The sequence below is a fragment of the Podarcis cretensis genome (genome assembly GCF_951804945.1).
Source record: "Podarcis cretensis genome assembly, chromosome: 3".
NCBI lineage: Eukaryota > Metazoa > Chordata > Lepidosauria > Squamata > Lacertidae > Podarcis > Podarcis cretensis.
The window spans coordinates 60,819,199-61,264,626 of NC_137172.1; the positions used below are offsets into that span (position 1 = coordinate 60,819,199).

General features: G+C 40.9%; 1 protein-coding gene and 1 long non-coding RNA gene across 5 annotated transcripts; one reads left to right on the top strand and one right to left on the bottom strand.

Annotated features, from left to right (window-relative positions):
• Positions 1 to 102,141: 102,141 nt before the first annotated feature.
• UTRN (utrophin) lies at positions 102,142 to 430,638 on the bottom strand (the record flags this gene model as incomplete). Of its 4 annotated transcripts, none has more annotated exons than XM_079970879.1 (76): positions 430,367 to 430,634; positions 427,183 to 427,348; positions 383,800 to 383,861; positions 377,083 to 377,175; positions 376,260 to 376,337; positions 375,286 to 375,378; positions 374,430 to 374,602; positions 372,779 to 372,894; positions 371,962 to 372,119; positions 369,225 to 369,428; positions 367,535 to 367,716; positions 366,859 to 367,009; positions 366,005 to 366,124; positions 365,451 to 365,552; positions 361,686 to 361,793; positions 359,644 to 359,823; positions 358,473 to 358,648; positions 357,656 to 357,779; positions 356,101 to 356,188; positions 354,169 to 354,410; positions 353,860 to 354,040; positions 350,505 to 350,650; positions 348,916 to 349,128; positions 344,648 to 344,761; positions 342,682 to 342,828; positions 340,829 to 340,999; positions 339,399 to 339,578; positions 338,280 to 338,414; positions 336,025 to 336,174; positions 333,125 to 333,286; positions 332,697 to 332,825; positions 331,192 to 331,365; positions 330,470 to 330,625; positions 329,117 to 329,287; positions 325,661 to 325,840; positions 322,950 to 323,078; positions 322,608 to 322,778; positions 321,112 to 321,267; positions 320,526 to 320,663; positions 319,266 to 319,418; positions 314,931 to 315,116; positions 312,187 to 312,359; positions 308,326 to 308,476; positions 306,872 to 307,047; positions 305,795 to 305,930; positions 304,254 to 304,403; positions 301,060 to 301,144; positions 300,059 to 300,273; positions 298,224 to 298,341; positions 297,247 to 297,452; positions 294,281 to 294,435; positions 288,055 to 288,244; positions 211,968 to 212,140; positions 201,124 to 201,280; positions 182,264 to 182,393; positions 176,082 to 176,350; positions 173,952 to 174,098; positions 172,030 to 172,108; positions 170,836 to 170,896; positions 156,586 to 156,647; positions 155,933 to 156,007; positions 148,976 to 149,177; positions 141,700 to 141,785; positions 139,136 to 139,293; positions 138,477 to 138,643; positions 134,186 to 134,297; positions 127,674 to 127,810; positions 125,361 to 125,399; positions 124,973 to 125,038; positions 123,737 to 123,802; positions 115,783 to 115,941; positions 114,489 to 114,732; positions 112,934 to 113,042; positions 109,714 to 109,806; positions 105,179 to 105,201; positions 102,142 to 104,336 (listed from the first exon to the last, which is right to left on the bottom strand). In XM_079970879.1, the coding sequence occupies exons 2-76, from the start codon at positions 427,253 to 427,255 to the stop codon at positions 104,328 to 104,330; spliced, it is 10,443 nt and encodes a 3,480-aa protein (XP_079827005.1). In that variant the 5' UTR covers positions 427,256 to 427,348; positions 430,367 to 430,634. The 4 variants fall into 4 exon arrangements, with proteins under 4 accessions (XP_079827005.1, XP_079827006.1, XP_079827008.1 ...); XM_079970880.1 differs by lacking the exon at positions 430,367 to 430,634 and adding an exon at positions 430,100 to 430,271; XM_079970881.1 differs by lacking the exons at positions 102,142 to 104,336; positions 105,179 to 105,201; positions 109,714 to 109,806; ... (4 more) ...; positions 124,973 to 125,038; positions 125,361 to 125,399 and having other exon boundaries at positions 127,670 to 127,810; positions 430,367 to 430,638.
• Positions 141,792 to 155,926, top strand: LOC307213160. The gene is made up of 3 exons (XR_013837422.1): positions 141,792 to 143,132; positions 147,023 to 147,130; positions 155,814 to 155,926. It is a non-coding gene; the product is annotated as an uncharacterized lncRNA (long non-coding RNA).
• Positions 430,639 to 445,428: the final 14,790 nt, after the last annotated feature.

Consider the following 445,428-nt stretch of genomic DNA (forward strand, 5'->3'; position numbering starts at 1 on the left):
CTGAAATGTTCTGTGATTGGATATCATGTATCGAATCAAAACACAGGGGCTCAGAATCCTTTATCCAGACACAAGCTCAGGCAAACACAGACCACTGAATACTTAACACCATAACAATTTCAAGGCTTGGTCCTTAAATATGTCCCCATCCCCCATCCCCGGCATGCATTTATCTGTCACATTCAGGGCCAATGAGTGTTGTCTGTTGGTCGCTATCATAATATTCCAAGACCATTGAGCTAACCTCCACCAAGTGCCTTTTTATTATTTTGAGGGTGCAAAAGCACACATAAATTATATAATTTGGCATCACAGCAACAAGTACATATTGCATTGTTTCATGCGCTGCAGACATATTATACAATCCTCCTTTGTCCAGACTTTTGAAAGCTCATGGAACACACTGCCATAAATGACACAGGGAAGGCAATGGTGCCAAAATCTGTAAGCAGCACACAGAGGTGATCTTACAGTGCTATGTAAAGTGAATGGAGGCACCCTTTGCATAGCATTCATGCATAACTCACAACACAATTCTATGCCTATCTGCTCAGAAGTAAGCCTCCTCGAGTTCACTGGACTTACTCCAAGTCGTGTATAAGATTGCAGCCTTAGTCAAGAGAAGTTAAGTGGCTTTCAGGTTGGACATTACGTATCTGGTGTGAAAGGAGGACTTCTGCTTTTGATTGTACAAAAACATTTGAAATTCTCATTGTGAATCCTCACTGCTAATGTCTGTCTCTGCTGTTATTCTGTATGTTTACTCTTTTTCTTTTTTGAGTAAGTAAGAGTCTTACAAAGCTCCCTATGGGGTAACATTTTAAATGGTGGACTTGTGTTGTAGTTTTCCTTATGAATCCTCAGCAGGATACTAAGAACTTGAGAGGAACAGAAGAGGGAGGGGAGAATATCTTTTATTTCAAGAACTGTATTCTGCCTGCCTCTGGAAACAAATATAGGATTATAGAGCTTTTGTATCTGGTTCTCGAAGAATTATTAATCTATTGGTAAGCTGTTCTTGTGCAGTGGTGGAGGCACAATCTTAGGACATTGGCCAGGGTCACTGAGGTCATATTGAGGTCTCCCTGCAAACTCCATAACAAAAAAGTGTAGATTTACTTTTTTAAAAAATCAATACAAAAATCAAATGAGACTGTGGCTGGAACAATGAATTCAAGAGAAAGCACACACGATGAATAAACAAACAAATTATACTCTTTTTGTTTTTTTCTTTCTTTATAGCAAGCTGAACAACAAGAAAAAAGAATAAAAACAAGAAAAGAGAGAAAACCATGGGCTCACATTAATAGTACAGTGACCCTCAATACCTCCATCTCTGTTTAAACACGTAAGTTGATATATACCACCTAACTCTCCTGATAGGTATCCAAACAAAGTTGACATTTATAAGAAATATGCTCTAATGTAGCCAGGGCAGTAAGGTGCTCAGACCATTGAAAAACAGATGGCTAAGTTTGTCATTCCAGGCTCCAAGTATAAAGCTATAATATACTATGCTATATTCTGCCTTTCTAGTCCCTCTGCGGCAGGCAGAGAGTTAGAGTACAATCCTATGCATGTTTACTCAAAGGGAAGTCTAAGCTATGCTCAATGGAACTTATTCCCAAATAGATGCATAGGGTTGCAGTTCTGAACACATGTTCAATTTCCCCACTGAAAGCAATGGAAATGACAGTATAATTCATCTCCTTAAAAGTAAGTCCCATTGAGATTAATAAGGCTTATTCACAGGTAAGTGGGTATCAAAAGTGCTAAGTTTTGGCAGGATTGTGCCCTCAGTGCTGTGCACTTTTACAGATGGGGATTCTGAAACATGAAGGATACCAATCAGCAACAGCCAGGTATGTTTGAATTCCATCAAATACAATGGAAGAGACTTGTGTACATGCCAAACTTCACAACTAAAAGCAATAACACAAAAAGAGCTTTATTTTGGATCATGGATATGATCCATGATTTCTTTGCCTGCCAAAGAATTTGTGTGCAAAATCCTCAATACCCTGATGTGCATTTTCATGCATCAACCATTAGATAACACTGCACAGGACAATGTGAAAGATGAAATGTGCTCCGAATGTGCACACTGGCTGATCTTTGCAAACATTCTTTCTAAATTACCTACTTTAGAAAAACTAATAAAGCATCAAAACCATCAGTCATCATCATCTTTATTAAAGGACATATATCTAAGACAGATTTCCTCAGGACAAGCACAATTTATCACACAGCGACATGCCCATTATCACAGAACATCATAATTTCATAGACCATCCTAGATGCCACTTAGTTCAGAATACGTCTGTGCTTTGTCACCAGCAGGCATCACCATATATTTTGATTCAATGCTCATATGCCTTTAATGGATAAATTATAAGTAAGCATTGGGGAAAATGAGCAGCTTCCTCTCCAGAGCCTATTTCTGATAAGCAGCAATTGAAGGTACCTGTCAAGGCCACGAACTGATAACCATCTTTGGTTTCTTCAAATTTATTAATTTACTTTGTAAGCTTGATCTTCAGAACACAGCAGAATATCCAGTCATGATTATTTCTCACTGATTTCAATGGAAGCAGTTAACACTGCAGTCCTATGCATGTCTGCTCAGCAGTAAGCCTGAGTTCCAGTAAGCATTTATGAGACGCAAAATTAAGGATGCACTCAGCTGTCCTACTGAAACCAGTGGTATTGAAGAGAGCTTAATTTTGACAATAGCCCCACAGACATTTCTCGCCCTCTCCCTTTCACCAGTGTCAGGTTGAGTATCTGCGAGGGCTGATATGAGGACAAAAATGGAGTGGGGGAGAATGTAAAGCAATTTACTCAACAATATTTTTTGCATAAATGTTCAGTAACTGCTGTTGAGCATGCTGCTTTATGGAAGTGAGTTGTGGGCAACTTACAACCATCAGGAGCAACACCTCAATGCTTTCCACATGTGCCACATCAGGAAGATTTTTAGTATCACAGGGCAGAGTGTCAAACAAGGATGTGCTCTCCCCAGCCTACATTCCCAGCATGTTTGCACTCCTCTCTCAGCAACATCTATGCTGGTTTGGTCATGTCCACAGAATGGAAGATGGCAGGATCCCTAAGGATGTGCTCTATGAGGAAATGATTTCAAGTGCCAGACCCATTGGCAGACCAACTCTGTGCTACAAAGATGTCTGTAGATGTGACATGAAGGCTGGCAACATCAACCTCACCGTGTGGGAATCCCTTGGAGATGACCGCAGTGTCTGAAGACAGTAAGGTCAAGGCAATGACCAGAGGAGGTCAAGGCAATGACAAGAGGAGGAATGACCTGTGGAAGTGTGCAGAGAGAAATGTCATGGTGCATCTGAAGCAGGACAACCAGACTCCTTCATCTGCCCCAGCTGCAACAAAACATGTGTCTTCCATGTGTTGGTGCTTCTGGGTGGGAGATGGCCTTCTCCTGGCACCAGTCCAGAATGCATAGCACAGCATAGCACAGCATTCACTCCTCCAGATGTTCAAGCAAGCAGCAGAGCAGAGCAGAAGCTGAGGCTAAGGATACGTAGCATCTGGGTTTAGTGATTTATTTACAGGATCAAAATAAAGAACAGAGCAATCATGGTGTGTCTCTTCTCCTCCGAGAGAACACAACAACAGAACAGAAAACAAAGAAGACGGAAGTGGCGTACAGTTCCTTCCATTCCCACGCTTCCACAGAATGGAATGTCAACACACAGAGCATTTGATCTAGTAGTCACACATTCTGCAGCACGAGAGAGAATGAAACTCCTGACACTCTACAACCACAGAAGGTGTTGTGACCTTCTAACAGTTTGACTTCACATCCAAATGTGCACTCCTCCATTGTCTCCTGAGACAGACAGATGCCAGCAACAGTATGGTCTGGTGGACAGAGGACTGGGTTCAGATGCATTAAAGAGGCCCTTGGCAATGCACACAGTGACCCCATCACTCCACTGTCTGTAGTTGACTAAGAAGTGAAGGGGCACTAAACATTTACCAATGTGCATGCCTGGAGCTTGTCCATACAAGGAGCACCCTGATTCTTTCATTGCAAGAGGTGGACATCTGAAGTCCCCAACAGTCTTGTGGGTTATAGCATCTGCTTCTGTTGCTGCTTGGACACAGCAGGAAATGGAGCATGCAGAGTTAATGTGGTACGATTCTATGCATGTACAGAAAGATCCCACACACAACCATTCCCATACTTATAGGCTAAAGTGAGCACTGGGGTTCAACCAATATTCAGTTCAAATATCAAGAAGGACAGGTAAAGATGCTCCCTTAGGAAAGCCATAATTTACAGTGATCGCTGCTTCCCACCCAAGCCCTATTGATCCTCATCTTTAAGGAAACTGGTTCTTTGGGTGGGGGGGGGGATGCTGAGCTGTCAGATTACTATCATCCAAATGAAATTTTCTAGAAAGAGTGCCTGAGCTTCCTGCTACTCAGGGAATATTACGGAAGGAATGGCAGTAAGAAAAAATCATGCAAGAATTAAGCAGCAACAAGCCCAAACACCAGAAAGCACAAAATAGCTCACAATAAAAATGAAAGCAGCGAGTCAATGAATCATGTATTGCAGCAGATACTGTCAGTAGGTGAGGATGGAAAATACAATGCTCAGTGAAGCAAGGCAGGACCTTTATAATCAGAATGGATAATCCAAAATATATCAGGCAAATGGTCAGAGGAGATGCGAGTAGGGGAGCTGCACATAAACGTGAAAGCTGTACATTCCAGGCTACAAAAGGCAATTAAGAAGGGAAGAGCATAAAGGCTGATGCATGAATTCAAAAGGCATCCCTTTGCAACCACTTTTTGAAGGGGAGGGCACAATTTAACTGAGCTAACACAATTTATACAAACCTGAAGGACAAAGTGGTTGGGCTCCGTAAGTACTTTCTGAGAGTTCTAAGTACATTAACAAATGAATAAAAAGTGTCTATTTTTCACACAGAAACATACAGCAGTGTTTCTCCCTGTTTATGGTAAGTAGGTTCCCAGAGCGAGGCTTGTCTCGCCTAGGAATGGGAAAATATGTCAATTTTGGTTTCTCTCAGTTTCTCGTTTTTCCAATCATAAGATCAGTTCTCCACATTTTCACATCAGTTTGTGAGGTGTGTGTGTGTGTATGTACGCATACACACACACACACACAGAGAGAGAGAGAGAGTAGTTCTCATGAACATACCCCTGAACTTCATTGCAAAATTCAGAGAACTTTGAATTTCAAATGATAGATGTTTTAGTTTACATATCGTTTTGGAAAGTGTTTTTCTTTAAATGTGAGCTGAAACAAATTTCTCCCTCAGCTCTAGTGTCTGCACATGCTCACTGCTAAACATTCCCAGTAGCCTGCAGTGACATGGATGCAAACCAGCAGTGAGGGGCTGGCAATCCATGTAGTGAGTCAGTAACACAAAATGGCTCACTGCATGGAGCCGCCTCCATAGAACAACTGGGCTTACAGGTATCTTCACTTGCTCTTTTGTTCATCACTGGAAGCATCTTTGATGTGGGGTGAATGGTGCCGAGTATGTTTGCAGCACTGCTGGCTCCCCATGAGCACAAACTAGGAGAAGCAGCAGCTGCCTCAAACAGACTAACTGTGTGGTTCAGCCCTTGGTGCGTCTCTCACAGAGAGAGAGAGGCCAAAAGACAAATGAGCTGCTCTTCAGCCAAGATCTAAACCTCTTTCTTCTCACCATTTGTTAATTAGGTGGATCCTTTTCTTATGTTGTTCCCTCGGTTCACTTTATACACTCTTTAAATAAGATGTGCTTGAAACAAGCATAAGACTTAATGACACTGGTGCTGCCTACATGGAAGCTACAGGCTTTCAGCCAGACAATTCTTGTTGTGACACACAATGAAAGGACAACATCAGTGGCTCCTATTCAATTTCCTACTACGTCAATACATCAGAGCTGGCTCCAAACATTTCAGAATCTGATAAACAAAAATCAAATGGCAGACAACTCCCATTTGTCTCTCAGTCTCCCAGACTAGTGCACATTTAATTCCAACTGCCCAATTTGCATATGTTCATTCGCAATTCTGCCCATCACTCAGGTCTGCATAAGTTCTGCATCAATCTGGTATTTTTTAGATAAACGTGAAAATTAATGAATACTATTATATCACAAAATATGTATTTAATATGTATTTTATCTCAGTCTGTGTGTTTTCAGATATATTTTATCCTCTTATCCTATGCATTTTCTCTACAGCTCAAACAGAGGTCGGACAACTAGGCAGATGTCTGCAAAGGTTTTTTTTTGTTTGTTTTACAAAAATTCCATCTCCCTCACCAGGAAGAATGTGCTTCTGGGTGCCAAACTGGAAGGTTTGTTACTTGGTGTTGGGTCACTGTGACTGAATAGGGATCCAGTTAGTGTATCTGAGGTATTCTCAAAGGTGGTGCTGGAAAACCTCCCAATCTTGGAGGATTTCAGTGTCCCCAAGTGAGACTGCATTGGGAGAACTGGCTTGAGACTTCATGGCCGCCAGGACCATGGCTGAGTCCATCAGACTTCCAACACATGTTATAGGTCCCACACTCAAGATGATTTTTAAATATGGAATGGGCTGGTTTTGGTTGCGTGCTTCACGGCTTTAAAATGACATCGTTCTTGTTGACAGCAGGTGTCAGGAGCGAAACAAAGGAAGTGTCGCCCTGTTGATTCTCATCCATCTCTCAGAGGCCATGGTATCCCCTTGGAGCTAGGCATTGGTTTTGCTCCTTCCTGGAGAGTTGTTTCCAGAGAGTAGTACTGAGCGACTTTTTCTTGGTCCCATGGGAATTGTGCTGTGGTGCCTTGCAGAGGAGCATACGGTGCTTTTAAGGGGATTTGGACACTGAACTCCAAATACACATTTCTAGCACATAATACCAGGGGTGGAAAACCCCTAGCCTGCAAGCTTAATAAGACACCCTAATTTGGCCTGCAAGGCCATTCTCCCAACCAATACTGACATGTCCCCATCAGATATGGAGCAGTTAAAGGTGTGGCTGCCATATGCCCTTTACCATCTAAGCCAGATGAAGTTGTATTGGTGTGAGCTGGTGCCTAAAGTCAGTAATAGCTTGGATGAGGGCCAGTTAACTGAAGCAAAGTCCTGATAAAATAGAGGCACTGCTTGCATCTGGTCATTCTTGCATTTGGGAACTGGAAATTCAGCCTGTCCTGGATGGAACTGCAAGTCCATAGTCTGGGGCTGCTCTTTGTCTAACGCCGTGACTGGAAGCCTAGGTGGCCTAAGTAGCAAGGGATACCTCTTTCCAGATATGACTGGTTCACCAGCTATGGTCATTCCTGTACCAAGATAGTCTGGCCACAATCCTGCATATTCTAGTAACCTCCCATTTAGACTACTGCCATATCCTGCACGTAAGGTTTCCATTGAATACAGTCAACAAACTACAGCTAGTGCAAAATGTGGCTGCTAGAGTGTTGGCTGGCATTTTGGTGTGCCTTTGTTACACCTATTCTGTGGGATCTGTACTGGCTTCCTCCACATTAAAGGTAAAGGGACCTCTGACAATTACTTCCAGTCGTGAATGACTCTGGGGTCATCTTGCTTTACAGGTCAAGGGAGCCAACATTTGTCCACAGACAGTTTTTCCGGGTCATGTGGCCAGCATGACTAAGCCGCTTCTGGCAAAACCAGAGCAGCACACGGAAATGCCATTTACCTTCCCGCCGGAGTGGTACCTATTTATCTACTTGCATCACGTGCTTTTGAACTGCTAGGTTGGCAGGAGCTGGGACCGAACAATGGGAGCTCACCCCGTCATGGGGATTTGAACCGCCAACCTTTCGATTGGCAAGCCCAATCGGCACAGTGGTTTAACCCACAGCGCCACCCGCACCCCTATTACCAGACCCTCTTTAAGATAGCTCAGTTGGTTAGAGTGTGGCACTGATAATGCCAAGGTTACAGGTTCAATCCACACAAGGGACAGCTGCATATTCCTGCATTGCAGGAAATTGGACTAAATGATCATCAGGGGCCCTTCTAACTTTATGATTCTATGAAGGTGTTAATATGAACATACAAATAATTGTGTTCCAATCCATGCACTAGTCTGAGATATGCTCACATCAGAATTCACAGAAATCAAATTCCCCAACCATCCTTAGTTGCAGCTCCTATTGTGGGTTCTTTTGTGAGAAGGAGTCACTTTTTGCTGTTGTTTGAGTAACTGGTTCTAGAATAGCCCTAAAGTTCCTCTAAACCAAGAGATTACAATAAAAATGTACAATAACATTTCAAGCAGGCTCCCTGAGGCATTAACACCCTCCTCACTCTGCCATAACACTAAGCATTCTTATGTAAATCACCCTTATAAAACAGAAGCTTGAAGTAAATTCCACATATCTTACTGCACAATATGAGCACTTAAAGCTGTCCTCATCAGAGTCCTATTTCTTCTGTTGTGTAACTTATTAAGCCACAAGTGGTACAGTCTAAACTGCATGAAAGAAAAAGAATTCTAAGTTGATTTACATTTATCTCTGATTAATTATTAGCAATTATCCTTCAAATTTGATTGCATTAGTAATGCAGCCTGATGGTGGATGGGGTGGGTGAGGTATTCCAGATTTTTTAAAAGGTCGCAGAATGAGCTCATGTTGGACACATTCAGGCAAAAATTTGACTATCTTAAAAGAGATACAGAAAAGTAGTGAATCCCAACCTTTTCTACAGAGAAGGGTACATCTACATGAGGTCAATACAGAAATTAGTAGGTAGGGGATTCCTCTCTGTCTTTTTGTTGTTGTTGTTGTTGTTGTTTAGTCGTGTCCAACTCTTTGTGACCCCATGGACCAGAGCACGCCAGGCACTCCTGTCTTCCACCACCTCCCGCAGTTTGGTCAGGCACATGTTTGTAGCTTCGAGAACACTGTCCAACCATCTCGTCCTCTGTCGTCCCCTTCTCCTTGTGCCCTCCATCTTTCCCAACATCAGGGTCTTTTCCAGGGAGTCTTCTCTTCTCATGAGGTGACCAAAGTATTGGAGCCTCAGCTTCAGGATCTGTCCTTCCAGTGAGCACTCAGGGCTGATTTCCTTAAGAATGGATACGTTTGATCTTCTTGCAGTCCATGGGACTCTCAAGAGTCTCCTCCAGCACCATAATTCAAAAGCATCAATTTTTCGGCGATCAGCCTTCTTTATGGTCCAGCTCTCACTTCCATACATCACTACTGGGAAAACCATAGCTTTAACTATATGGACCTTTGTTGGCAAGGTGATGTCTCTGCTTTTTAAGATGCTGTCTAGGTTTGCCATCGCCTTTCTCCCAAGGAGCAGGCGTCTTTTAATTTCGTGACTGCTGTCACCATCTGCAGTGATCATGGAGCCCAAAAAAGTAAAATCTCTCACTGCCTCCATTTCTTCCCCTTCTATTTGCCAGGAGGTGATGGGACCAGCAGCCATGATCTTCGTTTTTTTGATGTTGAGCTTCAGACCATATTTTGCGCTCTCCTCTTTCACCCTCATTAAAAGGTTCTTTAATTCCTCCTCACTTTCTGCCATCAAGGTTGTGTCATCTGCATATCTGAGGTTGTTGATATTTCTTCCGGCAATCTTAATTCCGGCTTGGAATTCATCTAGTCCAGCCTTTCTCATGATGAATTCTGCATATAAGTTAAATAAGCAGGGAGACAATATACAGCCTTGTCGTACTCCTTTCCCAATTTTGAACCAATCAGTTGTTCCATATCCAGTTCTAACTGTAGCTTCTTGTCCCACATAGAGATTTCTCAGGAGACAGATGAGGTGATCAGGCACTCCCATTTCTTTAAGAACTTGCCATAGTTTGCTGTGGTCGACACAGTCAAAGGCTTTTGCATCGTCAATGAAGCAGAAGTAGATGTCTTTCTGGAACTCTCTAGCTTTCTCCATAATCCAGCGCATGTTTGCAATTTGGTCTCTGGTTCCTCTGCCTCTTCTAAATCCAGCTTGCACTTCTGGGAGTTCTTGGTCCACATACTGCTTAAGCCTGCCTTGTAGAATTTTAAGCGTAACCTTGCTAGCGTGTGAAATGAGTGCAATTGTGCGGTAGTTGGAGCATTCTTTGGCACTGCCCTTCTTTGGGATTGGGATGTAGACTGATCTTCTCCAATCCTCTGACCACTGCTGAGTTTTCCAAATTTGCTGGCATATTGAGTGTAGCACCTTGACAGCATCATCGTTTAAAATTTAAAATAGTTCAGCTGGAATATCATCACTTCCACTGGCCTTGTTATTAGCAGTGCTTTCTAAGGCCCATTTGACTTCACTCTCCAGGATGTCTGGCTCAAGGTCAGCAACCACACTACCTGGGGTATACGAGACATCCATTTCTTTCTGGTATAGTTCCTCTGTGTATTCTTGCCACCTCTTCTTGATGTCTTCTGCTTCTGTTAGGTCCTTTCCACTTTTGTCTTTTATTATGGTAATCTTTGTACGAAATGTTCCTTTCATAACTCCAATTTTCTTGAACAGATCTCTGGTTTTTCCCATTCTATTGTTTTCCTCTATTTCTTTGCATTGCTCGTTTAAGAAGGCCTTCTTGTCTCTCCTTGCTATTTTTTGGAAATCTGCATTCAATTTTCTGTATCTTTCACTATCTCCCTCGCATTTTGCTTGCCTTCTCTCCCCTGCTATTTGTAAGGCCTCGTTGGACAGCCACTTTGCTTTCTTGTATTTCCTTTTCATTGGGATGGTTTTAGTTGCTGCCTCCTGTATAATGTTACGAGCCTCCATCCATAGTTCTTCAGGCACTCTGTCCACCAAATCTAAATCCTTAAACCTGTTCCTCACTTCCACTGTGTATTCATAAGGGATTTGACTTAGATTGTATCTTACTGGCCCAGTGGTTTTTCCTACTTTCTTCAGTTTAAGCTTGAATTTTGCTATAAGAAGCTGATGATCTGAGCCACAGTCAGCTCCAGGTCTTGTTTTTGCTGACTGTATAGAGCTTCTCCATCTTTGGCTGCAGAGAATATAATCAATCTGATTTCGATGCTGCCCATCTGGTGATGTCCATGTGTAGAGTCGTCTCTTGTGTTGTTGGAAAAGAGTGTTTGTGATGACCAGCTTGTTCTCTTGGCAGAACTCTATTAGCCTTTGCCCTGCTTCGTTTTGAACTCCAAGGCCAAACTTGCCAGTTGTTCCTTTTATCTCTCGACTCCCTACTTTAGCATTCCAATCCCCTATAATGAGAAGAACATCCTTCTTTGGTGTCATTTCTATAAGGTGTTGTAAGTCTTCATAGAATCGGTCAATTTCAGTTTCTTCAGCACCAGTGGTTGGTGCATAAACTTGGATTACTGTGATGTTAAAAGGTCTGCCTTGGATTCATATCGAGATCATTCTATCATTTTTGAGATTGCATCCCAGTACAGCTTTCGCCACTCTTTTGTTGACTATGAAGGCCACTCCATTTCTTTTATGGGATTCTTGCCCACAGTAGTAGATATGATGGTCATACGAACTGAATTCGCCCATTCCCGTCCATTTTAGTTCACTGACGCCCAGGATGTCAATATTTATTCTTGCCATCTCATTTTTGACCACATCCAACTTACCAAGGTTCATGGTTCTTACATTCCAGGTTCCTATGCAATATTTTTCTTTACAGCATTGGACTTTCCTTTCGCTTCCAGGCATATCCGCAACTGAGCGTCCTTTCGGCTTTGGCCCAGCCGCTTCATCAGCTCTGGATCTACTTGTACTTGTCCTCTGCTCTTCCTCAGTAGCATGTTGGACGCCTTCCAACCTGAGGGGCTCATCTTCCAGCGTCAAAACTTTTATATGCCTGTTGCCTTTGTCCATGGAGTTTTCTTGGCAGGGATACTGGAGTGGCTTGCCGGTTCCTGCTCCAGGTGGATCACGTTTGGTCAAAACTCTCCTCTATGACCTGTCCATCTTGGGTGGCCCTGCACGGCATAGCTCATAGCTTCTCTGAGTTATTCAAGCCCCTTCGCCACTGCAAGGCAGTGATCCATGAAGGGGCTCTGTCTTTTAGGATGAGGAAAAACAGTTGTGTCAAGGAGACAGTATGGAGAGGACACATTAGTGTCTGGCCCCTCTCCAGACACGAGTGCTCAAAGCAGCTCATTACACAGATTAGTGTGAATTGTAATGTCAAGAGTCAGTCCTACCATTAAACAGAGTGAGGTGGCCAACTCAGGCAGTCGATCTGGGGTATCATAAAAAGATCAACAGTTAGCTATTTAATTTACTCTTATCAGAGACAGAGAAAGGGGCTTGAGGGGCTTTCTGCTTCTGGTGCCCAAATCAACTTGATGGACATTGGGCAACATGACCTGAGGGACAGGTGCCATTTCCTGCCCTGATTCAGACCACAAACAGGCACCATCCATCCTGGTTCGGTGTACAGTTGAGAGTGAGTCAAAAACAGAATCTAGGTTGAAAACCCAGGCACCAGCCACCTCTGACTAAATGTGCAGAGCGTCTTACACCAAGGGCAACAAGAATAATATCGTCTTTCAAAATGCAGAGACTGGCACAGCTGTTGCCAACCAGCATGTCAAGGGGACAAGCATAAACTGTCAAATGCTCCAAATAAATTGGTATATGTCCCCCATTAAGCTGAACACCTACGAACAGAAGATGGAACATTTTACCCTTGATATTTCTCCATGCCGTTCTCAGAGTTCCTTGCTTTGCCTCACTGCCTTAGTCTCTGCTGATTTAGTGAAAATTTAGAGATAACATGAATCTGTCACTGGCATCAAAATGATTCCCCCTCCCTACAAAGCTCAATACAATTATTCTGGAAGAACAGAGTGCCACCAAGTTGCAGAGGAATCTTGTGACTGTGCCATGCTGAGAGTTCTAACCATCTCTGAATGGCCCGTGCTGAGCCAGCTACTGTCAGAACATATTCTAATCAATTCAGAAACTAACCTTCAGCTTGTCGGTATCATACAAACACACCAACTCACTTATAGAAGTATGTATAGATTTTTCTTCCTGGAGTGCTAGGGAATCCATCGCACAAAGCAAACTCACCAAACAGAGGTTGCTCATGCTGGAAAAGCATTTAGTTTCTTTATATTTCAGTTTATTTAAAATTAAGGTTCATAATAATAATAATAATAAAATGTCCAGTAGCACCTTAGAGACCAACTAAGTTTGTTCTGGGTATAAGCTTTCGTGTGCATCTACTGGACAATTTTTTAATTCTTTTATTTATTTTGACTGCGTCAGACCAACACGACTACCAACCGGAATCTAAAATTTGGGTTCATTAGTTATGCTATAAAAGTGCAGTCCTGGTTCATTAAAGTCAATGGAAGCAATTTCCATAGGCTTCCATGCCATGTGAGTGCTAATTAACCAACCACTCCTAAAGACCTTATGGAGAAATAAGTCCCAGTTATTAGGAAGGATTGCAGTACAAGATTCCTCTTAATCCACACCTATGATCATACGCTTGCAGTCCTTGCTAACAAAATTGGCATCACAAGAATCCTGCAGATAAAAGGCTCTAGTTCACAAAGAAGTATGTATTGAAAGAGTGGAGGGCTTTTTGTTGTGTGTGTGGGATGAAGCTCTGTGTAGCTCTGTAAGTTCTATACACATCGTCTGTCTTATCAAAAGGCTGAAATTTTGCCTTCCCTGGGAACAGGGAAGGCTAACCTTATTTGACCCAAGGCCCAAGCAGTACATTCCCCTTTGTCCAGCCTTCCTTGGGGCCACATGCCAGAATAGATGTGGCCAATAGTTTACATGTTTTTGCGCGCGCGCGCGCGTGCGCACACACACATTCAAGCAGGCAGCCCTTCCTCAGCTTAGCCATGCAGATCAGCTGAAGAGGTAGAGGAAAGTGATCACTCCTTCTTTGCTCCTAATTTGATCACCTGATGACCAGAAAGAGCAATCATGGTGTTGGGCTCTACATAACACAGCACTGTTTCTGCTGCTGAAATTGGTCAGGTGGAGGGCATATAAATCTGTAAGGCAGATGTAAAGCAGAAAGTAGACCTGCATGTCATCAGCAAGTTGCTGAGAACATAGAACTCCAGATGATCCCACTCAGTGGTTTCATGTAGATGTTGAAGAGCAAAATTCAACCCTGCTGAACCCCACACTGAAGGCTCTATGGGGCCTAACAGTATTCCCCAAGCATCACTCTCTGAGAACAACTGTCTAAGAAGGACTGGAACCACAGCAGAGCAGTGTCACCCACTCCCAATTTTGAAAGCCACTCCAGAAGAATGCTGCAGCTGATGGTATCACAATCTGCTAAGAGATCAAGGAAAATTAACAGGGATACACTCCCCATGTCACTCTCTCAACAAAGGCCATCATACAGGGTAATCAAGGCAGTTTTCATGCCAAACCAGGCTATTTTAATTGAAAGGTATAAAATTTTGTTGCCTTTCTCCAATCCTAATTATTTTTGGATTCTTTCTTAACTTAAGGGAGCAGCTAAAGAGTTCCACTACTTTTTCCAATTCCATTCTTGGAGCTTCTGATACATTTTTCATTAATCCCATACATCTTTTGCTAGCAGCTTCACCTAACTGCTGTTCTTTTTCAGTGGTAACTACAGCTCACATAGAATAAATAAATAAATAAATCCTGGCTTGAGCTGTTTTACTGCTCCTCAGAAAGTCTTGGAAATTATATGACCAGCAATATGACCTTCCATCTGTTAATAATGGCATGAAGAAAGGTGGCTTTAAAACAGGGGGAGTACAAAGCAAGCGCCACAAGTTCATGAAACGAAAGGCTTCAAGGACATATTATATGAAAAAGTGTGACATACTTTCTCTGCCCTACCACAAGCCCATCACTTATCGCCCTAATCGAGTAAGCGAATTATTCTTTAAGACCAAAGTGCACTTTGGCATTCCTAGGAGGCTACGATTCACAGCAAAGGAAGACAAGTGAGACTGTGTTACCTGTAATGCTATGTCAGGGTAATTTATGGCAGGCCTTACTCCAACATTTACCATGCCTGTTTGGTGCAAGATAAATATGTCACCTCCCTGCACCTTGCCAGGTGTGCTTATCTGTAGGTTATCTCCTCCTTCCACATTTTCAGCTGCCGTAAGCTGTCATTTCTCTAAACTGCAGTGAAGCTACAGTAAGTTACATTATTAAGTGAAGAGCTGGTCATTGCACTGTTCCATTACTTTGTTCTTCACTGTGTAATATTTATGCACCATTTCTGTGGTTAAGCCTGCTCGTTTCTGCTCTTAATTGCTCTCCTATTCCCATTTGGGTGATGCCTTTGTACTGCCTACTTTGCTTGCCTCCAGACTGTCATTATTTTGCAGGAGGGATTCAAGCACATACTGTAAATTTAGGCTTGCGCAAGTAAAGGGGATTAAAGCGTTCTGCTGCCCTAGCACAACAAATTCACTTTCTTTCTTTCTTTGTGGTTAGGAAAGTGATAGGAAACTGTGCTGAAAAGTGTGGAACGGAAGATCAACAATAAGATGCATAAACAGTGAATTAGCAAATCATTACAGGGGCAGGCTCAGGGGTCCCAAATTTCAGCGGCACCCTGTGCAATGCCAAAATACAGCTGCCATGCACCTCGCGTGCCCCATTCTAAATCATAGTTGTGGCATCTCCAGCAGCACCCCTGAGACTCTGTACCCAGTGCAACTGAATCAGTTGCGCTCCCTAAATCTGCCTCTGTTCATTATTGTATAACCTCCACGCAAACAAATGAGAATGAATGCTCAGTAAAGATTGGACATAGTCCACATAACTTTTGTGTATGCCAGTCAGGATAAATGTTCAATAATCAGGTTTTCCAGAGGGCCAATTCATTTCTGTACTTTCCATATGCAAATTTCTATTGCAGTTTATCTATTCCTGTTAAAGCAAGGGCATATAGTACACTCCCCTTTTGCCAGTCCTGGGACCCTGCATCAGATCCCATGCTGCATTGCATAGCAGAGTGTCATTTCAAATGAAGTTACTCTTAGTATGTTATTGAAAGCATCAAAGTGATCAAAATACTTCCATCATACAGGGGAACAGAGTTGTTCATCCACAAAGGAACATCTGGTGAAAATTAGCATGCTGTATGTAATCACTGTAACATTTTTCCACCTAAGGGAAGCACTCTTCCTCTGTATTTTACTTCTTGAATAATATTGCAATCAGAAAACAAACCAAATCAGCCCTGAGTATGTGAGAGGAAAGTATAATTCCAGGAGGACCACATTTAAAATAAAACCAGCATCATAAAGCCAAACGATCATAAGCACAGCACTGGAATTGAAAAATCATGTGCTTAAGAGAAACAAAGTAACAGACATAGATTAGTGAGCAAGAATAGTTTACAATCAACAGACGGGGGGAACATGAACAGAGGACCGCTAGTCAAAAGCCTTGCATGGATTTTGCCTAATGTACTCATATTTTATTTTTCCATATCAGCAAACTCACACCTAGGAAAAATGAATAAAAGTCAGAAGCAATACAGAAAAGATAACAATGAGAAAAGAACAGATTCCACCTGCCATCCACAGTTAACGAAGAACTCTTTTAAACAGTGATATTAACAATAAAACCATACAAAGCTAATAATGCCAAAATTTAAAAAGCTCTCTGCCAAAATTTACAAGCTGTCTTCAAAGCTTGAGTCCACATAAGCAGACTGTCAGGCCTGGAAATAAGTATTTACCCAAGGCATTACTGATAGCAATGGTAAGACATTTCCCACAGTTCCAAGATTTCAAAAATGATTAATTTTCTGTCAGCCATTTTAATCAGATCTCCATATTATCCTTATTACACACAACCCAACACACATACATGCACATAGAAAGCAAGGCAATCACTCACTTTTATCGTGACATACTGTAATTAACCCACTTAAAACAAAGTTGTTTGTTTTGTGGTAATTAATAATGTTAGCTGATCTTCCTTTGGCTGAGTAAACCACTACATAATACCATCATCATTAGTTTGTGTGGCAAATTTTGATAAGAGACAGAAAGATGCATTTAGAATCAAGTACCAACCACCTACCTATCTATTTAGTTACTTTAAATAAAATGACAGGAAAAATCCATTTTGTGTAAGAATTGGAAATTAGAATGAAACCACTTTCCCAATTGATCAGTTCTTGTTGACAGTCTAATTAGCCCCTTTTGCACCTAAAAGGATGGACAGAGATGTGAATGGTAAGAAACCATAACATATTAGCAGAGTGAATGACAAAGACAAATGAAGAGGACAGTAAAGAGGTGTCTGTTTTCTCTACTATGGATCACAATGTTGTTTCCAGATTCTGGTGTTTTAATTTATATAATTAGCCAGAGAATGGGGGAAGAGGGCTGTTTTGCTCTCATGGGTATAATTTCATTTTAGAGTACAAGTGATTATAAGTTGTCCATACAATCTCAAAAATGTGTCACAACTCTGATCTGTCAAGACAAATAAGGACGGTCAAAGAGAAACGATCACACCAAAGTAACACCCAGTATTCAATCCATCCTCAGATGGGCAGAGCCCCATTTGTTACAATGATATGCAATTAATATCGGACATAATGTCCACAACTTGGAGCCCAAAGTCAAAGTGGTCATGGTCACCAAAGAAAAGTGTATAACCTTTGCAAAAGAAAGGCCATTATGAATGTAAAAACACATAGTGAGTTGATGTTACTCAGCTGGTCAAAGAGAAAATGAATGCAGTGAAACGAAGAGAACCAAAAACAAAGATTTATTCTAGTGATTTATGCCACAACCAATGGGCAGGAAAAAAGCTCTATGAATTATGTGTCAACTACATGACTGGTGATATGATTGGACACAGCAAAAAAGAAGCCCAAGCCCCAAAATTACTTGGGAGGCTAGATGCAGCCCACAGACTATCTTAATACAGCCCACAGTTACCCACTCCTGCTGTAAACCTGGAGCTGATATGTTCTTTGAGGAATGCTTTTACTGTTTATTCTTCCTTTTCTCATCTAAGCACAAGCATTCAACTACCACACAGTTGAAAAAAGGAAAGTGATTGCAGGATGACCCTCTTTTCCCCTGTCCAACAACAGTGAAACTCAAGAAGTGTAACAGGTAAACTATGCTTAGAATAATGTAACAGAAGCCCAGACCCACCTATTACAATTTTCTAATCTTCATCTCTGTTAGAAGTCGAAATTAAAGCCTGTGTCATTCCCCCCACCCCAAAATGTATATATGTGTATATGTGAAATCAATTCTGTGAAAAACAATTCCAAACTAGAAACTTAGGACTAGCGATAAAGAATGGAAATGATTTTTATTGTTCTCCTGCTTTCTTGTCCAGTTTTGCTCCATCTTTTGCAGTCTCCTTCCCATGTTTCCAAATGTGCTTGTTCGTTTTGTGAATAATAATCTCTCTAGAATATCCCAACAGACACAAGACAGTAATAATGAACAATGCAACTGGAGGGAAACATGGCCATATTTTCTCTGAAGGAGTTGTGTATTATCCTCCTGACTCCCTTCCCTCCGAATGTAATTATTACATGAACTGACTAATATTTAACTGGACCAACTAAAATGTTTGAACTAATTAGATGCTCACTGTACCAGATACTCAAACTATGAACATTGTTATTATAATTAGTCATGGTTGACTGGCTAACCAAAATTCCCTTAACAATTAAACCTTTTAATTTTTTTGTTTGTATTGCTAAACTATTGTTTTGGAATCCATGTACATCTAAGATGGCACAAATATAGCAACTTTCTAGCCACTAAAATAAGTTTACTTATAATTTTATTAATTTGTACAGTGGTACCTCTAGATATAAACGGGATCCGTTCCGGAGCCCCGTTCGCATCTAGAGGTAAACGTAACTAGCAATGGCATGTCTGCGCACGCACGCGTCGCTTTTTTCCGCATGTGCGTGACGTCATTTTGAGCGTCTGCACAAGCGCAAGCAGCGAAACCCGGAAATAACGCACTCCGTTACTTCCGGGTTGCCACGGAGCGCAACTCGAACGCACTCAACTCAAAGCGTCTTCAACCCAAGGTACGACTGTATATGTTACATCTCCTATTTACATCTCTTTTTTAACTAGTTTTTCCAACACACTGGCTCAGATATGGAGAGTCCAACATAATATACAGATCAGGAGGCAGAGCTATACCCACTAGCTGTGTTTTCTGATTAACTTACCTAAAGTTTCTACGATGACCTTAAGGTAGGGCCAAACAGTGGCAGCATTCGCATGTTCCCGTAAAACATTGCATTTGCTTTTCCTTTCTATACTTAGCACCTGATCTTTCCTTATTATTATTTGTATCTGAGTAGTTTTTAAAAAGTTCTTTTAGTTTCTTTTTTATTGTTGCAAGTAATTTCTTGGTTTTTCTTAATTTGTGTGTAGCCATCATCTGAGTGGATGTAGAGGAACATAATCTTTATTTGTCAGTGGCTGCCAGAGAAGTTCATGTAGCGCTTCCTTCTTCTTCTGTAATGTCATTCTTCTCTGAACAGTAGCAATCACAATTTGATATTTCCCAATAGGAGCATAGGTCTCTGTTTTAATTATTAAGCGACACACCTCTTTAAGTATGAGACCTGATTTTTCTAAAGACATCCACACATATTACAATAATTAATCAAACTGGGACACTCTTTTCAGAATGCTCACCAAATTGCATAAGGGGAAGAGTTTTATTATCCCACCCCCAAGGTGTTTGTGCTGGTGTGATAAAGCACCCTTTTGGAAATTCCCTTGCTAAAATCATGTGAGTGAAGCATTGCTCTAATAAGAAATATTTAAAATCTGTCAAATAACCCAGCATGTTTAATTACAGCCATATATGTTTCCCAGAACAATAATTGGAAAGTCCATTATCTGTCTAGCATAATTGAAAACCACGCTTCTTGGAAATCAATTAAAATTTCATCTTGCTCCAAACAAACATAGGTAGCCATAGTAGCCTAAGGGCCTATGATCGTGACAATGAAACCCACAGAAACCTTTCCCATCAGGTACTGTTTCACTCCCATTCATGGATCACTGACTTGCCGTGGTGAAGGGGCTTGAAGAACTCAGAGAAGCTATGAACTATGCCGAGCAGGGCACCCAAGATGAACAGGTCATAGTGGAGAGTTTTGACCAAACGTGATCCACCTGGAGGAGGAACCGGCAAGCCACTCCAGTATCCCTGCCAAGAAAACTCCATGGACAAAGACAACAGGCATATAAAAGTTATGACGCTGGAAGATGAGCCCCTCAGGTCGGAAGGCGTCCAACATGCTACTGGGGAAGAGCGGAGGGCAAGTACAAGTAGATCCAGAGCTGATGAAGCGGCTGGGCCAAAGCCGAAAGGACGCTCAGTTGCGGATATGCCTGGAAGCGAAAGGAAAGTCCAATGCTGTAAAGGAAAATATTGCATAGGAACCTGGAATGTAAGAACCATGAACATGGGTAAGTTGGAGGTGGTCAAAAATGAGATGGCAAGAATAAATATTGACATCCTGGGCATCAGTGAACTAAAATGGACGGGAATGGGTGAATTCAGTTCGGATGACCATCATATCTACTACTGTGGGCAAGAAACCCGTAAAAGAAATGGAGTGGCCCTCATAGTCAACAAAAGAGTGGCAAAAGCTGTACTGGGATGCAATCTCAAAAATGATAGAATGATCTCGATACGAATCCAAGGCAGACCTTTTAACATCACAGTAATCCAAGTTTATGCACCAACTACTGGTGCTGAAGAAACTGAAATTGACCAATTCTATGAAGACTTACAACACCTTATAGAAGTGACACCAAAGAAGGATGTTCTTCTCATTATAGGGGATTGGAATGCTAAAGTAGGGAGTCAAGAGATAAAAGGAACAACTGGCAAGTTTGGCCTTGGAGATCAAAACGAAGCAGGGCAAAGGCTAATAGAGTTCTGTCAAGAGAACAAGCTGGTCATCACAAACACGCTTTTCCAACAACACAAGAGACGACTCTACACATGGACATCACCAGATGGGCAGCATCGAAATCAGATTGATTATATTCTCTGCAGCCAAAGATGGAGAAGCTCTATACAGTCAGCAAAAACAAGACCTGGAGCTGACTGTGGCTCAGATCATCAGCTTCTTATAGCAAAATTCAAGCTTAAACTGAAGAAAGTAGGAAAAACCACTGGGCCGGTAAGATACAATCTAAGTCAAATCCCTTATGAATACACAGTGGAAGTGAGGAACAGGTTTAAGGATTTAGATTTGGTGAACAGAGTGCCTGAAGAACTATGGATGGAGGCTTGTAACATTATACAGGAGGCAGCAACGAAAACCATCCCAATGAAAAGGAAATGCAAGAAAGCAAAGTGGCTGTCCAATGAGGCCTTACAAATAGCGGGGGAGAGAAGGCAAGCAAAATGCAAGGGAGATCGTGAAACATACAGGAAATTGAATGCCGATTTCCAAAGAATAGCAAGGAGAGACAAGAAGACCTTCTTAAACAAGCAATGCAAAGAAATAGAGGAAAGCAATAGAATGGGAAGAACCAGAGATCTGTTCAAGAAAATTGGAGATATGAAAGGAACATTTCGTACAAAGATTTCCATAATAAAAGACAAAAGTGGAAAGGACCTAACAGAAGCAGAAGACATCAAGAAGAGGTGGCAAGAATACACAGAGGAATTATACCAGAAAGAAACGGATGTCTCATATACCCCAGGTAGTGTGGTTGCTGACCTTGAGCCAGACATCCTGGAGAGTGAAGTCAAATGGGCCTTAGAAAGCACGGCAAATAACAAGGCCAGTGGAAGTGATGGTATTCCAGCTGAACTATTTAAAATTTTAAAAGATGATGCTGTTAAGGTGCTACACTCAATATGCCAGCAAGTTTGGAAAACTCAGCAGTGGCCAGAAGATTGGAGAAGATCAGTCTACATCCCAATCCCAAAGAAGGGCAGTGCCAAAGAATGCTCCAACTATCACACAATTGCACTAATTTCTCACGCTAGCAAGGTTATGCTTAAAATTCTACAAGGAAGGCTCAAGCAGTATGTGGACCGAGAACTCCCAGAAGTGCAAGCTGGATTTAGAAGAGGCAGAGGAACCAGAGACCAAATTGCAAACATGCGCTGGATTATGGAGAAAGCTAGAGAGTTCCAGAAAGACATTTACTTCTGCTTCATTGACTATGCAAAAGCCTTTGACTGTGTCGACCATGGCAAACTATGGCAAGTTCTTAAAGAAATGGGAGTGCCTGATCACCTCATCTGTCTCCTGAGAAATCTCTATGTGGGACAAGAAGCTACAGTTAGAACTGGATATGGAACAACTGACTGGTTCAAAATTGGGAAAGGAGTACGACAAGGCTGCATTTTGTCTCCCTGCTTATTTAACTTATATGCAGAATTCATCATGCGAAAGGCTGGGCTGGATGAATCCCTAGCCAGAATTAAGATTGCCGGAAGAAATATCAACAACCTCAGATATGCAGATGACACAACCTTGATGGCAGAAAGTGAGGAGGAATTAAAGAACCTTTTATTGAGGGTGAAAGAGGAGAGTGCAAAATATGGTCTGAAGCTCAACATCAAAAAAACGAAGATCATGGCTACTGGTCCCATCACCTCCTGGCAAATAGAAGGGGAAGAAATGGAGGCAGTGAGAGATTTTACTTTCTTGGGCTCCATGATCACTGCAGATGGTGACAGCAGCCACGAAATTAAAAGACGCCTGCTTCTTGGGAGAAGGGCAATGACAGGCCTAGACAGCATCTTGAGAAGTAGAGACATCACCTTGCCAACAAAGGTCCGTATAGTTAAAGCTATGGTTTTTCCAGTAGTGATGTATGGAAGTGAGAGCTGGACCATAAAGAAGGCTGATCGCCGAAGAATTGATGCTTTTGAATTATGGTGCTGGAGGAGACTCTTGAGACAACCATGGACTGCAAGAAGATCAAACCTCTCCATTCTGAAGGAAATCAGCCCTGAGTGCTCACTGGAAGGACAGATTGTGAAGCTGAGGCTCCAGTACTTTGGCCACCTCATGAGAAGAGAAGACTCCCTGGAGAAGACCCTGATGTTGGGAAAGATGGAGGGCACAAGGAGAAGGGGGCGACAGAGGACAAGATGGTTGGATAGTGTTTTCGAGGTTACCAGCATGAGTCTGACCAAGCTGCGGGGGGCAGTGGAGGACAGGAGTGCCTGGCGTTCTCTGGTCCATGGGGTCACGAAGAGTCGGACACGACTAAACGACTAAACAACAACAACAACTGTTTCACTGATGGTGACATGTCCAAGGGTCAGCCAAATGTGTAAAGTGGAAATAACTATGCACACAAACTACAGGTCACTTCTCTATTGGACTTGGGATCAGGCTCAGATATCACATTACAAAACAAATGAGAACCACAACTGTTGTGAAGGGTGCACTGGTGTATATACAGCTACCCTCTCCTTTCAAATACTAGTTTTTCCTGTCTCCACTTCCATGTGTTGTAATGTTAAGAGGGATGATTATTCCATGGCACACTGTCTACAACTGATTTAGCAGCATGCCTGATGCCAGAGATGGGGCCCTGCTCCCAAGTAAATGTGTGATGCCCCTTTCATGTGGTGCCTGTGTGAGGGGGGCTACACTATTTGGCGTTTTGACCTTTGCAAAAGGTCAAGGCCCCAAGACACGCCCCTCCATAAATAACTTCACACAGACACATATTTTAGTTTAAGTTATTGGGCAAATTTTAGACCACAACTTTATTGATTACAGGAAAAGTGAGCGGTATTGGCTTAGGCATTGGCAACAGACTATAACTGACTTCCCGCCTCTCTGGCTGGTAGTCTGAAAGGGTAAACACCAAACGAGGGAACAACATCAATGAAGACCGGCCAAAGCTCACCCTGGGGTTCCTGTGGTCCTGATGGGCAGGTGATGGCTGCACCTCCCCTCCCCCACATTCCAATAAGCCAATGCCTAACCGCCAAACCTTACAAGTTGTGATGATTGCTGAGGGGTAGGCAAAAACCAGGTGGCTAAAGCCAATCTAAACCCAGCCCCTGTTCCGAAACAGGTGACCCAATCCAAAGCAAAGACAAAGCAACACTGCCTAACATCAGGGAGGGTGTCCGGCAGTGCAAGGCAAGTACCCCAAATTACGTTGCGCTGCCGCATTTACAGACCCCAGGAATCACGCCGCCTCACGCAATTGGCCCAAACAGCCTGGTGTGATCCCTGAGCAGGGAGCTAAGGCTTAGCTATGCCCCAACAAATTTAACCCTGCGGAGGTGTCCTAGGGGCCCGCGCGCAACCAGGATCCTCAATAAGGAGGATCCCATTTGCAAGATAGAGCTTACAATTCACAATACTGAAATCACTAGCAAGTCTCCAGTATTCTGAAGTGCAGTATGAGAATAGCCTCAAATGATTCTGCCCACCAATGAATTGAATGGATGGTGTTTCCTAGAATTGTGATTTTTACAAACATAAAGAAAACAACAGGAATGCTGGGGAACAGACAGGCCCAAATTGGTTTATAATGATATTTGACACTTAAAAAAAAAAGTTTTATTTCTAAATAAACACTTATATCCCCAGCAGATCAGTCTCTCAAGTCGAGCACTATAACCTATCCAATTTTTCCTATTTGTTGACCCAGCATGCTTTTAAAGATTGGGAGGAAAATGTTTTTCAGAGAAAGAAAGGGAGAATTGCATAGGAACAGCAGGTACAATGGCAAAATGATTAGAGGCTCAAATCACTTTAAATTAATTGGTCATTGGAGACTTTTATAATGTTATGGATTTGAAAAATGGAACAAACATGTTGCAAAATATGGATGATAAAAGCACATCTAGAAATACAGAGACCCTTTGACACATCCACACCATTTAAATCACATTTGAAGCACATGGCTCCCCCCCCCCCAAGAACCCTGGGAACTGTGGTTTACCCCTCACAGAGCACAATTCCCAGCACACTTAAACTAGAGCTCTCAGAATTCCTTGAGGGAAATGATGTGCATTAAATGTGCTTTAAATATATGGTATGTGGATGTGAGATCCCTGATTATTTCTGCTAGGACAGAGCCAAGTTAACTTTCGTTTTTGTGGAAGTGGGGATGGAAGGAAAATCTTCACCAACCACTGAAACTGTAGCTGTACAGTGTACACTGAACAGCGCTTCTGCAATGTGCATACATCACATTAAAAAGGGGTGGTGACAGTGGTCAGTGTGATGGGACAGAGCCAAAGAGTCATCCTTCCAACACTTATGTCATTCCAGCATAACCTGGATGTTAGGGCACTGACGTTGGAGCAGGAGAAAACAAGCTTGCTCCACCTTGTGACAGCACTTTAGATCTTTGAAGATAGCTGTCATTTCTCCTCTCAATTGCCTCTTAAAGGTAAAGGACCCCTGACAATAAAGTCCAGTCACAGATGACTCTGGGGTTGTGGCGCTCATCTCGCTTTATAGGCCAAGGGGGCCGGCATTTGTCCATAGACAGTTTTTCCAGGTCATGTGGCCAGCATGACTAAGCCACTTCTGGTGAACCAGAGCAGCACATGGAAACACCGTTTACCTTCCCGCCGGAGCAGTACCTATTTATCTACTTGCAGCGGCGTGCTTTCGAACTGCTAGGTTAGCAGGAGCTGGGACCGAGCAATGGAAGCTCACCCTGTCACAGGGATTCGAACTGCCGACCTTCTGATCAGCAAGCCCAAGAGGCTCAGTGGTTTAGATCACAGTGCCACCAAGTCCCAATCTCCTCTTATCCAGGCCGAATGTGGCTAACTCCCTCAACCACTCCTCATGATGCTTGGTTTCTGTACCCTTGATCATCTTGGTCACATTAGGCTACTAGTTTGGGTACACTTCTCCCATCTGTTAAGGTCATCTTGAATCCCAATGCATTTGAGATGTCTCCCAGCTTGCTTCCTCACCCTAAGCTCTGGAATATACCAAGGACCCAAATGGACTCCACAAAATGGGAGAGGGCACTCAGAGGCAATCATGTCAATGGCTGAGCCATTCAGATATATGACTTTCAAGTCCATATAAATGTAAAAGTAAAACAGATAAAACAAATATGCTCCTTGCCTGTATGTTGCAATTATCATTAGCAGCTGAGCCAGCTGACTTTAAAAACTATTCAGAATTAAAACAAATTAAAAGAGAGCATGGAGTTCAGCATTCTTTGTCACCATCTTCAACCAGAAGGGAGATGGGTGTGGCCTTGGGAATGTCCTGTGATATTGGTAGAGAAGTCTGGAGCACCTTGTTTGACTTCCAGGCCTGAGAGTCCCCATCCATGACACAAGAGCAAACCAGAACTGCCAGGTGGTCATGAGGCAGATAGCAGAAGGGAGAGGAAGCAGTTGCTGGATTGAATCTGTGTGATCCATTTCCCAGTTCCAGTCCCCCTCATATGATTGATGATACCAGCTCTTCTGACAGTGATGGTTATGTGTCCGCGTGTGTTCCATAGTGCAGGCTGTGCTGAAAGTTCAGTGGATCAAGGCTTCAGAGGAGAGCTTTGACATACCCGCCTTACTAATGCAGTAGAGCTCCTAATTAAAAGGATACCAATGTCAGAGTCTACTAATTATTTCAACAGCCAATTAGGGAAACCAGTAATTTCAGAAAGAGATTTAAAAATCAATGACAGGGGAGTAGAGCAGATTCTGATTTAAAGTGGTTCTAAAGTTAATCATTAAGGGCATATCTGTCATTCATCATAGAATATAGAACAAAACTCTCTCTTTTTCTTTCTGTTTCCCTCCCTCCCTCCCTCTTTCCCTCTCTTGTCCCAGCAGTCACAGACAAGGGATAAAGCAATGAGGAATGCCCATTTTCATCAGGCCTATCATATTTTTACCAAAAATGATTGCTCTGCATTTAAATGCTCAGCACCACATCTGTGGTATTTTCTTCTTATATTAAACAACAACAACAACAACAAACAGCAGCAGCAGCAGCAGCAACAACAACAACAACAACAACAACAGGGTAGACCTGGAAACATGTGCCAGGGCTGTAGCCTTTGAAAGCAAAATTCTTAATTAGTAAGGATTGCAAGATTATCTTCACAGCCAGCACTCTTTCTTTTCAATCTTTCTGGTCCATATTGGTGTGAATATTCCTTATTAAACCTTTATATGCCACTTTATAACTTGTATAGTATACAATGCCAACACAACACCATTTCACTCATATCATTATTTGATGTGTGCTCCTGTCTCCAAACTACATACAATATATCCAATAAATCTGTCTCTTTAAACTTTTGTAAATAGCAACCATAAGGAACATGGGTGGCACTCCAGATCAGGATCACACCAAATGAGGGGAGACAGTTTAACCTTTTCTTCTCCTTTTTTTTTGTTTGTTTGTTTAATTCTATACACAAGCATGATTTTGTTTCCAGGGCAAATAGCACCTTGCAGGGTAGTAGTGATGGAGCAAGTATGATTTTCATTATAGCAATCACAAGACAGAAAGAGTAAACCCATCTGTCTTCCTCATGGTCCCAATTTCCATTGCCTTCTCTGCTGAAGCAGGTATTTACAAAAAGTGTAGAGGTGTCACTGGTGTCTAGGTGACCTTAGACACACACAATTTTTTCAAACTTAATGCTTCCATTGTGTGAGTGGAGGGTTACTAGCTGAAGCCATTTTACCCAATCTGGTGCCCACTAGATATTTTGGTCTACCAATGGTAGGGTTGATGGGAGTTGTAGCCCAAAACATCTGAAGGGCATCAGATGCAAACAATGAGGGAACACACTTGAAGCTTGGGGTGTGTGTGTGTGTGTGTGGAGTAGCATGTTGAGAGAGCAATCCACACTTCCGCTTGTCCTTGTGTCTTCAAAGCACAGGTCCAAGTGGTTTTCTGCTTGTCCCACACTTTCTAGGCATGGTTGAAGAGGTTTTACCTGTGCTTTGCCACTTTCCCTGAGAAAAAGCTGTTCTTTAGCAATAAATAAGAGCAAACATCAATCCAGGGGGAAAAACAACCAAATTGACATTTTACTCAGCAGTAAAGATTGGGTTTCTGCAGGGAGAATGTGGTAGGACAAAGGCAAGTTTGGATGAGCCCTTAATTAGCTCCCTACAACCACCCTCTCAAACTTCCTTATAGTAGCAACCTGAGCTCAGCCTTCTACACACACACACACACACACACACACACACACACCAAGCTTCAAGTGTGTTCCCTCATTGCTTGTATCCACCAAGGACTCTGTGAACCTGCACACCACCACCTCGAACAGGTCTTCTGAGTGTTCATCAATGTCAACTTGATGTTGAACAATGCTACATTCCTTTGGCGTTGATCCATCTTGCGCGATTATGAAAAGTACATGCGGTGGCTGAGATTTCCTTCTTTCCTCCTTAAAGACTGTTTGAAATAGCTTACTTTGTACTTGTAGGGATCGGCTTTCTGACATCCCTTTAATGTTGGCACAAAGAAGATTTCAAACAAAGCATTCACAGTAAATATTCATGCAGCGATAGAAATTGTATCTCCTTTATTGTCTGGGATGCAGAAAACTGCATGTGAAGGAAGACCTGGTGAACACAGCATTAAGCAGCCTCTGAGAACAACACAGCCAGAACTGTCAGAATGCAGATAAAAGACAATGTGCCTTGCCTAGCTTCTCTTCAGTTTAATCAGGCATCTCCAACCTGATGCAGAAGCTACAGGGTTTTGCACTCCACATTTGCGATGTGTGCAAAGATGCTAAAAGTTCTCAGTGGCACAGCAAAATGATAGATGTGCCCTTTAAGATGATTAATGTTTGAAGTGCCCATTTAAATCAAGGAGATTACGTCTCCCATGAGTCATTTTTACCTTTCCCAACTGCCACTGTACATTCCCTTAATTACCTAACTAATTGTTGGCGCCTTCCCTATAAGGCTCTCCTCTCTTCTGGGCAACTCAGTCCCTGAGTGACAGCATTCGGCACAGCTTTAAACTGCTGTGTTTCTTCTTTGTAGAAAGAATAATCTAAGGATCGCATTCAAGAGCTTCGTGTATAAACCAATAAAAACTAATATTTGCATGGGGATTATTAGGTTTAAAATAAAGGCCAGAAGGGAAAGCAGACAAAAGAAATCATTCGATAGGAGAGTTAATGTCTCTTGAAGTTGCTTTTGCAGCAGTACTTTGGGGCAAAACAAATATATATCTGATCAGTCCTCCCTTCTCTTCTAAACATAAAAGCAGCCACAGGGGGTCCTGAATTAGATCAGGGAAAGGATTCAGGGAAAGGGCAGTGGCCTCTTACTTTCTGTATTTTCCCAATCAAAATGGCCCCATCCAAGCAGACAGTAAGCCCACTGGATAAAAATAAAGGGTTGTGCCTGTGTGATCTGTTTTCCCCTCTCCCTATCCCAGCAGGATTGCACAGCACCCCAAGCACCCCAAATTTCTGAATGTTGTGAGGTTTCTGGGGTTCCAGGTGCTTACTTTGTACTTGTACGGATCGGGTTTGTGTTTCCTTTTTGGAAATGAGGCACAGTGGAGACTGTGATGTCTTTTTGAAATATGGTTTATTTACACATGTATACAACCTGAGCGTCCGATGGAGATTCGCAGCATTAACACTCCAAAATGATCCTGTTTCTCCCATAGCCACAGCCTTGGATTCAAGCATTGCCTCTGGCTTTTCTGCTTGATACTTTTTCTAGTTCACATGAGGAAGCTAGCCTGACGTGATAAGCTCTCATTCACATGCATTAATTTTCATGTGGATTTTTAAAAAGTTGCAAACTGATGTGGAAATATGATGAATTGAATGTAAGATTTGAAAAATGAGCACCGGGGAGAAACAAAAATTGACAGAGTCAGCCATTCCTACTGTCAAGTCCAAAGTCAGTAGGATAGGGTAGAAGTTAGGCAGTAGGGTAGAATGTGGAGAGCACGGGTTTGTTCATTTTTTCATCTCCTTCTGTTGAGTTTTTTTTTTTAAAAAAAAAGGTTTCCCCCCTCCATTGATCTCAATGGGAGGCGAAAAATCTATGTTACTCAAAGCTGGCGTACTTCTCTCCATCTGGAAAGTACTGCTGCCATTGCCTTTCTGTTGTAGATGCAGCATTTAGGGGTGTATGGGACAGATGCACTAGATCCAAAGTCCTCCCACTCTGGGGAATATATTACAGGAATGGAAAGGCTTTGAATCAAGTGGATCTGCCCAACTCACCCCAAAATGCTGCACCAACAACAGAGGGACTATGGCAGTGGTGCTTCCCATGCTTCCCAGGAGACGGGCTTCCCAGGGAGAAATTCTGTCTCTGAGTACAGACTTTGCTCTCTGTGCATAGAGATGGAGATCCGCAAAGCCCTATGGCTCTTGGGAATCTTCCAGTTGCCCTCTGCAACTGTAGAAGATAAACTATTCTAACAAATCCAGAGGTTGTTCTAAAGCCAACATAATTTTATTTGCATTCATGGATATATTCACTTACTGTATTTCTGTCATGTCCCTATTCCTCTGACGTATTATCTCTGTAGAATGATATTTTTACCTCAGGCAACTGGCAAACTGGGCTCTTGTCCATGAAATGTTATGCTACAGTAAACCTGTTAGTCTTTAACGTGCCCCCAAACTTTTTTCCTAGGATTTTCTGATCATTTTAGAGTCCATCATATTCACAGCAGAGTCAGGAGGTGGGGGCACAACATTAATCCAAGTCTCAGCAAAAACACTGATGAGGCATCTTCAAAAGATAATGAAAGACTAGGTAATGGGGTCTGTTTCTCCCTCCAGAAAACTTATCAGTGCACAGAGGTAAATGAATTGTTGAGTGTCAATTAAGAAACCTTTAAAGACAACACATGAGACCAATCACCTACGTGCTATGGGGGGGGGGCGAAATTCAGTGACACCATAAAGACCACACAATATATGGTAATAAAAGGTAATGAATAGTGCAACGGGGAGGGAACTGAGGTAAAAAGGCAGTAAGTGAAAACTAACAAAGAAGCTGAAAGGCATAACTCTTAGGTCCTCATGAAGATGACTCCTCTTGGGGCTATTACTATGCATCCAAAAGAAATGGATATGGGTTTCTTAATTTCCTCCTATGAACAGCCATTTTTGCCTGCATTATTTCAGGTGTCACTGCAGGAGAGATAAAAAAATATGTGGAGTATGTCCCATTAGTACATTGTGCATTATTGGAAACAACATACTAAGAAGTTGGTTAATAGAAGAAGAATGGAGAATGCAATTTAAAAGTCACTGAAAAGGAAAACTGCAGGAGACTGGCTGATTATTGAACTTTTAAAATACCCTAGTAAGATATTGTACATTTTTTCACCTAATGTAAGTGGAGTGCTTTCTTTCAGATGACCTCTTTGATATGATAAGGAATGCTCTAATAACTTGTGCATTAAAATAAGGCCAATAAATACCCCCTAGTGTACCCTGAGACTAGCTAATGGATGTCCCTGGTAGAGACTGATGTAAAAAATCTTGCTGAAGGGAAAGAAGACAAGACAAGACTGAGGTAAGAAAAAAAAGTGAGGGATGGATGACTTGGATGTTGAAATAAGGCCAAGAAATGGCTTCAAGTGTAGCCTGAGACTAGTTACTTTTTGTCACTGGTAGAAACTATTGTAGAAAAAGAAATCTTTGCAAAGGGAAAGAAGACCAGATTGAGATAAGTGGGGCTGGTGAGAGACAGAGAGACCTAACCTCCAAGAACTGTAGCAGGAATTGTTGATTTAATTAAAAAGTAATCATTTACTGCCTGTTTGAGAGGGGAAAATCAAAATTCAGTGGTACTTAACCCACAAGCACATAAACTGTGTTTACTTTCATTTCAGTATGCATAAATGTATTTGTGAGAACAGACCTGTATGACCAGTATTTACCAATACTGAAGTGTTTCTGAAGAATAAGGAAACAGAAGGAGTAAGGCACTGCCATTCTGAAGGAAGGTAAATCACACACTGATAAAATAATTATTTACCAAGAACACAAATTTATGCTACCCTCAGAGATTATTCTGAAATGATTTTATTCAGATACTCAATACAATCTTTTCCAAACATATTGTAAACTTTCCTGTGAATCTTTTTGGATCAAGGAGCAGTATATAAAAGTTATCCTAGTAAATAAATAAATTTATTTCCATTGTCATATAATCCAGTGATTATAGTGACCAAAATTTTAGGCTTTTGGTTGGTACATAGGTTGATTTCTATGTTGAACAAGTTAGTATTTCAATAGCAGTAAAGGGGAATGCAAGGTGGACTAGACAGGTACGTTCTTATTTTACTGCTGTGCTAATGGAAGATGGCACTTAAATCAAATATATTGATTGAATGCTGCACATAGCCTGGTTAAATTCTTATGAAGTCAATGGGATTTAAGCAACCTAATAATGTTCAAGATTGCAACCATTGGCCTCAATCCGGCAAGGGGCATAATATTCGTAATAGTAGTAGCAGCAAGCAACAGCAGCGGTTTACAATACTGTATAAAAAGAGGTTTTGTGTAACCCTGCAGATATTGCTAGACTACATCTCCCATAATCCTGGCTGGGTTGATGCTGGCTGGGGAAGATGGGAGCTTTGGCCCAGTGTATTTTAGGGATGTACATAGATGGCCTCACTACAATAAAGTTGCTGCTGCCTGCAGATTAGGAATAGGTGGAGCTATCATAGAATCTTAGAGTTGGAAGGGACTCAAGGGTCATCTAGTCCAACCCCTGCAATGCAGGAATCTCAGCTCAAGCATCCATGACAGATCAATTTTGGGTCTTTCAGTTTCTCATTTTCCCAAACTTAAATCCTGTTCTCCACATTTCTGAAAGAATTTGTAAACCTTCTTTCTTTTTAATCCTTAAATTCTCCATCATTTTAGTGCTGATTTCTTCTAAGGAACACATTTTTGTATGCAGTTATTTTGTGTGACTGGTGTGTTCCTGACTTTCCTGCAGCAGACCTGCATGATCTCTGTTCCAAGACATTTGCCTTGGTAAATAATACATAGTTCTTAGCTTTGACGTTGTTACTGATTTATTGATTTTGGCTTGGTACCCTGGGTCAGTGACTAGTCTTTTGGCTTGTGTGTTCCTTCCTTGACCAAAGCCCAGCTTTGGGCTGCTTTGGCAGATCCCCAACACTTCCCAATTTTCAGTTTCTTGGCTCCAATCCAGTTAATACTTTAAAAGTGTGAATGTATTTAGCAGTTCTCCCCCGCCCCACATTTTTAAAAACAACAGCAGCTATTCACCCCAGGAAGAGGAGGGCCATTTCCACCCAGATCATGGTGTAAGTATCAACCCACTTCCAGTCCTGATCCTGTTTCCCTCTGCTTTTAAAAGGTAAAGGTAAAGGTACCCCTGCCCGTACGGGCCAGTCTTGACAGACTCTGGGGTTGTGCGCCCATCTCACTTAAGAGGCCAGGGGCCAGCGCTGTCCGGAGACACTTCCGGGTCACGTGGCCAGCGTGACATCGCTGCTCTGGCGAGCCAGAGCCGCACACGGAAACGCCGTTTACCTTCCCGCTGGTAAGCGGTCCCTATTTATCTACTTGCACCCGGAGGTGCTTTCGAACTGCTAGGTTGGCAGGCGCTGGGACCGAGCAGCGGGAGCGCACCCCGCCGCAGGGATTCGAACCGCCGACCTTTCGATCGGCAAGTCCTAGGCGCTGAGGCTTTAACCCACAGCGCCACCTGCGTCCCGTCTGCGTCCCCTCTGCTGTTACTTTTCAATAAAAAACAACAACAGCCCTGCAGTGTGTTAATATTTGAGTGCATTTATTGTATTGTTATGGGTTTGGGGCAGGGGAAGTGGGCTGCATGCCAAGACCCTTCTAACGCCTTGATCAAGCATGTGTTAAAAAATTAGTAGCTGGGTTATATTCCAGGTGAGGTAATCGCCTGGGAGATGGGCCATTAAAGGGAAGAAAGGAAGTGGATCTGTGCAAGACAGAAAATGGGTGGGGGGGCCCCAAACTCGAGGTTAATAGGAAAAAGCCGAGAACAGAGAGTTTCAGTGGTGTGAGCTAAAAGCAAAGAAGCAAACTGGAAAGTGAGAGAGAAAGAGCGATGATTGATTTCTGTTTGAATAAAAGGCTGTGGCTATGAAGGAGGCAATGCCTTCTTCAGGTGTTAATGCCATGAATGCCATCATGGGCTCAGGTTGTATATATGAATAAATGAACCATATATCACAGTCTCTGCTGTGCTTCATTTGACATTGGGGTGGTGTGCAACAATATCATCTAGTTCGTTCCTCAGACTCCCAGTTTCTCCTATAGTTGAATTGCTACACCGGAAACTGACTCAGTTTTAAGCATACTTGTAAATCATCTCATACTGGAAATGGATGCCAGATGAACTTTACTGACCCAAGCTGCTGCTGGTCTCTGGCCCATATCCAGTTGGGCTATTGGCCATCTCTTGACATCCCGTAACTAATACAAAAATTTGCTGTATCACAGTTCTCGAAAACACTGCACTTGATTCTTAATTTGTACAAAATGTTTTTTTTGTGCTGACGTATTCCTGATTTCTTCCTACTGCCATGCCAGTGCTTTGAAGCTTTCTGTCAATGCTATCTCCAGTGCAGATTTCCTAGTCTCAGGTAGGTGCAAACGTTGCAAGCTGTAAAACAAGAATAAATCTGAAACTGTAATGAATATTCAATGAACATGTGCAGGATACTAAGAAAGATACAAATCTGGTGTGTGAATGGGGGCATGGGTTGGTATATGAAAAGCAGGCGGCATAAATATATGGTTCAGGCATTTTAAATATGAACTAAAGGGAAATTGGTCTTTGTTCATTATTTTTCTTCATTAAATAGCAAATCAAGCACATTTTAAGCAGGCATATATTTTCCAAGAAAGTAAAATTGCCTATTCCCTTAGAACATGATCCAGATGTTGAGATTCCAGATGACGCTTTGAAAACATCCTTGAGATCAGTCTCTTTGAAGAATCTGAACATAGTGAGAATTTTACCTCTCCATATAGGTCAGTGAGAATCATAGTGAGAAATCTTAAGAATCCAAATTCTCAATTATCAGTTTCTAAGCAATTGTAAGAGATATACCAAATGGGTAGTTGTTGTGCTGTGGTAGGGTGGAATTTAAACACTTAGAGTTCCATTGAAGTTGAAGTGCCAATTTGCTACTAGATCACAGTGAGGATAATGGTTTCTACTCCTCTTATTCTCCTTACAAAAAAAACCAGTGACATCTTTTTCCCCTTGCATGGCACAATAAAATGTATGAGGAAAATCACTTGTTAAGCCTGCCTAGGAAAGTAATGAGGACTTCACGTTGAGCTAATTTGTCAGCAGCTTAGTCCAACAAACCTGCACTGTGGTATATGCAGCTTATTAAATAGGTATTTCCCAGCAGAAAAAAGGAAATGTAGAAAGATTCTTTGTGTGAGGTGAGGAGTCATTTCACAACAAAGTCTGCTGGAACTTCAGAAGATGATTTTGTCAGGAAGATTTAACGGAACAAAATAAGGATTAACATAAATCACTAGCATGGTTTTAGCATAAAGCCTTGTTCCAGCAAGATTTTATCAATATTACACTATTGGCACAATTGCTTCGGGGACGTTTTCATGTTGGATTGATCATTTGATAACCCTTATGCAACAGGTGATGTTAAAACTTTCATCCATAAAAGAGGAACCAGATAGCTATGTAGAAGAAAAAATAGACTATATTTGGTTTTGAATAGAGGTGGCCAATTTCACTATCCAGAAACTTTATAAACATGCACTGATTCTGGCTGAATGAGGTATTCCTTTAGGTAAAGATTCTCTTCTGCTATACTTTTGGTTTGGTGGAACTGTGGTAGCATTTAATTAATGGGCATTTTGCTGCTGCTACTTTTGTTATGAATTATATGGAAATAATGGGTATATTTTAAATCTTCTGGTTGTAAACCACCCTGTAAACCACCAGTGTGGTGTAGTGGTTAAGAGCAATAGACTCATAATCTGGGGAACCGGGTTTGCTTCCCCGCTCTTCCACATGCAGCTGCTGGGTGACCTTGAGCCAGTCACACTTCTCTGAAGTCTCTTAGCCCCACTCACCTCACAGAGTGTTTGTTGTGGGGAAGGAAGGGAAAGGAGAATGTTAGCCACTTTTAGACTCCTTCAGGTAGTGATAAAGCGGGATATCAAATCCAAACTCTTCTTCTTCTTCTGAAGGCTTTTGACAAAGGACATTATATATGCATTTATATATAAATCAGTCAATCAATATTAAGCTGAAAACAAAGTTGCCCCATCAAACCATTCAAATGCACCTTCTTTATTATTCCTTGGGATTCATGTCGGATGAGGTCTTGAACCATGAAGGACCATTCCCTGGTCACCTGCCATGTTCTCACTTCTTTTATTGCTCACAATTCACTATTCCAAGAGTGGAAAACAGCTGTTCCCCCTCCCAGTTTAATGACCTCATCTTTCGAACTTTTGGAAACCAAAATGGCACCCTGAGAAAGACTGTTTGTTTTTAATCTCTATGTTTGGAAAAGTCTCAGAAAAAGGCAGCCGAAATAACCAAGGGGATGGAGCAATTCCCCTATGAGAAAAGGCCGCAGCATTTGGGACTTTTTAGTTCAGAAAAAAAGGCAAGTAAAGAAGAGACATGATAGTTTTTTGGGTTTTTTGCTTGGCATAGAGAAAGTACATAAGGGAAACATCTTTCTCCCTCTCCTATAACTCTAGAACTCAAGAACATCCAATGTAGCTGAATGTTGGTACGCAGAGGAAGAAGTGATGGCCACCAACTTTGACTTAAAATGGAGTAATTTATGAAAGGTAAGGCTATCAATGTCTACTAGCTAGGATGGTTCTGCTCTGTTTCCATGGTTGCAGCTGGTATGCATCTGAACACCAGTTTCTGGAAAGCACAGGAACGGAGGGTGATCTTGTGTTTGGTTCCTGCTTGTGTGTTTTCCACAGGCATCTGGTTGGCCGCTGTGAGAACCGGATGCTGGACAAGATGGGCCACTGCCCTGATACAGCAAGCTCTTCTTATGTTCTTATGTGCCTGCTCCCCACCCTCCAGTTAACACCTTCACCTGTTTCTTTGAATGTCTGAAGAGGGCTATTCTGTAATTTGATTTTAGTTTTAGTGCTGCATTATTCAAAGTATGCGAAGGAATGAGTTGGTTGTTCCTGTGTGAATAGGGAAAACCTATATTAGCACCAATGTATAGCCTGTTTCAAACACAAAAAAGAAATATTAGAATAAAATAAACTGAGGTTTGTTTGTTTAGAAAAGAAACCCATTTGACCACATGCACATTTAGACTTTTCACTATCCAGTGTGACATCTATTGGCCTTATTGTGGGAGCTTAAACCCCACCTTCTGTGATATTTTAAAGGGTTGTCACAATCTTGGCAGGTGTGAACCATTACTCTTAGCTACGTTTTAAAGATTATTTACCTGATAAATGGCATCCATCAACTCCCAGCAGTGCAGTCAACTATTCAAATAATTGCATGAGTTCAGAGGAGAAAATGTAATCCTTCCCTGCATAGAGCTACATCCACTTCAATGGATAAATTCAATCATTAAGAAGGCATAAGGCAGAACTTCAGAAATGTTGCCTGATGCTAAATGTTTGCAAATGAGATCTCTTCTGAGCACCATGATATGATTTTATGCTCAGATTGCAAATATACTTAATGCAGCCTATAAATCGTTTTGGTAAATTGATTGTGATAGTTTGCTATTTTTCTCCAGTTTGCAAAGTAAAGTGGGCAGGAGAAGTGACTTTTTTTAAAAAAAACACATCTCTGCCAACAGCTTTCAGGTATTCGCCTGCAATTCAAAGGGGTCTTGTGTTCAGAAGAAAATAGATGCATTTCTTTCGTTGTTATTTGATAGAGTCAGCAAATGAGTTGGCACTAGAAATGCTGTATTGTATTGGAATTCAATCCACTAGAAGCGGTGGGGTGAAAGTTCTGCTCTCAAATCTTACATAACGAATTCTTGAACTGATATCTTGAAAGAGCTTAACTACAACTGAGAACCTATAGTCAGTTCAAGAACAGTTTTATGGGAACCTGGGGAAAAGATCACTGGGGTGTCTGCCCTTGCCACCCACATATCTGACTAACAGATGAAGCCCAGCATTATGAATCTCTATAGAAACTTATATATTGTATTTTAATGCTAGATTTACAAGACAAGAGCTACACAATTAGTTGTATGTTTCTGTCCTTAAAAAGCCTGGGGCCAGATGAAGAAAGCACAAAGAACAAGGACAATTGTACTGGGTGGGGAGGCAGGAAGGGACTTTACAAAATTCCGAAATATGCTCTTCAACAATATAGTTGGACAAATTTAATTTCTGAGCCTGGCAAATGCAGTCTATTTTGTGTCAGAAAATATACACATGACCTCACTCTGTTATGATTTTTCAGATTGTGATGGAAAATATTCTGAGAACCTTATGGCCTCTGTGAAGCTTTCATCTAGACATCTAAACACCTTGCAGTGCCTCTCACAGTGCTCTTCCTTAAAAAGTGAGACGGAAAAGTTCTAATTTCCCCTTTAATTAAAATGTACTAAACAAAGCCAGTTCTGCATCCTACCAGGCATCACTCTGATGATTTGTGCTAGCAATTTATAATCTGAGTCACTTGCTTCCAGGGACAAGAGTGCCTAAGACTGACTTCACTCTTCCCCACCCAGATTTCACGCTGTTGCCTTTTCCCTGCGATCTAAAACTTACCTTTTAAAAACAGTAGGTGCAGCTGCAAATGGGTTAGATAAATCTATAAGACCTCTTTGAGAATGCCTACTGGATGCATGGTTCTGTATAGTCAATGTACTTCAGCATCAAGCTAAAGTTTTAATAAGCTCCCAGCAGTCTAGGATTTCCATTTGTTACATCCCCAAAGCATTTAGAATGTTGTCACCTACAGATAAAAATAATTGCTGTTATTAGCTGATATGTAGCCCTCTCCCTCTCCTGATAAAAAGGAACTTAATAGCTCAATTTACGATGAAATACAGTGTTCGGGGGGGGGGACTTATTTGGTAGATTAATTGGTTGTTCTTTAGGTAACACCACTACCTACATAAAAATGCAAAAAGCCCAGTGGCAGGAAAAATAGAAGAACATGGCAAAAGTTTTGTAAAGTTGATTTATACTGGCGTGATTTGAAATGGTTGATATTGGGAAATCTGCCAAATTTTGTATATTTACGAACATTTGTTTCAGCACTCAATCAAAGCTTTATGATGCGGTACAGCTTGGAATGAAGAATCCTCCTGAAGAATCAAGTGAGCAGTTTGTTGGTGCTCCTGGATTTAGCATTATCCCTGCCTAGGTGTCTTAGTATAGCTAGGTGCATTTTCTACCAGCTTTGACAAGCTTTCAAGCTGTGGCCTTACTTGGAGTTTTGGAGCCCTTCCAGCACAATCACCTACTAGGCAATTCTAGCTGCGATGTTGTCTCTTCCCCTTTTATTTTCCCTCTTGTCAGCAGCCATACTGAAGCCTGACCCAATGATTGAGAGAAGCTTAAATGTGTTGCAGAATTCTCTCTGCTTGTCTTACACACTGAACTCTCACATCAAGAACAATACTCCCCGTCTCCCTGGGTTTACTTGGAACCCTGCTGTGCCCAAATGAAAAATGCTAATTGCATTTTCTTTTTCATTTTTAGTAGAACTTTGTTTCATTGCAGGGGTGCTCTATCCTTCTCCTCACATCCTGAAATCAAAGATGTGACAATCTGGACCACTCTGGTGTGGCTGTTGTGCATATCTGGAACCTATAAGCACCTGCACTTCCCACATGGAATAAGTTAAGAGGAGACAGAGTGTGATGTGCATAAATTACTGCACCATCATTTCATTTAAAGTTAATTTAAAAGTTTGGCCTGACAATGATACTGAACACACATGGGGAAGGAAAGCTACCAAAAAAATGTATATTGACTTCTTTATTAACAACTATGAAATCAGCAACACAGAATTTGTTTGGATTAACCAGTTTAGGAGAGAATAATTTCAATTGGAAACAAAACCAACATTTTCTTTGTGCATCTCCAGCAACAATGGCACCCCAGAAACAATGTTATTTATTTATTTAAATTATTTATATATTGTGTACATAAAATAACAACAAACAAACAAATATAAGAATAAACATTCCCCATAAAGCCAAACACAACATTAAAATGAAAATCTTAAAGTTCTTGAAGTCTTGGCTTCTATTGTAAGATTTTTTAAAAAATAATAATGGGTGGCTTTTTAATATTAGTGTAAACCACTGAGAGATTGTCCTTGAAAACAAAATATAAATGATTGAAAATAATAAATGAAATAAGAAAAATATTGACACATTGGTGTAATCCCGTTTACTGGTGGCTACAAGATTGGAGGTGTTTTTGTTAATGGATAGGCCCAACTTTCTTTCCTGTACTCTTATGACTGCAGATATCCTACTAGGCACATATAATGTGATGAGCAGGGACAGCAATTGTGAAGAATGTAATTTTCTTCTGATTACTAAAGTGTGCCCCCATGAATGACTGTACTTCCATCATGGCACACAATTCTGTTTCAACAGTAGGCTGACTCTGACGTCTTGCCTAAGACTCCTTTACAAAGGAAATGAAATATGAAAATGAAGGTGGACTTCTATTTTCATGCAATTATCTGCTTACTAGGTAGTGCTTACAAATTCGAAGTGCACATGAAAAAGAGAGGGAAAATTGAAGAGGAGACAGAATTGGTCAATTTATCTTTGTAAAGGTACAATTTACAATATCATTTAAAAATATGAAATTAAATCATGTGGGATTCCGGTTGCTAATGTTCAGTGGGCTTTGAATGTAGTGTAATTCACCGATGCCTTGAATCAGACCAGAAAAAATGCTGTCTAGAATCACAGTTATTTAATACACCTTCTACCTTATTCCGCCATGTTTGTATTAAATGAGTCTGTAAGAATTTTTTTTCTTTATTATTGCTATGCACTATCAACAATGCGGGGACGCAGGTGGCGCTGTGGGTTAAAGCCTCAGCGCCTAGGGCTTGCCGATCGAAAGGTCGGCGGTTTGAATCCCTGCAGCGGGGTACGCTCCCGCTGCTCGGTCCCAGCGCCTGCCAACCTAGCAGTTCGAAAGCACCTCCGGGTGCAAGTAGATAAATAGGGACCGCTTACCAGCGGGAAGGTAAACGGCGTTTCCGTGTGCGGCTCTGGCTCTGGCTCTGGCCAGAGCAGCGATGTCACGCTGGCCACGTGACCCGGAAGTGTCTCCGGACAGCGCTGGCCCCTAGCCTCTTAAGTGAGATGGGCGCACAACCCCAGAGTCTGTCAAGACTGGCCCGTACGGGCAGGGGTACCTTTACCTTTACCTTTATCAACAATGCAGCTTGGTAAAAAGTTTTCCAGGATTCAGTGGACTAAGACCAATTTATGCCACAATCATAGAGCAAAATCTAGATCAGTGAATTTTCAGAAGAAAAAAAGAGATGCTTCTGAGGCTATTAACCTTTTGAGGATGTTAAAATTGATGAGCTGCTGGAATGTGTCAGGTTGGTTCCTTGAAGATTAATACTGAGTGAAGGTCACGGCAGGCAAAGCTGGCAAAACATTAAAAGATAATAATTCAGGTAACTCTCTTAAGATTAAAACAATCTTCGGTTTAAAAGCTTTCTAAAAGCTGGGGTGACTTACTCTGGCTCAATGGAACCATTTGAAATGGAACTGCATGGGCAATTTGAAAACTCACTACCAATCAAGGGGAATAAATCCTACTAGGTTCCTGAAAAGACAGACCACCAAAGTACACAGGGTCTGTTGCTGTGCTGCCAACTCTGTGACACTAAGATCTGCTGGAGACTTTTATTTAATCTGGTTTAAGAAACAAAAATGGAAGACTGGGAGGAAACCCAGCTGCTGCCATGATCACCCCCTGAGGCAGACTTTGGTACTACGGCATCCTGAGCTAGGCCAAAAATTGGCACCTACTCCCACCCCTCGTGCAGTGCCAGGCTTTGGGAAGGAGGCATGAGGGCTTTGGCAGGGTCATAGAGCCCTATTACCTCCTTCCCAAAGCTGAAGAAGCACTAACTAGGATTCAGGAAGGAGGAGGGGGTCTCTAGGACCCTGTCAGAGGCTTCATGCTTCCTTCCTGTAGTTGGGCAAGTGGGTCCTCTGCTCAGCGCCCAGTACAGGGGTACTGGTTGTGCTGCCCTAAAATTACCTCTACAATACAACAAAACCAAAACACCAAACCGGCTTGCAAATATAAAGGACAATTTTACTTAGTTAAGCAAATTAAAGTGCAACGTGCATATCATACTGTACTCTTGTACTCCGGATGTTAAGCAGGCTTTGCAACAGCTTCATCAGTCCATAAAACTATACACTCAACATGATACACCAAGAATATAATAACATCACAGGCACTTGCTGTACAGGTCTTCTGATCTATTGTATTACTTTCGCCGTGGGACGGTGAAGAGGTGCCCGTCTGCAACTACTACTTACGTATGACCCCTCCCTCTACATATGGCCATGCGGAGAACCCTTTTTTGCAACCGTTCCCACTTACAGGACTTTGCACTTCCAGTAGATAACTAACTGTAGAACGATTTGCTTGTTTCAACTGTGCTATGACACTATTACTATATGCATTATTGGCAGAGTTGTTCCACTAGTTGACTGTATGTCTATAAGTATCTCCAGGCTTTGATATGCACGTTGCACTTTAATTTGCTGATAATTTGCTGAACTAAGTAAAATTGTCCTTTATATTTGCAAGCCGGATTGGTGTTCTGGTTTTGTTGTATTGCAATTGTTATAACACCTGATACTTTTTTGGTATACCTAAAATTACCTCTATCACCCCTACTGCTAAAACAGTGTAAACTATTTCTCTTTGGGCTCCATTAGCGCATTTCATGTTCCCCCTTCCTCAAACTGGCCAATAATGACATGGGGCAAGATGAACCAACCCTTATAATAATGCTGTTTGTCTTGGGCTTGTGGTGATCATACAGGCCTGTCCATTGAACCTGGTTCCTGTTATTATCCTAGAGTTTAGACCAATGGTTCTCAATTAGCTAAGTACTGCAGACCTGTTTTTCAAAAGCCAAACAATAAATCCCCTACTTTCGAAAACTATGATAGCTCTATGGTAGTTTTTGTTATGAGAATAGTGTCATGCATGGACCCCTGGGGTCTGCAGACCACCAATTGGGAACCACTGCCCTGAACTTTTGGTTAGTTCTCCTGCCTCCCAGAGTGTCCATAGGCTCTTCTGCCCCAGAACAAGACATGAGGACCCAGACTACCTAACAAAATGGCTGAAAACCTCTGTATGTGCAGAATATGTCAGGTCTCTGCACATGCTCAGATCTTTGACATATGCATTGAGTAAAATGCACCCACACATTCCTCATTTGTTATAGTTTAGTGTTGATCTATAGCAGGCATAGGCAAACTTGGCTCTCCTGATGTTTTGGGTATACAACTCCCATCATCCCTAGCTAACAGGACCAGTGGTCAGGGATGATGGGAGTTGTAGTCCCAAAACATCTGGAGGGCTGAGTTTGCCTATGCCTGGTCTATAGCGTACACACAGAGAGACTGCAACTGCTCTCTGTTCCTTCCTTATCAAATGACTGCTGTGAAAAACCAGCCTGTGTATACACACACACACACACACACACACACTTCCACCATTTGACTGTACAATTCTGACAAATCATGAATGATATCCCAAGCATTTCATTTCAATGTTTAGCTTAAGATGTGTGAGGGGTGAATTCATAAGCAGTTATGGGAGGCGTTGTGTTTGATGTGGAATTTATCATTCCAGTCTCACTGGGCTTTGATCCTACATTCTGCTGGCTGGTTCAGGGGAAATCATTTTGCCTGTCTCCACGTAAAATGTACATGTGCTTCCTACACTGTAGCTACAAGCAATCACATCTTCTTATTAACTTTGGGTGATGTAAGCAAAGGGTTTCATTAAGATCCTATCATGTCTCCCCCTAGTTTCTTTTCCCACTAAAGCTGTGATGTTTCCACATCACAAAGCAAGTGCTCCAACCACTTCATTATTTTGCTTGAAAAGCAAAACTATGCATTCACCAAAATCATGTAGTAGAATTATTTCCTTACTGTATAACATCAAATATATGGGAGGTGTGTTTTAAAGATGGTATATTTATTTTAAAAATAATATATTCTGCATATACAAAATAACATATAAGGGTAGAATCTATCCCTCAGCTGCCTAATGTTTATTATCTATTAATTTAAATGTTGGGGTTCTTTAAAAATAAATAAATAAATAAATAAATAAATACCACTTACCTGTAGTATAAAGTGGGAAATTGCAGAAAGATGCTGTCACATGATTTTGCTAAAGAGCTGCATTCGACCATAGTCTCTTAGACATCAGGTAACGCTGCATAAAACAAAATACTTGTAATGGTTATAAAGGGTTACTTGTGCGTAAGTTGCCGTTACTTTTGGCTAGATCGCCTGGCTAACCATGCCTTGGCTGACAGCCCTCACTCCGTGGCCGTTCAGTCGCTTGCAGAATCCGTCAGTGGGCGTTTCTTGAACCGCTTCCAGCATAGAAGCTGTTTGACGCCAAGTCTCCGCCTACTCTCCCTGCGTAGGACTCTTCTGCGCAAGGAAGGAGTGGGCAGAGGCGTGCCCATGCTCTCTCCACTGGTCTCGGGTGAAGAGTCTTGGAGACCTCTCTCCGAATCCTCCATCTCCCTCCCTTCTCTACTGGTGTTACGCTGAATTCCTTTCCCCCCTGCTGGTCCCCTCTCCTGCATCGCTTTGGAGCCTAGCCTCCACCTCTCGCTCCGATGTCAGTTCCCTGACAATACTGTATTACTTACACACACACACACAAACACACAAACACACAAACACACAAACATTATTCTATCGCAAGAAACATGAGGAAAAGGGTAAACAGCAGCTATTTGTATTTTGGCTAATTGTGGCATAATTTCCCTGTAACACACTTCATCATTTTTATGGCTACATTTAATCAATATTATTTAAATTAATAATATCTCTTTTACATAAGAAAGATAAAACCAGTTCTGTGAGGCAAGGAGGCTTTTCAAACTTATGGGCTGTCATAGGACAATGGGGGAGGGAGCAGAGGGTGTGGAACCAATTGTAGAATGGGCAGGCATTGTGTAAACTCCTTTACTGTGGAAGTACATATAGCTCTTCAGATCCTACCCAATGTCTTGTTGGACAGAAATGCACTGATTATGTGTGTGCGCGCGCACGCGTGTGTGTGTGTGTGTGTGTATAAAATCTAAGAGAAAAAAAGGGAAATCTCAAGTAACTGAAGGGTACCTATTTTAATTGCATGTCATTTGTTATATTTCCTTCAGGTGGTTTTAGTAATAAAAGGATTAGTGCGGCTAAGTCCCCCCCCCCATTAAAGTCTCTGGTTAATTAATATATTATCTTAGTATTAATGATCTGGCAATTTTTGACAAGTGAAAGGCATGATGGTTACTAACCATTACCTTTTATGATAATCTTTAATAGTAATGTGTTCATGCATCCATAAGTGACACAGCAATCACCTGCCGAAGGAGGTGGAATTAGAATAATAGAATCAGAGTTGTAGAGTTGGAAGGCACCTTGAGGGTCCTCTAGTCCAATCACCTTCAATGCAGGAATCTCAATTACAGCATCCATTAGAAAAAGAGATTTAGAGAAGAAAACAGACAATTTGGTGTTCTAAATTTAGAAGGGTGGCAAAGTCAGGTATATCGGAAAGGGTCCATACCTGCCTCTAGGTAACATTCTCCAGCAGGATGGGTGTTTAGTGTTACTGCTTTCTCACCATAATGTGCCCAGCCATTCCTTTTACAGATTGCGGACAGGCACAGATGTGTATGTAGACCCACACAAAATAGTAAACCAAGAAGCTTGGCTTAATAATCTATACTGTGCAGGCAGTCCAATCACTTCTACTTCACTCCTTCCTTTTGCATGAGTGAGTATATGAGCCAGGAAGAAGAGAGCTTAGTATGATATCCAAATACAGGATCATGGATTATTTCGCCTTTACAAGCCAAGGTATGTAAACCAACATCAAAACTTGGTTATAGGCTGGCTAGTAGTCCTGGTATGTTAGGTAGAAGCAAACAACAATCCTGGTCTCAGAAGGAATACTAAACTCTCTGTTTCCTGACTTGCCTACCTGAGTGAAGCTGGAGGGATGGGCTGTGTGCACCAGCATACAGCTTGCGCACAGTATGATTTATTAACTCAAGGTCTTTAGCTTATTATTACGTGCAAATGCAGCAGTGGTGTACTGCAGTCAGAGGCACACCAAAAAAAAAAAAAATCTTAAATAGAATGTACACTATGTTAATATGCTCTTTAATTTACAGCCTACAGGGCAACAATTTTATTTAAATAATTATCATGGAACATTGACTCATTTCCCTGCACTCTTGCACTCCTGTTCTTTCCCTTTCCAGCTAGCTCATTATAATTTCATAGATGCCCTTTGATGTATGAGCTAGAATTAAAGGGAGTAGATACGGAAAACTTCAAAGAGGAAGAGCATACCCTGCCCCATAACCCAAAGTGCCCTGTCTGCTGATCCTCGGCCGCTAGTCTTGTCATCTTGGATGTTCCATGGAGAAAAACACATGGGGATTCACAATAATACTAAATCAGAAGCGTACAAAACCTACAGGCAGTATAGCTTGAAGCAGGTCTCATTTCGGAAGCCGATGGTAGATATCTGAAATCAGGAGCCCAGCAGCAAAAACAGCAACGTGTGAGTTGGAGAGAACAGTCAACTGAAATGAAGGCTAACAGTGCTAGCCTGCTTGTGGGGCAAATGGAGATCAGGTAGAGAATATAGTGGAAATAAATTATGGTAGGGTCTGATGCAGGGTTAATAGAAATGCAGAGGAGGGGATTAAGTGGCTGACAAAAAAGGACAAGTGGGATTAACCTGCAACAAAATGCTGCAAGGTGGACCACTCATTCATTGTTTCATGATACCACATTCTATCACACCACCATCTAATGTTCTGTAGTCCCTGAGCAAATGCAGTCCTCACTGAGTTGTTTTAGTGGTTTACCTGAGCATGCTGATACTTCCAATTTATTTCTCAGTAACCCATTTTTTGCTATATAGCCATGATAGCCCAACATTTGTGTTCAATATTAGCCTAGATCAGGGACAAAGAATAATAATAATAATAATAATAATAATAATAATAATAATAAATTTTATTTGTATCCCGCCCTCCCCAGCCGAAGCCGGGCTCAGGGCGGCTAACAACATTAAAACAGTGTGACATTATAAAACATTATAAAAATGAATTAAAATCAAAATTGATGGCAACCATAAACTAAAGCTTTGTAAAGATTGCCAGAGGAGGGGGTCAGGCTGCGCCCTGACCAAATGCCAGGTGGAACAGCTCTGTCTTGCAGGCCCTGCGGAAAGATGTCAAGTCCTGCAGGGCCCTTGTCTCTTGTGACAGAGCGTTCCACCAGGTTGGAGCCGCAGCCGAAAAAGCCCTGGCTCTAGTTGAGGCCAGCCTAACCTCTCTGAGGCCTGGGACCCTCAAGGTGTTTTTATTTGAAGATCGTAAGTTCCTCTGTGGGGCATACCAGGAGAGGCGGTCCCGTAGGTACGAGGGCCCTAGGCCGTATAGGGCTTTGAAGGTTAAAACCAGCACCTTAAACCTGATCCTGTACTCCACCGGGAGCCAGTGCAGCTGGTATAGCACCGGATGAATGTGATCTCTAAGCGAGGACCCCGTAAGGAGTCTCGCTGCGGCATTCTGCACCCGCTGGAGTTTCTGGGTCAGTCTCAAGGGCAGCCCCACGTAGAGCGAGTTACAATAATCCAGTCTGGAGGTGACCGTCGCATGGATCACAGTGGCTAGGTCAGGGCGAGAGAGGTAAGGAGCCAACTGCTTAGCTTGGCGGAGATGAAAAAATGCCGCCTTTGTTGTAGCTGCAATCTGTGCCTCCATGGAGAGGGAGGTATCGAAGATTACACCCAAACTCTTAACGGACGGTGCTGGCACTAATTGCACCCCCGCAAGAGATGGGAGTTGCCCCCTCAGTCCCATGTCGTCCCGTCCCAGCCAGAGGACCTCTGTCTTCGAAGGATTTAACTTCAGCCGGCTCCCACGTAACCATCCAGCCACAGCCTCCAAGCATCTGATCAGTGTGTCTGGGGCCGAGTCCGGGTGGCCGTCCATCAACAAATAGAGTTGGGTGTCATCAGCATACTGATGGCAGCCCAGCCCAAAACTCCGGACAAGCTGGGCGAGGGGGCGCATAAAGATGTTAAAAAGCATCGGGGAGAGTATTGCACCCTGAGGCACACCACACACCAAGGAGTGGCGGGATGACAATTCCCCCCCAAGCGCCACCCTCTGTCCCCGACCAGAGAGAAACGAGCGCAGCCATTGAAGGACTGTGCCCTGGATCCCCACGTCGGCAAGGCGGTGGTCCAGGAGTTCGTGATCGACCATGTCGAAGGCTGCTGACAGGTCTAGAAGAATCAGCAGCCCCGACCCGCCTCGATCCAGCTGCCTGCGGAGATCATCTGTTAGGGCGACCAGAGCCGTCTCGGTCCCATGACCAGCGCGGAAGCCGGACTGGAATGGATCCAGAGCTGATGTTTCATCCAGAAACCTACCAAGCTGTTCAGCAACCGCTCTCTCAATCACCTTACCCAGGAATGGAAGATTCGAAACCGGGCGGTAATTGGATAGATCTAAGGGATCTAATGATGTTTTCTTTAAGAGCGGGCGCACCACTGCCTCCTTCAGTTCCCCTGGGAATGTCCCGGTGCCAAGGGACAGATTGATGATATCCCCCAGAACATGTGATCCTCTAGATATTGCTAGACTACAAGTTCCATCATTCCTGGCCATTGGTCAAGCTGATGCTGGCTGAGGCTAATCAGAATTAAGAGTCCCGTTTGGAGGCCACAGGTTCCCCCATCCCTGGGATAGATGAAGGGGGTTGCTACAGACCTGTGATTAAAAAATAGTTCCAGAGAGAAACAAAGATTTGTTGGAGAATTTTATAAAGCATCCAAGGCTTCTAAGCTCTTTCTGTCTAAGATCTCAGCTGTACAAATCAGATGCCAATCAATGAAATTAATGAAATATTTAAACCCTTTTTGAGAGCTGAAAAGCACAACTTAAAATCATAACAATGGAGGAAAAAGAGGAGGTGCAACACTGAAGGATTGTTGGCAGAAGACCTGCCAGGGATAGAATGCAAGTTAGCAGATGAAAGGTTGTGGTATAACCAAGGCATGATTGTTAACTCATCATCCAGCATCTGCTGGATGCTAGCAGTGCCAACAGCATCATTTATATCATGGTGGTGACATGCACCAGTGCTCAACAATGAACAAATGTATGAACTGCCATTTGGTAGAAGATTTGCGGCTGAGAGAGGTTTCTGCTTGCATGCTTGGAGATGTTGATATTTCCACAACAGAAGCATTTCAGGGAAGACACCTGGATTCAATGGAAGAAATTAGAGCTATCTACACTACAGAAACTGGTTTAATTTTCTCTCTCTTTAGGTACCCTTGGAAAATATAGAATCATAGAATTGCAGAGTTGGAAGGGTCCCTGAGGGTCATCTTGTCCAACCTCCTGCAATGCAGGAATCTCAATTAAACATCCTTGACAGGTGGCCATCCAATCTCTGCTTTAAAAAATCCAATGAAGCAGAACCCACAACCTCCCAAGGGAGTCTGTTCCACTGTCAAATATCTCTTACTGTCAGAAAGTTCTTCCTGATGTCTAGTTGGAATCCCCTTTCTTGTAACTTGAAGCCATTTGTTCGAGTCCTACCATCCAGAGCAGGAGAAAAAAAGCTTGCTCTTATTCTCTTGTTTCCCCTTATTCTCAACATCTTCCCAAAATACACTTTCCATAATTCTTTGCGGGGAGCTATAACATTTCTGGTATTTAAGTTGATAGTTAGCTAAGTATACTTCCAGACTTCTTGAGGGAAGATGTATCACAAGTTTTCTGCTTGAGAAAAGGGAAAGACTCGTTCGTTTTCCTTCATCAGGAAGTTGTTCATTTTTTGTTCTTTGTGCAGAAGATTCTTTTGAATCTGCTGAGCGAAGCTTTGCTGCTTGTTCAATTGTCCTTACTCATTTGAATAGGACTGGCCGAAAGATGAAAGTACTGCTATTTTGAGATCCATGATCAAGAAAGAAAGAAAGAAAGAAGTTCCCCCACCACTTGTTACCCTGCTGTTTTTGTGTATGGCCCCTATAGGGAGCTTGGCATAAGTGAACCCCCCACACCAACTAGGACTGAGGTGCATGCTAGTAAATCCTCTTGCATTTGTCACATATAAGCAGGGAACACTTTTCACTATGGGGCCATGATCCTAACTGGCATTGCCAGTGAACTAAATAATCATTCATCCATGTCTCTGGCTGTTCCTTTGTTTCTCTCATTAAATGTAGGGGCCTGTCTCCTCCTGCTGCTATTGTCCCCGTTTAATTAACTGTCATCCAACTGCACAAAAGGATCTGTCATAATAAAGCTACATTTAAAATTTGCAGGTACTGTTTTAAACATGACAGAGATACAAATGCTAAATTTCATAAATGTAGCAAATTTAAGCAAGATAGTAATCGGAAAGATCAGAATATGCACAAAGGAAGCATCCATGCTTGTAATGAGGCCACAGAATGAAAGAGCCCAGTTGTCAATCCAAATATATATTTTTAAAGAAATCCCAATTATAATTAAATGTGGGAGAAAATAATAGACTTTGAAATAATGGGAAATCATGCCATTAAAAAAGGATGCTGCAGAGAATTAGTGTGGTATAATGTTGGACTATGGCTGAAGAGGCCAATCCCAACCCAACCATGATGAAGCTCGCTGGAAGACCATGGACTGATCACTCTCTCTCAGTGTGAACTGCCTCACAGGTTTGTTGTTGTGGGGATGACCATGTATGCAGTCACGAGCTGCTTGGAGGAAATGTGATAACGAAACGAAAATAAAGTCCTAGCGACAAAGCACTGTAAACAGACACCAGACAAATACATACAATCAACATTACTTTTTTCTCCAGTGCCAGCCAAACTGTATTAAACCTTTGAAAATTAGAGAAAAGATATGGTAAAGGAAACTAATCATTGGGTTACAGTCAATGGTGGCTTTAGCTGATTCCCCTTAACCACAAACCCCTCTGTGGCACATTCTGTTCCGTTCCATCACAACCCTTGAGTCTTAGAATCTTAAGCAGGTAGGGAGATTGGCTAAAATTGGGTATCTAGACAGAGGTGGAGCTAGCTGCTCTGGCACCCAGAGCAGCACACATGCTGTGCACCCGGGGGCGGGGCTAGCTGCCTGTGGGGGCAGGGCTAGCCACCAACGGAGAGTGGAGAGTGTCCCGGGTGTGTGCCGGGAGCCCAAGGGGGTAACACAAGCAGCGAGCGGCCCAGGGGGGCGGCACAGCAATGTCACCCCCCCTCAGGGATGACACCCAGGGCAAACAGCACCTACCGCACCCCCCTGGGACTTTCCTCTGCCAGTGTATCTAGATTTACAGAAGTATAAGTGCTTTCCACTATGTTTAGCATAAACTATGATTGGCTACAATCCGTTGCATGAACAAACCTGGAAGTACACTTAGAGAGTACATTCAATAAATAAATTCCAGCCGTTTGACAACACCCTTTCCAGTTGTGAGCAGAAACTGCCTGTTGAGTCCCTTATGTGCTCAGCTCAGGTGACAGTGGAGCTGTGAGTAGACACCTATTAATTGCCCCCACGTATCTGCCATGATTGCTGATGTGCTGACCTTACACTGATATGGGCTTCGTGAAATGTGAGCAAACTTGAGAGAAATACTGCTTGTTAAGTCCTGTCAATTGCCACATGTACTTGGGGGTCAATGCCCCAGAGAACCCAGGCTTGGAGGTACTGTAATCTAAATGCCACATTGACCATAGCAATAGTGAACCAATGTCCACATACTGTCCCGTTGAAATGCAATTTATTTCCTTTATTTTTCTTGGTCATTTCCCCCCTACATCAGAAGTTGTTCTATAAAAGTTAATTTACAATCTAGTGTAATTCCAAGGTCCACTGGATTTTCACAGCATTCAGGTATTGCATGATCTCTGGAGACCCACTTTCTGCTTGGTCTGATGATTTTTCCAATGAAAACCTCACAATTGGTCCTTACTAGAACTAATGTCCAAGGACCATGCACAACCAAATAGTCTCCACTACAAATTACTATGTCCAAAAATATTGCTCATTGAGTTGTGCTACAAAAATAATCCCTCTTGGCAGGCATTCCGGCCGATCATTTCTGTACATGTGAAGTATATGTGACAGCACAAAGCCCTCTGGAAAGCAATTCTATTAGCAACACTAGCACTTCAGACCATGCATCTCAGCAGAGAATAGAAGTTCTGGAGCAATTATCTGTTCCTCACACTTCTTGCCAATTTCATTAAGCATCCCCGGCACTTCAGCATATGATAGGCAGATGACAGATCAAGAAATATTTATCCTGTGATTATGAAGGTTTCAAAGACTCACCCATGATGTAATCAGCTAAATGGTGTTTTGACTAAGGAACTAGTTAGCGGCCATTAATCCACAAAATTCCCACCTCTTACCTTTCTCTACCATTTATCCTCTACTTAATTATAGTGTTCTTTATAACAAATCACTTTTATTGTATGAAGAGCCACTTAAGCTTGTCTTCATTCTTCACATCCTACATGTCTGCAGATAATCTAAAAATGTGCTGTATGAAAAGGTAATTTATTTTTTAAATAAAATATCAAAATGAAAAGAATTTTTGTCATATGTATATAAAAACAGTATTAATTTGGAGTCAACAAGATCAGAGGAACTTCTCTGTGCTCATGTACTTCTGAATCACCCAGGAGTTTATTCATGATACCATGGATAGAACAAGCAAGCTCACAACAAATCACATGAAAGAAATTGCCAAGTCACCAAGCATTAGTAATCACACAAGTTGCATTGAAGTAATGAAACAATAATATGGTATTCAATGGAAAAATTGTTAAAGAACTTTAAAAGGGACCCCTGACCATTAGGTCCAGTCGTGACCGACTCTGGGGTTGCGGCGCTCATCTCGCTTTACTGGCCGAGGGAGCTGGTGTGCAGCTTCCGGGTCATGTGGCCAGCATGACTAAGCCGCTTCTGGCGAGCCAGAGCAGCACACGGAAACGCCGTTTACCTTCCCGCCAGAGCGGTACCTATTTATCTACTTGCACTTTGATGTGCTTTTAAACTGCTAGGTTGGCAGGAGCAGGGACCGAGCAACGGGAGCTCACCCACAGGGATTTGAACCGCCAACCTTCTGATCAGCAAGTCCTGGGCTAATAAATCAAGAAAATACAAGCCAATCTCTGAGAAATGCCAGCGTTTGGTTTCCTCGGAATGAGGGATAGCAGAGATTGTGGTGTATTTATTATAGATGGTTTATTTACACATATACACAACCTAAGCCTACTGCAGAAGGGCTCATAGCATTAACATCCCAATAAGGTATTGCCTCTCCCATAGCCACAGCCTTAGATCCCAGCAGAAATCAGGCATGGCTCCGTGTCTCAGCTGCCCAACCTGCTTCTTGCTTCTACTTCTCTCACACAACTCCACTCTGGCTTTTGTTTTTCCAAGGAACAGACAGCAGAGGGAGGGAGACCCACCCATTTGTCCTCTGGCACAGAGCCGCTTCCTATGTTATCTTAACGGCCCATAATTAGTGGGCCATTACCAGGAAACTTGCCTGGCTATTGCAGCAATTGAATCCTGTTGGATGCAGGAATTAGAAGGGACTCAAGCATACAGTTTATCTACCTACCCCCACAACCCATAACACTATTCTTCTTGTATACAAATCAGCAGTGCTTTTTTTTCTGGGGGGGATGCAGGGGTACACATACCCCTAAAAATTTTGTGAATCTTTTACTTTTGTCCATTTACTGTATTTATTTTTCCCAATTTGAACTATAAAATGGTGGTTTTCTTGAGTCAAAATGAGAGTAACCCTAAACATTTTTAAAGGAAAAAAGCACTGCAAATCAAAGATTTTAATAATATCCCAAAGCCCACTCCTTTTATGCAGCAGTGTCTCCACTCCAAGACTACAAAACCTGTTTTTCACTCTCATCCCTTTAAAAATCAGATATACATAAAACACACCATAAAATGTAAAGGTTTAGAAAGTGAATGAAATAAGATGCATGTGGCAGTGTGTTTATTGGACATAAATAGAATCTGATTCCCACCCCCACCCCCCACCTTTTAACTTAATATCCCTTGATGGATTAGTGTTATAAAAGCAAACACTAGGAGGTAAATTTTCTGTTATAGATTATGGACAGTGTAAGTGTACACACCACATAGGTATACGAATCAACAGCTTAAGAAAGAATGAATCAGTAAATAAGTGAGAGATTGTGTGGTTCTTCTTATAACCCAAAAATAAATGAGAAGAATAATGAAGAATTTGTTATAAAGTTTGAATCCTAAGATAAGTAAACCAAAGAAAGTACACGAAGAAGGAAAGCTCACTTGCTGTCTCCTGTGCCCTCTGAAAGGTCTCTATGGCAGGGCAGGGGGCCTCCTAAAGTATATGAGATAAGGGATGGAAGCTAGACACATCAAAGAAGCGTTTCAGTTAAATGTGTTGTAAATTTAAACAGAGAAAACAGGTACAGAAAAATGGGACTCCACAGTAGCATCTGGTGACACAATGTTATATTACACATACAACACATAAATTGCTTTTTCTTTACCAGTCTAGCTGAGTCCAAGGTGTGGGGAAGCCTCCTGGGGGAGGGGAGGATTGCCCAAAGTTGTGCTATCTGATCCCATGACCACTAGCTTGCGGGGTATTACTGGGTTCCATCTGGTCTTCCGTGCATTTTAACATCTACATGAAAACTACTAGGAAGAAGAAGAAGAGTTTGGATTTGATATCCCACTTTATCACTACCCGAAGGAGTCTCAAAGTGGCTAACATTCTCCTTTCCCTTCCTCCCCCACAACAAACACTCTGTGAGGTGAGTGGGGCTGAGAGACTTTAGAGAAGTGTGACTGGCCCAAGGTCACCCAGCAGCTGCATGTGGAGGAGCGGAGACGCGAACCCAGTTCCCCAGATAACGAGACTACCGCTCTTAACCACTACACCACACTGGCTCTCCAGAGGTCATCTGGAGGGTTTGGCTAATGTGTCATCTACAGGCATATAACTCTACATACCCTTCCCATCTACTAAATCCAGAGAGACAGTGGAGATGACAAACTAGTGCCTTAAGGCAGTTCGGGAATGGATCAGCGCAAATAAAATTAATTCAGATAACCCTGAGGTACAGTTGATTGCTACTTTCAAAAAGGACGTAGGGAAAATTTTGACATGCATGTGCACACCTTACATTTAGTGTAAAGAGAAATTTGGTACACCTGTAGATGTAATAAATAAATAAATAAATATGTATTAATAAGGATTACTTTACTAAAGGTAAAGGTACCCCTGCCCGTACGGGCCAGTCTTGACAGACTCTGGGGTTGTGCGCCCATCTCACTTAAGAGGCCAGGGGCCAGCGCTGTCCGGAGACACTTCCGGGTCACGTGGCCAGCGTGACATCGCTGCTCTGGCCAGAGCCAGAGCCGCACACGGAAACGCCGTTTACCTTCCCGCTGGTAAGCGGTCCCTATTTATCTACTTGCACCCGGAGGTGCTTTCGAACTGCTAGGTTGGCAGGCGCTGGGACCGAGCAGCGGGAGCGCACCCCGCCGCAGGGATTCAAACCGCCGACCTTTCGATCGGCAAGTCCTAGGCGCTGAGGCTTTAACCCACAGCGCCACCTGCGTCCCCCTTATAATCTGGCAATCAGAGGTATTCACTATCTTTGGAATATAATGTCAGTAACCATTAAGAGACCTATTCTCCTACATGATGGAATCCATTTTGAAATGTATTGAGGCTTTTAAAAAGCCTTTTAGGCTAGTGGCTTTCAGAAGTGAACTCCATAAGTTAATTATGTGCCATCTGAAGAAAAGCATCCTTTTGCCTGTACTGAACCTGCTAATTACCTCCCAAAAAACATTACGAGAATTTTTCACATATAAAACACTAAATGTGTGCATCAACGTCTGATGTGCCATTCATTTACCATGTGTGATCATGGTGCAAATGAAAAGCAGGAGACAGATATCTAACAATATCTATCTATCTATCTATCTATCTATCTATCTATCTATCTATCTATCTATCTATCTATACAAACAAACAAACAAACAAACAAACAAACAAACAAACACATAGTGCTGAAGATTTGTTTTACCATTTTCATGACAAAAATTTGAAAAGCAAAAAAAGACCACACTCCCATCCTTTGGAGATGGCTTCTCTGAGCTTCAGCTTTTCTGTTGTAGCCTTGACCTACTCCACTAGCTTGCTGTGAGAATAAAAATTCTGCACATTTAATGAGCTACACAAACAATAAATAGAGTAATCAAGGGATTCAGATTTAGACTGACTGGGCATTTTCCCAGTAATCTCCTCAGAAGACAAAGGAACTGACTGACAGTTTTTAAATATATAGGAATTTGTTCTTTTAGGAGGAGCATGATGGAACTTCTGAATAATCATAATTTATTTTAAGTTTTAATCTGTCATTTTTCAGCTTCACAGTCTTCGGCAACTGGATCAGCATAGCACAAGGAGAAATGCCAACAAACAATTTCAGTTGCTTGCCTATTCTCCAGCCCACCCTCTTCTTGACTACTCTACTTTCCTTAAAGCTATTAACAATCCATAAAAACAAATTGTGTTGCCTTTGGAGTGCTCGAAAAGAATAATTCTTATTAACATCTGCAAGATAATGGGTGCTTTCCCTTCCTTTTCCCAGTTCATGCGTGACAGCTTAGGAAGGCTTGATTGTTTAGCTCTTAATAAATTGCTCTAAATGTCTCTGGAAATAGCTTAACATTTCAAAACATAACAGAAATATCATGTAGCAACATAGTGTATATGAAGATAGATGAACATGAATGAAATGGGGAAACAGAGCAAAATATGGCGTACTGGTTTTTACAAAGGATCAACTATTCATTTAAGAGTTGCTCGTGTAGGAATCAAGATGCAGCCAACAGTCCTCTTCCAAAAGACCCAGGATAGTGTGGTAAATTTGGACCAGAGAGGCTATTCTTCAAATCCTTTGTCTCCCGTGAAGGTCCCCAGTTGGTCTTGGGCCAGTTACACTATTGATGTAAACTATCTTCACAACTTTGTGGTGAGTAGAAAATATGACAAACTCTTTTTGGCACCTACTGAAAATATCTTTAGGCAAGCCTATGGAGACGTGTAGAAGCTGTCGTATGTTTTAATCTGGTTTTAGCTTATTATTGGTTTTAATTTTTTTAATGTTTTAAATACTTGTTTCTAAGTGGTTTGTTCACTGATAATTGTATTGTTTTTATACTTTTCATAAATCGCTTTAAGGTTTTATTGCAATCAAGTGGCAATCCTTGTAATATGCAAGTAGAGAATCAGTGGAGGTAAAAAGCAGGCACTCACTCCTATAATATTATTGCATTCATATCCCACCTTTTTCTCCATAAAGCTCAAGGTGACTTACACAGTTCTCCCCTTCTTCATTTAATCCCCACAATAACCCTGTGAGGTAGATTAGGATGAGAGTGACTAGCCCAAGGTCACCTAGTGAGCTTCATGGCCAAGTGCAAATTTGAACCCGGGTCTCCCAGGTCCTAGTCCAACACTCTGGCCACTACTCCATGCTGGTTCTCTCTTCTTACAAGGCAGACCCCCATTGTTTCACATCAGATCTCTACAGAGGGGGCCTGTACATCCAACACTACTTCAGCCAACTTCACAGCTTTCTCTGTTTGCAAATTCGAAACTACTGTGCCTCATTTGCCATCTGCCAATAGGCCCTGCAGGTGAAATATCCATAGTCATTAAAGAACACAAAGGTTCTTTTCTGTCAAATTCCCATCTGAAGTTATTTTAGGCAAAGGCAAAGCTATCATGGTACACATGGTAATCGAACAGCAAACGCACAACAATTTGTGTAACTCATTTCCCTGCTGGTCTGAAAGCTCGTCCTCTTTTGCTAGCATGAAGAGATCAGCAACACTATTAAATTGTGTTTTTTCCTCCAACAGAGTTAAATATCCATTCTATTTAATTTTCTCTTTCATTACACATGCCACGTTATCCATTTAATACCAACACAAAAACAAACAGACAAGTGAAAGATTTGCTGATAACTTTCATTGGACAGAATTTTAGAATTTCTTCCTTGTGCTGCAGAAACTCACCTATTACAAATTATGGGATAAGCGGGGTGAGGGAACTTGAAGCCCTCCAGATGTTGTTGGAATACAACTCCCAGCATCCCTGACCACTGGCTGGGGCTGATAGGAATGAGTTCAACAGCCATGTGTTCCCCATCCCTGGGGATAAGCCACTGGTAGCCCAGTATTTAGGTTTTCAGAGAACACAAAGAATGTAAAATGGCAAAGAAACACAAAAGCACACTGTTCTGACCTAGAGCATGTATTGAGCTAGGCATGTGTGAGGCACCTTTGGTCCTTCAGATGTTGCTAAACTACAACTCCCCTCAGCCCCAGCAAGCATGGGCAATGGCCGGGGATGATGGGAGATGCAGTTCAGCAATATATGGAGAATCAAAGGTTCCCCACACCTGCTCTAGGTAAGAGAATAGACAGGTCATTAACAGCTTGCTTCACAATAGGCCATCCATAAGAGTGAGGAAACAGTGTGAGAGTAAACGGTCAGCTTTCACCATCTCCGTGACTGAACCAAAAGGACATTGCTATATTGGCTATCTACTTCTGGCAAGACTTACCTGAAAACCAACTTCAGGCTCAAAATATGAGCCAAGATCGAAGAACAATAGGGCAGGCAATATAGTTTTAGGTGTTTTGATACTGCCTGAAGGCAACTGTGTTCCCTGACCCATTCAAAATGGAGGCAATTTTGGCCAATGCAGGTGCATGCTCAGATGATTAAATGCAACTCATACAACACTATACTGTATATTCTCAACACCAGGTGACTCTTTTGTTACAGATGTACAAACCTCATTCAATCTCTTCAGAAAAATCCTTGCTGGAGTTCATCTGGACAGATAACTCAAACTCATTCACAGTATTTACTACAGTTTAGCTGCCACCCATTCATCAAAAGCCCTTTAAAACATCAACAAACAGCAAACAGATTTTACAAACAGCATAGGTGATAGGACTCCATGGACTGATACATACAGAATCCGTAGCTAGAGCCAGAAATGCAGCACTAATGAGAAAAGCCAAAGAGCATGATAGATTTTCTCTGGATGTTTTCTTCTGAGCCAGCAAAACAGGCTTCGAAGTGGGATTGTTTTTGCCAATTTCTAGTTGCAGTAGGGAAAAATGGTCATTTAGAGCACCAGTGAAAGAATGCTATGGACTCAAAGCTTATAGCTTTGTTTTCTTTAAGTAATATCTCTGATCTCTTTTGTTCTTCTCCAAAAAGAAAAACTGATACGGCATCATTAAAAGCTGTGCCTGAGGTTTACAATTCTCACATGTTAAATACAAAGAAGCATAGTTTCAGCACAGGCCTCCCATTTGTAATCAAGTGAATAATTTGTGATCAAAAGAGGGGTTTTCACACATTCCTCCATGTACAATGAATTATGGCTGGCTCGAAAACTTCTCATGCATTTTCTTCACCCACTCTCCACCAATTACTGAGAAACTGCATTTGGAAATTTTATCAAATGGAACAATAAAATGGGGACCTATGGATGGGGCACAGAGTTTTTGTTACCCTTTCCTTAATTTTGAGGTGGCTGATGGGTGGCTGCAAGTGCCCTTTCTTTCACTGTACAAATAATCTCTCCAGTGATCTGAACTCAACCTTTCCAGATGCCCAGGGGAAAATATCATGAGGCAAATCCTCCCATGGGCATTTTTCATATCAGGAAGTGTGGGCAGTCAATATTAGGATATAGTTCCATTCCATCTTAAAAGGGTCAGGCATGACTGTTGTGTATCACATGCCTGTTTACTCCCAGCACTGTCTGCTGGGAACTTCCTTTGTATATAGCTTTTGTATTCTGGCTGTTTTCCTGAACACGGAGGCAAGCAGTCATGTTTTTCCTTTGTTCTGAACTACGTTGAATAAATATGCTCTCTCTCTGTCTGCATCTTTCGTTGTGGAGACACTCTGCTGAAAGGGTGTGCACGGGTCTTGGATCATCTCTGAGGCTCGTGTCGCTAATTGACTGATGCTGTTCCACGGGAGACCGGTGATTGTCCAGAGAAAACTAGGGGGCCTGATGCCTCCATCCCCCTTGCAGTATCCCAACAGTCGGAGAGATTTAAGGGTGTTGGAAAATGTTTATGGGAAAGAAAAACACACACACCCTACTCTTGGCCACTTCAAAGATAAAATAACCTCAAAAGTCCACATTAGGGATATCAGAGAAAGCAGGTGGAAATAACTTGACCCTCATTAAGTAATGGACATTTGCTATTAATGCTTTCCCCCTTAGTTCTCTACAACAGATTTTTTTTTCTTCTAAAAAGGACATTGTTAGCATCCATCTGTTTCAAGAGACAATGGAAGAGTATGCCATCAGGGGTAAAATCAAACTGTTGGAGTGTTATAGTGCTTGCTGTGGCTGTAGAGACTGAAATGGGAGAGAGACATCTTTTGTTGCAGCTGGGGCAGATGAAAGCATCCGGTTGTGCTAATGCAAATGTACCGTGGCATTTCTTCTCTCTGTGCGCCTCCCAGTGGTCATTCCTCCTCTGGTCACTGCTATGGAAACACAACTCAACTGTCTCCAGGCACTGCAGTCGTCTGCAAGGGATTCCCACACAGAAGGTTAACGTTGCCAGCCTTGATGTCACGTTTGTAGACATGTTTAAAAACACACACTACATCGGAATAGGGTTGCCATATGTCCGCAATTTTCCAGACATAGCAGGGATTCAGCTGTTGTAAACTGCGTCCGGTGCTTGGTTGCTTTTCTCCTTTGTGTTTTTTGTTAATTTTGAGTAAGTTGTTCATTACTAGAAGTATCCTATATTTACCAAGGCTGCAATCCTAACTATGTCTACTCAGAAATAAGTTTGATTGAGTTCAATGGGGGTTACTTCCAGGTAAGTGAGGTTAGGATTGCAGCCTTAATCTGCTTCCTACTGTGTTTTTTAAAAATAAATACAATAGAATGCATCATTTATTATTGTTCTTTTCACATGGAAAGAAGTCATCACTTTTATTACCTTTGAGCCTCTTCATCAGAATGAGAACCCTATAGATTTGACTTCTCAGTTCTAACCATCCATCTCCAAAGTAATTTAACCACCCATCTCCAAAGTAATTTAGACATGAATTTTCTTGAGCATTATGTTTCAGCAAACACACATATACAGTGGTACCTTGGGTTAAGTACTTAATTCATTCCAGAGGTCTGTTCTTAACCTGAAACTGTTCTTAACCTGAAGCACCACTTTAGCTAATGGGGGCTCCTGGTGCCGCCACGCCGTTGGAGCACGATTTCTGTTCTCATCCTGAAGCAAAGTTCATAACCTGAGGTACTATTTCTGGGTTAGCGGAGTCTGTAACCTGAAGTGGATGTAACCCTGTATAAGCCTGTATATACAGGTACCACTGTATAACCATTTTATTTATAAAATATGTATTTATTTATTATTAAATTTGTATACCGCCCTTCATCCGAATTTAATTTCTGAGCTCAGCGCGCCCAGGCTTTGCGCAGCTCTCCGCAAGGCACGGGAGCCTGGCACTGGGCTCCTGTGGCTTGCGGAGAGTTGCCTGTTCTGGGGGCTGGGGTCGGGGGAAGCTTGGGCTTCCCCCGCCCCAGCCCCGCACCTGGGGAAAAAATAATTTCCCCCCCTTTATTTCTCCCCCAAAAAACTAGGTGCGCCTTATGGGACGGTGCGTCCTATAGGGCAAAAAATACGGTAAGTCAATACCGAACTGCAGAATCAAAATAGTGAGGTTTCAATCTCAAATTGAATACAGTGGGACTTACTTCTCAGTAGACATGGTTAGAATTGCAGCTACAGATGACTTTGTGATGGGTCGCTAGCCACTTCATTAATTTTGTCTTTTCTTTAAGTAGTCACAAGACTCTTTTTTGGTTTTGCTGCAAAAGACTAAGCAAGCTTCTCCTCTGGAAATTCATTACCTTTGAAAGAGAATGCACAAGGAAGATAACTGATTTGTAAATATCTGCTGATAGCAGATTATATGCGCATATATATATATATATATATATATATATATATTTGCATTAGCAGAAAACAAAATGTAAAAAGCACTTGCGTAAAATAAAATAATTGCAGTGGAATGAAAAATGCCAGAAAAAAGTGCAAATGAATGTTAGTATGGATTGCAGCTCATTTGTACATCCCCACCAAAATTCTGGAAAAACCTCTTTTGCAGAGAGCAGAAAACTTGCAAAAATTAGAGGGCAGATTTTGGCATCAACACACACAATGAGAAGAGGAAAGTTGGGCAGAGGCAATTGTAATCTCCTATAATATTGTTTATTTACAGCATCTGGTTTATCATATATTATTGCAGACAATAAGTATGCACAGGTATCCACGTTTCCTGCCAGAAACATCCTGTGAGGCTGTTATTAATACTTGTATTGGACCTGGTCCTGTCTGCAACACTGGGATGTGGGAAGAAAAAATATATTGAACTGCTAATTTATTTTGTTTCTTTACCACATTTCCATACTGCTCTGTAACAACATTGGCTGGAAAAATAGATTTCTGATTAATTAAATATTGCTTATTCTTAAGAAATAATAAAAATCAATCTCAACAAATATTGAGCACATCAGAAAGGGAGGGAGGGCGAAAGAACACACAGATAATTCTTTGAAGAAAGGTACAAGAGGTCATTGATAGGTGCAGAGAATAAAAATCAGCAATTTATATGGAAAAACACTTTCTAGAGAATTCAAATACTTTGTGCTTCACTAGCATTTCTTTTCATTTCAACATAATCTTATAGCCCAGCACTTTCAATAAAAAAGAACAAAGAAGTCAAAAGACTGAAAGACTAAGTAAAGAAAAGAAAGAGAACATTAAGATCAAGGGACAATCAATGAAAGAAATGTGATCATTAATTTATCTAATTGGACTGCAAGGGGGGGGGGGAGAGACATGGTTGTCCCAAAATGGCGATTCCTTTGATTCAAGCATGTGGCTTTAACTTCCTTTAACTTTTTTCGATTTATTTTTGGATGATCTTATTAAATAGGCTTTGCAGTATTAATCCAGGCAATCAGCACAACAAATCCAGCATCGTCTTCAGAGATTGGGGTGGGGGTTAGAAGAGAAGGGAGATTAGATGGCAGGAAAAATGAAGAATAAAATTTTACCATGTAATAACATGTATTCCTCAAATAGGCATATATAAGGTATCATTTTGTATCACACACACACACACACACACACACACACAAACATAAATAAAATAAAACATAAATAAAAATACGGATAAAAACCCATGTTTCAGTGTTCCACAAGAAAACATAACTGTATTATGCCTCAGAAAGTCTCCATGTGTAGAGGGGTCAATGGGCAATAGGATTGTTGTCAGATATATTTCTGGACTGTTCATTTTTTGGAGCTTTGTCTCATACACATACACACACAGCAGACTTTGTCCATATTTTATGTGAAGTTACAAACTGCTTATCAAGTAAAACTTCACTCAAACCCACTTTAATTTCTAAGAGAGATGTCTAAAGGGTAAAGGGGCTTCTTAAGGCACAGCAAATGCAACAACTATACTTTCAAAATAAGGGACGGCTAGTCATTATTTTGTAAAAATGTTAACACACAACAGTGTTAGTTTTGCCTCCCTGAAAACTGAATTTGCTATGTAGATTATTACAGGGTGGTAAGGAGCACTGGAAATCTGATTCCGCTCTTGTCAACCATCCAAATTTAACAATGAAAATATTTAAAACAAAAGGTACCCAATGATTATCCTGTAGTCTCAACAAGCTCTCTTCACTTGTTATGACTCTTACGACTCTTGTGCTTATTAATTCATTCCCCTGCATCACACATCCTTGCTGATCCCACTCCCAACATCCACGTATGGCTGCAAGCTGCAGAAGGAAGATCTACACATTCTGGGTTCTGAATCACTAGGAATCACTGAATCACTACTTGGTTGATTTAGCTAAATGCTTTTAAATGCCTCCCCATGATTGGTTAGTCTGCATTATCAGAGTTCCTGGTCTCAATGTGTCTTCTAAGTGTGTTCTAGGATGTCCTCCTCCTCCCACTTAGCATAGGAAGGGTGGCGGTAGAGTGGATACACTTGGGCCATTGGAGACAAGGATGTCATGTTTCAGGGTGAATATCTGAAGAGGATACCTACACCATAGATATGTGTGCGTGTGATGTGAAAGGGCCTTGTGTATTTGACTTACTGTGTGCGTCACACACATAGATATGAAGGAGTTGCTTTAGATGTATATATAATGTGGAAAAACATTACGTTTTGATAGATTTATGATGAAGACTAGAGAACATAATCTCTTAATGCATCCACCTGCCACACATAAACATTCATTCTGCAGATGTTGACATGACTGCATAGGTGGTGTTGGGCATTATATCAGGTGCATGGCTAGCTAGTGTAGTCCCACCCCCATGTTCAGGGAACATGTGACCCCCAATGAGTGCAAGGGGCTATGACATATGGCTTGCTATGCGAAAAGGTGGCAATTCTAGACAATGATTGCATAAAGTAGCAGGCATAACAATTTTTTAAGACCACCAAAGTTTTGTCAGCCTCCACCAAAGTCATATCGCCCTTTTAATTAAGAAACAAGCTGACTGGTTTTTTCTTCTTCATAATTTCAGTGTAAAGAGACACTCAGTTAAACTAACAAGCACTATACATTTTTAAATAACCAAAATATTGGTTTTGGCTTTAGGAAAGAGAGTCTGCTAAAGCCGATTTATGATTCTCATGTGGGTTTTCATAAATCAGGGTCAGATTTTGTTCAAACTCCAAAGTCACTTATTTATTCATATGCTACGGCTTTTTAATTATTGTATCCTAAATATATACCTGCTGCTAAACTGTTGGCATGGCTCCTTATCAAAGAACATGGCTGCAATCCTAATTGATTTCAATGGGACTGAGAATGTGGTTTCGGGACTGAGGTCTGTTTCATTTATTGAGTAAAATGCTTCCCTCAAACTTCAAAAGCAAAGAGTTCATTTCCCTGTAAGAATTAACTGTTTTTAATTAAAAATACATCAAACATTGTGGAAGTTAACTAAATCACAACATTTTAAAACCTCCATTAGTTTAATCTTTCAAAAATATCTGCCACCTAAAACAGTTTGTTTTCAGTATATAACCCTTAGGGATTAAAAAACAAACTGGCATCCTTAGGGATTTATAAAAAAAAATCTAGGAAGCTTCCTTTTAAATGCCCTTAAAAAAACTTTTCATATATGGACTTGTTACATTAGATAGTAAATAAATGTAAGAACAATACGTTCCTTTAGCAAAGTTGTTAAATATCTAATATCCTCAAAAACAAAACTTTTTTAAAATGCCAATTCTACTCCCCAGGAGAACAAAGGCCTAAAGCTGGAGTTCAAACAGGCCACAGACTTATTGCAAAAAAGCAATTTCCAACTGTTTGGCCTAGGAGGGCAAAGACACATTATGTTGGCGGCACAGGAGCTGCAATACCACAAATTCTTATGCCGGACGGATTGACATGCGAAAGGCCTGTGCTGCAGCTCCTTCCCACGCCAACTCTGTTGCACTTTCAGAAACAACAACACTGATGTTGGCAGGAAGAGCACTGTGGGCTTGGCATGAGGCCTCTCACATGACCCTGGCAATGCAGAGTGAAATGATGCTCATGTTACTCCTACACTGGATGTCTAAGGTTAGAAGATCACTAATGTTTCATAGGTCTCCTGTTTACCCCTTCTTTCTTTTCCAAAAACTGCCCATCAAATACAAGTAAGTGCAATGATGACCCCAACTTTAATGATCCCAATGGTGACAACCTACGTTGTTAACATGATCTCAGGAGAATGAAATTTTGACTGGAGGAACAGCAAGGCAAAGGGGGTCAAACTCTTCAACTGCTAGTCGTTTCCTTCTAAATTATCACCCTGGCTCATCTCTGACGCCTGCCTACTTATTTAAGGGTTTATAAACCGCGTCACAAGAAAATGTTTCCAAAGTGTTGTGCAAGCAGAGCCGATGGCTTAGCGCTAACATTTGTGTGCTTTAACTGACGCCACAGACAGGAATGTTACCTAGAACAGCACATGCTTCCTGCTCCAACTTGGAAACTTGAAATGGTGAGGAATTTATTCAGTCATGAGACTAAATCTTCAAAAGGAGGCATTAGACAATCATTGTCTTGTGGTAAAATGTTCCTTTCTAGTTGTTGGTTGTTTTTTTTAAGTGCACTTGTGATGAAATAGATATTTAACCACCTTCAGGAAAATGATTTGTAAGGCAAGATGAGTGAGTTTTACTGCTGATTGCTTCTGATTTACTGCTAAGACTCCCCATTACATAGAATTGTATAGTTGGAAGGGACCATGAGGGTCAATGAAATACTTGTGAAACCTTCGAGCATTGTGCACTCTGATCCTACACGAATTACAAGGAAGTTCCACTGAAGACAGTACCATATAATTCCACAACAGCTACAATTCAGTGATAAGGCTACTTTTCACTTGCTGGCATTCTCCTGACAAATAAAACCTGCTGGGATGTGCCAGTTGGCAAGAACCTGCTGTGTCAAAAGAGTAGGTAGCATGTTGCCTGGACCATAAGCACATGCTATTGTCCACCTGGTTGACTTTTGGATAAGTATAATGTAAAACAAAGTAAAAAGGTAAACACTAAAATGTTTCGGACAGCACCCTTTCTCTTCCAGAAGTTACATTTAATATTACTTTTCAGACCCAGAAAAAGTTGTATTAACTCATCTCCACTCTTGCAATTCCAATCGTATGAGTGAGGGGACAACTGGGGTTTACTCATTTACCCCACACTCCCTGTTGCATTCTCAGTGATCTCTCTCTCTCGCCTTCATGTTTGGGATAAACTTTCAGAGCAAAGAGTTTGATGTACTCATGTAGGTGCCCCCCACAATTTAGAACCCGACATGGTCACAAGTACAGAAGTCTATCCCAAACACATAGAAGACTGTAGAGATGGGCTATTGGTAATGTGACAGAGAGGGCAGGGGCAACAAGCCCACCCCAGCTGTCTCCCCACTCATATGAATTATGTGACAGGAGCAAGTGAATTACATTAAGGTCTCTATGATAAGCTTGTCAAGTCTCCACATCTAATCACTGACCACTGGAAGCAGCCCACCTGTAAAACAAGTGATGGTCCCAGCATAGCACATCACTGAATAGGCATACTATAACCTGTAGGCCAGTTTAATGCCACTGCAGCTTGAAATAGCAAAATTATAGCATCACAAGCCACAGATCTGAGTGGTGAGTAGCTAGCTATATATTGAAATATTCATGGTGAGTACTGGCACCTCTTTTTCTAGAAAATAGACAGAAAGACCTTGTTGGATGGGTTTTGTTTGTAGCTGTTTTTAAATCTCTGTGCCAGTGTTGTGTGTACAAGTCAGAAGTCTGTCCTGACTGCTGAAATTTCTTGAGTGAAGGCACACACAGAAATACAGTTGTGTCCCTTTGTTTACAATTGAGGCAATGTTTTCCTCAGGACATTTGTAGCTCAAATTTGCCACTACTGTATACTGCACAGTTCATATATGGATAAATGTTGTACTGAAAATTATGTACAGTACTGTGGAAATCCAAAGCCATCACTACAGTGACTTTCAGGCTCCAGCTAGCATTCTTTAAGGCTTGTAATGATGTTTAATATTGAGTACAATTTCATTTTCAGATGCTGAAAGCTTAACTCACCACCTCACATTGCTATTTTTAAAAACCACACACTGTTATTCAGCTAAATTTGCATCAGTAGAGAAAAAATGGCACTTTGTAACGCAGGTGGCGCAGGTGGCGCAGGGACGCAGGTGGCGCTGTGGGTTAAAGCCTCAGCGCCTAGGGCTTGCCGATCGAAAGGTCGGCGGTTCGAATCCCTGCGGCGGGGTGCGCTCCCGCTGCTCGGTCCCAGCGCCTGCCAACCTAGCAGTTCGAAAGCACCTCCGGGTGCAAGTAGATAAATAGGGACCGCTTACCAGCGGGAAGGTAAACGGCGTTTCCGTGTGCGGCTCTGGCTCTGGCTCTGGCTCTGGCTCTGGCCAGAGCAGCGATGTCACGCTGGCCACGTGACCCGGAAGTGTCTCTGGACAGCGCTGGCCCCTGGCCTCTTAAGTGAGATGGGCGCACAACCCCAGAGTCTGTCAAGACTGGCCCGTACGGGCAGGGGTACCTTTACCTTTACCTTTTACCTAAGAACTCAGGGCCAAGTTTATGAAATTATTTTGGAGGGGGAAAACTGCTTCAGAAAATAAAAGGAAGATTAATAACATTGCCCTTCTTTAACCTTTCTTGCCAGCAGGATTATACAGACTTAAGCTGTAACTGACCATAATCATCTTAAGCCACACATACCTATATTAGGTGCACTGCTTGGTGCTAATGCTTTTTCTTCTTTCCTGTCCTTTGATTGCCTAACCCATGTTCTGACCACTGCAGCTAGTTTCTGATCTAGGATTAATCAGAAATCCTGGTTAGCTGTAACTGTGGTTGTGTATCAGTGCCAGTGTAATGGTTAACCCTGGTTAAGCTCAGCCAGGGAAGGGTGGAAACTTGTGCTCCAGAAAAGCTATGGAGGGAAAAGGAATGTATGTCATAGCTTACTTCTGATTGCTTAACCATGGTTAACCAGGTGGGTTAAGAAAGCAACACCATTACACCTGTATTTCTCTGTTCCTCTCTCTCCAGTTATAGGCCACTACCATATGAAGACCAGTTTGTTAATCAGTGACGTAGACTTTGAAAAGCAGCTGAAGGAGGAATCTGTTAGGAAACTTTGCACAGGGTTTTTTGCAACAAAAGAGACAAAATACTGGGAACATATTGGGCATCTTATCAGTCTTTGGATAAGTAATTTATTAGGGATGGCTTTTCAAAGTTAATCAGGACCCTTTAAATAGGTGTGCATTTCAAACACACCCTTATGGGTGCAATATGTATGATGCCAGGTCCTCCCATTTCCCCTAACTTCTTCAAAATATGCATTATGCTTAATGTCACCTACTGGTGTACTTGCTGAAACCATTATACCACTGGTTTGAAAGCAACACTTTGAAAGCAACACAGAGTTTCATGGTTTCCATACAGCAAGAGGGCATGTATTACTTTCACAATGTGAAAACATGTCATGTTCTGGAAAAGCAGTACTATCCTGATGAAACTAAGGCGTGAAAATCAACAACAGTGTGTTTAACAAATAGAGCACCTTCATTAAAGGCAATATTGAATATGCTATTAGCATTAGTGGGGAAGAAAGTCACTGATGCAGCCAGATTGTACTCCCTATGGTGGCAAGTCCCCTAATACAACATTTTCTGAAGCAACTACTTGGACAATGGATTCTCCACATTTCCACATCAATTTGAGTTTGTTTTTTAAGCCCTCATGAAAATTTATCAACATTTTATGGGGAATATATCCTAATATACTCATTTGTATGCACTTTTTTGCATCACAATTTCCCCTAATTCATTTTTGTATGTTATTTTCAGTAGCATATGCATCGATATGCATACTGTACCGTAGTATATACCTTTTTGTACACATTAATTGGCTGGAGAACTGCATTGCAAAATTCAGAGATTTTGAAGAACGGCTGCTTTTCAGTTCAGAAACTGCAAATTAGGCAGAATCATCTTTAAATGTGAACTGGATTGAATTTCTCTTCCTTGGAACAAACAGGGATGAGTGGCTTTTTCTATTGTATGCAGCTCCCCAAATTGAAAATAACAATAGCCATACAGTGCTACCTTGGGTTAAGAACTTAATTCATTCTGGCGGTCAGGTCTTAACCTAAAACTGTTCTTAATCTGAAGCACCATTTTAGCTAATGGGGCCTCCTGCTGCCGCCATAGCACGATTTCTGTTCTCATCCTGAAGCAAAGTTCTTAACCCGAGGTACTATTTCTGGGTTACCGGAGTCTGTAACCTGAAGCGTCTGTAACCCGAGGTACCACTGTAGTCTAATATGAAAGACAGATTAAACCAGATAATTTAGCTTCAACAAGAGCACATATGCAGCATTCTTCTTGATCAGGCCCAAGGCCCATCTGGTCCAACAGTAGCCAACCAGTTGAATGTCTGCACAAAACCCAGAAGCGGGAGCTGAGCATAACAGCCCTCTCCCCACTCTCCAATACCAGCAACTGGTATTGAGAGGTATTTTGTAAGGTGCTTTCTCTTTCAGGGAGAAGTGAGAGGTAGAAGAGAAGAACACCCAGTAATAAAACCAATACATTTGGCTGACCAGAATAATAATGGGATTCCACATGACGCCTCTATCTCCTCAATCACATATGTATTTTTAAGTAATCTGCCTTTTATTATTTCCCATATTTTTCTACAGGGTTCTATGAGGAGTTAAGCAGGTGCTATGTATTAATGATGCACCACCTTTTATGTGGAATAGAGATCTGAATCTTGCTCTCACGTGTCCATGCCCAGCACTCCACTGAGTTTCTATGCAGAGCTACTCAAAGAGGACCACTTAGTATTGTTGACAGTACCTTCAGAGTAGAGGGTTCATGAACTGCATTCCTACTGCTACTTTTACAACTGAGATACTCAGAAGTAAGTCTAAGGAGGTTTTCTTTCTAGTAATCATGCTTAAGGAGCACAGCTAATACTTCACTTTATGGCTGGCAAACAAAATGGTGGATAGGCTGGCCAGCTGAAAAGTGGGAGGGAGCTTTTGTTGGGCAAGCAACACCTGATGAAATTCCTTCTTCTACACAACTATTCAACATGTGGGAGCTCCTGCCTTCCTCCCAGTTTTCAAAATGTGCAAATTTCAGAGATGTAAAGTTTCCCACTGTACTTTCAGAAAGCTATGCATAATTAATAATATACTGCCAGGAAAGTGATTGCAGAGGAAAATGTAGGGTGCAATTTGCGGATGAATAACTATTACACAGCAAATTCTTCAGGACTAGCACCGGCTTCTAATGAATGTGAAATGCCTAGAAAAATTGTCCTTAATAAACAGATGTAAGTGGCAATCCAGTGCAAAATCAAGGGATGCCATAGCAATCTGCCAGGTTCAATTTCCAGTGAGGGTATTGTTTTTTCCACTAGGAGAAGACAATTATCCTGAACCTCCCTTATGTCCAATTCCATCCAATTTACTTTCCATCAAGGAGGGGGGGGGGGGGAATCTTTACCTTACACTGGTTTGGTTGGTACAAAGGAAAAAGGGGGCTGAATAAATATATAGGCTTCAAGACAGATTTTCCTTTCTGAAATATAAAAGTAGTCTGGGAGAAAGTCCATGATGGTTCTATTATGTTTCTCCACAGAAATGTAATCATCCCTAACAAAGATTTTATACCAGACTACAGCAATACATAGTCTTTAGGGGTTTTGGGGTTATTGTTTTTTGGTGCATGTGTGTATGGGAAAATATTTCAGTGCAGATTTTTTTTAAAAGTCTTACTTTACTACCACCTGTGACTGAGATCAGAAAATTAGCTATTGAAAGAGAAAATGTGGTCTTTAATGGTATTTGTTGTGCATTCAGCAATGATATTAGCTTCAACATCATGTTCCTGGTATGACATGATTATCCAATTGTTTTAAAAGCATCTTTCAAATTCAGTTTCTAAAAGCCAAGCATTTTATGGGTCAGAAGCAGACCTCTTTTTAAAAACAAACCACTTTGCTGAACCAAGGATTGATTAGGTTCATAAATTAGGCTGTGCAGCAGAGGAAGCTGCACAATTCATCTTTAAAAACCAACATCCTATTTAAATGCATTTCCATCTCTGAACCTGACACAGCTCTTATTTCTCTTGGTAGCCCTTGTTATGGACAGACCAGAGAAGAGACAAACTAAGAAATCCTAAGCGTGTTTATTCAGAAGTTTAACTGGGTTCAATGGAGTCCTTACACCCAAGGACCTACACCTACATCTTGCTCCTGATTCGTTTTCAACAACTGGTGAGCATTACCATTGATTATCTGTGGTAGGTCCTATGTGCACAGAGCCTAGGCTTCTACATAGAACCAGGCAGTTCTCGGGGGGGGGGGGATTGCACACCCCTAAACATTTTGTGAATAAAGTTTGGCCTCATTGAGCGGCAGTATTTCAATATGAGTAGGAAAATGAGAGTACCCCTAAACATCATTTTTTTAAAGAAAAAAAAGCACTGGAACCAGGACTTGTGTTCAGCGCAGAGGGGCAGATGTCAACAGCAGAGGGCTCTTGCACTTTATTAATGCTGTGCTGAAACTTGCCCTCCAGTTTATTGGAAGTTGCATTTACCTGCAAAAGAAGCTTCCATTTACCTACTTCGTTCACAAAGCCCTTTGGAATTTCAATGAGTTCAGGGCTGAGATGGCCTTATCGTTATGAGATAGATGGCCAAAAGCTGGTACACATTGCTTTCTTTGCAGTAAACACTGTCCCTGGCAGCCAAGTTCTTAATTAGGCTCTCTGATCTCTAGAATATAAAAACACCCCCCTCCTCCCTACATTTTCACTTGTTTATAAGTCTGAAAAATTTTCTGTCATTGGCCACCACAGGAGATGCAGAAACATTCTACTGTCTTTACATCACAGCCAGTTACAAATCACTTTGCAGAGCAGTTCCTACCCCCATCATTTGGGGGGGCTGTTTTAAAAAGCAAAGTAACAATGCTGGCTTATAAAGCTAGGAAAGGGTTAAGCAGAATGTTATCAGCTGCACCTGGCAATCAGAAGAGTCCCTCAAGGCCTGTTAAGAAACTTCAGAGCATAGGCTGCAGTTCTCAATATCTGTTTACCAACCCAGTACTGTATATGTATTTTCATGTGGGCCAATCGCATGCATACATTTGCAATACCTTGCTCTTCTGAATCGGTATCGATCAGTTTGTTCCCTCGCTTTTAGAGCAAGCAGGCTACCAGCAACAGTGAGTCTATTTATTTTCTTATATATATATATTATATGTAGGTTTTATTTTCTACAGTGGAGTGGAGAAGGAAAGAGACTGAAAGGTTAGGAAAGCCTGAGGCAAGGATATTCCCTTTGTTCTCCATGCGTGCAACCTTAGAAGAAGATGCAAACAGTAATTATTTGTAAAAGGGTCTGGGAATGGTTTGCTAGTTTTCTGCAGAAAGAATATGTCTCTTTGTGTGTAAGTAACTGGAGCATGGTCAATCTTTCCAGCATGGAGCTGTGTAATCAATAGTAATGTTTCTCAGACTGTAGGCCAAGACCACAGGCCCCTTTCAGGTAGGCCACAGTGCCTTTCCCAACCCTTACCTGGGCCTCGGATTTTTGATGCTCCACTATCAACACCAGCAAGTCTTAGCTGAGCAAAGGTGGCCAGAAAACGGAGAAGTTTCAGTAGGGATGTTGGAAAGAAAGGTCTCCCTCCTCTGAAGCAAAAGGGCCACTGGAAAGGTTGAAGGAAAGTAGAAATCGAAATTTAATGAGCTATTTTGTTGTTTAAACTCGGAATAAACTAAGAATAAGAGAAATAATGTGTTGTAGGAGGAAGAAGTGAATGTGAATGTTGCAAGGTGACTGTGAAAAGAGAACAGGAGAAGAATGCTTTTTGATACATGCAGGATTGGGAAGAGAACAAGGGAAAGCAAATTTCAAGTTAGTGGATCAGCTGTGCAGAAGGGGGAGGCTGACTTATATTGCCTCCCCTGTAGTTGAACTATGGAGCACCTTGCTGGAAGGAAAAGGCTTTGGCCGTCTGCAACAATGGATTGAATAACGGTAGAAAGTTATATTAGTAATCATATGTTGATTATGTGGAATGCTTGTCTGCATCTGCCACCATTTTGTGGCTTTTAGTCCTCAGTAATTTTCAGCTCTCTTAAATGGGCCCTGTGGGTAGAAAGTTTGAGACCCATAACAGTTTGTATGCATAGGGACTGCATTTCTTCGGGTGATGTGAGCTTTATACCTTTCTAATTTGTTTCTCTGATATGTGAAAAACAACCACCACCACCAGCTAATGAAGGCTGCATTTCAGTGTTTTGAATTTAATCCCATGCATATTTACTTTGAACAAAGCTCAGTGTATTCAATAGCCCTCACTCCAAAAAGTGGTGTGTGCGTGTTTTATACGCAGACCACACTAAGGATTCGGCTACATTGGCAAAGAAAAAAGCACTTTATATGCATTGTATATGCATTATAATACTGTGACGCCAGATGACGTTGTGGAATTGTTTTGGCCAACCCAATTTCTCATACAAAGTTTACAACTCGTTTAACTGATGTGTCTACATCCAACCTAAGCAACTGATGTGTCTTTGATGTGTCTACATCCAACCTAAGCACAAGTTTCTGCCTAGCCTACTTCAGAGTTGGACCAAAGATGGTAATGGATGTTATTAATAACCATTTTTATAACTTAGAGACAAGCAGTACAGTGGTACCTTGGGTTACAAACGCTTCTGGTTACAGACACTTCAGGTTACAGACTCCGCTAACCCGGAAGTAGTACCTCGGGTTAAGAACTTCAGGATGAGAACAGAAATCGTGCAGCGGGAGGCCCCATTAGCTAAAGTGGTCCCTCAGGTTAAGAACAGTTTCAGGTTAAGAACAGACCTCCGGAACGAATTAAGTACTTAACCCGAGGTACCACTGTATATTTCAGTAGTAAGTGGCAGAAGTCTGCAGTGGGGCAAAGATCTCCAGCCCTGGCAAGATGAAAGTATGCTCATTTTCTCCTGTTGTACCTGCTTTTCTTACCTCTTCAGACTACTCTAAAGGAAGTCATTCAAAAACAAGGCCAAGACCCATATTTGGTATGCCTTTACACTTAGAAAATGTAGTTGCTTATAACAGGGCAGGGCAGAAGAAAAGCAAGCTGTGAGTATGGGGTGGGCCCACTTTTTATTTCTCTGGTGAGGCCCCTATGTGCAGCTGTGTAACAGATGGAACAGTTATAGCCTTTCACAGTATAAAGATGTGATGGCAGGGATACTATTCTTCTTGGTTCCAACACTGTTGGCCTGCTGTTAGTCCTATTGTGGGAAAAGAATGTAAATGCTGTAGTCTAGTTGCTTGGGATTTTAAACGGAATATATTACGATGCATTCACCAGCAGTTGCTTTACCTCTACATGTGAAATTTGAGAAAATATTTTTTTTAAAAAAAAATCTTAAGAGTAGTTGTGCAATTTTCTGCTGCCAAATACAATATTAAAAAACAGGCAAAGCCTAACCTGCCCATGATTTCTTACTAGCCTGGGATACACACACATTAGGTTGCTAACTGGCTCTTCCAAGCTGGATTGGGTAGCTTATTTCCAAACTAAGACTGCCTACTTTGCTTGGATAGTCAGCCAGGAACCAACACAAGACATTGCTGCCACTAGCAGAGATGCTGTTTTGAAAACTTTTCAGTAATGGTTTACTGTACTACCATCTTCTTTCTGCCAGCAATCCCCATGATAAGTTGCACCTGGAAAAATAGTTTATTCTATTATTTATGAAAATAATAGAAGAATGAGAGAATGTGAGAAAATATTAACAACAAATCCGAAAGATGAACAAAACATACAAATTATAAAAATGCTACAAACACGGTATTCAATGTTAACAAGTCAAGAAATTAAATGGAAAATTAAGTTAATGAAACAAAAATATTTTGAGTCAGCTAATAAAACAGGTAAATTATTAGCTTGGCAATTGTGAAGAAGGCAAAAACAAAACGTGATAAACAAGATAAAAATAGAGGAGCAATTGATAGAAGATCCAAAAGAAATAAAGGAAAATTTCCTCAAATTTTATGAGAAGTTGTATAAAAAGGAAGACGAAGAGATAACCCGAATAGAAAAATATTTAGAAGATTACAGTGGGAAGACTATAACAGAGGAAGAAAGAATTCAATTAAATAACCCCATAAAAGCAGAAGAGATCCAAGAAGCGATAAGGAAGATGAAACCAGGGAAAGCCCCAGGACTGGACGGATTGTCAGCTAAATATTATAAAGTATTAGAAAACCAACTAATGCCAGTGCTATGTGATATCATGAACAACATATTAAGAAGAGGAAGGCACCAGAGACATGGAAAGAGGCTCACATTACGATGATCCCTAAACCGGATACGGATAAATTAAATATTAAAAACTACAGACCCATATCACTATTAAATAACGATTATAAAATCTTCGCGGAGGTGATGGCAAGCAGGCTTAAAAAATGTCTAGTAAATCTAATACAGAAGGATCAAGCAGGATTCCTTCCAAATAGGTTACTTAAAGATAATGTAAGGCATACCATAAACATCATTGACTATTTGGAATGTAAGAACGAAGTACCTGCGGCGCTGATTTTCATCGATGCCGAGAAGGCATTCGACAATGTTTCATGGCAGTTCCTATTAAAAAGTATGGAGAAAGCAGGGCTAGAGGGCGAGTTTATGGAAGGAATAAAAGCAATTTATTTGAACCAATCTGCTAAACTGATTATAAACAATAATCTAACAAATTCATTTAAAATTGAAAAAGGAACAAGACAGGGATGCCCTCTATCCCCGCTTTTATTCATTATGGTACTAGAGGTAATCACGTATAAAATAAGAGTAACACCAGAGATTCGAGGGATTAAAATAGGAACGAAAGAAAACAAACTAAAAGCATACGCAGACGATCTGATGTTATCCCTAGAAAATCAACAAGAAAGTGTTAGTAAGGCCTTGGAGATGTTAGAAGAATTTGGCAAGCTATCCGGTTTTAAATTAAATAAACTAAAGACAAAAATGTTGACTAAAAATTTGGGAAAAGATGAAAGAGAAAAATTGGAGATACAGAATGGAATCAAGGTGGCAAAAAAAATAAAGTATTTGGGAATTTGGCTAACTACAAAAAACATAAATTTAATTCAGGATAGCTATCTTACAACATGGAAGGAGATTAAAAAAGATCTAGATACGTGGAATAGAGTGAAACTTTCGTGGACGGGAAGGATGGTGGCAATAAAAATGAACGTACTCCTAAGAATGTTATTTTTGTTCCAAAATATCCCAATGATTAGAGGCTCCAAAATGTTTACAGATTGGCAAAAACTCTTTCGAAATTTATATGGCAAGGGAAAAGACCGAGAATTAGATTTAAATTACTTACAGATCGGAAAGAAAGAGGGGGATTCTCGGTAACTAATCTGAAATTATACTTCGAGGCCTCCTGCCTCTGTTGGATCAAAGATTGGATTAATTTGGAAAACACTGACCTGCTAGACCTAGAAGGCTTCAACAACAGATTTGGTTGGCATGCCTATTTGTGGCTAAATAAAGAAAAGGTACACAAAGGTTTTTCATATTATTAGAGGGCCACTATATGAAGTTTGAGAGAAAAACAAAAAACTTTTAGAATGGAAAACACCCTGTGGTTATCGCCAATCAACATTTTAACTACTAAAAAAGCAAATATGGAAGGAGAAAGATTGACCTATGAAGACCTACTGATAAGATCAGAAAGTGGATGGAAGATGAGAACATATGAGGAGTTGAAAGACAAATTAACAGGCTGGCTGCAATTCCATCAAATAAATGCAGCATGGAAGGAAGATAAAAAAGTAGGGATAAATGAGAAAAAATCTAAATTTCAGATAGAAATAATTGAAGGTAAATCCAAGTTATTCTTCAAAATGTATAACATACTATTAGAATGGGACACCAAAGATGAAGAAATAAAGGAGGTCATGACAAAATGGACAATGGATTTGGGACACAATATAGAATATGATAAGTGGTTGAAATTATGGACTAGTGGAATGAAATTTACGGCATGTGTCACACTCAGAGAAAATTTGGAAAAGATGATGTATAGGTGGTACATCACACCGGCAAAATTAGGGAAAATGTATAAAACAGGAAATAAGGCCTGCTGGAAGTGTAAAATCAAATAAGGCAATTTCTACCATATGTGGTGGACATGCGAAGAAATGAAGAAATTCTGGGAACTTATTTATAATGAGTTAAAAAAAAAATATTTAAATACACTTTCCCCAAAAGACCAGAGGCCTTCCTATTAGGAATAATTGGGGATGAAATTAAAAAAGATATGACATTATTCCAGTATGCTACAGTTGCGGCTAGAATATTAATTGCACAAAATTGGAAAAGTCCAAACACCCCAGTGATCAGAGATTGGCAAATAAAATTATTTGAATTTGTTGAATTAGCAAAAATGACACAAAAAATCAGAAACCAAAAAAATACAAAGTTTATTAGTGACTGGAATAAATTGATGGTATACATTGAAGGGAATTATAGCAACTTAAAAACTATAGCAGGTTTGATATAGATCTTACGATGTGTAAACCATTAACAATTAACAGCTGCAGGAAAAAGAAAGTATTTTTATTAAGAAGCCCGAAATCGGGAGGGAAGGAGGTCAATAGGTGTGTAGAGGAAAGATTTAAATATTTAAAGATATAAAGATTTAAGTAAGAAGACAAAGAACTGTAACGGAAACTGATGTTACTTCTGTGTTATGTTTGGATATCTCTTCTGAAATTGTTGATTTGTTTTTTTCTTTTGGTTATTTAAGTGAAACTCAATAAAAAGAAATGGAAAAAAAATGAAAATGTATTTACCCTGAAACATCCACTTCTATGAGATGTGTAGGGCAACTAAAAAATTAGGTACAAAGTGATCAATCCATTAAAACAGTTAAAACACCATCGATCACTACCAGCAGCAGAAACAAAAACAAAAAAGCCAGCCAGATCAACAAACTGGGGCAGTCATATTAGTGTTTCCATATAATGTATGTCTCCACAAAAATGGCCTGCTACTGAAAGGCACCTAAAATTGTAGTATGCAGGATCTCCCAGAGCAGAGCATCTGGACACCATGGTTGTGTAGGTTTTGTTCCACACCCTCACTCTCCACAATCTGGGTAGCACTGATATGAAGGCCTTATTCAAAATCCTTACCCTCCACACCCAACAGGGTAGCAGACTGTGGAACAAGCTTCCCTGCAATTGCCATGGGGTGGAGTGGGGCAGATTCTTGTGGAAGCACATGGTATTTTTACACAGCTGCTGTGGCTAGGAAGCCTATGTGAAAAGAGGACAGGACTCATGCACTTTGAATAGTTCTGTAGAGGACAGGATTTCAGCAGATGGCAAGCTGCACCTGGTGAAATTCCCTTTTCCGCTCAACTATTTAATGCTCTTGAGTCCTGCCCTTCTTTCACATAGCCACCCTAATCAAAGCCCAGTTGTCTGACCACATCTGGTCAATTAGCATTCTTGTGACCTAAGAAAAATGGAGAAGCATGTATCTATCACTCCCCAAAGAAGCAGAACCACCGCAGACACAGAAATAGGACAGACTTTGAAAAGCACTAATCATGTTCTTCAATCAATGCTTTAATTGCTCTTTATTTGTATTTGACTTCTCCTGCCTAACAGGCAGCATTCGCTTCAGCCTAACAAAAGGGCTGTGCTCTAGGGAATGTCTGAAGCCATCATTCAAAAATCAGTGAAGAACATTGAGTTTTGGGATTAGAAGGATCGGAGTGAAAAATGATTGATCCCTTGCAGCTCTCCTGGGAGTGTCCATGTTGCCGTAAACAAGATAAAAGAAAGTTTATCCCTGCAGAATCACATTTAAGGAAAAAATTGATTTCTGAACAAACTAGATTAACAGGAAAATCATTATCAGTAACTTAGATAAGTTGCAAACACCATTAACTTGAATGTTTTTTTTTAAAAGCTCACCTGAACTTTCACCACTTCCTGCCACACCCTTAATTAATCTCTCCTGTAAGCATTGCTGGAAATTTAATTTGGAGAGGGATATGATGAAGCTTATGCAGCATTTGCACTCTACACATTTTTTTTCCTCTTGGACAGATTTTATGGCAAACCAGTTCTGCTTTGCTGACTGGTTCATTGTCATAATGAAAGTGATAGGATGGTGGGGGAGATAAGGGAGCTTCATTACCCTCTGCCAATCCCGGCTGCACTGTTACACCAATCTTACAGAGGTTGTAGAAAAGTGGCATGGCTTTACTGAATACCTGTGCATTAGAATTTAAAACAAAATTAAAAAAAATTCCTTCCAGTAGCACCTTAAAGACCAACTAAGTTAGTTCTTGGTATGAGCTTTCGTGTGCATGCACACTTCTTCAGATACGTAATTAGAATTTAAGTAAAAGATCCTGGATAGTCAATTTGTGCCTTGCAAATGTTGTTGGACTCTCATTAGCACCAATCAACCAGCATGGCCAGTAGGAACACAGGAAGCCACCTTAGACTGAATCAGACCTTTTGTCTCTCCAGTTTCCCTTCACACACCCCTGACCAGCCTGCCTGCATTGCTTCTTACTATATTATTTATATTTTAATCTGGTGACTGTTGTTTTGGCCTCTTGTTTCAGTGCCACTTTCCCTTGCTAAAAGGGCCCTCCCCCCACCTTCATCTCCCTCAATTTACCGGTATTTCTCTCACCCAGGGATAGCTTATCCTATAAGCATTAACAAGGCTGTTGTTTTCTGTGGCACTGTATTGTATCCCTCCTCATTTCTCCATAGAAACTGCCTTCAAATTCACCTAAGGTACCTTGCTGTGCAACAACTCTACATGTTTATTTGGAACAGTTATCCATGCTGTGTTCAGTGGGACTTACTCCCTGGTAAAGGTGTCCAAGGCTATAGCCTACATCTTTGCATGAGATTATTTATATTTTCCCATAGATGGCTAAACTACTGCCAGCTACTCGAACATGCCCTGAATGTTAGTGAAGAATCTGTCTTAAACAGCTGTGCAGGTGCACCTGAAATTTACAAGCGACTCATCATTTTGATACATAACCATAACTAGATTTTATGGGGTGTGACTTGCTACATTAGCTTTCGTGTATTTAACAGTCATCATCTGCAGCTGCAGGAAGTTATGGGCATCCAAGTACGAGTTTATGGCCAATTACTTTTATTGGAAGGGACCTCCCCCTCCAACCAACTTTCTGTGTTTCCTTTATGTGGCCAGATGCAACTATATTGATAATTCATTGCTTGTTGACCAGGCAGGTTGCAAATCTAACCCAGCGAAGAAGGACAGAAGTTTGCAACTGGGAAAAGGTTAGAAAATGAGAACCGCAGCTAGACATTTTCTCTAGTTCACTTTGCTGTGAGACTGGTTTGTGTAGTCTTCACTGTTGATAAGTTCGTAGCTTATGCAGCAATCCTAACCCCACTTACCTGGAAGTAAGCACCATTGAATAAACTGGTACATACTTTGGACATGGGTTGCAACCTTAATTAATGTTTAAAAATAGGACAGAAAGAACATCATCACCAGATTCACATACATGAACGGGAAAGTATCAGAGCAGTAGTATTATGAGTGACTAGTATGACTGAAACCAGTGTGATGTAATGGTTAGATTGTTAGACTTAGACCAGAGACCCAAGCTCAAATCTTGCCTCAGCCATGAAGCTCACTAGGTGACTGGGCCGGTCACCATCTCCCAATGTAACCTCCTTTACAGTGTTGTTGTGAGGCTCACGTAGAGAGGAGGGAAATAATGTACACTGCACTGAGCACCCTGGATTAAGTGCTTACTAATGAAGTGCATTTTTTATGGTGCATTTATTATGCAACTGTCTTGAATGGTCTTTTATAGGGAGATACTGTGAGGGACAATATATTGATGTCTTTCTGTTTCTCCTGTTTTGTCATTATTTATTGTGAACCACTTTGAGTATATAGAAAAGATGTATTAAAGCTGCTAAACGCCTATATCCACACCCACGCACAGTGATGTGCTAAACAAAACATTTACTGTATTCCATAGGAGTAAAGTGAGGACAGTCTGCTAAATCTTGCAGCCACTTAAAAGGCATGAAGATGATGCTATGGGCAAGTCTGGGAGGAAATACTGTTATACAGAGCTTACATATTCATAACTTACGATGGAGAATTGAAATATTTGCACACGTTTCCACACAAACCTGTGACAATAGCCCAGATGTTATGCAGTAGCAGACTCTTCCTATTACCAAGTCCAGGTACCAGAGCTTTTGGTAAAAGTTAATGAAAGCTTATGGACCCCCTTCATGGAAGAAGCACACACTTTCTGGTTAAGGCTTAAATTTTGGTTCAGGAATATGGTGCTGGTTTGCAGCATTTATGCAACACTTTCAACAGTTGAATACATTTGACTTCCCTTTGCCCCCAAAAGGATGGTTGCCAACATCACTAGCTGTGCTAGACAAAGTCCACGCAACGGCTTTCCCCAACAATCTGTTTCTAACAAACACTACACCTCCAATTGGCATTACATGAGTGGTATGCAAAAGTCACTGTTAAGAGAAACTGTGTATGTAAAAGCCTTTGGACTCCAGTCAGTGCGGGTTCAACCAAACAGGCAGAAAAGGGAGAGAGGGTGTAGCACATTAGAATTTAAGGGAAATAACTTATTCCCAAATCTTGCTTTTGGAAGAATAATAAAATATCTAATTAAAGATAGCTTATTTGGCATGATAACAACATCAGAAAAGCAAAATGTATGCTCTGGCTCACACAAAGAAAAGCAAGGACAAATATAAAATGACCTAGAGCTTTTTGAAATTATGATTGGCTACACTGTAGTGTGGAAATACTAAATCAGGCATCTGTAAAACTGGATTAAATAGCATGTAAGATGCTTTCTTTGGTATCTGTTACATGCACTGACATGACTTCTTAATAATAATAACAACTATTTTCCAGGTCCAAATACAGGGCACCACAATACAACAAATCTTTGATTTGATAATGAAAGTGATCCTAAAAAGTATTATGTCCTGAAAATGAGCCAATAGGACCTTACACTGTCAAGGTGAAAATATTGCAGAATTACTCCCTGCTGCTGAAATAGATGAGATAGTATTGTTAAGACAAATGGAAAAATGCTACTGCCATGAAGGAAATTATTCCTCCTAATGCATACCTAGACCAAGAAAGCCCTTTATTTTTTAGCGAATCTTTCACCAGAACCTATAAAGCAAATTAGGTTTTATATACCTCTGACAGCTTTGCTTTTTAACATAAAATATTTGTTCCTTGGTGGTTTATTTTTACATTTTTCAAGGTTACAAAGGGCAGAACTATATGATTTCGGATGTTCATGGACACACTTTAAGTCTGAATAATACTGTACACATATAAACAAGGTGTGCCTGTCTGGGAGGGTAAGACTTCTTTTAGAGTTGGGCATGAAGGAACAATCAGAAATAGATTAGGACAAGTGTCCTTTTTGTTGATTGACCTTTTCAGTTTCTTCTGTCCCGCTCCCTCTCTCCAGCTGGCCACATTGCTTCACTCCTAAAGTATAATAAAATGTTTGCTTTTCCCATACAATAGTTTCCATCCTTGCTTCACAATTCAAGAAACAATACCTCTCCCCACATGTTCTGCCTAAATACACAAGGCCAGAAAATATGTAGGGGACCAAGCACATGTGCACTGACCCCACCCTCATGTGACCCCCTCATGCACTGCCTCTGCCACTCCCCAATCTCAAACGTTTAGTGCAACAGGACCAAACTTGGCCTGTTTTGGGACTACAATTCCCATCATCCCTGACCACTGATCCTAGGGATGATGGGAGTTGTAGTCCCAAAACAGCTGGAGGGCCAAGTTTGGCCATGCCTGGTCTAAAGGGAGCTACTTGGTTGATTTGGCTAAATGCTTTTAAATGCCTCCCCATGACTGGTTAGTCTGCATTATCAGAGTTCCTGGTGTCAATGTGTCTTCTAAGTGTGTTCTAGGATGTCCTCCTCCACCTCCCACTTAGCATAGGAAGGGTGGCAGTAGAGTGGATACACTTGGGCCGTTGGAGACAAGGATGTCATGTTTCAGGGTGAATATCTGAAGAGGATACCTACACCTTAGATATGTATGTGTGTGATATGAAAGGGCCTTGTGTATTTGACTTACTGTGCGTGTCACACACATAGTTATGAAGGAGTTGCTTTAAATGTATATATAATGTGGGAAAACATTACATTTTGATAGATTTATGATGAAGGCTAGAGAACATAATCTCCTACAGCTTATTAATTGTGCCTAATGCATTCCTCCTTTTGAAGAAATACTTGATCATTATCAAATGCAATTTCCAGTGGTTTCCTTGCCTACCCATGCAGGTGCAAAGTGACACAAATGCTCCAGGTCTGGTTTTCGGCTCTGCAGAAATTGCCAGCCCTGTGTGGTGGTGCACTTATTAGCCTGTCATTTCTGCTGAGGTTGATGCTGTGCGATACTGGCGGATTGTTGAAGTTGCCTATTAATATGCTTGCTGCAGGTTGCTAATGCAATTTAATCTCTATTAGAATATTAAACCAATAAAAATGTCATTTAAATACCTTTATAAACTCTCATTTTTAATTTCCTGGAGTCAGAGCTTAAGTTAACAGCTTAACTTTCTAATTCTGGTTTCTGGGTCACTATGGTTTCCCCATTACCAGCACTGAAGAAACAAATTTTAGAGAATGAGCAAATTCCATTACAGTGGTACCTCGCAAGACGAAATTAATTCGTTCTGCGAGTTTTTTCGTCTTGCGATTTTTTTCGTCTTGCGAAGCACGGATTTTGGAAAAGCTTCAAAAATCACCAAAGTCTTCAAAAAGGGCTACCACACCACGTGCTATGAGTTGCTCCTCGAAGTCATGTCGCAACTGCACCCCCTGAATGCACGGTTTCAAGAAAAAGGAAACAAACTTGCAAGACAAAGGAAACAAACTTGCAAGACGTTTCCGTCTTGCGAAGCAAGCCCATAGGGAAATCCGTCTTGCGAAGCAACTCAAAAAACGAAAAACTCTTTCGTCTTGCGAGTTTTTTGTCTTACGAGGCATTCGTCTTGCGAGGTACCACTGTATAGTTAATGGGAGGTCTTGCAAATCCATGTTGAATCAATATACAGTGGTGCCTCGCAAGACGAAAAGAATCCGTTCCGTGAGTCTCTTCGTCTTGCGGTTTTTTCGTCTTGCGAAACAAGCCCATTGACGGCTTAGTGCTATTAGCGGCTTAGCGGCTATTAGCGGCAAAGCGGCTAAGCGGCTATTAGCGGCTTAGCAGCTTAGAAAAAGGGGGGGAGCAAAAAAAATCGCAAGACTCGTAAGACGTCTTCGTCTTGCGAAGCAAGCCCATAGGGAAATTCGTCTTGTGAAGCGCCTCGAAAAACGGAAAACCCTTTCGTCTAGTGGGTTTTTCGTCTTGCAAGGCATTCGTCTTGCGGGGCACCACTGTATGCAACTACAGGCAATTCCTGATTTGTGTGGGGCTTGCATTCCAGCTCATTGTGCATTTGTGTGAAACTGTGTGCAATTGAAACACCCCATTCTGCCCCCACCCTGCCCCTGTTCCGCCCTTTTTATGACATTTCCAGGTCACTTCCAGGTTTAACACTGTGTGTGCCCAATTGCGCACATATTGTTTGTGCCTAAAACAGGGGATGCCTTGAACCTCATTGGTCAAGCAAATGTCTCAGGGGCTGCCTCATCAGTTTCACTAAGGAAGACAGGTCTCTGCCTTATACCAATCAAATCATCGGTCCATATAGCTCAGTATTTTTGACACTGAATGCCAGTGACTCTCTCTAGAGTTTCCGACAGGAGCTGCTTCCAGCCCCAAAGTTCTTGGAGATGCCAGGGGTTGAACATCTTTTGCATGCAAAGCATGCATTTTAGCTACTCGGTTATAGCTAGTGCATGGAAAGTTCATTTTAAAAAGCAATTAGTACAAGTTACACCCTCCATAAAGGAATTAGTTCCAGTTCACCTCTCCAAAAAAGGAACTGATTCTGTTACAGTTCTGTTTACTGTTCAATTCATAATTCATTTGTGTGCTCCTTGGCTCCCGCTCCCCCCCCCCCCCCCAGGATTCAGAGTTTTACAAGCTGCTTTGCTGAAATATACAAATATACAATATACTTTTTAGAAAACCAACAAAAAAATGAAATTTAAATTCGGATATTAAGCGGGGGGGGAATTAAAGGTTTCAGGAATTGTACAACACCCATAATTCCAACTGCAGGAAACAATCACTGTCCAGAGGTTTAGCTTCATTTAAAATAGCTAGGTGTTCCCTTATCACCTATTTTCTTAGCTTGGGCTGCAGCTGCCTCCATGCACTGTTTATTCTGTTATCACCAGGATGGGCAAAGAGGCAAAGAAGGTGTTGAGCAGTTCCACCTTCTCTCTGTCACCCAACACTCTGCCCCATCCATGCAGAGGACCTACTCCATGCAGAGGACCTACTACTTTGTTGTTCTTCTTGCTTCAAACATAGCCAAAGAAACATTTATTATTATTATTTTAACCTCTCTAGCAAGCCTGAGCTCATTCTGAGCTTTGGCCTGCCTGACCTCCTTCCTGCAACTGTTGGCTACTTGAAACACACTCCTCCTTCATGATTCCTCCATTCTTCCATTTCTTATGCATGCCATTCTTACATCTCTGCTCATATGTAAGCTCCAACCTCCATTTCAAACTGGTGTGCAATCCCTTTACCTATACCGTTTCCTCATTGCATTTGCAGTGGAGTCTCATCACAGAAGCCATCAAAGTGAATGAATTTGGCGTGGTGTGTACACTGCTTACATGAATCACAGTGCAATATACAGCACTGACTAAGCAATCTGCACAAACAGCTTTGCATTACCAAGAGGGTAAAGGACTTATTAAAGCAGATGTGCCTTTACAACGGAGCATAATGGCGAGGGGGATTTTAAAGATTTGCATAAATCAACCAGTGGCACCTTTAGGTAAAGGCAATGCATATAAATAAGAATACATTATATAATCCATAATACCACAATGAAACATTTGGCAACAATGCATCCATCAGGAATATGCAGCAATAAAATGTTAACAGCTAGTCAACCCTCACTCGACTTGTGAACCTGTTAAATATAAGAAATATCTTCTTTAACCCAAAGATCTGCATCTGGTAATAAAGCCAGTTAGGGTGATGGCTGGCCATAGAGGCCGTCCTTGGTTTGTTCAAGGGTATGGGTTCCACGACAGATAAGGCACTGCTCCATAGTCTAGATAACTTCACCTGGGTGCAAAATGTATTGCAACCTGAACATGGCCTCATCAGCAGTTCTCAAAGAATGGGAGATGGGATAATGTTGTTCAAGGTTTTAATCACCGATACTTTAAGGTGGCCTTGAAAACATTCAGGCAGCCAGTTTAGCTGAGTCAAAACTAGTGTTATGTTCCCCAAATCTTGACCCCCTAATCAGGTGACAAACACAGCATTCTGGATGTGCTACAGTTAATAGGAAGTTTTCAAATGTCCCTTCGAGATAGAGCACATGTTAGTAATCTGTTAGGCTGATCTTCTGGGTTGGGGAAAAATTCAACGGCCTTCTTTAGACGAGGCATTTTCCTCAGGATTACTGTAGGGAAGAAAACAGTTAAATTCCCCTTCTTGCCAGCTTTGATCCCCTCGGTTATCAACCCCAGCACCTGATGCAATTTGTATATATATATTTAAAAATAACCCCTCTGAAGAGGTATTTAATGTCATGTGAAAGCAACATACATCTTTCCATAGGCAAAATGGGAGAGGGGTCATATCCAGAGCAGTTCATATACAACATCTGGGTGGATTCAAGACTCATGATGCAACATTAGTGCACTATGCAGGGACACGGTTCTACAATTACTGCTTCATCAGTGTAGCTGTTTATGGATAACTGGTTGTTGTTCAGCTGCAACAATGGCCATCAGGATATGCACAGAGTTTTGTAATGAAATAGATTTTTTTTTTTAAATGCAGCCCTAACACCTCCAGCAGGCTTACTTTTGTGCATTATATGTAACTCAGGTTATGTACCGTCCTCCTTACAAATGCTTCAGGTAATGAGCTCCACTAACCCGGAAGTAGATGCCCCTAGTTGCGAACTTTGCCCCAGGATGAGAACGGAAATCGCGCACCAGCGGCACGGCAGCAGCAGGAGGTCCCATTAGCGAAAGCGTGCCTCATGTTAAGAACGGTTTTGGCTTAAGAACTGACCTCTGGAACAAATTAAGTTTGTAACTGGAGGTACCACTGTATCTGTAAAGGTTTATGCTTTAAATCTATGTTATGTAAAATAAAATAAAACAAACCATTAAAATAGGTGATTTAAATACTGTTCAAACAAGATATTCTCCTGGGAACATTTACTAATGTAAAGGGTTTGTTGCTTGCATGCGCTTCGGAGAAGTAAGGGGGAAATAACCATTTTATTCAGCCACTAAATATTTGAAGTCAGACAAGCTGCAGAAAGGAAGTCATAAAGAGACCGAAACATTTATAGAAATGGAAAGGAGATTTTCATAACAACCTGATGAACCATAGAAACTTAAAAATAAAATCAGGGTAGTCACCTAAAGTGAACTAAAATCCAGAATACAGTATTAATATTTAGAGGCAGTTCTGATATGAGTTTGAAGGAATTGTAAAGAAATTTTATTTGATTATCTGTGAACCCTTAAATATGTCACCCGTTTAAGGAGCAGGCAGTGGGACTTTATTACAGGTACCAAGGCTGCTGTGCTGTCCATCAGGAGGAGGAATTAATCAGTGTTGCATTTCCTTTGATTACCAGCAAAGGATCCTTTGGTGCCCCCCTGGCTTTTGAGGTCAGGAGTGTGTTTTCAGCTGGCCCAGATGTATTTGAGTAGCTGGCCACCTGCAGACAAAGATATTGGGAGATTTCTGCAGGCATTAACGTCACTCAAGGCTTCACTACCACATTTTGAACAATGATAAAGACTGCATTTCATTCCCCAGCATCGTTTTGAAATGCAGATCCCCAGGAGAATGAGTCAGGTAAAGGAGTTCACGTTTCAGAGGGTTAGCTCTCCAATTCCTCCGCAGCTTCTCTAAAGAGTAAAATATGGCAAAAAAGAAAACATTTTCTTTTACTTCAGCAACTTGCTGCTGCCTATGTTCAGTGGAGGAAGCCACATAGGCCTCACCACTTGCTTCTGGTGCTTTTCCATTCAAGAAAGCAATTCACAACTCTGCTGTTTCTCCCACACTAAACAACACTTCTTACTGTTGTTTTAAAGTGTAACAGGAATGATTGTGGAATAAGCCCTGAATGCAGATCCTGTGTTTTGAAAAATGATGCCTAAACTTATTCTAGTGACTTTTCCTTTTAATGATGATCATATTTATTTACCAGCAGGGTGGCGCTGTGGGTTAAACCACAGAGCCTAGGACTTGCCGATCAGAAGGTCGGCGGTTTGAATCCCCACAACGGGGTGAGCTCCCGTTGCTCAGTCCCTGCTCCTGCCAGCCTAGTAGTTCGAAAGCACGTCAAAGTGCAAGTAGATAAATAAATACCGCTCCAGCGGGAAGGTAAACGGCATTTCCTTTCGCTGCTCTGGTTCGCCAGAAGTGGCTTAGTCATGCTGGCCACATGACCCGGAAGCTGTACGCCGGCTCCCTTGGCCAATAAAGCGAGATGAGCGCCGCAAACCCAGAGTCGGTCACGACTGGACCTAATGGTCAGGGGTCCCTTTACCTTTATCTTTTACTGCCAGCTCCTTCCAGCTGCCAACCTCCCTCTCTTCATATCTGGCTAACCTCCCTCTCCCCCTCTCTTTACAGCTTGTCCCAAACCTCCTTAAAGCTGACCCCAGCCACCAACCGCCATTTCAAAATGGTTACACAAATGTCACTGATTTATATAAAAATGTAGCATCATGAAAAGGGCTGGGGTCCCTGCACTCTTCTGTCACTGCTGCCACCACCACTGGAGGTGCCACCTCAGCCAAGAAAAGGAAGCCTTTAAATACAGGTTCTTTTTTCAGGGGTGGGCGTGGTGGGGTGTGAATGAAGGAGAATGCAGAGCCAACCCAGGATGTTTTCCTGCTTAAGGCAAAACAGAAAATGCCTCCTGCCCATGGTGACTGCCACTGAATCCTCCGCCACAGACTCTTCTTTCCCCGGCTGCCGCCGCTTCCATTGGGCCCTGAAGGCCACAGGAATCGGTGGCAGTGGAAAAGGAGTCGAAGGAGTTAGCAGTGGAGAGTAGTGGTAGTGCTGGCAGGGGGTGACAAGAACAGGAGGGTAGCAAACAGTGATTTATCCAGAGCCTGCCGCCTGAGTCTGCTGCCTCACCAAGCCTCGTGGAAGGCTTTGTCTCACCAGTCCTGGGAGAAAGACTTGCCTTACCTATCAAAGCCCTTTTTTCATCGTTTTATAATTATAAGAAACTTTGTTACAAGGCAGAAACGTGGTTGCCTAGCCAGGGTTGCATGATGTGATTTGAGCCCTGATTGGGTGGAAACCACTCCAGGGCCATGTTTTCATTGTTATCTCAAAGCATGTGCACTTGACTATACTAGAGACTGATGGCTAGTCATCTATGACATGGATTTATGGTAGCATTGAATTTGGTATTACCAAAACATGTCCCTCGTCTGATCATATCATGCATCTATTGCCCAGTCCAGTAAGGGGACTACGAAGGTATGTTTCATTCTTCCCATGGCTAGGTTGATGAAGGACATGTAAACTGGTACTGCTTATATCATGTTGTTCCTAGTCTGAAAACCAGAAATTAACTCCAATCACCTATTTGAAAGGAGAAAGGGGTGTTTGTGTGATGTAGTCCTCTCCCACCTTACACTAGGATTTGGGCATATGCTTATAGACCTAGGACTATCAACACAGTTGTATTACCATAAGTACTTGCATACTTCAGAACAGCTGTGCATCTTCTGCAGGGCAAATTAATTTTCTTCTAATCTTTTCGCCTTTATTAATTTTGAATTTTGCTTTTAAAAAAATCTGTAGGTGGATTTTTAATCTGCAGTTGACACTGTCATTGACTGACTAATGCTTTTATCCTTAACACCATAACACTAATGAGATTAAATATACAGTGGTACCTCGGGTTACAGACGCTTCAGGTTACAGACTCTGCTAACCCAGAAATAGTACCTTGGGTTAAGAACTTTGCTTCAGGATGAGAACAGAAATTGCGCGGCGGCGGTGTGGCAGCAGCAGGAGGCCCCATTAGCTAAAGTGGTGCTTCAGGTTAAGAACAGTTTCAGGTTAAGAACGGACCTCCAGAACGAATTAAGTTCTTAACTCGAGGTACCACTGTATATATTTAAACAATACGGCTTGTGTCTGGGAATGTTTTTAATTAACATTAACTATTTGGTAATGCCTTCAAAACCAATTAGCCAAGCCTCATCAGAATTCAGTTCAGCTACCCTAAATCCAAGTTGCTGGCTTTGTAGTTTCAAATGCAAAAGTCACTCTACTTCTTAAAAATAGTTTTTGGAACATGTTTGTTTCATTCTGAAAAAGCACAGTCAACCACTGGGAGTTCAGTCCCGATCTCAAAAGAGAGACTATGTAACAGTAATTGTTTATGTGAAAGATTTCTGGCTGAAAGCTTCATGTTTGTGTCTGTTTGTTGTGTTTGTCGTGTTTATTCTTAGCTTTTGCACCTAGCATATGAGATAGAAACTTTAGAAGACATTAGAACAGACTTTTCAAATCCCACATGACAGAAAACAAGATGGCACAAACAAAAATCTAATTTTAAACTTGGAAAACACATCATGCATGCATGGCAGGTCATCTGTTTGAGCCTATGAACTCATAAGCAAATAACCATGCTGACATTATTGCAGCCTGTTAACCATTGCGAGTAACTGTGTGAACAGTTCACTTGTGTGTCTGAATATTTGCAATGCCAGCTACTGTTAATATGTATTTTAAATATTTTATAATCATAACTGTAAAGTATAAAACCAGCAGCAGATACTTACAAATGATCCATTTAAAAGTAGTCAGGGAGGAAGCCTGTTGTTGCTTCAACAGAAGGGCATTCCATAAGGATGGGGGCACCAGCCTGATAGATGTTATTGGTGGACATATGAGCAGGGCCTCCATGGTCAATCTCAGGGCCTAAGCAGGTTCTTACAGGTAGCTTGGTCTGAAGCCATTTTAAACTGTAAAGGAAGTCAACCCTTTAAATAAGGCCCAGAAATTAGCTTGTAGGAAAATCACAAGATGGTATTTTTCTCACCATGGAAGTAGCTGCTGTGATTTTCTAGGATGCTTCAGTTTAGATGTTCAGTGAATCACAAAAAGGGAAATTGAAAGTCTATAAAAATGGAGCAGCTGCACTCCAGCTTTTCACTTTACAGACTGCACCATAGTCCCTTTTGTTTTGGATAGCAAACCAGCATAGGATATTATGCCAATGTACAGGTGAAACTCAGAAAATTAGAATATTGTGGAAAAGTTCATTTATTTCAGTAATGCAACTTAAAAGGTGAAACTAATATATGAGATAGACTCATGACATGCAAAGCGAGATATGTCAAGCCTTTATTTGTTATAATTGTGATGTTTATGGCGTACAGCTGATGTAAACCCCAAATTAACAATCTCAGAAAATTAGAATATTAAATGAAATCAGCAAAACAAGGAATGCAAATAGAGCAATATTGGACCTCTGAGAAGTAGAAGCATGCACATGTACTCAGTACTTGGTTTGGGCCCCTTTTGCATCAATTACTGCCTCAATGCATGGATGCTATCAGCCTGTGGCACTGCTGAGGTGTTATGGAAGACCAGGAAGCTTCAATAGCAGCCTTCAGCTCTTCTACATTGCTTGGTCTCATGTCTCTCATCTTTCTCTTGGCAATGCCCCATAGATTCTCTATGGGGTTCAGGTCAGGCAGGTTTGCTGGCCAATCAAGCACAGTAATCCCATGGGCATTGAACCAGGTTTTCATACTTTTGGCACTGTGGGCAGGTGACAAAGTCCTGCTGGAAAATGAAATCAGCATCCCCATAAAGCTCGTCTGCGGAAGGAAGCATGAAGTGCTCCAAAATCTCTTGGTAGAAGGCTGCGTTGACCCTGGACTTAATGAAGCACAGTGGACCAACACCTTCTGATGACATGGCTCCCCAAATCAACACAGACTGTGGAAACTTCACATTGGACTTCAAGTATCTGGCATTGTGTGCCTCCCCATTCTTCCTCCAGACTCTGGGTCCTTCGTTTCCAAGTGAGATGCAAAAGCTGCTCTCATCAGAAAAGAGATTTGGGGAGCCCAAACCAAGTACTGAGCACATGTGCATGCTTCTACTTCTCAGAGGTCCAATATTGCTCTATTTGATTTAAGTTGAATTACTGAAATAAATGAACTTTTCCACAATATTCTAATTTTTCGAGTTTCACCTGTAATACATGGAGCAATGTCGAAATCCTCTGCTGAAACCAACAGCCATCATACCCAGAGGTAGAACAGTACAAAGCTATTCCACATTCCAGAGCTCAACTGGAAGGTGACTGACAGGTGAGACTGAAGAAGAGGCTCTGCAAGCCCTTTAATGTCAGCACAGTTTGCACCTCTATTGTTTGGCATTAGCTGCTATTTCATTATTATGTTATAAGGTGTTATTATTATGTTATAAGGCCAAGCAGAAGGTGCACAGTCACTGATAGCATTAATTGTGTGTCACTGGCATATCTAGAATTGTGTTGCAGAAAGTTTCAGAGCCATAAAGGGTAGTTCTACAAAATTTATTTGAAATATGCCTGGCCAAAACTAGTACTAACAGTTGTATCAATGTATCCTGTTCGAACTAAATACATGTGTTTGGAGACACTTAAAGGAGATTCACAGCTCCTTCTCCTATCCCTTTTCTTCTTCTCTGCCATTCCCCAGACACTCTTTGAACTGGCTACTGATCAGATCTCTGACAGATGGTATATATATTCCCATTTTCCTCAAACATCTGGCAAGGCTGATCTTAACTTGTAACTTATTCAGCAAGTGGTGCTTTGAGGCCTAGCCATGAAATCGTCCTTCCAGTGATTTGCACTTAAAGGGGAGACATCAGAGATTGTCCTACTTAATGCTAACATTCCATGACTATTAATCTGGTATTAGTGTCTTCCCATTTAAGTGCCTATGCGGTCTGTCCTATTTGAGAATGATTCTGAAGTGCCATTTTCAGTGGGGCTAACACACCCACTTTGATTTGTAAGCCTCAATTTTGCAGTTTGGTTTAGTGCAAGGAAACAGTAGCAGGGTTCTGTTGAATCCAAGTACAGTGGTACCTCGGGTTACAGACGCTTCAGGTTACAGACTCGGCTAACCCAGAAGTAGTACCTTGGGTTAAGAACTTTACTTCAGGATGAGAACAGAAATCGTGCAGCGGTGGTGCGGCGGCAGTGGGAGGCCCCATTAGCGAAAATGGTACCTCAGGTTAAGAACAGTTTCAGGATTAGAATGGACCTCCAGAACGAATTAAGTTCTTAACCCGTGGTACCACTGTATCGGGTCTTTGCACACTTTGTGGAAGAGTCCCATCTGAAATTTCATGAAAGCATTATTAGTTCAGTGCCAGTGGTAGCATCCACACAGATGTCCTCCTCCTGGGCAGTAGGGCAGGATGCGTAGTCTCAATCTAAGCAATGGCTGGTCCTGGTAGTCACAAGGCTTAAGCAGGGCAAAGTCTAGAAAAGTTATTGGGCAACTTGGCTCTCACCTTGCTTCAAATGCCCACTGCAAGAGAGGATTTCATCCATGGGCACTCAGGGAAACTGGGATATGGCTGCAGTGAAACCAGGGCTTTTCCCCCAGAACTTGCCAGAACACGGTTCTGGCACCTCTCAGGTGGGCGCCATTGTTATTATAAAAGAACAAGGAAGGTATTAATGGTGAGTCCCAGCACCTCTTTTTTTAGAAAAACAGCACTGGGTGAAACTCATCTTCTTACTTGGAAATACGTGTAGTTTGCATGCTAGCTGCTGTTTCTAACTTTAAAGTAGGAAGCATGGGGAGAGGGTAGGATACTGACAGGCTGACAAGCATAGGCTCCCTTGCTTTTTCTGAGCTAGCTTCTGTTAAACATTGTGCTGTTTTGATTTATTCCACTTTTATAGTGGACAATGATTACTTTCAATAATTTCTTAACAGATGATGAATTTTCAGAACCTGATAGAATTTTATACAAGCACATAGTAGCTTGGGGGTACATTTTTAAGCAGACTGGATTTTCTTGTTTGTTTGTTTGTTTGTTTGTTTGTTTGTTTGATGTATGACAAATAATTACACTCTATATTTCCCAGAGCAATGTTTAACTGCTGTTGTATGTGCTTCTTTAGTGAAACAGAAAAAATGTGCAAGAAATGGCATCCCATCTTGTTGCATTATTGAGAACACTCTGGAAGGGTGATTGATCACTTCTCGGTACTGTAGGAGACACAGCGGCCTAGTGAAATTTGTCAAAGAGAGTTAGGGCTGCAGGCAGAGCAGGTGCTTTGTCTTCCCTGTTACCTGAATCTCTGGCTTGTATTGTTATTACTGCCTAGAAAGAACAGCTAAAAAGATATTCCAGTTCAGAGCGCCATCCTGTTATTGGGCCTGGTTGAACCACTGCTACATGCGCTAGAAACATCTAACACTGTGTGATCCTGTCAGAGGCAAGCCTCCCACTCAACCCCTTATTTCCAAGGAATCCATACTCTCTGGTTGGTTCAGTGAACAGGGTTATTACTGAAGCCCGGTGGAGCAGAAGCAGTTATTCTTCACCTTAAGTTTTGTGGCTCCCTTCAAGTCCACAGTCCCAGCTTCTTAAAGCGCAGATGGAAACTTGTCATTATTCTCTTATGGGAAGCAGCGTTGACGAATTCTCTAGCATTCCTTCCAGGGATCTCATCCAGCTTCAGTACCTGATCCTTGCAGCGTTTTCCACCTTGTGTTTTTTGTTGATAAGGGCTAGTCCGGATACATTAGACTCCCCTAGCAGTAACAGCAGCATTCCTTCATGTCTGTTTCAGGAGCAAAGGCACTTCATTTGAGTGCAGGAGTGGGTCGCTGGTACTCTCTGACTCAGACAACACTATGAATCTGGAGAAGTTGAGCACCCTTCCTAGGTGTCATCTTCCCTTCTTTTCACATGATCAGCCTAGCTAATCATGCATTTGGGTGAGGTTTTCTTTCACTTTTGTCCCTCCTCTATAGATCTTCCTGGATCACCCCAGGCCAATCAGCTTCTGCTCTCTCTCCCCCCCCCCCAACCTGTGCTGTTTCAGACAAGTCAGTGGCTGGTTTGCCAGCCTCCCATAAGCTTCTTGGGGCTGCTGCCAGCAGGCCCTGCCCAATTGTATGGCCTTCAGCTCAGGAGGGGAATGGCTGGATCACAGCTATTCCTGTAGTTTCCCCACACATGGATAGTGCTGAAAATTTTGCATTTCTCTGGTTCAGACTTGCTGGGCTAATAGCTAATGAACCATAAAAGTTGTTATAGGAAGTGCGACAGTCTCCCTTTGATGAAAAAGTGTGCACCCATGTGAAGGCAATCACTATACTAATCATTCTTAACAGCATTCACTACCAAAGAGCAGGGGTGTGAAACTGCAACTTTAGGCCGTGTCTTTTGAATTGTTCCCTGAAAGGACTACATGCCAGTCTCTGCTGTGCCTTCCATAACCTGCCCAGTATAATTAATCCCAAAAGAGTATGATTAAATCCTGAGATGCAGTTTCAGAGGGGCAGAAACAAGGAAGTAAACTGCTAAGGCACAATCAGCATACCAGTATAAACATTTTTAGGACAGGCAGAAAAATAACCACTCCCATTTCTCTTTCCAAGCTGCTTGGATTCTATAAATCTCCTTTCTTCTCCCCACCAACCCATCCATAGCTACTTGTGCTGTACTGGAATCAGGTCGGCCAGTTCCACATGTCCTTTCTGTGCTGTGCCCCTGTGTGCAGTCATAATCAGAACATGTCTGTTAAGTATACTGTGTAAGCTTACCCAAGAGGGTAAAGGTAAAGGAACCCCTGACCATTAGGTCCAGTCGTGACCGACTCTGGGGTTGCGGTGCTCATCTCGCTTTATTGGCCGAGGGAGCCGGCGTACAGCTTCTGGGTCATGTGGCCAGCATGACTAAGCCGCTTCTGGCGAACCAGAGCAGCGCACGGAAATGCCGTTTACCTTCCTGCAGGAGCAGTACCTATTTATCTACTTGCACTTTGATGTGCTTTCGAACTGCTAGGTTGGCAGGAGCAGGGACTGAGCAACGGGAGCTCACCCCGTCACGGGGATTTGAACCGCCAACCTTCTGATCGGCAGGTCCTAGGCTCTGTGGTTTAACCCACAGCGCCACCCATGTCCCCTACCCAAGAGGTTAAGACATCCCAAATACTGGAAGTTTGAAAAAAAAAATAGTTGAGATAAACAATGATAGTTTGGCAAAAGAAAAAGAAACCATCCAGCACCATCCACTCTGCTTAAACAAGATTACATCTGTTTTAAGATTACCTTCTTTATGTAAAACATCATCATATTGTAGTAGGAAACAAGTTCATCAGCGCCAGTCAGAATCTAGGCCACATGAACTAATTCTCTGAGACCTGGTGGGTGCAGTGGAGAATTTTCTAGTGCAGAAATACAGCTAATGTTTTTCATGACCTTTTTCATTCAAGTGAAACACTTCATTTGGGGAAAAGTAATATGTTTAAAACCTCAGAAGACAAATTGGTTGTTAGTATAACCAAATAACTTCAGATGAATTGTCCAGGAAAAAGAGGAAATTAACATGTTAGAACAGAGCTTTCCAAACTGTGTGTCACAATATCTTAGTGTATCGGCTGCAGTGTGTAGGTGTGTCCTGTGAATGTTTCCCGTGCTGGGGAAACTGGGGAAACAGTTAACCTGCTAGTGTAACTGAATTACTGTACAGTGGTGCCTCGCAAGACGAAAAGAATCCGTTCCGCGATTCTCTTCGTCTAGCGGTTTTTTCGTCTTGCGAAGCAACCCTATCAGCGGATTAGCGCTATTAGCGGCTTAGCGGCTTAGAAAAAGGGAGAAAAAAGCGAAAAAAATTGCAGGACTCGCAAGACGTTTTCGTCTTGCGAAGCAAGCCTATAGGGAAATTCGTCTTGCGAAGCGCCTCGAAAAACGGAAAACCCTTTCGTCTAGCGGGTTTTTCATCTTGCGAGGCATTCGTCTTGCGGGGCACCACTGTATCGCTAAAAGCATGTCTAAAAACTGTGTCACCAACATGAAAAGTTTGGAAAGCTCTGTGTTGGAATATGATAGGGGTGCAGTGAAGCCATTTTGGAAATTGAACTTTATTGCATTATTTGTGTATAGTATTCACATGGTTTTAATCTCCCCATGCACAGTATTCTATGTATTTTATGATACACTAGGTATTGAAAATCTTACTAAATATTGCTGAGAAGACAGCAATGTGATTTTTTTATATAGAAAGGGGGGGGGAGAGAATCCTATTCTTTGGTAATACTTCCACAAGAATGGAGTGCTAAAGAGTGTGTTCATTATATAAATCTCGGAACAGCTCAGCTCCAAGACTTATCGTACCTGCAAGTAAGGCACAGCTGTGACAGCAGCACAATATTACAAAACATTCCAAAATCTGTCACTCTTGACAGCTCTGCAATGACAGACAAATCAGCTCAAATCTTTTACACTGGAGTGCTAGTCCTATATGCAATGCCACACATCAATATGATGCCAAGCAGCCATTCTAAGTGCAGCAAAAGGGCAAAATACGTATGACATATTTATTATTATTTTTTAAAAGGCTTGGATTCTGAAGTTTTGAAATTTAAAGCTTTCCATCGCATGCTGAAGCTTTAAAGAAGCATGGCTAAATACTCTTTCCAAAATCAGAAATGTTGTTAAGCTGCCAGCATCCATTGCAAATGCATCTGTTATCCCTACAGATATTTGTTCTGCAATCTTTCAAAGCCTAGGAACATTTCAACATTCTAATGTGTGTCTGAGATTGGATAAAACCATCAAGCGCACACCTGTCCTTTGTTATCCTGGCCTTTCCCTCGTCGTCTCCTCTATGGTCAACATTTAGGCTGCAAGCACTTCAAAGACATTGGCTTCTTACTCAGATTTACTTACCTGGCCTCTTGTGTTGGGTAACAATCTGAAGTGCTTATGTTGGGCTCTCATGACAGATCAGCAGTTCACTTGGTATACTGCCCCCCACAACTCTCAGGAAGTTTTCCCCTGCTTTGCCTGGGGAGACTGAGAAATTCATGGTGCTCTCCCAACATACCATGGCCCCAAACATGTATCAGGACACACTTGGATTTGGTTTTCTCAGCTATCCAGGAGGATGGTGATCTAAAAGTGGAGGAGTCATTTCCTACTGAGGTTTAGTCTTTCAGTGGCTTTACATTTACAGGGTTGGGGAACCTATTAGAATGGCCCATCCCTGGAGGCTAATGGGTTTTGATGGATTCCTAAGAGCTCTTGGGGATTTTCCAGCTGGTATGGCTGAAACTCCTGTCCTGGGTGCAGTAATGGACTAAGATGAGGGTTTAAAAAATCAAGACTCAAGCAAGATGAAATGGAGGTACTACTGGCAAGTGCTATAAACCTGTTCTGAAAGGAATGCAGTCCTCTTAAAGCGTTGGGTATTCAATCTGGACAAGCTTGCTTTATCAAGCATCTTCACTAGAGTCTCAGGTGGCCTATGTGGGTTGAGGTGTTCTATTTGTTAGCCTGTCTTGGAAAATGATCTGGAAACTGTAGCTGGTCCAAAATAGGAGTGCATTTTTATTAAGTGGCACAGGACATTTCACTCACATTATGCCAGTGGTTTGTCAGCTGCAATGGCTCTCTGTGCACCTCTGCCCAGTTCAAGAGCTGGTCACCTTAACTATCACTTTCTCCCACATGTATCTTCCTGAACCTTACAATCCTCTTCAGAGGCCCTCCTCCAAGTGGCACCAACTCCCAGTGAAGTGAGGTAGATGGCTGCTAGGGAGAGAGCATTACTGGAGTTCAACTGGTACTTTCTTCGTGGCATTTTTTAAAAAAATGATCCAGGCCTTTAAAAACTAGGCTTGTGGTGTGTGACTTGTTTCTTTCTTTTTCTCAGTAAGACTGTAGCTGCTCTTCCTACTACACAGCCGTGATTTCACTCCAGTATGAAGGTTATGTTTGCGGCTTGTCGGTTTAGAAAAAAAAGGAGATTAAAGGGAAATATGACATGCAGAAGTGGGGAGAGGTTTTTATTCTAATATAAGAACCCCAGGGTCACCCAGTGATGTTGAATGTTGGAAGATTGATGTCATACCAGGTCCCAGCCAGATTCCAGATAGCTCATTCTCCAGCAAAGATGCAGACTACCCCAGTCAGGAGATAATAGGGAACAGACAGAAACCCTGAGCTCCAGCACTGATCCAGAAGATCACAGCATATAGGGAGAGATGGGATTAGGTGGGCCTCTGGAATTTTCTTACATTCTTATTTTAACTTGATCTAGCAGTCACAGTGCTTTTGAGATTTACAGAGAATATCGGACGTTATTCTTTTTATATCCTGCCTTTCCTAAGAACAGTGGAATTGTTGGTAGATGTGTTTTGCTTTTGCATAATCCCATCTCTTGCATCATAATTCTTCTCCAGCTGTTGTTGGTTTGTTTCTGTGTTGAGTGTTTGATAGTTATTTGTATGTTACTTCCCCCACCAACACCACACATAGTCTGGTCCTGATTTAACTTGTGTCCAATACAGTATTTGTAGGTTGTGTATAGTAAGTATACTATAGTATAGTATCGTATCTACCTTGCTGTGTCCGTGTTCTTCGTTGTGTGTATTGCGGGTGCCTATGTTATGCACATTCACACACACGCCTCGCATACACATCCAGGAAATATTATAGTAAGCACAATCCACTACATTAGTGTACTCTTACAGATTTCTATAAAATGTCATTCTCTCCATAAAAGATGAAGCAGGAGGGTGGCAAAGGTCATGGTGCCCCCAAGGCTGTTTCTGGGAGGGGAAACAGGCAACAGGATCCATTCCAACCCAATCTGCCATAAAGCTACCTATCGCACACCCCTTATCTTTGTAAATTTGGAAGGCTTCACCTGCCCCCCAGAAGTGCCTAGTAGGCCTGCAAACATAATCTGTAGTTAATTTTCTCATTATAATCAATGTGGAGACATCCTAAACTTCAGAAGACTGCAGGACGACTCTGCCTCAGATATGAAGTGAAGTCCTGGGAATTCTGAAGTGAATCTGCCCATGGTGCATCTCCTCTAAATTATAGGGTCAGTTGCTATCCATAGCATGGTGTGGGCTCTGTACTATCACTCTGCATTGCTTCATTTTTCATGTGGGGGATCCAGTTTTTCCAGTTATGAACATGCTGGGCAGCATCCTCTTGGTGACGACACTGTGCTCCAGCCTTGTGGTCTCTGGCACCAGATGCATGCTTCCTCCATAGAAGGAACAAATTTTAAATCAGTGCCACAGCCTCTAAAAACTGATTAAGCCTAATGTCTAGTATGTTTAACATCGTTATAAAATCCCACTGGTTATAAATTACGTTTCCTGCCAGAATACAGAACATTATATTAGACATGAAAGACCTGCTGAGCACAAGTCAGTGGAATTTAAAAATCGTTCTGCCAATGAACAGGGCAACACATATTGATATTTTCAATATTAATAGTATACTTCAAACCAAGTTCACTGATTGGTGGTTAGAATTTAAAATCTGTCACCAGCAAAGAGTGATTGCTGGCAAATATGCATTGCTGAAGATGGAAAATGGCAGAAAAATATCCACTGATTTACTGAGCTATATTTTTCAGCTACATAGTTTATTTTCATAAAGGCACCTTGAAGTCTGAAATGTTCTCACACAGGGAACAAGCTTCTAAATGTTGTTTACTTCTAAGACGAAGAATATCAAACAGCCTTCACTTAAAAATTAATTTTATTCAGAGTGAAAGTCATACCATGTAACCAGATTAGAAAAGGGAAGTGTGATAGTTTAATACCACAAAATTCAAAAGAACTACATACTTTGTTTTGAGATGTTACTGCAATGTATTCCTTTTATTTATCAGTGTCTCGGAGGAAGAATATTACAATGTAAGGTTTTAAGTAGCTTTTACTTGACAGCAGAGGACAGAATTTACATACAAACACAGGCAGAAAAACAATTCATACATAACCTTTCAGTCTTACCAAAAAGCCCATCATATCCATTACTGGGATTTTTTTCAGCTAAAATGTTTTAAAAGGGGGCTAATTTTTTTGTTGCTGCTTTTGCTTCGATGTGACCTGGTAAAATAAAATACCTTGCAAAAATCAGAACATCGAGTGGTTTCCAAAAGTAAATACTTAAAAAAAATGGATTTGAGGTAGAAAGGTGGTCATGGCTTTCCTTTTCTGCAAAACATTTTTCCTTCTCAAAATATCTATACCAAAATATATTTCTTTCTAGATGAAAAATCCACATATTAACCTGCTTTTCTGTATCTTGCTTTTGGCAGCACTCTCCCCCCCCCCCCACGCTAAAAAAAATAATACTTTTCATTTAGATAGCACTTTGAGTCACGAGTATGTAACATATATTACCTAATTTGAGCCTCATAATACCTCTGAGCATAGCTGTTAGTATTAACAGCACCGCTTAAGAGATGGGAGAAGCGAGTGGTTACAGTGATGTTTTATTAGGAGAAGTAAACACCATGCCAGGAGTATTACTGCTCCTACTATGGGATCATTATGGAGTCATTATTCTGTTATGCGTCCCCTTGCAGAAGACAAGCAAACATTAGAGGCAGGATTCAACTGAGTCCCATCAGTGAAAGCTGCCCTGTAAAAGGCCTTCTGCTCCTCTCAGGAAATTGGCTTGCGGGGGGATCAGCAGAACCCCCAGAACAGTGCATGGGGGTAGGGGTTGTGGGGTTCATTCCGTCTGGCAGACCAAAACACTTGCCCTCACTGAATGGTCACTTTTTCGCAATGCTGAATTCCTCCCTGCTTTTCTCCATCCCAAAAAAATCAGAGTTGAATTTCTCCAGCACTATTTGGATGCTCCAGAGATGTTCACTGCACATCTTACTGAGCAAATGATTTTTATTTTTGGTAATGAAAGCAGATACCCATGCAAATCCGAAAATGCACTAGTGAAGGAAAATGCCCAGCTACTTACTTGAAGTATGGCTGAACTTCCCCAGAGTTTTCTCTGCCTTTAACATGATGTTAAGGGAGCCATTGAAAATGTGTAGAAGTTGATACTGATTGAAGTTATCCAGGGCAAACAACCTTTCTAATATAAAGGCAGAACACTTTACCATTAAACTAGTCAGAGCTCCTTCATTTATTAACACTACCAAAAAGGAGAATAAAATAATTTCAAGTCGATCTGAGCCATTGCACTGGGTGATTTACACAATAGGACTTCACAAAATTTGGCACATTTAGACCATAATGTCCCGTTCCCCCCATAATAGAAACAATGTATATTCAGAATTATTTTATTAAGTCAAAATGCAGCTTAGCTCACATTTTAAAGTAAAAACAAAGCCTGGATGGAAAAGATCAGTCTGCATTCAGTTGGGAGAAAGAATCCATTAAAATGCCATTCTAGTGCCAACAGCTACTGCAGTTGAATGAGGTTAGCTGGGGCAAAATAGAGTCTCATGTGCTCATACACAGCCAGAAATGCTATTTGTCAAATACTAGGGGCTGTGAGGATTATAGAAGCTGATATTTTGTCCATGTTTTGAAACTATTAGGCTAAGTATAAATAACCTGTGCAGAATGGTATGTGTTGGAAGAGAAGTTACTTGAAACAGTAAATGCAACAAGCCAAAAGGAATGTAAAAATGTAACTCTTTGCTCCAAACTCAGTACAGTATGCAGTTCACTTCAGCAATATCAAAAGAGAATGGATATAAACCCCCACCCCTTTTCCTGATGCTGCATATTATATAAATCAGTGACATTTGTGTAACCATTTTGAAATACTCCACGGTTTGTTAATTTACAGTTGCATAGAGAGGGAAAGAGGAGGGGGAAACACACACAATATTATATAAAACCACAACATCCTCATCTTTGGGTAGTTCAAGTGTTTTCCTATTTGAAGTAAGAATACACAGAGCTAACAGTATGTTACAAGGTCCCATGCAGCCGTATGATTATTGGCATCTGTAGAAAAGGAGTTGCATTTAATGTCAGGAAGAGTGGGCAGTCTTCAAAACAGAAAACTTCACATTGCCTGAAGTCAAAGGGGGAAAAGAGCAAGAAGAAATTATTATCTTACATACTGTTCTTAGGTAGCAACATCATTCAACATAAATATTTTGAATCAAGTTCTGAAAGAATGGCCATTTCTGCAACAGCAGAAGGTGCAGATGCACAGCTTAAAGAACTTGATGGGCCCAATGGAAACAACACCTAACCATGGTTTGTTTTCCTTACCTCTATATGCAATGCTCTTTAGCAGTATCTAAAAGGGTGGATTTACAACCTCCAGCTTATGGGCTTCACAAGTATATCATGCCTCCCACAGACAAGACTTAGCTTGGCAAGTTAAACCAGGTTCACTGTATGTTTGTGGCCTTTTCCAGATTTAACAAACCATAGGTATCGGTAATGTCTGCAGTGAACAATGGTGATCAACCCTAGAGGGTCCTGTGAGCTCCTCATATTGCAGAACAGCGTGAAAGGGTTCAAACAAAATATTGTTAATACTAAAAAAAACACACACAGGAACAAACCATGATTGTGCAGTGAATTATGGCACACTTGCCATGGGATCCCAACAAAAAACTACAACTTCCTGTAGTAAGCAAGTCCTGCCGTGGTTGTAACAGTTAGAAGCATATTACCATCAATCACCAGACTGAATTTTGCAAACAAGTAAATGTGCACATTTGTTTTAAACTGTGTTCATAGTGAGGAATGAATTGTAAATGTGCGAGTTTACTTTTCTAAACCATGAAACAAATACTGCTGAAAAATGCACAGTTTGTAATTAACAGTTTGTAATTAAGTCGCGTGTAAGTTTATACTTCAGTTGTGGACACACAACTTTAAAAGTACTGAAATACATCATACCTGTGGTCTGCCGGCAAGATTTGCTGTAAATAAGAAAATAAAACGATTAGCTGCAATAGATGAAAAGTCAAGGATTAAGATGAAACTTTCACAAAAAATAGCCAGCTAAATAGCAATATATATTCTTCCCGCCCCTTTGATTCTGAGCATAACTACTATTTTATCATAACTTGTTTGTATTAAATCTGCTGGCACATACCTTTCTGGTTTTGCATAGTTCTGTTAATTTAAATTCAAACTGTTCTAAATTATGGGTGATCTCCAGTGTTAGCACTATTCTGAGTTGTGCAGTCCAGCCACTTCTGCTAAGAACAGCCTAGCCCTAGCATACTTGGCACCAAAAAGGAGCCTCCGGTTTCTTAGGCAGTTCAGCCACACCACTTGCTCCCCTTTCTTTGTTTGGGGTTGTGATAGAGGGAGATGCTGCATATACAGAGTGGTTTTTCTTTTCTTTTCAGGGTGTCATGCGTGTAGCCTCTGTGAAAAAAGATGGGGAAGTGCTATATGTATGAATGGTGTTTTGTGTCCTGTTGTATGATACTATACATGCATACTGTGAGTAAGGGGTGTGGGGTGTGGGTGTGGGTGGTCCATTGTAAAAAAGAGATTCGCAGTTCAGGAAGGTGTGTTTATGCTTATGCTGTATGTAGAAAGTTATCCATTTTACAGAAGAGAAAAACTCTGCCTTTATGTTCCCCGTCTGCAAAATGGACAGCTCATTTTTGTATACCAGCTTTCTGGGAATTGTCTGGGAATGTGACATACTTGCTTGAATTATTTGACCTGTGTGTGGTTTATTTTCTGCCTTCTCGTTGTGGCACAGTTAGGGTGGATTGTGATGTGATCTAGGGGGACCTAACAGCATGCAAAGAAGTAATACCTGTATCTGTATATTAGTCATATGAGGGGTATGAGTGGAAAGTTTGAATTTGCCAAGGATAACAAAATATCTTGAGCAGGCCCTGGAACAAAATATTAGTTTTTGAAGGTTTTTACACTTTATAATACAAGAGAAAATAGTCAAATGCATACCATATGCTGAACATAATGGGCCTTTGCCTCAGTGCTATGGACCAGTTAACATCATATAGCACAACACATTGCCAGCCCATTATATTTTTGATTGTAAGATTCAACTACATAAGGTCTTCTCTGAGGGACACTGCTTCCATTAAGATTTTTTTGTGTGTGTGTTTTCGAAGCCACAGTTATCACAAGCTTTCTCCCAGGAACTGCAAGTCATTAATTTGAGAAACAGAAATTATATATTAAAAATAGCTGTCTGTTGTTAACTCTAATGTTTATCAGAAGGGAGGATCTGTCCTAAAGTCACCCTGCAAGAGTTTCTCACGGCACGTGGCACACATGCTGCAGTAGGAGAAACAGTATGCTGTTAAGCTAATTAGCAATACAATCAAGGTTTTTCTTCTTCGGCAGTATTTCAGAATGGAATTGCAATGCAGGGGGTTTAACAACCTCTCTCCACCAGCTGCCCGTGTCGCTGCTCAGTGGAGCCTCTGTCAATATTCCCTGCCTATCCTCATTCAAACAGTTACCCCTTGCTTGAGTAATCCACAGACCGAAGTCCTAATGGGCTCACACTTTTGTGCCTGACCCAGTAGACTGTGGGGATATGTGCATTACAAACATTTACACAGTACATGGTTCCCACAAGAATCCTGGTTTGATTAGGGTACTTAGAAATAGAGATTCTGAGCCCCAGAGAACCAGTTCCCAGAGTCCCCCCATAGCAAGAAGAACTCTTTAACCGTTTTAGACCAGCCTAGCTATATATTTTTACTTTCCTGTTGGATAACATCCATATGTATTTATGACTATTTACAACCCTAGGTTATTTGTTTAATTTTGAAAAAGAATAGCAAACAATAAGAAACCAGGAAGTGTTGTCTGCAACTACTGAGCATGCATAGTCTTGATTTTTCGGGTTGTGTGTGTCAGGGATGGGGTGCCCCTTTAGGGTTTTTGCTGTACTTCTGAAAACTGTGGGGTTCCTCTAAGCATCCAACACGTCTCTTATTAGAAACTGCTTCTGCCCACCCTATTTAGAGTCAATCTAGGCTGGGAAAAGACAGATGCATTGGGCAACTGGACATTTTTGGAAATTGCCTCAAGGGCTGGTGGTGACATGTCCGTAATATGAGACAGAAATAGCTGCCAACACCACCTCTCATTCTTAACATCCCAGTGCCCTAAATGAGGGACAGAAACCCATGCAGAGGGAGGCTGAGGCATCATCTGTGGGGAAATAGTTGTTATGGGTGCAGATGTCAGATAGCTCAGTCAGTAGAGCATGAGACTCTCAGGGTTGTGGGTTTGAGCCCCACATTGGGTAAAAGATTCCTGCATTTCAGGGGATTGTACTAGATGACATTTATGGTCCTTTCCAACTCTACAATTCCATGACTTTATGAAGACATATATGGTCTTTTCTCACACACAAATTCTGAGACTACAAAGTCCAAATTCTCTGCCATCTGTGTCCGGGTGTTCCTTGTTGTCTATATCAAAACACACTTTTGTTTTCAATCTATCCATCTTGGGAACATCTCTTGAGAAGCTGGATAAAGGGCATGCATGTGAGCCTTTCCTAACTAGTTTGCTCTAAAGACCATCGCAAAGAAAGCACAATAACATTGCATGAATTTGACCCTTACCACAGTGGATAAAAGAATTGTTTAATTGTTCACAATCCGCACATCCGCCTAATGACGTCAAATGGCTGTGCTTGTTTAGAAATAGATTCTGAATTAAGCGTTGAGGTCTGGGCAATTATCTTGAACTAACCCCAGACTCTAGAGATCAGTTCAAACTAGCTGGATTTTAATTTGCTTTCTATTTATGTGTGAAGTGTATCTTCCCAGACGTAGTTTCTCAAAAAGGAGGAAACTGTGCATGAGAGATAAAGGGAATATTTAATAGAGTTCAGTGGTGTCTGGACAACACAATATAATTTGATTTTATCTGAGTATTTTGCATGGGATTATGCACCATATAAGCCTTAGTTTTCATAGAACTCAACTGTGTTTACTTTTATGGTCATTTCAAAGGAAGCAATACAAAGTTGTTACTAAACTACAGAGCTGAATTTAGCTTCCAGTCCTAACAGGCAATCAAGATTGAAAATGATCATAACAAAAGTTAGCCAGCACTATACCATGTGAAGGACCAGAATAAATACAAGCAAAACTGCATGGGTATTATCTCTGATTTTCCAGTGAAAGGAGGCCTATAAATAAAGAGCATTATTATCTGTCTTTGTAGAGAGAGAATGAAAAATTAATAGGAAATGTAATCTCTCATTCCTAATAAGATATTTCTATGCTTCCATTTCTATGAAGTCTGGGACTGGTATATATAGCCCCATGGTCTCACAGCTTATATTGTCCCATGTGCATGATGGAACTACTCCGTTGCTACTTGTCCATGTGGTTAAGTGTGTGTGGTGCTAAGAGTCAAGCCTAGCACCACTGTCACCCATCAGAAATATAGTCCAAATTAAAGTCACTCCCCAGCTTTGGGTTCATATGTTAATTAAAGCTCTGCATGGCTGCAGCAGCATGGCAAGGATATCTCCCTCCTCTTCTGTTGGAGAGAAATTGTGGAAACTGGCATCATAATTTATGTCATTTCTGCAATGGAGGGAGAAGCATGCCATTCCTCCACCACATGAGGGCTCGACATAATGTATGAATCAGGGCAATGGATTATTCTGAATGCACTTAGCTACACAGGCAGCAATGACTGATCCAAGTGGATACTGCATATTTATCAAGACACCTTGTTTCCTTACAGCATCCTGCTATGGACATACTTTGTACCAGAGGACAGTCCTGGCCCAGTTCATCATCTCCCAGATGCCTTGGACACTCGTCTCCTAGGTTAGTATTCCCCTCATCATGGACTCATAGTTTTTGACAAGGTTTTTTACTGTCAATTACTACTTTTATTTTATTTTCATTTATTACATTTATATATCACCCTTCAAGGTGGTGTTATGTGTTCTTTGCCTCCTCATTTCATCCTCACAACAACCCTGTGAAGTAGGTCAGACTGAGAGATAGTGACTGGCCCAGTGTCACTCAGTAAGCTTCATGGGAATTTGAACTGTGGTCTCCCGGGTCATAGTCACTACACCTTACTGGCTCTGTTCTGACTTGTTTACATCCGGTTTTTGTCAGCAGAAGGATATTGCAGTGCTGCCTGTTGCATTGTGTCATCCCATTTTATCACTTCTTATTGGCTGTTCAAACAGCTACTTTGCTAGAAAGGTAATGAAAGTAAGGATTCTTTTGGAAGCAATAGGGTTTGAAGTTTAAACAGCGAAACGGGTCACCATGTAATTATTTCTGAAGCATACTGCTAACTGTTCAAGTCTATGCTCACTTTAGATCCTGTTCAATCCATTTGCTGAACAGCTCTATAGAGTGTTACAAAGGCTTTGAATCTCCGTAAATGACTGCATCATTGCTCAGCTTCAACCTCCCTTTCCTTGGCTCAATATACTTAACACTTACTGCGGCAAGCTGGAAATGTGCTGTTGATTTGTTCCATGACTTCTGTTAGGTCTGTGCTAGTGTCATGAGGTGGGACTAACAAGTCGTCTACACCTAATGAAAACAAAAGGTGCAATCAGTTTAGTAATAGAGAAGCAGCATTTAAGAGCCCAAAAGCCACTTCCACCCATCCTTCCCACCTTAATGTATTTAGAGAAAGAAGAAGAAATCCCCTGTTTGAAATCTCTCTCATTTGATATGCAAGAATTGCTCATTGATAATGGCCAGGCAAGAGAGGCATAGATACCAAATTATACATTTATAGCTGAACTCATTTCTGCATTATAAAGCTTAGCCACTGTGCATGAGATAAACCAGGTTGAATTGCGCAGAAGCAACTAGATGTAAAAAATTGCTATTAAGGTTTATATTATTAAGCACTAAAAAGGGTGCTCGGTGGCAGTATATTCCAAAGTAATTTAGGCAGCCTCAGTGCCCAAAAGGTCACTAAGTATTGCTATGTGGAAGGTAGGAGAGGGCCTCTCTGTCAGGAGTGCATGCAGGAGCCAGGCCCTGTGACTGGTAGGGCCTCCCAGGACTGGGGCCTTCCTGAGTTTGGCCTGAAAGGGCAAGGCGCGGCCGCACAGGTGAGGCTTGACAGAGGACTCGTAGCACCTGGTGGAATATAAGACCAGCATTTCCCTCCTGCCCTTTGCTACAGCAACACGCCACCCACCTAGCTGTGCTTCGGCTTCCTGACTCCTGGTTTCCTGATTCATGGACTCTTGGCTTCCTGACCCCTGGACTGCTGACCCTGAACTGCTGATTCCTGCTTCCCGACCTCTACCCCGGTCCAGACGTACCAAGCCGGAACTCTGACTGCCTGTAACCTGGAGCGTGACACTCTCCCAGTGCAGACTTCCCATGGTTGGGGGAGAGGAGTAGAGGTCAGGATGAGCTCCTCTTGCACACTAATGCCTCTTCCAAAACTGGCGTGGACAAATATCCGAGGACAAATATCCGAGCAGAGGCTTGACAACCATATGTCAGGAGTGCTCTGATGGTGTTTCCTGCTTGGCAGGGGGTTGGACTCGATGGCCCTTGTGGTCTCTTCCAACTCTATGATTCTATGTGTATTTTCCTCATGCCAATAAGGGATATTGCTGGCAGCAGAGAGTGCTAGAATCTAGTTCATTAATACTGTTCCAAAACCTGTTCTCCTTTTTATCTAATATTTGCTTCCCGTGCCAAACAGGTTTCCATTTTGGGGGAAATTTTGTGGCTTTTGAGCTAGCCTTATTTTTGCAAGGTGGGTGGCTAAGGGTGGTGGTGGGTTTAATTCCAAGTAAGCATTTATCCAGCACTCTGGATAATTTCCCTGGCAGCGAACACTCCTTGTTCTGAAAAAGCCCCATGGGAAATTACCTCATGTTGTCTTCACCTGTGCTTTAAGTGAAACATGGGAAGCTGGGGAGGCTGCAGGCAATTTGTAGAATGAGAAGAAAGGACATTCACAACCACCCCTTTAACTGCCTCAGAAACAAGGTAACTGCATCAAAAACCCTGCTACCCAATTTGTGAGAATTTCAACATTTCCTTTCATTTTGATAATTTTCAAATTTTATTGTTCCCATTAATTGATGGTGAATGGCCAGGAAAAAACCACAGGTGAAAGTTTTGGTAGAACGCTACAGATAACTGGGCCTAGCAACTTGCCTTTCTGAAGAGAATGGTACCTGCACCTGATTCTCTGTGTCTAGCACAAGCCCCCATAATGGCTTCTGGGCTGAAGAGGAGCACACTCTCTCCCTCAATTTGGCCTCTGCAGTGGCTCAGAGTTGCAAGTTAATTTCCCTTGATCCCAAAACCAGGATGGAGAGGCACTGGCGGAGGAAGAAGGGGGTGGGGGGAGCACACCTTCCCAGGCAGCGTGATTCCAGTGATGTTCCATCACGGCTGCCCCCTGCAGGCGGCGCGCCTTGCCCCCAGAACGTGCGCCCCACCCCTTCGGGCAGCGCACCCAGCCCCTGGGATGCACACCAGCCATGCCCTCGCCTGCTGTCCACCCCTGGTGCCGGAGCATGAAGCTCCGCCACTGTGAAGACAGGAACCAGAATTAAACTATATCACCTCAAAGGTACCATATACTTTTTAAATACCAATATTGTGTATAGAATAGAAAGATCAAAGAAAGAATGAAAGACCTAAATGTATTTTGTAGTGATTCCCACTACAACAGAACCAAACTTTTCCAGTAATAATTTACAACATTGTTTTACTTTGACAAGCATCTGGGCTGAGTTTTATTATTGGCTGTTGCTGAAAATTGAGCAACAATGTATTGGCCATGTTTGCATGTAATAAGCTGCTAACAGTTGTGTGCTGGTGCATGCAGCCTGATCACTCCTTTCATTCTCTTTCTGTGTAAGTGATTAAACAACATCAGAAAGGGGACAGGCTTTGTGCTTTGTTCCTCCCAACAAGCCATTTCTAAATAACAACAAACTTTGGTTGAAGCCCTGCTGGTACAGAGGGAGGAGTGATCAGGCCCCTTGTACCAGTATGTGCACAGTACGGTTTATTAAGCCAAGGTTCTTGGCTTATTGTTACATACAAATGTGGCCACTTTATTGCTGGTTTTAGATCATTTCACCTACTTGTTTTATGAGGTGCATTTTATTGTTTTGTATTAAACTTTGTTAAGCTGTCCTGAGGGGCTCTATGCAGCCATGTGGCAGGCTAACACTGATAAATGAATAATTAAATTTCCATACACTGGTTCATTTAAAGTGTTATGAATCTTTCAGCTAAAAGTTCTGCTGCCTTGATACAAGCAGGAAAGATGATGAAAGACTACATATATTAATTACGTCCTTCAGAACAAATCCAATACCTGCTTTAGAGAAGTGCCAAATTTCTATAATAAGCAGTTTTTTTAAATATTTATTAATAGGGAATTTATATTCCAATTTTCCAATTCTAGAAGGAAGTAGTCAAGGCAGCTGAGGAAGTCTGTGTGCATGCTCTCTCTGTTAATGCTTTAGTTCTGGATAAATATGTACGTAAAACTATTATAGTGGACAGAGTTGAAATCGTATAAGCAAAGAGCTAGAAAAACATACTTCAACCCTCATGTCTTGCATTTTGCAAGGCGTCAGCTCTTTGATTTAATACTATAAAGTATCTGGAAACCAAATCATGGCAAATAGATCTCTGCCACTGCAGTGACCAGGCGACTTACCTGTCTGATTAAACTGTGAAGTGGCCTCCTCATCAGGTGAATAGCTGAGGCCCGAATGCTGAGGTGAAGTGCAGGAGGAGCCCCCATTAACTCTGGAATCTGTTTCAGGCTAAATTAGATTTTAAAATAATTTGAGTCTAGAAGTCCACTTCAGAATAGCAAAGCATACTTTATATCATATGATATAATCTATTGGTAAGGTTTTGATATCCAGGTTGGAGATGATGCTGATACAAATTTAATAAGATTAAATGAATAAAAGCATGGGTTACAGAGTTTGGTAAGGAATCTGTGGAACTAAAGTATTGCTTTGATTTGCTTTAGAATCGCCACACAGATTACTTAAATAGGTCTTTGGTGTATCTGGAAGAAACTAAAGAAGCCTGAATAAAATGGGCTGAATTATTTCATTATTTCCCCTTCTTTTTAATTAACATGTCTTTTGTCAAGGTGCCACATGCCAGCTCTGCTTCACCTCCGAGTGTGACATTGTAATCAATCTTTCGGACAAAAATGACAGCATTTCACAAGGAGCACCAATCCTTTGGGTTTACTAAAATAAAAATAGCCAGCACACCTCCCAATGGCAACCTGCAAGTTCCAGTGTAAAGACGTGCATCATTTTCTTCTTAACGACACACTCCAGTGTTCTACGCTACTACACTGTATTCACCGGGCTCAATAAGTTTTCCTTCCCACAAGCTTTGAGATAATGCATCCACCTTGACAGGTTATTACTCTAATCAACACGATTCAACCAACATATCACTATAATAAAGCCGACTTTAAAGAAGAGTGAGCGGCTAGTGGGCAAGTGATATATTGGAAGAACAAACAAACAACAGCTCACGCCACAAGGTAACAAACTAGCTGTCAACGCATAACCCATTTTCAAACTAATAACAACATTACATAATCATATATTTCTGTCTTTTAAGAAGAAATCTCTGAAGCTGTCAAATTAAGAGAAATATAATTGAGCTAGATTTTAAATTCATTCTCTCTCTCTCTCTACACACACCCAAACACTGAAAATTTCCAGAACTTCTCAAACAAGCTAAGGAAAAGTGGAATGAAAGCTTGGTTGAGTGTATAAGCTAAATAATTTGAATAATCTGTTGTGAAAACCATCAAAACAAGTGGCACTATTTTTAAGAATGATTTTAGAAGGTTTGTAATTTCCAGGTGCCTCTATAACTATGCAACACTGGCTTTTAAGTACAGTCATTTCAGCATTAAATACCTTAAAATATTCCCTTCAAATGTGTCTTTCCATTTTCCTGGCTGTGGCTATGGGAATAGCATTTGGAAACATTTGTAGCTAGACATTTGTGAACAACATGGCTTTAATTTCAGCATATGTCTTATAAAAACTTGAAAAGAGGGGCATTTTTGAAGCTGTAGACAGACACTTAGCCTTGTATGACACAGCATGCCTGAAATTTACATGAAAGTGTAATGGAATGAATTGAATTCAGAAGGAATCTAGTTTGGAAGGACACAGTGTCCCTAAATAACCTTTGTTGCCAAGGCAGAGCAAATCTGACTACTGTACCTGCTCAAGCAACTGCCGTAGTCGGTGAAGTTGAGATTCCAGCTGCTTGTTGTGATCTTCCAAAATCTGCATTCTGGCCTCCAGTCGGCCTTTGTGTTGCCTTAAAAGTTTGGCCTCTGCAATGAGCTCAGCGTCTTCAGATGTGTGCTGTGGTGAAACAGCCGAGTCTGGCGGTGAGCTAGGTGCACTAATTCCTCTCCGAAGATGCTGTTCCTTTAGTTGCTCATATTCGATTTGCAGCATCCTAAACCCAGTTTCAAAAGAATAATAACCAGCAGATTTCATGGCAGCCTAGACACAGAACAAATGCACTGGAAACATCTTCCCTTAAAAGAACATGTCTGCCATCATTATTCTACAGTTATGGAACTTATGTAGCAGCTGCCAAGTTACAATAGACTGTAACATATGCTTAGGCATGGCACATTGGAAACACATCACTAGACTAATGGGTGTCACTAGATACACTGAATGTTTTTTTTGGCCAGATGTGGAAGTACAGTTTAAAGCAGGCTTTCTCAACCTGGTTTCCAAAACATCTGGAAGGCACCAGGTTGGGGAAGGCTAAGTCTTCACTGTCAAACCCACCTCCGCTCTTGATTTCTCACCACCTGATTAGTCTACACCAGATGCCACGCTACAAATGCATTAGCTGCTTTCACTGCAAAGCACTCTTTTTGTATGGATGATGAAGAAAATTCTATCTGGGTTGATGCCATACAAGTCACCTTTTGATGCTTAAACCAAGTGGTGAACATGTGTGGTGTGACTCAACATCCAGTTTTTGGGGAAGCCAGGGACTGAACCCTTTGGCATGCAAAACATGCAGTCTACCACTGAGTTATGAACTGCATTCTTAAGAGGAACAGTATGGCTTTGGCTCACTTCAAATCAAGTTTAAAGAAGAAAATAGAATGATTAAATAACTGCCTTGAATTTAAACGAGAGGGGAGGCCCAAGCTAACCAGTGGAGGGTTCCAGGCATCAGGACTGGGTTGAACAATGATTTATATTGGAGAGTTGATTTATGGGGTGAATAAGGAAAGAGAGTAGAAGAAGAGAGGGGATAGTAGTGGCAAATAAAGGAAAAAGGCAATTCCCACCATTAAATTATTGGAGGATGATTTGGTTCCTCTGTTCCTCCTGTTTCATGGGCAGATGGTGCATGTGTTCTACTTGTAATTATTTTTTTTAAGTAATCTCTAGTGCTAGTGCCCTTTTAACAACCAAGCCTGAAATATATGAGCACATATATCAAGATATGTTAATAATGCACAAGGGAAGATCACAGCACCTTTGTTCCTCCTCAAGGTCAGCAATGATGCGCTCAAGCTCTCCTCGTTCTTCCTTCTCCACCGATTTCAAGATCTGTGCTGGGCTCTGTGGCTGGCTCACTGGTGACTCCCCTCCCAGAGTCTGGCAGTACTGCTGGATAAGGGCATGCTCGTCTTCCCTAGGGAAAAAGAAACCTAGCATAAATATTTATGCCTTAGTCATGTAAAAGATAAGAATTGCTATAAATTCTTTACAGAAAGCATCAAGAGTGAAGCCATGGTGCATTTACAAATTCAATATCTTATGGGATAGCTGCAAATCTTGTAAGATTGCTTGTAAGATGCAAAACTGCTGTGATGGATTGGCTTAAAGGAAGACAAACTCTGATTTCAGTATCTATCTTATTAAATGCTGCTTGAAACAATTATAAGGATTGTCCTCTGTTTTCTAAGATGTTCTTATGCACAGTTAGGTCTAGTTCACACCCATATACCCAACAAAGCAGGGAGGGTTAAAGTGATGTAGAGGTTCACACACAGCTGGAACTCAGTTTCAGCTGGAACGCAGTTCTGGCACCTCTCAGGTGGGCACCATTGTCATTACAAGAGAACAAGGAAGGTGTTCCTGGTGAGTTTAGGCACTTCATTCTTGAGAAAAATAGCACTGTTCACATACATACACACTGTCACATCTAGGAGGTCATGCGGGATAGGTGGGCACCTCACAGATTTGAATAATCCACCCCTTTTTCAGCAGACAGATACAAGTATATTCTCAAGGTGAAATGGCACAAATGAACTCAAAGCCTACTTCCTTGTCCCACTGCGAGACAAGGAGATTACCATGCCAGAGCAAAGTGTGAACTGGCCCTTACACGTACACCAAACTCATATTTTAGCAGGACATGTACATACAGGATGACAACCAAAAGCTATATGTATGCATGACCTCATTGCACTGTGTACATATCAGAGTTTCCAAAAGGTTGGGATTGCATTATTATTTAGCAAGAATCTGGAGTTGTTCTGACCCTGAATAAGGAATGTATTTATTTGCAAGAGAAACAGAAGCAGATGCATCTTTTGAAAACCAGCAACAGCTCTCCCAACATTTTGTGCTTTGGACATCTGTTTTCCCAGCTAAATGTGTTGCATTCTGCATAACAACTTTCATTATAACTCTTGAAAAGTTAGATAATGAGCAAAACCAGGAAAAATATGCTCCCTGTATAAAACCGGAGAGAGCAGACATTTTTAGATTGCACTTTCAAAAGAAACAGGCTGATGAAGAGAAGAGGAAAAAGAATTCCAGGTGGTAGACTACTGCAGGTAAGATAATATTTTAAATTGGACATGCCAAAAATAGTTGGAAGGGCCTAGAGGTTATCAAGTGCAAAACTCTGCTGCACACAGACCAAGATAATGTGCACGTGAGATGCTTTCTCCACAGAGATCAAACCACAAGGTCTAGATGACAGTATGCATTTTCATAAAGCATCCTATGGATCAGATAGCTCCAGATGACTTAAGTAAGTAACAGATTGCTAGTTATAGAGATTGGAATGAGAGAGAAAAAACTGAAATTTAGAAGCTACCAACCTCACTTTACAATGTATTTGTAAGAAATCAAGCAAATTTTGTGACAGCTGGAAAGGTAACCTTGAAATAAAATGGGTGATGCACTCCCAGACCAACTTTGATTCACCAGACCATTCCTGGCATACTGCAATCACCTCTCGCACACCTGAAGTCATTCTTATGTCAGGTATGAGGATGGTATGGGAGTAGCTTCAAAGGAAAACATGAGAGATTAAAGTGTGGTTCCTTTGCTGGAGCAAGGCACCCTCTGTCTACCCAGCACCTGATGGGCGGCAGGACTGTGCCTTGCTCCGGTATCACAAAGTGCTTTATATTGAAACTACACATGTTCAATATGTGCATGACTGTGTATACACACATCAAAGTGTCATAAAGATGTCACTAAAAGAGCGGAATAGGAGCAGAGCAGGGTGTTTGCAGGCTTTTTCAATGGATTTCAATTATATGTGATTTCACCAAGGCGTGCGGTGCCTTGGAACGTATCCCCGCGTAAACGAGGGGCTGCCTGTGCTGCTAAAATGGAGGAAGAAACTTAGGAGGAAGGGATGCAATACAAGCCCCTTTGTGATCCTGGAGCCAGCCTCTCTGAAGGCAAACTGAGTGCACACCTTCAAAGAGGCCCCTCATCATTGGGACATCAGGCCTCACCCACCTGTGGGTCATTGAGTCAAAAATATTGTCCCTCACCAAGCCACTTTCTTATGTGGAGGTTGGGGAAACTTTCCCACAATGGGCCAGTGGCAAGCCAGCAGGTGTGGGTATTAACAAACTTATTTTAATATTTTTTGTATGTAGATGCCTTAATGGAAGCCCCAGGATATATTATCCCATTATGTTTTGCAGACAAATTCTACATTGCTGTTAACTAAAAGGTGGTGCATGGAAAACATCCTATATCAATGCATTTTTGAGGGTTTTTTTTTTTGTAAAAAAGCTCATTTTCAATGGAAAATAAATGTACATAGCTACATTACATTAAAAGGTTATTCTGCAAGAACTAATTTATTGTGTGATTTTATTAAAATGTGAGCTATATCCATTATTCATTTCCTTTTAATTCAGAGGTTTCTATGTTAGTTCAAAACATGCAGCTTTGCTGTTATCTTCCTTTAGTTAGCTTACAGAAATCTAACTGCGATACTGCGATTGTCCTCGGCTGAAATTTCACTGCTGTGGAAGCTTCAATGTAATTTTCGGTTTTTACAGCACTATGCAGAATAAGAATTATTCCTCTTGAAATATGTAATGCTCAGCTGCCAGGTGAATCAGAAGTGAAGGAAAATAATTTTGAACAAAATTGAAGAATCTGATTACAGTCATCATGTTTGCTAAAAATAAATGTATTCTAAATCTCCTTAAATTATAGAGTACAACTATTGCTTTTGAGCAGTCATGTTCAAAAACATGAGGAGTTGGAGGCACCTCAATGCTATCACAATATGCTAATAGGAAATTCAGGGGAATACATAGGATTGGGCCTTAATGGTTATCTTAATTTTTTTGTTTTTAAGCTGATATCAGAAATCATTATCTTCATTACAATATAAAGGACCCTGACCATTAGGTCCAGTCGTGACCGACTCTGGGGTTGTGGCGCTCATCTCGCTTTATTGGCCGAGGGAGCTGGCGTACAGCTTCCAGGTCATGTGGCCAGCATGACTAAGCCGCTTCTGGTGAACCAGAGCAGCGCACGGAAACACTGTTTACCTTCCCGCTGGAGCGGTACCTATTTATCTACTTGCACTTTGACGTGCTTTCAAACTGCTAGGTTGGCAGGAGCAGGGACCGAGCAACGGGAGCTCACCCAGTTGCGGGGATTCGAACCACGACCTTCTGATCGGCAAGTCCTAGGCTCAGTGGTTTAACCCACAGCGCCACCCTTTCATTGCAACATAGCAGAGTTCAAATTTCAATTTCAAATATAAAGTGACCGTCAAAACATACTTTTTTATTTTACTTCTTTTTTTATTTAAAAAACCAAGATTGTTTTTCAAGCCGGGACCTGATCACACATGCAGAAAAATATTCCATGACTTCAGAGTCACTGCAAATCTCTAAAGTACGAAGTGTTCAAATATGAACTTAGGTCAAGCCCTTAATTATTCTGACACCAGCCTCAATGACAGGGAAAGGATTGAGATAAGTAAGCTATGCCACCGCGCACCACAATAAGTCCCATAGTTCAGAGTGCATCTACCCCCCACTTTCTACTGTTTCAATCTCAGATGTTTTGCAGAGGACAAAGAGTGGGCGTATTGATTTGTCTATTATAAGCAGTATGCTCTGCAACTGATAACACTGTACTTCACCGAAGTAACACCTGACAAAGAAGCACCATCTATTTATGGAAGAGAGATAGCCTTGTTACAGATGCCACTCCCCCCCCCCCCCAAAAAAAATCTGCTTTTCTAACTGATTGGATTGAAAGGCGGAGTATTGTGCTAGCCTGAACAGCTCACAGTTTAAGACAGATCTATCAGCTGCACAGTGACCCCAGTTGAATTCTTCCATACTGACAACCCATGCTAGAAGAAACAACAAGAAGCCAGCAGAAAACCCTCTGACACGGAGTCATAATGATACTGGAAATCCAGCTCCTCAGAAGAAAGGGAGAGAGCAACTATAGATCATGGACCTGGAGGCCGCTTTCATGGACCTGGAGGCCGCCTTTGATTCCATTCCTAGGCAGAGATTATGGTCCAAACTTGCCCATCTGGGAATTGATCCGCACCTCCTCTCCCTAATTATTTCCCTTTATTCAAACACCACAGCTCGCGTTCAAATTGGTCCCAACGGCTCCCTTACCACTCCATTCCCAACGGCCAGGGGCGTCCGACAAGGTTGTCTCTTGGCCCCTTTACTGTTTAATCTTTATCTTCATGATGCCCTTTCCCCTTTGAAGCTAGCAACTAAGTATCCTCCTCACTTAGCAGGCCACCCCGTTGCTTCCCTTTTCTATGCGGATGATGCCGTCATCTTATCCAGAACAGCTGCGGACCTAGCAAATGCAGTTAATGCATTTATCGCCTATTGTAAGGCGGAAGCTCTTAATATTAATTATAAAAAATCGAAAGTTCTCCACTTCACTCGTTCCTGCAAACTCAAGCTGGAGCCGCTTAAGATCACAGGTGGCTACTTAGAAAAGGCAAAAGCCTTTAAATATCTAGGCTTAATATTTACTTATAATCTCTCCTGGACCACCCATCTACAATCTGCCTCTCTTGCTGCAACCACGACCTCTAATGCCATTGTCCGATTTTATCACCAGAAGGGCGGCAAATACCTTCCAGCAGCAATTCAAATATTTAATGCCAAAGTTGTCCCTAAATTATTATATGGCTGCGAAGTATGGACTACAGCAATATCAGGTAACTTGGATCGCCCACTTCACATGTTTCTGAGATCTCTTTCCGGCGTCCCGAGATGTGTCTCAGGTGCAGCCCTACGACTTGAGTTCGCCCAGCCCTCAATTGTAAAATGAGCATGGAGTCGAGCCATTTCCTATAGCTCCAACCTACTAGCATCGGATGCTCGAATTAGAGGTGGTTTCTCCAATTTGATCCTAAGAGATATTCATAATTCACCTTGGAAAACTACAATTAATCTCAAATTCCGCTCTCTTCTCAATTTGAACCGTAAAACTGTTTTTAACTTAGAGTGTATTAGCCTGGCGGCCCTACCTCTAATCAAAAAGAAGCTACAGCAACTTGACTTCTCTAACACAGCTTCCCATGCAAGAGGGCCGTGTTCAGGCTTAGCCCTAGCTATTCCACCCCCTGAAGGGATCCCTCTATACTGCTTCACAATTCCTTCGGAGGCTAAGCGAAGGGCTTTTACCTGTGCCCGTCTCAACTGCTTTCCTACAGCAGTTCTGTCGGGTCGTTACTCCAGAGTTCCCATCGCAAATAGAACATGCTCCTGCAATGACATGGCTCTGGAGACTATGGAACATGTAATGCTCTTCTGTCCCAACTGGACAGATGAAAGATCTCGGTTTCTAACTCCTCTCGTGAACAAGTTTCATCTCCCAATCCAGCCCTGGATAGTGTCCCTTCTTCTGCAGGATTCTGACTGTTGGATTACCGAGATGACAGCTAATTTCCTGCTTAGTGTGATGAAGAGGAAAGCGGCACCAACTCCTTCTTTAACACCACAGATGTAGTCGATATGCCGCACAATCGAACGTGTTTTTGTATTCTCTGTCACTCGATGTTTTAAATCCCCCGTTACTTTTGTTATCCTCATTTTCTCAAAGTATTCCCCCAGGACGACATCCACTTTTATCTCCCCACCCCCATTTTATGTTGTTATTTCTATGTATATTATGCTATGGCCGTATGGCTAATGCAATAAAATCGATTGATTGATCAAAATTAGTGTGCTCACACAAATAGTTATTACTTGCCCCAAAACTTTAAGTTCACTTAAGGCAACCAGCACAGTCTTCCATTGTGGAGGAAGGTCATTGCAAACTGGTTGTAAACTGGTGATGCAAACTGGTGATATAAAATGCAATGGAAGCTATTTTTCACTGCCACTTCTTAAAAGATGCATCTGTAAATGAGTAATCTCATTTACAGGTGCCAATGAAAATCTGTATTATGTCACCATGTGCCCTCATCTACACACACACACACACACACACACACATATATATACACCCACACCCACACCCCGCCCTTCCTGGTTCAGAACCGGGCTCAGGGTGGCTAACAACAAATTTAAAACACTTAATTGTAATATAACATAAAAGCAGCATAAAATTCTATAAAAGCATGAATAACAATAAAATTTAAAGTTCAAAAATCAATTTGGGGGAAATCCATCCAATAAACATTAGATAGTCACCAGGGCTAGCTGGCTGAATTAGTCCTACTTGGGCCAGCGAGGAGGCCAGGGGAGAATTAGCTGTGGGGGTCTCAGAGCGGGTAATCTTCATAAAAGGGGAGGGGGAGAGAAGAGAAGGGAAATAAAAGATTAGGCTGAATTCAAATTAAAGGCCAGGCAGAATAGCTCTGTCTTATAGGCCCGGCAGAAGGAGGTTAAATCCTGAAGGGCCCTAGTCTCATGGGACAGAGCATTCCACCAGGTTGGAGTAATCACTGAAAAGGCTCTGTCTCTGGTGGAGGATAGTCTGACTTCCTTAGGGTCCGGGACCTCTAAACTATGGTTATTCATGGACCTTGAGGTCTTCTGCGGGGCATACCAGGAGAGGCGGGCCTGTACATAAGAGGGCCCTAAGCCACAAAAGGCTTTAAAGGTCAAAACCAGCACCTTGAACCTACCCCTGTACTCCACCGGGAGCCAGTGCAACTGGTAAAACACTGGGTGAATATGCTCCCATGGCAGGGACCCCGTGAGGAGTCTCACTGCAGCATTCTGCACCCGCTGGAGTTTCTGGGAAAGTTTCAAGGGCAGCCCAGCGTAGAGCAAATTACAGTAGTCAAGCCTAGAGGTGACCGTCACATGGATCACTGTGGCCAGATCGGGGCGGGAAAGGTAATGCGGCGAACATGGAAAAATGTCGCCTTGGCTGTTGCTGTAACCTGCGCCTCCATGGAAAGGGAGGCATCAGGGATTACACCCAAACTCTTAACGGAAGGCACTAGCACTAACTGGGCTCCCGCAAGAGAAGGGAGTTGGTCCCTCATCCCCATACCATCCCGACCCAGCCAGAGGACCTCTGTCTTCGAAGGATTTAGTTTCAATCGGCTCCCACGAAACCATCCAGCCACAGCTTACAAACATCTGGTCAGTGTGTCCGGGATCGAGTCGGTGTGGCCACCCATCAGCAGATAGAGCTGAGTGTCATCAGCATATTGGTGACAACCCAGCCCAAAGCTCCGGACAATCTGACTAGTAATGTACAAGCAGACCACAATGACATACTGGAATCTTTATCCTAGAGCGAAATACAGCAAACATTGGGCCATAGCTAACAAAGTAGCTCATTGGTAGAACTTCTCCAAACAGCTTCTTCCTTTTGTCTCCCCATGCACCCCCTAAGTATGCAGACTGGAAGAAAATATAAAACAAAAATGGGTTTTGCTCAAAAATTAGCTATGAGAACTGTTGGTAGGAACCTTTCTTGTAAACTACAGTATATTTTTGTGAGGAAAGACATGCTGCTTCACACACAAAAATAAACCTCTCCTCTGTACTAAATTACTCTCTTTGGCTTATTGAACACTGCAAGTTTATGCTACCAGCTTACATACTACCAGTTTATACTATTACGGCAGTGTGACATTAACGCAGATCACGGAGAAGTTCTAATTGTTACTTGCTGGAAGCTAAATTCCACTGTAATTGGTGAAGAATTATACACAAAGGAGTTGACCTTTTTTAGCAATTATACTTGTTTAATTTACTTACACACTTCCTGTGGTGGAGCTACCATCTGTGAACAGAGAACCATTGGTCCGTTCCATCTGGGCCAGTCTAAAAGAGAACAAGAACTCAGGCAAAAAAACCCAAATAAGACCACACTTCATTCTGCTTTGAGCCTACTTTAGGTATGTTAGTTATAGTGTTAGACAATCAATGGAACTGAATGTGAGGATGACACACCAATTCGTAATTGATTCCACTGAATGTTTTCATGCTTAAAATCTATACCCCATCATGTCATCCTTTCTGTATAAACTGCTATTAGATCACTACTTCAATTTTTGTTGCTTCTTCATCAAGATTCATCTTCTTTCATCCTATCTTTTCTATCAAAACGTTTGTGCCTTTCAGTGGATCGAGGAGGAGATAGCTAAATTGCAAGCCATGTTCGGCTGACCTTCTAAGTGAAATCTACAAACAATTTGTCTTACTCATATCATTTAGGCCAGGCTGTAGGAGGATGCTTTTGAAATCAATGACAAAGCCATTGTACTATGTGTATTTCACTGAATCAAGGCAACATGAAAATAAGCCCTATTGGAGGGTGTTAAATATATTTGTGAAAAACATAGAATTATATTGAAAATGGACAAATTGAAGAGAAGACTGGAGCACTACCACCTGCATGGAACCTATTGGAAAACTTGCAATATATGGAGACCCTGTTCTGTTTGCTTCCTGCATCACAGATGCAGATGCTGGTGATGAAGAACAGGGCCTTCTCATTTGTGGCACCAAAGATATGGAACTCAACCTTAACAAATCTTGCCTTCTTTATTAGTTTTAAGAAGTCAAGTGAAAACAGTTTTCTTTCATGCGGTACTTGGGATCAATTGAGTAATGAATCTGTGATTCATAATATTTCTGTTGGAGTTCTCAGTTTTTCTTATTTTAAATGCTTTAATCTGTTTTACTATTGTTTTTTGTGTGCCACTTCATGGAACCATTCAAGTAAAAGAAGTGCTTAAAAAATTCTATAGCCAGTCTACAATATTGGCCATCCTATAGCAGCTCTCTCAAGGGGGCCCAATAGCATCCTATAGCAGCTCTCCAGATGTGCCAATTTAATTAAATATTAAACTTTATCACCTTACTTTAACTTTCAGTGATTTCCTATACAATTTTATGTACAGGTTTGTACAACAGACTTTTAAAAGCATATTCTATTTTGTCCACATCATGTTCTGCAATGTAAATAAACGTACTTTTCCCTGTGCTTACCTATTGGCATACTGCTCTATCCTGGAGTGTGTGTCGTCGTGAAATAGTTGGGGAGACTGGGATGGACTGTCAAACCAAAGAGTAAAGGAAAATAAATGAAGACCAAATTGTAAAAAAAAAAAAAAAGTTTAGGCAAACATAATGTTGTTCATACGAGTATTCATTAGCTGGGGAGTTAATGCAAATATATTACTAACTACACAACATTCATTTACTTGGTTACAATCTGAATTTCTCCAGTGCCTATCCAACAGGAATGAATGAGAGATGCAGAAGAGCATGGTTGTGCACAGGAAGAAGCCTCATTAAATTTCATAGAACGCGCATAAGGAATTCTTAGTGGATTTAACCCAGCACCTCTTCAGGTGCGAGTATAGCAATTACTCACTCATATTGCTCTGGCCACATACTGATGAGTGTAATAGGACTGCAAGAAAAAAACACACACAGACAGAGAAAGGGGAGAAAAACAGAGGACAGTAAAAGTTAATGCAATTCAAGCAGGTAAAAAGCATGATCTGTTTATCCATTGGCCCGCCCACATACTTTGGTTTAGCTATGACTGAGACATTAAAAAGTGAACCACAACAGAGACTTTAGCACAACCTGCTCAAGACATTCAGACAAGCCTACCCAGATGTGCAGAATGCTTTCCCGTGTTTTAATCTGCTTTTAGCGTATTGTTGATTTTGATTTGTATTTGAATGTTTAAAATACTTGTCGATAATTGTTTTTACTGATGTTACTGTTTTATTCTTTTGTAAACTGTGTTGAGCGTGTTATTAGTTTGTACAGCAAACAGCCCCAAACCAACTTAACTTCACTATCCCATGGCCAGAAGTGGAACTCACTTAAAACCTCAGGTCCTGAGGTTTCTGACATGAATGAGGATCACAGAACCAGAGTCAAAATGTGGAGGAAAAAATCACGATAAGGAATTATGAAAAACATTGATGATGATGAGAGGCAGGACTATGATGTTGAAAGCGCTTCGGAATTCAGACCGTGGGAAGCCAAAACAAAAATTATTACAATTTGGAAGACAATTGAACTTCTTTTATTTTAGTTTTTTATTTTTATTGGATTTGATTTGATATGTTAATTAGATGTTCTTATTGGAAAATTAATAAATGCTTTTTTAAAAAAACAAACCTCATGTCCTTAACCACTAGGAATTTGTTTAAATCTTCCTAAAACCAACAGAACCAACTGCTTTCATTGGGAAAAATTCACTCCGATTATGCTGCACAGTTGTATTTGATTCCAGCATTTAGGTGTACTATCCAGTTTAAAAACTTCGGCATGGTTATTGTTGTACAAAAGGGGAAGCAGAAGGCAAGGGTATTCCAGAAGCGTGAATACTACATAGTAGTAATGCTGACTGTACTTTCATCTTATTAATGATGCAGTTGAGGTGCCTACATACCTAGAAAAATACAGTTTAAGATGAAAAAATCCTTAAGAATGAAAATATTTGTTGAGGACATCTTAGGTAGTAGCTGCATTTTCTCCTCTTTTCTCATGTTTGGAAAAGCATCTTCTCCTTCATGGAGAGCACGTGTTGTGGTGGGGGCTGCCAGGACACTCCAAAGTTGGGAGCGGGCTAATTGTTCGTTGGCCACTGATGCGATTGGGGCTTCCCTTGTTGTTGGGAAGAAGTTAATGTTGCCATTTGTTGATTGACAGCCAGAAATGCTAAAACTCCTTGCACGAGGCTAGGGCTTCCTTCCTCTTTTCGCCCGTGCATCGGATTGCCCGTCCCCCCCTCCCTAGAATTAGGGTTGTTCGCTTTGACCTTGCTATGCCTGTCATGGGGTCGTCTGCTCTTGGGGCAGGGGCCCGGTAGGAATTTTGTCCATCTGGATGATTGGCTGGGGCCATTTGGTTTTTGCCTACTGCGTAGCAAATCGTCACAACTTGTAAGGTTCGCGGTTAGGCATTGGTTTATGGTTTGGTTGGTTGTGGGGTATGGATTGGCTGTGCCTGCCCCTCTAATGCTGCTGCTGCAAGAGATTCCGTTAAAGGAATCAGGGGCTAACTATTGCTTGTCCACTCTGTCAAGGGGGCTCGGGCCATAGCAATGAGCTCCTGGTTGCATTTGGGGAGGGCTGAGGGCAGGTTCCCTGCTCTGTCACTACCCCCAAGTGTATTCCCCTTTTCTGACTTTTGCATCATGCGGAATGTCAGTCTGTCCCCCATGGTGGGGGCAGATAGTCGCAACCAATGCCTAAGCAACCACTCACATTTTTGTACTTTAATAACGTTGTGGCCAAAATTATGCCAAAAACCTTAAACAAAAAATTCTGTGTGATGTGTGAGTTATTGGGGTGGCCCTGGTGACCTCGACACGCAACATGCCTTCCCTCTTTTTCAATGAATGCACTTTTGTTGTTGTTAAGGAACAGATTTTCTGGGCACAATCCAGCACAATTTAAGCACTTTTAATATTAATCATTCAGATCAACAGAACTGAAAAGTGCTTAGCTTTAGCTGCACTGGGTCATTTCATCAAAACATTTCATATTGCTTCCTTAATCAGTCATTGTAGCTGCATCTAAGTTTTAATGCACAATTCTTGCCTTAATCCATAATTCACTCTAATGTTCTTGGAATTACTGTGGCTTTTAACAAAAAAATATGTATTAACGGGAGAAAATTGTATATAAAAACCCATTGGTCTGTCTGTGTATTCAAAACTTACGTCTCCAAATTGTCACCTTCTAGAACAGTTTGCACTGGTAGGTAGCCAAGCCGTGGGTGTTTAGCAAAATATTTCTTTGAGCGGAACTTGTTCTTTAGCACTTTGGTGAAATCTCGTACATCTTCTCCTGATGTTGTCTAGAAAAAAGAAAAATACAGAGAGTGCCAGTAAATATTTTCGATTCCGCTGTCAATGACTAATACAGCCAACTGAAATAGTAGGAAAGTGTAAATAGCAATGATTTTAAGAGTTGGGGCATTAAAGATGAACTTAAGTTGAACACAAAAGAATAAGAATAAATAAGTCTGGGACTAAAAAGCAATTTCTTCATTTGTTACTAGCTTTACAAGCCAGCAGTTCTTAAATTATACAGCAACTTATATACATTTTTCAATTTAATAAAGTGACTTGCAACAAATGCTAGAACTGGCAAAATGCTAAAAGCTATCCAATTATGTTCAAAAGGAAAGGTAATTTAATCACAAACATTAGAGACTATTTTAATCCTCCAAAGTACTTTACTTTTTTGTAAACCTGAGGATTTTTAGCTTGAGATTCTGTTGCTACCTCTTCTCCAGAGGTATCCAAACTAAGAAAAAAAATAAACACTGCTTGCCAATCCTCATAAGAACACAGCAGAGTAGCACAGTAAGTGGTTGTCTGTCCACATCTCTACAGTCAGAGGCTCCCAATTCAAGCCCCCCTTAGGTTTCAGTCTTAATGGCAACAAACATACAGAGCTTCTGGGAAAGAAGCTTGGTTAGAAGCTGGTCAGAAGTATCAAAGGGTTTATATTGAGATGACATTGCTGTAGACGAAGATGCAAAATGTATAATAATAATAATTATTATTATTATTATTATTATTATTATTATTATTATTATTATTTATACCCCACCCATCTGGCTGGGTTTCCCCAGCCACTCTGGGCAGCTTTCAACAGAATATTAAAATACAATAATCTATTAAACATTAAAAGCTTCCCTAAACAGGGCTGCCTTCAGATGTCTTCTAAAAGTCTGGTAGTTGTTGTTCTCTTTGGCATCTGGTGGGAGGGCGTTCCACTGGGCGGGTGCCACTACCAAGAAGGCCCTCTGCCTGGTTCCCTGTAACTTGGCTTCTCGCAGTGAGGGAAACGGCAGAAGGCCCTCGGCACTGGACCTCAGTGTCTGGGCAGAATGATGGGGGTGGAGAGGCTCCTTCAGGTATACTGGACTAAGGCCATTTAGGGCTTTAAAGGTCAGCACCAACACTTTGAATTGTGCTCGGAAACGTGCTGGGAGCCAGTGTAGGTCTTTCAGGACCGGTGTTATGTGGTCTCGGCGGCCGCTCCCAGTCACCAGTCTAGCAGCTGCATTCTGGATTAGTTGTAGTTTCCGGGTCACCTTCAAAGGTAGCCCCACATAGAGCACATTGTAGTAGTCCAAGCGAGAGATAACCAGAGCATGCACCACTCCGGCGAGACAGTTCGTGGGCAGATAGGGTCTCAGCCTGCGTACCAAATGGAGCTGATAAACAGCTGCCCTGGACACAAAATTGACCTGTGCCTCCATGGACAGCTGTGAGTCCAGAATGACTCCCAGGCTGCGCACCTGGTCCTTCAGGGGCACAGTTACCCCATTCAAGACCAGGGATTTCCAAAATGTTCATTAAGTACTGATTCAAAACATCTTTAACCATAAGTTAGATCATATTTATATTGATTATGTATATATTATAAATTTAATATATAATAATGTATAATATAATGTATAATTATAACAATAAATGCAAGGGTGCTCTTGGATCCAGCATTTTAACTGGATGGACATGTGGCCTCTGTAACTCAGAAAACCTTTTATTAGTTTAGGCTAATATACCAATCACGGCTCTTTTGGGACAGATTAGCCTTAGTTATCCATGCTCTGGTAAACTCTTACTTTTTGACTGCAAAGTGTTGCATGTGGGGCTGCCGTTATAAGCAGCCCAAAACTTCCGCTGGTGAAAAACAGGATAGCAAGATTGTTAAGCTGGGTAGGATAATAATATCATGCCAGTGCTTTGTCATCCGTTTCTAGACTACTTCTGGATCCAATTCACAGTGCTTATATTGACCTTTAAATAGCTTCAGATCAGATTAGCTGAAGAACCACCTTTCTCCCAAATATATCTGCCCAGAGCCTAAGAACTTCATCTTGAGGCCCTTCTCAATGTGCCCCCATCTAAGGAGGTGTGGTGGGTATCTGCCAAAGAGAGGGCCTTTTCAGTGGTGGCACTCATCCAGTGCCCTCTCCAGGGGGACTGCCCTATTGCCTATGTTATCTTCTTTTTGGTGCCAGATGAATACCTTTTAAATCTATTCAGATTGGATTTTTTTTTAATGCTGTTGTGAGCTTGTTATATTGATGTTTGTATCTGCTTGTTTTATGGTTTTAGACATTTCCATTTTATGGTTTTATTTGTGTGTTTGTTTGATTTTAATTTCTGCTGCAAGCAAGAGAGTTGTGAAATAAATAACGAATGACTAATATGTGGGTGGCATTTCAGTCAATTGAACTTGTAGAGATAAATCCCTACGCTAATAATAGAGACCACATTGGTTTGCATTATAGAAAACAAAATCATCACGATGCCAATAATCACAGGACAACAAACAATTTCTTTGTCCGTTGCTAAGGCTATTTGTGAGATATTTAGATACCTTAATTGCAGATTGCGTTTTTTAGCTGGTGGTGAAATAGCCCCCAATGAAGTTTCATCCAGTATGCAGTTCCAAAACTATATAGGAAACACCTGTTCCTCAGTAGCTGGGTGTTTGTTGGCCTTGTGTGGTTTTAAAATAATTCAAGATGGTTTTAAGATTGGTTGATTGGTTTTTCAGATGTTGCATGGACAAAATCCATTTCACTTTGCTTGACTTATTGCTCCATTTGTTCCTTGCCATAGTGTGAGAAGTGCTGAAGCTGACCTTTTTCCAATTCCATAATTTCCCTTTGAGGCTTAAAACTAGAGGAGAGCTTTTTAATGCATCCCTGCCAGGGAGCACAGTCACTTCTATTGAACTTCATCATGTTGGGACAACGGAAGATTTTAATGTATGTGAGACCTTATTTAACCTAGCTTTCCCCAATGCTTGAAACTTTAACAGTATACAAACCTTTAAATAACTGTTCACACTTGTTTGTGCTGATTTCTTTAAAGGAAATGGCAAGCCACACAAGCCACCAACTTGGATGGCTTTAAAAGAGGATTAGGCAGTCTCATGGAGGATACAGCTGTCAATGGCTACTAGTCACAAGGGCTCTGTACTACTTCCGCTCTAAGAGGCAGTATGCTTCTGAATGCCAGTTGCTGCGAACCACAAGTGGGAAGAGGGCTGCCACAGTAAGGGCCTGCTTGCAGGCTTCTCACTGACATCTGGTTGGCAATGTCTCAACATGATGATGGTCTTTGGCAGGATAACTTTCTGTGGAGCAACCCACAGCTTTTTAAGTACTTCACTCGTAATACCATATTATTCCGAAAGCAGATTGATTCTTCAGAGCTCCTCTGCAGAGTTCCTCCTGCCATTTTCATTTCCTCAATAAAGATTGTCTGTCAGAGCTATTCACTAAGGAAATCTCATTTATTCACATCAAGATACAAACTGTTGATTCTGTCTGTATTATAACAATAGCTACAATTGCCGTATGGAAAAATAACCCTGTGGTGGAGTTAAATGTTGCGGAACTCCTGAGTGAAGCACTTACTGGACTATAGGAGCAGCTGCATACTAGCCTATCCAATTTAAGTGTCTCAGTTATATGTAGTTTCCATTCTGTTTTTCTGCTCTAATTCTTGCAGCCCACAACACATAATTAGATTACCTTTATGCGGTAAGTCTGAATACAAGAAAAATATATTGCTATTTGAACAATTGTACCAAATTCCTAGAAACTGTCATTTCAGTGAGTTGTTTGTAATATATTTAGGCTGAGAAGTATCAGATCTTACAAACTTGTGTTGCAATTTGAGGCTTTCTTGAATAATTATGTACTTAAGATAATCCAAGGATCTTTTTACCAGGCCGTACAGATAATAGTACTTGAATGCATCTCAAAATTGATGCTTTTATCCAGCTCTTAATTCACCAGTAGAACTTTCATAATTCTTCCTAGCTGTCATGAGAAATTAAAGATATGCCCTCTATATATTTACTGCAGTAACTGATGATCTGCTGGTAGTGGTTAGAGATGGAGAGGTTTATAGAGGCATTTTCAAACTGTCCCATACAAAGATTGGCAACTTCTTAAGTCATGTTGAATCTATGGCAATACTCTTGCTTGCCAGTACAATTTTTCATTAGAATGGAAAAATATGTTGGTCCAAATAAATTTAAGCCAGTGAAAAAATAAAATGAGGAGGGTAGTAGTGATGTTGGGACATCATCTTTCAAATTCATTCTGTTAGGACCTCCTGTTGTGTGATGCTGATATCCTGTAATTTACTGATAAAAAAGAAGTATTTAATGTGGGATTTGAGCTTGGCAACCCCTGGTCTTGGGGGTGGGGGTGGGGACCCTACATATTTAGAGAATGACTCATATGTGGAATTGCAGCCTGCCTGGTGGAAAAAATACCTCTCTGTGGATTTTAGTCAATATATAACATTTGATGTTTTGATTAAGTAAATATCCATAATCACTTTATGGAATAGAGGAAGGCATTGCTCAGATGTAAGGTAGCATTGATGCTGGGTCCCATTTCTGGAACAGAATCACAATCGTATGAAAAATAGAAATACATACCCTATAATTGTGTATAAATCTTTCACAATCATGTTTGCTCCAGATAACAATACTACATTCCCTTATCAGCTGGTACAGTAATAACATTTTCATCGCTGAAAGTGTTATCATTTTATTCTGCTGACACTGGTCTGAAGTCTATTGTGTTTGCTTTTAAATATCAAGCAGAGCAATCCAAGCGGTTCTTCAGTATTTGATAAGGTTTTTTCCCTAGTAAGTGTGCTTAGGTACTGCAGCCTGGCTCTTTCAGAACCAGTTTGCAAGAAACCTGGACAAGTGGCTTGGACAAGGGGAATGAAAGTAGAAGTAGGCTAAAATAGCCTGTTCATTGCAGAGATGGGGAATCTGTGCTCCTATACATGTTGATGGGTTACCACTCACACCATCCATGACCGCTGACCATAGTGGCTAGAACTGATGAAGGTCAAAAAACATTCGGAGGGCCACAGATATCCCATCCCTGGTATACTACACAACATGGTAGGGTTCAGCTCTTTCTGAAATAACCTGAATCTATGACTCCTACTACATTTGAATAATTCTTATTCTTACTTTTAGTAAGGTAAAGGTAAAGGACCCCTGGATGGCTAAGTCCAGTTGAATTTGACTATGGGGTGCTGCACTCATCTCTGCTTTCAGGCTGAGGGAGTTGACATTGTCTGCAGACAGCTTTTCTGGGTCATGTGGCTCACATGACTAAACCACTTCTGGTGCACAGAACACCGTGACGAGTGCCAGAAAGCATGAAAATGCCTTTTAAAAAATTTTAGTAGAGCATGCTGGGCAGGTACCTCCTCTAGGTAGCATGTCACAATCTACATCCTCTGCATGTCACTTAGTTTGCTTATATAATCCACAAAGGAGAGCTATTTTTATGATGTCTAGGTTTTTCTCAAACTCTGTTTTATTTTTGTAACTGCTTTTATCTTCAGCTTCCATTGGAAACACCCACACAATTGGCCCTGTTGACGTGGTTGAAAACCTTTAAATATCACAACTGTGACTCCATGAAAAAAGCAGTTTTCACAGTGTGATTTTAATTAGTGCTGCACTGAATTTTCATATGGCTTGATTTTTCTTTTAAAACGTGGCATTTAGGATGGGGGACAAAGCTTTCATCAAAAGACAAGTCACTACTTGCAAAGAATCCAGAAAACTATTTTATGAGCCCCATAAGTAATCTCAAGCATTGCAAAAGGAATATACTCAAGAATAGGTATCAGCATCATCTAGCACATATTCAAGGACATTTCATATTTCTTATTAGCATTTCTTATTTTCCGTGAAAACTAATTAGTATAATTTATCAGAATAGTAACAATATTAAATTATTTTTAAAAATTCTACTAATAAGAATTTTACTTTTTAAAAATGTAAGATCATATAGAGTCTATTTACAAAACATTTTTCTCCTTCATTTTCAGTTAAGAATGTACAGGGCAGCTAACAGCAAACATTGGGTTGGATACTGTTCAGCACAGTCCTAACTGGTATCTACTCAAAAGCTGATAGGTTGAATTCATGGAATTATCAAATTGGTGATGTTGTCTTGGGGGGGCATATTGAGTATTTTTATTGTGAGCTACTTTGAAAGAACCTTAGTCCTGAAACTAGTATTTTTTTAAAAAGCCACATTGCTTAAACAAAATAAATGAATAAATAGGTTCCCAAAGAATGGGAGAGACAGGGAAAGTATGGTATAATCTAAGAACAATCTATTAGAAAGAGTCAGTAAATGACTACTCACTGGTATGCAGTACTCCACCATCGGGTAATGTAATTTATGACCCTTTGCTGTACGACCAGAAAAGAAACAACTCTGACAGACATCGTAGTTGAAATGTTTCAGGCTCCGATATCTGTGAATGTAATGGAAAAATAATGAAGGCTCCATTTTAAGGAAATCTTAACCACTTTGTAGCCCATCTCCATAGGCTCTGAAGCTTGAAGTAGATCTCCACACAATCTTACTGTTTGGGCTCACCATCCTAAACCTTTACCCCACTGTGTTACCATTTGCCCATCATCCTATTGTAATTACTACACACTGTAGTGTTAGCAGTATATTGTGATATGTTAAGGAACCCAAATGAATGGGAGCAAGCACAGTGAACTGCATCCAGATTTTGCTCATGCCACTCCTACTGGTGGAAAGGTGGGAAGTGATTCTCCCTATTTTCCTCTTCCCTCTGCAGTCCCCAGCAGAATGGGGTGGGGATTATAGGGAAAACCACCTTCCAATTCCACTCCACATTCCATTAGTAAGATTACTCTGCTAGGTCAGAAGTTTTCTGCAGACAGAAGGAGCGCTTTTCATTGCTGGGAAACAAAGTCTGGACCCAGTCTTATCAAATCTATTTATTTATTTATTTATTTATTTATCAAACATGCTTTTATGCTGCTTTTCAATAACTTAATTTTCAGAGCAGTTCAGAACAATAACAACAAGTACAATCCATTAAAAGCAATAAAATGCATAAAATAAAACACAATTTAACAACCAAAAGTTTAACGGTAGCAGGATAAATCCTCAATACCTATAAGCAAGCAAAGGTATTCTTTTTCAAAGTTTTTATGTGGGTCTAAGAGGAAACAAATGTAAGACTTTGGATTAAAATTTCCTCAAATCTTTGGAACTGACTGTTGTTATGGTTGTCCCCTCCCTGACATAAATAGTAGGTACAGGGATCCATATTTGTCTTGGGATCGTGGCAGGGGTGGGTGAGTAAGGATGCCGTAGTCATTTGCCCCTCACTGGAATCCTGATCCCCTACCCAATTATTCATTCTTTTTATTATTATTTCTAAAAAACCCCACTCCTGGAATTGCTACACATCTGAAACTGCCACAACTAGTGTAATTTTTAGGAACAGGATATTGATCTGAGTAGAATCTTGATCAAAATCAGAGAAACAGTTTTAATGAAATCTAAGTGGATGCACTGTTTGGTGTGGCCCGTGTTTCATTATTTATTGGCTGGCACAACAAGACACAATCATATTTAAAATATTGTTACTGTTATTATTTAGATTTATTACCTATGCACCCTTCACTTTAAGGTTACAGGGCAGGTTAAAATGGTTTAAAGCAGTTCAAAAACACAGTGGCGTAGCGTGGGTTGTCAGCACCCGGGGCAAGGCAAGTAATTTGCGCCCCCTAACCCGTGCATTTGCGCTCCCTACCCCTACCCCTAACCCCCAGATGTTGCGCCCGGTGCGGCCGGCCCCCCCTGCACCCCCACGCTACGCCACTGCAAAAACATACAACTTGCCCAAGAAGAAACATGGCCCTCTGGATTCCTTATCCCTGCTCTACATAAACAACAACTTTAACTAGACCACAGCATACTAATAACTCCTACTAATTATACTAATAAATGTGAAGAATCTCATTTTCGCTGTACCTTTCAGATATTAGGAAATACATAATCTTTATCTGCTGTAAAGTTTATCTGGCCTTTAGTCTCATTTCTGTAAACAATTCTCAGTGCAGCTCACAGCATCTTAAACCAATGATTCAAAGTAAAATAAATGAAAAACAATGGGTGATAATCCAGTGTTAGTCAAACTCAGAGTAGCCAAAGAGATGTGAAGACCCATTTGTGAATAACAATTTATGCCTTGCTTTTTCCTTCTTCTCATGCACATAAAGGCATATAGCCACATTATATTTCCATAACTATGTTTACCATGTTACTGATTCTAATGTAGGTTAAAAAAGGGAAAGAAGCACTCTTATTCTAGTTTCCAAGTGCTTAAGGCGCAATCCCAATGGTCATACTCCAAGCTCTGCCAATTAACCACTTATTTAAACAATGTATATGCCCCTATTTAAAATATATATAAAGTATTTGGAAACTATGTGATTTAATATTTTAATGTACATTCTTAAGGCAAGGAGTGATCAACTGTAGGTGATTCAGGCTGTGGATGAACCACTTTATGTGATGCTGTCATCTATTGAGTAAAAATCTTTCAGCTTTTATTTTGGGGGGCCCAAAGTTTTTTTCTGAACCTCTGAAGTCCAAAAATACAATATGGGAACAAGTGTACAGGGTTGTGCCATCAAGAGGCAGGGAGGAGTATAAGGACTCAATGAAAGGCAACACATTTATAAAGACTAACAACAAGTGACAACATATAGAAAGCTGATCTACCCGTGCTATACATCTGTTCACTGAATTTCAAAATGACTGTCAGAGACATCCAGCAATATGCAAATTTAACGTCAGAAAGTGTCAAGTGACTAAGACGAACACCTGAGAAGGAAGCATTCATTAATTGTAGCATTAATTGTAACCTGCCTTGTGAAAACTGTTTTGATAGGCAGCATATAAATGCCTATATAAATAAATAAAGTGATTGACAGCTAAAACAATTAGTTCTTGACCCTTACATGTGTTTGGGTGACAAGCCTAGTACGAGATCTCATTATGGCTCGGAAATTTCCTACTGGGTTGTAACAATTACACAGTCGTGAAATCAGTGGAGAACATGTGAAGGTAAGACCTCTGGTTTCCTATTGCCACGATCAATTGAAGAATCATTTTACATATAGATGACAGAATTAGAGAAGCAAAATATACTCTTTCTCTCTAATAAATTCTGTGGAGCAGAAGATAGAACTGGTGATACGCATTGCTATATATCTACATTCGTTCAACATTAAAATGGCATTTAAAGAACCTGAGGCTTTGCTTTCTTAAAAACAAACTTAGAAAGGGCTTTTTATACTTTAGCTTAGTGTTCAGTGGCAATCTCTAATGATGCAGGTAGATGATAATAATTATAATGAGCTACAGATATCAGAAATACTAGATTGCTCTTCTTGTAGAAGGCAGATTATATTCTTTTGTGTAACAAACATGTTAAGGCAGTCCATGCTACAGTAGATAGATTGCCATCTAGGTTTGAGAGTGATTGCTTTAGTCAATTCTATCTAGTTTTGGAACTTTTTATAGCTAGATTTAATGCAGATGTCTGCTATTTTTGTTTTCTGATGCATGAATATATGTTTATAATTTAGAGAATTACATTTAGAGATGCTGAACCAGCTGTTTCAACATTTTATGTGGAGCCCTGTTTTTCATGACCTCCACTGTAATATCACATTGGCCATATAATTCACCTTTATGAGTAGATGCAGTAAAATTCAGCTCACTGCAGTACAAAAATTGCCACATTACTTTCTGTGCTCTCAGTGTTAGTGTTCTTTCAACTTCTCTTTAGTTCAAGAGTGGGACACCAGTGGCCCTCCAATTATTGCAGGACTCCACCCATCACCCCTGAAAATTGACCACATTAGCTGAGACCAAGGGGAGGTTGTAGTCACAGGTTGCCAAGCCTGCTTTAGCCCAGTCTGTTTTGCTATACCTTGCCTTCTCAAAACAGAAAAAGCAATAACACATGCAACTCGGGTTCCTGCCTTAAAATGGCGGAATAATTTTTTTAAAGCAATCTGAAGATGTCTTGTACAATACAAAAGAATGAAACAGAGAAAATATGCATTCTACCAGATCTTATGTGAGAAGGTTATTGGTTTTGTAGCAGCAGGTATGTAAGTAGGCTATGTGGTAGTTCAGGGCTCAGCAGCATTTATTTAACTAGGCCACATGTGCCATTTGGGGGTCATATGTGGAGAGCAGCATGACCAGACCCATGTTTGGTGTAGTGGTTAGAGTGTTAAGACTAGCACCTTGGAGCTAAATGTTTGAATTCCCACTTGTCCATGAAGGTCAACTGGGTGACCTTGGGCCATTTACAGCCTCTTGGCCTGACCTACCTCACAGGGTTGTTGTGGATTGAATGATGAAGGGGAGAATCTTGTATGCCATCTGGAGAAAAAGAGCGGTTACAAAATAGACAGACAGACAGATTATATGGACATGGCCCAATCAAAAGAGGGTGAGGCCAGTTTAAAAGCACCCCTCTCCTCACAATCAGGAACCAAAGAAATTTTAGATTTCAACAGTTTTTAAGTACAAGCCACCCACTTCTCTTCCTTCTCCTCTTAACATGTAAATGATTTATTCTGCTTACCTAAAGCCGACAATTGGGCACTCCTTGCAGATATTGCACTTTGCCTGATGCTTTGCTGTTTCTGCAGCTGCCACTCTGTGTAGAACAGGCAGCCACACCATGGACTGCGGCTCGAGATGCATCCAGTCTATGAACTGCTTTACATCAATTTCTGGCTTGTTGTTATTCTAATAAATGAAAAGCAGATTAGAAAATATTTGAATGTTCTTTTTAAAACTTATCTACCTTCACATTTTTCTTCTTATTAAAGAAACTTGGATCTTTCCCAACTGGGGGTCCCCACAGCAATGATACTGTGAGTAACACTGAAGTCATCAGAGCACTCCTGCTACCAATATTCAATTAAGTAAAGATGACCATAATCAGCTTTCTGCTGCTGGTGGCACACTGGGTACGCCATCATGATTTATTTGGGACAGAGTGACAAAACTGATTGGTTTTTTTTTACTCCAGTTCATAGAAAAATTCCTTTAATATAATTATCTGCATGAAGCTTTAGTGGTTGTATTTAGTATTATAGATCTATGACATCATCCCTCCCCATTTTTTCTTTTTAAAAAGGTGGTTTCTGTAAATTCCAGAGCTGGCCCAAACAGAAGAGTCTGAGTAAGTCAAGAGACACATTTAAATCTGCTAAAGGAAAGCTAAAAAGTTACTACCTGCTGAAAACAACTGCGGACGCTGGGTTCTATATTACTGCCTCCGAAAGCAGCTACTTCACCAAGTTGTCGTGGAATTTGGATGGCATCATGAAGCAATAACCCAAGCTGCCTCTGATCACACATTTCTGTAGGCCCTGCCACTTCCTTAAAGAGATCTGGAATGCAGGCAAAGAAGGGAGGCTTTGTTTGCTTTTACATTAGCAATTTTTAGAAGTAGCAATTACCATTTCTGCATATGTTCAAAATTCCTCTTGTTTTCCCCTGGTTTATTTTTGTCAATCAGTGAAGTTGGCATAACCTATATAAGATATACCCCTCAATAAACTATTGATCCTGGTACAGGTCCTTATCTTAAATGTAATCTGGAAGGCATGAGTTAATATTTTGACCTCCTAATATTTAATGTAAAGATCAGCACGCTGATCTTGTGTTTCCAGCAAAGTCTAAGCATCACCTCATGTAGGAGAGAATGAAGTTTTGTACAGATACTGGTATTTTTCCTCCAAAAGTAAAGTCATGATTCAGGAAACACATAAGATAACTAGTTAGTCATTTAACATTAGGATAATGCCCTTTCAACTACAAACTGGGTGTGGTACACAAAACCCATCTCAAAATATCCCTCCCTTCTCCAAAAGGATACCTTGGTTCAAAATAATACTTAATCTCCCAGATGTTCAGTGGTTGGGTAGGTAGCTCAAAGTTCCACTGTGAACCTCCTCTTTGCTCCTCAATGCTCATCCCTTTGCCTCACTGGACTATGGACCAAGGAATGGGTGAGAGAAACGCTGTCTTGGCTGGCTATTATTGATGGCGAGAGCGTAACTCTCAAACAAAAGGCACAGACCTTGAGCCGCTAATATTGTAACTGCTGTCTGAAAGCAGCAACTACACCTTCATTTCAGGTAATAAACCAATCTTTCTTTTTTGCTGTTGTGTGAACTTGGGGCATAAGATTAAAGGTAAGCACGTTTTATAGTGAGTGCACGTTTACAACAAAATAAGCCAAACCTCTTGGGAGTGTGAATAGGAATATATGTAAGTACTAAACATACAGGTGGGTTCATATGCACACCTCTTAACACAACCAGGATGATCTAGGAGACAAAATTTCACCTGGAGGAGCAAAGTCAATGTCAATCACACATTTTGTCTGCCTGAGAAGGTCATCTAAAATTTGTGAACCAGAAAGAGGTTTTGTTTTAAAGTCTTTACCTTCTAAAAGCACTACAGTAGTGGAATTTATTGATGCATAGTACTTAGAAGACAGACACATACACAGGACTCAGAATGATTGATTTTTGTTAAGAAACCTGAAGTAAGACACAGTCAAGTTGATAGCTTGTAAGCAAAGAACAAAACCCAGCTTGTTTAAATAATCATTTACAATAATATTAGCTTTTATTCAATTCTATGGATCTCAGATCCACATCATCGGTATGAATACAACAGCATTAAACATCTGTAATAGTTACACAGAAGACTGCATGTTCATCTTTAGAATAATTTTTAAACAATAGATGCTATCTCCACAATTTAAAAAGCTAATCCTAGTGTGAACAGCAAGCATAAAAACTAGCTTGTAAAAAGGACTGTAGAGTTACAAGCTCATGTTCTTGGGAGACCATTCAGGCATGCTTTCTGCAGGATTTTCCATTAACATCAGACTTTCACTTAAGTCATTCTCAAGAATTCAACTGTAACAGCTAAATTGTACACAGTTGAAATATATGTGAAAACTACTGTGATTTCTTGAGTCACCCGGGGAAGAAATAATGGTTTTAAGTTTTGACCCTTTTACATGCTAGTTAAGACATTTGCTTTTTGACAGTATGGTTCTGGAAAGTCGCTATGGAAGAAAGTAATACAATTGGCAACTAGGAACGGCATGGATGGAAAACCATTACCTGTGTTCCTCTAGATGTTGGACTGCCAGTTCCCATATGTACAATCAACTGCCAAGGATGATGGGTGCTAGACAACATCTGGAGGACCACAAGATCTCTCATCACTGCATTTAAGTAAGTCCTAAAACACTTTGACCTTGACACTGATGGGCATTACGGTACATTTTCAATGCACATTTCATTTGAAAGCTGGCTTGGTTGAGAATGAAGCTGAAATATTCCCCAAGATCAAATATCAGAGCAAAAAGCAACTGTAAAGTCACCACATTTAGCACAGTGGCGCTATACCGGCATGTTCTTTTGCAGTGGTGTTATCACACAACTGCACCTGCTCCAATCAACTCTGGTTCACTCCTCACTGCTTGCTGCTTCCATAAATTAAATATATGCATGTTCAGTTTGTGCTGTTTATCACAACAAAGAGCTAATCATTCTAAACTATGCAGAACAATTAACGTTTCTAGTCCCTCTGCCCAAACGTGACATAATTGACAGCTCTTGCTGGAACTGAGTGCCTGAACCTCACTCTGCAGACATGTTCCTGTAATATAATGGTCACTGACTTTTGGCAACATTATTGCTAAGCATTTTGGCGTGATAAAACCATATTACGATATTGCTTGAAGAAAATGGGGGCGTTCCCATAATACTCACATCTATACTTCTCCTCAAGAAGGCCCTTAGAAAGAGACATCAAGCCAATCTTCAGGGACTGCACTCTGATTTTTCCAGTTCGGCCACTGTTATGAAAGCAACATTAAAATACTTAGCAGGTGGTGGTGTAGTTTCATTCCAGCACTAAAACAACTGACAAGCACACCTGGTGTATTTCAATTCTTAGACATTAGCTGCTAATCGTGTCAATGAATCTCCTTTGCAAATATTCCACAGTACAGGCACTAAATATTTACATTCTGTATAAACATTTCATATTAATTATAATATATTGACGTTTAGGAGTGTAGCGTCACAGCATGCTCTAATAATGGGATATACACAGTTGCACGCAGTTGGGAGCCACATTACACAGTATGTAGCAGACAGAAGTTATATTATCTAGAGATACATTAATATTTTTCAGAACATTGTTTGCCTAGTCTGTGTTAAAAACACTTTGATGTATAGGTACAATTGAGCATAAAAGCTAGACATATGCAGCAATTAGATAACACAGAATGTCTCTTTTATCTGAGCAGTGTGACTTCAGGCTCATGCAGTCCAATTTTTATAAAAAACATAATGGCAGCATAATGGGCTACAAAGGATGTATTTTTAAAGCTGCAAGGAAAATACTCCTCAAGCACCTAAGAAACAGAGAGGACAATTGCTCTTGAAAGTTAACATAGCACATGGGATTAACAGAAGATTTGCTTGGGGCAACCTCCTCTGGGACAAAAATCTACAAGCACAAGACTTAGTCCAGACTTTGCTTCAGTGAGGAGATGGTACATATTTCTAAACCTTCTGAATATTTCACAATTACATAATTAACTATCTACACTAGTGGGTCCTAAACTCTCCCACCTCACTGCCCCATGGACCACCTGAAAATTGCTGATGGTCTTGGTGGACCACTTAATGATTTTGCGAACTGTATTACAGTAAAATACAGTATTGGAAATAAAAACAACAAACATATAATTAAAAGTCAATATAAAAAAAATTTCAATGGGTGCTCTGTCTCCCATCTTAAGCCACAAATCCACAGACATGCTGTAGACCAGCAGTTCTCAACCTGTGGGTCCCCAGATGTTGTTGGACTACAGCTCCCATCATCCCTGACCACCGGTCATACTGGCTAGGAATGAAGGGAGTTGTAGTCCAACAACATCTGGGGACCCACAGGTTGAGAAACACTGCTGCAGACCATCTGAATCAAACTGGAGGACTTCCAGTGGTTCACAGGCCACAGTTTCGGACCCTGTGACCTACATAATTTAACTGTTGAACAGCCATGACTCAGTGGCAGAACATTTGCTTTGCACGCAGAGGGTTCCAGGTTCAACCCCTGGTGTCTCCAGGCAGAGGTCACTCTTTGAAACCTTGGAGAGCCACTGCCAGTTAGTACAGGCCTTGAGGGATCAATGGTGCGCCTATGTTCCATTCTTATATTTAGAAGGCTTATCCAACCTGAAGGGTTCGTGTACTCCTGGCACTCCTGTGTAGATCTTGTTCCCCCCCCCCTTGTAATAAAGAGTTAACTGCACTTACTTCATGTAATTTACTGCTGCCTCCCTCCTGTCAGTTGGGAAAGCAGTTTGACATTTTTAGTTCGAATGCTTTTAAGTTCAGTCCAAATCTTCACTGGACATTATAAAAAAGTTGGAGGAGGGGGAGATTCAGATGGCAGGGACGGAGGCCACAGAACTGAAAAAACTCCCCAACAGATAAGTGCCAGACATGAGGAATCTGTGGGCCTACAGATGTTCTAACTTTCAATTGGAGTCCAATTTCCATCAGCCCCATGCAGCAACATCAATAGGGAGGAGGGGAGTTGGAGCCTCACTTCTAGTCTAAGCACAAATTCATCACAAAGTATTTTCTTTAAAAAAATAATAACTAATTCTGGAGGTAGTTAATGTTTTACAAACTGGAACCTAGGAACATTATACAAGCAGTAAAACACCATGACAAAAATAATTACTTGGTTATGAATGCATCTTTTAGCTTGGTGAAGTTGTCATACTTCCAGACAGCACAGATGAATTAAAAATAAAAGCCTACTGATGTGTTATATCAGTATTTAAATCCATACCACCACCACACTATTGCTTTGTTTTAAATGACACAAGACACACTGTTCCATGGAATTATCCTGGCATCTCGTAAGCAAGATTTACTGTGCACTCTTACTCAGGTTTATTGATTTCTTTGTTTCTTCCTGCTTTAAAGAAAAAGCAGCCAGGATTGTGAAGTCTTTATGTTATCCTGATCCATACTCACAAGGTCCCTATAGTTATTATTTTTCTTCCACATACATATGTAATTATTACTTTTAAAAGTAAATAAAAGTGTACTTTTAAAAATGCCATAACTCAATATTTGTAGGTCACAATCCATAGGAAATAATTGCAAATTCAAGTGTCTAGGATCATCATAAATAGTAGCCTTTTCTTCATAAGAAGACTATTCCACAAATGTTGATAAAGATCTTCAAAAAAACAGTTTTGATGCATGTTGCCAAAACAAAAACAAATTGCAATCTCTGCATCTAAAACCCCCCAAAAACACAACTAATAATACTGAGCTAGATTCAGAATTTTATTCACAAAATAAGGTGCTTTGGGTCACAGCTTTTGGCTGCAGGGTAGATTGGCAAAAATTGTCTTCCACTTCTATTTCCTCAAGTTTCTGCTAGACCCAAGCTCATTCCATGAACAGAATGACTCCTTCAGCAGCCACTATATGTTCCCAATTGTCATTACTTGTTCCACATATGATGTCAGGTGTGGGTCAGGGATAATGGCCTCACAGCTCTAATTAAGCCCACAGGACAAAATTTCCACCTCACTAATATATTTGGTAAATCACATGGACTTTTCTGTAAAATACTGTATTACAGTCTTTTAATATTTTTTGGGAAGCCGTCCAGAGTGTCTGGGGAAGCCCAGCCAGATGGGCGGGATATAAATAATAAATTAGTAGTAGTAGTAGTATTAACAAGCAGTGGATTCTAGTCTGAGTTAACACTAAAATGTTTAGTGTCTTCACAAAAAGCAGACTACCAACATCAAAATATTTTTTAAAAAATATGAGAGCCAGCTACTCATTAGAATGTCACGTTTTCATCTTGCACAGATGTTCAGTGCTATATATAGCTGAGCCAGTCCCTGCTATAGGAATCATTAGGAAAGGAACTGAAATAAAAGTGCCAATATCACAATGCCTTTATACAGATCTATGATGTGACCACAGTGGGAATCAGAGGTGAATTTATGGCAGTGCAACCACTTCCACCACACCGGGCGCTGAGCCTAGGGGCGCAACAGGGCATCACAACTATGATGTAGTGAATTGAGCAGAATGGAGGTCGAGAATTGGGCTAGCACTGGGCGCTGCTGAAATCTGAAATACCAAAGTCCGTCCTGCATCTCAAAAAAAGGATATTGTAAAGCTGGGAAATGTACAGAAAAAAGACAACTAAAATAATGAAGCAATTTGAGCAACTCTGATCAAGGCTACAGTGTATTAGACTTTTTAGTTTTGAAAAAAGATGAGGAAGGGAAGGCATGACAGAGGTGCATAAAATTAGGCCTGGTGCAGAGAAACACACAGGTGGGCTGTACATCACAGCTGGCTATCTGCAACAGCTTAATAAATTTAATAATTAGCTTTTAGAAAGCAGTCTGCTTGCAATATCTAAAAAAAAAAAATCTTTCTCAGAGCTCAAAATTTATCAAAATGGCAAAACATAGTAACTCTGTCAAATAGGTCCATATGTTCCCTCTCATTCGTAAAGGTCATGCTTTGCCTATATATTGAATTTTCAGAACTAGAGACTTAAAAGATATTTGAAATAAACTATTGATAGGCTTATGTTTAATGCTGAAAATTATTTAGAGTGCAGATGTTAATCAATTATTTAACCTTTGAGTTCCTGAAAAAATAAAGTTCAAAGATATTAGATTTCATCTCTGTTCTGCTTGTTGACCTAATGTGAGGGATAAACAGTTCTTGATGTGCCAGAAATAGAAAGGATAATAGGTGTTCCTGTCAATTGTTTTCATTTAACATCTTATAAAGGCCATAAACATCTGTAAGCATGCTTAACAGCAAATGTTTCTTCAGTCTGTGAAGCTAATTAAATTCTAGATTAACAATAGCATGAGAGAAGCAGATGGTTTTTGTAGGTGCGTTAATTACTTCAAAAATTGTATACAACAATGACACAAACAATAAAAATGTTAAGTAATGAATTTGTGGCAACCTAAGGCCATTTGCAAGATTGTAAAGTTGCACAAGCTGAATATCTGAATATCAGCTGATGAGGAACATGAGTGGGAGAGCACTGTGGTGCTCAGATCCTGTCTATATGCTTCTCTCATGGGCATCTGACAGGGCACTGTGGGAAAAGGATGCTGGAATAGATGGGCCTTTGGTCTGATCTAGCAGGCCTCTTGGGATGTTAACTTCTTATGTTTTTGAGCTAGAGCAATGCCAAGATTCAAATTTCACACATACAGTGTCACCATGGAAATCAGGAATGACAGCACTGTCAAGATGGATTTGTCAATCAAGTCCTGTGAGGGCATTTTCCTCTACTCTCTTCCCTTCTTGCTCTCTTCTAATTTATTTTATTGAGTTTTAAATCTTACAATTTCTACATCAAAATAATTTATATCATGCCATAAGCTCTGATGGTGCGACATAGGAACCTGAATTTCAGATTTCTCAGCCTTCTAAGAATATAAGAAAAGGCCAGTGGCCCATCCATTCCTGTATCCTGTTCTCACTGTGGCCAACCTGATGCTTGGGAGAAGCTCACACCTGGAGATGGTACATCATGATGACAACAGTAATCCTTAAAATGCATTAAGGCAACAATGTGAAACTAGAAAATGTTGTTTCTTACATTTAAACAGCATATGTGTGGGTTTCATTTAAAATCAGTGAGAGGATGACATGCAGAAGAAAACTATGAGAATACTCTAAAACCTACAAGAGGACAATATCTTTACTGGAAGCAATCACAAAGTGTGGCAGGCTTTCAAGTTTTCCAAAATTCTTCATCTGACGAGTTTTGGAGAACTTGGGAAATGTGCATTTATTTATTTTTGTTAGTCCTTATAAAATAATTGCCCAACTGGATTTTGGAGGGAATTTTATGAACTAACATGGTTATCTTTGCTTTTTTATTATGAAAATAGTTTCCCTTTTAAACCCAATGCTTCCTCTGCTCTAAGAATTCAAGCTTTTCCATTAGAAAGCAGCACTGGAGTTCTTTTCTTCATACCTCTCTATGACACATATATTTCAGCACATTGCTTCTGAATTCACACATTCGGAGCCCTAGCTTAGATGTCTATACCTGACAGATGTAGCACAACCAAATGAGAAATGTGCAATGCAATTATCTAGCTACTGAGTGAGTACCTTTCAAAAACTGTTCATTTAACCTGTTTACACAAACTGTAATTGCTTTCTTTCTCCCTGCCCACTTTCTTCGTTAATGAACCATAAATCCTCTGATTGCCCATGTTAAAAATTATAATAATAATAATATTCATTCTTTATACAGATTCTGGGCATCAGTTAAAGTATGATTTCATATAGGATTCCTTCCAAACACTTCTGAATAAATGCAACAAGAGACCAATGATTTCAAGTAATTATGCAGTCATTGACATTTGAAGGATTTGCAATTCTGAATTCTATTGCTTAGAAGCAGGATATATGACTTTAGAGGCCACATCAATAGATGCACTGTAAGTCACATGACAATTAAGCTACCCCGTAGCTTACACAGATGTTGCTAGATCTTATAAAGGCATTTACAACTGAGAGCATAAGTCATATAGCATGCTCTACAAAATGCAAATGACTGTAGCAGTGTGTGTCACACAATGCAAGCTGTCATGCACATTTCTTGAATATCACTCTTGCTTTCCTGTTGAGTGTCGCAATGCTCAGCTACATTCACACTGATATGGATTTCAGTAAACACAGAACCATGTATGTTTAGTCTTCTACCACACTGCACCCTCTGAAATGCTAAGGTGAAATATCTATGTTGCTCATTAAAATGTGGATTAGTCATTCATATTACACAACAGAGTATGAACCACAGAGGCAAACACAATAAAGGGCATGTTGGAAGTGTTACATAGAACATAACTAAGGTCTGAAGTCAAAAGCTTTTCAGCTTTTCAGTTAAGTACTAGTTTGCTATTGTTAGCAATGGGAAGGAAAGATCAGTAAATGAAGGGGTTTCATACCTTTCCCAACAGAAATGCATTTTTCCGCACTAAGCCCAGACTGGCCAGTGTGGATCAGGGCCTCAAGGGCCAGTAAGCCTAACTTGATAGAAGAAAAGTTGTAGAGGCTGGTGGGTGTTTTATGTACATGCATAGTCTTTGGGATTTGTTTATTGCATTTTAAAAGGTTTTATTTGTCTGGTCTTTTGGCAAATAGTGGGAGAAGAAGAGAGACTCTCTTACCCATCAGTCAAATGGATTAGAAATAGTAATATTCAGTGGATTTAATACTAACTTATTTGATGGAGGCAGGGGGAGTTTCCTTTGCTGTAGATTCCAGAATAAGAATGCATCACTCAAGTCTTACAAAGAGAGGGGCAGATGTACTCCACAAAGCCCAACAGAATATTGATTTCCAATTAAATAGAAGCACTTACATTTAACAGACAATCATAACCACAACTGATTCTGATGGAAGCTCTGTAGACCTTTCCTCCAGAATAATGTCTTTAGGATTACAACCTTCCTGCTTTTCAGTCTAAATGGTTCAACTTCACCAAGGTCTGCTGGGAGATTAAGTTCCTTTATTGCCTTTTATTCTGCTTTGGTTGGAGGCAGAAAAGGAACTTTGCTGTGTGAACACACATGCAAGGCAAGTTACCTCTCCCTCTTCTGTTTTGCTTCTAGAAAAAAATTGATTTGCAAATAACACAGCAGGGAGCACCAAACCTGTGCGATGTTCCAATCTATTTACAGAAGTGGCTTTTACATCATGTGAAAGTTCAAATACAATCCGAAAATTAACAGTTAGTGAAACATCAAGAAAATGGTATAAACTGCCATGCAAATGCAGCCTAAAATAAGATGTGCTTCCTCAGTATCCTCAGCACAGAGCCTTAAGCCTGAACTAATACCAGGTCTGAGTTTTAGTCTCAGTGAGTCACTGTTGTACATGCAGATGTAGCAGTGCAGCATTATGAGCAATGTTTATTTAGTGCCTGACATCTCATACTTACGTGTCATAAACGTTCAACAGCCAGTTGAGACACATATCTACACACACTGGAACATTCACCAACTCCTTGTGCTTCTCTTCCATTCCACTGTAAATCGTAGTGAGGCAGCTGACTACATCCTGAACACCAAGGAGCTGGTCATTTTGAGTCAACTTGTGCTGCTTGAAAGCTTCATTTGTTGTATTTAAGTCCAACAAGTCCACTGGCAAAATAGTCAAGCAGAGAAGATTTAATGAATGACGTTATATATATTTTCTTGTATGTAATAGATTTCTGGCCAATTTTTCATGGTAAAATCCCTCATGAAGCAGATTGCAACATATTTTAAAATACAGATTAAATAATGAAACCATAAAAATAACAAATAACATTCAATACATGATCCTTAAAATTACAAATAAGTTAGTAGCTAAAATGTCAGTTGAAAGCAGAGTGTGTTAAGTTAATCAAACACACAGTGGAGGACCCAAGTCTTTAAAATTATCATAAAGGTCTGCAAAGAGTGGGCAATTTGTGCTTCTGTCAGAGAAATTATTGAAATTATAGATTGAAATTGAAATGTGTGCAAGAAGGGCTGACCAAGTGAAGGCTGAAATGTGAAGGTTGTGCTTGCAAGAGAGCCGTGAGAAGGATGAAGTTGCACGTGAGGAGGAGTTTGTTATTAGAAACTACTGTACGGGAAGAGATAAGGAAGTTAGAAGAAAGTTGCTGTGATTAAACAAGTAGAAGCTAGTAGAAGGAAGTCTTGCCATATATAAACTTAATGGCCCCTTTGCTTGGAAGTGCATAAAGATAGTGCTATTTTCATATTTGGTGTGTCACCCACCACTACTTGCTGGTTGAAGTTGTGTTGCACCCAGGGCTGTCTTTAGCATATGCGCCGCCAGAGTGCAAAGATCTGCCCAGCGCCCCCAAATTTGGTTTAGCCCCCAAATTAACTTTTATTATGTTTATGTCACTATTAGCATTTGATAAATAGCGATCACGCCTGCGCGGCTCCAAAAGGAGACTTTTGGGGGTTTATTTTTGTTTAAAACCAGCTTTTCTAAAACAAGTGCAAGATCAGTCGTGTCAAAGGTGCCGCTGACCCTGTTGTTGCATAGCAGCTCAATACAATACACAGGCGGCTTCAGCGGTGGGCACCTGGTGCCCCCCCCCCGAATTAAGCGCCTGGGTGCCCCGCACCCCTTGCACCCCCAGATAAAGACAGCCCTGGTAATGCCTAAATAAACGTCCCGTTTTGCTGATCTCTGGAGTCTGGATTTTACTGGCTGTCCAGGCTTAACCCACAGGTTATTGCGTATTGAACCCTGATATTTCCTCAACACTTCCCTGGGGAGGTTATTCCAGAGATGTGGAAACTGCCCCCCTTAAAAAAAAATGCCCTGGCCCTTTTACTCACTAATACAGTGGTACCTCGGGTTACATACACTTCAGGTTACATACGCTTCAGGTTACAGACTCCGCTAACCCAGAAATAGTGCTTCAGGCTAAGAACTTTGCTTCAGGATGAGAACAGAAATCGGGCTTCGGCGGCGGCGCAGCAGCAGGAGGCCCCATTAGCTAAAGTGGTGCTTCAGGTTAAGAACAGTTTCAGGTTAAGTATGGACCTCCGGAACGAATTAAGTTCTTAACCCGAGGTACCACTGTATTTGAGTTTTCATATTGGACCAGAAAGCAGATGCTGATCTTACAGGTCAGGTAGACTCTTATGGGTGTAGACTGTTAACAAGCATTTCCTAAGAATTTCTTCTGCAGCACGGTATGTTAAATGAGACTCTGTACATGAACAGTCAGCATTTAACTGTTCAAAGGCATTTGCTTTGTAAGTACAGAAATCCTTTGTTTGCGATAGGGAACACTTGAGTCATGATGTTGTGCCATCCATATCCTCCCAACTTCAGTCATGCATGCCATTGTGCTTTTACACACATACCACCTTCCAGATAAGCTATTCTCAGAGTGGTTATGCATGTAATACCAAACTAAACTACAGTCATTCTCAGGGGGTAGCGCTGAATGTATCCACCAACTTTTAAAGCCTTCTGATCGCTGAAGAACCTTGTAACATTAAGCCACTCTGAGAGGCTATTGCTTGAAGAGTGGAATAAAAAATTCTAATCTACATACATACATACATACATACATTCAGTGACTGCATGCATACTCTTCTATCTTTAACCATAATGCTGGTACCAGATGAAAAGCCTGAGTATTCAGGCAATATTTACGGTTTTGCAGTTGGAACCAAGAATTCTGTTAGGGTAGAGATGAGAATTTCCCAGTACATGCAAGCATTATATCAAGATGATTTAAAGTGCCCTGACTAGGAATCATCTTACTACATTCTATTTGCACTTAACAATTCTGGGCAGAACATGCAGATTAAGGTATCATTTAAAATCCCTTCACGATCTACAAAGAGCAATAATGGAAACATGCCCATATGCACTGACAGGCATCCCTCATGGAAGATCACATTTCTGCTATGAATTCCTGTCTTGAATGATGACAAGAATATGTGCCAGTTCCAAAAAGCACACTCAGTTACAACAGTGATTATGGGAAACTAATTATCATCTAGACAATGAGATAGAAGGAAAATAGCTGATCGTGAATTTTTCCCCAAGTAGTCTTAAGTTATGGAGACAGACATTTCATGGGCATAAAAAGAGTTTAAGCTGAAAGCCAAATGGAAGCATAATCTTTAGAGACATCTTTCACTAGAAATGGTTGAAAATCTAGCAAACCGCGGCAGTTTCTTGGCATTCTTTTCACTGTATATGTACAATGAGCAAGTTAAAATTTCATTTCCTGCAAATTATTTTTTTGCAGGCAGAATCAGAAGTGAATTAACACTGTCAGCTATCATTCTGAAGGAAAGGAAGACTGACAATTCTAGAGTGAATTATAAATTATTGTCTGTCTGGGGGCGCGGCAATAACAGGGCAGAGTAATTTGTAATACATAGGAAACAGGATATGGAAGGCTGGGGAATAACAGATACCACAAACAATATGGCTGTGGTAACAGCTAGAATGCCACTGCTTGTATTTCCTTATCTATGAAAAATGCAGATGAGTCCCTTTCTGTTGAGCTATGTAAGTCTCAGGAGACAGGTTTCGATTCCTCTTCCTCCAATCCCCAGTATGCACACATGCCATAATAATACAAAAATACTCAGTAACACAATAAAAGTTGTCCTTGATGCTCCTCGTCTTCTCCCCATTAGCAAATAAATTCTCACTGAATTGCTCCTGGGCAAGAGTCAGAAATGGTCTGGGGACCACCTGGGACTTCATGCTAAATAAGGTACTGACCAGCTGTCATCTCAGATACAAAATTAGCAGTAACTCTCTCCTGTTTTTTTAAGGTTTGTTTCCTTTCCCTTTCAGTGTATGGCTTGGTCTGTTTGCCGAGTCATTGTCAAGCTATTCTCCTTGTAGGCGCCTTCCACTGACCTTGTAAATGCTTAGAAGTCCGTCACTGTCTAGTCACGCTAAATATAGCCATTAAGTTTGATCTGGACCTAGAAAGCTGGATATCACTGAAGGTCTCTGAGCTCAGGCTTCGAAATTAACTTTAGAGGCTCATAAAAGGAAGGGCAAGTCTACAAACTTCAAAATTTGTCTCTGATTTGAATTAAAACAATTCCCAGCCTCATCCTGCCCAACCTGCTAGACACAAGAGCTGGAAAAGGTTCAAAAAAGGAAGTCTTTCTTCACAAAGAACATAGTTAAATTTTGGAATTCATTTCCACAAGATGTAGCAATAGCCATAACTTGGATGGCTTTAAAAGAACTTTAGACAAATTCGTGGAGGTTAAGGCTGTCAATGCCTACAAGCCATAATATTTGATTTCTACATCATTTTGTTAATGTTAATATATAGAGTTTTCTGTACCCTTCCCCCAGAAAAATAAAAATATCTGCAACTAAATTCTTTTCTTTTCCTGCTAAATAGTCTCTTTTGGAAAATCTAAATGGATGGGCAGTAATTAATGGTTTCCACATTTACAATTTGAAAAGCATTCTACTGGAGCACCTTACATTGGCAAAGGCCCTAAGACACAAACTTCAGACATGTCCTTGTGGTTTCCCCCCAAAAGGCCTTTACAGTTTGCCACTGTTAAGCTGTGACAGCAATTTGTCACATCTAACAGTCAGATGATGGCCCTCTATTTCAAGTGATTCAATCTGGCACTCTCTTTGCCTTAGTGCAATAGCCCTGCTGAAGTGTTATATAGCCTGACATCTTTAGAGACGATCTGCATTTAAATTATGGGAAATGATTTCCAATTTTAAATGGAAGCTGCATGACAGCTTGGCTTGGATGGTACATAAGGACAAGGCATAGAAATTTTGACTATCTGCTTGTCCAAATTTAAGGATAGAGAAACCTCTAGAGGTTCTTAACTTTCTTTCGTTCCCCTCTGATGATAGAAAGCAAAAAAACAAAAAAAAACAAAAAACTTGTTCCTTTCTACATGAGAGGCCACCAAGGCAACACTTTGCAAAGCAAGGGCAGAAAATTGCTATTTGTCAGGTGTTTTGCTAAAGGCTGAACAAAGTAGTATTTTCTCAAGGCTCATACACTGTTGAATTTCGAATTAAGTAAATGCAGGATCTTATTACACAGGAAGCTGCATATTTCTGAATAGAGACTGTAGGGTATTTTACTTTCAAAGCTGTTTAATAGTAAAAAGGAATACAAACTCACAGGTTAGCATTTCAGTTGCAGGTGGATTAGCTTAAGAGACAAAATTGTGTTTGGACTTGGCAAGGCAGACTGCAAACTAGGATTTTTCAGCTGAGTCATTTGTAGTCATTCTGCACCTCATCAGCACTAGAGAGATTTCCAGTAACATGTCAGCTGAATTGTGCAAACATTGAGGTTTTTGGGAGAGGACTAAAAATAAAAGTGCTACTACTAACCCACTGAACAGTGCCTGAGTTATCTCTCCACTGTCTTCGCTTCAATTTTTTTCCTTCTTCAGACACTTGCCTTTCAGCTGGCTTCAGTGCTCTTCTACTTCACAAAAGAATGCTTGAGTGAAGCAATCACAACATGAAGAGCAGCTCTCCTGTATGAACCTGCTTACTAGAGGTGCAGAAGCTGATCAGCCAGACTCAACCACTAGGCTGCTTTTGCTTTCCCCTCATCTTACATACAAAGAGGGGTTGAGGAGAAATCTGTTTTAAGTGGTTTTAGGCAGAGAATTTGATGGTTCCAACCCAATTGAGCTTTGCCCACATCAGACTGCCACTTGCATTGAGCACTCACTTATGCCCAAGCCACTGCTACATTGGTGGTTTTTGTTTTTTTAAAAAAGGACCAGCTAGTTATACATAATATTATGTACAAAGAAGATGTATATATTATGCATACATACATATGCATAATACCTACCTACATAAAGAATAAAGCCCCTTGTACTATATTTCTGCACCATAATTTTATAAGTATTAATATGTAAGTATTTTATGTGGTTGTATACATAGTAGGTATCTGTTTATGTGCTCACAACTATAGAAAACTTGGAGATATGTGTATAATATTACATTATAGGGATTCTTATAATAATGCATATAATATGCAAGAATTGTTCATCTTTTTAGCTAAGTCGGGGAAAATAACTCACTTTTCATCAAGATCAAGGAATTAAGACAGTAAGGGGGGGGGATCTGTGTTGATAAATTTGACATCCAAGTTTCTCAGAAAATTCCATCCCTCCTTACATTGTAGGACAAAACTACGCACAGATTTCCATAATTTTTAAACGTTTAAAGAGTCTCATGCCTGAATTCCCATTAGCCAATGCATAAAATCACAGACAATACACATACAGCAGTGGTACCTCTGGTTACGAACTTAATTCGTTCCGGAGGTCCGTTATTAACCTAAAACCGTTCTTAACCTGAGGTACCACTTTACCTAATGGGGCTTCCTGCCACTGGCGCGCGATATCTGTTCTCACCCTGAGGCAAGGTTCTTAACCCAAGGTACTACTTATGGGTTAGCGGAGTCTGTAACCCAAAGTGTTTGTAACCCGACGTACCACTATATTATCTATTGTTTAAGGCTTAGCTGAATATTCTCTCATAAGAACTTTAGGGTTGAATCTGGTGGGCAGACTGAAAAGGAGATGAAAGTGACAAACACTATTAGCCTTTTGCCACGACTTCACAGTGATAACTAGGGGTGGTGTGTCCCATTTTGCTGAAACAGGAACATGCCATGCTGCACTGCCCCAGACACAACTGGACGGGTTCAGAAAGATCCCCCCTTTCCCAGCTTCATCCCAAATGCACTGACAGTTTGTAAAGTTTAAAAATAATTTAGTTCAACTGGTATCCTTTTTAAAAAAATATATAAAAAAATCAACCCCAGAGAGTAAAAAAATACACTGAAACGTCTCTTGGGGGAAAACAAACTATAGCTGAAGTTTACCATTAAATAGTTTTTCATGGCTCAGTTCTCCTGGGCTGGCTAAGGATCCAAGCAGCTGAGAACTTTAAATTGTGCCAGAACTGGTAAATATTTCTGGTGTCACATCATTGTCAGGACATGGAAGAATAAGTTTTATACATTCAGGGATTTAAAAAATAATAATACCTAAAAGCATTTAAAGCCCACATCTGCAGCTCTACTATGAGTACTGCAATCATTTATTGGTCTGGATCTTTCACTGTTCTTTACTGCTTTTTACAAATACTAGTTCATTCAGCTCATATAATTTTGTTTCCCAACGAGAATGTTAATTCTGAAAAGATAAGAGAGATGTCATTGTGCTAACTTGTCCATTAACTATACTGATTTTCAACAACCCATACTACAGTTGACCACAATCAGCAAACTGGAAGTATGAATCTGTCTTTGGTTATCAGTTCCTTTGAGGAGGAGGATCCGCTAAACCTCTTTGCTGAAAAAATAATGAGCTTTGAGAAGTAAACTTACAGCACAATGCCTTCTGTAGCCTCCGGATTTTGATGGCTGTGCGATAAGCAGAAAAGCGCACGTTGTTCAAATCAGCTGAAAAAATGGCAAAGGGCAGAAATGTAAGAGTATTATATGGAACCATTTTGTTCAATGTCATGTCGTCATGAATTTGTTGTCAGTTAAAACACTTGCACACATGCATGAACACACACACACTCGAGACAAAAAAAGGGGGGAAGGGAAGCAGTACTTTATATCAAGCTAAATTGATATTAATGTCTGTTTCCAGTCAAAATAGTGGAAGAGATGACAACACCTGTGAAACATTTTTAAAAGTTCTACCAAAACTTTCAGGATAGAAATGTACAAGTAAAATCTGTCTGTGCCTGGAACCTATAGCTTTCATGTAGCAAAATACAAAGATGCCCTAACACAAGTGTGCCTGCCAGCTAAGACCTTTCATGGGCATTGTATGAGGCCTTAGTAAATAAACAATATGCCATGCCCCCACAACATGCATTTTGTAACCGGCACCAATAACATGTTTATGTACTGTGGATTACCCCCTATCTGCACATTCAGTGAAATCCTACGTTTAGCAATAAACACTTTGACCAGCTATCAGATAGACTCTTTGTGACTTAGTTTTACCAAAAGAGAAGTGCACTTACCTAATGACTGGAACAGTTCGGTCATTTTAGGGTGATCCCAGCAGGTTGTCTGCGTCTGATGACTGTTAAAAGAAAGAATCATATTTTCAGCCACCAAGAAGCAAAAATTAAATATTTCATTTCAAGAATGTGCAGGACTTTCACAGCACAACCTTCCAGTTCATATGCGGCTTGTGTTGTGTTGGAATGCTAACTTGTTATGACATACAGTTCACGACCTTATAATTTTTAAGTGCAAATATGTACAGTTTCAGTCTTATCTATTAATTAGGGTCTCTTCAACAATGTGTGCCAAATTTACGCCTTTTCAGGGAAATACAGTACCTCACCAATGTTGGAGTGCACTTCTAGCTATCTTTTTTGAGATAAAATTTCCAAGAAGTTTTCATTTCAGATTTTGGAAGTGATCAAAGCACCTTGGGATGTGTGTGTCAAATTACAATTTCATAGCTCGCACGCAAGTAATCATTCTGGCTGCCAATCTGAGTTCTCTATTTTGAAGAATGTACAAGCATCCTCCTTTCGGAGTTTTCTACTCATCACGGTATCTTGGACTTAACGTATGTCAAATACCACGAGTAACCGGAAATAGTTTAGCTATTGTGAACACACTGAGTCTTGTATTAATTTTAAGATCCCAGCCATTTGGGAAGTATCACAATATCGGCAAGGCACAAGTATCTGTCTTCCTCTCTAGTTTGTTTAAAGAAAAGAAGCTAAATGTTACTTTGGTTTAAAAATATATAGAGAACCTTTTCCTCAATAGTCAAAAGTATCAGTATACATATTAACCTTAATAGTTAATAATGTACTTGGAGTACAAAAATGACCTTTAACTCACTCGTGCTAAAGATTATGGAGTAATTACTTTAATGCATTGCTACATTTACCCTCTAAGAGCATTCCAATGCAATGAATATTACAATTTTATCCACCATTTAACCCATCAAGATCTTGTGTATCCAGCCATACATATAAGATTAAATTTAGCCTTCTCACAAAACTTTCAGATCTATCGCTGTCGATTTGTCATTTTCTGTTTCCATAAATTATTAGTCTGTAAGAATACTAATTCCAGCCACACTCTGGTGTATAAATTTTCATCAGTAACTGGAAAATTAATTTCAGTGGATTTGTCATAGAACAACCCCCGCCCCCATCAAATGTACAATGTGATTTAATATTAAATGAACCCTATATATTAGCAAATTAAGCAGTACTTAATGAAGCAGTACACTATATTCTCTCACTTTATTTAATCTTAAACTTGCTCTAACAAGAAACCACACTGACTTGAAAGTAATTTATAATGCCGGTGTGCAAAATCTATCAAGAAGTTTCCTTGTATGAGCCACACTGAAAAGTACAGCTGAGTAAGAACATATCCATTGCATTTTAAAACTTTAGCCAATTTTAATAGGGTCTGTACTGGAAAATCCCAGTGAATTTTGCCCTAGCTAGCTACATATTCTACTTTCCTTTATACAGTGGTGCCTCGCAAGACGAAATTAATCCGTTCCGTGAGGCTCTTCGTATAGCGGTTTTTTCGTCTTGCAAAGCAAGCCCATTGACAGCTTAGCGGATTAGCGCTATTAGCGGTTTAGCGGCTTTTAACGGATCAGCTGATAAGCGGCTGATAAGCGGATCAGCTGATAAGCAGTTTAGCGGCTTAGGAAAAGGGGGAAAAGGGGGGGGGACCCGCAGGAACTCGCAAGACATTTCGTCTTGCGAAGCAAGCCCATAGGGAAATTCATTTTCCAAAACGGAAAACCCTTTTGTCTAGCGAGTTTTCCATCTTGCGAGGCGTTCGTCTTGTGGGGCACCACTGTACTGCCAAACCAGAACCAAGGGCAGGAAAAAGGGTGGTACCTATGCGGCATAGAACATGCATCTAGTTTAGAGTAAGCAAGTCCCGGTCTCTAGTGAAACTAGACCACTATGATGCCATACTGAGGCGACTTGAGCAGACTTTACCGCATGGGTAAAGAACAATACAGAAAAGAGACAATGCAAAAGTGTGCATCTTATGGCTTCTGGACACATACAACATATCAGCAAGCACATCTGCACCACACTTTACTAGCACGTCTTTTAAACAGGTCCGTTTGAAGTGCAGTTATCATAAAAAGGTGGAGCAATAGGTCAGTGTGTCTGGCTGTTAATCAGAAGGTTGGTAGTTTGAACCAACCCAAGGACAGCTGCGGGCAGGATCCCTGCATTGGAGGAGGTTGAAAGAGATGACCCTTGGTTGACACTTATGATTCTAAGTGATGTTGCTAAGAATTTTACAATAGGTAAAAAGGTAAAATATCCCTGTACAGTTAAGTCCAGTCAAAGGCAACTATGGGGTTGTGGCGCTCATCCCGCTTTCAGGCCGAGGCGTTTGTCCACAATCAGTTTTCTGGGTGTTGTGGCCAGCATGACTAAACCGCTACTGGTGCACGGAGGACTGTAAATAAATAAATAAATAGTAGATAAATAGGTACCACTGTGGCGGGAAGGTAAATGGTGTTTTCATGCGCTCTGGTTTCCGTCACGGTGTTCCACTGTGCCAGAAGCGGTTTAGTCATGCTGTCCACATGACCTGGAAAGCTGTCTGTGGACAAACGCCTGCTCCCTCGGCCTGAAAGCGAGATGAGCGTTGCAATCCTATAGTCACCTTTGACTGGACTTAACCATCCAGGGGTCCTTTACCTTTACCTTTATTTTACAATAATCAGGGACTTCACTACATTAGTAAAAAAAACCCCAATGTTTTGAATTTGTTATAACACCAGATGGCACCAGAGAGCAAAATGATATTCTATGTGATTTTTACATAGCTCCCCTTTGTTATAACCATTTAATTTGTGACATATTTTTAGCGGTTTCCCCCCCATTTGTAGATCCACCCCAGGATGGAAATGTTGGTGAGGCCCTGGCAAAGACCAAAATGGACACGATCCCTTGGGAGCATACCATACCTCTGGCAGCAAGCTAGGTCTTCGTGAGCTTCTGTTTGGATGGAGCCTGCAGGTGGGCAGCCCACCCAGATGAATAAAGCTGCAGCCCTCCTCTCATTTCTAGATGCATGGAAGCTTTATTAGGTGGCAGGTGTCCTTTATTCTCAGAGCTTATATTGAAATTATGGGGCTGAAATGCAATTGTACTCTCTTGATCCAATGGGCACCTCTGCTAAGAGAAGAGGAGGAGAGGATTTTTTTTTTTATTTTTTTTTGCCAATTCCTCCTTTCTCCTTGCAACCTCTACACCACCTTCCATACTGCTCTGTAGGCAGGGTCCCTGAGCTCTCTGAAGAAGATTTTTAGGCAGCACTGGGGACTTGTCATCCTCTTTTCCATTAGTGAAGGCACCTGCTGGATCAAAAGCAACTCCACAAGTAGGAGGGCACAATTTGATTCAACCCTATGTAACTCTGCATATAGAGAGAGCTAGTTTTCATAAGTAAAATGGTTTAATTCAGGATTTAACTACTAGATGGTATGGATTTTTATTTTCAAAGCCTCAGAAGTGGTGGGAGGTGTTCAATTGTACTATAGAATTTTTATTATTATTTACTAAAGGCAAATCTATATCAATCATAATGGGTTGAAAAGAGTTATTAAACTCAGCAAGCTAACTATAAAATAAAAGGTTTTCTTTTATCAAGGACAGGGACTAATAAATAACTACCTTATGAGTGAGTTCTGTGACACATTTTTTTTCCATAAACCAGAGAACAATACGGTTGTTCAGTCACAGAACAAATAAAAAAGGCTACTAGCACTTTAATGTTTCAGAACAGAAAACCTGCTTATATTATACCCAGTTTCAGTTATAAAGATCTTCCAAAGTACGGTTGAATCACTTTTATTAGGTCATAATTCTTGAAAAATATAGAACAGGTGATTCCGTGACTGCCTTCAGAAGAACAGTGCCGTTGAAGTAAGCTGTTGCCTTAGAATGCATTCATATATAGCAGCTTGGAAATACTGATTCATTGAACTTTACTTTTCTTTATCTGAATTGCAGCTTAAATGCTCCCTCACTTATAAAAAGCATTTTATAATTCTAGTGTCAAATCCTGTAACTCTAGGATCAAATGCACCATGGACTTAGTTACAAAAAAGCAAGGCACAATGTATCAGCATATCCTATAAAATCTTATTGTAAACCATTAGACTTATCTGTAAATTACTCTAATTACAGTGGTACCTCGGTTTAAGAACAGCCCTGTTTACGAACTACTCAGTTTACGAACTCTGCAAAACCAGAAATAGTGTCCTGGTTTGCGAACTTTACCTCAGTCTACAAACGGAAGCCAAATGGTGGAAGGGCACTGGTGACGGGAGGCCTCATTAGGGAAAGCACGCCATGGTTTAAGAACAGTTTCAGTTTAAGAACGGACTTCCGGAATGGATTAAGTTCGTAAACCGAGGTACCACTGTACTCTAAAACACTTTAAGGATTATAACAATTTTCATTGATTATTCCTTCATAGTATCAGATCAATTATCTTCCCCTTCATCTGCACTGCTATATCAATATAAATAATTCTAGTGTTAAGTGAGAATTTTTACTATGTTGGGTAAACTTATGCTTGCTAGTATAGCTTATGTTTTGGATTGTAACATATCACTGAATGCCAAGAGTCAATTCCACCCTCTTAATAAATCTAATTTATTAACAATGCAATCCTACATATGTCAGTTCAATGCGACTTACTCCTAGGTAACTGTACAGAATTGCGATCTAATACACTTAAATGTTTGCCATGTTTTGCACAATACTTTATACTCTCCATAGCCTAATCAAAATCCCCATTACACAGCCTTTTGCAAAAAGTAATTGGCAAAGCAAGCTTAAAAAAATAACAACTGGCAAGCATGAGTTAAATGGCAAAACATCTGATTTCTGGAGGTGCATTATCAACAGTTCTGACACTGCAGTTGGAGAAATTTTAAGAGCACAATGTGCTCGCTTCCTTGTGGCAGGCCTGCATTATAGAGCTGCTATAAGGCTTAAATGAAATATATATCTGCCATTATTATCTAATGATGTCGGGTCTTAATGCAACAGAAGAAAAAGGCTGGTGCTACCAAGTGTCTCCAAAGGGGAAGTGGATCTGCAATGTGTGTGTCCCTGATTTAAAAAGCCTGAGGCAATACAGCCACAAATGGTCATTTTAACGTATCTAAACCATGCAAATTAAATGAAATCTAGACGGCTCACATGCTAACCATTGGAATAAAAATAGATATCAGGGCTATGCTACACTACAATTTTCATAATGACATTTTAAAGGAGAGAGGGTAAGAACGCTGCTAATCTGACACTATTTCCAAGATATAAACTCATCTGATCTTCTTTGACATGGGAATTCCAAAGCTAAAATTACTTGCAGATTGTTTTATTTACCAAATTACTGAATGATGTCTTCTGCCTTTCCTGCAATATGGCAATAATGTGTTTTGAATATTCCAGTATTGGATTTTCAAAATCACCATCTGCCTTGTCTCACACTAATTAGATTTTATCTTAAGCACCAGCTTACATATTAGAACCATTTATGCAGGCCGCATTATATTGGGTAGATCCACAAATCTTGGCAGCAAATACAGACTTTGGAGCTGTGAGTTTTTTCAGGGCAGCTCTCTCATGAAGGTCAAAAAGGTGAGCTAAGAAGCACTTCCAGTTGTCAGTGGGTGGTGTTTTGCTGCTTTGCATTGCTGACTATCCCTGCGGTCAAAGTTACTCCTCCCCTATTTGTCACATATCCCCAGTCTTCATATCCTTGCCCTCAGTTTTCCTCCTCGCCCTCTACCACTGAGGCCGAACATAAAGCTTTTTGGGAACCAATTGTTAAAGCACAATTTAAAATCGAAAGGAAATACATACTTTTTTAAAAAAAGATTTGATATGTGCCAAATGCTTCATCGCTAGATGACTACTATTAACTGTGAGTGAATCTGCTTTGGTCCTTTGCAGCAACAAACCCTAGTGGAGGGGTGGGGAAAGGAGTTTAAAGGAGAAGTAGCTGCAGTCCATGGGACTCTCAAGAGTCTCCTCAGCACCATAATTCAACTGGGATGTATGGAAGTGAAAGCTGGACCATAAAGAAGCCTGATTGTTGAAGAATTGATGCTTTTGAATTATGGTACTGGAGGAGACTCTTGAGAGTCCCATGGACTGCAAGAAGATCAAACGTATCCATTCTTAAGGAAATCAGCCCTGAGTGCTCACTGGAAGGACAGATCGTGAAGCTGAGGCTCCAGTTCTTTGGCCACCTCATGAGAAGAGAAGACTCCCTGGAAAAGACCCTGATGTTGGGAAAGATGGAGGGCACAAGGAGAAGGGGACGACAGAGGATGAGATGGTTGGACCGTGTTCTCGAAACTACCAGCATGAGTTTGACCAAACTGCGGGAGGCAGTGGAAGACAGGAGTGCCTGGCGTGCTCTGGTCCATGGGGTCACGAAGAGTCGGAAATGACTAAACGACTAAACAACAACAACAACAAAATGCAGAAAGGAAAGGCATCTGTTCACATCCATCACTCTGATGAGGCTTTCAGATGTTGCTGAACTACAACTCCCATCGACCCTAGCAAGGATGGCCAATGGGATGACCACAGTTGTAGTTCAGCAACATCTGGAGTGCCAAAGGTTCCCCACACCAGTTTTAGACACTTCCCATCCCCATAGCTCCATGAATATATACTTATATCTCACAGGGACCACTTCTAATAAAGGAAGGAATATAGCAAAGTTGTGGGAAAAGAGGGATTTGGTATTGTTAATATGGGACGAAGTGTTAAAAAGGAGCAAGGGGAAGGATTAAAAAAGGCATGTGACATGTGACTTAGTTTTATGGATAGTTCTATGGAAGAATATCGGAAGGTGGGTGTTGAGAAGAGTGTTGACTAGGGAAATATCTGGCAGCTTTGTTAGGAACTGTTGAAGTACAATAGGTGGGTGAAATCAGGATTCAACACCATTTATCAGGACAAACAGAAACCAAGTAAACATGGCATTGGCATACAATGCCCCGAGGCACTGTCACTGGGATACAGAGCTCTGAACTAGGTAGCAGAATCAAAAGCCAAGTCCTCTTCAAAGGGTTGTCAAATGGTATTAACTAGAGTGAACACCAAAGCAAGACAGGAAGCAAGTCGGAAGCAGGTAGAAGCCCTGTTTGTTATGAAAGCTGCTTTGCAAACCGATAGAGACTCCACTTGGAATACTGGGGACAGATCTGCTTGCTACTGGAGGATATTATATTGCAAAGCTGGAAAAAAAGTTTAGAAAAGGGCAACCAAAACGATCAAGAGGCTGGAGCCAACCCACCTATAAGGAGAGCTGATAGCGTTTGGAGCCTTTGGCTGCTAACTGGCCATTGCAGCAGGTTCTTTCAAGTGGTGGGGTTGTACTTTTTCTCCTCATCGAGTTTTTTAAATGGTTTTAAGTTGTTTTGATTCAGTGTTGTTTTTAACATGGTAACTTTTTTTTTTATATTTATAACTGACTGGTGTGTTTTTTACCTGCCTGTTTTAAATTCATGTTGTGAATGGCCATGGTAAAAGCAGGATATAAATAAACAAATCGTTTAGGGGAAAGGCAGGTAAGGAGAGGACACAATCAGAGGTGCCTTAAATTCTGCATGGTGTGTATAAGGCGATCCCTCTTACGCCATAGTCCCCTATCTTGCAGAAACCTATAAAAGCAAACTATCCCAGGAAATTAAATAGCAGCCATAACGACCCTGGATCTGGCAAATGCCAAGACGTTATGAACCTTCCTTGGAGGTTTTTAAACACAGGTTGGGTGGATGCTTTAGCTGGGATTCCGGCATTGCAGGGGGGTTGGACTAGATGATCCTTGGGGTCCCTTCCAACACTTTTGATTCTATGAATGCTTCTTGAATTTGGGCATTTAAAAATCATTCTACAATTTGATTGTCTTAGCTTTATTAAATGTCAGGATTTATTTTTCCCAATTTCTGTGATCCCAATATTTTACCTATACACAGAATGATTAAACAACAGGATTCTAATGACATTATATTCCACATTTGTTTGCAATACAACCAGTGAAAAATACACTCAAATTAATACTTCCTCAAAAAACATATATCATTTTTTCATTCAGGCAACCATTTGTCCAGATGGATCATGTCTATTACACACAGCAATAGATCAGTGAATTCTTTGTGGCTCTGCACACACAAATGTTTCCATTTCTCCTTATTAGTCTGAACAACCTGTGGGTCTATTTTTCATCAAAAACTTTTCAACTTTCCTTAAAAGCCTTTATATTTGGCAGATGAAAAACTAGCTTTTTCTTCTCAGCCTCCACCTCCTTACACTGCCCACTGATGTCTACAGCAATAAATGAAGCACTCAAATGACAGAAGCAAAAACCATTGTGGAACATGAGGGAAAGATTAAAAAATGGGGCTGGGAGAAAACATATAAAGGCAAGTCACAACAGCCAGCTCTGAAGAGGATGGCTCAGTTTGCCTTGTGGAAATAAATGGCATTTAGTTGTAGAAAGGATTCTAGGCCTTTTACTCTTCTACACACCCAATAATGTACCTGCAATGAATTATGTAAAGCTAATCAGAATCAGTACATGGCTGTACTGCATAACTTAAGATACTGATTCATGTTTTCAACACATTTGGATGTTTTTGGCAAGTACTGAGAGACAGAGGCAGTGTTTGAAATGTGAGCAAACGAAGATGCCCGGGTGCTGAAATGGCACCTGAAGTCTCCACCATCTGGAGGTGCTTGTTTGGGGTTCCTTGGATCTTGACTGTTTCCGCACACTAGCAACACACCCATAGGATTCTATCCATTATATTTTATCTGCACAATCAGAGTGAATTTCAGGAACCAAAAAGTTCTATTGAAAAATATAACTTTTGAGCCGTCTGGCCCCAAAATGGAACATAGGCATTCCATTTTGCCAACTGCAACCCTGGTTTAAGGAGCCATTTGGTGCCTAGCTTATATATCTGAGTTTCTAACACTGGCCAGAGGTGGAGCTGGAAAGAGAAGACATACAGCCCTGGGTATGTCCTGCAATATCAAGCATCAAGTGAGGCTAATACAAATACAATATTTTATTAATATTATTAATTATTTTACAACCACCGCTACTACTTATTAGATTTGTTAGTTGCTTGCTACCCAAAGGTCTCCAAACAATTTAGAACACATTTAAAATGTAAACATAGATACATTATATTATTAACAGATTCCTGCAAAACACCTGCAGTGTATGTATACATACATCTTCCCATAACAACAGCAGCAAAATATATATATATATATATATATATATATATATATATATATATATATATATATATATATATATCTCCAGCCTAATGAAGAACAGAATTCAATATGACTGTGTGACATTTTAGTTGAGCCTAATAAAGGTGTAACTATAATGCGGCTTTTGGATATTTTCAGTTAGTAAATATTGTAGAACTTGGGTTTATGTACAAAAGAAACCTGTAAGAACTTAAGATGACAAAGCATAGCACACAGTTCACAGAGGGATTTGCACTGGCTGCCAATATATATTTGAGCTAATTATAAGTTTTAAAGTACGTGGTAGGTGAACACATTATGGAAGGAAGATGTTCTTTTGACACAGCAAATATTCTGTTGTCTGTACACGTAAATGCCTGATGACCACTGGCAGTGGGGAAGAGCCAGAGTAAGCACAGTTTCCCTTGTAAAATAGATGGCTTTAAATCATTTTGACACTTTCCTCTCTTAAAAATCCATTGCAGACTTTAACACACAGAGAGACCAAAATAAATACATCAAGCTAGTTAAGATTGCACGAGGTACTTTTTTATAATTTTACCACAGTGTAGTGAGCAGCATTCAGAAAAATAAAGCAGTTGTGCTAGATACTGTGCAATTGATCTATCTGTTGAATTGCTTGCAATAAGCAAGTAATTCCACATTGACCAGTGCTAAATTGCCAGAAAGGTTCTTTCCCCAGAACCTCACCGTTCAGCTGACTTCATTGGTGACCTCAACTGCTGGGAGGAGTTTAATCCTGTTGCCCCAATGAGCAAGAACTGTCTTCAAGCCCTTTGAAAAGCACTCTCTGAATCAGCTCTGCACTTCTCCTTTTAGAAGGTGGGCAGTGGTGCTGAAGAAAGAAGAAAGAAGCCTCCTGCCCCATGTAACCCACCCACGTAGAGGGGAAGTGTGGTGCTGTGTCAAATAGTGCTTCTGCAAAGTGCTTCAAGACAACCCTACACTCCCGTTTGAGCACCTGGAGGCTGAAAAGGAGAATGGAAGCTGTTTGCAAAAGCACTCTTTGAAACAGCTATTCCCACCTCTGCTGTAAACATTGAGAAGGAAGAAAATGCAGCTTCCTATACCATCACAGGTGGCCCAAAGGCTATTCATGCTACCTCATGCCTGCAATTTACATAACAAAGAGAGCATACACTGATTGTATCCATGCAATTACAGTGGTGCCCCGCAAGACGAACGCCTCGCAAGACGGAAAACCCACTAGACGAAAGGGTTTTCCGTTTTGGAGGCACTTCGCAAAACGAATTTCCCTATGGGCTTGCTTCGCAAGACGAAAATGTCTTGTGAGTTCCTGCGGGTTTCCCCCCCTTTTTCCCAAGCCGTTAAGCCGCTTATCAGCTGATCCGCTGATAAGCCGCTTAACAGCTGATCGCTAAAAGCTGCTAAACCGCTAATAGCGCTAATCCGCTAAGCTGTCAATGGGCTTGCTTCGCAAGACGAAAAAACTGCTATACGAAGAGCCTCACAGAACGGATTAATTTCGTCTTGCGAGGCACCACTGTAATGTCATGTCCAGATTGACCTTAAAACCTTTTTCTATGGGACAGTTAATAAGAAAAAAAGGAAGAGCGGGGAAATGATAAACTATTGGCATTTCACTAGCTCTTGAAAATGCAAGCATTCCTCTGTTCTTCTGACTTGAACCTCTGATCTAATTGTTTTAATTGCTATTTTAATGGGCTTGCTTTATTGTACATTTTAATTGTGGGTTTTTTAATGTTTAATGAAATTGTTTTATTGAACATTTTAATTATGCATGGATATCTTTTGATAGTTGGTTTTATACTTAGAAGCCATTTGGGCAAGTAAACAGTAAATAAATCAATAGTAACAACAAGAAGAGGACTGGGAAGGAAGTACCTGAGGGAACCGAGTGTAATGAAGAACTGGGACAGAATAAAGGAAGAGCCAAGGAAGGATAGGGGGAGAGCCAGAAAGTGACTGGAAGAAATGGGAGCCATGAGGCCTTAAGTTGCCATGCCTAGACTCTTATTGGGAAATTCAGCCAAGAATAGCTTCTGCTATAGTACTGTGAACTGGCAAATGAAGCCCAAGAAACAGTAGGTAGTGACAGTGAGTCTGAATTTCACATACAGTATTTATTCGAACTAACCTCCCATTTTTGGCTGCAAGGTTTTAGTCCTATGGATTTGTGTGACAACAGAGTTGTTAATAGTATATATATAGCATAATTGTTTCTTAAAATACCTCCTAGTCACCCTAAAACAATTTTTTAAAATGTTTTAGGTTGAGGTGAAAACAAGATAGCACAGACTGTCCTCCAGGGCAGCCACATTTATCGTCTAGCTGAAGTTATACTTAGATCACCTCTAAGCTGCCCTCTAGAGATCAGCCCAAGGTGCACTTTGGAAAAATCATTCAGATAATTGAGTAACAAACTAATCTGTACATCATCCCCAGAGCTAACATTGCAGATATCCACTGCTCCTGCTATTAAGCATGGGCTCGTTTCTGCCCAGGCCGCATGGTAAAGCGAGTTGTGTATTGGTTATGAAAAATGGACAATGGCTTGGCCTCTCCATAGTCTGCACAGCTAATACAGCCCACTCTGCATCAATATTGCAGCACGAAGGGGTGGAAGCAGGCTAAGCAAGACCTGAGGAATCACCACCTCAGTGGTGCAAGTCATAAATATGAGAGTGTGGGCTCACAATTCCTGTCAAAAAATAATCTGACACTCTTGCCCTTTATCTGAACATTGTTTGCTCACTCATGAATTTACAGAACACATTGAGTGCTAAGCTGTATCCACATGATGGAGCTGGGAACAAATTTGCATTTGTTTCCTTCATTGACCTTTGGCCATTTTTTTCATCTTTATCACAACACTTCCACAGGTTCTCTTTCAACTGGCCTGTTCTCTGTTTACCAGTGGTTTGCCTTGGAAGTGGATATGCATAGTGTCAACAACTGTCAACACTCTGGTTAATGGGCAGGGCTCACCTGCAAACTTCAAGGTTCTTCTGCACCAGGGACTTTTTGAGCCTGGAATTATTTGACAACTGAAGGATGAAAACAATACCCCCAAGTGGAAGTTTAAGGCTAGAGAAGTCTTATAAAATTCTCCTTACTCAAGTCTCTCCCCCCCCCCCAATTTAGAGTTTTGAATTACCTGTTTTTGCAGTGGGATCAAATGGAATCAATTTATTAGCAGTCTGCCATTCTTTGTGTTATAATTACTGAACTCAAGATTGCTATGCTAGAGCACATGGTTCAAAAACATCCAAGATAAGCCTGAAATTACAGGTGGAGAAAGCCAGGAGGGCGGAATGCAGCCTGGGGTATCTTGTACATACAAGATACATGTATGTCTGCCTGGAGCCACTTTGCTTTGTACAATCCTGTTGTTTAGGCTGTAGCAGCCCTGACCCTAAAGGGATGCTTTCCTGGATACTGATATATGTTTAATAAAGTAGTGGCTAATTTTCAACCCAGCTCTGCCCTGCAAGCAAAAAAGATAATCACTGCACCCTTGCTGAATCGGGCTTGTAATAAAGACTAATCCGTTTGATTAAATATATTATTGATGGCATTGTTATTTCTCCTCTGCCCTCTAGGCTAGCTCAGAAAAAAAGGATACAGGCACAATATAAAAACTAAACTTTCTAGCTTCCTAGGAGAAGAAAGGGTAAATGAAAACACTTTCATGGTTTGTCAACTCTCCCTGTTGTATATAAAGGATCTGACAAACATGAGCAACAAACATAGCAAGGGATGATGGTACTTTCATTTGCAAATCAATCTAGAAGTGGTCTTGCACTTTGGGGCATAAGTAAGTTGCAAACTGGCAACCAGGTGGTATATGGGGGAAATGATATTTCAAAAGCAACTTCATCTATTAAATTGCATTGATTAACTACAAATGCACTGAGGTCTGGCACTCATGGGGACTGGTAAGGCAGAACTGTAGGTGCAGCAAGAGCCAATGGCAAGCAGAGCCAACTAATTCTGGTTTTGTCCCTATCCTCCTCCTTGCTGCACTCCCACTGAGACTAAGTGGGAAGCTGACAATCAGTGGCTGTTGTAAGGTGTGGACTGGCAGAATGCAGACTGAGATTGGTAGGGAAATGTTCCATTTGTCCTAACATGCCAGTCTCCACTGAAAACTCAAGGAGAATCAATGGGCTCACACTCCCCCAATTATTTCCAAAAAAATCATCTTTCATATCAATCAAGACTGATGTAGTCCCATGACTAGGCATGAACCAAGACTGGAAAGGACCCGGATATATTCCTTCTGATGCCTTCAGAAACAACAAAAGCATGGAATGTAGCGGTTTATGATATGGTAGTATAACAGCTTCTTTGGAATAGTATGTAACAGACTTCATACTATTTTAAACTGAGTAACTCTACATAAAATGTGTGGGAGTGTATATATTTTAATTGCCAAAGGGATGGAAATCCACACATAGGATGGTAAGGGTTCATTCAGTATTCGCAGCTTGACAGGAAATACAAATGACATATCTCAAAGTTTAATTAAAAGGAGACTTTCAAATATCCTTAAATAGACAGCTTACCCTGGAAATTTGATTTTATAATTTAAACCCTGAATTCAGGCACAGCAAATTTCAAAAACACATTTCTAATATCATGCACTGATGGTACCCTTTACGTAATGGCACTTCTGATGTGACCAAGTAAGTGTATAATATAAATATCCATGGAACAAAGTAAGTAAGACTGCAGTATTGTTTTCTATTCATGTTAAGCACTGATACTGAAAAGGAAGACAAAGCCTGTCAAAACACATATACAAATTCAGCTAGTGAGACTAATCATGGCAGCATTTCTACATGATCCCCCCAGCTTGAGGAAAGGCAGCTGAGGATTAATGGAGCTTTCAAAGATCCTGTGAATTTTCCTCTAAGACAATTATAGCAGGAGCAAAGGCCAACTTACTTGATGTAGTATGGAACTTTGTTATGTGAAACTGATCTCTGCCATGGTAGCTGAACAGAGGCTGTAGAAAAGAAAAGAAATGGGGCAATTATGACAAAAATAAATAATTTATAGTTAAGTTTTACAATTAAGCTCAGTCATAAGAAAGCACTGAATATGAATTCCAGGACCTGGGAGTGAAGATCCACCTCTACCTTCTAGACAGAGTTCTGGGAATACCACACCTAGAACGAAGCTCTACTTTCTATTCCACCCATCCAAAGCTACAACAGCTTTTTCAGTGGTCAGCACGGACAGTTGCAGCAGCAACTCAGAGGCATACCACCTCTGATACTCAAGGTGATACATAGCCATCAGCAGCAGCAGCCATTGATGGCTTTATCCTTTATAGATTTGTCTAACCACCTTTGAAAGCCATTCAAGTTGGTGGTCATTACTACTATTTGGTGGTAGCAAATATCATAGGTTAACTATGTACTGTGTGAAGAAGTACTTTGTTCAGTATGTTCTGAATCTTACAACATTCAGTCTCTCTGGATGACTCTGGATTCTAGTATTATGGGAGAGGGAGAAGCACTTTTCTCTAACAGTGTTTTCCCGTGTATAATTTTATACACTACTATCATGCCCCCACTCTCCTTACTTGATTTTTTTTCTAAACTAATACTAAGCTAGAATGTCCTTTTCCTCGTAAGGGAGTTTCTGCAGACCATCAACCACTTTGGTTTCCCTTGTCTATCTCTACATTATCCTTATTAAAATGAGGCAATCAGAGCTGCTGTTCTCTAATATCTTTGCCCCAGAGAATGCTCAATGGCAAGCCATCTATTTGTTCTGTATTTTTCTCTTGTCAAGTTATTAGAAATGCTGGATTCCAGATGCTGTAGATAGGTTTAATTGCTGAAAAATGATGAAAGCTACTTCCTCCACCCCTTCCAAATATCTAAATTTGTGTGTAAACTTGCATTGTACCTATCTAGGAATCCAATCCTGCTTAGACACTACTTTTTGAACTTTGTATGAATAGCAGCCTTGAGGTCATATACACAAATGACTTCACTGTTCAGGTGAAAATAAGAGATCTTTGAACTGCCAAGTACCACATTTATATACTCCTGGAATGTCCCTCAATCTCCTTTTACATCCTCCAGTATAAGAACACACTATCAAGCAGCTTCTTTTACTAACACTTACTGGACAGAAAATTTTGAGATGTGGGTCCACAGTTCCAGTGTGCTTCCTGTAGCAGTTTAAGGCGATCCTCTACAGATATCTGCATGTACAAACATATACAAGGAAAACCATTAATTTCAAGTGATCATACATTCTTAACAGCCAGCATTGCAAACAATGGTTTACAAACAGTTTTAGCAAATAGACTTTAATGTACTGCAGATGTGTTTACTCTGCCCATTTGCATCTGTTCTCTTGTTTTTAATGTTTAAATACAAATGAATAATGATCTTTCTGTAAGCAATGCAAATCAATAAATAAGATTTTCACAGTGACTAATACTGTCTCCACTGAAATTTTTTGCTTCTCTCTCCTCTTCTCTTGTCTAAATATCTGTAGTCAGCAGGCCTAATTTTGATTCTATTGATCTTACAGCTGCCTTTACAAGGAACCACTTTGGAGCATGCTGTTTTGCTGGTTGACAGGATGGGCAGATATCCTCCTGGTTTACTAATTAAACTGCACTTGCACATCCAGCAGGAATCTGACTGCTTAGTCAAATCTCCGTAAGGCATAAAAAGCATTCCAAACACAAATTACATTGCAAGAAACAGAGATGCATCAGAAATGTTAATAATTTCATCTCACAGGACACACTGTTTCTCAGCAGACTACATCTAAACTCAGCAGGTCGCAGATGTCAAAGATAGGGGGGCATTTTTCTCCACTTTCAAACATTTCACACTTCCAACTTTTTCTTCTTCTCAGGTTGAAATAGGGTCTCGATGCAGAAAAGGAAGCAAATAGAAATACACAAAACTCTTGCTACAAGTTTGAATGAAGTACAGAAGACTAATTTTCTTTTAATATGAAATTCCCACTAGATGTTCTTCCACAACAGTTTCAGACAATTAAGGCAATAGGAATTTATTGGAAGCTTTTTGGTTTTCTGGAACATTCAAAGGCAGAAATGAATCCATTCGAAGTCTGAAATCAATAGTGCAATGTGGAATGACTGCCCCCCAGGCCAATCGAGACCTTGCTAAGCCATCTAGCATTGCAAAAGGAGAAAAAAACAACACTTCTTTACTAGGCTAGATAGAACACATTGCACACTGCCTCATATGTTCCTAGGTCTCCAGGGTAGCATGGGAATGGTGACATCATTGCCCTCTGGGAGATATATGAGCATGTGAAATATGTTTAGCATGATCTGTAAATGTCCTCAGGTTGTACTATACCCACCTTATGCTGCTTCCAGAATATGCCTAGAACCTGCCCCAAATTTGAGGTCCATTTTCCCGACTGCTTCACTACAAGTTCTGTAGCTATAAAATACCAACTTTAGGATGCCACACCCTTCTTTTCCTTGCCTGCTGCTGAACCTGGAGAATAGCAGCCTGTTGAGGAACTGAAGGGTAGAGCCAGTTAGCTCTGCCCATGAAGAGCAACCATAAGAATGATAGCTGTTTATAAGGGGAAGCCTATTGTTTGGGCAAAGGGTTGTGGTGACAGCTACATTTGTGGTGAGACCACAAATGCAACTCACAAATGTATAAAGTGAAATTGATAGGAACTGACGTTTGTCCAAACAGCTTTCCGGGTCATGTGGCCAGCAGGACTAAACTGATTCTGGTACAACGGAAGAATTACTTATATACACACAAACTTTCAAAAGTTGTTAATAGCCATGATTAATGGATATACAAGCCCAAAATATGTACACGTGTCTTTGGATATTAATTCCATCCCCTCCCTGCACTGAACTGCTGATATCAGCAGAACAGAGAAGCTATCACTCATGAGAGAAAAGAAGAGACTCTTTCATTGCAATTTGTTACTAAAGCAGTCAAGATTAATGATAAATTGTACTGCAATAGAGAATAAGAATAATAAAGGGACACCCTCTCACTCTTAATCCATTGAAGAGAAGAACAGAATACCTGTAAAAGTTTCCAGCGCATATTGAGATCATCCAGCTGTCGCGATATCTTTAAGGATGGATGAAGGTCAAGTGGAGAGAATTGACTGGATAAATCATTAACTGCTTTAACTTTCAAGTTGATTGGTGCAATTTCTTCTCTGAAGGCCTAGAACAGGAAACATGTATGTACTCTCAACAAAACATGCTAAAAGACCAGAGTCAGACAGCACATGAAGCACCCTCAAGCACGTACTATTTATTCAAATTCAGCAATAAGCATCAGATTTCACTGCATTTCAGTTCATATGGGGCCCTTGCTGGCTTGGTGAACTGCACATTACCTCAGTAAATCATGAAAATTAAGCAATATGCTCATCAGCCAGGGCCTTTAATATTTCCAACTAATCAGCAAAAGTTTCTGACTTCTCACTGCTACTAGTCAGTCAATTATATCATTCATTTTTGTTTGGGTTTGCTAATAGGCTGACATAATGAAAACACAATAAGCTTATCCTTACCTTCCTTTATACAAATGCAGTTAAGAAGAAACTAATTACCTCTTAAAGGCAGAAAGTGGTATTCACAAAACGAAGCTTTTGCAAACTGATTGGTTTCTATTAAAATGGGAATGGGGAAAGGGTGGGCATATTATGCTTAAAACAACAGAACAGAAAATATAAATCAAGTTTGATTATGTTCTGTGGGGATATAAATAAAGTTCCAGTGAATTTTGCTTAATCATTATTTGAAAGAAACACGAAGAGGGTGTTGTGTGTGTGATGCTAGGATACGTAGTGCGATTTATCTTTTTTTTTTAGATCATCCATGAATTGACAGACAATAAGCCTCTAAGTCCAGTACTAAAATACCCACTGACTTCAGAACCATTTCCTTAGATTTTGTGCCTTAGGCTTTTTATAGCCTAGGATTTGTAGAGTTGCTGCAGTATGATTTATGAACACCTAAGCTTGCATCGTGGAACATATTGGGAGTTCAAAAAACATTAACAGGAGCAGATTTATTTTGTTTCATGGCAGGCTAGCCATAAGGATTTTCCAGTTTGGGAAAATTATTACTGCACTTTTATACCACATTTTCCCTTCAAAATGAGAGTTTAAAAATATAAACATGTAGGATTTTTGCTCTTCATAAGTTATTTGTGCCTCCCTCTGATCATGTTAATCTTCCCAGCCACCCAATCTATACCATCTTCCCACCACAGTGCTGCTACTTCACTAAAATGAAATGAAATGAAATGTGTTGGGGGTGTACTTCTGCAGCCATCTTTGTAACTGGATGTTCAAGTGGCCTCAGTGGTTAGGAGTGCCTATTTTTACTATGGCTAATTCACCAGGTACGATCATTCCTGAATTGAGGTAGCCTTCCTAGACTGATCTACAACCTGGTAACCTTATGTCTGGATTACTACAATGCACTCTGTTTTGTACCTTTGAACCTTGAAAATGGTTTGCTAGTTGCAACAGCTGCAGAATGTATGATTCCCCATGATCTGCACTCACTCTCTCTTTGCTTCCAAGCCCAATTCAAGGTCCTGTCATTGACTTTTAAAGCCGTAAATCCTCAAGGCCAAAATACTTGGTAGGGTTCAGTGTGCCAGTCTGACCCCTGAGATCACTGGAGGGACCTTTTGAGATTCGTGGTGCTGGGAGTAGTGGCCCAAGGAGTAGTGACCTGGTTGAGGGTCTTCTTGGTTGTGGCCCTCAACTCCAATTTTATCAGCCACAGAAGACATGCCTTTTTGCTCTAGTCTTTGGGACTTTCTGGATTTGTTGCCAATTAGGCTCATGAAAATTTGATTAGTAGAACAATCTATGGAATTGTTTACTTGCTGTTGTTTTTAGGTTCAAGATGATTTCATGGTTTTATTTTGCTTTGTGATTTGAAAATGTGATTTATGAACTTCTCTAGGATTTTTGAATTTAGAACATTATATAACTGGAGTCAATAAGCAAATAAAGCATGTGTTCCCTGATAAAGTACACAAAAGAGATATTTGTACATATTTTGCTATCTTGGAACATTCATTCAGAGCATAGCAATAGCTGGATGCATTGTTAGAGACTAAATTTCATTCACACATAGGCATTTGTTCAAAATGCATTACACTGAAGAATACATTTGTGCTTACTGTTGTTTTATCAATGTGATCCTGTAATGAATCCATCAGTATATCTCCAACGGGTTTCCAACCATTTAGCACATTTTCTGCCTCTCTCAGGTCAGCATCTAGGTCATCCATAGAACACTGCAAGTCCTTCAGTTTCTCCAGCGCTTTGTCCACTTGCTTCTGCCAACTGCTGGCACAGGTATTTAGGCTTTCCCACTTCTCTTTCACTTCTGCAGACTGCTTACGCATAGCTTTGGCAATCTTCTGTGCTTTCTCTTCGGGGGTCAGCTCTGTAACAGAAGGCATTTCAAAGAATCAGAATGACATGGAATTGAAAGGATCTACTGTTCTACACAAATGCACAGTATGCTTTTAACAAGGTGCCTATTAATGCTGATTATTACGCTTTGGTTTGCCACTCGCATCCTCTGTTCTGTGAGACCCAGTGTGTTTGCAGGTGGTCCTCAAGACAAGATCCAATTAAGTAGTAAAAATGTGCCGTATGTCTCTGAATTTCAGGCTTCCCACAGCATCAGATTGGCCACTGTAAGAACAGGATGCTGGAATAGATGGGTCACTGGCCTGATCCAGAAGACTGTTCTTCTGTAAGGTATTTTTTAGAAACAAGCAATGTTCAAATGCCAGACAAATACAGAATCAAAACTCAACTACATTTGCAGTCCAGGGAAGCTGAACAGGTAACAAGAGAAAAGCAAGTATATGGGGACCTAAGAGTAGTGTGTAATGTCTTGTGACAGTGTTAATATAATACTTAATGAAGTACAGTAAGTTGCTTATATGTCACCAGTAAGAAAAGAATGGCTTTAATGATGCAGGCAGATCCCTCCAACAGGACATACCATCTGTGATATTAACACAGCCCAGTAATTTACAAAAATACCCACGTGTGATTGCAACTAAACACCAGAAAACTATAGCTGAGGCAGTACACCCCTAAATTCCACTTGCTAGAAAGCAACCATGTTTGTTTGTGGCTTCCCAGAAGTATCTGATTGGCCACTGGACTAGAGAGGCCTTCATTGGTCTCATCCAGCAGGGTATTTTCTATGTTGTTGTTGTAAATATTAATGTCTTCTTGTTTATCGACATATTAAACTGTTGCTTTGGATATCGGTTGAGGACATGGGGCTGGGGGAACAGTCTGAAAGGAAGAACCAAACAAGAATCACAAGCGGCAGTGTGGAAAAGGAAGACTGGCACCAGATGTGGAACCAGAAATTAAGTTTCTTATCCACTGTTAGTTTCCACTGCACGTTAATTAAAAACAAGATTCTACAGATTGTTAGGGCACTTGAAGGGCAATTTTAATTCAGAGTTGCTGTGTAATGGCAAGTGCACTTTCATATTGGATAAATTCAGGTCCCGAATGTATTACATTCATGCCTTCCTTTTCATTTTAGAAGAGAGCCTTAGAATTGCTTGTAAACTTGATTTTTAAAAAGACATTTACTGCAGAGCTGAAGGCTGACAAATGTACTTTTATGAGCTATAAAGATGCATGCAATCTATTCACTCAAGATATGACTGTATCTTACACATAAATATGCTTGGCATTCTGCTATACCAACATGTTTTAATGAGCAACCTACCAATTCCAGGAAAGCTGAAGCCACATTCATAGTTACATTGACTGCACAAAGTAAAAGTACTAATGAGAAGTTTGTTAGTAGTGACAGCTTTCTTTGCACCAACTTTTTGTCAGCCTGCCATGTAAGAAGCTGGTGTGATAACACACAACACCTTTGGCAAAAACCACTGCACACTGATTGCTGCCATTTTCTACTTATTTATCTAATGCATTTATTTACTGTAGTTTATCCTGCTTTTCAGACAATAATTGCCTTTCCAGTCACATCAGTTAAACAATAAAAATGAGAGACGGGCCCTTCCATCAGGCTTACAAATTAAAAAGGCATGACACAAGGAGGGAAGAGGTGTGAAGTTTGGCTTCAAAGTATTATACTACCTCTACTTCAGCAGATACTCGGGGAGTATGAAAGCTCCCTGAATTATTCTACTAGCTTAAAGGAAAGGAAAACAAGTTAAACTTTCTGCTCCAGTTGCAACAACATTATTTAAAGTTAACATAGTTATAAAAGGTTTATTAAGCCTCTGGTCAACATGAGTTACAGTGGGGCTTCCAAAATGACAAGTCTAGTTTTAGGGAAAGTAATTTTAATGGCAGCCATTAAAAAAGAAAAAGAATGGCTGAGAGAAAGGGGGGTGGGTTAGACAACAGGCAAGCATGGATACAGTTTCAAGGTTGGGCTTAACGAGTTTGGTTTGTCTATAGCAGACCTCACTAGATAGACACCCTAAAATAAACATTGTTACATAAACTAGGCTACTCTGTGCTGACTCAGTTGCTTTACACACTATCCTTTCCCACAAACGTGTGGCATTAAAATCCTTGTCCCTTTTACCTGCACTTACTTGTGCTTAATGGCCATGGCAGAAGGTATCAGACATAGCTGCAATGCTAAGCCAACCCCTAGCAAAATGTGAATGTGGGTGTGTGACAGTAAAAAATGGAGTCACTTTGCTTGTCCCCTTGTTCTCCTGCTGCCATGCAGGAGTGTTGCATCCAAACCATGACTACTGGGTTTGTCTTGCTCCAAGCAAACCATAAGTGGTAACCCAATAGCAACTCTTAATTGTTACTCTAGTTGTATAATACTTTGGCTTTATTTCCTTTGAAGGCAGTAAAGTTATTTCCACGCTAACTTTTCTACAGAAAATGAAATGTCACAAGTAAATAGGACTTGCATTCTCTGTGTTTTTTCTTAACCAATTCATCAGACCAAAAAATATTTACCTGGGCATGTTCAGAGTATCATACAGAGTTTAAGGGGGACTGTTAAAATCATAATTGGCTGAAACCGTTTGTGTGCCTTTGTCATCACCACAATAAACTTTGCCTTTGCAGATCACATGCGCAGTATCAACACCTGGCTAATGATGGCTTCCACCTCTGTTCTTTAAGCCTGCAATATGTAGCCATGTCATGTTGCCTAATAAATAAAGTGCATTCGTGTAAATCACTTGCAACAAGTATTTCTTTTATAACTATGATTTATTGCACTTTTTGCCTTTGCAATTAAAAGGCAGAACAGATGGTGAATGCTTAATTTAGAATGACAGATCTATCAAAGTAACATTTGCAACTGCATAATTACTTGATATTACCAAGGGATCTCACCAGTATTCACCAGTTTGCTTCTAAAATCTCTCTCTTTTTCACTTCATTAAAGTTTTTGGTTTGTTCAAAGCTCTTGCCAAATCAAGCTTTGGACTTTTGTGGCATCCTGCCATTATTAGGTAAAACAAAAAGGTGACAGGAAATATGCTTTCAAAGTCACCTCCATGTAGCAAGAAAGATATATGCATTACAAGACCATGCCAGCTAGGCATTGAATATGTGCAGATACCCCAAGATACCTAGAAATATGCCTACATGTCTGGATGTAAAAAAAAAAAAAAGCAGCGGTGAGAGGGGGTGGGACTAGTGATCAGACTCCAAGGATTAGGGAGGTCAATGAATGTGCCTGGTCTATGACATCCCTTCTGAATTAAAAACCTTGTACTTTATAATGAACCAGTAGTTCTGAAGGAGTCAATGCTAATAGTTCATGAGTATGAGACTCTATTAGGGACACGGGTGGCACTGTGGGTTAAACCACAGAACCTAGGACTTGCCGATCAGAAGGTCGGCGGTTCGAATCTCCACTCCTGTTGCTTGGTCCCTGCTCCTAACAACCTAGCAGTTTGAAAGCACGTCAAAGTGCAAGTAGATAAATAGGTACCGCTCCGGCAGGAAGGTAAACGGCGTTTCCATGCACTGCTCTGGTTCTCCAGAAGCAGCTTAGTCATGCTGGCCACATGACCTGGAAGCTGTCTGCAGACAAACGCCAGCTCCCTCAGCCAATAAAGCAAGATGAGCGCCACAACCCCAGAGTCGGCCACAACTGGACCTAATGGTCAGGGGTCCCTTTACCTATGAGACTCTATTAGTAACTACATTTCATCTACATGTAAAATTAATTCCAATATTTGCCATGTTCTTTTGCACAACTGTTTACAGGACAGCTCCACTGCCAGAATTTCTGGCTAGAACATCTCTGGGTACAACTCACTGTTTGCAGTCCTTTCCCTTCTTACTTTATACTGGTGATTCTGGAATAGTCTGACAAGCTTTGGGTCAAGTAAGAGGAACCTATACTGTGGACCATAGCCCTGCCAGTAGTGCCCCAGTTTCCATGACGGAAAGGGGGAGCACTGGCACTGTGTTAGAATGATAGCACAGAAATGATCCAAACTGCTGTGGTTCCTATACCACCAAAGAGCCAAATGTTCACCCAAAGGCTATCAATAGTTGGCCCAGGGATAAAAGAATGGCTGAGCCGCTACTTCTTCAACCATCCCTTCCTCCTGAATTCAAATATGCATGGTAGATCTGGCCCTAGTGTTCCCAGCCTCTTGCAGTGGGGTCAACCACTAGCATCACTGCACAGCTCACATTTATCTAAGGGCCAAACATGGCCAAACATGGCCAAACATGGCCAACAGTATGACTTGAGCATGTCTAATGTTTACTCTCTCTAATTAATGGGAAGTTGGAAATCGGGATCAGAAATATGGCACACATGGATCAAGGGGTCATCCTCTCCCAATAAAGACTGTCCCAGAGGAGAATGTTGCACTGGCATCAAAGGGATTTCCCCTCCCAAATCCAAAACAAAGGAAATGGGAAATGCCCAAGGGTAGGATGGGGGGGGTGTTATGTGGTTTCTTAATGATGTGCACAACTGAAAGCTCTGAAGCTTTCGGAATTGGTGCTTGTATCATTTGTTTGGTGTGTTTTTTTATAAATATGATTAAGTTGAAAGAAGCCAGGTGTTAATTAGCTACTAAAAACCCAGCTAGTCTTTAAATGAGGCAATTTACCACAGCAGTGCTCGCCAGCCTAATATACTCAACTACTGAATGAATATTACTGATTACCATCTTCTCATAATGCAGTGGTCTGAACAAATTTGAACTTGGAAAATATTTTTCATAATAATTCTCCCAATTTAGATCAGCTATATTATACATCTCATCAAAGCTACCTAATGTAGCATAGTATCCATCTGACTGTTCAAAACAGCTGGGGGACAGGATCCAGTAAAGAAGGCTGGCAAAGAACTAGCCTGGGGAAAATGTTCATTTGTTTTAATCAGCAAGCATTCATAATGGAAACCCAAAGTCAAAGAGGAAGAAACTAGGAAAGGCGAAGTTGTGCACACAGTACAATTGCATAAAATTAAAATGTGTTTATGCAACAGATAGTTTCTTACAACACCAGTTGTTCCCAATTAATAGAACAATAGAAAAGCAGGCCAGGAAAAGCCAACAAAGCTGTCATGAAATAAGATTATTATTTTTTTACGTTCTGGCAAATAAATCTCTTGTAAGTGTGTTTAGGATTGCAGACTTCATGAACTAAAAGCAGTGTACCATAGTATGCATTTTGTTCCTGTTAATGTGCTCTAAAAACAGACCGAATTTATTATGTATTTTGAAAGTATAATATGCAATGTGAGCGAGTATCTGAATCTCCACTCTGGTTCTGTGTTTGATATGCATAGTTGTACTGCTATAAAACAAGGATGGGAATCTGGATAGATAGCAACTCCCATCATCCTTGACCACTGGCTGAAGCTGATGGGAATTGTGTCTCAGACATCTGAAGGGCCACATCCCCCCATCCCTGATATGCACAGAACATATTCGTAAGGCTAGTAAAACTTAAAACAGAAAACAGTGCTCAAGGTAACATAATCATACCTGATCAGGAACCTTCTGGGCAAAACATTTTGCAACTGTCATGACAATCAGAAAACTATTTCTTATATATCATGTTTCTACAGCAGTGTTACACCAAACTGCATTGCACCAGTAACAGCAATATACACAGTAACAGACAGTATCACTTGTAAAACTGCCCAATCTCTTGTCTTTGACAATTCACCAGCTATAATAATGTTCTCCAACTGTCAGGATTTATTTATTTATTTTATTTAAATGGTACTATTGTGGCGTTCCCTAGACCACACACAATTCATTTAAAGTTCTTTGGAGAACAATGAATATTCACCAGGGGAATCACATATTCAACAAAGAAGCTGGGTTTAAAAACTGACCTGACTTTGAGTGTACATTTTTTCTTGGTTCTTCGGGGCCTTCGATTGGTTGATCAGCGAGGAACACTCGTGCTTGGTCTACAGCATTCAAAATGGCTTGCTCTTTATCCTTCAACTCACGCCTAAGTGCCTTTCCAAAAGAAAAACAGTGGAGTCAATTTTGATCTAAGGCTGCAGTCAATGTACAGTACTGCAGCTCTCCATTTTCATCTCTTTGACCTAACTTGGAGCTATGGTTAGAGGTTTTATTACAATCAAGCGGTATATAAATTTTCTTAATTAAAATAAATGGTTTGTTGCATTTATAATCTCTGTAAAATAACATTTATCCACCATGGATCCAGTCTTGTCATCATCATTGGGCGGGGGGGGGGGGGAGAGGCTGCTTTTCAATGCACACCTGCAGAGTTCTGCTTAATTAGAAAGCTCTGATCCCCAAACCTTGCCTTTTGTTTCATGGTTGGGGGAGGGGGAAATGTGATTTTCATTTTCCCTCTCCTCCTCTTTTTTTTTGGGGGGGGGGGGGTGTTCCTTTTCAATGTGCCCTCTACAGTTTTCTGTATTCAGAAGTCACAAATGGAAAACACTGTCAGTATTTCAGATATGCGAGCAGTGAGCATTTATTAATGTGCATTCATTAATACACAAGGTTTGAGGCAGGACCGTAAACAGACAGGTCAGAAAGAAATGAAAACACAGGCAATGATTCTGTAATTAAGTTATAACACTACTGTGTTAGCAACAGCTGTTTTGAAAATTAACATAGTTAATTAGGTAATTATCACTGTGTTGTGTTTTTCTTAATTTCATGTCTGATAGGAAGAGCAATTCAACAGTGGAGCAGATTCCGAGAGGTGGTGGACCCTCCTTTCTTGGAGGCTTCTAAGCAGAGGTTGTATGGTTATCTGTCATGTATGATCTTCTGCTTCTTTGGCGATCACTTGTTGCCAAATAAGATTGTCTCCCATGAACATGGTCTTAACACTGAGTCCGTAAGTGACTGTGGAGGCCAATTCTAGATCCACACGTCCTTCCACAGTGGGGACACAGGTTTTTGAGTGGGAACTGATCAAAGTAAGGGTTTTCTAAACGTGCCTTCCTCTTAACATGTTTTGTCCTGAGTTCGAGCGTCTTCAAAGTCCATGACACCTTTGGTAAAGGATGTTCTTCAATTGGGGTGCTTGCAGGCCAGTGTTCCCCAATTGTCAGTGTTTATACTACTTTTTTTTTTAGATTTGCCTTGAGAGAGTCTTTAAACCTCTTTCATTGTCCACCGGTATTTTGCTTTCCATTCTTGAGTTGGGAATAGAGTAGTTGGTTTGGAAGACAATAATCAGGCATCCGAACAACATGACCAGTCCAACGGAGTTGATGTTGAAGAATCATTGCTTCAACACTGGTGATCTTTGCTTCTTCCAGTACACTGGCATTAGTCTTCCCAAGTGATATGTATAATTTTTTGGAGCTGCCTACCTGGGCCAACAAGGGCCAACATTGATGCCACAATCCAGCATTGCCTGAGCTCTGTGAATGCAACTTTATCCCGATTGAAATGCAGAGTGTTTGAGGACCGGGACATTCACAGGGGAACCAAAATGCTTGTTTACAAAGCTTTTGTACTACCAACCTTACTATATGCTTGTGAAACATGGACCATTTATAAACACCATCTCCTCAAAAGATTCCATCAATGTATGATCTAGCTTGCAAGGGATTGGGCTAGATGACCTTCATGGTGCCTTCCACCTCTATAATTCTAGGATTCTATGATTTCCCTATGACTTAACTGCTTACAAGTCCTCCCCACAAGGCTGTGTGTATATAACGCAGGATAACACTGCATGTATCTGATAAAACCAAAACTTTGGTCTGATAAAGACCAAAGTCCACAAAAGCATTCATTAGTCTTTACAACACCACAAGACTCACAGTAACTTGCTCCTTTTACTAAACTGGAGTAAGTTGAAAAGTATGCAGTGCAGCAATAACTAGAATGCAGTAATATTCCACACAGAAAAATACATCTTTAATGTGTATGAAAATACATCTGATTTAAGCATCCTCTAACATGCCACTTTTATCATATTCAGAAGACAGTACTTGAATGAAAATCAAGACTTTAAAGGAAGATAAAAATAGGGCACAAAAATTCAAGAGCATGAAGAGGGTTGTAATAGTAATTTTTTATTATTTCATTAAAAATTTGATAACGCGCTTCAGAAGTACATCTTATTTTCCATAAGGGCAAATTGTAAGAGATAGAACTTTATGAGCAGGGACCTATCACGTATTTATTTAAAAGTTATATATGAATATATATGTGCAGCATGGCCTCAAGCCCTCCTTAGTAGCTTGCCATGTCCTTTGATCTCTGGTTCAATGTTGCCAGGGCCAAGAACCGTATTTTTTGCACCATAACACTCACTTTTTTCCTCCTAAAAAGTAAGGGGAAATGTCTGTGCGTGTTATGGAGGGAATGCCTACGGGTGGCATGCCTACGGATTTTCCTCCTCTAAAAACTACGTGCGTGTTATGGTCGAGTGCATGTTATAGAGCGAAAAATACGGTAAATCCCTGTGGAGAACTGTCCCCAGATCTAGACTGGGGGATGAATTCTCCTGCTCAGTTTAGGCAGGGATGTATTTCGGGTTTCCTCAATTACTCATTTTTCCGATCTTTAATTCAGTTTCCCATATTTCTGCATTAGCTTAGGTTTTTTTTAAGTCCTCATGAACACTTATCAATGTTTAATCACAGACTTCTAATACACACATTTTTGTATGCAATCTTGCCTGATATATACATTTTTGCAAGCAATTTCCCTAATGTAATGCATTTTTAATGATTTTTTTTACTAACGTGGGCATTATAATGCACATTTGCCCCTAATATCTGCAGTTCTGACACATCTCTAGGATGGACAACTGCATCACAACATTTGGAGAAGTGAGGTTTTTGAAAGAAAACTAACTGTTTCAGTTCCTCTATTGTTTCAGGAGGTGCAAATTAGGCAAGTTTGCATAAAACAGGTCTCAATTTCTTCCCATCCCTAGCTCAGTGTCCGTTAGGGCAGCTGCTGGACTGGATGTAATAAGCAGAAAATTCTGCCCTCTTCATCATACTGCATTTTTCTTCTCATTGGGTAAACAGCAACCCCGGTTCTAGAACAGTAGCTCTCCATTGCCACATGATTTACTGTTTCCTGGAAGCAGTCTGCAACATGGAACAGAGGCCTATTTAAACAAAAATCCGAAATCCCACTAGGAATGCCTATTGTTGAACAGTCAAATCCTAACATTTGACATTGTATTCCATTGCTCTTTTTTCTTCTAAATGTCAGAAAATGTCTGGTGAACAGTAGTATCTATTCTGTTGAATAAAAGGCATTCTTACCAGTTAGAAACACTTTGTTTTGTGAAATAAATGCATGCAATTATTTTACTTTATTTCTTTGCCCTGTAAGCTGTGGTACAAACTAAAATCAGGGAACAGAACTATAAACATTTATCCACAATTATCTGCTATTTACTTTGGTCTGTTCTGTTCTCTCCCTAAACTGAAACTGAGAAAGACATCACTTGCTTATTTTAATTGGAAAGATCATTAACGACACAGAGGTTCCCCATTCCTTCACTATACCAAGAAAACCCATGAAGGTGTTGCCTTCTCTCTGGAATATGTTGGTGGAAATGTGGAATATCTTTTCCCCAAAGCTATTATTTCCTCAAAATGAGCTCCAACAAAATTCACTTTAGGACTGGGCTTGCATAATCTTTATGATGAACGCCTGTAGTATAGATTTTTTACTTTTTAAGTCAGAAATCACATTGTAACAACTCCCCCCCCCCCCGAAAAAAATACATCCCCAAAGATGTATTGCACAGCACTATCAACCCAAAAAACATCACATGTATTTTAAAAGAACTATCTCATTTGTAGCTTTATCAAACAATTTACACAGGCTTATGCTGAACAGGTAAGTCTGCTAAAGTTTTTTGATGGGGAAGGCGAGGCCATTTTCAATTAGAAAACATGAGGATTTCTTAAAAACAGAACACATAATCTAAATCACTTTTATTAGGCACCAGTGAAGTAAAGGCACTTTTTATTTGAGCCTGAATCTGTTGGGTCTTTCACAGGTTTATGTCCCAATACCATCCACTGGTATTGAATTACCTTCTAATTATACTGAGACAGGTGTTGGAGAAATTTGTTTCTTTTATAGTTATGGGTGGAAATGGAAAGCTCTTGAGGTTGAAGCGACTGAGGAAAAACAGTTTTTATATGGCTTACAAGAAAGCAAGAGACTTTATTTTAATACAGATTCTGTGTTGTAACAAAAGAAACTTTATCTGGTAATACCAAGGCATTATATCAACTTGTGAACAGGAATCTGCCCTTTTTCTGGGGCAGATCATAAAATCACCTTGCAACTCTCCACAGGTCCTGCAAGACTGAGCTGTTCCACCCGGCCTTCGGCTTAGACTCACTCTGACCCCTTATATGGGATTTAATATATAAATTTTCCCTTGGCTTTTTTGCTGGCCCATGGCTTGGGTGAATATCTGATGTTTCCCTCCCTTTATGGTCTTGATTTATGGGCTACTACTAAAGCGAGGCTGCATTTTAAGCTGTATTTTAAGCCGTATTTTAATTAACTGTTTGTTTGTTTGTTTGTTTGTTGTTTTTTCTATTACGTTTTATTGTAATTTATATTTGGTGTTAGCCGCCCTCAGCCCGGCCCTGGCCGGGGAGGGTGGGCTATAAATAAAATGTTGTTGTTGTTATAAAACAAAGGTGAATTTCAGCAACTGATCCACTTCAAAATAGTCTCAAGTATGAGCTCATGTATGTTGTGAGGATAAAAACTATGCACACAAATTTAAAACTTTGTCCCATGCATCCTCTGAGTGTTGCACCTCAAGCCAATTTTACTTTATTCATAAAATGCTGATTTTAGTAAATACTAGTTGGGCTACAGAAGGCATCAGAAGCCTTTTGGGAGCAATAGAAACTTTGAGAAAGTGCTGTGGGTACCAATCACAAAATGGCTACCAGGTACGCATGGCACGACAAAAAAATTATAGAGAGAATAAGGTCATTGCTGTTACCTCCTGGGCGATCTTATACTTCATGTAGGAAGTCAGCTGTGGCCTGCTTGTCCAGATTGTGGAGATCACACAATACTGATTACACACACAAAAAAACCCTACAATGCTGTTGCTGTTTAGTAACAGGAAGTATTGACCAGTACCAGAGAAAACATACAAGATAACCACATCATGCTCACTCCCTCTTTTGCACAATGAGACCAAAGACACATGCATCTCTCTCGCATACACTTTTACACTTCCACAGCCACACGCCCTCTTTCTCTGCCCAAATGTATCTGTCCTCTCTCTCTTGCAAACCACCCATACAGACCACCCACCACTTTCTCTTGCGCTCTCTCTGTCTCTCTCACACACAAACATATCCCCTTCTCCTCTTACAGACTTCACATGTATAAGCTCTCTCCCCTCCCTCCCTCTCTCATACACCCAGTGCTTTTTTCTGGGGGGACACAGGGATACGCATACGCCTAACCATTTTGTGAATCTTTGTGCTTTTGACCATTTGCTGTATTTATTTTTCCCAATTTGAACTATAAAATGGTGATTTTCTGGAGTCAAAACAAGAGTACAGTGGTACCTCGGGTTACATACACTTCAGGTTACAGACTCCACTAACCCAGAAATAGTACCTCAGGTTAAGAACTTTGCTTCAGGATGAGAACAGAAATTGTGCAGCGGTGGGGCAGCAGCAGCAAGAGGCCCCATTAGCTAAAGTGGTGCTTAAGGTTAAGAACGGACCTCCGGAACGAATTAAGTACTTAACCCGAGGTACCACTGTACCCCTAAACATTTTTTCAGAAAAAAGCACTGCATATACCACATAAGCATTTCTGCCACTCACCCTACTCAACTGCATCTATGTCAAACACACACACACACACAGGGGGAGAGAGAGAGAGAGAGAGAGAGAGAGAGAGAGAGAGAGAGAGAGAGAGAGAAGCCCCTACAGGTGAAGGAAGTCCCTGTCATCTTTCTTTAAAATCAGAAACAATAAAGAAATTCAAAAAATGCACTAGGGTCACCTACCTAGTGCCTACAAGCAACCCCCAGGATACAGCTTTATGAATCAATGCATTGCAAGTAACAAAGGAATAGAGTCCTTTCCTAGTCAGAAGCTTATTTCCATTTTAAGAGAAGAAAAGACAACCCCTGTTGAGTATATTATAGGTTCACGGCAATGTCCTCAGAAGTGCTAGGAGATATCTTAATTCTTTAAAAAGAAGAAAAAAGAATGTGGAATATTTGTATTAGTGACTGAACACAAATCAGTTCTGAAGGAAGGTTTTTTTTAAAAAAAAATACATCTAGATAGTAAAATTAATGCACATTTATATTTGATTAAAAGGGTTAAGACTAAGTTCAACTCCTGAGAGAAAAATAACTTGATTAAAGCAGAGCTTTAACCAGTGCAACTTCACACGAATGTGACGGGATTCAACTAAGGCCAGGAATGCAGAAAAACATTGCTTAATTGAGAAAAGATTACAAAAGCCTGAAGAATAATTATTTTAATTAAAGTCTGCCAGTACCATTTTGCATAACTATATGAATTTGTGGTTACAAATTTAGACTTTGGTTTCCCAGAGCAATTACTGGTTCAGTTCAAGGAAGGCTAAAAATATATATACACCAAAGGTTATGGAATACACAAAAAATACGGGAAAGCAGTCTTATATACCATTCAGAGGTCTTTAGTTCTACTAAGTAGTAGATACATTTTATTAAATAAAAGAAGTAAATAAGAAACAGACATCGGTGATAGCTATTTGTCCTTTTATGTTGTGAAACGCCCTGTGATCTACGGATGAAGGGTGGTATACAAATTTAATATAAATAAATTTTAAAAGAAACATTATTTCAGCGCTTTAAGAATATCCATAAGTAATACTGAATATTGTTTAAGAATACTTTTTTCCAGGGTGGGGGGGAACAAGGGCAAAATAGGGATTGAACTGTTCTGCCTTCTCTTTGTCATTAATTAACATGCCAGCATCCTGACTGAGCAGATGGCCTGTCATTTCCTTCCTTCTCTTTCAAACATTCCTGAAAAACACATTTTTACAGCTCTGAGCATCCCTCACTAGTCTCAGCTAATTCTCAGCTTTGGCTTTCCTGTCATTGTGCCTATAAGTCTGGCCCACACGTCTATGTGCATTCTTGGGTAACCTGTCCACCTTTCCATTTCTTCTTTATTTTCAGCAAAGGACTAAGCATTTTCAGATGTCTCTCAGATTTATCTCTTGGAATTATTTTGGAGATTATCTTGGAGATTGCACTTTTAGCAATTCCTTCCTCAGGAACTTTCATCCATGTTGGGTTCTTTTTTTCTGTTAGTTTGGCCAGTGAATTTGGCGTGGAGACTTAACGCTTGAAGTGTGTTGTAAAATTGTCACAGCAGGCAACCTAAGGCCTCCAAACCAGTTGCATTCCAAACATATGAGTTATCCCACTTCATCTTAGTTATGCTTAACACTTAAACTTTTTCATGAATTCAGATAACTCAGAAATAGCAGATATGTGCTACCATAGTTCAGAATACTCTAAAAACAGAAATACATTTGCGTATTGATAGGGTTTACTTTTGTAGTTTTGTAACACATTTCCTGGACAATTTGCTACATGTCTCAAAAATAATATTTGTTTCTGCAATTGCTTGCATTCACTTATCACATGGGACTTCAAAGTTTCAACTATGATCCCAAAATTTTACATTTGTCAATAGTCTCATGGTAAACAATTAGGTGAATGTATTTTGAGGTACATATTCTTTTACCCTTAACCATACCATATAGCGTCATTGAATCCAGAGTCAAAACTAATTAATTAAGTTGTTGTTTCAGACTGTGAAGTATGCAATTAGTACCAGCTAAGCTAATGATATGAAAATCAGCATTAAACGCACCTTGCAAACAGATCTCACAATATGCTCACCACAGAAAGCTGTAGCAAAATCTGTTTTGCGTATATATGCATAAAAACCAAAGTAAACTGTTGTCAACAGGATTCCTGAAATTGGCGTGTGGAGTGCAACATAATAGGAAAACACAAAAGTTCATAATAGGAATAAACAAAATATAGTACAGAGGATAAAACTGTCAGATTCCATCCCTGCAGTGGTAAAGCTGCATGCTCCGCTACCGGGGGGCAGAGAGCAGGCAGGGGCATGGCTGGTCCCCCGGGGTGCCTGGCATGTGTCCGGGGGGGGGGGGCGGGATGGCACCCTTCCAGAATAGTGGTGTGGGGGGCGGTCCGCTCCCTCTGCACCCCCGTTCCTCCGCCAGTGCATCCCTGTCTGTTCTGAACAGAACAGTATTGACAATGACAAGCAAGATGCTTTTTGCTTGATGTTTCAGTACACGACAGATTCTTTAGTGACCATGAAATCCCAGAAGGCTGGTGAGCGATGGATCTTGGGTGTTTTTATAGAAAGAAGAAGAAATCAACACTAAATCCTGTGCTTTAAAACCCAGGACCCTTAACTCGTCTCCTGAGTAGTCCTTACGAGGTTAAGGCTCTGCTAGATTTATACACTCACAGTAAGCTCTACCATCTGTTGTTTAATCTCTGTGTCATTTTATTTCTGAGTCTTTATCAGACACTATCATTTTTAAAGTAGCCTCTAGTTTCTCTTACTAAAACCTTGAGAAAACCATTACTAATAAAAAAATTTAAAAATGCAATGCAAATTTACATAAGTTTGTTTGCAATATTTCCAGTCTTTTAATTTTAGTTATTTTAGAAGTAGGTGGGATGTTTTTAATGTATTTATTTTTCCCCTTGGTTTTAATGTATCTATGTGGGTTTTTTGTTTGGTTGGTTGGTTAGTTGTAAATCATTTTGGGTTTCCAAAATTTGGGTTGGGCAAGATAAACTGACTAACAAATTTAACAAATGATCATCATCCCAATTCTGATATGCTGGTTGCATAAACCAGATACTCCTGTCTGCCACAGCCAACATGGTCAGGGATGATGGGAGTTGTATTTCAACAATCTGGAGGGAAGAGGCTCTGAATCATGGACACATATGAAAAGCCTTTCAGATTTTCCCCTGGAACACTTCTAAGATAGGCAGGAGGTCATTTCTCTAGAAGCTTATAGATTCTTAAATGTACCACACTGATTTTGGAAACCCAAAACGATTTACAAACAAACAAACAAACAAAAAACAAACAAACAAACACCCCACATAGATACATTAAAATCAAGTGAAAAAAATAAATACATTAAAAACAACCCACCCACTTCTAAAAGGCTACTTATAGTTAAAGGCAATCCACAAACAGATAGAAATGGCCCATTATTGTGTTGCCACCCTCCAGATCTCTCATGGAGGGGCCACATGAAGAAGGGCCTCAGATGATGGTCACAGGTTGGTTCATATGGGGAGAGGCAGACCTTAGTACTGCAGCCCTGAGCCGTTGAAGCTTTATCAGTCAAAACCAGCACTTTGAATTGGGCCGGAACCTAAGTGGATCAATACGAGGAACATTTAATGCCCTCTTCCCCTTCCCTAATTTATCTCCTAAAAACTATGAAATGTTTTAAAGATTTGATTAAATCAAATTGAAAATGCCTCAACAATTGAAGGAAAGTATTTGGTACATACATGCTAAGAGAAAAAAAGTTATTCCTTAGCCCTTTCTTCAGAAACGTTCAGCACAATATTTACAGCACAATTTCCAGTGGGATAGTTATGTTAGCCTGTTGCAGGAAAATCAACAGAGTCTTGTGGCACATTAAAGGCTAACACACTTACTGTGGCATAAACTTTCACTGACTAGAGACCAGATGAAGCATAATCCTCGGCTGCCAGGGTACATGATATACACATGAGTGCAAAGCAAGGGGGTGGAACCTGTGGCCCTCCAGATATTGTGGACTCCAGTTCCCATTAGCCCCCACCAACATTGTGAATGGTCAGGGACAATAGGAGCTGTAATCCAGCACCATCTAGAGGGTCACAGGTTCCGCAGGAAGAAGAATATAGAAGTTGAGAATGAAATGGAATGGGAATGAAAAATTGCTGTCCGTGACAATTCATTTAAGATCGTGAATGTATGTAAAATTACTGTGACCCTTCATAACACCAGTATTTGGTGATAACACAATCATTTAGCAGCAGTGAGTAAATTAACATTTGTAGTGGAATTAAATCTGAATAATTTGTAGATACGCAGGATATACCATATTTTTCGCTCTATAAGACACACTTTTCCCCACCTAAAAAGTAAGGGGAAATGTGTGTGCGTCTTATGGAGCGAATGCAGGCTGCACAGCTATCGCTGAAGCCAGAACAGCAGGAGGGATTGCTGCGCAATCTTGCTGTTCTGGCTTCAGCGAAAGCAACATGAAGCCTCTTCAGCGCAGCAGGAGGAACGCTCCCACTGCGCTGAAGAGGCTTCGCGCGGCTATCCCTGAAGCCAGAACAGCAAGAGGGATTGCCGTGCGAAGCCTCTTCAACAACATTTGATTCAGAATATTTTTTTTCTTGTCTTCCTCCTCTAAAAACTAAGAGCATCTTATGGTCGGGTGTGTCTTATAGAGCAAAAAATACAGTAATCACATAAAGCTTGTGGCATACAGCTTATACACAAAGGCTCTGTCAAGAAGACCTAATCAATGTGTGGAGTTTAGGGGTGGGATCACACTTCTCCCTCTTCACATAGAATGGTACTAGTCCTACTTAGAGCAGAGCCATTAAAGCTAATGACAATGACTAACTAGGTTCATGAATTTTAATGGTTTACGTTGAGTAGGGTTTAGGTGAATACAGCCCCTATCAATCCTGTTGTGCCCAGTTTTTCGAACAAGGCTTCTCTACAGTAGATAAGCACAGAGAAAATGTGTGATATGTATAAATTAACCAATCTTGATTGTGTGAGATTTAAATATTTTGCCCTCCCCTTTTTTTTTTTACTCTGACAGTATACTGATCTGCATATTGCAGAGTTGTACAAACAGAAAGAGATTGTCATGGGGCATCACAGAATACAGATCTCCCTTCCACCATTAGCACTGATTCTGCTACATGACAACACATCTAACTGTTGCCTGCAATAGGAGCCTCCCACAGGAAAATCCAGACTGACTGCATTCGTTTCGAGGGCAACACTGGCTGGCACTACCCACAAGCTCTGTGTAGAGCTCTACACACGTAAAGGTTTAGGTCTGGGCCAGCAGATGCAATCTCTCCCATCCTTCCATGTTCTGACCAAATACTTGGACGAGATGGTGAGAAAAGGGCATGGTGGAGAACCACCTCCAGATGCTTTGAATTCCAAGTCCCAGCCAGCATGGCCAGTGGTCAGGGATTATGGGAGCTTTAGTCAACATCAGGAAGGTTACAGGTTTCCCAACCTCTGGCGGAGAGTTTCAGCCTTATTCTCCATACATATTAGCTCCATGTTGCTTGTCAAAGCAACTAAGGAACATTTTATGAAAATAAAGCTCTAAATTATCAGGTGCTTTGCTATGCCATCTTCTAATCTTCACAACTTGCAACATTATTTTATATGGAATTTTTCTAGCAGCAGTTTGTTAGAATAAAAGCAAGGGGAAAGGCCAAACAGTCAAAAGCATCAGCAATTGCTTGCTATGTTTGATAGCCATTTTTTGCTTTCTTTTTCCCCGGAAGGCATATAAGTAGATCAATGTATACAAATTAGCTTAGTGAGGATTTGAAGAAAGGTCTCTATTTGTGCTAGTACTCAGTAATTAACATTAACTGTTGCTTTCAGCATAACACAATGGTTTTCAATTGACAATATATGGGAAAGCATTTAATAATAGCAACGGATACGATAATGGCTCAATTGCATTGAATGAATGCAAATTAGATGACTGCTTAGAAAACTAACTTCCATTAAGTGAGTTGATAACCAGCAGATCTGACTATACAGGTGTATGTTTCCCAAAGAACTATAGGGAGGAATTCAACATAGTGCTAAATAGATCACTCTGACAGTGCAAGTGGAAGAGAAACCAGTTATTCCCCCCAAAATGGAAGAGGGTCTGCAGAAGGGAAGAGTACACAAGGCACTGCAACTCTGCCTCCCACAATGACCCGCCTATCAAGAAATGCATTGCTAAACTGTATTGGTGATTGTTTTATAATTATATTGGATTTTAGTTTATGGTTTTGTTTTCAGTGTCAGGTTTTCAATGTTGCTAGCTACCCTGGGAAAGGGAAGAATACAGTACAGGTAATAAAACAATAATTTGTTCCACAGCTGCCCTCCCTTCTCTTTCCCTCAGTGCCTGTGCTTTCACTCATTCAGCATGTTTCATTTTTCTCCTCACCTTCCATAATTAAACCCATCCACGTTCAATCCCTTTACCTACCCTGCTAATACTGTAATTTCCATTTTCTTCCCCCCACCTGCCCCGCTTTAGGCTTTTGCAGCATTTAATTATTATCCTCTGGGCCTTGGCTCTCAGTCTCACAGTTTTCCTTCTCAAATAGAACTGCTTTCCTCCAAGCTTAAAAACAATCCCAGTCATTTCATTCTGTCCTAGCAGCTTAGCCACAAGTACCTAACCTAGCACTTCAACACGTTTCCTCAACCCACATTCTGAGATCTCACTCTCTCACCAACCTTCCTCTATGCTCTATAAATCAACCAAATGCTTGCATTCTTGGCGTCTTCCCCACCACCGCCTCCCTCTGCAGAAAAGATGCAGATAAATCATTTTGAAGAAGGAATAGAATAAAAAATATGGATCCCTTTCTGAAATCCATTCTTTTAGATTTTTTGCTCAAGTGATTCTGCAAGAGCTGCATCTTTGCAAAAATATGCAATTAGTAAAATGTTTTTTCTCCCTCCCTACGCTTTACGTTTCTTTAGAAAGGGGAGCCTTCTAGAGTACAATAGGAGGTCCATCAATACTTCATTCCCAGCAGAGAAGTAAGCAATTTTGATTCTACGGCTCTAGGAATAAATTTTCAGTCTCTGAGCCTGTGCACTCTCTGGACAGCTGAGTCAGAATAAGAATATTGCCAAGCTGACACCTCCTGTGAAACCTGCAGCTACAACTGCTGTCTATCTCTTGGCTTACACCAGGAATTTAGGTTCCTGTGATTCAAAGAAACCCTGCAAGTTTCTAGTCCTGATGGCTAAGAAGATAGAATTAGGTGTGAGTGGGAAATTCCTACTGGAATCTCAGAACTCAGGGGATCAGTTTGAGTAAGATGTCTAGTGATGGAGGCTTCATTGGCCTGCATAGTTAATTGCTCCTTCTCAAATCTGTCACTCCCAGATTATTCAGTACAGTTAAAATGTAGGTCGATTGTACAAAATAAGAAAAAGTATGCAAATGTTCTTAATTTGCATAAATTACAAAGGAAAAAGAACTCAGTGTTTCTTAGTGTATAAATCAGATTGCCTTGATGCAGGGTTTTGTTTGTTTGTTTTGAGCTTGAATTTCACAAGGCACTGGCGTTGAGGAAGAGCTTTTAAAGAGAAGAAATCAATGAAACTCTACAATGGTGTTCTGACAGGAAGAACCATGATGGTGGAAATACAGGGCTGATACCTTATATGGAACTTGGGGTTTTTTTCATTGAATGCAGGTGCTATTGCATGATGGGGAGGCCTTCTTGCCAATCTCATTTAGAGATTTAGAGAATGAACTGCCCCTTTCCAATGGGGAAAGTGAGAAATGTACAATGACAGGGTCAGTTAAATCTCTATGAAAGTTAGAACCACCCTACCCAGCAATCCTCCATTAGAACTAAGAAAATAAAGCATGATGTCCAGTCAACGCTGCCTGACTACAAAACTGCTGGAGGCAAAAGGAAAATGGCAGCCTGTTCTCTGGCCCAGCAGTTCCCAGACTTCTCCCTGCCCTATTGGACCACTTGACAAATGATGAGGGTCTTGATGGACCACTTAATTTTTAAGCCTGTTGTGGCAATTTTAATGCATTACAATTTATACTGCATGGTTTTTAATTGTGCTTTACTGACACACCACGGACCACTTGACTAAAGCTCATGGATCAGTTTGGAAACTTTTGCTCTAGCTAGATTATTTGGGGGGGGGGGGAATCAGTGTCAGCACAGGGAAATTACTCATCATGAGAAATGGAGCAAGCTTTTAGAGAACTAAATCTCCTCTGGAGATACCTAGCCTGTCCCTTTTAAATTCCTCATTGTGTTCTGCATTGTTTCTAATTCTGGGAGCCATCTTCCACATTTTATGAGTCAGAGGTTAAGTAGTATGGCAAATTGCTTCATGCTGTCTGTTAATGTTATGGATAGGTAAGAACATTATTTTTATTTACCTGCAGAGCTCATGTATTTGTGCAGATGCATAAGAACAGGCATAGGCAAACTCAGCCCACCAGGTGTTTTGGGACTACAATTCCCATCATCCCTAGATAACAGGACCAGTGGTCAGGGATGATGGGAGTTGTGGTCCCAAAACATCTGGCGGGCCGAGTTTGCCTATGCCTGCATAAGAACATTTACAGATGCGACTTTATTTTTTTTTTACTTTGCATACAGTCATAGTCCTCCTTGTGCTTTATTTATACCAGCGCATGCATTTGTTGCCAAAAACCAACTCTAATAACAGGGAACAGAAGAATGGCTTATTACTAAAATTGTGCATTGCAATCACAGGCTCAGGACTGTGCTCATTATGGAATAAATCTGTTATCAACTAAGTACAGAAAAGTGATAAAACACCAGGAGGTCAGAACAATTTGGAAGTACATGCATTTATTAATGGCTACTATTTGTTTCAGTGTCACTATCTCTTTATAGCCCTTGTGTCTATTAGACCCTCTCTGTATAAACTTCTTTACCCAAAACATAACTGCTGATAATACAACCTCAAGCAAATTAAGAAAATGAATATATATATATATATATATATATATATATATATATATATATTCTAGCACTCAAGCACATTCTGGTAGCACACAAATGAATCAGGCAAACAAATTTTAAAATTACATTACACCATACTTATTTGCATAGTGTTTTTGAAGCAATGCACTAGGGAAAGTGAACAGAAGGAGAGAGCCATTAAATGAGCAACATTAAACAAAAAAGTGTCATAATTTATTTTGAACTGAGAACAGCGCATTAAAACTATAAGAAGTTAGCATAGAGATAACATGAAGCAATGGAACTAAATAAGAAGAGACTGGACTAAGGGGAGTATGAATGAGAGTTTATAAAGTACTGAGAATGGACAGAGATTGGAGTTTAATTGTCATCGAGTGGATGAAATAAAGCAAAACTGATTTCCATCAGTGCCACTATGTAGGAGGCTACGTGATCATGCAATATTGCAGAAAGTCCCTTTTTGGAAACTCACAACAGGGTTGAAATAGTGTTCTGGTGACAGACAACTGTTCTGATTATCCCTCTTTTCCTGCATCCCTGTACCTTTATCTCTCTCTTTGCACAGCATGACCGTAAACAGAAGAGAATATTTGTTTTTCTAAGAATTTGTTGGATTGATTCATTTTCCACCTGCATTAATAATGCTTGCTTGGACAGTGAACATTTCCATAGCAGTAGCATTCTAAGCAAATAAACAAAGCTTCTCATTTTAGTGATAAAGATAGGAGGTTGCTCTTTGAACGTTAACACTTGTTGCACAAACCATTATGGCCATGACAAAAGCAACACAATGCACAGAAGCAGAGGTGGCTTGTCTGTGGTCCTTAGATGATGCTGGACTCCAACTGACATAATGCTTAGGGATAATGGAAGGGATCGGAAAAGGGGAGGGAGGCAAGGGGACACAGAGAGCCTCCGAGGTCTCTGAGGAGCAGCTCCTCGTCCAGCGGTGGGGAAAGCCACACCTCCAGTGAAGCAGAGGGGGGAAGGGGGCAGCCAAGCAAGGGAAGGGCTCGAAGATGCTACTGAGAGCCCAAGCGCCTCACCTAGCCCGGCTGGCCAGGAGGCAGACATGCAGTTTCCGTTGCCCAACTTGTGCAGAGGGGTGAAACGTAAGGAGGGGAGGCAGAGATTTGGGGTGTCTAAGTTCTTATGTTGGGGGAGAAACTGGAAGGGGCCATTCCCGTAATCTGCAAGTGACTAAGACGGACATGAACTTTTTGGTTCTGCACTGTAAATAGTTTGAACCAATAAAACCTGTAAAAGACAGGTCAGAGTCCTGCCTGGTAACTCACGAGCAATCACCACCAGCACCTGACAAGATAAGAACATCTGAAGAGCCACAGGTTAGTTAACCCTTCAAAATAGCCTACTTACAAAAAAAAACCTAATTTAAAAATTACTAAATAAAAAAAAGCAACAGCTCAATGGATCACCAATAAAAAATAATCCTGCATACACAGGATTATATTGATTACCAATCTCTCTCTCTCTCTCGTAAAATAAGTAGTTGGTGGATTTCTCTCTCTCTCTCTCTCTCTCGTAAAATAAGTAGTTGGTGGATTTCAACTCTATACAGCTATTTGTTTAAAGTCTTTCATAAAAAGGAAGTTTGTAAAAAGAATAAGCAGATAAGAGGAATACTCTTTGAACAGATTATTTCCCCATGATAACTTTTAAGTTGCCCTCATTTGATCTTAGCAACCTTTTAAACTTGTAAGCTATTGCCTATGTTATAGCATTCCTCCCTAAACCGAGAGCTGACCAAGAAAGAAAAACATCCCTTCCATGAAGCCCACAGACAAAAATTAACACTTTTCTGGTATTGTGCAGGACCAGCACACGGTCCTGGTCCTCTCCATACAAAATTGTGTAAGGCTGCAGCAATTTGCTTTTATTGTGAAATTCTGGGAAATTGTTATTTACTCAGATGGTAGTGTTTTTGTTTTCTTTACAACCTTCCTTTGTATAGACAGGTGCATTAACTAGAGGGAACACAGATGACTGATGATGCAGAGCATCATTTAACAATGTCAGTCAATAATAATCATAGAAAGAGCAATCAACATGCTCCTACACAGCTCCCATTCATTTTTATGAAGTTTACATAAGGCAATGTCTTCCTGGCAGGTTGCATCAACAGACTAGATTCTTTTCTTGCTCTCCCTTTTTAATGTTTATATATTGATTTTCAAGAATTTCATTTATATAAAGAAACAAGAATTAACCTGGATAAGCAGACATTATAAAAGTTTCTTTAAGAATCCCACGTTTATCCTATTCAGTCAAAACTCCAGAACACTATTTACCTGCTTAAATTTGTTTCCACAGTGGCTAACAAAGAAGTAAAAAAATAATAGCAACAATACAACCAAAAAACATAGAGCGTACAAACTAACACAACAATCTGAAATAAGTCAACCACATTAGTGGTTTTTAAAAGCCTAGAAAAACAAACTTTTTTGCCTGGCACCTAAATGATAGTAAGAAGGGGGGGCTGGGAGGGATCTCTGTAGAAGACATCCCAAGCTTAGGACGCTATCACTGAAAATGTTTCCTCTCCCATCAAATCTGCTTTCTGGACAATGCACAGATCAGAAACTATCATGGTAGACAAAGATCAGTGTTTGTTTTTTAATTTAAAACTTTTTATTTCATACTATTGCATTTTAAAACCTTTGTTATCATGAATAAGGTAAAGGTAAAGGTACCCCTGCCCGTACGGGCCAGTCTTGACAGACTCTGGGGTTCTGCGCCCATCTCACTTAAGAGGCCAGGGGCCAGCGCTGTCCGGAGACACTTCCGGGTCACGTGGCCAGCGTGACATCGCTGCTCTGGCGAGCCAGAGCCGCACACGGAAACGCCGTTTACCTTCCCGCTGGTAAGCGGTCCCTATTTATCTACTTGCACCCGGAGGTGCTTTCGAACTGCTAGGTTGGCAGGCGCTGGGACCGAGCAGCGGGAGCGCACCCCGCCGCAGGGATTCGAACCGCCGACCTTTCGATCGGCAAGTCCTAGGCGCTGAGGCTTTAACCCACAGCGCCACCTGATACCAACATCTTAAATCCTAAAAATTCACAACTCTCTATCAAGCACACACACACTGAATGAAAGCCTGCTTTCCTATGTTTAATAAGGTGTTGCTTGGTTCAGCTGTATGTTAGAAGCACTGTACATGTGGAGTGGCAGCCAGGACCTTCCAGAGGGATTTCTTGGATTATTCTCTCAGTCTGTTTTTATCTTTGTTCAAGTGCATGCAGTCAGTTATTGATAGCCACAGTTCTACACAGACACAGTGTTTCCAGCTTCATCAGTGTGGCAATCCAATGGAACTGTGGTGCCCTGCTGTTGATGGACGCTGCAGGGGAGCTAAAAGGTCATCCTTGCTGTGCTGTTGGTCAAGAAGGGCACAAGGGCGCTTGGCCCTGAGGTCATCTAAAGAGGAAATTGCCTACCAGAGTCAAAAGGAGGTGCCATCCAAAGCCTGGAATGCCCTCCAGGAACCACTAAAGGAAAACACTGTTTTGCCCAACACTTGCCACTCTTGGTTTGGGGAAGTTTTTGTCACTTTGACTAAGATGATCCAGTGCACTTTAATCCAAGTGTGGATGCAGACAGATGTATGTAAGTAAAAGAGACTATTGTGTCTCTGTGTGCCTGGCTGAACGAAATAATTCCCCATCCATAATTGAGCACAAGGTAAACTGTCGGTTTTGTACCAGAATTAGCTATGCCTTGCACTGTGGTTAGTAGTTAGCTATGCAGAAGACCAAATGGCGGGTAGAGATAATTATTTCCCCACACTTAGTTCAGTTTTACAAAGGCAATGCAAATGATCTGTGCATTTTAAAAAGTGTTGAATGGGCAGCAGAAAGATAAGCAACTCACTTTGCAGTGGTCATGCTGCAACTGTAATGCTGGAACATCCCCACCAATAGGCATCTGCTTCTTTATCTCTTCATCTTTCAGGTTCAGCCATTTGATAAGCTCTTCCAGTGATGACAGCAACTTATTCCACTTCTCTGCACTTGCCTCTAAGTGAGCCCTGCAATGAGACACAGCAAACATTTTAACCTTTAGGCTACATTAAAATATTATAAGATATTTTCCTTAATGCAATTCAAATAACTGTTCAAATGATCTATTAGATATAACCATTTCAAAATGGCTTATACAAGAAAAGCAAAGGAATCTAGTCTGAAATGTGCGGCCCACAGATGTTGTAAAATACTCAAATGGTACCTAAATCATACATAATGATACCAAATGAGTATCCAAATGGGATAAAGGGAAATCCTCATTTTGTCTCAGACATTGTGCAAATTCGGATTAGAATGAATTCCCTGCTTGTGATACTGTCAATATACAGTGACATGTTTGCAAATTATATTATACAAACAAATCACTGCGTTGTTGCTAGCTGCAGCACACATGAAGATTTCAAGACACTAGAAGATAGGGAATTTCACAGTTCAGGAACTGAGAGATAGGATATGGCAAAAAATGCTTGCTGAGAAACTGACATGTTCTAAATGGATTAGAAGTTGTGCTAAACAAGATAATTAAACCAAATATAGTAACCTTTCTTATCATACATGGCATAACCCAGAAGACACCTGTATCTTACAACTCCCTGTGAAGAGAGGCGTTAACAAACTCTTTATTAAAATGACTAATAAAGGGTTATTGTGTGGGATTGTTTGACAAGACTATGGAAGGAAGACCATTTATGCACTTCCGGTCTGAAGTTCAGTTTATGTCATGAGCCCCACAGCACTGTGGGGATCAGGCTTGGATTGGAAGGGAGAAGAAACAGAGGGTAGGACTAAATTCTGGCAACCTGGGTTGGGGGAGGGGTTTTTTAGAAGGGGGAGCAGAGATGCTGGCTCTCCCTCTGACCTTCTTGTGCAGCAGAGAATGTCAGTGGAGGCTGGAGCAGGCTTTGATCAGCTGAGGCAGGAAGCTAAGCAGGAGCCAGCAGTGATGGAACAGGAGCCCAGGCAGGAGGTTGCAGTGCTGTCACCTAGAACCAGCTGTGACCTGGTCCCACAAGGTGACAGAGTCTCATGAGTGAGGATGCCACACTTGGTTTTGAAAAGCTTGGCAAAAGGAGTAGGGAAACCTCTGTTGGCTAGCAAGGCCGATCTCACACCTTAATAACTGTTGATGTATACTATTGTTGTACTGTGTGTTTTGGGTCTATGGACCGCCATAAAGCTGTGTGTGTGTTTCTGTTCAGTTCTGAACTTCTTGCTCTGTTCCTGGACTTCTAAATCATGACTCCTGAGCACTGAGCCTGTACCATTAGATGCTGGAATAAAGAAAGTGCCTCTGTGTGTTTTGGGTGGGAGCCAGGCCAGTTTCATTTTAATGGTTCCACTGGAAAACATTACTAAAAATACATTTTGAAAGGAAAATCCCCATTCTCTATTTTAAAACTACAAATTATGCAATCTAGTAAAAGTTCCAGAATATTATGCTTCAGTTTTAGCACCAAGTGCAGTGTACCAAGCTGTAGTCCTCAAACATACCAGTTTAAAAATAGCTACATGTAAAACCCTATCAGACTTCTTAGGGGCAGAAGTCCAGATTTCCATAAGACCTGTCTATGACAGGTTCATACCCAGAATGAAAGGGGCAGTAAGGGGTTAATGTTAACTTGCTGAGCATTGCTGGTACAGATTACTTACTGCATTTTTGCTGAATCAATGAACTGCTGCAGCATTGTGCTGTAATTCAGTTAATATGACATACCATTAGTGTAACTACTCTTGATAATGTCAGAACCTTTTATTTTTCTGAGTCCCTTGTCTACTTTAACCTATGGTAAGCAGAGAGTGTCCCAATACTCACAAGGAAATGGTTGTAATCTTCTCCTGTCACTTACACTCTATCATCCTATCAGTGCACCTAATGCATTTTAGATTCTTAATAGCTTATCTGTGTTTTCTAGAATGATGGTAAAGTAGGACAGACCTCCACTTTAATTCTGTCCATTCAATGATCTTGACGAATCTTGAGACCATATAATTGCCTTACACTGATAAACAGTATGCCAGCTGAGCTATAGGATGGAACTAATAGTTCACAGTTTAATTTTCTGCTAGCTCAATATGCAATTCTTGTAGCAGAACACCAGCTTTTTTAAAAGAAAAAAGAAAAAATGAAAAAGATTAAATCTCTCCCTCCAAAAAATACCACATGCTTTATTCGCTGATTCCAGTGATTAGTCATCCCTTATCTCATTCACTATTTCTTTCAAAGAGCTCTGAACACACATTTCCCTCTCTATGGCCTTACAGGAACTGCAATTATTCATTAATCACAACCACCCCCATAGGAAAAGGTTGATCAGCTGACTACCAAGCCCTGACCACAGAAATATTGGGGGGAGGGGATGGGTACCGCACTTGCGTTTCAGATTCTAAATTGAAACACTGGGATTGGTTCTCTGCGGAATTGCATCACTCTATCCCTTTGCACTTCTGTGGAATAAATTCTATATAATCATTGGAAAATAAGAGTGAAAAACGTATGTGTCATAAGATGCAACAATGACCATATTGTGTGGGCATGGTCCATATCAAGGATTAGTCTAGCTAATCCTTTCTATTAGCCTCAAAAATCAAATTCTTTGCAGCAAGCTTCCAGCCTTCCAGAATGCTGACTGACACAGGCTGTCAGCATTTGTGGGTACCTCAAAGCCCTTTGCATTTATTCTACACCTCATTTGTTTAGTAATCCCCTAGCTTATTCTCTTGACTTTTGAACCCAGTTTTGACTGCCGCTGTGGTACAGTGACTAGCGTGTCAGACTAAGGAGGTCTGGGTTCCAATCCTCACTCCGTCCTGAGGATCACTGGGTGACCTTCAGCTAGTCAGTATCTCTGAGTCGATAACTCACCACACAGGGATGATGTGGAATGAGCAGTGTATAATGCTTTGAGTGCTTGGGGGGGGGGCAGTGGAGTATATGTGGGGAAAAAATATGTACTGGTGGTCTCCATTGCATAGCTACATGTCTTGTATGTACTACAAACTGTGCATTCAGTGAGGAATCTCATCCCAACTGAGATTAGAAAAAAAAGAACTACTTGCACCTGATACAGCCTTTCTTATTTCAGCAGGCATTTTAAGGTAGCGTTTGATTTTATGAATTTTTTTATTGCTCTTCTTCTTTCTGTGGTTTTTATTTAATTGTCATTTTGATTTAATAATTAAGTGGTATATCTATATTAAATAATAATAAAGGCTAAGTTGCTATCTTTTCTCTGATTTGGCAGTTCCTGAGCCTTGACTGGGAAGCTATTTATTCTCCAGAGGAGTACAGTGGTACCTTGGTTTAAGAACAGCTTAGTTTATGAACAACTTGGATTAAGAACGCTGCAAACCCGGAAGTAGGTGTTTTGGTTTGTGAACTTTGCCTTGGAATAAGAACATGTTTTGCTTCCTGTTGAGTGTGTTCCATTTGTAAATTGAGTCCCCCGCTGCTGTGGGAAAGAATGTATTGGTTTAAGAACGGATTTCTGGAATGGATTAGGTTCATAAACCAAGGTACCACTGTACTGTAATTGGATCACTCACTGTACCAGTCCTGTTTGGAATCAGTCTTAGGAAACTTCCTGGACCCAAAGGATGGGCTTACAATACTAGCTACTATTTTATTTATTTTACTGTGTTATCAACTTGATGTGAAATATGCTCTTATACATGAGCATAGTGGCCTTTGGCAAGCCATATCTCTTGGGCTTTTCCCCCTCTCTCTTCTTTTTGTTTAATTCAGAAAGGGTACATAAAACATACGAACTGGAAAGTAATCCATGATAGGATTAGATAGGAAATTGGTAAATCTAGCAGAACATGTGTTTCTAAGCAAGCAAGCATATGTTTCTGAATGAGGGAAAATGTTATACAAGTTCCTCCTAATCCCAGTTTAGGTTTCAAACACTTGTTAAACATAAAAGTATAAACACATTTGAATGCTTATTGGAATTGTGGTTCCAGACCCTCCCATCCTTATTTTCTACTTTTACTCAAAACGGTTCTAAAATTAGGGCCAGATGTAGCTGTACTGATTGTGAAAACACACCAGAAGGCTTCTTTGTTCAAAATAATTGAGGACTGAAGTGCTGTCACTGTTTGTAAAGCTTTGAACTACTTGCCTAAAAAATAGATGGATATTTGTTGAAGTTGATGGCAACTTTGTAATAATAAAACCAACATCAATAAAGATCAGTAAAACACAATGCTATCAAATCGAAAAACAAACATCCATTTGGCAGGGGTCCATATAAGACCTAACAAAATCTTTCCTAAATTTGTCTGAGAGCTTTTCTGACCTGAATTAAAATGAGTTATGCTCCCACACTGTGCTTCCAAACTCCACAGTGGCCTTTTGTCCAGACTTTCTAAATTTTGTCATATTTTCTAGCTACGATGTATTTTATAATTATTATGTCATCTATTTATCCTCCTACAAGTCTTGAGGCTGAGACAGGAACTCCCTCAAGCTACCTAGTGGTTACATACTTCTACATGTACAGCTGCATATATACCGTATTTTTCGCCCTATAGGACACACTTTTTCCCCTCCAAAAATGAAGGGGAAATGTGTGTGCGTCCTATGGAGCGAATGCAGGCTTTCGCTGAAGCCTGGAGAGTGAGGGGGTCGGTGCGCACCGACCCCTCTCGCTCTCCAGGCTTCAGGAGAGCCGCAGCGCCAGCCCCGCAAGCTCCGGGGACAGCGGGGAGGCGCAGCACGTCTTCCCGCTGTCCCAGGACCTGGTCTGCAGGTGGGCGGTGGGGAGAAGAGCGCTTCTCCCTGCTGCCTGCCCCGCAAGCTCCGGGGACAGCTGGGAGGCGCAGTGCGTCTTCCCGCTGTCCCCGGACCTGGTCTGCAGGCGGGTGGCGGGGAGAAGAGCGCTTCTCCCCGCTGCCGGCCCCACAAGCGCCTGGGGGGGGGAATAATTTTTTTCCCTTTATTTTCCCCCAAAAAAACTTGGTGCTTCCTATGGGCCGGTGCGTCCTATGGGGCGAAAAATACGGTACATAAATATTGCCATAAGCACCATCTTAGGGGGGAGGGGCCCCAAAAAAATTCAAACAGGGGGCTGCCCCCCCAAAATCTGCAGCAGTTGTGCATGTGCACCATGCAACATGCTCACCTTAATCTTGCTGCCTGCATCACTCACACACATTGCCAGCCCCCTCAATTGTGGGGGGAGGGTGGCGCACTTGAATATCACATGTGTGTACAAACAGTGCACTTTTGTATTGTGCCTACCTTTCTCTATTGTATGTTTCAGCAGCACTGATTAAAGGAGAGTATGTGTGGCCCACACACTCTCACTCTCTTAAGAACAGTACCATAGGTTGCCAAGGTAAAATATCACTTTAAGCAGTTACAGAAGAAAATATAAAGCTGTGGATCATAAGTTAATTTAACTTAAGGAAAGAAATTTCAGATCTCCTCCTTCTTCCCTACAGCCTCCTTATTTTTGGATTTGGATTTGCTGTGTTGGCTCTTCAGAGGGTCAGATAGTCCTCCTGAACATGGGAATGGGAGGGTACACTGGGGGGTGAAGAAGAGATGAGTTTATTTTCTTCTGTCAGCTTATTTTAGAATCCAAGTCTGTCTGGAGCAATCCCCCCTTTCCCCACCAGGCAATGTTTCATAACTCTGTCATTACTCAGCACATCCATAGAAGCAGAACCATCTGTATAGGGTGATAAATAAATGAACTGAATTTATCCTTAGAGAGAGAGTCTTGTCAACCTGTTTTCTCCACAATAGCCAGACTCTTATTAGGTTTGGCTCACAGAAGGAGCACCACTTCTTCTAAAACAGCTGAACCTTAAAAAACATAACTAATTAGCACTTTTCAGGAATTTTGCTCTGAACATGTGAAGCTGTCCAGAATGTGCCATTTGGAAAGTTGTACTCCCTAGACATTGACATACATTTATCAACATATCTATATATGCTCTTTTACTTATGGGTCTTAGTGCTGCAGCACCAAACCTAGTCATTCACATGGTCTACATAGATGGACTTTTTAAGGAGTGGCTGGGGTCTGTTCAACCTGGCATGTCTCCACGCCAAGACAAAAGTGTGGTGGGTTGTTATCTGAGAGTTGTTGCTTGCAGATGACGCAGCCTTGACAGCGCAGCCTGAGGAAACTCTACAGAGCATCATCCACTGTTTTGCTCAAGCCTGCAAGGAGATCTGCCTTACCATTAGGCTGATGAAGACCAACATCCTGAGTCAGGGCATTGCCAGCAGTCTACACATCAGCATTGCTGACCACACACTTGAGGAAGTAGATGATTTTGGCTACTTGAGTTCCACCATAACCAGCAACCTTGCCATCGATGCTGAGCTGAACAAGTGTATTGGCAAGGCAGCCACAGCAATGGTTTGCCTCTCTAAAAGGGTACAGGAGAATGTGATGCTAATGTCCAAGGTCAAGATGAAGGCTGAGCACTCTGCTTTATGGAAGTGAGTTGTGAGCAACATACAACTGCCAGGAGTGATGCCTTAATGCCTTCCACATGCATTGCATCAGGAATACTTTTGGCAGGAGAAAGTCTCAAACAAAGCTGTACTTTCCGAAGCTCACATTCCCAATACACTCACACTCCTGTCTCAATGATGTCTACACTGGCTTGGTCATGTACAAAGAGTGTAAGACAGCAGGATCTCCAAGGATGTGTTCTACAAGGAGCTGGCTTCAACTGCCAGGTCCATTGGCAGACCAACTCTGCATTGCAAATATGTCTGCGTACGAGGCATGAAGACTGGCAACATCAACACCACCATGTGGGAATCCCTCGCAGATGACCGCAGTGCCTGGATTCAGAGAATCTGGTTGTGTATCCACAACAGTGACCAGAGAAGGAATGACCACTTGCAGAAGCAAAACTGGATACCTTCATCTGCCCCAGCTGCAACAAAATATGTCTCTCCCACATTGGTCTCTACAGCCACAGTAGGTGCTACAACTCTCCAACAGTTTGACTTTGCCCCCAAAGGCACACTCCTCTGTTGTCTTCCAAGACATAGAGATGCCCACAACAATATAGCAGGATGACAAAGTATTTCAACAACAAAAACTTGTATTCTGCAGATTTCTGCCTTGTAAAAAAGACACAGGGAAGAAAATCATTCATGACACTAGACTGGATCCAGTAGAAGGTTGTTCTCCACTGCAACCTCTTATGCCCCAATGGATTGGGGAAACCAGAAGGTTTGTCCCTTGGAATGGAGGTTTGTGATTAGAGGGGGAAATCTCCCCAAATCAGGAAGAGTACTTGCATGAGCTGGTAAATCAGAAATACCTGGACACTGATAAAAATCTATAAATCAGTTCCTTTGTGCGCCATTGGTGCAACAGCTCCTAGGCGGGGTGACAGTGACATGGCTAAGTTTGTAACAAGAACTTTAACTCATTAAAAAATATGGTTAAAATAAGTTGTTAATTCCCCTGCCAAGAGACTGACAAAAGCAGTGTTTTGATTTATTTGAACTTTCTTCAAAAGGAGAACAAAAGCTAGTAATAGTTTTTTCTTTGTTTGGAAAGTGATGCACCTGTTCCTTTTGTTGTTTTTATTCTGATGGCAAGCCAAATACTGCAGTAAGAATCATATCCCCAGATTCAAATAAAGTACATTCCAATTTTCCTACAAGAGTTACCAGAGCACCCCTTTGGTCAGGCACACTTAGCCACATGCGAAAGCTTTCTGTCCCTACCCACTTTAGTCGATGATTTAACAGGGATTCAAAAGCAAACGTTATTCTCACACCAACAGTCCCCTGCTTAGAAGTAGTGTCCAGATCAGCCCTAAATTGCAGCTCTGCTTGAATAGGCAAATAGCAGAGAGTCTGCAGATGAAAGAGATGCAACTTGTTCTCTGAGCCTCAGAGACCAGCTTTAGCCAGCTGCAATAGGTATTTGCAATATAAGAACTGCCGGCTCAATGCCTCTTGCTGGGAAAGCATTCTTGATCCTTGGAAATATATTTTTCAGCACTCTTCTGGGACCTGTCTAGCAACACTTATCTGTGGCTAGTTCTGCCTTTTAAATCTACAGCACTTTTAGTGTTCAGCAGAAAGGGAGAAAACTGCCAAGAATGAACTTCAATCCTGTGCAAAATGCAACACTCTTATTTGAGTCCACTTCAGCTCTGCGCTGAGGGTTTAAGTGGCTCATGAAGCCTTCTGCTAGCATGCCATGGAGGGTGAAATTACAACTCAGTGGCTCCTTTTCAATCAGGACTGAAGAAGCTGTACACGACCAGAAATTTAATTTTATCAAACATGGAGTGGCAGCCTGAACTGTCACCAAAAAGGCACAAAAATCAGAACAGGAACTGTAATCTCCATTTGCGTGTGATTTGCTATGGGCCTATGCTATATTTTAGTAGCAACTCATATTCAGAACCTATGAGGGTTCTGAATGAGGGGGGAAATGTATCACGAAACGAAAAGAAAAGAAATGACAAGAAAAGACAGGTTGAGAGGGGCATAAGCAGGGTAAACGGCTATTCAGAAGAAGAGAACGGAAGAACCACCATTCAAATATCTTCATAACAAAACAAAATGGAAGAAACAAAAAAACAAATCAATCCTAACAACTGACCACAAAATAGATAGTACAAAAACTTTAAAGAATCATATTAAATATTGCATAGCCACAAAAAGACACCACTGATATATTAGTGGGTTGTTGCTGTTTGTTTTGTTTTTGTTTTGTTTTTTTGTTAATTTGGCAAACTGGGTTGAAGGACAAGCATTGTTTTAAATGTATTATATAAGCACTGTGTTCACTTTAACCTGGAATGGATTGTGGGGTTATTGCTTGGTTTGTTTATATGTTATGCGTTTTGTGTTTTTATATTGTAGACTGCCCTGTGTTCCTTGGATGAATGGTGGTATAGCTCAACCCCCACATTGCAGACCACATACTACAGAAGCAAGCAGTTACATTGCAGGAGGTAGTTACATCCAACTCTGAACAAGTTTTGAAATACAAAGTAAAATCTACCTAGATCTGATTATTACAACAGAGTAAATGGTTACTTATGTATTGTATTTGATGATTTAGTGTTTGCAGTTAACCCCCTCTGATTATGCTTCTAGATTTCTCCCTTAGAGCTGATATATGTCATCTAAACATCATGTTCCATGCATATACACAAATTAAATTAATTGTAAAACTGTTTTAAGTATGATTGTTACACACCATTCATAATAACAACCACTACTCATCCTTAGACTCTCACCCTGGAATTAATGACTGGCTGAAGTAAATGACTTGAGGGCAGCTTGGGCCATTAATTTCCCCCAAATGATCATTAATCCCCAAGAAATACCATGCTGCTCAATTGTTACTGCTGGAACACTGCAGCTGTTGATTAAAGTATTAACATAAATGTCTTCTCATCTCTTTCTTGATGATTTGTGAGGGACGCTTATAAGAGTCAAGACATTAAGGGTACTTGTTCCAACTATCGGCAGTGCAAGCTGACAGACACTGACCTCCCAAGCTTCCCTGAAAACGTAAAACTGAATGGAATTTTGATGTGAAGTAATCTAAGGTAGGATTCAACCAAGTTGCCATGTGTACAGAATGAGGCTTTCCTCTCCTTCCCCTGTCACTATGTCCCTTAAAACTGCTTTGGATAATTGGGGAAATCCCAAGAACATGTTTAGGGAGTGTTCCAATTTACAAACTGGCAGGGCACGACGGTGAGCAGCTCAGACGCAATGTTATGTGGTTTTTTATCCCCAATCCCATGTCCTCAACATAGCAATGCTATATCTGGGCCACTGGCAAGGGAATAAAAAGTGGGTTGCCTGGCATGTCTCTCAACATCAGGCTGCCTGCACAGGGGGGCCCTTGCTACCTAGTGGTGAAAAGTGCAGAAGGAAACTTCAACAAATTAGCAAACCACCATTTTAATCTATTCCACCCATGCTCACAACATGTCAGGGGTACTCGAGATATGGCTAGCACACTATTCCCTGCCAAGCAGCCAGGATTTCCTCACCCACATATTCTAGTTCTCCGGAAGGTGTAAACAGCACCTGCTGGTTCCCCGGGGCCATGGCATTTGCCTGAGGGTTTTTTTTTTTTTTTTAGTTTAGAGAAAAGGCAAGTAAGAGGTGACATGATAGAGATGTATGGTGTGCAGAAAGCATACAGAGAAAAGTTTTCCTCCCTTTCTCACAGCACTAGGGGACGTCCAATGAAGCTGAATGTTGGAAGATTAAGGATACAGAAATGAAAGTACTTCAAGTTAAAGTGTGGAATTTGTACCCACAAGAGGTAGAGATGAGCACCAATTTGGAAGGCTTTAAAAGAGAATTACACAATTTCATCAAGGATGAGGCAATCAATGACAACTAACCCTAACAGCTATAGTCTGCCTCCGCTGTTGGGAACCAAAATGCTTCTGTGCTAGGAATCACAGGTGAGGACCATGGTGTTGCACACAAGCCCTGCTTGTGGGCTTCCCATGGGCATCTGGTAGGCCACTGTGAGAGGAAAATGTTGGACAAGATGGCCCTGGACCTGATCCAGTAGGGCTCTTATGTTTATTTGGACATGCCTGCGCATGATAGGATGGCGCTAACATGAAATTGGTGCATTTTTAAGCTGTGTCCATACTTGTACAAAAGTGAATCACAGGAAGCAGCCCTGATTCAGATGTAACTTTCAAATCATATTTTACCTGATACTAGCAGACTTTGCTTTCAGGTCATTCCAGCGCTGGTTCATGTCATCAATGCGGTGTTGGAGCAACGCAGCCTCATCAGTGTTTCCCAAGGCTTTTACCATCTTCTGCCTGTTTCCATCGATGCTTTTGAAGATGTCATTGTGGGCATCAATTTCAGCCTGGATATCCTAGGAAACAAAAACAAAACAAAAAAGAAAGAAAGAAAAGAAAGCCCACTTGTGTTAATACTGTACTCAGAAAGTGATAATGAACTATTCAGAATTCCCCTATCTCCCTATCAAAAACCAAGGTTACCACATAGGAATAATTTTTTTTAATGCTACTATTCAGATATTCATAAAAGAGATCTCTGTTTAGCCTAACAGTATATGCTCTTGAAAAAAATGAAAGGAATAGAAGAAATATGCTACTTCAAGAACAAACTGTTCAGATGAGTATCATAAGGCCGCATTGTTGTCAATCTCCCTAGCATGCACCACAATTTTCCTATACACAATGAAGTACATAATTATGCCAGTATCGCTGTCAACATTTACCGCAAGGAATACTAAAGATTTCAAAATAAATTACTTACTTCATGTTAACACAAGCCATTTAAGACAGATCCAGATGGCAATGATTTCTTGTACAGTGTAGGTTGCTTTTAGGAGCACTTGAAGAGTCCCAAGGAGAAAGCAATTTCTCCCCTACAACTCCCCCAGCCCTGTATCACCAGTAAACTAAAGCCAGAGAGCTAAACTCATTCCCATATGGAATAAGCAACTGAGAAGGGTTGAAATAACACATCCAGTATCCAAAGCATTAAGCCAACTAATCATGGTCAAGAGTATAAAGTGCTAAGTAGAGTCCATCTTGAATTGAATAACTAATGAAGATAGAATTTTATAGCTGTATGGAGAAGGGCTTTCTGTGCTTCTGCCTACATTTTGGAATGATTTCCCTGTTGAGAGCAGGTGGGCAGTGAGATCTGGATGCTTCTCCTGAAAGCTAAAATCCTGCCTCTTTACATGAGCTTTTCTTGACGGCTAATACCAGTTCCTAGCTGCTGTAATTGATACTGAAGTTTTATTGCTGCTTTTTAAATATGATATTGTTTTGTTATGTTTTGCTATATGTTACTTGTTTTATTGTTTTTGAAATCACATTGGTATTTCTTTAAAATGATGATAATGATTCTTGATACAAGTCTTCAGAAGATTCCAAGACTCAGAAACTTACATTTCTGAAATTGCCGAATGCAAGGAGCAACATGAAGTTATGTCAGTGTGTTATGCCTTGTAGCAAGGAAGGGGAACCTATGGCCCTCTGTATGTTGTTGGACTGCAACTCCCATCAGCCATGGTTAGGGATGATAAGAGTTGTAGTCCAACCATACAAGGTGGGCCGCAAGTTTCTCCATCCCTACTGTAGACTTAATAAATATTTATAAGGAAGTCTAGAGATCTAGACAGGGATGTCCAATTGGCAGGCTGGAGGCAGAACACAAAGAAGTCTAGTGGTTCTTTCCCCAAAACATTTTAAATTTCCCACAAGTTAATGTGCCTTCTCAGCTTTTACATGTCATATATTATATTCTATATAAAAACATGCATACAAATATGTGTGTGTGTGATGCCCCAGAATGTATTATTTATTAAAGAACTAAGAAGATGTACAGCCTGCCCTTCATTGGTGCCAGTACAGGGTGGGGTACAACATAAAACAAATTATAAAAACTTCAGTAAAACAGAACAAAAAAACTCCAAGAAATCAAGAAAAGAGGAGCTTCTATTTTTCAAAAGTAAAGCAAAAAGCACTGTGAAATGAACACCAACATGACTGCTTACTAACATCTGGGCAAGAATGTTTAAACATAGGGGGAAAGCCATGGGGCATACAGTATATCTCCATGGGATTAATCAGTGAAGATTATTACAGGAACCTTGTGATGCTACAAACATGATTTTCCTTTTGAGAGAATCAAATTCAACAATCCTGGAATGCCATAAAGAACTGATTCTTTCATATTCATTTCAGCATGTTCCATTCTCTCCCGAGTGAGCTTTTACACAGGTGCCCACGAGGGTAGCACAGCATCTAAAAATGGCCGTTATTCATACGACAGGCATTTAAGAATTCATTGACTGCTCCTGTTCATTTAGGGTATTGTGGAATGCATAATTATCCTCACTGGGAAAAGAAAACAGATGTATGGATGAAAATATGAAATCTCAGGGACACATTTGACGCTTCAACAAAGTTAGTGAAATAAAACTTGGAATTGTTTGTTTCTTCAGAGAGAGAAATGTTTTAGACACTCAGCAAGTACTTCCTTGTTTACAGGGCTCTCAACACATACATCTGTAGGAGTGTGGGACTCTTTCAGAGGAAGGATGGAGGTGGTAAGTGGGGCTCACCTGCATGGTCTCTGTGCGTTCTTACAATGACTAGAGGGTGCTGCAAGTGAACTATGTGACGTTTAATAGAACACTCTTGCAGTGGTTTTTGTGTTTTCTCCATAACCACATGTAGCTTCTTTGTATTTATTTCCTTTTCAACCCCTTTCATCTCCTTAACATCTTGTGATATTTGAGAGTGATTTCTTCACATATATTCAGACTCACAGATTGACTCCTCAAGTATCAGTAATATAAGTGCAGCTGACAGAAATGTTAATCACCTTGTCCCCACCAATTTGACCCTTTAAAACTGAGGTAGCAGAAGCAAGCACTCCTCACGGCTGAACTTTTAAAACGTTCCACAGTGGAAATGAAATCACATAGGGTTTTTCATTCTTCCAAGTTGCACTTCCTTTCATCACCCCTTGCCCACGGTCTCTCTCCATTTACACAGTTATGATGTAGTTTTGCTTCTCAATTGGTTGGTTATCTGGGGTAGATTCTGTTTATACATGTACTGTCTCTGAACTCAAATGCAGGGAACCAAATTGAAGAAAAACCCATTGTAATGCTATGAAAAGGTGTCGCTATAGCATTCTTTACATGGTTAGCACCACTATAATAGTATCTAACAGAAAAATACAAAAAGCTTGATACTGAAAACAGCAATGAGGGGAAAGGCTCTACATCACTGCTGAATCATCATTTAAGAAGAATTTTCATTTTTTTCCCCTTGAAAAAAGTTCCAAATTTTAAATGAAAGCTTGTGAAGATTATGCCTGTGCAGCCCTGACCATTTGATCAGGAAAGGATACAGTATATGCAGCTTACACACACACACACACACACACACACACACACACACACACACCAAACTATGGTGGAGGTAGGGAGTGTATTTTGGTTTGAGGGTTGGCACTGTCTCTTGGCCAACCCTTTGGGGCCACATGCTAGTGGTGGGGAATGCTAAAACCAAGTGTATGGGGCCAATCCACACTTACACACACACACACACACACACACAGTCACACAACATTAACATGGGCACCTAGAATCTCTGTCTCCCTTTTCTCTTTTGTTTCACTCAGTCCATCTATTGCTCTACCTTCCCTTCCATCTCCTCCTCTTCACTTTCTCCCTATTGGACCAGCAGGATTGTCAATGGGGCCAAATGTTGTCAGGTGAAGAGAAAAGGAGAACACTCATGACAAGAATTCCTGGGAGGCTGGAAGCAGGAAGTGTGGTGCACCATCATTCTTATGGATGAAGCAGTCGGCCAGGGGCAGGTGTACCACTAACGAAGGTGCCCCATGGCCCTGCAGTGTTGTGTTAGCACTGCCAATGCCAATATCAAAATTGTCATTGCCAGTAAATTAATTGTGGGCAGTGGCAGGCCACAGGGCATGGCTTGGGCCAGATTGGGTCCATGGGTTGGCTGTTCCCCAGTCACAAGATATACAGGTAGAAACCAACGGAGCCGGAAAACTACCATAACATCAGCCTCCTTTCGATTATAGGGAAAATTTATGCCAGCTTCTTGCTGACTAAACTATTGCGATGGGTAGATGAGACTAATCAGATTGGCCACGAACAAGCAGGGTTCAGAACTAAACGCTCTACAACCAATCATGCGATAGTTCTTTATCATCTCGCACGGAAGTACTCCTCTCCTCCCCGGGGCTACCTTTGTGCTGCCTTCTTAGACCTAAAGGCAGCCTTTGACAGTGTTCCTAGAAATATCCTATGGGAGAAACTTGCGAAACAGGGCATTGATAGAAGACTCTTATGGCTTATAAGTCAGCTCCACGAAGATACCCTTGCCAGAGTGAGACTTACTCCTGCGGGCGACCTCACAAATTCGATACCAATAAACAAGGGAGTGCGCCAAGGATGTATATTGGCTCCCTGTCTATTCAACCTATTTATCAGCGACATGCGAGCACCCCTAGTTAACTCTTCATTAAGTATACACGCGCCTAGACTAGCGGACTACCGCTGCCCACTCCTTTTATATGCGGACGACGCGGTAATTCTATCTTATACACGTGTTGGACTAATCAGAGCTCTGAAGATCTTTGCCACGTATTGTCAACTCAACCAATTAACCATCAACCATGTTAAATCCAAGATTCTGATTTTCTCCAGAAGCCGGAGATTATACGAATGGAAGCTTGGTGGAGCAAAAATAGAGCAAGTTCTAAAATTTCAATACCTAGGAGTTATTTTTCAATACAATTTGGGGTGGAAAGCTCAAATTCAACACCTACTTAACAAGGCCAAAACTCTGTCATATGCGCTCCTCCGATTCTTTTTTTCGGATGGAGCTTTGCACGTTCCCTCGGCCCTAAAGGTGTTCAAGGCAAAAGTGGTTGCCGTGCTTGCTTATGCTGCCCCGCTTTGGGCTGTGATGACAGATCTTGCTCCTCTCGAGACACTGCAAAATCAATTTCTACGTCGGCTCCTAATGCTCCCTCTGTGCGTAAGCAACGCAGCCATGCGACTAGAATTGAAGATCGCATCCTTAGAAACTTGCCTGTGGAAGCAAGTCTTCAATTATTGGTTATCATTGTGGCATAGACTACCAAACCATCACCTTGTCCAATGCTTATGGCGAGATGAATTCTCTAGCCCTTGGACTAGTAGAATTCATGCCAAACTCCTGAGTTATGGAATCTCTCCTTCAGATTCCCTAAAACTAGACCAAATTACTGCTCAAAGACTGATCCGCCAAAGACTGGATGACATCGATTTACAGCGAAATTATATGCTGGGGGGAGGTGTTTGTTCACCTCAGAACATTGGTATCACATTAACTTACTGTGTTCCATCATACCTCTCCTCCCTTTCAACTGTTGCCCATAGACTGGCCTTCACCAAAGCGAGGTTCAACGTTTTTCCCTCCAACGTCCTGAGACATAGATTCTCAAAGGGCCAAGCCCCCGCCATGTGCGAATGTGATAAGGAGACACCGGAGTCGCTCCAGCAGATTATGTTCACTTGCCCCCTGTTTAATGTGCCACGGGCAAATTTGTTGGGATCAATCATACAGAAACTAGAGGGCACCCCATCAAAATTCCACCTTGCCCAAATCTTGCAGGATAAGGATACTCATACGACCCTGAAAGTGGCAAGGTTCCTGGTCACTGTCCTTACCCAAAAGCGACGCCAAGGGGCACTACAAGCTAACTAAGGCGTAGTATGCCATTCTATTCTATAGTATTTTATTGTTATAGTGGTGCTTTAGTGGCTGTTTTCCCCACATGCACAAGTTGTTATTTATGTGTCGTTTTTACCTGTATGGGCCTATGGCCGTAAATAAAATTACAAGTACAATTACAGGTAGAATTGTAATTAAATTAATATGGAACCCTTTGGTGGGCACTAAAAAGCAAACAAACTAGAGATGTCAACAACAACAAATATTACGTAATTTAGACTATACATCTTCCCACTCAAATGTATTATGAACTGAATGTCATTTCACCATCTCAGAAAGTTAAACAAGATTTTGTTCGTGCACAGGCAAAATTCAGGCTGACCGGTTCTATAAATTCACATGCAAAAGTTCTTTAACGTTAACTCTTTGCTATCAGTGAAATTCTCATTTGAATCCTCATTCCCTCTGAAAGTCTGGACTACAAAGCTGGCTACTGTATGGTGCAGGCACAGAAATTCTTTAATGCTAACCTTTACTCTTGATGGAACGCTTTTTGACTGCCGTGAACTATGTGACTAGAGACCACCCAGCCAGGCTTGTCATTTGTTTGGCAAGTCATCTTTTCTCTCTGGGTCAGTTCTTTGATTGTTTCTTGCAAATGTTTTCGTTAGTTGCTTTCCCCCTGCCCAGATTCTGATCTAAAACCCTCTCTTACTCCTGAAGTTGTTTGTTTTGGCAGGAGGAGACAGCAACTGAATTTCCAGAGAACTCTCAATCATGCTTGGTGAACTAGGAACTAGCATTCCTAGATCGCAATATGACAAGGACCAGAACTCTCAGAAACAGGCTAGCTTTTTTCCTGAATGTACCTGAGGAAAACAAACTCAAACAGATTGTTGAACAGGTAAATGCTGCAAAGGGTGAACATGTCAAGGTGAAGAGCCATGGCTCAGTGCTAAAGCATCTGCTTTGCATGCAGAAGATCCCAAGTTCAATCCTCAGCATCTCCTGGTAGGGCTGGGAATGTCCTCTGCCTGAAATCCTAAATAGCTTCTGCCTGTCACTGTAGACAATACTAAGCTCCAGTAGACCAACAGTATGACTCAGTATAAGGCAGCTCCCTGTGTAAACTACTCCACCTGCTTCATTCACCTTCATTTGCTTTCACCACCATTGCCTTCATTTTGTACCCAGTTGTGTAGACTGCGATACTTTTTGCTGGCATGTGTTTTTCTAAGCATAGTGCTTAGGATATTTTAATATGGGTAATGTACTGGGATGTGGGGTTGCTTGTGCGTAAGCCACAAACTGCTCCAAGCTGAGTAGTTTGGTCAAACCTTTCCCCGGCTGGACAGCCCTTCCTCCGTGGCTGTCTCAATCACTGGCAGAATCCGTCAGTGGGCGTTTCCTGAACTTTTTCCAACATAAAAGCTCTTTGACACCAAGTCTCCGCCTAGCCTCCCTGCGCGGAAGCTTTCTGCGCAGAGTGGGCGTCCCAAGCGAAGGCTCTGTGCTCTCCCCGCTGGTCTCGCTGGAACAGTCTCGGAGCCCTCCCTCCGAAGCTCCCTCAACCTCCCCTTTCTTCCTAGCGTAACGCCTATCTCCTTCCCCAGCGAAAGTGAGCTCTCTCTCCCTACTGTGTCCTTCTCCCGCATCGCTGCTGCGCCTTACCTCCTCTCCTGTCTCCGATGGCAGTTCCCTGACAGGTAAACACATAAATAAATTGCCGCTGCTTTCACAAAGCTGAGTGGGCTACCAATACAATATGACTCACACCCTAATCTTTAGGGAGAATCCTTTCATAGGAAAATAAGGAGAGCTCTGTTGGATCAGGTCAATGGCCCATCTAGCCCAACGTCCGGTTCTCACAGCAGGACCTAAGCACAAGAGCACCCTACCCTCCGACATTTTTCAACAACCTTCACACCCTATGTGCACTCCATACTGGTCCATCCACCCTCTGATATGTGCAAGTCTCCTCAGACATGTACAATTGTACAGACACATACAAATAAAGACACAAAATAGTTAATGCTGCTACATTTTGACAGGCAACATGGCAAACAAGGCATCCAATGCTTGAAATTTAAATTTCATAAAATTAAGGAGGGCTACAAAATTCCCCCCATATGTTCATTTCCCAATTATCTTGTCTACAGACTGGTACAAATGCGTTGCCAACCTGCCAGTCTTCTAATTTTGTTCTCTTTTAATTTCAGGCTCCTGATAAAGTTTTTAAACTCAAACTTTTTTCCTCCTTACAGGTTACCAATGTGCACCAGCCAAAAAAAAGAGGGGGGGGGATCTAATCACCACACGTATAAAAACATCAAGATAGCTACAAGTCTATACATACAAGTAGGCAAAACCCCAAAGCACTAGTGTGACTAACCACCAGCTGCACCCAAGGAAACTACTTGAAGCTGTGGTTAGGGTTCAGTCTATCTGAAATTAACATGAAGCAAACCCCTTTGAGAATAAACCTTTTCCAGGTAGCTCACCAAAAGTATTTTAGCTGCTGATCGTTTTGTTTGCAAGTGAAAATGTAAAACCTGTGGCATGATCTCTCAGGGGAAGCTGAAGCCTCAATCCATACACAACAAGCACAACCCAGTGGGACTGCTTCCTTCCATACAGATGTAATCAGGAGCATCTCTGTTTGGTCACTGCTAACAGGGACTTGCTGTCATTGATAAAGCACCCTTGGCTCTGTAGGGCAGACAAAGCCGCTTGCAGCATTTTGAATCCAACGCTTTAGGTATCCCTTCCTACAATAAATCAGCTCCTATTTCTCCTGCTTCCAGCATAGCAGGGTAAAGAGCATGTTAAATATCTGTTCTTCTGCATCAAATGATGGAGGGAGGGGGACCTACCACAGAAAATTACAAACAATACAGGTCCAGTTTCCATGTTTCAGAACATAGGTGTAACTTTGTCTTTATTTACAGACACCTATAACTGTAGACAAATGAATGTACAGTGGGACCTCGGGTTACATACGCTTCAGGTTACATACGCTTCAGGTTACAGACTCCGCTAACCCAGAAATAGTACCTCGGGTTAAGAACTTTGCTTCAGGATGAGAACAGAAATCGTGCTCCAGCAGCACGGCAGCAGCAGGAGGCCCCATTAGCTAAAGTGGTGCTTCAGGTTAAGAACAGTTTCAGGTTAAGAACAGACCTCCAGAACGAATTAAGTTCTTAACCCGAGGTACCACTGTAAATTTAGAAAGGAAGAACCACACAGTAAAAGAAAGCTTTGCATGCTAACCCTTGCACAGAACTACTATTGTACTCAAGCAGCTTGTAGACATGGATGTAAACAAAGCTATTAAATCCTTATAAAACTGTCACTAAAAGATACACTGCCTAGAATAATATCAATTGTGAATAAAGTATAGGTAAATCAAAGTGTAACTGTTGGGCCATTGGTTATGCTTGTTTTTTTAAAAGCATAATGAAATTACTTAAGAGCTCAAGTTGTTTTAATATCATATCTGGTGTTTTTTTTTTTTTTAAAAAAAGAATCTTCTATGTTCCCATTTAAGCAAGGTCATTAAATAATACCCAAAACCTTATCAGGAACCTCCCAATACAGTCTGCATCACCTTCAGAATAGTGATATGCAGCTTGAGACATAGACACTCATGTTGAGCAAAGGGTCTCCAATAGCTAATACCTGGTGAATTTTCATCCTTTTAATAGCAGCATTTTGGAGTGTGGGAATGTTTATTTCTGAAGTCTCCAGAACATATACATACACATACATGAGCCTTGGTAACACAAAGAATGACTCTGACAACAAGCCAGAACTATAGAATTACTTTCTGATTTTTCCCATTTTAGTCTTTTAACTGCTATGAGCCAACAGTCCCATATAAGTGCTAGGAGAAAAAAATAAGGCAGACAAAAACAAATCACACTCCTGCTCTAAGTGAAGACATGACCATTCACCTTCACACGTGCATGGTGTGTGTGCGCGCGCACGCACGCACACACACACACCCCTGCCCCCAAGTGCTCAGAATAATTAAAGGGTTACCAACCAAAGCTCAAGGAAGGCATTCCATACCACTGAGGCCACCTGATCCTCAACTAACAGCAATGGATCTGGAAGGTATCCCAAGCTGTGTGCCTGCTCCTTTGGAGGGAGTGTAACCCCATCAAGACTAGGCAACCTCTCATCCATCTGGTCTAGACTCTAAGGAACTACCCACTCACAGTGCCTCAGTCTTATCTGGGGTTGTACTGGTCTGCCCTCAGAGGCTGCCCATTTAGGCCTTAGGGAGTTCCTTACTAACATGGTCACACCTCTGTCAAAATCCTGGTCAATCTCTAGAAAACCAATGGGGAACCTATAGCCCTCTGGCTGTTGTTGGACTACAACACCCAGCATGGCCACTAGTAAGTGGTGATGGGAGTTGTAGTTCATCACCTGGAGGGCCACATGTTCCCCATCCCTGATCTAGAATAAAGTAATGGCCCAGGAAATTGGACACAATTCCCCACTACCTAGGCATACTCTCTTGCTGACTGAAGACCATTGTGCTTCCTGGTATCCCAGGGAAGTCGAGGAAGTGGAAATAATGGACAGGATTTTGTATTTTGTTGTATTACAATATGAGCTCTTTGGAATTCAAATTGTAATACAATGCAATATGTAAGAAATAAAAGAAACGACGAAAATACAATTAAAAATCATAGAGTGCCCTACAATTGCTACAACAGGTAGAAAACTCATTAAGTGGTCCATCAAGACCCTCAGCATTTTTCAAGTGGTCCGGCAGGGTGTGTGTTGGAAACTACTGTCCTAGACAGCCAAGTAACTTGTGTTCCCAACAATCAACCAACGTGATAACTGCTTTGTCATTAGGAAAATGTGTAGGAATCCAATTAAAGGCTCACATTCAAATTTCTGACTACTATAGCCAACTAAAATGGCCAGGATTCTGCTGCAGCAACATCACATATATATAAGCATATAAGCAAGCAACAAGTAATGTATTTTTACAAAATAAGTTATCCTTACGTGAATACAATAGTAACACTAATTTGCATCTTTTATAATGATTTACAACTTTCCCCCTTGTTCAAAATCTGTGACATCAATTTCCTAGGTGCTGAACTTGTTACTATTAGAGTAAAAATGCAGTGGGAGGTTTGGGGATGGGCATTAGCAGCTGGAAACTGAAACTTGCAAGCACCAGATCTCCTTTGAAAGAAGCAGACAGAACTGCCCACACAGGAGCTGCTTTCTAAACACATCACTAAATTAATTGAAAGCTGGTACATTAAAGTTGCCACTACAGCTTGCTAACCTTCAGTATCTGATCTAAACTTTTACAATTAATAGCTGCAATTACAACACACGGTCCAGCTATTGGTAATAATTACCAGCTCTCAAATCAAGTGAAACACAGCAATTAATTAAGACTACACATGTTATGCTAAGGGTGTTTAAACAAACAAGCAAACAAACAAACAGAACCATTATTGCCACATACTTTCTAATATGTTTCCGAATGCCACTCAAAACATCTCTTTCTAATGCCAACAACTGGTATGATATCCAATTTGTGTTTGATTTCAGTTAGCTAGCTAGTAGGATTCACAAAAGTTATATAAATGGTAACTCCAAAAGAGCAGCATTCAATATATTTGCTCGCCTCTTACTTTGAAACTTATCCCTTCCACTGAGCAAAACCCAATGGTGTCAACAAGCATTATAGTAGTACTATTGCACAGCATGTGTACATTAGTGATACTCTAAGTATTAATTTGAAGCCTGAAAAAGATGCAGGTTAGGAAAAAAAATTCACTCCTTTTGCTTATATGTCAACTTTTGATGTGCCATTCTAATTGAAAGAAGCAAAGTCAAGGTTTAGAATTTGCTGCATCAATGCATTTTTCAGATACCAAACACATCTCTGGTACTTAGGAGAAAAGGAAACATTTTAAGAACAACCAATGAACGACCAAAGTACCATATTCCCCCAGCATTACTCTTATTAGGCTGCTTGATACAATCTGAAGGGAGTAAAAGAGAGAAAAGAAAGGTGAGAAAAACACTGTTCACATTTGATGGAGCCACTGAACTACTTGCAAACTTAAAACAAAAAGAAAAAGCTACCGTCATTTCTTTCAGCAAGAAGTTATGAAATGCTTTCTGTTGAATAGCAAGTGTTCAATTGCATCACTCCATGAAAAGGCCCCTTATTCACATAACTGGGCACTGCTGGATAGTTCTGTTACTTATTAAGAAAGCATATGGAGGAGTTTGAATTAATGCTACAGGCAGTACAAGAAAAAATGCCATTGCAGAATACTTTTTTTAAAAAAAACAACCTATGAGGCACTGGGTATTCTCCCAGAAAAAAAAGAATAGTGAGAATTTTCTTCTTCTTTTTAAAGAAAAGTAAAGAGTTTAAACTCGCCTTCTTCATACCTTTTCAAATGTTGTCAGTAATTCCCGTAAGCTGAAGTTCAGGCCAATCATTCTTCGCTCTCCCTTTGGCACCTACATCTTCCTAACGAAGGTTTTCAAATCATCAGGTCTGTTGCCTTCAAAAGGTGTGCATACATATATTTTTCCAACTATACCTCTTCAAAGTTCTTTGGAAAATCCTGATCAGTGGCAGCTTAGGCCGCAACATCATTCTGCTGCCCCACTGTGCCCAATTGTTTTCAGGCTGGATAGTTCAGAGTAAGTAAGCTTAATTCTACTTGTTCTATTAACCAGGTTCCATGAGGCTGGCATGTTTTCCTCGTAGACCGCCCAGGATTCCCTTTTGCTCACCTCACTAATGATCTGCAGGCCCAAAATATTTTCTCTCCTGGGCCCCAAGCTCAACCCGTTTGGTCTCAATTACACTCCGCAAACGATGCTATATCCTCATGGCACATAAAAGAAAGAAAGGAAAATACTCTGCCAGTGTTTCTCCATTCATTTACAAACGACTTTGCTTAAAAATAAAAAAAATTGTGCTGTAAAACAACAGCCAACTTGTGAAGAAAGTTAAAGTAGGACAAATTGCACTTCAGTCTGAAGGAAAAAGGCATCACCAAATGCTGGAAAACAGGCTACCTCTTTTCTCCTGTTCTCTCTCTCACACACGCTGTCCTGGTGGCCAGCAGACTTGTGTTGCTATGGAAATAACCAAGCCAGTTTCACTCCATTTCCCTCTGCCTGACTAGCCTAGGGGATGCTGCTCTGCTTTCCAATAGGAGGGGAAAAAACACCAGGAAAAAACCGTTATTCACTTTGTTTCAGTAAAACTCCCAAGCAAAATCTCACAAGATATATAATCTTCCCAACCTTCGCAGGGATCCTGTCCTTTAGATCCCCCACTAGCTCTGGCAACAGTGTGGCAATCCATCCCTAGGATATGTTTATTATTTTAATCTGCACCCTCCTTTCCACCACCCTTTGCTCTCCTCTGAAGCTAAGCCCACTCCCACTTCCTGGAGGCCTCCCCTCCCTTACTGAAAAAAACTTTAGTACCTATAGAGCAATGGAAAATCCTGGGCCATCAGCTCCTGCTATTTTACAACTTCTCTCATTCTCTTCTTCCAAAAGAAACCCAAACATTCATTCTTCCCGACTACGGCTTTGGAAAAAAATAACATTAAAACAAAACAAAAACGGTTAAAGTAACAGTAAATCTTGCGCCAAAGCCTGCTGCTGCTCTGCTTCCATTACCTCAGTCTCAACACACACAGATCGTTTTCATATGAGGCCTTTTGCTCTCATTTCAGCAGGAAACCTGACACCTGGAGTTTTGCTACTAGGCAATCACTTCCGATTTGCTAACAGAAAGAAAAGAAAAGAAAAGAAAAAGAAATTCCATTCGAAAAGTGAAGAGAGTGCACATTTCAATTTTTGCCAATGTTTCCTTTACATCTTATGGAGGAGACGTACAAGCAAAACGCTTCGCTATATTTCCCAGCAAGCAAGCAATTTCTGAAAACTGAACAGTGACAAAGCCTCTCAGCACTGCAACTCTTACTCATATCAGTTCCATCTAAACCCGCCAATGGCTTCGCTTGACATCAGTGTGTCCATCACAGTGCTGCTCAGGGTGCAGTTGCCCAAACCCTGTGAAACAGGTAGCGATCAGAGGAATACTACTCTGAAAGTGCTGCTGCAGACTTAGTAAAATGAATAAGAACGTTTGAAGATTTTTATTTCACTTGTGTGGGAAAGGTTGCTTTTGCTGTTAAAAAAAAGTTTGTGAAATGTTAGCCATAGTATAGGAACACAGAGGTGGTGTTTGCATGTCATGCTACACCATAGTTTAGCACTATGCATGAACTGGACCAAAGAGTCCCTCCTCCCTCACAGCTGAGACTTCAGGAGCTCCCCTTGCATCCTTAAATTTATATACAGTGGTACCTCGGGTTAAGTACTTAATTCGTTCCGGAGGTCCGTTCTTAACCTGAAACTGTTCTTAACTTGAAGCACCACTTTAGCTAATGGGGCCTCCCGCTGCTGCCGCGCCACCAGAGCACAATTTCTGTTCTCATCCTGAAGCAAAGTTCTTAACCCGAGGTATTATATCTGGGTTAGCGGAGTCTGTAACCTGAAGCGTATGTAACCTGAACCATATGTAACCCGAGGTACCACTGTAATTGTGGTTTATCACATAATCGGCTCAGATCCTGAACAAGCCAACTTCAAACAGTTATGAAGCTATGTTAACCATAGTTCATACCATCAACAACCTATAGTTTGGACAACACAACAATCCAACTTTAAATAAAAATTAAAGTAAGATCTCCCCTCCAATAGCTCAATCAGTAAAACATTCTTAATCTAAGGCAGGCATAGGCAACTTCAGCCCTCCACATGTTTTGGGACTACAGTTCCCATCATCCCTGACCACTGGTCCTGTTAGCTAGGGATGATGGGAGTTGTAGTCCCAAAACATCTGGAGGGCCAAGTTTGCCTATGCCTGATCTAAGGGTCGTAGGTTTAAACCCCATGTTTGGCAAAAGACCCTGTCTTGCAGAGGGTTTGGCTAGATGGACCTTGGGGTTCCTTCTAACTCCTCTGTGATTCTATCCTAACTATCAGCCCTTGAAAGCCTTTTCCTGCATGCATCTGCCTAATGCCTCCTCTGACTGGCAAGATGGCTCATGATACATAGCTCAGTCAGTAGAGAATGACTCCTAATCTCAGGGTCATGACTTCAAGCCCCATTTTGGGCAAAAGATTCCCGGATTGCAAGGGGTTGGACCTCCATGATCCCTTCCAACTCTATAGTTCTGAGTCTGTGATTCTATCCTACAAGTCATGTAAGAGGAAAAGAGGTGGGGGGAGGGAATGCAAGGCTAAATCTTGCTCATTCCAGTTCATACTCATCACACTAAACAGCATGAAATGTGAACACTGCCATTCATCCAAACATCGTTCCATAGCAAAGATGATAATGTATGCCAGATGAGCTGCAACAGAGATGGAGGTTTCTATTCAACATCACCAGACATATGAAGAAACCTTTGGAAAAGCTTGGGCCATTTCGGTCCCCATTTTAAACATCCAAGCATTTCAGTTAGATGCGGAAATGCAAAACAAAAGCGGGCTTCTCAAATCCACCTCCCTCCCACTAATTTCACTGTTACCTGTACACCTTAACAGCTTTCAACAGAAAAATAAAAATAAATCATTGCCATAATTATTTGCAATGCCACAAATATACCTGTTTGGCACAATTAGATAAATAAAGACCAGGTTTAATATTAAAAGTCAAGTCACCTCAACATACCAAATGCTTACATGAAGAAAAGACCAGGAAAGGGCTGTTATTTTCACCCTGTAGGGTTACAATATTTCAAAAAGTGAAAATTGTTGAGCTTTCTTTTGGGGGGGGGGGCAAAGTTGTGCTTTTTAAAAAAAGGAAATTCGTCCAAAAATAAACACTTCTGAAATGGGTTGCCATACGCCTAGGTTTTCCTGATTGTCAGAATTTTCACCAGGGCGCTATTTCCAACGGACAACTCCCACATGTCTGAGAAATTCTGGATGTATGGCAGCCCTGCTTCCTGTGAGTATGGCTCTTCTTGTGTACTAAGTGAAATCTCATGTTCAGTTATTATATACCTTCAAAATAAAAAACTAGAAGCAGATATTGCCATCATGTCATGCTTGCTGGTCTCCCTTGTGGTATCTGCATGACGACTGTCACCAGACTGCTAACTAAACAGATCACTGATCTCACCCAGAATGGCAATTTTTCCTCATCCTGTGTCCAGTGGTTACATAAGCTGACGTGGTTAACAAATATTGCTGCCCTAGACCTACTTAAGCAGACACAGTGTAACTAAACAACAGACCAAGACTGCATACTGATGTTGCCAGTACTGGTTCCATTTTCCACAAAAATGTATAGCAGCTCTAAGAATTTTCCTCTGCTATTCTGCAATTCACTTAAATAAGCACCCTTCCCCTACCTGATGTCCTCCAGATGTTTGGGACTACAAATGCTATCAGACCCCAGCCAGTGCGGCCAAATGGTCAAGGGATATCTGGAAGCCACTACAGTGGGGGAAACTGTTTTAAAGCAAATTTAAAGGCTATGTGACTAGCATGAACGAGAGCATCTGTAGCAAAGGGTGCACAATTACCGTATGTACTACTACATTATTGGACTAAGCTGCTTCTGGCGAAACCAGAGCAGTGCACGGCAATGATGTTTACCTTCCCGCCGGAGCGGTACCTATTTATCTACTTGCACTTCGTGCTTTCGAACTGCTAGGTTGGCAGGAGCAGGGACTGAGCAACAGGAGCTCACCCCATCGCGGGGATTTGAACCGCCGACCTTCTGATCACCAAGCCCTAGGCTCTGTGGTTTAGACCACAGTGCCACCCGCATCCCTTGTACATTATTGGACATTTATGTTTCTCTCTGTAACACAATTGCTCTTGCAATGAGAAAGCTCAACTAATTATTGGATTTTCTTGCAACTGTAACTCACGCTTCCATGTTAAATACATGGGGTGCAGTGGGGAGCCCTTTATAAACAGAAGCTTTACATTCTTCCTCTTTGACAAAGAAATAAGCATGTAAATGCAAAACCATAAATACAAAACACTTTAATTCCGAGACAAAAACAGAATGTCCAGCTATAGTTTAGATTCCTGTGTAATTACAAAAACATAGTTCAGTTTTGTATGTGTGGACACCCAGAATCCAATTTTTCTAGCAAAAAAGACCACAAGCACTATAGAGAAATACAGACTTTACAAAAGACTGAAGACACCAAAGACTCTAGAAAGCTGGCATTCTGTCAGTTTAAGCACTTGTGCAAATAAGTTTCAGCTAATCTTTTAAGGATGAAACTGGCTTACTGCCACAAGCAGAACGATAACACAGATCACCTCTGAAAACTTTTTTGCCCAATGAATTTTGCAATTGAGTTTTTATGAAGGATATAACAGGAATGTTCTGGTGCTATTAGCACATCCTCCATTAACAATATTACCAAATACACTAAAAAAAAGAGGTGTTTTACATGTAGACAGGTCTATCAATAGAATGTTTATGCCGATGTTGCAGGAAGATACATGAGTGCTAGCAATAAAGAGTGTGAGGCTTTAATGTTTACCACTTACACCAGTTATTACAACCACTATAAAAGAGCTTTCAGAACTGCTGTGCATGTTCTTTCAAACAGACTGCACAAATCCCATACAGGATCTGATTTAATAATTAAAACTAAGTTCTGAAAAGAAAGCCTAAATAGAAATGAATGTGCAATCTATAAAAATGCTATTCAACAGTCCAAAAGCCCAAAATCTGTATTGCAGTGCTTACGCACTATCTATTCTGTTTGAAACAGGGCAAGATGGCACATGCACACAAACATGTAGTGCTGATGACAAGAGTGCACAACATCAGTGCTTAAAAGTTTACGAGTTTTCAGAGAAAAGTAATTTTAATCAAGCACAGAGCTGGGGAGCAACCACAAAAACAAAGCTTTAGAGTTAGGAATATGTGAGTGGAACTCAATCCAGTAGAATCAATAAAACTGAAATTATACAGAAAAAAATGAAGACATTCCATTACTTCCATAAAAAGGAAAAATGCCTGATTGACTTTGACACGACCCTATACCAATGAAGTTGAATTAAACTATGCAACAACAGCTGTCAGGATGCTTATAGCAAAAAACTGGAAAGGGAGAAAAATTCCATCAGTGAAAGATTGGCAAATTAAATTTTGTGAATACATAAATCTGGCAAGACTCACAGCATTCATAAGGGGACAATCGGACCAGAAATTATTAAAAGAATGGGGTTGTGCTAAAGAGTATATGAAAAAACATTGTTCTGGAGTAAGTATATTGGTATGTAATGAATGATGCTTTACAGGGTTAAAGGGGGGAAATGGTGTTTTTAAAAAAAAAAAGTACAAAGATGGATGTAATCTAACCAGACACAACAATATAGTAAGAGTAAATTTTCTGAGGTCTTAGAACAAAGGAAGGAAGTCAATATGTGTATACGTACGTAATGATATGTTTTTTTTTTTCTGTAGATGTGTGCTTTTTCGTTTTTGTTTAGTGTTGTTTTGTTTCCTTTGTTTTTTTTCCCTTTTTCTTTTCTGTTTTTTTTTTTTTTTTGCATGTTCCATTCTCTTTTGTTTGTATAGTATTATTTTGGATTCAATGTTTGTAATTTTTGTTATGATTATGCATTAAAAATAAAAAAAGAAGTTGAATTAAACTATAGAAACCACCTCACTATGTTTTTACAATATCTTTCACATGGATTCTGCTGCTCAGCTTGTTTTTAGAAAACATAAAATAATATACCAGGCCACATATACTGCCTCTGCAAAGTTTCGCTGATGTTTGAGAGTATGACAGAACAAGGGTTTGTGAAGGAAACATTAATGCATGGGGGTGTGACATTTTAAAACCTTCACTAAAAACAAATAGTCTCTTCTTTTCTCCCCACTGCCCCGAGCACAAATCAAATATCTTATGGCAGCCTAAAAACAGATAAATGAATTCACAATGGCATAGAAGAAAGCCAGAGAAAGTGGGGGGCAACAAGGGAATTCTTCGTAGAATTGTAGATTTGGAAGAGATCCCAAGGGTCATCTAGTCCAAACCCCTGCAATGCAGGCATCTCAGCTAAAGCATCCATGACAGATGGCCGTCCAACCTCTGCTTAAAAACCTCCAAGGAAGGTTGGAGGGAGACTGTTCCACTGTCAAACATCCATTGTAGCATTAACTCTACGTCACTTGGAATAATACTGAAAAGATTTTGAACCATTTAAGAAAAGTCAGTGGCAATCCATGAGGATCACAAAGGAATAAAAGCTGAACGAACAAGATATATTTAGTTTTCAAATTAAGTTGATATATACTTCTTAAGCACTTAAAAAACTGTAAAAATAAAATAAAGATGTAACAATTGTTCATCCTATCTATGGAACACAGAAACTGTGATTGACCATTTTCTTACATAAACCCTTAAACTTAATTTTCTAAACTAGAAAATCCAACACTAATTAGAAACCTTGAACACTAAGAGTTCAAATATTCTCTCTTTCTTCAAAGTGTCATGTGATAATTAGTAATAGGTAATGGTTACATAAAATAATTTTACTTCATCAAAATATACGTGTTGCTTACTGCCTAAAACAAAGGATTGAATACAGGCCAAAATTAGCAGTGAGAACAGTGCTTCCTTTTGTAGGTTATCCTTCTAATATGCAATTTTCTGGTTTATTATTCAGCTAACTGGTGAAAGGAAGAAAGCATTATAGTGTATTTGATGTTGTAGCCTGTCAGGGAGAACCTTGAATGCCACATCAAGGAAAAAAGACCAAGCCATTCTGAGGTTCATATCTAATTTTAACAGGCCTTGTTCACCTTGTGTCATTTTTTGTTTTCATCTCCCATTAGAACTTGAATGCTGACTGCTTCATTAACACCTAAAATCCTATTACAGTGGTTTCACATCAGCTTTCTAGATTATCAGCGCTTAGGACAATAAGTAGAGTGGTACCTCCGGTTAAGAACTTAATTCGTTCTGGGGGTCCGTTCTTAACCTGAAACTGTTCTTAGCCTGAGGTACCACTTTAGCTAATGGGGCCTCCTGCTGCCGCTGCCGCCACCACGCAATTTCTGTTCTCATCCTGAAGCAAAGTTCTTAACCCGAGATACTATTTCTGGGTTTGCAGAGTCTGTAACCTGAAGCGTCTGTAACCTGAAGCATCTGTAACCCAAGGTACCACTGTACACAGTTGTTACCAATTGTTTCCCACATCCATCTTCTCTCATGGATAGACACCGACTATGGGGCTGTTGCTTTTCACAGCACAGGGTGCCTTATATTCCTGAACAAAGTGTTATTTCTCCTGAAAATACTATACATAGCCTGATAACCTCCAATCCATCCTTGCATGCACTGGTGCCTTACACACCCCTGAGGTAAGGGGAAACCCACTGAAAAAATCACAGCACCAATGTTACTTTCACCTGCCCACGCACAGGAGTTCCCCCAACGTATTTTATTTATTTGTATTTACTTATCAAAGTATTTATATATCGCCCATCCAGGGTGTTGTGCAGTAATACAGAACATAAAACAGTTAAAAGAGTACAGAACAATCCTGAAAATGACTATCTGCTTGATAGAATTATAAACAACTGCATAGGCCAGAAAGCATTAAAAGGTCATCTGAAAATCCATTGTGAGGTTGCCTGCTGAATCTCTGCTGGAAAAGTTTTTCACAGCAACATTAAATGCCTAACTTCCCATTGAGGGCAGCCAGGCCTCCGTAACACAGGAGACAACTAACAGGGAACCTCCAGATAATCTCAGCAATCAAGCTCAGTGATTTTCTTTGAAGGCTGTCCTAGGAACATCTTGATCCTCTTTCCCTCGCAAGCAGCACACATAGCACCCAAACCACTATGTGCTCACTGAATTGTACTATTGGTGCATAGTGGGGAATCTCTCGTTTCCCATTTCTCAGATTTCACAGCAACTCCTTCTTCCTCCCTCCCCCACAAATGCTTCACAAATCTAAGGATAACATCCACTTTTCCTCCACATGAAACAAGTTGTATATCTTTGTGGAGGATGTTTTGCACATTTAAAAAGCGGCACAATCAGTCTTGGTTCACTGATCCACATAAAAGATTGTGAGCCAAGAAGCTCACATACACGACTGACCAGTTATCTAGGGGATATTCACAACACAAGCACATAATTTTCTTGGAAGTTTATGGGTGTAATCCAAATGTGAACACCTCCGAGTCTCAAAGATTTCAATGGGAGATTTAATCTGACTTGACAATTGATAAAGGGATTCACTTTAAACGAGACCGCTTGTTACAGAGCAAGCTATGTCTCTACATTAACTTGTCTCTTAAGATGTGAGCAAGTTAAAATGAATAGGAGATACAAGTAAGGAGATACATAAGTAAATATTAGTTTGAGAGAACATCACTTCCAATTCTGGTAAGATAACTAGCCAAATTATTACTAGGTTTAAACATATGAAATCGCTGGCCAAACTGTGAGATGGACCACTAAGTGTTTGTAAAATGTTTAGCATCCCATGAATCCTCTGTAGAAGAGGAGGAGTTTGGATTTGATACCCCGTTTTATCATTACCCTAAGGAGTCTCAAAGCGGCTCACAATCTCCTTTCCCTTCCTCCCCCACAACAAACACTCTGTGAGGCGAGTGAGGCTGAGAGACTTCAGAGAAGTGTGACTGGCCCAAGGTCACCCAGCAGCTGCATGTGGAGGAGCGGAGACGCAAACCCGGTTCACCAGATTATGAGTCCACTGCTCTTAACCACTACACCACACTGGCGCTGTAGGCAAAGATAGCTATATTAACAGGAAACCCTGTGCAGTCCATTTTTAACTCAGTGTTAGTTATTTTCCTGGAACATTTTTATCCCAGAGGGATAAGTCTGGAAAAAATGACACATATATTAAATCGTATATATGCAGCTAAAGTAATGTTAAACCTTTTAAAAAAAGGCAGCTGGAATGAGGCTTTTAATAAGCACCATCTGTATTAGGTAGAATGTTGTGGGCATCTTACTGGCACTTCCAACCTTATGAAAAAAGAAAAAGAACAAACACAGCTGTACCGCACCACCTTTCCAAACAAAGGTTTTTAAAATAATAATGTATCACAATCTCAGTCTCCTTGTTCTCTCAGCTGACAGGTTTCAATGCCTGAACAGGCACCGAACCTTTCCAACTTGGACCCTTCCAATAAGCAAAAAGATGGCTTTCTGTGCCACCTCTTCTGCTTTGAAAAGCAAAATAAATGGCTTTCGGTAGCTCCAAGATGTAGGACCAAGAAGATACTTGCTGCATCTCTTTCCTCCTCTTCCCCTTAAACTTGACGTTCTCTTTTGCTGTCTGAATGATGTTCATGTGGCTGTCTCCTAATGTCTGGCTTTGTGTTCACAAAGGCAGCTTTCTTTTGGTATGCCAACAGTTGGAATGCTCAAAATGAAGGAAGTATATCCAGGAAACGAAACCTTAACCAATTAGATATTTGATCTATGCTATCTAAAGTAGTGCCAGAGGACAGAATAGAATCTGCACAGAAAGGCAACTTGCCCTTGCCCTTATCTTTCCTACCTATTCTTGTCACAGGCAGTTCAATAGGTAGAACTGCAAACAATGGCTGATAGGTGCCTTGTGAACCCAACGCCAACTTCAAACGTACAGTGCAACACAGAAATTGGCTTAACCAGTCAGTAATAAAAACAGGGGCAGTGATTGGCACAAAATGCTATTACCCTCTCAGAGAACTCCTCAGCCAGGGTGAGACCAACTAATGCTAACTAATGCACTGAAGTCTCCACCAAGGTGCAGCAAATTATACAGCTTTATAAAGGTAAAGCTTACAAGTTCAAAATTACCTGTTTCAGACCAAGGAAACCAAAACAGTCAGCTATTTCTAGGATGGGGAAAACATGTCCATCAGCCCTTCCACACAGCACATTATTATCTCTATCCTACTTCCTGCAGTTCTCTCATAACAAGTGAATCTTGCACAAGATGACTGATGGTCAATTTTGTCATGGTGAGCAAAGATTAATGCAAAGGACCAGGTGATGGCTAGCAAAGGTCTTCTGAGGTTGTTTTACACACCCTTGAGCTCTTTGGAGGAAGGAGTAAAATGTAATTAAGCAGCCAACTAAATTCTAGCTCAGTGGTTTTGTTTCTGGAAAATATTTTATACAGTTCTTTTGATTCCACCACCTACACCAGTTCTCTCAAAATTAAGTACCAATGTGAAATAGAATTAGATCCCCTCAATAGCAACATAAAGTAACCAGGTAAAACAATACCAACTGGATAATAAGGTTTGAAATCAGCAAACAGTGGCCGTCCAATAAAATACATCATTTGTATCTATTCTTTGATACATGAGGCAATTTCAGACCAGAAGAAGGAAAGTTTAAATAGGTTGCAGAATCACTCAATAAATTAACAACTTTTCAATCTAAATGTTATTCTGGGCTATTGCTCAAGCAAATAGTATACCTATTTGCCAACTGCACCATTTGGCACAATTTTTGTAATCAACAGCACTTTCAGAAGAAGCCATGTCCCTCATGAATGAAAGTCTGATGTGAATCTAACTAGTTTAGAAAGTAGAATTATAAATATATTATTTGAAACACTTTTCCTTAGCATAGAAGCTGTGCTTCAATTAAAAAAAACCACAACATATGGAAGTGCCAGTTATTTATTAACACAAGCAGGGTTCACAGAATTGCTATCCCCTAACATAATGGTAGCAATATGGTGTCATCACACACTGCTACACAGAAAAATTATTTAGCTCAAAAGCTCTGACTGCTAATTTTTAAATATTATTATTAATCTGCCCAAATAAAAGTTGGACCATATGGCTCGTTGTTTTCATTAGTCAGTGCTCTAATTTAGCAACAGTGAAAAGCTGGCAAAATAGGAGTCTCTGAAAACCAACGTAAAACATATTTGAGAGAATTTTGTAAGAGACCCCTCAAGGCAGATTTCTTTGATAACAATTCTTACTTCCTACATTACAATTCTGGTCAGTGTCACAGTGAGCATGACAGAAAGCAAGAGGCAAGAGAAAATACAGAACATTTTTCATTTTTCGACTCTAGGGGATTAAAGTTACTGATGTGAAAATGTTCAGTTTTGTCTCCCAGCAGGAATGGTGTTTTGCACAATCACACACAAAGGAGAGGTAGGGAGAAAAGACACTAATACTTAGGAGAGCCTTCTAATTTTTGCTATGAAAATTTAACTATCTACATGTAGGACTCTGCAGTTTCCAGACACTGGAACCGTATTTATTCTCCCCAAAGGGAAATATGACCAGATGAAGAAGTGAAGCACATCCAGTGTGGGTCCAAGATGCTTCATTGAGAATGCCAAATAGCTAGGATTAGTTCCTGAGATTCTCAGTTCACACTTCTGAGGAAAGAAACTATGGCATTTTTCAACTACATCAACTACTTGAGGAAACTCAGTAACTAATAAAATGTGCCACTCTGAGCACAAAAGAATTTGACCTACCTTCAGCTGAAAAAGGCAAGCCACCAAAAACGTGATAAGCAACAATTGCTGCTGCCTCTCTAATGGATGCCTAAATGTTCAATAGCAGACATAATGTGTCCCATTTTATATAGAATTCATCCTTCATTAAATAATACAGTCCAACAGACACCCCTATTCAGCGCCATGGATCACATGTTTTCGAGTAAAGTGGAGCAGAGCGTGGCGCGCAGAGAACTGATGGCTTGCAAACAAGGGAGCCAATCAGTTAGAGAGTACTGGTCGCGGTTTTCGATGCTAATCCACAAACTTGGGTGGGAAGTGAGTTGGGAACCTATTCAGATGCTGTTTGAGGAAGGCTTAGCCCCTTGGGTTAAGGACGAACTTTCCCGCTCGCCCCGCCCGCAATCGATGGATCAGCTGACCAAAATGGCACTGGCGGTTGGAAGGGAGAGCAGAGCTTTGGCATGACAACCGGATTCCTGAAATGCCGGCGCAACCTTCCCAGCCAGAGGAGCCAAGGGAAATCGGAGGTGCGCGCGCGGGGGGGGGGGTTCAAACTCCGGCGAGGTGCGCAAAAAGGAGGGGAAAACGACCAGGAAGTGTTTTCTCTGCCAACAGCCGGGACATTTTGCCAGGGTGTGCCCTCAGAGAAAGGCTTGGCAAGGGATGGTGGGGGCAGCGGGCAGTGAGGAGGAGGGGAATTCACAGCAGGGAAACGAGAACGCTTGGCTGCCGATCGGCAGGCACAGCAGCCAGGCAAACAACCAGTAAGAGTGCCCAAACCAGACCCCCCCCCCAGCCAGCCATAGCCATAGAGGTGGAGCTGGAGCTTCCCAACGGACATCCTATTAAGGTGAAGGCACTGCTGGATTCAGGCAGTTCCTGCAATTTCTTTAGCAAGGACTTTGCACTAGAGCACCAACTCCAGCTGCTGCCTTTGGAGCGCCCCTTGCATGTAACGACCATTGATGGGAGGGAACTCCTGGGGGGAGAAGTGACACACCAAACTCCTCCCATGAAGATGAGAGTCTCCAGGCATACTGAGACAATTGCCTTTCACGTAGCCACACTGGCTGGGCCGCCTATCATACTGGGGATGAGCTGGTTGGCGCTGCATGATCCGGTAGTGGGATGGCACCAGCGAACAGTAGCCTTTGGGTCAGCTCACTGCTTAGAACACTGCCACGGGGGGGGGGGAGACCCCGAGGATGGCCATAGCCAGGGTGGCAGGGATGCAGGCAGAGGAAAAGATGAGGGTGCCGCCACAATACGCTGATTTGAAAGAAGTGTTCGGTGAGAAGGAGGCGGATAGACTGCCCCCCCATAGGTCCTTTGACTGTCAAATCAACCTACTCCCAGGGGCTCAGCTGCCAGTGGGTAAGCTGTACGCCATGTCGGACAGAGAAATGCAGGAGTTGCGGAAGTTTATCGACAAGAACCTGAAGAGGGGTTTCATAAGAGAATCGAGGGCGGTGGGGGGCAGTCCAGTGTTCTTTGTGGACAAGAGAGACTCAAAAGAACTTAGATTAATTTGTGATTATAGGAGGTTAAACTCAATATCGGAGCCAGTGACCTTCCCAATGCCCAGAATTGATGACATTTTGACCAGGGTAAGGAAGGGAAAGGTTTTTACCAAGTTGGATCTTCGAGGGGCGTACAATTTGATTAGGATAAGGGAAGGGGATGAATGGAAGACCACCATGTTCACCCCCTGGGGGCTTTTGAGTACTTAGTTATGCCCTTCGGATTACAATCGGGCTCTGCATGTTTTCAATCGTTCATGCACCACGTGTTGGGGTCCCTCTTGTACAAGAACTGCGTGGCCTTCCTAGATGACGTGCTGATCTACTCGGAGAATGAGGAACAGCATGTAAAAGATGTCAGAGAAGTGCTGAAGAGGTTGCAGGAGCACCAGGTGTGGGTGAAGCTGGAGAAGTGCCAATTCCATGCCCGAGAGGTCGAATTCCTGGGTTATAGGTTGTCAGACAAGGGCTTAGCCATGGACCCAAGCAAGGTGCAGGCGGTGCTGGAATGGAAGACTCCTAAGAACCGGAAGGACGTGCAGAGGTTCCTGGGGTTTGCGAATTTCTATAGGAAGTTCATCAAGAACTTCGCGCATTTGACTGCACCTATCACTGATTGTCTCAGTAGCAAGAAGAAGTTCGTGTGGACGGCAGAGGCACAGCAATCTTTTGAGAAACTAAAAGGAACGTTCGCTTCGGAAGAGCAGCTCTTGCACGTGGACCTGCAGAAGCCAATGAGGGTGGAGACAGACGCGTCAGACAGAGCGGTAGGCGCCATTTTGCTCCAGCCGGGAAACCAATCCAACTGGAGACCGTGCGCCTTTTTCTCGAGGAAGTTGAGCAAGTCAGAACAAAACTACACGGTGTATGACAGGGAACTGCTTGCTATTTACGAAGCGTTCCGACGCTGGAGACATTTGTTGATAGGGGCTCAACACAAGATCCAGGTGTGCACGGACCATAAGAACCTGGAATACTGGAGGACTGCAAGGGTTCTCAACCAGAGACAGATGCGGTGGGCTCAGGAGTTTTCCAAATTTTCTTTTGAGATTCGGTACATACCGGGAAAGGAAAACGTCCGAGCAGATGCCCTATCCCGGAAACCAGAGTACTTAGAAGGAGAGGGAGCACCAGAAGTACGACATGTGATACCCGAGGACCGATGGGTGTGTGGGGGCGTATTGGTTGGGAAAAGGGAACTAGCAGGGTTGACGAGGGACGACGAGTACGCACAAACCAAGATCAGAGAGCTCCAGGAAGCGGGAGAAAATCAAGGGGGTTTTCAGGAAAAGGAAGGAGCATTGTATTACAGGGGAGCATTGTACATACCAGAGGGGGATTTGAGGAGGAGGGTACTCAAACAACTACATGACAACCCTACGGCGGGGCATTTTGGTCAACACAAGACCATGTTGCTTGTCACCAGGGAGTTCTGGTGGTCTAGAGTAAGGGAAGATGTGCGGGAATACGTAAGGGGGTGCGACCGATGCCAGCGAGCTAAGGGGGAGAAAGCAGCACCCGCAGGATTACTAGAACCCTTGCCCACTCCGGGGAAACCATGGGAGGTGGTATCCATAGATTTTATGACCGATTTGCCTAAGTCCAGGGGGAAAACAGCTGTCATGGTGGTAGTTGACCTGTTGACCAAGATGTGCCATTTCATTGCTTGCTCGCATGCAGTATCGGCAGAAGAAACAGCTAGGCTGTTTGTTGATCACGTTTTTCGGTTGCATGGCGCCCCCTTGAGGGTTTTGTCCGACAGAGGAAGGCAATTCACTTCCAGGTTCTGGAGGAAGCTCATGAGCTTCCTTCAAGTTGAGGTGAGTTTCTCGACGGCCCGTCACCCAGAAACCAACGGGCAAGCGGAAAGGGCCAATAGCATACTCCAACAGTACCTACGCTGCTACGTCAGCGAGAGAGAGAACGACTGGGTGGAAAAGCTAGCGCTGGCCGAATTTGCTTACAATAACGCGGAGCATGTGTCCACGGGGATGAGTCCTTTCATGGCCAATTACGGGTGTCACCCCAGGGCCTTCCCAGGGAAGGGGGAGGAGAGATGGAGTGTGCCTGCGGCAGAGCAATTTGTGGAAGAAATGGAGGCCATACACCAGCAGCTTAAAATGAACCTGGAGAGGGCCAAGGAAGAGTACAAGAGGCAGGCAGACAAGCACCGCAGAGAAGGGGAGACCATAAGGGTTGGGGACCAGGTGTGGTTGTCAACCAAAGGGCTACCGTTCAAGGGAGGTTGTAAAAAACTACGGCCAAGGCGACTGGGACCTTTTGAGGTAACGCAGCAGGTGAATCCTGTGGCTTTCAGGCTCAAACTGCCAACCAACATGAAGTTGCATCCGGTGTTCCACTGGTCTTTACTTTCACCGAGAAGGGAGGGAGTTTCCGGGGCGAGAGAGAGAGATCCCCACTCACCCAGAGGTGGAGGAGAGGGAACTCAGTGCTCAGGCAGCGGAAATTCTTGACTCAAGGTGGAAGGGGAGGCAGGTGGAATATTTGGTAGCTTGGGAGGGAGAGCCTGAGTCAGAAAACACGTGGGTCCCTGCAGGAGAGCTCAGGGATGAGTGTCTGCTGGGGGAGTTTCATCGTCGGTTTCCAAGGAAAGCGAAACCGTTGGAGAGATTTTGGGAGGAGCAATTTGGGACCACGGATGATGAAGAAGAATTTATGGGGTATCCTCCTTCAGAGGGAGAGGGAAGGGAGGTATCAGAGGAAGAGGACTCAGATTGGGGAGATTGGCCAGAGGACAGAGACAACAGCAGGTGGAGAACGATGTTTGAATCTTCTGAGGAAGGGAATAGTTCGTTTTTGGGGTTTCCCGCTTCACCGCCCAGGAACCGGGGCGGGGGTGGGGAGGGCCCTGGGAGGGAGGTGGATGTCAGGAAACTGCCATCGGAGCCAAGGGTGGTGGTGAGGCTCCCTAATGATGCTGGAGAGGGAACCAGCAAAGAGAGAGAGGAAACTTCCTCTGGGGAAGGAAATAGACGTGACGCCAGGGAGAAAGGGGAGTCTGAGGGAGCTGCGGAGAGAAGGCTCCAGGACTCTTCCAGTGAAGCCAGTGGGGAGAGTACAGGACCTCCTCTGGGGACGCCCACTCTGCGCAGAAAGCTTTCGCGCAGAGAAGTCAGGCGTCGATTGGGTGTGAAAGAACTTCTATGTTGGAAGAAATTCAGGAAACGCCCACTGACGGATCCTGCCAGTGATTGAGACAGTCACAATGTACTGACTGTCCAGCCTGGGGAAAGTTTTAACCAAACTACTCAGCTCGGAGCAGTTTGCGCCTTACGCACAAGCAACCCCATACCCCATTACAAAATACATAAAATCGCGTCATCCCCTTTTCTTCTTTATTCTGAGGTAATTCACAAAAGGGACGCAGGTGGCGCTGTGGGTTAAAGCCTCAGCGCCTAGGGCTTGCCGATCGAAAGGTCGGCGGTTCGAATCCCTGCGGCGGGGTGCGCTCCCGCTGCTCGGCCCCAGCGCCTGCCAACCTAGCAGTTCGAAAGCACCTCCGGGTGCAAGTAGATAAATAGGGACCGCTTACCAGCGGGAAGGTAAACGGTGTTTCCGTGTGCGGCTCTGGCTCGCCAGAGCAGCGATGTCACGCTGGCCACGTGACCCGGAAGTGTCTCCGGACAGCGCTGGCCCCTGGCCTCTTAAGTGAGATGGGCGCACAACCCCAGAGTCTGTCAAGACTGGCCCGTACGGGCAGGGGTACCTTTACCTTTACCTTTTTTAATTCACAAAAGAGAGACAGGCACTCAACCCTGCTAGAACCTCCACATGGATTGAAACAGGTTTCCACATCCAGTATTCCTTACTGGATGAGAAACTATGTACAGTGGTGCCTCAGGTTACAAATGCTTTGGGTTACAAACACTTCTGGTTACAAACTCCGCTAACCTGGAAGTAGTACGTCGGGTTGAGAACTTTGCCCCTGGATGACAACAGAAATCACGCAGCGGCAGCGGAAAGCCCCATTAGCGAAAGGGCGCCTCAGCTTAAGAACGGTTTCGGGTTAAGAACAGACCTCTGGAACGAATTAAGTTCATAACCCGAGGTACCACTGTATATCCCTCATTTGTGCCGCTGCACACATTGTTCTCCTCTCCAATCCAACAGCCTGGCCTCTGCACATGCAGTCCTTTATAGAAAGCTAAAATTCCAGGTAAATAAATAAAGGTACTGGCTGCATTCAACTATTCCTGCCTCCCCTTCTCCAAACCAGTTTTATTGGATCAAGGCAATCTTCCTACAATGCCTGCTACTTCTAAGAAAATAATACTTAGGAGTTGCCACAGTTACCATTATGGTCATGCACTTAATTCTGCTGATTAGAATTGGGGAGTATACCTAGAAATAAGCAGCTGCAGTATTTTGCCCCTTTCAAAGATACAAACTGCCAATGTTTTTCCTACAGGATAAGTAAACTTGGCTGCCGCTGCTGTGTCATTAATCCTGCCAGGTCCCTGCAGACTGAATGAGCATAAGCTGGCCACGCCACTTTAAAATTCTTTTTAACTTTCTGTGGTATGGCTGCACTTGAGGAGCCAGTCACTTCAATGATTATGGCCCTGATACTTTATTATGTAGTGGTACAGAAATCCTTTTGTAAGTAAGTAAGTAAATAAATAAATAAATAAATAAACAAACAAACAAATAAATAAATAAATAAATGAAGGAAAGAGAACAGCACTCTGTATGCACTCAAATAAAGTTTGAATTCATTCCTGACGGCTAGTAAAAAATACTAAGTCCAGTCACAATTTGTGTATTCCCTAGCAATTTACCCTTCCATAACCATTCTGCATGAAACCTTTGCATCTTCTACTACTTCGGTTGCTAAAGATTGCCACTGTCATACTATGCATTACTCATACCAAAACTTAGCATTATCCACCAAGATCCCAGAGATGGGGGGGGAGGGGGGAGAGAGAGAGAGAGAGAGAGAGAGAGAGAGGGAAGGAGGGAGGGAGGGGGAGGAGGAGGAGGCCTTCCAGCAGTCTCATTTTATTTTATTTTGGGTTCTTTTGAACCCTACTAAAAAAATGGGGAAAGCACCCCTTCTAGAAAGATACTGGCTGATACATCTCTACAGATTGCAGACTACACCCAAAAACAAAATAATAAACATGTATTTGAGGTAAGGAAATATTGGCAAGGAAGCTTAAGTAACAAAAGAAAAGACATCTGTTCCTGAGGTTCATTCACGGGGCAGTACAGCTTGGAACAGAGTGGCATGGATCAGCCTCTGGAAGCACTGAAGAAAACTGAACTACAGTGGCATCAAGCAATCTCCAGGGCAGAATGTTGAACCTGTGGAGCAGTTTCCTGAGCAGAAGATGAAACCTCCTGGGAAGACTACTGAACCAACTGGGGATACTTTGTACACCCACTTATAGGAAAATCACCGAATGTTAAAGGTCTTTTTTAGCTTTTTACAAAGGATCTGAGCTTGTACCTGAATGACATTTCACAATAAAAGACATGGGTGGAGAATTTCTAGAACATCTTGAGTTGTGCTAATTAACTGTCACGCTGCAGGGCGAAAGCCCAGCCAGAGACAACCCCTCTTGCCCATTCAGTCTATTTCTAGCAAAGTGCTCTTGCCTTTGCTGAAAGAGGTGATATTCTAAGTTCTCAGGAAATGCAAAAAGGGATACTCTTGACCTAATTAACACAGTCGATTAGCAGCGTGCCTTCATCTTTCTGAAAGGAGATACGCTTGGACTTCTCAAGAAATGCAAAGGGATGCTTTATTTAATTAAGGTGGGGCTTGTTTGATAGTTGATACTCATTTATTCCTGATGAGGAATTAATGGCTGAATTAGGGCAATCACTTGCATTAGGTATGGTCCTGGATTCTGCAAATAACTGGGGCAAGGTACAGCCTCCTGCTCGTGACTGCCATATGCTGGGATTATTGCCGATTCCCTTTCCACTATAATTATACTTTCACTGCTCACAGCACAGATAAATTTACACGGATTGGGGGAATCTGCAGGGTTCCAACTGAACCCAGCTTTTCTGCAGTGAGTGGGTGAAGCCTCTTACGAGTTTTCAACATAAATGGCAGCACTGCTAGACTTGGTCACACACACAAAAATTATGATAAACCAATGAACTCTATGGAAACTGTTCTAAATCAGGTTCCAGTAGATTTTCCATGAGGAAGGCGAGCGCATGGAACAATCCAGAAATGCATCTGTTTGCCTTTACATAAATCAGATCTGTGTTGTGCAATAAAAGAAGAAAATTAAACAGACAAAAAATGACAACATTCAGTGACTAATTGTATTGTGTTTCCTTTTTGAGCTTTGCTTTTTATCAGCCTGACTGGCTTGTTTGAGTATTTCGAAGGGGAAAACTCTCTCTTACAGAGATTATGGTAAGCTTCTAAATCATATGCAGAAATGTAATAACAGACAGAAAGTGTCATATTATTACTAAACATATCACTTTGAATGATGTTGCTAAGATGTAATTTGCTCTTGTTTAGAACACATTTTTTAAAAAAACAAAACACTAATGTGAATGACTTGATGAATTTACCAGAATATTTAACAGATGTCCCAAGCTCACATTTGAATAATTTTTCCAGTATGTTTGTGCGAAAGAAAAAGAACATTCCCTTTTGGGCACCCCTATTCAGCATATTGTACCAAATTCACATGTCGGACCAGAAATTTCCACTGTCTAATCTAAACTGACAAAACATCTATTTATTTCCTGCAGCATTTCATGTATACCAAAGGGTAGCATCTGTTTATGAAGGTCTTGTACGTCTGCTAAGGTAACGGTACAATCTATTCTTTTTCCTGCTGCCATAGTTCATAAAATTCACTAAAAACAACCAGGAAAAAACTTTAAAAGGTGGGTGGTGATGATGATGTCACTAGTCCCAAAGGTTTGTGCTTAAAGAGCTTTACTTTCCTACTAATGCCCCAAATTACACGGGGCTTCTGTATGTTGACGTCTGCATAGACCCTGGCTCGACTTGGCCCAAGCCCCATCATGCTATACACAATGTATGCAGGGTTTCAGAACCTTATGGGCTCCAATCACAAGATCCTTATCAGGACAGTTGAGCAGGCTACCCAACTGTCAATCACATCATGTCAGTCATCATGATCTCACGTGTCAAACACACAGCTTTGCAAGCCTCTCCTACCCCTTTAAATCCCCAGTCTGGGGTGTTTAAAAGAGTCCTGCACGAACAACCTTTCCAAAGGCAGTTACTTATTTTATGTTTTTTTATATGTTGTAATTTTATGCTATGAACCACCCTGAGATCTACAAATGAATGGCGGTACACTGTACTAACAACAGCAACAATAACAGCAGCAACAGCAACAATAATAATAAGAAGAATTCCTCTCAGGAGCAGAATATCTGGAAAAAGAAGATCAGCTGCGTGCAGGCATTTTAAAGGAAAAGTGCTCTTTGAAGAGGAGAACTAGGAAGAAGCTAGTATTTTACAAGCACCATTAAGCTCAAGAGAAGCTTGTTTCACAGCAGATCTGCTTAAAAAGTGGAGGGGAAAGAAACTGTTTTTGCAGATCCGCTGTGAAAGAGGCTTCCCTTGAGTGCAGTGATGCTTGTAAAATACCATGGGGAGGGAGCAGTCATGTTGCAAGTCCTGAACAGAAGACTAACAAGATGGTTCTTTCTTGCCTGGCTGCCAGGGGTGGGGGGAGGGTTAGGGAGGGAAGATGCTGAAATGTTGCAATCCTTGCCATGCTTTCACAGAAGACCTGCAAAAAGCAGAGGGAAAATCCAGGTGCAAGACTAGCTGCACAAAGGAGGCAGGGAGCTTCTGGACAGCCCTTGCTGTGCATGTTTGAACTGAACAGGATTTAACCCTGGCTCATCAGCTGTGATGAAATCCTGCAGCCATGGCTGTGCAGGCACAGAGCCAATGCAGATTTTAACCCTGTCCTCCACCCAGTGATGTCAACTGATGAGCTGGTGGGTGTTTGGGGGGAAATGGACTCACAAGCCAACAGGACCCCCTAGTGGACCAAAATTGGTCCATGACCTGGAGGTTCCCCACCCTAATGCCTAGTGTATTTCCTATATTTTAAATATCATTTTAATTATCTACACCAGAGGTTCCCAACTGGGGGTCCACATAACTCACCCAGGGGGTCTATAGAATCATTCACATAACAAAAAGAGATACCTACCATAGATACCATATTTTTTGCTCTCTAAGACTCACTTTTTCCCTCCTAAAAAGTAAGGGGAAATGTGTGTGCGTCTTATGGAGCGAATGCAGGCTGCGAAGCTATCCCAGAAGTCAGAACAGCAAGAGGAATTGCTGCTTTCACTGTGCAGCGATCCCTCTTGCTGTTCTGCCTTCTGAAATTCAGAATATTTTTTTCTTGTTTTCCTCCTCCAAAAAATAGGTGTGTCTTGTGGTCTGGTGCGTCTTATAGAGCGAAAAATACGGTAGATCAAAATTTTCAAAAGTAGGGGGTCCATGGCTTGGCTTTTGAAAAACAGGGGGCCTAATTGCAAACCACTGATCTACACATTGAAGATTCCTTGTAGGATACTCTGCACATATCTCTTAAAAGTACCCAATCTTTTTATTGTTTATAGTTCTGCTACCACTACTGATTTCCATTTAATACATTTATTCACCTTTTACCATTCACACACATGGTAACTGCCTTGGGATAAGCAGAGCAATATACCAGTGCTGAAGATCCCTTCTGGTGGGGGACAAGTCATGTTCCTTCTGTGGTCGTTTATCCACCTTTGGTCCTCACCCTGCACTCAGCTTTCCTTTCCATTGCTCTGCTTTCCTTTGGGCCACATCAACAAGGGTGAGAGGGGTTTTTTTGTCATCTGGGCAGCCCAGGACCCCCATACATACAGCCCAGGCTTGCACCCCAGGGAGGTCACTCTGGTGCTGCTAATGCAGCCATTTGACTTCACCCCTGGAGGCGCACTCCATTGTTTCGAGAGAAATGGATGCCAATAAACTGACTGAAAGGGAAATAAGTTGACAGAAAACTTTTTAAACCTACAGTAATGTCATAAAGTAACAATAACATCAGGGCAGAATGACAGCTTATAGAAAAATAGTAGATCAAGTATTATATCATACCTGTGTCGGAATCTTTCCCTTCTAGCTAGAACCCTTATTTAGTCAAAGGCCTTGTTTCTACAGGAATTCTGAATCTTATTGGCCTGAAATTATGAACCAATAGGTTTGAATGGAATATTCATTAAAGGACCAATCAAAAACTGAGCATTCTGGATACTCCAGTCTCATATATAAAGGGGGTTTCAAATGTTTTTCTTGAAACTCCACAAGTTACATATTCACTTCCTTAACAACAGTTTTAACTGCCACTTAACAGGCTGATGAGCTGGACCCATTTATTTTGTATCTCCTTCTGGCTCAAGCCAGAAGTAACAGGTAGTGGTTATTTGTCCTCCTCCTCCTTTTCACATTTAACTTTTCATACCAAGCACTCTTTTCATCATCAACAGTTTTCCTTCATTTACGGTAAACTTTACCTTCTCAAAATTATAGTTTCTTCACAGGATACATGTTTCCAGCCCCAGTCCCAAATATGGTAAAGAAGTTCAAATATCTAATTTCTTATGAACAGGATTTTTAGCTGACATTTTAGGGAATCGGGGTTATTTGATGGCTAAAGGAAGAAGAGGTGGTATTGTGAATAAAAACGTTCAAGCCTACAAATTCTTAACATTATATGGAAAGAAATGGATATAAATAGAAATGATCCCGTTTCAGTCCCTCATTGAAATATGGTTCCTTGCTACACTTTTAATTTAATAAACCAGCACATATCTGTGAATATTGCTTATCCTTCACATTTCAGAATGAAAGAGAAATGTTCTTGCTAGTCGAACAACAAGACTCAATGATTACCTGTTATGAAATCACAATGCTCACACCTGTCAACACATGTCAAGAAACAATATCAAGTACTCAACACTACTGTTGTGTCTGTCAGATTTTTGGCAAGCTTAACTATGTTTACGTGACTCCCTGAAGAGAAAGGAAGCTTGATTTTTCAACAGCAAGTAAAATTTGAGTGGCTTAGAGTACTACATAGCATAGTACATCCATAGATGTTTATATCCCACCCTTCTGTTCCAATAGCCCCTCTCAGGGTGGTCTATAATGTCCAAAATTACAATTTCATAAAAACAAGGGTGAGGGGCCTCTTCTACCCCAAGGGCCACATTTCTTCAAGGGTACCCTCTTGTGGGCCACATGTCACTGGTGGCTGGGGCCAGAGGGAAAAGTGGGCACAGCACCGCAACTCATGCAATTCTTACCCTTTATATTCCAGCCATTCTAAAGTCAGAATTCTAAACAGTCGGTCAAAAGCATTTGAAGAGGGTGTATAGCCACTGATGGACATGGTCTGGGAAGGAGTAACCTGGACAGAGTCCCAAGGACCAGACTAAGAGACTTGGAGGGTTGTATTCTGCCCCTGGGCCAGAGGTTTCTCACCCTCAACAGAAAATGAACCAGGAGACAAGATGGACAGCTAAGTGTGCTCCCCTTGCTCACACTCTCTAGAAATACAGAAGGCCCTCTGGACATTTGAAAACACAGTGCCAAAAATCGAAATAATGTTCAAGCAAATAAAGCCTTTGTTTAAAGGAGCTGAATTTGTTTCTAAAATTGTAATTGGGGGGGGGGGAATAGACACACTGAGATGGCATGGAGAGAGAGAGAGAGAGAGAGAGAGAGAGAGAGAGAGAGAGAGTGTCCCAGCTCAGCACAGTCCTGAGATGAGGGCAGTTCTACACCCTAACTGCACTAACATTCTTCTTGATAGACCACAAATCCTGACCCATTAATTATAGGCTCATTTTTGAGAACAGAGGTGTGAAAAGCTCAGGAGAGGTTCTTTGGAAAGGTTCTTTGCAATTACACAAGGCCAGACATTCATTAAACGATAATGCATTAATCTGTTCACTTAACTACTAATGAAATAAGAAGCAGCCTCTTTCACTAGTTTCTTAATTAAAACGGGTACGTTTCCAATTGTAATTACCTGCAAGTTCCTGTTCACAAGTGTCCACTGATACGACTCTTTCACTGTTTCACCATTTTGTTACCAGCATGGATTGAACATGGATTTATTAAAGCAATTGCCCTGACATCTGACTCTTTTTGTTCTCCAAGAAAACTTTATTTTCAATAGACATCTTTGTCTTTGTTTTCTAAAACGTATAATTGCTCGGGGCCTCCTGGACTAAGTGTACATTCAAGAGTAGTCCTACTGCCTGACATTGTATTTACATCTGCCCAATCCTGCCTTCCTGCCTTAAGCTCCGGCTGTTTTCTATTCCTGGGAACATTCCACTATCTAGATCAAAGCTCCCTACTTTCAACCAAGTTCCTGTTAATTTGGCTAAGGTACTAGCTTTTTAAGTCAATTCTACAAGACTCATAGTGGCCTGAGACCCACTTCTGTGAGTTCTGTTGGTTTATTTGAATATATGACAAGGATGCAGAAGGAAACGTTTCATATTCAAAATCAGATATTACTCCCACTAACAACAGTCTGCTCCTAAGTACCATGCAGTGTGGCAGCCCCATCTACCATTGTTTCCTCCTCTGGTGGTCCATTTGGGGGCACTGTAGATGTGGGCTCGGAAGTCCAGTTATAACAGGACCACTGCTCAGGACAGGCTAGTAATTTAATCATTTTCCTAAATTAGTAACTTCTGTTGGCTTATTTACAAGACTGCACTAAATGGTTGGGAATCTTTAGGCAGTCACTTGATAGATGAATTACAATTAACTGCTATTTTTCTGCTTTATTTGACTTTATTTTCTTTAACAATAAGTGACTGGCCACTGCCTAATGCTGCTGGGAAGGGCCTGAGCTATGCTATGGACAAATGTAAGGAAAATTGGAATTTCAAAAATGATGAAAACCTAAAATATACTGGAGAGCTACAACAGTACTCTTGGAGTCAGAAGCAAAGAGAAAAGAATGAGTAAAATTTCATTGCAACAAACAAAACCCTGTTTTTTTCTCTTTAACCATCTAGATGATGTGTCAGCCATCATAAAACACTGCATTGCAAATAGCTATAAAATCAAATTATTGTGTTGGGTACACCATAAAAATGAATCATCAGAAATATGTAGACAAAATGCATTCCCAATGTTGTGTGCCTTTATTATTACTCTGATCATTATAGGGTTTTTTTGTTATACAGTTTGGTTGAAAACAATGAATTTTGTCACATCGTAACCCCACTGCCAAAGGAACAGTAGAAGGTAATAATATGTAAGCATTTATAGTACAACGATGCAAGTTTAAGGCAGACTATAAAGACTGCTCATCATGAACTAAAATTGGATTGTGTAATTGCCACAACCAACAAAGATGATCTCTTAAGGGGGCAATTTGTGATCCGCAACTCTAGACAAATCTTTAAAATATATACAATGCTGGAACACCGTTTGCATAAAAATACTGTATTTGACTGTCTTTAACTTATAGCACTTTGAAAAATTCAACTCAGGACAGGAGAAACATAAAAGAAAAATACATGCTTTACAGCTAGCCTTATAGCCAATTGCTATGATAAGCCAGGGTTGGGAAACCTTTTAGGATCCGCAGGCCATATATGAACAGGTGGGCTGGGCCTATAGAGAGACCTCACAGGCCCACCCAGAGCAAGTAGGATTGCCCTCCCATCACATCAGCTGATACAGAAGGGGGGGGGAGAATCCTGTTTAGTGCAGAGTTTGGGTGCATGACAAGGAGCTCTCTCTCACGCACGCGCACACACACAAGCTGCACAGCCAATGCAGGATTAAACCTTCTTCTCTCTACCCATTAGGTGACATTAGCTAATGGTTTGTGGAAAATGGCCTCATGGGCCAAACTGGACTCCCTAGTGGGCCATGATTAGCCAGGAGGCCAGAGGTTCTGAACCCCCATTTATGTGTCTTGCACAGATAATACTACTGGAGAAAGAGGGGATAAACATTATTTCACTGATATGGAAAACCTTGCTGAAATAGCTCCACTGTCAACTGTATTAGCAGCACAAACTAAATCTATTTAGTAATTCAGATAAATCACTGAATAATTTCAGGTGTCATACCGAGGGAGAAGATCATGTCACACTAAAAAGAGATAACAGGTTTGTAAGGATCCTTTCTCTATTCTTCCTTTCTCATGCCAGGACTACCAACTAGTGGTTTTTATCATTTCAGTTCCATAGGGATACAACTTACACTTCATCATTTATACCACCAGCACCACCCTCCACCAAACTATGTGGAGCTATCTAGGTGCTGTGTAATAATTGATAAAACAAAGCCAGCAATTGGGACAAATATCCCATTCATCCAATAGGTCAGCTGGGGACCAATGTCAAAACTCCTATACGTAAAATGCAACAAGCGCCCTCTACCTACAATTTCAAGAAACAACTGAAGATATTTTTGTTCTTACAAGCTTTCGCAGCTGGTTGAATAGATCTCTCTCAGGGGAGACCCTTTTATTGTTTTTCAATTCACTGGCTGTTATTTCCTGCATTGTTTTTAACTGTTTTTTGTTTGTTTGTTTTTGTTTTGTTATATTCTGTTCATTGCCTTCAGACATATGTGTGGAAGCCAATTAATTACTTAATAATAGGTCTTAACAGCCAAAGCATATTTTGTGATCTCTCTCCCTCTCTCAGTTGTTTCACCAAATAATATCTAAGTAGGCCTCTCTATGTACACACTGAGGATAAAAAAGCAGAGAAGATCAGCATGTTGGAAAGCAGCTCCTTACAGTTTAAGCCTGCAATATGTGCAGACAAAAAGTGATGAGTAAGTGCATGGGAGCGGGGAGTTAGAATGTCATCCACTTCACCTAGATAACCACAGCCTCTAATAAGAGTTGTGACTGTGCACATGCTATGGGGGAATAGTCTCAACCACAGAGGACTTTGCATAGGCGCTAGCATGAACTCCTGATGTGATAATGCTCACCTTCCTTTGGCCAATCCAATGAGCTACCAAGTAGGATGGCTCTGCCCACATCCAAAGAGCTCTTGGGATATAAGGCTACCTTCTCTGGGGTCCTGCTTCCTAGCTGTTCCCAGAAGGTATGGAGGAGTCTTTGGACAACAACTGCAGACTGAACCTTCTCTCCCCTCTCAGAAGCAGCCTTCTTTTGATACCAATTTTTGAGGGGTAGAGTGGGATAGTACCACAGAAAGCCAGTTCTCAATCAGTTATTAGAAACGATGACCCTTTCCAACCAGATGCCACCATAAGTTTTGGACAGCTCCCACTATCCCCAGACATCACAGCCATGTTGGCTGATTTTGATGGGATTTGTAGTCCAAAACACCTGGATGGTACCAGGTTGGGGAAAGCTACCCTGCACTGATGAGAAAATACTTAACAAACTCTTGTTGGCCTTCCTCTGCATTTACATAAGAAGGCCTCCATTTACAAAGGACTGTCATTGCCTGCCAACCCTAATGCCAGATTTTGGAAAAGTAACAGAAGTGGAAGCATTATAACAAGATAAATTAAGAACAACTAAATTACTTAGCAACTAAGGCAGAACACCAACAAATAAATCAAAATAAATTGTACAAGGGTACAGTGAGCAATTATACTTTCCTAAAGAATAGAAGCTTTCAAAGAGGTTATTTAGGTTCATGATATTCTCCTAGCAAAATGTAGCCACCAAATAGTGTCCTTGCCACTGACGGATGCATTCAATTATTTTAACATCAAATTTGAAGATGTTGTGTTGGGCAACTTAGGCACTTAAGGCATAATGCAGTGCATTCTCTGCCTACAAAACAATTAATTCTGCTGCCTCTTGTTCTCAACCAACACTTCCACTTCCACAGTCTGTTGTAATGCAGGTGGCACAAATGAATTTCAATTATTTTTGTGCTTTGTTGTTCAGAAAGTCCATTTGGACTCTGTCCTACTGACACACTAAGCTAAATATCCATACATATTAGGAAAAGGAAATGTTCCACAAAAGAACAGCAATGTCATTACTCTTTGTTAAGAGATAATATAGAGAGTAAGTGTTAATTTTGTGAACCAGGTAGACTCTGTTTAACAAACGATCATGTGTTTAAAAAACAAAATTATAAATATAACATTGAAGCCCAATGGGCTGTATACCACATTATTTTACAGCTGCTCTTTGATATTTATCATCACAGAACACAGTAAATGAAAATTTTCCTCCCAGTTTTGTTAAGCATTAGTTTAGACTTAAATCATGTGAGATAATTTGAAACATGCTAAGTGTAATCAGCTAAAAAAGTAACAATCACAGGGAAAAATTACTTCAACATTAGCAGGAGCAAGGAAGTCCATAATGGTGTTAAATCCTGCTAAACCAGTTATCAACAGTGCAACAAAACACTTCTTTCAATCAGAGAATTCAAACTTGCCTTTTTTTCTTTCCTTAAGAGACACCAGACTCTCATTGGCCTGTACATAATACGATGAATTGAAATAGGGCATACATTTCCATATCCCTAGAGGGCACATGCTTCTCTATTTATAAAGACTGTCGCAGTGTAACAGGGATGATTAATGTCAACAAAAGTCATTTAGTAATTTGAGAGTCTGCATACAATTTCTTACTGCAGTAATTAAAAATCAAGTTGTTGGGTTATCTGGCAACTCTTTGATCCCCAAACAGCTTGAAGGACAAATCTCATTGTTATCACTACCAATACCTTCCTGTTATAGACCAAAGGTGGTCACATATGTATTGCCAAAAAAGAAGACAAAAGAGGACACAGATTTGCATAAAATGGACATATACTTATTTATACATGTAGATGCAACTTCAGGGACAGCTACCAAAATTTAAATGGAAATATAATGCATCTCCCCATAGTATGGAAGACTTTGATCAGGTGGCTTCTGTGACTGCTTGGTCTTTTCTCCAGGTGCTAACTGCTGATGGGCCACTTCAGGGCCCCTGCTCTCCCCTTCTTGTGAGTGTTTACCTTGAAAACGGGCTTGGCTTGGATAGCCCTTCAAATGAAGGTCAGTCCTCTGACAGTCCTTCAAACAGGAAACTTACCATGTTATATAACCCTGAAGATTTCTAAGGGCCCTTTCCATTAACCCTCAAAATCTTTCAATTACTCTTTAAGTGGGGTTATATTTGGAGATAAACCTCCAATGCCAAATGTAGGCTACTAAAACACAGGCTTCCCAAGTATCTTCAGTAAAATTAAAGAAGATTGTACTAATAAATTACACAATTTTACTGCTTTGTTTAAAAAGCACAAGCCTGCAATCCTTTACTCCTTTACACGGGAGTCAGACTCACTTTATTCAGTGGGATTTACTTGTATATTAATGCACTGGGGGGGGGCTTACTCTAGGCGCAAATCTGGAACATCTTACTTGGAAATATGCATGTCTTCCATCTAAAGAAAACGAAACAGCAAAGTTTGTAAAGAATAGGTTTTTACATGCGCAACTTGAACATTTTCATTATGTAATTTACTCACACATTTCCATCATAAACAAGTGCAGACTGCCAGAGTCAATTAATATAACTCACACTAGAGGAGAATGATAGCTGATTAATTTTTATATTCACTTTGCTTCCAGCAGACCGTCAACCAGGGCCAGCCCCTTCCATTAGGCATGGCAAGGTGGCTTGCCTCAGACAGCAGCTTTTGAATGATTCATAAGAGGTAGCTGATTCTCACTATTTTATAGAAAAACTAGAAATCCCAGAAGAAACAGAACTTTGGGTACATACTGTGTGAATGGGCTTTATCTAGCAGAATTAGCAAGACAGCCTATCGCAGGGGTCGGCGGCCCATGGGGGTTGTTTAACCAGCCCACGAGGTGCCCCTGAACCAAGCCGCCCACTTGGCGCGTCCCCACATGCTGCGCTAAACCAGCACAGTTTCCACGGCGCCAGAAAACATGTCTGCACAGACACAGACGCTGGAAATCACAGGCGCGCGTATTCACACATGCACGAGATCCAGCCCACAGATGGATCTCCACTGGAGTGAACTGGTCCAGGTGAGGTAAACCTTGCCAACCCCTAGCCTATCATGTCCTTCCACTTTGCCCATGTGACAATCCTAAGGGCATAATTAACCCACTGTAGCCTGGCTTGCATTCTGCTAGGAAAAGAACCATTTTCAGTTTAGAGTCAGGAATGCAGTTGTCTGAGCCTCCTCACCACCGGTTTATCCTTCCTCCATCACCAAGGTGAATTTTATGGCTGACGAATAAGGTAACAAGCAGGGGCAACCTAACATTGGCAGGGAGGGCTTGAGTGAACAACACACAAAGGCAATTGTGGAACACTGTCTTGTTTCCATGCTGGTTGGCAAACTGTAATCAAATATTCCATTAGCATTCAATGTTTATAATGAGATGGAGGAGAGTGAGCCCCAAGTTAATGAAAATATTAACAAGTAACATGGGTGTTCTCTCAGCTCTCTATACATTTTGTGAATGCCACTTTTCTTGATGAATGGTAAATTAGATGCCTGCATTTTTAACAGATGGGAGCCTTTACTACTATAAAGAAACCAGGCACCGGAGTAATTGCAAAACAATCGCTTGCTGCCATACACAAGATTAGCAATCATAATAGGGCCAAAAGAGAAGCAGAAAATTTATCAACTTGAAAACAAAGTCAGAGAAAGCCTAGGAGAATTGTGTGATCATTAATACTTCTGATATATAAAAGAGAGGCCCCAGCATACAACAGAAAGCTCAACTGTATAAGGTGATATTACCTGGCCATCAGATATCCCTCCCCATCCCCATCCTATCATTTCCTGGTGGCCATTGAAGCATTCCAAAGCAACTATAAACATTAATTGCTGTTCCAATCTTCCTCTTCTGGCACCCTTCACTGTCCATGTGTTAGCTCACCATGAAGGTTGCTTTGAAACCTGAGCTGCATGGTGGGTGGTCTGGTGTTGCAATTGAATCAAAGCGATAAGGTTAAGATTTGTAAGCTCAACAAGCTAACTTGACATTCTATGAGTCACAGGGCAAGTTATTTTAAGAGGTGAAGAGGCACTAGCCTGCAAATGTACCTTTTCCTGATGCCTCTTTGAAATATAGATTTGGACCATTAAGGTATTTATTGGTAATGACAAAAAAAAAACCCAACCCAGTTCCTGGCTCTCTAACTTCTCTCTCCTAGCCTCTAGAGTCTAAAGGTAAAGGTAAAGGGTCCCCTGACCATTAGGTCCAGTTGTGACCGACTCTGGGGTTGCGACGCTCATCTCGCTTTATTGGCCGAGGGAGCCAGCATACAGCTTCCGGGTCATGTGGCCAGCATGACTAAGCCACTTCTGGCGAACCAGAACAGCACACAGAATTGCTGTTTACCTTCCCGCTGGAGTGGTACCTATTTATCTACTTGCACTTTGACGTGCTTTCGAAATGCTAAGTTGGCAGGAGCAGGGACTGAGGAACGGGAGCTCACCCCGTCATGGGGATTCAAACCGCCGACCTTCTGATCGGCAAGTTCTAGGCTGTGTGGTTTGACCCACAGCGCCACCCACATCCCTCTCTAGAGTCTAGACCTTGACAAAAAAACCCACCATTTGGGAAATTGCCTTGTTCACTGGGTATTGAGATACCATCTTGGCTGTGAGTCCTGGAACACTGTGGGGCCCTTGAAGGCCTTTTTTCACCTGGCCTGGGAGAACTGGGTCCTGACTGACTCCAGCTACAAAAGCCAAGGCTGCTGAACAGACTATTAGGCAGGGGTGTTGTTTGCGGAGTTTTTTCAGGGGTTGCTGTTGGTTTTTTGTATCTTTATTTTGTATCTTCTTGTGATTTGTGTGGGAATTGTTCAGACTGGTTGTGTATTTTTTAATGTTTCATTTATTGTTTATTACTACTTTTCTTATGTTGTAGTTACAGTCAAACCTCGATTTTTGCACATTTCGGCAGCCGAATGTTTCGGAAGCCGAATGCCGAAAACCTGGAAGTGAATGCTTCCATTTTCAAATATGCCTCGGAAGTTGAATGGCTTCCGAGACACATTTCTCTTTTTTCCCATTGAACTTGTTGACAGCCCTTTGATCCCAGTTTTCAAACGCTATGGAAATCAAATGGACTTCTGGAACGGATAACGTTTGAAAATCGAGATTCCATTGTATGCCTTTATTTCATGTTGCAACCACCTTGAGCATGGTTTGAACTGTGAAAAGGCAGCATACAAATAAAAGCATGTAAGTATTGTTTTTAAACATATATTTACTTATTTTTGTGCTGCTTTTACAAACTATTGTTTATACCAACAATTGTTTGTAGATCACCTTCAAACATATGCAAAAGGCTATTCGTAATTATAACAATAATAAACACCACAAAATGGCTCCTGTGGTTGGCTGTCTAATTTCTGCTCCCTACTATGGCAATTCTTACTGGATCTGTTGGGTATTTGACATTTTTGTAGACCTCAGTGGGTAGATCATGTATGCTAAGTTTCAAGTTATTAGTCCAACAGATGTCACTACATATGCTATAAATTTTTGAGACTTCTTGGTTTTGCTCCTGTACTCCTAGAATTCAAACCCTTTAACTGCCCAGGTAATCATGTTTCTCTGCTCTCACTCATTACCTTGGTCTGAGAGTCCCTTTAGCAAGGGATAGCTTCAAATAGATAACAGTTATAGCAAGAGGTATGACACTCTTATGCAAATAAGGAGTATTATTTTATAAAGAGCTATGTATTGACCCCTATATCAGGACACTTAAAACATCTCCAAGTGGAGGTAACAGAAATTAAGTGATCATGAATACACTTAATCATCAAGTTTCCTTAAAAATTTATACTGTTCAAACGGCAGACTGCTTCAACAGTACAAAAACACTGGCATTCCGAAAGATTCTAACAAATTGTTTTCTGAAACTTTGAGCAAGACATAAAAAGTACAACTTAAACTTGATAAACTTCACTAAGAGCAAAAGTCGTACTTTGAATCAAACGTGCATAGCATAAGTGTATAGCATAACCTTGTGGTGTTCCCCCAACACTTAAACCCGGGGAGTGGCTACAAAGCAATTATGCACTGACAACAGGGCCTATTCTCTGTGTCAACAAAATCAAACAGCTCAATTTGAAATGGCAAAATGTTAATTAAAGACACAAATTGCACTGGGCTTGTGATTTTTTTTACCTCTTAAGATAACAAAAAATGTTCTTTTATTTGCACTGTGAGCAGAGAACAAAAGTTGGAATATTGTTCAAAACATACATTTCATTAGAAGCTAATTTGTATTATTTGACTCGGGGATTAATCAAAGCTTTTTTAAAGGGGAAAAAACCATAGCTCTATAACTATTCACATTGATGATGACAATACAGTACAGCATTTCCGTCATGTTGTCATGAACCCAGCTACCACTGTGAGTCTTCAAGCTATAGGCAGCTATAGGCATGTTAGTTAATCATAGTTCCAGTCCCCGGGGACTTGCAAAGTTTCCTTGAGAGCTGACTCAAGGGTAGCCTGACATTGTACTCAAAGCTGAAGATGATATTCGGCTTTGAGTACAAGACAGAAAGGGTCCTAATGGTATCTACAGGAACTGAGTTGTCCAATGGGCAATGCCTTGTTCTGTGTCTCTGTCTTGCTTCTTTCTCCTGTCCCGAAGCTTCAATCCCTGCTCCCCTGTTCTAATTCTCAGAGCTTGCTGTAATCCTGGAAAGGACTCATTACTCCTTAAATAGCTTATGAGTTACCAGAACGATGATGGCACATGATGGTTGCGAGATCCAGTGTGTTACCAATCACAAGTCAACCAAGACCTCTTCCCCAGTGGACCTCCACCCCCACTCCAACAGAGATGAAAATGCAATACTTTGGTACGAGATATATCACACATGAGCTGGTACTGATAAATAAATGGGGCATAGCCAAAATCTTACATTCCTTAGACAATTCACAGAAGGGCTGGATTGTGTCCATTTAAAAACCCCAATTATATTGTTTAAATAATTGATGCCCTTATACACCACACCTACTTATTTGTCATTGAAGATGTAGCACTTACTAATTACATGTTATAAAACATCCACATGCAATTTTATGTTTGTCTCAGTTTATACTTGCCATGAAACTTTAACAATCACAGGCTGGTTTGACAGGGATGAGTCACCTTTACAGGTCAGTTATGTTTTAATTTATAGTGGGACATTATCTGACCTATATTAACAGCTTCCTTGTTATTTTACTATTTGTTTATTTTATAGCATTTGTAGGCTACTCCATAACATAAAGGTCGCTGGACAGCTTACAGTATGTTTGTATACATACATACATACATACAGGTAAATGTAAAGGTACCCCTGCCCGTACGGGCCAGTCTTGCCAGACTCTAGGGTTGTGCGCTCATCTCACTCTATAGGCTGGGAGCCAGCGCTGTCCACAGACACTTCCGGGTCACGTGGCCAGCGTGACAAGCTGCATCTGGCAAGCCAGCGCAGCACACGGAACGCCGTTTACCTTCCCGCTATAAAGCGGTCCCTATTTATCTACTTGCACTTGGGGGTGCTTTCAAACTGCTAGGTTGGCAGACGCTGGGACCAAACGACGGGAGCGCACCCCGCTGTGGGGATTCGAACCGCCGACCATGCGATCGGCAAGTCCTAGGCCCTGAGGTTTTACCCACAGCGCCACCCGCGTCCCCTACATACATATACACATACATACAAAATCCCCAAATAGTGGAGTAGAATAGCTGAAAATAATGCCAATATATTTCACTCCTAGCAGCCAATGTGCCCCTTTGGCTTCAGATAGTATATGGGTAAAAGAGTCTAAAAAGCCCAGGACACAAATTTTCACAGCCCTCTAGCAGTTATGGTGGCTCAGTTACGTATTTAGCATTAATTCTGGAAGTGTATACTTGATTCTGACCAAACTAAGCCTCCTGGCTCTATCCCTATAGAAAGAGGAAGAAGCTTAAAGAAGACCAGCTGGTGGGCAGCTTTTGGAGCAGGATATCAACTGCCTTCTGCCATGGCCTCCAGTATCTACACTTTATATTAAATTGCTCATACAGACATTGCAGAATAATGAAGCACCAGGACAGCATTTTTTGCAACCTGATTTATTTAAAATGTAGACTGGTGGGCTTCACTTCTGGCAGGCCTATTCACCTATATAAATAACACAGGCTGTGTTCCAAAAGGCTGGAATCTTAGAGTAATATTTCTGATATTTTAAGAAAGGTAATGGGCAAGACCCTGGGAATTACAGACTAATTAGACTGATTGATATCCCAGCTAAAATTTATGCTAAGTATCATCTGCAAAAAATTAGAGGACTGGGCAGAAGAAAATGCCTTCCTAGCCAACCAAAAGGCAGGTGTTAAGAAAGGAATATATACTACGCATAATTGTTATGCTGAAAGCACCATAACATAGGCAACAGAGAAGACTTCCTGAAGAGAGCACCCAACAGCTGAAAAAAACTTTCTCTTGAGCAGCTACACCCCATACCTCATTTGATGGAGGCATTTGGAGAAGCACCTCTGCAGATAAATTTATGGTCTGGGTAGCCTTTGGGGTGCAACAGAGGCCTTTGTCTGAACTGACACAAGTATCCAGTAAATGGACATAGCTGTAATGGAACACAAAGTGGTTTGTGACAATTTCACATTCTAGGGAGGCAAGCAGGGCCGGGCTATTAGCCAAACAACAAGCCATACAATCTCCCAGACAGACCCACGCATCCCTGACCTCACTACTGCCCTGCCTCATCTACTTGCGCTGCAAAGACATCACTGTCCAAAGAGTGGCTCCACGGCTCCACCCAGATTGCAGCTGCTACCAGACATGCTGTTTTACAAAATTTCAATTGCTGGGGTGGTCAAAATATGTTTAAGGGGCTTAAGGCAGTCAGTTCCAGTCAGAGCAACAGTTACATAATATTGAACTGTGTTAGCAGTTATGTGTGAACTTTCTACACATGGTGTGTGGCAATGGTGTTTGTTAGCACCATAACACCATCAACCATTCAGTCTACTGTAAGATCAGTTGTCAGCAAAGAGCAGCTCATTCAATCAAGCCTTTAAAATAGAAGACAGCATGAAAGGACTTGGAAACAGTTCACCTTGCACCCATGGGAAGTAATAAAGAATGAACAGGGATACAAAAGCCAACTGCAGTCATGAAAATCACTTATTGCCAAAATGGTTGTATCAACTTTATTATAGCTATTCCAAAAGAAAAGTGCCAAAGCATAAAAACCTTGGTCTTATATTAATGTCTTTTTGCAGCTGCTGCAAACAGGTGATATCTGCCAAATAAGCCATTTGCACAGCCAGAAAGTTCCAAATACACATAACTTAAAACACTTTTAATTGACGGCTACTTTGCAATTCATTGTGGTCACGAAAACACAGTACACTGCTAAAGAATGAATAAATTATTGGACATCAGTTGGGACTAACATGTTGGATGTTACACACAGCAAGATTTTTCTAAGGTGCTTGATTAATTTTACTAGGAAAGCTTTGTCTTGAAGGCAGAAATGAAAAAGGTAGATTTTCTAAATTTTACATTACATCTTGAATATAATTTTTTCATGCTGCCACAAAGTTCCTCAGGCAAGAACTAAAACAGATACAGATAATTTTTTTTTAGAATATTTACATGTATATTTGAGGACACAGAAAGATTATCCGGCAAATATTTTTGCACTACCAGGAGAAAAAAATGTTAAGTGATGAAGAGATAGAATACAGAGAGCAGCGGTTATACTCATGCAGCAATAGGTTAAATAACTTTCAAATAAACGAGTGACCCAACAACTGCTGTCCAGCATTGGCAAATAGAGAACTGCACTGTTTATTCTTTGATACTGTTGGGAACTTATCGTTTTCAGAAATCAATATATATATATATATATATATATATATATATATATATTTAATAATATTTATTAAAGATTTTCAAATATAACAAAAAAAAGAAAAACATCCAAATTTAAGGCCTTATTTTCAATATCATCTTTCCAGGACTTCCCCCTCCCCACCCCCTCTTGTATTCCAATTCTTTCAAATAGATTCAACAAATTCTTACCCCAAATTTTAAAATTATTATCATTAACCCAATTTAAAAAATATTTTCCCATCCCCTAAAATCGACCTGTTCCCTTCCACGAGTTCCCCTCTTTAATATAAGATACAGATTAACATAAAAGAATTAAAAAAAGAATAAAATATAATTTAACACCCTTTGGATTCCAAATTTCCCTCCCCCCTTTCCCGGTTGCGTTCCCAATGTCCATCAAATCCACTGTCTCCTGGAGCTCCCATATCTGAACCATAATCTAAGCCATAATCCTTCACCAGTCCGCTTTGCCGTCTTTTTAGTAATCTTTACCGTTTTTTAATCATCTTTAATTTCAAATGTCCAATCTTAGAAAGGGTCTATCTTCCAACTTTGTCCAGTTCTTGTTTTTCTTGTTGTTCTTGATGTTCTCTCTTCTCCTCTTTTTTTTCTTCTTTTTTTCCCCCTGCTCTCCTGCACAAATGTTCTAATTCCAAAAAGCTTGTAATTCCTCTACAGAGGCTTTGTTATTCAGGAACAAAACATTACGTCAAGTCCCTTCCATTCTTCAATAGATAAATCTATTGTCTCCTTTAGTGTGTAGACCTCTGTAGACAAAATAGTGTTCCATTTCTGCAGTTTCCCAGGAGATAAAATGTCCGATTCAAATTCCATGCCAGCGATACTTGTAATAACCCACAGCTCCTCTAGAGGGATTATAGTAACTCAGTTTCATTCCCGATCTCACCCACCAGTCAAAGTAACTTATTATTCCTTGTTTTAAACAGTTTATATCCAATTTATAACAAATGTAACCAGCAAAGTCCTCGTAACAAAGTTCTCTTTTTGTTCTTCAGTTTTGGCAGCTCCTTTGACAGCTGTCAAAACCTCTATTTCTCCTCTCCAGGCGCTCTCACGGATCGCTCCCGGGGCTTCCAGGGGGGGTTGTATTTTAATTCACATTCCACTCTTCTCCTCCAGCCCAGCTTATAATTTTCCATCGCGAAATTAATATCTTTATCAAAAGAAAAGGTTGCGCTCGATCTTAGTTGTCAGGTCCTTTGCTTTAGCTCCTCTACAACAGGGGGGAGGTTGACTTCCTTTTTATACCTCCCCCACTCGCTCCGAATTTAAGAAAAAAATTATTCCCCTTTTTAATCCAAGTCCCAATTACTCACGGGTTGTTCTTTTAAGTCCAGATTTTCAATGGAAGAAGTCAGCGCTCTCCGCCAAATGGCATGCGGCTTCGCTCGGCAGGGGAAGCGGAGGACTCACAGCACCACCACCCCCCGTCACCCGCTCCGCAGCCTTTAAAAAGGCTCCTTCGCGTGGTCGGGGGGGCGCAAACGGTGCCAGCCGAGTCACCATGCCCATGGGTTTCAGCGCCCATGGTTTTTGAGGGTCCCCGCGTCGCTGGCACGGTAGAACCCAGCCCCTGCCGAGCAGACTCCCTCCGGAGCTCGGAGGGAGTCCGCCATTCGGCGATGGCGCCAACCCGGAAGTCCGTTTTCAGAAATCAATATAACTAGAATATTCATTTGAAAGCTTAGATTTCTTTTAATTTAGTTTTCCACCAAGTTAGGTAAACATTGCTCAAATAATTGTGTTAATATACAGAAGCAATACTAAACTGTTCTGTACTAATACTGTTCTTATTACTGTGAAAAAACCTACTTGGCCTCTGTCTTCACCCAAGAGGAAAAAAGAAACAGAGGAGACATGATAGCCATTTTCATATATCTGAAGGGCTGTCACGTGGGAAATGGAGTAAGCTTGTTTCCTCCTGCTCTAGAAGGTAGGATCCAAACCAATGCCTTAAGTTACTAGAAAGGAGATTCCAACTAAACATCAGGAATAACTTTCTGAAAGTAAGAGCAGTTCGACAGTGAAACAGATTCCTTTCCTTGGAGGTTTTTAAGCAGAAGTTGCAGGGCCATCTATCATGTATAATCTAGTTAAGATTGCTGCATTGCAGGGGATTGGACTAGATGACCCTCAGGGTCCCTTCCAACTCTACAATTCTATGAAATAAAAGTTGAAAAACCATTTAGTATTCATACTGGACCATAAAATGTAAAGACTCCAGACCATCTGTACAATCTCATGTAACAAGATGCTTAGAGACTTGAAGTGTGAGAAGGGAATGAATTAGATGTTTCACAGTTGAATGCAAAATGCAATGTAGATGTGTACATGCATGCGCTATTCCTTGTCCAGTATGGAAATGTGCACATGGCGGCTGCTTGTGTTCACATATATACCCTGCTACGTAGGCAGGAATGAAATAATTTGTTTCCAATGTGATAAAATGGTCTCCTTCTAGTCTGCCTTTCATTTACTCTTTGAGACAACAACTACATTTTATTTCAAGATTCCTTTGACTCATTAGTTTCCAATGCAGGTCACTGGTCACTTATGTTACTTCAAGCTCAACCACTCTAGTCATCATTCCTTATGTACCTTCACATATATGCCAATGCCAGGTTTTAGTGGGTTCTTGAGGAAGATGCTTTTTATGGGTACCACCTCCTCCACACAAGCTGTCACTACCGCTGATTCATTTGCCTTCTTCCTTTGCGTCCAATTTGTACAACCACCCAGAAGACAGCATGTCAAGTGGTGAATGCTGCACTGTCTTCTAAATCTTGCCACTGCTTGTCTGCTCCGAGACAGTAGGTGAACAGGCAATGATAGGGGGCTGCAGGGTTCATCAGTGGTCCTCCTGCTATGGTCGGGACCCAGCAATGCCTACTCCTGTTGGCCCTGGTTCTCACAGAAGTTTAAAATTGGATGCAAGAGTGGAGGCTAATACGCTAATCCCCTGTCCTAACCTATTTTCCTATCCTGACACTTAATTGATAGTACCGTTTGTAACTTTTTGACAATATTTCAATTACACCTAATTATACTACTGTATAATAAGGTCCCCTTCATGGATCACTGCCCCCTTCATGGATCACTGCCTTGCCGTGGCGAAGGGGCTTGAAGAACTCAGAGAAGCTATGAACTATGCCGAGCAGGGCACCCAAGATGAACAGGTCATAGTGGAGAGTTTTGACCAAACGTGATCCACCTGGAGGAGGAACCGGCAAGCCACTCCAGTATCCCTGCCAAGAAAACTCCATGGACAAAGACAACAGGCATATAAAAGTTACGACGCTGGAAGATGAGCCCCTCAGGTCGGAAGGCGTCCAACATGCTACTGGGGAAGAGCGGAGGGCAAGTACAAGTAGATCCAGAGCTGATGAAGCGGCTGGGCCAAAGCCGAAAGGACGCTCAGTTGCGGATATGCCTGGAAGCGAAAGGAAAGTCCAATGCTGTAAAGAAAAATATTGCATAGGAACCTGGAATGTAAGAACCATGAACATGGGTAAGTTGGAGGTGGTCAAAAATGAGATGGCAAGAATAAATATTGACATCCTGGGCATCAGTGAACTAAAATGGACGGGAATGGGTGAATTCAGTTCGGATGACCATCATATCTACTACTGTGGGCAAGAAACCCGTAAAAAAAAAAAGAGTGGCCCTTATAGTCAACAAAAGAGTGGCAAAAGCTGTACTGGGATGCAATCTCAAAAATGATAGAATGATCTCAATACGAATCCAAGGCAGACCTTTTAACATCACAGTAATCCAAGTTTATGCACCAACTACTGGTGCTGAAGAAACTGAAATTGACCAATTCTATGAAGATTTACAACACCTTATAGAAGTGACACCAAAGAAGGATGTTCTTCTCATTATAGGGGATTGGAATGCTAAAGTAGGGAGTCAAGAGATAAAAGGAACAACTGGCAAGTTTGGCCTTGGAGATCAAAACGAAGCAGGGCAAAGGCTAATAGAGTTCTGTCAAGAGAACAAGCTGGTCATCACAAACACGCTTTTCCAACAACACAAGAGACGACTCTACACATGGACATCACCAGATGGGCAGCATCGAAATCAGATTGATTATATTCTCTGCAGCCAAAGATGGAGAAGCTCGATACAGTCAGCAAAAACAAGACCTGGAGCTGACTGTGGCTCAGATCATCAGCTTCTTATAGCAAAATTCAAGCTTAAACTGAAGAAAGTAGGAAAAACCACTGGGCCGGTAAGATACAATCTAAGTCAAATCCCTTATGAATACACAGTGGAAGTGAAGAACAGGTTTAAGGATTTAGATTTGGTGGACAGAGTGCCTGAAGAACTATGGATGGAGGCTCGTAACATTATACAGGAGGCAGCAACGAAAACCATCCCAATGAAAAGGAAATGCAAGAAAGCAAAGTGGCTGTCCAATGAGGCCTTACAAATAGCGGGAGAGAGAAGGCAAGCAAAATGCAAGGGAGATCGTGAAACATACAGGAAATTGAATGAAGATTTCCCAAGAAAAGCAAGGAGAGACAAGAAGACCTTCTTAAACAAGCAATGCAAAGAAATAGAGGAAAACAATAGAATGGGAAGAACCAGAGATCTGTTCAAGAAAATTGGAGATATGAAAGGAACATTTCATACAAAGATTTCCATAATAAAGGACAAAAGTGGAAAGGACCTAACAGAAGCAGAAGACATCAAGAAGAGGTGGCAAGAATACACAGAGGAATTATACCAGAAAGAAACGGATGTCTCATATACCCCAGGTAGTGTGGTTGCTGACCTTGAGCCAGACATCCTGGAGAGTGAAGTCAAATGGGCCTTAGAAAGCACTGCAAATAACAAGGCCAGTGGAAGTGATGGTATTCCAGCTGAACTATTTAAAATTTTAAAAGATGATGCTGTTAAGGTGCTACACTCAATATGCCAGCAAGTTTGGAAAACTCAGCAGTGGCCAGAAGATTGGAGAAGATCAGTCTACATCCCAATCCCAAAGAAGGGCAGTGCCAAAGAATGCTCCAACTATCGCACAATTGCACTAATTTCTCACGCTAGCAAGGTTATGCTTAAAATTCTACAAGGAAGGCTCAAGCAGTATGTGGACCGAGAACTCCCAGAAGTGCAAGCTGGATTTAGAAGAGGCAGAGGAACCAGAGACCAAATTGCAAACATGCGCTGGATTATGGAGAAAGCTAGAGAGTTCCAGAAAGACATTTACTTCTGCTTCATTGACTATGCAAAAGCCTTTGACTGTGTCGACCATGGCAAACTATGGCAAGTTCTTAAAGAAATGGGAGTGCCTGATCACCTCATCTGTCTCCTGAGAAATCTCTATGTGGGACAAGAAGCTACAGTTAGAACTGGATATGGAACAACTGACTGGTTCAAAATTGGGAAAGGAGTACGACAAGGCTGCATTTTGTCTCCCTGCTTATTTAACTTATATGCAGAATTCATCATGCGAAAGGCTGGGCTGGATGAATCCCTAGCCGGAATTAAGATTGCCGGAAGAAATATCAACAACCTCAGATATGCAGATGACAAAACCTTGATGGCAGAAAGTGAGAAGGAATTAAAGAACCTTTTATTGAGGGTGAAAGAGGAGAGTGCAAAATATGGTCTGAAGCTCAACATCAAAAAAACGAAGATCATGGCTACTGGTCCCATCACTTCCTGGCAAATAGAAGGGGAAGAAATGGAGGCAGTGAGAGATTTTACTTTCTTGGGCTCCATGATCACTGCAGATGGTGACAGCAGCCACGAAATTAAAAGACGCCTGCTTCTTGGGAGAAGGGCAATGACAGGCCTAGACAGCATCTTGAGAAGTAGAGACATCACCTTGCCAACAAAGGTCCGTATAGTTAAAGCTATGGTTTTCCCAGTAGTGATGTATGGAAGTGAGAGCTGGACCATAAAGAAGGCTGATTGCCGAAGAATTGATGCTTTTGAATTATGGTGCTGGAGGAGACTCTTGAGAGTCCCATGGACTGCAAGAAGATCAAACCTCTCCATTCTGAAGGAAATCAGCCCTGAGTGCTCACTGGAAGGACAGATTGTGAAGCTGAGGCTCCAGTACTTTGGCCACCTCATGAGAAGAGAAGACTCCCTGGAGAAGACCCTGATGTTGGGAAAGATGGAGGGCACAAGGAGAAGGGGGCGACAGAGGACGAGATGGTTGGATAGTGTTTTCGAGGTTACCAGCATGAGTCTGACCAAGCTGCGGGGGGCAGTGGAGGACAGGAGTGCCTGGCGTTCTCTGGTCCATGGGGTCACAAAGAGTCGGACACGACTAAACGACTAAACAACAACGACAACAACAACAACATAATAAGGTATTGATTTACACGGCCAATGCCATCACTTTTCAGCAGCTCTTCAGTAGTTTGTCTGCATTGATTAATGAGCAAACACCCATCCCATAACCTTTCATTCTTTCTGCATGATCTTTCTTCCTACCAAGCCATTGCTGCAGGGTACTGAAAGAACTTACTATAAAAGTATTTATCCACATCTAGCTGCATTTTCAAGCCTTTTCACCTGTCTGAAAAGTTCTTCTTCACTTTCTTCTATCGGGAATTTAACAGCAATTGGTGACATACCTTGATTAGGGAAAGTGCACTGAACTGTATCAACAACCTTATAAGCAGTGATCATGTCCACCAGACAAAGCTGTAAACTAAATGTAAATTAAACATCACTAAAATCTAACCACCACTGCTCACCATCATTTTGCCAGTCACTAAGTCAATAACTGAAATGGTTATTCTGAAGCAGAAGCAATGTAGTATCAAAAGGTAAAGGAAGGGAAGCTGCCCTGAAAAAATGACATTATTTGTTTATGGGGGAAACATTCTCACAAAAATATTATGACCGTGAGTTCCAGCTGAAACAACCAACTATCTGTCAACTATCATTCATCTGCAGCATTTGTTATAAATGGGAAACAAACTGGAAGGGCTGAGGTAGATCAATGTTCCACCAAGATGTAAACCTAGGTCACATTTAAGAAGAAATAGAACCATTTCTTTATCTTCTGTCTGCAGAGTGATATTATCAGTACAAGAAAGAGTCAAGCACTAGGGCCCTTCTATCTTACATGCCTCTTTGCCACCCTCATTTTATTAATAAAATGTATTTTATTTTTTTATTTTATTCATTTTATTAATAAAATATAACCTAACCTAAATTGGCTGGTACCCTAGCCTTTTCACAGAGAAACTAATACTGGAGACTGAAGCAGAAATGAATCCTATTTTCATTCTTTCTAGAAGTAGAGACCTAGCTTTTCTGATACATGTATATTAGGCATGCTCAAGGTTTACAAAAAAAATGACTTACCTAGACTATAAAGAGTGTGCAGTAGAATATCTGGGAATGAAGCCAAAGCTCAGACCCCTATGCATCTTACTTGCTATGGAAAAAAATTATCCTCACTCATAAGGCACTACAACTAAATAAGCAGCTTAAGCTCGTTTTAAGGCGCTGTTGAACAGACCTAGTTAAAAGTTGTACAGTCCAGGGGTCAAATACTTAGGAGCAAAAAAATAGTTTCAGGCTTGGTATCAAAATCTGTCTTGATTTTGAAAGCAGAAAACAATCTAATTTTTGAAAGGGAAGATAAATATACGTATATGAGAAGTACGAGGTTCTTACACACTGGCTGAGTTTGTATTTAACACTAATCCTGGGGCAAGGAATTTGTACCTTTTACATAAATAAACATTGCTGGAATCCAGCTCCTAGCAGCCTCAGCTGGCATGGCCAAAAGTCCTGGATAGTGGAAACTGCAATCCTGTTGCATGAATAGGGCCACAGGTTCCCCATCCCTGTGCTAAATCATGGTTTAGTGATGTGTGAGTGGAACCTTGCCTGCTCTAGGCCTCATGTGGTTTTCTCCTCTCTCCTCCTGAAGGTGCAATTTGGATGTTTTCCCTTTCCCTTAACCACAGCTCACTGATGTTTCTGAACTGAGGATTGCGGCTTATTACTAACTATGGTTCAGTTCAAAACAATCCCATTATAATTTCAAACTGTGACTTGTGGAACTGACCATAGTTTCTGATAAACCACATTTCCAGAATGTAAACAACAAGCAGGTATGGTTAGGGGAAAGGGAAAGCTTCCAAACTCCTTCTCCCAGCCATATGACTGGAGAAGAGAGAATGTCACCCCAGCTTAGAGACTGAACTTGTTCACATAGCACTAAACCAGGCTTCCTCAACCTCGGCCCTCCAGATGTTTATGGCCTACAACTCCCATGATCCCTAGCTAGCAGGACCAGTGGTCAGGGATGATGGGAGTTGTAGGCCAAAAACATCTGGAGGGCCGAGGTTGAGGAAGCCTGGACTAAACCATTGTTTAGCATTAAAACAAACATGGCCACTGGGTACATAACAAGCCATGGTTTGTGTTTAGCTTTGTACAAAGATGAGCAGTAATATGTCTCAACATAGCACACCTGCTCTTCTCCTCCCCTTGTACATTAGATGAGAAGATAAAAAGCTTATTTTACCTTTAAGGCAGCTCTACTAATTACCAGCACATCATTGTTCACCCTGAAAAACAGGGTTCTCAGATGAAAATCAACCCTTGAGATGGGATCTTATTTGAAGCAAACAATGGTTTGCCATTAATTAGAAGCAAAGGCTTCTAATTTGCTCACTGTGTGAATGGGATAAAAGGAGAAGGGAGTGCATGAGTCAGAGGCTTGCTGCTGTTTATTCCCAATCTTCCAAGCTATATTTGGAAGACTGGTTACAAGTGGATGTGTCTAGCATCGGATTTAAAACCAGATTTAAAAAAAAACAGAAGAAAAATGATCAGCTTGAAGCCTCACAGAATGATAAATTTGTTATTATATGTGTTGTAAGAAACCCGAAGGCGCTTTACTAGAACCACTACATAAAAGTCTAAAGCAAAATCTGAAGTTTGCTATGAACAAAGGTAATTCTTCCTTGAACAAACTGGAGAAACTGGGGCTGCAAAAGTTATGAATCAGCAATTTCTATGTGACTTCTACAGCCTACATCCAATCAACCAGTTTCAGTTTTCACTCTCATACATTTCCATCAGCCATAGCCTTACACGTATTCCTAAAATCCACAATTGCCTTCTTAGGGAGATGTGTTATGAAAAGGAAATGTGTTACTCTCAAAGGTAAGAAAGTGCCTGAAAACACAGTTAACTAAATATACTACAAGTTACCAGGGGTGAGTGGAATGTAGCTTTATGAAATTGAAGGACAAGCTAGTCAAGGAGGGTGCTGTGCGCTTTCCCATCTGTAAGGTAAGCTTTTATCGGGTGCTTGAAGAATGAGAAAAGAGCAGCTATCAAAGAAGCGTGTGAAGACTTACCGACATCCTCTGAAGCAAGTAAATAATGTGGACCATTTACAACATGGGATGTATAATGTTAGTAACCTTGGTGTTTTCTGTCAAATCAGCAGCATTCTTGTGCAGTAAAAAATAGCAGAAACTCATGTATTAGGTATTGATTTAATTCCAGGAAATATGGGAGATTCAAGAAAACAGCTTCCCCCATTAATCCTCCACTTGTTATTTAACACGGCTGTTGCAATATTACAACCCTATCACTACATTTTATTTACATAAAATAGCATTCTGCTTTGTAACTGCAAAATATTTTAATCATAAGCGTCTAAGACGGACGCATTGTTGCTAAGTACTGGAAAAGTTTCCTTTCTGCACCCTCACTATGTGAGGTTGTGTCTAATATATATTTCCAAAAATGCACTTTAAAAAAAATATGACATATTATTGTAAATAAGCTAATAAAATGGGGACTGGGTGAGGTAACTGCTAAGGTGGATTTGTAGCTGGATGGATGGCCATCTATCATGTATGATCTAGTTGAGTTTCCTGCATTGTAGGGATCTAGAGGATCCTCAGGGTCCCTTCCAACTCTATGATTCTACAATCCTAAGTTATATTATTCAGCATCCTTACAGGGTAGACTTTGGTAATATGGTGCCCTGAACGAAGCAGTGGGCCCTGCAGGAGAAGTTCAAAGCTGTCTACTTGGAGGTGGCAGGAGCGGAAGGGAGGAAGAGGAGGAGGAGGAAGCAATGACTGGAGCTGCACCAGCTCCAACCACAGGTATGTCTTGGGTCTCCTCCTCAGCTCAACACCCTGCTCAGAGTAACCGCCTGCACCACCCTGAATCTGGCGCTGAAGCTAATGTTTCCCTATCCCATAGTCTCACACACTTTTCCTTTTTAAATTCAGGTCTTTCTCACATCTTCAGTGTTTAAGAGGCACTATATTCTTCATAAGAATTTATCCAACGTATTCCTTCCTGTTTTTACTACTATTTTATTTAACATTCTCAACTTGTAATCATCTGTGTGTTCACAGTTGAGAGGGTTGCAAAGATCTTCTAGCACTAATTGAAGACAGGATAATATAGACACAAGTCTTTTTTGCCTTTCCTATAAACCGTCTAAGCTTTTATGCTTATGAGCTGAACAACGGAGTCCTTTCCACTAGATTCTATATAATATAAGTATTCTTGTCTTATATCCCCATTTAAAACAAGCATTATTCATTGCCACTAATTCCGACAGATCATTTTAGCTCCTTTCTCCCTGACATCTTTAACTAAACTCCTATTATTAATTATCTCCCATTATCCTTCATCAGCTACCTGAACCACTTCAAAGTAGCTCCTGAAGTTTAGCTACCTCAAAACACACGCCAGCTGAAGTCCATAAAGTGTAAAGGGAAGGGAAGAGATTAAAAGTTTCCCTAACTATATTCCTTTACCAGTCCCAATCAGCTATTGCTCCCTTCAAGAGGCAGGAACAGGCCTCACTGTTCACTTGGTACCATATAATTTAATGCGCACATTAAAGAAATATTTTTATGAATTGCCCTGTCCCAGGTTCTGCTTCTTAAGTTATACTCAAATGTGATAGAATATTGGCAATGGGATTTGATATAGATAAAATCATTTTCTTCCCCTCATCTCTAAATTCAATTGCCCTGAATCTGTCAAACTTCTATGTCTGCAAGGATTAATCATATAGCACCATACATTTCCTTTTGCGCTCATCATTATTTTTATATTTTCATCAATTTCCACAAAAGCTTTCTGAAATTGAAATTTATTCTTCAAAAAAACATATGTATAAAGCATTCATCTGAAAGCCAGACATAGCTTAGAGCATTTGTATCATTTATCATCACATCCAAGGAAGCTGGCAACTCATGTAAGTTATCGTGTGTCACTTCAGGACTGGAGATAAATGTCATACCCAGACTAGACTTTCAGATGTTCCCATGTATACATTTTCTAAATAGTTTTTCATTTGTTGTGTTGTAAATGAATACTTTCTGGCAGAATATTCACTGTGTTTTGAACACAAACTGCCTTTGTTATACTTGTCTTCTTAGCTGAAAGTGACCTAGCAGTTCTGGATATGAAGGGTGAGTATACCCAAATTATTACATATTAGGAACTCAAGCCACCTTAGCCATTTAAAAGGTTGTAGTATTCTATATTATTTTGATGTATTTAGAAATGCCTCACATTTCTTTCCATGACGCAGTCATTCTTTTGAAAAAATGCTACTTTGCTGAGCTTCAAGCCAATTTAGGCTCAGTCATGGCTGCCGAATTGGAAAGCTTGTAGATGACCTCAAATATACCAAGTGGAAGTGCAACGATCTTCACATTTCATGGACTATGAAGAAAAAATGCCAGCCATCTTTACCCACACGCTGCTTCGCTTTGTTTCTTTATGTCCTAAGAGCTTCTGACTAGTCCTGAGCACAGATATTAGGAAGAGAATGAAGAGCAGAGATTGCTGCATGCCATATGAGGCTCGAGCTAGCGAGTGGTGCTGCTCCAATCCTGTAAGTAGAATCTACAATCTCACGAAGCGGCAAGCTAATATTTGGAGAAAATTCCTGCAGTTTCCCCTCAAGAAGACTGACAGCATACTTCCAGAAGTATGGGATGCCCCCAGAAACTGAAGGGGAAATTGATGGGAAGGGCATAACCAAAGGATTGTGATTCATGTCCCTACTTTTGTTATGTCAACACTGAGGGTGGATTAGGTCCAATGATCCAACTGGCACAGTTGCGGGCCCTCCAGGACAGCAAGAGAGGTAGTATGGGGGGGGGGGTGGAGAGGAAGAATAATATTGCAGATACTGCCTCCTCCCTATCTGTATCCATATGCGGAAACCTCCAACAGAACAAAGGCCTTGAATTCAAAAAGGGTCCCTTTTGTGAATAGAGGGGCACCACTGGATCCAATCCAGAATGATAAATGTATAGTGGTACCTCGGGTTACAGAGACTTCAGGTTACATACGCTTCAGATTACAGACGCTTCAGGATACAGACTCCACTAACCCAGAAATAGTACCTTGGGTTAAGAACTTTGCTTCAGGATGAGAACAGAAATCGTGCTCCGGCAGCGCGGCAGCAGTGGGAGGCCCCATTAGCTAAAGTGGTGCTTCAGGTTAAGAACAGTTTCAGGTTAAGAGCGGACCTCTGGAACGAATTAAGTACGTAACCAGAGGTACCACAGTATTAGGAAAACCTACCAGATGTATTCTGCTGTGCCTTTAAAGCAGGGGGTGGGCAACCTGTTTGCTGTCAAGGGCAACTTTATGCAGGGGTCAGGGGTCTCATGACTGAGTGGAGCAGAAGCCAGTGAAGGGCATGACCAAAATCAAAAGTGAGTTGGACACCTGTTTTTTAGCTTTGTGCAATTCTATTCCCTTCCCCACCACCACCCAGTGGATGGATAGAACACTCTTCCCAGAGGTCTGACTTAATTGTATGCAGAAGGATTTTAAAATTAGGCTAAAGATTGCATATCCCTATTTTAAAGTATACAGCAGACAGCCTTTTGTTTACAATCTATTTTTAGAACTTTATCTTTTGCTCCCCAGCTCAAAAAATTAATTGTAGAATTCAGACTTATAATAATACACTTCTAATATTATCTTTATTAGCAATATTCTGAACTTATTTACATGATATTTTCCATTAATTTCATTTTAAGACAGCTTTAATTTACTGCTCACCAAAACTTTGGGGGGGTAGTGTCACCCCTAAATCTAGGAATAAAACAAGTACTTACGTTGCTAAGTATTCTATCATTTGGCATTACACTATTGAAATCAATCTTAATACAGCTACAGATATGTTTACCATATTCCTAGCATACAAGTTAGTACATAGAATGGTCAAATTACAGGGTTGCATTATTACGATTATAACAAGAAGAATAAAGAATTTTTTTGTGCACAAGAATATAGAGACTTTCAGTTATTTCTTTCCCCAGTGAAATGAGCATAGTAGAATAAGAGTACAGTTCATTATTTCATTGAAAGTTGCTTTAAAATTTGCAGTGCACATTAGATTTTCATTGTGCTATATATCATTAACCATTCATTTATCACTGCCTTACATTGACACCTGGTGGAAGAGGCTGGGATTGTAACACATTTCCCAACATCAGTTGAATGAGCATTATAAACAAACTTTGAACACTTCAATTGACAACTGAAACCAACAGTGTATAATTTAAAATGCTCTTTCTTTCTCCCTAGAAAATGATCGTTTTGAACAAAAAATGTGTCCAATAATTCCAGGCTGTTAGACACTTCTGAGTGATAAATACATCATCAATTCCCATTCATAAAATAAAACTTCCTTTTGTTGCTTCACGAGCTAAGTTAGCAAGATAAATGCATTGCTACTGACATCTGTTCTACGTGGGCAATTTCTTCTAGTATCTTAGTACTACTACAAAGTTGGCTTCTCTGCTTGTACCAAGTGACTGATGTGATAAGAAAAAAAACTATAAGCTTACAAACAACCCAACCACACTATCTTATTTCATGCCCAACATTAACATCTTACACACTTCTAGACAGGTTTCCGAAAAAGAATTTTTTTCACCCAAAAGCTGCAACGAATGCCAGCTATGTAATTTACTCTTTTAAGTGGCTGAAACAAAAATACTTAAGATAGTGATGCTTTAAAAGTTGTATTTGTACAGGCTGGATATTTTCAAATTCACAGCATGCCTTCTGAAACATCTATACAAAGTTATAAATATTTTAGAAATCTAGTCATTCCTATATAATTTAAGGAAGCAAAAAAGACTAAATGTAAGATAGCCAAGAAACCAGGAGATTTGTTTCCTCCTTCGCATAACAAATGATGGAAAATGCAAACAATATTGTTTAATTTTTATCAGTTCACACTGAAGCAAAGAACATGAATTAACTCCTAAAACAGCAATATTCACTAGTATTAAAAATCAGAAGTTCTACCAGCCACAGCCAGTTTCCTGCTTTGATGATAATCACTGTTTCCTTTCCCCCCTCTTGTTTTCTTTGTGTGTATGTGTGTGTTGCTGCTGCTGCTGCTGCTGATTCAAAATAAGGAAAAGACATCCACCAGTTCTCTAATAACCTGCCGAAAGATAAATCCTTGTGTTTCCTCCTGCTCCCACTCTGTCCTTTCTAGCTAGGTGGGCTGTATGAGACATAGCTCAAGAATGGACTTACAGAGTGAGACTCTTACCTTGAAAGTTAACCAACTTTAATGATTTCCCCTCGTATCTCAAAGTTAAAGATTAGCAAGCACTTTCGAGCAGCTCCACTACAGCAAAAGTTCTGCAACCACACAGAATCTACAACTCATAGCAGTAGATGTTTACATTACTGTCATGAGCACCAGGCCACCATGGGCTTTTGAATGGAAAAGCAGCATATACATTTTATGAAATATAGACATTTTACAGTTTTCCTATCTAATTCTTCAATAGAAAAAATAATGTAACACAATAGAAGCTCCACTGGTTGCAGATCTGCAGAAAGCAGGTGCTACCTTAAACTTTTGTAAATTGAAATATGGACTGATATTTTAAAACACACGGGGGGCCTGTACTGAACAGCTCTTACACTAACCTTTTAACTGATCTTTATAAGAAGCAGCATTTCTAACAGCATCTTCCCAACTGTGGCTAAAAATAATGAAACCAAGAAAGTATCCATTTCAGTAACTATAATTAATATTTCCCAAGAAAATATTTTTAGTGCCTAACCACACTAAGTCATACTTGTGTTTCTAGATAGATAGATAGATAGATATAGATATTCATCCAATTTGTTAGTGCAAGGAAAGAAAGAGAGAAACAATAGTTTAACTTTCCAGTTTTTACTTACCTTGCAAAGCTTCTGATAACGTGGGGAAGAAACTGCCATTCTCTGCAAGCGATGCAACAATACCACAACTTTCTGCAGCGATGTTCTCACCACCGCCATCATTTTAAGTTTGCCACACTTCTGAAGACACCTCAAAATTTGCATTATAAATGAAGAACAACTATCATTTCCTCTTGGTCACTGGACAACGATTTGCCAGCTCTCTGAGCATGCTCGCTTCCAGGGCAGCTTTTCCGAGTGACAGACTCAAAGGCAAAGGCAGTTAGCATAGTGTTAAAGTGTCTCTTCTTTCAAAAAGCCAAATATACACAAAAACAAAAGCTTGCCGGCATCCTCGAAGCCTGCATTTGCCCAGCAGATCCAGGGGAAAATGCAGGCTACCAAATGGGGAGAGTGAACTACATACCACCGAAGGTTTATGAATTGACAGCAGCGAGCTGCAGAAACAAAGCAGAATTCCTCGGGGAAGACATAATCACAACAGTTCTCCTTTTGAATATGCCTCATAGGAAGAAAGAGAGCAGCGTTCCTTCCCTCACTCAGGAGAAAGATGCTCTCGCGCTCGCACTGGAAGCAGCTCTGGCAGAGCTGTGGAGCAAGTGAATAATACAGTGTGCTATAAATCTTATGAGAAGAGCAGAGGGATACCTGCCCTAATTATATCAGCCATACGTTAAAGGCTAATAAATCACATAGCGACAGCTCTCAAAAGCTAGATTATCTTGCACAAAAGGAAGACCTGCAGGGGGCAAACCCTATCCTGTGAAGATTCTCTTAAAGCTCATTCATCTCCAGAGCTCCGAAAGGAATCGTTCTACATGTAGAAGTACCAATGTTATTATGGTGAAAAATCCAATTAGAACCTTTCCTGCATAGGTCCATTTGAAGAATACGGCAACTGGGTATGATTTTAGCAAGATAATATTTTAGTTATTGATTACTCACCCTCCTGCTCCCTCCCCCTGGCAGGATTCTTCACAAGCTTTGGACCTTGATAACAAACTCTGAGAAGTTGTATCATTTAAGGAACTTAGTTTAAGACAGATGCTTCATAATGAGGCTATTCTTTTGCTGTCAGCATCAGTGTGGGTCTAACAGTGAGAACATACTTCAAATGTGGCAAAGTGTAACAAGGCACAGGCTGAAGTCACATGAGGCTGCAGTGCTTCTGAAGCAAAGCAAGTCTGGGAGACTGGTCAGGCGGCCAGTGGCTGGATAGGAGACAGCCTGGGAACCCTGTTTTCGCTGTCTTGAGTTCAACACTAAAATAAAGGTTGGATATGCAACATACAAATATTCTTCATTAAATATGTATCTTATGATGTGGCAGGTCCCTCCACAGAGAGGCTCACCTGGTGTGGCTTTTAATGCCACGTGAGGGGCTTTTTATATTGTTGATTTATAATTGTGAACCTTTGAATTCACTGAACTTTAGATATGCTGCATACTTTTAGTGGTGCAGCATATTTCCCCCCTATGACGCTGAAGCCTTTGCTGTTGAAATTTTTATGCTGGCATTTTATGCTAGAGTTGGTTTACTGTTCTGTGATTATTCTTGGATATTTATGCTTTATTGTTTGTAAGCCGCCCAGAGAAGCCTGTTATTAGGCGACATTGTAAATGTCATTAACCAATCAATAAAAACAGAACGTATGGATCAAACGTCCTGCTCTAATATCAAGCCACCTACCAGGGCTGAACGAATCAAATAATTCCACAAGCAGAAACCCAATGCACTGTAAAATGGCATGTGAAGAGCAAGTATGGTTCAGGCACTTGACCCTAGCCACACCCTGCAAGGAAAGGACGTGGAACACTTCAAGGATAATAACCAAGATTAAAACTCCTTCCAAGTCATAAATAGGATCAACAGGTCAGATACTGTGTCAGAAACATGGCTCTAGTGGATCATACTTAAATAGTTATGCTGGAAATAAACTCCATGCCATCAACATGGCCTGGATAGCTCAGATGGTTAGAGCATGGTGATGACAGCGCCAAGGTTGCAGGTTCGACCCCCATATAGGACAGCTGCATATTCTTACACTGCAGGGCATTGGATTAGATCAGGCTTCCTCAACCTCAGCCGTCCAGATGTTTTGAGACTACAATTCCCATCATCCCTGACCACTGGTCCTGCTAGCTAGGGATCATGGGAGTTGTAGGCCTAAAACATCGGGGGGGGGCGAGGTTAAGGAAGCCTGGATTAGATGACCCTCTGGGTCCCTTCCAACCCTACAGTTCTATTATTCTAACATACATCACAAAAGGACTAATACTAAGAAAGTATATAATGGCTTTATTCTCAAGGATAACCAAGGTGGTGCCCTCCAGATGTTATTATACTCCATTTCCCATCATCCCCACCAATGGTTATCCTGACTGGGGCTGATAGGAGTTGGGAGTGTAATAGTGTATTGAGGGTAATGCATGGGCTACCCCTGCTCTATCCCAACACTATTCTTGTGCTGTAGGAATGTAGAAACAACAAAGTAAAACAGTTTCACAAGAACAAAGCTCTCAAGTGTCAGAGACTGTGTGAGAGACTACTTGATTGGTTCTTCCTTCTTCCTACCTACTCCTGCCAACCCCCATGTATTTTTTTAAATATTCCCGCGTTACTGGAGAAGCAGGCAGGTGGAGAATGACAGACATGCACTGGGGCAGTCACACAATACTTCGGATGGGGGGGGGGGGGGAGAGAACATACCGTATCTAAAAAGTCTTCTTCCCAATCATAAGGAGCACAACTTCAGGACTACTTGGTAATCCCTTTTACAAAAGCTCACACGATTCCTCTTAAATAGCCATCCTCTCTGCCTGTGTGCTGAATAGAGTGCTACCGTACTCCTACAACAGCTCAGAAATCAGGAAAGCAAATGTTTTCACCAAATACTGCCAGCAACCTTTTCCGTGCATGACTAGAGCCAACAAATATTTACTTACTTACTGTGAGATTCTAACTTGAGGCAACAAAATAGAAAAGACAAATGAGGCACTTAATGTTAAAACAAAACAAAACAGAATTGGCTACATTTAGCTAAGTGAAGTTGCTTGATCCCACATGCTTTCCCAAGGATACAGTTTTACACCTCTAGTAGCTAAAACTTGACAACGTCTAACTTTTTCTAAGTTTACCCATTAGCCTGGTTGGTGCATATTCTGTAAATCAATACAAGGTTTTAAAATATGAAGTTCTATGATTCTAAGTTTAGTACTCAACAACACTACCAGTGCAACATTCAAAGAATCTCACATCCCGCTCCCCTTATTTTGCCTAGCTTTGTAAAGAGCAACTTCTGAACTCTGGTAGTTGCAAGAGCAGGTCTGAAAGTGTGGAAGAGCCTTCTTGGCAGTGGCGCCCTCCCTGTGGTACACTCTCCCATCAGATGTCAAGGAGATAAAGAAGTACAGAACTTTTAGAAGACATCTGAAGGCAGCCTTGTTACTGGGAAGTTTTTAATGTCTGACATTTTATTATGTTTTTATATGTGTTGGAAGCCACCCAAGTGGCTGGGGAAACCCAGCCAGATGGTCATGGTATAAATAATTAAATTATGATTATGATATTATGATTACAGAGGAGGACCCAGTAAGTTGGTTCATGTCCAGTGGGTGAGGCTGCAGGACCCTCCTCAGTTCCTCCCCCTAGCCCATAAAGAGTGAAAGAAAATAAATGGTCCAAAATAAGCAAGTGCATAATTTGTGCAAGTGGGAAGCTTCCCCTTACTCGGGCACAAAATTTCATTATGTGTAGACAAACCCTTGCTTTTTCTACAAAAAGCTTTCTTCAGCCTAAATAGATCTTATCACTCAACTTAATCATCACCCTAAGCTTCCAAAGCAGAGAATTCAAAATTCGAATATATAAAATACAGTGGTACCTCTGGATGCGAAGGGGATCCGTTCCAGAGCCCCATTCGCATCCTGAAGCGAACACAACCCACGTCTGCGCATCTGCATGGGTCACGATTTGCCGCTTCCGCGCATGCGCGTGACGTCATTTTGAGCGTCTGCGCATGCACGAACGGCAAAACCCGGAAGTAACACATTCCGTTACTTCCAGGTCACCGCGGAGCACAACCCGAAAACGTTCAACCTGAAGCTACTTCAACCCGAGGTATGACTGTAGCTGAAACCAAATACATGCATTAGGGTGGGTCCTGAAAACACATATCCCAAGTGCCAAAGGCCAGGGCAAAGAGTTGCATCTTCAGCATATGACAGAAACTATACAATGAAGGTGTCAGATGCAACTCTTTGGGGAGTGAATTCCACAACCTGGGAGCTTCCACAGAGAATGCCCTCTCCTGGGCCACCACCCACTTAACTTCTGAGGATGGTGGTACCATCAACAGGGTCCCACTACTGATCTTAACACCAAAGGTCTGCAGAGAAGGAGGATGTTTTTCAAATATTTCATGCCAAAGTCATGTAAGGTGTAATTACAGTATTTTCATATGCTCTCTCAATCCCGCTTTATTAAATGAGAAAATCCCTCCTTGGTAGAATTTCCATGGTTATTAGAATAGTGCAGTGTGTATTATTTGTGGCAGCTCTGAAATTGCCAATGATAGCTCTGTGGACAAAGGTTGTGTGGCTATACAGATGAGGGTGAGGTTTCCACCACATGTGAACAAGGGAAGCTAAGTTGCTTTTCATATATGGATTGTTACACTGCATAGTTAGGTCAATGGTAGCACTAAACTAAAATTTTACCTTTTTCTATGAATATGGAGGAAGGCCACTTACATATTTTTTTAAAATGTAAATCACTTTCCTACTTACATATTAGTAGCAAACATAAAGCAAAAGCAAACCGTACTATAAAATTAAACAATGAAAATTCTAAAAGCTTAAAATACCAAGAATAAGCTGAAAAATTATCAGTAAGCAGCAAACAAAACAAAACAATAAAAACAATGGAAAAACTCATTAAAACTTACTTTTACATTTTAATATTTTGTTTCACTTTAAACAAATGGCAGCGTTAAGCTAAACTTTACTAACTTTAGTTTCAGTGGAACAAAACCAAAACCCCTTATTTTATGGTAAACTAGGGGTTGTGCAGTGGTGCCCCGCAAGACGAATGCCTCGCAAGACAAAAAACTCACTAGACGAAAGAGTTTTCCGTCTTTTGAGGTGCTTCGCAAGACGAATTTCCCTATGGGCTTGCTTCGCAAGACGAAACGTCTTGCGAGTTCTTGCGAGTTTTTTTCCTTTTTTCCCCTTTTTCTAAGCCGCTAAGCCGCTAATAGCGCTAATCCACTAAGCCGCTAATAGCCATGCTTCGCAAGACGAAAAAACCGCAAGACGAAGAGACACGCGGAACAAATTAATTTCGTCTTGCGAGGCACCACTGTACTAAAAGTGTGATTCTTGAAGTAATATGGTCTCCCAGGATTCTTCTGTTACATATTTTCATTCTCCATGCAATGTCTGTTCCTGCCTTGTTAAGTAGAATGTTGTTTCTAGCACATAAGGAGAACTTTTTGGCCAAGCCTACCATAATCCCTTTACTGACTTCCAGGTCTACTCTGTAAGTATATGAATATTTAAATTAATTCTTCCAGCCATATCTTTGCCACAGCATTATCTTAGGACCTATAGTCATCTTTAAGAATTCTAACACATTCTTCAGACACTCAACCTTCGTGCTTACTCTCTCGGTTTAGATCAGGGGTCAGCAACCTTTTTCAGCCTTGGGCCGGTCCACTGTCCCTCAGACCATTTTGTAGGTCAGATTATATTTTTTTTTGGGGGGGGGGGGGAATGAACGAATTCCTAAGCCCCACAAATAACCCAGAGGTGCATTTTAAATAAAAGGATACATTCTACTCATGTAAAAACACACTGATTCCCAGACAGTCCATGGGCCAGATTGAGAAGGCGATTGGGCCGCATCCGGCCCCCTGGGCCTTAGGTTGCCTACCCCTGAGTTTAGATCAACTTTTTCAGTAAGATTCCCACTTTCCCCCCAGGCTGTCAATAATAGTGCCTGAGGGCTATCTTCCTCAACTGTACCTAGTCTTTGGCCAGCAAACCTGAACGATTACATATTTTAAAATCCTGCCTCTAATATATTCACTATTTTCATTCAACTGGACACCTTTTCCTCATTCTAATTCCTGCTGAATGCTATGACACATGCAAGAAATCAGGTCAACACTAACCCCTAGGATGACTGCCAGCAGTATAGTACAGATTTTCATGTTCTGCTCTCATGTTTTCTAAGTAACTGGAAACCAACATACTCTGAAACATAACATCTGCACAACCTTATGATACAAAATATCATAATTCTTCCTCTTTTCGTTTGTTAAAGACACCGTGTCCTTTTTTCCACATACTTTATAGCCAGTGAAAATATCTAAGTACACATGTTTCCCACTGCCAAGTGGGGTAATTCATGACAAAAAATAGTGTAGGGAATTTTTAAGTTCTGATCCAGGATCCAAATTGAAATAACAGTCAGAAAGAGAGATCTATACACAACATTAGCCTTGTTAATATTTTCTGTTTGATGAAGATATCATTTGGCTTATCTTCAATACCTGGAAATTAAGTGTACCTCTCAAAGAAGATGTGGGAAACATTTCAGGAAGTCCTAGATTGTTAAGATCAGAGTATGAGCTGAGTGACAAACCAGCTAAGTTAGCCTTGTCATAGCCAATAGAACAGAAATAACTATAGTTGATGGATTTTCCTTTGGAAGACATGAAAAATATATTGCAAAACTCTAAGTTCCGAAAATAAATAGAATCAGTCAAGTTTTCCTAGTATTTGTCATAAGGACAGGACAGAACACAGTAAACAACCAGTTGTCTGGGGAAAGGCTGTTCCCTTGTGTGCATAACTGGCCATAAATGCACTAAAACCAAAATGATTTTTGTAGTACATAGATTACATACTGCTCCCAAGAAGCTGAAAGCCTACATCTAGGAAATAGCAAAAAAATAAATCACAAGAAAGAAATCACTAGATACAAGTGAAAATCTACAAAAAGTAACTGCAACCCACCAGCTCAAACATTTAATTCATCCATTACACATAATTAAACTAGAATAAAATTAAACGGTCATTGAGTTTAATTTAGTTACTGCCATGAAACAAACCTTGCAGAATTTACTAACATTCACTGTAATCTCTATTTTTTAGAGTTCATGTAATGCTGAGAGCTGGACCATAAAGAAGGCTGATCGCCGAAGAATTGATGCTTTTGAATTATGGTGCTGGAGGAGACTCTTGAGAGTCCCATGGACTGCAAGAAGATCAAACCTCTCCATTCTGAAGGAAATCAGCCCTGAGTGCTCACTGGAAGGACAGATTGTGAAGCTGAGGCTCCAGTACTTTGGCCACCTCATGAGAAGAGAAGACTCCCTGGAGAAGACCCTGATGTTGGGAAAGATGGAGGGCACAAGGAGAAGGGGGCGACAGAGGACGAGATGGTTGGATAGTGTTTTCGAGGTTACCAGCATGAGTCTGACCAAGCTGCGGGGGGCAGTGGAGGACGGGAGTGCCTGGCGTTCTCTGGTCCATGGGGTCACGAAGAGTCGGACACGACTAAACGACTAAACAACAACAATGCTTATATTCACATCAGTTTGCTACTGGCATTTTTACTATGAAACATTTTGATTAAAAATTGCAAGATGGACTCATACTTTAAACAGAAATTTCCTTCACTGAAATCATCAACATACAATCAAATGAGACAATAGTATAAGATACTGTACTTTATTTTCTCATTTTGTCTTTGCACAAAGTGTGGATCCTATAATTGTTTTTTATTGTAATGCTTAATATTTTGTACAAATACAGAAACATAAGAATTGCCTTGTATTTGATGTTCTACATCAAACTAAGGTCTATCTTATCCAAAATTCTAGACTTGTTCAGATGGTATATTGATCCTGGAGAGAAATTGGGAGTGGGCCTCAGAGCAACCTTCCTTCCTTCTCTCTCTCTCTCTCTCTCTCTCTCTCTCTCTCTCTCTCTCACACCTCTCTCTCTCTCTCTCTCTCTCTCACACACACACACACACACACTTAATTTATCTTCACGGGGGCGGGGGGAGAGAGAGAATCTAAGAGATTTTAGATTTATTTGAACTGAGGGTCTCCCTTAGCACTGCAATGTACAGGCTTTCTCCAGCTGAAGCTATCCAGGAAAGATACCCCCAGTAAACAAAAGCATATCCCTATTGCTTCCTAACATGGAGGTCTAAAGAAGCAGCACAAATAACAACCAAGGAGGATTGCAGCAAAGGTTTTTTGCTGGGGAAAGAAGTGCCAAGCTAACAAAAATTACATTGCTGACATACTACACTACACTACACTCATTTTATTAACTATGCAGTCAACCACTTCCCCCGTCCTTCCTTCGAATATAAGAAGTACTGCTGAACTTCTCAAAAGAGCAGGGACACTGCAAAACTTTGTGATGATTCAGACACTGGCAGTGCACAGTCTAAGAAGTGCAACTTGAGACCCTTTTTAATTTCACTGAGGATGTTGGCACATACAACCTTCAAGCTGGAGCTAGAGCATCCAAAGGATAATAAAGGAAAACCTCTAGGTTCATGCACTGTTCCATTAACACCTTTAAAAGCATCACACCTCCAGGCAACCAGTTGAGTTAGTTGTGCATTCTTGAAAAAGAGAATTTATAGTCATAGGATAAGGCTGAAGATGGAATTGGGCGGAGAGGGGGCAGTGAAACCACTGTATGTAACCACTGCCAAGTGAAGGGTCACTTCAATAAATGATTCAGTTCATTGCCACTTCTAAACAGTTGGCGGGGGGGGGGGATTTGCTAGAGATCTGGCAGTTGTGCCTCCATTTTTCAGTTGCTGTTTCCTTTGCATTTGCAGTCCCAGAGCAAAAATGCTTAAGTTTTAGCTGCAAATGCTCTGAAGGAATGCCTGCATTGTTAGTTCTGCACGTTTATGATTAACAAGTTCTCACTCACTAAAAACAAATCAAACTTTGTTGACCATCAAAAGGGTTTGCCATGAAGTCAAAACTGCATGCACATGACTAAACCCATTTATTTCTACAGGAGAGACTATAATATAGCACGGAATGGAGGGAAATTATTCAAGTAGAAAATGTATTAAAATATTCAGGTAAAATGGAAATAACTATGAAGGAGTCGCATAATGTAAGAAGGGCAAACAAGGATTCCATAATTATAAGGGAAGTATATTAAATTTCCACCTCACAATTTAGAGGAAATTTCGCATGTTTTAACTTTGCTATTCAGCTTCCTGAGCTTTAAAGTCAAGGGTACAACATCCTCAAAAGAGGACACCTACCTGCCCTTGATTTCCCAAATATACCACTAAGCAATCAAGGAAAATAGTTCTTACAGAACCTCCAAGAAAGAAAAGGGGACAGATAAGAACATAAGAATGTAAAAAGAGGCCTGCTAGATAAGGCCAATGGACCATCTGGTCTGGCATCCTTCTCTCACAGTAGCCAAGCAAATAAGGCTGGTCCCATTTCCTTCCAATACCTCAGTGATGAGATCAGAAATGTGTTTAGTAATAATACTATACTGAAAGACACCCCCCATTCATTCTCCAAACAATATTTGAAGTTTATCTGTCCTTTTATCAACTTTGAGACTGTTATAAAAACCATCATGCAATTTATTTTCAGCATTCAAAAATTCTGAGCCAATTCTTAGCTGCTCACTCTTCCTTTACCATTTATCATCCACATTAGTAGACAGCAGTGGTCAACAGTAAAGGGACCCCTGACCATTAGGTCCAGTTGTGGCCAACTCTGGGGTTGTGGCGCTCATCTCTCTTTATTGGCCGAGGGAGCCGGCGTACAGCTTCCGGGTCATGTGGCCAGCATGATTAAGCTGCTTCTGGCGAACCACAGCAGCACATGGAAACGCCGTTTACCTTCCCACCGGAGCGTTACCTATTTATCTACTTGCACTTTGACATGCTTTCGAACTGCTAGGTTGGCAGGAGCAGGGACCAAGCAACGGGAGCTCACCCCATTGTTGGGATTCGAACCGCCAACCTTCTGATCAGCAAGTCCTAGGCTCTGTGGTTTAACCCACAGCGCCACCTCGTCATCAACAGTAAGTCCTAGGCTCTGTGGTTTAACCCACAGCGCCCCTCGTGGTCAACAGTAGTTTTGAGTTTAAGACTAGTTGAGGGTTAGAGAGCTCAGAGGCTAAATACAGTGGTACCTCAGGTTAAGAACTTAATTCGTTCTGGAGGTCCGTTCTTAACCTGAACCTGTTCTTAACCTGAGGTACCACTTTAGCTAATGGGGCCTCCAGCTGCCGCAGCGCGATTTCTGTTCTCATCCTGAAGTAAAGTTCTTAACCCAAAGTACTATTTCTGGGTTAGTGGAATCTGTAACCTGAAGCGTCTGTAACCTGAAGTGTCTGTAACCCGAGGTATCAGTATATTAAGAATAAACTGGGAAATCCATAGGTGCTAATAGATAAAAGATAGCTACATTATAATTATGTATGTTTAGAACAGCCAGAAACAAAACAGGCAACTTACTGAAAAAATGAATACTAACAAGACCAAGAGAAGACTTCACAAAAATGTACATTTGCTCTTTTAGTATGAATTTACTGAAATCTCTTTTTATATCGCAGAAAATCGTATTGCTGAAATGATCCCTCTACTTCAAAGCCTATGTCTAAAAATCAGGCTGGGTTATGGTTTTCCTATGTGAATTAATGGCATTCAATCAGCAACGGTAAGCTGTCACAAGGTGTTTTCCTTCCTGCCACCAATCATACCTTGGGACCTTGCTTGCTAGTAAATAACAAGAAAGGGAGACACCTCATAGCAGTTCCCATCAGCAAAGTTTACTTATTGATTCCCTCCTATCTGACAATATAGGAGCTTTCTGTCTCTGAGAGATTCTTCAGGCAAAATTTAGGCTGGTGTGAGATATGTAAGACCTCATGATATGCTGATTCTTGATTTGCAGCATCCCTACTTAGAAAGTATAGAAATGCTTGTGAAGAGGCCCAATGGGCTAGAGGTTTGGGGAATATTTCATTAAAATTACTGTAACTTTTAAGTACAGATTTATTAAACAAGGTTTATGGAGAAAAAAACATTTACTTTGTGGAATTTTCTTTAAAATACACACTCAGATTTAGCAGCTCATTTTGATCCCTTAGCTGATGGCCCTCCGTTACTGTGCAGCAGCCTTTATTCTTCAGCAGGCATTGGACTCGTTATTAATTGCATGTTATTGTTGTTTTTATTTATTGCAATCTGGCTTTAGCATTTTAAATGTAAAGGCAAGTTAACTACTTTAACTAACACACACAAACTTGTCGTGCTCTTACCTCTATCTGCTTTTTCAGTTCTCTTCCAGAAGCACTGTCCTGAACAGCGCGTTCTCGTTGTGATGCGTCTGCAAGCACGTTAACTGTAGCTTCTGCTTCTTGTATCCACTTGAGGAAACTTTCAAGGTCTTTGAGCAAGGCATGCACTGCCTTCAGCTCAGCCTCCAAAGCATTCTGCCTATTAGATGTTCTGTAGGGAAGAAAAATAACACTGACCTCAGAAAAATTGCAAAAAGTAATCATTAAATCTAAGACAGGTCAGTTGGTGCGCATTTGTTTTGGTGCATTATGCCACAGGTTCTAGAATTTCTATGCTTATTCATTTACTTGCAAGATGCTACAATTTATGAAAATAATTCAATATACCAAATACTCCTCTTCTTGCTGTAACCATATTGCAATGTTGCAAGTGTGAGGAACTTAACTGCACACTTTCAGGACGTTGTGAAGCAAGCAAATAGTTTTTTCGCAATGAATGAAAACAACTCCCTAAAGTGTACAGACCACAATGCTGTTAAAAAGTGGAACAGATGTTCTTTATTTTATCACTTACTTGGGAGATTGCAACTACTCCTTTAATAGAATCATAATTTATTTGAGAGTTTCTTTCGTATTTCACATATTGCACCTATTACACACCTCAATATTCTGTAAACATTTGCAACACTTTTGACTTTGACTGACCTTCATCTTTCCAAACTGAAATGAATTCAGGCAACATGATCAACTCACAGGATTTAATTTTTGAAGATTGTTTTGGTGATAATCTATTGGTAGGCTAAGAAGGTGCCAAATCTATATATTTTTTCCTGCCAAAAAATCTGCAATAAGTAAGTGCCAAATTGCAGCGCTATAGTACCAAAAGCATCCTCTCCAAATATCTACTTCAAGTATTATATCATTGAATAATACGTTATTTTAAAGTATTGGTGATTGCTGGCACAATGGTTGAACTTTGTGTGCATGCTTTTTTTTTTTAGAAACACAAAGAATGAATAGATCACATTTCAATTATATGTTTAAAATAAATAGTTAAGAAATTTTTTTAAGGCAGCTGCAACTTTGCTCATATTTAAAGGATAAATGCATGGGGCTTAGGACCTCTAGACATAATAATTGAGGTATTTTCTCCATCTTCAGTTTTGAGCCAACACAAAATACAGTTCTATATGGAAGAATTATACCATCATAGAACATTACTATCCAGAGGATTTAGTGTGTGCAGCTACCGACAGCAGAATCCACACACTTCCACAAATTAAATTTTATGCTGGAGTGCTCCAACAAAATTGTAGTTACTTCCCACAAGATCTTTTCAGCATTTAGCAAAAAATACCTATCCAGATTTCCTACCAAAGCATCTTAATATAATTACTGTTCTGCAGTAAGATATTTTCTTGTGATTCCTAATAGCCAGTGTGTGGAGCCACCATATAAGGTGAAGTGGGACCTGTGCCAGTATGAAACATACCTATGAGTGTGTGTGTGTGTGAGTGAGAGAGAGAGAAAGAGGGAGAGAGAGGGAGAATGAATGTACACACTCACTCACACATGCACCCACACCACCCACTCACATAAAATATCAAAGAGATGCACAACATAAAAAACACAATACAAAAAAAGCCCAAGAATGACCGGTTTGTCTAAAAAGGGAAATTAAATAACTGAATAGGCATTAAAAGCCTTAAAGAGACATCTGAAGGTTAACAGTGAGGACACGTGCTGAATCTCTGTTGGAAGAGTATTCCAGAGCATGAGACCAGAGGTACTAAATGCCTGACATCTAGTTGGGGCCAGCAGGGCTTCTGAGATACAGGGGACCACCAACTGTGCCCCTCCAGATGATCTCCTATGTAAAACCCTGTGTGAACTGCAGCATAAAATAATAAACTGATGCAACAGTCCATGTGATAGTTACTACTACTCACAGATCCAGATCTAAATAACTGTGAAATTAGTTCCAAGAACAAATTGTAAAACAGCTCTGCCTAAATGAGAAATGTTTGGTGAAAATATGGGCAAGATATTCAGATGATGGATGATTTCCATAAAATAATTTATCATTAAGATCAACAACTGCTAATGTCTTGGCATGCTTATTCATGCTCTCCTGATTTAAATTCTGAAATAATCCATGTAGTGTATTATGGATCAGGATTAAGCCATGGTTTTATAACCTGGTTTGTAGAGATCACTTAAACCACAGTTCTCCAGTCCTGACAAAATTAGAACCTGCAGTTTAACAAACCTCTGGTGTGTGAGAGGCAATGGTAGATGAACTAGGAGCACACATACACACATCCATGTCTCTTATTGCTACATACATCATGAGACAGCACACCCCTCAAACTCCTCCACTAAATGCCCTTGCAAACGCCCTTTGGTCATGAGAGCTTCACCTGCTGGATTTCTTCCTGTGGTGCATTAACTAAGTGGCCCGAATCTACCTGAATACTATCAAGAAGCATGTGTGCAATAAAGAGATAAAGCAGAGATATTTGTTCATTAAAGTATACAAGGATGCAATCCTGTGCACCCTCAACTAAGAATAAATCCCATTTCATGTAAGTATATCTAAGATCGTGCAGTAGGATTGTGCTGTTTTTGGAGTATAGGGATGCTGCCAAGGCAGAAAAACAAAAGCTAAGGAGAAAGTAAAGATGCTATGAACCACATGATCTTGTGAATGTATCAGGTGACTTGCTGGATCAGAGGAAATATCCATTTAGTCCAGAACATTGTCCAGCCAGGTGCATCTAGGAACACATAACATGAGCACAGTAGGATAGAACCATATTCTGTTCATCCCCAGCTGCTGGACAGAGGTAACATTGAAATTCCCCTTCTTAGTACTGTTCAATGTGTTTTTCAGTCTTGAATCCAAAATCTGTTCCCTGCGTAGTCCTAGTTAATTTAAAGCACATTAGCACTTCAACAAGATAAAGCAAAATAATTGTCAGGTAACAGGAAGTCCAAACCCACGTAACGTTTGAATCACCAATAAAGCTAACAAGAAGAAGTTAAAGGGCTAATGAAGTTAAAGGTAAATCTAACTTCATATTTGCTGTAGCTTTACAGAACTCCAAAAAGTCCAAAGAATAACTTTGCTGATTATCATAATGGGGGGGGGGTTATAGGTGAGCACATGCATGACTGAAACAGTGGTTTTAAAGTTGCAAGGAGGGTGTCCTATTTTTAAAATCCCTTTTAGGGGTTTTTAAAACATAAAAGTAGACTTTTTAAAAAGTCTAGACTAAATTCAAGAAATTCAAGAAATAATATCTGAGTCTGAGACTGGGGACAAAGAATGTAATTTATTCATCCAGGTTACAGAGATACTGACAAATTACCCAGTCTCAACCCTGAAGTATAAACAATTATTGCCCACTGTGTAGCATATCTAATTTATACAGCAGCTCAAATTTGAGAGGACAATCTCTTCAATGCCAGTGGTTTTAAAATGGTCTGAATTAATATAGCAAGCAGGGACATGTTGGTTTTAAAGAAGTTTCAATTAGAGAAAATGCTGAAATTCTCCATTATTTTCAGCAGTCCTTTACTCTCAGATGTTGTTAATCTTTCTTTTCCTTGCTGTTAATAATCCATTTTTAATTGCTTTTAACTGTTTTTTTTCTGATAATTTTAGTACAGTGGTGCCCCACAAGACGAACGCCTCGCAAGACGGAAAACCCGCTAGACGAAAGGGTTTTCCATTTTGGAGGCACTTCGCAAAACGAATTTCCCTATGGGCTTGCTTCAATGACATTTTTGTCTTGCGAGTTCCTTCAAAGACATTTTTGTCTTGCGAGTTCCTGCGGGTTTTTTTTCCTCCCCCCCCTTTTTGTAAGCCGCTAAGCCGCTTATCAGCTGATCCGATAAGCCGATAAGCCGCTAAAAGCCGCTAAAAGCCGCTAAAAGCCGCTAAGCCGCTAATAGCGCTAATCCGCTAAGCCGTCAATGGGCTTGCTTCGCAAGACGAAAAAACCGCTAGACGAAGAGAATCGCGGAACAGATTCTTTTCATCTTGCGAGGCACCACTGTATTTCTTGTAAGCAGAGGTTTTGCTATAATCAAGCAGTATATACATTTTGCTACATACACATAGATAAGTTCCAGCATGTTTACCTGCTTCATGGTTTGAAGTATTTAAACAGATTTCTAAATGTCGGTTTCCTCCTCCACCACATTTTCAGGATAAAACATAATCTATCCAAGCTTCTTTTAAACAGCTGCTTGTTCACTTTTGCCTTCAAAGCCTGTTTCACCGCTTGGCTTCATTTACAATAAGATTGCACTGTTCCTATCAAGTCCCAATACAAATTCCTCCATAATTTACCTTGAAATTATTGGCGACTTTTTTAACCTTCAAATCTTCATGCCAAAACAAATTAGCCATATACCACCCTAACGTTACCTGCAAAGTTATTTTATTTTAGAAATGTTGCAACTATCAATACTTTGCAATGCATATTGAGCACATTGAGAATGAGCATACTATATTTTTGTTCTCCAGCACCATGAAGTATATACATTTTATTATTTGAATACATATTTTCCAAGTCTGTGATATTTTATAACATATACATGAAGTCTAATAATTATACTCAACCTGCCTGAAAGAGAGTTGATGTACAGAAACCACAAATGCTAACAAAAGATAAAGGGAAATCCAGACAAGAAGGGACTCTTGGGTCTTAACACAGTGAAAGTGACAGGACTGATGAAATTATGTAGAATGATGAAAAAAGGCAACATAAAAACAAAGCATCTTCACATCTCTAGAGGAAACTTTTTTCGGGTTAAAATAAAATTGTTCAAGGTAACGAAGAGAATGATAGCTGGAGGCAGAAAACATACTATTATACAAAGAAGGAATTGTGACTCAACTGCAAGAAGTTTATTTTCAAATGGGAAAAATCATTAACTCTATTCCTTTCAGGATCAGACAGGGAGCTTCTGTGGCTTAAAACACTAAAAACTGAAGTTGAGGGATATTTTCTCAAAGTGTAATCCAGGACTCCCTACAGAGGACAGAAGGCTTTCTTGGAGAGGATTACTAATACAAGGGAATGAGGTACATCCATGAGGCAATAGTCTGCTTTGACAGTGTTACTGCTTGTGAAGACTCTAACTCAGGGGTGCAGAACTTTTGGCTCGTGGACCTAATCTGGAAGGCCATTTCCACCAAGCTATGCCCACTTGCTCTACAGTTGATGCCATATATGACCTCAGGCATGGGGCAGGTAAAGAAACATCTGACTCATCCAAAAGTCCATTTGCAGGCACTGACAATCAGTTTATTGATTGCTGGGTCTTGCTAAAGCCCTTGAAAAGTGCTCTTTTGTAGAGAAACAGCACTCAGCAAGACCCATATGGACAAAAAAAGTCAGGTCAAACTTGGCCTGCAAGAGATGGGGGAAATAATGATCAAGCCCACTGGCCAGATCCATTTCCCTACCCCTGTGCTAGCCTGTGGACATAGGGATGTCCAAGGTGTGTTGCACATGCATAATCTTTTCCTTTGACCACTATCTGACTGGGTCAGGCAGAATGCTGCTAAACAATGATGTTTAGCACAATGATGTGTTCTAGTTACATTGAAGGAGACACAGATAGCTGTTTTTCTGCTCAAGGACTTTCCATAATGAAATCTGTTATTTCCTGGCACTACAGTACTTGGGGCTGAACCAAATGAGATGCATGCTCACATTTTTTGGAAACATCAAAAAGCACCTTTCAACCATTTTCCAGAAATGACTTCAAGAAGGAATTGAAAATGTTTCCATATTCAAGAAGCACTGCTTTCACTTTCAGTAGGTTTGGTGTACCCTTGGTGATAGGGATGTCAAGAAAATCCAAAAGCACAATACAGTTGACAACATAGCATAGACAAGGAAGAGGTGTGCAATCTTGATGGAGCGCTCCTCTCAATCAGTGCTGGAAAAGTAGTTAACGATACAACCTTTTTTCCCCCAAAACAGGCACCTTCCTAAGAGCCCATATTTATTAAACAAATGTCTCAGGAACTTTAAAGACCTGGCTACACATGGATCCATGCTGGAAAAAAGAATCAGAAATCTGACCAGCTTCATTTGGCTTACACTGCACAAAGGAACAGTTTAGAGTTCTTCCTCGATTTAGACACACTTGGTAAGAAAGCCCCCAATTTAGGTTACACCTGAATTAATAGAATATGCCTTTGAGGCACACGTTTGTTTGCACATACCTTTGTTTCAAGTTGATCCATGAGGTATTCAAGTGATCCATTATTTCCTTCACTTTTCTTGTGTCATCACCATTGTAGTCTTGAAGAAGTTTGTTTGATAGATCATTGAATTGACTCATCTTGGTATCCCCTTTATCTAGATCCTGTAGTAACATCTAAGCAACAAATTCAGAGTAGTTAAGAAAAAGCAAGAGGGGGGGTATCAGTGTAAAACTGAAAACCAAATATGGTTTCTCGAACTCTGACTATATTTTTTAATTAAAAGATCACTCTTTCATCGGATGTTGTGAACTATAAAAATAAAAAAATGACAAATCAGGAAGGAAGAAGGGTCTGTTCCACAGAGACCTCAACTACAATCTTAATAGAAAGGAACAGCCCCATGATTCTGCAATCTAGCAGAAACTCATCAATACTGTGGAAGGAGAATCAGAAAAGTATAAATCGCTCCTTTCCCCACAAATAAAATTCTGGTCAATAAAGTGAATATGAGGGGGGCATAAAAAAGATATTTAAAATTGTGTGTGATGCGTTGAAAGTATATAGGGAGACTCTTTACTCCCTTTCTCTTAATACTTTAACATGGGGTCATCCACTGAAGCTGAATGTTGGAAGATTCAGGGCAGATGGAGAACATTTTTTCTTCATACAGTCAGTGCATAGTTGAAATAATGGCATTTACTACACAATATGTAGTGATAGCCACCAGTGTGGTAGGCTTTAAAGGGGCTTTAGACAAATTCATGGATGCTAAGGCTATTGATGGCTACTAGCTAGGGTGACTGAGTATTAAATCCAATATCAGAGGCAGTATTCCTCTAAATACCACTTGCAGAGGAACACAGGAGTGCTGTTGTGCTTACAGGCTTCCAATAGACATCTGGTTCAGCACTGTGATAATAGGATGCTAGATTAGATAGGGCTTTGGTCTGATCCACCAGGATCCACCAGATTTGATTTACAGAAGTGATGAGTAGTTAAAAGAAAGTAGAGATGATTAAATGGCTTTAAGTGAACTTTCATTCCAGTGCATGGCAAAGATGTGGAGTTACTCTCAACACCATGTTGGGAAGAGGTACTGGGTCCAATTGTTTATTGTTTGCTCGTTATAATGGCTACTTCATCAATGGCCTTTGCTGTATTCTGTAATGAGTTGTGATGCAGGGCTGATCTTTCTCCCCTAATGACTCTAGTTCTTTTGGGTTATGAGAAGAGTTGAGGAGGGGATTACTGGAGGCTGATGTGGTGCCCTGCAGCAACCCAACCTCCTGCTTGCCAGACAGAATCTATTTTAGGCTGAAGGGGCAAAATGTTCATCTCTTTCCTGTCAACTTCTTCCAGTCCTGCCTGCTAGCTAAAGGAAGGAACTGTAACATGAGTAAACTGCTTTCCCTAGCAACAGAGAATAGACTTTAACATCAAAGTCATTTTAAAGAGCATCTACTAGTGTCACTATATACCATGCATTTAGCATCAAATGTGTTCTAAGGAGAAACATCCATGCCCAGGGGGTTCATAACCAAAGGTAGAAAGGACAAAGATGAAGGGCCACATTTTAAAAATAGTGAGGATCTATGGGTGAATCAATCATTTAAAAGGCTCTCCTGAAACATTCCTGCAAATCTTCAACTACTAAACTTTTCACATATTTGCTGTCTAGCCTTGAAAAGTAATTGGAGAGCTATGCTGTTCCAAACATAATATTAGTTGCAAAGTGCAAATGAGATTATATTTTATAGAGAAACTGTGGTCTGAATTTTATGTCCACTTAAACTATCATAAATAATATGCCGATGTGCCTCCAACAACAACAAAACATGAATGATGTTTAAATCATTTGTTTTCCAAATAAAAATATACAATGCAGGTGAAACATTATGCATGGTCATCTATAACAGAACAAATGAAATATATCCATAAATACTTATTTTTAGCCCTTCATGTTCCTTGTAACATTGCTGACATTTATTTGTGGTGTATTTATTTGCAAGTCTAAAGTTCCATTATCTGTAATAACATTTATGGATATACACAGAAGCATGAAACAGACATAAACCTGGAATTAGTGATGAAGATTATGTTGTACCATTTAAAATAAGCAGGTTTTTCATCTGTTTCTTAGCTGATGCTATAAGTAGCTGCTAATCTTGATTGTCAAAAGCAGTAAGACTCTGAATGCGAGTTGCTGGGAATCACAAGTGGGTCAAATGCTGTTGGGCTCCTGTCCTGCTTGTCCCATAGGAATCTATGAGAACCGCATGGAGGACTAGATGGACCTTCAGAAAGATCCAGCATGGATCTTATGTGTTTTTTAATTGACACTTTACAAAACATTTTTGAATGTGGGTGTTACTTAGATTTGAAAAGATCTATTCAGCAAGGTTTTACAAGCGGACAAACTAATTTTACACTCCAATGGATTAAAGATGGAAGGCAAGGGTACTGGTGGATCCCAGCTAGAATGATCAAGTGATCCTCAGCATAAGTATGACTAGATCAGGGAGAAGGGATGAGTAAAATGTGTGTGTGTGTTCCTGTGTAAAGCAAATGTTTTGCTAGTCAGTATTGATAGTACTGAGCTGTATGGCCCAATGGTCTAATGCAGCTTCCTATATGCTGGGGAGCATTCAAGTTCTATGTGCATTTTGAAGCTCTACTTTATAACAAAGGCTTCCAATCTTTAGAATAGGTTTATCAGCCTTTACAAGGTCCTTCAGGAGAAAGGATAAGATACAAATTTAATAAATGATAATAAGTCATTCTCAAAGGCAACTTCTTTCAAAAGGTAGCTGCAGAAACAACTAACTTTCAACAAGTATTTTGAATTTAAAGAAAGCAATTTTTCATCTGCAAAATGTAAATTGTCAATTATCAAATATATTTTTCTGGGCATGTGAATAAGACAAGTGCAAGATGGATTCATAAACCATTCAGAGAATCAAATTAGAAATCACATTTTAACTTACTTTGTTTTCAGCAATCTGCTTGGTGAGCTTCTCTTTAGGAGACTGCAGAAGGGCATGCAGGTGGATCTCATATTGTCCAATTAGCTTCTCCATTTCTTGCTTCTGGTCATCCCACTTCATGCTGTCAGAAAGCATACGTTTTAACTGCTGCTGACGTACTTCTACCCCATGTTGTGTACTATCCCATTGGTTCTTAACTTTCTCCACTGAAAAAGACAAAGGAGGAACATGTAACCAAACAAAAAGCATTTTGTGGCTATTACATTATCCTCAATCTTTCTGTTACTCAGAGTAACCATCCAAAAATCACTGAAGCCAACCCTGAGCCCTTGGGAAGCTGTTACGCACAGCTCTCACAAACTAACCCATTCATCTTCACAGAAGGACAAGTTCATTTCTACACATGGATTCCCTTTGCTAGACTCACTCACTCTCACTCACTCTCTCTCTCTCTCTCTCTCTCTCTCTTGCACACATTTATGCTACAAGCATAAATGCATATTCATAATTATCACTAAATGTCTCTCCTCCTCCAAGCCAATATTAGTTCAAATGTATAAAGAGGCAATGAAGCTCCCACCACTCCCACATATAGCTTGCTTTTCTCTATGCTGGACTCTGATATGTGGTAAAATTTCAGGTCTCCTCCATATTCCATCCTGCCTCTAACCATGACTTGCCAGATTATGTCAGTCTCCACCCAGGCCATTGCAAGCTCTGGCCCCTGGATCCCTTCAGTAGTCACTGTTAATAAAAATTGGTCGCCTTTCCCCTAACACAGGCATCACCAAACTTGGCCCTCCAGATGTTTTTGGACTACAATTCCCATCATCCCTGACCACTGGTCCTGTTAGCCAGGGATGATGGGAGTAGTAGTCCCAAAACATCTGGAGGGCCGAGTGTGGGGGTGCCTGCTCTAGCGTAACTATTGCGCATTTGTACCCATCTCCTCACACTTCTGTCCACTGGGAACATACATTTCTCTGTGATTGCTGTCCTAACATCAGAACTTGATGTTTTATTTTTCAGATTCTGAGCCAAGGTAAAAACAAAATCCAGCCGGGGATGTCGATGTTCTAAGTCTTCTTTTGTTATCTGTTAAGAGCCAGAATTAAAAATGTGTTACTTTCTGAGATTTAAATAAAGAATAAACCATGGGGGAAAGTCAACAATATTCACATTTATATTACAGAAGGTTATCAAGTTAGTAACTTCTTAATCAACATATTACAATGTTCTCACTACTTCTGTACTAACCAATATGATCAACATATTAAAATAAAGGCTCAACTTTTTTTGCAGTTATCTATACAGAGATGAGACATGAGTGGATGAGAAAATAAACCTGGTAAAAATCATATTGTTGCGCTGGGCTTAACTTTGCAGACTTTCATGCATTCTGTGACATCTCCTCAGGCTATCAGGACATCTTACCTATATTTATCTGCTCCAAGGGTGTGGGGCAGGGTGTGGGCATTCGCAATATTTTATTTTGGTCCTTAGGACTTCACACACTATATATTCAGTACTATTTTCGCAAGAAAATTCCATTTTTACCTGCATGAGTACCATATTAACAAACCCTTTCTTCATAACAAGTAACTGAGACTGAAGTCTCTACAATGAACCATTATACTCATAATAAGTTTGTGTGTCCAAAGACAGGCAGCTGAAAGGACCTCAGGGATCAATCCCATGAAATTGCATTACATGTATTATTGCAGCAAAGTGTTTGACAATTAATTTGACCACTGCTATGAAGGTTATGTTTAAAACACACACAAGTACCCTAAAGCTGTTAGTTACTGCTTGCTTTCACTTCACTATATTGCTAATATCACAAGCAAGGAAAATGTCAACATAAATATGTGTAATCACTTCCCTTTTAACTTCAGCCAGTGCAATTTTAAATGTCGGTGTAGATATTCACATCTCTCTTTAAACAATCACAGGCTGCCTAAGGCTGGATCCCAATGTTTAACAATTATTGAGCAAGGCAATTAACCTACATTAATTGAATTTCATTATTTCTAGTTGAATGCACTACACCTATTTGTAGATAATGATCATGTTTTGTGGAAGGTGAACGTGTTCTGGTAATCTGCATTGTATGTCATGTGCTAGACACAACAGTACACAACACACATATAAATGAACACCCAGGAAATACTTATCAGTGTTGACTTCAAAATAGTAGGGTATCGGGTTACAGAAAGGCATTATACTATAGGACTTAACCATCAAACACAGAACAAATTCAGAAGCAATGTGTTAAAGAAGAAGCGCTCCTAAATGGGAGCACCATTAATCAAACAGCAAGACGAGGGCAAACACAGCATTGTTCATTGAGCAAGACTGTGCACATTTGCCACCTTCGCCTGCTTCAAGTTTTCCCAGCAACCTGCTTGGGGCAGAAGAAAAGTGGAGGCAGCAGTGCTTTAGGGTAGCCAGCCCTCAGCAGCTTGCGATGGAGAAGGTTCAGTTGGAACTAGACACAAACCATTCATTGCTGCTGAGGATCCTCAGTGGGAAGGGGGCCCCAATTTCTTCTGCTCCAATATAAGTTTCAAGCAGGGTTGAGTAGAGTAAGGAGCAAAGGCAAGCACTTTATGCAAGTTCCATCAAACATATGCAAAGAGTTCAAGTCTTTGTGAATATTCATTCGTAATACTCACAAAGGCTCAAAGCCTTTCAAGACAAGCAAAGAAATCATCCACATCTAAACCAAATTCTATCTTTTTCCACCAAAAAATAAAGCAGGGACTCAAAATATCTTCAGGATTTCAACACAACACTTCATGGCACCACATACTTTCATGCGTGCAATTGTCCGATTGATTTCTTCAGCATTTCCCACAGTAACTATGTTGGACTTGAGCATCTGGTCAATCAGTGCCAACCAGTCAGCCAGTTCTGTTGTAGTTTTATCCAGATCAGCAGGTGCAGAAATTTCCAAAGCCTGCTGAGTTTGAGCAACATTTTCAGAGGCAGAGGACACTAGCACCATCTTTTGGAGAACAGGGTAACCTAAACAAGACAACACAATTCACTTGGTATTTCAAATTGTACTTAGTATGGGACTTGAATTTATTTGCAGTTGGAAAAACAAGCAACAAAATACCAATTCTTGCCATTTTAAAAACATCCTCTGTATTTTTTCTCCAACCCCATCTAAACAAGTTAAAAACCTTAAAGGGTTAGCCTTCCATTTCAAACATCATCTGGATTACTGCCTTCCTGGTCCAGAATGATGTGAAAATGTTGATGACATACTCATCACTGACAGATCTGGTGAGGTGTGAGAAATTCACTGCCAATCCCAATACCCAGGCAGTTTAGGAACATTCAAATAATGTGTAGTCAAAAACTACACATCATTAAGCTGTCACCCACAGGAAAAGTCACAACCTGCAGCTGATCCTAGTTTACTATCTGATTAAGTTCCAGGAAGAAACAAATTCAAACATTGATTGCCAGTGAAATAAATGCTACTGAGTCAGAAGCAAGAATTCATTGTTGATCCTCTGAATCATACTGATGGAAGAATATGTCATTACAGAACTTCAAATGGTGAAAGGGATTAATTTCTGTTAATTTTGAAGTCTGCAAATGTACTTTCTTTTGTTCATAAAATGTATTAGAAGCCAATTTCCTTTCAATACACTTGGACGCATGGTCTTAGTGACTCAGTGCCATGCCCTTCAACAGAAACAGAATCTAAAACGTTCATGGCCTTAAGGATCAAAAAATGAGATGACAAAGAACTCTGAAAACTGTCCTGTAAAAGAAGCACGTTCTCTTTTCGGAGCTCACCAGGTGGCATTGTCTGTGGCACCAGATGAAGCTGATGAACATGGGCCTCCAGTTCTCTCGCTCTGTTGGGTGCTTCTCTGAACACCTAATACGGCAGAGAAAAACGTCACATTACAAAAACCTTTTCATGTCAAGAACTGAGGATTAACATTTTTAGCATTATACAGATAAAGCGATACTGCTATAGACAGCTGAGCACAAAATCCATTAACACCCCCCCCAAGACCAAGAGTTTAGAGATGAAGGGGTTTGCATTTAGCCCCTAAAAGGGGTCTGGGGTGCATTTGAATGTAAGTTGCACATTTGGGATTCTTTACTAAGAATAGGTGGCAAAGGTGCAAAATGAAGAGCTCAGTATAGAGCCTGTTTGTCTGTCTATCAGTCCGCCTCTCTCTCTCTCTCTCTCTCTCTCTCACACACACACACACACACACATACACACACACACAGCTGCATGTGCCAGACGCTATGACAACAAACATTGTATTGTTCAGTGCAACTAAGAACTAGGGGAGGAGGAAAGAGTTGCAATAGTCATTCAAAGACTGAAATATAGTACCAAAAGCAGCTACTATTTGGGGAAGTACAGTATTAACAATATACGTTAATACAAGTGAGTTATACCATGAGGAGGAATTGTGAATCCAAGCGGAAGTGTTAGGTTCCTCAGTTATCATAACTGGGAGGCGGGGACAGTCTGTGCTGGACCGGATTGTACTTCCCTGGAATGAGCTTTGGGGTTTTCCTGGATCTAACACTATGACTGGAGGCTCAGGTGCCAGCTAAGGTCCCTTTTGGACTCAGCAGACTTGGCCACTCTACCCCATGCCTTGGTAACTTCCAGACTGCATTACTGCAATGCGCTCTGTGTGGGGCTTGACAGTGTCTTAGAAACTCCAACTGGTCCTAATACAGCAGCAAAATATTGGATGGCATTACATTCATTCATACAACCCTGTTTTATTTAAAGCAGATGCATTCGTTGTCAGTTCATGTCTGGACCCAATTCAAGGTCATGCTAGTGTTTGAATTGATGGCTTAGGCCACAAATATATGAAATGCCACATCCATCCCTGGAAGACTCCCTTGGGTGTTACGTTCAGTTACACCACCCCCAGAAGCTCAGGGATGCATGTGTTCCAGGAGAGGGCATTCTCTGTAGCAGTTGTGGAACTCTCTCCCCACAGAGCTGCATCTGGTATCTTCACTATATAGTTTCCACTGAATGCTGGCCTTTGGCACTTGAAATGTATACTTTTAGGAAACACACCCACCCCAGCCACAATTTTGATCATTTTAAGCTGCCACTTAGTACATTCCTGCTGGGAGCCCACCTCTTCAGAATGCAGACAACGGATTTCATGTTTGATTGTTGATCCAATTAAAAGAATCGAAGAAGCAAAATAATAGAAATGGATATGAAGTGAGGACTAGGCTGGAACTTTTTTCTATGCCATGCTAGTTCCCCTACTTTTCTACAAGCTCAGTGAGTGGTCTGGGAGTGCTCAGCGGGTGTTTCCTTCTGGGAAGAAAACATGGAGCCCTCTGTAAGTTGCTTTGAGCTTACTACACAAGTATAATAAATTAAATTAAAATTCATAAAGCATGAAGGATGTTTACTTCCCACTTGTGAAAGGTATTCCAGGGTCACATTTAGGAATTCTGCTTCTGATACAATGCATGCTGCCTCAAACAAAAGAAAGCTATTGATCTAGACCAGGCTAGTTAATTGTGGTTACATTCCAGATGTTGTTGCTCTGCAGTTGCCATAAACCCCAGCCAACATAGCCGCTTGTCAGGGATCACTGGAACTATAGTCCAACATGTGGAGTGCACCACACTGGTTACTCCTGATGTGGAATATTAAGAAAGAAAAGCATTTCCATGCATAGGTTTAACAATATGGCTATGTTCACATCTCACTGGAAACCACAGTTAATGGTTTATTTTGAATGTACAGGTGGACCCTTCTTCACTTGTCCCCTAGCATGAGTGGGAGCAGCAAACCACAATCCCTAGTTTAGTGTTAAATCTGATGCAGGGATGGTAGTTTGTTTAACTCCAAACAAACCAAGGAATTTAGGCCAAGGTTTGTTCTTGGCTTACCAGCTGTAATTTTCTCTGAGCAAAATAAACCACAATCTCCAGTTCGGATAGAACGCTAAGTAGGAATCATGGCTGGTTGCTCACACTCACGCCAAAGGAGGAGTGAAGCAGGAGAAACCCATGCATTCAAGGTGAGTAACTGTGGTTTGTGGTTATAGGACCCGACCCCCGCGAAGTAAAATGAAGACACAGGGACACGTGATATAAGGTTAATGGGCTAGAAAAGGCCACAACTTTATTGATTACAGCAATGCAAAGGTATTGGCTTAGGCATTGGATCGCGAAACAAGTGGGTTTATTCACCAGGGGTTCATCACCTGTTGATGCTAATCCAACTATAGGCTCACCCCTGATGTCACCGAGGGTCGTGCCATGGCCTCCCGCCAAGCAGGCTTCGGACGGAATACACGACCGCCAGATTCCATTAACGGAATACCCCTAGAAATTGAAGGCATAGGCGATGGCCACACCTAGCACTTCGACACACCACAACACATTATTCCAATGCCTAACCTACCCACCAATACCACCAAAAAGTTGTGACGATTGCTACGAGGTAGGCGAAAAAACCAAAAAGCCTAATGCCAAATGGAAAAACTCCTACCAGGCCCCCCGGGCAACCGGGGCGACCAACCTAAGGTCCATAGCAAGGCCAATGACCTAAGCCCTAACTCAAAGGGAGTGGAGGGTGGGTGACTCGCCCAGGACGACAAAGAGAAATGAGGCCGGGGGGGAGGCTGGCACTGCAGCATAAAGGCTGCTGGACACGCCCCCCCCCCCATGGCACCTGGTTGGACGGCCACCGGGGGGGCGTGAGTGCCAGCCAGGTGAGCTGGAGGCAGGGGGCAACGCCCCCTGCTAGGAGCGGTGCTCGGGCTCCCGTCCACAACCACTCCCCTCTCTTTCAGGGAGGAGAGTCTTTACCATAGCATGTGAAGGCCACCTGCGACACAAAACACTTCTTTACACTAACTTGTCCAATCATGCCTCCCCCAACAAGATTATTCATATGTATATGGCAGGAACTCAATTAAAAAGAATACATTTTATACTTGCTGATTTTAAGGAATCCATATTGCAATCCATACCTTCTTCCACTTAATATTCAGGGTCCTCAGTCTATCAGAAATATTCTCTCTCTCTCGAGCCCCAATGCTTTTATTTGAAATCAGCTCAGGTTCATTCTTGTTTAGCCACTTAAGTTTTTCTCCTTGCATGTCCATCTCCTCCATCAAGCCCTAAAGTGATTAAAGAAAGCACTTTTGGTGGAATGCTTTTTTTATAAAAAAAAATTTGTTTTGAAAAATGCATTGAATTTGCTATAGCTCATGGTTGCCACCTAATGCCACAGTTGTATATTGCACTTTACAACACATTCAAAATGTTTTATTTGCAGCTGTATAGCTGAGTCCTTAGACAGAAAAGTCACAGGAGGTAGGCATTGACTAGTTTTTTTAAAAAAAGATATGGACAATGCCTAGTGCCAGAGGAGAAGCAACAACTGTTGCTAAGAGTTGGACTTCAGGCACCTCTCTATGAGAAGCAAAAGCAGAATAAATTATCCAAAATACTTTTTAAAGAACAACAAATTATGCAAAATTAGAGGGGGGAAATGAACATTTTTCAAATTCTGCATGGTTTAAGAAGATCATAGGATTTTACTTGACTTGCTACCCTATTTCCAGGTTACAATCGGAAGACATGAGGCCACCACTTTGCTAGGTCTGGAGAGTTCCTGAATGCGTAACTTCCTGGGAACCACATGTATGCTGCCTTGGGTTGATGATAGAAAAATACCAGGATATAAATTTAAGTAAATAAAAACAATTTTAAAACTAGGTTAATTTGTGGAAGACTTGTGTAATACACAATAACATAGGCCTCTGTGTGCCCTGCTGATTGACAGGTTCTCAATACAAGTTATTTACTGACTTTGGGAATATTAATGAAAAGTTTTAGTATTGACCTTTAAATTAAAACTAACACGGTCACTTTCCTTTCATAGGCAGCAGTGGAAATTTGTTGCACACCCAGTCTGCTGGACTGAGATTATTGGTCTAGTGCTTAGTTTTGTGCTCTTGAAGCCCCAAATCAATGTGCTAGATTGCAGCTCTTTGTATTTTTAGCAATAATTTCATGCAAAGATTTTGTTCATAAAAGGGACTTTGATTCACCAGAGGCTCCGCTAGCACAAGGAGGAGGAAATGTTTTTCACTTATTCCTCCTTCCCACACTGTTCCAGAGGACTCACCAATTCTGCAGAGCAGGTTTTCAGGGAACTGCAAGAGACAGGAGGATTTTGCAAAAAAAACCCGTCTCTTCCTTTCCACCAGTTGGGATGTCCCAGGAGTGCAGTTCTGCTCAGTGTGTCCTGCCACAGGCAATGAACAGACCCAGCGCTGTACTTGGGTTGTGTGTGATGTATTCCATACATTTCGACTGGGTCCATTTAGGCAGCAGTAGCATTGGCTCTTAGTATCAAATTACTCATCTCAACCTAATGCACAACAATTATTTGTGAACTAAAGAATCCGCCTACCTTGCAAATTAATTAGTTATTCAGTAGCACCAGTAGGAATAAGGAGGAATAAATTCAAATAAAGTATGCAATCACTTTTATCTAACTTGCCATTAATTCCTTCAAATTTTCTTCACGGCTGATTGTAGGCTTCTCTTCCTGTGCATTTTCTATGTTTTCCAGCCAGCAACTAAATTCATCTAGGTTTCTTGTGAAGTCTAGTAATGGTTGATTCTCTCCTTTCAGTCTAAGGCGCAAACCCCAAAGTGGAATATAAAACAAGAACATCAATATAAATACAGAAAGGTAAAAGCAATAAGAAAACACACTCCATCTACAGCTTACTAATATAGAAAACTACAAAGTTGAATTTAAAAAATCAATTCAAGTGTACAAAGTTCTTCATGTGACATTTCCACATTCTCTCCAGGAATGTGACTTCAAGAAAAAGATTTGCTTAAAGTGTTCCCTGGGTTAGCCTTAGGCCTAAAAAGATGTATTTAATTTTAAACAATTCCCAGCAATATTTCATACTCTGTGTAGAAACTGAAAGAATTTGCACACTGTCTTCAATCATACCAAGCAAGTATTTTTAAAATTATGTATGCCCTGCATAAAGCTGGTCTGGTGGTGGGAATGACTATAACATTGGTACATTATGCCTCTGTGGTAAACTAGCATTTTGTTTATTTTGATTGAGACGGGAAATAGATATTAACTTAAATGTACATTTCAAAATGGCAACAACAACTAATAATTCAACTTCAGACAGACTAATCTAGCTGCATCTTGAATGCACTTGTTTCCTTTTTGCAGGAAATCTGGGGGGAGGGTTAGCCTTGCTAACCACCTGTATGCTAAGAAGAACCAAAACCAACGTGCTAATATCATCAATAGATAAAATGCAATTCCAAAACATGAATGTAGCACTCATATACCCAAAGAGTATATTAAAAGAAATGAAAAAGCAATTTCCTAAAACAGAGCAAGGGGAAATGGAACGAGTATGCACATTAAAAACAGCATCATTATCACTAATTGTTTCAAAGTAGCCTTGGGGGACCTTTCAGATTCAGGGCATGGACGTTTCAACCAAATAGGAAATACGCAATGTCATTTGGAGCTTCTAGAGAAACTTGTTCCCAATGCTTCTCCTAAGATATCCCAAAACCTGACTGAACCAGTTACCTCTGTTGTCTTTCCATAACTTCAGCAGCGATGGCTTTCCAGCGATTATTTAACCCTGCTAGTTTCTCCTTCAGGAAGCTTCCATCTGTAGTAGAGAGCTTCTGTACAATTCCTTCTCCTGTTCTGTTCAATGTCGAAAAGCTGGTCTGATGGCTGCTGACTCCCTCTTCAAGTTCCTGTCACAAATATAAAAACCAAGCTGAATTTTGTTGCTTACCCAATATGACATTGACGTGTAGCCTGAAACAATGACTGGGCACACATCGCTCGTTTAAAAAATAAAATAAAAAATCACTGTTGTTTAAGTGAATGATTAGGCACTTGTTATTAAGAGGAAGCTAATATATTCATGAATATCAATCTACCAAAGGCAAACAGTACAAGAACATGCTGTTGAAATCAAATCAGTGTGAAGGCTAAGCATTCCTCACATAGTATGCATGTATGCCTTTGAGATAAAAGGGGAAATACTGCCTACAGATTTTGGTTTGTGGGGTAGGGATGAAGGGAAAACACTGCATTAGTTTGTCTCAGAATAGATATGCTGCCTGTTCTCTGTAGCCTTACTAAGATTTCAGCTAGGTTAATTAAGGACAGTGTTCCCATGATCTGCAGATATGGTAGGAAACCCAAGGAAATTGAGGGAAGTCAGGGAAAGTCAGGCTCAAACTTTCACATATCACTAACAACCAGAGAAAAGCATTAACTGTCAAAAGAGATCTCTCTGTTCTATACAATATATGGTGCTATAAAAAAAAATACAGTTCAATTTTTTAATATAAAAATCAGATACACTCCAAAAAGAATAAAACAATACTCAGTGGTCTATCAATGCTTTTTGTAGCTAAATTAAATTATACGAAGTTATAGCAAATTAAAATGTGCCAAATGTAAGTGTAACTACTTCTGTCTACGTAAGATCATGAAGGATCATGCCTTAAGTTATATTGTTTTAAAAATTAAGTTGTGTGTTTTTTTTAAGAAGAACAGTAAAGTGTTGTTATTTGACATTTATTTGTTTACCAGGGGATTGGGGATAAGACTTTCAGTAAAATGCATATGTTCAGTAAAATTTGGTATATGCATATGTATAAAGCGCCTTCACTAATAATTTGAATGTCAAGGGTTTTCATTAGGTTTCCATCCATTTGTGGTCCAGCATGTCTTCCATCAGCTTTGGCTGGTACAACCCCTATGCCTGCTACTGGAAATGGAGACCTGGCAACTGTCACTCGTGTGTTGGTGGTTTATGGGATGGGTTAGATGTGGCTGCCTGAAGATTGTTTGGAAATTTCGGCTAGTACAGAATGCAGAAATCCACTTATTAACAGCTTGGGGCCCAAGTTTGTGCATGTCACTGAAGCAGTCACACTGGCTGACAATTAGTTTCCAGACCCAAATCAAAATGTTAGCAAGTTCTTAACAAACCACCTTAACAAACCATGATCAGGTACCTGCTGGTGTATCTTTGCCATTTCTAAATCCAGGCCTCCATCTTGAGTTTGGGCCTCAGCCAGCAACCCTTCCGCTTCTGCTAACCACTGGGAGAGATCGTTGAGATCACAATGGAACTGTCTCCACTCTTCCACAGACTTATCAAAGCAACTTAAAGAAACAGAAGGGGGAGGGGAAACTGTTAATTGCCTGTGCATATATTTCAAAAGCAAGAGTGTTTTGTGCAACAAAAAATCCCACAAAATGGAAATATCCTTGCAGAATGGGTGTTGCTCTTGTAAAGAGCAATATTGAGTGGGTGGGGGACAACAAAAGCACTGCCACTTAGCAAAAAGAGCAACACATGATAAATAAAATTTAACTGCATGAAAAATAAAGATTGATTAGGTGTCACTCACCAGTTGGTATGCAAAAAAATGATTAATTATTCTTGGTTTATACACAGCAACGTTATGATTCAATCCACCCACTGCTATTTTTGCCATTCAGTAGGGAGTTGGACATAGTCAAAGCCTATGTTCTGAGATGCAACAGAACAAATTGCACAAAGATCATATCTCCCTTATTCCAAAATCAAATTTGTCCACAGATCCATCAAAAACCCACTACTGTTAACAGCATATCAAGAAAAAGTAGGAAATGAGCCAAATACTATAGCTGTGTGGCAGTGAGCTCATATGAACTAGTTTTTCTCCAGGACTGAGCACCATGAAAATCAGTTCTACAGATTTTGCAGCAGAGTAGGTGCTGGCACCCCACCATGCCCTCAAAAGCAGTTTGCAATGTATTACAAATGGATTGTGCTGTTTTCAGAAATGACAGTAAGTTGCTCTATATGTAAATAAATGCATGAACAAACAGGCAGCTCCTTTAAAAGCAACACCAATCTATTTATAAAAAGGGTTGAGATGTCAAACAATTGGAGTTGTTTGTAACTGACCATTGGCTAATCAACTGCTTACATTACCAGTTCTACAGCAAAATGTGCAGAACCAGCAAAAGACATATTCAGAAAAGACACATGAAAGGGGGCCGGGCTGCATCGACTAACCCCACCCATACACCTCCAAGTCTGAAGCGCAGAGTCATGTGCACACAAAGGTTTTCAGGTTTCCATGCACATGAAGGGTTCTAGATCATTTGGAAGCCATTTCATGTACTGTTGTATGCACAGAAACCAGGGAGAAAGGCTACTCCGCATAGCTCCATTCCTTCCCCCATATGCTGATCCAGCTAGTGAGGGAAATGTATGAAGAGGATTGGGAAGAAACTAGGTTACCCACACAGAAAATAATGTGGCAACAACTGGTTAGAAGGAGCATGACATGGCCCCCACCAAAGGTATTGCCCTCCCCTAATACCCCATACATGCTGGATATAAATGCACCTGCAAACAACCCACTTTAGTACATGAGCAAGGAACAAATTAGTTCTAAGTGTGATAATCAGTTTTCTGTCTGTGTGAAGACTGAGCCCTAAGAGGTCTGGATCAGGAGTGAGTAACGCAGCAAACAGAAGACCAGCTAATTCTTGCGTTCTAGCAGAAGATATCCAAAGAAACTTTCAAAGACTTCTAGCACTGGAAATCATAACAAATTCAAAGAGTATAGTAAGGTACTTTGACAACTAAGTATATTTGATCATAATGGAGTCCAATATCCCATCCATTTAAAATCTAAACATGTCTGATACAAGAGTCAGTATGAATCATTATAATAAAACTCATTTCTTTATAATGACTGATTTTAGCTTTATGGGTAAAAGCAACTCCCTATAATATATAGGGAGTGTTGATCAACAGTCTTCAGGACCTTAAATTGTACTGCCCATGAATTACATAAAATAAAACCTATCAACAGTACTTGTAATGTTACAAGCCTTAGTCTCAAAGGAATGCTTAACAAGCCCGGTCACATTTTAAATAAGATGCAAAATAAGATGCAATATTTATGAGATTCAAGGAATGTCTTACCCTTCAATGAATCAGCTAGAAAGTCAATCTGTTGTACTGCACCAATTAACTGCGAAGGTTTAATTTATCTTTTTAAATAGGAAGAGTGGTTTGGCTGCTTAACTGTTAACTTAATCAGATTACTGAAGTTTCCAAAAGGATTGTGAAGATTCAAATATGCAGAGGAATAGTGCCCGGAACTTCAAATTGCTACTTGTTTGGCAATGGTGGTGGATCAGCCCATATAGTAGTTATGTATTGAAGTTCTCACCCTGGCCACCAGGGGGTATTGTGTATTGAGTTTTCACTCAGGTCCACGTAAGTTAATTTAGTCGGGAAACCCTGGGCTGTTGTTGTTACAATGTTGACAGCCGGCTGCCTATAAAAGCAGGCCAACTGAGCTGTGTTTTCAGTTCAGTTCAGTTCCAGCTTACTTATAAAGAACTACTTGGAGAAATCTCTGTGTCGTCTGCTAGGTCCACCCTCTACATAATAGAATCGAAGCCCAGCATCCCAGAATCCTACATATGGAAGCTCCTTAAGAGACTTTAGGACCTTGGTAACCCAGCCAGGCACAGGCTGATGGGAAATGAACATTAATTTCAATTGATGGTTAAAGGCAGAATAACATATATCTTGTCCTGTTTGCCTTTGGTGATATTCTTCTTTTTCTATACCATCCAGCAATTAGGCTGTAAGTTGGGGCATCTTTCATTTTATTTCTATTTATAGGGACCCAGGAAATTCTTGTTAGAGAGGGCCACAACTATCCTTAAGAATAGGGAGGACTCTGCCCACCCCACAGATAATCAGACCAAAAATAAGGAGGAAGATATGCAGCCCTAGCATTGCCATCTTGCTTTCTGTGTCCTGGGAACAGAGCTTTGCTATGAAGGAAACAGTAAAGCTGAGCTAAACACTAATGTATAGAGAGAAAAGGAGACAGAGTTGAGGTTGAGTGTGAAGAGGCTGAGCCTTGAATAGTGAGCTTCTTCTGTGATTCACGAGAAAGTACTATTGGTACTCACCTAAACTGTACATCTCTGGTGACATCATGGGGTGACTGAATTGGGCTCTGGGCTCCATCCTGGTCATGAGGCGGAAGAAAAAACTCTTTGGGAAGTGGGCAGCTCCCAAACAGTTTTGCGGTCTCACCAAGCTCAAACAGTCATTCGCGTCACAAACAGTAAAGGAAAAGAAAGGTGCCCAGTTTCCCCTAATAATAGGAACGAACTGCAAACTTAAAGGCATGTGGGTAATAGCAGAACCAATATTTGCAGTCAATATTAGGGCATGGTTCCAGTGACCCCATGATGCCATCAGCAATCTACACTTCAGGTGAGTACCAATCATACTATCTCTCCCATGGCCATCATGGGATCACAAAGCTTACCCAATTAGGGCGGGTCCCAGCTGCAACCAAAATTGCTATGCAGGGCTTGCTGAAGAACAGGCAGGAGCAAAAACTGATTGGGAGCTACCACTTTCCCAAAGAGATTTTTCTTCTGCCTTGTGACCAGGGTGGAGCCAGAGCCCAATCTAATCCAGTGAGCCCATGATGCCAGTAGGAGATCAGTCCTTTTGGTAAGAATTCCTTTTGGATTTCAATTTTTAGTTTTAATACTGGACCACCTTGGATCCCTGACCTTAAAAACACCCCTAGAACCCCTGAATGCTCATGAAACAGACATTGCTAAGCAACTTCATGATAGCTATTAATAATAATAATTTTAAAAATCACTCAAGCTTCACAGACCCAACAAAATTGTTCTGCCCAAAGCAGAAAATCCCCACCAGGGTGTATCTTAAATTTCCCCTACAGATTCACTTCTTCATCACAGAAATCAGCTTTTCTGGGTGCAGGACTGCTTGTTTTTCAGCACAAAGTAAATGTAGTCCTTTTACTTACCATTTACGATCATTGTACATCCTGTTAATTCTGTCCCATTCTGCATTCAGTTGGATTAGAGAATCTGCTATTTGAACAGCCTCAGATCCAGATGCTTCCAATATAACATCTGGATGTTTTTCATTAATGACTGCAATCTGATCCCCAAGTTTGTCCAACATGTCTTTTATGTTCTGTAAGCATAGAAAGACAAAAATCCTGTTGAAGTGCTCTACAAGGAAGTATTAGCTCTACAAGGAAGTATTAGTATAGGTTTCTTTCCCTAATTATTTTTTAAACCACAATGCTATCCAATGAGTTCTTCTATAACATCAACTTAAGAGCCCAAACACAAAGCTTTCTGTTTATTTTGTTTGAGCATGTACTTACTTTCATTCTTAAAAAGTAAATTATCACATTTTAATATCTCTCTCTCTCACTCACTCACACACACACAGTCTCTCTCTCTCTCAAACACACACACACACACACACACACACACACACTTACACATAGCTCCTGAAAGGAGAAGTGTCAAATATATTTAATTTTCCTGAGCCTACAATCCTCTTGGAGACATTATACTATCTAGTAAACATAGCAAGTCCTGGTTCAGGCAATGCATTATACATGTGATGAAAGGATCAAGCTCAAACAACAGTGTATATGTAGAGATCTGAGATGGGGGAGAGGGGATGTGGATAGGGGGAGTGGGGAGGGAGGGAGGGAGAGAGAATACCAATGACCATCCCCAAAATGACTACTACCTGCAGTGTTCTTGTACAACATATTGGCACTACTACAGGTGCCGTGTAATACCCGATCTGCATTTGTAAGAACTCAGTCATTTAGTGTGGCAGCACCTGCTCTGTGGAACTCCCTGCCTATTGAGCTCAAGCAGGCCCCTCCACTGTATACTTTCCAGTGTCTGCTAAAAACATTCTTGTTTAGTCAAGCCTACACAGATGCTTAGAAAGTTGAGGCAATTTTAATCTGTTTTATTATTTTAACTTTGGTATGTTTTAAAGGAAGGGTGCAAATTTTTCTTGATTTTCTTGCTTTATCTTTTTGTAAACTGCTTTGATGTTTATTACAAAGTGCTGTATAAATGTTATGAAATAAATACTTTTAAACTCTTTCCAGTATGGGTTCTCCACATTTTATTTGCCCCATATTTCATTCATAGAATCATAGAGTTGGAAGGGACCCCGGGAATCATTTAGTTCCGCCCCCTGCAATGCAACTAAAGAATCCATGACAGATGGCCCTCCAACTTCTGATTTAAAACCTCCAAGGAAGGACAGCCCACCACCTCTTATGGGAGTCCATTCCACTGCCGAACAGCTCTTACTGTAAGAAAATTCTTTCCGGGGTTTAGACGGAATATCCTTTCCTCTAACTTGCATTCCTTGGTTCTGGTCCTACCCTTCAAAGCAGGAGAAAACAAATTTGCTCCATCCTCCAAGTGACAACCCTTTAGATATTTGAAGATGGCTACCTTATCTCCTTTCAATCTCTCCTTTACCAGGCTGAACATCTAGAACTCCTTCAACCACTCATCATAAGGCTTGGTTTCCAGACTCTTGATAAAGAAAAAAATCTTGCACATACATTAAGGAGCAAGTCTGTGCCCTTGGTCCTACCCCAAGCATTGGACACACTAGTTGGCCCCACTCTAAATGCTGGCATGGACATCAGGGCAACGCAGCATGTACAATGTCAGGAGCAGGCCCAAGACCATTGTGCCAGTCTTTAGTAATCACGTGATTTTCCTTTCCCATAAACAGTATGTGGAGGGTGGCCTTTTAGTTATGTTTCAATATATGAAATCGCTGCTGTGTAACAAATTCAAGGCAGCGTTGTACTAGGATTGTGTGACCATGCTAGAAAAACTGGCGCCTATGAATCAAGGGGCAATTTTGTAACATTTAGAAATACATTGAATTTCCTTATGCTTATACCCAAGTTAGAATGTTTGGGGGAAATAATCACCATTTTTAATACTATTCTAATATTTTGCTTCAGTTTCTAGTACCGTATTTTTTGCCCTATAGGACGCACTTTTTCCCCTTCAAAAATGAAGGGGAAATGTGTGTGCGTCCTATGGGGCGAATGCAGGCTTTTGCTGAAGCCTGGAGAGCGAGAGGCGTCGGTGCGAACCGACCCCTCCCCCTCTCCAGGCTTCAGGAAGCTATCCGCAAGCCTTGCGAGCCCGGGGGGAGTTCCCGCGGGCTCGCAAGGCTTGCGGGCGGCAGCCTGCAGCTCAAAGCATGGGGCGCCCTCCGGAGGATGCCCCGTGCTTCGCGCAGGTGTCCGCAAGCCTTGCGCGCCCGGGGGGAGTTCCCCCTGGGATCGCAAGGCTTGCGGGCAACAGCCTGTTCTGGGGGCTGGGGACGGGGGAAGCTCGGGCTTCCCCTGCCCCCAGCTCCCAGCAACGCAAGCAAGCTCCGGGAGCGATGGCAAGGTTGCAAAACCTCGCCATCGCTCCCGGACCTGTTCTGGGGGCTGGGGATGGGGGAAGCTCGGGCTTCCCCTGCCCCCAGCCCCGCAAGCTCCGTAGCGATGGTGAGGTTGCGCAACCTCGCCTTCACTCCTGGACCCCCAGCCCCGAGGATAAAAACAAAGTCAGGACAGCGAGCTTCTTTGCTCTTTGGGGCTGGGGGGGGGGAATAAATTTTTTTCTTTATTTCCCCCCCCAAAAAAAAAAAAAAAAAATAAGTGCGTCCTATGGGCCGGTGCGTCCTATAGGGCAAAAAATACAGTACCTTTAATGAATCTTCCTGAGTAGAAAAATCTTCATAGACACCAGAATGAAGTTCTGGAGCATTCAGCAAGAGCTCAGCATCAGCTATAGCCAGCAAAATCTTGTTAATTTCAACCAGGTATTCTGCAGGGAATGGAGATGCCCTCGTTGTTGATGAGAGGGGACCTTGAATCTTCTGCAAGACTGCCTAAAGAAAAATAAACTTAAGCTTAGCTCTTTTAAAATAACTTCAGTATAAGATAAAAACAAATTTCATTTATTTGTACAGTGGACCCTTCAGATATAAACTTAATTCGTTCCGGGGGTCCATACGTACCCCGAAAAGTCCGCATCTAGAGGCGCCGCTTCTGCGCATACACAAAGCACACAGAGCGCTTCTGCGCACGTGCATGTGGCAAAACCCAGAAGTATACACTTCAGGGTTTGCCGCATTAGCAACCCGAAAGTTACATTACCCAAAGGTAACACAACCCGAAGGTCCACTGTATTTGCTTTATGTCCTATCTTTCAGGTTCAATGCAGATTAAAGCCTTTTTTTAAAGTACTGAACTGAAAAATAAGGTATTAAAATATACCAGATAAAATCAAGTTTTTAAAATTGAAATCCTATCCCCAAAACTAAAAATCCCTGCCATGTGACTCATTGTTATAATCAGAAGGAAGTATATCTACTTTGTCCAGAGCAGGTACACCAATAACTTACTTTCTTTAAAATGAAACACCCTATATACCAATACAAATATACTCCAGTCAAGCAAGCATCACCTCTTCTCAATTTATCAGCTCCAGTTATGGGGAAAGAGTGGAGATAGCCCACCCTAAATTAACAAAGTCTTTTCCCAGGTTCTCGAAATGTGGACATTCATTTTTATAATTCTCAGTTGGCGTGGAGGCTAAGGCATGCCCATGATGACTTCTGACATTTTATGTCTATAGACACAGTAAGCTAAGTAAAAAGAGAACACTAAAAAGCATGTTTTCCTACAGATAGCAAGAGCTTCCTCAAAATAGGAAAGGAGCTATACAACAAGGTTAAAACATATACCGTATTTTTCGCTCTATAAGACTCACCAGACCGTAAGACGCACCTAGTTTTTGGAGGAGGAAAACAAAAAAAAATATTCTGAATCTCAGAAACCAGAACAACAAGAGGGATCGCTGCACAGCAAAAGCAGCAATCCCTCTTGCTGTTCTGGCTTCTGGGATAGCTGTGCAGCCTGCATTCACTCCGTAAGACACACACACATTTCCCCTTACTTTTTAGGAGGGAAAAAGTGAGTCTTATAGAGCAAAAAATACGGTAACTTTATTCCATACAGAGCATATCATTGTTTGGGGAGCTTCTTTCTCCTTCTTTAAAGCAGAAAGCATCAGGAGGAATGTGGGAAATAAAAGTACTTTGAAGTGCTGTGCCTGAGCCCCATCAACTTCTGGAAAACCATGAGTTCCCCAACTCTAGTCTAAAAGAATCAATTAGACAAATTCATAGAGATTAGAGTTCATAGAGTTCTGAATAGCATAATAGTTGAACTTAAGCACCATAAGCTGATGTTGATAAACAACAGTAAATGGTCACCTTCATGCCTTGCTTCCAGAGGCATCTGGTTCATTGCTGCTGGAAACATAACACAGGACGAGACAGACCTTGGTCAGATCCCCAAAAGCAGTTCATTCAAAAGGGAACAGCAATTATCTGCTACTGTTCATCAAAGTTGTATTCTGTCCTTCCTCCAAGGAGCTCAGTTTGGTGTATGAATGATTACCAAGCCAACCTTATAACAGATGCAATGAGCTAGATAATACAGTATCCCCAACTGGCTAATCACTAAAAGATGAAGCCAATCAAAACCAGGCACAAAAATATGGTTTATTCCTTTTCTGAATCACCATATACAGAATTGCATCTTCATCAGAGTCCAGTGCAGAGTGAAGGTCAATTGCTGTTTTGTCACCTACAGTATGCCAAAAATTAATGAAAACCTCAAACCTCAGCAGCCTTATGTTCAAGGTTCAATTCAGAGAAGACAGCAACTATGATTTTCCAGATCCTACACAAACAAAGGGCATTTGAGCTAGAAAAATAGACTGGGGCAATTCATATAAAATATTTTTAAAATATAAACCGCAAACCAATGGTTAATACTTGGTGCAGCTCTACACACGCAAATCCATCTTTTTGATTTCTCTTCATTTACTTGAGCACTACCTGTACAAAGGAGAATGGGGGTGACAATCAGGCTCCCACCCTGTCTGATATTTGCATGCTGACATCAATTCTTAACAGGAGGTTTCCTATGTGAAGTCCAGTATGCAGAAGGGAGGTGATTTGCTGCTACAAAGCAACGACTGGTACTTTTCCTAAATACATTTTCTGTGGGGTAAAACTGATCCAAACCTGTTGCAGGCCACCTTCACTCATATTAATTCACCAATTTCAGCCCTTTTTGTAAGAAAATAATTGTGACCCATTCTCCTCACACTATCATCCCAACCTAAATTCCCTGACTTTAAAGCTGCTGTTAGCTCCATGGGAAGAAATGGAAGTAGCTGCTGACAAAACAGGGCACTAAATTGGGAGGACTTTAGGCATCATTATTCTATGCTGCATAAGCTTGAATTTGAGTCTTTCACATTCTATGTTCTCCTCAATAATTGGCTCTGGGCTTTAAAGTTATAGGAGAGTCATAAAGAGATTGATTCATTTAATTATAAAGTCCCATAACCAGAAATGCAAAAGTATTTGACAGATTGCCTAATGCACAGGCTTGTCCAAAAAATTACTTACTGCTTCAGACAACTCCTCACTATTATATAAAATATAACAACAATTCTTATGACAGACTAAATATTTGAGAAAAGTGGACGCATTAGAAATGGAAAATGAAAAGCTTTGTATGTATGAATAATTGAAACAGACAAGCTTTCTGAAGTCAGTATCACAGTACTGCACTCAATAAAATTCTCACAAATATTTGACTAAACAGCAGATTTTAATACATCCAATTTAAACACATCCAAAATAAAATCATAAGGAGTCAAATCAAAATCGGATCAGGGGATCACTTGACCCAGGGCTTACCAAGGCTCAAGAAACTGCCCAGAAGCATAGCAGGATATGACCCTTCTCCTTTGGTCATGCTCACCTGTGAGCAAAATCTGAACACAAGGAAAAGTTGAAAGGCCCAGGAAAAGCCTTAAGAAGAGATGGCTAATGAACAGAGATAAAAATAATCACAGATTCCCCTTCATAGATATCACAGTTGTCCTGAGGCCAGAGAATTGAAGAGTAGCACATTCCAGCTTTTGCCAACAGCCAGGAAACCTAGGGTCACTACCTCCCGAAAGAAACATTGAGGCAACAGGGAGACCAACTGGCCCTTACCATCAGCCAAATAAGAAGCAGATACAAAGAGCTCACTTCTCCCCATCCTGCCTGAAAAAATACTCAGCTTTAGCTGTGTTTAGCCCCTGGGACTGCTAAAGTAAGAAGAAAGAACACAGGCCTCATCCATTGGCCAAAGGGACCAAAGTCACCAATTGCTATTCAAGCAGATGAAGAACAACCTTGCCTGAACTGGATATAAAGGCCCTCTCACAGCTCACCACTTTGTTCTGGTTTTGAATAATCTCCCTCCTTCACCTTTTCCTTTTTCTCCTGCCTTTTTACCATAGTTTATAAACCAAATGACAGGGTCTTTCTCTCATTCTCTCTCTTTCGTCTGTCCGTCCCCCCCCCCCTTTGATTAATATGAGACACATTAGCAGACAATTATCTGAAAAACAAGACTGAAAATATAGTAAATAGATAAAGAAAATCCACTTCTTTCAAGATTTCACATGCTATTGATAAATAATTTATATGAAATGAAGCAACCTGAATGTAAGTAAATATGCTTTCGAATCTGATCTTTCGCTACCCTGTATGGATCTAGCCTCAAAACTCAGTCATAACATTGCTGGATCCACTCACAACTGAATGTGTTAATGGCCAATGTAACATTTCAAAAAGAGATGGCAAGTTCTTGTAGCCCAATTATAGGAATGTGTCCTCTTCCTTAGTGAGGTCTAAAACATTAAACTCCAGCTAGATGGACAGATCCTCTATCAGCGTCCTTTACCACAGGGTAAATTTTCTGCAGTGGTCCATTTTAGAATTTATTGACAATTTTATTTTGTCAATAATATGATGACATTATTGACAAAAAAACTAAAAAAAAAAACCCATCCTCTAGCAACAGTTACAGTACTAGTAGTGAAAGTATATTGGCTAGGTGGTCTGTTAGTGTAACTTAAGGGGAAAGTTTTTTTAAAAAAATTCACAATAAATAAGATTTACCTGCAACCTCCCCTCATCTTCTGCTTCCTCTGTTCCAGAAAGGCTTCCATCTGTCTCACTGAGCCAGTGCAAATGACTGTCTTGTTCTGTCTTATATTGAGAGAATGAAGGGGACAGCTCCACCACCTGTCTCCTTTGTAACGACCTAAGTTTCTATAAGCAAAGAATGAAGGGAATATAAAGCAAACAGTTGACAGAAGCAGCAGGAAAGCAGTTGTGTATGTTCAATCACAGATGTTTAGAATCTACAAAAGAAGTGCAAGGTGAAATGGCAAAAGTATTTGTTGACAATTACGACCCAAAACAACATCTGCCAGGGAGCTGGGTTGATATTGCATGCTGCCACAATCACCAATTTCTGTCTTAACACAGATTGCCTTATTTGAAAAATAATTCTACCAAGGATCAAATTTGCCTATTTCCCAGGCACCAAATTTAAATGGTTCCCCAATCCTTGGCTGGAGGTGGGGTTCCTTGAAGGCATCTGAGGCTAAACAGGATCTTGCCAGGTTGAAGAAGAGGCTTCTCAAATGCTGAATGGTACATCAGTAATCCAGAAATTTTAAAAAATGCAACCCCTCTTCTGCCCCACCCCCATTTCCCTTACCACCATGTTGGTGTAAATTAAGTTGTGGCTGGGGGCGGGGGCTAATACCTACTCAGTTTCTTTGAGCTTAATATGGAACTCTCTGGTTCCATTGGGGAAGACAACAGGGAATTAGAAACAGGGCTCTGCCTTTCATCAGTCGCAGACAAGAATAAAAGAGCTGAACAATTTTACCCAATATTAACATTTTTAAAAAAATATGGAGGCAATTGCAGATCTAATTGGCCCCGATCCCTCATGCAGTTTCAATGGCACATGCACTTATAAGCATATTTTCTTTCTTCTATTGAAAGTGGGTGAAGAGCTGACTCAGAAGATCAAATTCATACAGAAGAATAATTGTGTGCAGAGAGTACTGGGTTTTGGGCAGAACTAAAACATTTAATGACTAATTCATCCATTTAACCATCCTGGTTTCAGGGTGACAAGAGAAAAGATTCCAATATATCAGAAGTGGGAAGCCATGTGCACCTGGCTTGAAAAGACATCTATGTCAATGAAATGAAAAATCAGAAGTTGGACATGGGTGTGTGCATGAGAGTTACAGAGTTTTCTGATGCAGGCAGGCACATGTTGCTTGGGAGAGAGGAAACTATACTGCAGATGTCTGTCCTATTGGATGGGTGGGTGGGGGGAGAACACAATAGCTTTACCTTAGCGCTGCTTTGCCTGGTCTGCAGAAGCAGAAGCTGCAAACGAATTCTCTCATGCCTGCTCTCTTCCATTGGCTGTTGCAGTAGCTTTTCACCTTTTTGTAGAACATCCTCAATTTGAGCCCTCTCTTCATCCAACTAAAATGATAACGGCACAAGAACGCTAAACAGTTAATGATACTTTAAGGGAAAATATTCCCCCTCCTCCCAAAATGGATATAACAGGCAGTATTCAACCAAAATAAAAATAAAAATGCATGAACAGAACAACTTCCATTTGCGTAATGGGACTCTTCCTTCTCCCAACCACATCCACCCTACACCTTCCCAAAATCTGCTCTAGAATGTTGGGGAAATCCCCAAAAAAGGTTTAGGGGGGCACAGGGGGAGGAAAGGATGGAAAGTCCCTTTCTGCAGCAGAATTCATTCCGCTCACATAAGTGCTACACCAAACACAACCCAGTATCTGTGAAGAAAAACATGCATAAAAATGTACAGAACATGCATAAAAATGTACAGAAGAATAGCTGAAAATATGTTTAATAAAGGCAAGTGAAATAATCTGTTTCATTCTAATCTCACACACCTTTTCATCATCTTCATGTGATTCCATATGTTTCTCTACAACCTTCAGCATATCCTGTAACTCACTTTCAAATTTATCAATGTCTGCAGAATCCACTGCAATTCCATGGGTCCCTTGCTTGACAAACACTTTATGAGCCTCCTGACTGAAAAGCATCTGATGGCAAATGGGAAGACAAAAAACACACATTGATTAATGCCTAAATAACTGCATCAGTAAAGTTGCAAATGAACATCACGTTCAGAATCAGATTTTGCAGTGTAGGGGAACTTCGGCTACAGATTATCCTGTTTCACTGGCTCAGTTGAAAAACGAAAAATACTAAACTGCACCTAAGAACGCAGAATAAGGCTGAGAGTGATAAGCTGATCCCCATTCCCAGAGACCCAGGCTAAGGAAATGCCTAGTCATGAGTAATTGGAATACTCAAGGCCTAGCTTATATGCTTCTGGAGAGTTGGAGGCATATGAAAAGCCAATGGGTGATATCCAGTTGTAACAGCCTGTTCAAGGAACAGCCATTCTGCAAGTGGGAGCCTCATTCTTAGTGCACTGCAACAGTTGTATCCTGTAAAAGATGTTGCACAACCACTATTATTATGATACTTGGTGACAGTTAAGCTTGTGTGATACCACTTGTTCAAGAACAAGTTCTCAGTCATCTTGTGCTAATGTTATGTTGGATCTCAAGCTTAGTGTTATGTACCCTTTCCACTAGGACTGGTAGTATTTTGTAAATTAAATGCGTGTGGGCTTTTTAAAAAAAGAACACCCAAGAAATATCACTTAAACAATATATCTTGTCAAAGGCAAGCAGATATTTGTTTGTCAATGTACAGTAATGTACTATCTTTCTCTAAGTTATCATCAAAACCTTTCTCCCCAGCCCAAAAAAATTAATCATAACCAACCAGCTCATCAATAAAATACTAAGAAGCAGCTTCCCTACCACATACACTTCTTATCAAAATAGGAGTTTGCACCTAGCTGAGCTCTAAAAATAACTAAGTAGCATTCATTCCACCAAAGCATTAAGAACCGATCAAGGATCTTAAGGGGAATGTAAGTGTGCAAAATCCAGTCAATATGGACACATTACCCAAGGGCTGTTAGGGATTATGTCTACTGACCAGGAAATGTGCATAATTCCATCTTCATGGAAGGATTATGTGCACAGTCTCCATGAGGCCTGGTGAATGTCCACAATGACCTGTTGTTTGCACATCAGCTGCTTCTTTCTCTGAAATATGCACATTCTTTGTGGCCTTTTGGGGCTTATGTATACTGACCAGGAAATGTGCACAATTTCCTTTTCATGGAAGGGTTGTGTGCACATTCTCCACGAGACCCAGTGAATGTACACACTGGCCAGTTGATATGCACATTAACTGCTCAACTTACATTCCCCTTAACATATGGACTTCAAAATGGGAAGAAATCAATGCTTTGGGATCATGAAGCAACATCCTTGTTTTGCACAACATCTTCCATCCTCACCTTAGCACTTCTGATGTGCTGCGATACCTTCTCAAAGTTCCTGTTCAGTTCAGCCAGCTTGGGCTCTACCAGCTCACGGCATGACACACCACGGCCATTCATCAGGATAATAGCTTGGTCACGCACATTATCTACTCTGAGACTAACATCATCCAATTCTGATGTTAGACGCTGAGAAGAGGGGAAAAACAGCACAAGCTTAGTGTTCAGTACACAGCAGGATAAAACAGGGTGGGAGTGTAGCAAGAGAGTTATCAACCAAGAGATTTGGCGGAGTTTAATTTGGAACCAAAATATACTATTACTGTATAAGCCATGTCAGTAAGAGATTAGGTTTGCCACCTTCACTGTCTCTTCTTTCTTGCTGGCTGGCTTTTTCTCAATCTCATCCAACAGGGCTTCAGCTTGGTACAGCCAAGTGCTTATGTGGGCGACATTCTCATCAAAAATTTCCAGTTGACTTTGGTGATTCTGGACAGCAAAGACAAGGATAAATCAATGAAAGAAATACCTAGAGAATAATCAATAAAATGAAAAAAAAATGCTGCATATTAACAGGAAACACTTTGCAATAGATAGTCATCACTACGTTTATTTAGATTTCTGGTCTACTCCATGCCAAGACCTCTGGACAGTTTACAATAAATTTGCATACTCAATTCAAAAAGAAAACTGGACTAAAATTTAGAAGGTATTAAATCCACGTCCTATCCCCTTTTGCACTATTTTCTATCTCCTGCATCCATATTTTTGCTACAGGATAAAGCCTGCCCAGGCCCATTTCACCTCTCCCTAAGAACATACTTCCCGAAAGAGCATAGAAAATATGCAGCATTCATATCCCCACATCATAAAGGTAAAGGTAAAGGTACCCCTGCCCGTACGGGCCAGTCGTGTCCGACTCTAGGGTTGCGCACCCATCTCACTTAAGAGGCCGGGGGCCAGCGATGTCCAGAGACACTTCCAGGTCACGTGGCCAGCGTGACGAAGCTGCTCTGGTGAGCCAGCACCAGCGCAGCACACGGAAATGCCGTTTACCTTCCCGCTAGAAAGCGGTACCTATTTATCTACTTGCACTTAGGGGTGCTTTCGAACTGCTAGATGGGCAGGAGCTGGGACCGAAAGACGGGAGCTCACCCCGCCGCGGGGATTCGAATCGCCGACCATGCGATCAGCAAGCCCTAGCCGCTGAGGTTTTACCCACAGTACCACCCGCGTCCCAGTATCCCCACATCATAACAGGGTTTAATAACCAATGAGTAAACCAGTATGCTCAAACACATAACAAATCCTTAACATATTCAAACAACGCTGCTCATTATAGATCGCTTTCTGTCAATTTTACATGAATGATTATTTCACTGATAAAGGAATACATGGTTGTGAAATTGGAATTCCAAAAGTTCTTGATTTTTAAAGAATTGGTTTATTCTGATAGTAACACTTTATAGCAAAGGTTTTCAGATTGCAAAAGTATAGAGAAAGAAGCAAAGGTAGCAACTTTTAAAGCACTGGTGAAATTCTATAGTGCGTTCATCTTATGCTTTGATTCAACATAAATTCTGAGGTTACCAGTGCATGAACAATAGTGGCTAAACTATCCATGTCCTGGAAAGGGTGCAGTTGCCGTACAGCTTAAGCTGATAACAGGCATCCCCACAGAGATCACCTGAGCTTCCAGTGATGGAGGAGCACCCCCAAACTATAAACTTGTTCCTTCAGAGGAGTGCAACCCCAACCAGAACCAGTAAATTCCCCAGCTCCTGTACCTGGGAGCCACTCACCACAGTCCCCCATCTTACTAGGATTCAGCCCATCACTGCATCCAGTTTAAAACAGGCACAGCCTTTCCTGATTCAGGTGTAACAGAAATAGAGCTGGGCGTCATCAGCAATCTGATGGCACCGTGCCCCAGATCTCCCAATTACCACTCACAGCAGCTTCTTATAGATATTGAACAGCACTGGGAACACATGGTGAGAAGGCTATCATAATATACCTTATTGCCCTGCAGCAATGAATAGCACAATTGGCAGGAGGCTGGCACATAATTCCCCCAATGCTATTCTATAAACCTGGCCCCATAGTTCCATCAGTCCCCCACTCATGGAGGATACTGCAGTATCAAAAGCCACTGAGAGATCAAGCAAGAGCAACAAGATCACATTTCCCCTATTCCCTGTAATGTATCAGGGAGACCAAGGGTGATTTTGGAAAGATACGCGGGAAAGATTTTTACTTTTTTAAACCTTCAATGTTTGTTTGAATGCATATCCTCACAGATACCCATTCCCCCTTCAGAACTTCCCACATGGAAGGGAAACATCTGAATGAAGATTCTAAACACTGAAATTCTCCCATGATCTGAACTTCTGCCTTGTCTTCCTCTCATTCCAGGAATGGGAACTGGTGCATACAGTGAAGTTTGGGGTGGGGATCATATGCAAACCCCCTCCCACCTCATTAATCCTACACATATTCAGGAAAATATCTGAAGAGGGCTTCGGAGATAATATAAATGACCAGTCTTGATTGTGAATGACTTCAAAACAGGGAGCTGACAGATAAATAGATAACTCACAACAGAGATCAGAGAGGACACAAGAATGAATTAAACTGCCATGGGTGTGTTAGATTCTCTTACTATTTTCTTTGGGATTATGGCTACAACATATTCATGTCAAAAAGTAAAGGCTATTAAAACTGGCTGTTTAGATAGCAAGAATCTTACAAAGTTCAGGTAGGCAAATTTTAAACTGAGCGAAATGATATTCTAAAATTCATAACACATTTTAAAGTTATATTGGCCCCTCAACTTTCTTATTAAGTAACTTCAATCCTACATCTACTGGGCATGCTGATATCTTCTCTCTTCACAGGAATTTCTATGCTTTGTGACAGTACACACGGTGAGAAGGCTATCATAATGTACCATATTCAGCTGAAGCTAATTACACTTTGGAAATCTTAATGTCAGACAGATAACTCAGCTAATAAAAAAATATTTTTAAAGGCAGCAAATACTGAAAAGTAAAAATTGCATATAAGCTTACCAAAAGTGTATTGCACCAATCTTCCGTCCAAGTTCGGACTCTACTCCATCCAGCATTAAGAACACAGAGCTTTTCCTCCAAAGTCGTCTCACTGCCTTCCACTAAAGTTTGAAGTACAGCGCTACTCTCTGTTACACTGTTAAGATCAACCTTCTTCCTTTCCAGTTCTCTCAGCACATTCTAAAAGGCAACAGAAACTATTAACAGAACCAAATTCTTCATGATTGCAAAGTCAAAGATGGCATCAGATGCATTCATAGCATATGACCATGTTTCTAATTTGACCACCTTGCCTTTTCATATCATGTAAGGCACTTACCAGCCAACTGCATATATGCCCAAATGAACACGGGGTATTCTAATATTGACAACAATATTTGCACTCATTGTAGAATTTTCATAGAAGTTCTAGCAGCATGAAAATTCTCCTTCAATAAAAGGCAAATGAAGCATTGTGAAGTTATTGGGACCATTTGACAGTTTTGCATTTCTGTGATCATACAGACTAATGGACAGGGCTGACCCAGCCATGAGGCAAGGTGAGGTGACCATCTCAGGTAGCAGGATCCACAGGGGTAACAGATCCCAATGTACATATTTATTCCCCCACTCTGCCCTTGTTCCTAATATCAATCTTCTTCATCATCATCATAATAACAATAATTTATTATTTATACCCTGCCCATCTGGCTGGGTTTCCCCAGCCACTCTGGGTGGCTTCCAACAGAACACTAAAATACAATAACCTATTAAACATTAAAAGCTTCCATAAACAGGGCTGCCTCCAGATGTCTTCTAAAAGTTTGGTAGTTGTTTTTTTTCTTTGACATCTGGTGGGAGGGCGTTCCACAGGGCGGGTGCCACTACCGAGAAGGCCCTCTGCCTGGTTCCCTGTAACTTGGCTTCTTGTAGCGAGGGAACCGCCAGAAGGCCCTCGGCACTGGACCTCAGTGTCCGAGCAGAACGATGGAGGTGGAGACGCTCCTTCAAGTATACTGGACTGAGGCCGTTTAGGGCTTTAAAGGTCAGCACCAACACTTTGAATTGTGCTCGGAAACGTACTGGGAGCCAGTGTAGGTCTTTCAAGACCGGTGTTATATAGTCTAGTGGGAAGAGGGATGTCATTTTGTGGTTTGTCTCAGGTACCAAAATGTCTTGGGCAGCCCCTGCTACCTGAAATTATCTACTGTTGGGAAATGAAGTTGTAATTTTTAAGACAACTTATATCTTCCTCTTGCCTTTATCAAATTTGATTTTATTAGATTCTGCCATTTATTTTATTATGCAATTACTCCATGTTCCAGTTCCATTTGTTATTTCATAAAGTTTCTTGTTCTGCATGTGGGGAACTATATATCTATCTGTTATGGAGCAATTCAAACTACTTTTTGTCTGCATGTGTGCATGTACTTTTCATGAAGTGGAGGGAACCTTATGTAATTCTTCCCACTATAATATACATTTTTGTATAATGGTATGTGTGTAAGCACTTGTTAATTAATAAAGTAGTGCCTTTTCTCTAAATCGCTGTGGAGCACAGAGCATATTGCAACATTTCAAATACATTACACTGAAACATTTAAATACTACTAATCATATTGAAGTATGTTGTATACAGATAGTAAAAAGGTCCTCAGATCACAATTATTTATAGCCATTTTAACATAAGAAGGATTTGTGCAGTTTCCTTGCACGACAAGAAATTATACTGTTCCATTTTTAACATCAATCCTCAGAACACAATACTCCTCCTTGTAGGCTAATGACTTTTTGCACTCAATTAGGCAAATAATTGACTAACCATGACATTCTCTAAAATAGCAATCAATAATTAAAACAAGCAATTAAATTCAAAAAGCCAAGAACTGTATTACGTTATAGAAAACGAAACACACTGGTGAGCCTTGGATCTAATACGCCTTTTTTTGGCTGGCACAATTCAGCTTTTTGAGAAAACGATTTTTTAAAAAATGTCTATAATAAGGCAATCAAATTTAAAAGATAGTTTAAGGTTTTAAATTATCCATGCCAGCTTGGGAAAAAGCAGTAAAGGAAGCATCGACACAATATATGCTTAAATATATGCTCAGAACTAAGTACTGGGGAGAAATTTGGAACAAAGTATGATATTTGTGTAGTTAGCTACTTGGTTGATTTTTTAAATAGGTAAAAAATGTATCTTTATATAGCTATTTTAACCACTTTAATCCATCACTGAGGAGATTTATCATGTAACAGATAGCAAATATTAAGTGTTGCTGCTGTGGAATTATAGAGATTAGCTCCTCCAACACAGTTTTGTATAGTTGTTACAGATCTAATAGCTAATTCTTCAACATTTTAAATTATTTTCTTTGAGCAACAGCCAACAAAAAGGCTTATATTACTAACTCTAACTTATCCTAGAAGAACAGAGGTGAAGATAGGGGTTGGCAAAAACAGCACCCAACGAGAACACAGGCCCAGGTGGAGTGCAAAAAATCACTTTTCAGACTATGAAGTGTATGGTGTATATGTGTGTGGTGCCACACCTCCGCTGTTGCAGCAAGATCAAATGCAGAAGCTTCCCATCCTTCTCGCACCGTGGCAAAAGTTTGGGGGGGGCGGGGTGTCAATTGCCAGGGGCAGAAGAGACCCTTGGTACACCTCTGAGAACAGAGGATAAACGCTACTCATTCACAATAATCATGTACCATATGCAATGTGGTTTTTTTGTGTGTTTTTTTGTTTTTGGAATCTAATGCTGGAAGAAAATGCCTAAGATTTTCCTATTTATAATCAGCAATGCATAGTTGACCACCACTTGCATAGCAGAAAATTCTACTTGAAAAACATGCATCAATTTTTCTTCATCAGCTTAATGTAAACCAGGAAAAAGTTGCACTATGGACTAAGTATTGAACCAGAGAAAAGCAGCACAACAATTCCTTCTAGTGCAACAAGACTTTCCACCTTTCCTTCCCCTAGCCCCCAGCTCTCTGGTGCCCTCCCCAAATTTGCTCTGGATGGTCCAGAGACCACCATCCCCCACAAGAACAGCAGGGGCAACAGATAGTTCAATCAGGCAAGCTGAACATGTGGGAGGGATGAGGACAGATTGTTCCATCAGGGAAACAGAGAAGGAGAAAAACCATTAAATAAATTATTTGGAAGCACTATGAGCCTTGCAGCTGGGTTGCTATTGACACTACAGCAAAAATTAAGGGAACAGTAGCTTCACAAGTGAACTAGAGGGACAGAATTAAGTTGGTGATTCTACATAGTCTGGAAATTTCTAGCGCTTATATAATTTGTTTAATTTATATACAAGGCTTCAAGATAGGCTACTCATTAGAAAGTGCATTTTTGTTAACAGTTGCTCCAAAGATGAAATAGAAACAATTGTCTCTGTTTTGTTTTTGTTTTTAAATCACAAAGGAATACAAAGGAGTAAGGACAAGATACAGTTTTTCTTACTTTAGCCCATGCGATTTCAGTGTCCAGATCAGTGAGCAAACTCTCTGAGGTGGACTTGTGCACTAACTCAGCCTCCGTAGCCTCTAGCCATTTCGACAAGGAAAGAGAGACTTCCTTGAGCTTACATGACAGCTGCAATGCCTGCTCCAAATCTTGCTTCCCTTCAGTGACCTGCATAAGAAACCCAGCATGTAAAAACAGAGATAAGGAGTTCTGCTTCTTCAATAAGAAATACGTAGCAGTGAAAGTAATTGGCAACATCCAGGTGGTATTTTTATTAAAGGTCATACTAAGAAAAAAGAAAAAAGGGATCCAGAGGGGATCCTGGAAATTACAGGCTGCTTAGCACAGGAAAACTGGTGGAAAGTATAGGTAAGGTAAAAGTAAAGGACCCCTGGACGGTTAAGTCCAGTCAAAGGCGACTATGGGGTTGCGGTGCTCATCTCGCTTTCAGGCCAAGGGAGCTGGTGTTTGTCCACAGACAGCTTTCCAGGTCATGTGGCCAGCATGACTAAACAGCTTCTGGCACAAAGGGACACCGTGACAGAAACCAGAGCGCATGGAAATGCCATTTACCTTCCTGCCGCAGTGGCACCTATTTATCTACTTGCACTGGCATGCTTTCAAACTGCTAGGTAGACAGGAGCTGGGACAGAGCAATGGGAGCTCACCTCATCGTGCGGATTCGAACTGCCAACCTTCCGGTCGGCAAACCCAAGAGGCTCAGTGGTTTAGACCACAGTGCCACCCGCGTCCCTAGTTTAATGTCCCTGCTTAGCTTAATGTCTGGCACAGGAAAACTGGTGGAAAGTATATTTAAACATAAACTAACCAATCCTATAGAACAGCAAGCTTGGCTGAAGCAGAGCTGAAGTAGGCTTCTGCAACAGCAAATTTTGTCTCACTAATCTATTAAGAGTTCTTTGAGAGTGTCAACAAAGCATATAGAAAGAGGTGATCCAGCTTGCTAGACAGATCATCCAAGGTGGCTTACAATTTAGATTATACATCACAATGAGGTACTAAAGAACAGACAGTTCAGAGAGAGAGCAGAACTAAAACATTTGAAGATGCAGTGTGCAAAGTTAAAACAATCCAAAAGCCTTAAAAAATAAAACACACTGACCATTTATATAAAAACAAAAAGAAGGAAGCCAGTCATGATTTCCCAAGGAAGAGCTTTTTACAATCTTAAAACCATTACACAAAAGACCCTATATGTGTCCCAAGCAACAGTACCTCTGAAGGCAAATATCAAAGAGCAATGGTCATAAGGGTGGTCAGATTCATGTGGCAGAAGACTGTCCTCAAATAGCCTGGCCCCAAAGCCCAAAAGCAGCACACAACTCTTACCTGTGCACCCAGATCATTGTATAGAAATTTCAATGCTGTCAGTTGTTCATCCATGCTCTTAGGGTTATCTGTTTGTTGTTTCTGTACAATTTGCCTTCCTGTTTTGATTACAGTTTCCACTTCAAGCTTTACTTCACTGAGAGTCTTGTAGAGTTTCTAGAACCAGAATGAATTACACATTTGTTACCGTTTCATGTCTCAAGGCTTGTCTGTTTCTGTTTCCAAATAATGGTTAAACTTGTTCATGTCATATTACTTCTTGAAAGCAGGTCAAACATAACAATGCATCAATTCAAACATCCTGGCCATAACAAATGTTTCATTCAAAGTTTTAAGAAATAGCTGTTTGGGGTTTTTTGCTTTAATGCTAAATATGACAAAGATAAAATTATGTTATTTTCTCTGCATCAAATTTGTCTCTAAGTACCATTAAAGTGAAAAGTTAAGTAAGCTTCCCTTAGAACTATTTTGATAATATGAAAGGGTTACGTTCTTTTGATAATTCTATCTAGGTATAAGAACCAAATCTCTTAAAAAGAATTGTTCCTTTTATCCAAGCTTTCCACCAAATCTGTGGATATGCTTCTATAGAAGGATATCTTTGGTAGGAGTCTTTATTTCAGTTGAGACACAGAAGCAAAGTATCTTAAATCTTCATGACCTCATGGAAATAATATGGAGGGAGAGGAAAGTAGGAAAGTGCAGCCAAAATTCTACATTACCATGCACTTATCGAAGTGAGACTGAATTACATCTGGGTCAATATCCTTCACATCCAAGACATGGAGCTCAGCCTTTACACTATCCAGAACCCGTTTACAATCCAGCATACGTTGCTCAAAGTTCGCTGGTTTTTGGAAAAGCTGATACTTTGTGGATACCTCCCGCAGTTTCCTCTGTTTATAAAAGAAGGCAACAATATCAAACTGTGACCAGAAAGAAAACACCCCCAAGAGGTTTCAACAACCCTCCTGCTCCATCTCATTGCTTAGACCATGCAGCACGTCTTCCAGATACCTATCCAAGTCTTGTACAGTCTTGAGCCTAGCACGGGATGCTTGTCCTTATCTTCAAAGGACTCCAGATTCTCAGGCCCTTATCACATCTCTCAGCTCTTAAACCTCAATACATCTCTACCTGTGACTGTCACTCCTCCAGCTATCCAAGGTCTCCTGCTCCCTCAAATGATTTCATCCTTTCTCCCACTATGATGAGAAATACCTCTTACTTATGTCTAATATGACCCACAGGAAGCTGCCTTATACTGAATTAGTTGTCTACAAAGACTTACTGTCAGTTCCCTAGTTCCCATGCTAGGAGTCTAGCCTGGCAAGCCATGGGAAGTGGCCCATCAGTTTCCCACCAGCCCGGGCTTATCACCAAGTCTCAAAGGTATTGTGCTCAGTGTTCAGGATAAAAACCCTTTGCCTATTCTTTAGAAATTGTTCCAAGCTAATTTGGTTTTATGTAGACTTATTGTGTAATTTAAAATGTAATATGCTGTATGCAGGCTAGTCCTGTCCAGGGTCAGGCTTTAGTAATATGGCACTCTGAGCAAGGACAAAATTTGGCACACACTCCCAACTTTGAGTAGGTACCCATATAAATATAGGTATGATTATGATGATGCACCCTCTTAGCTCTGTGCCCTGTGGAGAATAACTGCCCACACCACCCTAAATCCAGCACTGCCAGTGCTTTACACTCAGAAGCTATATGTATTGTACACTGATTCGTGTTGTACATGAATAAAGTGTGTAGCCTTCACCCATAAGTGCGCTTACCACCCCCGAATCACAAAGAAAGCTGCCTTTTGTCAGAAGACATCCTGCATACGAATTCTGAAATAATTCATGCTTTATTTCTACAACTAGCAGTGTCAACCTCCCGTTTTATTTTTGGAGCTGTTCCAATGACAACAAATGTATTGAAATTGAAAGTCAGATCAACAGATAATTTAAACTTCTAAGACACCCTTCATCCACTGGATCTTAGGGTGATTTTCTAATGATTAATAGAACAATTAATATTGAAAAGCAGCATCCACACAAATCAAAGACGCACAATAAATTTATAAAGCAACAAAATTATTTATCTATTAAACTTCTGCAAATCAAATTCAAGGAGCAGGACTCATGTTTATCATCCACAGGTGCCCTCTTCATTTTTTACTTATGCGGTCAGTTACACTCAGTCCTGGTCACTGGCAAATGCTTGTGATATTTACCTGCAAGGCATCCAATTGAGACCCACTACGAGGAGATCTGCATTCTGGGGAGGCTGGCATCAACGACCGCACGTTCTTTCTTAGCTCTTCCAAGGTGGATTCATGAGCAGCAATTTCAGTTTGGATTTTCTGCCAAGTCGTTATTGGAAAGGCAAAAAACAGTACATGGCAGATATCAGCCTTACTAGCAATAAATCACACCACAGAAGTCTATTATGAGTGCTACAGTGTCAACATCAGTCATGCTGGCTTTGATGATAGGCTCCTTCTTTCAAAGTCATTAGCCCTATTACAGCAGGTACTCCAATGTGTCCGCCTACACACACATACACAGCTAAATTATACGGCACAGATTCCTTTCAAGAAGCAATCTATCATCATCCTACACCCAAAAATCCTGCGTGGCAACAAAAGTCTACTGAAAATACCTGTGCCTCCTGTGGCATTTGGAAGGCATCTATTCTGTCGGTCAAGTATGAGGTTAGCTGCCTATCCAGATCCTTCAAGCTCTCTTGTAGGACTTGCAACATGTGCTCGGTTTCCCGCATTGTCTGAAGCTGCTGTTCCAAGCAAATCTGTCTGCTCACTGCCTGAATTTTGAAGCAAAAGAGTAAGTTGCACAGCATGATTACTTTTGAATTTGCACACAGAAAAATATGAATATTAAATAAAATGAGAACTGCAATTTTGCTTTCTTGCTGACAAGGGCTGCAATTTAAGCACTGAATTTTTCAAGATTATGAACCACTCCTAACGGAAGAGCACTTAATTCAGAAATTCTTAACATGGGAAGCCCAAACGAAGATGTACATGATTATGTTCCCCCATCAGCATCATTCATCTCAACATACACAAGAATGGCATGGTTGGAGGCACAGCTTAAACTCTCTAGGGATTTGTATCAATCATTTCCTACTATAACATGTTTATAAAGGCTGCCAACATGGATGGCTTTTCCCCAGAGAAAACCCACTCCATACAGCTGAACCAGAACAAATGGCAAATGGGTTTTCCGTGGATTGACGTTTGCTCCAAGTCAGCAGTAAAGAGCGGATTTTCCAAAGGAAAGTGGTAGGACAAACAGAAAACCGCTTGGACCTGTGCCTAGTGTCTAAGCATAGTGTGGACAAGCCCAAATCCATTAAGAAAAAGGTGATCAATGGATACTCGTGATGACGGATGTGTGTACCACCTCCGGTACAGTGGTACCTCAGTTTACGAACTTAATCCATTCCAGAAGTCAGTTCTTAAACCGAAACTGTTCTTAAACCGAGGTGCGCTTTCCCTAATGAGGCCTCCCACCGCCAGTGCCCTTCCACCATTTGGCTTCCATTCTTAGACCGAGGTAAAGTTCACAAACCGAAACACTACTACCGGTTTTGCAGAGTTCATAAAGCGAAAAGGGCTGTTCTTAAACCGATGTACCACTGTATAATTGGTGTGCCTTTGAATGCCAGTTGCCACAAAACACAAGAGAAGAGACTACTATTACACTAATGTCCTGCTTGTGGGCTATCCATAGGCATCTGGTTGGCCTGAGAAAACAGGATGCTAGACTAGAGGAGTGCTTGATTTGATCCAGCAGGGTTTTTCTTATGTTCTTTTCATTGTTGGTCTTAGAACATTACTGCTGAAATTCAATTTATTCAGCGCTCTCTCTCTCTCTCTCCTCTTAGGCAAGATCCCTTGGGTCTTAAACATTCCTAATGCTTTCACAATCACACACTTCAAAGGTCAGGGAGCAGGTCGCACTCAAAAACAGAGGTTAAGTGGTTCTTTTAAAACCACTTGGCCGTATCAGTCATCAGAACAGATGTGAGTGAATAGAGTAAGGTAATATGCAATGGAAATGTGATCAGAACTGAAAGCTGCTGCAAAGGGAGTCCCTTGCTCAAAAGAATAGCTGTGGCTCCACCAAGATAGTATAAATTCACTGTATGGCAGTATAACTAATAGCTGAGACAAGTGTTCCTATAAGTAGAACTCCATTTGCTGTGCACACCCACTAGAAGAGGGGCAAGGTCATTTTTGCAGAAACCCGTATCCTCTGAAAAGCTGCAGGGGAGGTTGGATGGGAACTGCAGATAGAAGAGGGAAGTGGCAAAATCACCCCCTCTTCCTCCAGCGAGACTCTTCAGCGAGACTCAATGTATTCCATGAACAGAGGGAGTCCCTCCCTCAAAAAGTAGAAGGGACCTTTTGGATCCAACCCTGTGTTACACATTGCTGGTAGGATCCTGCTAATCTCTAAAATGAATCTGAGTCACCAATCCAGATCTTAATCTGTTTTGTGATTTTCAGAATTAATCTAGTTAGCCGTTAATACACTTCAACTAATATTCTGCTAATATTGCCAACAAAGGTTCGTATAGTTAAAGCCATGGTCTTCCCAGTAGTGATGTATGGAAGTGAAAGCTGGACCATAAAGAAGGCTGATCGCCGAAGAATAGATGCTTTTGAATTATGGTGCTGGAGGAGACTCTTGAGAGTCCCATGGACTGCAAGAAGATCAAACTTATCCATTCTGAAGGAAATCAGCCCTGAGTGCTCACTGGAAGGACAGATCGTGAAGCTGAGGCTCCAATACTTTGGTCACCTCATGAGAAGAGAAGACTCCCTGGAAAAGACCCTGATGTTGGGAAAGATTGAGGGCACAAGGAGAAGGGGGTGACAGAGGACGAGATGGTTGGACAGTGTTCTCGAAGCTACCAGCATGAGTTTGACCAAACTGCGGGAGGCAGTGGAAGACAGGAGTGCCTGGTGTGCTCTGGTCCATGGGGTCACGAAGAGTCAGACACGACTAAATGACTAAACAACAACAACAAATATTCCGCTTACAGAAAGGTTTTATTCCCTTTTGCACAAAAGCTTATAGGAACATTCTCACAGTCTTTTTATTCCTTGCTTTGCATCTTACTTATGATGGCAAAAACATTAGTTTACATATTGCCTTTTACTGATTTTATAGAAGCATGGAAGGAGTCTATTTATAAATCAACAATATCATCTTTTGTTCTGCCCTGCACAGTGGGTTGTGACCCACCAACCTAAATGCAGCCAACCAGTCTGAATGTTGGCTAATCAGGGGCTTAGCAAGGCTTCAATTTTTGCTGTGTGTCTGACAGCTGCCAAACACCTGGAAGGCCACAATGGATGATTTGTGCATTATTTGGCTTGGTGGGTAGCAAGTTGTACAGGTCTGATCTTGATACTGGGTGCCAAAGATTGCTGTCAGCTTGCGATGGCTATTTAAAGCTTTGTTACATACTAAGCATAGAGGCACTAGTGAAAACAAATTATCCATCTTACTAAAAATACAAATTCTTACCACATGACTTAATTCTTCATAGCGGGCATTGAAAGCTTCCAATTTTTCACTGATGATTTCATCAAGGATCCCTCCATCAATCAACGTTTGGCCAAGTTCCCGAATTTGAGTCCGGTTATCAGTTGGATGGCGTAGGACAGATTCCAATGACTAACAAGAATTGTGTTGTTAGTTTAAAAAAACAACAACAATGCATCACAACAATGCAACAAAAACTAGTATAGGTAACTCAAATCTTAAATTTATTTTACTTGCACGATCACAGCTTTGGGTGGGGAATAAACAAACAAACGGAGAGCAGAGGAAACCCGCCCTCAATTTATTTCCCAGCCCCCCACCCGTGCACAGCTACAGTCGCAGACTTACTTGACTTTGTGAAGGTAGTGCACTACCTTGTGCCTCCTCGCCAAAATCCAGCACCTCGCTTACTGGCTTTGGGAAGGTGGTGGAAGGGCTCTGAGAGCCTGACAAAGCCCTTGCGCCTCCTTCCCAAAGCCAGGCAAGCATTTACATGTTTGTGTGTGGACCCCCAGAACCAAATCCTCACATAAAATGTGAGTTACCTGTATCTGAAAGCATGTGGAAACAATTATTTTAACCTGCCTGCCGAACACCAAACACATCTCATGGAAGTGCACTGAGTAGCTCCAGGACAACAACCAACAAGGTTCTGCTTCTGCCAAACTGACCTGCAGCAATGATTGGACCTGAAGCAGATCCTTCTCAGCTGATCTCAAGCTATGGGGAGTTTTGCCCTGAAATATCCAGGACCCAAGGCATTTAAGACAAAGTGAGAACTCATAATTTTGCCCAGAAACACACCTGTAACCCGTTACGTTGTCTGAGCACCAGTGTTTGAACATCATGCTGATGCACACCTGACAGCACTTGTTAACCTGTACCCTGCTAGGCCTGCAGAACCAGCAATTTTAGCAAACACACATAAGAGCAGCCATGATGGATGAAAATGTAGACGCCTGTCATTTCTGTGCAAGCAGCACTGAATGTTTTGCTAGATTTTGCTAACTGCTGTGTGAGACTGGCATCCTGGATGTTGCTAAGATTAAAAGGAAATGTCACACTGTCAACATAATGTTACCTGCATAAAGAATACAATATCCATGGAGTCAAAACAAAGGTGAAAGCCAGTGCTAAAGTGTGTCAAAGGTGACTTAAGTGAAGAACTGCTGAAGAAGCAGGGGTCCCAGATGCACAATTCCACTTCCCAGATAGATTATAGTCTTTGTCCTTCATGGGTCCACTCATGTGGTTAAATTAATTGAAAAGAGGAAAACTCCCATCCTCTTGGCCCAGTTTCCAATCAACATAAAAAGTGTACGGAGAATCATTTTTGCTCCTTTTCACTGCTAGCTGCTACCCGCTGTCTAACTCTGCTTCACATGCTTTCACACAGCTGAAGCTCAAAAGATCCTGCCATATCAGCCCGGATTTGTAACAACGAACTTTAGTCCAACCTGCTAGTATGCTTGGGAACTTAGAAAATCTGTTTCAAAATTAGAGGAAGTTAGGAGGAGTCCATATTAATTATTTGATTATTTTGTCAGTGCAGTCACCAAGACTTGCATATGCAATTTATATCACATTACTTTAAGTTGCTTTATTTTCACAAACTTCATAATTATTTAAGTTACTTGGTTATCTTAAAATTGTATAACAACATTAAGCTTTGTACACAAATAAGCCAATTGATTTGTTTCACTTGCAATCTTGAGCTTTTATCACTGGTCATGCTTTACGCTTTGTCTCACTGGGTTGCTGCTGAGCAAGCCCTGATTGAGAGGATGCAATGAGCACTGGCGTATTGGACTGGCATACACTAGTGTTGATTGGATCCCCAAATTCGGCCAGTTGTAGTTTCCACACCATCTTTATGGACAGCCACTCATAAAGCACTTTGCAACTGTCTAATCTAGGTGTCACTGTAGCATGGATTATAGAGTTCAGGTCACTGTCCTCCAACTGAAAAAAGGTACACTAGTTAATTAAGGCAATTACTGAGATTTAAAGCACTTTTGGAAGAATTAACCCCAAATGACATCTGTATCAATAAATAAAACCAAATATACAATAGCTTAACTATTATAAAGTTTTGGCGGAACTGTTTATTCATTACCAATTCAATTATATGCTGTAATGTAGCAGAAAAATATTGTTCTAATAAATAAATTAAAAGTCCACATGCATTTTCTGCATTTTCCTTGATCATACATGAATTGATGGAATGCCTACCATACCTCAAGGGCTTCATTGACAGCATCCACTTTATCTGGCAAGTTTTCAGTGCTTTTCATCCTTTCCTCCAAAGTATTCAGCCAGGCTGTTTCTAGATCCAGATAGTGGAGCAGCTCAATCCAGCAAGACCAGACTTCCTGAAGGTGATGGGATTTCATTAAAAAAACACACAACTAAATTACATTTCAGAGACAAATCCCTATTCAATCTAGAGAGGCACATATTTCTCAAGTTTCAACTGGCACTGTAAACAGAGTTAGTTGTCAACCGGCAAGACCTTCATTAACCTCTGCATACACTCCACAAATTCTTTAGCAACAAGGCCTGGCAAACCACTCTGAAATATAGCATGTCCTATCCGGGCCCAAGTTTCACCACCTATCCCATCTTTTGCTACACCTCAAACGCATACAGTTCCACTGGAAAGTGGGAGAGCTATGAGATAAACCAAGGGATCTTGCTCTGTACCAATACCCACATCATTACAGTATAATCTCTCTAAATAAAATTTTGACATGCTCTGTCAGCTTAGCAAATGAAGATACAAAGGAATATTCTGCCCATGTACAGTACATAGTTGCTTTGTTTCTCCTTTGGAGATAGCCATGATTAAACCAACAAATCTCTAAGAATAGTTTTCCAATTTCATCCAAACCAGGAAACCATGAATACAGTATGATCTTAAACCATTCACTTAAGGTGAGATATGATTTTCCAAAGCAAGCCAGTGTCTCTCTATGGGACAACTAGAGCAGGCTTCCTCAAACTCGGCCCAACAGATGTTTTTGGCCTACAACTCCCATGATCCCTAGCTAGCAGGACCAGTGGTCAGGGATGATGGGAATTGTAGTCTGGAGGGCTGAGGTTGAGGAAGCCTGAACTTAAGCATGTGTAGAGAAGTATTATCTGAAATGCTTTGCAGATGTACACATGGTCACATCTGACCTTAAGTATCATTTAATATAGAAATTATGGTCACATTAAAATAAAAGTTTTCATGTTTTCTAGTTTTCTAGTTTTCTGGTTCTTCGGCTTTTCATTGATGTACTAGCATTTCCTATTGCCCAATACATCACAGACATATGAAACATTTCTGCTGAGGTTAGATTATTCGGCAATACCTCCAAAGTGTGGCATTTCCCCCGGATTCTGTTGCAGAGTAGCTGGTAATTCTCCAATACATGGTTAAGCTCAGTTGTTAAGTCCTGACCACCAGATGGCAGTTTAGCAGCTAACATCTTAATGTTGTCTTTCAGAATTTTCACCCGCACTTCTTTCTGTAGCACATCCTCTTTTGCTCTCTGCCCAAAGAAAGTGATTGCTGATCAAATGGTTACTGACAAAGACAATTACAAAGTCTTAGTCTTAGTCTTTAGTATACAAGTGGAGGTTTCTACTCATTCAATTTTTTTCAATATTTCATTATAGAAGCTGGCAGGAACAGAACCATTGTGCTCCATGAAGTTTCACTTGACACTCTGTTGTATTATTTATCACATCATGCTGTCATGTTCATCATGCTGTCAAATGACATGATTTCTAACACAACAAAGACTCTTGTAGCACCTGAAATAATTTATTATTGCATGAGATTTCATAATGTGCAAAGACGTTTCTTTGAACATGATCTATCTTTCATAGCCAGACTATTGCCATTTCAATTCATTAATATTTTTACCAAAACAGTGTTGCAGAAATTGCAAAAACAACACTATAGAAAAATCCTTTACATTCATAACATTTTTAAGCAATTCAATAAAACATTTCCCAGGTGAGTAGCCACATAAAATATGTTTGTTAGGGTGGTCCTCCCATCTCATGTCTATTTCCAATTCTGTCACAGAGCTGAAATGCCAACATGACACTGAAATTAAAAATATCTGACAAAAAACTAAATCATGACACAAGTTTGGATGAAAGGGTGGTGATAGAAAAAGGAAAATGCACCTACTTACAGTGAATCCTATGCCCCTTCTCAGTTTGAGTGTGCAAAGTTCCCCCATCAAATCTGCTAACTCTGTATTCAGTTCTGCACTCTGAAAACATATAGTTTCAACCCCTTCTGTCCCTAATCCCGCTACATAGCAAGATCTACAACTTCTGCTTCTGCCAGCCCCTAAAACTCCAGCAATAGTCCCAGACCATTAGGCCAAGATAAGCAAATAGTGCCAGACTAAGGAAGATCCACTTCTCACAATTACATAGGATCTCCTCCACCCCCACTGATTAGTTCCAGTATTTCATAATTCATATCCCGTTCTCCCTTCCAAAAAAGGTTTGGACACAGAGGTTCACAGCTCATTTTTTTCATTTTGTTTCATTTTCACAAAGCCTTATAAAAAATCATTTCCTGAAACCTAAGCTACTTTCCAACATCACACCACACCCATTTCTATTATTCACTCAGCGTTTTCTAAAGCTAACATTAAAAAAAAGTAAATTCAAAAACTCACAAAAGCAATTCAAAAAAGGAATTTCTTGTTTAATAATGGATAATATGCACATAAACTTAGAGACCCACATAACCTTTCGCACAATCACATTTTCTCACCTTCATTTCATCCACAGCATTTTCCAGCTCATCTGGACTCTTGTATTCAAAATCTCTCTCCAAATATTCTTCTTCGGTCTGAGTCATCCATTCTTGCATCTCTGTCAAATCCTTTTTGAGGTTTACAGCTTTTTCTTGACTTTCGGATAATTGATTTTTCTGACTAATGATCTAGCAGTTCAACCAAAAACACACAGAGAGGTAAAAGCTATCTGCATCATTTGAAGAGAGTCTCAGCACTGATTCAATGTAAAGTATAAATATCAGAGGATTGAAAGTTTCAGCAGCTCACTTCTAAAGTAATTATTGCATTATAAAATATCTGGCAAATACTGTTACTATGGTTACAAGAAAAGATCTTTCATCACAGCTTACTAAAACTGACAGATGTAATAGAATACTATTCTGCTTATTTTTAGCTATAGAATGTTTGCTATAGTTTTAAGTTCTATAATAACGAATCCATGGTTGAACATCCCTCAAACAGGATGTTTATTGGAGTGAATCAACACCACAATTTACTGTTACATGTGCTTAGGTTTCTGTTACTTCAGGCAAACACACACATTATATACATATTAAATGGACAGGAGGTTCCAATGCAAATCTTATCCAGAATGAATATGTGCCCACTGGTACTGCCTAGACTGAAGGATGCCAAGCACTAGTTGAAATGTCTGGCCTTTTAAGGGATGGCTTCCTAAAATATAATAAAAATAGGAGTAAGAAATACCTATCTGGGTAAATTAAACTTCAGATTCCACAAACACAATTTAAAGTGTTGTCTAATGGGGCAAGAAATAAAATGAGCATTCAACCAGCACAAGCAGCAGACCTGATCTGTCATATTTTTGCTAGTCACAGACTCTTCTTTTTCTTTTGGTCTGGCAGAAAACATGGGCAGGCAAGACCTAAAAGGTCTCAGTGGTTGGAAAAGGTGACACAGATTTATTAGATACCAAAAAACAGGCAGTCTAGCTGAAACATTATGCTGTACAAAGTTACAAACAAGATGATTTACTTTGGTGTTTATTGATCCCATGGCCCTCAAGCATTTGTCCAGCAGCAAAACCAAGAAGAGAAAGGATATAAAATAGTTCTGTTAGAAAGATGAACCCCACCCCTACCCCCTCCTCTAAGGAAGTTTACTGTGAAGGAAATCTTGGGCCTGTGGCCACACTGTGGCCACGAATACCCCACCCAGAGAGGCCTTGCCAAGCCATTGCATTACTATTTGTCAAAAGATGACTTGCCTATGGTGCCTTTGGAAATGGTCGGCGTTTGGCATTCTGTTACATAATATAATGCTTACAGTGCTGAATACATACATTATAAGCAACCATTACAATAATCCTGGAAGATAAATCACTATTCTTATCCCGCGTGGTGGTGTTGAGGCCAAGGGACAGAATGACTCGCTAGGTCTACCTAAAGTTCATATCTAAGATAAGATTTGAACAGGGTGTCATTCCAGATCACAGCTTGCACTCTAACCTTCTTTTGCTAAACCAGTAGTAGACAGCAGTCTCATGGTTTCACTGCCAAACAGTTAACAGAGTTTCAATGTTTTAGGGTGGACTGTTGCCTGTTAATGTTTATTAACTTACCTAAGTACACTTATACCCTGCATCTCTTCCATAATGGAGCTCAAGGCAGTGCTTGTGAGATTCTCAGATGATCTCTCATCCAGGCACTGATCAGACCCAGACATTGTGTTTTAATATACATGTTAAATATATTATTTATATGGCTACCAAGTCTGTTATTTCAATGTATACAGGAAAGCTAATACTATGAATACAGAGTGACGAACAAGACAATGCAAATAAAGAGTAATGCTGTCAGTGACTAACCTGCTTGCTGAGTCTCTCCCATTGTGACTGGACATCTGTCAGCTTAGATTTCACCCAGGCATTAACTGGCTGGCCTCTTAAAGCAGAGTCTATTTCTTTCATCTCTTTTAAGGACAACTCAATCTTCTCCATTTCAGTAACAAACAGCTGATCACAAGAGAGAAAACACTTTAACAACCACTTTTCAGGATGCAGGCAGAAATGTTGTCCATTTCCGAAGGCATTGTGCAAATATTTCTGATTCTGTTTTTTATAACTCCTAAATTACTCCACATGCAAAATTATTTTAAAATAAATATTCAGTTGCATACTTTCATCTGAGTCTGAAAATGGATCCAATCCAGAGAGCTTCTTCAGGTGTGTGAGGGTTTGTATTCAACTACAGGGAATTCTTTTCTCTGAATAGCTTTGAGCAGCTGCTGCCCACACACAAATATTACATTACAAATGGCTTGTGAAAATCTCAACTTGCAAAGAAAATGTGTGTCATATATTATGATGGGCTGTTGATGTCATGGAGTTTCCTGAGCAGTTATCTGGATTTTGCCCATTGTCTCTTTCTATTCAGGAATGGTCTCACAGTCAAGACTCAAAAGGGTATTGAGGGTAATCTGGCTTTGTCCCTACTACCTATAGTGATAAATTCAGTCAACTACAAACCTTACAGCTACTAGGCTGGTTACTGTATTTTTCGTCCCATAGGACGCACCGGCTCATAGGATGCACCTAGTTTTTTGGTCGGGGAATCGAAACCAGGTCGGGGAACAGTGGGATGGCGGCGCTGCACCTCCCCGCTGTCCCCCCAACTTGTGGGGCTGCCCGATGTCTGCCCGAAGCGCGGGGTGCTCTACTTCAGCGCTCCCCGCGCTCCGTGCAGCAGGCTGCAGATGTCTTCCCGAAGCGCCGGGCGCTCTGCTTTCAGCGCGCCCCGCGCTCCGGGAAGCAGGCTGCTATCCGCAGCCTAGGGAGCCCTGCGGGAACTCCCGTGGGCTCCCCAGGCTTGCTGATAGCTTCCTGAAGCCTGGAGAACGAGAGGGGTTGGTGCGCACCGACCCCTCTCGCTCTCCAAGCTTCAGCGAAAGCCTGCATTCACCCCATAGGATGCACACAGATTTCCCCTTCATTTTTGAAGGGGGAAAAGTGCGTCCTATAGGGCAAAAAATACGGTAATATGCAAAGAACTGTGCAACAGTCCCTGTGCCCAAAAGAGGCTTCTTTGATCTTATGCTTCTTGAATAGCAGCCCCATATGCCAGATGGCAACCCACTTTTGGAAGCAAGTAAACTCTAAACAAGCTTGGAATATGTGGGCCTGGTCTTCTATTCAAAAGGAGGATATGATCAAATATCATGACAGGCACACCCAAGCACACAGGTAAGGCAGATTTTCGGAAGCCAGTTATAATATATAATCATATACTATGGAGGGTACTGACCTCACACTTCGATTTAACCGTACTGAAATACCTCTATATTTTAGGGGAAGTGTGCCCGTACTTTTGTGTTTTTGAATGCATGGCGCAATTCAAATAATCTCAGCACAATTGCACTTTTCTCCCAATCCCCCTATGACCAATGTTGTTTTTATTCCAACAGCATCTCCATATGGTCAAAGCTCCAGCTAATTTATAGGCTACTCTGAAGATTTCATCATCAGATCTTGCAGGATTACACACTACCTATCTCTCTGTTAAAAATCTTCATTTTAAAAAAAGAAGTGAGACAGTTCTAGTATTCCTATTTATATTGTAATACTGAACAAGCTGCCAAATTTTTAAAACGAGGTTCCACAACTGCATTTTAGTACCATGGTATCAGGGAACAAAGGAATGCAAAACACACTTTTGTGTTGCTTTATCCTTTTTTTGAGAGAGAGGTTTTTATGAAATGCACTATATAATGCTTTGAAGTAGCCAAAGAATAACAGAGGTAAATAAGCAACTCTGTTCTACATTAGCAGGGCTTACCATGCATTGATCAAGCTGTCTCTGAAGGCCTTCAGGATCCCTTTGGATCGCTTGCTCTTTCATTAAGAAGTCTTTTACACCATCCAGCCACTTCTGAACCAGTTTTGAATCAGTCTGAACAGAACATAAAAAAGTTAAGAAATGTAATTAACTGTTTTAACCTATTTGTCTTCCAGATTGGAAAACCCCAAATACAATAGTAATCCCCACTTGCTTGGTCCCCCCCCCCATTGTCAGGCTCATGTAAAGATTTGCTAAGCAAAAACCCAATTATAGACTAACTAATAATCCAAATTCTGGACAAATGGCACCAACACTGGAGGAAGAGAAATAAAAACACACAAAGAAGCCTGGCGGATCAGACCAAAGGCCCATCCAGTTCAGCATCCTTTTCTCATAGCGACCAACCAGATGCCTATGAAAGTCCACAAGCAGGACCTGAGAGCAACACTGCTCCCCCCAATCTGTGATTTCTAGCAACTGGCACTCAGAAGCATACTGACTCCGTTAAGTGGGGGTAAAACATAGCAGCTCACTCAAATCTTCTGTACAAGCATAGAACATGGGTTTGAAGGGTTTGAGGCATTTTGAAAATAAGCAATAAGCAACTGGCTTGTGAGATAAAAGCATAATTTCATACTGTCGCAAAATCTGAGTTGTAAACATAGCTCCTTCTGCCATGAACACAGACTTTGCTTGCAGAAGCACAAAATTGGTAGATTGCCTCCTCCCCCTTCTGTCAGCAGGATCCTTCACTGAATCAAAAACCTTCCATTGACAGAAGGAGCCCTTTTGTTCACAGGAGGTGAAATTAGGATCCAACCCAATAATTACATTTCACCACAACTGCCAACAGCAGCAATAATGCACTATTAATGGAATGGTGCTTAGAGAACTACAACAAAAAAGAGAACTCACTGCCCCAAGAGCCTAACACTTCATACAAAAGATGAGCTTTGGAATTTCAGTGATATGAAAGAGGCATGGTGTCATGGTATTCTAATAAGGAGTTCAAGAGAAGGGAGACATGACAAAGTAATTTTAGTGCAGGGTGGTTGAACACACAGCCCAAGAGCTGCATGTGTCCCTTGGGGCCCTTTTTGGTGGTCCTCAGCATTTCATGCCTCCTCTGCAGCCCTTGCACTGCCTTTCCAATGTTGTCACTGGGCTTTGAGAAAGAGGTGTGAGGACAGGGTCCTAGAGTCCTCCTGCCTCCTTTCCAAAACCTAGTTAGCATTTTCCCAGCTTTGGGAAGGAGGTGGGAGAACTCTAGGGCTCTGACAGAACGTTGTGCCTCCTTCCCAAAGCCAGGTACCTCACCTATCCAGCTTTGGGAGGACAGCACCAGGTCTGGGGCCCGTCAAATTTTGACCTTCTCTTCCCCCTTCTACAAGACAAGACACTGAGGAGCCCAAGGGTTCAATGTCAAATTACTCTTGCCGCCCACTTGGTATGGAAATACAAGTGGGCACAAAAGGAAGCAGAGAGGTTGGTACCAAAGAAAATAGAGACGGCAGGGACTCTGACCAGAATATTGGATAGGTGATGCCACTGTGAATGGATATATAAGAAAAGGAGGGATAGGTTCAATATGTCTGAGACCAAACATGAGTTTAATGAAGAACTCAAGGAGAAATGCATATGCACAAATGGAGATACAGGACTGGATAAAGGTGGAAGCTCTAAGGTAGAGAGCTGGGCAGCATTATATAGGAAATGCTGAAATCCATGTGATTTGAGGTGACCACAGAAACCAAGAATGCAGGGAAACAGAAGACCAGGGGACTCCAAACATCCCTGAGGGTCTACAAGGGAGAAAGTTAAGAGAGAGCAAATCCCTGAAAGAGTAGGAAAAGAAACAGTTGAGAGCAGGTACAGGTTTAGGTTGTGAAGGGAATAAAGTAGAAAAGAGGATAGTTAATTGTATCAAAAGGCAACAAAGAAGTCAAGAAGGATGTGAACAGGCTAGAGAGCCTTGAATTCAGCAGAGTTGGGTTGGGAATTAAATTCTGTTCTATTTACATCAACTATATGATCAGCCTCAGTGGTTTTAGAAATATCTCTACCAGAATTCAGTTATGCTTCTCATTTTTATTCTTTGCTGATTGTGCATATATATTGCCATCTTAATGGATACTTGTTCTAGGTATTCATCAAAGTACCTATTGTGCTCTGCATCTTGATACAGAGGGATAATTTATGTCCAGATTCTTGGCATTTTTTGTTCTACCTCCAGCTTCTGGCATTTTTTCAGCTGACTTGATTTGCTTGTGAAGAAAAGTTTCCAAAACAGGGAGCACACACAGTAGTTCCAAGGGTATTCACTACAGGCCAATAGAGATACACTCTAGCCTGTAGAACTGAGCAGTAAATATTCTTCAGCCAAAATACTATTTATATATTGCCTAACATTGACAAGGCATTTTATGTACCTAAAGCAGACATCTTATGGCCAAGGATTTCTCATGATCCCTTTGATCATTTTCCCTCCTGACTTCTAGCTGCCACATCTCCACTGTCATTATCCCTCCTCTCCACTATAGTGAACCCAACCTTCTCCTTTAGCTCCAACAGAGTCACTATGTCCCCCTGTCCCCAAACCTCCAAAAATGATTTCTTGCCCCATCTGCACCTATTAATACCATCAGATATCTATGGAGCAACTTGCCTTTAGTCTCCCAAAACAATGGTGGTGCTGATGCTGGGTTCCCCTGCCCACAGTGGGTCACTCTGACAGGTGAGTGGGTGCCAGTCACTGTTCAACTCATTTGATGTCATTATGATGTCAGATGACACACAACTTGAATTCAAATAGTGCTACAAAGGAAAATTCAAGCCCACCAAGTAAGCCTTGAAGTCAGCACCACTCAGCTGATTGGTGTTGACATCAAGCTCTCTTTTTGGTAGTGGGTCATTTGCACCAGTGATTCTTGATGAGGTTTCAGTGGACCTGAATTCTGAGTCTATCAGTCGATCTGTGCAGACTTTGAGCCCTACTTTTGGCAGGGGTCATCTGTATGAGGAAGCTCTATTGAGAACTCCCTAGTGCAGCAAATTCCAGCAGGCTTGAAGTAGCATCTGTTAGAACATCAAGCTCTGCTTTCAGCAGGGGTTGGCTGTGCAAGAGAGTTTTCAATGGATAGCTCTGTTCCAATGTCATCCCAGTAGGCTCGGCTGGCTGGCAGTCAACCTCCCTTGACAAGTAACAATCAAGAGTATGCTGGCAGGCACATCTCTGTCTGCCCCACACTTGATGTCAGATATGACATGAGGAGTGGGAGAGGTGGGCATGATTTTGAGGAAGTGGCCTTGGCCTTGCAGACCAAATTGGGATCTGTGCCAGGCCTAATCAGGCCTGTGTGCCAGAGGTTCTCCATGTCCATCATAAAACATGCCACTTCCTTTTCCTGTCCTGACATTCCTCAATTTTTGCTTCTGGCCCCATGCAACTTATCTTCCATCTCCCTCACCAAAACCACTATTTTCTCATTACAAAACCTAAAGGTACTGATTTCATTCCTTCCCCCCGACTTTTCAACTTTGTTTAATACTTCATTAGATCCTTCTTTTGATACTCATCTATTTGTATACTTTCCATATCCACTGACATCACCAACATCCACCCAGCTGACCAGGCACAAAGCTTTGGCTTTATCTGATTCCCCCCTGCCCATTGCTTTGCACATTCAGTCTGTTGCCAAGCATTGCTCTAATGAGTGAACAATGTGAAAATGCAGCCCTTCCTTTCTGGTCCATTTGTTCTTTCATTACAACAATGTGAAAATATAGCCCTTGCTCTCTGGCTCATGCTCAAATCTAGCCCACTATTCACCTCTCTTGTTAATCTGACCATGTGGCACATCCGTCCTTCAGAAGACAGATTATGCTCATAAATATTCCAAAGAAAACAAACCAGAATAAGGTAACAAGTCAAGGTCCATTTTTGGCAATTACCGGTAACTTATAGTTAGAAACAAAAATTCTACAATTTAGCATTAACATTAACTTTAGCATGAGTCAATGCAAGTATTTTTTTTCCTGTTCTAAAGCCACTAACATCTTGTGGTTTAGTTCAGAATATTGTGGGCTCAGACAACATTTTCCATAATCAAAAGGCATAAACCCTGTGATCCCAACCCCCTTCAAAGGGGAACTTCCAAAAGAGTTTGTATTCCTTTTCTCCTAGATTTACTTTGAGGTCCTAATTTAGTGGTATTCTGTCCTGTTAGCAGGATGACTGACCCACACAATCGTGGTCATATATTTACCTCAAATATTCTCAATTTGGAAATAATTTCTTCCAGTAGGTGAATGTCTTTAGAAACCTTCATATTTAACTTGTCCCTGTATCCCTGCAAACACTTGAATTCTTGCTTGTAGAGCTTTGATTTTTCAGAAGAAATATGCTTCTCTAAGACTTGTGTGTCTGCAGCAAGTTTATCAACCACACTTTTCTGATTTTCCAGAGTTTCACAGATCGTCTGCAGGGAAAGGATTAAACAGAAATACATTTCAGTTTTGCACACGGCAGCAATTCCATGTTCTGTGCAAAATATATTATCTTTAACTGTACATATTACAACACTACAAAGAAAATATAGCAATGGATGTGGCCTTTGTGTCACCCAACAATATTTTCTCATGCCAAAATAGGTTTTGGGTGAATATAATTTCCAGAGCCACAAGGATTTTTTTTCATGTGAATTCATTCAAAAGTCCTAATGTTTCTGTTGATACTTTAGGACAACAGTACATAAAATGAGGCTCCTAGGACCTCCAGCTTGCATGTCCAGCTGCTTCTACTACAACTCACAGGATAGTTGTTCTAGAGAAAAGTGAGGCAAAAGGTTTTCTGAAACAAATCTATTTATGGGTGGTGAATCCGTTAACTGCTGACCTGATCAAGTGATTTTCTATGCCCCACCCCCAACCAAAAAACATGGCAGCAGTGAGGAAGAAATCCATAAACAGCTCTGAAATTGCACAAATATCTACTGGAGAAAGGAAGTACAGAAAAAGAAGCAAGCAGGCCGCAGTTCCCCCTCCTGCCTCTTACCAGCTGGCACAGCATATCAATTGGCATGGCAAAGAAGAAATTGGCTCTCCTCCTGCAAGAAGGCATAATTTGCAGCCCTAATTCCCTACCATTGCATCCAACTGGCCAGCAATACATATCGAAGGGTGGGGTGAGCAAAAAGGATCAAACCTCCTTCTTTAGGCAGATTCACATGATTTGTAACCCAGGGAATGGGTCACAATCCATCAAGTTTGAAAACTTTGGTGTCAGGAAGATATTTCAGCTGGCTACCCATGTGGGTCTCCCTGAGTAGCTAATATGGGCGGAGTGGGGGCATTAGTACCATTTCTTCCACATTGGTCTTTGTAAATGCATGGATGCGATGCTATTTTAGGAAAGTTGTGTCCAGTTTTGTGGAACCTATTGTTGTCTAGTTCTTTCTTTCCCTCCCATATGCCCTGCAAGGATATGGGAAGTCTGATTGACTGCTTGGCAAAACAGCTTAGCTAACACTCGCTATTTTGCCTGAAACTATAGAAAAGGAAGCACGCATATTTTGAATGCATCACTCACATTAGGCCTGTGTTTTTCATACATCCACAACTATTTATACAACACAACACATGTTGCTTGTCACACCTATCTTACTGAGTAGCAGTTTTCACATATAAGCCTGTCAAAACTGTGCTAGAAGTCTAATTCTTCTCCGCACCCACCCCCCAATGGTACACACCAATGTTAGTCAGCTTAATTTAAAATGCAATGGCATAAAAAAGCCAAGCTGACTAAAGACAGCTGCGTCTGAGTTTGAATTTGCTGAAGTGAAAAAATGGAACATACCTTTGTCTGCTGCAAGGCTCTCTCAACTTTACTAAAGTCATTCACTGTATTCATGACAGATTGTGCCTTGCTTTCCAAATCATTCAGCTCACCCTTCAGTTTTTTCAAAGCCTCCAAATAGTCCTTAGAAGGCTGGCTTTCCAATTCTACTTTCAAAATAAAAACGTAATGGATATGAATATTTTTTATTTATTTTTTAAAAAAGCCATACAGGGCAATTCAACATTCAGTCAGCAGAAGCATTTCATCTTGCCCTAAAGAATGATATCCTCTCTCCTCCCACCAAATACTGTTCTTGGGGCTCTCCAAACCACCAGAGCTGATTTGCGAGGAGAAAGAGCACCTCACTAACACACCAGAGTTGTGTTGGCTGTGTTCAGGAGTAAAAGCAAGCCAAAAAATCTTGGCTTAAAACACAATATTGTGTGTGAGATGTATGCAGGTGCACACAGTCCAATTTGGCCCACTTTGCATCTCTCTTCATGTGACCTGGTTAAAAAAAACCTCAAGAAGGGGTTAAGCTTAAGATTATGTCTGAATCAGGCATTGTGATTTGTTAGGATTGTGATTTGTTTCTCCCTAACAAGTTAAGATCACTAGTCAGTCTTAACGGTTTGTTTCTGACGTATGAACCCTAGCTCATTAGGGGAAAACAAGCAACAATCCCAAAACCTGGGCATAACACTAAACTATCACCTTCCTGGTTTTATCTGCTTGCATAAAGCGAGGCCACAGCAGGAGTAATTGGGCTGCTTGCACCAGCACATACACCTTATGATTAATCAAGTCAGATTCTTGGGTTTATTGCTACATGTGAACATGGCCACCATATCATTTTTGCCTTATTTAAAATAAAAGTTCTCCTCTTGACTGCATATGTGGGGTTGGCAGAGGTTCATCTAATGGAAATTATGCTGCAAAACAGGACAGAGACCCAACTCCCCTAGAAATGTTGCAAGGAACACTGCCAGTTGTACATGGAAGCCACTGAACATTTGGCTGGATGTGCTGCTTAAGTCACATCTATAATTACCACAAGAGTGACTTCGGATACTGATAATCCCTTCTTTTTATGAGGGAAGGCTAACACATTTGAGGATTAATGACAATTAAAGGGACACATCATATAGGCTTATAAAAATATCCATGCTGTGGAGTAAGAGATAGAATTTTCATCTGTCTCTCACAGACTCAAGAGTCATCCAGTTGAATTGACACAAAGCAGATACAGGATATACAAAATAACCTACTTCTCTGCACAATGCAAAATTAATTTATGGAATTCAGTTCACTGCCACAAGATGCTATATCCATAGCTCAGGTGGCTGGGAAATGGCTTTAGGGAAATTCACAGAGAGGTGTTGCACAAATGGCTATTAGTCATGATAGCTATATAGAATCTCCATGTTCAGAGGCGATAAATACTCAAGAACTCCATTTGCAAAAGTGGGTTGACCCAGCAGGGCCCTTATTATTATATATCAAGCATTAATCTTTTTGTCCTAAACCTCAATTGCCCTCCTGTATGTTTCTCTTTTATTCCATCAAATGCTGCAGGCTATAGCATTTACCTCAAGCATATTCTGACCTATATGTTCTGAACCAAGAAACTCCTACAATACTGTAAAAGCTCAGGTTATGCAGGAAACCAAAAGAAGAAAGCAAGGATATATATATGATTATAAGAATCAATCACACTATCCAGTAAGTTTACCCTTTTTTTGGAAATTCTGGAGAAACATGATAAAAACATCAAGGTTAGTTTGAATAATGACAGTTTTCCTTTACATTAAACTACATATCTTTAAATCCCTAATTATGGAGTACAGCACTACGGTTAAGTTTTTTTAAAAAAATAATAATTAAAAAAAGCTTTAGGCAGCAATTGATAAATAACTGATTTTGCATTGTATTTCTGTGTTTGAAAACTGAAGGACAATGGCACAACATTGCACTTCTGAACTAACACTATGTTAAATAATAATATTTATATAATTCTTTTTGCTACTGCATTTCTCTGTTGAGGTGCTTCGGTTAAAAAATAAAAAAAGAACCAAATGATTATTCACCACAATATGGATGAAACTGTAATCCCTTTATTGTAGACCAGGAACAAAGCATTAATAGCCTGGCAGAAGCATAACTTGGCAGGAATAGACCAAAGGAGTTCGCAAACTATTCTGCCACAATAGTACCTGAGCACATTTTTCTTAAAATACTATGGAATCTTCATTTTACTCCATTACAAATATACAGTTATTACCTTGTGGATATAAAATCAAAACTGCATAAAAAATTAAACATCAAACTGACACCAGTTGCCTGTGTATTAATCTGTTAAAAATTTGCAATGCATCCTTAACACACCATGAAGTTCACTTTTCAAGTTTGAAAGAAAGCTATCAGGCCTGGTGGGATAATAAATATAAAGAATCTAAACATTTCATTCCATCAATGGAAAGAGCTTCTGTCAATGGAACTCTTCGTCATTTACAGAATGGAGCGTTTGACTTCAGATCCAAACGTACAGAAATACAAAGGAGCACAGGCAAATACTAACTGCATGGAAAAGCTGGGACCTAAAGCAACATTAAGTAGTTGTGTAAGTTTACGTGTATTGAAATTTTGGTTTCACTGGAGTGTTACGTTGACACTTACATTTTAAGCGTTTATTGATGATTTTAAGCAGTATTTTTTAAAGTATGGTGTTCATTTAGTTGCCTGAAGCAAATTATCATAGCAGTAATTTCACTAAATTCGTCCTGTCCAAGGACAATGAAAGAGAAGACAGTTCCTGTGTTTTTGACATACTGGATGGCTTCATACATTATACATAAAACTAAGTGCTACTATTTTAGACAGTGATATTTAAATGCTCTCTACATAGACCCCCCCCCATAGCATGAGACTGGTAAGCTGACCTTGAAATAAATAATGCTGAAAGATAAATTTGTCTCTTTAAAATGTCGTTAAGTTATATATGCAGAAACAGCATATACATCTTTTTTACATCTCTGTAGGCAATTCAGTGTTTTCCTGTTTTTCTCTGAACCACCTTCAAAATTAGTGGCATTTATAAATGACCTGCATCCAAAAAGTAGCAATCTAGGCATTGCTTTTATGAAGAAAATGATTTTGTTACATAGCAAGCAGAGAAATTGGGCTTATTCCTTTATGAGGAACTACAAAATCTATGCCATGCTTCCAGCGAGACTATATAATTTATACACAGAATCTGTGGTGAACACAAAGCAGCAATTCTAAGGTTTTTGCTACAAGCAAAAAAATAGCAATATATTGTAAGCGGGTAAGTGTTTTTTTAAAAAACACATCCACATGTTAAATAAAAACACACCTTTCTTCACTTGCTGTGACAGACCCTCCAGTTTCTGTTGAGCAGACTTGAAGCGATCATTCAAAGACTTTATGTTTTCCTCAATAAAGTCTGGAGCACCCGGCTGGGATGCAAGGACCTTGCCCTGGGTTTTCAGCTGTTCAATCCAGGGACTCAGACTTAATAGGTCATTGTGTTCCCTCTGTGAAAGTTAAGTATAAGCACACACACACAAGCATTAACATCATTTAAACAACACTGGGTTCCTACCACTGTAGGTTCAGTTTATAATTCCATTTTGTTTATGCATTTCACAATGAACAAATTTACCTGGCACAACTCCTTTAGAGTTGTTAAAGTTTGCTGTTGCAATGATGAAGCAGACTTTTCTTTCATCCATAATTCTTTTTCACGCAAAGTCTTATCAAGCTCATCCATTTCCCTAAAATAAATGTTTACTTCATCCTGGCACTGCACTTTTCTTGCAACTTCTTCCAAGTGCCAGCCTGCCCTTTTCCACTCTGCCAACAGCTTCTCAAGGGCATTTGCCACATCTTCAGTAGGAAGCCCTTCTGAACAAGCAAAAGAAATAAAAACTGTTTTGATATGCAGTATTCACCAACACAGGGGGACGCGGGTGGCGCTGTGGGTAAAAGCCTCAGCGCCTAGGGCTTGCCGATCGAAAGGTCGGCGGTTTGAATCCCTGCGGCGGGGTGTGCTCCCGCTGCTTGGTCCCAGCGCCTGCCAACCTAGCAGTTCGAAAGCACCCCCGGGTGCAAGTAGATAAATAGGGACCGCTTACTAGCGGGAAGGTAAACGGCGTTTCCGTGTGCGGCTCTGGCTCGCCAGAGCAGCGATGTCACGCTGGCCATGTGGCCTGGAAGTGTCTCCGGACAGCGCTGGCCCCCAGCCTCTTGAGTGAGATGGGCGCACAACCCCAGAGTCTGTCAAGACTGACCCGTACGGGCAGGGGTACCTTTACCTTTACCTTTTATTCACCAACACAACGATACATGCTTCTCTTTTAAGCTTACTTAGATCAGGCTCAATAGTAACAATGGTTTCCTTGTCAATCACTTGCAAACTGTAACATATGGAATGATTTAAGTTTACCCACATTCCATTTTTTAAATAAAAAAAAAAAAAGGTTTTTTTTTCTACAACCATCACCTGACTAAGTCAGTTTTCTATTCCACAAATTTTCCCCAGCTATCTAGTGAAAAGAAGCATCTCACTAGGAATTCAGTAGTTCATAACTGTGCCTTTTCATGGTAATAGGTATATATTGGTATGCTAGACAAGAGAGGCAGAGCAGAATCCAAATACAGATGTAATTAACATATGATGAACCTGTTCAAGTATAGGTGCCTGCAGAATCTCCTCTTGTGTGCCAGCCCTAAGTAAGCTGCTCTGAGTACCTTAGAGTACCTTGCTCTGAGCACATGGGTGGATGAGCATGGCATAAGTCCAATAAATGAACATGCCAAGAAGCAAACGGGATGTAATATAAATATGTTCTTCTCCTGTCCCCTTCCACAGGAGATCTGGAGTATGACATCATCATCATCATCATCATCATCATCATTCTTCACCCATCTGGCTGGCTGGGTTTCCCCAGACACTATGGGCGGCTTACAGCATATATAAAACATAGTAAAATATCAAACATTAAATACTTTCTGATACAGTGCTGCCTTCAGATGTCTTCTAAAAGTTATGTAGTTCTTTATCTCCTTGACATTTGAAGGGAGGGCGTTCCACAGGGAGGGCGCCATTACTGAGAAATGGGCCTTTTCAGTGGCAGTTTCCTGCTTGTGGAATGCTCTCCCCAGAGAAGGCTTGCCTAACACTACCTTTGCCTAGTTTTAGGCACCGAGCAATTTATTTTTTCTACCTGGGCTTTTGGCCCTTGACCTGGATGATTTTTAAAGTATTTCTGGCCTCTTTTGGTGGGGCAGGATTTGCTAGACCTGTCTTTTATTTGTATAGATGTCATTTCCATGAATAAAGTGACTTAACAATAGTAATAGTCTGGAATTAAGATGGACTATAATAAAGTTATCTTAATAAGAAATCAATGATTTCAACTCACTAACACTAGAATGTCTTTTGAGGTCTTGCAGCTTCCAGTGAAGGAGAAACTGGTGCTTTCATAAATTTTAGTTATTGCAGTTCTGGTGTTTTTTGTAGCTTCTGGAAACTCCAAGTTTTGACAAGAGCAAGTAATGCAAAGGACTTGCATCATGCTATTATTATGATTACCTTTTCTCATTTGGTCCATCAGATTTTCTCCAACCTGGTTCAGTTCATTCAATGCTTTCTTTTTTTCAGTCCTTTCTTTTTCTATTGCCTGTTAATAAAAAAATAATAATTTCAACACTGAAAGTAAAAACCTATCTGTTAAAAAAGTAACTGGTTTCGCCCCATAAATTGCCTAGATATGAGTCCACCTAGGAGCCTTCTGTGAGCTTCTAATCCAGTCTTCAAAAGGGTGGAAAGTAAGGGTAATTTATAGTAAAATAACAAATTAATGCAGTAATTCTATGCATAATTACCTGCAAGTATCATTCAACAGATACTTATTTATGATTAGGCACGTATAGAACACATTCGATGGGATGAGAATGCTTTAAAGTCAATAGTAACCTATTTTGAAATATTTTCCATGAACATGTTAACATTACTCTCTATAAATAAATTAGAATGTTTAGGTATTATAGCTCTCCATAATCCTCACATCTTTTCTGGTATCCTCTTGGTCCTTTTGTCTCCATCCCCATTCTTTATTTATCGCTTTCTACACTTTAGTCCTCCAGATTAGATATTCAAAGAAAACTTCTCTGCCGTACAGAGAAATCATGCTGGCACAGGCTTTAGATCAAGTCTTTGCAAAGTAACACGATACAGAACACAGACTGAAAGCTCTTCCGGTTCATGGAAAAAGAGTACATTAAGAAAGGCAAGTATCAAATCCACTTGCTGTGCCTAATGCTGAACATAATAATTGTTGCAACAAGTAGCTTGACACTTCTCTGGCAGCATTCTAGTATGTAGCCTTTTACAAGGAGATCTGTTATATTAAACTATAGAATTTAGCAATGATCCAGATAAGAGACATAAAGTTTTATCAAGGATTAAAGCAAACCAAAAAATATTTTTAAATTCTCAGGCACAATGCATTACAAGGCTTAAGGGGGGAGGGAGAAACTCCCCATGAGTCATACAATTTTATTCTGTCTGACAATGTGAGAAAACTATTTCATATGGGATGTACTTTCAGGTTTCTCTGTGGTGGTGTAATTAATTAAGCTATTTAAAGTTAACTTACACAGGCATTAACAAGACTCCAATTATCTAACCCACAGAATACTTTGATCTCTGGTCTTCACAGGGTATGTGGAAAGGTTATTAGATGCCTCTCTGGGCTGAAATCAAGACTTTGCCATGGTTCTCAGTTTTACAGAAATATCAGGGGAGAATTCCTGCTGGGTCCATTTCTAAGAATAAATTGTCTTTAAAATGTGCTACAACTCACAATGTGCAGCTTCCTCTTCTAAAACGAAAATGGAAAATAGTATGAGGAGGGAAAAAGGAAAGGAAATGCCCATTAAAGCTCTAAGGATGTCCTGCCACAACTTCAACAGTATTGTTTATAACCAGTATAGAGGACTGAACCTTGGCCAAACTCTAAAGATTTTTAATAATGGAACTTAATCCACAGGAAGCTACCAGATCAGACTCTACCCCCAGCTGACAGCAAGCTTAAGCTGACAAAATAACCTTTTCAGTGAAAATGCCTCCCCGTTTCTCACTTTACCTTCAGTTTCTCTTTCATGTCTGAAGTCTCTCTCATCTTCCTGTACTCTTTGATCTCTATGGCCTGAATGGCAGCTTTTGATTTCAAAATCCAGTTCAACAGCTCAGCAATTTCAGAATCAAGCCTAGTATAAGAGATTGAATAATATTTTCTTATATTTCTTCTCCATTCAGTCGTCATCTTTTTTTCTTAAAATGCAACCCTCAGTCTACCCTGAAGTAACATGTTCATGCACATAAAATGTTTTCTAGCGTAGTCTTGAATGCTTGAAGAATCCTCAGATTTTACCAGATCAGCAATATGGCACTCGCCTGGCTTCCTGTGCCAAACTGTAGTGATCTCTAAGGAAAGAGGAGCAAAATAACTGTTGCTTCATGCACTCTCTATCACCTGTATCTAGAGTCAGACAGGCCTAGAGAGGGCAGATGCAGCAACTGCTACAATGACTTGCTGTGTTTCCCTGACCTAGAGCAAAATAATGGACTGTGAATGGTTGCTGCACCTGCTCACTCACTTGCTGATTTTCTCTCAGCAGAAGAAATGAGCTGCAGTACTTTGAGACCAAAAGGAGCCACACACAGGGCAGCAGTGGAGAAGAGTGGGGAACAACAAACATTTACTGTACATGCGCTGAGCAGCCTACCCACCCAAATACCCATCCTTCTATCCTTATTTGCAAGACTGCAAATAATTTTTCATACAGAGTTCTAAATAGGACAAAAAAAAACAGACAACAGCAGTATTTTACAATGCTGCATTTTTTTTACCATTGCCTCTTGATTGAGAAAACACAACAACAATGAAAAAAACCCCTCACTTTTTCTTTGCCTCAGTATCAAGGCAGGCTTGTCTTTTCTTTGATGGAGGTAGAGGTGGAACAAATTCTTCCTCTTTGGGATGTTTAACTGTTCTTTGCTCTTTAAAAAGGACGGTTTCTGTGATTACTTTCTGTGAAATCTGGGCCGGTTCAGCATTTGCAACTGCCTGAGTAACCTTAAGGGGTAAATTGAAGAGGACATCAATGTAGATGAAACGAAATTATACAATATGCCATCTTTGTACAAGAGATAAATGCAGCTAATAATAACAGTAACACTAATCACTTCAGATATGATCCAGATGAAGTTAAGTGGTTTTAGACCAATTAATTTCACTGAGAACATTAAGCATGTGATTTACTGCCTTCCATTGGTTTTGAAGGAACTTAAACCGCAGCTTCATTCATTTTTTTATCCTGGCTCTCCCCTCTGAAGAGCTCAGGGTTGGATAAAAAATGATCACACATTAGCCTTTTATCCTTATACCAACATGAGGTTAGTTAGCCTGAGAGATGGTAACTGGGTCAAGGTCACTCTGTCACTGTCCAGCCCATCACTGATTCTGCACTGGTCCAGAATCATCTTTATAAGTCAAGATACAAACAAGCTTCATGCAGCCACATGTAGTGACTTCACTCCTCTCTTTGCTTGCAAACAAACCAAGAAGTCTAGTTTAACCTTAGCTTCCAATTATGTCCAAACTGGAAAACTATGGTTAATAGCTTCCAATAAGCTAGGAGACAAACAATTGACAATTAAACTTTGCATTTAAACTTTGCTTAAGTGCAGTAGATGTGAGGTTTGCTCAATCTGTTTATTAAACTGAGATATGATCATTTTGCTTGTGATTTTTAAAGGATGCTTCTGGGAAACTTCACAATCTGTTTTGCACAGTACTATTTTGAATTACTCAGCCAACTCACTATTCAATTTGTCTCTAAATCAAGCGCAGATTAGAACTAGACTTTCAGATTTTCTAATCAGATTAGAATTCAAGCCTGAAAAGGACCAATTTACTTCCTTCTCCCCCCCCCCGCCCCTCTTTTATTTTAAACACCTTTAAGAAAAGACCTTCAGGCTTCTTTATTAGTTTTACTTTTATAGGTCAACATTCATGTATTAGTGAAAGACATTTGGAAGGTGTAAAGGGATAGTAATATTTTATGGTACCTGAGTGGAGTAATCCTCAAGTTTCTGAACTAAACTGTCCCACTTCTGTGTTAGTTCTTCCAGATCACTGTCAATTTTCTTCAGTGCCTTCTTGTTGTTGAGAAGTTGTGCCACATCCTGGGACACCTCATTCAGCTGTTCTAATGTTCGACGCTTCATTTCCATATCTTCTTTGAGAATCTGACATTGTGAAACAAGAGCAGCCATTCCCTTTTAAAGGCACAATTCTGCTCAAATTTCCCATTCTAATAAAGTATATTCTTAGAAAATAAAATTGTGAAAATGTCCCTAATAGTTTTGCTGGTAGTTTTTTTTTTTTTAATACATTTGCTAAAATACTATGCCTGTTCAGGTATTCAGTATCTATGTGCAATCTCTGTGAAAAAGCCAGCAGGAATGCCCATGGCATGTGTGCTAGCCATGCCCACCTCACCAACACAGAATCATAGAACTGTAGAGGTGGAAGGGACCCCATGGGTCATCTAGTCCAACCCCCTGCAAAATGCAGGAATCTCAACTAAAGCATCCAAGACAGAAGGCCATCCAACCTCTGCTTTAAAACCTCCAATGAAGGAGGATCCACAAACTCCCAAGAGAGTCAGGATTATCTGAAGGGGGCGCTGCTTCTCTATGCCTAAAGTCTCAACTGGGAGAGGAACCCTGATTGGTCAGCATTTCGGTCCCCACTACTGAAAACCTTACACTACGGCTAATACCAATTGTGCATTATAGACAGGGTTGTGACCAGCATGTGATGCATCACGGAGCCCTGTGCATTTCCACTGGCCCCTTCACACTCTGTAAACACAAGCTTTGGTTTCACTGAAAACTGGGAAGAGCCTTGAGTAGCATGCACATATGAAGCTATTGTCAAGATTCAGAAGTCCTAAGGCATACACAGAAATTTTGAAGCATTTGTGGTGCTTCGCACGTGACAAGGGGCTTCTCCATTTACTTCATCACTGAGAACAATATTACACAGTCTCCCTTTTACTTTCCCCCTTGAAGTAAAAGGGAAATTGCTTGCTTGAGTGAAAGCTGTGGCTGCTTCAAAAACCAAGAAAGCTCAAGATCATTATTTGTGTATACAACAGATTGGGCTGAGGAACCTGTGGCCCTCCAAATGTCACTACACTCTATATCCCATCAGCTCAAGCCAGCATGGCCAACAATCAGGGGTGATAGGAGTTGGTGTTGAGCAACATCTCACAAGTTCTCCATTCCCGCAACAGAATTACTAGGTACTTATCGACTGCTGTATCACATAGTCTTAAGGAGGGCCTTCTCCCATATCAATTTGCCCATGCATTAAGATTAGAGGATGCCCTCCATTTTCCATCTTTAGGAGAAGCACATCATGTATGTATAAAAGATAGGAGCTTTTTTCTCATATGTCCTCAGCTGTAGACAGAGGTACTATTGGCACCAACAATGTATGTTCTTTAGAACCAGATTAAAACATTTTCTATTTGCCCAGGAATTTTAAGTTATGTTACTTTCAGCTGGTTGAGTGGTTTTATGCCTCTTAATTCTATTGTATTGCTGGTTCTGTTGTGTAATGCAAATAATGTAACACAGATTTTTAAATATCTTTGCAAATTTAATTCTTTGTAATTCAGGCATTCTAGTGTCAGATGCTTCATTCTCATATCTCCTTTGAGAATCTGATGGTGAAACAACAGTATCCACAAGAATTTGTCTTGGACTACTGCCTTCATACTTGCTTTTCAATAAGCGCCACTTTCAATTTGTACACTCTCTAGCAAATTTGCATGAACTGAACAGTCACATGCTTTTCACAAAATAGCATGTTGTGATTTTCACACTGCATTCTTCAGCTACAAGTGAAACCCACAAGTATTAACCTATGTCTTTGGAAAGTAATTTGAAAACTTGGTAGACCATGAAATTAGCACTAGGATGAAACAAGGATGATACTCTAGCACTGCAGAGAAAATGCCCAATTGACAATAGGGAGTAGAACAGGATGAAACATTTAAGGTTATGATGCTATTTTCAAATGCAAACCAAGTAATACTCACTGCCAGCTTTCGAACATTCACACCAAGCTCTTTTTGATCTTTGAAGTTGCTTGTTTGCACCTGGTTTAAACTATCTTCTTTCTCAATTAGCCAGGCTTTCAACAAACACTGCACAAGAGACAACACATTTTAAAAAACAACAACACCAAGAGAATATTTACACAATTCTCCTGCATTTTGTTTTTATTTATTAAATTTGTATACCGCCCTTCATCCATAGATCTCAGGGCAATTCACCACATAAAAATACAATATAAAAACACAAAAGACATGATGAAAACAGTAACAAAAGGGGGGGACCAATAACCCCCTCTCCCTCCCACAAAGACATTTAAAAGGGTTGTAAGATATTTAAGATGTTAATCAGCCAAAGGCCTGGTTGAAGAACTTTTTTGCCTGGTGCCTAAAGGTGTATAATGAAGGTACCAGCCAAACCTCCCCGGGGAGAGCATTCCACAGATGGGGAGCCACTGCAGAAAAGCCTTGTTCTCATGTTGCCACCCTCCAGACCTTCCATGGAAGAGGCACACAAAATAAGGTCTCAGATGATGATCTCAGGGTCTGGCTAGGTTCATACGGAGAGAGACGGTCCTTGAGGTACTGCAGTTCTGAGCCATTTGAGGCTATATTTTGTTAATCATCTTCATTGCAACACTACTTTGGCATTACACCAGCACTTTGTCTTCTTCTTATTGGTTGGCACACCTGTCTTGTTCTCATTCGTTCAAAAAAACCCCACAACTAGGTAAAATGCCATCTTCCATTTTTTTTGACAGAACAAGTGTCATTCTACTTACAAGAGCATTCTTTTGTGGAGTATCTTAAAACTGAATATAGCCTATAAGTCCATTGCTTTGTAAACTAATATGAGACCCAAGTTAAATCCAGACAAATGCAACATCTGTAAGCTCATGATTTCACAAATCAGTACCAAATTAGTACATAGACTCAAAATTAATTAAATCTACCCAGGAAGATTATTTTGTAAGTTTTTAGTATCCATAGCAGATATTTTTTCTCACTTCTACAATGGCATGTTTAGCAGACAATATTTAGCTCTGCAAACCAAGAACCAACTCAAAGGGCCATAGCTGTCCTATTCGATCTACTCAGCAAGCAACAAATTTTGTCCTTAAAGAACCAAGGCAGAAACTAAGCCTCCCACTCCAATCATTGAAGTAAGTAATCCATCAAACATATCTATTAGTGTTCTTTATTGGGACTGGACTATTTCAAAATACTCCAAGATCATAGAAAGAGCTAGTATTAGTAATCCTAGTAAGAGCTACACTCAGTTACAGAAAGGAACTAAGACACAACTTTTTGCATTCTTGTGAAAAATCACACAAGTTTCTTCAGACAGAATATTTTATACTGAATTGACACAGACCATACCCTCCAACATTTCTCTGATGAAAATAGGGACGCCCCATTCCATATTGATAATTTTACTATTTCTACCCCACACGTCTTACTGGGTGACCCTAGCCACTCTGGGCAGATTCCAACATATATAAAAACATAATAAAACATTAAACATTAAACAAACTTCCCTATACAGGATTGCCTTCAGATGGCTCAGGGGTCAGATAACTCCATACCCTCCAACATTTCTCCAATGAAAATAGGGACATCCTAAGGAAAAGTGGAACATTCCAGGATCAAATCAGAAACCTGGACAGCTTCTCTAAATCAAGGACGTCCCTGGAAAATAGGGGCACTTGGAGAGTCTATCAGACTTATAAATATGAACAACTGAGCTTTGCTAACAGCTGCCAAAATACATTTCCTTTTAAAAAAAACCCAGAAAGGCTATAATTATCACTGAGTAAAGAAGTTAAGTGGCAGTGTTTGAAGATAATTTTCCCGAATGATTTAACATTTGCTGACTTTACAATCTACCTCCCCAAAAACATTAAGGGCACTATACATCCTAAGGTATCGCTTTGCTGTTCATCCATTCAACTAGAAAACCTCAGCCAATGAGTTGTTTCAATTATTTTTTCACCACTAACAAATCATTTTAAAAGATCTACACAACACTGTTGGTGTATACAGTGAAGCAATTTACCTGCATGTTGTTGTTTTTATAAATAGCTTGCATAAACTGGAAAAGCTGGTAATTAAGGGGAAATAACAGGGCAGAAATGCAATGAAAGAAACAGGACTCAAGATAAGACTATGCAGGCAATCTGAGTTAACCAGAGGTGATGGTGTCACTAATGGTGTCCCTTGACCTTTAATTTTCTTTTATACAAGTGAAGGATTTGTGTTCATTTCAGTTGGGATTTAGAATACTGCTCTTGTGGATACAATAATGGCAAGGGCAAAACCTGCCTTCTGCAACCAACACTGACTCACCCAGTCCTCTATGATTGGTAATACACACACTAGCCTTTGAAATCTATAAGACCACCTCTCTAGATAGAAAGAGGCACAACAGTAGAGGATTACTTCTGCTATTTTATCCTATTATATTAATCTCAAATGGGATTAATTTAATCTGATTATTTTAGCAATTTGATCCAAATGTGATCCATAACAGGGCCAACTGCATGCAGAGAAGAGGCCACAATCATATGGATACAGTGATTACTCAGCCCCAGTCTACTAAAATTAATAATGCTCAGCTACTTCCCTTTAGTTAAATTTGTCACTGGTCGTAAAACATACTGTTTGTAACATACTGGATACTGTTTATATATATTAGCTTGATTTATACTCTGGGATACAAGTAGGCAAATTGCTCCCCATCTCTCAGCCATAATGTAGATGACTAGTTACTGACAGCAAACAAAGCAGCGAGGTTTAGCAATGAAGGTTGTTGCACCATGAGCTTATAAATCCTTCCTAATGCATTATACTTAAAGTTCACACGCAGGAGGGACCTGTATCTATAGTTTTGGGGGAGGGGGATCTTAAATGAAACAAACATGCTTTCCCCCAATAGCAAATTTTATTTAAGCACATCCACAAACAATGTAATGCTGTACTGCAAAAGTCAAGGAGCCCATGCCCAGATACAAATAAAAATTGTAGCAACTTGGGCCCAAGTATCCCTGATGGTGCATTTTTTATTGCACCACTCATAATGGCAGCTGACAACTGGCTTGAGATCTATATCTGAAGAACTGAAAGAGTACAATTTTAGTATTTAATTTTATGTAACAAGTTTCCCCCCTCTAAAAAAGCAGTTTGAACTAAAGAAACACAATTTATTTTAAAACACTTTTACCTGAGATTAAGGGTGTTCCTGAAAACTTGTACCATAGCCTAACTCTCTTTCTCCATAACTGTCTCAATCATAACATGGCCTTATAAATAATTACATAAAAATTACATTAAAATATAAGAAGAGTCCAAAGGCCTATTTATGCACACCTTTCTGATCTCAAAGCGGCCAACCAGATACTTATGGGAAGCCTGCAAGCAAGACATGAATGCAACAGCATTCTCCCCACTCATGTTTCCTAGCAACTGATAAGAGTTTGAATTTGTCTAATTGCCTTTCAAAACTTTTCAAGTTGGTGACCTTTGTTACATTTTATGGTAGTGAATTCCAAAGTTTAACTATGTGCTGATGAAAAGGTATTGCTTTTTTCCAGTTCTGAATCTTCCAAAATATTTCAGCTTCACCTCAGGTTCTGTCAGCAATATACACTCGTAACAGACTAGTCCATAACAAATCGAATGAATACCTTAGGGTAGGAATACAAGCAAGTTCAGAAAGCTGATTTACTCTTTTTAAAAATAAGTAAGTTTTACCTGCTCTTCCAATAGCTCCTGCCATAAGATATTGAGCTCTTGTAGTTTGAGCCACCGCTCCTCAGTCCAGCGACAAACTGCTGTCCATCGTTCACCAAGCACCTGCAGACAATTAAAGAAATTTCTGAAACCATGCATTCCCCTTTGAAAGCAGATAGAAAATACAAACATATAGGGTGGGATTTAGCTAATGAGTCCCAGCAGCAGAAGCCCTGCACAATGGGGCTCCAGCCCTTTTCTTCCTTTGGCATTATGTATTGTATATGCACATATTTTTCTTTAACATAAGTTGCTTGAAGACTTTCAGGTGACAAGCATCTAATAAGTCTAATAAATAAATGTTGCTTGCTTGCCTAGAGGACAGAGAGCATCGGGTCAATGTGTGTAGAAAGAAGCCTACAGTATAAAGGTAAGATTCATATTCATTGCTCCATCTAGGTTTGCCCTGCCCACCACTGGCATGTGGGCCCCCAGAAGGAGATGTGGCCCTTTGGCTGGAAAATGTTCCACATTTTTCCCATGCAGAGAATTATTAAATCAAGACATCCACTCACCTGCAATTGATCTTCTAGGATAGCTGTAGCACTTTCACCACTGTTTTCATCAACAATGACCACCATGTGAGTCAATGAGTTTACTTTAACCTGCTCTGCTTCAAGATCATTTTGTAGCCCCTGAAAGCATTGATTAAATTGTTATGAAGACCAGACATAACACTGTATTGTTTTGCTAGTGCCACCTGCTTGATTTTTGTTTAAGCAAATATTTTCCTAATGAGCCACGACTGTTTAGCCACAACCACTCTAAACAGCCTCTGCTGCTTCTGACCATATCCCACACAATATGTATAGTAACAAAATTATTTTCACCAGTGCAACCTTATCTTGCATATGTGCTCATTAAGTCACTTCTTGCAAGTGAAGATCCCCACACTCATTTTCTATGTCTAGTCACATGAAAATGCTAGCTTGGTGCTCTGGACCACATTGAAGAGTGGGTGGCAGGAAGAACAACATTTCCTCTGTGGCAACACTTTTGGGTGCTTAAAAATACACCTCTCCTCAGAAAAAGCACTGTGTCAAAAGGAAGATCCACACATTCCCCAGAACTACTGAGTAATATTACACAAGATCAGTCATATGAAAAATCCCGTAAGTTCTATCCAGAAGTTTTAATGGCTACACAAAGTTTCAAGGAAGCCAAGAAGTAAAATGTACTTCCAAAAAAATACAGTTCCTGAACTTTACTATACATGGCACAATGCCACAGTACACATGAAGGTCTAAATCCTATTTTAAAAGATGAGTTTCTATATTAACAATTCCATCCAAAGGCAACCAGGAAATCTGAGCTGTTGCAGACTATTTTTTCACTCTATCATGCTTATTACAGTAAGGGGTAAAAATACTTTATGTTCATCCATCTGCTGTTGAAAGGACTCCAAGTCTTCAGCGAAGCACTGAGATTCCATCTTTTGAATGCGTCCTTCTGTAACAGTCAACCAGTCGGACAGCTGCTGCAGTTGTTTCTTCTGTAGCTCCATCAATACATCATGGAGGCTGATCATGTCAAAAACACAAGGAATTATTTTTAATGTCACTTTAAAGAGGAGATTTGATGTTAAAGTAACAGTGCAATCCTCAGAAGTGAGTCCCACTGTGTTCCTTAAGTCTTACTCATAAGTAAGTACTCAAAAGATTGCAGCCTACATGAGTTGGTCAAAAGAAAAGCAACACGTTTGGAAACTGGGCCTGAAAATCTAGTCACATTTATAAGGAACTATGTTTTAAAGCAACACATAAGCCTGTATTGAACACAGAATCTGAAATACTACATTTTCATACAAAGATCCAGAGTTTAGTTCTGTGTTCATGTTAGTGTCTTGGGCGCAAAACTATTCACTACCTTATTTCCTTTCTCCTGAGCTCATTTAGATGTGCTTCCAGGCTGAATTTAGTGTTGCGATGCATTAAGTTTATTCTAAAAACTGTTCAGTCCGCAAGGGGTTGGGTCGGAGGGGTTGACACTTAACGTGTACCATTGGAACTGGAAACTAGTCTGTGCGTGTTCAGGGTGTCACTCACTGGGACTGCCGATCCATACTGTCTACTCTGAGAGCCTCCCATCTGGAATTCAGCAACGACATTTGTTCCTGGATTTCACTTTCCTCCTCCTCTGAAAGATTGCCCTGGGCTAGCAATTGATTGCCAGCCTGCAGCACACTACCCACACTGCTCTGGTGTGCTGTCAACTCCATCATAAAAGCCTAGGGAAAAAAGATTAAACAAGTCAGATCAATCTGATCTCTCGCCATGGATAATTTTAATAACTGCATGGAATTTACAAGACTTTTAATAAACAGCAACTTGGAAATTGGAACACCACAGCAAAGGCTAGGATCAATAAAGAAACAAGCAAAAAAAAAGATGCTAAGGTGTTTCTCTCCTCATCAGGAAGCTAAAAAAAGAAATAAAATAATCAAATTAACAGTGTGATTAGTTTTCCATTAGTGTGGGAACCTCAGGTTCATGCTTCTTCTATGACAGCCTGAAATGCTTTGGAACGGGGAGCCAACAATATGCAACATTAATCACATAGGACTGATAATGCCAAGGTTGCAGGTTCGAACTATGTGCGGAAGAGCTGCATATTCCTCCACTGCAGGGGGTTGGACTAGATGATCCTCAGGGTCCTCTACAACTCTACAATTCTGTGATTCTATTATTAGCTTTTCCATGCTTGCATTTTCTTTAAAGTAGCTCTGTTTCCAGGTACTGAGGGACACGGGTAGCACTGTGGGTTAAACCACAGAGCCTAGGACTTGCCAATCAGAAGGTTGGCAGTTCGAATCCCCGTAATGTGGTGAGCTCCCGTTGCTCGGTCCCTGCTCCTGCCAACCTAGCAGTTCAAAAGCACGTCAAAGTGCAAGTAGATAAATAGGTACCGCTCCAGCAGGAAGGTAAATGGCGTTTCTGTGTGCTGCTCTGGTTCACCAGAAGTGGCTTAGTCATGCTGGCCACATGACCCAGAAGCTGTACGCCGGCTCCCTCAGCCAATAAAGTGAGATGAGCACCACAACCCCAGAGTCGGTCACGACTGGACCTAATGGTGAGGGGTCCCTTTACCTTTACCTTTCCAGGTGCTAGTACACACTGTAACTGCAAACATACCAAACAACTACCTATATATATCTGGGTGTAATCTTAAACCCACAACAGAGGTATATATCAATAAAAAAATTATAAAAGAAGTCCCAAGGCATGAGCCATTTGCAACCACTTCACAATCTATGGAAAATCCCGGTCTCTCTCAAAATATTATATTAAAAAAATAATGTTGCTATTCCATAAGCAAATGATTTCTCCATCAAAAATATTTTTCAGGAAAAGAACCAAAAGAAACCAACAAAAAATTCCCTGTAACTTCCAACGTCTAAGTAGCCCACGAACTTTAATAACATTTATATTACCGAAGAGAAATTGAACAAGAAATTGAACAAGTTCTTCTGCAACTATCTACAGAACCTGTGACCTATCAGGCTGAACACAGCCCACAAACTATGTATGCATGGCCCATCAGGCACTTGACAACCATCCCCTTAATCCCCTTTTCTGCATTCCCAGGCAGCAGAAGGAGGAGCTTTATGAACTTGGTGGGTAACATGTGCATGACAACTATAGTTATGAAAATGATCTACTGCTGCCTAATCAAGGGATAATATTGATCAACCAACTACATACTGCAACTCTCATAGAAACCTTATTTAACACCCACTTCGTGCATAGCAAATTGTTGCTTGACTTCCTCAACATCATCAGATATGACTTCCTGTTCTTGGAATGTATCCTCGGCAGAGAGCAGCCATGTGAGAACTTCTTCCAGAGCTACTTGGTAGCTGTCCAAGTCCATATCAACTTCAGTCACAGTGCTGGGAGTTTCTGCTCTTGAACCTCCATAGTCATCTTCTGCTGTTTCACTCTACAGAGCAGAAAAAACAAACTCAAGAGCCACTTCTTGAAAGCTGTTTTTATAATAACACAAATGCTTATTTAACAGAGACGTTACCACCACATAAAGGGCTGGAGTGGGGGTTGGGAATGTATGTATCAGAATCTTGTGTGTGTGCAAGATTAGGTTTTTACCCTGCAGCGCAGGAAATCCAAGGTATCTGGTTCAAGGTATGCAGGGCATGGTTATCAATAACAGATTCAATGTTAATGAAATAAATGGCAGAAATTAAGATTAGAGTTGATATTTTACCAAAAAACCATTTGAATGATCTAGGTTTACTAGCTGACATGATTGAGTTTTGCTCTCAATGACGTTCATTTTACAAATGCATTTACACAGTGACTTAGATAAAATATTTCTATACGTGCACAGAAGTTGCTAAAATTCCGTTATCTTACCTCCAAAAGCCTACAACATGACGACTCCACACACAGACATACACCCTCACATTGATATTTAAAAAATGAAAACGGCTTTCATCAAGCACATTAACCATATATAAATTGTTTACTGTGATGTTAATATTTTTACTTTAGAGAAGGTTTTCATTACAATGCAGTCGTGTATAAAAATTAAAGTCATAGGTCTTTCTTCTATTAAAAAAAAATCCTAGAAAAAATTGTGGAACCCCAACACATGATTAAAGTACTTTAGAAGTCTTATCAGCACTTCTGTCTAAAGAGATTTCAGTTGTAAAAATATCCTGTCCTTTTCAAGTACGAACTTAAGTCACAAGTTCAATTACCGGATGCCTAAGTGCAATATGTGGCACCAAACCTGTTACAAGCATTAAGCTAGGATTTCTGACAAGTGCTTCACAAAATACATTCAAGTATATAAAACTTAAAATAGTAACCTCTGCACACTTTCTACAACTAGCCTATCAAGAGGTAAGATGTTAACTGGTGGTATTCAAAGTTTACACTTTGTCTTATGATTCTATGTGTTACAAGAGTTATGTCATAAAAACATTCAGCAGTATTGCCTCTTGAAAGGAACAATCATTGACTAGAGCAAAAGTCTAATAGAATTAAAAAATGTTATGGTGGCTTGACACTTAAAACAAGGACAGAACTACACATTATATATGAAGTTACATAATCTTTCCCCTTCTCCCACCAAGAGCTTTCTATTTTCAGGTAATAGTAGCTTTATGCTGACTGAAAGACCACAAGAGGTGAATGAAAGAGACCTTTCTCTTCAAATGTTAGAAGATAACAGGAGATATTTTATCTCTCAGGGAGAAAAACAGCAGGAGAGCAGGCATGATTTTGAAGGGGGGGAAACAGCTGGGATGGGAAGAGTTAAGCAGATCCTTTTACCCAAACCAACCCAACTAAAGATACAAACAGAGGAAGAATCAACTGGAAGGGCATTCTGGTCAGATAGCACTGCAAGGGAAAAGGAACCATCTTAGGCTTAGCTAAAGTCATTTCCAAATGGTGAAAGAAATGACCCTACCATTTTGATCCAAACTCAGAAATATAGTCAGAGAAGCCTCTATTTAATGAAGAGACTGAAGCCCAGATTGAAAAGAATCAAAAACAGACTTGGTAAAAAGGGAAAGATAGACCCCTGAGTTGGCTGAAGAATTGTTCTTACGCAAATGGAAGCATCTGAAAGCAATGGAAGCTTCCACTAGAACAGCCTTTCTCAACCTGTGGGTCCCCAGATGTTGTTGGACTACAACTCCCATCACCCCAAGCTAGCAAGGCCAGAGCTCAGGTATGATGGGATTTGTAGTCAAACAACATCTGGGGACCTACAGGTTGAGAACCGCTGCACTAGAGAAAGGGAGGAAGTGATTTTTGCTTATTTCCCGCTTCTCCTTGCAGCCTCCTATGCTACCTCACACACTGTTCAAAAACCACTCCCCCACACCTTCCAGAGTAGATCTTTGGGAAGTAAAGGGTAACAGGGAATCAGTTAAAACTGCATCTTCTCCCACTCCCAGTGAGAGCATCCCGGGATCAGAGTTCAGCTCCCACAAACTCTAGATCCAACACATTGTCATAGAGCAATGTGCTCCAGAACTTTATATTAAAAAGGGAAAGAAATGCATAAAAGAAAAGAGTCAGGGGATTTTAAAGACCAAGATATAAAGGGAAAAGTAAGAGAACTAGAAAACAGAGAATTCTAAATACATAGCATAGAAGCTGGGTTGATATAGCAACAGATTTTTTATTTTTTAAGAGAAAAGTATATTGAGAGGACAAGGAGTTGTACTGGAAAAGAGAAAATATGAATGTGAGGCCGATAAAGTAACATCAGAAAAAAGAAGCAAAGGAAGATCATTGGATGATATGAAAGAAGAATGGAAGAAAGCTATGTATTTTTGCACTGCATGACAGAAGCCAGAACCTACTGACCGTACAAGTTTGTATGAGTACTTTTCAATTGACTGTGAAAAGGACAAAAGACACAGGAGCTACCTGGGAGGCAACATTAAATGTCATATGACATTAAACTAAAAAAGAATTGGGAAAACATTAGCACACACCATCTGTATGTCCCCTTCTTCACATTCCTTTTTATATTTCCTTGGAAGAGTCTCCACTTCTCGAATATCTTCCATGGTAACTTGCTGAGGGAGGACCTCAAACAAGGATGTCAAGTACATGATAATGGACTTTTTATCAGGAAGCTGTACAGCAACATCTAAAAACAGAAATGATATGTTTACTGGATATTCTTGCAGGTTTTCAAGCTGAAAACCATGTCCAGAGCCATAAGGCTGTCGTATGTTGAGTTCAGGGTTTGCGGAGGGTGGGCAGAGAGATTGCAGAAATGAATCAGCAACACATGTATAGGACACTATCCACCAAGCTGAAAACCATCAGTACTAAATTCTGTCACTTCACTCTCATTATATAGATATATTAAACACAAGACTACTGGCAGATTGACTGAAATTAATTTTTTATTTTGTTTTATTTTATTATGTATTGCTCCTTTTCATGTTGTATTCTGGTCTGGGATTGATTTTTGTGAAGAGCAGGTTATAAATTGCCTAAGCAAATTAATAAATGTAGGCTAAGTAAACAATATAGAAATACTGAAGTCTTTGCAGCAACACTCTTCTTTTTTTCATATTCAGTATTGGATTGCATTCCACTGTAGTCCTACCCAAAGCAGACCCGCTGAAATTAATGGACATGACTAACTTAAGGCACATTAATTTCAGTGGGTTTACTCTAAACAGAAGTTAGCCAATTATAACCCATTACAGTCATCTTAAATGCATAAACATATAATCAAATTTAAAAAAACCATCATCCAGACATAAGTGTACTCAGTTGCAAAGAATCATCTTCTACCTTCAGGATCTAACAATTTTTCTATCCCCAGGCGATTTTTGGCTATGTTGAAGGCATGTTCTAGTCTGTCAACTGGAGCCATTTTAGTTACTTTATCCCAGCTAAAGAGCTCGGGCCTAAAATCAAAAGAGAAAACAAAATAAGGGAAGAAAAAAAGGAAGACAACTTGCTTATTCATTCAACACTTGAATCAAGCGGTTATATGTACCATGCGTCCATTATGTCAAATACCACATACAAGAGAAAGATCTGTGCATATGCTGATGGATATGGTTACTTATTTCTCCGGAAGGAAACTAACATTTCAAGGTCCCCGGAATTTAGTTCACTTTCAATCATACGGACAGAACTTACATTCAACCTACTTATTGATCCCAATAATCATGCTAAAGAAATCAGACTCAATCGTTGGGTATATTTTAGGCAGCATGCAGGTGTGCTGCTAATGCAAGGCAAGGCAGCCCTCAATTAATTCTTTGAACAACTTGCTGTTTTCAAAAGTGCTGAATATTTAGTTGAGTTTACATGTAGTACTAAGCTAAAACATGGCCTGCTGCAAGCACATAGGCTCCCAAAGAGGATACTCCAGTCACTTTGCTCTTTTTCTGATCATTCTGTTGCTGTGAGCTAAGTAAGCCATGGACTGGCTTAGTATGTCACCTGTTCCTGTTCTCATGTTTTATCTCTTCCAGACAAATTGTGAGCTGAAAACCAAGAGCAAACTTTGCTTACCACTCATGATTTGAGTGGAATGAGAACCAACAAGACCATTTGGACAATGCACTAAGCCAAACCATGGTTTAGCTTGTAGCAGGCCCAGACAAAGAGTAAATATCCACAATCTCATCTCCAGGAACACATGCATTCATGCTAAGCCATGGTTATCTTAGCATTAATATATAAACTGGGCCAATATGACCTTACATGACTAAATTACTTGTGACTGAATCCCATTACAATGGGACTTAAATTAATTGTGACTAACTGGTTCCATTGTTTTAATGATACTTAGTTATTATTATCTTTTGGTAGTGGTGGCCCTCACCATACATCTTCACCCCAACAAAATGAACCTTGAAATTTATTTCAACAGTTCCATGGTTTTCAGTGGAACAATATTGCAGTCTTAAGCTGCAAAGTGGAAAATAAATGACCTTTATTCATTTCATAATATATGCATCTATGAATAAATAGTGAGAAGGCACAAGATGGAAGTATTAGTATTGAGCTGAGATTTCTTTTTTAAAAAAAACCAAAAAACTAAATGTTTTCTTACTTTCCCTTGTGTGTTTTTAAAAAGCAAAAACAAAGAACATACATTACTGGCTTTGACTGTTGCTCATCACTCAAACATAGTAACCTCAACATTAAAAAAGGCACTCAGCTTTCTTTCCAGCTAACATATGCCAAAGTGGGCATTAAAACAATTCCAAGTATTTTTTTTTACCTTATTGAGAACTGAGTGTAAGCTTTGTGCTCTTTAGGAAAATGTTGTATTGGCAGTTTTCTTCTATTGTCATTTGTTACTGCCATTTTTTAAAAAAAATAAAAATGCATCACTTAGCATTAAATTTCCTTACCCACCCCAGGACAAAGAAACTGCAGGCACTTATTTCCTTCGAACTGCAGCATTTGACAAGGAGCTACCTACTTGTGCCTGTGGATCACAGCGTTGAAAGCAAGCCCATCTGCCCAGCTTGTGGTGAAGTTCAAAACGTTGACCTCACTGTAAGGCCTAGTAGACTGTCGCACCCAGCTCAGGAGGATCTTTTCACTATTTGTTTGCTGCAAGTCTGACATTATATCTTTCATGACATCTTTAACCTGATAGAAAGCGCAAAAAGCCTTTCAAGTACATATACACAAAACAACTGCCCAAGAGTACACAGAGCCTCTGAAAACAAGATTTCCAAAACCTATGGATCACAGCATTAGCATAAAGGACAGTGAGTCACAATCGGCCACATGAAAGAAGCATATGTAATTGTATTTGTTCATATTCATCCTTCCCATCTGTCCCCAACTCTTTTCATTTCCAGACTTTATATTGCAGGCTCCCTGGACCTGACCTCTTTCTTTTATCCCTCCCCCATTGCTTCCAATGCCAATACAAAACTTGCACTAGTGCCCCTTAAGCTGATGATACAGATGTTAACAATACTCAGCTAGTACTTTCCCTAACTATTGGAACCCATTTTACCAGCTTCTTGGCCAGCTAAGGAGATCCAAGAACACCACAGCCTACTCCTTGTGTGTGTGTGTGTGTGTGTGTGTGCATGCATGCATGCATGCTGGTGAATAGCACAAGGTTTTGTCAAATGGTTTCTTACTATTAGAAGAGAGCTACTTTTCAAGTCGTTTCCCCTGTCCCTGGGGTCTCAGGATTGGTGGGACTGGTTGGATAGATGGCATGAGAGGGTTGCAGCAAAAGAAAAACTGCAGATGTGTTCCATTGCTAATTATTAATTCACTTGCAAGGACTGACATAAGGCATCAAGGTCACTCACCTGCCAGTGCAAAATTATACTCCATAACAAGCCAAGAGTCAGTTTGTGATTTCCATCAACAATGTCCGTCCCTCCTATGTTCACCAGCTCCACCTGGAACACACATGCAAATATCATTGCTTTTATTCCAGTCAACACAATTCACTTCTTTAGCCTAGCCATTTTTGCAAAGAAATAGTATAAGCTATATAACGGGATGATTTAATCCCACTTCTAGAATGTACAAGTGCAGAAGCAGTCATTAAATGTACAAATTCTAGGAGATATGCACATTTTTATATTCAAGTGTGAAATTAAAATGCCTCGCCCCAATCAAGTTGTCCCTAGAGATCGTCATCAGTGGCAACGAAATATTTATCTGGTGGCCAAAAGCAACAGCCTCTAGGGAAAGGCTTCCCCCAATTCCAGAAGCAGATTTTGGGGGAAATGTAAAGGAAGGAAGGGCATTAAATTCAGATCCAAACCTTTATATGTATAAACAGTACAAAAGTAGACAACATTCTTAATTGTGCAATCACTTTTTAGCTTTCCGTTGTTATTTTTAAAAGATAGTTTTTTCTGATGCAGTTCAGGAGACTTGATAACTATTGATAACAAGTCAAAATTATAATTTGACTCAGCCCCTCAAAATAAGTTAGCATTCTATCCATCAATGATGCCCAAAGGCATTCAGGAACAAGAAATACAAGTTCACTTCTTGGGGGAGAAATTATCTTCTAATTATAAGTGAAGTATCATTACACATTCTCATCTGCAAAGTATAAACCACTATGGGAACCAAGTTGTAAGCAAGTTGAATTTTATGAAATTCATCTCCGCAACCCCACCCTGTCACCAACAAGACTTTTCAGGCTGCAGTCTAATTGGTAGTTAACTAATTTTAATTCATAGTTACCTTCTCTTCTCCTGTTTCGGGGGCACTGACCATTCAAGGGCACTGAACTTCTAAGCAAACATTTATTTTAGAAACTTACATTGTTCTGATGTAAAACTTGAAGTACTTTGTTGACATTATTCAAGGCATGGACTCTTGTGGATCCACGTTCTTTCAGCTTCAAATAACAAACAATTTTCAGTTATAAGAGGAGAACTAAGATCACAAATTTTCCTTTCATTGTATGATATTTAACAAATAATACTCTCCAGAAGATCAAGAAAAACCAAACAGAATTTCTGAATACATTCTGAATACATGTATTAAATCTAGCAAAATGTATATCCATTTATTTTAGCCAAGCTATGTAATTATAATTCTGCATGATAAACATTGCTTATGGCAGCTTGAACCAACTGTTTTTAATAGAAGACAACTGAATTAGGCGTACACTGGTTGCATTCACATGTAACAATTGAAACTACAGACATTGTAGCAAGCTTCAGGCTCACATACATTCCCCTTCTCTTTTCCTTCTCTCCCAATTCAGGTATGAAGGGAAGAAATTATCTAACTTAAGCTAGGGGCTAATTCTGTTATGCACATTCTTCTACTGGGAAAAAAAATGCAGTGGAAATACATCAGAGGAAAGGTGCATTCATTGTTCAGCATAGCTGATTAGATTAAAAAATGTTGCCATCACATATTTAAATTTATTACAACTGCAAGAACTAGAAATCCAAGAACCACATGCAAGTTCAAACTGATGCAAAGAACATAAACACATTGACTTTGAGTGTGCTTATTCATAAACTATAGGCAAAGGCCTGCAAAGTATTCTAAATAAGTGAATGATGCCACTCTAACTATACACGCAACATTTGAAGTTCATTTTCTTCATGTTGGAAGAATGCTTTGCTTACCAATGGATTTCCTGTCAGTCCTTCTAAAAGGTCCAAAAGCCTCCTCCCATCTCGGAGATCTGTGAACATATCCTTTATTGGCGGTTTTCCACACTATAAAACAAGATACATTTTACAATCATTGTAAAATGATCCAAAAAAGGGAAGTTTGTAGGTATCTTAGTTCCCATCATGCTTAATATTTAGTTCTACACACACACACAAAGAATAAAATGACACAAATATAAGATGTAGCCACAATCTGACCAATTTTGTCTCAAATTTTGTTCTCTCTGCATATGTTCAAGCTTCCAGATTTCTCAGTGAAATTATTTATATAGTCCAAAGTGCCACCAAGGTGGCAACCACTACATAACCTCCCAACAATCTATTTAAAGCAACTATCATCCATTGTCTTCACAGTCTTGATCTGCTATGAAATTATCCTGCAATAATTTTCACCTGGAAGAGTAGATTCCAAATTTTTCACCACTTACGGTTGTCAGAAACGCACAGAGAAAGCCTACTAAGCCTTGCTATACTGTCTGTAAGTCTTGCAGGGAAATGTGCCTAAAATATACCTGTAAATGCTACCACACCTCAAAACACTTTTAACGCTGGCAGTGTAAACCAGGGATGGGAAACCTGTGACCCTCTAGATTAGGGCGGTCCAACTTTTCATACCAAGTGGGCTTCAATAATATTTCAACACAGAACCCATAGGCCACACACTACTTGTCGGATGGGGTGAGGGGGCAAGAGAGAGAGGCCAAAATTTGATGCCGCCTCATATTGCCTTCCCAAAGCAAGATAACCAAGGAACGGGGCTTTGGGAAGAAGAAACAAGACTCCGGCAGAATCCTAGAGCCCTCCCACCTCCTTCCCGAAGCTGGGAAAGCCCCAGATAGGCTTTGGGAAGGAGACTGGAAAACTCTAGGACAGGGTAGGCAACCTAAGGCCCATGGGTCACAAGCGGCCCAGAGGGGTCGTTTAACTGGCTCACAAGCCGCCCCCAAACTGAGCAGCCCACTAAACCGGTGCAGGGGCTCACTTCCGCGGTGCCGGAAATCACGCCTGCGCAGACGCCAACCCCAAAAATTGTGTCTGCGCAGATGCAGACGCTGGAAATCACGGGCACTTATACGTGTGAACAATCTGGCCCACCGCCTTGCTTACCTGGCTTTGGGAAGGCAGTACAAGGGCTGCAGAGGGGGGGCAGTGCACAAAAAGCCTCGAGGGTGCCATGTGTTGGACCACCCTGCTCCAAATGTTATTGGATTAAAACAGCTATCATCCCTGATCACTGACTCTGCTTGGCTAGGTAGGACTAATGGAAACTGGAGTCTTGGGGGGCAGGGGGGACACAGTTTTCACAGCCCTGCTGGAAGCGGAGAAAGAAATGTTTAGGATTAAGGTGTGAAGATAATAGTCATAAACTAGTAGGAACCCAAAGTCATTCTTTAAACATACAATTACAGTGGTACCTTGGGTTAAGAACTTAATTCATTCTGGAGGTCCGTTCTTAACCTGAAACTGTTCTTAACCTGAGGTACCACTTTAACTAATGGGGCCTCCCGCTGCCGCTGCCCTGCAACTGCGCGATTTCTGTTCTCATCCTGAAGTAAAGTTCTTAACCAGAGGTACTACTTCTGGGTTAGCAGAGTCTGTAACCTGAAGCGTCTGTAACCCGAGGTACCACTGTATGGGCTGCATCCACAAAATGAGAAAAAACACACAGCTGACAGAGTCGTGGTCCATAAGAAGGCAGGGCAAGTGGCAAGGCAAGATACAGTACATTTGAAGCACATCCAGCTCCTTAAAGCTGAGCTTACTAGGGGCACATGAAAAAAAAAGGGAAGCATTGGCTTATTTCAGCAGTTCTGTGCTGTAGGAATTCCTTCTCACTTCTCCCATTCCACATATTGTTATATGATCTTTCTACCACAGAGAAACAAGCTTGCAAGTTTCTATGTAACACTAATTTAGCAGCAAGTTCAAGGAACAGTCTTAGTATAAGGACAGAAAACAAATTTCTGGTTCATCTTGCATAATAAGTATTATTTACTTTCGTATTTGGACCAAGATTTTTCCATATCATGCCCCCAAGTCATGGGAATTTGCTGTGGGAACCATTCACAAAGCAGAAAGGTCACTCTGCAGGGTCGGAAGAATTTCAGTAAATGAAACTGAGCATATTTTTTCCAGTATCTAAATTTAGAGCACCAACTTTATTCAGAAATATATTTATGTAATAAAAGAGAACTTGTGTTTTTTCTATTTGTATTGATGCTAGAAAGTATATGCAATTCCTTTATAGGCATTTGCTTTGCTGAATCACTTCTATTTTTTTTTTTTAAATGATATTTATTAAAATTTAACAATAAAAACATACACAAACAAAAAACAAAAATAAACAAGTATAATTTCCATCCTAATTTTCTTAAACCTAATTTCCCCGACCTCCTCACACCCCCTTCTGTATTCCAATTTCATTATCTAATCAGCAAATCCCTTCCCTTACTTCTCATATTTTTTAATAATTTTATTCTTTTTCCATAATCAACACCCCTGAAAACCACATAGTTTTTAAACCCATGTCAATTCTAACCTTCATTAATTTTATAATATTTATTAAGATAGTCTTTAAATTTCTTCCACTGTCTCTTTCTCCTGGTCTTGCTGAATCACTTCTATATAATTATATAAGTTAAATTAGTCCACATTCCTCTTTTATACTGATCTCACATTTAAGGGGGGGTGGAGAGAGTTGCAAAGCCATGAAACGGAAGCAGATGCAAAAGACAATGTGCCGTGCGTCAATTTTTTTAATAACTCTGCCGTCAAAAGACACTTTAAACAAGTGTTTCTCAAATTTGGGTACCCAGTTCCTGTTAGACTATAGCTCTCATCATCCCTGGCCACTGGTCCTGCTAGCTAGGGAGGATGGGAGTTGTAGTCTAACAACAGCTGCTGACCCTAGCTTGAGAAACACTGCCTAGGCATTTGATGGCACATGAAACCTTAATGAAGTATGTGTTCATTGATCCTGGCCACAGCACTGAATAGAGTCATTAATGAAGAGAGACATTTTGAATATATATAAAGTAGTTATCATACAGATGTGGTTCACTGAACTGCAAATTATTGTCTTTTGTTCCTTATGGCAGGATGGTTTTGTCTTCTGCACCAAAATAGTTATAACTTGATTACTTAGCTCAACAAATACTTGATTTTTATGAGAACAAACCTACAATCAATTTTCTTCCTATAAAAAATGTAACAGCAGCAAAACTACCAAAGCAACTTTCAATGTAGCTGATGATACAAAGAAGCAGGTATTCTACAATGCACAAAAACTATTGAAATATACATACAACTGAGGTCCAAGCGACTTGTGAAGTAATTATGCTATTATGATGTCTATAAAACTGCTAGAGATGTCACCAATTTCCCTGATTACTTTGTTTTATATAAAAATTACAACATAATCCTATTTTCCTTTAATGTATACATTCAGAAGGTGAACAATGAATGCACGATTAACAATGAAAAGCAATTAAAGCATCCAGTAACTAAATTATAATGTTTTAATAAAATCCTCATGGTTCACATCTATAATTTTATAAAAGTGACATAAATCATCATCATCACACACACACACACATACACTCATTCTTACTTATTTGTACTTCTCTATCAGGTGGTGCGAGGGACGCAGGTGGCGCTGTGGGTTAAAGCCTCAGCGCCTAGGGCTTGCCGATCGAAAGGTCGGCGGTTCGAATCCCTGTGGCGGGGTGCACTCCCGCTGCTCGGTCCCAGCGCCTGCCAACCTAGCAGTTCGAAAGCACCTTCGGGTGCAAGTAGATAAATAGGGTCCGCTTACCAGCGGGAAGGTAAACGGCGTTTCCGTGTGCGGCTCTGGCTCTGGCTCTGGCCAGAGCAGCGATGTCACGCTGGCCACGTGACCCGGAAGTGTCTCCGGACAGCGCTGGCCCCTGGCCTCTTGAGTGAGATGGGCGCACAACCCCAGAGTCTGTCAAGACTGGCCCGTACGGGCAGGGGTACCTTTACCTTTACCTTTTTATCAGGTGGTGCTGTGGGTTAAAGCCTCAGCGCCTAGGACTTGCCGATCGAAAGGTCGGCGGTTCGAATCCCTGCGGCGGGGTGCGCTCCCGCTGCTCGGTCCCAGCGCCTGCCAACCTAGCAGTTCGAAAGCACCTCCGGGTGCAAGTAGATAAATAGGGACCGCTTACCAGCGGGAAGGTAAACGGCGTTTCCGTGTGCGGCTCTGGCTCGCCAGAGCAGCGATGTCATGCTGGCCACGTGACCCGGAAGTGTCTCCGGACAGCGCTGGCCCCTGGCCTCTTAAGTGAGATGGGTGCACAACCCCAGAGTCTGTCAAGACTGGCCCGTACGGGCAGGGGTACCTTTACCTTTACCTATCAACAATATCCTAATGATCCCAGTGCTGACTTCCATATATTAAATTAAATTTTATGCCACAAAAATATTACAGTTGTTTTGTTGATTGTTATTGTTTTCCTGGTGATTTTTTAATTGTTCTATATTATTTGTGCTCTGTGATGTTCTATTATGCCAGGGGTAGGCAACCTAAGGTCCATGAGCCGGATCCAGCCCAATCACCTACTCTATCCAGCCTGCGGACAGTCCAGGAATCAGCATGTTTTCACATGAGTAGAATATGTCCTTTTATTTAAAATGCATCTCTGGGTTATTTGTGGGGCTTGCCTGGTGTTTTTACATGAGTAGAATGTGTGCTTTCATTTAAAATGCATCTCTGGATTATTTGTGGGGCATCGGAATTCATTCATATATATTTTTTCAAAATACAGTATAATCCAGCCCACCCCATGATCTGAGAGATGGTGGACCGGCCGATGGCTGAAAAAGGTTCTTGACCCCTGTATTATGCTATTGTTATTGTTATTGTTTGTAAGCCACTTTGCGATTCATTTGAATGATTATATTTCTATGCCACTTTATCATCAATCAAATCGCTGCAGGGGAGGAAACTCTATTTGCAGCAGGAAGCAATCAGAATTAAAAATGCTTGCTGCTAATGGAGCATGTTTCCTTTGTAGACACAGATGCTTCATTGGCAGGAAGTAGTTCTGCAGCAAATGGCTTTCGAAAGAAGCCACCAATCAGCTGATTAAAATGCCTATTTGCTTTCCTGCCTCTCTTCCCTGTTGGGAAATACAACTTTTCAATTCTAAAATGTAACCCAATATAATTTTGTGAAGCAGGAAACAGTCAAACAAGAAAGTAAAAAGTGAGCTCTTTGGACTGTTCTAGAATAACTACAATTCTTCAGCAGCTTATAATGCTCAGAAATTGGCAGTTGTACTCGATCAGAACACATGTTCACTGAATGTTTTCATAAAGTCAAATTGTGACAGAGCATACAGAAAGGCAATCTTCAAAATCCATTTTAATGCATTCAGGATATTGCAAGCAGAATCTAATTATAATATGACAACATCAAATTCTCCGGATACTGCTATGGACAGAACTATGACTCCTGGCATATGAATGAATTTAATCATGCGTCACAATTTGTTTTTGTTTTTGTTTTTTTGAAAGGATATTAGCTCGACAATTCTGCTGCTGTTGTTGTACAATGCCTCTTCACAGTGGGAATGCAAGAAACGGCACCATAAGGCAGACTTCTCCAACCTGGTGCCCTTCAGATGCTTCAAACTATAGCTGTGCTAGCTTGGAGGAGGTTGATGGGAACTGTAGTCCGAAGCATTTGGAGGGAACCAGGTTGGGGAAGACTGGTTAGTGGGGGAACAGGGATGCCCCAGATCCCTTGGTGCCAGATTTCCTCCTATAGAATCTTTGGTGCTGGGTTTAATCAGAACTGTCAGGCGGAGCTTGTTTTTCTGCCAGCCAGACATAGGGGCAAAGGGAGATGATTGCCGACCATTAACCCATCTACAAGACAAAAGACTCCACAGGGAATAGGGGGGAGGTTGCCAAGGCAATGTGGGCACTGTGTCACAAAGGTAAATTGTCACCTTTTAAAGCTAGGCATGGAATAGTGTGGGAAGGGGGAGAAGCTGCTTGGCAAGGGGTTTTCTGGGAAGGAGAAGCAGGACAAAGGTAGACCTTCATGTGAGAGCTGAAGGTCAAAACCATCTTGTCGTGCTGGCTGAAGGCAGGCTGAATCAGAGACATCTTGGAATTCAATGCTGTACTGCTGTGGAGAACATGCCCCCCTTGAGATGTGAAAGCCTCTAAACTCTGCACTCCCTCCATTGAAAGCTTCCGGTGTAAATATGTGTAAAATAAACCATATTTCTTAAAGACATCACAGTCTCGGCTGTGCCTTGATTCCCAATGGAAACACAATCCTGGGTAACCATCTGGAAACCCCTGGAATCTGGCTACCACTCAGCAGAGATTAGGGGTGGCAGACAACCTTTATAACATTACAAATCACTCTGCGGATGTAATTGTTTAGCTTGTTAGGGATGATCTGAAAAAACTATGCATTGTAACCCAATATAACAGTAGTAGTAGTAAATGTATTATCTGCCCTTCACCCAACAAGTCCCAGGGTGGGCTACAACAATTTAAAATTCAGTGTTAGAAACACAGAAGAAAAAATAATAAGTCACAGGAAAATGGTGTTTCTTGAAAATGCACATCTTGGCTGTCAAAAGCTAGGGTAAAGGTTATGTATATACTTATCAGGTTTTAAGCCACCCTTACCTTAGAAAAGCGAGCATTTATCCATTTTGTGAAGGTTTTCTTTTGTACGTCATTGTGCTCATCTAGAAATTAAGGAAATAAAAGACATTAAAATATATTTCTCAGACTTGCTAAATGTCCCTCATCAATCATCATTATTTTGAGGAACTGCCCTCAATAAGAAAAAAACTGATTCCAGTCTCACTTGGAAGCAAAGGGTTGAGAGGACCTCTTAGAAATGATTTTCAGGGCAGAGGAACATCTATCAAAATTCTAGAGTGATGAATATAGAGATAAACTTGAACAAGCACCATACTTCTTCATTAACTTAGTTTGATTTAGCAGGTTTTTATATGACTAAATGGAAAAAATCCTGTGTTTTACTATTTGTTAAAAACAAATGGAAACAAAAACAAACATTAAAAACAGTTGACATAATAAAATATTCAAAAATAGATAAAAACAATAGTTTATAAAAACATATACCTACACATATTGAAATTACATGTCTGGATTGACTTGCTTAAACAAAAAGGTTTTAGCAGGTATTGAAAGTACAATGAGAGGCCTGCCTAGTATTAATAGCCAGGGCATTCCTGAGACTAGGTGCTGCCACATTCCAAGATGGATTTACTTGCAACTGTACAACCATCTTCATGCAGCACTTGGAAATGTGCCAGTTCTGCAGATGAAAGCAGTTCTTCGAGTAAACTGGTCCCAAACTGCTACGGGGCCTTATATATTCCTTATTAGTAAAATCCAGAAAATGTCATTGTTGCTGACAGATTTAGTCCGTTCTTCCTTCTAGAAACCAGGTTTCAGATAGTTTTCAAAAAGGAACTCTCAAAGTCCTCTCTCAAGAAGCTATAAAGGAAAGCTTACAGTTTCTCCAGCCTACATAACTACTGAAAAGCAGCAATATTGGGCCAGTGTGCCTTCAAGTAATAACTATAGTAGGATCAGGCTACACAAGTATGTGTTCACTCTGTGTAAAAAAATAATAATAATCATGAATCAGTGTTATGCTAGCACCTACAGTAATCTGTCTTAATGCAAACTGTTATGTTTTCTAAATTATTATTTGCAACCAGATTCAAGAGCTGGATAACAAATGCACCCTGGTTAGCAGCTCCTTTTGGAATACTGCACATGTTTTTGCTTACTCCATCTCAAAGAAGTTATGAAAGAATACAGAAAAGGGCAGCTGTCAAAACGGAGGAGTTCTGTACAAGGAAAGGTTAAAGAATACAGCCTTCCTTACTTTATATAAATAGGGTGGTTGACATTATAAACATCTATCAAGTCATGAATGGCTCCACTGTATGCATCATTTCTGTGCTGATCAACTCCAAGTAAATTCAGATACCAACTTGGAATCAGAGGAATGTGCCCTGGGAATGTGGTCTTTTTCTCTGCAAGCAGCACTTATCTCATTCTATTTACATTTTCCTTCTCCTGAGACTGAGTCAGAGGGGAAGGTGTAGTAAGCTCTAATTAGCTGTTTATTAGGGGCGGATGGCACGGTGCTCTAAAACTGAGCCTCTTGGGCTTGCTGATCAGAAGTTCAGCAGTTTGAATCCGTGCGACTAGAGTAAGCATGTGTTGTTCTGTCCCAGCTTCTGCCAACCTAGCGGTTCGAAGCACACCAGTGCAAGTAGATGAATAGGTACTCCTGCGGCAGGAAGGTAAAAGGCATTTCCGTGCACTCTGGCTTCTGTCACCATTTGCCAGGTTGCAATTTCTCCTTTGCTTTGACACAATATTCATATATCCCTAAAGCTCCTCCTTTTACTAAACAAACGTCTATGCTAACGATTCAGAGAATAAGGCAAAGCAGCATTTCTTGCAAAAGAATATGTGCTGGAAAAGTTTCAGATGTTTAAACTGCTTTTGATATCACCCATTACACAAAGTCACAAAAAGGTCAACATTCTTTTTAACTAGTTCTTAAAACTGTCCTTTCCTTTAATTGCTGAAAATGAAATTTTTACACTAAGGAATTTAGAAATAGAAGGAGGAATTAGCCTGTGGGTTTTCAATGAGGCACCAGGAATGTAGCAGAATTACAAACTTGCACTTGCCTGCCTTTGGGGATTTGTACTACTGTGGGTACCTCAAACTTATTCATAGGTCTTCCAGCGGGAGCATGAGAATGGAACAAGAAAAAATATATTTGTTGTTTACTAAAACATGTATATCTTGCCTTTCTACTTCACTTCATCAAATCTGGCCCTCTCTGGAAAAAGTTTGGACACCACTGGTTTAAGTCAATAGATTTCATTGCCTTGCTTACTTAAGGTGAAAAACAGCTGAATGAGAAAGTCATTATATCTTCACTAAGTATAGTTACAATGTTATATTTAAGCACTCTCTCAGTAGTCATAAGTGTTAAAGAATAGTATTCAGGCAAGTTAGTGAACTGATACAGGGTGTCTGTGTGAAGTGTTCTGTGTCAAACACAGAAATCAAGTGGAGTACCAGAGAAAGGACTGAGTTTTCTGTCCCTCCTCTGCCAGTCTCCAACAGGCAAGTAAAAGCAAAACAAAGCCTGCAGGACATTCGTGACACAAATGCCCCAAACCTGAATTTGACCCCATTCTTCATATATAAGAATTCAACTGAAAGCAAACATGCAAATTCTGACCTCTATTCATATTTCCCCCTGTAATTAATACACAGCTTAAGGTTCCTTTTTGTACAAATATGACAAAGGAGGAATACTAAAAAGGAAGAATGTGTGATTGCGCTCTCCAGATTTTGTTTGTTTGTTTGTTTTCAAGTAGGTTCTGTGCTACACATAAACATGGCAGCCAGCAAGAGGAGGTTGAAAAGGAACATCTTATGACAAGCACCTCTCTTACTCTCCTGCTCTGTATTGCTGTGGTATGTTACTTTTTGACATTTGAACAATATATCAACAGATTATTGCAGGCCCCTTTTTTCTAATTAATCTTCCATTAACCTCAATGGATTAGCTGTCAACTGAGCCAACTAACCTCTGTGCTGAGTTCCCTGCTTGATTAACTATCATGGTTTGGGGGAATCATATATTCTGCTCTGCCTACTGAAGTTATAGCTGAAGATGCATTTCCACAGATGGAAGATGGCTTCAGCTCACTGAAGGGCTGCTGTATACTTAGTACAAAGCACTATACGAGAAAAGTGCAGCTAAATACAAAAGTGGATGTTCTACTTACGAAAGCACACCCGTACCACGAAGCATTGTGTCCTGCTAGAACAGTGTTGTGCAAGTGTTTGAAGAACACTGTTCATATCCTTTTCCCTCTCCTTTGGATCCAATTTTTTTTTGGTAGTGCATTGTAACACATGTTTATCCAGTGAAAACAATGCTGAATCTGAAAGTGGTAAAGCATCAAAAACCTTTTGTTTAAGCATGCCCTATTCTAGTTAAGTAGGGCGACTCATTTAATAACACTACAGGCAGGTAGATTATCTAGTAAAATCCACTGGTGGGAGAGAACGTTTCTTTGGAGAGAAGATGATCCTAGGCAGTCTAAGCATGTCCGGATTTCAACGAGATATTTCATGAGCACATCATTCAAACTGGATACACACATTCCAACCTCTGTATTGCATTATGTGCTTGGGGAGAATTATAGGAAACCTGAATGAATATCACTCAACTGTTTGTGGGATTTTGTTCAGCCTGTAACTGATGGGAGGGGTATAAATAACAAACAAACAAACAAACAAACAAACACATACATACATACTATTATTATATTTAACCATATTAAATAGAGAGACAGAGAGGTATATCCAAAACCCTTTTTTAAGTAGAGCATTCATCATAGCTAGATCAGTGACAGAGTTATCCATGCCAACATCTTATTCTCCAAAATAACCACAAGATGCCTCTGGGACAACCACAAGCAGGACATTAAAGCAAAGAGCCCCCATACAGCAGCTGAACTCGGTGGCCTCTGAACAGGGAGGTTTCATATACCTATCATTGCTGATAGCCTAATCCCATTTTAAATCCCTTTAAAGGCCAGATGCAGAATTTACTGTACTGTCAAAGATAGGAATCAAAGCTAAATGAGTTTCTAGCTCTCTTAGGCTGGCTCACAAATCAGCTTAATTCATGTCACATGGTTTTTTTAAAGCATGAAATACATTTTTAAAATTTCTCACAGAGCAGAGCATACAACTTTAACAAGCCAAAAAAAAAAAAAACACACATTTGATTTCACTTAGTATTTTAATATTTGTATTCTGCTTTTACAACAATAATGCTGAACTCAAAGCAGCTCACCCTAGTAACATTTAAAATTAACATTACGGTAATTGTGATCATATCAAAAGAACAAGAGTATATAAAAGAAGGCACAAATTAATCAAACAATACAATTCACTACAAACTCTTAATGATTTGAAATATCAGAAAATGCTGCTGAACCCTAGCCCTGTGCCAGCTCATAAACTCTCTCTGGAAACGGACTTCTTCATCTGGTGTTGCAAGGGCAGCAGCATACTCCCAGGCAGTAATATCTTTCATAGTTAAATTTTTTAAATGCTCTTTATACAGCAGTAGTTAAAAGCATCTGCAAATGTTCTCGTATCCTATTTTTGGAAGAGCTATGAAAATTATACCCAATTCAGATATAATTTTGCCAAATACTCGTGTGTGTGTGCGCGCGCGCACGCGTGCACGCATGTACAAAATGTTCAGCTTGCACTAAAGTGCATACTCCACTTATCAACCAATCCCAAATCCAGAGGCATGTCAGTTGCACCACAGAAATCCCTTATCTCAAGATGTTGCTTGCATCAAAAGGACTTTCAGATTTGAACAGGACAAACCCACGCCCCCTACACTTGATATCAATGATTACCAAAGGTTGTGGTATGATATATCATAATTATATATACTTATTTATTCAATAACTTTAAAAAGCAGCTATGAGGTTCAGCTAAGGAGAAAATGCTTGGCACACTCTTAGCATTCTGTGCACACAACTTCTGTCCAGTGATCGTGGCTACTCCTTGTATCAGACAAAAATGACTTCCAGACACATGCCAATTCCTTCAAACAAGGAGTGGGCCATACACATGTACCCAAGGTTTTGTGAGGTCTTTTTGCAGAATGCCACTCATGCACAAAAACAAACAGCATTTAAGTGCCATAAGAAAGAAATGGGTGGGAAAAATCTGCAAAGTAGCAGTGAAGTGACAAGCAGCAGCCTCCTGGAGAGACTGAGTAGGAACATACAGCTCTTCTGCTTAAAAAGAGTTTAACAAAAGGACTGGGTTTCTCCGATTACCACCTTTTCTGTGCAAGCAGTTTATCTAGAAACCCACAGTATGCACAATTCAATAGGGGAAATAACTTGCCAAAAGGACTGAACAAATAAGAGCCCCAAAGCCTTAGTAATGCCTATAATCAGATACCCACATATCTATGTGCCTTCTATTCATGTCATGTTGGCCATTATTACACCTCAAGCTTTTAAAGTGGCTGAAAGAAAGAACATAAGATGAATATCAGCATAACCTTACAAAAACATGGGGAGTTAAGTTGCGCTCATTGAATAAGTGGGAGAGGGAGGGAGGCCTGCAGTCAAAGCATTTGTATTATACAAGTAGCTAGTACTACTTGAAAAGCAAGCTAGCTGAACTGTATCTTGTCCACTGTTACCTTTAACATAGTTACCCGTTTACATTCCATAGGCATTTTAATTCCATTGTGATGAAAGATTTTTGAAGCCAACCTGTGCTACAAAACAATTCTGAATCCAGTTTGAAAAATAAAACCCCACTGTGGGCTGGCTGCCATGAATCTGGCCAGGAGAGGTTCCTGTTTCCAAATGAGATTGTCTCTTGTATATTGAAAGGTTCAACCCCATTCTCTTGCTATCTTTAATCCTAACTACTGCCAGCCTAACAGACATTTATTATGTAATAATAATTCAGCTAATTTCCCCATTAACTTTCAGTTAACCACTTTCCTTCCTGCTTACCTCTCAATTTCTCAACCATGTTACATAGTCTGTAATCATCTAATAACTATGGCAACCTTTATTTGTTATCAGGATTTATATCTATTGCATGTAAAATATCCAAGGCAGATTGCAAGCTAGAACCTGGAGGTGGGGGGGGGCAAATATCAGTGACAACATTCTAAAAAATAGTGTGCAGAAATCAGCTTTCAAAATGAGTTTACTGAGACAGCTTTTAAAACCCCAGATTCTTCTGTACTCTCTTCAAAAGGCTACCCTGCAATTGTGCACAGTACACAATTGTCTAATCTGGAAGTGAACAGAGAATAAAATAACGGAGGTCAGGTCTGATTTCTGGTTTCTTCAACAAAAATGCAGCTGGCATAGAGGACAAAGGTGGTAAAAGGCACTCATGGCCACACTTGCCATCTAGCCCTTCAGGAATGCCTCCACAGTACAAGCCTGCTACTTCAGGGAGAAAACAATCTTCAAGACAGAGGTTGCATTGCAATTATATTCTTCCATCTTTCTAGCCCTTTTGAAAACATGTGTGCTGTGGGATGAGGTGGCTGTAAAAGGCGATATGAACTTGAAAATATAACATGTTGTCCTGAACTAAAACCAAACAGGGCCCTGCTGGATCAGACCAAAAGCCTACTTAGTCCAGCATCCTGTTTGCCACAGGAACCAAGTAATGAGCAGCCCAAAAACTGCACATGAGGGCAACTGAAATCATGTTCAAGCAAGATTTCAAGGGAGATATTCTGCATTTTTATCTGTCCTGAACATAGGTACCAAATTTGAATCATGCATCACAGTCGTCAGGGTTACTGCATTACAAACAGGAAAGGAAACAGGTTACTGCATTCACCACCAGGTAAGGAAATCTAAAACTGCAACTAAAATGCTCAAAACGCCTTACTTACTCTGCTTTGCAAAGCACAGTTCAACTGGTCTTGTGCACGCACGTCACCCTCCCTGGCGAAAGAGTGGTAGCAACTGAACTGGGTTTTCTACAAAGCAAAATGAATGTGCTAACCAACTTTCATTCCAATATTCCAAGATATTACATTCTATTTGCATCTTTACTGTCCCCCTTAAACAAGTGTTTAGACACAGTTAGTAATCAAATCTGAAATACAGAATTTCACCCTGAACATGCATACCAAATTATCCTGCAAAATGTCAATTGTTAGAGCTTTCATGTTGCAAACATAAAAACTACAAAGTTAGCAAATCATACGTTTAGCAAGGAAAAATATTGTTGTTGTTTTTAAACCCACCTTGTAACTTTTTTGTATTTTATTCCAGGACTACTGTTTCAAGACTATTGTGTATGTAAACCTAGGGCAAATGTAAACACAAAAGCAAACACTGAAACACAATGTGGGGCAAATAGTATTTATTTTATATATAATCAACAAGAAGTTAAATCTTGCAAATTAACAGAGCCCTTGCCAGCTCTTACATACAGAGCCAAAAGTAAAAATATTTTCAACACATTCTAGAAGCCTTTAGTCATTTATTTTCATTATTTATGTCCTTCAGTAACAGACATTCTCTGGATAGTTTACAAGTAAAAAATCCCATAATATTTAAAAATCCAGTAGGAAAATAAGATTGAAAACAAACAGAATAAAACGATCATGTCACTCTGATGCACTGAGACCAAGATCTGTGCTATATTAAAGACTTATTTACTGCAGTATGAGTTTTCAGAGGCAAGAACAAATTTCGCCAAATACTTCTGGCAGGCACTCTTAAGACTACTGCTACTTAATCTTGTATACAAATATTTAATCTTTTGGCAGATTTAAGTAACAAATAAAGGATTTGGAAGGAGTAGCTCAGCAGATATTAACACAATACGGAGTGAGAGTAGCTTAATAATTTAGAGCTATAAAGAACCTACTTTTAAAAGGAGGGGAAGAAATATATCACTTTAAGCCAATGAACTTTTTCCAGTATTAAAAAACATTCTACACTTTAAATACCATTTTGAGGGTGAGTTGCCATAGAGATGAAGAAATAAAACTATTTTTTGTGCGATGTTATTATCCAAGCTGTGTACGCAGCCTGCTTTACAAAATCAATTGGATTTATATACAGTTCTAATCCTGAAACAAAACCAAAACAAAACAGATTTAATGTTACTACATTGAATGGGACTACTTCAAAGGATTTAGCATCCTATATACCGTATTTTTCACCCTATAGGACGCACTTTTCCCCCTCAAAAAATGAAGGGGAAATGTGTGTGCGTCCTATGGGGCGAATGCAGGCTTTCGCTGAAGCCTGGAGAGGGAGAGGGGTCGGTGCGCACAGACCCCTCTCGCTCTCCAGGCTTCGCAGACCTCTCCGCAAGCAGGAGCGCTTCCGCTGCTTGCGGAGAGTTGCCTGCATGCTGAAGCCTGCGCACGCTGAGCTCAGCGTGTCCAGGCTGCGCGGACCTCTCCGCAAGCGGCAGGAGCGCTCCCGCTGCTTGCGGAGAGCTGCCTGCATGCCGAAGCCTGCGCGCGCTGAGCTCAGCGTGTCCAGGCTTCGCGGACCTCTCCGCAAGCAGCGGGAGCCAGCCCTGGGCTCCCATAGCTTGCAGAGAGCTGCCTGTTTGGGGACTGGGGTCGGAGGAAGCTCGGGTCTCCCCCGCCCCAGCACCGCACCTGGGGGGGGGGAATAATTTTTTCCCCTTTATTTCCCCCCAAAAAAACTAGGTGCGCCTTATGGGACGGTGCGTCCTATAGGGCGAAAAATACGGTAGTAGTATCTGAGTATTAACCAAAAGGTATTTGTTACAGAGACAATTGTTGCCATATTGATCTGGACACATCAGATGCAACATAGGTCAATGACATGTTTTTATTGAACCAATTTCCATGTGTATAGAAGCAAGTTTCCAAAAACATCAAATTACTTAAGTGAAGAACTGCATCAACAGACCATTACCGGCAGAGAAGGGAAGCCAACATGGAAGTTCTCTAAATATAGCAATTGTAAGCCTAACAATTTCTATCAACTAATACACTGCGTGGCGCATGATAAAAACATTTATACCTTTTTAGTGCTTAAAAGTTAAGACTAAATATTCAGGCATAGTGGTTTCTCTCCCCCTGCCCCCCCAAAACCCCCACAGATTTACAAATGCCTTCACGTGGCAATGAATTGTTTCCATTAGACACATACATAGAAAATGTTAACTTTTCAAAGTATAGTAGCAAACCACATGACCACAACAGCCAAATATTAGTTACTTCAGACACCCATGCACCCAACATTCATCATTTGTGCACAATGATCAGTGTTGACTAATAATGAATCCCAGATTTGAAAAGTCCTGATCTCCTCCTGTCCACCATTTAACCCAAGGAAGACAGGCATAACCTTCCCACTAAACTCAAAAAATAAACAAGCAAAGGACAGGACCTGTCTGGAGGAAAGATTGAGAAATTCTGATGGAAATCTTCACCAGCAATAACCACAACAAACATTTTCCTCTGCTCCAAGAGGTGTCTATCATCACCTCAGATACCCAAAAGTGTCTTTCAGCCACCCAACCCCCACCTTTCCTTAAGGTGTTTAAAGACTACCTAGCAAGTGTGACCAGTGCTCTGATTGGCTGAAAAAATGCCAGCTTATAAAGAGAGCTGTGGCAACTGACCGTGCATCTGAGATTGCTCAGGAGAAGACCAGAAGTCTGTTGCAAGCAGCAGTATTCGGTTTGATAAAAGGAACCTGTTGTTTCAAATCCAGTTTCCTTATTCTGCTTTGACCACCTGTCTTCCTCTCTTCCCTTTTTATTCTTAATACAATTTCATAATAAAACTGTTGAGATCTCAAGCATGTTTATGCCAAACTCTAGGGTTCTTGTAATCTCCCACATGCCTAGCTGCTGGAAGCATACCGCTTGGGGGAAAGAGTGGGGTTTCATAGGGGAAAGAGCAGGCTGTGCTGAACCCCAGCTTGGGAAAGGCAGCTGTTTTTCCTGATAACTTGAGAGGGATTTGGCTAAGAAGTGCAACACACATGGTGCACCCTCCACTTCTTTGCCAAATCCCTCTCAAGTTATCAGGAAAAACAGGGCTAAACGGCCTCAGTCCAGTATACCTGAAGGAGCGTCTCCACCTCCATCGTTCTGCCCGAACACTGAGGTCCAGCGCCGAGGGCCTTCTGGCGGTTCCCTCGCTGCGAGAAGCCAAGTTACAGGGAACCAGGCAGAGGGCCTTCTCAGTAGTGGCACCTGCCCTGTGGAATGCCCTCCCATCAGATGTCAAAGAAGAAGAAGAAGAAGAAGAAGAAGAAGAAGAAGAAGAAGAAGAAGAAGAGTAGTAGTTTGGATTTGATATCCCACCTTTCACTCCCCTTCAGGTGCCTGACTGGCCCAAGGTCACCCAGCAGCTGCATGTGGAGGAGCGGAGACGCAAACCCGGTTCCCCAGATTACATGACTACCGCTCTTAACCACTACACCACACTGGCTCTCAGAGAAATGTAACTACCAAACTTTTAGAAGACATCTGAAGGCAGCCCTGTTTAGGGAAGCTTTTAATGTTTAATAGGTTATTGTATTTTAGTGTTTTGTTGGAAGCCACCCAGAGTGGCAGGGCCCAACCAGATGGGCGGGGTATAAATAATAAATTATTATTAATTATTATTATTATTATCATCATCATTATTATTATTATTATTATTGATCTCCCAGAATTCCTTCCTGTCTAGAGTGTTGGAGGAGGGTGGTGGCAGAAAGTACCAAATAGTTTGGGAGGCAACTGACCTTTCTTGCATGGCAGTTGTGCAAGGAGGGGTGTACGCAGGCTCTCCTGGCCTCCCCCTTCCAAGCCTTAGTATTCTTAGAGGGCTGTTTTAAGGCTAGCCCACCTTACATTCCTGGAGATTCTTGGAGGAAGAGTGGGGTTACAATGTAACAAGCCTGTCAACTTGATTTGTTTAATTAAAGTGACTCTTCTGTCACAGAGAGGGGAAACATGTGGCCCTATAAATGGACCAACTCCCATCATTCATGAACTCACTATTTGGGATTGATAAGAGTCATAGCAACATCATCTAAAAGACACTACATTGCCTGCCCTTCCACCAGTGACTTAATTAGATTTATATTGTTAATTCACCATGAAAATGGAACAAGTTATAAGTCAAAATAAAACAATATAATCAAGTTCATTGAATCATGATAAAACTAATCAATTCAGAAGATGGTTGATAGACAGACTTTTTTATATATAAAAAATGTTTCCAGGTATTTTTCTCTCTCAACTTTGCTCAGCAAATTCTGTTCTGCCTTGAAAACAAATTCTGTTCTGCCTTGAAAACAACTTTGCCTTTGTAATCTACAATTTCGGGTGGGGTGGGGTGGATTTTTATTTTAAGCCTAAAACTGAGAAATGCTTGCTGGCGCCAGGCAAGCCCTGCTTCCACCCACACAGATTATTTTTGGAAGATCAGCTTTTCACTTTCTATAACCACAGATCAAAGTGCACTGTGTCATACTGCTAACTACCTGATTGCATTTGACTAGTACAAACAATGTTTAGGCTGCAATCTTACTAGGAAAGGCAGAACAATGCAAATGCGCTTTTACTGGAGCCCTCACAGTCATTTCTCTTCTCTCCCTGCCTATCACACTGATGGACACTTAGCTAGTTACTGTAATAAACTTAGGGAGGAAGATATATTAATAAGCCACATAAATGCTCCTCATCTTTGCTTAGATCATATTGCTGAGTACAGTGGAGCCAATCCCCTTTTAATAAATATTAGTTGTCTGTCAACACAGATTTTGTTAAACAGAAGACACTCCTATGCAGACAGAGATAAGGAAAAAAAACCTTAATTAACTTTGCTGTAATATGATCCACATTCCAGAGTTTTATTTAGATGCACCATAGATATGTAATTTTCAAGGCATCCATCTCTTACACTGTCTCAAGCGTGGCTATAAAAAGCAGTATCTTTGTCCCTTTTTAAAAAAAAAAAAAAAAAAAAGATGATTAATGCCACCTTTCCTTCCTCACTTTTAATATAAGAACTTGGTTTACTGTGGTAAAGATGTTTAACTTCATTCATAAAAAGGAAAGAAGCATCAAACTATCAACTGCTCCTAAATTTTTTATTGAAAATACAAAATATATTGAATAAAATTGAAGACAAAACTTTTTGCATTTATTCAGTTTACATACAGATATCATATTCATTTACAAGTGAAGAATCCTCCATGTGCTTTCTATCAAAGTGGAAGGGCACAGTTTGATGTAATTAACATTACATCCTGACTTCTGGATGTTTACTCAAAAGTAAGTCCTACTGTATTAAATGGGCCTTAATTGCAGGAAGCCTGTGACCTTCTAGATATTGCTAGACTACAACTCCCATCATCCTTGACCATTGGCCCTACAGGCGAGGCTAAAGAAAGTTGGGCCACAACAATATCTGGAGGGCCACTGGTGTTGCCTTCAGGCCAATTCATTTGCAACCATAATTTAGCGCTATGTGAATAAGCTTCCAAAGAATTGGGCTTGCAAGCTTCCTCCTCTTGTGCAGTCAGGAAGAATACAATGTTTGTTGAATTGAGTTTATTCAAAAGAAAAAACTCTGAAGTCCACAGCTGGACAATACCTTTATTAGAACCAACCCAAATACAACAAAATTGTGACATACTTTCAAATTCTCCACAATTCTTCATCAGGCAAAGCCCAAAGCAGGGAGAGGAGGTGTGAAGAACAAAAAAGGTACAAAAATTAGGCTGGTGGTGCAGCCACAAAGACAGCTTGTATACTCCATTCCAAGACACATATTGCAGGCTCTGTTAGTCCCTCCAAAAAGCTACAGATATCAGGTTAGACACCTAGGATTTTGGGATAAAGAAGCAATGGCCACTGACCATTTCTGTAAAAATGAGTTCTGACTTGTTCTATCTCATGCCTTAAATGCAACACAGATTAGTGGGTAGGCAGAGTGTTGAGCTAAAGAGAAACACAGCATCTTTAATTTAATATGTGTACTGTACTAGGTAAAAAATATTCAACTGAAGTCAAATTGTTGCCTAACAGTTGGAGAGGATGCAGCCCTCAAACTGAAAAGTCCATCTCCAGGTAGTAGAAAAATTCATCTGATTATGGAATCTGCTCTAAGTAGTTAGCTTCTCTATTTCTCAAGGCACATAAAAAGCAAAAGTAGCCATGTTTGTCCATTAGAAAAAAAATCACAGATGGGTGTTGTCCAACTTTGGATTTAGGAGTTTTCCCCTTGCACCTCATTGTGTTAATTTACATCTACTTAACAAAACAGAACTGAAAAAATAGTTTATGTTTCAAATACTGAGGCGTCCACAACCTGTTTGATAATAAAGATGTAAATTTTGATAGAAGGGTGTTGATTTTTCTTCACCCACTTTCATTTAAGGTCCTCAGATGGGGGGGGGGGGAATCACTCAAATAAAAATTTAACATTGCAGATTCTAAACATTTGGACAATGACTCATCTCCTTCCTTTCTAAGACAATTACAGTTTTGAATCCACTGGGAAGTTCTTATGACAAACTGGTCTGGCTCACTTTTTGGAATTGCTTGCTCAGATGGATGCATTTTATATAATGGGTAACTGGTCTCCATCCACGCAATCCACAAGATTTCGTTTAACAGTATTCAATTAAAGTAAACAGTTTTATGGAAGTGAGAGTGTATCAGAAGGCACATGGCAACCTCCAACAAAATGTCAAGCCAATTTAGAGACACACAACAATGACTCAAACAAAAGGACACATTTATATTTTCATACACATTCATAAACAATTACAAAATAATTTAAAGTAATAGAACAAAAGAATAAAGTGACACATTTCAAGTTCTTTAAAATTACTTTTTGAATTACGCCTAAGTGTTCCAGCACCAACCCTCTATTCAGTAACAGCTTGTTCTGTCATGATAACATGAGCATGCTTACGTTCAAGTGTGTGATTCTGTAAGTTAGTACTAAGGTAAGCTCTTCTAGTTTGCTACCAATTGCTTTATTTTCCTGACCTTATTCGTATACCAGCACCGCAAGGTATTCTAAGAAGCACCATCAGGTTTGAAACAGCAGCAAAAATGTTAGTGGAAGCTGCAACAATGTTAGTGAGAGCATCCATCACTTGCCAGTTTGCTTCCAATAACGATTCAAAGTGTCGATGATAACTTTTAGAGTCTTAAATGGCTTGATCCCAGGATACTCAAGGACTGCCTCCAACCTTTTATCAGAATGCCCTTCTCTGTGGCATCAGGACAAGGGATAGGGCCTTTTTGGCGGCTGTATGAATGTTACGGAACACCTTTCAACACAAAGTGGGGATGGCCTCTTCACTGGTGTTCAATGCCTGGCTTTTGTCTGCTTGGGTCATTTTAACTTGTGGTCTCCTGCAAGGTGTTGTTTTTAAAGGAACACTAATGCTGTTGTTTTCATTGCATTTTACATTTCAATATATTTTACTTTGTTGTGATTTTAAAACATTCTGAGTGGCACTAGAAGGATGGATATAAATGACAAATAATAACAAAGCAAGTTTTCTAGGGACTCCAGGCAGCTTCTGTCCCAGCCCAGCTACTTGGGATTCATTAACTAAAGATGTGGAATGATGAAACACATGAACCAAGCCATCAGAACTACAAGCCAAAATTAAATGTAACAAAATATAACGGGTAGATTTCTACTATAGGTATGTGGAAAGTGTAGAAGAGGAAGGCAGAGTTCAGCTGTGCATGCACAGAATGAAACTGCAGAGTTGGATGCAACCATATGTCTTTTAAAATAGGCAATGTGTTATTGCAAAGAAGAACACACATGGTACAGCAGTGGCTCAGTTATCTAAAGTATACAACTGTAAAGCATTGCACATTTCTGAGTGGAAGGCAAGTGTCAAGACAGGATTATGTTAAGGTTCGAACTTCCACAAGTTCTGACAAGCAAAATTATCATACAACTATGAAATGCAGGAATGTCTGGGTTTAGAAGAGACTACGTTGACATTTATAAGCCTTCAGCAATTGAGCTTGAAGGCCAGTTAAAACAGTTTCCCGCCAACACCTGCTTTTACTTACAATTTCTCAGTGTTATTTCATTGAAAAGAATTATTTCTCTTTAAAACACATTTTTCAGATTCTTACCCCACAAACGTTTAAGATTATTAAATGTTAATATTATTTCTGTTAGATTTTGCATTGCAGTGCATATATTGCAGCCGAAAAAAGGGTGGTGAAAGTACTCCTAAAAAGTTTAGCCATTGGATGCAACTCTAAATCTCCTTTCTTGAAAACAAATTATTTCCAGATCCAATTCCAAAACTCAGTTACTTCCAGAGCTTATATTAAGAGTGCAGTATTTCTAATTATTTTGGAGAAAGAAAGCACAGTTGTCGGGCAAGTTTAATGCTTAGGTCAGAAAATTATGCCTTCCAGCTGTGGTTTGGAGGCAAATAATGTCGGTGGCAAGGAAAATTAGATATATAAAAAGGAGAATTCCTGGATGCCATGATCCAAGTACTCGTTGGTGAGAGAACCCCAGCAGAGATTTAAAATCACAAAATATGAAGCAAAGTAAAGTGTGGAAATGCACCCTTCTAAGTTCCTTCCAAAATTCTCCTCTTCCCCTAGCATGGGGGCGGGGCGGAAATCCCATGTTTGGCAAGTTTAAATTGGTTTACTTACAAGCTCCATGAAGGTCAAATTGATGTGCTTTTCCATACAGCATTTAGAATACACAGGCAGTAAAACTTAAGATTAGTTACAGTAGTGAAAGTTGCTAAATTATTGGTATAGGAACACAAGAATGGCTTGTAAGAGCCATGTGGTCTGAGGTTCAGCAACCAGCTCAAAACCTATTCATATGTTGAGCTTCTCAGGTAGTCTGGGGAAACAAAGCCTTGATTACCTAGTCTCTCTCAAGGTGACCTAAGCCCAGCAAGACAGCTTACTCTATGGTCTTAACCCTTTCATGCATTAATTAGAAATATGTTGGTTATATGAAGGTGGTTATCCCACATTCTACTCTACGCCATCATTTACGCAAACAAGAAAAAGTAGATTGGTGTTCAAGAGGGGAGGAGGGGAAAGATGAACCCAAAGGCTCAGGCAGAAAGATAAGACATATTTTGATGTAATGTGTGAACCAATTTGCTATTTACAGCCAATTCAGCACAGCAGTATACTGAGCTTTAATACATATACATATACATATACATATACATATACATATACATATGCTAATTTGCCAGACCAAATCTAGTTAGCTGAGGTTACTATATAAATTATGGTTTATTAAGGTCAGGGAGATATGCATTAAAACATCACAAGCTGGCTTTTCACTGAACGAAACCTTGGCAACTCTGTTGGTCAGAAACAAAGTGTCAGGGAGACAACAATCTCTTATTAGATTCCACCTATATGAACTTAAGAAGAGCTGATATGTAAGTTGTTCACCATTCTAAGAGTTTGAGACCTTAAAATATTCTGCTGTTGAAAGGTTTTATTAACAGTCACTGTGATATGGATGTGAAGTAAGAACAGGTCAGCTGACTCATTTGGAAAACAAAGGCATTATTATCAGCTCCTAAATGCTAAGCCTTTCAAACCAGCCTCCAGCTCTTTTCCTCTTTATTTCTTAAACTTATTTTCTATCTCAGTGCAGTATTCGGAGTGAATGTTCGTACTTCTTCAATGAAAACTGTTTTTGACCAACATTGAGGTAAGAGCATCAGTAAGGTACTGATCAAAAACACAATGGTGCAACCTTGCCTAGTTTAAATAATAAGAATACTGCATCTATTATGATGTGTGTGTGTATGATCGGTTTAAGAGTGAGGAATGCAATTAAGACACCATGGCAAACCATGGTTTGTGCTAACCATAGTTTTTAGAACATAAGATACATGGCTAGTTTAAACCTTAATGCGAAGCCAAGGTTTGGCACAATGTAAAAGAGAATTGTGCCCATGTGCTTCACCCCTTCACCTCACATGCACCAATTCCTGGAGGACCAAGAATGCTGCTCAACTAAAACATCTATCAACCCTGACTATTAGTCATGATGCTTGGGGCTGATGGGAGTTTGAGTCAAACAACAATGGATGGGTCACAGGTTCTCCATCCATGACTTACCCGTATTTTTCGCTGAATAACACACACCTGACCATAACACGCACATCGTTTTTAGTGGAGGAAAACAAGGGAAAAAACATTCTGAATGAAACAGTGGATGTATCATTTTTGTGCTTCATGCTGTGGCCACAGACATGTGATCTGATGGTGAATTTGGGGTGACCCAATGCAAAAATCCTGAGAATCCCTGTGGATCCATGCTTTGTAACCACGTTTTTGCACCATTGCAGCCCCAGGCAACAGTGGGTGCGTGATTTTTGGGGGGCAGGCTGTAGCCATGGACATGCTATGTGATCTGATGGTGAATTTGGGGTGACCGAATGCAAAGATCCTGAGGATCCATGTAGATCCACGCTTTTTAACCACTTTTTGCACCATTGCAGCCCCAGGCAACAGTGAGTGCGTGATTTTTGGGGGGCAGGCTGTAGCCATGGACATGCTATGTGATCTGATGGTGAATTTGGGCTGACCCAATGCAAAGATCCTGAGGATCCATGTGGATCCATGCTTTTTAACCACATTTTTGCACCATTGCAGCCCCAGGCAACAGTGGGTGCGTGATTTTTGGGGGGCAGACTGTAGCCATGGACATGCTATGTGATCTGAAGGTGAATTTGGGCTGACCCAATGCAAAGATCCTGAGGATCCATGTGGATCCATGCTTTTAAACCACATTTTAAGTGGGGAGGGAAGGAAAAACACAGAACGGACAAAGGGGCACGAGAGGGGTATGCAGAGAAGCAGCTGGCTAAGAATGCAGGAGAGGGGTATAACGGGAGGGAGGAAAGGAAGGCAAAAGTTTTCCCTCACCTACCCACCCAAGCCAGCCAGCTCTCTCTCTCTCTCTCTCTCTCGCTCTCCCTCCTGCATGTTTTCAGCAGCACAGAGCACAGAGACGACACTCTGCTTTCCCCTCTGCTTGCCTGGAGGGGAGGGGCTTTCCCTGCTCTTTGTTCCGTTTGAGCAAACACAGCAAGGAAACAGAGGTGGGTGGGCAGTAAGACCCTGAGGCAGAATGCAGGAAAGCAGCCGCTTCCTCTTTTCAGGTTTCCCTTCTCCGAGACGCGCGATTTGATTTTTGCCTGATTTTTTTTGCCTCCCCTCGCGCCATTTGGCTCCAGGGACCACACATTCGCTCAATAACACGCACAGACATTTCCCCTTCCTTTTTAGGAGAAAAAATCTGCGTGTTATAGAAGGAAAAATATGGTAATTCAAGTACTGGTTTGAAAGAATGATTTGCAGGCCATCTATGCAAACCAGAAATGTGGCCAGTTTAAATGAAATAGTAAATTATCATTTTAGCAAGAACTCAAAGCTGAAAAAATAAATTTCTGCATTCAAGGAAAGAGTATGGCAGGTGCAAAACTCAAAGTGCCCAGTCACGACTGGACATTACCTCTACAGTCTTTTAAGCATTATTTTTGCAAAAGGCTACATCTACCACTAGGCAAAGGTGCAGCAGATGAATTTTGGACACTGTATTTTTTTTATAGAATATTTATTAAGGTTTCCAAAAAATAGTACAATGTAAAATGAAAAGAAAAAATAACAAAAATACAAAAATAAAAACCATTAAAAACACATAGAATTTCCATTACTTATTTTCTTTTAACTTATTTTCCAGACCTCCTCATACCTCCCTTTCTTGTATTCCAATTCAAATTGTTAGTTCAGCAAATCCTCACCATTAATTTTTACTTATTTCTAGACCTTTTTTTTCATATCTCTTAAGCATTACAGCTGGAAACCACTTAATTTCTGTCCAACATCATTCTATCATTCATTAGAATTTTGGACACTGTAAAAGGGTAGGAAATTATCAGTTATTTAATTTATTATTATCATTTCTACTGCCTGGGAAAGAGAGAGGTGCTTGTGGGTGCCAAAATAACTTTACTTCTCTCAGGCACTGTTCACCCCAAGGCAGGATATATTGGGCCAGTCCTGATTATTCTTCTTGGACAATGAGCACATAGAAAGTTGTAATTATAATTACCATTATGTATCAACAGCATAACCAAATGACAGATGAGAGATTGAAAAAGATAGATCATTGCAATTTTTTAGCTATAAAAATACACAGGCATTTTTTTCTTCATATCCCTTCCAACCACCTGACAGAGTTCGGCCTGTATTTTCTTAACACCTTTTTCCTTGTTCATCATATAGCAGCTCATGGTTGTGTAGAATTGGCAGGTTTACATGCTCCTTAAGCATGATGTGGCTACAATTTTCAGCAAACAGCAGCTGCTGCTGGAAATCCCACCACTTCTGATGAACAGTTGGCTCACCATTAGTCTCCTCAATCCCTAGCAACAGCAGTATGAAATAATAGTATCCAACTTCTAATTCAGCTGCAACCTGTAGGCTGTAAACAACCCAGCAAGAACGGCTGCTCACTAGATCAATTACAAGCCAAGCCAAACCTCCGCACCAAGGGAATAGGACTTGGAGAGGAAAGAGGAAGTAAATAGTGACGGCAATGGAATTCATGTATGCTACAGGCTGAAGAGCCAGCAGCAGGTGTGAGCTTTCTTCAGATATTAAACTTACAAATCGGTGTACTACAACATACAAACATTTTTAATGCGACAAAAATAAATCAGTGGAGATTTAATGCACTCTGCCAACCATTCAGTATCGGTTTCATAAGAAAGTATTTACTATCTTATTTATTTAGATGTATAATTCATACATAAAGAGCTTTATATATAAGTGACTGTACTTCCCAGTACAGAGTACCGGCACCTCTTTTTTGCTGCCTATGGCAGTCATTTTGTGCAGGCACCCAAGTAACTTGTATAGATATACAAGTACTGGCATCTCATTTTTTACCACAAAAAAGCACTGCATAAATATAACTGCCAATAGCCATAACATACTAATATAATTGCTCACATTGTCTTTTTATTGTATTGGAAAATGAAGTTTATTAATGGCCTGGGATTGCAAACACCCACCCATCCAAAGACCTGAAGATGACAGTCAAAATAATACAGGCTAATGCATAAGAATATTTGAGAAAAAATACTTTTTCAGTTTTTTCAACTGAGCTAACTTGTATACATCTGCAAGGAAAATAAGGCACAACAGGTCAGCCACATTTGTACATCCACTTGCCTGCCACATTCCTCTGTTTACAACAAAAGATGCATAGGGATGAAGGAAGCACACTTCTGGATCAAAGCCAGGCTGGCTAATGCTAAAGTACTTGAAGTAGAAGAGTGTAGCAAAGGCAGGCAGGCAGGTGTGGAAGTTTAGCTCCCTGCACCTGAAAATCCTTTGTTGTAAAGTTCTCTCTCTCTCTCTCTCTCTCTCTCACACACACACACACACAAAACAAAAGAGGTTTAAAGACTGTCTCAAGGCAAATCTAAAGAAATGTTGTATGAACACCGACAATTGGGAAACGCTTGCCTGCAAGCGCTCCAATTGGAGAACAGCCTTTACCAAAGGCGTCATGGGCTTTGAAGACACTCGAACTCAGGATGCAAGGGAGAAACGTGCTAAGAGGAAGAGACGCTTGGCAAATCCACTCCATGATCAACTCCTGCCTGGAAACCTATGTCCCCACTGTGAAAGGATGTGTGGATCCAGAATTGGCCTCCACAGTCACTTACAGACTCATTGTTAAAACCGTGTTTATGAAAGAGAGTATTACTCGGCTACAAGTGATCGCGAAGGAAGGAAGGAAGGAAGGAAGGAAGGAAGGAAGGTGTTGCTGAGCTTGCCCAACCTGCCCGCCTTGGAGAGCCCTGCCTCTCCACACACATACCACACGCTCCCTTCGGACTAGTTCAGGTGGTGGGGGTGAGAGGCTCCTCTCAGCCCTCACTGGGTTAGAACCTTTTGGGGGAGGGAGGAGCAGGCTTTCTCTTCCACATGCCTCCTTGCCTCCTTTAAACACTACAGCTTTCCATCTGCTTGTAAGTTTCAAGCCCATGTATGGTTTGGGCAACCCTAGTTTAAAATATTGATTTCTTAATTTGAGGTTTAAAAAAATACAGTGGTACCTCGGGTTACATACGCTTCAGGTTACAGACTCCACTAACCCAGAAATAGTACCTCAGGTTAAGAACTTTGCTTCAGGATGAGAACAGAAATTGTGTTCCGGTAGCGCGGCGGCAGCAGCAGGAGGCCCCATTAGCTAAAGTGGTGCTTCAGGTTAAGAACAGTTTCAGGTTAAGAATGGAGCTCCAGAACGAATTAAGTACTTAACCCGAGGTATCACTGTAAGGGTCGTCTTATACAGGGAATACAGTACTGTTATAGAATGGCTTGATTTCAACACAACACGAAAACATGATGTACTGTTACAAAGAGCTCAGGCTTCAGAGAGGCTTGTCCATGCTCCCTTGCCCTTTGCTCCCCCAGCATGAATGAAATTTGAAACATCTGATTTTGTTCTAGACACAACAGCTTGCCATGCCATCCAAACCCTTGAAACCTTGTGCTTTATCTTAACTATGTTTAGCTGAAACAGGTCAACTTTAAACCATAGTTTATTAAACTGACTTGTTTCAATGTAGAGATAGGGGACCTTCAGCCCACAAGCCTAATCAGGTCCAGCTGGTTTTTCCATTTGGCCCTCAGGCCATTCTGGCCAAGCCACACCCATCTGCCAAAAAGGCAGAAAGGCTGGGCCAAAATAAACTTCGAAATCATTGTTAGTCAGCTGGTGTCAGTGCTTCAGAAGCCCTGCACACAGCTGAAGTCCCAACTATCAGCTGATCAGCCAGCTTTAGAAGCTCAGCTGATTGGTAGACCTTTAGGGGTTATTTTGCAGGGCTCTTTTCAAGCCTCTTGCAAATAGCCCTGTGCTGTGCTTAGAAGCTGGGGCAATCAGATTATATATCAGGGCTTCAGAGCACTGTGGTATCCGGTAATTGAGAGCTGGATGGATCCTTGCACTGGACAAACCTAGCCTGCAGTAGAGCCCCACACTAATCTGTGTCTTCAAATGTCCTGCTAGCTTATCTCTCTTCCTAATTTAAGTTATCCTTCCTGACTTCAGTTATCTGTAACTTGGTGTTCTCTCCTCAGACACTTTTATCCATTACTTTCCATTTCAAACCTTCCCTTGCACAGAAAGTATGCAGTGTTTTGCTGGAGCAACTGGGAAATGGGAAAGAGGACAGAATGGCTGGGGAAAAGGATGCAAGCCTCAGTTCTGATAAGTACAGAGCCAAACAAGAGCTTTCATGAATAGAATGATTGAAGCAGAGCCTCAAGCTTACAGGAAGAAGTGAACATGCAATGCAGAATTGAAAGATCTGTTGATTCACATTGGAAAATGCTAAATTGCACTGTGCCAAGTATTCTTCAGGGAAGCATCTGGTGTAAAATTGGAAGTTCAGGGGAACAAAGCATTGAAACATTCCAGCCACCGCCCCATGCTTCACCTCTTGCAGCCACTTAATAGCTATTGCAGCCTCTCCCAACCGCTGCTGGTGCCAATTTTGCCCCTTTGCCGACATTCCTTTTCCTGGGATTTCTACCCCAGTCAATCAGGCAACCCATTTGGCTATGTGGGAGATGATTAATGAACTGTATTTTTACACTGCCCTTCATCTGAAAGGACTCTACAGCAGTTTACAATTGGTACATTGCATTTTAATGTGCAGATAGCAATAAAGTGTATCTTAAGACAATACGGAAACTAAGGTGGACCACCATAGCCATTTGCAGGCATCACATTTAATAGTATTATTCACAATGAGTTTAAGTATTGCATCTTATACTGTTTATTTAAAAAAGGCTGCAAATCAAGATTAAAACCATTGTTTTAAGAGTGCTTCTGTTGACATGACCAAGAACAGAGCAAACTATTAATGCAGCATTTCTGATGGCAAAATGACAGGTAAGCCTGGCAGGGGTCTCACTAAATGCACTCCAGCTCCAACAAGTAAATAATGGATTCACTGCATGTTTTGAACCACCAACTCACATAAGGCAAGTTCAGCTTTTATTCTGGAAAGGTGGGATGGGAAACCTTTGGTCCTACGGGCCAGATCTCCCCTCGATCTCCCAGGCTAACTTTGACAGGTAGGCAGGGCTACTCAACTGTCAATCATCAGGTGTCATGTTAACACTGTGGTGTCAGGTGACAGGTGGGCAGACAGTCACACCCACCTGACAAAGTTGACCCACAAGGAACATGCTAGCAAAGCAGCACCCATCAAGTGAACCCAATGATGTCAGCTGATAAGCAGATAACTGTGGTTTAGAGGAAATGGCCTCATGGCCCAACCAGGAGCCCTTGATGGGCCAAGACTGGCCTGACAGGCAGGGATTTCCCATCCCTGTGGTAAGACAACCTCAGTAAACTGTAAGGAAAAGGCCCAAACCTTCAAGTTCAAGAAGGGGGGGGGCTCTCTTTGACATTGTTTCCGAGACTGCATATTCTGAAGACACCAAAGAAATCTCATTTTTCTCTAAATGTCACCAATATTATGCATAAAATCAGGGTCAATGGACAACACAAATTTTGTCTGGCTACCAAGGAGCTACTATAGGTTCTGGTTTTTGGATAATGTTCAGTTATATGCCATCAAAATTAATGGGGTCCATGATTAAGGTCTACACTGGGCTCAAATCTGAACACTGGATGACCAAGTGTTATTAGATATATAAATGACTATTAGTATTCAACAAAATCTAAAGCACACATATATTCTCCCTCATGCTGAAAGAGCACATATGTTTCAAATACAAAAATATGTTGAATTACAGAAACAAATGACAAAAAGCTGCCTACAGTATGTTCTGGCAGGGACACCAGGCCCTCTAAACAAAGACAGCCTCAAGATTGCTAGCCAACTGGAGCTGCCCCCACAAAACCCACTGTACTTATTTTGTGGCTGGCCAAGTGGGTGGAGAACTTTTTATGCTGTTGCTCAAATGTAAAATTTTCCAGCATTCTTATAAAATTGCATGCTTCTCTCTTACTGCTGTTTCTAGCAGCTCAAACACAGAGCGGCATTTCAGGGGGGAGTCTCACCAACATGGAAAGAAGAACGAGAAAATATGTAATCATTATGTAAAAAGTAGAGTGGGAAAGTAAAGCAGGCAAATTCAAATTCAGAACTAGAGGGGGGAAAGGGAATAGAACAACCAAAACCCAGTTTTGTTGGGGTGAGTTTGACTGCAGTGGTTGCTAAACAAACCTATAGGTAGGTTTGCACCATGCCGCCAGTGTCTTAAGACAACATTTATTTATCTGCAATATTTATATCCCACACCTTTAACTTCTAATGGCATTTCCAGGCTAGCCTAAATTTAAAAGTGAAACAATTAAACCAATAGTAAAGTACAATAAATGGGCTGGATCCAAAAGATCTCTTCTGTTCAGAGAAGTGGTCCTTCCATGAACTCAAGGGTCTTCACTCCAATTGAGGAAGGCGAGGAAGTGATTTCTGCCAGTATCCTGGGCCATTGCCCATGCTGGTCTGTAGGGTCCCCCAGTCTTCTGGAGCAGATTGCAAAGGGGTGCAGGAAGTTGTACCCCCTTCCCTTTTTATTAGGATGCTCCTGCTTCAACCAACTTTTGTGGAGAAGCATTCAGTCACGTGAGCTCTCATTAGGTGTCCAGGACCGGCAGAAGCCCAAGGAGAGAGGAAGAGGAGTGTGAGATGGATGACTTGCAATAAGGGGTCAGTGACTTGTGGGGTTCTGTGGCACCAATGAGGAGAAACCTTCCTCCATCACCAATGGGCTTCCCGTCACCAGTGCCTTCCTCAGCACCAGCTGTATCTGTGAGGCAGTTGTTGGCTGAGGTGGAAGAAGGGGTGCGAGAGCCAGAGACCAGTCAGCAAGTGCAAGGCAGAGGAGTTGAGGGGAGAGCTTTCAGGGATCCTTGAACCTTTAAAGCTTTTGGCGGCCTCCCCACTCCACTGTCTTCCTGCTTGAGGAGTTTGAAGAGACATGAACAGTTAGAGCAGGAGTGACAGTTACTTCACCATAACACATCAGCCAACTTCTTTTAAAGGGCAGTTAGTTGTTGATGGACTGTTGGCTCCAACTTTCCAAGATTGGCACAGATCTGCAGCAGTAGTTTGCTCAAGACAGCTAATTAGCGAGGAGCTTTGTCACATGCAACTTGCACATTAGGAGCTGATTTAACAGAGTTATTCATCAATAAAGTCCTATAAAGAAACAGTCACTTGTTTTCATCGGTCTGGGTGCAGGTCAGGACACTAGGAAAAGGTTTATGACTGCTGTGAGAACTAGTATAAAAAGGGGTTGAAACAACTCGTACCTAAAGTAAAAGTTTAACAGACCTTACTACATTTTGGCTTAGTTTGGTTAATAAGGAAACTACAGACAGAAGTTTATTGTGCTCATGATTTTTACCATTAATTTTTCAGTACCTACATGAAGTTTAGCTTTGGAATGGCAATGGGAAAGATACAGTATGTGAAAAACGTCTCTCTCACTTGGCACATTTAATACGAGTATAGTTTAGCTCATGTTTTGCAAGCCACACACATTCTGACCAACAGGTCAAGTGTGACATGAGAGAAAGAATATACTTGTGAAATAGAGATTATTCTGTAGCACCCCAGCAACTACTAGATCCATGTCTAGCAGCATTTCAGTCTTTACAAATCAAGCCAATTTAGTAATCAGGTGTATTATTTAGACACGTATAGTTACAAGCCCTTTAGACTGACTGAACTCCCTTCAAATTTAATACATTTTTCATTTCTAATGCTGGCTCCCTCCAGTCTGGGCAGGTTGCCATTGAAGAACAAGGGCTATTCTGAACAGCAGCTTGAAAAGATTAAGTGAGGGAATAGTCTTCAAAATGACTCCTTCAAAATTCCAGAGTTTACTCAGAAAGGAGAACCCCACCCTTCACCACAAAATACTACACAGATATTTGGCAAACAGCAGGTCAATCATATCTCAAAGCATTGGAAGTAGAATTATGCAATCAGCACAGTTAAAAACTTGACATGAACTGTAGTCAAGGTCTATTATTAATGAAGCATACAAGTCACAACACAAAACACCTCTTTTTTGAAAAAAGAAATTGTATTTTGGTTTACTAGCTTATCTTTTGTGATACTGTGAGGAAGAAATCCAGAGAAAAGATTCAAAGGCTTCTTGAAGTGCTCATAAGAGATTACAGACTACTCACCAGGGCTTTTATTTTTCCCCCGCCCCACCCCGCCCCCCACTACATAAAATAATACATAAATCCCCATCCCTTCAAAACAGCATGCTTTGCAGAGCATATTTGAAGGAATGAACTGAACACCTCCTTTGATATACTGTTCTCTGGATTACCTCCAGAAACTATAACTGTTATATCTGGCAGCATTTTTATTTCCAAGAAATCTCAATTTAAGCATTAACAAGCCTTCATTATTGCAAATATCAGTTTTGAGAAGTAAAATCACAGGCTCATCCTGCCACCCCCCCCCCAAAAAAAAACCAACAACCCTCCAGCAACCAATTCACAATTTTTAAGTCAGCAAATTGCAATCACTTTGATGCATATGTGTATGTTTATTTATAATTTCAGATTGCAAAGTTGAGCATGCAAAACCTAAGTTTCATTGGCTCAGGAAACAAAACCCTCACAATTGTGACTTATTTAATTTATTATTCTTCCAAGACTAGGGCAGATTCAGTAATTACTGATATCAACCAAGGGGCTTTAAAAATGTCAGTTGTTAACTTCAGATGCTGAGTGAATCTATAGCTTCAATTCAGTCTCATTTACTTTTTACCTGTCTCTGAATTAACTGAAAGGAAATGATCCAATTTCGCTATTTGGTAATAAAGATTCTACAAGATATTCCCTCTGCCAAAGCCTACCAAGTAATTAGCATGACACAGGAGTGCCCAAGTTTTTGTGATCCTTTTGGCGTGCAGAGAACTGGAGGAAGTGGGGAGGAAAGAGGTAAGCCATGATGGGGTCCTCCTCATATGCAGTCCCAAGGAAGCAATTCCTATTACCAACAGTGACCTGGCCTCACATTTGTCATAAGAGCTTTGCTATAACTTAAGAGCACACTTAGATTTCTGGAGGAACTGAAAACCTGGTTAGTTATTTGGATTAGTTATTCGGTTATTTGATGTGTTTCAATGCAACATTAAACAGAACACTCTCGGAAATCCTATTCAGACCTTTGGGCTAAATGCATAAAGGTTTAAAGAAGTGCCTGGGCACACAGGGGCTTTGGGGGCAGGGTCTGTGAGCATCCCCCGGCCCCATCCATATTTTAAGTCATTGTGTGTTCAGGCAATACTTGCAGACAGTTCATGTGACTGCAGTGTCTGCCAGTGAGATAAGTCGATCAGTTACAAGCTTATTTATAAAATGCCACACCTGCTTTATCACATGAATGAATCCTTTGCCGTTCAGGGATTTCTTCACATTCTTCACATTTCTTTCGTTTCCTTAAGGCCACCACTGTACAAGGCTGAGAGCCCTGCGTTCCATACCATCCACCCAAATAACTTACTCTTAAAGCATTCTTATTTATAATGAACATATTTACATTTCTTAAATTAATGAGCACTTATGCACATTATTTCTAAATCGCAGGTGATTCTTGAAAACAAAGCTCTAAGTGATTATTTAAAGCTTAGATGACTTGTCAAACAAGGCCTATTCTATTATGGGAAAAGGTACATTGTAATTACAGGATCAGCTATCACTAAATTAGAATCAAAGAAAAGCCAGTTTGCCATGTTACACCACAGAACGTCTCATTATGAAAGTATAATTGAAACTCCTTATTATTTGTAATGAAAGCGATAAAGTTTTTTTTTTTTTTTTGTATTGTAGCCATACCACAGTTTGCTATAAAGTGATACGATGATACTGGAGTAAAGAGTAAGCTATAATGTTTTTTAAATGGTTCTGCTGACAGATATAAAACAGGGAATCTGACCAAACAAAATTGAAAATCGAATGCTGTTAAATGTAGAGTAAATTAAATCACAATCTTAAAAATAGATTTAGGTTCTAAACTTATATATACCCCCCTGGAAGTAAGTCACATCAAACCAAACGGGACTTCATTTTGAGCAGACATGCATATGAGCACACTGTTACTTTAACCCAGTGGTTCCCAAACTTTGTGGGGTCACTACCTGCTTAGTTCCATAAACCCATCCCCAGTGTCCTCTACCATACCCTCTAAAAAGTATTATTTAGACCAGTCATATGCAAAACCCATTAAGGAATGTAGTAACACAATAAAATGCAATTAAAACTATTTAGCTTACTTAATTCAACAAAACTGATCCAGGGATACAAGTTCTTCAACGTCTGATATTCATTTACACTTTCAGCACCCCAGGTAATTCCACCAGCCCACAGGGGGCAGTACCACCCACTTATCGAGAACCACTGCTTCAACCAAAGGACTCTGTTTCACCTTTGTACCCACACAGTATAGATTACAGTGGTACCTCAGGTTACATACACTTCAGGCTACATACACTTCAGGTTACATACTCTGCTAACCCAGAAATAGTTCTTTAGGTTAAGAACTTTGCTTCAGGTTGAGAACAGAAATTGTCCTCCGGCTGCACGGTGGCAGCAGGAGGCCCCATTAGCTAAAGTGGTCTTCAGGTTAAGAACAGTTTCAGGTTAAGTATGGACCTCCGGAACGAATTAAGTACTTAACCCGAGGTACCACTGTAGTATGATGACAATCCTACCCTCCAGACTGTAACATGTAAATGGAATACAATAGCTATACTAGTGCAAGAACTATGGTGGGGATGAAGCGCTCCAATGCTGCCACAGAAAGTGAGAGTCCTGACTGAAAACTGACACAAATCAGATCACAACCTCACAAGACACAGCACAGCAGCCACAAACAGCATAAAAAAGCAGGACAAATCATCAAAGCCCTTCACCACGCACATATAGGAACGAATGACCCATGAGAATGGAATGAGATCTCCACAACTGTTTCTAGCTTTCAACGTTAGAATATGTACTATATGTTTTGATTCTACAGGTGCGTAAACTACCCTAGGAACATTTCGATGATAAAATAATAATATGCAAATGAAACAAGAGTCCAGCACCAGTTAACTGAGTCACATTCTCAAGACGGCACTGATTACAGAGCAAACACTCACTAAAACAAATTTGTATGTCCTCATCCCACTTCTCACAACCAACATTAGCAGCCAGCAAATGGAATACCTGCATTTAATACATTGGTAAGAAACTGGCCATGCTGACATGATAAAGAAGGTACTAGGCTTCTTCAGGTAGTACTAGGTACTAGTGTTGCAATAAACCAGATCCAACTATAAAATTGGAGGGCGTTCATTTGAAGGACACCCACTAAGTGAGGTCAGACTTAATTTGGAAATGCACAACACTATTCTATAGGGAGCAGGTCTCCAGAGGACCAATCAGGAAGGGGCAAGTTGGTACCCTGCTTGACCTGCTGTCACAGACAGCAAAAGAGTGTGTATGTTTTCTGCCTGCATCAGTTTATTTGTCCAGTGAAGTATCTGGCTGCAGGTGTTGTGGGTGACATCCTTAGGCCCCATAATAGTGTTGCCTGAAAAAGTACCCTGCATAAATGTCTCTTAGGTGGCCTGGTGGGTGGCTATCTCAAACAGCAGTTTTTCTTCTTCTTTTGTATAACACACACACACACTTGTACTTTTAATCATCTGGGTACACTCTGTTCTCTATGAAGTCTCAAATATGATTGATAGCCAGGTTGAAATTTCCTAAATTAATTCCTTAACAAACCTTCATTGAAAGATTAGGACTGCTGACACGAATTCAGACTATATGACTGGAATATTAACTGTAACTTGCTTGGCAGAAGTTCCCATTAAAGTCAATTGTACAAATCCAAGTAAAAATGGATTAGAAAGGACTGCTAGCATCACACACTCCATGATCCTGACCTGTGACTTCACCATTCCCTCCTTCCTTGCATCAGAATATCTTTCCTACTTTAAAAGGGGTCAAACAAAGAGTTTTCTGTGGCTTAAAAGGATCAGGAGAGCCATACTGGATCAGGCAAAGACTTATCCAGTCCACTATTCTGTTTTCACAGGGGTCAACCAGGAAGCCAGCAAGAAGGACATGAATGCCATTTGCGATGCCCCAGCAACTGGCGCTCAGACAGCAGAGGTAGAACACGGCCATTTTTGAATCTCTGCCACTGTCTCTACATAGTGATGTACAGGTAACAGGTGGCCCTTATCTTGCTTCTAGAATACTTACAAAAGCTGATATGTCTTCTGTAATTTCCCCTTGCCCCAAATTGTGTTACTGATTTTGTAGTTCAGTTTCCTGTAATTTCTATAGCATGATTTCATGCTTTTGCTTTTTTATATTTTGGCCCAACACTTGCATGATGCACAGGACACCCACCCATAAGAACACTGTTTTTCTTCCCACCTTTTCAGATCATCATTATAAGGTCCCCTGTAGAGTGATATATCTTTTCTTTTTCTTTTTATTTATTTATTTTGCCTGGCTACAGCTTGCCATGGTTTTATCCTTTTTTTCATCTGGAGGAAAGGTGGGCAACAACATTTTTAACTCTCCTCTTCAATGAGAACCAGATTAATGGCAAGAAAATAACTAAAAGGAAGTCATCAAAGGAAGCTGCGCCTTTTGGGTTTGTTCAGGCTACCAGAGTAACATGGCTGAATCATTAAAACTCCTTTTTAGATTAGAATCGCAGCATGTGTTGCTGCTTGAAAGGTTATCCATCTAGCACCGCTTGAAAAGGGGAAATGTGAAATGATAACATGTGGCCTCATGCGCCACTACTTACTCTGTAACACACACATCTCACAGCTTCCTCTTCACAGTTTGCAGAAAGGAACAGAATGCAATAGGGCGAACTATGCCACAGGTATACCACACTAGGCAAGTTCAGCTCTATATTCATAGCTTACTAAACCATATTTCAGCGAGTAATATTTTTTTAAATTGAATTTATATACTGCCCTATTCGCGCAGGTCTCATATGTATAATAAGCATAAAGGTAAAGGTAAAGGTAAAGGGACCCCTGACCATTAGGTCCAGTCGTGGCTGACTCTGGGGTTGCGGCGCTCATCTCGCTTTATTGGCCGAGGGAGCTGGCATACAGTTTCCGGGTCATGTGGCCAGCATGACTAAGCCACTTCTGGCGAACCAGAGCAGCACACACGGAAATGCCGTTTACCTTCCCGCCGGAGCGTTACCTATTTATCTACTTGCACTTTAATGTGCTTTTGAACTGCTAGGTTGGCAGGAGCAGGGACCGAGCAACGGGAGCTCACCCCATTGCGGGGATTCGAACCGCCGACCTTCTGATTGGCAAGTCCTAAACTCTGTGGTTTAACTCACAGCGCCACCCGCGTCCCTATATAATAAGCATATATTCCTTCAAAATGGTAACAAAAACAGATATTAACAGCTGTGGAGATAGAGAGATATGTTTTCTGATCTATTTCTCAACATTTTTTTTATATTAGAAGCTGCCCCCAAACATCTGTATTGAAGAACAAGGTATTAAATTCCTAAATAAATAAGCAGCAGCCTGGCTACAACTATGTATCCTCTACTAACCTCCAGATTAGCAAACATTGCAACATGTTTTACATGGGCTGCCTCTGAAGACTGTCCACAAACTTTAAAATATAGCAGCTAGGCTGCAACCAGGGGCAAGGCATTGCCACAGATATCCCATGGGCTTCTAAATGACAAAGCTGGATCTATGAGCACCCCTGGCTGCAAGCCTAACCTTTTACAGAGACTGCCATCCCATTTAGAACAAGCTAAGCACTACCTCCAGGACACGGGCAACCCACCACTACCTCCCGAGGTGAACAAACCCACCATATAATGACTGAGGTTCAGTTTAGTAGCTCACAGTTTCTTTAATGCAACCATATGAAGTGCTTTGTTGTTTAAACTACTTGCTTTTTATAGGATAGATTCAAAACAAACCACTTCATACATTCTTTGCACCCTTCCTCTCTAAATGCAAAGCTGGAACTGAGTATTTAAACACATACAACCTTACGTTTTCAAGCCTCATGTATAGAGAACAAAGCTGGTAGGAATGGACGAAGTGGCTTATTTGGGTGCAAGAGGCTTAAAGAATTAAGTGTTTAATGTGATGGCACTGAAGAATACATGCTGATAGAAATGTAATACTTTTTCAAATGCCTGAATTCAAGTAGGATTTCAGTGTGAAGGACTTAGAGTTGTGCACATAATAGAACTTATGTAAAACCGCTTATAACGTGAATTTATACTTAAGAAACCAATTTGCACAGTTCCAGTGCATTCACATGCAAGAATCCCAGTTACAGTTCTCTCTATTTGTTATTTCATATTGTTATAGTTCAACAGAGTAAACACAAGTTTGTTCTGGCCATCCGCCCCCCATGGAAACCACTTTCTTCTCTCACAGATAGTGGACTGAAGGAGTGGGAAAGAAGAGCTTGAGAAGACACAGGAAGTGGCGAGGAAAACCTGACCAACAGAATGAGAAAGATGCTGTTTCAAAAAGCACAATCCAGTAAAATGAATTCATATAGATAAAGACCTGGTTCAGACATAAACAATGGCTATCAGCCCGAGAACAAGTCATTGGAAATGATCCTAGTTCCATCATAAACCGGAGTTAAGACACAGTTTCCAAGTTCAGAAGTAAACAGGAACCAATGGTCGGCCACAGGGTAAAGAAAGCTGAAGTATGCTTTATAAGCCACAGACTGGAGAACCATCAATCTTACTTTCCATTTCTCCTATTCTGCTGGATAGGGCTGGGTAATATCTGGTTTTCAACATTGTGATATATCACCAGCCAAGCATCATGATATACTGATATATCACAATGTTGGCTGGCTTCATGGTTTTTCCTGCATTGTGACTTTTGCTGGCGCCTGCTTTTGTGATTCGCTGACCTCTACAGGGGATAGGGGAGAGCTGAGCTGGAATCCAGAGCAGCATTGGCTGGTTTCATGGTTTACACCACATTGTGATTTTTGCATAGGGTGCACACACACATGCACACACTCACACACACCATGATTCACGATATATTGTCAGGTCAAAAATTATGAAACTGGTCTTACATGGACTTCAAACTGGTTTTGGACGATCTATTGATATATCGCCCAGCCCTGCTGCTGAATTAGAGCACATGTTGACATTGTGTGAAAAAAGCAAACCATTTACAATATATACCTACATGTTTCCTGTAGTTTCCATTCTCCCCAACTACAATTTTGTGCCTACAAATGATGTTTTTCTTTCCTTCAATGTCTCCACCTACTTTCATTGTTTCCCTCCCTCCCCCCACCTCCCCTCATAGCAATTTCTCTCCCCTGCGCATTTTTTAAAGGAGATAAAAATAAACACAAAAACTATATATCTCAATAGCAACTTCAAACTCCATGTCCCATGCAGATCTGGCCTTCTTCCAAGTCTGATGAAGTGTCAAATCCTACACCACCAAGAGGGAGGAAAAGAGAGAAGGGAACAAAGAAAGGCCAACACTAGTCATAAAATCCCTACTCTGGAGAAAACTCTAATCTCACTTTCACTCATTAAAGATAAAAAAGGCATTATTCTCAACACCGTAAGTATTGAAGTATTAACTTTACAACAAAAAAAGCCTGAAAACACCGTAACCTGCAAGGAAAGGTAACAGTAGCCTCCAGCACTGCAAACTCAAAGGACAGCTATCCAGTAGCAACTACAGAACTAGGAACTTCAGACATCAGAAATATTCACTATGCATCCTGCAGGCCACTGCTAACCAAGGCCCAGCAGAACTAGACCAATTCCTGCAACATATGACGCACACAGCAATCAGTACAGTGCTAGACAAACATTCAAATCTATGTATCTAAATAAAAAGGTGTGAAAAGTAAAAGGCAAGCAATTGATCCCATGTCTCAAGATCCAGATTTGGGGGAGGGGAGCCTATGATTTTATATCTGCAAAATGACATTCTGTAGAATATTGATGGGGAGCCCAGGGCTCTCCTAATGCTGTTGGACTTCAACTCAGCCAGCATGGTCAACAGTATGAGATGAGAAAGTTTATAGTCCAACAACATTGGGAGGGTGGCAGACTTCCTGTCTCTTCTGTAGAAAAAAAGTTCTTTAGTTAAGTTAATGGCCCAAGCCAAGCCTGCCAAGTATCTCTTTAAAAAGTCCAGGTGACTTGTTGCCACAGAAATCACTAGCTAGCAATGCTTCTACCAAGGCACACAGACAGTTTGAATCATAAACCATTTCAAAGCAAATGAACGTAGTTTGTTGTTTTATTATTGGTGGTGTTTTCCCTTAGCTGATCTATATATTGAATAGATACAACTGACAGAAATTGCATATCCAATGGAAGTCAGACACAGCTGGTGAGATGCTGAAGTTCTATGAACAAACATGGGAACTCCCCTCATATAGTTGCCTGGTGTTAAATTTTCAGTAAATGCTTCCTGACTAATTGGAGAGTGTGACAAGTTCACTTTCACTTGCAGTATTCCAATAGCATGCAACTGCCAAGGCAGCTAGTACTATCAACAGCAACTGTTTGAGTGTCAAGGGGGGAAAATCAGAAGAACGTACGTAATTCTCATCAGTGAACTCTTCAGATAGCATCGTATTTTGAGGCTTTAGTCCACTTTCATGAAGACTTTTTTTTAAGGGCAAATGCAATTACAACCAACACTGGACTTTCTTGTGCTATTGCAGTCTGAAACTTGAACAGCTGTTGTGACTGGCATCTTCCCAGGGGTTAAAAAAACAAACCCAAGAGGAAATTTTAAAAATAAGTCAACATATTTTTTTTTTAAGATACTACATTCTAGAGTGCTGATGTAAAATTCAGACCGTTCCCCAACCTCCTGCTTATATTTGGCAGGGGCAGACACATGAAAAAGCAAACATGGTTGTCCCCTTAGTATTTAACCCAGGTAGTACAAAGTGGAAACTTTTGAATTAGCTATTCTACCTGCATATTTGATATTCTAGTTTTCTGCCTACATGTTCCCCCTTCCCAACCAAGGTGGCTATTGCTCAGTATCACGAACCACAGGTGGGAACCTTTGTTCGAACAGACCACAAAGAGTGAACTCTTTGAGGCAGCTAGCCAGGCATTTCCTTGCTTTAGTGCTGTGTATTTTATCTTTCAAGACATCTAAAATTGCTATTTAAGAGAACCTTCCTGTCGGGCAGTGATCACCAGAAGTTTCTTTAGCCTTTAAAACAAAGAAGCTTTTATAAGTCATATCCTTAAGAAGGGGCACTTGTTTAAAATTCACTATTTTCAACTGCTTCAATATTGTATTCCCATTTATTATTTTCAAAACCACACCTTCAAGAAGGAAAACGAGGAACACAAAGGGGGGGGGGAGAGTAAAGACACAAATTTGTGTCTTTTTAAGTCACTTCTCAGATTCACTTGATCATCTGGGACCGGTTACCAGATATCAGCATAACTTACCTCACATAACTATTATGGAAACAATAACACTCCAAAGTGTTCAATCTCTCTTTATTCCCTGATATTAGTTCTTTATATTTCTGCATAATACTAGCATCACAACGAAGGTAGAATAGTGTACAGTAGTACCTCAGGTTAAGTACTTAATTCGTTCCGGAGGTCCGTACTTAACCTGAAACCGTTCTTAACCTGAAGCACCACTTTAGCTAATGGGGCCTCCTGCTGCCGCCCCGCTGCTGGAGCACGATTTCTGTTCTCATCCTGAAGCAAAGTTCTTAATCTGAAGCACTATTTCTGGGTTAGCAGAGTCTGTAACCTGAAGCGTATGTAACCTGAAGCATATGTAATCTGAGGTACCACTGTATTTGATACATTAAGTTTTGCAAATTTCAAAAGGGCATAGCATCTAAAACCACTAGAAATTGATGTTTTAACCACAGTAAATTTGTTCTGCTTTCCCCCCACATTAAATTGTTTCTCCCATGCTTTCTCCCACTCACTCAGCAATCCTGAAGTACTAATTAAACACAGTACTCCTTTCCTCCCAACAAAGTTAAATGCAGCCAGCATTACAAAGCAAAGCAAAACAATATGCTGAAGTCTGAGTAGGTGGGAATAATTTTCAAAGATAAGGGCAAATAAAGAGTTTTCATTCAAGAATGGCAATGGTCACACATCTAACGAAGCTCAAGAATGGATTGACCCAATATTAAATTGAAAACAAAGAGTATATTAGAATGTGAATCCATATTAGCATGGAAGCATCTTCGTTATGTCCTCTTTATATTAATTGTACCAAATATGAGGAGTGTATAACCAAGATGCTTCCATAGTAATCCATATTTGTTCTTTTTATTATGAACCGCAATAAATATTCTGGAATGTTTAAAGATTAGTTTGTATCTTCAATGTGGATTTCTAAAAAGCTTATTAAAATTATAACAGTGTGATCCTAAGAATTTCTACTGAAAAGTACCGGTAAGTTAAAATACACTGATTTTAAGGAATCTTACTCTGCAGAAATTGAGCATATCCTTTAGGGAAGCAGTTGCCATTCCTGGTTCTGATATTATTAAAGGTTTAACAGATGCCAAGAAAGTATATTAGATAACAAAGGTGCACTCTGAAACTTCCTGGGGCCAAATAACAATCCCACCCCCAACCCACCCCCGGTGCTAGACTACACAAGTGGCAGAACTTCCACTGTCACCTTTCCATAGAAGCCAATATTCAAGCCACCTCTTTTTGTCTCTTGAAGTCAGAATTGCTTTATTTGTTACCTAGGCCATCCTACACTAGTGATTATTACACATGTAGATTTCAGTTCCACACTTAAACTGAAGCTTATGCCATTGGGTTGTACTGAATGCTCCACATGGTTAGTTCCACTGGCATGATGCAAATTCCGTTTTGTATCCTTCCGTTGCACGTTCCCACAATCTGCTGAGAGCACACAGTGGGCTGGAAGGAACGGCTGAGGGAGAAAAAGTTCCACTGTAAAGGTAAAGGTAAAGGTACCCCTGCCCGTACGGGCCAGTCTTGACAGACTCTGGGGTTGTGCGCCCATCTCACTTAAGAGGCCAGGGGCCAGCGCTGTCCGGAGACACTTCCGGGTCACGTGGCCAGCGTGACATCGCTGCTCTGGCGAGCCAGAGCTGCACACGGAAACGCCGTTTACCTTCCCGCTGGTAAGCGGTCCCTATTTATCTACTTGCACCCGGAGGTGCTTTCAAACTGCTAGGTTGGCAGGCGCTGGGACCGAGCAGCGGGAGCGCACCCCACCGCAGGGATTCGAACCGCCGACCTTTCGATCGGCAAGCCCTAGGCGCTGAGGCTTTAACCCACAGCGCCACCTGCGTCCCAGGAAGGAACGGCTGAGGGAGAAAAAGTTCCACTGTACACACACACAAAGAAGACCTTTGCACCAGTGAAGCTGCAACATTGGATACTATAATCTATACAGTGGTACCTCGGGTTACATACGCTTCAGGTTACATACGCTTCAGGTTACAGACTCCGCTAACCCAGAAATAGTACCTCAGGTTAAGAACTTTGCTTCAGGATGAGAACAGAAATCGTACAGCAGTGGCACAGGAGCAGTGGGAGGCCCCATAAGCTAAAGTGGTGCTTCAGGTTACGAACAGTTTCAGGTTAAGAACGGACCTCTGGAATGAATTAAGTACGTAACCAGAGGTACCACTGTGATCACAATTGAAAATCCTGATAGGTTAAAAGTCACCTCAAGCATACTCTGTAAAGCACATCTGCTATTTTAAAGTATGCAATTCTTTAAAATTACTGTACAGTGGTACCTCGGGTTAAGTACTTAATTCGTTCCAGAGGTCCGTTCTTAACCTGAAACTGTTCTTAACCTGAAGCACCACTTTAGCTAATGGGGCCTCCTGCTGCTGCCACCGCTCCACTGCCACGCAATTTCTGTTCTCATCCTGAAGCAAAGTTCTTAACCTGAAGTACTATTTCTTGGTTAGCGCAGTCTGTAACCTGAAGCATATGTAACCCAAGGTACCACTGTATAGGTATATTTCTATTGCTGTCTCCTCGCTGTGCATTTTTTGCAAACCAGAGCTGAATTACATAAACATTTATATCTATTAACAAGCAAGGCAGTACAAAATTGTTATTTTGTTGCATAAGTAAAGATAGAAAAGCCAATTAAAGTGTAATACTAAGTTGATCGTGCCTGGCAGTTTAAATATTATTTTTTTAAAAAATAAACTCTTAACACTGATGAATGTAATAACCAAAATAACATCAGAAGTCTATCCTAGCATGCTAGCCATACCTGTGCTTTCACATTCCTTTAAATTCTGTGTAGGTCATAGTAGAGATTTAAACTCACAAGTCCACTACATTCCAGGAAGAGTAAGAGAAGTTATTAAATACAACAGTGCATGTGTTAAAACTTTCAAAACATAAATTATTAGTTACAGAATGGCAGTTTGGCCTTAGTAAAATAATAATTTCAGCAAGTAAAATCCAGCACAAGCAAGTAACAGGGCTTCTCCTTCCTGTCCTCCCCACTGGAGACCCCCAGCACACACCCCAAAATCTAGGGAATGCCTTGAGAGAGAAGAGAAACCAGTCCTGTTGCACAAGCAAATTTCCAATGTACAAGTGGGCAGGCATCATTTGGTGTCACTCAGTGATCTTACGAGGTCCTTGAATGACAAATAGCGGAAAACATATGAACAGTAGGCTGTAAACCACCTCCGATATCTGCAGGGCTTCCAGATTCGTATTATACTTCTAAGTCATGGCTCTCTCATTGAAAAAAAATCTACACCTCCTGGCTGCTGAGTACATAATGAACATTTGGTGTTTAAGAGATTGTATTACTACTTTCAAAAATACAAAAAGAAAGTCTTTGGAAAAAAGAGATCGTTCAATCACTGCTTGAAAAGTCACAGGAGTCATAAACACCATATTTTAACTGAATTTATTAAGCCCAATGATATATAAGCATATATTCTCTGGACAGCTCACAAACAAGTGAGAATAAAATGCAAGACTAACATATAACAGTAAACAGCAAAAAAATTAATTTTACTGACAGCCATTCATATGCCTGGATAGCTCAGTTGATTAGGGAATGGTGCTGGTTACATGAAGGCTTCAGGTTCAATTCCCGTATGGGGCAGCTGCATATTCCTGCACTGCAAGGAGTTGGGCTAGATGACCCTCAGGGTCCCTTTCAACTCTACAATTCTATAATAACATGGTGATATAATAAAATAGCCAGATTGAGAAGCCCAGATAGCAATCCTTGCAGCTTTAACATATGCCCAAAAAGCTCCTTGCAGTGTAAGTCTACAATGTCTTCTGTAAAAATATTCTGTAAAGACTACTGCTTGTTGCTTTGTTATTTTATTAGCAAAAACTAATAACAAAATGCTTTTACTTTAGGGCAATCCCACCATACATGGAAATATGCACCAATGGACTACTTAAAATTTCTAAATCGCCTAAAAATCTACCAGGTAGTGCACAAGTGTATGCCAATCTTCCAATCAATAGTACTTTTTCACAGAATGCAAAACTTATGGAATTCACTGGCACAAGATGTGGTGATGGCCACTGGCTTACATGGCTTTAAAGGGGGTTTAGCAAAATTTGCAAAGAACAAAGTGTTATTAGCCATGATATTTAAATGGTACCTCCAGGTTCAGACACAGCCTGCTGGGTACAATAGTGTATGAGAACTATTGTCCATGCCCTGCTTGTGGACTTCCTAGAGACTTCTAGTGAGCCAACATGAGAAACAGGGCGCTGCAGCTTTGTTGTGAACGCCTGACAGACAGCACAGCTTTACTTTTCCCTACATAAGTGAATTGCATGCTGCAACTGCAACCCATTGACCTTGCCAGATGTAAGATAATGGCCCCCACTGACTGACTTCTATGGAAGAAACAATAGATTATGGCTGGGAAGGTTATGGAGCCAAGGTTAAACAAGACACCTCATATGACATGGGAATTCCAAACATTAGCATTAGTTATCTAGGATAAAGTAATGTCAACATCAACTGATACAAGAGTTGTGTGAACTAGTAATCTGCTACTAATTTTACCTAAAGAAGATTATTGATTATTAGCACCATGAGTTGAAAATAAACGTGATTAGAAATAGAAGTCACTGTTCAGAATTTTAAGAGTAAACAATACTCCCACCTGTAACATATTTTAGTTGAATTCACTGCACTCTAGCTAAAATTCTGGCATTCCAGCAGCAAAAACAAAATAAACTATTGGATTATATTGCTGGCTTTTGGGCCTTGAAGTTATGAAAACATTCTTGGTATCCAAAGCAACATCTTAATTTAGTGTGCTTGTTTAAAATACAGATAAACAATTTTTTCTCCTTTAAAATATAATGTAACTTCACGAAAGGGAGAGTGTACAACTATCTTCAAAAGACTTTTAAACATATTTATCCCTCTGCACCAGGGCAAGCAACTATTCTTATTAGATCATTTGTACATAACATACAACTGACAGAAGGCAAAATCCAACATTAGTCACACATAGAAAAGACCCATTAAAATCAATGGGCAAGTAACTTAAGACCATTGATTTAAAAGTGTCTATGTAGAGTATGATAGGTTGAATATCACCCAAATGAAATAGAGATCATTATCAAAATACAAATCATAGTATAATTATACCTTTTTTCTGCATTATCCATTACAGAACAGAGTTATTTCACTTTAGGAACACTCCATTTGAGGACTAGCACAAGTATTCCTTCCCTTTAGCAGTTTTCCCTTTCTGGAGCAATTAAGATGAAAAACACAAATGCCAGTCCTGACAACAAGTCTTTAATTTGTTGACTAGTGTATTTTGAGGAACTGCGCCCTTTTCATTGAGAAATCCCTCTCCCAGATTCTGCTCCTATCTCAGGTATGCAGAGTAATAAATAACTAAGATTCAGGAAAATTCGCAAAAGGTAAATACAAGAGGCAGGCCTAATTCGGGTGATTTCTGTAGCTGACTTTCTGTTTAGGTCAGCTCAAGAGCACAGTGCAATTCTATGCATGTTTACTCAGAAATAATCCCTCCCTATACAGCAGGAATGGAGAACCTTTGGCCCTCCACTTCTGACGGGGATCCCAACACCCATCAACCACAGGAATATGGCCAATGGTCAAGAATGATGGAAGCTGGAGTACAGCAACACCTATCCATTCCTTATATACCTAATTTTATTAACATCACAAAAGTTCAAGAGTTAAAGCTTGTATTTTTAATTCAGGAATTACAAAAAAAAATGAAGTAGGCTGATAAATCTTTAAATATGCACATAAAGCATATCTCCAAATAAAATTCTTTTCAGAAGTTAAAAACCTAACAAATACCTGCCAATCTCAGAGCTTACCATACCATGAATGCTACTAAGAGGGCTCTTTCACTCTGCACATAAACAAACCATGATCCCTAATTTCATATTACATCAAAACCTGGAATTGTAGTTTGGTTCGCTCCTGGCAAACTGAGATCTATAGGTTTGTTCTTGATTTACTAGACATGGTTTACTGGGAGCATAACAAGCCCTGGTTCAGATGTTACCCAAAACAGTGATCACAGAATTGCTTCCAGTACCTGGCCAATTGTGTGATAAGACAAACCACATATATGTGTATTTGAAAGTGAGCTGACGGGGGGGGGGGCAGTGGGAGAAATGCTCTCATTCTTCAACAGTTGAACTGACAAGATGCCATTGCCCATCAGGGCCGTCTTTACCCAGGGGTGCAAGGGGTGCGGTGCCAAATTCTGGAGTGAGAGCAGGGAGATCTCTCTGGAAAGTCTCGCTCACCAAAGCCGGGAGGAGGGGAAGTGACAGGAAAGAGGGAGAGACAGACAGAAAGAGAACGTGCCTATCTAGCGACAGGAGCGCACACAGGCTCCGGAAGATGAACTCGTATATGCGCACTCGCAAGGGCCCTCCCAGCTCCTCTAGAAATAAAGTTACTCTCACAATGAAAGGCTGCCCGAGATGGCTCTCCCATGCATGCGCATAATGCCCGCCCGTCTCATCTTTCAGACACCTCCCTATGACCGTAAGTGAATGCATGGAGTCTTAACACTGACTCCCAATGTGTTCTTTGTCTTCTTTAGAAAAGCTGGTTTTAAACAAAACACACACACAAAAACCTCCTTTTGGAGCCGTACAGGTGTGAGCACTATTTTTCAAATTATAATAGTGACATAAGGCATAATAAAAGTTAATTTGGGAGCTAAACTGAATTTGGGGGCGCTGGGTGGATCTTTGCACCCTGGCGGCGCATATGCTAAAGACGGCCCTATGGCCCATTCTGAAAAGTGTGCAGTGCCTAAATAACTTGTGCATGGCAAGAGATATATGGATGCAGCAGACGGGGGAGGGAGTACAGAATTTCAAGTGGGCTCTTTCAAAGTATGTGCAATCACACCCTGTCCACATGAAAGATACAGTCCAAGACCGCACAGAGAAGAAAAAACACTCCCAAGTGTGCAAACCAATTTTTCCCCTGCCCTTACCAGTCCTGCAATTCTGGTTTTATAGGTTAAGGCATTAAATTAGAGCCCCAGGGAACTCCCGAAGAGACACGTACTACCTTCAACTTCACAAATATTTTAAAAGGCATTTTGCAGTGTGCACAGTAAGTTTTCTAAGCCACAAACAAGTGGCCCAAACAAGACTTAATAAAACCTAATGTAATTGGGTCCTAAAAAACAGAAATGATTAGCTCTGCAGAAAAACAGAAGCCTATAATTACTCTTATTTCATGATAGCTGCGTCAAGAGTCTTTTCAAGTAGAGCCAGGAATCCAACATACAGAACAATGCTTTGACAGACAGACACATCAGGTGTTTGAATTAGAGGACCAAATTACATTTACAGGCAAGTGGCATAATTGTAGCCAGAGAGTACTTTTAACAGAAGAAGTGCGAGTTTGGGTGGGTTATTGAAGGTTATGGCACTTCAGTAGCAAAGCCACTGGTTGTACCATATTGCAAACACAGTAGCCTGCTTTGGAGAAGGTGACAGTAAACAAGATGAACAGGCATCTGAATCCCCCATGGTTCAGGGGCAGGTGCTGGGGCATTTAAGGGCAGAGAAATGGTTAAAACACCTCTCTCCTGCGGTGCTGTTTCTCTAGTACTCCCAACTGCAGGCTCCCTGAACAGGTTTTTCCTGTTTCAAAAAGGGCCATCAGGCTACCACTACATGCATTTGTACATAACATGAAGTTCAGCTCTTCTGTTTATGACAAGTAAATGGCACTTGTTTGTTTTTACCATGAAGCATTCACAAGAAAAAGGACTGGAAACTTTTGCTTGAAACTCACCAGATCGGGATTTAATGATGTTGCTAAACTCATTGCGCCCTCCATCTAGTCCTTCATCCAAAACCTTGGCCATCCTTTTTCCGCCCCAGCTTCAGAATTCCTGATCAGAATTATTTAAAATCTTTGTCCACACAGCTCACACTCCAGCCTGCTTTTGAAGTAATACCTGAAACATAAACACACTCAAATAAATACATGTAAATAGTTTTTCTCAAGTAGGACTTTATACGTTATCGCTGTAACTATTTCAATACCTTCAATCCATGCCTCCTCATTTTTAAAACTGTGTAATTAAAAATCCTCATTTGCTGCTGCTCCTTTTAAACCTTGGACTAATTCCTTATCTTACAGATGCCGGAGGTCAATTTACTCTGTAATCAGAGTCTATGGGAGGATAGACTCCAGGAGAGGATAAAAAAGGAAGACCTAAGGAGGCTGCTGACAAATTCTAGAACTCGAGCTTTTCAGTACTACCCACTTAATTACACGGTACCATGCTGTGCTTTCAGAGTGCTTTTTAAACTTAGTATCCATGACAGTGTGTGTGTATGGGCAAAGGTCAAGCAATATCTAGTAAGTCACAATCAAAATCCAATTAGCCTGCGTTATAAGGTTACTTACAGATTTATTCCATACACAATCAAATGCAATTCAATCCTGTATATGTTTACTGACAAGTCCTTCTGAATTTAGTGGGACTTTGCTTCAGGTAAATGTGTATAGGATTGCATCCTTACACTTTGTAAGAGCACAGTTCGCATCACTGCCTGCCACTTTAAAGAAATCCTGGCCCACAGACTTGAACACAGCTTGGGAGTGGCTGGATTGACTTCCTTATTTATGTGGAAGGAAACAGTTTTCCAGCTGTTCCAAAGCCTGCCTGGATGAGACGGGTTAGCTCTCCAAAAGCTACAGGGAGGAGGAAGAGTTATTTGCCTCTTATATAGTTTAGCCATATAACATTTTAGGTGGAAGACAATGTAGTCTCTCAACATGAACCCTGTCTATTTTCTAACTTTTATTTCCTACAAAAAAGGAGATAATGATACTAATCTACTAAAGCCTCAATGCAGTATTAATACATTTTCCCACCATTCCCCAAGGGCTTAGAATTGTTTACAACATATCATCATTTATTTGTATTACAGCCACCTTCTAAGGTTCAATGGAGCTGAGATGGAATTTGCTGTAGGCCATCATGCAAGCAACAAGATAAAAAGAGGATATGGACTTCAGCTTTCCAAGAGTATCACTCCATGAGTCTCTTGGGGGAAAGGAAAGAGAAGAAGAGTTTGGATTTGATATCCCGCCTTTCACTCCCCTTCAGGAGTCTCAAAGCGGCTAACAGTCTCCTTTCCCTTCCTCCCCCCAACAAACACTCTGTGAGGTGAGTGGGGCTGAGAGACTTCAAAGAAGTGTGACTGGCCCAAGGTCACCCAGCAGCTGCAGATGGAGGAGCGGAGACGCGAACCCGGTTCCCCAGATTACGAGACTACCGCTCTTAACCACTACACCACACTGGCAATAAGATAAAAAGAGGATATGGACTTCAGCTTTCCAAGAGTATCACTCCATGAGTCTCTTGGGGGAAAGGAAAGAGACCAAATTATGTCACGAGTCTTGAGATGAGGAAATCTGCTCAGACTTTCACTCAACATGTGACTGCTTGAATTGCCAGGTACAACTGTCAAAGTCAAGTTTCACACGTAGAATGAGTTTGGATTCCATCCAGCCCAAACTCTCAGCCCTTCCCAGCTGTCCACACACACTATACACACACTTAAGCAACCACAGCATACATAATCGGTTCATATTCTAGTTGCCTTTCAAAGGTACTTTTGCTACAATGACTTCTGCCCAGAAAATATTCTAGACCACTTGCCTCAAAATCTGCTTGTATGCCCAAGTCCACACATCTTTCCAGATATTGCACACATTAATCTCAAGGGAAACGGCCAGCCCACTTCAGCAGAACCCTGAGCTTGCCTGAAGCAGGACAGCCAACGCCTGCCCTCATCACATTCTGCTTCGTAGCAAAGCAAGCAAAGTTTTTTTTTTTAATTAGAAACAAATCCAAGTAAGTTAAAAACAACAACAACAACAGAAGTGAGGTCACTGTTCTCTTGCCTTAAAATAACCAGTGACTATTCCACAAGCTACTACATATGTGTCTGGAGGGAGTGTAAGGCAGATACGGAAGAAGGTGGCAGCTGCCTTCCACCTCAAGTGGAAGCAACAGGTGGTTTCCCCTACTCATTTTACCCACCAATGCCTCCATGCATAGGTGGGCACAACCAGGGCCATCAAACCCACTAGCACTTCTTCACAGGAAAAGAATTAACTCTAGCCTAAGCCTCCTTTGATTCCCTTTCCACAAAATGCATGTAACTAGTGAGATTCATATGTCTGATAAGCTAATGAGAAATTTGTGTTTCATTGAAGCTTTGAGTGCACCTAGAACTCCAAAGGTGAGCGAGACAAGCGACCATTTTGCAGAGCTTTTAAACCTGTACCTGCTCTTTTGGGAAGGAGGAGGCAAAGACAGTTAAAGAAAGTGGCACACACTTTCAGCGATTAAAGCCTCCTTGCATTGCAAGCATCCTATCACTGACAGTCTAAGCTGGGCGCCCAGACCCACGTTCCAAATAGAATGGAAGGCTTTCCTGTATTATTATCCCATTCCAAAGAAGTTAATCGATGAAGCGGCCTCTCCGCCTCCAAAGCCTATGGCACACGACGAATTTGCCAACTCTTTTCAAGTGCTACTCTTTTTTTCTGGAAATAGATCAGTGAGTCCACTAATGCCACGTGTGGCACAAGCAAAGCAGGAGGAGCACCAAGGAATTGGGTGATCCCCTTCGTCTCCCATAAGGGGTGGTGGAGAGAGAGAAAGAGAAGGGGGTTTGCCACGACCTACGAGTCAGACTCCAATCCCCACGTGCATCCAGGTTCTTTGCAGAGTTTTGTCCCCAGCTGACTGCTCGTTTCCTGAGGAGAACTGCAACCCCTCACCAAACACCAGGCTTGGAAACTCTTGTCTGTCTGTGGTCTCCAATCCACCAGGCTCGCGGGGGGAGAAGGAGAGAGCGAGAGAGTGCGCGCTTCTTGGGCTGCTGCCCTTTTGTCCTCCCCTGCGCGGAATCGCGTTACGCTCTTCGGCGTCGTCAATTATTCACCAGCTTACCTGCTGGAAAGAAGCAGGAGGAGAGAAGCGCCGGCCAGATCCGCTGCTGCCCCGGCCAAGTCAAATCACAGGCTCCATTCCGCGCAGGGCGGCTGCTGCTGCTGCTGCTGCTTTCTCACCCTCTCCAAGGGACAAAAGTAAAATGAAGCCCAGCGCCGACAGCCTGAAGAAGTTGCTCAACCAAAACCCTCGGACCAAAAGAAAGTTTCGGCGTCCCAACTGCTCGCTCCGCGCCCCGAGGCTGCCTCTCGCTCGGCTCCGGGAGGCTGCCGGGGGAGGAGGAGGAAGAGCCTCTCCCACCCCCGCCCCCTCAGGGCGGACCCTCCCTCGCGCCCTCCTTCCCTCCTGGGGCCCCCGGGATTCCTCACTCGCTGCGAAGGGCGGGCGCTACAGCCAGCCTGCCTCGCCTCTCTCGCCTCAGCCACTCGGGCAGCCGGCGCCCCTCCTGCAACTAGGAGTTTGCACGACGCCGCCGCCTGGATAGGGACTCTCTCAGCGAACTTTTTTTCGCGGCGCCTGGAACTTTGTTCCTGGAACGCGCGCGCGCGCGCAGCCACTCGCTCTGCCTCCCTCCCTCCCTCCTTCCTTCCTTCGTCGGAGCTGCAGCGCAGGCAGCGCCACACTCTAGCGCTGGGAACGCGGCGTGGCAGCGTCACGTGGCCTGCCGCCCTGCCAATCAACTCGGACCCCCTTTCCTGTGCCTGGGGCGCCCGGCCGAGCGTGGGACTCTTCGGCAGGAGGGCTCTAGGTTCGAGCCCCGCTTGGGGCAGAAGAGGCCCGCATTGCAGGGGGTTGGGCTAGATGACCCTCGTGGTGTACCGCCCTCCCAACGCTACAGTTTTGTGATTCTAGGACCGCACTCGCCCAAGGAGATCGGTGTGTCACCTGCTACCCCGTCGGAGGAGAAACTCAAGATTGCCCAGAGCTGGAATCCTTTGCTGCCTTTCCCTTAAAGGCACACCCTACCCCAAAGTTAAGAAATTGTGCAGCCAGGTCATAGACTAGCTTGCTCAGAAATGCGTGTCTCGCTGTGCTGGAGAGGGGATTCAGTCCATAGCTGGGCGTATTTAGGATTGAGGCACTGAACTGGCATGTGCGATGGGAGGCGCGGTCCTATGAAGGCTTGCTTAAAGGTAAAGGTAAAGGTACCCCTGCCCGTACGGGCCAGTCTTGACAGACTCTGGGGTTGTGCGCCCATCTCACTTAAGAGGCCAGGGGCCAGCGCTGTCCGGAGACACTTCCGGGTCACGTGGCCAGCGTGACATCGCTGCTCTGGCGAGCCAGAGCCGCACACAGAAACGCCGTTTACCTTCCCGCTGGTAAGCGGTCCCTATTTATCTACTTGCACCCGGAGGTGCTTTCGAACTGCTAGGTTGGCAGGCGCTGGGACCGAGCAGCGGGAGCGCACCCCGCCGCAGGGATTCGAACCGCCGACCTTTCGATCGGCAAGCCCTAGGCGCTGAGGCTTTAACCCACAGCGCCACCTGCGTCCCTGAAGGCTTGCTTACCAAAGAGTAAAGCTCCACTGAGCACAGTGGGCCTTGTTTTCGAGGAAGCATGCATGGATCACAGCCACAGTGAGAGTTTACCTTGCAAAACCTTTGCTTGAAACACCAGATGCCCTTGTGCTTGCATATATATATATATATATATATATATCCTGCCTTTCTCCCAGGTGGCTCACAGCATGAATTAAAACAAATACAGCTAAAACACACACAATCTATGTATATATATATATATATATATATATTAAAGAAACAAATAAATAACTATTAATAACAGCACTGAAAACACTTAAAACCATTTAAAAAGGAGGAAGAATGAGTAGTTAATATATAATAATTGGACAAATGAGAGCCAACAGAGTGTTCAATAATTGTCCTATCAAAACATGATATTTTGAATCCTCCTGTCCGATGAAACCACTAACCAAGGCCTATAATCACAGCTACGTTGTAGCAACTGAAAGTTACTGTCTGCCCATGGTAAATTTAGTAATACAAAGTAGCAGATTTCATCTCTTAATGTTACTGTTTTTACTACAACTCTTCAAAACACATTTTACAAAGTTTGCAGTAGCAGTTACATTGGCAGGAAATCTAAGTTGCCTGCTTCTGTGCTATTTGTTTGTTTTATTATTATATAAACTCCACCTCTCATTTAACAATCCTGGGGTGGGTTACACATAAATTCAGCCGCAACATTATTCAATACAATATAGAACAACTGTTCTAAATGGGGTTGCACTTAAAGGAACAGGTACACAGTTTAGGAGTTCTCTTGAAACCATGGAGGCCCAAGCTGGATAAAATGCTGAAGAATGCCTCTCACCAACTTTGGCTGGTGCATCAGCTGCACCCTCTCCGAATCTGTTCCAGAGTGCTGGGGGAACTCTTAGAAAATGTTCAGGGGGAGGAAAGGCAGAGGACATTCCATGGTGCAAAGGAAAATTATCGTGGTCACCGAACGAGAGACTTAGTGCTATGTTGGATTGCACCCCATGAGCTTTTCAAGGCTCAGATGAATTCTACTGCATCCAGTTTTCATCCAGCTTTATTCAGAAAGTGATGTGTGTACATGTACACTTTCTCTTTCAGTTTCTTGGGAAGAAGAGATACTGATATGAGAGTAGTGTGCTGTTGGGGTGACACCCACAGGACTCACTCAAAAATCCATAAGTATCTATGGGCCTGAAAAGGCTGGTGACCTGTTCTGGCATCTTGTCTGTAATACAGTACTGTATATTTTTTTTGTTCGACTTAAATCTGTAAGAATTAGACCTCATTGACTCATCTACACATAATGAAATGCAGTGCTCGGTGCTTAGTATTTTGAATTGTTTAAAGCTCGTTGTAAGATCTGCCCTCATTTGAAAAGAAGAACCATAAGAACATTTACAGACAAGATATGTACCTATTGTTGTTGTTGTTGTTTATCCCCATTTTCTAAGTGCAAATGTAAGTTTTAGACACGAATCTATTATTCTGTACAGTACAAATGCAATTTGAACATGTAACTAAAACTGAATTGTAATCCAGCAGTATGTAGTGATAGAGCAGTAACAAGATAGAAACATCAGTGTTTTGAACAGTGACTGATTTGTTTTCCCAAAGAGAAGGAAACTTGTTTTGCTGAATTGCACAAATTAGGCATTTACCCTACTAAAACCTGCTCAGTGCTGAACTTAGGAACATAATAAACTTCCTTACATTGAGCCATCACTGGTCCATCCAGCAGATCTCCAGGGATCCTTCCCAATCCTACCTGTTAATGCCAAAGATTCAACTTGGGATCTTCACCATGCAAAGGAGGTACTCTACCATTGAGCCACTACTCTTCTTTATTACCAGGGAACCCTTGAGGGCATTGTATCAGCCTCCAGCAATTGTAAGAATAGCATAAATGTTTAAAAAGCTATGGTACATATTAAACATACAGTGGTACCTCGGGTTAAAAACTTAATTCATTCCGGAGGTCCATTCTTAACCTGAAGCACCACTTTAGCTAATGGGGCCTCCCGCTGCCGCCGTGCCGCTGGAGCATGCTTTCTGTTCTCATCCTGAAGCAAAGTTCTTAACCCAAGGTACTATTTATGGGTTAGCAGAGTCTGTAACCTGAATCATCTGTAACCCAAGGTACCACTGTAGAGCAATAATGTCCCCCAATCACGTTGTGTTCCAATTTATACTAGAACCAGTTTATACTGTGCCTCAACCCTAAACTTTGCCCTCTCACCAGTGGCAAATATAAGAACATAGGAAGATGTCTGATACTGAGTCAGAACATTGGCCTGCCTTGCTCAGCATCATCTAGTAATCTGATGGACAGCGGCTCGTCAGGATTTCAGAAAGGTTTATTCCAGCCCTACCTGGAAATGTCATGGATTGAGCTTGGGAACTTCTGTGGGCAAAGCAGTTTTTCCAAGAACTGGCCTTTGGCCTTTCTCCTATATGTGTAACAAAACCCAACTGATTATTTTGAAATGAAATGCTGAGATGCTGAGTGGCAAGCAGGGAGGGGTGGGTGGCTACTGGAATTTGCTGTTTCTGTGCTTTAAATTGACATCTTTTCTGCTCTGAGTCCCTCCTCAAAACTACTCCCCTTCCTGCAGGAAGCCTACACTGGGCAAAGTAGCTGGGAAGTTTTGAGTGGGAAGATGGCAGCTAGTTCCTCTTGTCCCCTAGCCAGATTCTCTACTCAAAATGAAGCTGTCCAAAGACTGGTTTCATTACATTTCATATGTTAACTGTGGGAGCCTCTATGTTAGGAGCCTATTTGTAACATGCATTTGCACCTCAGCCGACAACCCCTTGGATTATTTTTAAAGGATTCCTTAAGCTCTAATGACACCCCTGGAGTGATTTGTTATCTTTGTAAAAGATAACAAGCCCCTTAAGAACATTGTATAGAAATTCCCTTAATGAGCAGTTATAACCACCACCAGTTTGCCTTCCTGTCAAAAGCTTCTTAACAAGGTGGATAATTTCAACTGGCAACAATAACACTTCTCTTTAGAAAGCAAGCTTTTGTTCAGTACTATAAATGCAAGTTTTGTTCCATTGCATTTTATTGTTCTGTTAGCTTCACACCTGTTTTGTGCTCAGTTTGGTATGAGTTATGTGTTACACTGCATATATAACTATTCCGTTGAAAAAATGCCATCTGTCTCTTGTTTAACTGGGAAAAGAAATTGTGCTCATTCAGTGGTTCTTGTAACCCTTATATAAAACAAATAAAATTGCCTTGATCAGACTCTGAAGTAACTGGAGTTTAAACTAACATATTGAATCACACCAATTTTGCAGATCATTAGTGTATCTGACTGCACCAGTTAATAATTACTGTTGTTAGGATGGAAAGCTGAAAATTAAAAGAACCAGATAAACCAGAGAAGATTACAATCCACATTACCAGTCAACTTGTGTGCACATGCGTGCACACAAACCCACCTTCAGTTTATTTTCTTATGGAGATATGATGAAAAACATGTGCAGGTTGTATTTGCTCAATAAAAAACCAAACATGTTAATGTTCTAGCCAGTTAGCTTAAATGTACTTGGATGTCTGATTGGCAAGCATTGGTACTTAATAAGCAGTGTTAGAATGTTTAATGAAAAAATAATATGATAGTAAGCATATTAGACTACTTGTAAATGGGTATTAGACTGCTCAAAATCTACTTTTAAATACACACCCCAACAACATTTATGGCCGTAAGCATGACTGGGAGTGGGGGTGGGTCCCATGGGGGGCACACATAAGCTGCTTTCTCATTCCTAAGCCACTGACTCAGTTTTTGTTTTGTGCTTTGTTTGGACCAAGAGATGGAGAATTAACCTAGTCCTTGTCACTTCCTTCTCCAGTGGGTTAGCTGAAAAGGCACAGGAATGTGGCAGGGGGGAGGAATGTTAGCAGTTTACCTACTCCAGATAAGGAGATTCACACATATAAATAGTTTTCTGTGCAGATTGCACATATCACTTATTGTTCCAAACCTTTTATCGTCAGTTAACATACACAAAGCATCGACAAGCATGTACAATTTTTTACTATGGAAAAGAAAAGGAAAATAACACAACAGCAGCATTTGGGACTTTTTAGTTAAGAGGAAAGACAAGTAAGACGCAACATGATAGAAGTTCCTAAAATGATGCATGACATGGATAAAATGGACAGAGAGAAGTTATTCTCCCTCTGTCATAACACTAGAACTAAGGGACATCACAAAAGCTGAAGGTTGGAAGATTCAGGGCAGACAAATGAAAATTTTTCTTCATGCAGCAAATATGGAACTTGCTCCCACAGGAGGCAGTGATGCCTTTAAGAGAGGATTAGACCATGGGTTGGCAAACTAAGGTCCGCGGGCTGGATCAGGCCCAATTGCCTTCTATATCTGGCCCACAGATGGTCCGGGAATAAGCGTGTGGCTTGCCAGTGCACACATTCTTCCCTCTCACACAGTGCTGGCGCCTCCTCCCTCCCTCCTCCTGGCTTCTCCCTGCCCTGCCTAGAGGAGGAAGGAGGCTGGGCTTTGTTGGTGCCAGCCCCTCTGTGGAGCCCTTTCACACACTGCTCATCATCCCTCCATCGCTGCCGCCAGTCCCTGCTACTTGCAAGACACAGGAGTCACAGCTGGTTGAGCACCCCTCTCAAGTGGCCAACATTTAAAGCAGTCCATCTCCAGAGCCCTTTCACACGCCGCTCATCGTCCCTTGTTCATCCCCCCAAAAAATATAATCCAGCCCCCCACAAGATCTGAGGGACAGTGGACTGGCCCCCTGCTGAAAAAGTATGAGGACCCCTGGATTAGACAAATTCATGGAGATAAAGGGCTATCAGTGGCTACTATGATCTGCCTCAGAAGCAGGCTGCTTCTCTAGGGTTCGAGACACTATTTTTCAGAATACAGTGGTACCTCTGGTTGCAAACGGGATCCGTTCCGGAACCCCGTTCGCAACATGAGCAGAACGCAGCCCGCATCTGTGCATGCGCGGGTCGCAATTTGCCACTTCTGAGCATGAGTGTGACATCATTTTGAGCGTCTGCGCATGTGCGAGTGGCAAAACCCAGAAGTAACCCTTTCCGGTACTTCCGGGTCACCGCGGGATGCAACCTGAAAAGATTTAACCTGAAGCAAACGTAACAAGAAGAATGACTGTACCAGTTGTTGGGAACTGCAGAAAGGGACAATACTTTGTACACAGTTCCTGCTTGAAGGTTTCCCATACACATCTAGCTAACCACTGTGAGAACAGGCTGCTGGACTAGATGGGCCATTGGTCTGATCCAGCAGGCTCTTTGTATGTTCTTAAATGTTGCAGTCAGTTCTACCGTTCCTCTGATAACTGCATTCCAGGGTAAAACACAGCAGCTTATTCTGATGGATGCAGCACTGAGGAGCTTCTTGACTTGCAGCTTTTTAAGGAAGATAACAAATCTCTCCAGGAGGGTCGTTAGAGGTTAAGGAATGCCAACTTAGTCCAACAACATCTGGAAGGCCACAGGTTAGCCACCTCTCCTATACCCAGTTCCACATGGTTTGGCATTAATTAAAAATATTACCACCCATGTGGCTGCCCCTTCAGGACAGGGTTAGATGAGATTCAGAGGCTTGTGATAACCTGAACAAGTGCTTTGCCTGTTCAGCATCTCATATTGTTCAGCTCTGATGAAGAACCACAACTCTGTTAAAGAACTTTTAATTCTAGCAGAGGTTTGGCAGGCTCTGAGCCTCCCTCCCTTCAGATATCTTTTGAAAACTTCTTTTTGTTTACACAGGCCTTTACAAACATGATCCCCCCCCCTTTTAACCAAGCAGTATTTACTGATATTATTTGTTTAATAACAGTTATATCCCACCTTTCCTCCAAGGAAGCTGGAGGTGGCCTACATAGTTCTCCTCAACATTTTATCCTCATAACAACCCTGTGAGGTAAGGTTAGCCTATGAGTGTCAGCTCAAGGTCATCACAGATGTTTTTAATGATTTTTTATGGTTCCTTTGCTGGTTTTATCCTTATACACAGTATTTTATGAAAGAGCAGGCTATGAATTTGTAAATAAATAAAAACAAATAAAATAAAAACTTCGACTGACTTATAATAGACTTGGAAAGTATTATAATAGCAATTAGCTGCACCTAGCCAGTAGGTGTCGCTCTTCTAAACACATTTGATATTGTGTTGCCTTATTGAGAGGACCGAGAACTCCCAGAAGTGCAAGCTGGATTTAGAAGAGGCAGAGGAACCAGAGACCAAATTGCAAACATGCGCTGGATTATGGAGAAAGCTAGAGAGTTCCAGAAACACATTTACTTCTGCTTCATTGACTATGCAAAAGCCTTTGACTGTGTCGACCATGGCAAACTATGGCAAGTTCTTAAAGAAATGGGAGTGCCTGATCACCTCATCTGTCTCCTGAGAAATCTCTATGTGGGACAAGAAGCTACAGTTAGAACTGGATATGGAACAACTGACTGGTTCAAAATTGGGAAAGGAGTACGACAAGGCTGCATTTTGTCTCCCTGCTTATTTAACTTATATGCAGAATTCATCATGCGAAAGGCTGGGCTGGATGAATCCCTAGCCGGAATTAAGATTGCCGGAAGAAATATCAACAACCTCAGATATGCACATGACACAACCTTGATGGCAGAAAGTGAGGAGGAATTAAAGAACCTTGTATTGAGGGTGAAAGAGGAGAGTGCAAAATATGGTCTGAAGCTCAACATCAAAAAAACGAAGATCATGGCAACTGGTCCCATCACCTCCTGACAAATAGAAGGGGAAGAAATGGAGGCAGTGAGAGATTTTACTTTCTTGGGCTCCATGATCACTGCAGATGGTGACAGCAGCCACGAAATTAAAAGACGCCTGCTTCTTGGGAGAAGGGCAATGACAGGCCTAGACAGCATCTTGAGAAGTAGAGACATCACCTTGCCAACAAAGGTCCGTATAGTTAAAGCTATGGTTTTCCCAGTAGTGATGTATGGAAGTGAAAGCTGGACCATAAAGAAGGCTGATCGCCGAAGAATTGATGCTTTTGAATTATGGTGCTGGAGGAGACTCTTGAGAGTCCCATGGACTGCAAGAAGATCAAACCTCTCCATTCTGAAGGAAATCAGCCCTGAGTGCTCACTGGAAGGACAGATTGTGAAGCTGAGGCTCCAGTACTTTGGCCACCTCATGAGAAGAGAAGACTCCCTGGAGAAGACCCTGATGTTGGAAAGATGGAGGGCACAAGGAGAAGGGGGCGACAGAGGACGAGATGGTTGGATAGTGTTTTCGAGGTTACCAGCATGAGTCTGACCAAGCTGCGGGGGGCAGTGGAGGACAGGAGTGCCTGGCGTTCTCTGGTCCATGGGGTCATGAAGAGTCGGACACGACTAAACGACTAAACAACAACAACAACATTGAGAGGATGCGTTTCAGGATGGAATTAAGAATTTACGGCCAACTTACCTCAATATTTTGCCATTCGCTCATCACGATTAAATCGTCACAAAGTGTGTTAGCCAGATGGGCTCAGCCAGATGGGGGGAGGGGGTACAGATAATAAATTATTATTATTAAATTATTATTAGCTGACCAGCTTCCCATTGTGATATGTAATAGAGCAACTGGATCGTCACCACACCTACTTGTGACCTACATTTTACAATTGACTTATTTTTGTCTGCTGTTGCCCTTATCATTTGTGTGATTATTATGTCCCTACTGTGGTTTCGTTACACTGCATTTGGCACTGATTTTTTTTGTAACAGAATCGTTAACATGTTATTTATCTTGTAATTAACGTTATATAACCAGTTGGGCTTCTTCATTTTTTGCTTGTTGGCTGTGAGCTCTCTCTCCCCGCGAGAATTATTCTCTGTTGTCAGCTTGAAAATGCAGATTTCTGTACAAATAAAGGTGGCATCCGTGAAGAAGAGTTTTCTTTGGATCTTAGGAAGGTTTGGACCCCGTTTCCAGGACAGAGAAGTGCAAGTCCACAAAATTATACCGACGCACTTGTAGATTCTACACAAATCTTTCCCCCCATGCACTCTATAACGATTTTTTAACGTGCAAACGCTGCTTATTTGCTTTCATTCTTGTTGCAGAGCAGCACGTGCCATTTAAGTTTTGCGAAAAATATTTAGCAGATCTCCGGCTTTAATCTCTTGTTCGCATGGACTGATGGAAGTTATATTTGCACGGAGACCCAGTTAAAATTAAATGCACTAAACGGCGGCGCTTCCCTCCCATGATTCCTAATAACATGCATCCTTTGCACACCTTCCTTTCAGGTTAGCTCTGCTGCGCAGGCGCGGAAGCGGCTCTCGGCTCTCGTCCCTCCCGGGCAACTGCTCAGTCCCAGCGGCCGCCGTAAAGAGGCTGAAGCTGCCCAGGAGGTTTTCCCCTGTCTACGTGCTTCCTCCTTTTTAATTTACCGAGAGCCGGAGAGTAAAAAAACCAACTACCAGGAGTGGGGTTCGAACCCACGCGGACATGCGTCCATTGGATCTTAAGTCCAACGCCTTAACCACTCGGCCATCCTGGTGCGGTTACAAGCCCTGCACGCGGGCACTCCTATATAGAACAACAGGCTCTGCAGCTCGGTGCGTTCGACCCGTCGCTGCTCCTTCCCCAGCCGCGGTCCCGGCGGCCCCACCTTGAGAGCGAGAGGGGAGAAGAACGCTCGGCAGCTGCAAAACGGCTTCCCCTTGCCGCTCTCCCCTCTCGCCTGCAATTCGAGCATTCTTGAATCCGAGCGCGGGAGGGCGCAGGAAGCGAAGGAAGGAGCGGGCGGAACCCGGATTACCAGAAGTTAAGAGGGGGGAAATGAAAGAAAGAGACGCGAGCGGGCGGTGATCCGCGTCACAGGCCACTTGGAGTGTATTTCCTCGCCCCTCATATGGGAAACGAATAATGTTTTAAGACTTTAAAAATATTTTAAGTGGTTGTGCCGGTTCAGCATTTCAGCTGAGGTCGATAAACTCCTACTCACGAGGAAGCCTATTGCAAAGCAGGGCTGTCAAACCGATAAAAACAAAGAAGAATGGGTTCATTTGTTGAAGATGCGTTTATATGCAAAACCTAAAGCTTTCTGTCTCCAAAGAAGCGGTTTGTGTATAGATCATGCGGAGCAATGTGGGTACAAATCCCCAAAACACTACTGTATGTACTTGGAGCCTCAGCAGTATAAAAACAATTGCGATCCTCGAAACAAGATCAAGAAGGGACAAGAAGAGAAGCACGCAGCCTAAACTTTATAGGAATCAGCAACGTGGGGGGCGGGGGCTGCTCTTGCCCCCATGTCCTGCTTGGGGTCTTTCCAGTTTGCAGGGGCAGGCCCAAGAAATTTGGGCACCTGAGACGAACCACTAAATAGCGGTCCCTCCCTCGCTGCCAAGGAAGAAAGGAGGGAATGAAGACCTGTGTTGGGATCTGCTGCCCCTGTGGATCCTGTGCTGCATCCCGAGTCGATCACTTCACCATTCTCCCTGTTGGTTTGGTGGAATCTCCTGCCTCTAAGGGAAGGGAGTGCCATAACTAGGGGGCAACTAGGGAAATGGCCCTGCTCAAGAACCACATCCCTCAAGCTGCTGTCATTAGTGGAATCATTAAAAAAAACAAAAAAAACCTCATCTAATCTCATCTGTAAAAATATAAAATTATTAGAAAAATGAGTTAAGGTCCAAAGATCAGCTCAGCCAAGCCAAAGAAGCTTTTCTCAACATCAGGTCGCTATCAGTAGCTGCATGCACACCACACAAGGGCATTTCTCACCAAACATAGAATGATGGGAAGTGTGCTTGATTAAGGGTGCAGAGAACTATTGCTCTGTGAGGGGCAAACTACAGTTCCCAGTATTCTTGGTGTGTTTATGTGTGTTTAAATGTTAATGTCACACAACAAACTGCTTTTGAAACTGAAGGGATATTGAAAAGCAGCTTGTTTGGCATGTGAAGGATGCCTCTCAAAAATAAAAAGGTGAAACAAAAAAAAAGGGGGATACCAGGCATGCTTAAGCCCTTTGGTGCACTTAGAAAGGCTCTCTGTATATCTGCCTTTCTAGGTCTGTCTCTGAGCATGTGGGAAGGTAGCAATTTAGAAAAAAATATTCTATGGACAAGGGAGGATTAATGGAGATACAGGAAGCCTACTACCCATATTAAGCAACAGTGTGGATGAGCCTTATTTTGTCATGTAATAACTCCATGCATGTTTAATAAAAAAAAAGGGCTGCAATCTTATTCACACTTTCCTGGAAGACTTCTGATGCACTGTGTTAAAAACTTTTATCAGTTTAATTCTGATTAACCTGAAATAATAGGTAAAGGGTAAAGGTACCCCTGCCCGTACGGGCCAGTCTTGACAGACTCTGGGGTTGTGCGCCCATCTCACTTAAGAGGCCAGGGGCCAGCGCTGTCCAGAGACACTTCCGGGTCACGTGGCCAGCGTGACATCGCTGCTCTGGCCAGAGCCAGAGCCGCACACGGAAACGCCGTTTACCTTCCTGCTGGTAAGCGGTCCCTATTTATCTACTTGCACCCGGAGGTGCTTTCGAACTGCTAGGTTGGCAGGCGCTGGGACCGAGCAGCGGGAGCGCACCCCGCCGCAGGGATTCGAACCGCCGACCTTTCGATCGGCAAGCCCTAGGCGCTGAGGCTTTAACCCACAGCGCCACCTGCGTCCCTACCTGAAATAATAACTACCAATAATTCTGTCTTCACAATGTAGCTAGCATGGTTTAGAATCTCATTCCACCAATAAGAGCTTACTGAAAGACTGGAGGATATGCACTGTTCCATTACCCCCAAACCATGTTGAATTAACCACAGATTGATTAAACTTCAATGTGCTTTTGGTGTGTTTAAACTGTACCTAATTTGCATTATATATTTTAATATGCATAAAGCTTAATGAGTCCAGAAATTTATTTGAAGTGGCCTGCTATTCATTAATGAGTGTTTTAAAAAGAAAAGAAAAGAAAAGAAAAAGATTGTTGTCTTTTTTTCTTGATTTTGAACGGTAAAAAAAAAGAGTTGTGGTACAATGCATTTCCTGGCAAAACTGTGGTTTTGTTAAGGAAACTAAGAACCGTTTAGAAGTGACCTTAAAGTACTGCAGTAATGAAAAGGCCTTCAGTTCATCAGTAAGCAAATGGAAAAAGCAAACCATCTAGTTTCTTAAAACAAATGGCCCTTAAACAGTTGCTAGCACTTTAACTTTATATTCATCTGTTTGCTCCCAACTTTATTAAATTTAAAGACTAAAATTCAGGTTTCCTGAATGCATCATTATTCTGTAAATTGTAAACAGCTTCTCTGTGGCCAAGAAATCCTAAATAAAATATTGTTGTTATTATTTATTAAATTTGTCAGTCATTCTTTTTTGTTCAAGGCAACCCAAAGCAATTTAGTTATATTATAGTTGTATTATGTGCTTTTTCAAGTAAATTCCAAAATATTTCCTTTAAAAGTTTCTTTCCAAAGTTACCCTCTTCCCCCTAGCATAAGAAAAGACCACACATTTGGAAAATTAAAAATTGTTTACTGAAAACTCTGCAAAGGTCAGATTAATGTACTTCATAAAGTTGCACAGGCAGTAAAATTTGACTTAGTTACAAAGTGGTGAAAGTTCCTAAATTATTTGTATAGGAACTCAAGAGTGGCTTTAGAGAACCATGTGGCTGAGCTGGAGCAACCAGCACAAACATCTTCACAAACTGAGTTTCTCAGGTACACTGGGGGAGAACAAAAGCTTGGTCACCTAATTCTTACCAATGTGAGGGGAAGTGGACATAGTTAAGCCAGGCAGGACAGCTCACTCTATGGTATTAAGCCCTTCATTAGACCTGGTTATATGAGGCTGGACATCCCATAGGAAAGGTATGTGACAACACTGGGATTGGGAGTTGTGTGAACACTCCATTAATATGGAGACAGACAGTTGCAAATCTTAAACTAGCCAATTTTATTTTGAAGGAAGAGCAGCAGATGGAGCACCAACTGGGGCATGCTCCTGATCAGGATTCTGCACACAAAATTACCCCATGGCTGCCGTTTGCCTTCAGAGGTGCTGTTTGTAGTAAAAGACACCTTCAGGAGCAATTAGCAAGCAGGGTTGTTGTTTTTTACATGAAGCCAGTGCAGGTTCTTCAGCTTTCAGCTACTGGGAAATTCAGTTTCAAAATTCCTTAAATACAGTGGGACCTCGGGTTACATACGCTTCAGGTTACAGACTCCGCTAACCTAGGAATATTACCTCGTGTTAAGAACTTTGCTTCAGGATGAGAACAGAAATTGTGCTCTGGCGGCGCAGCGGCAGCAGGAGGCCCCATTAGCTAAAGTGGTGCTTCAGGTTAAGAACGGTTTCAGGTTAAGAACAGTTCTTAACCCGAGGTCCCACTGTATTAGCAATATGACAACAACAACAAAAATACCTCCAGTCTCTTGTGTAAGCAAGAATCTACAAATAGTTGTAACTTCTTTCACATCCTGTGTGGACGCTACCATGTATCCTTGTTTTGAGTGCCAGCTCAATGACTAGGAAAAGATAAAACCCAAGTCACTTAAAATATCCAGAGCTAGTGAGTGCTGCTTAGTGATAGAAGAACATACTACAAAAGGAAATTTACAAGAGTTCCACAGTTCAGTATTTCTTAAAGGTAAAGGGACCCCTGAATGTTAGGTCCAGTCGTGGCACTCATCTCGTTTTACTGGCCGAGGGAGCCGGCATACAGCTTCCAGGTCATGTGACCAGCATGACTAAGCCGCTTCTGGCGAACCAGAGCAGCACATGGAAATGCTGTTTACCTTCCCGCCGGAGCAGTACCTATTTATCTACTTGCACTTTGATGGGTTTCAAACTGCTAGGTTAGCAGGAGCAGGGACCGAGCAACAGGAGCTCACACCGTCGCTGGGATTCGAACCGCGCATACTGTGTCCCTTCAGTATTTCTGAAGTTCATTGTATGGAAGCAATTAATATGTGTGTGTGTGTGTGAATGAACTGCCTGAACAGTATGGCAAAGAGTGGGAATGAAATTATAATCCTCCCACCCACACCTGCTGTGCTCCTGGCAAATATAATCCCCTTTAGCTGCTATTTGCATCAGGAAGGAAGCCTCTGCTGGTACCGGGGGAGTCTTCCCTCCCACTGCAAAAAACCCAGCATGGGTAGGGAGTATTTTCATCAGGACCACAGTGGTGGAGGGAGAGTTAAGCTTTCCCTCCCCAGCCCCTGCAGTCCTGGTGCTGCCCAGGCTTTACTATAGCTGCTATTTACAGCAGATTTTTTTTAAAAAAGTATGTTCATTAACTGTGTAAATGGGTAAATCTGCACTAAAAGAAGAAAAATGAAGATAGCGGTGCTGCTGCCACGTGGATGATGCAAAAAGCTTCCATGTGCATAAGCAGCACCATTTCCACAGCAAACTCTGTTTTCTCAGGCCATGTCCACACCATACAATTAAAGCACCATTATAGCACGTCATGGAGAATCCTAGGGACTGTCGCTCTCTGAGATCAGCACCCTGAACAAACTACACTTGTCGTCCTTTTAATGTATGGTGA